Here is a 574,601-nt window from a genome sequence, read left to right as displayed (position 1 = left end):
TTTCTATATGGTTAGCAATTTGCTTTGTCTAAATAATCCCTAAAAATTTTCTCACCCTCAGGCATACCAACATTCTCCAATATCTAATTTTCTTGTGTCTAGCCTCTATTTTTAAGTCATGTCAATCTCTCTTAAGCCATCTTTTTTTCTGGGTAAAACTTTCACTCACTGAATTTAGTTGATTTTCTTTTCTAATGTCTTTATACATCTTCCCTACATTGCCACCTTTCAAAATCAGACTTTCAGAATCTTCACATTTGATTAGTATAATAGTCTTCCCAGTAACCCTGAATCCAGTAATTTCTACCCTTAAATCCATCCTGCAGATGCCAGCTTAACCTTTGTAAAACATTGATTTATTGTACCACTTTCTTGCTCAAAATTTTCCAAGATTCTCTTTAGTTTCCTTTATTATATATGGGAACCTTTGGGGCCAGACTTGGAGATCTGGATGTTTTGAGCTTTGCCCACTTGATTTTCTCATGCAATCAACTCCCAAGAGAAAGATACCGTCTTAGTCCATTTTCTATTGCTATAACTGAATACCTAAGACTGAGAAATTTATAAAGAAAATAAATGTATTTAGCTCAAGGTTCTGGAGGTTGGCAAGTCCAAGAGCATGGTGCCAGCATCTGGTGAGGGCCTTTTTGCTGCATTATAACATGGTGGAGGGCATCACATGGTGAAAGGGCAAGAGTGTGCCAACTCCAGTTTCTCTTCCTCTTTGTCTAAACCCACCAGTTCCATTATGGTGGCCCCACCCTGGTGACCTTATTTAATCCTAATTATTTCCCAAAGGCCCCACCTCCAAATACAATCAACATATGAATTTGAGGATTAAATTTCCAATGCATAAAATTTGGAGGACACATTCAAATTATAACAGATACTGAAATACGACAGAGGTCCATTTCTGTGTGATTAGTCCAAATGTGCTGAGCCAGGAAGAAGATAAATTGTGATCTAGGAGGTTGAAGTGGTAGTAGACGTTAAAGCTTGGTTAAGGTGGTTCTGAAGTAATTATGTTATTTACAGGTAAAATCAAACTTGAAGAAGGAAAAGAGTGTGATCCATAACAATAGAATTGTATGTAACGGATGCCAGGCCCTGTTTACAGTATGCTTTTATGTTTGGCCTTTGCTTCTAGAGGCTTCACTCCTGTTCTGAACCTAATCTGCATTGTGAATTGGGAGTGGACTCTGGGTTTCTCTAAGTTCTTTCAAGGGAATTAGTGTTAGGAAGGTGATTTGGAATACATGTTAGGCAGGCTGCAGATCTCTCAGGTATTAACCTCAGAGATTGACCCATTCTTGTGTATGTTTTGCCTGGGTACACATGTATAGGACCCTGCAATGGTTGGACTGCTATGGAGTATGTAGGGTTACTGGAAGACCTAGTAGACCAAGTATACTCTCATAACCCCCAATCCGGTCTGAAGTCTAGACTTTAATGGCTGGGACATAAAAAACAATGTTGCTTCTACAGGAGGCCTTAATGACCCACAGAACCATATCAGTAAAGTCACTGGAGAAGGATATAGGATGAAAGCTGTAGGGGAGTAAAAGTTTTCCTTAACTCTCCTAGGGTTCTTTGCTGGGTCTGAAAACTATATTGACAGGACAGATTAACATGAGAAGAGCAAACACATTTATTTCATATAAGTTTTACATGACGTAGGAGCCTTCATAAGGAAAGGAAGACCCAAAGAATGGTTAGCTTGAGGTTAAGCCAGTCAGGTTAAGCCTGAGCACTTTTATATTTGGTTTAATGAAGAGTGGAGTGTTGTGGGAAAATGTGACAGGACAAAGGATATGAACTAAGGATAGTAAACTGGGGGAAACATAGCAAGGCCCATTCCCTCAAATTCCTCTCAGAATCCTTCCATCTTCTGACATAAGGATGCTCCCTTCCTCCAGTTACAGGAAGGGCACCTCTTCCGTGAGGGTCTTACGACGTGCTCTGGGGAGAAAGGGGAGATTAGAGAGTCCTTCCTGCATAGGCTGCTTCTCAAATTCCTTCAGCTTAAAATATTCAATATACCAAGGTGCCATATTTTGGGGTAGCATGTTTTGAACCCTACCAAACCCAACAGGACCAGGTGGGGCCATATTCTTGTGAAATCTCCAACTGCGGTGATACAGGTTTAGTTCTATAATCCATTTCTGGATGAGGATCCATTTGCCTTTCTTACCCTTGCCTTCTTTAGAAAAGGATTTGAGACTGTATCAGACATGGGTTGTTGGAAGAACAGGGCCACCTTTGACTGTTTTTGACTCAACTTGAAAGAAGATCCCAGTTGGTAGAGATGTCTCAGATGTTATGGGTGCCAGGCCTCTCCCAGGCAGTGTTGAAGTCAGCCATCACTGTAGGGGCTCTTTCACCCAGAAGAGCTGTGGTTTGGGGTTAAACAAAGAGATGCATTTACGAAAGAAGTATGTTTAAGCTATGAGAGTATTTGTCTAGAGCAGATTACCAGATTTTGTCCCTGGAAATTATAATCATAGATCTAGGTTTGGGTTCAGGAATCTGTGGTGTTTCTTCAGAGAGGCTTGGGAAACACTGGCCGAGGATTTGTGAAAAAATAGTCCTGGCTGAGGTTGGAAGTGTTGATCTTTTCCATGAAAAGGCATTGTGAGTTGAAGGAAATTAACATTGTAGAATGAATGAAAAGTCTCCTTAATTTGCTGAAGAGCTTGACTTTATCCATCCAAGGAACTGGATGGATAACAGACCTTGAACAGATTCATCAGCAGGGTGGTCACATGGATGAAATGTGGGATGAATCCAAGGACCTTCTATACATCCTTGAAGATTTGGGAAGGGGGATGCTACTTTAGTACTGTGGCAATCTTTGTTGGCATCAATCATCTAAACTTGGGTTAGCAGACAATATGTCCTAAGAACCTGTCTCAACCAGCTCCTATAACCATTTCTTCTAGTGTGTATTCACAGAAGGAGCACCCTAGATGATGTCAACTGAGGGTCTGTTATAATGTTAGATCTGGGGAGTAAATGTGTCATCCTTTGGGGACAGTACAGGCATGTGTTCATACAAAAACATATCCTGGTTAAGAATACTTGCTTTCGAGAAATCTGTGGCCTCAACTTGAGATTTATAGTAACCTGGCTACAGACTCAGCCTTGCCTAACTGCCCGTAATTCTCTTGCTTTATCTCTCCTGTTTCTCTAATGCTTTAGCAGACTGGCATCTGGGTTGAATAGATTCCTTGACCATGTCCTTCATCCACTATGACTTGTATGGGGCATTTTGATATTCCTTTAGTTTGGGTTGGCCTAACAATTCTGGTAGTACTTGCTCTCAGAAGCAGTTTTGACTGGATCAGCTTATTGTCCTAGGCTTTTCCCCCTTTTTCTATTCCAGTCTCAAGAAGCCAGGTCCTAGAAGGTTAAATTGGCATTCAACGTTGTATTAGTCAGGGTTCTCTAGAGGGACAGGACTAATAGGATAGATGTATATATGAAAGGGAGTTTATTGAAGAGTATTGACTCACACGATCATAAGATGAAGTCCCACAATAGGCCGTCTACAAGCTGAGGAGCAAGGAAGCCAGTCTGAGTCCCAAAACCTCAAAAGTAGGGAAGCCAACAGTACAGCCTTCAGTCTGTGGCTGATGGCTGGAGAGCCCCTGGCAAACCACTGGTGTAAGTCCAAGAGCCCAAAAGCTGAAGAACTTGAAATTCAGTGTTCGAAGGCAGGAAGCATCTGGCACAGGAGACAGATGAAGGCTGGAAGAGTCAGCCAGTCTAGTCCTTCCACGTTTCTCTGCCTGCTTTTATCCTAGCTGTGCTGGCAGCTGATTAGATGGTGCCCACCCAGATTGAGGGAGGGTCTGCCTCTCCCAGTCCACTGTCTCAAATGTTAATTTCAGGGCTGGGTGCGGTGGCTCATGCCTGTAATCCCAGCACTTTGGGAGGCTGAAGCGGGTGGATAACCTGAGGTCAGGAGTTCGAGACCAGCCTGGCCAACGTGGTGAAACCTCCTCTCTACTAAAAATACAAAAATTAGCCAGACATGGTGGCAGGCACCTGTAATCCCAGCTACTCGGGAGGCCGAGGCAGGATAATTGCTTAAACCCAGGAGGTGGAGGTTGTGGTGAGCCAAGATTGTGTCACTGCACTCCAGCCTGGGTGACAGAGTGAGACTCTGTCTCAAAAAAAAAAAAAAAAGTTAATTTCCTTTGGCAACACCCTCATAGACACACCCAAGAACAATACTTTGCATCCTTCAATCCAATCCAATTGACACTTAATATTAACCATCACAAAAGTCTTCAACAGATCCTAATTTACCTAAGTTTTTCACCTACCAATCTCTCATGTGAAGTCTTGGCATGCGAAGACTGGCTCAGTCAATTGCACCCAGACAATGTCTAGCCCATTGTCATCCTTTTTTCACCACATATACTTGGAAATCCCCTGCCCCTTCTCTGAATCTATCTGTACTCGTCTGTTTTTTTGTTTTGTTTTTGAGATGGAGTCTCACTCTGTCGCCGAGGCTAGAGTGCAGTGGCATGATTTTGACCCACTGCAACTTCTACCTACTGGTTTCAAGCGATTCTAATGCCTCAGCCTCCCAAGTAACTGGGACTACAGGTACATGCCACCATGCCTCGCTAATTTTTGTATTTTTAGTAGAGACAGGGTTTCATCATGTTGGCCAGGCTGGCCTCGAACTCTTGACCTCGAGTCATCTGCCTGCCTCAGCCTCCCAAAGTGCTGGGATTACAGGTATGAGCCACCATGACTGGCCTCCTCTGGTTATTAGAGTAACTTTTGTTTTTCATTATAAAATTATTACTTGTTTACTGTAGGTAATTTGAAAAACATAGAATAAACAATCTATAGAAAAGATAACCCAGGTTAGAAAAAGGTTGTTTCTTCCAACCTTTTTTTCCTATGTGCACAAATGCAAATGTGGGATTAATAGTTATTGATAATATGAATTTTGTGTGTGTGTGTGTATGTATATATATATTAATGGAGATGGAGTCTTGCTCTGTTGCCCAGGCTGGAGTGCAGTTGTGCGTTCTCGGCTCACTGCAACCTCCGCCTCCCAGGTTCAAGCAATTATCCTACCTCAGCCTACCGAGTAGCTGGGACTACAGACGCACGCCGCCATGCCCAGCTGATTTTTTTTTTTTTGTATTTTAGTAGAGATGGGGTTTCACCATGTTGCCCAGGGTGGTCTCGAACTCCTGAGCTCAGGCAATCCGCCTGCCTTGGCCTCCCAAACTGTTAGGATTACAGGAGTGAGCCACTGCACCTGGCCTATATATTGTCTTTTCTTCCCCTTAATAGTTCTTCAATCCTTCCCCTCCCTCTCCAGAACAATAAATTCCTCAACGAATCTCATGCAAGACATTTTAACCTGTATCTTTAATACCTTAGAGGCTCCATCTTCTTCAGATATCATGTAAAAAAAGTTTGTGATGTAAAAAAAATGGGGGCTCACGCCTGTAATCCCAGCACTTTGGGAGGCTGAGGCAGGAGGATCACTTGAGTCCAAGAGTTCAAGACCAGCCTGGGCCACACAGTGAGACCCTGTCTCTACAAAAAAATTAAAAATTAGCCAAGTGTGGCAGCATGCACTTGTGGTCCCAGCTACTTGGGAGGCTGAGGTGAGAGGATTGCCTGAGCTCAGGAATCTGAGGCTGCAGTGAATTATGTTCATGCCATTGCACTCCAGCCTGGGTGACAGAGTGAGACCCTGTCTCAAAAAAATTTTTTTCAAATGCTAGCTCTCAAGAGAATAATAAACTTTATCTTGTAATTACAGTATAGGTAAGAAGGGGAGTCATGCATAAATATATTTAAATTTTTGATTATAAAAAATTGTATACTTTTTATGGACAATGGTCAATGTTAGGAGAGAGGAAATCGAAGAAAAAAATCTGTACAATGATCAACATTTTGAAATTTAGGAAAGTTTATATTACATATAAGAATCCAGAGGCTGCGCCCAGTGTCACGCCTGTAATCCCAGCACTCTGGGAGACCAAGGCGGGCAGATCACCTGAGGTCAGGCGTTAAGACCAGCCTGGCCATGGTGAAATCCTGTCTCTACTAAAAATACAAAAAATTAGCTAGGCTGGTAGTGGTGCGCACCTGTAATCCCAGCTACTTGGGAGGCTGAGGCAGGAGAATCGCTTGAACTCGGGAGGTGGAGGTTGCAGTGAGCCGAGGTCGTGCCATTGCACTCCAACCTGGGCAACAAGAGCGAAACTCCGTCCTGCCCCCCCCAAAAATATCCGGAAATGTTCTTAATGCTTTATTTCTATTTGACAGTCTGTTTTCTATACATTTAAAAAATAGAATTTTATTACACACTTTATATCCTTTATTAGTAGTATCTAAGGAACATTGAAATATTTTTTAAAAATGTAACTTTTTTTTTTTTTTTAAGACGGAGTCTTGCTCTGTTGCCCAGGCTGGAGTGCCGGGGTGCAATCTCAGCTCACTGCAGCCTCTGCCTTCTGGGTTCAAGCTATTCTCCTGCCTCATCTTCCTGAGTAGCTGGGATTACAGGTGCCTGCTACCATGTCCAGCTAATTTTTGTATTTTTAGTAGAGATGGGGTTTCACCATGTTGGCCAGGCTGGTCTTGAACTCCTGACCTCAAGTGATCTGCCCACCTCGGCCTCCCCAAGTGCTGGGATTACAGGTGTGAGCCACGGCGCCTGGCCAAAAATATAATTTTCAGAGTTATATATTTCATCATTTAAATTAAGTACTAAATATAATTAAATCATATTAATTGAAGGTAGATATCTAATTTTTTTTAAACTCAGCACAAGGTGTTTATTGTCTGTATTTAAAATTGACTCAGCCGGGCACGGTGGCTCATGCCTGTAAGTAATCACAGCACTTTGGGAGGGCAAGGTGGGCGGATCACCTGAGGTCAGGAGTGTGAGACCAGCCTGGCTAACGTGGTGAAACCCCGCCTCTACTAAAAATACAAAAATTAGCTGGATGTGGTGTTTGGCACCAGTAATCCCAGCTACTCAGGAGGCTGAGGCAGGAGAATCACTTGAACCCTGGAGGTGGAGTTTGCAGTGAGCTGAGATTGCAAAACTGCACTCAAAAATAAATAAATAAATAAATAAAAATAAAAAATTGACTCAACATTTTCAGTGGCAATATTCTCTTTGCTTGATCCTCAGAGTAACATTCAATGTCAGATTTTTCGTCACTCTTCCCAGATGCAAGAATGTCAAAGCCAGCGAACCCTTAGAGATCAAGCAGACCAACCTCTTCACTTAACAGATAAGGAAACTGGGATTCAGAAGAGTGAAATGGCTTCCTGAAGGCCTCATAGCTAGTAGTGACCCAGAGGCAAACTCTCTAAGACCTTGATGGGGCCTGGAGCCGAACACTCCTTGTCTGGATCTAGAGAAGATACTATAGTTGTGGATAAAATCTACAAAACATGTCCTGAAAATCTTTATCTATATCTCCTAGGCCTGTGTCTTTGTATTCAAGATAGCTACGTGAGATAGAAAACTACATTATCCCAATAACTTAATTTACTTTTTTATTAAAAAAAATTTGGGGGGTACATAGTAGCTATATGTATTTATGGGCTACATGAGATGTTTTGATACAGGCATGCGATGTGAAATAAGCACATCATGGAGAATGGGGTAGCCATCCCCTCAAGCATTTATCCTTTGAGTTACAAACAATCCAATTACACTTTTTTTTTTTGGAGACGGAGTTTTACTTTTTTTTTTTTTTTTTGGTTGAGATGGAGTCTCGCTCTGTCCCCCAGGCTGGAGTGCAGTGGCCAGATCTCAGTTCACTGCAAGCTCCGCCTCCCGGGTTTACGCCATTCTCCTGCCTCAGCCTCCCAAGTAGCTGGGACTACAGGCACCCGCCACCTCGCCCGGCTAGTTTTTTGTATTTTTTTAGTAGAGCCGGGGTTTCACTGTGTTAGCCAGGATGGTCTCGAACTCCCGACCTCAGGTGATCCGCCCGCCTCGGCCTCCCAAAGTGCTGGGATGGCAGGCGTGAGCCACCACGCCCGGCCAGGAGTTTTACTCTTGTTGCCTAGGTAGGAGTGCAATGGTGTGATCTCGGCTCACTGCAACCTCCACCTCCCGGGTGCAAGTGATTCTCCTGCCTCAGCCTTTCGAGTAGCTGGGATTACAGATACCTGCTACCACCTGGCTAATTTATGTATTTTTAGTAGAGACGGGGTTTCACCACATTGGTCAGGCTGGTTTTGAACTCCTGACCTCAGGTGATCCACCACTTCGGCCTCCCAAAGTGCTGGGATTACAGGCATGAGCCACCACTCCCGGCCTCCAATTATACTCTTTAAATTATTTAAAAATGTACAATTAAGGCTGGGTGCAGTGGCTCATGCCTGTAATCCCAGCAGTTCGGGAGGCCAAGGCAGGTGGATCATTTGAGGTCAGGAGTTTGAGACCAGCCTGGCCAACATGGTGAAACCCCATATCTACTAAAAATACAAAAAATTATCCAGGTGTGGTGGCAGGTGTGGGCAATCCCAGCTACTCGGGAGGCTGAGTTATGAGAATTGCTTGAACCTGGGGGGTGGAGGTTGCAGTGAGCCGACATTGCGCCTCTACACTCCATCCTGGGCAACAGAGTGAGATTACGTCTCAAAAAAAAAAAGTACAGTTGTTATTTTGACTATAGTCACCCTATTGTGCTATCAAATAATAAGATTTTATTCATTCTGTCTATTTTTTTTTTGTATCTATTAACCATCTCCATTTCCCCAATACCCCATGACCCTTCCCAGCCTCTGGTAACCATCCTTCTACTCTATATGTCCACGAGTTCAATAATTTTGATTTTTAGATCCCATAAATAAATGAGAACATGCAATGTTTGTCTTTCTGTGCATGGTTAGTGTCACTTAACATAGTGTCCTCCATTTCCATCCAGTTATTGTAAATGACTGGATCTCATTCTTTTTTATGGCTGAACAGTGCTCCATTGTGTATAAGTACCACCTTTAAAAAATCTATTCATCTGTTGATGGACGCTTAGGTTGCTTCCAAATCTTGGCAATTGTGAACAGAGTTGCAACAAACATGGGAATGCAGATATCTCTTGGACATACAGGTTTAATTTCCTTTGGATATATAACCAGTCTAAATCATATGGCCGTCCTATTTTGAATTTTTTGAGGAACCTCCAAGCTGTTCTCCATAGTGGTTGTACTAATTTACATTCCCAACAACAGTGTACAAGGGTTCCCTTTTCTCCATATCATTGCCAGCATTTGTTATTGCCCGTTTTTTGGATAGAAGCCACTTTAACTGGGGTGAGATGCTATCTCATTGTAGTTTTGATTTGTATTACTCTGATAAGTGATGTTAAGCACCTTTTCATAAGCCTGTTTGCCATTTGTTTTTTGTTTGTTTGTTTTTTATTTCAATAGTATTTTTTGGGGAACAGGTAGTGTTTGGTTATATAAACAAGTTATTTAGTGGTGATTTCTGAGACTTTGGTGAGCCCATCATTCGAGCAATGTACACTGTACCCAGTCTTTTACCCCTTTCCTCTCCCCTGATTTCCCTCAATTCCCCAAAGTCCATTGTATCATTCTATGCCTTTGTGTCCTCATATCTTAGCTTCCAGGATTTTTAACTTTTTAACAATATCTGAATAAGTCATTTATTTTCCATTCACCTCAGCTTCTCACCAGTTGATCTCTCCAAGATTATTTCTATCTCATTCTGCTTTTGATTAGTATAGCAGGACCTCCAATAATGTTATTTGGTTATAACATCGATGAGAAAAATAAATGGATTTCCAGCTGGGGCCACTGTCTGTGTGGAGTTTGCACGTTTTCCCCTTGTCTGCATGAATTTTCTCCAGATACTCCAATTTCCTCCCACATTCCAAAGACACGCATTTTAGGTGAACTGGCATGTCTGAATGGTTCCAGTCTGAGTGAGTGTGGGTGTGTGAGTGTGCCCTGTGATGGAATGGTGTCCCGTCCAGGGTGGGTTTCTGCTTTGTGCCCTGAGCTGCTTGGATAAGCTCTGGCCAGCCATGACCCTGAACTAGAATAAGCAGGTTGGAAAATGAATGAATGAGTAAATAATAATAATAATTATTATTACATATAATTATATATAATTATTATTATTATTATTATGAGGCAGGGTCTTGCTCTGTTGCTGAGGCTGGAATGCAGTGGTGATTCCTCCCAGCTCACTGCAGCCTCCACTTCCTTCCGGAGATCAAGAGATCCTCTCACCTCAGCCTCCTGAGTAGCTAGGACTATAGGCACATGCCACCATGCCCAGCTAATTAAGAATTTTTTTTTGTAGAGATAGTGTCTCACTGTGTGGCCCAGGCTGGTCTTGAACTCCTGGACTCAAGTGATCCTCCTGCCTCAGCCTCCCAAAGTGCTGGGATTATAGGCGTGAGCCATACTGCACATGGCCCAAACTCTTTTGGTTACTATAGCTTTGCAATATAATTTAAAATCATATTGTGATGCCTCCAACTTTTTCCTTCTCAGAATTGTTTTAGCTATTCAAGTTCTTTTATATTTCCATACAATTTTTAGGCTTGGTTCTTCTATTTCTGTGAATGCTGTTGGGATTTTGATAGAGATGGTGTTGAATCTGTATATTGCCTTGGGCAGTATGGACATTTTAACAATAATTTAATTTAATTTGATTTAATTATTCTGCTGAATGGGCATGGGATACTTTTCCATATATTTTTGTCATCTTCAATTTCTTTCATCAATGTTCTGTGGTTTTTGGTGTACAGATCTTTCACCTCTTTTTAAAAGTTTATACCTGAATGTGTTGTTTTATTTTTTGATGCTATCATAAGTGGGATTGTTGTCTCAATTTCTTTTTCAGTTAGGTCATTACTTGTGTATTAAGATGCTACTGATTTTTGTAAGTTGATTTTGTATTCAACAAATTTACTGAATTCAGGTATTCTAAAAGGTTTTTTTGGAATCTTTGGAGTTTTTTACATATAGGATATTGTCATCTGCAAATAGAGATAATTCTACTTTTTCACTTCTGATTTGTATGCCTTTTATTTCTTTTTCTTATCTGATTGTTCTTGCTACTACTTCCAGTACAATGTTGAGTGGAAGTGGTGAGAGTGGGCATTCTTGCCTTGTACTGAATCTTAGGGGAAAGCATTCAGTTTTTCCTCACTGACTATGGTGTTAGCTGTGGGTTTTTCATAAATGGCCTTTATTATGTTGAGTACCTTTTCCTCTATACCTAAATGATCAAGAGTTTTTATCAAGAAAGGATATTAGACTTTGCAAAATGCTTTTCTGCGTCAGTTGAGATGATCACATGGTTTTAATCTTTTATTTTGTTAATGTGGTATATCATATTGATTTGCATATGTTTAAATCAGCCTTGCTTGCCAGGGATAAATCCTACTTGGTCACGATGTATAATCTTTTTGATATGTTGTTCGATTCAATTCAGTTTGCTAATATTTTGTTAAGGGTTTTTGCATCAATGTCCATCAGAGAGACTGGCCTATAATTTTCTTTATTTATAATGTCTTTGTCTGGCTTAGATATGAAGGTAATGTTGGCCTCATAAAACGTGTTTGGAAGTATTTCTTCTAACTCTACTTTTGGAAGACTTTAAGACTTTTTTTTTTTTTTTGAGATGGAGTCTCGCTCAGCCGCCCAGGCTGGAGGAGTGGTGCAATCTCAGCTCACTGCAACCACCGTCTCCTGGGTTCAAGCGATTCTCCCGTCTCAGCCTCCCGAGTAGCTGGGATTACAGGCACCAGCCATCATGCCCGGCTGATTTTTGTATTTTAGTAGAGACGGGGTTTCACCATGTTGGCCAGGCTGGTCTTGAACTCCTAACCTCAGGTGATCCACCCGCCTTGGCCTCCCAAAGTGCTAGGATTATAGGTGTGAGCCACCGTGCCCAGCCTTGGAAGACTTTAGTAGGTATTGCTATTAATTATTCTCTGAATGTTTTGGTAGACTTCAGCTGTGAAACATCTGGTCGTGGGCTTTTCTTTGTTGGGAGATTTTTTTTTGAGTTTTTATTTTTATTTTTTTTTAGACAGGGTCTCACTCTGCTACCCAGGCTGGAGTGTGGAGTGCAGTGGTGCCATGATGGCTCATTGCAGCCTCAACTTCCCAGGCTCAAGCAATCCTCTAGCCTCAGCCTCCCCAGTAGCTAGGTCTACTATTAGGAACATGCCACCATGCCTGGCTAATTTTTTGTTTTGTAGAGATAGGGTTCCACTGTGTTGCCCAGGCTGGTCTTGAACTCCTTGGCTCAAAGAATCCTTCCACTTCAGCCTCCCAAAGTGTTGGGATTACAGACGTGAGCCACTGTGCCTGGCCTGTTGGGAGGTTTCTGATTACCTCTTTATTGTCTTTATTTGTTATTGGTCAGTTCAGGCTTTCTATTTCCTCCTGACTCAATCTTGGTAGGTATTTCTTTTTTCCTAAGAATTTAACCAGTCCTCTAGGTTACACAATTTGTTGGCATATCATTGTTCATATATATATTTTTTGAGACAGGGTCTCATTCTGTTACCCAGGCTGGAGTGCAGTGGCATGATCACAGCCCCCTGCAGCCTCTACTTCCTGGGCTCAGATGATCCTTCCACCTCAGCATCCCAAGTAGCTGAGACTACAGGTGCACACATGCCCGGCTATTTTTTTTTTTTTTTAATAATAGTAGAGATGGGGTTTTGCCATGTTGCCCAGGCTAGTCTCAAACTCCTGGGCTCAAGCAATCTGCCTGTCTCAGCCTCCCAAAGTGCTGGGATTACTGGAGTGAGCCACTGTGCCCAGCCCATATAGTCCTTTATGATCCTTTTTATTTCTGAAGCATCTGTTGTAATTTATTCACTTCCATTTTTGATTTTATTTGTTCTCTTTGTTACACTAGCCAAGAGTTTGATTTTATTTTTGCAAAACCTAACTCTTAGTTTTATTGATTCTTTACATGGTTTTTCTGTTCTCTATTTATTTGTCTGAGTTTTGCTATTTCCTTCCTCCTGCTAATTTTGAGTTTAGTTTGTTCTTCTTTTTATCATGCATTGAGGTGTCTTACTTATTTGTGATTCTTCTTTATAAACTTATCTCTTAGAACTGTGTTTGCTATATCATATAGGATTTGGTTTGTTGTGTTTCCCTTGTTTGTCTCAAGACATTTTCAAATTTCCCTTTTGATTTCTTCTTTGACCCATTGGTTGTTTATGAGCATGTTGTTTAATTTCCACATATTTATGAATTTTCCAAATTCCTCCTCTTACTGATTTCTAGTTTTATACCACTGTGGTCTGAAACAGTACTAGATATGATTTCAATTTTCTTTTTTTTTTTTTTTTTTTTTTTTTGAGACGGAGTCTCGCTGTGTCTCCCAGGCTGGAGTGCAGTGGCGTGATCTCGGCTCACTGCAAGCTCCGCCTCCCAGGTTCACGCCATTCTCCCGCCTCAGCCTCCCAAGTAGCTGAGACTACAGGCGCCCGCCACCGCGCCCGGCTAGTTTTTTGTATTTTTAGTAGAGACGGGGTTTCACCATGTTAGCCAGGATAGTCTCGATCTCCTGACCTCGTGATCCACCCGCCTCGGCCTCCCAAAGTGCTGGGATTACAGGCTTGAGCCACCGCGCCCGGCCGATTTCAATTTTCTTAAATCTGTTACCACTTGTTTTGTGGCCTAACATGTGGTCTATCCTGAAGAACATTCCATGTGCACTAGAGAAAAATGTGTATTCTGCTGCTGTTGGATGTAATGTTCCATATATATCTGTTAGGTCCATTTGGTCAAAAGTGCAATTCAAGTCCAGTATTTCCTTATTAATTTTCTGTCTGGTTGATCTATCCATTGTTGAAAGTGGATTATTAAAGTCTCTCCTGTTGTGGTATTGCTATCTATTTTTCCCTTCAAGTTAATTAGTATTCACTTTATGTATTTGGGTGCTCTAAGGTTGGGTGCATATATATTTATAATGGTTATGTCCTCTCAATGAATTACCCCTTTATCATTAAATTATGACTTCCTCTGTCTCTGATGACAGTTTTTTGTTTTGTTTTCTTTTCTTTTCTTTTATTTTTTTTTCCTTTTTGTGGAGAACAGGGTCTCGCTATATTACCCAGGCAGGTCTCGAACTCCTGGGCTCAAGCTATCCTCCCGCCTCTGCCTCCCTGAGAGCTGGGATTACAGGCGTGAGCCACTGCGCCTGGCTTTTTTTTTTTTTTTTTTTGAGACAGGGTCTTGCACTGTTACCCAGGAGTGCAGTGGTATGATTGTAGTTCACGGAAGATTCAAACTCCTGGGCTCAAGCAATCTTCCCGCTTCAGTCTCTCAAGTAACTATGACTGCAGGTGTGCACCACCATGCCTGGGTACTTTTTAAATTTTTTTGCAGAGACAAGGTCTTGCTATGTTGCCCAAACTGGTCTTGAACCTTTGGCCTCAAGTGATCTTCCCCGCCTTGACTTCCTAAAATCCTAGGATTACAGGTGTAAGCCAGTGACCCTGGCCCTTATGAAAGTTTTTGACTTTTAGTGTATTTTATTAGATATAAGTATAGCCACCTCTGATATCTTTTGGTTACTATTTGCATGGAATATCTTCTTCCATTCCTTCACTTTCAGCTTGTGTGTCCTTAAAGCTTAAGTGAGCCTCTTGCAGATAGCATATGAGTAGATTTTCTTTTTAAAATTTATTCAGCCACTCTGTCTTTTGATTGGAGAATTTAACCCATTTACATCCAAGGTTATTATTGATAGGCAAGGACTTACTATTGCCATTTTGTTATCTGTTTTCTGGTTGTTTTGTAGTACCTTCATTCCTTTCTTCCTCTCTCATCTACCTTTGTGGTTTGATAATTTTCTGTAATGCTAAGCTTTGATTCCTTTCTCTTTATCATTGGTATGTTTGTTGTAGTTTTTGTTTTGTGGTTACCATGATGCTTACATCAAACATCTTATAGTTATAATAAATTATTTTCAGGTGATAATAACTTAACTGCTATCACATAGACTCTAGACAGTTTATATTTTTGATATCACAATTTACATCTTTTTATAATTTTTTTTGAGAAAAAGTCTCACTCTGTCACCCAGGTTGGAGTGCAGTGCCACGATCTTGGCTCACTGCAACCTCTGCCTCCTGGGTTCAAATGATTCTCCTGCCTCAGCCTCCCAAGTAGCTGGGATTACAGCTGTGTGCCACCATGCCTGGCTAATTTAAAAAATTTTTTTAGTAGAGACGGGGTTTCACCATATTGACCAGGGTGGTCTAGAACTCCCGACCTCAAGTAATCTGCCCACCTTGGCCTCCCAAAGTGCTGGGATTAGAGGTGTGAGTCACCACATCCAGCCTACATCTTTTTATATTGTGTATTTCTTAACAATGTATTGTAGTATTAGTAATTTTTGACTGTTTTGACTTTTAACCTTCATACTAGAGAAATGTATGATTTACACACAACCATTACAGTATTAAAGTATTCTGGATTTGACTATGTATTTACCTCTACCAGTGAGTGTTATACTTTCATATGTATTTATGATAGTAATTATCTTCCTTTCATTTCCACTTGAAGAACTTCCTTAGGCATTTCTTATGGGGGCAGGTCTAGTGGTGATAAATTCCTTCAGTTTTTGCTTATCTGGTAAAGACTTTATTTCTCTTTCATTTCATTTCTGAGGGACAACTTTACTGGGTATAGTATTCTTGGTTGACAGGTTTTTTTTTTTTTTTTTGTTTTTGTTTTTGTTTTTTCTCCTTTCAGCACTTTGACAATATCATCCCATTCTCTTCTGGCCTGCCATTCCTGGATCCTTGTTGTTGCTGCACCCAGCCCCACAGAGCCTGGGCTACTACCAGGTTCTACCACCCCAGGGTTCAGAGTCACCACTGCATGGTAACTCACCTCCAGAGTCTGAACTGCTGCCATGCCCTGTTTGTTCTCAGTCCCAAATTGCAGCTGTGCCCTTCTCCCTGGGCCTGAACCTCTGGAACACCCCTTCTTTCCCAGAGTCATGCTGATGCTGTACCCTGACCCCCAGAGTCAGAACCATAGCAACATTCTAGCCCCCTGGGCCTGAGTGGCTGGAGTATGCCTCAGAACAACACATCCTGGTTGAGTGGGAGAACTGCATCCATTTGGGCCTTGGAAAGTGAACCTGTGCCTCAAGTCTCAGGTGCTACAGTAGTTTCACAACACCCTGGCTTGGGGGTTGTGCATTACTGGGTAGGTATGTTAAAGTGGCAGCAAAGCCTCAGGGGTGGAGGAGGTGCAATGGCTACCTACCCCCAGAACAGGATACACTGTATCAGTGGTTCCCATTCCAAGATGGTGCAGATTAATAGCAGCATGGGCCACATGGGGCCAGGGCACAGCATTGGCTCTTTCTCTGGGAGTAGCTCAGTGTGTGAACTCCAGGGAGCTCCCTTGATCCTGTGAGGACTGCTGGAGACTACAGTAGTGAAGACTGCAGGTGTTTGCAGTGGTGATGGGGGCTACTAGAGTCCTCTTGCTTACCTTTACCCCTGTAGAAAGAAGTCTCTTCTGGTTCCAAGATGATTCTGACTGGGCGTGTGGGGTGGAAGACCCAAGGTATTCTCTTGCCTATGGTGCTATCTTGGATTTCTGTGCTCTACAGGTTTTCTGCTGCTTTTTGCTGTTGCTATTGTTCTCTGGAACTCTCCTTGAGTTATTTTGGTCAATATGTATGTAGTTGTTTATTCATTGTTTTGTATTTGTTGTGGTAGGGAGACCAATAGGAACTTCTAGTTGGTCATCTTGCTGATGCCACTTTCCTCATAAATTTTTTTTTTTAAAGTGATGCACTGCCACATCTCTTCTCATACATTGCTTCCCTGTGAGTCCTCATCATCATGAACCCAGCTCTTCATATGAGGTGGGGTTGGGGACAGTGAGAAGGGAGAATGATGAAGGAAGTTGGATAAACTTCCTGAACCAGGCAACCTTTGTGCTATGGTCTGCTGTCACTCTGCATTTGCTCACTTGCATTTTCTGATGATAACTCTGACTGGCTTAGAAATATCAGAGGCAGCTGTGGTTGAATCAAACTAAATAGTGAGGCCTCTCTCAATGGCTTGTTTTTCTTGCTTTCCTCTAGGGAGACACACTTTAGATGTGCCTGAATTGCGTTTTTTTTTTGGCAGATTGTTACAGTAGAATATTGACTCTCTGATCTGAAGCCAGGCTTGTCCCAAAGATTGTCTGTTTTTCTAAGAGCTAATAATGAGAATTGATCAATGGTTGTGGCAGGGAGTGGAGGTGAAGGGAGGAAGAAGAAAAAACCCTGATCACTGTTCTCTAGGCTGTTTGGCAATTTATTTATATTATTTTGCCTTTTTTTTTCTAATCAGAAATAAGGCAAGTTTTTAGTGGACATGGTACAACTGAATTAAGACAAAGCAAAGCAAGCAAAGTAAATCTAAATGCTGTCCTTTCCTTTCTGTGAATTTCCCTATTCTTTAGTTCTTATTATCACCATATCCACATAGGTCAAGTGATTACGACTAATCCTAAAGGGAATTACATCATTTTCAATATAATGGAATTTCATTATTGAAATCGGAAGCCTGGGAAGAAGGAAGATTGGGTTCCAATTCACCTCCTGAGGAAAAGCAAGATACATACCTATGCTTCTGATTAATCATTCTTCCCCACCCCAAAACAAACAGCCAAAGGAAATCCATATGCAGAGAAGAGGACAGGTGAAGATGCAAAGCCATAATGATTTTTTAAAATTGAAACTTCCTTTCTTTGATAAGTGTTCTCCTTCCTGTGAGAGTCTGGTCAGTTTTGCTTTATTCTGAAGCAGTGCTTCCCTACTGCCTGTTCAATGCAAGCCCCTTTGTTAAAGGTAACTCATCCCATCTGTCCTGCTGCTCATTCCCGAATTCTGATAGGGGCTCTTTAAAGTGGCATGCCCCTTGTTGGGAATCACTGCATCTTTTATGTGTCACCACAATCTAAAATAATTTTCTTGAGCTTTACTTTCTTTACATTATGTGAACAATATGTTGCTTTCTCCCAGATATAAAATTATAATATTGTTGATCAAGTGCTTTTTCAAATTACACATGCTTCTCTTCTTTGCTAGCCCTCCACATCCTAAGATGATGATAAGCCCTCTAGTATACTTCTCAGAGGAAAATACTGTCTTGAAACTTTTTTTTTTTGAGTGTGTATGTGTGTGTATGGCTTGTTACAGACAAAGTTTCTGTTTTTATATTCTTCCTTGGAGTCTATGCCACACATACATACATGTACAATACTTAAAACTTATTGGGCACTTTATATCTGTGGACATGGAATGATTTAATTTAATTTAAATTAAATAACTGAATATTTAATTAAGTATATTTAATCTAATACACATAACCATCCTAGGAGGTAGGTATTATTATTGCCCCCATTTTAAGATGAAGAAACAGGCACTCAGAAATAAACTCACTTACCCAATGTTACATAATTAGTAAGTGGTAGAGTCAGGACATAAACCCAGAGAGGCTGACCCTACAGCCCATGCTTTTGACCTCTCTACTCTCTTGTGTGGTCTACAACTAGGGAAAAACCCATTGTGCAGACACTAATAATTTAGATCAAATACAATAGCATAAATAACATTAAAACAAAATTTTCTTTCTGACCAAAGATTTCAAGCTTAAGTTGTTGGCTAACACATTTCGAGCAGTATTAATTAAACACATTCCTGGTGCAGAAAACATAATAAAATGATTGGAATCTTTCAGAACTTCTTGAAGTGGAATTTGGTTATATGAATTATACTGTAACTTTTTTTTTTTTTTTTTTGAGACAGAATTTGGCTCTGCCACCCAGGCTGGAGTGCAGTGGTATGATCTCGGCTCGCTGCAACCTCCACCTCCCAGGTTCAAACAATTATCCTGCCTCAGCCTCCCGAGTAGCTGGGACTACAGGCTCATGCCGCGACGCCCAGCTAATTTTTTATATTTTAGTAAAGACGGGGTTTCACTGTGTTGCCCAGACTGGTCTCAACTTCTGACCTCATGATCCACCCACCTTGGCCTCCCAAAGTGCTAGGATTACAGGCATGAGCTACCATGCCCAGCCTGTAACAATATTTTTGTCTTGCTCTGTCACCCAGATTGGAGTGCAGTGGCACCATCAGCACTCACTGCAGCCTCAAACTCCTGGGCACAAGGGATCCTTCTGCCTTAGCCTCCCAAGTAGCTAGAACTATAAGCATGTGTCTGGCTAATTAAAAAAAAACTTTTTTTTGTAGAGATATGTTCTTGCTATGTTGCCCAGGCTGATCTCAAACTCCTGGCCTCAAGTGATCCTCCCATCTCAGGCTCCCAAAGGATTACAGGCTGGATTACAAGTATGAGCCACCATGCCATGGCTCATATAAAATTTTATTGAAGATGTGATTGTAGTAAAATTACCTGTACTTTTTTTTTTTAATTTAAGAGACTAAACTGTTCAGCATTATGGTATTCACTCTAATGTGATCTTCTCCCCTCCCCTCCCCTCCCCTCCCCTCCCCTCCCCTCCCCTCCCCTCCCCTCCCCTCTCCTTCCCTTCCCTTCCCTTTCCTTTCTTTTTTGAGACTGAGTCTCACTCTGTTGCCCAGGCTGCAGTGCAGTGGTGTATCTCCACTCACTGCAACCTCCACCTCCTGGGTTCAAGCAATTCTCCTGTCTCAGCCTCCCAAGTAGCTAGAACTACTGGTGCATGCCACCATGCCCAGCTAATTTTTGTATTTTTCATAGAGACAGGGTTTCACCATATTGGTCAGGTTGGTCTTGAACTCCTACCTCAGGTGATCCACCCACCTCGGACTCCCAAAGTGCTGGGATTACAAGCATAAGCCACCACACCTGGCTCTAATGGGATTTTTAAATACCCAATTACTTAAGCCCAGAAACCTTAAAATGTTGAAATGAACAATTATTTTGGATTTAAACATTGAGTCAGTAAAATTTTATAAATAAATGATTAAAATAATGATTCAGATTTCATTACAGTTAAGTGTTAGAAAGGATCACAGAGAACATGTGTGCACGTGGGTGAAGATTAGAGGGTTCACAATAAGAATTACCCTCTCATATCTGGCCCCATCTGCCTGGTTCCCACCCTGCACCTTAATCACTGTTACCAGTTTTCTCTGAATCTTTCCAGAGTTTTCACATATACAGATAGGTATGAATGTATATTCCCCTCCTCTCTTTTTACATAAAAGATAGCATTATTTTACACTGAAAAAAACAGGCCAGGCGCGGTGGCTCATGCCTGTAATCCCAGCACTTGGGGAGGCCAAGGTGGGCAGATCACGAGGTCAGGAGATCAAGACCATCCTGGCTAACACGGTGAAAACCTGTCTCTACTAAAAATACAAAAAAAATTAGCTGGGCGTGGTGGCGTGTATCTGTAGTCTCAGCTACTCAGGAAAATCGCTTGAACACGGGAGGCCGTGGTTGCAGTGAGCTGAGATCGTGCCACTGCACTCCAGCCTGGGAGACAGAGTGAAACTTCGTCTCAAAAAAACAAAACAAACCAAAACAACAACAACAAAAAAACTTTATATATTCTGAATATTTTTTCATATCAGTATATAGAGCTTTCTTATTGTTTTTGTATTTTATTGAAGATCTGCAAAATATCCCATTTAATAAATGTAGCATAATGTGTTTAGTTAATTTACTATTAATGGACATTTAAATTGTTTTCCAGTCTTTTACTAACACATTGTTTCAGCAGATAATAACCTACGCGAGTATATCTATAGGATAAATTCCCAGGAGTGGATTTACTTAGTCAAAGGACTTATACATTTATAATTTGGATAGATATTGCAAATTTCCCTCCATAAAGTGTTTTATTAATTTATTCTTCCACCAGCAATGTAGGAGAGTGCCTGTTTCCCCACAGCATTGCCGACAGTGTGCATTTTCAAACCGAAGAGCTGAGAAATAATTATGTCAGTGTAGTTCTGATTTGCAATTCTCTTATTAGGAGTGAGGATAGGTATCCTTTTCTGTGTCCAGAAAAATGTCTTTATTTTATGTGAGCTGTTCCCACTTTTAGCTCATTTTACTGTTGAATTGGGTTGATAGTCTTTTTCCTATTTCTACTTATAGGTGCTCCTTCTAGATAGGGGAGATTTGCCTTTTGTCTGTGTAAAGAATTATAAACATTTCCCTCCAATTTATAATTGTCTTGCAATATCACATAGAGTATTTTTTGCCATATTGAATTAAAAAATATTTTGGCCGGGCGCGGTGGCTCAAGCCTGTAATCCCAGCACTTTGGGAGGCCGAGACGGGCGGATCACGAGGCCAGGAGATCGAGAGACGATCCCGGCTAACACGGTGAAACCCCGTCTCTACTAAAAAATACAAAAAAACTAGCCGGGCGAGGTGGCGGGCGCCTGTAGTCCCAGCTACTCGGGAGGCTAAGGCAGGAGAACGGCGTAAACCCGGGAGGCGGAGCTTGCAGTGAGCTGAGATCCGGCCACTGCACTCCAGCCTGGGTGACAGAGCAAGACTCCGTCTCAAAAAAATAAATAAATAAAAAATAAAAAATATTTTTATGTAGTTAAATTTATCAATATTTTCTTTAGTGACTTCTGGATTTCAATTCATAGTAAAAACGGGGCCTTCCCTACTCCAAGGTTATAAAGGAATTCTCCTTTCTTTTAGTAGTTTTGTCTTTTCTTAAGTTTTATTTATAACTGATACATAATAATTGCACATATTTATGGGGTACAGTGTGATGTGTCAATGCATGTATACATTGCATAATAATCAAATCAGGGTAATTTGCATATGTATTACTTTAAACATTTGTCATTTCTTTGTGATGATAACATTCAAAAACCTCTTCTTCTTTTAGTAGTTTTGTAGTTCTTTTTTTCCTTTCCTTCCTTCTTTCCTTCTTTTTCTTTTCTCTCTCTCTCTTTCCCCTATTTGGGATATTCCTAGTGTATGGTATGAGGTAGGGATAATATTTTAGGAAATCAGCTTGTTTCTATCCATGTGTTTTCTTTCTATACTTCCCCCATTTGAAGTAAATAGCTGGTTCAAGGTCTCTATAGAACAGAAGGCAGAGATATTATGCAAGATTTTCTGGTTTCTGTTTCCAAAAACTTAAGCCCCTGGGAAGATTTAGAGAGTTTGTAGAAAAGAAAAAAGGGAGAAGGAGATTTTCAGGTATAGGTAGAGTGCCCTAGGGAAGTAGGGCAAGGAAGTGGGGTTGGTAGAAAGTGAGGCTTTCCCCCACTACCTCTCTCCAACACCCACACACAGACACACACAGACACACAGACACACAGACACACAGACACACACACACACACACAGAGATACATACCCGCACCCAAACACCACATGAAAAATATCCCCCTCAATAGGAGGAAAACAAGAGACAAGTCTGTAAGTTCTTGATATGGTTTGGATTTGTGTCCCTGCCCAAATCTCATGTCAAATTGTAATTCCCAGTGTTGGAGGAGGGGCCTTCTGGGAGGTGATTGGATCATGGGGGCAGATTTCCCCTTGCTGTTCTCATGATAGTGAGTGAATTTTCATGAGATCTGGTTGTTTAAAAATGTATGGCACCTCCCCCACCCCCCTTCCTCCTTCTTTGGCCATATAAGACATGCCTGCTTCCCCTTCGTCCTCTGCTGTGATTGTAAGTTTCCTGAGGCCTCCTAGCCATGCTTCCTGTACAGCCTGTGGAACTGTGAGTCAATTAAACCTCTTCTTTTTTTTTTTGAGACGGAGTCTCACTCTGTCACCCAGGCTGGAGTGCAGTGGCGTGATCTCAGCTCACTGCAACCTCTGCCTCCTAGGTTCAAGCGATTCTCCTGCCTCAGCCTCCAGAATAGCTAGGATTATAGGCATGTGCTACCATGCCAGGCTATTTTATGTATTTTTAGTAGAGACGGGGTTTCACCATGTTGGCCAGGCTGATCTCAAATTCCTGGCCTCAGGTGATCTGCCTGCCTCAGCTTCCCAAAGTGCTGAGATTACAGGTATGAGCCACCATGCCCAGCCAATTCTTTTCTTTATAAATTACCCAGTCTCAGGTAGTTCTTCAGAGCAATGTGAGAACAGACAAATACAATTCTAGAGCATCAACGTCCCAGTTTTGGCTTCTTGGCAGCACCTAGAGAGGAGCAGGATCTGTTGCCTCTAGGCATATGGAATTTAGTCAGTTTCAAAAAAAGATTCCCAAGTCCAAAATATGCTGATGAAGTAGAAGGAACTACTGATCCTGAAGGTGCTGTTTAGACAAGACAATGGAAGACTCAGGGATAAACTGTGTACAGAAGTGATTGACTGCTAGAACCAGCACACCCCAATTTGCCCCAAGCCAAAATGCAAAAGATCAGAATCTTAACCTAACTCAGAAGAGGTAGGTGAAGGACTTTAAAAACTAACCTTATTTTTTTCCCACTAGCCCAGGAGAATAGGGGAAATTCATTTTTACATAAAGTGATATTCTTATATACCTGACCATACCCACTACATATTGTCTTAGTCTGTTCTGGCTGTTATAACAAAAATACCATAAACTAGGTGGCTTATAAACAACTCATTTATTTCCCACAGTTCTGGAGGCTGAGAAGTCCAAGATCAAGGCACCAGCAGATTTGGTGTCTGGTGTAACTGCCAAGTGAGTTCATTGTGCCTTGCTGCTCATATAGAGCTGATTTATCAAGGCAGGGGAATTGCAATAGAGAAAGAGTTTAATACATGTAGAGCCAGCTAAACAGGAGACCAGAGTTTTATTATTACTCAAATCAGCCTCCTTGAAAATTCAGAGGCTATGGTTTTTCAAGGACAGTTTGGGAGGCAGGGGACTAGGGAATGGGTGCTGCTGATTGGATCAAGATCACTCATAGGGGTATGGAAAACAGTCCTCATGTGCTGAGTCCACCCCTGGGTAGGGGCCACAGCAAAGTTGCTGGTCCAGGTGGAGTCATCTGGTAGTCAGAAATGCAAAAATCTGAGAAGACATTGAAAAGGCCAATTTTAGTTTCTACAATTGTGATGTTATTTACAGCAGCAATTGGGGAAGTTGCAAATTTTCCTGAAAATGCTATGTCTCCAGACAAATGGCTGGTAATCATTGAACTATGATTACATCTTAGCAGAATTTAGGCCCCTCTCATCCTCTGTACTTGGTGGCTTAGCATTAGTTTTACAAAGGTGGTTTAGTTTGGAGAGGGGCTGTTATCACTTAAACTATAAACTAAATTTCTACCAGCGTTAGGTTGGCCCATGCCTAGGAATGACTAAGGGCAGTTTAGAGGTTAAAGGCAAGATGGAGTTCGTTAGGGCACATCTCTTTCACTGTCATCATTTTCTCACTGCTATAATTTTTGCAAAGCCAGTTTCACTGGTGGGGGTCTGCTTTCTGGTTTATAGGTGGTACCTTCTAGCTATGCCCTCACATAGTGGAAGGGAAGAACTCTTGTTTTTGTAGCCCCTCATAAGAGCACTAATCCCATTCATGAGGACAGAGTGGCTTACCATCACCTTGGGGGTAGGATTTCAACATATGAATTTTGGCAGGCCACAAACATTCAAACCATAGCATATATAGTATGGTCTATAATTTAGGTATGTACTGTTTGTGATTAAACTACTACCTTACTACTCACTAAAGCTGCCAACACTTAAAGTAAAAGATTAGAGAATTCCACTTTTGAGATGTCATGAACTTAGTTCCAGCCTTGTGGGACCTCATATGCCAATGTGTCCTTGAATGCTACTAGACCACAGGTTTGTATTTGTTTTTTATTTTTGGCAGGGGCAGGTGGGTGGTGAAGGAAAGATCAGGTGTACAGAACTGAATTAATCAGAATCACTTCTTAGCACAGAATTATGATTCTGTGTAATGTTGCTCTCCTGTTTGATTTTGTTATTTTTCCCTTCATTCTCCGTCTCATTCCCATTCTCTTCAAAGGTATTCAATCTAGAGGCTTTTCCCATGCTCACCCATAAAGCCTTGGAACAGCCCAACTGTCACTTAAAAAACCATCCGCTGTTGACTAATATAGATGTTTGTGGAACAAGAAACAGGAGTATAACAAGAAAGTTACAAAAGAGTATAATGGGAGTTAGATAATTTTCTGGTGGACTTTCTTCACCTATAAAAATGAAGTTAATAATAACATGCTTTATATCTAACATAGGAATATACAGTAAAGAAAAAAATTATTTTGCTCCAGGCATAGTGGCCCATGCCTGTAATCCCAACACTTTGGGAAGATGAGGTGGGAGGATCGCTTAAGGCCAGGAGTTTGTGACCAGCCTGGTCAACACAGTGAGACCCTATTTCTAAAAAAAAAAAAAAAATTTAAAAATTAGCCAGGCAGAGTGGCTTATGCCTGTAGTCCCAGCTACTTGGGAGGCTGAGGCAGTCGGGGGAGGGAGGGCGGTGGGTGGGGCACAGGGGGATCACTTGAGTCTAGGAGTTCGAGAGTGTAGTGAGCTACGATGGCACCAAGAAGAAAGTGGTTGATCCATTTTCTAAGGAAGATTGGTATGATGTGAAAGCACTGCCTTTGTTGAATATATGAAACATTGGAAAGATGCTGGTCACCAGGACTCAAGGAACAAAAATTGCATCTGATGGCCTCAACGGTCATGTATTTGAAGTGAGTCTTGCTGATCTGCAGAATGATGAAGGTGCATTGAGAAAATGTAAGCTGATTACTGATGATGTTCAGGCAAAACCTGCCTGACTGACTTCTGTGGCATGGATTTCACCTGTGACAAAATGTGTTCCATGGTCAAAAAATGACAGACCATGACTGAAGCTCATGCTGATGTCAAGGCTACTGATGGTTATTTGCTTCAGCTATTCTGTATTGGTTATACTAAAAAATGCAACCAATACAGATACAGATATTCACCACCAACAGGTTTGCCAGATCTAGGAGAAGATGATGGAAATCATGACCTAAGAAGTGCAGACAAAGGACTTAAAAGAAGTGGTCAACAAATTGATTCCAGACAGCATTGGAAAAGACATACAAAATGGTTGCCAATCTATTTATCCTTTCCATGATGTCTTCATTAGAAAAGTAAAAATGCTGGCCAGGTGCAGTGGCTCACACCTATAATCCCAGCACTTTGGGAGGCTGAGGCGGGTGGATCACGAGGTCAGATCGAGACAATCCTGGCCAACATGGTGAAACCCCGTCTCTACTAAAAATACAAAAATTACCTTGGCATGATGGCATGCACCTGTAAGAATCACTTGAACCCGGGAGGCAGAGGTTGCAATGAGCTGAGATCACACCACTGCTCCAGCCTGGCAACAGAGTGAGACTCTGTCTCAAAAAAAAAAAAAAAATGCTAAAGAAGCCCACGTTTGATTTGGGAAAACTCACAGAGCTTCATGGTGAAGGCAGTAGTTCTGAGAAAGCTACTGGACATGAGACAGGTGCCAAAGTTGAATGAGCTGATGGACGTGAACTCACTGGTCCTAGAATCTGTTTAAAGTTCAGATTTTAATAGTGGCAAATAAAAAGTTCTATTTGTGGAGAAAAGAAAAATGATTTTATAATGTTTATTATTTTAAAGGGAAAAGTTCTATAAGTATTATATCATGTTTAAATATAGAATAAGCTGAAAAAAGCAGCAGAAATCTTTGCATATTAATAGAAAAATCTCAGCAGTCTTTATTTATTGGCAAGACAGCTACTCTAAAGTTGTGAGGGTAACTTACTGACCTGAAAAAACACATTTTAAACCAATGTGAGATGTGGCTAATTGACTAATCAAAGTAGGAAAGACCCAGATGACTTTTAGAATAATTCAGATCAGAGTGGATATTGACAGGGCAGATGGTGAATGGCATTGAAAGGCAATGCCTTAATTTATTTACACTTTGTTTTCTAGTTTCTGTAATTTTAATTAAAGTGAGTAGAAATAAAATTTTGTCTAAGCATTTTTTCTTCCCAATATGAAAGGTGTTGACACATCACATCATTGAGTTGGAAAGATAAAGACAAGGGAAAGGATTAGAATTTGGTGTGAATTAACATATCACAGGGCTCTTGTGTCTGTAAAAGGTGAGGAAACAAACACATGTGTTAATGTAACTCCAACTGCAAAGGAAGGCTGTCAAGGCATGTGGGTTTGCTTGGCCAAAAGCTGTTGATTCCAAAAATGTAATTTCATTTGTTGGATTTTATTGTAATTAACACAGGGAGTTGCACTAGCTCAGAACTCTTATCTTTATTATCTTGGGAGAAGAATTATGAAATGTGTGCACTTACAAAATAGAATTCATATTTTGCAGAGGGCTATAATGCTAATGGGTCTTGGGAACCTTCTGGGATTATGAATTCAAGTTTACAATTAGGGTTTCTGCTTTGCAATCTCAAGTGTGGTTTACCTGGAACAGTTGGCATTTTATCTTAAATGGTATTTGATAGAACTTGGGAGCTCTTCAGAGCAGGAACTTCGATTTTTGTTGTTGTTGTTACCTATTGCAAAGCACTAAATTCACTGCTGGAGAAAACTAGCAGTCACTTTTTATGTGTACATCTAATTGTTCTTTACAATCATGTAGAGATCATCACTAACATTTAACAATTCAAAAAGGCATAAAGTTTACCTCATTAATGTGTGTAGAGGATTCACTATTTTAATAATTAAGCAAAATCTTTGATATTTGTATGAAGATAAGGTAGACAGGATAAACAACAGGAAAACTATGGATTTCTTTAAATAGTGGATAGGGACAATTCATTCCCTCAGATATTTGTAATAAAATCTTAGAACCAGAAAATATCTACCTGGGAATACTAACGCTCAAACTTTAGCATGAGATTTATCTGCAGGTCTGAGCTCAGCTAACAACTTTTATACTGTCAAAGCAGAGACTGCCCTTTCAAACCTCTCGTTGGGAAACTAATTAGCAGAATAATAAAAAGGCAAGATCAACTCTTGTCTTCCTTGTTGGGGATATAAAAAAAAAACAGTAGTTCTAATTAGCAATAATTAAAATTTAATTAAGAAGCTCTTTGCAATCCTCCTCCCTGCTTCCTGAACTAGTGCTTGCCAGCTCTTGGTTGTGGAGCTGTTTTTATTCCCGTGGTGCTGAATCATGGCTTAATCACAAAGCTTTAGATCTCAGCTTATCCAGCCCTGAGCACTCATCACCACAGCCTTCCAAGAGTAACAAATATATATTCTAGATTTTTTAACCCAAGCCATTACTTTTTTCAGTTTTATAATCATGAATTGTGACTTTTACTTTTTAAGCAGCTGATTATAGATGCCATTGCTTTTTATTTTTAAACTTATCTTTATATTTGTTCCCCTAGTTCTACCCCTTGTTGCAACAAGAGGATAGGAGACCTCCAAGAATATTAAATATCTGAACCCAAATTTCTACTTCTATGCTTTAAAGTAAAGCAGGTAATTAGCTTAAGTATAAAAAACTAAAACATTGGTAAAATCCCAGATTTTAAAAATAAAAGTATTTCATTATTTAAAAATAAAAGTACATTGTAGATGAGGGTTAAGGAAAATAAATACAGTATTTGATGATCCTTACAAAGTGTATATGATATTCTAAGTATTAATTTCAGTTTAGGATGTTTCAAATTGTAAAAGGAATCCCACTTAATTGTGCATTTTAATGTGGTTACAATGGTGAATTTTATATCGTACGAATTTTATCTCAATAGAAAAAGGAACTCAAACTCTGACTTTGTCCTAGTTTTGGGCATAAGGATTAATCATAGTTTACAGAGAGAAAAAAGCTCCAAGATTTGATAGTTCATTATGAGCAAAAGAAAAAGGAAATAATCAAGAACAGAGGGAAATTAGTTTTTTTAAAAGCCACTGAACTAAGAAATACAACCCTGGTTCTTTAATTATTAAGGGAAGGGCTCTGAATTTGCTCCATTATCCTAATTATGTTTCTGGAGCAAACATTATTTCAATGTGATAAAAGATGACATGACACTAAAGGTAAAGCCTGAGCAGATGTTACATGAGTAACAAGCCAATAGGCCCACATTCTGGTAATTTCTTCCCCACTAGACATGTTCTCATTAATCTGTGATTAATAGGATTCGAGTATAGTAAATGATAATGATCTATTGTCTGTCTTTGTCGAGCACCATGGAGGGAGTAATTTGTCAGCTCAGCTTTTGTGTGACTATTTAATAGCAAAGAGGGAGAGAGAAAAGACGCTAATCTTCTAATTGGCATCTATAGAGAAGGTCTAGGAGAATACTGCCTCTATGGAAATAGCCAGTATAATTCCTATGCCTAAGGAAAGCAAATGTGGGCTCTATGTATCTTTTATGTAATTAGTCATGCCTTCTATTGAACAAAAGGTGGCGATGGGGATAAAGAAAAAACGGCAATAAAATAGTCTTAAGAGATCATAAGGTAACATTTATTAACTTATAACATTTATTAACTTAGATATGAGGCTTTTTCAACTATAGTGACCTGCCAAAAAAGTGGGCAAAAGAAAAAAAATAACTTTTTGGTTAAAAAACAGTTGCTCAGATGAACCAAAATAACAATGTATAAAATAAAAAGCCAGCATCATCATCAGTACCACCACTAGCAATACAGAATCCCTGATGTTATGATGGTAAAAAGTTTAATACATCAATAAATCAATAAGTAAATTCAAAACAGATGTTTTGAATGAAAATAATTTGACGATTAGTCCTGTCAAGTCTACTGTAAAAACTTCTTTAAATGGCTATACCTTGGTGAGAATGATGTATGAAATTGCTCTTTCTCTTTTTCTCCCTCTCTCTTTGTATCTTTAACAATTTTTGGCTGTGCATGGTGGCTCACACCTGCAATCCCAACATTTTGGGAAGCCGAGGCAGGCAGACTGCTTGAACTCAGGAATTCAAGAGCAGCCTGGGCAACATGGTGAAACCCCATCTCTACAAAAATTACAAAAAAATTAGCCAGGTGTTGTGGTGTGCACCTGTAGCCCCAGCTACCCAAGAGGCTGAGGTGGGAGGATCACCTGAGCCTGGGGGATTGAGGCTGCAGTGAGCTGTGATCATGCCACAGGGCTCCTGCCTGGGTGACAAAAAACAAACAAACAAAAAGCTCATCTCAAAAATTTTTTTTTCTTCTGCACACTTTTCTATATTTTAGGTTTTAGGTACTTTACTGGTTGGTGGAAATGAAAAGTACAAAGTCTCACTGGGAGAAGATACTTGCAATGCATACAACCAACAAATAATTAGTATATGCACAGTATATAGAAAAAGACTACTGATTAACCTTAGACAGAAATTGGTGAAGAATAAAAATAGGCAGTTGACAGAAGAGGAAATCCAATAGGGGCAATGAACATATGAATAGATGTTCAATATAACTAATAATCATGACAATTTAAGTCAAAAGAATAAGATGTCATCCTCACCTGTCAGATTAGCCAAAATTTTAAAAATGGACTAGATCACACGGGGACTTAAATATGAGTGGGAGTAAAAATCAGACAACCATTTTAGAATGCAATTTGTCAATATCAGGTAATTCATTTTCGATTTGTCAATATGTATAGCAATTCTACTTCTTGAACAATACCCCGAAGAAACCCTTGCACATGTACACAGAGATATCTAGAAGAATATTCATTACAGCATTGTTTATAATAGTGAAAAATGAAAACTACCTACACCAGTGATGTGTTCATACTATAGAATGCTATATAGCAGTTTGAATGAATACATGAATGATTATTATCAACATGGAGAAGCCTTAAAACTCAGAATAAGTGAAGAAAATTTAGCAAATTTAAGAATACTTAGGGTATGCCACTACTAAAATACTTTTAAAGCAATGCAAAACAATAAAATGCATATATATAAATATATGGATACATACATATGTGATAAGACTGTAAAAACATGCATGGGAATGACATAACACCAAATCCTGGATAGTAGTGATTATCTCCGAGAAGGGAAGGAAGAAAATGAATTTGGAAGGTTTCAACATTATTTCTAGTGTCTCATTTTTAAAAAATGCAATAAATGTAACAAAATGTTAAGATTTGGTAATGCTGGATGATAAGTCTTCGTTATATTATTCTCTATGTTTTTATTTTTTATTCTCCATTTTGGAGAATATTTTGAAATAGTTCACAGTTTCAAAAGTGGAAAAATGCACAAGGTAAGGAAAAAACACATGGTTTCTAATTTCCAGGTGCTACTATTGTGTCAGGTGAATAGATAATTCACAAATAGCTGTAATGTAGTTTGATAAGTGTTTCAGTGTGGCCACAAAGTGGTATATGTAGATATAGATTGACACACAAACACACACACACACACTCTTTAAGATATATATATGCTATTAAGACATATGACAAGATTCTTTTGGTATCAAGTAGTTGAACCAAAAAAATATAATTGACTTTTAAATGTCTCCTCAAATTTAGACAGAAAAATGTGTTGGTGGTAGTGGCAGTAGTAGCAGTAGTGTAGTAGTTTCTTCTTCTTCTTTCTTCTTCCTTCTTCTTCCTTCCTCCTCCTCCTCCTCCTCCTCCTCATCCTCCTCCTCCCTCCTCCTCTTCTTCCTCCTCCTCCTCTTCTCCTCCTCTTCTTCTCCTCCTCCTCCTTTTTTTTGGCAAAAGGGCAAAGATTAGGCTCTAGCTTCTAAGAACAGGGTTAAAATCATTAGACAGATTTCTTGTCCCTCTAACTTTATGCCTTCATGAACTTGAGAAGCTAATTTATCTGACCTCAAATAGTGAAAAAAAAAAAAAAGTTGTTGGGGGGGCGGGGGTAGAATGGGGTTTTGATAGAGAATCTTCTAAGGTCTTTTCCAGTTTGAAAAATTTAAGATTCTATTTTTTTTTCATGAAACATTAACCCAAATTTATACGAACAAGATTTTCCAAGATTTTCCCCAAGTTAGTAACAAAATACATTTATTCATGAAATATTATAGTTGTTATCAAAAGGCAAAGAAAAACTTTTTTTTTTTTTTTTTTTTTTTTTTTTTTTTTTTTTTTTTTTGAGACGGAGTCTCGCTCTGTAGCCCAGGCTGGAGTGCAGTGGCTGGATCTCAGCTCACTGCAAGCTCCGCCTCCCGGGTTTACGCCATTCTCCGGCCTCAGCCACCCGAGTAGCTGGGACTACAGGCACCCGCCACCTCGCCCGGCTAGTTTTTTTTTGTATTTCTTAGTAGAGACGGGGTTTCAGCGTGTTAGCCAGGATGGTCTCGATCTCCTGACCTCGTGATCCGCCCGTCTCGGCCTCCCAAAGTGCTGGGATTACAGGCTTGAGCCACCGCGCCCGGCCAAGAAAAACTTTTATGAAATTAGAAGCAAACCATTCCTTTTTTTTTCTTTTTTGAGATGGAGTCTTGCTCTGTTGCCCAGGCTGGAGTGCAGTGGCAAGATCTTGGCTCACTGAAACCTCCATCTCCCGAGTTCAAGCAATTCTCCTGCCTCAGCCTCCTGAGTAGCTGGGTTTACAGGTGTGCACCACCATACCTGGCTAATTTTTGTATTTTTACTAGAGACAGGGTTTCACCATGTTGGTCAGGTTGGTCTCAAACTCCTGACCTCAAGTGATCCGCAAACCTCACCCTCCCAAATTGCTGGGATTACAGATGTGAGCCACTGCACCCGGACTCTTTTTTTCTTTCTTTCTTTTGAGATGAAGTTTTGCTCTTGTTGCCCAGGCTGGAGCGCAATAGTGCGATCTTGGCTCACTGCAACCTCTGCCTCTGGGGTTCAAGTGATTCTCCTGCCTCAGCCTTCCAAGTAGCTGGGATTACAGGTGCCCGCCACCATGCCTGGCTAATTTTTGCATATTTAGTAGAGATGGGGTTTCACCATGTTGACCAGGCTAGTCCTGAACTTCTGACCTCAGGTGATCTGCCTGCCTCGGCCTCCCAAAGTGCTGGGATTACAGGCGTGGCCAACGTGCCCAGCATTTTTTATTTAATTTTTTTTTTTTCGAGACAGAGTTTCACCCTGTCACCTGGGCTGGAGTAAAGTGGGGAGATCATAGCTCACTGTAACTTTGAACTCCTAGGCCCAAGTGATCCTCCTGCCTCAGCCTCCCAAGTAGGACCATTACTCCTGGCTAATTTTTTTTTTTTTTTTAATTTGTAGAGATAGAGTCTTGCTCTGTTGTCCAGGCTGGTCTTGAACTCCTGACTTCAATTGATCCTCCTGTCTCAGCCTCTCAAAGTGCTGGGCTTATGGGCGTAAGCCACTGTGCCCAGCAAAGCCATTCTTGATGGGAAGCTAAAAGAAACAGCTAATTTGTTGTGATTAGATTTCGAGAAGGAGATCTAGAGATTTGGAGAATGTATATGTTCTTTATTCAAGGAGTACATGGAGAGAGCTGGAGAGAGATGCATCAGATTTTAGACTATAAAATCTGCAGATATAAATTTGTATAACTGGGACTTCTGAGATAGGTAGAAACATTTTATCTTATATATTACATTTCTGAACCTAACAGGATTCTACATCAAGGATGATTATTTTTAGATCAGGCAATGAGCTGAACTTCTTTGGTCCCACATGCTGAGCTGCAAATATACTCCCTAGTGACTTTTTATCACTTAAGGTATTCTGCAAAGTATTCTCTAATCTTCCTAAAAATACTAATCCTGAGTACAACATGAAGGGACCAGAAAGCAAAAATGTATCTGTTTGTCAACAATATAATAATTATTGTCTCCGCTCCTTGATAATAATCTGGCTGGTCATAAACCTTTGATGGCCTCTGATTCTGGCCCTTCAGGATGCTGATTTCTGGTTGGAAAAATTAATTCTCCTGGAGGATAATGAGATAGACAGTCTTCTATTTCTACTCCTCTTGCATCCAGGTTCAAACATTAAGGTACAACACCTCCCAAATCTCCTCAAACTGTGTTTATTTTTGTTTGCTACAGCCTAAAAATGAATCCTTCCTTTTTTATTTTATTTCAGAAGCCTTTTCCATTTTGGTTGGTATGGATTATAATGTTAAGAAAGTACTGTGGATTATTTGGGTTTAGTTGGAAGAAGAGACTATTTTCCATCTATTTCCTTCTTTAATCTCTTGTTTTTTTGGCTCTTATCCTCACCACTCTACAGAAAATATTCTAAAATTAACTGCTCCTGGCTAAACCTAATAGTCTTTTTTCCCCCTTGGCACAGTTTTTTTTCCTTTTTATTTTGAAATAATTATAGATTCATAGGAAGTCATGAAAAATAGTAGAGACAGATCCTGTACACCCCTCCCCCAGTTTCTCCCAATAGTAACATCTTACATAATGAAATCTTGTATCATCTTATATAAAGAAATTGATATTTTACCAGTTTTACATGCATTCATTTGTGCATGTGAGTGTATGTGGTAGTTCTATGCTATTTTATCATATGTGTAGGTTTGTGTTAACACTACCACAATCAAGAAACAGAACTGTTCCATTGCCACAAAGATCCCTTATGCTACCTCTTTTTACAGTTATACCCACTCACTTTCCTTTCTACAACCCCAGGAAACCACAAATATGTTCTCTATCTCCATAATTTTATCATTTTGAGAGTGCTGTATAAATCAAATAATACAAATATGTAACCTTTTGAGGTTGGCTTTAGTCTCTCAGCATAATTCTCTTGAGAGCCATCCAAACTCTTGCATGTAATACTAGTTCATTCATTTTGATTGCTGACTAGTATTTTGTAGTTTGTTTAACCAACCAACATTTGAAAAACATTTGGGCTGTTTCCAGTTTTTGGCTATTATGAATAAAGCTACTATGAACTTTCATGTACAGGTTTTTGTGTGATGAATAGTTTTTTGAAATCTTGAACTCCTCTCTGCTTTCCTCATTATTGCTATTCTGTTCTTAAAAAAAACGCAAACCCTCATTGTTTGTCAAATATTGTTTCTCTTTACCTCTTATGCTACCTGACCTGCATCAGAGGTTCTACAAGGCTCAGACCTTGGTCCTCAAAGGGAAGCTACTTTTGAGGAAAGGTTACGTACTCTCATAGCTTCATATGCCATTTTTTGTGCCTTATAGAGCTACATCTATAGACAACTAGCTATATGGTACGTCTACTTGTACATTATGCCAGTACCCCACCCTGAGAGCCATTCTACTCTCATCATTCTCCTAGTTTTCTATGATCATAGTCTTGTAATTTCTTTTGATTCTTCCTTTTCCTTAGCTTTTCATGTTCAATTATTTACCAAACTGTGAGGTCACCTTTTGATGAGCAGTCACATAGGACACAAACATGTAACATTCTTTGCCCACTTAGAGATATCTATCCACATCTCTTCTCCAGACCTCCTTATCACCAATTTTTCCAGTCATGTTCCTTCCAAATCACTGATCATCCAGCCAACTGTTGGCTGTAGCCCATAAATCCATATGGACTCATACTGTTGGCCATTTCTCCTTCTAAGAAAAATGAATAACTAGGTACACTGCTCAATGTTGTACCTTCTGGGAGGATTTACCTTCACCGCGGTCCTTCAGAGGTGTCCCAGAAGGGACTGTCTTGTGTAGTTGTCCACTTGTGGGTTGTATTGTGTATTGGGCATGATCATCTATAAATCAGGCCTGAGTTTTATCTTCTTCAGTAAACTGTAAGGAACTCTCCATGAGGCCATAGAGAAGGGGTCTTTTACTGCAAAGGACACTCAGCAGAATTCGGGGGTTCAATGCTCCCAGTTTCATCGAGGTCTTCTCACATGTTCCCATTTCAATTATTCATTTTGGAAAAGATGAAAATTACTTGACATAACCTGATATCATTGAAAATGTGAGAAAATTTGTCCTCAGTCACTGTCAACATGAATACAAATTACAACATTTCTGGAGGGATGTATGGCAATATTTATCATAATCTTAAATTGGAGTAATCTCTGATTCAGTAATACTTTCAGGAATGTGTCCTAAATTTTCCCACTAATTTGTAATAGCAAAATAAAAATGGAAATGTCTCAAATGTCTACCAATAGAAGGTTAGATGGGGAAAAAAAGGTCCATCTATACATTGTATACTATCAACAATTAAAAATGGGTAAGTAGATCTCATCTATTGATATGGGAAAGTATTTAAAATGTTGTTTCATGAAAAATGACAGATAGTTTTAAAAAGGATATAGCCTTGTGTGTGTGTGTGCATGTGTGTGCATGTGTATGTGCTTTGAGAGATTCCGAAAGGAACACTGGTTTTCCCTAGGTGCTGGGAGTTCTAGTATATTATACTTCATTCTTTATATTTTATATATTATATTCATATTTTTCTGTGCTACCAGAATGTATCATTCTTAGAATTAGAAAAAACTGTTTTCACTAAAAATTTAATTGCAGCCATCACTAAAGAAAATCTCAGGCTAGGTATGATGACTCATGCCTGTAATCACAGCACTTTGGGAGGCTGAGGCAGGTGGATCACTTGAGCCCGGGAGTTCAGGCCCAGCCTGGACAACATAGTGAGACTCTGCCTCTACAAAAAATAAAAAAAAATTAGCTTGGCATGGTGGCATATGCCTGTGATCCCAGCTACTCAGGAGGCTGAGGTGGGAGGATCACTTGAGCCTGGGAGGTCAGTGCTACAGTGAGCCGTGAGTGCACCACTACACTCCAGATTGAGCAATACAGTGAGAGCCTGTCACACACAAAAATAAAATCTCAAAGATTATTCACAGTATATTCATTAATATACAATGCAGATGCAAGATAACAGTTAATGCCATCTTTTGGTCACCTAAATAGTGCCTAAACAAATTTTGTACGTGTTCGAACATTTCTTCCTGTGTTACTATAATTACATGCCCAGATAATATAGAATGTCTTACCCTGCAGTATCCCACTGCAGAGTTTTATTACCATGAAGTGACATGATGTAATATAGTAGAGTCAGTTCTAGGTCTCTCTGGCTGGGAAATCTTAGGCAAGTTACTTGGCCTCTCTGAATCTCAGCTTCCAAATTTGTAAAAACAATATCTGTACTACCCATTTCACAGAGTTGTAAGGATCAAATGAGATGTATGTGACAACATTGTCTAAACTCTAACATGCAGGTGCAGTTCTATTATTCACATCATGTTTATTAAAATAAGTAAAACTACCATTAACAACGCTACAGGGGGATGAAATGTGCTGTAAGATAGAGCCAACATATATAAATAAGCTATGTGACTGAGATCATCTTTCCTTCGCTATGACTAAACAAATAGCTTTATATAGCATGTCAGGCTGAAATGTTCTAAAGTGCCAGCTCTTGTTTCTTTTTTAAGAAACCATAACTAGTATACTAGTAAACCAGCAGCTCCTCTAAAAAAACAGTGTTACCTTTCTGCAGGAACACCCGATTTCTCTCTTGCTGAAATTTCCAGGCTGGGCATGGTGGCTCATTTCTGTAATCCCAGCACTTTGAGCCCAGGAGTTTGAGACCAGCCTGGGCAACACAGTGAGACCTTGTCTCTACAAAAATAAACAAAAACAACAACAACAAAAATTCCAGAAGCTCTTTTCCTTTTTTCCATCAATTTCTGCCACTGCTCAAGTGCTCAGGTCCAAAGTGCAGCATATCAATATATAGTCGTGTGTTGCACTGCATAATGCTGTTTCAGTTAACAATGGGCCACATATACAATGGTGGCCCCATAAGATTATAATGGAGCTGAAAAATTCCTATCTTGTGACATCATCACTATTGTAATGTCTAGCACAATGCATTACTCATGTGTTTGTGGTGATGCTGGTATAAACCAACCTACTGCACTGCCAGTAGTATAAAAGTACAGCACATACAATTATGTATAGTACATAATATCTGATAATGATAATAAATGACTATGTCACTGGTTTATGTATACCACGTAAGTTTGTGTAAGTACACTCTATGATGTTTGAACAATGACGAAATCACCTAAGGACACATTTCTCAGAATGTATCCCTGTTGTTAAGTGATGCATTACTGTACCGGTGTCACTTTCAAGACAGAATGAGAACTGAAACCTTTGTCTTTTTACCCCAGTTGACTTATCTCTAGTTGGTAAAGTTATTACCAGAACCATGAGTTGCAGTTGTTTTTTTTTTTTTTTTTAGACAGAGTCTTACTCTGTCACCCAGGCTGGAGTGCAGTGGTGCAATCTCGGCTCACTGCAACCTCCACTTCCCAGGTTCCAGTGATTCTCCTGCCTCAGCCTCCCGAGTAGCTGGGATTACAGGCATACACCACCATGCCTGGCTAATTTTTGTATTTTTAGTAGAGATGAGGTTTCACCATGTTGGCCAGGCTGGTCTCGAACTCCTGACCTCAAGTAATCCACCACCTCAGCCTCCCAAAGTGTTGGGATTACAGGCATGAGCCACCGTGCCCAGCCATGATTTGCTTTTTAATGTTACAATTTTGTATTTTCATTTGTAAGGACTATAGATCCAAATGTGAACAAACTGATTTTAAAGTAATTATGGCCATAGCTATTCTTCCTATTATATATCTTTCACTGAAGTAACCAGGAGGTAGGGCTGATATGGACAATGGTTTAGCCCATGTGGATGAAACATTAAATGCCTTTATAGGAGCTGGTTTAAGATTCTGAGTTTTACATAAGAATAAGTGAGGCTGTGCAGAATGTAATCTTGTTCCAGAAATAGCATCTGGTGAAATTATTGTTATTAAATATTGTTATTAGATATTCAACAGTGTCAGTCTCATTTGAATTGGGATAAGGCAAGAGCATAGGGATAAAGTAAGGTCAGATGATTGCTTTTCTGATACAAATATCATATTCTAAATCAAAAATTATAGTTTGCCTTTCAGTGAACTAAGTCTTCGGATTACAAGTTGATTTTTCTTTTGTGGAGATGAGGAAGATAGGTACTATCACATTTAAAAATGATATCAAGCCTAGAACTTTGGGGAAAGTGAAATGGGAAGAATAATCTTTAAATCTAGAATTAGAATCAAATTGTAAACTCTGACATTCTTTCTACTGAAAATTATAGAATCACATTTTGATAGTTTGAACCAAATAAAACACAGAAGCAATTGCTAAGTGTTGATAAGTAAAGGAAAAGAATGTGATTCAATCCACTAGGAAGATTTTGATCCAAAATGAAACAGTTTTTCTCCCCTGCTAGTCAGGCAGAAATCCAATTACTCTTGTTTGATCTACTATGGAGAGGTAAATGTGAGAGGTATAGATTATGGACAGTTTTATGGATTTTAATCTTAGAAATCAACAAGTGAAGGTTTTACACTTGCACATAGTTACTTAACTGGTGTTAAGAATAAAACCTAATCAATAATAATAATTTTTGTTTTACTGTGATTTGCTCTAGTTCCAATTATGATGTTGGCTATTTCATAGTCCCTTTCTTTAAATGAATGCTTTAAAGATAATCTCTCTCTAGTTGAGGGTTTAATGTGGGACTAGTTTTCATTTCATACAGTGTCTCAGAAACAAAACCAGAATAAAGGAAACTTAATAAAGACAAGTTCTAGGAAGGTTGGGAACATAAAGAGAGATGAACTGAAATGAGTCTCTTTTCCTTTGAGTTGTATCAATCCTCATTACTGTTTGAATAGTTCAATCCAATGAAGCATGAGAATGAGATGGAGCATATGTACATGACAGGTGTAAAGTGGAATACTCTTGCTTTCGTTTGCAAAATGGTGCAGTGAGAAGACCTATGTTCTGGACCTGGATCTGGTCGTTAGGAACTGAAAGACCTGGTATTGAAAGCCTGATATAACAAAGGGCTGAGAGAGCATTCACTGATCCCTCATTCTAGGCGTGGTGCTAAATACTTTATACATATGCTTTCTTTTTTTTTTTTTTTTTTTTTGAGACGGAGTCTCGCTCTGTCGCCCAGGCTGGAGTGCAATGGCCGGATCTCAGCTCACTGCAAGCTCCGCCTCCCAGGTTCACGCCATTCTCCTGCCTCAGCCTCCCAAGTAGCTGGGACTACAGGCACCCGCCACCACGCCCGGCTAGTTTTTTTTTTTTTTGTATTTTTTAGTAGAGACGGGGTTTCACCGTGTTAGCCGGGATGGTCTCGATCTCCTGACCTCGTGATCCGCCCGTCTCGGCCTCCCAAAGTGCTGGGATTACAGGCTTGAGCCACCGCGCCCGGCCTACATATGCTTTCTTTTCATCATCAAAACAATTCTCTTAAGTAAATGGTATTTTTTTTTTTTTTTGTTACAGATAGTGGGACTGAACTTCTAAGAGGTTGAGTGACATGGCACAGATTACACAGAAGAGAAAGATTTTGAAAACCAGATGAAGTAATGTTCCCTTGGAATACTGCAGAGCAAGGTATCCAAAGGTTTAGGGATATTGGAATGTTAGAGTTATCATGTTAACCTGCTCACTCACCCAAGAAGGGTCCAGAGGGTACACCTTTCACCATGACTGTAAGAAAGAAATTTGCAAGGGAAGCCTCAGCATCCCCTAAGTACTCTAACTCGAAACATCAAAACAGAGAGTCACAGTTCCTTTGTGAAAGTATTTTAAAAAAGCACTTTGGGCTGTGCATGGTGGCTCATGCCTGTAATCCCAGCACTTTGGGAGGCCAAGGTGGGAGGATCACGTGGTCAGGAGATTGAGACCATCCTGGCTAACACGGTGAAACTCCATCTCTACTAAAAATACAAAAAATTGGCCAGGTGTGGTGGCGGGCACCTGTAGTCCCAGTTACTTGGGAGGCTGAGGCAGGAGAATGGTGTGAACCCGGGAGGCAGAGCATGCAGTGAGCCCAGATCACACCACTGCACTCTAGCCTGGGCAACAGAGCAAGACTCTCTCTCAAAAAAAAAAAAAAAAGCACTTTGAAAATTGACAAATGCTATATAAATTTCAACTACTGTTACTATTATTATTTTAGTCCTCAGCAAGGAAAATAAAAATCTGTTCTTTCTGAGTCCTCTTTCCAGACAGGCTTCCACTTATTCTGCATCAGTATAACAACTGTCTCCATTTCCAAAAAAGGGCATTATTAGTGCTTGCAGGTGTTCCATTGGCCCTATTGCCACAATTGGTAGAAACAGTTATTTTTGCCAAGTTAATGACAGGTCCAAGAGGAAAACAAAAGGAAAACAACTTTTCTTACTATTCTGTTAGGATCTAATAAAAATCCCAGTGTGTTAAGAAAAATCATACACTTTATCATATGTGTGGAAATCACTGGGCTGCTGATGACTTGCATTATAACAGGTCTCTTGGGAAGGGTCACTCTTTACTGACGACTTCACTGCCTTGTCTCTTTTTATGCACACAAGCAGGGCACACACAACCTATCTGTCAACTTCACAAGCACTCAGCTGTAAACAACGACTCTTAGATTATCTTGGTAGTTGGTGTGTCCTGAGAGATAAGACTGTTTTTTCCCCAGCTGCCTCACTCCTGAATGACTGGGAATTTCTTTAGAAGAAGCTGCTGCCCTTTCCCTTATATAAAGGTTATCAAAATACCCACCGTACAATTCTCTGTTTTCCCTGTGGCCATAACTACTATTAAAACAACCTTCTTATGGGAATATAATACTAAACAGTAGGGAAAAAGAGGCAAAACTTCATTCCTACATTCTGACTAGGACTATGTGGTTTGTTACATCTTTTCTCAAACAAATGTTACTAATGATATTTTCTAGCCTATTTTGCCTCCCAGGAGTCAAATCATCAAATACAGCATTTTGTTAGTTTTCAGGGCCCTGATGCATTCTGATCTCCATTTATTTAGTGGCAAAGACTGAGGGAATTCTCAGCAGGCCAATAATAGAAAGCATTAGGAAAAGTTCTGGACTGAGAAATCTGATTACATGCCATTCTACTGTATTTTGCATGTCACAAGTGACCTCTTTTAGTGTCTCAAGTTTCTTTCTCCATAAAAAAAAAAATGTACCTTTTAGGGCTCTAAACAAAATGAGTGAAATATATCTAAAGTTGTATATGTGATCCACATCATCTCACAATTGTTTACTACAATGACATGCCAACAGATTTCCTCCTCCTAAGTTTCTTTTTAAAACTCTGGTTGCTTGGAAGCAGTATGGACATTGACAACGACAGGCCTTAAGAGCTATCTGGTCCCATTTTGAGACCTGCTGGGTCTTGCTTATTCTTATCCAAAAGACTTGAGAGCAGGGCCTAATGAAGTCTCAAAGTATGCAGCAATCTCATCCATTGAAGCCAGAAGCAGAGGGTCAATTCAAAATTTGGAGGAAGGCAACACAGGCATACCATTACTTTCACAGGATCTTTAAATATGTTGTTAGTTATTATATAATATTATATATAAATACAAGATTAAATTATCATTAAAGATATATTTTTCTGAGACCCCATAACAACTAGCCATGATTTTTTTTCTCTAAAATTAAAAATTATTTTATTTTTTTTATTTTTTATTTTTTTAAATTTTTTATTATTATACTTTAAGTTCTAGGGTACATGTGCATAACGTGAAGGTTTGTTACATATGTATACTTGTGCCATGTTGCTGTGCTGCACCCATCAACTCGTCAGCACCCATCAACTCATCATTTACATCAGGTATAACTCCCAATGCAGTCCCTCCCCCATCCCCCTTCCCCATGATAGGCCCCGGTGTGTGATGTCCCCCTTCCCGAGTCCAAGTGATCTCATTTAAAAATTATTTTCTTATTTGTATTCTATGTCTCAAAGTAACTATGACTTTCTAAGAAAATAATTTTTTATTTCTTGCATGAATAACATTGCAGTAGTGACAGATTAAAACACTTAAAAATCTCACCTCACACCAAATCAACAGTTTTGGTTCACTTTTCTATGTTCATTTCTGTACTGGACTATATGTATGCATAATTTTATGCAATTGAGGCTACTGCATAGATATAATTTTATATGTTTTGTTTTTCCTTCAGGGAGGAAAAAAAGTTTGACATTTATGTAGGATCTACTATGGTAGGGTACTATTTTAGACTCATTAATATACTTTATATCTTTTATTTCTCAGTAAGGTATATATATTATTATTCTCTTGTTTATGTAGAGAGACTAAGTAACTTTCTGAGATCACACGGAAAGGCAATAGAGCCAATAATCAAAGGGATTCCAACTTGTACTTTTTTTCATTATAAAATGCTGCCTCATTTAGTTTTTTCCCTTTACTTTACTACAAAGCTTTTTTGTTTGTATATTTTAGACAGAGTTGCTCTGTCACCCAGGCTGGAGTACAGTGGTGCAATCTAAGCTCACTGCAGCCTCCGCCTCCAAGGTTCAAGCGATTCTTGTGGCTCAGCCTCCCAAGCAGCTGGGACTACAGGCGCATGCTACCACGCCCGGCTAATTTTTTGTATTTTCAGTGTAGAAGGGGTTGCACCATGTTGGCCAGGCTGGTTTTGAATTCCTGGCCTCAAGTGATCTGCATGCCTCGGCCTCCCAAAGTGCTGGGATTACAGGCATGAGCCACCATGCCCGGTCTACTACAAAGTTTTAACTTCAATAGCCTCTTAAAATTAAGATTGTAAGCTCCCTGATTAGGTCTTATTTCTATCCTCAGCACTGAATAGATGTTCAATAAATATTTATTCAATAATGCAAACCTCTATTCACTCAATTCATTCTCCTTTCCCTATTCCTTGGGATGAAAAGCTCAGAGACACTGAGACCCATGCCATAGATTTTATTCCTTATATTTATTTGTCTTCTTTTCATTTAGTCCTCATAACAACTCTGTAGGATATGTACTATTATCACCCCTATTTTACATATAAGCGAACCACAGCACTGAAAATAAACTTGAGGGCTGGGGACTCCAAAGTCCAAACCTTTATTACACTATTTTATTCTACATAGATTATTCAAAGTTGTAAGTAAATCATGTGTTTATATGCCATATATAACTTCAGTTCACCCAAACAGCTTGTTTTATACAGGAATTATGTCATTTTTTTTTTTTTTTTTTTTTTTTTTTTGAGACAAGGTCTTACTCTGTTACCCAGGCTGAGTGGAGTGGCATGATCACGGCTCACTGCAGCCTCAACCTCCTAGGTTTTATCGATCCTCCCACCTCAGCCTCCTCCCAGAGTAGCTGGGACTACAGGCATGTACCATCACACCCGGATAACTAAAAAAATTTTTTTTTAGAGATGAGGTCTCACTATGCTGCTCAGGCTCGTCTTGAACTCCTGGATTCAAACAATCTTCCCACCTCAGCCTCCCAAGTGCTGGGATTGTAAGCGTGATCCATTGTGCCTGGCCTGAAATATTTTATAAAGCAAAATAATACCTCCCAAATTTACCCAGCTGACTCCAGATTTTCTCAGACATTAAATTTTCTTACAGTAATAGCCATGAGTTTTTAAAATTCAGCAAATATTGAGTACCTACTGTGTGCCAGATATTTGGGATACAATGGTGGGTAAATTGTACCTAGTTTTTAACCTCTTGGAACTTACAGTCTAGTGTTGTGTGTTATGTCTAGGCTTCTTTGAGAATCCTTATCATCTGTTTGGGCATTTTCTTTGTGCTGCTATAACATCCTGCCTTCATTATATACTTTAACATTTATTTTATTATTTTTAAATGTGTCCCTTGAGTCATACTTTATTATATTAAGATATAACAAAAGTATAAAAATATACTAAAATATCCATCTGTCCATCATACAGTTATAAATAGGATATTACCCATAGAATATTTCCAATGAAACTCTCTCCCCAATTGTATTCAATTCTCTTTCCTATAGAAAGGAAAGCATTATCCTGATGATAGCCATTAGCTATTATGGTAATGTGTGTGTGTGTGTGTGTGTGTGTGTGTATATATATGTCATGGGGCCTCAGATAAAGATTTTTTTTTTTTTGAGACGAAGTCTTGATCTGTCGCTAGGCTGCAGTGCAGTGGCGTGATCTCGGTTCACTGCAACCTCCAACTCCCTGGTTCAAGCAATTCTCCTGTCTCAGTCTCCCAAGTAGCTGGGATTCAGGCATATGCCACCACGCCCAGCTAATTTTTGTATTTTTAGGAAAGATGGGGTTTCACCATGTTGGCCAATAAGCAATAAGTTCCCGTTTTCTCTTCCATCCAGCTCTTGGTAATTTCTAATATATTTCCTGTCTCTATGAATTTGCCTATTCTACATATTTCATATAAGTGGAATCATAGAGTATTTTGTCTCTGTCTCTGTCTTATTTCACTTAGCATAATTTTTTTTTCTTTTTTTTCTTTTTTTTGAGACAGAGTCTCACTCTGTCGCCTGGGCTGGAGTGCAGTGTCGTGATCTTGGCTTACTGCAACCTCCACCTCCCAGGTTCAAGCAATTCTCCTGCCTCAGCCTCCCAAGTAGCTGAGATTACAGGTGTATACCACCACATCGGCTAAGTTTTGTATTTTCGGCAGAGGTGGGTTTCACCATGTTGGCCAGGCTGGTCATGAACTCCTGACCTCAAGTAATCTGCCTGCCTTGGCCTCCCAAAGTGCTGGGATTACAGGCGTGAGCCACTGTGCCCAGCCTAGCGTAATGTTTCAAAGTTTCATCCATATTGTAGCATGCATCAGAACTTCACTCCTTTTTAAATCTGAATAATATTCTGTTGCATATATATACTCATTTTGTTTATCCCTTCATCTGTTGATGAAAACCGTATTGTTTCCATCTTTTGGTTCTTGTGAACAATGCTGCAATGAACATTGGCATACAAATAACTGAATCTCTGTTTTTAATTCTGTTGGCTATGTAGCTAGGAGTGAAATTGCTGGGTTGTAGTAATTGTATGTCTAGCTTTCTGAGGAACTCTCAAACTGTTTTCCACAGCAGCTGCATAATTTTATATTTCCAACAAAATACATAAATGTTTGCCAACACTTGCTATTTTCTGTTTTACAAAAAGAATTATAGTGATACTGATAGGTTTAAAGTGATATTTCATCGTAGTTTTGATTTGCATTTCCCAACTGACTAATGATATTGAGTATCTTTTCATGTGCTTATTGGCCATTTGTATATCTTCTTTGGAAAAATATTGATTCAGTTCTTTTTTTTTCTTCTTTTTTTGAGACAGAGTTATGCTCTTTCGCCCAGGCTGGAGTGCAGTGGCGCAATCTCGGCTCACTGCAACCTCTGCCTTCCGGTTTCAAGTGATTCTCCTGCCTCAGCCTCCTGAGTAGCTGGGATTACAGGTGCCTGCCACCATGCCTGGCTAATTTTTTTTTTTTTTAAATTTTAGTAGAGACAGGGTTTCACCATGTTAGCCAGGCTGATCTCGAACTCCTGACCTCATGATCTGCCTGCCTCAGTCTCCCAGGGTGCTGGGATTACAGGCGTGAACCACCGCACCCAGCCTGGATTCAGTTCTTTTGTACATTTTTGAATTGGGTTGTTTTTTTGTTGTTGAGTTACAGGTTTTTGTTTTGTTTTGCTTTTTTTGAGATGGAGTCTTACTCTGTTGCCCAGGCTGGAGTGCAGTGGTGCGATCTCGGCTCACTGCAACCTTCGCCTCCTGGGTTCAAGCAATTCTCCTGCCTCAGCCTCCTGAGTAGCTGGGACTACAGGCGCGTGCGATCACGCCCGGCTAATTTTTTGTATTTTTAGTACAGACAGGATTTCACTGTGTTAGCCAGGATGGCCTCGATTTCCTTACTTCATGATCTGCCTGCCTCGGCCTCCCAAAGTGCTGGGATTACAGGCGTGAGCCACCATGCCCGGCTAGGAGTTTTTAAAATATTCTGGATATTACATGCTTATTAGATGCATGACTTGCAAACGTTTTCTACCATTCTGTAGATTGTCTTTTCATTTCCTTGATAATGTCCTTTGATACACAAAAATTTTTAATTTTGATGAAGTCCAACTTTGTTTTTTCTTTTGTTGCTCAGGCTTTTGGTATCATATCTAAGAATCCATTGCCAAATTTAAGATCATGAAGATTTACCCTTACGTTTTCTTGTAAGAGTTGTATGGTTTTATCTCTTATATTTATTTTAAATCATTGCTTCATTTTGAGTTAATTTTTGTATATAGTATGAGGTTGGAAGCCCATTTCATCCTTTTGCACATGTATATCCAGTTGTCCCATTCCCATTTGTTGAAAAGAGCTTTGTTTTCTCCATTGAGTTGTCTTGGTAACCTTGTCAAAAATCAATTGACCATAAATGTAAGAGTTTATTTCTGAGATCTCTATTCTATTCCATTGGTATACACACACACACCCCAATATAAATATATATATATATATTTATATATATAAATAAAAAAAGAAAAAAGAAAAAATAAATATAATTACAAATAAATATATATTTGGCCAGGCGTGGTGGCTCACACCTGTAATTCCAGCACTTTGGGAGGCCAAAGCAGGCGGATCACCTGAGCTCAGGAGTACAAGACCAGCCTGGCCAACATGGTGAAACCCCGTCTCTCGTAAAAATACAAAAATTAGCTGGGCATGGTGGCACATGCCTGTAATCCCAGCTACTCAAGAGGCTGAGGCAGGAGAATCGCTTGAACTCAGGAGGCGGAGGTTGCAGTTAGCCGAGTTTGCACCACTGCACTCCAGCCTCGACAACAGAGTGAGGCTCTGTGTCAAAAAACAAAAGAAAACAAATATATATTTATATATAAGTAAGTATATATTCATCCTTATGCCAGTATCACACTGTTTTGATTACTATAGCTTTGTAATAAATTTTGGAATTGGGATATGTGAGGTCTCAAACACTGTTCTTAATGTTCAAGACTCTTATGGGCTATTCAGGGTCTCTTGCAATTCTATATAAATTTGAAAATCACCTTTTCCATTTTTGCAAAAAAAAGGCTGTTGGATTTTTTTTTTTTTTTTTTTTAAGACAAGGACTCACTTTATTGCCCAGACTAGAGCATAGTGGCATGATTACAGCTCACTGCAGCCATGACCTCCCCAGCTCAGGTGATCATTTCACCTCAGCCTCCAAGGTAGCAGGAACTATAGGCGTGCACCACCACACCCCGCTAATTTTTTGTATTATTTTGTAGAGACGGGGTTTCACCATGTTTCCCAGGCTAGTCTCGAACTCCTGGGCTCAAGTGATCTTTCTGCTTTGGCCTCCCAAAGTGCTGGGATTACAGGTGAGAGCCACTGCAAAGCTGTTGAAATTATGATAGTGACTGTATTGAAACTCTAGATCACCTTGGGTAATGCTGACTTTTTTTTTTTTTTTTCCCACACAGGGTCTGGCTATGTTGCCTAGGCTGGAGTGCAGTGGCATGTTCTCAGGTCACAACAACCTCCACCTCCTGGGCTCAAGTCCTCCCACCTCAGGCTCCTGAGTAGCTGGGACTATAGGCATGTGCCATCACACTCAGCTAAGTTTTGTGTTTTTTGTAGAGATGGAGTTTTGCCATGTTGCCCAGGCTGGGCTCAAACTCCTGGGATCAAGTGATCTGCCTATTTCAGCCTTCCAAAGTGTTGGGATTACAGCCGTGAGTCACCATGCCTGGTCACATTGATTTTCTTATGTTGAGCCACTCTTGCGTTTCCTAGGATAAATCCCACTTGGTTATGGTACATAATCATTTTAATATACTGCTGGATTAGGTTTGCTGGTGTTTTGTTGCTGATTTTCACATTACATTCAGAAAGTTGTTTGGTCTATGATTTTCTTTTCTTGTTATGTCTTTAACTAGCTTTGATAGCAGAGTAATGCTGGACTCAAAGAATGGACTTCCTCTTCAATTTTTTGGAAGAGTTTGAGAAGAAATGGTGTCAATTCTTTTCTAACTGTTTGGAAAAATTAATCACTAAAACCATTTGGTAGTAGACTTTTCTTTGCCTTTCATCATATTTGGGAAGTTTTTAGCCATTATTTCTTCAAATAATCTCTTTGTATTTTTCTCTATCTTCTCCTTCTGGAACTCCCATAATGCATATAATGGTCAGCTTGGTGCTTTCCCACAAGTCCCTTTAAGCTCTGTTCAGTTTTCTTCATTTTTTTTTCTTTCTGTGCCTCAGACTTGATAATTTGAATTATCCTATATTCAAATACCCTGATTCTTTCTTTTGCCTGCTTAAATCTGGTATAGTGAATTTTTCATCTCAGTTATTGTACTTTATAGTTCCAGAATTTCTGTTTGGTTTCTTTATGTAATTTCTATCTTTGTGATATTCTAATTTCATTCATACACCATTTTCCTGATTTTCTTTAGTTCTTTGTCCATGTTTTCCTTTAGCAATTTTAGCATATTTAAGACAGTTTTTTTTAAAGTCTTTGTCTAGTAAGTCCAATGTCTGGGCTTCCCCAGGGATAATTTTATTGGTTATTTTGTTCATTTTGTTCCTTTGAATGGGTTATACTTTCCTGGTTTTTTTTTTTTTTTTTTTTTGAGATGGAGTCTTGCTCTGTCACCCAGGCTGGAGTGCAGTGGTGTGATCTCAGCTGACTGCAACATCTGCCTCCTGGGTTCAAGCAATTCTCCTGCCTCAGCCTCTCGAGTAGCTAGGGTTTTAGGCGTGTCACCATGCCTGCCTAATTTTTGTATTTTAAGTAGATATGAGGTTTCATCATGTTGGCCAGGTTGGTCTTGAACTGACTTCAAGTGATCCGCCCACCATGGCCTCCAAAAGTGCTGGGATTATAGGTGTGAGTCACTGGGCCTGTCCACTTTCCTCTTTTTTCTTTTGTATGCCTTGTGATTTTTATTGAAAATTGGACATTTGACTGTTACAATGTGGTAACTCTGAAAATCATATTTTCCCCGTCTCCAGGGTATGAACTTTGGTTTTTCTTTTCTTTTTTTTTAGTTTTTTTCTTTTTGAGATGGAGTCTCGCTTTGTTGCCCAAGCTGGAGTGTAGTGGTATAATCTTGGCTTACTGCAACCTCCGCCTCCTGGGTTCAAGTGATTCTCCTGCCTCAGCCTCCCAAATAGCTGGGATTACAGGTGCCCACCGCCATGCCCAGCTAATTTTTGTATTTTTAGTAGAGACAAGGTTTTGCCATGTTGGTCTGGCTGGTCTTGAACTCTTGACCTCAGGTGATCCAACTGCTTCAGCCTCCCAAAGTGCTGGGATAACAGGCGTGAGCCACCATGCCCAGCCTTGGTTTTTCTTTTTATTGAAGGCTGTAGTAGTCTAGTTGTTTAGTGACTTTCCAGATTATTTTTGAAAAGATAACTATATTCCTTGTTGTGTATGATCACTGAAGTCTCTATTCTTTCAAAGATTTCCTTGAAGGTCATGAGCTAAAAAATAAAATGAACTAAACTAAAATAAATATCATCCTTCCCCCCAAAAAATAGTAAAGAAAAACAAAAATATATACACAAAAAACCACTAAAAACTCTCCCACTCTTTGCAGATTAGCTCTGTGGTGGGGTGTTCCAACACATATATAGGTTTGCACTGAAGCTAGGGATCAGTCTGAGGTGAAAGCTTCAGGTCTTCTTAGGTCTTTTCTGAGCATTTGTCTTGTTCTGGGCATGTGTGTCACTTTCTAAATTTGCCTGTATATTTCTCATGTACATAAGTACTTCTGAAAGTCCTTATTTCTCACAGAATCTCCCTCAGACTTTCCTCCTAGGACTTAAGTGGTCTACTGTATCTGTAATACTTTACTCCAGGCATCTGTGGTTTGTTAGTTTGCCTTGTAGTTTTGAACACTGTGTGGCATTTATGGCCTGAGTTCTGAGTTAGGTGAAACACAGACACACCTTAAGGCAGTCCTTCAGGTAGCCCCCAGAGAGGCTGGAATAGACATACACAACACTTTGCAAATAAAGTCTGCTCTGTTCCTCTGGAACCAGGATTCAGGATCCGCACTAGGACAAAGGCTGCTGCTGTTACAACTCTGCCACCACCTAGGCTGGAGGCAGAGCAAGAGCAAATAAATTCCACAAATGTTTTCTATTGCTCTCAAGTTGCCTTTTTTCTTGATTCAATATTCATTTGGTTGATGTAAACCTTTGACTATTTTCCAGTATTCTGACAAAGTTGGTTTTTAGCGTTTCTGCTTGTTGTTCAGTATTTCTATGGGTAGACAAGAGAGCTTAGAGCTGCCTACTCCACCATTTTGCTGACATCACTGCCATTAACTTTTAATTCACAAAACTTTTGGTTTACAAAGCACCTCAAATTTCTGTAGTGACTCAGTGTTTCTGGAGTATTTTGAGATCTACTTATTTGTTCAATTTAATTCTACTCTTGATGACAGATGTTGTTCTCAATGATGACCATAATTTCTGTATGTAGGTTCCTCTAAGTCAGTAGTTCTCAACCTTGGCTGCATATTAGACACACCTATCGTAGTTATACAAAATAGAGATGCTGAGGAGGAGGCAGAGCAAAATGGCCAAAGAGCAGCCTCCACCAACTATCCTCTCCGCAAGAACATCAAATCGAAGAACTATCCACACAAAAAAGCACCTTCATAAGAACAAAAACTCAGGTGAGTGATCACAGTGAAGATAATAGAAAAGACAGTCTTGAATTGCCAATGCCCATCCCTTGGAAGCAGCCATGTGGCATGAAGAAAGAATTTGTGTACTTTGGGGAGGAGAGCACAGTGATTGTGGGACTTTGCATTGGAACTCAGTGCTGCCCTGTCACAGCAGAAAGCAACAGCAGGCAGAACTCAACCGGCACTCATGGAGGGAGCATTTAGACAATCCATAGCTAGAGAGGAATTATGCATCCCAGCAGTCAGAACCCGAGTTCCAGAAAGCCTCGCCATTGTGGGCTAAAGTGCTCTGGGGCTCTAAATAAATATGAAAGGCAGTCTAGGCCAGAGGGACTGCAATTCCTAGCAAGTCCTAGTGCTGTGCTCAGCTAGAAGCCAGTGGACTTGGGGTGCATATGATCTAATGAGATGCCAGCAAGGGTGGCCAAGGGAGTGTTTGTGCCACCCCTCCCCCAACCCAAGGCAGCACATCTTGCAGCTCTGGGAGAGACTTCTTCCCTTTGTCGGAGGAGAGGAGAGTAAAGAGGATTTCGTCTTGCAACTTAGATACCAGCTCAGCCCCAGTAGGCTAGAGAACCAATCAGAGTCCTGAGGCCCCCATTACAGGCCCTTGCTCCTGGATGACATTTCTACACACACCTTGGGCCAGAAGGGAACCTGCTGCCTTGAAGGGACAAATCCAGTCCTGGCAGGATTCATCACTTACTGAATAAAGAGCTATTGGGCCCCTAATAATCAGAAGTGGTATCCAGGCGGTACTCCCCATGGGCCTTGGGAGAGACTCAGAGACATACTGATTTCAGGTGTGACCCATCACCTTCTCAGCCGTTGGCCATGGGGAGAGACTCCTTTCACTTGAGAAAAAGAGAGGGAAGAGTAATGGGGACTGTGTCTTTCAGTTTGGGTACCAGCTCAGCCACTGTGGGGTAGAGCACCAAGTGGACTCTTGGGGTCCCCAGTTCCAGGTCTTGGCTCTTGGATGGCATTTCTGGACCTGCCCTGGGCCATAGAGGAGCCCACTTCCCTGAAGGGACAGTCCTGGGCCTGGCAGCATTCACCACAAGCTAACTGAAGAGCCCTTGGGCCTTGAATGAATGTCAGTGGCAGCCAGGATGTACTCACCATAGGCCCCAGGTGGTGGTGGCCATACAGAGAGATTCCTCTGTTTGGGGAAAAGGGGAGGGAAGAGGGGAAAGAATTTGTCTCTGCCAGCACAGCCACAGTAGAATAGAGCACCAGGTAGTTTCCTAACGTTGTCAACTCTAGGCCCTGGCTTTCAGACAGCATCTCTGGAACCACTTGGGACCAGGGGAGCTCATTGCCCTGAAGGGAAAGACTGAAACCTGGCTGGTTTTGCTCCTTGCTGACTGGAGAGCTCTAGGGTCTTGAGTGAACATAGGTGGTAGCCAAGTAGTTGTACCTGAAGACCTTGGGTGTGACCCAGTGCTGTGCTGTCTTCAGATCTGACCCAGCAGAGTTTCAGTGATAGTGGCCACAGGAGTGCTTGTGTCACTGCTCCCCCAGCTCCAGGAAGCTCAGCATGCGCGCGCGCGCACGCACGCACGCGCGCACACACACACACAGTTTGTGTGGGAGAAAGTAAGGGAAGAGAACAAGAGTCTCGCTTGGTAATCCAGAGAATTCTTCTGGATCTTATCCAAGAACACCAAGGCAATACCTCTATGAGTCTGCAAGAGCCACAGTGTTACTGGTGCCCCCATTTCATGAAATTACGGCTGCAATGACCAAAAGCTTAGATCCAATACCCAAGTCCTTTCAGATATCTGGAAAGCCTTCCCAAGAAGGACAGGCACAAACATGCCCAGACAGTGAAGGCCATAATAAATACCTAACTTTTCAATGCCCATGCACTGATGAACATCCACAAACGTCAAGACCATCCAGGAAAACATGACCTCACCAAATAAACTAAATAAGGCACTAGTGACAAATCCCAGAGAGACAGAGATATGTGACCTTTCTGACAGAGAATTCAAAATAGCTGTGTTGAAGAAACTTGACCAAATTCAAGGTCACACAGAGAAGAAATTCAGAATCCTATTAGATAAATTTAACAAAGCGATTGAAATAATTAAAAAGAATCAAGCAGAAATTGTGGAGATGAAAAATGCAATTGCCATACTGAAGAATGCATCAGAGTCTTCTCTCTCTCTTTTTTTTTTTTTTCTTTTTTACTTTTTTTTGGAGATAGAGTCTCACTCTGTTGCCCAAGCTGGAGTGCAGTGGTGTGATCTTGGCTCACTGCAACCTCTGTCTCCCAGTTCAAGCAGTTCTCCTGCTTCGGCCTCCCGAATAGCTGGAATTACAGGTATGTGCCACCATGCCCAGCTAATTTCTTTGTATTTTTAGTAGAGACAGGGTTTCACCACGTTGGCCAGGTTGGTCTCGAACTCCTGAACTCAAGTGATCCACCTGCCTCAGCCTACCAAAGTGTTGGGATTCTAGGTGTGAGCCACTGTGCCCGGCCTATATCAGAGTCTCTTAACAGCAGAATTAGTCAAGCAGAAAAAAGAATTAGTGAGCTTGAAGACAGGCTATTTGAAGTCATACAGTCAGAGGAGACAAAAGAGAAGAGAATGAGGCACGCATACAAGATCTAGAAAATAGCCTCTAAAGGGCAAATTTCAGTTATTGGCCTTAAAGAAGAGGTGGAAAGAAGGTCAGGGTAGAAAGTTTATTCAAAGGGATAATAACTGGTAACTTCCCAAACCTAGAGATAGATACCAATATTCGAATACCAAAAGGTTATAGAACACCACACAGATAAAACCCAAAGAAGACTATATCAAGGCATTGAGTCATCAGACACCCAAAGTCAAGAATTAAGCAAGGATACTAAAAGCAGCAAGAGAAAACAACAAAAAATAACATACAATGCAGCTGCAATACATCTGGAAGCTGACTTCTCAGTAGAAATCTTACAGGCCAAGAGAGAGTGAGAGTGGTATGACATATTAAAAATGCTAAAGGGAAAAAAAATCTTTATCCTAGAATACTATATCCATCCAGTGAAAATATCCTTCAAACATGCAGGAGAAATAGGGACTTTCCCAGACAGACAAAAGCTGAGAGATTTTATCAATACCAGGCCTGTCCCACAAGAAATGCTAAAGGGAATTTTTCAAATTTTTTTTTTTTAGACGGAATTCTGCTCTGTTGCCCAGGCTGGAGTGCAGTGGTGCGATCTTGGCTCACCGCAACTTCCGCCTCCTAGGTTCAAGCAATTCGCCTGCCTCAGGCTCCTGAGTAGCAGGGATTACAGGCCTCCCCCTCCCCACCACGCCTGGCTTATTTTTATTTTTATTTTTTTGAGACACAGTCTCACTCTATCGCCCATGCTGGAGTGCAGTGGCATGATCCCGGCTCACTGAAACTTCCACCTCCTGGGTTCAAGTGATTCTCCTGCCTCAGCCTCCTGAGTAGCTGGGATTACAGGTGTGCACCACCATGCCCAGCTAATTTTTTGTATTTTTAGTAGAGATTGACTTTTACCATGCTGGCCAGACTGGTCTTGAACTCCTGGCCTTGTGATCTGCCCACCTCGGCCTCCCAAAGTGCTGGGATTACAGGCACGAGCCATGGTGCCTGACCTCGGTTTATTTTTGTATTTTTAGTAGAGATGACGTTTCACCATGTTGGCCAGGCTGGTCTTGAACTCCTGACCTCAGGTGATCCACCCGCCTTGGCCTCCCAAAGTGCTAAGATTACAGGCGTGAGCCACTGTGCCTGGCCTGGGGACTCTTCAATCTTAAAGAAAAGGATATTAATGAGTAATAAGAAATCATCTGAAGGTACAAAACTCACTGGTAATAGTAAGTAGAAAAACACAGAATATTATAACACTGTAATTGTGGTATGTAAACTACTCCTATCTTGAGTAGAAAGACTAAAAGATGAGCTTACCAAAAATAATAATTACAATAATTTTTCAAGATATAGACAGTATAATAAGATATAAATAGAAACAACAAAAAGTTAAAGAGCAGGGAAACAAATTTTAAGTGTAGAGTTTTTATTAGTTTTCTCTTTGCTTGTCAGTTTGTTTATACAATCAGTGTTAAGTTGTCATCAGTTTAAAATAATGAGTTATAAGGTAGTATTTGCAAGCCTCATGGTAACCTGAAATAAAAAAAAAACATACAACAGATACACAAAAAATAAAAGCAAGTAATTAAAACATACTACCAGAGAAAATCACCATAACTAAAAGGAATACAGGAAGGAAAGAAAGAAGGAAGAGAAGACCACAAGACAACCACAAGACAAATAACAAGGTGGAAGGAGTAAGTCCTTACATATCATAATAACATTGAATGTAAATGTACTCCAGTCAAAAGATAGAGTGGCTAAATGGATAAAAAACAAGACCCAATGATCTGCTGCCCACATGAAACACACTTCACCTGTAAAGACACACAGAGACTGAAAATAAAGGAATGAAAAAATATATTCCATGAAAATACAGGAAGGTTACAGAATGGAAACTAAACCCCCCCACCCAAAACCCCAAACAAACCAACAAACAAAAAAACCTAGCAGGAGTAGCTATACTTATATCAGACAAAATATATTTCAAGACAAAAACCTATAATAAAGAAGGTCATTATATAATGATAAAGGGGTCAATTCAGCAAGAAGATAATAATTGTAAATATATATGCATTTAACACTGGAGCACTCAGACATATAAAGCAAATATTATTTAACCTAAAGAGAGAGATATACCCAACACAATAATAGCTGGAGACTTTAATCCCCCCCGCTTTCAGCATTGGAGAGATCACCCAGACAAAAAAATCAACACGGAAACATCCGTCTTAATCTGCACTATAAACCAAATGGACCTAATAGATATTTACAGAACATTTCTTCCAATGGGTACAGAATACTTTCTTCTCTTCGGCAGATGGATCATTCTCACAGACTATATGTTAGACCACAAAACAAGTCCTAAAAATTTTTTTAAAAATTAAAATTACATCAAGTATCTTCTCTGACCAAAATGGAATAAAACTAGAAATCAATAACAAGAGGAATTTTGGAAACGATACAAACATGAAATTAAACAACATGCTCCTAAATGACCAGTGGGTCAATGAGAAATTAAGAAGAAAATTTTAAAATGTATTAAAACAAATGATAATGGAAACACAACATACCAAAACCTATGGGATATTGGCCAGGCACAGTGGCTCACACCTGCAATCCCGCCACTTTGGGAGGCTAAGGTGGGCAGATCACTTGAGGCCAGGAGTTCAAGAGCAGCCTGGCCAACATGATGAAACCTTGTCTCTATTAAAAATACAAAAATTAGCTGGCATGGTGGCACATGCCTATAATCCCAGCTACTTGGGAAGTGGAGGCAGGAAAATTGCTTGAACCTGGAAAGAGGAGGTTGAAGTGAACTGAGATCACACCACTGCACTCCAGCCCCAGCAACAGAGTGAGTGAGACTCCATCTCAAAAAACAAACAAACAAAAACAACAACAACAACAAAAAAAACAAGACCTGTGGGATACAGCGAAGGCAGTACTAAGAGGGAAATTTGTAGCTATAAGTGCCTAAATTTTAAAAAGTAGAAACGCTTCAAATAAAAAACCTAACAATGTATCTTAAATAATTAGAAAAGCAGAAGCAAACCATACCCAAAATTAGAAGAGAAGAAGACCAGAATGTCAAAAAGTGAAATTGAAATGAAGAAAATAATAGAAAAGTCAACAAAACAAAAAGCTGATTTTTTGAAAAGATAAAACAAAATTGACAAACCTTTAGCCAGACTCAGAAAAAAGGAGTAGACTCAAATGAATACTGGAGATGAAAAAGGAGACATTACAGCTGATGCTGCAGAAATTCAGAGGATCATTAATGGCTATTATGAGCAATTAAACAGGAAAATGTAGAAGAAATGGATAAATTTCTAGACACATAAAACCTACCAAGATTTAACCATGAAGAAATCCAGATCCTTAAAAGGACAATGACAAATAATGAGCTTGAAACCATAATACAAAGTCTCCCAGGGTGGGTGTGGTGGCTCATGCCTGTACTCCTAGCACTTTGGGAGGCCAATGTGGGCAGATCACCTGAGGTCAGGAGTTTAAGACCAGCCTGGCCAACATGGCAAAACCCCATCTCTACTAAAAATACAAAAATTAGCTGGGCATGGTGGCAGGCACCTATAATCCCAGCTACTCAGGAGACTCAGGCAGGAGAATTGCTTGAACCTGGGAAGTGGATGTTACAATGAGCCAAGATCATACCACCGTACCTCAGCCTGGATAACAGAGTGAGACTCTGTCTCAAAAAAAAAAAAAAAACAAAAGTCTCTCAGTTCCTCCCCTCTTCCTTTCTCCCCTTCCTCGCTTAAAAAAAAAAAATAAATAAAAATAAAAAATAAAAATAATAATAATAATAATAAAGAAAATAAAAAAAAAAAAGGAAAAAGAAAAAGTCTCCCTGCAAAGAGAACCCAGGACCCAATGGCTTCACTGCTAAATTTTACCAAACATTTAAAGAAGAACTAATACCAATCCTACTCAAACTATTCTGAAAATAGAGGAGGCGGAAATCCTTCCAAATTAATTCTACAAGGTAAGTATTACCTTGATACCAATACCAGACAAGGGCACATCAAAAAGGAAAACTATAGGCCAATATCCCTGATGAATTCTGGTGCAAAAATCCTTAACAAAATACTAGCAAACTGAATTCAACAATACGTTAAAAAGATCATTCATCATGACCATGAGGGATTTATCCCAGGGATGCAAGGATGGTTCAACATAACACAAATCAATCAGTGGGATCCATCATATCAACAGAGTGAAGGACAAAAACCATATGATCATTTTAATTGATGCTGAAAAAGCATTTGATAAAATTCAGTATCCCTTCATGATAAAAACCCTCAAAAAACTGGATATAAAAAGAACATACCTCAACATAATGAAAGTCATATGTGAACAGACCCACAGCTGCCATCGTATTGAATGGGGAAAAACTGAAATACTTTCCTCTAAGATCTATAACACAAGGATGCCTACTTTCATCAACATAGTACTGGAAGTCCTAGTTTGAGCAATCAGACAAAAAAAAAAAAAAAAAGAAATAAAGGGCCAGGCACAGCCATTACTGGCTCACACCTGTAATACCAGCACTTTGGGAGGCCAGGGTGGGTGGATCACTTGTACCCAGAGGTTTGAGACCAGCCTGGACAACATAGTGAGATCCCCATTTCTACAAAAAAATTAGCCAGCTGTGATGGCACATTCCTGTAGTCCCACCTACTTGGGAGGCTGAGGTGGGAGGATGAATTGAACCTGGGAGGTCAAGGCTGCAGTGAATTGTGATCATGCCAAAGCACTCCAGCCTGGGTGGCAGAGTGAGACCCTGCCTCAAATAAAATAAAATAAAATAAAATAAAATAAAATAAAATAAAATAAGTAAAGGGCATCCGAATTGGAAAGGAAGAAGTCAAATTATCCTTGTTTGCAGATAATATAATCTTATATCTGGGAAGACTTAAAGACACCACCAAAGAAGTATTAGAACTGATAAACAAATTCAGTAAAGTTACAGGATACAAAATCAACATACAAAAATCAGTAACATTTATATATGTCAACAGTGAACAATCTGAAATAGAAATCAAGAAAACAATCCAATGTACAATAGCTACAAATAAAACATCTAGAAATTAACCAAAGATGTGAAAGATCCTACAATGAAAACTGAAACATTAATGCAAGAAATTAAAGAGGATATAAAAAATGGAAAGATATTTCATGTTCCTGAATTGCAAGAATCAATATTGTTAAAATGTCTATAATTACCCAAAGCAATCTACAGATTCAATGCAATCCCTATCAAAATACTAGTGACATTCTTCACAGAGATAGAAAAAACAATCCTAAAATTTATATGGAACCACAAAAGATCCAGAATAGCCAAAGTTATCTCAAGAAAGTAGAACAAAACTGGAGAAATCACGTTACCTGACTTTAAACTATACTACAGAGCTATAGTAGTATAGTTTTTAAACTATTATAGTATATGGCATGGTACTGGCATAAAAACATAGATCACCAGAACAAATAGAAAACCCAGAAACAAATCCACACACCTACAGTGAACTCATTTTTGACAAAGTTGCCAAGAACATATACTGAAGAAAGGACAGTCTCTTCAATAAATGGTGCTGGGAAAACTGGATATCCACATGAAGAAAAATGAAACTAGACTTCTATCTCTTGCCATATATAAAAATCAAATCAAAATGGATTAAAGACTTAAATCTAAGACCTCAAACTATGAAACTACTGAAAGAAAACATTGGGGAAACTCTCCAGGACATTGGACTGGGCAAAGATTCTTAAGTAATACCCCACAAGTACAGGCAACCAAAGCAAAAATGGACAAATGGGATCCCATCAAGTTAAAAAGCTTCTTCTGTGCAGCAAAGGAAACAGTCAACAAAGTGAAGAGAAAACCTACAGAATGGGAGAAAATATTTGCAAACTCTCTCTCTGACAAGAGAGAAATAACCAGAATATAAAGGAGCTCAAACGACTTTATAGGAAAAAAAACAAAACAAAAAACACCCTAATAATCCAATTTAAAAATAGCCAAAAGATCGGAATAGACATTTCTCAAAAGAAGACATACAAATGGCAAACAGGTATATGAAAAGGTGCTCAACATCACAGATCATCAGAGAAATTTAAATGAAAACTACAATGAGATATCATCTCACTCCAGTTAAAATGGCTTTTATCCAAAAGACAGGCAATAACAAATGGTTGTGAGAATGTGGAGAAAAGGGAATCCTCGTACACTGTTGTTGGGAATGTAAGTTAGTATAACAACGTGGAGAAGAGTTTGGAGGTTACTCAAAAAACTGAAAACAGAACTACCATATGATCCAGCAATCCCATTGCTAGATATATACCCCAAAGGAAGGAAATCAGTATACTGAAGAGATACCTACACTCCCATGTTTATTGCAACACTATTCACAATAGCCAACATTTGGAAGCAACTTAAGTGTCCTTCAGCAGATGAGTGGATACAGAAATGTGGTTCATATACACAAGAGAGTAGTATTCAGCCATAAAAAAATGAGATCCTGTCATTTGCAACAACATGGATGGAACTGGTAGACATTATGCTAAGTGAAATAAACGAAGCACAGAAAGACAAACTTTGCATGTTCTCACTCATTTGTGGGAGATAGAGAGTAGAATGATGGTTACCAGAGGCTGGGACAGGTAGTAGGGAGTGGGAAGGAAGTTGAGATGGTTAATGGGTACAAAAATATATTTGGAAAGAATGAATAAGAGCTAGTATTTGATAACACAACAGGGTGACTACAGTCAACAATAATTTATTGTACATTTAAAAATAACTAAAATAGTATAATTGGATTGTTTGTAACACAAAGAAAGCATAAATGCTTCAGGGGATGGATACCCCATTTATCCTGATGTGTATGCCTCTATCAAAATATCTCATGGGCCCCCTAAATATATATACCTACTATATACCCACACAAAAATAGAGATGCTCAGAACTCTTCTCAGACTTCGAGAATCAGAAATGTTGAGGATGAGTAGCAAAAGGAAGAAACTAGCAACTAGAACTCTAGAGTTCAATTATCAAGGATAATATATATTACTGACATTGAGAAAACCATTATGGATGGCATTATAGTAAAGTGTAAGCATAGATCCATCTTGAATAATGAAATTAAAATTTACTCATAGGAATTCTAATATTTTTATTCTTATGTATTTTTCCTCAATAAAGGCAGACCATGCTATTTAAAGAAATGATAGACTTTGACAACAGTAAGGTACACACCTGATTAGTTTTTCTAATTACGTACTTATTACATATATATATATACGTATCTCTATTTCTATCCATGTATATACATAATTAGGAACATGTTTTTTCTAAAAATAGAATATTTAATGTAATGTTTAATTTTTCATTATTATACCTTAATAGGAAAAAATGGAATAATAAAATATATCTTTAAATATATAGTTCCATGACCAGTAGTATTAAGACAATATTGTTTATTTATTTAGGGCTCATAAGCTTAGGATTTTTAACTTTCAGGAAATTCCAGCCTAAAGTAAATTATTAATTCAAGGATGCTAGATAAAGATTCTTCATGAAAAAGAATTGCTAGACCCTGCTGTGTTGTAGGCTCTCAAACTGTCCCTCAAAACATTCCTCATACTGCTCACTGCACTAATTTTTTTTTTTTTCCTTTGTCGTCTCCCTTTCTCTAGTCAAAAGCTATCTAGTCCTTCCCTCTTTAGTCTCCAGGGAAAAGGTGTTAGCTCATTTACTTGTCATTATTGAGCTTCTTTCTTTCCCACAAAAGCCAGTCTATTTACCATTCTTTTTTTTAGGCTTGGACAAAAAAGACTTTATACTTTTTTTTTTTTTTTTTTTTTTTTTTTAAGCAGAGGCACATTAATATTAAATCCCTTAACAGAAATTTCCAGGAGAATGTCTCAGAACAACATTTAAACCAATGTCATAAATGCTTCCTCCTTTTAATAAAGGAAACTCTCTGAAATAATGCTGTCCTCAAGAGGGTCATCTGATAGTTTTGGTACTATCTTCTCATTTCTACTATCTTTGTATATTGTTGTGAAAAGTATTAGAGAAATAGATAGATGCTCTACACAAAATCTTCACAATATGGCCAACTTCTCTTTCCCCTCAAGCCCACCTTTCATGCATGCACACATCTCTGCTTTGTTTTTAACTTCTTATATTTGATTTTTATTCTTGTTATTGAATGAAGCTCTGATTGGTTTACTATATGACAAATATTCTTTGTATTTTAAGAATCTCAAGTAGCTCTCTATCTTTTTTCACATTGGTTAGAGAGGCAGGGATCAAAGTACAAAACTGGGACAGTCACTGCTTATGTTTGTGCTTTATCTCATTAAGTGCTGATCACCAGGAAGGCAAACAGCCTGTCATGAAATTTGCCTTGCAAAGAATATAATAAAGAAATCTTATGAAAAGAGGCTGAACAGAAGGTGTGTTTAATCTGTTGTAATGTTGGTTAGCCCCAGTTTCAGACCAAGAGTGATGATACTTGGAAAAAAAATTCGGAGTCTGCCTGCGGGCAACATTTACCCCTGATGTAGAGATTGCTACAGAAACCTAACTGTGGGAAGTTTTCAACACGTAAGTAAGGATTTATTAAAGGAATTAATATCTTTGAAGGCTCAAAAAGCAATCCTATTTTCCTACAAGATGGATGAAAGGTAGAGATTTCAAAACATTTGCTAGAAAACATCAATAGCCAATCCTGCTGATTTAATTTTTTCAGTCCCTCAGGCATCAAAAGAAGTTGTGACTTGTCTACATTGCCTCGAAAGCAAAGCAATATTGTAAATTAAAAATGACTGGAGCTTAGCTGGCTGCATTTCATTTTTAATTAGTTGAATTTTCAAATATTTATCAACATTTCTTAAGCTCCGAAGCTAAAGAACTTCCCCTCACATTTGTTTTTGTGAAGAGGTTTGGTGATATTCACTTACATATCAAGGAAAAACTTCTTAGATTTAGCTGGCTATCATAAATACTAAAAGAAATGGTATTTAGTCATCTCTGTTTCTCTTCTTTTTTATTCTTGAGCAAGCAGAGACTTCCTATTCTTTTTAACCAGTTGGGAACTCACAAAACATAAACTCAGAGATTGATGCTAAAAATCAAAACAGATTCTAACAACATATAACATCCCAATCACAAAAGTGTAACAAAGGCAAATAATTTAATCCTCATTAGTGTAGTAGTGAGAAACAAAAAACCAGTTTTTTTTTTTTTTTTTTAAAGCAGCTGATTTTGCTTTAGGCATTTCGTTAAGGTGTGTGGTTAATTCATAAGCGGCAGGGGCAAGGTAGCCCCAGATTTTAGAATTGGTTTCCCTCTGAGAATAAAAATTAAAATGAAAAGAATAAAAATGTAATAGATGAGGTTAATCATCTATTCAAAAATACATATTTTATTGACTACTCTTTTATGTCAGGCACTATTTTAAGCACTTGGGATAAAGTGGTGAACCAAAAGTCAAGGTCCCTGACATTATGAAGCTTATATTCATTTACAGAAATATTTAGTCCTAACCAATACTTTGTAAATGGTAGAGTTCTAGGAGCATCTAAACTCTGTTCAAGGTAACAAGTATATTTTCAAGAAAATGTGTCTGTATTAGTATATCTAAATCTTTAACCTTGTCAATTATATTTAATCTTACCTGAAAAATGTGTTAAAAAAGAAGACTAGAAAAAGGAAAGGCCAAGAGCAGGAATATTTCAGTGTGTCTTCACCATGGCCCTGGGCAGAGGAAGCAGCTTCCACTCCCCTTAGCAGCTTCCAATCCCCTTTGCAAGTCTATTCTCAACAGTGAAGATGGATACATCAGACAAGCTTGATGCCATTAGTAACGGTGATCCAGCTAACTCTCACTGCCATGAATCCAAAGTGATCAAGCAATCTTTGGTTACAGTGTGGCTTCCCGTACGGATTTTCCCAGAAAGAGAGAGAATGTGCTCTTTACAGCCCCAAGGACCCCAGTGCTTTTAAAGCTATAGTTCTTGGTGTAAATCAATCAGCATTCTAGTTTATATTTAAGTATCTTAGGGGCTTGATTATGAATCTGGACATTTTTTACTATTCTGACAAAACTGAATTTCTAGAATGATAAAGTTTTAGCTCAGACCCTTGAACAGTATTTCTCCAAGGAACAGTATTTCTCCAGTATTTCTCCTTGGAGAAATCATCTAGGGAGCTTGTTAAAAATACAGATTCCTGAGACTCATACTGTACTTATACTAAATCAGAATCTTTAATTAAAGAGGAGGCTCAAGATCTGCATTTTACCAAGGTTTCCAAATGATTCTAATGTACTTTAATAAAGCTGGAAAGTCACTGTCGGAGAAGCAAGGGATCACATCTAATGAAGTTCTCTTTGGGCATTTGGCCAGTTTCTGAGATAACATCTCCATCTTTATACATTGTAACAAAGTGTTTCAGCGAATTCTTGTCAAGCCTTGGTGTCTTTCACAATCTGGCCTCACTTTTCCAGTCTCATTTCTCACCTTTCCTTTCAATCACTTTATGCTTCAACACTTAGAATACACGATTTTCATGGCTCTAGGCCTCTGCATTACGTGGAGGTTTTTATTTTGGGGGGAGAAGAAGGGGTGGACAATAAATAGCATCCCAATTCCTTGCCTGAGTTCTAAACCAACTGAAGGAGGCAGTTGAGAACAAAATATCACTATTATTACCAACAATGGCTAGATTGGAGAATGTGGCTTAGATATGGAAACTAAAAGCCTTCTTAATTCTGAAGCCCAGAATTAGACATACTTACTCATCCTGTCTCAGGAAGAACAGGATAACTACTGGCCTCAACTCTCATAAGCAACCAATTTTTTCTAAGCTCATGTAAGACCAAGAGCAGACCAGGTCTATCAGACAGAGAAGGGAGGAAGGAAGTGGCTGAGCCAAGCATAGTAAGTTCCTGCTCCCTAACTCATTAGTTAAAATAAGCAATTCCTCTACAACTGGGAAGAAATGATGAGTGAAGGGATGGAAAAAGTCCAGGACCACTGCTCTAATGGATGTCCCTTGACAAGAAAGGAACCAGCTGGAGTGAAGAGTAATGCTCCCCCCATGAAAGCATGCCCTACTCTTGGTGCTTGAGGTACCCTATTACTCTCCAATCCTTTCTCTTAATTTAACTACCTTATTCCTACTCATCTTTCAAGATGTAGCACAAATGTTCACTCCTCTGTGAAGCTTGAGGAACTGAGGGGAGTACTCCCACCTTAATGCTGTTGTAGGACTTTAAATGACTTTTATTATGGTACTTCTCATGTAATGCACTTAGCTATTTTCTTTCTCTTAGGAGTGCAGGGAATGTGACTTATATGTCTTTGTATTTCCATAGTAGGGGTCTGATGAATTTTTGCTGAATGACTGTGAAAAAAATGGTAAATTCAAATATTTTTAAAGCTTAGTATTTTTAAGACTGATTATAGCACCAAGACCAAAAAGAAGACTAGTAAGTATTTTCCTTCAGAGGATTTTCTTTTCTGAAAAAATTGACTAACAAGCCTGGTCAAGGCTGATATTGCCTATTTAAGCCCCATCATAGGAACCCGATTGGCATCATCTTATTAACATGGCATATATGACTGATGATCTGATTCTAAAAGAGGCCTTCTTTCAGTTAGTGTAGCTTTACCTACTCAGGATAAACTAGTAGGTAATAATCACTTTAAAAAATGCTCCAACTAAGTAGAAACTACTAATAGAGAAGTTATTTCAGGTAAAATTTGAAATTTCAAAGTTCAATTATAAATTTATATTATGATTAATGGTTTGCATGTATGTTTTATAATGGGAATGTTTCTCTTTCTTTCTTTTTTTTTTTTTTAATTTGTTTGAGATGGAGTCTCATTCTGTTGCCCAGGCTGGACTGTAGTAGCAGGATCTCAGCTCACTGCAACCTCCGCCTCCTGGGTTCAAGCGACTCTCAGGCCTCAGCTTCCTGAGTGGCTGGGATTACTGGTGCCTGCTACTAAGCCCGGCTAATTTTTGTATTTTTAGTAGAGATGGGGTTTTGCCATGTTGGCCAGGCTGGTCTCGAACTCCTGACCTCAGGTGATCCGCCTGCCTTGGCCTCCCAAATACTTTTTCTTTTTCTCTCCAAGTATATATGGTGTCTCTAATTGTGTAAAGAAATGATAAAAGGCATTTTACTTTTAAATTTCAACACTACAGGCCAGGCATGGTGGCACATTCCTGTAATCCCAGCACTTTGGGAGGCTGGGGTGGAAGGCTCATTTCAGGTCAGGAGTTCCAGGCCAGCCTGGGTAACATAGGGAGATTCCATCTCTACAAAACAGAAAAAATTAGCCTGGCATGGTGGTGTATGCTTATAGTCCTAGCTACTTGGAAGGCTGATGCAGGAAGATCATTTGAGCCTAGGAGTTCGAGGCTATAGTGATCTATGATCATGCCACTGTACTCTAGCATGGGTGACAGAGTGAGACCTTGTCTCCAAAAAAAAAAAAAAAAAGTTCAATACTATATGTCTTTATAGCAGGGATTATTTATAATTATGAAATGGAGTTATAATTATGAAATGAAACATAAGATTTTCACCTTTAATTGATAGTACCAATTTATAGATCATTGTAAATAACACAAAAAGTTATTTGTGTGGTACTCTTAATTTTAAGATGAACATTTGACGTTAGAGAATATATAATTGTTCCTGTGTAAAACTGGCTTCTTTTCAAACTTACCTTTTGTTTCAATTATTAGTTGTGGTAAATCTCCCAAATGATTTGTAAATAGCATGTATTAAGAGGTAAAATGCACTGAGCTAGGATCTGCTCAAGGCTAAATCTCTCCCTGTTCATTAAGAATAACACAAAACAAAAAACAAAACAAAACATGCCAAGTAGAAAGACCAGGAGCAGTGGCTCATGTCTGTGATCCCATCACTTTGGGAAGCCTAGGTAGGCGGATCCCTTGAGCTCAGGAGTTGGAGACTAGCCTGGTCAACAAGGTGAAACCCTGTCTCTACCAAAATAAAAACAAAAAACTCCACAAAAATTAGCCGGACTTGGTGGTGCACGCCTGCAGTCCCAGCTACTCGGGGGCTGAGATGGGAGGATCACCTAACCCTGAGAGGTTGAGGCTGCAGTGAACCGTGATTTTACCACTATACTCCAGCCTGGGTGACAGAGTGAGAATGTGTCTCAAAAGAAAAAAAAAAAAAAAGAGAGAGAGAGAAAGATACAACTACTTACAGAATATCCTAGCAAGAGATATATTTGACCTGTTCTGTTAAAGAGATCCAACGGGTTTGGGAGTGGATAGGACAATCAAATCATTTTCAAAATAAGTCTTTAATGTAATTTTAATACATTTATTTCTATTGCTATAATCCCAGACGTTCTTTAATTCTGTTTCAAACAGGTGTCTGTTAGTGTATTTTCTTCTGTTTAGGAGCTACCGTAAACTTAAAAATTGAGCTGTTTTGTCAATCGGCATCTGTTAAACTCTGGGTCTATATTTCAGTAAATGTGCTTCTGTTTAACTATCTTTTTACAGTCATAAGAGAAATAAACATAAAATAAATGCATCTCAATGCATAGCTGTGCAGGAGTACAGATGTTTTATTAATGAAAATGAATCCAGCTTTTTGTAAGTCATGGCAGCAATATAACATTTCATTGTTTGGTTCTGTGCTAGACAGTCCCTGCTGTTTCCACATAGAAATTCCTGTAATGCTTAATGGACATCTGGAAGAATTCAGCCAATTAATCGAATTCATGTAGGAGCTAGGCTAATGGCTGTCTGAAAGGCAGATTACATTAAATCAAACTTGCAATATGAATGAAAGCACTTAATCATACATGCAACATTCATTAGATGCGACACAGCAAGTGTTTTGATTACTTTAATGAAAGATCAGGTAAAGTGCATCAGCTGAACAGATTGAAAAGACAGCATGCTTACAAATGTTTGATTATGCTGAATATCAACAGAAACAGTGCCAGTAATTTATAGCAAAACATATTTGTAAGTGTCTAGAGCTGGTGAACTCAGTGAAATTCAGAGCCCATGCTCAAAACAATAATTAATAGCCATATATGATAAAACTTTAATCAGATGTCAGGAAAAGAGATAGATTGCCAGAAGTTTAGTAATTTACAGTTACTGGGTGCCTTCATATTTTGAATGGCTTGAAATATCTTTGAACCTCAATTTCATTTACTTTGAGGTACACAGTTCTTGAGTCATAAGGTGTTACTATACTAAAAACGCTGTACTAAAGGAGGAATTAAATTTGTATGTTGGGCTTTAAAACCTCATGCCAGGAATTAAAATGCTATTCTTAATAGTTGTTTCTGCCTATTCCATGAATATTTCCACTTTTTCCTTATTAATTATCTCATTGATTTTCCCATAATATTCTATAGAAAGAAAGGCTATAAAGTACATTTTCTAGATAATATTAATAGTATTATAAGTCTTCTAACATATTACAACAAATGCTATTTGCAGCTTTTTGGATAAAATAAAAAAGATAAAGCAGTGGTCTCCAACTTTTTTGGCACAAGGGACTGGTTTCATAGAAGACAATTTTTCCATGGACAAGGGTGGGGGTGGGAATGGTTTTGAGATGAAACTGTTCCACCTGAGATCATCAGGCATTAGATTCTCATAAGGAGCACCAACCTAGATCTCTCACAGGTGCAGTTCACAACAGGGTTCGTGCTCCTATGTGAATTTAATGCCGCTGCTGATCTGATAGGAGACAGAGCTCAGGTGGTAATGCTCGCTTGCCTGACAATTCCTGCTGTGCGGCCTGGGTCCATGGCCCTGGGGTTGGGGACCCCTGAGATAAAGGATATATGTATCCTTTCTATTTCATATATTAAATAATTATTTTATAATTGATAAAATTATAAAATTTATATTTTACTTAATTTTCCATATATATATATATATATTCTCTTTTTTCCTTTCCATTCTCTTATTTTTTTCCCAGAGTTGGGTGGGTCTCATGTTCCTCAGGCTGGTCTTGAATTCCTGACCTTAAGTGAGCCTCCTGCCTCAGCCTCCCGATTAGCTGGGATTACAGGTGTCAGCCATCACACCCAGCATTTTTTTTTTTTTTTTTTTTTGAGATGCAGTCTTACTCTGTTGCCCAGGGACCGGTAATTGGTAGAGAAGGTGGTGGAGCAAGTGGAGAGCGCAGTGGCACAGTCTCTGCTCACTGCAGCCTCCACCTCCCAGGTTCAAGTGATCTTTCTGCCTCAGCCTCCTGAGTAGCTGGGACTACAGGCGTGCGCCATCACACTTGGCTAATTTTTATATTTTTAGCACAGCTTTTTGCACTTTCAGTAGAGATGGGGTTTCACCACGTTGCCCAGGCTGGTCTCAAACTCCTGGCCTCAATAAAATCTCATAAAATCTCCCAGGTTCATGCCATTCTCCTGCCTCAGCCTCCTGAGTAGTTGGGACTACAGGCGCCCATCACGCTCGGCTAAGTTTTTTTTTTTTTTTTTTTTTTTTTTGAGACGGAGTCTCGGTTTGTCACCCAGGCTGGAGTGCAGTGGTGCGATCTCGGCTCACTGCAAGCTCTGCCTCCCGGGTTCACGCCATCCTCCTGCCTCAGCCTCCCAAGTAGCTGGGACTACAGGCGCCCGCCACCACGCCCGGCTAATTTTTTTTTTTGTATTTTAGTAGAGACGGGGTTTCACTCTGTTATCCAGGATGGTCTCGATCTCCTGACCTCGTGATCCACCCGTCTCGGCCTCCCAAAGTGCTGGGATTACAGGCATGAGCCACCGCGCCCGGCCATTTTTTGTATTTTTAGTAGGGACGGGAGTTCATCATGTTAGCCAGGATGGTCTCGATCTCCTGACCTCATGATCTGCTCGTCTCGACCTCCCAAAGTGCTGGGATTACAGGCGTGAGCCACCACACCTGGCCCAATTATTTTTTAAAGAGAATCTCAGGGTGAAGAGGCAGAGTTACTATGCATCCTTTTATCTGTGTCTAAGGACTGCCCATTTTTCCAGATTTCTGAAAGGAAACATTACTCCAGTGTAGAGTGTATCATTTAGTACTAATTCCCACATAGAACCTACAGGAATAAGGTGGGAATTTTGTAATCAGATCAAATGTTTGCCTCAACTGCACTCTTATTTAAACTGGCTAGATAATCCAAGGACTTGTGATATCTAGAGATCCTCTTTCCCAAAGAGCATCTCTATGACAAAAGTGGAAGGCATTTTATTTCAAACTCAGTGGTTTTATTATTCTTGATTTATAATTCTTCTACCAAAGGTTTCACCCTCAAGAGTGAGATAGGATAGAGAAAGTTGTCATTTCCTGCCTAGGCAATGAAAAGTCCTTGTTGCTCAATCTATTAGGCTTTCCCTAGGGCTATTTTCAGTAGTGTTTCATCTTTATTTTGGTTAACATAACTCTTCAGTTGTTCATTTTCAAAAATTTCCATGACGTGTTTTCTAATAATAATACCTTTTATTGAGGTATTATATACATTGGGCCAGGCATGTGTAGTATTATTTACAGTAAATGATCTTCACAACTTTCCAAGGGAGTTTTTCTTTAAGGATGAGGATATAGAGGTTCAGAAAGGTTAGTTAAATCACTCCATGTAACACAGCTAGCAAGCTGCCCAGCCAGCTGGATCTGTCTAGCTTTAAGGCCTCTCTAGCTAACTAATTTGCTCAACATCATCCTTTTATTGTGTACTTTGTGTATTCTTTTGTTTAATTTGAATTGTGTGCTTTCATTATGTACTTTGATGCATTCTAAGAGTAACTTTCTGAAGAAATAGTTGTATAATAGCAAAGGAGCTCATATCTTTAAATCTTACAATGGAATCCTCTATTAGCAGCTCCAGAGAGAAGGGTTCAGTCAAGATTTGGCTTGCAGATAATAAAAATGATCCAGATTAACTTCTAGGGCCTTGTCAGGCAATTCTCAATATTGAAATTACTTTAAATTTGGAAATAATGGGCAGCAGCATCTTTAGGCTCAGTTCAATTTGGCTCCAATGATTTCTGCAGTACAGCTATCTTAGGAAGCATATTTAGTTTTATTTAATTACTTTGAATCATGTATTGAATACTTACTATAAGTAAAACATTGTGTTGGCCAGGTGCGGTGGCTCACACCTGTAATTCCAGCACTTTGGGAGGTCAAGGCAGGTGGATCACAAGATCAGGAGTTCCAGACCAGCCTGGCCAAGATAGCGAAACCCCGTCTCTACTAAAAATACAAAAATTAGCCAAGTGTGGTGGTGGGCCCTGTAATTCCAGCTACTAGGGAGGCTGAGGCAGGGAATTGCTTGAACCTGGGAGGCGGAGGTAGCAGTGAGCTGAGGTCGCACCACTACACTCCAGCCTGGGTGACAGAGAGATTCCATCTCAAAAAAAAAAAAAAAAAAAAAAAAATCCAAAAAACCAACAACACTGTGCTAGGTACTTTGTGGATAGACCCAGTCACTTCTCTCAAGGGTGTTCACAATTTAATGAGAGATAATATAAGGTCACAGAGTGGCAGATAGTGGCAATAGTGTCCAATAATGCCTTCATGAAGTCTTACATTATGAATTAGTATTTGGGAGGCTCCTTGGTTGTAAGATTAGACTATATCCAGGTGTGTTAGCTATAAGACAGGTCATACTTGACTCAGTTCATGGAAGCAATGATTTTATGGTAGTGAAACCAAAAGGGGCTCACAAAGAAATAAAAATAGAAGAAGTTGAAGGAAATAAAACTAAATTTCAACATTCAATAGCATAATATTTCTTCTTAACATTCAAACGATAGCAACAAAACAAAAAAGAAAATGGCCAATTTGAAAGGAACTGGAAGAATAGATGACAATACAGTTTTTACTTCCATTAACCCTCACATCTAAGGTTTCTAAAGTACTTTACAAAAGATTATGCCTCACAATATCTTTATGAGTGAGGCAAGTGTTATTATCTCCATATAAAGGTGGGAAAAAGAAGGCACAGAGGTTTGCTTCTTTTATGCCAAGTAAGGCCAGATATTTTGTGGAGTATTTGAAATGAAACTTGAAAATAGAGAAGCAAAGAGAGAGAAGGCTGGAAGAATTTGTAATTGAGGGGCATAATTTCACACCACATAAGTGTCTAGAGAACGTTAATATAGTGAATCTTCATTTCCAGTGAAGTGGAATGAAAGCCTTGAATTGCTTCAATGCACCATGTCGTGCAAATAGCAATTTCAGTTTCAGAAAATCCTCCACTTATGGTGAAGTTGTTCAGTGAAAATGGTCATGATGAGGCTTTCTCATATAATTGTCCAATATATGTTCGTAGTTGTACCCTACACACACACACACACACACACACACACACACACACCCTTATTTGAAATATTAAACATTTACGGGGCATTGTGTAGACTCTTGAAATACACTAATGGATATCTAATATGTTTTAGGTCCACTATGTTATTCATTCACAGATTTCTTTTTCTTCCCCCAACTTGCCTTTTTATCTACTGCTTTTCTGTGTTCTCTTTTGTTGTCACTTTCTTTAAGGGGTTCTGCCCAGGGAAGATAGATATAATAGCTCAATAAGAATAAATATTGTAGTCCTAGTTTCTTATTTACTTATTTAGACAGGGTCTTGCTCCCATCACCCAGGCCGGAGTGCAGTGGCCTGATCAAAACTCACTGCAGCTTGGACTTCTGGGGCTCAGGTGATTTTCCCACCTCAGCCCCCTGAGTAGCTTGAACCACAGGCATGTGCCAGTATGCCCAGATAATTTTTTGCACTTTCACTAGAGATGGGGTTTCACCACGTTGCCCAGGCTGGTCCCAAACTCCTGGCCTCAAGCAATCTGCCTGCCTTGCTTGGCCTCCCAAAGTGTTGGGATTACAGGTGTGAACCACCATACCCGGCCCTAGTTTTTTATTTATTTAAAATCCTATTAATGCATATTGATTTCCTTTAAGTAAAGACTTTAATTCCCACTGAAAAACGTGGTGCTTATAGTTATTTGTTCTTTCCCATATTTCTATTTTTTTTCAAGATGGGGTCTCACTCTGTCACCCAGGCTAAATGACCGTAGCTCACTACAGCCTCAATTTCCTGGGCTCAAGCTATCCTTCTGCCTCAGTCTCAGGAATAGCAGGGACTACAGGAGCATACCACCTTCCCAGGTTTTTTTTTTTTTTTTTTTTTGAGACAGGGTCTCACTTTGTCACCCAGGCTGTAGTGCAGTGACATGATCACAACTTACTCCAGTCTCAACCTTGCAGGCTCAAGAGATCCTCGTGCCTCAGCCTCCTGAGTAGCTGGGATCACAGACGTGCACCACCATGCCCAGCTTATTTTTTATTATAATTATTTGTAGAGACGAGGTCTCCCTATTTTACCCAGGCTGTTTTTGCTGTTGTTGTTTAGTGGAGACGAGGTCTCACTATGTTGGCTGGGCTTGTTCTTATATTTTTTCAATCAAGTGGTTGAAGTTGAAACCTTTAAAAAGTTAAGTTGTCTATCAATCAGCTGCTGACCAAACTAGGAAAAAACTATTGATTTTGACAGCAAGTTAGGACTTTTTAAGCAGTGGGAATGAATTGAATGTTAATGAATATACCATGTGGCTCTTGTCTTAATTAACTAGCACTCTAATTCTTGATCCATAAAAGATTTGAGATAACAATGCTGCTTTAATTGTTAAACAAGTTTCAAAGGTTAATCACAATTAACCTTTTCAGGGAGCAAATCAATTTCTTTATTCATAATAGATTTTATGAGAATAATAAAAATTATCAAAGCTGCTTACATAAGTTTCAACTATATCTTGAAGTTACAATGTACTATTTAAGGAATTATGTTTAAATATAGTGGTAAGTCTTTCTTGACTGGTTTCGGGGAAAATTAAGTCCTGGCACTTTAAGGAATCCATTGTGTATAACAAATGAACTTCTTCCTGTGTGTCTAGAATGGCACTAGTTATGTGCCACCCTTGGGAGAAGTGAGAAAATAGTCAAGTAATTTTCTGTGTACTGTAGTTCAGATGAGAAATCTTGGTTTAGAATGTTAAAGTTTTAAAGTTCTCTTGGTTTAGCCTTCTTTGCTCTTCTACTGTCTCTTAACAACCTCCTCTACCTGGCAAAACATGAACAACAAATAAGCTTTTGGGGAAATCTGCTTATTGTAAAGCATAACACTCTTTACATATAAGTACCATAGATACAATGTAGCAAGGCAGGAAAAGGTTTTATTAGTGACAGGCAACTCTGTTAGGCAATAGCAACCAGGCTACTATTCTAATTACCCCATGTAATGTCCCCAGAGAAATATAAAGGAAGTAAAGGAAATGTAGCCGAGATTTTCAAACCTGCTCTCTCACAATAATACTGTTCTCTTTAATAATCATTTCCAACACACCCCCGCCAAAACACTATACTTAATGTCTTCCACTAAATTAGCATGGTTGATATTTAAGCAGAAAAAATAAAAGAACAAGAAATATTTTATAATTTATTCTATGAGCTATCATGTCCCTAATTAAAAAAAAAATAATTTACCAACAAAAACAGTTAAGATTAGAGGATACAATGATTTAATATTGTAGATAATTTCCTCTAGTCTGCTCATGTTTCTCCTGGGTTTTGATTCATTCATTGTTGGATAGAGAAACTGTAACTATATTAGTAAAGGAGATACTTGTAGTGAGTAAATAATGTCAGTCTTTTAAAACTTACTCTATTTATGCTGCCTTATAGTATCCTCTATCAAGTTACTGTTTCGTGAACTATGTGCATTTGGTGCTACAAATGCTGATCAAAATGGCTCCCAAGCAAAAAATTTACACATACATTCTCCCAGTGGGCAAATTATTCCCTGGGTATTATAACTGAGTGTTAAAATCTGGGTTGGTTTGGTTGTTTTAAACATTTATAACAAAAGTTGAACATCGGGGAATCTGTATATGTCAGTTTAGGCTGAGCCTGGTTGAAATTAAAACATAGGAATATCATCAAGGTTATAGTGAGCTGTGATCATGCCACTGCACTCCATCCTGGGCAACAAAGCAGACCCTATTTCTTAAAAAAAAAATACAGGAACACCAAAGGGAAGTAGGTTGTTCGACTCTCCTGGAAATAATGCTTTGTAAATCCATCAAATTTGTTAGCTAGTTAGTTAGCCTAGCACCTTTTTGATTTTCCCAAAGTTAACATACAGTTTAAGGTAAATGTTACTTATGGAAATAAGCCACAGACTTCAAAAGCCCTCATATAAATGTAAGAGAAATAGCATCAACAAATTTACCCATTTTGTGTAATGATACAGTAAGCAATGAATAGTTTTTGTTCATTTACCTTGAAATACAGGATAACTATCATTTTTCTTGGATGAAGCACAATGATCATTCTGGCGTAGTATAACAATTTTTCTAATGAAATAATTTCATATCCAGTGCATCTCATTATTAACTTCTGATATAAAACTCAATTTTAAGTAAATCTAACTATGTAGCATGGAATCCAGTGTTAGTGTGTCCTATAAGTACATATGAAAGAAATATTCTTTGTTTTGGCCTACATTTCCTATTGATGTAACAAAACACTACTTATGACATCCAGTATAATGATTTAGGTAATAATGTCACCAGTTAAAACTATGACATTGATATAATACATAGTTTCAGTTAGTTATCACATACAAATCTTCAGGAAACTAGGCTTTATTGGTTCAGATACTTGCCTGCTTGCTTCACAGAACACTTTGTTAAGTGAAAGGAAAAATAATGTCTCCAATTGAAAAACAGAGGGAGTTTGGGGCTGGCAGAATGCAATTGCCCAAGTTAGAGGGAACCAAATTGATATGAAATCATTTAGATAACAATGTGATGGGCAGAGGACAGCATTTGTTTATGAAGACAAATCATGCCAGGCAAATCTGATTTATTTGGTCTTATAAAATTACTCAACAAGTTTGTGGATAAAGAAAACTCCATGGACAAACAATATATCTAAATGTTTGTAAAAGACTTTGATGTGGGTCTGCATGAGATTAAGATAATTGAAATGCTGGGAAGATATTGCCTGGATAAAAATGCAATGGTGTGGTTATCAGATTTAAAACAGAATAATCATAAAAAATAGACCACAATATTTAACTGATATTTTGGCAGAAGACCATAAAAGAGCTAGGTCAATATGGTAAGCAAGTATGAAAATGACTTAGTCCAAAAAATTAGCTTACTCTTTCTTCAGGAGGTACACATATCATAAGCAAAAATTATTTCAAAATGTTTTACTACTTGTCCAAAATGAACTATTACTTTATTTTGGCCTTTACTGATATTAATAAAATTTGGAATCTATGATGTCTGCCAAAAGCATTAAAATAGATAAGTTTGATAAATGTGTAAAGCATAGTAAAATTCAATGAAAAGCTTATATAGGTTTGTGAATAAATTCCTTTGTAGATTTTTAAGAGCTGAGAGATAATTTAAAAGAAAATAGCTAGAGTAGTAGTAATAATTTTGGGAGAGATAGCAACTAATTATAAATAAAAACTAAGAAAAGAGAATTTGGAAGGAAAAAGGAATACAGTTTGATGCATTTTAAAGTCTTACTGGCTAGGCACAGTGGCTCACATCTGTGATCCCAGCGCTTTGGGAAGTGGGAGGATCGCTTGAGCCCAGGAGTCTGACACCAGCCTGGGCAAGATAGGGAGACCCCATTTTACAAAAAAAATTTAAAAATTAGCCAGGTGTGGTGGCTCACCCCTGCAGTCCCAGCTACTGGGGAGGCTAAGGTGGAAGGATCACTTGAGCCAGGGGAGTCAAAGCTTCAGTGAGCAATGATTGTGCCACTACACTCCAGCCTGGGTGACAGGGTGAGACTCTTTCTCAGTCAGTCAGTCGGTCAGTCAGTCAATTGTCAAATGGGAAAAATATGTATCCACAGGGGTTATGTTAAAATATTTAACAATATTATGAAATGGTTACTATCCAATCAGAACTGATAATGGCCGTAGAGCTGGAGCAGGGCCTTAGAGACCTATTGGTATGTTGGGCGTTAACTCTTTAGCTGATGGATAGTGGGGAGGTGGGTAGTGAAGAGGCTACAATAACTGACCAGAGTCAAGGGGAAGATCATTTAGAAAGGCAGTGGTTATTTGCTAATGTTATGGAAGTATTTTAATATTTTAGTAACGGAAATGGTTTTTTCTGGTGGTACCAGCTATATAATAGACAAAGGACTCTAAGAAAAATAAATATAACGTTTGAATAGGTTAAATTACAAACAGTAGAATTACAATTTCAATAAATAGATTATAAGATTTTAAGCTTCATTAATAATAAAATACAAGTTTATTTTCACAAAACAACATTTTTATTTATTTTTTTCAGACGGAGTCTTACTCTGTCGCCCAGGCTGGCGTGCGGTAGCGCGACCTCAGCTCACCACAACCTCCACCTCCCGGGTTCAAGCAATTCTCCTGCTTCAGCCTCCCAGGTAGCCGGGACTAGAGGCAAGCACCACCATGCCCAGCTAATTTTTGTAGTCTTAGTAGAGATGGGGGTGTCACCATGTTGGCCAGGCTGGTCTTGAACTCCTGACCTCAAGTGATCTGCCTGCCTTGGCCTCCCAAAGTGCTGGGATTACAGGTGTGAGCCACTGTGCCCAGCTACACTTTTTACTTATCTTACTGGCAATATTTTTTCTCATGTTTAACAGAACATAGTTGAGAGAATAGGAAAAGTGGCACTCCTATGACAGCTGACAGAAGTATAAATAGGCACAATCATTGTGAAGGATAGCTTTGTAACACTTATCAAAAACTTTAAAAATGTTGTTTTGATTTAATGGTTCTGGTAATGTTAGGCTAAATTAAGTAGATAAATCCTCCTAGTGAAAATAACTAAAAGACTGGATTTAAAAAATATTCTTAAAGCATAAAAGGGTATGCAAGATAGTAAGAAATTACTAAAGGTGAAGGAAAAATGGGAACCCATATGTGCAGGCTGTTCTGCCCTGAGGAAATTTTCTGACTCATGACAATTAGAGTCTTCATTCTGGTAGACTTGCAGGGCAAGGGAGACAGAAAGCAAAACCCAGGATGTGTATAAGATAGGAAATCTAATAGAAGATCCTCCCCGACAAGATATTGGGACTCCAAAGCCCTTGAGTATTTACTGCTTGTATTCAAATTGCCTGGGTCAGTGAATTTCAAGCCTTGAGTTGGGTTAAAGTAATTCTAGATTGGTAGGGCCAGAAGCAAATATAAATCTTCTTTGAAGTAAGACACCTTTATTATAGGTCTAAAATCATTTCTAGAAATAATTCTTCAAATGTAATGTTCAGCACATAATCAAAAAACACCAGATACACAAGGAAACTAGATTAAATGGGCAAGTATCAGCAGAGACAACAGACAATAAAAACACTCACAAATACCTCAAATATTGAATTTATCAGACTCAGACTATAAAATAAGACTACAAAATAATTATGAAGAGTATGTTTAAAGACAAAAGACCAACTTGATGCTATCTACAGAGAACAGAAAACCACAGAGTAATGTAGCAGGTTTGACTTTCAAAAAAGAACCATATAGAATTTTATTGTGCTTTTAAATATATTTTTATTTTATAAATAAAAATACATTTTATAGCTAAATTTTTTAAATCAAAATTTAAAATCCAGGGCCAGGTGCGATGGCTCAAGCCTGTAACCCCAGCACTTTGGAAGGCTGAGGCAGGCGGATCACGAGGTCAGGAGATTGAGACCATCCTGGTCAACACGGTGAAACTCTGTCTCTACTAAAAATACACATATTAGCTGGGTATGGTGGCACACACCTGTAATCCTAGTTACTCGGGAGGCTGAGGCAGGAGAATCGCTTGAACCTGGGAGGTGGAGATTGCGGTGAGCCGAGATTGCGCCACTGCACTCCAGCCTGGCGACAAAGCGAGACCCTGTCTCAAGTAAATAAATAAATTAATAATAAAATCCAACAGATTTTAAGTGTATATGACATTAGACATACTTCAAGATTTAGTAAACCTGAAGAACATCAGAAGAAATATTCCAGAGGCAAGAAAAAAAGAAAAGAAAAGAAAAAAATACATAAAAGAAGGAAAAAGACACAGAAGGTATAGTGAGAATGTCTAACATAGGTTTGGCCAGGGTTCTAGAAGGAGGAAAAAATACAAGATAAAACAGAAGCAATTATCTGGAAAGTTAACTGCTTAGGATTTTTCAAACTGACATTACTTCAAAGCACTGATTTTAAGAAGTCTTACAAACTGAAAGCATAATAAATGAAAAGAAATTCATACCTAAGTGTACTAAAGTGAAACTTCTTAAGATTGAAGACTAAAAACAAAAATTAAAATAATCCAGGCCAGGTGTGGTGGCTCACGCCTGTAATCCTAGCACTTTGGGAGGCCGAGGCAGGCGGATCACCTGAGGTCAGGAGTTCAAGACCAGCTGGGCCAACATAGCGAAACCCTGTCTCTACTAAAAATACAAAAATTAGCTGGGCGTGGTGGTGTGCGCCTGTAATCCCAGCTACTCAGGAGGCTGAGGCATGAGAATCACTTGAACCCAGGAGGCGGAGGCTGCAGTGAGCTGAGATGCCCCTACACTCCAGCCTGGGTGACAACAGCAAAACTCCATCTCAAAAACAAAAAACAAAAAACAAAACAAAACAAAAGAATCCAGAGAAAAGAAAATTACTTTCAAAAGAGCCCTAATATACTAACAGCTGACATTCCACTAGTAAAAATGGGAAAGAGGAGACAGTGGAATGTTATTTTCATTGTGCTGAAACAAAACAGTTACCAACCTAAAATCAGTACATAAAATAACGACATTTGAGATATACTAGAGGAGACATATTTTGCCACTATCAAACCTACAATGAAGGAAATTTTAAAGCGTGTATTTCAGGTAGGAGGAGAATGATCTCACATGAAAAGTCTTAGATACAAGGAATTAAGAGCAAAGAAAATGGAATTGTGTAAGTAAATCCAGTGTTTAAGTGTATAAAACAATAATATTAGTCTTGTGGACTTTCAAAAATACAAAATTAAAATACACAACAATAGCATATAAATCAGGAAAGAATATATGGAGTTTAACTGTTCTGACTTCCTTACATTATTAAATTTTGATAAATTAAAAATGTATAATTTAATTTTAAAAGTAATCAATAAAATAATACAAAGAATATAATTTTAAACTGGTAAAGAGGAGGATTTGATACATAAAAATCAGATATCAATCTAAAAGAGAACAAAAAGGAGAGAAGAAGAAATGTAATAGATCAGACAAATGAAAGCACTTTGGAAAATGGCATATTTAATTCTAAATATAGTAGCAAGAAATGTAAAAGGACTAAATGGTTCAGTTAAAAGTTAAAGATTGACTGTTAAAAAAAATCCAACTGCTATTAATAGGAGACACATGTAAAACATAATAATAAAGAAAGGTTGAAATTAAAAGGAAAATACATACCTTGTAAACACCAACGAAAAGAAAGCTGATATGTCTAGAGGAAAACATCAGACAAAACACTTTAAGGCAGAAAGCATTACTACAGAGAAAGAGGGATACTTTATACTTACGAGAGGTTTCAATTAACCAAACGGATATTGTTTTTCATTCATATGAATCTTAAGATTATGAGAAAGTCTCAAGATTTTATATGGCAAAAGTTGAGAGACTACAAAGAGAAATAACATAAATTACCATATATATGTGGAGGGGCAGGCATATTATAAAACTTGGTATGTACAACTGCGAAATATACATTCTTTTCAAGCATGTGAATGGAATATTAAATATAAATATAAATATATAAATAAAAATTGACATGGCTCTTCCCCTTCCCAATCAGGTAGCAATTTTCATAATTCCCAAGTGTTTATTTGGAACACATATAACATATTATTTGTGTACATAAAAGCAGGTTAGATAGTCAGGTTCCACCCTTAGGAGTTTACAAGCAATGCAAACATACCAATATTGAGCACTAGTAAGAGCCAGCTCTGTAGGGGATACTAATTTATCTTCTTTAATTTAACTCTCATTCTATTTTGTCAGTATTATTATGCCTAATTTGGGAAAAATAACTAAGACACAGAGAGATTGAGCAAAAAGTTTAAGATCACCCCCCCTCCTTTTTTTTTTCTTTTTTTGAGATGAAGTCCCACTCTGTCGCCTAAGCTGGAGTGCAGTGTTGTGATCTCGGCTCACTGCAACCTGTGCAGTGTCGCGATCTTGGCTCACTGCAACCTCTGCCTCCTAAGTTCAAGTGATTTTCCTGCCTCAGCCTCCTGGGTAGCTGGGATTACAGGCAAGTGCCACCAGGCCTGGCTAATTTTTGTATTTTTTGTAGAGATGGGGTTTCACCATGTTGGCCAGGCTGGTCTCGAACTCCTGACCTCAGGTGACCCACCTGCCTTGGCCTCCCAAAGCACTGGGATTATAGGCATAAGCCACCGTGCCCAGACGAAGATCACCTCTTTAGTAAATGACAGTGCTAGGATTCAAATCTACTCTTTATTAGCAATGAGCCAGCTCCAGAAAATACTTATTCGTTTAAGGCTGGAAGTACGGAGGTAAGCATTCTTATAGACAGATCTCTAATAATATTAGGAAGCTATCTTTATACAACATTGACAAACGTTTAAGTGTCTGCAATATAGTAGAATTTCATATTGAGCCAAAGAAGTGGCTAAAATAGTTTGATGAGAGAGCTGTCTTAGAAGACAGAGTTAGTGCTAGTGATTTGGAATGTGAGAATGGCTGAGAGTAAAGAACTATCATGTACCCAGCATAAAGAAATTAAAAAGCCTCTTCTATTTGACATCTTATACTATTGAAAATCCTTTTCTTCTAGTTCAGGTTCACTATTTTCCCATTGCTTATATGTCTTGAAGTGAATTTCAATCTCAACAGTTTTTCATGACCAAATGAAAGCCGTTATAAATTCTCTCTGCTTTCAAGTTTTTAGAATGTGTATTTTCTATTTTACTGCTTAATACAGGGAGGAAAACATAGATAAGTATAATTATAGAGTATATCAGTCAATTATTTAAATCTATTCAACATTTGAATAATTAGGCCCACTTCATCTTCTATCAACTGTTTTAATATTTGTTTAGCTGAGCTCCATGCCTCAAGTCTCATCCCACTCTCTTACCTTCTCCACGTCTTTCCCTCAGCCTCACAGCTGCATTGCTCCAACATAGCTGTTATAGATATCTTTTCAAAGCAAATACTTGATTATATCATTTAAATGCTTTAAAAAAATCAGTAGCTTTCACTTAAAAATACCCGCACTTAATTTAGTGTGGTTATAATGGGCTTTTCAATCTTGCCCCAGTTTATCTTTCCAGTCTCAGCTTCTCCACTCCTTACACCCTCTTAGGACAAAAATAACAGACTGATGGCCCATTTATGGAGAATACTGTACTGTGTTGTCATGCCTATGAGATAAGAAACTGAAGCCAGCGAGGTTAAACAGCCTGTTTAAGTCACACAATAAGAAATGGCAGAGCCAGGATTCAAACTCAGATCTGACTGACTCCAAATCATGGGCATAACCCAGTACACTACATTGCCTTCTTTTGTGTTTTACATCTGTGAATTTTGTTTTAACCACATGAAACAAAGTTAGTTTTGAGCATATTAAATGGTATGCATAATCACTACTGTCTTGCATCATAATTAGGTATAAAATATAAGCCAGTCACACAAGAAATTACTGTTTTTTCTGTAGAATTGAGTTGCCATTAGTGTCAATAGTGTTCCTTCACCTTAGACACTTAATAATACCCTCTTTTCATTTAAGACTCACTATGTGCCATGCATTGTGATAAGTATTTTATGTACACAATAACATGTAATGCCCAAAGTACCCTGTGAGATAATTATTTCTATTTCCATTTGTGATGAGGAAACTGAGGGTTAAAAAGACTAAATAAATTGCTTAATATTAAACAGCTAGTAGTGGAGTTGGAACTCTACTGAACTCAAACTGTCTCATTTTAAAGCCTGTGCCCTCAACTAACTACCCTATACAACCTCCCTTTAAATGTCCTAGATTGAACTTCTCAATAAACTGGATCCTATCCTGTGTATCTTATTTTTGCCTAAAATTCCTTGTTTCCTAAACATGTAGTTTTCTCTTGCCAGTCTTGTCTTTCCTAAGTAGCTGACCAGCTTCTTTCTGCTCCCATTCTTCTAGTATCCTGGGTACTAAACAGCTTAAAATAAGAGACTCCTGTCATGAATTGAGGTTTATTTTCCCTATAGGTAATGGCTTCAGAGGAAGAAAATGGCAGTGATCTAAGCCATGGGTCAAGTGGCTGAGGTGGGAAGAAAAGACTTCCAAGGGCATATGGCACAAGAAAGACTTTCCTATTCCTTTCATTTGCCTGGACTAAGATTCCCATATGCCTAGGATCTAGAACTCCTTAAGACTTTGTATGCTTTCTTTTGTACTCAGGCAGGGTGGGCTTCAGGCCTGTGGGTTGCAGTAACAAGAAGCTGTGATGCTTTTTTTTGAACCTGGTAGCTCATGATTTTAGACATCAATTCATTTACATATGTCAGGCATTGATCTAGATACCAGATGAAAACGAAGCTGAGAACAAAACAAAGAACCTGCCATCCTGGATTTTATAGAGACAACAGACAATTAACAAATACATAATATAGTGGCAAATAGTGATAAATGCTATGAAGAAAAACTAAAGGGACAGAAAATGATGAAGGTATCCTTCGGGCAGAAGAGAAAATAAAGAAAATGATGAAGGGTATGGTGGGTTAGGGCTGCTATTTTAGTTTGGGTGGTCAGGGAAGATCTTTCTCAGGTGGTATTATTTGAGTAAAGATCCACAAATGAAGTTAAGAAACAAGATGTGAGCATATCTGAAGAAAAAACATTCTGGCAGAATAAACAGCCTTGAGGTGGAAGTGTGCTTGTCATGTTTGAGGAAAATAAGAAGTCCACTTAGATGGAGCAGACTGAATGAGGAAAAGAGTAGTGGGAGATGTGGTTTAAGAATATCCAGGGACCAAGCAAAGCTTTGGATTTTATTCTAAATGTGTTGGGAAGCCACTTGAAGATTCTGAACAGATAAGTGAAAGAATCAGACTTATATTCTAATAGGATGCATCTTGCTGCTGAATAAAGTATACACTATAAGGAGGCAAGGATGGAAGCAAGAGACCAAATAGAGTAACGGTGGTAGAGAATTTGAGAAGATTCAGATTCAGGAAATGCTTTGAAGATAGAGCTGATAAGAACTGCTAATGGATTGAATATGGGGTGTTTAGCTTTAACCCAAAGTCTTTGGGTTTTGGCTGAGGCAGCTAATTGAATAAAGGTGCCATTTACTGGGATGAGGAAAACTGAGATGGGGATTAAGTTTAAGAGAGGAAATCAAGAGTTTGGTTTTAGATTTGTGAGAGACTGTTTGACTTTCAAGTTCCTGGGGACAATGGGCCTCTAGTAGCTGCAGCTGGTGTTAACCTTTTACAGGGACATGTCTAAGTGGAGGTGAGGGGCAGAGAAACAGAAGAAATAAAGTTCCTTCTGACTAATCTCCCAGATATTCAAGTGATAAAAAGAGGTTAGTCCTCTGAGCCTGTCTTATACACACTGATTTCAGGGCAAGAAGAAGTCTCCTCTCTCTTCAAAAAATGTTCTGATTTTTATTATCTCAAAATTTCTGAATTTAAATTAAAGGTATCCCACAATTAGAGACAGAAAGCATAAAATGTAAACAGCTTGAGAGATAATCCAGTGTGTATGAGTTTTTACCAAAGTATAACTGAGAGCAGAGAAAGGTCTTGAATGTTTAATGTTTTTGTGAAGAGAAAGGATGTAGATATTAAATAAAACAAAGATTTTATAATCTTGCTTTGGCACCACCCTATTTATCATAATTTTTAAGTGAGAAACTACAGAAAGAGTGTTTGTATCTTGAGGGATCATGTAAGTTTATACCCAAGGGGGGATTATGCATTTAAATTATTCCTCTTCCCCACATTTTAATCCTTTCTATCTTTTAACCCTTAGTCTTCTCCCAAAAGTGTTCTTCAACTAGAAGGCCTGTGGCATGATTGAGGCTTGTCACCTCTCTTCTAGGGCCAGATTTCAAACAGATGGCCCTGGAGAATGCTACTTATCTGTACAGTTCTCCATTTGATGTTGCAGTGTGCTAGTATCCTAGGGGAAGGGTACCACATTTAACTCCAGAAAGGATTTAAGGCAGTTTTGCAATTTTTTCCTGATTATCAGAGTAATATATGATTATTGCAAAATATTTTAACAAAGAAGTTAAAAAAAGACTATTTCAATTCCTATTTACTAGAGGCAATCCCAACAACATTTTGGCATATTTCCTTCCACTGTCTTATGCATTTTGTTTTTTTCGTAACCGAGCTCTTTATTGTATAAGCAATTTTGTTGCCTGCTGTTTTTGCTTAGTTATGGTATATATGTTTGTCTCTATCATTACATTTTTATAGCTACATAATCATCTATAACATGACTACACCATAGTTTACTCAAGATGGTTTCTGATTATTTACAATTACAAATAACACTGTGATAAACAGCTTTGTGCATAAATCTTCACTCTTCTTTTGGATGACTTATTAAAGGAGGAATTGGTAGATTAAATGTATACATACTTTTTAAAGCTTCTGATGTAAATTGTTACAATGATTTCCAGAAAGGTTGTTATCAGATCATACTTTGGAAGGGAAGGAGAGAGCTATTGGAACTATTGGATCTGGTAGAAAATATCTGACAGCAATTCTTACAAAGTACTATGCCTCTGGGGAAGAGTCCCTTCTCTCTCTAGAAAAGGGGTTATCTTAAAGTATTAAAATTATTACATCAGATTTTTCCACACCACATAATATGTATGGATTGTGAGGAGGAAAGGAGAACTGAGAATTTGAGTTAGAAGTCATACATAAGCTGACATGTCAGAAATTACCAGTTTGGGAAACTAAGTTTACCAACACTGCTAAAGGACTCAAATATTTTAAACAGTGGTTCAGATATTAATTGTGATTATACAGTATCAGGTTTATTTAATTTTGTATGATTTCATGCTATTTAATGAGAGACAATATAATGAGTGTTTTTCAAATTGCGGGTCCTAATCCATTTGTAAATTACAAAATCAATGTAGTTTCTATGACTGGTATTTTTAAAAAACAAAACACAATAGAATGAAAAATATGAGAATGCACTGCAATCATTTCAATGTATGATTTCATAATTAACAAACAGATTAGGACCCACAGTATTATTTTGTGAGACTTTTGTTTCAGTTACATGTGTGTATATACTATAAAACACATTTATTATTGTGGGATGTGATTAAGAAAAAATATAGTTTGAAGCCATTGGTGTAGAGGAAAGAGTCTGGACTTTGGAATTAGCCAGAACAAGTTTGAATCTGAGCTCTGCTTCGCTTTTACCCATTATCTAACCAAATGGCTCAATCATCACATTGAAAAAAGAGAGTAATAATATCTCCTTTCTGGTTTGTGTACATGTTGTGTGTGTGTGTGTGTGTGTGTGTGTGTGTGTATGAAGATTAGAGATTACTTAAGCAGAATGCCTACAACATAGTCAATGATTAATATGTAATTACTTCCAAATCTTTCCGAAAATAATGTTCTCCTTGTAAAAATACTTCATTCACTGAAGAAAGACAATGTGTTTTATTGATGACTACATCTGTTATGCTATCGTGTACTTTTAAAACACCTCTGTCAGTCTTTTTCTCCAATTTGGTTTAGTAAGGAGACTTGAGCACATAGTTCGTTCCCCTTCCTGTTCTGACACTTTATTTATCTATATTATGGATCTCGGCACTTTACATCTGTCATAGATGGTCTAATTGTTGCCTAGTTCAATTACTACTAAACACTTTCAAACCTCTTCTAGTTCTCAAAATAGTGGCGGGAGCACTGCAGGATGCCAGATCAAAATCTGTAGAGTTTGCTCTACAGCACACCTTTTGCAAAGTATCACTTGTGGTGTACGGGGAAGCAGCTGTAATGCTGATTCCCCTGGCATTTCTCAATCTACTCCATGCTAAACAGGCCGGTTAGGCATTAAGTCATACTCTGGGTAGTACAAGTGGAAAGTGTGAACAGAGAAACCACTTTATGTGAGGACAGTGGAAAATGAGATCCTCCTTTCCTCTCCCTACTCCTGCTCCCATCGAGGAGAAGCACTTAAGAGCGCGGAGGCCCAGGACCCAGCCGCGCTCGGGCGTCCCGACTCGGAGGCTGGCGGCGGGCAGGCACGCTCTCCCGCGCTGAGAGCCCTTCTGCGGAGATGAACTCTCGAGTGTCGCCGCCGCGCGCGGGCCCGATCGATACAGGCGGGCGGACATGCTCCCGCCGCCAAGAGCAGCCACAGGGCGGTGGAGTCAGCTGCTCGGCCGCTCGGTCGCACTTCTCATTAGCTCAATACCCGCAAAGGCCGTGCACTGGTTCCCTCGCGGACACCCACCCAGTGGTCTGCGCCACACCCTCTGCCCACCGCCCCTTCCGCTCGGCCGTCCGGCGCAGGGCCGGAGCTTTTCAGCCAGACGCCCTCGCGTATGGGGTAGCCGGGTCCCGGCCCAAGCGGAGGGCGTCGTGAGGTGGCCTTTTCGCCTGGCTCCCCAGTGGGACGCTCCGCGGAGGCGGTCGAGTACGGGAGTGTTGAGCTCCCTCACACTCTGGACCTTACCGTCTGGCGTCTTCGCCCGGGAGGCTGCAGCGGGAGGCGGACCCAGCCGGCCGCAGGGGCAGGTCCACGGCGCTGTGAGGCGGGGCTGGGCGTCCGGCGCAGCCGCCAGATTCGTCTGCTCCGTGAGTCGGGACGAGAGAAAGCCCCGCCCCCGGCGCCCGCTCCCACTCCTGATTGGCCGGACCAGCCCGGGGCGGCCCGGCGGGACCCCGGCCCGCGTCTCAGCTATAAAGAGAGCCCCGGCATGACAGCCGCGGCGAAGCTCTTCTAGTTCATCTGCTGTCCGGCTCTCAGTCCCCGTGGCGCCCCCTTTCCTCTTGTCCCCGAGCGCTCTCGACTCCACCATGCCAAGGGGCTTCCTGGTGAAGCGAACTAAACGGACAGGCTGCTCGTACCGAGTTCGCCTTGCGGAGCATGTCTTCCCTCTGCTGGGGCCCCAGGGGGCGCCGCCCTTCTTGGAGGAGGCTCCCAGGGCCTCCTTGCCCGGTACGGAGCGGGCGGCCCCCCCCACCCGGGAGGAACCCGGAAAGGGGCTGACGGAGGAGGCGGCCCGGGAACTGTCGGGGTCGCCATGTCGGGCGGCTGGGGTGAGCCCGGGGGCGGGCGGGCGGGAAGGCGCGGAGTGGCGGGCGGGTGGCAGGGAAGGTCCCGGGCCCAGCCGCAGCCCCGGCCCCAGCCCCAGTCCAGCGAAGCCGGCCGGCGCAGAGCTGCGTCGGGCGTTCCTGGAGCGCTGCCTCAGCTCGCCCGTCTCCGCCGAGTCCTTCCCCGGGGGCGCCGCCGCCGTGGCCGCTTTCTCCTGCTCCGTGGCGCCAGCAGCCGCACCGACCTCGGGGGAGCAGTTCCTGCTGCCGCTCCGGGCGCCGTTCCCAGAGCCCGCGCTTCAGCCGGACCCTGTGCCCCTCTCGACCGCCCTGCAGAGTCTGAAACGGGCGGCCGGCGGCGAGCGCCGTGGCAAGGCACCCACGGGATGCGCGTCTGGACCCGCAGCCGCGAGAATCAAGAAGCCAAAGGCCATGAGGAAGTTGAGCTTTGCCGATGAGGTGACCACATCCCCTGTCCTGGGCCTGAAGATCAAGGAGGAGGAGCCCGGAGCGCCGTCTCGGGGCTTGGGCGGCAGCCGCACGCCGCTGGGCGAGTTCATCTGCCAGCTGTGCAAGGAGCAGTACGCAGACCCCTTCGCGCTGGCCCAGCACCGCTGCTCCCGCATCGTGCGCGTAGAGTACCGTTGCCCTGAGTGCGACAAGGTGTTCAGCTGTCCTGCGAACCTGGCCTCCCATCGCCGCTGGCATAAGCCGCGTCCCGCGGCTGCAAACGCCGCCACAGTCTCCTCCGCCGACGGGAAGCCGCCTTCTTCGTCGTCTTCGGCCTCCCGGGACTCCGGGGCCATTGCATCTTTTCTGGAGGAGGGAAAGGAGAACAGCCGGATAGAGCGGACTGCGGATCAGCACCCGCAGGCCAGGGACAGCTCCGGGACGGATCAGCACCCGGACAGCGCCCCGAGGCAGGGCCTCCAGGTGCTGACGCATCCAGAGCCACCGCTGCCACAGGGCCCCTACACGGAGGGGGTGTTCGGGCGCCGGGTGCCTGTGCCGGGCAGTACCAGTGGTGGCGGGGGATCCGAAATTTTCGTGTGCCCATATTGCCACAAAAAGTTTCGTCGCCAAGCCTATCTGCGCAAGCACCTGAGCACTCACGAGGCGGGCTCGGTCCGTGCGCTAGCGCCGGGCTTTGGCTCCGAACGCGGTGCCCCACTTGCCTTCGCTTGCCCGTTGTGCGGAGCGCACTTCCCTACCGCAGATATCAGGGAGAAGCACCGGCTGTGGCATGCTGTCCGCGAGGAGCTGCTCCTGCCCGCTCTGGCGGGGGCTCCTTCCGAAACGCCGGGCCCTAGCGGGCCATCTGACGGGAGTGCCCAGCAAATTTTCTCGTGCAAGCACTGCCCGTCCACTTTTTTTAGTTCTCCGGGGCTGACCCGGCACATCAATAAGTGCCACCCCTCAGAAAGCCGGCAAGTGCTGCTGCTGCAGATGCCACTGCGGCCTGGCTGCTGAGGGACGAAAGAAAGGATGATTTCGAGGTTGGCCTTAGAGGAAACAGATCATGGGAATTTCTGTGGGGCTTTCTTCAACTTGCAAGTTTACTTTCATTCCTTCCTATGTTTCTCCCTCCTAAAATTCTCCCTGTAGTCAATGTTCTACCAGAGGAGCAGACAGTGAAATGTAATATCCCTTTCTAGAGCAGGTATGTATATGGTACAAACCTTGAGATCAAAGACTGTCAGCTTTAAATCCTTCTCACTTTCCCCACTAAAATAGGATTTTTCCCCCTTAAAACTCTGGAGACCCTAACGAATCTTATATGATTTGTAATTCCTATGGAAAGTCGCGGTGAATGCGTGCATGTCTCAGTGTCCACAAAGGGTTCTGGCTACCCTTTGGGAGTCACCAGTGTTTTTTTCCTCTTGTCATCACAGGCGCCTATGCAGCTTCTGTCTCAATAGGATCAGATATTTTGCACTGTATCTGTGAATTAAAAGTTATGTGACTGGTGCCAAACTTAAGGAGATTCAAGACCTGGCAGAAAATGTAAGAGGATGTTTGCTGCTTTTGGGGTGCATGGGGATCTCCCCCGTAAACTTTCCTTTGCCCAATTATATGTACATGTCCATTCTTAAGTTGGTGTTTGGAGGTGGGGAGGATGCTACTTTACTGGAGTTGAGACACCCCCTAAAATTCTCAGCTATTTTGTGTGCAGTATTCAGGAAGAGCTACTTCAAACCTTTCTTTAAATGGCTTTTTGGAAATACAGAAGTCGTTTCCTCAAGTTTGACTGTTTTACTGGGGTTTCACCCAAATTGTTTAATGCTTCTGCTGTAAATCTCATACTGTGTATTCATTATGAAAATATGTACAGCTTAAGGAAGATGTTAACACCTATAATCCACTAGGGAACTGAATGGCAATTTGCTCAATATTCAGTATTTTCTTTTCAGCAGCAACTTTTGATTTTTTTAAAAAAACCATTTCAGTGTACATTCTGTACTAATTCCTTAATAGCCAGAGTTGGGACACTGGCTGAGCACTGCTTGACAGAAAGCCCATATTTGTAAGACACTTACCACCAAATAAATGTACATAGTCTGTGCTTTTGTTGTGTTCTGTGTTTGTCTTAAGAATCCTGTTGAACACAGCCTATTTTCAAAGTCACATTTCTTATCTACCCAATGTTGCTATCCTGTTTTAGAATGTTAGTGACCCATTTGGACAGAATACAAAGACGGAAACATTTTGCAAATGAATGTAATGGTGCAGGAATGCAATGAAAAATCTTCCTTTGAAGTATGGCTGCAAAGACTGAGCTCCAAAAGGCAAGGAATATGCACTAGTCTTTAAATCTAAAAAAGACATCCCCCCAAGAAATGTCGACAGAAAATATATTTTAAGTATGTATATATATTTCAAACTAGTGAACAGTGTTACCTGAAGATGAAAAAAAGTATTTTAATGGTGCTAATTAATTTCACCATTTCAGGTTTGTATTTTTACTCCATATTGTTATGTATCATCAATCCATTAATTTTTTTATAGCACTTTAGAAACATGTATGCAGTTACTCTGATTTTCCTTTTTGTAATTCTTCACCTTGGCTGCAGGAAATTGTTTATATTGTTCAATCTTCTTCCCAAGGACTCTATCCATTTGTTTATCTTCTACATCAGCTTACATAGGACTTTTAGTTTTTTTTTTTTTGAGACGGAGTCTCGCTCTGTCGCCCAGGCTGGAGTGCAGTGGCCGGATCTCAGCTCACTGCAAGCTCCGCCTCCCGGGTTCACGCCATTCTCCTGCCTCAGCCTCCCGAGTAGCTGGGACTACAGGCGCCCACCACCTCGCCCGGCTAGTTTTTTGTATTTTTTTAGTAGAGACGGGGTTTCACCGTGTTAGCCAGGATGGTCTCGATCTCCCGACCTCGTGATCCGCCCGTCTCGGCCTCCCAAAGTGCTGGGATTACAGGCTTGAGCCACCGCGCCCGGCCAGGACTTTTAGTTTTCATTTGTAAGAAAACAAAAAATTGAGTGCACAGAAGTTCTGAAAGGTTGTCTTAGAAAACTTGTCAGTACAAAGTTTTATTGCTGAAAGTATATTATAAAACAAAGTAAAATTTAAGAATAAAAAAAACATGAAGCTGTAATCCCAGCACTTTGGGAGGCCGAGGCGGTCGGATCACGAGGTCAGGAGATCGAGACCGTCCTGGCTAACACAGTGAAACCCCATTTCTACTAAAAAAAACAAAAAACAAAAAACAAAAAATTAGCTAGGCATTGTGGCACACACCTATAGTTCCAGCTGTTCAGGAGGCTGAGGTAGAAGAACTGCTTGAACTTGGGAGGTGGAGGTTGCAGTGAACCGAGATCACTCCACTGCACTCCAGCCTGGGTGACAGAGCACGACACCATCTCAAAAAACAAAAACATGAAGCTGAGATAAACTAACAATCTAAGCAACCGCATTGGGTGAAGTTTCTGGCCAGCCTTTATGAAGATGTAAAATTTCCTGTGTTTTTAATGACTGTGGTAGGATCACTGAGAAATAAGTTGGAATGTATCTTGAAAAGGGAATTCAAGTTCATTTTTCATGATTAGCTAAGATAATCTAGGTTCATGCTTTAAATCTCCTCACTTCATATAGCCCTACTTATTGAAAATATATGAAACATAGAAGACACATCAATACTCATGGATAGGAAGTGATAAGAATATTTTTATTGTATTATTAAATACCATGTCACCTTTTTCCCCCACTGTTACAAATTATAGATACTACATGAATGATGATACATAATTTATATTTTATGGTTTGCCAGTATGATGTATTTACACATGCAGTTAGTACCAATGTCATGCTACATTTCCTCAGGAGATGCCCATTCAAAATAAAATGTGAGCAGCTTATCTACTGTAAGAAAATACTTCTAGAGGGTGGAATGTATACCAACCTGCACCTGCAAGTTCAGTATTAACAATATTAGATTTAACTTAGACTCCTGGGTCACGTTCCTTTTTCCTTTTTTAAAAATAATACTCATAATTTGAACAACATACTTACATCAGAAAATTTTCCTTCTTTTCTTCCCTATCTTCTTTTTGGTGCTTAAAAAAGAACATAGATACACCAGGATCTAGCAGCCAATAATAAAAGGCCACAATCTGAAAACAAATGGCATTTAACAGTGATACCACTTGAAATGCAAAACATTAGAAAAATACTTGGAAGCTAAACATAAATCAAAGTTCAGCACAGTGATTTTTCTAGTTATTGGATATAACATGGCATCACCTGCACAGCCAAGAAATGAGACATTGCTTTGGGAAGAAAAGTTAACACTAAAATGATTTCAGTTGGAATTTGAGATGCTAAAGACCATTTATTTTGAGTGTTTTATTGTCATAACATAAATAATCTGTACACATTCTGTGTATTAACAGGTACATCTTTTGCTGTAACTTTACAAATGCTTAAATTTAAAATTTTATATTTGTAAAAAATTATATATTTATTGAACCATAAAGTTGCAATGGGGCACAATAAATAATGAGACTAGTTGTCCAATTGTATTTTGGCTCAAAGTTAACCATGAAATTAAAGATAAAACTACTTAGACATAATTATCTAGGAAGGTAAAGGGTGTAGAATAAAACTCCCCCCTGCCCTCAAAATATGGCAGCTTGGACTGTGGGAAAAAAATGAAACAATAAATAACCCAAATCTTTAATATTAAGCTACAAATTATTTAAAATTATTTAAATCCAGTGTTTTCTCAAATAAATGTACAGGAAGAAACATGCATGTTATGGCAGACACAAAGGACTGAAAGGGTTAACCCTATGTTCGTGCTAAGGTGGCTACTGCTGATCACTGTTGGGCTGTCTCCTTAGGATTTATTGGCTGAGCCAGAGGAACGACGCAACTTCATGGACATGCGGCTTTTGCTAGTTCGAGGAGACATTGGAGAGGCCAGGTCAGCCCCATCTACCTGCGTTGCTGTGGGAGTTTCACTGGGTAGAATCTCTGGGTAGGAGCCTGTAGGAAACAGTAAGAGCATTACTACAGTTATCCAGCCTCTCATCCCCTGAGAAGTAATCTTTCTGCTACTAATCTGCAGCAAGGATCCCATCCCTTAATAAGGTCTTTTGAGGGAAAAAGCAAGCCCCAAACTTGCTTGTTACAATAGTCTACTAATGTATTTAAAACCCAGCAATCTGCTGGCTCATGTCATTATATTAGCAAGAAAGCGCCAATCATCATTCCCAGGGCTAGAACCCTGGAAAAAGCAGTGGGAAGCAAAATCTTTGAGCCAGAAAGAACAAGGATCCAAAGCACCATTAGCATGCAGGGAAGGGGTCAAGAAGCAGGTGAGAAGGACCAATTCCTATCTCTAGGATTCAGGGTACAACCAAGAAAAGGACCTTCACTACTCAAACTTGAAAAACAGCACCAAACAGTTCCAAACACTTTTGGAACCACGGGTTTCAAAACAGATGTCAGTTTCACTAGATGCCCTTATAAACAAAACAAAACAAAACAAAAAGGAACTCAGCAATATAAGATCATATACATGCTAGGTATTTAAATACGGCTTTAAGAAGGAGCAAGATAAATTTGTGTATGAGGGGAGGACAAGAATTCTCATCTGAATGTCAGTTAAAAAAAGGCAAACTGACTCCCCCAAGATGTCTTAATGTAAAAGAGATAAACAATGCTTTTGTTTTCATTAACTTAAAAACTTTTGCAGGTATCTTATTCAATCATAAGCAAGCAGGTAACCAGTAGAATTAGTAGATACACAATTTTAGAAGTAAAATCAAATAGGAAAGTTCTTTGTGTCATTTATAAAGTAGTTTTTCATCTCTGTACTTTATTTCTATAAATTATTATTCTCTAATATGCAGCAATACTACAGAACCTTGCACATTGTAGGCTCTCAAATATTTCCTAAACAAAATGAGTAATTGATTAAAATCACATTAAAAATAAAAGTCCTTCAGAAAAAAACAATCTGAAAACAGAGTAAGAACAAGAAATTCTGGATATTTTAAGGCATTTTAATCCAGATTTTATGGGTCTTAAGTACATGAAAATTTTCTTTATGTGTTTTACAAACAAAAACACCACACAGGTTGCAAGTTTAACTGTATACATACATGTCCTTACTTTACAGGGAGACTTTTGGCATATTTGTTAGCAAATGTAGCACCTCATTGATACTTCAAACTAGGAAATAGGCTAGCACTTTCATATATATGAAATGTTTGTGCTTAAACTGAAGTTACTAATGTTTATAAAGAAAAACAAAAAGTTCAATAAGGGGTGAAGATCCTATTGAGATGTCTTAAGCAATTGAGAATATGTCTTTGTAGAATACTTCAATTTTTTTTTTTTTTTTTAAGACGGGAATCTCGGCCGGGCGCGGTGGCTCAAGCCTGTAATCCCAGCACTTTGGGAGGCCGAGGTGGGCGGATCACAAGGTCAGGAGATCGAGACCACAGTGAAACCCCGTCTCTACTAAAAATACAAAAAATTAGCCGGGCGCGGTGGCGGGCGCCTGTAGTCCCAGCTACTCAGGAGGCTGAGGCAGGAGAATGGCGTGAACCCAGGAGGCGGAGCTTGCAGTGAGCCGAGATCGCGCCACTGCACTCCAGCCTGGGCAACAGCATGAGACTCCGTCTCAAAAAAAAAAAAAAAAAAAAAAAAAAAAAAAAAAAAAAAAAAAAAGACGGGAATCTCACTCTGTTGCCAGACTGCAGTGCAGTGGTGCAATCTTGGCTCACTGCAATCTCTGCCTCCCAGGGTCAAGTGATTCCCCTGCCTCAGCCTCCTGAGTAGCTGGGACTATAGGTGTGGACCACCATGCCCGGCTAATTTTTTTGTATTTTAGTAGAGATGGGGTTTCACCATGTTGGCCAGGATGGTCTCAATCTCCTGACCTCGTGATCTGCCTGCCTGGGCCTCCCAAAGTGCTGGGATTACAAGCATGAGCCACCACACCCGGCCTTCAAAATGTTCTTAAGACCAAATGTTAGAGTTATACTTAAGAAAAAATATGTTTCCAAGGAAAAATATTCTGTCACTCATAATCTAGGTCAATTGCCCTTCTTCTCAAAGTAACTTTTCCAGCATTATTTTCTAATTGAAATAAGACTGGCCTTCAAAATACAAGGAGAAGGAAACATATTTCTGTTCACCTTTACTCTTCCTGAAGATCTGAATTGGTTCATAGCAGACCCATACTGGAAAATTTATGGGAGAATATGAATCCATGGCCCCCTTTAGGGAAGCACGGCAGATGGATGGCAGAAGGAAAGTGAAGAGCAGTAGTAGCTCATGCTTTTCTGGTAATGCATATCATTCCCGGCCATCATGAGAGGCCCTCCCACTGCTGTTTACCTTGAGATGGCCAATGTTTTCTAGCGGAGGTTTTGGGAGGAAGAGAACTATCACTGCATTTCTTTCTTTGTTGTGAATGAAGAAATGGAGTAGCAAGCAGAAGTGAGAGAGCAAAAGAGAAGATAGATAACAGATATGAGAGACACAAGTGCAGAATTTTATAGGTGTTAACTGAGGAGCAGAGAGAGAGGAATAAAGGTGTTTATTATGAAATATAATTGGGCATGCAATGAGTTAGGATGATGGTTCACAATGACAATGCTTTGTAAATTCAAATGTTATACTTACCAACTAACAAAACAAGTTCAAATAGGAAAAAAGAAAAGAAGAAAAAAGGTCTATGAGAGATTCTGTAAATATCTACCTCTTAAAGTGTTCACTGTACTGGTGGCATGTTATCCTAATCACTCAGACATAAAATCTCTAGAGCTGCATTGTCCAATATGGTAGCCACAGCCACATTAAGTTTAAATTTATTGAATTATAATGAATTAAATAAAAATTCAGTTCCTCAGTACACTAGCCACATTTCAAGTGTTCAAAAGCCACATGGAGTTAGCAGCTTCCACATTAGACAGTGCAGATATAGAACATTTCCATCACCATAGAAGGTTTTATCAGAGAGAGCACTGCTCTACATTATGACAAACTCAAAGAATGTTTTCCTCAAAAACAATTCTTCCATGTCTTCCTCACTGCCTTCAAAGTGAAATCTTCCTTCACTCAATTGAATCAAATTAGGATTTTAGTGTGTGTGGTGTATAGTTATCAGTACTTCCTAACAATTTAGCAAATTATATTTGTGGTATATATTCAACATTCCCAAACTCCATAAATAATTTACGATGGAAAGACTTCAATTTTAGATGTAAAAAATGTAGTAACAACCTACATTTCATTTCACATCATAGTCTACCTGTTGATTTATACTACCTGAGTCATAAAGAATTCTGACTTATTTCTATTATTAATATATCCTCAAGGATACGGTTTTAAGAGTACACATGAGCTCCTATGTTTGTGCATACTGTATCTGTTACTAACATTCTTACAGTGCTCACACAGACTGTGTAATCTGATGAGATAAATTGATTAATATATTGCACATTGATTACAATAAACTATTATTACAATTAACATAATAAATATGACTTTTGGGATCTATAGGGATTATAAGAGGGAGCTTGAAAGATCGTTTTTAATTGTGGTTTCGTTTGTACTGTTTGATGACAGGTACGACTGCTTTAAAGCTGCTAATTATTGGGCAAATATAGCCCTATAAAATATTGTATCTTTAAAAGCAATTTCAATTAATACTGAACTCCAGCGACAATGTGATGTATTAGAAAGAACATGGGCATAGGTTAGACAGTCCTAGATTAAACGCTGACTCTGTCACTTTACCATCTGTTTGATCTTGGGCAAACTGACTTGAGACATTTTTGTATTCGTAAAATGGAGATAATACTTGCTATTTTGTCAAGTCGTCACAGGGATTAAGATTACATATGCAAAGATACTGGCACATAGTAGGTGCACAGTAAGTATAGCTACATAATAAGGCTATTAAACAGAAAAATAAAAGCTGATACATTTTGAATCAGAACAGATGAGGATTAGAAAGAAAGGGATAGAAATGAGGAATATTTTTGAAGAAAATCACCACCTATACAAAATATTATTGTTCAAATGTGAAAAGCACAACACACCATTAAATTTAGTTTGAGGGAAATTTATTCTCTCTTATGTTGATAGTTCTATAAAATACAACCTTATAGTAAAGGTTAAAGGCTACCCAAATAACCTTGCTTTTAATATTTTTAAAGGAGTTGATAAGTTATTAAGACTCGCATGGATGGCACTGAATATCGTAAAGGAAATAACACAATTTCTTTTTTATTTTTATTTATTTATTTTGAGAGGGAGTTTCACTCTGTTACCCGGGCTGGAGTGCAGTGGCGTGATTTCAGCTCACTGTAGTCTCTGCCTCCTGGGTTCAAGTGATTCTCCTGCCTTAGCCTCCTGAGTAGCTGGGATTACAGGCGTGTGCCACCATGCCCAGTTAATTTTTATGTTTTTAGTAGAGAAGGGTTTTGCCATGTTGGCCAGGCTGGTCTTGAACTCTTGGCCTCAAGTGATCTGCCTGCCTCAGCCTCCCAAAATGTTGGGATTACAAGCGTGAGCCACCATGCCTGGCCGGGAAATAACAATTTAAAATAGTAGAGAAATAAAGGGAAACATGTGGTTTCATTTTAAGATAACATTCAAGAACTACTAGTATTTTAGATTTAGAATAAATCACGTCAAGCTTGTCATATTTTACAAATGACAAAATTTGTAAATGAAAATTTTGGAAATGAAAAAATTGGAAGAGTTGATTAATTTGCATTTATATGGATAACAACTGGCAGAACTAGGAATTAAATCCAGATTAGTTTGATTCCAAAGCTCATACTTCCCCCCTGGCAACCTTGAAGATACATGGAAAAAAAAAAGATTTTTCAATGGGTGGGAAAATAAAACCCTTAAAATAAAAATCTTTTAACAATTTATAATTTGTAAATACGACAGGTTATTGGGCAATATCTCTCTTTCTCTCAATCAACAGCAGGAAGGGGATGAAAATATTTAGACTAAATGGGTAACTGTAATAGTTGAGATCATGCCCTCTGAAGTCACATCAGTCTAAGTTGAAATACTAGCTTGACAAAGTACCAGGTGACTCTGGGTAAGCATTTTTTTCTTTTAAATTTCATAGAACTGCAATGAAGATTAAATGAGAGAATGTATGTACAGTACCGAGCACAGTGTCTGGCACTCAGTAATAGCACAATTATTATGTTAATTATTTTCATTACAAAAATTTCACATCTGAATGAATGTTCTATGTGGAAACTGAACCAGCAGTCATCACAAAAGGTTAGTGGGTCCTATTTAAGATTATTACTTGCCTCTTGGTCAACAACATATAAGCCAAATTTCCAAGTTCAAAGTATCAAACAGAACATATCTGGCTGCCTATAATTTCAGGCTAATCTAATGATAAATTAATGAGTAGGAATCTGTTTTTAAAAACATTAACTAGCCAGGCATGGTGGCTCACACCTGTAATCCCAGCAATTTGGGAGGCTGAGGTGGGTGGATCACCTGAGGTCAGGAGTTTGAGACCAGCCTGGCCAACATGGTGAAATCTCGTCTTTACCAAAAATAAAAAAATCAGCCAGGAGTGGTGGCGTGTGCCTGTAATCCCAGCTACTTGGGATGCTGAGGCAGGAGAATTGCTTGAACCCGGGAAGCGGAGGTTGCAGTGAGCCAAGACTGTGCCACTGCACTCCAGCCTCTGTCTCAAAAAAACAAAAACGAAAACAAAAACCAAATTATTAAATAAACAAATTTATAGCTTATGTTATATATTGCAGGAAACTAATTCTTCTGTTGGCACTTACTAATATTTAAGATACTTATAAAATAACTATCTTCTAAGGAGCTAAAATATTTTATTTCAGAACATTTCAAAGCCTGAGTAGTTTAAATAACTTTTAAAGAAGGACATTGAGCTAAAAGAGGTTATCTAAAGCAATGGCTAAATTTTGATGATCCATCCCACTCAAAGATTCAAAGAAATAGATCTGACCATCATAAATCCCATCCTATCTACATATGGGAAGACAGATTTTGCAAATTAACAGCACAACTGAGGTTAGAAGGCAGACTACATACTACTCTTAGGTTTTCATAGTCGCTGTGGATTATCTCTGAATTTGGTGTCATAAAAATTATATTTGAATTTTATTAATTTTATAATATTCCTTTAGGAACGCCTATATTCTCCAAAAGTAATTATAAAAAGTGTTATGTATGTATAGATATATGTTTGTGAATGTATATCTATGTATATATGAAGACAGAGAAACACCTATCAACCCTTTAGTTGTTAAACAGCTAAAATCTGTAACGTAAAGACATAATACTCCAAAAAATTATGAGTATATTTTTAATGTTGAAATTGAGAAAGTTAAACCAATTAATATTTACTATACACTTCCAGCAAAACAGGATCCTGTTTCTTATTGACATTCTAGAATTTCTCTTATTACAAAATAAAAAAAGATGACGTTGAAAAGACAATGTAACATTGGGAGACACAAGTACATATTGAACAAACAGTGTAATCTGGCCAAGTAGAGCAGTAATTTCATTTTAAAGTTTATAATTAAAGGAGAGGTGTTTGTAAATATGAAAAAACTTTAAGAAGTCACTAAAAACTTTTGATATTTTCCACACACATGCCTGACAAAGATAAAGGGATTTTTTCCTGTAATTTTTTAAAAATAAAAGACAAGAAAAATCTAATAATATTTTAACGTAGTTATGAAAGATCAACAAAGTGTGACATCACGATATTTCCCTCAATGACCTTAGGGATAAAAATAATTTCCCTTAAGTATCAGTCTACTGCCACAGACAGTACATTTTGAGAAAATACAGTTATGAAATTTATGGATCAACTATGATGCACCAAAATCTTTCATATCTATTTTAATAATACTGAAAGTAACACGGAAAAATGTTTTCTCGGATTTAAATGTCACCACAGTTGATATGCACGTTACCGCTAACCAGAAAGTGGGTTTTAGATAATCTTGAACCAAATTAAGAAATCTTAGAAAAATATTATTTTTCTATACTATTCCACTGAATATAATTATGTTACAGGGTTGGTTAGACAGAATATAATCACCATTCTGGCATTTCTTTAAAACTTAATTTCAAATGACTACATTAGTATTGATTACTACTATTTTATATACACAGGGTGTGCACAGGATATCTAAAGTTGATTTTCAATTGCAATTATGAATCCATTTCCTCAATGTGGTGAACACATTTTATACTTATGCTAGAAAAAAGATTAAAAACTTTACACTATTATGTCATTTTTGCAAACCAGCAGTCAGGTCCAAACTGCTATTATGCAGCTCATTTTATGTCTTCTCTGTCCACTTTGACATATAACTTTAAAGGGAGCTCTCTATGTATGGGATTTATGACAGAAAAATTTAGATTTGAGATAACTGGAAAAAGATTATTTTTCAGATTCTATGTTTTTGCTACTGTAAGAATAAATATTTCATTTTTATTTTGTGTTGAACTGAGAACCACTCTGATAAAAATTTCTGTCATAACTATTAAAAGTCTGCAAAAACTTATATAGAAATGTATTCAGTAATACTGGCACAAGTTATTTACAAGCAAAAACACCCTTTTGAAAATTAGAGTGCATATTAAAATTAGAGAATGGTTCTTAAATGCAGTGACAACTCTTAAAAATTAACTGAAAAAAATTTGTAGCATAATATTAGGTTCATGTTCAAATTCACATTTTTACTACTATTTAGACAATCATAAGTGTTATTTTAAACAACTTACACAATAATTTTGTAAGACACATTAAAAATGAAGCCAACAGAACCTTGACTTGGCTGCTGTAGCATCCTTTAATGTCTCAGAAGTGAGAACACTACTCACTTCCATAATACCTGGCCAAATGTGCAGGATAACATGCAAAATATGGGGAGAACATTAAGATGACAAATACGAAACAGTACAGCTGGTAAACGACGACACATGAGAACTGAACAGTCTTTATCAATTTAAGGGGGAAAGTTAGCCCAAGTGTGGTTCTATTATCAATATTTTTCACTTGTGAAATTTATAGCTTGACTATATGATACACAAGTGTTGTTTATATCTCTTTTAATATAGTCTGACATTTTATCAGACATTCTCCATTATTAAACAATAAAACTGCCAGATATACTTAGTTATTTTGCTGTTCATTAATTTTTAATATTTCTCTTTTACCATCTTTTTTAATGCCAAACTGAGTAATTTTGAATAGTGTCAATCCATTAAAGTGAATCTTAGACTTTTTATCTCTTTCAAAGGATTCAACCTGGTCTAATACGATTTTCTCTTTGCTATAGGTCTTTTATACTATCTGAAAGGGATCTAAATTTTTTTGTAAAATTATTTTTCTAATGGCAATTTAATGATGACAGGAATGGAAGCTTTAATTTCACTAACTAAATCTCAATTGAGAATTACAGTAACTTTTTTCCAAATAAATTAGGCTAGAAAAGAAGTGTTGTGCCTTTTGAATTTATTTAATATAAAAGAAAACTTATTTAATATAAAGAGAATTTGAAGGTTTATTATGATAAACTTCAAGCATATTATGTTCTCTTTTCCTGCTTTCCTTGAATACCATTACAACAGTCATCTTTGTATTTCAGGTGCCTAGTGAAGTGCAAGGCACACAGAGAGTTATCATTTGATGAGTTAGGATATCCCATAACAATGCAACACATCACAAAATACAAAGACACACTACTTCAGTTCAATAGTACTACTTCTCATGCTGAGAAACAGAAAAAAAAAAGGTCAATATAACAAGGTGTAACTAATTTCAACCAAGGGATTCTATTATTAGTTATTTTTATCCCCAAACCATGTTAGTGTTTCATGCAGACCTGGGTTAGTCAGTATAATACTGGAAAAAATTTAGTGACAATTTCTGAAATGTTTAGTATGAACTGGACAGTGTTAAGTTTATTCATTGTTTAAGTTACAAGCTTAGAGCTTGCTAATTTTGAAAAAAGGAAATGGGAGAAGAACAGAGGGTGTTTTGGTTGACACTTTGTCTTACCTTCAGATAAACAGAACTGATATTTAATGATCTAAAGAGGGAAAATAAATGAAACAATCATAAGGAGTGCAAGATATTACAGAATAGGAAGGCCACGAGTCATTTATTTTCTTACAGATTTCTTCAAAATTATCGTAAAATGCAGTACCCTCTTACAATCTTTAATTATTATAACATGAATTACAATATCAAATACTTCTAAATCTAGACCAGTTATTTTAGCTTTATCTGTAAAATCAGAGATGATAGGGTGATATTTTTGGCCATAAAATTTGATCTTCTAAAGTTCAGAGTGCTTGCTTAACTTGTATTTCTTTTGCAGATACTTCAGAAATGATTCCAGAAGATGCAAGAGTCATTGAATATTAGCTCATATAAAATGTGGTACATGTACTTTTATGAAGTTTGTTGACCTTTTAAGGAACTGCATTTAGGTAAAAGCAACCATAAATCAAATTTATAGGCCAAATTCAAATATTAAACAGTGATACAAAATTCATATTTCAATGATTAGAATTTTTTTCAAGCAAGTTTTTAGAACAAAAGGGTACTGCATTTCAAGTTCCAATAACAAGTAACTAATACTTGCTTTTAATCTTACCGGCATCAGATGGTAAATGGTGGTAGGGAGCTGGAGAAAAAACCTGTGCTGCAAAATCTTCAAATGTTGTTGGTTCTAAGTGGTGCTGGACAATTGTTTGCAGGTACCGTGCTCTCTCCTCATAGCTGATTTCCCTTGGTTAAGGATAAACTTAAGTGCAGCTTATACTGGAAAAAAAAATCTTATCAAAAAGGACTGCTATGATTGCTAAGCCATTACTTCTTAATAAATAGAATTATTCACTAATTATTCTTATGTATCATTAACAGTATGGCTTTTTGAAGTGCAAAAATACAGTTTTTAATGTACGTTTACTCTTCATGATCCCACTATAAATGACAGCTTAACAAGGAGACATTTATTAGATAATAATTACAATAATACTAAACTGCTGAAATGAAGGAAATTAACAGTTTACTTGAGAAAGGATTCAATTTCTATCAGGAGTCTAGGCTGAAATTTCTATCAGCCTAGGCTCATCTTATCTTATTAATCACATCTGCAGATTTACTCTCAAAAGCCACGCAATAAACATTATAATGTTGCTTAAGATACTATGTCCAAAATTCTGTTTTTCATTTGTAAAGATTTATTGTGAAAAATTCCTACATATCTTCTTCTTTTTCTAAAACCCCTGCATTTTCTCAACAATTGTTCTCATTTTGAATGGAAGACTACTGTTGCTGTAATCCTCGAATAACTCCATGTGGTTAAGATAAATACATAGCTGAATCTGTATGCTGGGAAAAAATACCTAGTCAATTATAACACTGAAACAAGCAGGAATATTTGCAAAGAGTCCACAGGACTCCTAAATACTGTCTAACAAAGCATCTCCAGGGCACTGACACTGACGGAAAAATACTGTAGTTCCCTTTCACCACATTTTCTTCTCTGATATTATTGACAAGCAACCAGTACCTTGAAGTGTTGTTGCTTTTGAACAACCCACTCCAGGCTTCCTGTTTCAGCAGGCCTGATTGTGCTGTTAGCACAGAGAGGGCGAGAAAGAGAGAGAATATTTCTGTTGTTCACGAAAGCAACTATGGAAATGGCTGTCAAAATGTAGAGCAGCAGGCAGCAACATACAATTATCAGGAAAAACTCACATGCTGACTTCATGTCATATAGTTCCTGAACTGAGAAATCAGTTAACCTTTCTTTAAACTTTTAAAAGTTTCCCTGTGGTACTCAGTGTGCTATGTTGACAGGCTTTACATAAGACATTTAAATAAGGATAATAAAGATTTGTCTACCAGTTCTTCTTTTTTTTCCACTGAATTTTTCCCCAAAGTCCACTTTAATATTTCCCCTCAAAATTCCTTATTTTTAAAAATTGCTATTTAATTATTATATAGTTTTAAAATTCTAGAAATTGTAGACTAAGCCTACGAGACCCAAAAAATAATTTGAGAGGAAGATAATTTTAAATAATTCAATGGGAGATACCACGGCCAGTTAATTATATTTACAAGTTTACTAAGAAGAGAAAAAAAAAAGTATAAGAGTTAAAGGCAAGACTATATTCATTATGCACTTGGACTTTGATTGTGGTATCTTTTGCTAAGTGGCTTTTATATTACAATTTATCTGCTTCTATTACAATTTATCTTATGTATCAAATATGAAAATAACCTTGAATCCCAATTCCTAGCAATCTATTACTTTCCATTCTGTATACTGGGGATGAACTTCAAAAGAATTTTACTTCTGAGGTGGGAAGCAACAGGAGAAGATGCATATTAAAATGATCAGCATCAAGGATTTTACATGAGGATAATACAGACATTTTTGAGTCTTAACATAAACAAGTAATATAGCACACTTTTAAAGGGGGTATATGGTTATAAATGGAAGAGGATGAAACTGATGGTACAATCTAAATAATACCACATATCTCACAACTTGTTGGAAAGTACTTTTTTCATTGGGGGAGATTCACAGCTGCCGAATTTTCTGCAGTTAATAGAGTCCTTTGATTCACAGCAGTGCCCCTTGTACAAAAAATACTGGCCTTTGTGTATTACCAGAAACTAATTTTCTATTTGGCTGAAAAGGGAAAAATGGGGTTATTGCTTCTCCCTCCTACAGAGCTTTTCATTATGCCTGATGCACTCAACTTCTAAGCTCTTCTGAGAAAAAAAATAACTGAAGAGGCAAGAGGTAGAAAAATGAGCTTGTTAGCACATTAGAAGTGAAGTATCTTGGTGGGCCCTAGAAATTCCCAGTGGTGTGTTAACTTATCACTCTATGCATGCTGGCACTGATAGTCTTCCAATTGATCACTCTCTTTTCGCACCAAAGGTGCTGCCAGGAAGCAAAGGCTGAAGGCCCACAGGAGAACAGTCTGCTATCAAAACAAGCTGTTTTTAAAAGTCTGCTTGAATGGGTAAAACGCTTCATGAAAAGTAGGGTGGAGACACCTACCTGCTTTTAAAAATGTTCTACTTTCAGAGGGCCTATAAATGAAATATTTTACCTTATTATATTTAGAGTTTATATAAAAATTAGGCAGAAAGAAAGCAAATGTTAATATTTCTAAAGCAGGGAGGATATTTCTAATGTAGTAAATTCATCAAAGCAAGAAAATGATTGTCTAGCTAAAATACATTTTGCAGACTAATTCTACTTCCTTATACAAAAAGAAGCTTATAAAATGGAAAAAACTCTAATACACAGCTGTACAAAACTAAAATTATCCAGATATAACATATTCATTGTGTATAAAAAATATATTTAAGAAATTTACAATAAATCACATAAATCTCATTAATGAAAACAATGCTTTCTAAAATGATTTTTAAAAGTTCAAGTCTAGGTGGCACAGTGAAGGGAAGCACTCATTAACGGTTGAATTTAAATGAAAAAACTACAGTGCTCATTACTTACTAGGTAAGTTACCTTTTTGGGGGGTCATCTATAGGAAACACTGTTAGCTTGGTAAAATAATTATATCTAAGGTAAATCACATTCTAAAAGCTAAATGATCTTTATAAGTTTCCCAGTTTGATGTAGCAAAATTAATAAATAACAACATGAAAACAAGCCAACCCAATCTACAGGACATACATCTTCCCCCACTCCCCCCCCTTTTTTTTTTTTTTTTTTTACTTCCAAAAACATGTATTAAGGAAATATAATAAACTGTAAGCACTTAAACCACAGTCCTGGGTCCACAACGAGGTGCTTTTTGTGATTGAGATGATTAAAGTTCCAAACAGTGCTGTTAGAATCTGCAATTGTAATCATCCAAAGTAGTTAATTCCTATATCTCATTATAATAGGTTAGACACTTATTCCATAAAAGGCCTCTCTCTAGGGAAGAGTCATTAGTACATATACATTGAGTGGCACACAAACTCCACAGCTGGCAACAACAGGACAACTTAAGCTATAGTTTTATATGGTGAGTGCACGTTGCCACTGGCATTGAAATTAAAAAACTGAAATGGGTAGGATGATAAAAAGGTGAAGGTAAACAAAGAAATTCAGAACAAAAATTTAAAGTACAAATCTAAGTTGAAGTAAGCAGATTTTGGTTGTAAATTTAAAACAACTCAAGCCAAAATTAGCTAATAAAAACCATGTGATGAGGGACACTTTTAGCTCTTTAATACAGAACTAGCCAATCAAAAAATAAAAATAAAAAAGTAACACACAGGTGCTGCAATCACAGCAATAATTATCCACTAATCCTCCTTTCGCTTTCTACAAAAGGAAAAAAGGGGGGAAGGAATATTACTATTCTAAAAATAAGGGAACAAAAAATCTATAGTGTAAAGAAGTAAGTTTAAATCTAATCTGTAATTCATTAATATTAAGTTAACATCATTACATATTTTAGGTTATTACTCTTGATTTTAAGCTTCAAGACCAGCTATTAAGAAACTGGGTTCAATTTCAGACTGATCCTGGAAAGATAAGCATAAATTTTCTGTGCCATAATTTATCTGTATGTTAAATGGGGATACATCTGTAAGTTAAACAAGGATACCATCACCTGCTCACTTCATAGGGTGTTGAAGATAAAGGATACAAATACAGGGTAACACAAAGTGCCTGGACACCTGTCCTGAAATAGTTTATTTTGACCTTTGGCTCACATCTTTGTAAATAGCAGGTGCTGTCTCTAGGAGGACAATTTTTGATGTCAATTTAAGAAATATACCTGTATTCATGTGCAAGAACTCTTTGATAATACTACTAATATTTCTTGTTTGTGGCATGTACAGAGAGAGGGACTTTTGACTTATTCTGATGCAAAGAAACTGATTTCTCATGGGGGAAAAGGACAAAAGATACTGCAGAAGGTTATGCAGTATCAAGTATTTCAACTTTATTAACACATAGAGGAATAGATAAAGGTAGATTTGGCTTTAAAGAAGCAACACTTTTCATTCTCCACAATAATTTTACTAATCTGTAATTCTGAACTGCTCGTAGTGTTAGAAAAGGGAAAGCTTTCAGTTTTGTAATTCCATGACACAACCAGTAGGCTGTATAAACATTCAGTTCAAATCTAATTTGTGACTAGTCTGAAAGAAATGGAAATGTGTGTATATATATGTGTGTGTATACATACGTTATACACAATAATGAATATAAGGTGTAATTTTCACAAAAAGGAATTATAAAAATTACAACTTGTAAGCAGATGTCAAAGATCTGTATAATTGCTTATTTTCCTTTCAAGTTCAGGTTTCATGTTTTATTTCCTAAACAAGAAAAAAACGATTGGCTCATTTTAAAATAAAGACAAGTATAAAGTGTTTATATCTGTGCTCAATGGCATAGTCTCAGGAATTTAAGGCCCATTCTGAAATTCTTAATTTAGTAAGCACTTCCCCACACTCATATATTTCTATAGCTTCTTTGTGGTTTCAGCACTTAGGAATTTTACCTCCCTTCTCTAGACAGAAGATTCCAAGAATAGTAAGCATAGGAAGAGGGAGCGTTCCAATAATTACTTAGAAATGGTGCCTACTGATTTAAAAATTTTTTTTGGAGAGTGCAACTTAAGTCATATTTGAGTTGTAACTTAAAGTAGCTGAAATCTGAGTACTACTTAAGTAGAGCAGATTAGAGTAAATTATTCAATACTCATGAAGTTTTTAGGTTGATAGCCTGAAATTGGCTATGGTGAGTTTCTACATCATACATCTTGAAGATTGCTGCAAATCACCCACCTGCCAGGCCCCCCTAAGAGAGCTCTTAGGCTTGTTCGTCTACTAAATACACTTTCTTAAGAAATAGTTTTTGTCCCCAGTTCTCGGGGGGCAGATTTGGTGGTTCTTCAATGTTACTTCTTCACTCTAGAGACTAGTAATCCAGACATTCTACTTATGTTATTGATATTTTAATTGTCCATTTTGTGGTTACAGGCTAGTGGTGAGACCAATGCCACAGGGACAGAGACCTTGTCTTCTTACCTTTATGTCTTCAACACCCAACACAGGGCCTGGTAGTATTCAATGACTGTTCATATCTTCTAGAAGGAATGAATAAAGTTGGTTCGATAGTGGATTAGGAGATGTCTGTTATGCTGACAGCCCCTTTCCTCTAATCCCCATATGGCTCCGTAAAGGCAAACCTTTTTGGGGCAAATATAGTTGGAACTTTCCTAGAAATGGATTTAGAGTTTGAATCTTTCTTGTGAGAAAGATTTTGGTTCCTACCATGCCCCTTGATCTTGCTGGCCCTCTCTGGAACCAAAAAAAAAGGTAAATAAAGCACAATGTATAAATATGTAAAGTATTACATTAAGAGAAAAGAAAATTGATAATTACTTCTTTAAATCCTCATAAGATTTTTTTCTTTAGGCAATGTAATTATAACTCATAATTTAGCATTGAAACAAACATTTCCCCCATTGTTGTGATAATTTTTTTAAAGTTTAAAATTTTTTCATAAATTCTGCAATGGTATGAGACAATAAATTTAGTCAAACTAATTCTATTTGCTTAAGTGGCCATTTATAGAGAAGGGAAAAAAGGGAAGAATAAGAAAATCTTTACAGGGAAAATTAAATGAAGTGTAATTTCAAATCATTTTAGGCAGATTTCCAAAACTGCTCTGTATACCGTAAGAATAGAAGTAATAATACCCTTGAAGAATAACACTTGAAAAATGTTAAATATTTAGGTTTTTTAAAAGGCCACCTTGAAAGAGGTTATCCCAAGACAAGGCATCATTTATTGAGAATATTTAGGACAGTTTGAACTAGAGGAAAGATACATCCATCAACATTATTTTCAGGAAGCTTGGTAAAATTAGTTTATTTTACTAATGTTTATGGGCAGCAATAAGGCTTGCCTGAATGGAGAGTACAGAGATTTGCTTGGATAAACAAAGCTGCTGATGGATAGAGCTGGGACTAGAATCTTGGTCTTTTAATTAATAGTCCAATGCGCTCTCTACATCCAGTCTCAATGACCTGGGTGTTGTGTGGTGAAAAAGTAAAGGTATATTAGGCCTTTTAGTTATCTCAAAATAATGAATATTAGCTTAAATTCTAAGACTGGCAATTTTTGAAAGATGTTTGTTTACATATTAGTAGAGTAAAATACTATTTGCTATACTATAGTTTACTATACATTAGTGACTATTTACACAGTAAAACCCCTTGCATATTCTAAAATAAAAATTTGAAAACAAACCACATTTGGCACTTCAGTTTTAAAAGGCCTTGAAATATCTTTAAACATTCTGAGGCAATATCATTACACAGGGTCTTGAAAAAAGAATGAAAAATAAGAATTTTTTTGAGACATAGCATATGGGTAGATATATTTTGCAAGTACATCTCAAGGATCTCATTGTTATTATCGGTAGTAAAGTAGAAAATTTTCCGAAATACACAGGGTAATTAGTATCTCATGGACTAATATACACTGTTCATTTATAAGATGAAAGCAAACTATACTGCTTACCTTATAAAGCAAGACCTGATAAATTAAGATCTGGCAGAGGGAAAGATACTCCATTTCTTTCCTACTCTAATTTCTTCCAGAAACATGCAGTCTAGTTCACATGTAGTAAAAAATAAAATTCCCCTAAACAAACTGCATGAATCTTGTTATTAAAATTGCTTATACTATGTTAATAAAAATTCTTCTGAAAGTCTGCAACAGGTTATGACAAATTATTGTCTATTTTTAAGATGCCTTATATTCATGAAATTCTTTAGTAGTTGATACTATCTACACCATGAAGGAAAAGCTGTGATTTGTCAGAGCAGACAAAGCTGGGCTTTAATCCATCCTTTTAACCATATTGCCAAGTCTATATTGTTTTCACTGCGTCTCAATTAGGAGACAGGCAGGACACCTGGTACTTCTTTATCTAAGTCCCATGGGCTGCCAGATGACTCAAAATCCATAACAGGTGCTAAGGCAGTGTGAGGATAGCCCTATTATTGAAAGCTGGAGTTGAATAAAATTTGGACCACATATAATTGCTCATAAATCAGTCAATTACTAAATGAAAACATTAAGTAAAAAGTTGATAAGCCCAATTCCACCAAAGTTTGTGTAAATACATTTAAAAAGATTAACCTTAAATAAATAGGCTTAAAAATTTAAACCCACCTAAAGGCTCTGAAAATCCTTCCTGATTTAATAATCCAATAATCATTGGTGGGTTTCAAAAAGCACTAATATGATTATCCAATATGTGTGTGTGCGTGTGTGTGTGTGTATATATATATATTTATTCTACTTTCATGAAAGTTGTATGAAGCAAAACAAAAACTAGGTTATCTGGATTTCAAATTTAGTGAAATTATAATATTCTCTCATTTAATGAAATTATAATGTCCTCTCATTCTTGGAAAGATCTACTTGGACCCTGTCAGAAGACTGCAAAAAGGAAAAAAAAACAAAAAACAAAAAACCAAATAAGTGAAATTTTACAGTGTACAATTACTTAAGTGTTATCTCTACCTAAATGTGCACTAATTTAATTAAGATTTTATTTAAGTGCTATAATTATTGGGAATACAAAAAAAAGTGATTTTATTATCATAGTAAGTAGAAACAAAGTACAGTAAACTGTCATTTAAGACAGTGTCATAGAATCTATGATAAGCAGTACATTGGCTTAAACTAATGCACTATATGCCCCCAGGGAATGATAGGCTTAGAACTGGACTTTAACATCAAAATCTATCCATTAATCTTGACTTAAATACAATCTATTCTGCAGTAAAAGGAAGAATGGGCATTCAATGAATTACTGTTTTTGAAATACTGCACTGGTGCCCATTTACTAAAATTACTTAAGAGAACACAGGATATGAAATACTAGTAAATTTTACAGATTTACTGATTTTACAAAACATGCACTTGAATTTCCCCAAATCTAGCAAGAGCATCCCATTAAAAAAATTTACAGATTTAAAAGGTTTCTTAAAATACCTCTTCCTTATCCTATTTAAGAACATGCTGCATAAATTATAATGCTGCAATATAATTTAGTCAACTTCATTTCAGCTGAAAAGAAAGAATCATCTATGGGGGTCAGAATCCCTGGAGTCTGAAAATAAGCATTAATTTTTTTTTCAGGTTGTAGATCATTGTTTCTTTGCAACAGAACTACCCAACTGTTTGCTGATAAAGCTGACTAGAAGAAAACAGAAAGTCCAAGAGAAGTATTTATATAAATATCAGGGCATACAATATTTCATAGAAAAGGAAACAACCTGCACATTTAAAAAAATCCAACCAGAGGGAATTCAGTGAGTGAGATAATCATACACGACTGAAATAGTTATGAGCTACTCATTTAAATGATAAATCCGGCATTTAACCTTAAGATATGCTCACTAATTTATCTTTAGTGGATTATTTTAGCACTTGTGTTATGCAGAAATTTAGTTTACATTTCTATACTAATATCGTTTATATGTATTCAGATGGTATTTGGGAATCCTAAAAAGCAAAAAGTAAATTAAACCAAATTTATAACCTTATCTGACATGTGAATTGTGATGATTTTATCCACTTCACCTCAATTAAATTCTTATGAAGATAAAAAGTTCCTTATTTTCATCTAATAAAAAAAATAAGGCAAAACTGACTTTTGCACTGTAATAATCTAATGGGCTAAAAACAGATAATGGCATGTTAATAAGGAATTACTACAGGTGGTTGCTTATATTCATTTGCCTTCTTTTTTGATAGTAGCTACGTGCTAAATAAAAGTCAACATTTTTATCAAGAGACTAAGTAAATGTAGAAACATCAGTTCTGCAACAGCTATTTTTGCTTCTTTTCTGAACAGCAATTAGTAAAGCAACTCCTTCCCCTCCTCCCTAGTGCTGTCAAGCTGTTCAGAGCAGTTTGCAACTCGACAATGGTACCATTGTGAATGCTCTCTGGGCTTCCTTCCCACAGAGAGTTAAATGGGCAGTTCCTGCTGCCCATGATTGGTGTCCAGTGAAATAATACTCAAGAGCCAGGTTTTATCAGCTTCACGCCAAAGAAGTGAAGCCAGGGAACCCAAGCCTTCATATCATACTGGACCATATGCCAACCCTGATGGCCCCAAAGGTTTATCACTAAGAATCAGGATCCATCATGTCCCTTGTGAAATTTCACTTCACATACCTTATGTGAAATGCAAAGCTTCACTAAAAACTGAACCTTCTTTACAATTGGCATGAACAGATGGACGGTAACAGTGGTTTGGCAAGCAAAAGTTAAGATTTAAATAGGCTGTATTCTAGTGTTTGAGAGGAATAGCAGTTAGAAGAAAATGGATAGATTTGTGACCTATAGTTTAATTTAAATTCCATTATTGTTATTAAAAATTTAATATCGAAAGGCCTATGTTTAGTCAATGAAAAGAATGAATGAAAAGCACTTCAGTTCCTATGTCAAACATGTTTAAAGACTAATTTCAGCTTTACATCCTTTTTTCTTTGCTCTTTGAAATTCCCAAATAGCATCCAAATCTACAGTTATTTTCATATTTAAACAAAGAGTAGAATAAAACTTGTACATTATGTAGTAGGTGTGGTGAACAATAATGTGAGTGAAGCAGTGCACAGTCATCACTAACTGCAACATCATAGGGTTTTAATACAGAAAAAAAAAAAAAAACCAAACCCTCTTTCAGCACAGGTGAGAAGCTGATAAAGATAGAAGTAAACTTCAAGTTTGGTTGTTTTTAGGGAATACTGTAGTTTGTCTATGCCCTGATGGAGTTCTTTCTTCTCTTGCACTGTGATATGACCCAACTGTCCGGATTGGCATATGTGGACCACACTGCTACACTAAATTTGGCAAAACAGATAAGATGGTGGTAATGCTTTCTTTTGGTATTTTTGTTGTTGTTGCCATGAAGCCAATGTATTATAAGACTAGGACAAAAGCACTTTATTCATCAATAACGTGTGAAAGTGTAATAATGTGTAAAAACTCAATAATTGTATAAAAGTATCTCATAGGAAAAGTGTAAAGGACTGTTGTGCAAGAATGAAGAGTCTATTATGAATCTATCATAAGAAATATGAAAATCTCAGACGCACTTTTAAAAATGATACATATGTACAAATATTATCAAACATTTAGAGACCTTTTTAGTCTCATTGAGAAAATGCAATACTGGCTATTAGCCTGGCAATTACTGCTTAACTAATTATCATAAAAAAGACTTTATGAAAATAATGATCAATAAACATTTTGGAAAGGCTCTGCTAGAAAATGAAAAATAAGAAATTCAAGCTGTAACTTTCGCTAGTCAACAGGTAAAAAACACACAAAAGCAGAAGGAACTGTTACCTTAGACACTGGCTGCCATAAAATAATCAGTAGCATTAGAAAACCATATTTATGTTGATTTTCTTTCTGCTTGACTATATTATCTGGTTTTGACCTACTTCTTGATCTTTATCTGCTACTGCTCTTCCCTTTATATCATCCAGCAGTACTGAATACCTTTTATCTCTTGACCATATCACACTTTTATGCCTCCATGCCCACTTCTTACCCCTAAAAACTCTTCCCTGACCATATCTGCCTAGAAAAGTCCCATGTGTCTTTGAAATATTAGCAGAATTCTTCCATAGTAAAGCCATTCCTCTAATTTCTATCCCATTCTCTCACCCTACTATCCTCTCCCACTTAAAATTAATCACCTTTACCATCCTACTTGGTCTATATCACTATTGCTGAATAACCCCAAATTGCTTAAGTTTATCATTAATGCATTAAGTTCTTGGTAGAAGATAAAAACTGAAAATATCTCTAGAATTAAAACAACGTTAACCGAAATAGAAGTTGGCCATGTAATGAAGCCATTTTGGTGAGCTCCCACAGTTTAACTGTTATTGGTCAATAGTAGTAAAACCTTAAAGACTGTCTCTAGAGACCATTAAGAGACAATGCTATTTTCAGACAGAATAAACCTTCTTTACTATTATCACAAAGTTATTACATATCAGAGATTCACATTTATTGCTTTTTGAAAGGACATGGATTTGCTACACCAAAACTACCATCTTTACAGGTATGCAGTACCTTTGAAATACAGTAACATTGGCAGGGCGCGGTGGCTCACACCTGTAATCCCAGCACTTTGGGAGGCCAAGGCAGGTGGATCATGAGGTCAGGAGTTTGAGACCAGCCTGGCCAACATGGTGAAACCCTGTCACTACTAAAAATACAAAATTAATTAGCTGGGTGTGGTGGCAGGCACCTGTAATCCCAGCTACTTGGGAGGCTGAGGCAGGAGGATCACTTGAAACTGGAAGCTGGAGGTTGCAGTGAGCCGAGATGGCACTCCAGCCTGGGTGAAAGAGCAAAACTCTGTCTCAAAAAAAAAAACCAAAAAAACAAAAAAACAAAAAAAAACCACACACACACAGAGTAACATAATCAACAGGCATATACTGCCATTTTGAAAAGAATAGCTAAATAAATTAAAACTGACATAATCAAAAATATACTAGAGTCACTGGAGAAGTGTGGCACACATATGAGGCCCCTGTTTAAATAATTACTCTGTATACACAGACTACAAAGACTACAAGACTTGGCAGCAAAACCCATGACAAGGGGATGTGTAAGCACAGCAAAAAGTTCTTTAATTGTAATGCCAGTCTTTAATACAGGAGTTTTTTGTTGTTGTTGTTTTGGAGACAGAGTCTTACTCTGCTGCCCAGGCTGGAGTACAGTGGCGTAATCTGGGCTCACTGCAACCTCTGGGTTCAAGCAATTCTCATGTCTCAAGCCTCCAGAGTAGCTGAGATTACAGGCGTGTGCCATCATGCCTGGCCAATTTTTCGTATTTTTAGTAGAGACGGGGCTTCACTATATAGCCCAGGCTTGTCTTGAACTCCCGGCCTCAAGTGATCTGCTCGCCTTGACCTCCCAAAGTGCTGGTACTACAGGTGTGAGCCATCGCGGCTGGCTGAATACAGGAGATTTAAATCCTCCAATTATGGAGCAGATTGTTAGGTAAAGAAGAATGTTTGTCTGCTCTTGGAGCGATCCTACTACAATGGTTACTACCAGTAGCACAATGGCTGTGAGCATTTCAAAGACCACAAAACTTGGATCACTTAGCTGGTGAGACATTTTATTTGAAGAATTATCTTTTCTTCTTTTGAAGAGAATGACCATAACTATACATCTTAGTTGATTTAACAATCAATTTGACTTTACAACTAATCAATTTGTCCATGATATGTAAGACGTTCATGGAAAGCATGAAGAACAAATGGCACAAAATTTTAAGAGATCCTAATGGACTCACTAACATAGGTGGTACAAATGTTAAAGCAGCAAAATCGGAAACCTTATCAGTATCCAGACTCCCATGGCTTCCCGCTACTGCTCTCCTGTTGCTACCACTTTCCTTGCCTTACAGCAGGAAGTGTGAGCCTTCAGGGCTCAGCCTCATGCTGCCTCCTTCTTGGAGGGGACACCAAGATGTATCCTCCCCAAGCCATCTGCCACTGCCATCAAGTCAGAGGTGTCTTAGCTCATTTTTCTCCCTAAGAGATCTCCCAACCCCAAATGAAGTGAAAACCCTCATTAATGATGTCTGAAAATTATCTTCAGTAAACGATAATGGTCTCTAATAAAAATATACTACTGATTAAGTAGTCAAAATAAAAAACCCTTGTATGTGTGCTAGTCTGGCTTATTCATGTATAAGAGGCAATTTTCACTGATCCTAGGTTTCCTCTTCTTACCTACCCAGCAAACTCTTAAGAGTTGTAGTCTAGTCTAATACAAATCACAAACTATAAGTTACTACAAAAAATATTTGGGGGTTTTTCATTCTTAAAAGAATCCATGGCTGGGCGTGGTGGCTCACGCCTATAATTCCACCACTTTGGGAGGCCAAGGCAGGCGGATCATGAGGTCAGGAGATCGGGATCATCCTGGCTAACACGGTGAAATCCCATCTCTACTAAAAATACAAAAATTAGCTGGGCGTGGTGGCATGTGCCTGTAGTCCCAGCTACTTGGGAGGCTGAGGCAGGAGAATTGCTTGAATCCAGGAGGTGGAGCTTGCAGTGAGCTGAGATCGTGCCACTGCACTCCAGCCTGGGCAATAGAGAGAGACTCCGTCTCAAAAAAAAAAAAAAAAAAAAAAGAATCCCTGCTAAATATAAACTTCAAAAATATAGATAATAAATACATCCACCTTGTTCTATTACAATAAATTACTAGCCATCTACCATAGGCTAGGCACTGTGCTTGAAGTTAGTGAAACAAGGATAAGTAAGACTTGATAATATGTACACATACAGCAAGTACTATAACAAAATGTTTTGAGGCAGTGTAAACAATAGTTTTGCATAGTAAAGGAGTTTTTTTTTTTTTTTTTAAAAAAAAACAAAGGATATTTGGGTCATGAATAATGAGTATGTTAGGTAGAAAAAGTAGAGATGGGCATTATTGGGTAACAACATGGGCCTGAAAAAGAAGCGCATTCGGGAATAATGAATATAACTTAGCTGGACACATAGTGTGCCCTGGGCATCAGTGTGGTAGGAGATGAGGATAAAGATGGGGGATGGAGCTGGGGAGGAGTACAGGTATATTTGACAAAACTACAGTGAGAAATGTAAGGGTAGGGAGGGTAAGGTAAAAATAATTGCTTCCAGGTCATCAAAAAATTTAGACTTGTTTCAACAAGCAGTTAAGAGCCATCATAAGTCTTTTAGTATACAGATGTTTCTTGACTTACGATGGGGTTACATCCCAAAATACTCATCATAAATTGAAAATGCATTTAATACACCTAACTTACTGAACATTATAACTTACCCGAGTTATAAGATATAACCTTACAGCCTACTTTAAATGTGCCTGGAACACTTACAATAGCCTACAGTTGGGCAAAATCATCTAATGCAAAGCCTATATTTTTTTGAGACGGAGTTTCACTCTTGTCACCCAGGCTGGAGTGCAATGGTATGATCTTGGCTCAGTGCAACCTCTGCTTCCCAGATTCAAGCAATTCTCCTGAATTTTGAATCAAAATTCAAAATTCTAAGTACGATTTCCACTGAAATTGTACCATCATAAAGCTGAACCATCCTAAACTGGGGACTGTCTGTACTAAGGTTTGCATTTTAGAAGAATATCCCAAGTGTCAATGTAGACAATAATAATGATAGCATCATTAACTCCCATGTAGCTACCATTTTCTGAACTCTTGCTACATGACAGATAGGTTACCTAGTGCTTCATGTGGATAATTTTACTTAATCCTTACATCATCCTGAATTTGGTACTATTATCCTCTTTTTACACATTAAATTAAGGATAACCCGTACTTATTGATGTTATCTTCTGAGGAAATAATCTACAAAAGACAGTAGATACATAAAATTATATAGTTTCTCAATAAACTCATTTTCTTCTAATGTGAAATGGCAACAATACTGACAGCCCCCCCCCCCAAGAGGTTTTATAGTGTTTTATCATAACGAAAGGCAACTGCATTAGCAGAACCAATCAATTCCATTCCACTTAGTTTTGGCTCTCCTACTTTGCAACAGGTACTGTACATTTGAGTAGTAGAGCTTGAGGGATAATAAACTGTGAGTAATTGAAGAATAATCACTGACTTCTGGTAATCTGCCTGATCAAGTTAAATAGAAACCCAATTCTGGTATTTAAGGAAAAGTCAAATCTAAACAGATTAGAAGAAATCAAATAATACTAGTTGTGGGAGGAAAGAATATTCTAAATCGAGGAATAAAGTATTCTTTTAAAATGCCATTTAATTATATAATATCCCCCATACTGTATATTTCAGAATATTATACTTATATAATATACGTATATGCATACATACAAAGCCTTAAGACTATAAATAACAAGAATTATAACAGACATGTTGCATTTCATCTACTCAAACCCCACCTTTTGAGGCCCAGATTTTCTAAACATTCTTTCCTGATCTTACTCCAAAGTAATTTCTTCTTCCTTGGAACTTTTATAGCATTTTATCTATAACCTTACCAGGAAACTTTCATTTAATCTTCTATTATAATTAGTAATGTATATATTATTCTCTCCTTGTTAAATTAAAAGCTTGTGAGGATAGGATTACTATCTGATTTGTCTTTTATCCCTCTCAAAATCTTTACTAACTGTGTAAGTGATCAATAAATATTTTTGAAGGAAGAAAAATTACAATTTTATTTCTTGACTTGTTGATAGTTAAACTGTAATAATTCATTACCTAGTACGTTTATGATTTATGTACTTTTCTCAAATTATAATTTGTAATAAGGATAAAAAGAAAAGAAAAACAGGATATGTTGGTTAATTTTATGTAAACTTGGCTGGGTCATGGGACCTAGTTTTTGGTCAAACATCAGTCTAGATGTTACTGTTATATTTTATAATATTAATATAACAAATATTATACTCATAATTACTGTATAATACTGTTATATTTATACTGTTATAGTTATATTTTAGATTTGATTACCATTTAAATCAGTAGACTTTGGGTAAAGCAGATTACCCTCTATAATGCAGGTGGGCGGTCCCCTGAGGAAGGACAGAATTCTGCCTTCAGACTCAGACTGCAACATCAACTCTTCCCTGAGTCTCCTACAGATTTTGAACTTGACAGCCCCCACAACTACCTGAACAAATTCCTTAAAACAAATCTCTTTTCTCGCCCTTTATATATATATCCTATTGGTTCTGTTTCTCTGAGAACCCTCACTACTACAACATGATTATATATTGCAAATTCTGCAAATTTCTATGTATAATAAATCTCACTTAAAAAAAGAAACAGTATTTACCTAAAAGTATCATATTTAACATTTGTATATTCAGAAGTCATAGTCAAAATGTCTTTAGGATCAAAAGAAATAATTGCTTTAAAATTTTTATTTAAGAATAGACTCTATGATGGCTGAGGTCATGAAATTAATAATTTGGGATTATGATTCCCACTGCAAAAAACAGAAACAAAAAACCATGAACACTCTTTCAATAGGTAGCTAATAAATGATGGCTAGAATTAAAGCTGAAATACTTCTCTGGTCCAATGGTTACACAGAATCTGCTTGGTTTTCCTCCCCAGTGTTGCATTTCAATTCTAATTGCATGATCAAACTAACAAATTAAGCTCCAGACCCCTCCCCCGCCTGAAAAAAAAAGTACCTAGCCGACAAAATCAAGGTTGTAAGAAAATGCTTTTCCAGTACAAGTAATGTAAGAAACAAATGAAGTGAAGGAGAGGTTTCAGCTTGAAAGACAGTCATCAATATGGACAGATTACTGTAATTCTGGCTGCCGGCATGATCGATTTGGGTAGCATATGACAATCAATATTGCCCCATTTAGTGAACAACATTAGATTCATGGTTACAGAAGATATTCCTAGGATAACATTTAAACTGTATTTAATGATCATAAATAGCACAATTTATGCTGTGGAATCTTAGTGGGTACTTTTATTGGGCATAAAATAACTGACACAGCAGTACAATTACCCAAATATAATCAAGTTGATTTTTTTTTTTAATCCCTTCATTTCTTTTATGAGGAGTAAAGGATTAACTGCTGGTTTCAAAAGCCTACTTGTATCGCAATTTCTGTTGTAATTTATGTTAACTAAATTCTTGACCAATTTTAGAATGCTTCATTTTTTCCTTAATAACTTAATCTGATATTTCAAAAATGTACATCTTAAAATTTAATACATTATGTTTCTGAAACAAGTATTTATTTAAAATTAAGACAGATGTACCTGCATTTCAATATCTTAAAATACAAATGTCTAGTTGTTTATTTATAAATGTTCATTTGAAAATCAAATCATCCACCTGTATGAAGTAATTTCCCCCCAACATTTAGAATATAGAACTTTGTACATAATATACATATATATTTATAATATATATATGTAAGTATGTATTAAGTAGAGATACTACTAGCCTTTGCTGCATGTATATACATACTACACTAGGTATATATACTACACCCAGGTAGTATGGGAAAACAACTTCCTGTAGTTTCTAAACTCAAGATTCCAAGTCAAGAAAAATTTTTTGATCTACCTGATTTAATGTATTTACTCTGTGTCCCAGAAGTAATTTTGCTGGTAGAAAACTTCAGATTTTGTGTTTAAATAAAGTATTCATGTTTACTATTTTCATCAATTTTCTCCAATGTGGTATCTATTACATCTCAGCAAGATTGGCTATTAAAAACATGATGAAGTAGGCCTGAAAAATCCAACCCAATCAATCAACCTACCAATCAACCAAACATAAAAACCCAATTAGGCAATTCCTTGGTGTTGGGTAGACTTGTTTTATATTGACTGTAATCTTTACACATAACAGGATTAATCATTGCACAAAATAATGTAACTTATGATTACATTTACTAAGTACATCCGAGTTCATTAACTCATTTAATCTTCACAACAATTCTGAGATGGTTATTAGCATCTTTTTTACAGTTGAAGAAAGTGAGGTTCAGAGATTCCGTGACTTGGCCAAGATCACAAGGCAGAGCTTGAGTTAAAAATTAATGCTTTCTAACTGCAAAGCCAGATTTTATATACCTCTAGTGTAATATGAAGTCTGAAATAGAAGACTATGAACTGGGATGTAGAAAAAAAATTAAGCCATATTCCCAAAACTCTTCAGTTTGCATTTTAAAACTACTTGGTAAGGAGTGCATCTTAAATGTTGTTGTACCTCAGGTCAGAAAGTCTGTGCTTGTTCAATAAGTTGAGTTCCTATTTTATGACATAAGAGGCAAATAGTTTTGCATTACAATCTAATCGATCTCACCACTTTCCAAAAAGACCTAAGACATTTATTTACACAAGAAAGTGCAAACTCTTCCATATCTACCTCTGCACTCCACTTTCAATTGCACCTTTAATGAAATGACAGAGGACACTAACTCTCAGAATGGACATTAGGATACAGTGAATTGTGAAAGAGGCAAAAGTCAGAGAGTAAACATCCTTGATGAAGCTAACAAAGTGGATAAAGTTTATGGGTAATAACCTGTATATTCCACATAAGATTAGCTACTGTTCTAGAGATATTCAAGAGACAACAAACTGAAAAGTATACTCCAGTAAACAGATTAAAACTACAAAGCTTTTATGGAAGTATAGGTTGAGTATCCCTAAGCTGAAAATCTGAAATCTAAAATGCTCCAAAATCTGAAACTTTTGAGCTCTGACATGACACTCAAAGGAAGCATTCATTGGAGGATTTCAGATTTCAGGTATTCAGATCAGAGAGGTTCAATTAATTTGTAAGTATAATGAAATTTTCCAAAATCCAAAAAAATCTGAAATCTGAAACACTTCTGGTCTCAAGAATTTCAGAGAAGGGATATCCAACCTGTATTACAATGACATAAAAATCAGAATAATAAAAATTTAGAAAAAGTAGATTAGGAAAGTAAGAATTTGTCAGTAAGCACCTTGTTTTGTTTAAAGGAAAAAGATACTGTATCTAGGGAATGATCCTGTAATTCCTAAAAAAGGCACATGGTATGTGTGGACCTTATAAATGGTAAGCTGTGAGTATGGGTTTCATGAATCATAGTTTGTTCACATCTGGTGAAAAGACTCAAGATTCCAGGCCCCAAAGGTAAAGGAAATGAAACTGATTGCTGGCTGAGCTCAGCAGGGTTCACAAAAACTCAAGGGTCTTCTTGAATAGTTCCTCCTGATGCTTCAAACAATCAACAGACAATATAGTCTTCAAAATAATCTTCAGAAACAATCAATAGACTGTGTAGTCAAAGACAAGTGACTTAGAAATAAACTCGCTATGTCCATACTACTCACTGAACTTGCCTACTGAAATTTCTTTTCAATTGATAAATCTCTATTTAGTGGATGTCTCCAAATTATACTTTTGTTAACAATTCAAGGTCCATTTTAGTCCTTATCGTTTCACTAAAATGACTACTTCAAATACGAGTTTTCAATTTAAAGTAAGTGAAGATATAAATGCTATGAAAAAGAAGTACCACAGAAATGTCATTAAGCTTCATCAGTGTAACATACCATGATCCACCTGCAATTCCATTTCATTGTGTCAGAATACATGAGAAATTACAGAGTAATCAGATTGCTTAAGTCAATTTTCATCAAAAGAAGAAAATGTACATGGTAGACTATTAAGATAATAAATCTATTTCATGTGGACTGGAACATAAGATATTTTTAAAAACCTTCCTTTAAAGCTTATCATTTACAGTTTATTATAAAAAATAAAATGTCTTAAATCATATAAAAAAAGCATATGAAAAACATAAATAATTCATTTTAGAAAGGAATATCAGAAAACAATTTAAAATTTAAAACTTTGTGTATGTTGTGTGCCAGGCACTGTTTTAAGAGCTTTACACATATTGACTCATTAGTTGTCATAACACCATGAGCTAGATATTCTTATCATTCTCATTTTATAGACAAGAAAACTCAGGCTCAAAAAGGTTAAATAATTTTCCCAAGGCTACACAGCTAAGAAAGCATGGCCAGCATTTGAGTTTAGGCAATCTGGCTCTGGAAGTTATGCTCTTAAATATTCCACATCTTCTCATACCTCCATGTCTCTGATTATGTTGTTCCCTCTGCTTGGAAGGAAGGCTCTTAGGCTCATCCACCTGATTAACTCTTATTTGTCCTTCAAAATTGCTACAATCCTCACTTTTTCAGAAGTGTTTCCTGACAATACCACCCCATCCAGGTGAGAGACCCCTTGTTACTATACTTCTGGAATACCTGCCCATATCTCTATTAAAACATGTATGCTGAACAGAGTATGTTTCCCCAACTAGATTGAATTATTTGCAAAGACTGTTTTGATTATTTCTGCAACTCCAGAGTAGTAGAGTACCTGACACATAATGAGACTCTAATTAACCAAAAGATTAGTACTGATTAAAAGTATGTAAGAGGGCTGGGCACAGTGGCTCAGGTCTGTAATCCCAGCATTTTGGGAGGCCGAGGCGGGCGGATCACCTGAGGTCAGGAGTTCGAGACCAGCATGGCCAACATGGTGAAAACCCGTCTCTACTAAAAATACAAAACTAGCTGGGCATGGTGGTGGACACCTGTAATCCCAGCTACTTGGGAAGCTGACGCAGAAGAATTGCTTGAACCTCGGAGTCGGAGGTTGCAGTGAGCCAAGATCTCACCATCGCACTCCAGCCTGGGTGACAAAAGTGACACTCCATCTCAAAAAAAAAAAAGGCATGTGAAAGAAAATATATCATTCAAATATCATAAATGCTCCAACATTGGGGAGGAACTCCACCATCTATACATCAATAAATAGAGAATCAGGCTGGGTGCAGTGGTTTACACCTGTAATCCCAGCACTTTAGGAGGCCGACTGAGGTGGGACAATCACTTGAGCCCAGGAGTTTGAGACAAGCCAGGGCAACATAATGATACTCCATTTCTACAAAAATTAATAATTAAAAAAACCTAGAAAATAAAAGGCTTTAACAATACATAAGAAATATTTTCCTTTGTGAGTAGACATACATTAGAGTAGAAACCATTACGTTAAAAAAAGGATACAAGTTTTGATACAATGGAATCAGCGATTTCAGAGCACGGCTTGCATTTATAGCTGTTGCTCTAACCATAATGGGTAGAACCTTTCCATTCACAATAGCACCATCAAAAAGGGGACCAAAGAAGGGAACCTGATTGAGAAATCAGAACATAATTTTATATTCAAATTAGACAGATTGTAAATAAGAGCAATTAAGACACTTTGTATCCAAAAGTATTTTTGCTGCTGCTTTAGTTCTTCCTTCAGTAAAAATACTATTTGAATTCAATTCTTTTCTGTGATGCGTCACTCATACTAGGACAATAAACAAAAAGTGCCAAAGGTTTATAGGGTGTCTATTCAAAAGAACTATATTCTTCATGTAACTGAGTAAATAATTTACACACTTAGCCAATTTTCAAATTTTGCTAGTTTCAGTTGTATACAAAAAGTCAACACTATAGCCTAGAAGTTAGTTCTTCATTATTTTTGTGTGACACTAGCTTTACTACAGAACCTAAAATTCTTATTACATAGTTTACTAGAAAAAAATCTATGTTTTGATAATTAAATGTTATTTTTGTGAGGTGACTCACTCACGGTTTCAAAACTTAGAAATTCTGTTTGAATAAGGTTGGCATAAATGGCAGCTGAAGGCAAGGACATAAGCTCTGGATAAGATGGTAAATATTTTAGATTTTGTGGTCACATGTTCTCTCTGTTGTATATTCTTCAATTTTTTTTTTTTTTTTTTTAACTCTTTAAGGCTGGGTGCGGTGGCTCACGCCTGTAATCCCAACACTTTGGGAGGCCTGATCACCTGAGGTAGAGAGTTCGAGACCAGCCTGACCAAGATGGTGAAAACCTGTCTCTACTAAAAATAGAAAAATTAGCTGGGTATGGGGGCAGGCACCCGTAGTAGCAGCTACTCTGGAGGCTGAGACAGGGAACTGCTTGAACCCAGGAGGCGGAGGTTGCAGTGAGCCGAGATTGCGCTACTGCACTCCAGCCTGGGCAACAGAGCGAGAGCAAGACTCTATCTCAAAAAAACCAAAAGCCAAAACAAAACCAACAACAACAATAAAAAACGTCTCTTTAAAAATGTAGAAAACCCCAAAACCAAAACCGAAACATTCTTAGCTTGTGGGTTGTATGAAACCAGGCTATGGGCCACAGTCTGCTGACCTCTGGTTTAGGTGAACCCTGAAGAAACCTAAATTCATACATAAGAAATTCATACATGAGAAACAATACAATTCAAGGAATTCTGAAGATTCATAATCAATTGTCAAATGCAGGTTTTCTAGAAACTGAAGAATTCAGTTTAAAAAAGGGAAGGAACACACCAAAAATACTACCAAATTTTTATTATCCTTGAAGAAAATATTTCTGCAATAGTGTGTTTGAATTTTATGGTGTATATATAAGACATCCAACTATAGGATAGGTGACTGAACCATTTGGCTTATTTTTTTCAATTTGTAGAATCCTCATTTATTGACATGACTAATAATGATGTAATCTTAATAAGATGTAACAACTAAAAATATAGGAATCAAATATTCCTATTCTAAAGGAAATGTTACTTCTTGCTGTGTTTTTCAGGAAACTGTAATTGTTCTCTTAATAAAAGGTAAGTCCTTTTTGAGCTTGGTACAAAGGAACTTTCACTCTGGCACTACCTAGCCAAATCCCCCATTTGAACACAGTTTCTTGCTATTTATTCTGTTTTAGCTCCTTCTGAACCAGGCTTAGGCAATCCATGTAGCTACCAGGGTCTATGTTACATTTACCCTCACTTTCGCAACTTGATGCCTACTCCAAATTTTATTCTGTAATATGGAAAAAAACCAATGAACCCCTATAGAACCAAAATCTATTATTAAAATGGAAGATAAGGAGTTCTTACCTCTGGTTTTTTCATTATCTGAATACTGAACATGTGATTTTTCATTGGATATATTACAATAAGGACATCACCAAATTCTGTGGGAATAATTCCTCTCCTGTAGTCTCTAGTATGCTCTGACCAAACAATGTGCACTTCATCATTTCCCAAATGTCTCAACTGGAAAAACAAGAAAATAATTTATACTGCTTTAAAAGCTCTTTGAGTATAGTCCTACAGTCACATACAACATAAAAAGGGGAAAAACGAAATTAAAAAATTGTTAAATTGCGCTTGATCAGTTTTACATATGAAACACAAACATTCAAAAACATTAGGAGACACTGCAGAAGACCAGACAATTTCAATTGTCAATAATCAATGGGAAACAGATAACTTAGATTTAAAAAGATTCACATATAGCCCAAATACTCTCCTTAACCAGCAACTGCACCAATTCTCCACTAACAGATCTTTTAAAAGATTGTTTTAAAAAAACAAGTAAATAACTCATAAATTGGATAATCCCCAATTGAGTACGAGAAAGTTGATTATATTTGGTTTAACAAATTTATTTCCAGGTTTTCTTTGCCTATGAAACTCAAATATTCTTCCAAATAGATGTCTTGAGAATTGTTAGACCCTCAAGATGTTATTTAAATGTTTGTGGTGCTTGCTTACAAAGGTGTTTCTGGCAATCAGAGAGAGTTAACATTATGATAATTAACATGATAATTAATTATGATAATTAACATTATGATAATTATAGTTTTATGATAATTAAAACTGTAAAAACATAAAACATTCAGAAGTTGGATTTCTGATAAGGTATTAAAAAAATGAACTTAATGCCCTTTAGTCTTGAGTTTTCTTCAGAGAGAATGCTATAGAATAATGCATTTTATTATAAAATTTCATTATACTAGTGCATTTATTGATTCTGCCACTGTGAGCATTTGAGTTGACTTTTAGTGCAGATCTTACATGGGATTTCCATTAGTTTCAGATAACTAGACACACGGCAGGTGGAAAGGTTTAGAAGAGTAAACCTGGGATAACTGTCATCAATATTTACGCTATCATCTAACATATGGGCAATTTCTATTTCAGAAATATGTCATTTATTTTGGCTTAAGGATGAACATAGGGTAGGAAAAAGAACTTAAAATATGACTTAAACAAAGAGAGGAGTTAAGTCCAATTAGTGAAAGCCTCTCTTCTGTCACTCCTTAATCCTTATACACATACACAAGTTGAATAATATAAACGTGTGAGACTTGGGCTTTGTGACATTTTTAAAAAGCAAAAAAGATTACACAACTCAGAAAAGCCATGGCTTCATAATTTCATTTTTTAATCAAAATACTTTAAAAATATCCTTCCTATACAGCCATCCCCATGTGTCAGCTTCCCTAATAGGTTTATGTTAACTGAATACAAAAGAAATGTGAAATAAATTTAACCAGGAGGGATGATCCAATCTAATTTTGATACATTAATGTCATATGCTGTACATGTTACAATAGCAGCCAGATCTAATACTAAGCTCCAGGCTATACTGAGATTTCCAAATGGCAGATTGTTCTAAGTGATATCAAGTATAATTGAAGTAATAAACGATAGTAAAAGCTGAGCACACTGTCAGGAAGAATTTAGGTATTTACTTTTTAAAATTAAATGAGTTAGGTAAGGAAAGACAAGACAACTGAAATAAGGCAGGTCTCAATTTACAGAAAATTCCTTTTATTTATCTGCTACATTAACCCTTGAACTCTTGCCAAAACTATCTATAATTTCTAGTGCCCACTTATCTAAAGAAACGAGAAAAAAAGGGCAAGCGTACTTTTATAACTGAAGCTTGTTCAAATATCTTCTGTATGATATTAAAAGTCTGTTAAATAAGTTTAATGGAAAAGAGCAACATATTTTTGCCAAGCTCTTGTAATGAAGATTTCTGGCATAGAACTATGTACATAACAAAGTCATTCTAAATATGTTCAAACATTTTGAGGGAAAAGCTTCATGAAATCCCTTATCATTTACATTCAAATGCTAAAAAAGTAATTATTTTAGGCTGTTATAATGAGGCATGTTTTTATATCTTTAAAATCTATTATATAGTAATTAGATACAAATTGAGAAATTGCTAATCATTGCTATGTGACTTGGGAATTTTTGAAAGACTACTGAAAGAATCAATTTTTAATGGTTAAGCATTAATAGAAATTTCAGGCATATGTATGTTTGACATACTTAATATATTATTTAATATTGATTTTATGTATTCCTATCTCTATGGACTTACAAGATTGTGTCCTATGGGGCAGGGTGTGGTGGCTCACACTTGCAATCTGAGCCCTCTGGGAGGCCGAGGCAGGCGAATTACCTGAGGTCAAGAGTTTTGAGACCAGCCTGGCCAACAAGTGAAACCCCGTCTCTACTAAAAATACAAAAATTAGACAGGTGTGGTGGCACACACCTGTAATCCCAGCTACTCAGGAGGCTGAGGAGGGAGGATTCCTTGAAACTGGGAGGTAGAAGTTGCAGAGAGCTGAGATCATGCCACTGCACTCCAGCCTGTGCGACACAGTTAGACTCCATCTCAAAGAAAGAAAAAAAACATTGTGTCCTATGGATAACCAGTAGGTTTTGCTATACTCCAAAACCACCAAAGAAGTTGCTACTTATATGTTTATTGACCCAGATGCTAATCCATTTCTGAAATAGAGTAGAAGACTTCTGTACATGGGATAGGTCTGTTAAAATGATTGGCAACCAAACTACTCTTCTAACTTTCTTTCAACTGCTACTGAAGTCATTTTGGAACTCAAGGTATATAACATAGGCTACAGATGACTATTATTAATTGAAGAAGACAAAGCAGCTAAATGAAATTCAACGTGTGTACAAGTGAAGTCCTCAAATACACTAGAATGTTAATACTGGAAGAGACCTTAAAGTTCTAATTTCCCACCTAATACAGAAGTTGTGCCACCATATGCCTGATAAGTAGACACCATGCCTCTGCTTGAATACTTCTAAGGTTGGGGATTTTATGAATTCACAAATCAACCCATTTCTTATTTATTTATTTTGAGATGGAGTTCACTCTTGTTGCCCAGGCTGGAGTGCAATGGTGCGATCTCGGCACACTGCAACCTCTGCCTCCTGGGTTCAAGCGATTCTCTTGCCTCAGCTTCCCAAGTAGCTGGGATTACAGGCACCTACCACCATGCCCAGCTAATTTTTTATTTTTAGTAGAGACGGGGTTTTGCCATGTTGGCCAGGCTGGTCTTGAACTCCTGACCTCAGGTGATCCGCTGGCCTCAGCCTCCCAAAGTGCTGGGATTACAGGTGTGAGCCACCGTGTCTGGCCCCCATTTCATTTTTAAAGAGCTACAATCATTAGAACATGTTAATACTAAGCTAAAAACTGTCAAACTGTCTTCCAGATGCTAGCTCTTCCAAAATGAGTCTTACCAAATAAATCCAATCTGTATTCTATATATTATCTTTTCCGTTATCTGAAGATCAGTCTAATATACATCTCACCTTTCCTTTTCCAGGTTAAAAGCGTTCTTCTTAGCTCCTCTTAACAAACATATTCATTATCTTGGGTTACAGTTTCAGTTTACTAATGTTTCTATTAAACTTGTGTATGGAATAGAATACAGTATCAACACACGCTCTGGATAACACAGCAAACCCACAATGGGGCTGTTTCTTCCTTTGGTCTGTTCAATAAATTACTTTCTGCATTTTAAAAGTGATGGCTTAAATGGAACTTGTAGTCAATTCAAGCTTCTAAGTCTTTTTCTTACGAAGTTCTTTTAAGCAGGTACAACTGACAGCTAGAACTAAAGAAGGGATTTCATAATTTTCCCTTGCCAGATTCAGATTATCTTTAAGCCTATGAAGGTCTATTGTTAACCTGACTCTGCTATTCATGTGCTGGCACTCTGCCAGACTTGGGCTCTCCTTAAGTTCAAATTCCAGTGTCTTCATTTACATTTTGGACAAAAATGTCAAAAGGGACAGGCTTGGTTAAGAGCCTTATAGCAAGTCATTATAGGCTTTCCTCCTGGTTAAAAAAATCCACATCCTATATTTATTAAAGGTATTTATTAAGTCCTTACTGTTTGTGACAATTCATTAAATTTCCACAACAATACTATTATCCCTATTTTTACAGGTGAGGAATTGAAGCTTAAAAGGATGAAGTAACTCACCTAAGGTCACAAATAGTAAGTGGCAGAGCCAGGATTCAAACCCAGGCAGGCTGGTTCCAGAACCTATACTGTAACCACCTCCCTATATTACTTCTTGTTAAATAATTAATGTGCTATGAATATGATTATACAATCATTCATGAATATACTTACCAAACTGTTATGAAGACCACATTTCTTCAACTTGTCCACAACAAGCAACTTAGTTAAATGCTTTATTGCAGTCTATGGTTTTCCCTAATCTAGTAATCCTATTAAAACAAATTAAGTTATTTTGATGTGATTTGTTATGGTGAACTCATGGTGGCTCCTAGTGATCACTACACTTCATTATCTAAGTGCTCACAAACCATCTGTTTAATAATCCTATTTTGCCAGGCACTGACATGAAGCTCATGAATGTTGGTTAATTTCTATAGTCTATGGCCTGTTCCGTGTTCTTTTGTGAAAATCAGATGTTTACCCATTGCTACAGACTGAATGTTTGCATCCTGCCCACCCCCCAAATTCATATCCTGAAATCCTTACCCCTCAATGCGATGGTATTGGAAGGTAGGGGACTCTGGGAGGTGATTAGGTTATGAGGGCTCCTTTATAATGGATTAGTGTCCTTACAAAAGAGACCCCAGAGAGCTTACTTGACTCTTCTGCTATTATATATAAGGTTACAATGAGAAGATGGTCATCTGTGAACGAGGGAGTGGTCCCTCAGCAGACAATGAATCTGTGAGCATCTTGATCTTAGATTTCTCAGCCCCCAGAACTGTGAGAAATAAATTTCTGTGGTTTTGGCCATTCAGTCTACGGTATTTTTGTTATATCAGCCTGAATGGACTAAGACATTCACCTTATGGCAATGTACTCATTCTCCATGATTACCAACAGGAATTCCAGAGTCAATTCTAGATTTCCTCAGTGCCATATAATATCATTTATCTCGGGCTGGAGACTAGAATTCTTATAAAGGAACTGTATTATGTTTCTCACTAAATCAGCTTATCCTCCTGACTTCTCCATTTGTGTTAAAAGTACCTAACAACTAATTATAATCACTCAGGATTAAAACGTGATAGTCTTTTAGTCTTTTTTGATTCCTTCTATTTTCCTTACTACATCTCTAATGAGCTCTTCATTTTTTAAAAAAAGTACTATATTCCTTTTTCGTACTTTCCTTCCTATTCCTCTACTGCTTTGTCTCTTTTGCTTACTGCTATATCTCCAGCACCTAGTACCAGGCCTATTGGCATTTAACAAATGTTTGTTCAGTGAATTACCACAGCTACCACAGCCACAAATCAAAAGATCTATAGACACCTTTGTCTCAGTGACACACTTATCAAAGTGACATATTTAAATAAATGGCATAACTGCAGATAGTTCTGTTTTTATGCTATGTACTAGGTAATGATAGGAAAAAAAATGCAACTTAAGTATCTTTTCAATAGTCACCAGTATTTATTGGATGCCTACTCTGCTTAGGCATAGTCCTAGATCACATGCTACTCATCCCATATACCATACATACTAATTCATGAGGTCTTAAAAGTCTTTTCTCTCTTCCCTGCCTCCCTCCTTCATATCCACCTTCTTTCATTCAAATAATGAGAGCTGACCAAATGCTAGCTTTTGCAGATGCAACAATGAGTAAAAACAGACATGGTCTCTGCTCTCGAACCTTTGTGTACAGTGGAGGAGCCAGAGTAAAATAACAATACAATAAATAAATAAATAAATAATTTAAAAATACAAATGATGCTCTAAAAATTAACACACTTTTCTGAATACAAATAACAAAGGGCATGAATCTATAATAGCTCTTGAACTAAAAGCTGAAGAACATACAGAAGTTAATTAGGTTAGGCAGTTACTTCAGGAGATAGGGGTATATATGTAGAAACTAACTTAGTATTCTTACTGCCCCAAGTCCCCATTCTTTCCCCCATCTTTCAGGCACTCAGACTTAGTAAAATACACTCTGTGATATACTCCTCAATCATGTGAGAAAACATGTTTTAATATACTTTCTAGCAGTCATACATATTTTCCTACATTCACTTGCTGTTTAGATTATTCATTTTTAGCAATCGGGAGAAGTTTCTTGAAAACAACAGGCACAGCATCCAATACTATGCCTAAGCAGAGTGGGCATCCAATAAATACTGGTGACTATTGAAAAGATACTTAAGTTGCATTTTTTTCCTATCATTACCTAGTACATAGCATAAAAACAGAACTATCTGCAGTTATGCCATTTATTTAAATATGTCACTTTGATAAGTGTGTCACTGAGACAAAGGTGTCTATAGATCTTTTGATTTGTGGCTGTGGTAGCTGTGGTAATTCACTGAACAAACATTTGTTAAATGCCAATAGGCCTGGTACTAGGTGCTGGAGATACAGCAGTAAGCAAAAGAGACAAAGTCCTGGTTCTCATGACCTTGATATTCTAGTGGGAGAAGTCAGATAAACATATACAAAAATAAACTAGATAAACTTACACGGTGATAAATCTATAAAGAAAATAATATAGGGTAATGTGATAAAGTTCCTGAGTAGGAGGGGGCTTATTTAGCTAGGATGGTCTAAAAAGGTCTTTCTAAGAAACTGTCACATGAGTTTAAGGACAGAACAATTAGAATGAGGAAGTCTGATAATGTGGATAAAAAACATTTCAAACCGAGACAGTAGTAAGTGTACAGAGCCCTTAAGATGTGAATGAGTTTGACATGTTGGAAGGTTAGAATGACAGTCAGTGAGACCAGATTATGGTAAATGAAAAGAAAAAAGACAGGAGATGAGATCTAGAGGTAGGCGGCTGGCGGGGTCAAATTACGTAGGGCCATAGTGAGGAATTAGAGTTTTATTCCCGGCTGGGTGCGGTGGCTGATGCCTGTAATCCCAGCACTTTGGGAGGCTGAGGTGGGTGGATCATGACGTCAAGAGATCGAGACCATCCTAGCCAACATGGTGAAACCTTGTCTCTACTAACAATACCAGAACTGGCTGGGTGTGGTGGTGCATGCCTGTAGTCCCAGCTACTCGGGAGGCTGAGTCAGGAGAATCACTTGAACCCAGGAGGTAGAGGTTGCAGTGAGCAGAGATTGCACCATTGCACTCCAGCATGGTGACAGAGCGAGACTCTGTCTCAAAAAAAAAAAAAAAGAGTTTTATTTCCTATACAATGAGAGGCCTCTGCTATCTCACCTACATAACATTTACTATGGTGAGATAAACTTGTACTGAACCATTGATATTTTCTGTTTTCTCAATCCTCTATTCTTGTCATCAGGAGTATATATGCAAAAATTGGAGTTCAGGGCAGTTTCTTCTATAAGGTTATTATATTTGGGACTCAAACAATGAGTATAATTTCACAGCATTTATTAAATATAATCCTAACTTCACTTTTACTAAAATAATGAAAAAATTTAAAAATTATTCCTTAAATTTGTTTTTTGAACAAATTCATTTTCCAGACTATATTTAGTATATAGTTCTTTGGAAAGTATCTTATATTTCTGTCCAAAATAAAGAAAAACAGACGTAAAATAAAAAATCAGACCAAGCAGCACTACAAGGTTCATTTATTTGCACAACTATTGTGACTAAACTTCAAGACAGAAAAGGAAACACTTTCCATTACACTAATAGTAATTCAGAGGAAATGGACTTAAATAAAGTGCTTCTTTCCCCCTATTTTGGGGGGTCCAGGAAATGAAAGATAGACTAGAGAGTTCAACTAAGTATGTTACAATTATCTCAACTTGATCTTCATCAAACTTCTAAAAGGATGATTCAGCTACCTATGAAGCAGAGTATCAGCAAGTGGCTAGAACAAGGAGACAGAGGAAATGAGAGAGGCTCCTGTGAACACTTTACACCAATGCTGGCAGCACTTTTGATTTTTAGGGGTGAATACACTCAGCTAAGTGGAAATTATTTTTAACCATTTTCCATCAATCTTCCTCAGGTAGAGATAATTTATAGAACAGATTGCTTGGATTGGGGTTATATCAGGATTTTTATATGGTGGTACAACATTTCTAAGAGAAACTTAGCTAAACTGAATGGCTAATCTGCTCAAGAAGTATAGTCTATGTTATAAATATTCTGCTGCTACTGTCTTGAGCCTTGAAAAAGCTTCTCTTCACAAGAAATATAAATGCTACATTTAATAGGTCCAAGGATATTTACTTCTCATTCTGAGAAAATAAAATGTTTGAAAATAATTTACAAATCACATATTTTAAATAAAAAGTCAGAACTAAAATTAGTTTCTATAAAATAGATATAAATGATTTTATCCTACCAAGTTTAAAGCAAAGGACCAGAGTCATAAATAATTCTAGCTTGCCAGAGGCATGGCTATTTCTTTATACTGACTGTCGACTATCTAATTTAATTAGAGGTATTAAACTCCTTGCTGAGGTCAACAAGCCTTACTTCCTCCAATATTATACTTCAACCAGTGCTCATTAATGTGTCTACTGAATGGATTAACACACCTAAAGATATATGTACAAAGGACAGGGGGGACAACCTAATGATATCCAATTGTTCATTTATAATAGGACACATGTTCTAGGCCTCAACTTATTACCACTAATGTGGAATTTATTAAATTCAGGAGAAAAAATACCAATACAGAAAGTGATTTTTTATCAAGGACAACCGGTATAAGACAACTGGCTTCTATTATTAAGTTTAAACATTTAACCTATCAAAAATAAAGTGATACCAAAATAAAACTAAAATATAAGCCTGCTACTTAGAAAAACCTCATATACTAGAACTCTGAGGAACAGATTAAGGCAAGAGTCATTAAGTATAGGGAAATGGGAAACATCAGTATACAGATAAATCAATGTTTATAAGGTTTTAAACAATTTCTATGAAAAGAAGGTTTAGGCTAATTACACTGAATTATGAGATCAAATAAAAATTCCCTTTCTGTAGGACTTAAAAGTTGCTATTGTTTCTTGGAGAATGGGAGTGTCAGGAGGTATATGACCACATTTTTCATACATACAGAGCTTAAGCATTGCTTTAATTTAGTTTGACACTGACAAAGTAAATTTTACTTAAATCGATTTAAATTACTACTAGAGAAAATAAGACATTTCTCCAAAGAGTATATACAAATGGGCAATAAGCACATGAAAAGATGTTCAATATTATTAGAAGGGAAATACAAGTCAAAACCACAACAAAATATCATTTCACACCTACTACTATGGCTATAATTTTTTTTTTTAAAACAGAAAATAAGAAGTGGTAGCAAAGATGTGGAAAAACTGCAACACTTAGGCATTGCTGGTGGAAATATAAAATGATGTGGTTGCTATAGAAAACATCCTGACTTCTCAGAAAGCTAAACATACAATTACTATATGACCACAGCGATTCCACTCCTAGCTATATAGCCAAATTGAAAACAGGGATTCAAATAGATATTTGTATGCCAATGTTCACTGCAACATTGTTTACAAGAACCAAAAGGTGGAAACAACCCAATTTCCAGCCACAGATGAATGGGTAAACAAATTGAGGCATATACTTGCAACAGATTATTAATCAGCTTTAAAAAGGAACGAAGTTCTGATGTATGCTACAACATGAATGAATCTTGAAAACATGCTAAGTTTAAAACAACTATGGTTAATATGCTATGGGGCTCTCATGGAAAAAGTAGACAACATGTAAGAACAAATGGACAAGGTATGTAGAGAGATGGAAATTCCAGGGAAAAATATTAAAGAAAAAAGGCTAGAGTAAAAAAAAAAAAACACTGGAACAGAAATTTTAAAATGTCTTTGATAGGCTCATTCACAGACAAGACACAGCTGAGGAAAGAATCTCTGAGTTTCAAGATATCTCAATAGCAACCTCTAAAACAGAAAAGCAAAGAGAAAAAAAGACTTATATTCAAAAGAATATACAAAAACTGTGGGACGACCATGAAAGATGTAAATACATGTACTGGGAATACCAAAAGAAGAAGAAAGAGAAAAAGGAACAGAAGCAATATCTGAAGCAATAATAACTGAGAATTTCCCCAACTTAACGTCAGTCATAAACCCAGATCCAGGAAGCTCAGTGAGCACCAAGCAGGGTAAATGTCAAAAAACTGTGCCTAGGTGCATCATATTCAAACTCGGAAAATCAAGGAGAAAAAACAAATTATTCAAAGAAGCCCAAGGAAAAAAAGTCGTACCTACAGAGTAGCAAAGATAAAAATTACTTCTGATGTCTTAGAAATTACATAAGCAAGAAGAGAGTATAGTGAAATATTTAAAGTATTGAGAGAAAAAAAATACCAGACACCTAGAATTCTGTACCCTGTGAAACTATCCTTCAAAAGTGAAAAAGAAATAGACTTTCTCAGGCAAACAAAAATTGAGGGAATTTGCAGCCTGCAGACCTACCTTTCAAGAAATGTTAAAACAAGTTCTTCGGAGAGAAGAAAAACATATATGTCAGAAACTTGGATCTACGTCATGAAAGGAAGAGCATGACAGAATGAATAATTGAGGGTAAATTAAAACTTTTTTCTTAGTCGTAATTGGTTTAACAGAATATAGTTTAATAATAACAGCAATGTATTTGAATATATATGCTCATATTTATATATATAGGCTTACATATACCTAAAATAAGTGAAATGAATGACAGCAATGATACAAGGGATGGGAAGGAGGGATTAGGGATATTGTGCTATTGCAAGCAGTACAGTATCATATAAGCAGTACAGTATAATTTTTTTTTGAGACAGGGTCTCCCTTTGTCACCCAAGCTGGAGTGCAGTGGCACAATCATGGCCCACTGCAGCCTCAACCTCCCCAAGCTCAGGTGATCCTCTCACCTCAGCCTCCCAAGTCGTTGGGACCACGGGGATGCACCAGCATGCCTGGCTAACTTCTGTGTTTCTTGTAGAAACAAGGTTTCACCATGTTGCCCGGGCTGGTCTTGAACTCCTGGGTTCAACAGATCTGCCAGCCTCTGCTTCCCAAAGTGCTGGGATTACAGATGTTAGCCACTGCACCCAGCCGGTATAGTGTAATTTGAAAGCAGACTTGTAACTTAGATGAACTACAAATGTATAGTTTAAACTCTATAGCAATCACTAAAAAGTTAAAAAAGAATCATAATTGATATGTTAAGAAAGGAGAGAGAATGGAATCATATAAATGCTCAATTAAAACAAGAAAAGGCAGAAAAAGTATAAAAGACAAAAATAGGAACAAAGAACAAGGGCAACAATAGAAAACAGAATACAGTAGACAGAAATAGAAAACAGTAAAGAATATAGTAGATATTAATTCAACTATATTAATAATCACTTCAAAAATCAATGTTATAAATATACCAATTAAAAAATACTGTCAGAGTGGAGCTAAAAACATATTGTTTACAAGAAAGCCACTCTAAAGACAAATATAGACTAAAAGTAAAAAGATATACCATGCTAATACTATCAAAAGAAAGCAGGAATAGCTATATTAATTTCAGACAGAACAGACTTCAGAGCAAGAAAGTTATCAGGGATAAAGAGGAGCCTCATATAATAAAGGAGTCAATACTACAAGATGACATAGCGATCCGTACATGTAGGTGCCTAACAAAGCATCAAAATGCATCAAGCAAAAACTGACACAACTTCAAACTCACATGGAACAGTCACCAAGATAGACTGCATTTTGGACCATCAAACACATCTTCGGAAATTCAAAAGAATAGAAATCATAAAATGTCTGCTCTCAAACAATGGAATTAAATTAGAAATCAGCAACAGAAAGATAGTTGGAAAACCCCAAAATATCTGGAGATTAAACAACATACTTCTTAAAAACACATGGGTCAAAGAAGATATCTCAAGAGAAATTAAGAAACATTTTGAACCAAATGAAAATGCAAAAGTTCTGGAAAGAGACAGTGGTGATGGTTGCAAAACACTGTGAGAGTACTTAAAGCCAATCAATTAGTTAAAAATGATTTTTAAAATAGTTAAAATGAAGTTATTCTCTAATAAATCTAGTGCATAAAAGTTTCACCATTTCAGAGTGCAACCTTAATTAAAACTCAATCACTGTTTTTGTATAAGGTATAAGGAAGGGATCCAGTTTCAGCTTTCTACATATGGCTAGCCAGTTTTCCCAGCACCATTTATTAAATAGGGAATCCTTTCTCCATTTCTTGTTTCTGTCAGGTTTGTCAAAGATCAGATGGTTGTAGATGTGTGGTATTATTTCTGAGGGCTCTGTTCTATTCCATTGGTCTATAACTCTGTTTTGGTACCAGTACCATGCTGTTTTGATTACTGTAGCCTTGTAGCATAGTTTGAAGTCAGGTAGCGTGATGCCTCCAGTTTTGTTCTTTTGGCTTAGGATTGTCTTGGCAATACGGGCTCTTTTTGGGTTCCATATGAACTTTAAAATAGTTTTTTCCAATTCTGTGAAGAGAGTCATTGGTAGCTTGATGGGGACGGCATTGAATCTATAAATTACCTCGGGTAGTATGGTCATTTTCATGATATTGATTCTTCCGATCCATGAGCTTGGAATGTTCTTACATTTGTTCGTGTCCTCTTTTATTTCGTTGGGCAGTATTTTGTAGTTCTCCTTGAAGAGGTCCTTTACATCCCTTGTAAGTTGGATTCCTAGGTATTTTATTCTCTTTGAAGCAATTGTGAATGGGAGTTCACTTATTATTTGGCTCTCCGTTTGTCTATTATTGGCGTACAGGAATGCTTGTGATTTTTGCACATTGATTTTGTATTCTGAGACTTTGCTGAAGTTGCTTATCAGCTTCTTTTGTGCTGAGACAATGGGGTTTTCTAAATATACAATCATTGTCATCTGCAAACAGGGACAATTTGACTTCCTCTTTTCCTAATTGAAAACCCTTTATATTTCTTTCTCTTGCCTGACTGCCCTGGCCAGAACTTCCAACACTATATTGAATAGGAGTGGTGAGAGAGGACATCCTTGTCTTGTGCCAGTATTCAAAGGGAATGATTCCAGTTTTTGCCCATTCAGTATGATATTGGCTGTGGGTTTGTCATAAATAGCTCTTATTATTTTGAGATAAGTCCCATCAATACCTAGTTTACTGAGAGTTTTTAGCATGAATGGCTGTTGAATTTTGTCAAAGGCCTTTTCTGCATCTATTGAGATAATCATGGACAATCATGTGGTTTTTGTCTTTGGTTCTGTTTATATGATGGATGACATTTATTGATTTGCATATGTTGAACCAGCCTTGCATCCCAGGGATGAAGCCAACTTGATCGTGGTGGATAAGCTTTTTGATGTGCTGTTGGATTTGGTTTGCCAATATTTTATTGAGGATTTTCGCATCAATGTTCATCAGGGATATTGGTCTAAAATTCTCTTTTTTTGTGTGTGTCTCTGTCAGGCTTTGGTATCATGATGATGCTGGCCTCATAAAACGAGTTAGGGAGGAGTCCCTCTTTTTCTATTGATAGGAATAGTTTCAGAAGGAATGGTACCAACTCCTCTTTGTACCTCTGGTAGAATTTGGCTGTGAATCCGTCTGGTCCTGGACTTTTTTTGCTTGGTAGGCTATTAATTATTGCCTCAATTTCAGAGCCTGTTACTGGTCTATTCAGGGATTCAACTTCTTCCTGGTTTAGTCTTGGGAGGGTGTAAGTGTCCAGGAATTTATTCATTTCTTCTAGATTTTCTAGTTTATTTGCGTAGAGGTGTTTATAGTATTCTCTGATGGTAGTAAACTAGTTCAACCATTGTGGAAGACAGTGTGGCGATTCCTCAAGAATCTAGAACTAGAAATACCATTTGACCAAGCCATCCCATTAGTGGGTATATACCCAAAGGAGTATAAATCATGCTGCTATAAAGACACATGCACACTTAATGTTTATTGCGGCACTATTCACAATAGCAAAGACTTGGAACCAACCCAAATGTCCATCAATGATAGACTTGATTAAGAAAATGTGGCACACATACACCATGGAATACTATGCAGCCATAAAAAAGGATGAGTTCATGTCCTTTGTAGGGACATGGATGAAGCTGGAAACCATCATTCTGAGCAAACTATTGCAAGGACAGAAAACCAAACACTGCATGTTCTCACTCGTAGGTGAGAATTGAACAAAGAGAACACTTGGACACACGGTGGGGAACATTACACATCAGGGCCTGTTGTGGGGTAGGGGGAGTGGGGAGGGATAGCATTAGGAGATATACCCAATGTAAATGATGAGTTAATGGGTGCAGCACACCAACATGGCACATGTATACATACGTAATAAAGCTGCACATTGTGCACATGTGCCCTAGAACTTAAAGTATAATTAAAAATAAATAAATAAATAAAATAAAACTCAATCATTTAACAACTCTTTTATTTTATTTTTTTGAGATGGAGTCTCGCTCTGTCACCAGGCTGGAGTGCAGTGGCGTGATCTCGGCTTACTGCAACCTCCGCCTTCTGGGTTCAAGCGATTCTCCTGCCTCAGCCTCCCGAGTAGCTGGGACTACAGGCGTGCACCATCATGCCCAGCTGGTTTTTTGTATTTTTAGTAAAGACAGGGTTTCACCATGTTGGCCAGGATACTCTCAATCTCTTGAGCTTATGATCCATCAACCTCTTGACCTCATGTTCCATCTGCCTCGGCCTCTCAAAGTGCTGGGATTACAGGCATGAGCCATCACGCCCGGCCAACAACTCTTAAATGGTGCTATCATGCCTAAAATTTGTCTTATTTGCTATGATAAAGGATTATTAAACATCCATTTCAGATGCTTCTTTTAAAATAATTAAGGACCCTTGTGACTATTTTGAGGGAAAGAGGCATCTTATTTGACATTTCTACAAAGGTCACAGGAGTAAAGTATCAAGTGCCATATAATTGCCAAGTTTAATACAGTGAAGTAAAAATATCGTGACATAGTTTTCTTTAATAAAAAAGGCATTTTAATAGAAAATAATCTAGTTTGTTCCACTCTTAGGTTTTCAATCTAAGATACTATTAATTTTTACAAATTAAAACCATGATGAGATAGCCTATTAGAATGACTATTATCAAAAAGACAAAATGTAATGGCAAGGATGTGGAAAAAAGGGGACTTTGGTACATAGTTGGTGGGAATTTAAATTAGTACAGGCATTATGGAAAACAGTATGGGGGTTCTTCAAAAAATTAAAAATTAGAACTATCATTATGATCCAGCAATCCCACTACTGGGTATATATCCAGAGAAAATGAAATCAGTGTGTCAAAGAGATTATCTGCATGCTCACGTTCAGTGCAGCCTTATTCACAATAACCAGGATATGGAATCAATCTAAGAGTCCATCATTTGATGAATGGATAAAGAAAATGTGGTACAGATGCAAAATAGAACACTATTCAACCTTACAAATGAAGGAAATTCTGTCATTTATAAAAACACGGATTAACCTGGAGGACATTATGTTAGGTACATTAAGCCAGGCACAAAAAGACAACGCATGATTTCACTTTTAAGTGGAATCTAAAAAAGTTGAACTCATAGAAAGATGGAGTACAGTAAGTCCTCACAATGTCATCAATAGGTTCTTGGAAACTGCGACTTTAAGCAAAACAACATATGGCAGGCCTTCAAATAATGTCATATCCTTCATAGTTTCATTATAAGGTTGATGATAAAATACAATTGGTTTCATTATATGTCATTTTCCTTAAAAGGAGAGAGTCAGTGCTTATAGGGAAGAGTTTGAAATTGGAGAGAAGCTGGTCAGGGGACACAAAATTTCAGTTAGGAGGAATGGGTTAAAGAGAGCTATTGCACAACATAATGACTATAGTTAAGAACAACATGCTGTACACTTGAAAATTGCTAAGAGAATAGATGTTAAGTGTTCTCAGCATGAAAAACTGGTATGTGAAGTAATGCATATTTTAATTAGCTTGATTTAGCTATTCCACAATGTTTACATATATAAAAATGCATTGTATACCATAAATATATACAATTTCAATTGATCAATTAAAAAAATAAATGTTTAAAAAAGAAATATATGAGAAATATACTTAAGACAGTCACTATTGTAGGACAGTACAATAGTAATATATTATTAATTTTACACTCTGCATTGGGGTTTAAAAGTTATGTCCATGAAGCCATGATTAAATTTATTTATGTATTTAGTTAGTTATTTTTGAGACAGTGTTTTACTCTGTCACTGAGGCTGGAGTGCAGTGGTGCAATCTTGGTACATTGCAGCCTCAAGTTCCTGGACTCAAGCAATCTTTCTACCTCAGCCTCCAAATAGCTGGGACTACAAGCATGCACCACCATGCCTGGCTAATTTTTTTTGTAAGGACAGGGTGTCATTATGTTAACCAGGCTGGCCTCGAACTTTGGGCTTGAGCAATCCTCCCACCTTAGCCTCCCAAAGTACTGGGATTACAAGTGTCAGCCACTGTGCGTGGCTTATTTATCTTTTCACACTATACTTACAATTGTGTCTACTTTGGGTATGATTTATTTTCAAAGAGATTTAAGATGAATTCCTGGAAAAAATGGTTTATGTGAAGTTTTAACAAACCTTCACTTTATTCCAATCCTATTTAACATCATGTACCATTATCAGTATTGATGTCTTATCTTGTACTTCTAAAAAGCATATGCCAAGAAATTCTGTAGCAAACTTTTTGCTGAATATGCTTTCCTAGACTTATTAATTACCTCTACCCCACCACTCATTGCAATCTAATTAGTGCTCATATATTAGTTTTCTTAGCTATTATCCATTTATTAGGCAATTTCTAACAATACTCTAAAATCTAAACAAAAGCCCTAAAAGGTAGTTGATACAGTTTGCCTTTGTGTCCCCAACCAAATCTCATCTTGAATTGTAATCACTGGGTATTGAGAGAGGAACATGGTGGGAGGTGATTGGATGCTGTTCTAGTGGTAGTGAGTTCTCATGAGAGCTGATGGTTTTATAAATGTTTGACAGTTACTCCTGCACATGCTCACACTCTCTGTTGCCTGCTGCCACATAACATGTGCCTGTTTCCCCTTCTACCATGATTGTAAGTCTCCTGAGCCCTCCCCAGTCATATGGAACTGTGAGTCAATTAAACCTCTTTTCTTTATAAATTACCCAGTATCAGTATTCTTTATAGCAATGTGAAAACAGACCAATACAGTAGTCAATCAAATCTTATAAAAGATTTGTAAAGAGTCCTAAACTTCCTTTCAAAAACAGTATGTTAATAACCCTGTTTCAAAGCTTATTAGTGAAGTGCGAAGAGCTTTGGTATCAGGCAACAGAGTATCAAATGAAATGGCTGATCATATTCAGTTGGTTACATTTAGTAATAGTTTTAGATAAACTGAGGACAGGATTTTCAGTAAAATCCTGGGGCAAAAACAAACAAACTGAGAAGAAAGAGGAGGAGAAGGAAGAGGTAAAGGAGAAATGTTGGATAAAGTTTTACTTTTAAAAACATTTCTCACAAAACCAAATATGAGTTGAATACATACAACTGTACTCTGAGGTTATCTCTGTAGCTACAATGACTTTTCAATGGCTGTGTGAGCTACAGCAAAATGGTGGTGTAAATTTTAACAGTTGTGGACCATGAATATCATTCTACGATATCCCTTACAGATTCTAAGGTAGCAAGATTTATTTCAATTAAATACCACTTATTTGCTACATTAGTTTTAGCCCGAACGTATGGGATACAGCATGTTATATTTTAAGTGCTATGTATGTATGTATGTGTTTTTCTGAGACAGGGTCTCACTTTGTCACCCAGGTTGGAGTGTAGTGGTGTGATCACAGCTCACTGTAGCCGGGACATCCCAGGCTCAAGCAATCCTCCCACAGTAGCCTCCTGAGTAATTGGGACTATAGGCACATGCCACCATGCCTGGCTAATTTTTAAATTTTTGGTAGGGGGTCTTGCTATGTTACTCACGCTGGTCTCAAACTCTTGGGCTAAAGCAATCCTTCCACCTTGGCCTCCCGAATTGCTGGGATTACAGGCATAAGCCACCACACCTGGCCTGGAATAATTTCTATTTTATTTTTTCTTCTCCCTCAATCAATATAAACATTCTATCTGAGTCCATGTACTAAGGGCCTTGAAATATAATTTTACCAATGTAAACAAACACAGAAATCTTTCAGTTTGTTATATCCCTTGATACGGTGTGGCTCTGTGTCCCCAACTAAATCTCATCTCAAATTGTAATCCACATGTGTCAAGGTAGGAACCTGATGGGAGGTGACTGGATTATGTGGAAGGTTTCACCTGTGTTGTTCTTGTGATAGAGAATGAGTTCTCATGAGAGCTGATGGTTTTAAAGTGTGGCACTTCCCCTTTGTTCACTCTCTTGCCTGTAGCCATGTAAGATGTTCCTTGCTTCCCCTTTGCCTTTGCCACTATTTTAAGTTTCCTGAGTCCTCTCTAACCTTGTGGAACTGTGAGTTAATTACACCTCTTTTGTTTAAAAATCACCCAGTCTCAGGTAGTATCTTTATAGCAGTGTGAAAACAGACTAATACATCCCTATTTTCTTGAAGATAAATCCTTTGTTAAGACTGTAACCAATCAGAAATGAAAGTGAAGACATTACAACAGACACTTCAGAAATAAGAAGGATCATAAAGGACTATTATGAACAACTGTATGCCAACAAATTGGATAAACTAGAGGAAATGGGTAAGTTTCTAGAATAAAACAGCCTACCAAAATTGAATCAGGAAGAAACGGAAAGTCTGAACAGACCAATAACAAAGAGATTGAAGAATTAATTAGAAACCTTCAACAAAAAGCCCAGAACTAGACAGTTGCACAGCTAAATTCAACCAAACAGTCAAAGAATTATTACCAATATTTAAACTCTTCCAAAAACTAGAGTGAGGGGGAATACTTCCAAACACATTTTATAAAGCCAGCATCCCCTCGATCCCTAAGCTAGACAAAGATATCAGAAGGAAACAAAACTACAGGTCAATTTCTCTGATGAACACTGATGCAAAAATCCTCAATAAAATATTAGCAAACTGAACCAATCCAACAACATATCAAAAAGGTTATACATCAAGACGAAGTGGGATTTATCCTTAGCACGCAAAGCTGATTTAATGAACACAAATCAATTGATGTGATACATCACATTAATGGAATAAAAGGTAAAAACTATGCGATCATGTGATCATCTCAATTGATGTAGAAAAAGCATTCAACTAAGTCCAACATCATTTATTGAGTAAAACTCTTGACAGTTTAGGTATAGAAGGAAAGTTCTTCAACACAGTAAAGGTAACTTATGAAAAACGCTTCACTAACATTATAAGCAATGAGGAAAAACTGAAGGCTTTTCTATTAACATCTGATACAGGGCAAGGATGCCCACTTTTGCTGCATCTATTCAAGATAGTACTGGAAGTACTAGCAAGAACAATCAGACAAAAAAAGAAATATAAGGCATCCAAATCACAACAGAAAAAGTGAAATTATCTTTATTTGCAGATGACATGATCCGCTATGTAGAAAGCCTCAGAGATTCCACAAAAACAGTGTTACAACTAACATATGAATTCAGTAACGGTGCAGGATACAAAATCAACATACAAAAATTGCTAGCAATTCTATATACAAATTATGACTTAGCTGAAAAATCAAGAAAACAATTTATGATACCATAAAAATACGTAGAAATAAATTAACCAAGGAGGTGAAAGATTTGTACTCTGAAAACTATAAAACATTGATGATAGAAATGTAAAACACAATGAAATGGAAAGATATCTTGGATTAAAATAACTAATATTGTTAAAATGTTCACACTACCCAAAGAAATATACACATTTAATGGAATCCCCATAAAAACTCCAATGGCATTTTTCACAGAAATAGAAAAATCAATTCTGAAATTCGTATGGAACCACAAAAAAAACTCAAATAGCCAAAGCTAAACTGAGAAAAAAACACAAAGGGGCATCATATTCCCTGATTTAAAATTATATTACAGGCTGGGCACAGTGGCTTACGCCTATAATCCCAGCACTTTTGGAGGCTGAAGAGGGATTGCTTGAGCCCAAAAGTTTGAGACCAGCCTGGGAAACATGGCAAAACCCCATCTCTTCCAAAAATACATACATTAGCCAGCACGGTGGCGAGTGCCTATAGTTACAGCTACTCAGGAAGCTGAGGGAGAATCACTTGAGCCCAGAAGTTGAAGCTACAGTGAACTGTGATTGGGCACCACTGCATTCCAGCCTGGGTGAAAGAGTGAGACCTTGTCTAAAAAGAAATAAATATTATATTATATTGTATTACAAAGCTACAGTCATCAGAATGGTATGGTATTGGCGTAAAAACAGAAGCATATGCCAGTGGAACAAAACAGAGATCCCAGAAACAAATTCAAACACATACAGTAAACTAATTTTTCACAAGGGCACCAAGAAGATCAACACGGAAAGGATAGTCTCTTCAACATGGTCTTGGGAAAATGGCATTTCCACATGGAAAAGAATAAAACTGGATCCTTATCTTACACCATATACAAAAATCAACTTAAAATGGAGAAAAGACCAAAATATAAGACACGAAACTTAGAAGAGGATGTAGAAGAAAAGGTCCTTGATACTGGCCTTGGCAATGATTTTTTTGGACATCACATCAAAAGCTCAGGCTACAAATGCAAAAATAAATAAATGGTACTACATAAAACTAAAAAGCTTCTGCAGAACAAAGGTAACAGTCAGCAAAATGAAAAGGCATCCTACAGAGGGAAAACATTTGCAAACTGCTTATCTATTAAGGGATTAATATCTAAAATTTATAAGGGTCTTTTAAGTCAATAGCAGAAAAACAACCTGATTAAAAACTGGGCTAAGGACCTAAACAGACAGTTATTCAAAGACGACATAAAAATGGTGAACTGGTATATGAAAAGGCTCAGCAATCACATTAATCATCACAGAAATGCAAATTAAAACCACTATGAGATATCACTTTATACTCATTAGAATGCTACTGCCAAAAAGGTAAGAGATAACAAACATTGGTAAAGATGTGGAGAAAGGGGAACACTAGCACACTGTTGGTAGAAATGTAGACTGTACAGCAATTATGAAAAAAAAGGAGGTTCTTAAAGAAATTAAACATAGAACTACCATATGACCTAGCAAACCTTTTTCTGGGCATATACTCAAAGGAGACTAAATCACTACCTCCTTAGGATATCTGCATTCCTATGCTCACTGCAGTATTATTCACAATAACCAAGATATGCAAAACTGTCCATCAATGTACAAACTGATAAAATGTGGTATATATGCATACAATGGAATATTATTCAACCTTAAAAAAGGAGATTCTGCCACTTCCTACACATGAATGGACTTGGAGGACATTATGTGTCCTAAGTGAAATAGGCCAGACACAGAAAGAAAAAATATTGCATGATATCACTTATATGTGGAATCTAAAAAAAATAAGGAGAAAATATACAGAGATAGAGAATAAGACTGGTTACCAGGGGTGGAGGGGGGTATGAAATGGGGACACGGAGCTCAAAGGATACAAAGTAGTAGATATGTAAGTTGAACAAGTCTAGAGATTTAATGCACAATAAAAATTGTATGGTATTTGGGATTTTGCTAAATAAGTAGATTTTAGCTGTTCTTGTCATACACACACACAAAAAAACTAGGTGAGCTGATAGATATGCTAATTTGCTTCAATATAGTAACTGTTTTATTATCTATATGTATTCCACAACATGATGTTGTAAACCCTAAATACACACAATAAAGTTTTAAAAAAGACTGCAACCTTTAACCATATCATTGTTCCATCAAGAAAACATAGTTTGCTGTACAACCAATCTATTTTCAAGACAGCACTGGGTGGAGTGGTGTAGTATAACCAGAAACAGTGCTTGACCAATTCCATTTCTTACTTATGTACTTTATGTATTAACTGCCTCAATTATGAGCATTTTAATTTGAAAGCACTTCTCAGCACTTACTTTTTTGGTCAAAGAATCATCAGAATCAGAAGGCATCCTTGTTGACACGTGAAATATTACTTCTACTGTAGAGGTAGCAAAATATGGAGTGGTCAATCCAGTGCTTTTGTTTTTTTGTAGTCCTCCCATAAAACCACAATGGTTTGTAAGATTTACCTAGAAGTAATGAAGAGTCACATAAATTAAACAAAACCCAAACATAGTACTGAGAAAGACTCAAACTTCTTGCTTAAGAAAAAAATTGGGAACAAAGTCTTTTGTGTGTTATCAACCAATACTTAATCTAGAATTGTTAGAATTGATTTGTTTGTACTGGTACTTCTTAAGTATTTGAGGATCTCTAATTAGTAGGAGTTAACTAGGAAAGGTATCAACTGCTGTGTACTATGCATCTTTTGTTAGCCTACTAGGTGTTAATGGTAAATTATAAAGGCTGTCAGAGCACACCAAGGCCAGGGAGAAAAAAATCAAGTATGGAAATAGTTTGGGGAAAAGTTAAAACAGTAAGATCGTTTGACAAAATGATTAATTCGGTGTGTTGTATTTACTTATAAAATTGGCTTCCTGATTTGTTAGTACTTATCACAGTCCACAACAAGTAGAAATGCAGAACTACAGTTTAATTACATTTAAAAAACAACAAAGTGATCTGTAAAAGGATTTTAAAATAATTTTTATTTTCTGATTATAAATATAATACATGTTAACATCAGGGTTGTTGTATTGGATGATATTCCCTGGCCCTGTGTGATGCACAGAAGCCAAGAATTTGTGTTCATTGCAAAAAATTAGGGAAATAAAGGAGAAGAAAAAAAAATTAAAAATCACCAGTATTTCCCTACTTAGAGAAAACCATTTATATATATGCTTTACAATAAAAATATGAGAATAACAGATAAAATGGAGAATTACCAAAAAAAATCCCTGCACCATGTGAACTGAACAGATCTCAAATATCATTATCAGTTACTAATGGCTGAATACATATATGATTGTTAGATTTTTATGTCATTACTGTAAGATTACCTCAATCTCTTCCAGTTTAAAATTTATTTTTAACTCAATAATACACTTACATAATTAAAAATTTTAAAGTATTAAAAAAGCATACCAAAATTCTTCCTTCCATGTCTCTCACCTGCAACTACTAAGTTACCTTCTCAGAAAGCAAGTTAAGTATCTTTAGAAAAATATTATCTGCATATATAATTAAATTCTTATATGTTTATGTGCACATATCCATGCACGTTTGTGTGCACATACACACAGTACATGCATATAAAACATTCTGCATCTTGCTTTTGGAATTAATATATCTTGAAAAATACTCCCTATTAATAAGTAAAGAGAGTCCTCATTTTTGGTTCCTGGCTTCACAGAAGTTCATTTTACTGATGTACAGTAATTTAGTCCCCTACTTGAAGGATACTTAGGTTATTTTCTGTCTTTTGCTATCACAGTCAATGCTGCAGCAAATAACACTGAACTCATATCATGTTCCATTTGTGAAAGTAGAGCTACGGACAAATAGTTATACGTGAAACTTTAAGTCAAAGGGCATGTGGACTTCTAATACTAAAACACACTACCAAGTTACCCTCCACAGATGCCACCAACAATGTATGAGGATGCCTTTTTCCCTCATATCCTTTCAGATATAGTATATTATCAACTTTATGATCTTTGCTAATCTGATAGGTGACAAATGGTATCTCCAGGTAGATTTTTTGTTTTATTTTACTTTAGTTCAGAAAGTTACTTATTTTCAAGTAAATTCTCTGATAACATAAAGGAGAAAGTCTCAGTTTAGTGTTCCTTTGCTGTAAACACTTAACACTTGCTGATCTCTATTGTTTAAAATAAACATCTGGAGAGTCACATGAAGAAATGAAAAAATTAAAAAGAAATCCCATGTACACTTTACCCAGAGCCCCCCAGTGCAAAACTCTATCACCACCAGGATACTGATGACACTGATACAGCTATGAGACAGAGCATGTTCAAAAATTCAAGGATCCCCCCTATTGCCCTGTTATGTGAGCCATACCCACTTCCCTTCTACTGTATCCCCTCCTTTACCCCTGGCAATCACTCACTCATCTGTTCTTTACTTCTATAACTATCATTTCAAGAATGTTATATGAATTGAAGGACATAGGATATAACCTTTTCAAGTGTTTGGAGATTTTTCCTGTTATCTTTTGTTAATGATTTCAAGTTTGATTCCACTGTTGTTCAAGGACATATTCTATTATTTCAATGCTTTTAAATTTGTTGAGGCTTGTTTTATGGCCCAGGGTATGATCTATCTTGGTATATGCTCTGTGGGAACCTGAAAATAACGTATATTCTGCCATTGTTGGGTGGAATATTTTACACATGTAGATTAGATCTTGTTGGTAGGTGCTGTTGTTGAATTCCTCCATGTACTTGCTGATTTTGTTTAGTTTTTCTCTTAACTGTTGAGGAGTGAAGTCTTCAACTGTAATTGTGAATTTCTCTATTTCTTCTTTCAGTTCTATCAGCTTTTGTGCCACATATTTTGTAGCTCTGTTGTTTGGCGCACACGCATTTAGCATTGCTATGTCTTCTTGGTGAACTGATCCTTTTATAATTATATAATGTCCCTCTGATCTCCAGCAATTTTCTTTGCTCTAAAGTTGATCTGATATTAATGCAGCCACTCTGGCTTTTCTTTGATTGATGTTTGCACACTATAACTTTTTCTATCTTTTAACTTTCTACCAGTCTATATTGTTTTATTTATATATATATATATATAAATATATACACATATATATACACACACACACATATATATACACACACATATATATATATAAATATATACACACACATATATATATATATATATATACACACACACACATATTTTTTTTTTCTTTTCTTTTTTCTTTTTCTTTTTGAGATGGAGTCTTGCTCTTGTCACCCAGGCTGGAATGCAGTGGCGTGATCTTGGCTCACTGCAACCTCTGTCTCCCGGGTTCAAGCAATTCTCCTGCCTCAGCCTCCTGAGTAGCTGGGATTACAGGTGCCCGCCACCATGCCTGGCTACTTTTTGCACTTTTAGTACAGGGGGGGTTTCACCATGTTGGCCAGGCTGGTTTCGAACTCCTGACCTCAGGTGACCAGCCCACCTTGGCCTCCCAAAGTGCTGGGATTACAGGTGTGAGCCACTGCACCCAGCCTATATTCTTGTATTTCAAGTGAGTTTCTTTTAGGTAACACATAGGTGGGTCATATTTTTTAATCCACTCTGCCAATCTCTTTTAATTGGTACATTTAGATTATTTATATTTCATGTAATTATTGACAGGTTAATAAGGCTTAAGCTTGCCATCTTATTTTGTGTTTTCTGTTTATTTTCTATGTTTTTCATTTCTCTGTTTTACTTTTCCTGCTTCCTGTGGGTTACTTGAACATTTTCTAGAACTCTGTTTTTATCTATCATTTTTTTGAGTGTACATTTTTATATACTTTTGTAGTGGTTGCTCTATGTATTACATTATATATACATAGCTTATCACAGCCTACTAGTGTTGTCATTTTACCTGCTTAAGTAACTCTACCTTACTGTATGTTCCTTTACTATCCCATTTGAAATATAATTGTGATAAATATTTCCTCTCATATATTTGAACATCAGAAAGTGTTATAATTTTTGCTTCAACAGTTAAAAATAATTAAGACAACTCAAGATGAGAAAGCACATTGATTATATTTACCCATTTTTTCTTGTCATGGTCTGCCTTCCTGATGTTTCAAAGTTCCTCCTTTTATCATTTGCTTTCTATTATTAATAGAACTTCTTTCAGTGATTGCTTTAGGGTAGGTCTGCTAGTAACAAGTTCTCTAAGTTTCTCTTCATTTGAGAATGTTGTGACCTTCTCTTCATTCTTGAAGGATATGTTTGTGAGCTGTCAGATTCTGGGTCTTCTGGGCACAGTGGCTCATGCCTGTAATCCCAGCACTTTGGGAGGGGGAGGTGGGAGGATTGCCTGAGGCCAGGAGTTTGAGACCAGCCTGGCCAACATGGTGAAACCCTGTCTCTACCAAAATTACACAAAAATTTAGCTGGGTGTGGTGGTTCATGACTGTAATCCCAGTTACGTTGGGAGGCTAAGGCACAAGAATCACTTGAACCCAGGAGGTGGAGGTTGCAATGAGCCAAGATCGCGCCACTGCACACTAGCCTGAACGACAGAGCAAGATTCCACCTCAAAACAAATAAACAGACAAATAAACAAACAAAAAACAGATTCTGGGTTGACAGTTCTTTTCTTTCAGCACTTAAAAAAATGCTATGCCACTTCCCCTGGCTCCCACAGTTTCTGATAAGAAGTTTGCTATCTTTCTAATAGTTTCCCCCCGACAAATAAGGTACACTTATTCTCTGGATGCTTTCAAGAATTTTTGTCTTTAGTTTTCAGAAATTAAATTATGATGTGTTACTATAGATTTCTTTTGATTTATCCTGTTTGGGTTTCACCGAGCTTTTTGAATCTACAGCTTTAAGTCTCTCACCAAATTTAGGAAGTTTTCAGCACTTTCTTCAAGTATTTCAAGTACTTTTTCAGACCAGGCTCTTTCTCCTCTCCTTGACTCAGATAACAGAATGCTAGATTTTTTTGTTGTTGTTGTTAATGTCCCTCAGGTCCCTGATGCTCTGTTCATTATTTTTAGGTTTCTTTTCTTTTCCTTTTTTTTTTTTTCTTTTTCTTTTCTTTTCTTGATACAGGGTCTGCTCTATCACCCAGGCTGGAGAGCAGTGACATGATCTTTACTCACTGTAACCTCTACCTCCTGGACTCAAGCAATCCTCCCATCATCCTCCCAAGTAGCTGGGATCACAGGTGCCCACCACCACACCTGGCTAATTTTTGTATTTTTTTGTAGAGAGGGGATCTCACTACGTCACCCAGGCTGGTCTCAAAACTCCTGGCTCAAGCAGTCTCCAGCTTCAACCTCGCAAACTGCTAGGGTTACAGGTGTAAGCCACCATGCCCAGCCTAAGTTTATTTTCTCTGCTGTCCAGGCTGTTTCTACTGTTTTATCTTCCAGTTTACTGATTCTTCTGTACCCCCATTCCCACTCCACTTGGTTGTTGGGTGCAACTACAGAGTCTTTTATTTCAGTTATTATATTTTTCACTCTAAAACTTTCATTTGATTGTTCTTTACATTTTCTATTTCTTAGGTGAGACTATTTTTCATTTGTTTCAATTGTGTTACCAATTACTTACTGAAGCATTTCTATCAAGGTTGCTTTAAATATTTGTAATCTTGGTGTGGGCATCTGTTGTTTTTTTAAAATTCAGTTTGAGATTTTCCTGGTTCTGGATATGATGCGTAATTTTTTATTGAAATGTACACATTTTCATGAGACTCTGGATCTTATTTAAAATTCCTGTTTTAGCTGGTTGTTTGAAGACTCTGCTGTATCAGGGAAAAGAGCAGAGAATCAGGTGAAAGTGCTGACTTGTTTCTGCCAGGTGGAGGTGGAATTATATGTTCTCTACTCAATCTCTGTTGACACCTGGGAAGCAGGGACGATCCTCATTACTGATATGTGGAGGCAGGAGTTCTAGCTTCCTATGTGATGTTCACTGACACAGCGGTAAGGGTGACCTCACTACTGCTGGGTGATGGTAAAAGTCCCAATTCTCCATAAGGCCTCCTCTGCAATGACTCCAGTGGAGAGCAGGTGCCTCAATAATATTGGTGGCGATGGAATTCTACGTTTCCCATGTAGTCTCCACTGACACTTAGGTGTGAACGGGAGACTCATTACCAACTGGTAGACATGAAAGTCTTGGATTTCTACTTGGCCTTCTCCGGCACTATTTGATAGTATTCCAGTGTGGTGTCGGGGGCATCTCATAACAGCCTCATGAAGATGCAAGTCTAGGCTCCTTACCTGACCTTTGCTGTCAGGGTGGGGATGGGGTCAAGGAATTTTCTGTGGTGTTTGGCTGGAGTAGTGCAGTTATTATCTAAATGTTTTTCTGCCTTTTTAGGTTGCTCCTTTCCTGGTCCTTTAGCTAGAAAGAGCAGGCTTTGGTTGGTGCTTTTTGTCTGCACCCATTGGTGTTTCTAGGTTGCTGGCTTCTTCAACTCCAAGTCTGGGATATATGAGGCAAAAAAGAAAATCCAGAAAATGCACCACTATGTCATTCTTTAGTCCTAAAGTCCCTAGTTATTCTGTCTTCTCTCCATCTTTCAGAGTCTTCTTATGCTTGTTTTACATGTAATGTCTTATGCTTATTGTACTCAGTAGGAAGAATATAGAAAGCATATCTATTTGACTTTCCCAGAAGTGGAAATCTCCTCTGTACAATTTAATGGATTTCAGGATATTCACAGTTAAGTGCAATCATCACTACAGTCAATTATAGAACATTTTCATCACTTCCCAAAGAAACTCCGTATCTTTTGTCACCCCCTCCTCTCTCATGCCCCTAACCAGCCCTAAGCAACCATTAACCTACCTTCTGTCTCTACAGATATACCTATTGTGGACATTACATATAAAGGAACCATTAATATGTGATCTTGATGATTGGTTTCTTTCATTTACCACAATGTTTTCAAGGTACATTCATGCTGTAGCACATAATCACTTTGTTTCGTTTTATGACTGAATAATATTCCCTTTTATTGGATACACCACAGTTTAGCCATTCATCCACTGATGGACATCTGGATTGTTTCTACCATTTTGCTAGAGTAAATAATGCTGCCATGAACATTCATGGCCAGGCTTTTGCATGGACATATGCTTTCATTTCCCTTGGGTATATACTTTGGGGGTAGAACTGTTTGGTCATATGGCAACTCTACATTTAACTGTTTGATGAACTGCCAGAATGTTTTCCACAGTGGTTACACATTTTACATACCTACTAGCAGTGTATGAGGGTTCAGATTGCTCCTAATCCTAGCCAACAGTTGTTATTACCTGACTTTCTGATTGTAGTTATCTTTTTTAAAAAAATTTATTTATTACTATTATTATACTTTAAGTTCTAGGGTACATGTGCATAACGTGCAGGTTTATTACATATGTATACTTGTGCCATGTTGCTGTGCTGCACCCATCAACTCGTCAGCACCCATCAACTCGTCATTTACATCAGGTATAACTCCCAATGCAATCCCTCCCCTCTCCCCCCTCCCCATGATAGGCCCCAGTGTGTGATGTTCCCCTTCCCGAGTCCAAGTGATCTCATTGTTCAGTTCCCACCTATGAGTGAGAACATGCGGTGTTTGGTTTTCTGTTCTTGTGATAGTTTGCTGAGAATGATGGTTTCCAGCTGCATCCATGTCCCTACAAAGGACATGAACTCATCCTTTTTTATGGCTGCATAGTATTCCATGGTGTATATGTGCCACATTTTCTTAATCCAGTCTGTCACTGATGGACATTTGGGTTGATTCCAAGTCTTTGCTATTGTGAATAGTGCCTCAATAAACATATGTGTGCATGTGTCTTTATAGTAGCATGATTTATAATCCTTTGGGTATATACCCAGTAATGGGATGGCTGGGTCATATGGTACATCTAGTTCTAGATCCTTGAGGAATTGCCATACTGTTTTCCATAATGGTTGAACTAGTTTACAATCCCACCAACAGTGTAAAAGTGTTCCTATTTCTTCACATCCTCTCCAGCACCTGTTGTTTCCTGACTTTTTAATGATCGCCATTCTAACTGGTGTGAGATGGTATCTCATTGTGGTTTTGATTTGCATTTCTCTGATGGCCAGTGATGATGAGCATTTTTTCATGTGTCTGTTGGCTGTATGAATGTCTTCTTTTGAGAAATGTCTGTTCATATCCTTTGCCCACTTTTTGATGGGGTTGTTTTTTTCTTGTAAATTTGTTTGAGTTCTTTGTAGGTTCTGGATATTAGCCCTTTGTCAGATGAGTAGATTGCAAAAATTTTCTCCCATTCTGTAGGTTGCCTGTTCACTCTGATGGTAGTTTCTTTTGCTGTGCAGAAGCTCTTTAGTTTAATGAGATCCCATTTGTCAATTTTGGCTTTTGCTGCCGTTGCTTTTGGTGTTTTAGACATGAAGTCTTTGCCCATGCCTATGTCCTGAATGGTACTACCTAGGTTTTCCTCTAGGGTTTTTATGGTATTAGGTCTAACATTTAAGTCTCTAATCCATCTTGAATTAATTTTCGTATAAGGAGTAAGGAAAGGATCCAGTTTCAGCTTTCTACTTATGGCTAGCCAATTTTCCCAGCACCATTTATTAAATAGGGAATCCTTTCCCCATTTCTTGTTTCTCTCAGGTTTGTCAAAGATCAGATGGCTATAGATGTGTGATATTATTTCTGAGGACTCTGTTCTGTTCCATTGGTCTATATCTCTGTTTTGGTACCAGTACCATGCTGTTTTGGTTACGGTAGCCTTGTAGTATAGTTTGAAGTCAGGTAGCGTGATGCCTCCAGCTTTGTTCTTTTGACTTAGGATTGTCTTAGAGATGCGGGCTCTTTTTTGGTTCCATATGAACTTTAAAGCAGTTTTTTCCAATTCTGTGAAGAAACTTATTGGTAGCTTGATGGGGATGGCATTGAATCTATAAATAACCTTGGGCAGTATGGCCATTTTCACGATATTGATTCTTCCTATCCATGAGCATGGTATGTTCTTCCATTTGTTTGTGTCCTCTTTTATTTCACTGAGCAGTGGTTTGTAGTTCTCCTTGAAGAGGTCCTTTACATCCCTTGTAAGTAGGATTCCTAGGTATTTTATTCTCTTTGAAGCTATTGTGAATGGAAGTTCATTCATGATTTGGCTCTCTGTTTGTCTGTTACTGGTGTATACGAATGCTTGTGATTTTTGCACATTGATTTTGTATCCTGAGACTTTGCTGAAGTTGCTTATCAGCTTAAGGAGATTTTGGGCTGGGACAATGGGGTTTTCTAAATATACAATCATGTCATCTGCAAACAGGGACAATTTGACTTCTTCTTTTCCTAACTGAATACCCTTTCTTCTTTCTCTTGCCTGATTGCCCTAGCCAGAACTTCCAACACTATGTAGATAGGAGTGGTGAGAGAGGGCATCCCTGTCTTGTGCCAGTTTTCAAACGGACTTTTTCCAGTTTTTGCCCATTCAGTATGATATTGGCTGTGGGTTTGTCATAAATAGCTCTTATTATTTTGAGATACGTTCCATCAATACCGAATTTATTGAGCATTTTTAGCATGAAGGGCTGTTGAATTTTGTCAAAAGCCTTTTCTGCATCTATTGAGATAATCATGTGGTTCTTGTCTTTGGTTCTGTTTATATGCTGGATTATGTTTATTGATTTGCGAATGTTGAACCAGCCTTGCATCCCAGGGATGAAGCCCACTTGATCATGGTGGATAAGCTTTTTGATGTGCTGCTGAATCCGGTTTGCCAGTATTTTATTGAGGATTTTTGCATCGATGTTCATCAGGGATATTGGTCTAAAATTCTCTTTTTTTGTTGTGTCTCTGCCAGGCTTTGGTATCAGGATGATGTTGGCCTCATAAAATGAGTTACGGAGGATTCCCTCTTTTTCTATTGATTGGAATAGTTTCAGAAGGAATGGTACCAGCTCCTCCTTGTACCTCTGGTAGAATTCAGCTGTGAATCCATCTGGTCCTGGACTTTTTTTCGTTGGTAGGCTATTAATTATTGCCTCAATTTCAGAGCCTGCTATTGGTCTATTCAGGGATTCAACTTCTTCCTGGTTTAGTCTTGGAAGAGTGTAAGTGTCCAGGAAATTATCCATTTCTTCTAGATTTTCTAGTTTATTTGCGTAGAGGTGTTTATAGTATTCTCTGATGGTAGTTTGTATTTCTGTGGGGTTGGTGGTGATATCCCCTTTATCATTTTTTATTGCGTCTATTTGATTCTTCTCTCTTTTCTTCTTTATTAGTCTTGCTAGCGGTCTGTCAATTTTGTTGATCTTTTCAAAAAACCAACTCCTGGATTCACTGATTTTTTGGAGGGTTTTTTGTGTCTCTATCTCCTTCAGTTCTGCTCTGATCTTAGTTATTTCTTGCCTTCTGCTAGCGTTTGAATGTGTTTGCTCTTGCTTCTCTAGTTCTTTTAATTGTGATGTTAGAGTGTCAATTTTAGATCTTTCCTGCTTTCTCTTGTGGGCATTTAGTGCTATAAATTTCCCTCTACACACTGCTTTAAATGTGTCCCAGAGATTCTGGTATGTTGTATCTTTGTTCTCATTGGTTTCAAAGAATGTCTTTATTTCTGACTTCATTTCGTTATGTACCCAGTAGTCATTCAGGAGCAGGTTGTTCAGTTTCCATGTAGTTGAGCGGTTTTGATTGAGTTTCTTAGTCCTGAGTTCTAGTTTGCTTGCACTGTGGTCTGAGAGACAGTTTGTTATAATTTCTGTTCTTGTACATTTGCTGAGGAGTGCTTGCTTTACTTCCAATTATGCGTTCAATTTTGGAATAAGTGCAATGTGGTGCTGAGAAGAATGTATATTCTGTTGATTTGGGGTGGAGAGTTCTATAGATGTCTATTAGGTCTGCTTGCTGCAGAGATGAGTTCAATTCCTGGATATCCTTGTTAACTTTCTGTCTCGTTGATCTGTCTAATGTTGACAGTGGAGTGTTGAAGTCTCCCATTATTATTGTATGGGAGTCTAAGTCTCTTTGTAAGTCTCTAAGGACTTGCTTTATGAATCTGGGTGCTCCTGTATTGGGTGCCTATATATTTAGGATAGTTAGCTCTTCCTGTTGAATTGATCCTTTTACCATTATGTAATGGTCTTCTTTGTCTCTTTTGATCTTTGATGGTTTAAAGTCTGTTTTATCAGAGACTAGTATTGCAACCCCTGCTTTTTTTTGTTCTCCATTTGCTTGGTAAATCTTCCTCCATCCCTTTATTTTGAGCCTATGTATGTCTCTGTGTGTGAGATGGGTCTCCTGAATACAGCAAACTGATGGGTCTTGACTCTTTATCCAGTTTGCCAGTCTGTGTCTTTTAATTGGAGCATTTAGTCCATTTACATTTAAGGTTAATATTGTTATGTGTCAACTTGATCCTGCCATTATGATATTAACTGGTTATTTTGCTCATTAGTTGATGCAGTTTCTTCCTAGCCTCGATGGTCTTTACATTTTGGCATGTTTTTGCAATGGCTGGTACCGGTTGTTCCTTTCCATGTTTAGTGCTTCCTTCAGGGTCTCTTGTAAGGCAGGCCTAGTGGTAACAAAATCTCTAAGCATTTGCTTATCTGTAAAGGATTTTATTTCTCCTTCACTTATGAAACTTAGTTTGGCTGGATATGAAATTCTGGGTTTAAAATTCTTTTCTTTAAGAATGTTGAATATTGGCCCCCACTCTCTTCTGGCTTGTAGAGTTTCTGCCGAGAGATCTGCTGTTAGTCTGATGGGCTTCCCTTTGTGGGTAACCCGACCTTTCTCTCTGGCTGCCCTTAAGATTTTTTTCTTCATTTCAACTTTGGTGAATCTGGCAATTATGTGTCTTGGAGTTGCTCTTCTCGAGGAGTATCTTTGTGGCGTTCTCTGTATTTCCTGGATTTGAATGTTGGCCTGCCCTACTAGGTTGGGGAAGTTCTCCTGGATGATATCCTGAAGAGTGTTTTCCAACTTGGTTCCATTTTCCCCCTCACTTTCAGGCACCCCAATCAGACGTAGATTTGGTCTTTTTACATAATCCCATACTTCTTGCAGGCTTTGTTCATTTCTTTTTCTTATTTTTTCTTTTGGCTTCTCCTCTTGCTTCATTTCGTTCATTTGATCCTCAATTGCTGATACTCTTTCTTCCAGTTGATCGAGTTGGTTACTGAAGCTTGTGCATTTGTCACGTATTTCTCGTGTCATGGTTTTCATCTCTTTCATTTCATTTATGACCTTCTCTGCATTATTTACTGTAGCCATCAATTCTTCCACTTTTTTTTCAAGATTTTTAGTTTCTTTGCGCTGGGTATGTAATTCCTCCTTTAGCTCTGAGAAGTTTGATGGACTGAAGCCTTCTTCTCTCATCTCGTCAAAGTCATTCTCCATCCAGCTTTGATCTGTTGCTGGCGATGAGCTGTGCTCCTTTGCCGGGGGAGATGCGCTCTTATTTTTTGAATTTCCAGCTTTTCTGCCCTGCTTTTTCCCCATCTTTGTGGTTTTATCTGCCTCTGGTCTTTGATGATGATGGTGACGTACTGATGGGGTTTTGGTGTAGGTGTCCTTCCTGTTTGATAGTTTTCCTTCTAACGGTCAGGACCCTCAGCTGTAGGTCTGTTGGAGATTGCTTGAGGTCCACTCCAGACCCTGTTTGCCTGGGTGTCAGCAGCAGAGGCTGCAGAAGATAGACTATTGCTGAACAGCGAGTGTACCTGTCTGATTCTTGCTTTGGAGGCTTCCTCTCAGGGGTGTACTCCACCCTGTGAGGTGTGGGGTGTCAGACTGCCCCTAGTGGGGGATGTCTCCCAGTTAGGCTACTCAGGGGTCAGGGACCCACTTGAGCAGGCAGTCTGTCCCTTCTCAGATCTCAACCTCCGTGTTGGGAGATCCACTGCTCTCTTCAAAGCTGTCAGACAGTCGTTTGCGTCTGCAGAGGTTTCTGCTGCTTTTGTTGTTGTTTAGCTGTGCCCTGTCCCCAGAGGTGGAGTCTACAGAGACAGGCAGGTTTCCTTGAGCTGCTGTGACCTCCACCCAGTTCGAGCTTCCCAGCGGCTTTGTTTACCTACTTAAGCCTCAGCAATGGTGGGCACTCCTCCCCCAGCCTCGCTGCTGCCTTGCGGTTAGATCGCAGACTGCTGTGCTAGCAATGAGGGTGGCTCTGTGGGCGTGGGACCCTCCCGGCCAGGTGTGGGATATAATCTCCTGGTGTACCTGTTTGCTTAAGGCGCAGTATTGGGGTGGGAGTTACCCGATTTTCCAGGTATTGTGTGTCTCAGTTCCCCTGGCTAGGAAAAGGGATTCCCTTTCCCCTTGCGCTTCCCAGGTGAGGCGATGCCTCACCCTGCTTCAGCTCTCGCTGGTCGGGCTGCAGCAGCTGACCAGTACCGATTGTCCGGCACTCCCTAGTGAGATGAACCCAGTACCTCAGTTGAAAATGCAGAAATCACCGGTCTTCTGTGTAGCTCGCGCCAGAGTTGGAGACTGGAGCTGTTCCTATTCGGCCATCTTGCTCCGCCACAATACCGATTGTAGTTATCTTAATGGGTGTGAAGTGATACCTACTATGGTTTTGATTTGCATTTCCCCGATAGCAAAGGATGTTGAGCATCTTTTCATGTGTTTATTGGTCATTTATATATCTTTTGTGGAGAAATGTCTATTTAGGTCCTTTGACCATTTTTTAGTTCAGTATCTTCTAATCATTGATTTGTATAACTTGTTTGTATACTCTAGATACTAGTCTCTTATCAGACTTCACCTTGAAGCACAAAAATTTTAATTTTAATAAAGTACAATTATCTGGTTCTGTCTTTGTTGCTCATGCTTTGTGTCTTATCTAAAAATCCTTTGCAAAATCCAAGATCACGAGGATTTACTCCTATATTTTCTTCTAAAGTTTTAAAATTCTAGGTCTTACATTTAGGTCCGTGATCCATTTGGAGTTAATTTTTGTACATGGTATGGGGTAAGAGTCTGGCTTCATTCTTTGCATATGGCTCATAGTCTCAGCGCCATTTGTTGAAAAGACTATTCTTTCTCCATTGGATGGTTGTGGCACCCTTGTCAAAAACGGCTGACCACAAATATGGGGTTTATTTCTGGACTCTCAATTCTATTCCATTGATCTATATGTCTATCCTTGTACCAGCAGTACTACACTATCTTCTTTTTTTTTTTTCCTAAGTTCTGCCCCAGGATCTATCCACACTACCTTGATTAGCATTGCTCTGTATTAAGTTTTGAAATCAAAAAGTGTAAATATTCCTAACTTGTTCTTTTTCATGTCTCCCTTACTTTTACTAATACTTTTATGGTATTTTACATTTTAACAGAAAATCTACTTAGGGTTTTTTTTGTACTTTTCAAATCATTTTCACATATATAAGCTCAATTGAACTTCACATCACCTCTGTTGGGTAAAAAAGTATATTACCTTTGACAAATAAGTAAAGAGGCATACAGAGCTTAAATAATTCACTTAAGGTAAAACAGCAGGTTAATATGATCCATAAATCCCATTACTGGGTATTTATTCAAAGAAAAGGAAATCAGTATATCAAAGCGATATCTGCACTGCCATATTTATTGCAGCTTTACTCACAACAGCCAAGATATGGAAACAACCTAAATATCCATCAACAGATGACTGAATAAAGAAAATGTGGTATGTATCACAATGCAATACTATTCAGTCATAAAAAGGAATGGAATCCTATCATTTGCAGAAGCATGGATGGAATTGGAGGTCATTATGTTAAGACAAATAAACCAGACACAGAAAGACAAACATTACATGTTCTCACTCAGATGTGGGAGCTAAAAAAGTTGATCTCATGGAGGTAACAAATAGAATGACCGTTACCAGAGGCTGGTGAAGGTGGTGGTTGTGGTGTGGAGATGAAGATAGGCTGGCTAACGAAGACAAAACATATAGTGAGATAGAAGGAATAAGCCCTACAGTTCAATAGCACATTAGCATGACTATAGTTAACAACAAAATGTTGTTTATTTCAAAATAGTTAGAAGAGGAGATTTGAAATGTTTCCAACACAAATGATAAATGTTTGAAGTGATGGGTATCCTAAATATCCTGAACTGATCACTATACATTGTATGCACTTATCAAAATTATATGTTCCACATAAATATGTACAATTATTATGTAGCAATAAAAATTTTTAAAAGAAATGAAGTCAGTAAAAACATACTGATTTAAATACTACCAACAACCACCTTGACCTAACTGACATACCTAGTTCATTACACTCAATAACTACAGAATATACACTTTTTTTTCAAGGGAATAGGGTACCTATACTGAGATACATTATATTTCAAAATACTGAAATCTTACAGAGTATATTCTGTAATCACAATGGGATAGAATTAGGTATCAATAACGACATCTAGAAAAAACTCACATATTTTGAAATAAAACTACACATTTATAAATAAGTTATGTATCCCAAGGAAAAAATCATAAAAAAATAGGTTAGATTAGCCATAAAAATATATACAAAACACTAAAGGCTTACATATCAGACACTGTGAACGGCACTGGGAATTTAAAAAAAAAGAAAAATCACTGAGATAAAAGTGCCTGCCCTCTACAAGCTTATAGTCTAATGCAGTGCTCTTTAACAATTTTGCTCATATACTCTCTACAGCAATTTTGGGAAACTATTAAATTGAAAACTATAATAAAAATTTTCATAAAAAATTTAAATGGTTGCCAAGGATACAATTTCCAGTATACTATATAATAAATATATGTGCTTTAAATATATTTTCATCAAAATCTTGGAGCTACAGATTTGGCTGATTCAATACATGCAAAGTGTCTGGTATTAAATTGATCACAAGCCAATCAGCCACATCAGATTTACTTTCTGTTCTAGAACATGTCTGATACTTCATTTTTCAATTCAAATAAACATATTCATCCAAATCCTTATGACAAATACCTACCTTCTGAGTTATAATTCTAAGATAGACAGATTTGGTACAGGAATCTTGACATGGGTTGGTTTCTTGAATGACATAAAGTATAACACCTTTCAAAATTTCTTGTTTTGCTGGCAGGGACTTTCTCCTAAAAGTATATCCACTAGAACTGTCTATTTTGGTGCTAAAACCCTCTGGGACACTGTACGATTTGGGGTGGGTGAGTAGTATGCCTTTCTTTTACAAAGTAAATGAGAGATAAGAGACTGCAGAAGGGTTTTCTGGCATTAGTTTTGGTAAACTTGAGGATCTGGAAGCTAATTTCCTAAAAACTATGTATACCCACATATTCCTGGAAAGCCTTTGTGTAGCCATAAGGTCCTAGTTTGAAGACCACCAGTCCAGTGGTCACAGCTGTAAGGAAAATCCAGATCTTATAAACCTATGAGTTTAGTACTCTTTCACAATATACTGTCTCATAAAATAGTCAACACCTTTCCTTTCAAAGTCCCAACTGCTGCTGTATGTGCAGACAAAATGGAAGGCAGAAACAATAACAAATTAGTTGTTAAGCTGTTGTATCTCCTAAAATAATACTTCTATAATAAGCTAGGAAAAAAAAAAGAAAAAAACTTATGCTTCCAAATATAAATATTTCGTATAATTTAAAAATAATACCTCCCAACCAAGACCAGCTACAAAATCTTCATATGCTTGACTTCCTCCTGTATTGGTGAGAATGGAGTGTTTGTCTTCTTGTCCTTCAGCAACATAAAATACTGCAATCTTGTGTGTCTCTCGGCTATAAAACAAAAGATTACACCACTCGTTTAATCACCATTTTATCTACTCATTCATCCAACAATTAAGTTCTATGTACAAAGTATGTAGCAATAAAAAGATTAAAAAGGATTAGATCTTATAGTCTACAGAAGGAGATATAAATGCAACGTAAGTAAAAAATTACTATAAAATTGCCATTGGAATCAAAGACAGGCATGATCATTTTTGACTGCAGAAACAGAAACTTAAAGAAGATAAAATTGAGTTAGATGAAGGTAAGAAAGATTCGACAAATGAAGAGAAAGAGCATCAGGAAGGACACATAGGTGTGAATACATAAAGCATCTCAAGAATTGTCTGTTTTGCAATGTAGCCGAATCCCATGGTTGAAGGGACTACATTTTAGAACTAGGTAGGAGTACAGAGATGAGTGAGAAAGGATCCAATCCTTCAAAGTACTTACAATGTAGAAGAAACACCCACAGTTAAGTGTTGTTTAACAACAGGGATACATTCTGAGAAATGTGTCTTTAGGCAATTCTGTTATTGTATGAACATTATAGATGTACTCACATAAACCTAGATGGTACAGACTACTACACAATCTTGGCTATCAGGTATAGCCTATTGTTGCTAAGCTACAAATCTGTACAACATGTTACTGTAGGAATACTGTAGGCAATTGTAACATATTGTTAAGTATTTGTGTATATAAATATACATAAACAAAAAGGGTGCAGCAAAAACAAGGTATTCTAATCTTATGAGACTACTGTCGTATATGTGGTCCAACGTTGATGAAAGCATAGTTATGCAGTTTGTTTACAAATATAAAACTGTATGGAGTAACAGCCAAGTTCTTAGACATTTTATTTTTAGTTCTCTCTAAAATTAAAAGTGTTCATAAAAGCACATTTCTTGTTTGAAATTTAGCTTTACAATTTGGCTTTCCAAACTAACTAAGTCATGCTACATTTACTTTAGGTTGATTTAACAAAGCTTGGGTTAAAAACCTTTAAGACCATTAGTAAAGTTTTCACTACTATATCATGTAGGAATTAAAAAAAAAAAAAAAAAAAAAACCCTGCAACAACAACAACAACAACAACAAGTAAATAAGAATTAAAGTTCTTTAAAAAATGGAGTCTGACAACCGAATTTTCCCACACATCTGGAGCAAGTTACCAAATCATGATAGTAGGTTCAATATCAGCAAGAAAGATGTTTCAGCTGCTTTCAATAATGGAATATTTTACTTTAGATGATGAGCACATAGGCAAACTTTCAGTGTATCAGATGTGTCATCAGGATATGCTAGTGTAAGCAGTAAAATATGATGTGGGGATGGGGAGACTTCCAAATCTGCAGAATAAGGATCTACACAGCCTCTCTCCCAAGCAAAACACAGCTTATCTGTTGAAAAAATTTAAAACATTATTTAAAGTCCCTGTATACTGTCCTAAAGTCATAGAGCAAACAGGGAAACATTCATTCAAGAAAACTCAGTAAATCTCAGTAACAACACAGAGCTTTTGATATATGAATTACAACTTGTTTCCTTGCCCCACTCCCTCAGCTCAATGTTGCAGAAGTTTTGCCCTGGGCATCCTACTCAGGCCTAGAAGACAGAGGTTCCCTCTCTCTCCAGCTTCCAATCTGGAGCTATGGCTTCCCCATGGAAGAGACAGGTTACTAGAGGCATTTCTCATCCTTCTCCAGCCCCATGTTACAGAAGATCTATTTTAGATAGGTGTGGCTGAAAGAACCAGGTCTCCTCTCCTTCCCTCCCTCTCTTAGGGCAGAAGCTCCAGGAGCAAAACGTTGAGGGTCTCAATCTTCTCCATTCTAGCTTGCTCACAGGGTAGAGATTCTGCCAGGAGAGCGAGCTAAGACCAGGGACTGCCAACTCCTTCCAGGTGCTGACTTGTAGAGTGACCCTGTCACTCCAGGAAAAGCTGATCCGTGACCCCAGGTCAGGTGTAGTGAGAGATAGGTTTTGCCCAGGGTGAAAAGTAGGTTATAAGGACAAAGAACTCTGTAGCAGTTCTGCCGGAAAGGGCTGACATTATTTGCAACAGAGCTTGGAGGAAAGCAATTAAGAGAAGCTGGCAGCCCTATGACAAGCAAAACAGCCAGAACTTTAACAGAATCAGGAAATGAGACAGCCAAGAAGGACCCTTTGGGGAATCACAGTCAATTTTGGAGGTCAAAAACCCTGTGCACATGCACTAGGCTTCACCCAATAAGGAACAATTAGAGTAAGATGTAGGATGGACAGACATGAAAGCATTCCCCAAGTCACACAAAGACTTATTAAAACAAGGTAAATCCTCACTGGCACTGAATAACCTGAACTCAGGGTCGACCCCTGGGAAGCTAAGACTTAAAAATAACATCCAGTCATTCCTTGCAGTCTGGAAGACTGTGTGCATACCCAAAGCTGTACCCTCTTTGGAGTAATCAGGAGTGAACCTTCAAGCTATTAGTCTCCTGGTGAATGTGGGACAAAAAAACAAACACACTCTCAACTGTGATAGCAGTCTCCAAGCCACACACATCCCACAGTAAATGATAAAAATCAAATGGTAAGGGGGAAAAAAAAAAATCAAACTGGTAAGGAGGACTAAGCACAAATTTTGACCAATACGTATGTGATAATCCAGGGAAGACTCCTCATTAGCCAGGCTAAAAGAAAAACAATTTTTAAAAAATCTGAGCAGGGAGATCAGAGGCTAATTACTGTGGGGAGACCAAGTTGCTAGAAAATAAACAAATGAACAAGCAAACAACAACCAACAATATATTTTTGGATTCAAAGACACAGATAAAGTTGAAGTCAAAGGAATGGAAACAAGTACCATAAAATAGAAACCAAAAGAGCTACAGTGGCTATACTAAAATAAGACTTTAAAACAAAAAATGTTAGAGATACAGATATTTCAGATGATACAAGGTCAATCTAACAGGAAAAGATGAAAATTACAAACATATATGCACCCAAAAACAGAGCCCCAAAATACATGATGCAAAACAAAGACAGAACTGAAGGCAGAAACAGACATTTCCTCAATAATAGTTGAAGATTTTAATATCCCACTTTCAATAATGGACAGAACAACTAGAAAATATCAACAAGGAAACAGAAGACTTGAAAAATAATATGACAACCAAACCTACCTGACATCTACAGAATACTCTATCTTACAGTAGCAAAAACACATTCTTCTCAAGCATATGTGAAACAACTTCCAGGATAGACCATAAAACAAGCCTTGATAAATTTAAACGATTTGAAATCACACAAGGTATATTTTTTATCCACAATGGAATGAAAGTAGAAATCAATGAAAGAAAATTTGGGTAATTCACAAATGTGTGAAAATGTAACAATATACTCCTAAATTACCAGTGGGTCAAAGAATACATCTCAAGGGAAATGAGAAAATACTTAGAGATGAATGAAAATAAAAAATGAAAATAAAAAGAGAGAATGAATGAAAATGTGGCCTATAAGTAAAGCAGTGCTCATTGGGAAATTTACAGATCTAAATGCCTCTATTAAAAAAGATTTCATTCACTTCCTTTGAGAATGAAAGAAAAAAAAGTTTTAAAAAAGATTTCATACCAATAACCAAACCCTCCACCTTACAAAACTGGCACAGTGATTCATACCTGTAATCCTAGTACTTGCGGAGGCCAAGGTAGAAAAACTGCTTGAGCCCAGGAGTTCGAGACCACCCTAGGCAATACAGTGAGACCCCATCTCTACAAAAAGAAAAAAACCAACTGGGTGTGATGGTGCACACCAGTGGTCCCAGCTACTTGGGGAGGCTAAGATGGGAGGATCACTTGAGCCTGGGAGTTCCAGGCTGCAGTAAGCCATGACTGTGCCATTGCACTCCAGCCTGGGTGACACAGTGAAACCCTGTCTCCAAAAAAAAAAAAAAAAAAAAAAAAAAAAAAACAACTAAATTCAAAGGAAGCAGAAGAAAGAAAAGAAAATAATAAAGACTACAGTGGAAATAAATAAAACAGAAGAGAAAAACAATAGAGAAAAAAAATCAGTGAACCCAAAAGTTGGCTCTTTAAGATGATCAACAAAATTAGCCATCTTCAGCTAGACTGAGCAATAAAAAAAGACTCAAAATGACTATCAGGAAAGAAAGGACACCACTAAATATTTTACAGGAATAAAAAATATTATAAGGAAATGCTATAAGCCTTTGTATGTCAACAAATTAAATTAGATAAAATGAACAAATTCCAAGAAAGACACAATTTCTTTTTTTTTTTTTTGAGATGGAGTCTCGCTCTGTCGCCCAGGCTGGAGTGCAGTGGTGCGATCTCTGCTCACTGCAAGCTCCGCTTCCCGGGTTCATGCCATTCTCCTGCCTCAGCCTCCCGAGTAGCTGGGACTACAGGCGCCTGCCACCACACAAGGCTAATTTGTTGTATTTTTAGTAGAGATGGGGTTTCACCATGTTAGCCAGGATGGTTATGATCTCCTGACCTCGTGATCCACTGCCTCGGCCTCCCAAAGTGCTGGGATTACAGATTCGGCATCCGGCCGAAAGACACAATTTCTAAAACCAACCTTAAAAAGAAACAGAATACCCGAATAGACCTATAACAAATGAAGACTTTGAATTAATAATTTGATTAGAAAGGAAGAAGTAAAAATATCTGACTTGCACATGAGGTGATTTTTTATATAGAAAATCCTAAGGAATCTGCTAAAAAGGCTATTAGAGCTAATAAACAAGTTCAGCAAGGCTGCAAGATATAAGATCAAATATACAAAAACTGAAGTTCTATACACTAGCAATAAACAATCCAAAAACAAAAAACAAAATTTAAAAAATCCTTTTATAATAGCACCAAAAAGAGTAATACTTGAGTATAAATTTACTGTGAAGAGCAAAACTTATATTTTGAAAATTATAAAACACTGTTGAAAGAAATTAAAGATCTACATTTAAAAACACTCATGTTCATGGGCCTAAAGACTTAATATTGTTAAGATGATAGCATCCCCCAAACTGATCTACAGATTTAATGTAATCCCTATCAAAATCTCAGCTGCCTTTGACAATAGAAATTGGCAAGTTTGGCTGAGTGTGGTCGCTCATGCCTGTAATCCCAACACTTTGTGAGGCTGAGGCAGGAGGACTGCTTGAGGCCAGGAGTTTAAGACCAGCCTGGGGACAGGCATGGTGGCTCACACCTGTAATCCCAGCACTTAGGGAGGCCAAGGCAGGTGGATCATGAGGTCAAGAGATCGAGAGGGCGAGACCATCCTGGCCAACATGGTAAAACCTCATCTCTACTAAAAATACAAAAATTAGCTGGGTGTGGTTGTGTGTGCCTGTAGTCCCAGCTACTCGGGAGGCTGAGGCAGGAGAATCTCTTGAACCCGGGAGGTGGACGATGCAGTGAGCCCCGAGATCGTGCCACTGCACTCCAGCCTGGCAACAGAGTGAGACTCCAACTCAAAAAAGAAAAAAAAAAAAAAGAAAAAGAAAAAAGAAAAACACCCAGCCCAGGCAACACAGTGAGACCCCATCTCTACAAAAAAAAAAAAAAAAAAAAAATTGGCCGGGCATGGTGGCACATGCCTATAGTCCTAGCTACTGGGGAGAATGAGGTGAGGTGGGAGGATCACTTGAGCCCAGGAATTCCAGGCTGCAGTGAGCTCTGATCATGCCACTGCACTCCAGGCTGGGCAAAAGAGTGAGACTCTATCCCCACTAAAAATAAAAAGAGAAAAAAGGAAAAAAAAAACCCTCTGAAATTGACAAGCTCATCCTAAAATTCACAGGAAAATGTAATAGCCCCAAAATGGCCAAAACAATCTTGAAAAAGAATGGAATTGGAGAACTCATACTTCTTGATTTCAAAACTTGCTATAAAAGTCATCAAAGCACTCATAGTACTGACACAAGATGAGACAAAAATCAGTGGAACAGAATCATGTGATCAGAAATAAACTCATATTTATAGTTAATAGCTTTTTGATAATGGTATCAAGACATTTCAATAAATAGTGTTTTCAACAAATGATACCGGGACAACTAGATAACTACATGAAAAAGAATGAAGTTGGGGCCAGGCACAATGGCTCACACCTGTAATCCCAGCACTTTGGGAGGCTGTTAGGAAGATTGCTGGAGAACAGGAGCTCAAGATCAGCCTAGGCAACAAAATGAGACCTCATCTCTACAAAAATTTAAAAATTGGCCAGGCATGGTGGCATGCACCTGCAGTCCCAGCTACCTGGGAGGCTGACGCAGGAAGATCACTTGAGCCCAGGAGGTTGAGGCTGCAGTGAGCTGTGACTGCGCCACTGTACTCCAGCCTGGGTGACAGAATGAGACTCTCTTAAAAAAAAAAAAAAAAAAAAAAAATGAAGTCAGATTCTTACACCATATAAAAAATTGAATCAAATGACTCATAAATAAAAAATGTAAGGGCTAAAACTATAAAACTCATTTAAAAAAAAAAAAAAACCCAAAGGATCTTATATTAGGCAAGGTCTTCTTTTTTTTTTTTTGAGACGGAGTCTTGCTCTGTCGCCCAGGCTGGAGTGTAGTGGTGCAATCTTGGCTCACTGCAAGCTCTGCCTCCCAGGTTCACGCCATTCTCCTGCCTCAGCCTCCTAAGTGGCTGGGACTACAGGCACCCACCACCACGCCTAGCTATTTTTTTGTATTTTTAGTAGAGACGGGGTTTCACCATGTTAGCCAGGATGGTCTCGATCTCCTGACCTCGTGATCCGCCCGCCTTGGCCTCCTAAAGTGCTGGGATTATAGGCATGAGCCACCACGCCCGGCCTAGGCAAAGTCTTAAATACAACACAAAAAGCACAAGTGACAAAAGAAAAATAGGCAAACTGAACTTTATCAAAATTAAATTTTTGTGCTATGAATGATACCATCATGAAAGTGAAATGACAATTTACAGAATGAGAAAAAAACTGCAAATCATATATCTGATAAAGAACTTGTATCTAGAACACACATACAAAGGACTTTAAAGTCAGTAGTAAAAGCCCAATTCTATTTTATTTTTTATTTTATTCACTTTTTTTTTTTTTTTTGAGATGGAGTCTCCCTCTGTCATCTAGGCTGGAGTGCAATGGCACAATGTCAGCTCACTGCAGCCTCTGCCTCTTGGGTTCAAGTGATTCTTGTGTCTCAGCCTCCTGCGTAACAGGGATTACAGGTGTGCACCACCATACTTGGCTAATTTTTGCATTTTTAGTAGAGTCGGGGTTTCACTATGTTGGCCAGGCTGGTCTTGAACTCCTGACCTCATGTTATCCGCCCGCCTTGGCCTTCCAAAGTGCTGGGATTACGGGTGTGAGCCTCCATGCCCGGTCACATAACCCAATTTTAAAAATAGGCAAAGACGTTTGTATTATTTTCCTAGGGTTTCTGTAACAAATTATGCAAACTAGGTTGCTCTCAACAAAAAATATTTATTCTCTCACAGTGCTGCATGCTAAAAGTCAGAAATCAAGGCACAGGGCCATGCTCCTTCTAAAGGTTGTAGGGGAGCATCCTTCCTTGCCTCTTCTAATATTCGTGCTGACAATTCTTCAGTATTACTTGGCTTGTGGCTCTATGACTACAATTTCTGCCTCCATCTTTACAAAGGCATCTTTCCTCTGCATGCAGAAGTGTTTCTTCACATGGCTTTCTTATAAGGACACAAGTAATCAGATTTAGGGCCAAATCTAGTACAGTGTGACCTCATCATAACTGAAAACTCTACTTCCAAATTGAACTCTTGAGTTTCAGGGTGGACATGAGATTCTGAGAGAATACTATTCAACCCAGTATACATTTAAATAGACATTTTTCCAAACAACATATACATAGCCAATTATCATAGCAATGAAAAATACTCATGATAAGTCATTAGGGAAATGCAAATCAAAATCATGAGATATTTTAGGCTGATCAAAGCTGTACAGGAAAAAACAATACTAAAAAAGTCCCACAAACTCACAAGATACCACTTCATATCCACTAAGATGAGTATAATAAAAAAGAATGACAATAACAAGTATAGGCTAGGGCATGGAGAGTATGTAACACTCATATATCACTGGTGGGAATGTAAAATGGTACAGCTGGTGTGTAAAACAGTTTGCAGTTCCTCCAATGGTGAAACAGAGAGTTATCATCCAGCAATTCTACTCCTAGGTATATATTCAAAACATGTCCACACAAAAAACTGAACATGAATGTTCACAGCAGCATTATTCATATTAGCCCAAAAGTGAAACCAACTGAAACGTCCATCAACTGATGAATGGATAAACAGATATTTATCAATATAATGAAATGGTTTCTGGTAATAAAAAGAAATAAAGTAGAAACATGCTGCATCATGAATGAACTTTGAAATCATCATGCTAAGCAAGAAAAGCTGCCACAAAAACCCATATATTATTTGATTCCATTTATATGAAGTGTCCAGAATAGGCAAATTTATAGAGACAGAAAGTAGATATGTGTTATCTAGGGATAGGAGGAAAGAAAGGCTGGTGGGTAATGGATACCAGGTTTCTTTTCAGAGGAAGTAAAATAACCTAAAAATTAGATTGGGGTGATAGTTGTACAACCCTGTGAATAAACTAAAAATATGTACATTTTAAATGAATTAATTGTATTGTAAATTATGTCTCAGTCAAACTATTAAAATTTTAATTTGAAAGCATCATCTATTATGTGTAAATTCTAATTGTGAAAGAAAAAAACTTCTCAGTGTTTTTGCTTTTTCAGGAAAAGGGCTATCAATTAGAGCTTATAAACAATAATTTATAAAATTGGGAAGAGCTGGATAGAAATCTTCATCTAATACTATACAAATTTAAAAGTTGAGAGAAGTATATGTGCCATATAGGAAAAAAACAGAAAATGAATCTTTAAAATGCAATAAAAGAGAAGCAGAGTTCAGCTGCCCTTTATGTCAATTAATCTTTCACTATTCCTTCTTATTTTTCTACTTATTAACTATGGCTGCTAAAATGTTTGTTGTATTGTCATTAGATTAATATGCGCCACAATAGTGAATAATGAGGCAAATGTATTAGAAAAAATAATTAAAATTAGTGAACTTGCAACTACAAATGTTCTATAAGAATATGTATAGTACTGGCAAAATATTATTAGCTCACTACTGGAAACTCAAAGTGACATCTGTCAAGTTTTAAGCATTTCTAAATCCCTGTATATACTTTGCAATAAAATAATAATACGTATCATTTTGTGATTTGAAATTTAAAACTCTGGTGGTTCAACCACAAGGAATAGGAAACAATTAGTCTAGGCAAAGAAAATAATCTATAAATGGTTTAGTGAGGTAAGTCTGCTAACAAAGTAATCTTTCATTTTCTTCCTCCCTAGTCCTCCCTAGACAAGTAATCAGGTTTGTTTGCGGGTTTCCTGGTTTAAGAAAGCTCAAAAGCTATCTTACTGTCATATAATTAGAATGAATTTTTACTTGAGCTCATTGTATTAAAAAATATGTAGTTTTCTTTAAAATTATTTTTAAAAAGCAAACAAATAAATGCCACGCATTCATTTAATTTAGTGTATAAAAAAATTCATGCTGCCTCAAGGCAATGTCTCCCCTTCAAGGTATGTATGAGAATGGAGGTTTGTATAAGAATTGAGGTATGTATTCATACCACAATTCATCCAAGGTATGTATGAGAACGGAGGCAGTTTAGCAGGAGCCAAGAAATAAAAAAGGTAATTTAAAGAAACTGAATAGCCAAGATGGCTGGTATGGATTGAGCTCTAGACTGAAGGGTCTGGTCAGGCATTATTAGGGAGTCACTAAAGAGTGTTCTTGGCCGGGCGCGGTGGCTCACGCCTGTAATCCCAGCACTTTTGGAGGCCGAGGCGGGCGGATCACAAGGTCAGGAGATCGAGACCATGGTGAAACCCCGTCTCTACTAAAAATACAAAAAATGAGCCGGGCGCGGTGGCGGGCGCCTGTAGTTCCAGCTACTCGGGAGGCTGAGGCAGGAGAATGGCGTGAACCCGGGAGGCGGAGCTTGCAGTGAGCCAGGATAGCGCCACTGCACTCCAGCTTGGGCGACAGAGCGAGACTGTGTCTCAAAAAAAAAAAAAAAAAAAAAAAAAAGAGTGTTCTTATGAACATCAAATTTTTATGTTAGAAAGATTATGTCAGTGGTCCAGATTGTCTAGATGGGGAAGAGTCAGGAGATGAGATCCCACAGAGTACTTAGACAGTTGTTAAAACTGTTTTGGAAAGAAGGGATAAGGACATGAATCAATGAGTTGGGAGCCGTAAAGGTAAGAAGAGACATAATTGAGAGATAAGAAGAAGAATGGACATCATGATTATGAAAACCTAAAGGCAAGGGAAAGGAAATGGTCAAATTTGGGTAACTCTCAAAGGGTACTTCTAAACATAAATATGACAATCAGGAGGAAGATCTCATTTTGAAAAGAAATGTGACCTAGAATGATAGTAGAGAGGCAGGTAAAAGAAAAATGAAGGAGATACCTATGTTTTGAAGGTAAGAAACAGAAAATGAACCAGTGAAGACCTGAAATAATCAGAGAATTAGGAGTTGAACTGAGTAATTTTAGTGTCATAGAAGTTGGGGGAGAGGACTTTAAAATGATCGAGAGAATTTTAAAGACAGAATAGATAACAGTATTAGATATTTAGGGGATTTAATATACAATAGATTTTCAGAGCAGTGAAACTATCCTGTGTGATACTCTAATGGTAGATACATGTCAGTACACATTTATCAAAACCAATACAAAGAATGAACCCTAATGTAAACTTTGGACTTCAGATGCTAATGTAAGATGTAAATAATAGGGGAAACTGTACAGGGGGAATGGAGAATATATGAAAACTCTGTACTTTCCTATCAGTTCTTTTGTAAATCTAAACACCACACACACCTATGAAGTTAAATTTAAGTTTAATTAGGTAAATGAATGAGGCTGGTGAGGACTAAAAGAACTTTAGACTTGATGGTCAGGATACTAACCTTCAGAAAGACAGTTTCAATATAGCAGTAGAGGTAGGAGCTATATTGTTCTGAGGTAAGCAAGACAGAAAAAGCGATATGATTCCTGTTCCCAAGGACTTGACCATCTAGTACCAAGATAAACTGTTATGGAGAACAATCAGAATTGAGAACCCACAGACTACTTAGAGAGTTCTTATAATCGTCTTGGAAAGAATAAGAATAGCTAAACAATAATGATAATAATAACTATGCAATATGATAAATGCTATGACAGGGACATGTTGCAGGGTTCTGTGAAAGCATATGGAAGGAGATTCAAACATAGTCTGGGAAGGAAGGTGAAGCATAGGAGTAGATTAATGTAAAGCTTTCCATGTAAAGTGATGTTTAAGCTGAGACTTCAAGAATGGACAAGAGGGGGACTGGGAGTGGTGGCTCACACCTATAATCCCAGCACTTTGGGAGGCTGAGGTGGGCGGATCACCTAAGGCCAGGAGTTACAGACCAGTCTGGCCAACATGGTGAAACCCCGTCTCTACTAAAAATACAAAACTTAGGTCGGGCACAGTGGCTCATGCCTGTAATCCCAGCACTTTGGGAGGCCAAGGCAGACAGATCACTTGAGGTCAGGAGTTCGAGACCAGCCTGGCCAATATGGTGAAACCCCATCTCTACTAAAAATACAAAAATTAGCCAGGCATGGCGGCGCATGCCTGTAATCCCAGCTACTCGGGAGGCTGAGGCAAGAGAATTACCTGAACCCTGAAGGCAGAGGCTGCAGTGACCTGATATGTCATTGCGCTCCAGCCTCAGTGACAATAGCAAAACTCTGTCCTGTGGGGCGGGGGGCGGAGAGGGGTGTGGAATTTACAGCCTAAGATTATTTCATTGTTAAAGAATAAAACAAAGATACATAGAAGTCAATTCCAGATATAAGAAAAGGAAATAAACTTTATAAAAAAGAAAAAAACAAAACAGAAAATAATGAGTTAGAAACAGAACATAACAGAATGTAACAAATTAGGATCTGTTTCTTTGAAAAGACTAAGCAGATTGTCTGCATCAACAAAATTTTAAAAAAACACAAAAAACAAAAATGAAAAAGGAAATCTAATAAAAATTATAACACCATGTATGAATCTCTACTAGTATCTATTTAGAAGTCTCAATGAAATGGATTTTTAGAAAATAGAAAACAAACAAAAAAAGTAAAATTTCCCCAAGAACTAAAAGAAAACCTGAGAAGAGTAATAAGATGAAACAAACTGAAAGAAAAATTAGAAATTTTATGATTTCTTCCAAAATTTTAAGCAACAGGTAATATTCATGTTATGAAGCTGGGTATAACCTCAATTCTAAAACCATAACAGGAATAGGACAAAAAATAACTACATAATCTGCTAATAGTAGACTATACCTGAACTCAAAATGAAATTCTGGCAAATCTACCACAATGGGAAGCCAAAAGATCAGGCAGGGTTTACCTCAAAAATGCAAATATCATTTGATATTAGCAGTCTAGTGATATTAAAATGCAATATACACCAATTAGTTAAAAAACCAAAACTATATGAAAATTTGAATAGATGCTGAAAATAATTTTGATATAATTTAACATCGTTTCCATATAAGAACTCCTAGAAAACAGGGTACTTTCTCAGCATAATAAAAATTATCTTTTTAAAACTAATAACTAGTATCTTCCTTAAGGATGAAATAGAAGAGTTGTTTTCATTAAAATCAGCAAAGACAAGGATGTCCACTGTTACTATACTATTAAACACTATCCTGCAAGTTCTGGTCAGTGCAATAAGACATGATATAAGCAAAAACAAGCATAACTACTAGAAAAGATATTATCTGTAGATAATGATTACATATTTAGACAAATCCTGAGACAGACAATAGAATGTTTAAAATCAATAAGAGAATTCACTTCAGTGTTTGTAAACTAAATATTAAAAACAGAAAAACCTAGAAAATGTAATGGGGGAAAAATCCTATTCAGAATATCAACAAAACAATAAAACACCTAGAAATATACAAACAAGCAATGTCTGGGTCTCAGAATAAATGAAAATATACTATAATTATGAATGGGAAGACTGATGATTATAATGGTGCTCTGCTTTTTCTACATGAGAGTTTAATTGTAAATCCAATAAAATACCAATGGGATTTTTTTTCCTGAAAAACAGCAGCATAATTTTAAATGTATCTGGAAGTATAAGTAGGTGAGAATATCAAAGAAAAGAGGAATAATGTGTGTGATGGGGTGAAGAAGAAGACTTGGTCTATCAGATATTAAAATATATTATAAAGCTATATTAAACAGTGTAATAGTTACACAAAAATGATAGACAAATCTAACCAGAAGACTAAGTGTTAGAAGGAGCAAGATTACATGAAAAAAAGATAAATAAATAAAAGAGTACAACTAGAACGTAACAAAAAGAATGAATACCCCATTTTCCATGATGTGATTATTAGACATTGCATGTCTGTATGAAAACATCTTATGTACTCCATTAAATATATACACCTACAGGGAAATTTATAGCAATAAGTGCCCACAAGAGAAAGCAGGAAAGATCTAAAATTGATACCCTAACATCACAATTAAAAAACTAGAGAAGCAAGAGCAAACAAATTCAAAAGCAAGCAGAAGGCAAGAAATAACTAAGATCAGAGCAGAACTTAAAGAGATAGAGACAGAAAAAATCCTTCAAAACAATCAATGAATCCAGGAGCTGGTTTTTTGAAAAGATCAACAAAATTGATAAACTGCTAACAAAACTAATAAAGAAGAAAAGAGATAAGAATCAATAGACACAATAAAAAATGATAAAGCGGATATCACCACCAATCCCACAGAAGTACAAACTACCATCAGAGAATACTATAAACACCTCTATGCAAATAAACTAGAAAATCTACAAGAAATGGTAAATCCCTGGATACATACACCCTCCCAGGACTAAGCCAAGAAGAAGCTGAATCTCTGAATAGACCAAGTACAGGCTCTGAAATTGAGGCAATAATTAATAGCCTACCAAGCAAAAAAAGTCCAGGACCAGATGGATTCACAGCCAAATTCTACCAGAGGTACAAAGAGGAGCTGGTACCATTCCTTCTGAAACTATTCCAATCAACAGAAAAAGAGGGAATCCTCCGTAACTCATTTTATGAGGCCAGCATCATCCTGATACCAAAGCCTGGCAGAGACACAACAAAAAAAAAAATTTTAGACCAATAGTCCTGATGAACATCAATGCGAAAATCCTCAATAAAATACTAGCAAACCGAATCCAGCAGCAAATCAAAAAACTTATCCACCACGATCAAGACGGCTTCATCTCTGGGATGCAAGGCTGGTTCAATATACGCAAAACAATAAACGTAATCCAGCATATAAACAGAACCAATGACAAAAACCACCTGACTATCTCAATAGATGCAGAAAAGGCCTTCGACAAAATTCAATAGCCCTTCATGCTAAAAACTCTCAGTCAACTAGGTACTGATGGAACGTATCTCAAAATAACAAGAGCTATTTATGACAAACCCACAGCCAATACCATACTGAATGGGCAAAAACTGGAAGCATTTCCATTGAAAACTGGTACAAGACAGGGATGCCCTCTCTCACCACTCCTATTCAACATAGTGTTGGAAGTTCTGGCCAGGGCAGTCAGGCAAGAGAAAGAAATAAAAGGTATTCAATTAGGAAAAGAGGAAGTCATATTGTTCCTGTTTGCAAATGACATGATTGTATATTCAGAAAACCCCATCGTCTCAGCCTAAAATCTCCTTAAGCTGACAAGCAACTCCAGCAAAGTCTCAGGATACAACATCAATGTGCAAAAATCATGAGCATTCCTATACATCATTAACAGACAAACAAGATAGTTAAATCATGAGTGAACTCCCATTCACAATTGCTACAAAGAGAATACAATACCTAGGAATTCAACTTACAATGGATGTGAAGGACCTCTTCAAGGAGAACTACAAACTACTGCTCGATGAAATAAAAGAGGACACAAACAAATGGAAGAATATTCCATGCTCATGGATAGGAAGAATCACTACCATGAAAATGGCCATACTGCCCAGAGTAATTTATAGATTCAATGCCATCCCCATCAAGCTACTAATGACTTTCTTCAGAGAATTGGAAAAAACTACTTTAAAGTTCATATGGAACCAAAAAAGAGCCTGCATTGCCAAGACAATCCTTAGCAAAAAGAACAAAGCTGGAGGCATCATGCTACCTGACTTCAAACTATACTACAAGGCTACAGTAACCCAAACAGCATGGTACTGGTACCAAAACAGATATATAGACCAATAGAACAGAACAGAGGCCTCAGAAATAATACCACACATCTACAACCATCTAATCTTTGACAAACCTGACAGAAACAAGAAATGGAGAAAGGATTCCCTATTTAATAAATGGTGCTGGGAAAACTGGCTAGCCATATGTAGAAAGCTGAAACTGGATCTCTTCCTTACACCTTATACAAAAATTAATTCAAGATGGATTAAAGACTTAAATGTTAGACCTAATACCATAAAAGCCCTAGAAGAAAACCTAGGAAATACCATTCAGGATACAGGCATGGGCAAGGACTTCATGACTAAAATACCAAAAGCCATGGCAACAAAAGCCAAAATAGACAAATGGGATCTAATTAAACTAAAGAGCTCCTGCACAGCAAAAGAAACTATCATCAGAGTTAAAAGGCAACCTACAGAATGGAAGAAAATTTTTACAACCTACCCTCTGACAAAGGGCTGATATCCAGAATCTACAAAGAACTCAAACAAATTTATAAGAAAAAAAACAAACAACCCCATCAAAAAGTGGGCAAAGGATTTGAACAGACACTTCTCAAAAGAAGACATCTATGCAGTCAACAGACACATGAAAAAATGCTCATCATCACTGGTCATCAGAGAAATGCAAATCAAAACCACAATGAGATACTATCTCACGCCAGTTAGAATGGCAATCATTAAAGAGTCAGTAAACAACAGATGCTGGAGAGGATGTGGAGAAATAGGAACACTTTTACACTGTTGGTGGGACTGTAAATTAATTCAACCATTGTGGAAGACAGTGTGGCGATTCCTCAAGGACCTAGAACTAGAATTACCATTTGACCCAGCAATACCATTACTGGGGATATACCCAAAGGATTATAAATCATGCTACTATAAAGACACATGCACACCTATGTTCACTGAGACACTATTCACAATAGCAAAGACTTGGAACCAACTCAAATGTCCATCAATGATAGACTGGATTAAGAAACTGTGACACATATACACCATGGAATACTATGCAGCCATAAAAAAGGATGAGTTAATGTCCTTTGTAGGGACATGGACAAAGCTGGAAACCATCACTCTCAGCAAACTATCACAAGTATAGAAAACCAAACACCGCATGTTCTCACCCACAGGTGGGAACTGAACAATGAGATCAGTTGGACACAGAGTGGGAAACATCACACAATGGGGCCTGTTGGGGGTTTGGGGGCTGGGGTAGGGATAGCACTACGAGAAATACCTAATGTAAATGATGAGTTAATGGGTGCAGCAAACCAACATGGCACATGTATACATACGTATCAAACCTGCACGTTGTGCACCTGTACCCTAGAACTTTAAAGTATAATACAAAAAAAAAATTAAATAAATAAATATATACACCTACAATGTGCCCACAAAAATAAAAAATAAAATAAAAATGATAGACAAAGCAACACAAATAAACAGCTGTGAAGCAGAGAGCTTAATATTTAATAAAGGAAGCATCAAATCAATGGCCAAGGTATAGTTTATTCAACAAATATTAAAATAGACTGTTTTTCAACATCCAAACTAGTTCCAGTTATCATTCCACAAATCAGAATATATTTCAAAATGAATACAGAATTAAATGTAAAATAATTACCACCTCAATCAAATAAAGATCTAGAAGGAAAGGCTGGGTGCGATGGCGCATGCCTGTAATCCCAGCACTTTGGGAGGCTGAGGCAGGCAAATCACCTGAGGCTAGGAGTACAAGACTAACCTAGCCAACATGGCAAAACGCTGTCTCTTACACTAAAAGTACAAAATTAGCCAGGTGTGATGTGTGGTCAGAAGGCTGAGGCACATGAATCACTTGAACCTGGGAGGTGGAGACTGCAGTCAGCTGAGGTTGTGCCATTGCACTCCCACCTAGGCAACAGAAGACCCCATCTCAAACAAAACAAAACAAAACAAAACAAAACAAAACAAACAAACAAACAAAAACAACTAGAAAGAAATAAGGAAATGTACTAGAATATTTAACTGATTTCAAGATAAAACGTTTAAGCACAACAAATAATTCAAGAAATCCAAAGAAAGAAATTGAGAGAAATGATACATAAAATGAAAAAATATGTGTGTTAAATGATCTGAAGTTGAAAACTGAAAACTAAACAACTAACCAGGAAAGCTCCCACAAATAGCACAAAAGTTAATCTCTCTCTCTCTCTCTCTCTCTCACACACACACACACACACACACACACACACACACACGGAGAGTTCTTACAATTAAGAAAAATTCTTAAATTGAAAACTAGAAAAAGAACACCAACAGATAATTTGAAAACAGATGAAAATTTCATACAAATATATGGAAAATATTAACATCACTAGCAAAAAAGAAAAAAAAATTAAAGCGTTACCATGATCTGCTTCTCAAGCTATAAAGGTTAAAAAAGGGTGATTAGTATCCAGTGCTGGCCAGGTTGAAGTTATACAGGTGCTGTTATAAAATGTTGGTGAAATTACAAATTATTACTTAATAGAAGCAATTTCACAATAAACATGGCATGAACTATCCTGATACGATTGACCTCAATAATTCTATTGCTAGGACTCTATCATGTGGCAAGAAATTAAAAACAACTTAAATGTCCAACAATCATAAAACTTGGCATCATAAAAGATTATTTTTAGGCCGGGCGCAGTGGCTCACACCTGTAATCCCAGCACTTTGGGAGGCCAAGGCGGGTGGATCACGAGGTCAGGCAATCAAGACCATCCTGGCTAACATGGTGAAACCCCATTTCTACTAAAAATACAAAAACAAAATTAGCTGGGCGTGGTGGTAGGCGTGCGCCTATAGTCCCAGCTACTCAGGAGGCTGAGACGGGAGACTGGTGTGAACCTGGGAGGCGGAGGTTGCAGAGAGCCGAGATCGCTTCACTGCACTCCAGCCTGAGCGACAGAGCAAGACTCTGTCTCAAAAAAAAAAAAAAAAAAAAAAAAAGATTATTTTTGAAGAATATCTAAATGACTGAGGAAATGTTCACAATATAATACAACACAAACAAACAAACAAACAAAAAACTTGGTAATATCCCTATGATTCCAGTTCTGTAAAAAAAAAAAAGTAGTACAGTGTTATATAGATTATATTTTTGTTTTATATTTTCCGTAATAACCAAATAATTATTCTAAGATCATTTTGAGAAAAGCTAAAAACAACAACCAAAACCAGTTAGAAATTACAGGAAGTGAGTAAAGATTATATTTCTCTATACATTTGGCAGTAAAAGGAATGAGAGATCTGGATAGGACTATAGCTGGAAAGTAGAGTAACTGAGGAAAGTTTTGTTTTATGCTTTGTTTTGTTTAAAGGCAGATAACAAACATGTTTATTAAGAGGAACAAGAAGAAATATAACATAAAGAGGAGATAACTTTTTGAAGACGATCCTAAAGCAGGCAGAGATGGCAGAAAGCAGAAATACAAATAGATTTAAAAAAAGGCTTTTCTCAAACTGAAGGTGAGCAAGAAAAGATGGCTTAATACAGAAATTTTAAAGAAGAGAGGAGGAAGATAAAGAATTGTTTGATGTGGGAATGGTCTGAATCATCTTATTCACTATGCATTCCTATGGGTAGCTTTTTTCAAACCTGCTTCCCAATCTGTCAGAATCACTGGATTTAATTAATGAGAGATGTGACTAAGGTTTGTCTAAATATGGGAAAAACCAAAGGACATTTTACAGGTCCAATTAGTTTTCTGTGATTCAAAAGATGATTCTGAAATGCATAAAAAAGGCATAAACAAGCCGGGCGCGAAGGCTCAAGCCTGTAATCCCAGCACTTTGGGAGGCTGAGGCGGGCAGATCACGAGGTCAGGAGATCGAGACCATTCTAGCTAACATGGTGAAACCCCGTCTCCACTAAAAAATACAAAAAAAAAAAAAATTAGCCAGACACGGTAGCGGGTGCCTGTAGTCCCAGCTACTCCGGAGGCTGAGCTGAGATCGCGCCACTGCACTCTGGCCTGGGCGGCAGTGCGAGACTGTCTCAAAAAAAAAAAAAAAAAAAAAGAGGCATAAACAATTCAAAGATACCTAACATTCTATGCAGTCCTAAATTTTTCTTAAAAAATTATTGCTCAGAAAGTTATAAATCAATAACATAGTATTATACATTATTTAAAGTATTATTCACAGTATTATTCTAAACAGAGAAATACCTGAGAGTTGCTAGTTATGTGAAGATTTTCCAACAACTTACCACTGCCTTGAATCCAAGTTCCTAAGTTCTCTAAGTAGCTTTTCATTTTTCTTCAGGAGATGAAAGCTCCTCCTAAATAGAGAGATTTATAAACATTTTCATCACCTTTGCAGTGAATGACATGACAGTCCCGGAAATACTTTCCACTCTACTCATGCAACTTTTATACTTTTCTTGCCTTTTCATACTTCTAACACAAAGGAGAACAGACCCTAAAAAAAACGTAAAGAATATATGTCATTATTTCCACCAGGCCTTCATACATTTCTGCTAGTGGATCATATCAATTGGCCACTTCAGTCTTTCCTTGCAGATGCTGTGAGCCTCCTAAACTCATATCTAGGAAAATGGATAAAAGTACTTTATAGGTTCTTTTCAAGAGTCTCATAAAAATGTGAGAAAGTTGTACCTCATGAGAAATAAAATATTCACAGAATCTAAATCATTACCAAGTAAGCAAGTGTAATCCAGATGGAATTTTCTTTCTTCCTTGTTTTATAATTTTTAGACTACAAAGCAGTGAATAATTTTACCAAATCCCTTCCGGGGTGCTAAATATGTACAAATTATTTTCATAAAATCAATGCTTGCTGAAGTAAAATACAGCTTCTCATCTTTAATTTTTCCCAAGGGACAACATATGGACCATTCTACAGCAAAACAGAGTAGAATGCATTTATATGATAACTGAGTGGCAATTACCTATATTTGGTCATACCATATGGCAAACTGTTCCTGAGATATAACGTTTGCCATAAGGCAGAGGATATTCTTCTCTTCTAATAAATGGCTTCCCTATATTCCTTACTCCCTTCTAAGAAGAGGCTTTCCTATAAGGCAGAGGATATTCCCTTCTAATAAGTGGAAGAGTTTAAATCAAGTAAGAGTATAAATACTAAGTAAACAAGCAGAACTCTATTTCAATGCTTGATATGCATTTGAATTACTTTAAGATTTATTCGTTCATTGATATCTGAGCTTCCCCTCCTACCATAAATTGACAGAGACAATACATTACCACTCCTTCCACTACCTACAGGGTTGTGTGACACAGGAATTAAAATCTAAATGTACGTTAATAATGCTCTACATTAGTGTACAATGCCAGTGTTTTATGTACGTTATCTAATTTAATTATTCCCAGTATGTGAGGTGGGAACTACTCTCAATTTGTAGACTGCAGCCTGAGGCTCAAAAGTTAAGTAACTTTAAGCTAGGTCTTCTGATTAAAGCCTATTGTTCTTTTCATTTAGCTCCTACCTAACTTACTTGAATACCTCATGAGTTTATTGTAAGTTTTTAATAAGGTTTTGTAACATGCAGCAGAAAAAAAATTTTTTTTTAACTTCAGATTCTTTTTTTGATTTGATCTTGAATCTTGAGTTAATTTCCCTGATTCAAAGTGGAAATAATCATACTGCGGTTTCTAAAAAAAAATTATTAGCCTTACAGGAAGGTTGAAAAATGAGCCATAATTTCTAAGTCAAATAGTTCTAGTAGTCATTTTGAAAATATTGATAATTTGCTGGATTATTTTATTCCTCTGAATCCCAATATAACTCAGTGGCCTCAAAAAAAAAAAAAAAACAAAAAACAAAACTGCAAAAAAAAATGAGTCAGAGAACTAATTGGTAGATACAATTTAGTGAGGAAAAGAACAGAAAATAAAATGCTTCATCAGAAGATGAATAAGACCGAAAAAAAAAAAAAAAAAAAGAAAACATTTCTCCCTTATGCTTACCGTTTGTCCCAGGAATTCATTCCCAATATACTAAGAAGCAATCTGCAATAATAAAATGCTGACTGAGGTTTCTGAGGTATTGGTTCATCTTGTTCCACAGCTTTCATGTTTAAGTCATTAAAGTGCTTCTCAACAAATTCTTTTTCTTCTGTATGTTGCTTAAGGATAGCATTAATAACATCATTTTCTTGTTTTTCAGAAATGCACACAGGTTGTGGAGCAGGAATATTAAGTGAGATTCCAGTTCTCTGTAAGCATTCAGGACTAGTAACACCCAAATACTGCAAGAGCTCATCAAGAACATCTTCTTCATCTCTTATTGTATCCCAAGTTGGTACAGTTTCTCTAAATCTTTTAAACTGGAGAGAAAGTCCATCTTTTACTGTTATATCTTCTAAGCATTCATTAGATGTTGGAGGCTCTTCTGGATTCTCTTGGTGAGACAACGAAAGCATCAAAGATGTAGGTTCTGACAAGCCACTTACAGGAGGTGGGCCATACAGTATAGCAGAATCCCATGAATATTTTCCAGAGAGATCACGTACTATGATTCTGACATTTGAATTGGCTGATGCAAGGCCAGCAGATAAACCTCCTCCAGGCATATTCTCTTCTGATCTGATCTGGATACAGGACACTAAGGTTGTATTATTTAACACAAAGAACTGGATATTTGGACTCTCAAAGAGTTCAGGAGAAAGTTCAGTACTTTCACTGTAATGGTTGTCGTGATTTTCACACACCTGACTTGTTAGCATAGCAGGACCACCACTCATTGGATAATGGCCCAGGTGATTTACCAGATGTGTAATAACAGTGCGGGCTGCTATAGAGATTAATCCATGCTGCATTTGAGTTTTCACTGGAAATAAAAAATATAAATGAATGGGAATATTGCTGCTTCCTAGGGAATCATATGACAATGAAACATTAGACAACAAACAGGAATTTTATCACATTGTTAATATCTCCAATTTAGATTCCGTATCACAGTAATGATGGCAAAAAAAGGAGGAAAACCATTCTTTGATGAAGTTTTGTTTATAAGGAAGCCCTTTCTGAAATTTTTGCTAATGGGTCCATAATTTAAACCAAGGCCCTTATATATGGATCACTTTTGAAGAATCAGAAGTATTATAAACCAATCATGAAATCCCTAATGCACGTTAAAAAGCCAAAGACGGCCAGGCGCTGTAACACATGTCTGTAATCTCAGCACTTTGGGAGGCTGAGGTGGGAGGATTGCTTGAGCCTAGGAGCTTGAGACCAGCCTGGGCAACATAGGGAGACTATGTCTCTATAAATAAAAATAATAATAGTAATACTAAAATTAGCCCAGCGTGGTGGCCGCTGCACTCCAGCCCAGGTGTCAAAGCAAGACCATGTCTCCAACAACAACAAAACAAAACAAAAACAAAAACAAAAACACAATGAAATCTGTTCAACTGATAAGTTTCTTATCTCCATTAATAGATTCCAGATTCAGAGACAGTTTGTAGATGCCTTAAATGTCATTTAAATCTGACTTTCACAGATAATGTAAAAATGTTTCAGAAAAGGTGACATTCCAAGTAAACTCTGGGAATCAGAATAAATTTAAACAGCAAGTCAGTATAGCCAGTACCTGTATGCACAAGAGATTTTATTTTAAAAACAAAAATATTTGCTGGACCTACTTATATTTTTCTAGGGTATTCTTCAGGGTCAATGTGGTACAGTCTAGCAGTCAGTTATATGCAAGAAATATTTTTTTTCCTCAAGTACAATAGGGAGGAAAACAGGTAAGAAGCATATTCATACAAATAACTAAAAAATCATAGGAAACAGTCAAAAGAGAAAACTCAAAGAATATTAGTAGTTTAAGAGGCTTGGAAAGGCAAGATGCCCAATGTCAGAATCTGAAGAAGGAGGAAAAGGGAGGGAAGGGGGAGAAGGAGGACAGGGAACACAGAGAGAGTAATGGGGGAAAGGAGAAAGGAGATAGACAATAATTTGTCAAAGCCAACTAGTTAAAGACTGCCAATCTAAGGAGGGCTAAAAGACTGTGATTCTGAGGGGTGTTGATGTGTAAGCCAGTTTGGGATTGAGTGGTGTCAGGAAGTGGGGACAACTAGTTGACTGTTGCCTTAATGCGTTTCATCTAACAGGTAGGAGGAGAGTTGTCTTTGGTAAAGAAGCATTAGTCATTCATGTTAGGATGTTTAGGTAGGGGTGTGCGTGCGTGTGTGTGTGTGTGTGTGTGTGTGTTTACAACATTCTTGTCTCTACTTAATTTTAGACGTAATTACAGAGTGATTGTGTTTCTGTATTATTCTACCACAGTAACAGAGTGATCTTGTCTGAGTATCTATATTCTCTGACAGTTAATCAGTTGGGAACACTAGGGCCTGTCAGAACAAATAAGGATTTGTCACAATAAACACAGATTTTTAAAATTTTTTATTTTTTTATTTTTCAGATGGAATCTCACTCTGCCTCCCAGGCTGGAGTGCAGTGGCGGGATCTTGGCTCACTACAATCTCCGCCTCCCGGGTTCAAGTGATTCTCCTGCTCAGCCTGCCGAGCAGCCTGGGACTACAGGCGCACGCTGCCACACCCAGCTAATTTTTGTATTTTTAGTAGAGGCAGGGTTTCACCATATTGGCCAGCCTGGTCTTGAACTCTTGACCTCGTGATCCCTCACCTCGGCATCCCAAAATGCTGGGATTACAGGTGTGAGCCACCGAGCCGGGCCAGATACAGATTTAAGAATGTTCTGATTTACATACATGCCCAATTTTATGTGTTTAGTTTGATGACTTTTGGTAATTGTATATAATTGTGTTACCACCAACATAATCAATATGAAAAATTCCCTCACCAAAAAAGGATTTTTATTTTATGTAAACTATACCTCAATAAAGAAAAAAATTCCCTCATCAAAAAAGAATATTTTATTTTATGTAAAGTATACCTCAATAAACCTAACTCAAAAAAAAAAAAGGGAGACCAGTTTGTGCATTGATGGTATAATCACTTTAAAAGAGGCAAGAGAAAAGAATAGTCTTACATTTTCAAGGCTTTAGCCATCAAGATTCAGAACCAATACCACTGGGTATAGGCAAACCAACCAACCAGCTCCTATGCCATTAATGTTAATACCATCTTCTCCAATTCCAAAAAAGAATAGTTTCCTTTGGGCTTTGGTTGCTTTTAAAATGTCAGAGTATCAAAATTTTAATTTCCCATTATCAACCAAGTTATATCTACATACATGTAAATATAAACATTTCTTAGTTTATTTATTGGTTTTTGTTTGAGACAGAGTCTTGCTGTGTCACCCAGGCTGGAGTGCAGTGGCACGATCTTGGTTCACTGCAGCCTCTGCCTCCTGAGTTCAAGCAATTCTCGTGCCTCAGCTTCCCAAATAGCTGGTATTACAAGCATGTGCCACCACGCCTGGATAATTTTTGTATTAGAGAAGAGGCTTCACCATGTTGGCCAGGCTGGTCTTGAACTCTTGACCCCAAGTGATCCACTAGCCAGGGCCTCCCAAAGTGCTGGGATTACAGATGTGAGCGACGCACCCGGCCAAACATTTCTTAGTTTAAAAGTTCCAATTAATGGCTGGGTATGTCGGCTCACACCTGTAATCCTAGCACTTTGGGAGGCCGAGGCGGGCCAATCACCTGAGGTCAGTAGTTTTGAGACCAGCCTGGCCAACATGGTGATACCGTGTCTCTACCAAAAAATACAAAAATTAGCTGGGTGTGGTGGTGCCCACCTGTAGTCCCCGCTACTCAGGAGGCTGAGGGAGGAGAATCACTTGAACCTGGCCGGCGGAGGTTGCAGTGAACTGAGATCACGCCATTGCACTCCAGCCTGGGTAATAAGAGTGAGGCTCTGTCTTAAAAAACTAAAAAATAAAATAAATAAAAGTTCCAATTATATTGAAATTTTTAAAAATTATTTTTATGATTGTTACTAATAACCAGCCATTCAACACTAGATTAATAACACTAAATGATTAACACTAATTCAATCCTTTGTTTTTAAGAATGTAAGCAAAGTAAAAAGTATTTTGAGCTATATGACAAGAAACAGCTTGAATCTAGTGTTTGCTTTCCCTTCCCTAATTGTAACCTAGAATATAAAAAAAGTTCACACTATAAGGGGATAATTTAGCTGGTAGTCCTCATTTTGCACATGAGGACAAATGAGTTTGCAAAGTTAAGTGATTTGCCTACCATAGGAGATGTCTTTTGCTTCCCAGCTCAGTGTTATTTCCCTCTTTACCACAGGTCTAATTTCCATACTTTTTGCTCTTTTGTTAAACTGTCTTTTTCTTTGTGAGATATGGAAACAATGAATTCAAAATTTATTTTTCTCTGTGTATAAGAACTTCAAAAAAGTATTACTTAGCATAAATTACTAAATAAAAAGCAAAGAGCAATGGAAAAAAATCAAGACTAAATTGAATTTTAAATGGTAACAAAAATTAAAACTAGTCATTTTTAAATTTTTAATATAGAAAAAGATTTTTCTATTCTTCACTCTCCCTTCTGAGTGATATACTTAAATAGATGACTCATTTTAAGCATTAAATCCTCTTTGCATAACATAGAAGTTTACATTCTGAAGAAGGGAAAGAATATAATTTAAAAGAAACAACCATAGAAAAGAGAAGAATCCCTGGCTTTGGCTTGCTCTGTGATTCATGATCACAAATACATAAGATTTCTTAAACTCCATTTTTCTGTAAGAATTGCATACTTATTTGTAAAGATGAGTTAAAAACTCTTACATACAAAACTGGAAATAACAGAAACAATAAAAAATCATTCAATTTAAAGAGCATTATAAGTAACATAGGTCTTATGAGTTTCTTTTTCAAACCTACTTATAAATAAACTCCAAGAATGAGCCAGGTCTTTCCCTAAAACATAAACCTCCAAGCCCAAGTACCAGTCCATCCCATATATCTTCTTCCCAAAGGTAGAGACAGTGAGTATGCAGTTTAAATGAGCTTTTTCACAAGTCTGTCATAATTACCCACATTGAAAACATGAAAAGAATAAATTTAAATCTCAGATATAGGTAAAGCATTTTCTGCCCTAAGTTGCTTCTCTAAATTCAGGATATATGTCTATATATAAAGGTATAAAAAACTCTCAAATTGTTAACTGGGCACTAAATTTATTTATACTTATTTTTGAGCTATAAACTATACAACATACATATCTCTTTTCTACTTATCTACTAAGATATAAAGAAGACATGAATTTATCTAGTTTAGATATTTAAAATAAAATTCTAAAATAACCAGTCTTGTGAGAAAATGTAAAATGGAGATATCGATGCTTCTAAGGCTTTGTGTAAGTCTATTCAGGGTTGTCTTTTCAGATTGTCAGATTAAACAAACCCTACAGCATTTGCAGCAAACCCATAATTACAGGTTATTATGGCATACAAAAGCAGCAAGACATAAAAAGCTGCTGCAATTCACTGCACTGTAATAGAACACGCAGAGGAAGTTAATTTTGGCAAATGCTTTAAATATTAGCTTTGCATAATAAGTATAGGTGAAACTATAATTAGGACAGAATGAATCCTTTGGAGCCTCCTTTCACTCTGACCCGGCAAATGATGACTTTTTGCTAATAAGACTACTGCCATTTGACAAAAAGCCAACTTCACTACCTTGCTTTATTCTTTAGTAAATTTAATAATTACAGATACTCCTGCCAATAGTTCTCAAATCAGACTTATTCAATCCAATACTGAGCTTATTAGCGACACTCAATGTTTAGAATTCTTTGGCCAAAAAAGTACTTGAAGATGATGAAACATGCCTTAGACAAGGGCACAATGATCACTCATTTTTGCCACATTAAAAAACACCCAGAGCATGTAGTCACTACAGACCAGAGAATTATGTGCTGTTAGCTCACAGTTGTTCCTAAAAGGTTCTGCACTTATCTGGTACGTAAAACCTTTGAGGAAGTCCAAAGGGAACAACTTGATACATTTAGAGAAGGGCACTGCACAGAGTATTTGATATCAACATTAAGCTAATCTATTCACATATTTTCCTTTGTTTCTTTTACAGTGACTGTTTGATATTGGTACGGTAAGTTTTGTACAAAATCTAAAATTAAAACTTCCTTTGAACTAAGCAAACTCTATTGCTTTGTTCAAGAAACATACTCTGCTGTCTTGAATAAAAACTGCCATTTTATACCTTAAATGTGCAGAGGTCAACTAGTATTTTCACATAACCATATTTTTAAGTAAAATAAACATGGTATCTTATTATGTTAAATCTAAAAATATAATTTTAAATTGCTTATATAAACTTTATTTTTTTTTTTTTTTGCTTTATACTGCTTGTTATACCTCTTTTATATTTGAGAAACAATTTAAATCTTAAAATTCCTATTTCATAGGGTATTTATGTTCCAGACAAACTATCTGTACCTTATGGTCAAACCAAAACCCTAGCTCAACTTCCTTGGCCTCTAAGTTCATACTTTCACTTTCATTGTATGCCATCAATCCATTATCATGGATACATCTTAGATGTTTTATTCATTTGTATCTATTGTACCTTTAAAAATCAAACTTTTCCTTACTAGCCCACTCTTTGACCACAACCTCCTAGTGTAGTGACTTCCCAATTGTGTTTTGTAAAGTTCTTGGGGAAGGCCCTTAGAGATGGACAGGAAAGAAACTGGTAGTACCCCACGCCTCCACTCTGCTGCGGTTCTATTTTTTAAAGTTTTCCAAACTGAGCTTCCTTATAAAATTTATTTGAAGAGGTTCTGCTACCTAAAAAAAGTTTTAAAAATAACTGTCCTAATATACCAATGATGCTCTCAGTGGTTCTCAACTGTGGCTGCATATTAGTCACATGCAGAGCTTTAAACAATCTCAGCAAATCCCAGATTAATATATAAAAATCTCTATGGATGGGACTGGACATCAGTATTCTAATATGCAGCCAAGGCTGACAACCACTGCTCTAACTTCTTATTACCAATCATATCTACTTTATGACTCTCTAGACCACTCTATTTTCTCCCAACTTAAAGCTAACCACTTCCTGGCAGCAGTTTGATCCTTATCAAGCCTAGGTTCCATGGCTAAGCTGTATACCAATATTCTCAAATCCACAGCTCCTCTGTATTTCTCTGCCACACCCATCTTACTAATTGTTGATAGGCGCAACCAAAACTTTGTGAGTTTTGTTTTCTCTTAGGCCCTCAGTAACTTCTGTCAATTATCTTAATTACTTAAATCTTCTTTCTGGTCTGGGAAGAAGGGCTAATCCTAGCACCTATACTTTCTAGCTCATCCCCTCACGGACTTCACTCTATTAATGATACCCTTCCCACTTACTTTCTTCTCAGCTTATAAATAAGTTCAACTCTCTTCATCCCTAAAACTTTTAACCCTAAATCATCCTTTAGCTTACCAACCGTTTTATTGCATTTTTGTTTCCTTTATTTACTTATTTTTAAAGTCAAGCTTCTTTAAAGAATACTTTCCATGGATGACTCCACTGTCTTTATTTATTTATTTATTTTTAAAGCCGGAGTTTCACTCTTGTTGCCCAGGCTGGAGTGCAATGGTGCGACCTCGGCTCACGGCAACCTCCGCCTCCCAGTTCAAGTGATTCTCCCGCCTCAGCCTCCTGAGTAGCTGGGATTACAGGCATGCGCCACCACGACCTGCTAATTTTGTGTTTTTAGTAGAGATGGGGTTTCACCATGCTGGTCAGGTTGGTCTGGAACTCCCGAACTCGGGTGATTCACCTGCCTCAGCCTCCCAAAGTGCTGGGATTACAGGCGTGAGCCACTGCAGCCAGCCAACTCCACTGTCTTATTTCCTGCTTGCTCCTCAAACCACAGCCATCTGACTCTGCCTACTTCTCTGGTGAACTAAAGCTGATACATTTGTCATTACCTTTGTACTTGGTCTATCATTTAACACTGTTGGCTAACCTTTTAAAAGCTTTGTCGGCCGGACGTGGTGGCTAACGCCTGTAATCCCAACATTTTGGGAGGCTGAGGCAGGCGAATCACGAGGTCAGGAGTTCGAGACCAGCCTGGCCAATATGGTGAAACCTGGTCTCTATTAAAAATAAAAAAAAATTAGTTGGGCGCAGGGGCGCATGCCTGTAGTCCCAGCTACTCGGGAGGCTGAGGCAGGAGAATCACTTGAACTCAGGAAGTGGAAGTTGCAGGGAGATGAGATGGCGCCACTGCATTCCAGCCTGGGTGACAGAGTGAGATTCCATCTCAAAAACAAAACAAAACAAAACAAAACACAAACAAACAAAAAAACTTCTCTTGGTTTCTGAGAAATTACTCTCTCCTGATTTTCCTTCCTTTCCAATGTTTTCTTCTCAGAACCCACACATGTAAATATATATTCCTAACAAAGATCTCTCTAAGATCTAGATTTGTATATACAACTAACTGTCCATTAGATGTTTTCACATGAATATCTAGTAGGTCCCCCACACTAAACCATTTCCAACTGCCCTACTAATTTTCCCTCCCAAATCTGTACTTTCTCTAATATTCTTACTCTAGTAAGATTATTCTAGTTTGGGGAAAATCTAACCAATCTCCAAGTCAGAAACCTATTTTAGATTCCTCTTCTCTTTACAAAAGCCTTCTGACTTTACGTCCTACATACGTCTCAAGTTCACCTTGTCCTTCCATTCCTACTATCATTCTTCAGTAACTCAACAAAAAATTTAGTTTAAGCCTTCAGCAACTGTTGCTTAACCTATTGCAACAGCCTCAGAATTGGTCTCTCTGCTTCTGAGTTAACTGGCCAAATCAATCTAATATACTAGGAGTCAGTAAACTTTTTCTATAAAGGGCCAGATAATAAATATTTTTGGTTTTGTGAGCCACACAATCTCTGTTACTCAATACTGCTGTTGTTATACAAAAGTAGCCATAATGACAATATGGATGTATAACAATAAAACGATAAAAACAGGCGGTAGGCCTGGGCCATAATTTACCAACTCCTATAAAATACTATGATCAAAAGTGCTCTTAATATAAATTATATCATGTATCTCCCCTTCTTAAAACCTTCAGCAATTGCTGGGTTCCTCTAGTTTACCTCTGTATCTTATATATACTTCTATTGTTATACTCATATTATAATGTTATTTGCTTCTATTATATCTTTCTCTTCTATCAGAGAGAGAATGCTCTAAATGTAGAAACAACGTGGCTTAAAAATGTTACTGAGTTAACTATGTACTAAGTAAGGATTGTGCAAAGGGCTTTACATATATTATCTTACTTAGTACTTAAAAAATACCTTAGAGGAAACTAGTGTTATCTGCATTTACAAATAAGAAAACAGATACTCAGCAATTGAGAGTCAAAATTCAGGTCAGACTCCAAAGCTAAATTTTTTATTCTATATAAATTCCATTATATACAAAATATCAAAAAGAACTTCTGAGAATAATTTAGCCAGAAGTACATGTTGAGTATCCCTAATCTGAAAATCTGAAATCCAAAAATTTTGAGTGTTGACATGATGCTCAAAGGAAATGCTCATTGGAGCATTACAGATTTTGGATTTTCAGATTAGGGATGCTCAATTGATAAGTATAATGCAAATATTCCAAAAGGTTAAAAAATCCCAAATCTTTAACGCTTCTGGTCCCATGCATTTCAGATAAGGAATACTGAATTTGCATAAAAGGAATGTCAACATATAATATTAGTAATTGTGCATGTGAAGTTATTTCTTTAATTAATAATGAACTTGTGCTATACATACATGGTTAAACAACTACAAAGTAAGACTACTCTCCTTCTCCAACATTTCCACCCATGGCCTCAAGTTATATACCTTGAGAGAGAGAACCCAAGCAACAATATTGTCCTGAAGAGAATTCATGTTACCTTCTGTTACTGGCTGGAGTTTAGAAGATCGTTCTGAGTCAGGAGAGTGCAGAGGTTCAGGCTCTTTCAGACTTTCCAAATGCATAAAAGGATCAAAATCTACAGATGCCAAATCAGAGAGGCTCATGGGAAAATACCTTGGATTGCTAAAACACTGAGCTCCATAAACACACCCATGTAAAACCTGAAAATACAGGGGAAAAGAAAACACCCAGTTTAACTTAAAAAAAAAAAAAAAAGATAAATAAATAAATAAATAAATAAAAATCAACCGGTAACACAAGAGCTTCGCAAATATTTTAAATATTTTAAAACATTAGGCCGGCGTGGTGGCTCGTGCCTGTAATCCCAGTGTTTTGGGAGGTCGAGTCGGGTGGGTCACCTGAGATCAGGAGTTCCAGACCAGCCTGGCCAACGTGGCAAAACCCTGCGTCTACTAAAAATACAAAAATTAGCCAGGTGTGGTGGTGGGTGCCTGTAATCCCAGCTACTCAGGAGACTGAGGCAAGAGAATTGCTTGAACCCAAGAGACGGAGGTTGCAGTGAGCCGAGATTGAGCCATTGCACTCCAGCCTGGGTGACAAGAGCGAAACTCCGTTTCAAAAAAAGAAAAAAAAAAAAATCAAGGTAAAATTCAATACCTCTTACAAAGAATGACTAAAATTTAATTATACTCATATGTAACAATGATCTAATTCCTCTCAAAATTTTGCAGTGAAACAACAGTGTCTTGTAGGAAGTACTTTTAAATTACCCTTAGGCATTGTAAGCTAAATCTGTGTCCTTAAAAATTTTCTAGCTCTAAAAGAATAAAAATGTTATACTGAGAAATGTTATTTCTCTAGGTTTTAAAAACTCTTGGTTACCAAATAAATAATAAAGCAAGGAAGTTTACCTTATAAATGCAATTGAGAACAGATTTTTCTGTTTTATCACTTTCTGCTCCCGTAGCATGAAATGGTTGGAGCAGTGTCTTTAGAGGTAAGGCCATGATCCAGTCCAGAAGGCAGAGAAGTAAAGATACTACCAACTGTAACAATAGGATAATTATAATTGCACATTCATAAAATATACGCTTCTTAAAAATTCGTTTTCTTATTCTTGAGTTTCCAAAATTTGTTTCTGGAATCATCAACCCTAAGTTCCACTATAAATATTTACCTAGATCTAACTGATTTTAAGATATTGTATATGAACATTATTGTGGGTTTCTCTTTCATATGTTAGGGCAAGCATAATGAAACAGTAAGTATAATAAAAAGAGAAATGTTAAAATTAATATAAAAACAGCAAGCTTAAAAGACAACACATATCAATTAACTATACTTACTTCATTGCTCAAGGAATGGAACACAAATGGAAGTCCATATATATTATAATCACTTCCACTTTCCTTTTCTAACTTAACAACATCTCACTGAATATCCTGCCAGTAAGACTACCTTAAGTACTTTTTGAAATTGTTACTCATTTTACTAAATGAATCTACTGAACACGTTTTTTTTTGTTTTGTTTTTGTTTTTGTTTTTAAAGAGATGGAGTCTTGCTATATTGCCCAGGCTGGCCTTGAACTCTTGGGCTCAGGCAATGTTCCAGCCTCTGACTTCCAAACAGCTGGGACTACAGGTGCACACCATCATGCCTGGATGGACACTTTTAAACTAATGAATGCTATAAACAGGACACTTTTTATACAAAATGAGGAATAAAATAGCAGAATTCATTGTACTAAAGCATCACAAATAGTATCATGAAACTGACAATGAAATAGCAACAAGAGACCTGCTAATCTTTAAAGACAAACTCTCCAACTCAAGTAATTCTGGTCTACATTTCCTAACGTATCTTCCAAAAAAAAATAAATAAAATAAGGAACAATAAGAAGGTCCAATAAAACCTCACAAAACCAACAGCTTCTGTATTATCAGAAGACAAAGAACATCCAAACTCCAAATTATCTATTTTTTTAATTTTTATTTTTGAGACAGTATTGCTCTGTTACCGAGGCTGGAGTGCAGTGGCGTGATCTCAGCTCACCGCAACCTTCACTTCCTGGGTTCAAGTGATTCTTGTGCCTCAGCCACCTAAGTAACTGGGATTATAGGCATGTGCCACTGTGCCCGGCTAAGTTTTGTATTTTTAGGAGAGATGAGGTTTTGCCATGTTGGCCAGGCTGGTCTCAAACTCCCAGCCTAAATTGATCTGTCTGCCTTGGCCTCTCAAAGTGCTCAGATTACAGGCATGAGCCACTGCACTGAGCCTCAAATTATATGAGAAAAATATGAAGCAAATCCCAGCACCTTTCTCCTATTCTCCCATTGAAGGTTTTCATGAAAAGCAAGGGTAGTTTGGGAAAAACTGAAAGAGAGAAGATGGGAACTTGCTGTGAAACTAAGACTGATCTAAAAGCCTGCCAGAAAGAAAAAGTCCACCTTAAGTGTGAGAATATTTAAAAAGTTTACTGGTAGATCAGAGTAGTGAGTAAAAAGAAAGGATGCAGAAATACACATAGGAAAGGTAATGCTTAGGGGGAGAGACAAACAAACCCAGACACGAAGACTATGATAAATACCTAACTCTTCAATGCCCACACACCGATAAACATCGACAAACATCAAGACCATCCAGCAAAACATGACCTCACCAAATGAATTAAATAAGGCACCAATGACCAATCCCAGAGACAGAGATGTGACCTTTCTGACAGGGAATTCAAAACAGCTGTTTTGAAGAAGCTCAATGAAAGTCAAGATAACACAGAGAACAAATTCAGCATCCTATCAGATAAATTTAACAAAGAGATTGAAATAATTAAAAAGAACCAAGTAGAAATTCTGGAGCTGAAAAATGCAACTAGTATACTGAAGAATGCATCAGAGTTCTTTAATGGCAAAATGGATCATGCAGAAGAAACAATTAGTGAGGCTGAAGACAAGCTATTTGAAAATACACAGAGGAGACAAAAGAAAAAAGAAGAAAAACAGAATAAAACACACCTATAAGAACTAGAAAAAAAGCATCAAAAGGGTAAATCTAGAGTTATTGGCCTTAAAGAGGAGATAGACTGGGACATAAAGTTTATTAAGAGGGATAAAATCATAGAACTTCCCAAACCCAGAGAAAGATATAAACACTCAAGTACGAGTAGGTTATAGAACACTAAGCAGATTTAATCCAAATATGATTACCTTAAGACATTTAATAATCAAACTCTCAAAGGTCAAGGATAAAAGAAGGATTATAAAAGTAGCAAGACAAAAGAAACAAGTAACATACAATGGAGCTCCAATACATTTGGAAGCAGACTTCTCAGTAGAAATCTTACAGGCCAGGAGAGAATGGCATGACATATTTAAAGTGCTAAAGGAAAAAAAAAAAACCTTATTCTAAAATGATACATCTGGTGAAAATATCCTTTGAACATGGAGAAGAAATACAGACTTTCCCAGACAAACAAAAGCTGAGGGATTTCAAACACCAGATCTGTCCCACAAGAAATGCTAAAGGGATTTCTTCAGTCTGAAAGAAAAGAATGTTAATGAGCAGTAAGAAATTATCTGAAGGTCCAAAACCCACTGGTGATAGTAAGTAAACAGAAAACCACAGAATATTATAACGCTGTAATTGTAGTGTGTAAACTACTCATATTGAAGTAGAAAGATGAAAAGATGAACCAAACAAAAATAATAACAACAACAACTTTTCAAGACATGGACAGCACAATAAGATATAAATAGAAAGAATAAAAAGTTACAAAGCAGGGGGATGAAGTTAACATGTAGAGTTGTTATTTTCTTTTTGCTTGTTTGTTTATGCAGTCAGTGTCAAGTTGTCATTAGTTTAAAATAATGGGTTATAAGATATTACTTGCAAGCCTTATGGTAACCTCCAATATAAACACATACAATGGATACACAAAAAATAAAAAGCAAGAAACAAAACCATACTACCAGAGAAAATCACTTTCACTAAAAGGAAAACAGGAAGGAAGGAAAGAAGGATGACAAGCCTGAAAAACAGCAAGAAAATAAATAACAAAGTGGGAGGAGTAAGTACCTACTTATCAATAATATCACTGAGGCTGGGCATGGCGGTTCACACCTGTAATCCCAACACTCTGGGAGGCTGAGGTAAGCAGATCACTTGAGGTCAGGAGTTTGAGACCAGCCTGGCCTGCATGGTGAAATCCTAAGACTATTAAAAAACTAAAAATCAGCCAGGTGTGGTGGTGTGTGCTTGCAGTCCCAGCTAGTTGGAAGGCTGAGACAAGAGAATCGTTTGAACCCAGGAGGTAGAGGCTGCAGTGAGCTGAGATTGCGCCACTGCACTCCAGCCGGAGTGACAGAGTGAGACTCCATCTCAAAAAAAAAAAAAAAAAAAGAAAGAAAGAAAGAAAGAAAAAAGAATAAAAAATAAAAACCACTGAATGTAAATAGACTAAACTCAATCAAAAGAGAGGGTGGCTGAACGGATTAAAAAAATAAAACCCAATGATCTGTTGCCTACAAGAAACACACTTTGCCCTGTAAAGACACACACATACTGAAAATAAAGGGATGAAGATGTTTTATGCAAATGGAAACCAAAAAAGCAGAAGTAGTTACACTTACATCAGACAAAATAGATTTCAAGACAAAAAAGGTCATTATGTAATAATAAAGGGGTTAATTCAGCAAGAGGATAAAACAATTATAAATATGTATGCACTCAACACTGGAGCACCCTGCTATATAAAGCAAATATTATTAGAGCTAAAGAGAGAGATATATGCCAATACAATAATAGCTGAAGACTTAAACACTCCACTTTCAGCATTGGACATTTCATCCAGACAGAAAATCAACAGAGACATTGGACTTAATGTGCAGTATAGACCAAATGGACCTAATAGATATTTACAGAACATTTCATCCAATGGCTGTGGAATGCACATTTTTCTCCTCAGCATATATAACATTCTAAAGGATAGACCACATGTTAGGCCAAAAAATAAGTCTGAATATATTTTTAAAAACTGAAATAATATTAAGTATCTTCTCTGACCCCAATGGAATAAAACTAGAAATCAAAAATAGGAATTTTGGAAACTATACAAACACTTAGAAATTAAACAATATTGGCAGGGTTCGGTGGCTCACACCTGTAATCCCAGCACTTTCGGAGGCTGAGGTGGGTGGATCATGAGGTCAGGAGATTGAGACCATCCTGGCTAACACAGTGAAACCCTGTCTCTACTAAAAATACAAAAAATTAGCTGGGTGTGGTGGCAGATGCCTATAGTCCCAGCTACTTGGGAGGCTGAGGCAGGAGAATGGTGTGAGCTTGGGAGGCGGAGCTTGCAGTGAGTCGAGATTGTGCCACTGTACTCCAGCCTGAGACTCCGTCTTCAAAGAAAAAAAAAAAAAAAAAAAGAAATTAAACAATATCTTCCTGAATGATCTGTGGGTCAATGAAGAGATTAAGAAAAAAACTGAAAAATATCTGGAAACAAATGATAATGAAAACACAACATATCAAAACCTATAGGATACAGTGAAAGCAGCACTAAGAGGGAAGTTTATAGCTATAAGCACCTACATCAAAAAAGCAGATAAACTTCAAATAAACAACCTAACAATGCATCTTAAAGAACCAGAAAAGCAAGAGCAAGCCAAACCCAAAGTAAGCAGAAGAAAAATAATAAAGATCAGAGCAGAAATAAATAAAACTGAAATGGCAAAAATACAAAAGATCAATGAAATGAAAAATTGGGAAATGAAACAAAAATTGATTTTTTAAAAGGATAAACAAAATTGATAAACCTTTAGCCACTAAGAAAAAAAAGAAACAAGACCAAAATAAAATCAGAAATGAAAGAGGAGACATTAAAAACTGATATAGCAGAAATCAGAAGATCAACAGACAGGCTACTATGATCAACTATATGCCAATAAACTGGAAAACCTAGAAGAAATGGATAAACTCCTAGACACATACAACCTATTAAGATTGAACCATGAAGAAATGTAAAACCTGAACAGACCAGTAACATATAACGAGATTAAAGCTATAATAATAAGTCTGTCACCAAAGAAAGGCCCAGGACCCAGTGGTTTCATTGCTAAATTCTACCAAACATTTAAAGAACTAATACCAATCCTTCTGAAATATTCTGAAAAACAGGGGAGGAAGTATTTCCAAACTCATTCTCTGAGGCCAATATTACCCTGATATCAAAACAAAAGACATCAACAAAAAGAAAACTACAGGTCAATATTCCTGATGAACATTGACACAGAAATCCTGAACAAAATACTAGCAAACCAAATTCAACAATACATTAGAAAGATCACTCATCATGACCAAGGGAGATTTATCCCAGGGATTCAAGGATGATTCAACATATACAAATCAATCAATGTGATACATTTTATCAACAAAATGAAGGACAAAAACCTTTGTGATAATTGCAGTTGCTGCTGAAAAAAGCATCTGATAAATTCAACATCCCTTCATGATGAACACCTCCTCCCTACACCCCCAAAAAACTGGGAAGGAACATATCTCAACATAATAAAAGCCATATATGACAGACTCACAGCTGTATTATTCTGAATGGAGAGAAACTGAAATCCTTTCCTCTAAGATCTAGAACAAGACAAAGGTGTCCACTTCCACCACTATTATTCAACATAGTACTGGTAGTCCTAGCTAGAGCAAGCAGACGAGAGAGAAATAAAGGGTATGCAAATTGGAAAGGAAGACATCAAATTATCCTTGTTTGCAGATGATACGATCTTTTATTTGGAAAGACCTAAAGACTCTATCAAAAAACTATTAGAACTGATAAACAAAGTCAAATTCAGTAAAGTTGCAGGATACAAAATCAACATACAAAAATCAGTAGCATTTCTATATGCCAACAGTGAACAGTCTGAAAAAGAAATTAAGAAAGTAATGCCATTTACAATAGCTACAAGTGAAATTAAATAGTTGGGAATAAACTTAATCTAAGAAGTTAAAGATTTCTACCATAAAAACTGTAAAACACTGATGAAAGAAATTGAAAAAGACACTAAACAATGGAAAGCTATTCCATGTCCATGTATTGAAACAATCATTATTTTCAATAATCATGTCCATACTACCCAAATCAATCTATAGGTTCAATGCAATCCCTATCAAAATGCCAATGACATTCTTTACAGAAACAGAACAAACAATCCTAAAATTTACATGGAACAATAAAAGACCCAAAAACAGTCAAAGCTGTCCTAGGTAAAATGAACAAAACTGGAAGACTCACATTATCTGATTTCATATAATACTACAGAGCTATAATTACCAAAACAGTATGGAACTGGCATAAAAATGGACACACAGACCAATGGAACAGTATAGAGAACCCAGAAACAAATCGTACATCTACAGTGAAGTCATTTTAAACAAAGGCAAATAACATACATTATGGAAAGGACAGTCTCTTCAATATATGATGCTGAGATAACTGGGGTTATCCATATGCAGAGGAACAAAACTAGACCCCTAACTCTTGCCATATATAAAAATCAAATCCAAAAGCATTAGAGACTTAAATCTAAGACCTCAAATTATGAAACTACTACAAGAAAACATTGGGGAAACTTGAGGGCATTGGACTGGGCAGATTTCTGGAGTAATACCCTACAAGCACAGGCAACCAAAATAAAAATGAACAAATAGGATCACATTAAGTTAAAAAGCTTTTGCACGGCAAAGTAAATGGTCAACAAAGTGAAGAGACAACCCACAGAAGGGGAGAAAATATTTGCAAAGTATCCATCTGACAAGGGGGATTAATAACTAGAATATACAAGGAACTCAAACAACACTACAGAAAAAATTCTAATAATTTGATTTAAAATGGGCAGAAGATCTGAATAGACATTTCTCAAAAGAAGACATAAATAAGGAAAACAAGTTAATATGTTCATATGAACATATGAAAACAAGTTCATATGAACACATATGAAAAGATGCTCAACATCATCAGAGAAATGTAAATCAAAACTACCAAATACAATGAGATATCATTTCACCTCAGTTAAAATGGTTTTTTTCCCAAAATGAGATACCATCTCACACCAGTTAGAATGGTGATCATTAAAAAGTCAGGAAACAACAGATGCTGGAGAGGATGTGGAGAACTAGGAACACTTTTACACTGTTGGTGGGACTGTAAACTAGTTCAACCATTGTGGAAGACAGTGTGGCGATTCCTCAGGGATCTAGAACTAGAAATATCATTTGACCCAGCCATCCCATTACTTGGTACATACCCAAAGGATTGTAAGTCATGCTGCTATAAAAATACATGCATATGTATGTTTATTGCGGCACTCACTATTCACGAGAGCAAAGACTTGGAACCAACCCAAATGTCGATCAATGATAGACTGGATTAAGAAACTGTGGCACATATACACCATGGAATACTATGCAGCCATAAAAAAGGATGAGTTCATGTCCTTTGTAGGGAGATGGATGAAGCTGGAAACCATCATTCTGAGCAAACTACTTCAAGGACAGAAAACCAAACACCGCATGTTCTCACTCATAGGTGGGAACTGAACAATGAGATCACTTGGACACAGGATGGGGAACATCACACACTGAGGCCTGTTGTGGGGTAGGGAGACGGGCGAAGGATAGCATTAGGAGATATACCTAACATAAATGACGAGTTAATGGGTGCAGCACACCAACATGGCACACGTATACATATGTAACAAAGCTGCAAGTTGTGCACATGTACCCTAGAACTTAAAGTATAATAATAATAATAAAAATAAATAAAATGGGTTTTATCCAAAAGACAGGCAACAAATGCTGGCGAGGAAGTGGAGAAAAGGGAACCCTCATACACTGTTGGTGGGAATGTTATGTTAGTACAACCACTATGCAGAACAGTTTGGAGGTTCCTCAAAAAACTAAAAAAGAGAACTGCTATATGATCCAGTAATCCTACTGCTAGGTATATACCCAAATGAAAGGAAATCAGCATATCTAAGAGATATCTACACTCCCACGTTTATTGCAGTATTATTTACAATAGCCAAAATTTGGGACCAACCTAAATGTCCATCAACAGATGAATGAAGAAAATGTGGTACATATATGCAATGGAGTACTATTTAGCCATAAAAAAGAATGAGATCCTGTCATTTGCAACAAGATAGATGGAACTGGAAGTCATTATGTTAAGTGAAATAAGCCAGGCACAGAAAGACAAACATTGCATGCTCTCACTGATCTGTGGGAGAAAAAAATGAAATCATTTGAACTCATGGAGATAGAGAGTAGAATGATGGTTACCAGAGACTAGGAAGGGCAGTGGGGAGTACGGGGTAAGTGGGGATGGTTAATAGGTTCTAAAAAAATAGAAAGAATGAATAAAATATTTGCTAGCAAAACAGAGTAACTACAGCAAAAAATAACTGAATTGTGCACTTAAAAATAACTAAAAACATATAATTGGATTATTTTGTAACACACAGAAAAGATAAGTGCTTGAGGTGAAGAATACCCCATTTACCCTGATGTATTATGTACTGTATGTCTGTGTCAAAATATTACATGCACTCTATAAATATATACACCTACTATGTACCCAGAAAAATTTTAAATAAATAAAAAGATGGGGAAGATCTCTATGAACTTACGTATTATGAATTTCCAAGATACACTGTCAAGTGAAAAATCCAAAGCAAAGACTATCTAGGCTTATGTGTAACAAACAAGGAATAAAAGACAATATACGTGCATCTGTTCATTTGCGAAAAAATAATCATAGGATGGATGAACCATAGACTAAAAAAATAAAAACAACAGAGATGGAGGAAAGACCCTACACTGCATACAAACAGAAAAAAGTGACCTGAACTGAATTTCAAATTAATTATATAAACATACTGAAGTGGGAAAGGGGGAATAGGAAGTAACCCAAGTAACTTATGAACACATTTTTCGAACAATAATCTCTCTTGGTAAAGACAATAAGAACTCTTAACTATAAAGAGGCATAAGTTAATAATTTTTAAAAATAGAACAGCACAAAGAACTAAACATATCCAGATAAATAATCAATATGGAAACCAGATTTTTCATTGCTGGAGCAGGGAGTTACAAATAAGGAAAACGGGGAAGGATGGACTGAATCTCGTGGTGTTGGATTAGAAGTGGAGGTGTCAGACCAGGGCCTGTCGGCGGGGGAAGGGGAGGGAGAACATCAGGACAAATAGCTAACGCATGTGGTGACGGGCTGACAGGAGAAGCAAAACACCATGGTACATGTCTACTGATGTAACAAACCTGCACATTCTGCACATGTATCCTGGAACTTAAAGTAAAGTAAAATAAAATAAAATAAAATAAGAATTGGAGGTGTTGGTGTGAACTCAAGGTTTTTAATACTTTTAATTAGATACCGTCTTATTCTACCTGTGCTGGCATTACAAATACTATACACTGGGTGGCTTAAACAAGAGAAATTTATTCCTCACAGTTCTGAAAGCCAGAAAGATGAAGATAAAGGTGGCAGTCAATTCAGTATCTGTGAGGGTCCTCTTCTGGCTTGTAGATGACCACCTTCCAGTGTATCTTCACACGGTGGATATAGTTCTCTTCTTATAAGGGCACTAATCCCATTGATGAGGGCTTCATCCTCATGACCTAATTACCTCTCAAAGGCCCCACCTCCAAATTCCATGACACTGGGCATTAGGATTTCCATATATGAACTTCAGGAGAGACACAAACATTCAGTCTATAGCAGACATAGAGATGGGTGTGTGTGTGTGTGTGTACGTATGTTATGTATTTCCTAGCTGTATCTGCCAAAGGGGCCTTAAGAAACGATACCCCAATAGCAATGTGCATGCCTAGTTCTTAGATATTGATTTCTAAATACCATTTGCCACTTAATGGAAGCAGAGTTTCTTGGGGAAATGGGTAATTTCAGGGCTGGGACGGGGAAAGCACAAAGTGAGTCTGGAAAATTGTGTGCTGACAGAAATTAAAAGCATGCCCCCAAAATAATGGGAATTTATGAAAAAGAAGCCACTTTGAAGGGGCTCCCACTGGTTAAGCATGAGACATTTTGAGCACCAAAATAAATAATAGTTAAGGATTACAAATCATTGCATAAAATCAGAATCATGAGCCCACACTGAAATAAGATGAATAAGAAAGAAAGGAGAGCTCTTCCTTATAAGTAGAAAGCTAACTAATGAATGTAGAAAGAATGATGAATTAGGAAATCATCATTTGGCAGCTACTGAAACAATAATTGTTTCTGGTAAGAGTCATTAATGATTAGCAAAACCAGTTAGTGGAAATGTAAGGAGCCAAATATTTATATAGTATAGTCTCAAAGTACTGTCTAACAAATACTAATTCATTGAAAAGGGTTAAATAGTAGCTTTACAGCGGAAACACCTGGCAGACACAACCTTAATCATTTGACTAAAGTTAGCACCAATCAGTAATGAAACAAACTGACATCTGTGACACCTGATAAAATGTATTAAGAGGTACACAAAATCTTCTGATGTATTCCTGCCAAATATGCCTAATTTAAATCCAATAATGACAAACCTAATCATGCTGAAACACAAAGCCAAAATGCAGGACATTTTATACAGTAATTAGACTATATTCTTTAAAATGTCAAGGTCAAGAAATAGAGAAAGATTAAGAACCTGTTCCATATTATAGAAGGCTAAAGAGACATTATGACTGCATGTAAGGCATAATTTGGGAATTTCTTTTGCCCTAGAGGACGTTAGTGAGACAACTAGTGAAATATCTATATAATACAAATGTATCACTAATACTAATGCTAATTTCCTCATGTTGATAACCATTTTGTGGTTATATAAGAGAATTGCTTGATTTTAGGAAAAATGCAATAAAGTAGTCAGCAGTAATACATTTCTCTCTGTATTTCATACTACATACAAAGGGATACAGCAAATGTGGTGAACCAATATAAAGAATTCTTTGTACTATCCTTTCAACGTTTCTATAAACTTGAAATTATGTTAAAAGGAAACAATTCCACCATAAAACTCAAATGGAAGCTCTCAATTGATGTTTCTAACTAAAAACAATATGAACGTTGGCATCTATCTGTCAAGCACAGATTCCAGTCTTGGTTCTGATTATCTAGTAACAATTGAGTGACCTTGGGCAACTTAACCTTTCTAAGGCTCAATTCTCTATGAAGAGTAGGGATTAAAAAATATTTATCAAGATTATAAAGTTGTTTTGACGTTGAAATAATGCATATAAAGTACACACTGCTGGCACGTGATTTTTTTTTAAAAATCACTATATAAATGTTCTTTTTGCTTTATTTTTATTGAATTTATCTTTTAAAACTTGTTAGCCCAAGCCCATATTCACCAATAACAATGAGCCATTTGAGAAGTCTAAAAACTCCTGGCCCATATACAGTTTATTCAAATTCTTAAACATTTGAGGTTAAGGAGGAGCAATCTGAATACCATGCTGATAAATGCCTCCCTATACTGGTGGCTTACATGAGATTAAGAGTTCCTAGAGAAATAATAACACAATTAAAATGCTTCAATATATCTATTTGTCCATACGTAGTGTGCAAGCTTCTAATAAAAGATAATAAAAACCCAGTTCAAAAAAATTAGAAGATACTGGAATGCAACACAGTGGAGAAGAACCAGTGGATTTAGGTAATATTCTGATGTTTATCACACAGAGAGGAATGTAATTCTAAAGACGTTTAAGGGCAGGTGTGGTGGCTCATGCCTCTAATCCTAGCACTTTGGGAGGTCCAGGCAGGTGGATCACCTGAGGTCAGGAATTCGAGACCAGCCTGGCCAATATGGTGAAACCCCGTCTCCAACAAAAATACAAAAATTAGCCGGGCATGGTGGTATATGCTTGTAGCCCCAGCTACTAGGGAAGCTGAGGCAGGAGAACTGCTTGAACCTGGGAGGTGGAGGTTGCAGTGAGCTGAGATCACGCCACTGCACTCCAGCCTGGGTGACAGAGCAAGACTCCGTCTCTAAATAAATAAATAAATAAGATGTTTAAGATAAAGCATATTTGAGGCTGGGTAGGGTGGCTCATGCCTGTAAACCCAACACTTTGGGAGGCCGAGGCGAGTGGATCACGAGGTCAGGAGTTCAAGACCAGCCTGGCCCATATGGTGAAACCCTGTCTCTACAAAAAACACAAAAAAGACCCAAAAAACAAAAAACAAAAAACTAGCAGGTGTGGTGGCATGTGTCTGTAGTCCCAGCTACTCTAGTCCCAGTTACTTGGGAGGCTGAGGCAGGAGAACTGCTTGAACCCAGGAGGCGGAGGTTGCAGTGAGCCGAGATTGTGCCACAGTACTCCAGCCTGGGCAACAAAGCGAGACTCTATCTCAAAAAAAAAAAAAAAAGAAGAGTGAATGATAGGCTGGGCACAGTGACTCACACTACTAAAAATACAATAATTAGCTCAGCATGGTGGCATACACCTGTGGTCCCATTTTGGGGACTGAGGTGGGAGGATCACTTGAGTGTGGGAGGCGAAGGTTGCAGTGAACCCAGATTGCACCTCTGTACTCCAGCCTGGGTGACAGAGTGAGATCCTGTCTCAAAAAAAAAAAAAAAAAAGAATGAATAAAATCTGAGATCAAAAAAGTATTTTCAGGATGATTTGATTTTGTCTTCTACATGATTACTCTCTCCTAGACCTGGTGTTCTTCCTAGGTTTCCTACTAGGCCTTTCAGTCACTTTTACTGAATCATCTTTCTCTGCCTTCTCCTTAACTGTTATTCTTCAATGTGCTATACTTTGCTGACTCATCTTACTCTACTATATGGCCTTAAGTGATTTCATGTATTCTCACAATGTTAATACTACTCATGTACTGACAATGCCAATAATTTTATTTTCAGCATCAAATTTTCTAATCAGGTATATAATTGCTTTGCTGGTGGTCTCCAACTGGATATTACTTTTTATATGCAACAAACTTAAAACTGAAACTCACTGTTCCAACAAAGCTGCTCCTTCCTGTATTCCTTACCTTGGTTGTGGACTCGACTTTCTGTGTACCTGTTCTCTATTCCTTTAGCCTTAGTTCAGAGCATCATCCTTTCTTATAAAGATGATTTTAATAATAATCACCATATTTGACTTTTAAGTCAACTTTCACATTTTCTCAAGTGATTTTTCACAAATCTGTTCATATTTTAAAATAAAAACCCTTCGAAAAAGTCACTTTCATAAAAATCCCATGTTCACAGTGTAACATCCAAGGCCCTTCATAATCTGGCCCCTTCCTATCTTAGAAGTTTCATTTTCCCAGCTCTTAACCATTCACTTCAAATTCTAAAATATGGAACTGCCTAGCTGTTTCTCCAAAACAAACCATACTATTTTATAGTCCCCAGATTTACACATGCTATTCATACCACTTGGAATAAGTTTCTGATTCTACTGTTTGTCTCTATTTATGTCTCTATTTAACTTTAAAAGAATTTTTCCTAAATAAGCCCTTCCACAATAGTTAATTACTTCTTTCTCTATTCTACCTGGTATCTTACACATTTTTCTACTTTTTATACTAAGTATTTATTACATTGTGTTGCCTCATTTGTGTCTCTAATTTTTAAATTCCATGAGAACAGGGAGTATCATGTTTATCTCTGTTTAGTGCCTAGCAGAATGCCACACTCATATTTTATGATAAGAAAAAGTTTAATAAATTTAGTGGGCAAGAAAGCAAAAACTTAGAAGTATAGCTTTTTCATATTAATAGCTAGATTTCTGGAAGACAAAGATGATATAGAAAAAGATGAACAATTAGTTATCCAGATATTATTCATAAACTGGATTTGGAATTCTAGACCATAGCCTGCGACACTAAAGTGAAGGACACTTTGCTAAAAATGGAGTCCAGATGAGGTAGCTCATGCCTGTAATCCCAGCACTTTGGGAGGCTGAGGCAGGTGGATCACTTGAGGCCAGGAGTTTGAGACCAGCCTGGCCAAGATGATGCGACCCTGCCCCCTACACACACACATCTCTACTGAAAATACAAATTGGCCAGGCATGGTGGTGTACACCTGTAATCCCAGTTACTTGAGTGGCTGAGACACGAGACCCGCTTGAACCTGGGAGGCAGAGGTTGCAGTGAGCTGAGACTGCGCCACAGTACTCCAGCTTGGGTGACAGAGCAAGATGACTCTGCCTCAAAAAAATTTTAAAAATTTTAAATCAAAAAAATAAAAATGGAGTATATATCTCTTTTAAAGGTGAAGAAGATGATGATGAAGTATTTATCAAGAGCTAAACAATCTGTTCAAACGGTGTTTAAACTGAGTATGAAGGGAAAGAATAAAAAGTTTTGTGGTAAACACATGAAATCAGTAAGAAATGATAATGGCTGACAGTAGGAAAGGAAAAAAGTATAAAAGCCTCATGTATGCCACACAAGAAAACAACTAGGAATAGGTCCAGAAACATAACTACAGCTTCAGATTTCTGTAAATTAATAAGAACATAAGCAGTAAATAAAACATACTTGAGATTTCAAAACAATATGGTTAAGGGGAGACCTGGAGAATAGAACTCAAGATTGAGATGTGACATGGGAAGAGATGAGAATAATTCTCAGAGGAAACTAATAGAATCTAGAGCAGCCTTGTCTGATAGAACTTTGTGCAATGATGAAAATGGTCTATATTTGCCCATGTGGCTATTGAGCACTTGGTATTTGCAAACAAGGAATTACATTTTTCATGTGAACTTTAAATTTAATGTAAACTGAAAGCAATAAGCAGTTAGCAGCTACCATAGTGAGCAGCACAGACCTACAGTCTCTACAACATTTATGTATAATGTCAGGCATATAATTAAAAAATAGACATAACAACAGGAAAATGAAACTCATAGTCAACAGGAAAAAAACTCAATAGAAACGGAGTTAGTGATGACACAGATACTGGATTTAGTAGTCAAGGACTCTATTTTAATTATTATAAATATGTTAAAGTATCTAAAAGAGAAGATGTATATAATTGAAGAAATGCAGAATTTCAGGTAAGATATGAAAACTTAAAAACAAAACAAAACAAAAAGAAACTCTAGAACTGGTAAATATAATATCTGAAAAAATTAAAGAACCCTTATAATAAATTTACTGAGGTAAATGACACCTAATGGAATGTTTTGGCAGACAGAGGAGAAGTCTTCTTTTAAGTGACATATCTCTATATATTATATCTTTACTTTCTATCTATACAAAAACAAGTGGCTGCCTTTAGAGGTGATGAATTCCTCAGAATTAATAATCTTCAGGCATAGGTAAGAACACAATTTGGCAGAATGTAGTGAAATAGAGGTAGACAGAATGTCCTCTAAGGTTCCTTACAATCTTGAGACTCAAAGATTTTATCAAATGGCAATGAAATGTGAACCAAAATATAATTTAGTTATACTTACATAACAGAAAGACATTTCACACTATAGTTGATTCTGAACAAAGATAAATTTTTACCATGTAAATATACATACCATTAAAGTTTTAAAATACAAATACTTTACTAAATAACCACATATTAATCATCAAACAAAATTTAAATTACCCTCTTGTCCATTTCATAAGATGAAGCTTCTGTACTTGGTAAAAGATGGGTGATAGTAGCTATTAGGATCTGTAAGCAAAAAAAAATTTTTTTTAAAGGAGCTCTATATATGTCAAATTAATGGTACATTCTGAAACTTAATTGTTAAATGCTGAAGTGATACAAAACCTACTGCTGCAAATTTATTCTAAACACATTAACACTGTTATTTCAAAGTAATGCTTAATAGGCAAGCTTTTCAAGTACACTTAACTATCAATTATTTATAATCCTCATGTATGGAACCAAAATTATATATATTGTGTCAACCATAAATGGGTTTCTTCCCAATTCAACGGGGTAAATCAATATGTATAAACACACAGAAAATATATGTTCATTATAGAAAAATTAAAAGATACAGATAAGAAAAAGACTAATAAAAACCATCATAGGCTGGGCACAGTGGCTGGCCCATACCCACTTTGGGAGCCTGGGTGACAGAGACCCTGTCTCAAAACAACAAAAAACCACTGTAATCCTGTCACCTGAAGAAATCTACTCTATTGCCTTTCCAGGACTTTTATTTAAATACACACACACACACACACACACACACACACACACACACACACGGCTTTTTAAAAAAATGTGACTTTTTATTTATTTTTTTGAGACGGAGTCTCACTCAGCCACCCAGGCTGGAGTGTAGTGGAGTGATCTCAGCTCTCAGTTCAAGTGATTCTCTTGCCTCAGCCTCCTGAGTAGCTGGGATTACAGGTGTGGGCCACCACGCCCAGCTAATTTTTGTATTTTTAGTAGAGACAGGGTTTTGTCACGTTGGCCAGGCTGGTCTCGAACTCACAACCTCTGGTGATCCGCCCACCTCGGCCTCCCAAAGTGCTGGGATTATAGGCATGAGCTACCGTGCCCAGCCAAATGTGGCTTTTTAAATTAACATATATCATACACCAAATATTATTTGAATAAATATAAAGTACAGAATACAAAGTAAATAAAAAAGACATTACTTAAAAAAAGGCAAAATCTTCATATACAGTGTTATCATTTACCCCGGAAATCATTTAGTCTCATTTAATTTTTTATGTGCATGTTAAAAATGTATAGGTATATATTTATTGTATTTTTATTTTCGTTGTACTGTATGCTATTACATTTTTAGAAATTATTGCCTCAATGCAGTAAGTAGAAAATTCCTCTAAATACACTTTATACAGACAAAGATTTTACTCACTAGTGCGATACTTACTACATTCAGTGCTGTAACAGAGGCTGGTAAGATGACTGAGTGGGAAAAGCATGAACTTTGGAATCTTACAGACTTGGGTCTGAGTCCTGTTCTCTTAGCTTATGACTCTTATATAGTTATTAAATCTTCAGTTCTCTCATCTTAAATAAGGGGGGAGATTAGCGACAGGGAAGGGAATAACCTATCTCAAGAAACTTCTAAGAATTAAATGAGATATCATATGAAAAGGTGACTGGTACATGGTAGGTGTTTAATAAATATGAGTTCTCATCTTTCCTAAAAATGTTATAAAGACAGGAAGGTAAGAATGATAAATTCTGGTTAGGGAGAGCAGATGGGGATTTTTATTTTTTGAGGAGATGGTATTTAAGCCAATCACTGAAAGATGAGGGCACTAGAGAAGAGAAGCAAAGCATTTCAGATAGGAGGAAGAAAGCCAGGGGTATGTTTAAGTGATGATAAGCAGATTCAGTTGCCTGAACAACATGGCGTTTCAAAGGAATCTGTATATGATTCTTAAAAAACCAGTTGAGTTCTCCTGTGGAGGCCCTGAATTCACAGCTAAAGAATTTGGGCTTTATTTTACAGTCAAAGGAAAATCAGTCCTTTTTTTTTTTTTTCGGGTATGTGATATGGTAAGAGCCATGTAAATGTGAATGATGACTTTAAGAGCAAGACCACACAAACCAGAAGGAGGCAACACCAATATCTCAAGAAAGAAATAATGAAGGACTGAAGTATGTCAGGTGTTGCAGGAAGCACAGGAGATAACGAATTAGAATGAACAAAAATTCACAAATGACTGGCTAAAGAAAAAAGAAAAAAAATAATGTCCTGATTTTGGTAACTGGAATGATGGTATGTTTTCCCTACTTAAGAGGGAATGAAGCGGGAATGAAGCAACATGTATGTTTATGAAGACAATGACATAGGTTTACACATAATTTTCACTACAACTAATAAATTGTTTTTTGTTTAACTGTTTGTTAAGACAGGGTCTTGCTATGTTACCTAGGCTGGCCTCAAGCGATCCTTCCAACTTAGTCTCCCAAAGTGCCTGGATTACAGGCATAAGCCACTGGGCTTGGCCTAATAAATTGTTTCTAGTGCTTTTACTTTGTCCAAAACCAGGAATACAGTCTTCTAACATAAAAGACAAGGGAACTATCAAGAACTTTGATACCACAAAAAAGCACGATGGGTAGCCATTATTTAGCTATGTAAAAGAAATTTTAAACTATTAAATAATTTTACAATTCAAAGTATCCAAATCTAAAAAAAATTTAACAAGGTCATAATAAATAAATGAGAAATTACTTACTTGAATAATTTTCAAGGGAGAATCAGGCTGGTAAATCTGAAGTCTAGGTACATAATGAACCAGCATGTGAAGCATGTTACAAGCCACGTGGGCTACTGTTTTATTAGTAAACTGCAATAATAAAAAAAAAATTGTTTTAAAAATTTTCTTGATGAACTTTTCATCAAAGCATTATCTGCTGAAATTTTTTACATTTCATATATTTGTAGGATTATAAATCCTACATTTATAAGTGATTAAGATAAATCTCCAGCTGCAAAATAAAAAAAATCACAACACATTCTAAAGACACGTACAACTTTAATTTTCCTTTGTAATGTTTGACTGTCCTCATTAAAGTTTTGTTGCATTTTCTCTTATGTGGATTTATGCAATGGCCTCTAAATCACTATTCTTTTTATCAATCTTTGCCCCGTTCCAATCAACTATTCACCACACTTTCAAATTAATCTTCTATAGCACTGTTATGATACTGACATTATGCTTAAAACTCAGATGACTCCCCAATGGCATAAAGACAAACTTCTTATGCTTCTCTATGTCCACATTTCACCCACACTTCAAACCCCAATGTGTCTCCTCTTTTCCAGTCTTCTTTGATAACTAAGTCAAAATGATTTCTGTTTCTTCCGAACTCAATCAGCAGTTTATATTACACACTCAGTTTATATTATATACCCATTTAGTACTCTCAGGTTTTTATGATTATTCTCATTTTAATCTTTTTCAGCTACTATTAACATCTTGAAGCTAGTATTTATAAATTTTTCCTATTGTTATCCCTCACTCTGTCTAGCAACGTGCCTCATAGTAAATGTTTAGAAATATCTGTCATGTAACTATTATTTAAAAATATTTATTAACTACTTTGTATGTTTACAGTCTTACACAGGTGCTGTGGGTTTTTTACAAGTCTTAAAACAACAATAATATCATGCATCCTTTCATAAACAAAAAGTACTCATTTATTCATTCAGACTCTCCAAATAATTACATTATTACTACTGAAAAAATCTTGTTCTGTCTACAAAGAAGGCGCTTAACTTGAAAAGATAAAGCAAAAAAACTGAACAGCTCAAGAATTCAGGGAGTGGTAATAAAGATCAAAGAGCAGTAAGTTACAGAAATACTAGTTAAAAAAGAAAAACAGAAAAATCCTATATATGTTTTAAATGGTGGGTTTCCTTTTTTAGACATCTACCACATATAGTTTAGGGGCAAAGCTAAATACATAAAAAGTTGAGATAAAAATGAGTCACCATAAAGATACCCTAAATTCAAGAAATAGAACAATTTTTAAGGAATGAGTCAGGATCAAGAAAATAATAGAATAATAAAGTAATGAAAACATTTACTAAATGTTACACAAGATATAATTAATATTTGGAGGAAAAAAACATGCATTCTCTACTATCTTAATATATTTCACTAAACAGTTTTCTTTACCTTTAAGGAAACACAAATCACATTCAGAGCTTCCTTAATTTGAGGATGATGAGACTCATGGACTAGTTCTTCACAAATCCAAATACCTAAACTACAAAGTGCTACACATCTGCAAAAAAGGCAAACAACAACGGTTACATAAAATGAAACCACCACCACAAACATGACCCACAATGAACTGACACAGAATGAACATGCACGATTTAAAACGAATTAATGAACTTGTTACTCTAAACATTAACTGGTAACCAAAGAAGAGAAAGTATGAAGAAAGCAGAATCCTAAAACTTCTGAGCCTAATTTTCTATTATAATTTACTAAGAAGACTATAGGCTGGGATACCACACACGTTTTTTAAAAATCCATGTTAACAGACTGACATTGCTACGAGCCTTCCCAAACAAAATGTAACCTGCTTTCAAAATGGAAAGTGTAATTTTATTGACTGCCAACAGCAAAATGAACTTAAGTAAAAACATGAAGTTGATGGAGTATGTTAAATATTTTTGTATATTTTAAATTTAACACTTCTAGCTACAAATTATTTTTAAAACAAATTGAGAACATAAAATTTATGTAACTTATTTTAAAATCCAACAGAAACAGAACTTGTAGAATTTTTATCCTGTTCCCTAATGTATTGCAAAGCTTCATTTCTATAGCAATATAATTTCAGCTGGGTGTCAGCTTGAAGAGAGTTATTTAATTATTAGAATCAGTAAGGACTCTATTAGTGTGTTCAACTTTAAGCTTCTGATAAAATGCATAATGGTTCTAAGTATCAAAACAGTCACCTTCTTCTAGTATCCTGTTATATATGCCATGTCCAGATACTGATATTCTTAATTTCAGTGGAATGCTAAACTTCAGAAAAATTCAATGCAGATTTTTCTTCCTTAACACAGCAGATTTAGTATATGTTTTTTTAGAAACTTATATAAGTCTCTTCTTTTAGTCTAGAGTGTTAAGGCTACCAAACTGTTTACTATGAAAATTACCTGAGAGTCTTCTAGATGAAGTCTACTACTTTATTTTTTCCCTACTGTTGTTCATCCATAAATCCTAGGTAATATTTGTAGCACTAACTAACCAAGCTTCGGGTTTAGCTATGGAAACATCTATAATCCTAAAGCAACAATAAAATCTGAAGTGAAGCAAAGCTCTCCATGGATGCAGCTAACTAAAGGCAGAGACTGAGAATACAAATGTTTAACAATCTTTATTGTAACACGAGGAGGTAAGAAAGGATATATATATTTTTTTCTTGCATGTAGAGTTTCCTACACCCCCCTCCACAAGATGTCAGAATAATCTAGATTATTCCCAGCATATAGTTTAATTCTCTGCTCCTGCTCAGACTGGGGGTATTAAGTTTCTTTTTTCTTTTTTTGAGACAGAGTCTCACTCTGTCTTGCCCAGGCTGCAGTGCAGTGGCACGATCTCCGCTCACTGCAACCTCCACCTCCCCAGTTCAAGCAATTCTCCTGCCTCAGCCTCCTGAGTAGCTGGAACTACAGGGGTACACTACCACACCCGGCTAATTTTTTGTATTTTTAGTAGAGACGAGGTTTCACCATGTTGGCCAGGCTGGTTTCGAACTCCTGACCTCAGGTGATCCGCTATTTTCGGCCTCCAAAAGTGCTGGGCTTCCAGGCATGAGCCACCATGCCTGGCCTGGGAATATAAGTTTCTAAAAAAACATATACTAAAAAGGTATAGAAAAACAAGTTGAGACAATGCTTAAATTCAGCTTCTGGGGTTTTTCCATATTCTCCATAACACAAGCTGTTGTGTTAATGATTCCCAGGTCTACTGCTAGGCGGCTATGTTTTAGGTTTCCACATTCTTCCACTTGAGGAGCAACATAGTTTTGTTTTGTTTTGTTTTCAAAAAGCAAAAGCTCTACAATTTTAAGCACTAAGGTCAAACTTGGTATTGCCACTTCTTAATTGTGCATCTAATGAGCCTCTGAAGACAAACTGCCAGGGTTCTGTCATATCTAGATGATAGGGCAGATTATTGAAATTCCCTGGGTTCTAGTTTTCTGTTAAAAGGTGGATGAAAATTATACCTGTCTCATAGAGGTATCACAAAATTCAAAGAGATAATAAATATAAGGCACTTAGAACAGTGCCTAGCACGCACATACAAAGGGCTTTAAAAATGTTAGCTAGCTTGCCTACACCCCCGTCCCACCAGTTATGCATTATCAGAGACTTACTGTTAACTTTCTAAGCATCAGTATCTGGCTAGCAAAACTGGAAGAAGAGGGTGATTCTATTAAACTCTCAAAATTGTGATGAGAGTTAAATGAAACAATATTATACGAAAATCCGTGTAAACTTAACTGGGATTAGCGTAAAAGAACAATTTTCTCAAAGATATTTGTTTTTAGTTAGCTTGGCTATTAAGAGAGAAAAATATGCAATTAAAATTTTAAAAACTGGAGCTATGTCTTAATTTAAACAAATGGTTCACTGTACATTATTTTTATTTGCTGGAAAAAGATTTAAATTAGAATAAGAATCCAAATCATCAAAGCCATGATCTGTACCTTTTGAACTTTGGGTCAAAAAATGTGTAGATAACTGGAAAACAGGAGCTTTACAGAGATGTAGATCTGAGGAGTAGTAGCACAGACTAATGTTGCGGCAAATGATGTACTATTAGAATTAGCATCAAGAAATATAAAACATGACTTAATGTCATTTTGGGGAAGAGAAGAAACATGGTATGCTACTAGTAACCTGCTAATTTAAATCTCAATCTTTTTTTGAAAAGGTTTTGTAAAACAGAGAAAATGTCAGCTTTTATTTCTTAAGACATTTAGAAAAAAATCGAAAACTATGACTTATATTCTATTTTTAAAAATCTTGATCAAATATTTATAAATATTAAAATATACTATTTCCTTAGGTATATTACTTTCTATAATAAAATATTTTATTTTAGTTCAATTTAACAAAAATTCATTGGGTACCTGCTACTGCATTTCAAGGTACTGCATAAAAGACACTGACAAATATAACTGAATAATAAACAAAATGTACTTAAATAAAATAAAATTAAAACAAATCATTTCAGAGATAAAGAGTGAAGTTACTGAAAAAGGTGACTAGGATTCTGTTTATGAAGAATGGTTAGTATTTAAATCATGAAAATAAGTAAGAACACTTAATCATTCAAGTAACTTAAAATTGTAATTCAGAATGGCTTTTATGTATCTAAAACAATCTGGGCTGCTATAAAAATTCAGTCAACTTCTAAAATTCCAAACACAGAATAGTTACATTCAGTCTAAGACCTACCGTGCAGGACCAGAGGGCTCATCTCTTGCCGAACTTAATACAGTTTTGATTATAAGTTCCTAAAATAAGGGGGAAATAGTTAACAGCAATGACTGAGCTTTCACTCATTAATTCTACAAATATTTACTAAGTGGTTATTAAAGCAGTGTTTGTTCTCATGTACATATTACCATTAAAGAGACCAATATTATTTATAAAAGTAGCTAAAGTTTCTGAAATTTATAGCCAAAAGCATATATTCAAAAAATAACATTTCTTCCTGATTAGAAGAGTGATAAAGGCAGATAATCAAAGTAGAATTAATAGCTCATAGGTATGAAGATTTTAAAAATTGTGAGAAATATCATTACAAGTCAGAACCAGATGGCTTCACCAGTGAATTCTACAAAGTATTTCAAATAAAGAATCTGAGAAGAATCCTTCTCAAACATTTCCAAAATACTGAAGATGAGCGAATACTTCAAAACTCATTTTAAGAGGCCAGCATTACCCTGACATCAAAGTCAAACAAAAGCATTACCAGAAAAAAAAAATTAATTACAGGCCAATATCCCTGATGAATATAGATGCAAAAATCCTCAATAAAATACTAGCAAACCAAATTCATCAGAACATTAAAAGGGTCATATGTCATAATTAAGCAGGATTTATCACTATGATGCAAGGATGGTTCAACATATACAAAGCAATAAAACTAATACATCATATTAACAGAACAAAGGACAAAAATCTTATTATGTCAATAGGTGAAGAAAAAGCACTTAAGTAGAATACATAGCTCAAAGGTATGAATATCCTTTCATGATAAAATATAAAATTTTTTTGCATGAAAAATATGACATCCTTTCGTGATAAAAACTCAACGAATGAGGTTGTAACTCAACAAATGAGGGTGTACCTCAACATAACAAGCCCACAGATAACATCATAATCAACAGCGAAAAGCTGAAAGGTTTTACTTTAAGATTAGGAACAAGATTAAGATGCCCACTCTCGCCACTTCTATTCAATATAGTATTGGAAGTCCTCGCCAGAGCAATTAGGCAGAAAAAAGAAAAGGCATCCATACTGGAAAGAAAGAATTAAAGCTGTCTCTGTCTACAGATGACATAATCTAATATATAAAAAACCCTACAGACTCCATCAAAAAACTGTTAGAACTAATAAACTCAGTAGAGTAGCAGGAAACAAAACATACAAAAATCAGTTGTGTTTCTATACACTAACAGTCAACTATCTGAAAAAGAAATTAAGAAAATAATCCAATTTAACAATAGCATCGAAAACAACAAAATACTTAGGAATACGCATAACAAAAGAGGTAAAAGATCTGTACGCGGAAAACTATAAAACACTGATGAAAGAAACAGAAAAAGACAGAAATAAATAGAAACATATCCATGTCCATAGATTACAGAATGATTAAAATGTCCATACAATCCAAAGCAATTCTACTTCTGGGTATATATATCCAAAGGAAATGAAATTAGCATGTCAAAGAGATAAGTGCACTGCTATGTTCATTGCAGAATTATTTACAATAGCCAAGATATGGAAAAAACCTAAGTGTCCCTTGAAGGACTAATGGATAAAGAAAATGTGACACACCCACACAAATACATGAATACACATACAATAGAATACCACTCAGCCTTTAAAAAGAAGGAAATCTTGTCATTTGTGACAATATGAATCAACCTGGAGGATATGATGCTATGTGAAATATGAGAGGCAGACAAAGACAAATACTGCATGTTCTCACCTACATGTGGAATATAAAAAGTTGAAGTCTTGGAAGCAGAGAGTAGAATGGTAGTTAGCAGGGGCTAGGGAGTGGGTGAAACAGGAAAATGTTGGTTAAAGGTTACAAAGTTTCAAATACGCAGGCTGACTAAACTCTGGAGACTTAATGTACAGCATGGTGACTACAATTAACAGTGACTACAGGTACCGGTATGGTACACTTGAAACCTGCTAAGACAGTAGATCTTGGTTTCTCTTACTCCTTCTCATCAAAAAAAGGTAACTATGTGAGGTGATGGATATGTTATTTGGCTTGATCTTTATCACACTGTATATGTGTATCAAGACACCATATTGCACACCTTAAATATACGAAATTTTTGTCAATTTTACCTCAATAAAGTTAAGGGAGAAATATTCATCCTTAATAATTTGTAAAATATGACAATGAATTTTGAGACAAGTTAAAATATTAGTTAAAATTATGTAAATGAATAAAATATTTAAAGGGGAGAAAACAAAGAAGAAATACAAGGGTAAAATATTGAACTGGATATATGTTTAGCAAATAGAGAAAAGAAAATTAGTCGATTAAGGAGTCAGAATACTTAGGTGAGAAGTAAGTCAAGATCTGTGCAATAAAAGATAAAGAGACATTCAGAAAAGGACACGAACACCAACAGGGTCAAATATTATAGTGGCTCAGGAGAACAAAAATGCCATTAGATTTAAGTTTTAAACACAAAAAAGGATATGCTCCTAATGAGCATTCAAGCCTTTGTGTCTGGAGGATACTGCAATCAATAGAAAAAGAGGGAATCCTCCCTAACTCATTTTATGAGGCCAGCATCATCCTGATACCAAAGCCTGGCAGAGACACAACAAAAAAAAAGAGAATTTTAGACCAATATCCCTGATGAACATCGATGCAAAAATCCTCAAGAAAATACTGGCAAACCGAATCCAGCAGCATATCAAAAAGCTTATCCACCATGATCAAGTGGGCTTCATCCCTGGGATGCAAGGCTGGTTCAACATATGCAAATCAATAAACGTAATCCAGCATATAAACAGAACCAAAGACAAAAACCACATGATTATCTCAATACATGCAGAAAAGGCCTTTGACAAAATTCAACAGCCCTTCATGCTAGAAACTCTCAATAAATTAGGTATTGATGGGACATATCTCAAAATAATAAGAGCTATTTATGACAAACCCACAGCCAATATCATACTGAATGAGCAAAAACTGGAAGCATTCCCTTTGAAAACTGGCACAAGACAGGGATGCCCTCTCTCACCACTCCTATTCAACATAGTGTTGGAAGTTCTGGCCAGGGCAATCAGGCAGGAGAAAGAAATAAAGGGTATTTAATTAAGAAAAGAGGAAGTCAAATTGTCCCTGTTTGCAGATGACATGATTGTATATTTAGAAAACCCCATCATCTCAGCCCCAAATCTCCTTAAGCTGATAAGCAACTTCAGCAAAGTCTCAGAATACAAAAATCAATGTGCAAAAATCTTTAACAATTGTGTAGATTTCAAAAAGAAAAGAAAGAATACAAATTTTATTGCATATACTTTATGATTATAAAATAATTTGAGTGCTAAAAATTAGCATCTCATTTCTTACCTTAACATCTGTAAACTGAGACACAGCAACATCAGGAATGTTGGGATGAAGAGAAGGCAGTTCACAACATAAGTTGGGAAAGCAAACCAAAGATCCCAGAAGAACTTGTGCTTCTACTCTTGGTGCCTATGTATCACATTTTTAAAAAGTTTAAAAATATACTGGTGTTATGAAATTATCAGAAAAGATGCTTTATTATCCAACTACATTAGACAGGGAAGTGATATATAAAACAAAATTTAAAAAGGAAAGGGAAAACACAAAAAGATTTAAGTTTCCATTTATACTTTCCACATGAACTACTGTTATTGTTAATAAATGCAATAAACAAGTAGCACAGCTTTCCTCAAATCGGCCACAGTTAATAAGACTGTAAAAACAAATATACCTTATCTACAAGCATCAATTCACCCTAATAAGTAAAAATATAAATAATTTTAAAGGTAACTCACACATTGTGACATATTGTTCTAATAAGCTGATGACTTAATTTCACTAGATTATATTTATTACCAAGCATGAATAAAGAAGAAAAAACATTAACTATATGAAAGAGGAACCAATCTAGATGGTTTTTATGATATTATGCACATAAGAAAAGCACTGCCTATACCCCTTACTAGAAGCAACATTAGAATTTGTCTGGACTTGGACTGCCGATGAAGGTAAATTTTCATCTTTTTTCCTTAGCTGTATTTAGCCATTTCTGAAGTACCAACACTGAACAATTCTTTTTTCTCTTCTGCTTCTTACATGCCCACCAAACATCAACATCCTCCTACTAATATATTGTTTTATTTACTAAAACATCTGCAAATTGATTTATATGTTTAATAATACCTAACAAAAATGCTAAGCACAAATCTATTAGAAATATAATACTTCTATTCACATAAATTGAGAACCAATCTCCAAGAGGATTTCCACATCTGAATAAATATTGTAATAGAGGCAATGGTGTAATACTCTATTATATGATTTTCAACAAAACAACTCGTTTCCAGATTAAAAAACAATCTGGATTTAAAGATACAAGGCAGCAGTATCAAAGGGCAGAGTGAACTCACATCTACCATTCCAATTTAATATAAAAGTTATCTTATACAAATGAAATTGATCTTAAAAATCAGTATTTAATGAAAGAGATTAGCTGAGAGTTTTTCTATATAGGTAGATGAGGTAACTGTGAATATTCAGGTATGTGGATATGAGGGCAGACATGGAATGTGATCATAATTAAGAAAGGCAAAACCAAATCAATTATTCCATTATCGAGCTTTCTATGTAATATAGTCTGTCTTAAGGGCTGGAGACAAGAAGTTAGCTAAGACACTGTACTTATCCTTAAGAAGTTTACAGTCCAGGGAGAGAGATTTGTAAACAAAAAATTAAAATACAGGCTCATGTAATATAAAATATGCAGGCAAATCCATAAAGACAGAACATAAATTTGAGTTACCAAGAGTTTGGGGCAGGGAGATGTATATGAGCATTTCTTTGGTGATGATGAAGATGTTCTAATAGTGACTGTGATGATGAGGGGGTGGGGGGCAGACAGCATTAACAAAAGGGAGATGATATGAATGAAATCTAAAATAAGAATACAAAGAGCAAGAATTGGACTAGGTGGGCCGGGCGCGGTGGCTCAAGCCTGTAATCCCAGCACTTTGGGAGGCCGAGACGGGCGGATCACGAGGTCAGGAGATTGAGACCATCCTGGCTAACACAATGAAACCCCGTCTCTACTAAAAAATACAAAAAAACTAGCCGGGCGAGGTGGCGGGCGCCTGTAGTCCCAGCTACTCGGGAGGCTGAGGCAGGAGAATGGCGGGAACCCGGGAGGCGGAGCTTGCAGTGAGCCGAGATCGCGCCACTGCACTCCAGCCTGGGCGACAGAGCGAGACTCCGCCTCAAAAAAAAAAAAAAAAAGAATTGGACTAGGTGTTTCCTCCTTTTTTTTTTTTTTTTTTAAGAAGGAGTTTCACTCTGTCATGCAGGCTGGAGTATAGTGGCACGATCTCGGCTCACTGCAACTTCCGCCTCCCAGGTTCAAACGATCCTCCCATCTCTCCCATCTCAGACTCCTGAGTAGCTGGGATTACAGGCGTGCACCACCACGCCCGGCTAATTTTTCTATTTGTAGTAGATATGGAGTTTCACCACGTTGGCCAGGCTAGTCTCAAACTCCTGACCTCAAGTGATCTGCCTGTGTCAGCCTCCCCAAAGTGCTGGGATTACAGGTGTGAGCCACCACGCCCAGCCTGGACTGGGTATTTCCAACACCACCCTAGGAAATGACTTGTTTTAACCTTATTATGGAGATATGTTATGCTTGATTCTTGCAATGATTTGGTTTCCTATGCAGTCTTTCTCAACAGGTATCCCTCATATGAACCAGAGAATGCAAAAAATGACTATATTCTACATTTTCTCAAGGATGTTACATAATGCACAGTATTAGATACATAAGAGAGAAATTAGTCATTTCAAATGGATTAGTTACACAAAATAGATGCCTTATGACATTAGGGCTTAATTCTCCTGCAGAATCTTGAAAAAAGCTGCAGGAAATGTGCTGACTAGTCATCTGGAATAACCCATTGAACACTACTAGTTTTCACAGTAAATTAATAAAAAATGACATTGGTTTATATATTGGCATCTTCTGAATTCTATCAACTTTTGCTAGTATCCAAGAGATTTATAGTCTATGTACTTTGATTATACTATAACCCTGTGACTTGTTTACCATCTCTAGTTTGTCTTCCATTAATTTACTCCCAGATTAATACTTATTTAATAATCCCAAAGGATGGATTCAGTCATCTCTCTCACCACTTTAAAAAAACTTAACTGCGGCTAGGCGCGGTGGCTCACGCCTGTAATTCCAGCACTTTGGGAAGCTGAGGCAGGCGGATCACAAGAGCAACAGATCAAGACCATCTTGGCCAACATGGTGAAACCCCATCTCTAGTAAAATTACAAAAATTAACTAGGTGTGGTGGCGTGCCTGTAGTCCCAGCTACTCAGGAGGCTGAGGCAGGAGAATCGCTTGAACCCAGGAGGCGGAAGTTGCAGTCAGCCGAGATCGTGCCACTGCACTCCAGTCTGGTGACAGAGCGAGACTCCGTCTCAAACAACAACAACAACAACAACACTTAACTGTTTATCTAATATAGCATTATAATCTGATTCCTGGCATTCAAGACCTTTCCAAAACGTAGTCTAAAGCAGTGCTTCTCAATCTTTAATGATTTTGCCACTTACTTGTGATCTAGTTAAAATGCAGATTCTGATTCAGTAAATAGGTCTGGGATGGGGTCTGAGATTCTGCATTACTAATAAGCACCCAGATCATGCTAAATGTTTCTGATGTGCAGATCACACTTTGTGTAGCAAAGATCTAAAATACCTTTCTAAGGGGACCTTCATACACTGTTGGTGGGAATGTAAATTAGTATAGCTGCTATGGAGAACAGCAAGAAGGTTCCTCAAAAAATAAAAAATAGAACTTCCATATGATCCAGAAATTCCACAATTGGGTGTATATCCAAAAGAAAGGAAATCAAGATATCAAAAAGATACCTGCACTCCTGTGTTTACCACACAGTATTCACAACAGCCAAGACATGGACTCAATCTATGTGCCCATCAACAAATGAATGGATAAAGAAAATGTGGTACTTATACACAATGAAACATTATCTAGCCGTGAAAAAGAACAAAATCCTGTCATTTGCAGCAACATGCGTAGAACTGGAGAACATTATGTTAACTGCAATAAGCCAAACACAGAAAGACAAATGCCACATGTTCTCTTTCATATGTGGGAGCTAAAGTGGATTTCATGAAGATAAGAGAATAAATTGGTGGTTACCAGAGGCCCGGAAGCAGGGAAAGGAGGAAAGAAGGGGGAAAAAAATAATATAAATGTATTTAAAATATAAGGCTGGGTGTGGTGGCTCACGCCTGTAATCCTAGGACTTTGGGAGGCCAAGGTGGGCAGATCACCTAAGGTCAGGAGTTTGAGACCAGCCTGGCCAAAATGGTGAAACCTCATCTCTACTAAAAATACAAAAATTAGCCCGGCGTGGTGGCAAGTGCCTGTAGTCCCACTACTCGGGAGGCTGAGGTGAAAGAATCACTTGAACATGGGAGGCAGAGATTGCAGTGAGCCAAAATCGCATTACTGCACTCCAGTCTGACTGACAGAGAGAGACTCTGTCTCAAAAAAAAAAAAAAAAAAAAAAGTGTATATTAAAAAATGATAGCTCAGGTGCTCATGCCTATAATCCCAGCACCTTACAAGGCCAAGGCAGGGAGGATTACTTGAGCCCAGGAATTCAAGACCAGCCTGGGAAACATGGTGAGACCCTGTTTCCACAAAAAGTTAAAAACATTACCAGGCATGGTGCCTGGGACTATAGGTGTGTGCCTACAGCCTCAGCTACTTGGGAGGCTGATGTGGGAGGACTGCTTAAGCCCAGGAGGTAAAGGCTGCAGTGAGCCTCGATTGTGCCACTGCACCCCAACCTGTGCTACAGAGCAAGACCCTATCTCAAAAACAAAACAAAACAAACAAAAAAATTAATTGAAATGATAAAAATGGTAAATTAGATATGTATATTTTATCTTGATAATTAAAAAAAAAAAATAAAGTAACTTTCGATTCTTTTTGCCTATTACACTCTTACAGATTAACTAGCTCCTAAACAAAATGGATTATTTGTCATTCCTTGAATACATCTCACTCATGCCTGTTTACCTCTGTCTGGAATACTGTTCCTCATCTCCATTTTTACTTAAACAAATACTACTAATCTTTCAGGGACATATTCATATATATTTTCCATGAAACCTCCATGATAGCCCTAAACAAATAACATCTCTCCATTCTCTGAATTACCATATAATTTTAACAAACTTATATTGCACATATAAAGTATCAAATAACGTTCCAATCATGTTACAAATCCTTATAAAATAATCCTATGAGGCAAGTTATCTTTATTTGTTTGTTTTTTATTTTTTTTGAGACAGAGTTTTGCTCTTGTTGCCCAGGCTGGCGTGCAATGGTGCGATCTCGGCTAACTGCAAACTCCGCCTCCCAGGTTCAAGCGATTCTCCTGTGTCAGCCTCCCGAGTAGCTGGAATTACAGGCATGTGCCACCATGCCCAGCTAATTTTGTATTTTCAGTAGAGACGGGGTTTCACCATGTTGGTCAGACTAGTCTTGAACTCCCGACCTCAGGTGATCCACCCGCCTTAGCCTCCCAAAGTGCTGGAATTACAGGCATGAACCACCATGCCTGGCCATCTTTATTTTACAGATGAAGAAACTGACACACAGAGACATTCAGTAACTTGCCCAAAGTCACACAGCTCATAAGTCGCAGAGCCAGGATTTGAACCCAAGCGGGTCAGCTCTAGACAATGCTTTTAACTACTATGCTGTGGTCCTCTTATTGGTACCTATTTGATGCCCTACATTCTGGAGTTGTTAATATACTTCTCCATATCCCCGGCAGCAGGCATTATGTTGCTTGAGCACAAAGTATTATCCAATTTATTCTATATCCCTCTGTATTTCACCTACAAAAACATTCTATACACAAGGGGAGGGGGAAGTTTAATAACCACAAAAGAGCTCAGTACAAGGTTGAGTATATACTAGGTGCTAAATGAACACATATTCAGTAACTAACCAAGCATGGTGCTATGCTAGGCTCTGGAGATACCAAGATGAGTAAGACATGATTACTGTTTTCAAGGAACTGGAAAAACAGGGTTATACAGCTATAAATACTGCTGCTGCTTTGTCTGTTTCCACTAGGTGACTGTATCCAGTTTCATGGCTTTAAATATCGTCTATAAGCTAATGTTGCCCAGCTTTTATTTTCAGTCCTGACATGTCCCTTGAGTATATGCAATTATTCTTTTGACATCTTCCTCATGGATGTCTAACATGCATCTTACTAGGCCCCAAATAGAACTCCTTCTATTCACTATTGATCTTTCACTGTTGCAGCTTAACAATGAAATAAGGTATGTTAAACTGCTCTTCAAGTTACACAGTACTAGATAAGTATATTTTTCTCACAAAAACCCTTAGTTTTTTCTAGTAGACTTCTAGTTATTATTTTTCATTTACATTTTGCTCCAGAGTGATCCTTCCAAAATATAAATTTGATCATCTAGTCCTTGCTTAAAATCCTTCAATGGTTATTCATTCCTTCCTTAGGCTTGCATCTAACATTTTCAGCATTATTGCCTTCCTCTCTAGCTCACCTCTGCCACTTATAGATGAACATATTCCATTTATACCAATTTACTTAGCATTGTCTCACAATTCCACGACCGTATGAAAATCTTCACATGCAGTTTGAGAGTTTACTCCTGGCTGGGCGCGGTGGCTCACGCCTGCAATCCCAGCACTTTGGGAGGCTGAGGTGGGCGGATCACAAGGTCAGGGGTTCGAGACCAGCCTGACCAACATGGTGAAACCCCGTCACTACTAAAAATAGAAAAATCAGCTGGGTGTGGTGGTGTCTGCCTGTAATCCCAGCTACTGAGGAGGCTGAGGCAGGAGAATCACTTGAACCCGCGAGGCGGAGGTGGCAGTGAGCCAGGATCACACCACTGCACTTCAGCCTGGGCGACAGAGTGAGACTTCCATCTCAAGAAAAAAGAGAGAGAGAGAGTTTATTCCCAGGACGTATGTCCTCCTATGGTGGTTGTCTTACCACATTTTTTTTTTTAAATATATAATTGTTAAAGACAATATATATTCAGGGTGTACAACACGATGATTTCATACACATATACACTGTGTGATGATGACTCACCATTGTTTCTTACCTCTTGCTATAGTCCATTGCTCGCTCTTTGCTTTCTTCCCTCCGTTTCTTTAGATTTCCTCAACTTTAAATCCTGTTTTGCTTATCAGATTTTACTGATTTTAGTGCTTTCTTATATTTCAGAATTTCTTACTTTTTTTAATGTAGGAGAAGCAATCAATTCCAACTAAATTACAAAATTTCCTGAATATCATCTTGTTATGTTTTATCAACTCTGTTAGTTGAATCCTGGCTAACTAAAGTTCGTTATATGATAAGGAACAGGAAATGACTTACATTGAGAAAAGCTGAAGAAGCCACTCTACCAGCTGCTACAATAAAATCCATAATAAGCATTGTGGCACCAGGCAAACCAAGTGAAAAAAACTGAGGTGAGCAGTGTTTGATGATTGTATTGACAATATCCTTAGAATAAAGAAGGAAAAAAGAATATCACATACGTAATCTTGAGTATCAGCTAATCAGTATCATTAAAAATAGATAATATATGAAATAATAAAAAAGGCAATTACTGTACATTGGCTAATTGGAAAGACTAATTTCAATTCTTCCAAATAATCCATGCTTAATATTATATTCTATCAATGGAAAGTAAACTGAAAATACATTCATTTAACTGGCATAAATAACAGCATTTTTTTCACACTAGAGATTAAGGAAGGCTCTTTGCTTCAGAAGGTTAAAAGTACAAGGCCCACACAATGTAAAACTAAACTGCATAGCAGTTTTCTCCTGTCACCTAGTTGCTTCTGTGCAATAACTCTGGTTTCTGAATCCACATGACCTGTTATGTAACAATGGAAAGATTCTCTTTTTAAAATAAACTGAAGACCTTTAATGACAGGTATCTAGCCTCAGAAATCTAGACCTAGGCACTTTTAAGGGAATGTTCCTAACCTGATTATTAATTTACTTTGTCTTTGGAATTTACTATGAGGATACAGTGTATTCAGTTGTATTATTCAGTACAACTTATCTTAAACAAAAGCTCTCTTTTTCTAGTAATCAAGAGAGTTATTTTTTGAGACATGTTTACAAGGTAGCACACTAATTTTAAATTAATGCAAAAAGTTTTTTCATTTTTCAGAAAGAGATATTATCACCTTTAATATTAATACACTCTCTAAATGACCTACGAGTTGATCATATTAGGATAAACATATTTACATTATTTTGACTTGCAACCTCCTACACTTTTTAGTTTATGGCCGAGATCAAGACTCCCAAAGTAATTCTAAGGTTACATTTATGACTATTTAATGATTATAACTCATATAATTATCAAATCAATGTATGCTATGCCAATATAATTAACAGTAATAAGAAAATGTGATGTGCTGATTCTTAGACTGCAAAATACCTGACTGTTGCATGACTAGATAAACAAATCCATATGCCTCAAGTATCAGTCACAAAATGTCTAAGAGTAGGTACATTAGAACATTAAAGGAAGGTGTCAGCCTAAGCAAAGGATGGTTTAATTGCTTCAAAAAGTGAACTGGTTGGTACAACATTAAAGATGGAGAACTACCTCAATCCTCTACCTACAATAATAGCTTGATTTTTCAACCATGTTTCAAGAACAAATAAGGTCATAAAATTGAAGTAAATTGTATATAAATCACTAAATAAGAGGGAGAGTTTAACTTCTAGACCTTAAAAGGCAAGAGTTAAACAGAATCAAGAATCAAAGATAATATGATATAAACTACTTCTTAGATAATATATATATAGTTACCTGGTCAATATGAAGTAATCCACAATGCATTATATTGTAGAAATGTGTTAAAAAATCTCTATTTGGAGAAACATCTTGTCTTCTTTTCATTGTATTACAAATAAGTTTATATGCATGTAATTTACCTTGTTTATATTTGTCAGTCAACATGGTTGCCTAAAATTAAAAGATCAGTTTTAATGTTCAAAAAGAAATACTATTTGCTAAATAACTTAAGCAACTGAATATGGCAAACAATGTATATAATCTCATTTATTTCCATGTTGGCCTAATTTCTTTAATGAACTAAAACTCAGGATTACTGAAATTATCACCATCCAAAATGATACAATGTAGGTATAACCATAAACTGTCCCACTTAGGAAACTGTACCAAACATATCAATACTTAAAATAATTAAATATTTTGGCTGGGCACAGTGGCTTAAGCCTGTAATCCCAGCACTTTGGCAGGCCAAGGCAGAAGGTTCTCTTGAGGCCACGAGTTTGAGACCAGCCTGGGTAACATAAAGAGACTGTCTTTACAAAAAAATAAAATTAGCCAGGCATGGTGGCACACTCCTGTAGTAGTCCCAGCTACTTGGAAGGCTGAGGTGGGAGGATTGCTTGAGCCCAGGAGTTCAAGGCTGCAGTGAGCTGTGATCATGCCACTGCACTCCAGACTGGGTGACAGAGTGAGGCCCTGTCTTTTAAAAAACAAACAAAAAAGAATTAAAACTTTTTTTTTAAGACGGAGTTTCGCTCTCGTCGCACAGGCTGGAGTGCAATGGCGCCATCTCAGCTCACTGCAACCTCCGCCTCCTGGGTTCAAGCGATTCTCCTGCCTCAGCCTCCTGAGTGGCTGGGATTACAGGCGCCCACCACCATGCCCAGCTGATTTTTTGTATTTTTAGTAGAGACGGGTTTCACCATGTTGGCCAGGCTGGTCTCAAACTCCTGACCTCAGGTGATCCACCCGGCTCAGCCTCCCAAAGTGCTGGGCTTACAGGCGTGAGTCACCTCACCAGGTCACAACTTTTAATACACAGCATACTCTGTGATACAACTCGAAGTTTATAATTCAGTTAAATACAACACAGACATACCTCTCTATATTCACTTTTGTTTTATGAAATAATCAACAGCAATATATCCCGACTAATTTTAGCATGCTCACCCTCTTCTCTATGTAATGCCTAATGACTTCCTAAGGATATTGCTTAAAAAGTTAAGTGCTCTAGGAGTCTATATAATAGCCAAAATCTCTACAAAATGTTTAAGAGTTACTAAATGAAAAATTTTAAACTCATATTTTATATATTAAGCTTACCTTAAAAAGCCAAGGTGTAAGAATTCTCAGTGGAGGAATTAAAACTGGTGGAGAAGGGGAGGTCAGATTATCAGTTGAAATGCCGAGGTTATCTCTAATCTGTAATTTTCAAATAAAAAGAAACAAACTTATGAAAACTGTTATCTCTTCCAGTTTACCTTAAACTGAAGTTCAAATCCAGTTTCTACACTTATTATTTAATTACAATTAAGTGACTTCACCATGCCAGGTACCAGTTTATCTACAGTCAAAAAGGGTGTCACAAATGGTTTCTAAGGCTTCTTCTATTTTTAAATATTTTTATTTTCTTCTCCACTTATATCCTCTATTTCTTTTTACCTTAGCTAGATTCTGCCAAAGTTCACAGAGGTAATCAAAAACTTGAGCATGTATTTCAGGATCCATGATTGAATTTACATCTCCCAAAATGCCTAGCATTCTTCGCCACATTACAGTAGCAACATCAGCATGCCATCCAGTCAGAGTACCTCCTGCCATCACACTACAACATTCTGATGGAAATTCACTAATTTCTATAGAAAAAAAAATATAGTGTCAGCCATTTTTCAGTGAACTGAACATAAAACCCCCCAAGAAACCAAGCCAAATTAACAATCTTAAATATCTACAGAAGTGAATAAAAGAAATGTCAACATACATTTTTTTTCCTGATAAGGTCAAAACCTCACTTATTATTATGAGATAATAAGGAATTATTATAAGATAATTATTATGTCAACAGCTAGTTATTCAATAGTGCTTCTATGTAACTACTACTCACTTTGCAGACAGAGAGATTTCTATCTATGCCAGATAGAGAAATCTATGTTGGATAAAAACATCAAATTTATAAGCACATATTCTCACTTTTATCTAACAGCTACTTCAGGTTATATCATCAAATTAATGGAAAACCTCAGGCTAAAGGCAGATCATGTAGGAAGGCTTCATAAGCCTTTTCTTTGTAGCTACATCCCAGACCAGCACTAAGAGTTAGCATAATGGCATGAAAAATAAATTTTTTTTTTTTTTTTTTTTTTGAGATGGAGTCTTGCACTCTCTCCTGGGCTGGAGTGCAATGGCACAATCTCGGCTCACTGCAACCTCTGCCTGCTGGGTTCACGCAATTCTCCTGCCTCAGCCTCCCAAGTAGCTGGGATTACAGGTGCACACCACCATACCCGGCTAATTTTTTTGTACTTTTAGTTGAAACCGGGTTTCACTATGTTGGCCAGACTGGTCTCGCACTCCTGACCTAGTGATCCGCCCACCTTGGCCTCCCAAAGTGCTGGGATTACAGGTGTGAGCCACCGCAACCGACTGAAAAATAAACATTTTAACTAAAATTTAAACATAATCAAAATTACCATAATTGTATTTTGCCTACTAATACGGGCAAGATTATAAGAAAGATAGGTAACCTTAGTTCTAGTCTCTTTCTGCTACTAATTATGTGTTATAAAAGTTATTTAATAACCTCTCTAAGGATACATGTCCTCATCTGTAAAATAGATGGTTTTGCTAGATATCATTATAGGTTGCCTCCAGCTTTAAAAAAAATCCATTATTCTACTCAATATATATAATGGAAAAGGCTATAGAAAATAATTAAAAAGTCAACAGAGATATCTATGCATCTAAAGAACTTTGGGAACTAAAACTTTTGTAGACTGAAAGAACCATAAAGTTATGATTTCTCACGCTTGAAAACATTCCAACATATTGAGAATTTATAATAATTTAATTCTTAGTACATGTGTATTCTTTACTCCTAATGGTTAACTTTTTTTCTCTTTGCATATAAAGTATACAACTGACTGTATTATTAAAAAGGTACTAGTCTTTCTCCATTACGAAAAAAAAAAAGGCTTCTTGTGTAAAGCCACTAAAACAAACGAAACACACTGAAGTGTTAACCATCGATGCTAATGCCTCCCTACTCCAGAGCACCTTCATAATACAATGATAAATCAACTGATTTGCCTCTACCTTATCCTTCTCAAAGCTAACAAAATTTTAAATGATTAAAAAGCAAGCAACAATGTGTGGTCTTTGATTAAATCCTTTTTTTTTTTTTTTTTTTTTGAGACAGAGTCTCACTGTCACCCAGGTTGGAGTGTAGTGGCACGACCTCAGTTCACTGCAACCTCCACCTCTCAGGTTCAGGCAATTTTCCTGCCTCAGCCTTCTGAGTAGCTGGGATGACAGGCGCGTGCCACCATGATCAGCTAATTTTTGTATTTTTAGTAGAGATAGGGTTTCACCATGTTGACCAGAGTGGTCTCAAACTCCTGACCTCAGGTGATCCACCTGCCTTGGCCTCCCAAAGTGCTGGGATGACAGGCATCAACCATGGTATCCGGCCTGATTAAATTCTTCATTGGATTACTGATGGTGTGGTGTAGCTATAAAGGGCGTTATTGGGACAATTGAGGACTTATGACTATAGACTAAAATAACACCTATGTATCTATGTTAAATATCATGAATGTGGCCATTATATTGTGATTATGCAGAAAACATACACTTATTATTAGGACATATCCACTAATGTGTTTAGGTCTGAAGGATCTGATATTTGCAATTTCCTCTTATATGCCTCAGCAAAAAAAAAAAAAAAAAAGGTTCAGGGGACATGTGGGAAGGGCAGGGTATTTTGTGCATATATGTGCTGTGTGTATATATAGACAAAGTGGCAAAATATTAATTGATGAATTTATATAAAGGGTTTATGTGTGTTCATTTTACTAGCCTTGAAACTCTTCTATAACTTTGAAGTTTTTTTCCAAATGTTGGGGAAATAACTGTAAACAAATAACTGCAGATCAAAGGAGAAAAAGAAAAGATCAGAAATAATCCAAAAACCAGAAAATTAGGGCTATATAATTACAAGGCAATTGCATGTTAACAAATGGGTCCCTTGGGCCGGGTGTGGTGGCTCACAGCTGTAATCTTGGGAGGCCAAGGCAGGCGGGTCACTTGAGCTCAGGAGCTTGAGACCAGCCTGGGCAACATGGCGAAACCTCGCCTCTACAGACAATTTTAAAAGAAATGGGCCTTTTAAAAAAAAGTTCAGAAGTTATATAGTTTTAAATTTCTTCCTTTGGTCAGAGAATAAATGTGCTACCTTACCAATGAAAACTAGCTTTTTATTCGTTGTAAATATCTCATTAACTGTGTCTTTGACCAGTTTATGGTATATTTGCAAAATGTCTAACTGATGTTTGTTACATCATACAAAATCTAGCAAAAATAACCTTTAAAAAAAACTTGGCAGTTACTTAGGTTTCCCAAGTCACTTTTTAACATTTACTTGAAAATATTCATCTAGACCTCTACTTTTAAATTAAATTTAGTTGATAAATTTGCTGAATCAAAATAAAAAAATGGTTTAAAAAATTGTTTCACTGAAAGCTTGACTAACAAGTGATAATGTTACTATGTTCTCCTATGGGTTACTAGGTTCTTTAGGTATAAAACTAAGAATAAGGATGCCAAATTATATATTTCCTGTTTTAGGAAACACTACCAATATCAATAAATGATAATACAGTACTTGAAAATAATGCAATAACTAAGTTGAGGACTCTAATCAACTATAATAAAACGAGTAAAACTCAGACAACAAATATCTTTAAGAACAAGAAAAAGTTATATTAACAAATTTCCAAAGGACTTAGAAAAGTCCAAAATATTTACAATAATCATATATAATCAAATATAAGATGCCTTATTTATGATCTCCTGACACTGATGCCCTAAAAGAAAAAAGGTAAATATCTAATTTTGAAATATTGCCTAGATCATCTGGTGTCTGAAGAACAGAGTGGTGGAGCTTCTCATCGAGCTGCAGATCCTTCTGTTCCATGTGATCTATATTCAACGTAGAAGGGGAAGGCGTCTGTGACCTGGAGCCCAGAGGTGAATGGACTGGGGAAGCACTTTCTGAACCTGTAAATATAATTTCATAAAATTACCGTAAAGAGTATTCAATATCCTACCTAAGATGTAATGTTTAACACCCTAAATAAAACAAATTTTAAACACTGAAAGATAAAATCAGTTATAAACTGGCTTTACAACTGGAGGTCACGAAAATCATAATATTGTACAAGCTTTTATATCTAGGAGTCTTGCCTCATGTCTACCATGGGACTATTGATAGTATAGAATCAAGACTGGATGTACCAAATGACAGGAGCCATTAGTGAAAGGAAGAATATCTACTCCCATTTCTGGCCCAGCTATAGAAACTCTAGTACCCACTGTCATTCTATTTCACTTAATTCAGAGTTGGAGCAATTTAAGAACTGAGGCACTTGCTCACTGCTGCTCTATATGTGACTATCAATCCTTGGTTTACAGTGGTCCTTCAGTCTCTCCCACATCCCGACTTCCCCCTCCCAATCCATTCTCCATGAGGCAGCAAAAAGATCTAAAAATCTAGTTTGATCCTGTCACTTCCTCATTTAAAATCCTTTAGTGGCCCCTCACTGGCCTCAGCATAAGCCCCAACTTCCTAGTATGGTTCTCAAGTCTCTCTGTAACTTTCTTTCTTCTCCACAACCCACCTAGAACTTTTATGTCCAATTATGGAAAGTAAACTACTTGTATTTATTAGAGTATTATTACATCATACCTCTGGCTTTTTCCTTTGCATGGAGCCCTAATCTTCTTTTCGAAGCCTACTCCTGATCCTGCCAAGTATGATTACAGAGTCTCTGCTAGATGCTCTCACTGAACCTTGCACCTCTCTATTACACTACTCATTACACTGACTTGAAACTGCCCGTTCAATTTTAAATATTCCCCAGTAGAGTATAAACTTTGTAAGAACAGGAATTCTGTTATATACTGTAGTAGTGCTAGTGCCTGGTATAGTACCTGGTACACAGCAGGTACTTTTGTTAACTTAAATAAAGTACAGCACAAATTACTGCTGTATAGAACAACTTGTGGTGGTTATAATATAGTGCTGCTAGTACCAAGCAAGTTGTTAAAACAGTAGGTCTTTTTATTTTAAGCTTCTTGTAGCAGAAAAATATCAATATTTTGAACTCAGTAACTGTAAACCTCTGCCCATATTACCTCTTTCTACATAGTAAAGCAAAAAATCAATATAAATTAAATACATATAGATGCTCCCTGATTTATGATGGGGTTACACCCCAATAAACTCATTGTAAATTGAAAATATCGTAAATCAAAATTGCACCTAATACACCTAATCAACTGAACATCATAGCTTAGCCTAGCCTACCCTAAACATGCTCAGAACACTTAAATTAGCTTACAGTTGGGCAAAATCATCTAGCGCAAAGCCTGTTTTGTAATAAGGTATTGATTATCTCATGTAATTTACTGACTACTGTACTGAAAGCGAAAAACAATGGTTGTATGACTACTTGAAGTATGGCTTCTACTGAATAAGAGTTGCTTTCACACCACTGTAAAGTTGAAAAATTGTAAGTTGTTAATCATGGTAAGTCAAGGATGATCTGTATTTATATTAATTCTATAAAAGTGCAATTCCACATATCATATAGGTGTTTTTTTAAGTAGCACAGTAAGTGCCTAAAAAAGTACATATAGAACTGGATTATGTTATCAGGTGTTATCACAATAATCATATAATCATATGATAATCATATATCAAATGAGTAATCATATGATTCTATCTAGGCTTAATTATGATACATAGCAGGTAGAAAGTTTCCTTTCCTTTATTTGAGATTTGGAGTAAATTCATATGGCAGAAAAAATCATTTGTTAAAGGACAGTTACAGAAACTTAAGTATTCTATATCTTAGGACAAACACATACACATAATGAAAATTATAACCTTAATGTTTACTAAAAACTTTTAAGTACATGCCAAAGAGACATCAGCCTTTGGTCAAATGCTTTGAAATATAAACCTCTTTATCTCCATGTATTGTTTTGATCCATAAAAATAGAATTCATTTTTAAGAACTAAGATTTTATTTTATTATTATTATTTTTTTGGAGACGGAGTCTCACTCTGTTGCCCAGGCTGGAGTGCAGTGGCATGATCTCGCCTCACTGCATCCTCCACCTCCTGGGTTCAAGCAATTCTCCTGCCTCAGCCTCCCAAGTAGCTGGGATTACAGGCGTCCACCACCATGCCTGGCTAATTTTTTGTATTTTTAGTAGAGACGGGATTTCACTGTGTTGGCCAGGCTGGTCTCGAACTCTTGACCTGAGGTGATTCACCCACCCTGGCCTCCCAAAGTACTGGGATTACAGGTGTGAGCCACCACACCAGGCCAAGAACTAAGATTTTAAATAATTTTATATTAGCTATCAGAGAATCACCAGAGAATCACTATTGCCTTTAATTTTATTAATTTACTTTTCTATTTTTTTTTGCTTTTGTTTTTGTTTGAGACGGAGTCTTGCTCTGTCCCCCAGGATGGAGTGCAGTGGGGCAATCTCGGCTCACTGCAAGCTCCGCCTCCTGGTTCATGCCATTCTTCTGCCTCAGCCTTCCGAGTAGCTGGGACTACAGGCACCCGCCACCATGCCCGGCTAATTTTTTGTATTTTTAGTAGAGACAGGGTTTCATCATGTTAGCCAGGATGGTCTCGAGCTCCCGACCTCGTGATCTGCCTGCCTCAGCCTTCCAAAGTGCTGGGATTACAGGCGTGAGCCACCACGCCCAGCCTATTTTATTTTTAAAACTCTATAATGGCTCACTTACTTAAGAGGCTTTTTCCTCTTAAATGGTTTTTTTTTTAAAGCAATAAAACTATTCCTATAAAGATATTCATGACCTAAAAAGAGGTTATTTAATTTTCATTCTTGTGTCCTATACTAGATTTCTTTCGTAATTTCTGAAAACTTTTATATTATAGGAAAATAGATGATTTCAGGAGTACTAACATCCCTTTCATAAAGTACTACTGTGTTAGTAAAATGTATGCAAACTTCACCCTTGGAAAATACTGCACTGAATCATTTATATATTGTGTATATGGAGTTTTATCTTTGCTGAATTTTGTGTCTTTTAAACAGAAATGAATACAACTGCTTTAGTTTCTTAAACAACACCTCTGCACTATTACTAATAGTACTGATTAAGATTAGAATGCCTCATAAAACTTCCCAGTAGAGACCTGAAAATAGTCACTACATAGAGTAAATATAGGTTACATAAATATTAAAAATTCTTAGAAGTTAAATTATCCAAAAAACATAAAGGCAAAAGACTTAAAATGAGTTCTCCATATATATCATTTTATTTTTTGGAACTTTTGTTTGGAACTTTATTTTTGATAACTACAGACAATTAAGAAATAAAAAATGTCTTTTTCTTTTATATATGGAAATCTTTTGAAAACACAACAGTCTGATTAATAAAGTTTTGATAGTATTAAAATTTGTGTTATAGAACATAAAGCCTACATTTATTTTTTTAAACACATCCACTTTTAAGTATACAGTTATATGAAAATGGCAACTGTACATGGTCTTGTAACCAACATCACAATCAAAATATAAAACAGTTCCATCACCAGAAAAAGTTTTCTTATGCCCATCTGTAGTCAGTCCCCTCAACTGACACCTATCCTTTCCAAGTAAGCGGTGATTTACGTTTTCACTACAGTTCTTTCTATTTTAGAATGTTATACACATAGAATAATAAAGTATAATTATGGAGTCTTTTGTATTTGACTTCTTTCATTTAGCACATTTCTAAGATTCACCTATGTTTTTGCATATATTAATATTTAATTCTTTTTTTATTACTGCATATTATTTCAGTGAATATTCAATGAATGAATATACTGCAATGTATCCACTCACCAACTGATGGACATTTGGTTTGTTTTCAATTCTTAAATACTGTGAATAAATCTGCCATGAACTTTTGTGTACAACTGTCCAAGGAAAATACATATCTAAAAATGGTCACATAATAAATGTATGTTTAACTTTAAAAGTTACTGCCATATTTTCCCAGAGTGACTTGATCATTTTACATTCTCACTAGCAATGTATGTGATTCTAGTTGCTCCACACTCATTTCAACACTTTGGATTGTCAGTGTTTTTAACTTGAACAATTTCAGTATATGTAGTAGGATCTCGTTGTTTTTATTTGCATTCCCTGGTTACTATCAATGTTAAGTATCTTTTCATTTACATTTAAGAACAACTAAAGTAAGAGGTATTCATTATAAAATAAGAATTTTCTCTAGTATTCCACTTTGAGTAATTTAAATCCTGTAATGATGGAACTATAGCTCTAACCCAGTTGGTTCCCATCCTCCACGAGGGCCCCATTCTGCAATGGCGCTGCTAAAGTTCTTATCATCTGGGAAAAAAGGAGGCAGGATATGAAAACAGAGAATGGGTTTCTAACTTTTAGAATTCCCCTGGCTCAAATTTCCTCTGTCTGGGTTGCGTGAGGAAATATGCTTGACTAGTTTAGAGATGCAGAAATCACTGCTCCAGTCTTGCAAGTTCCAGCCAACCACAAGATGCAAAACCATCCCATGGATAATTAAGCTGGAGTGGATAACCACTCATCAAGGGGAAGACTGTAGCTGGAACCAGAGTGAGGCTGGATTATAGAGTGGAACCCGCAAGAACTACGGGCTATTAGCTGCTGAGGCTTACTCTAATCACTTCACTAACATTGCAATAATGTGACTCTGCATTTTACATGATCGGATTTAAGACCCCACTTATCACATTATGGTTGGGCTTGATCACATGTAAAAAGTTTCCAAAAAGCACAAATTACTATCTAAACACAGAATATCAGTACACTGACAAACAGGCCTTCTATTAAGCAGTGTGTTTTATATTTTCTATAATAAATACTTTGCTAAAGAAATCATAAAAATCTAGGTTAACTCTGAATGACAAAGGTAGAGTCCAGTACTTTAAACTTTATTTATTTTAAAAATCACTCCAACTATCTCATGTACTCCATATACATATACATCTATTATGTTCCCATCAAAATTTTTTTTTAATCCTGCAGAAAATGTTGTGCATATATATACAAAATATTGCATAAGATACTACGAGTTCACAGAGTCCTCTGAAGTTTAACCCAGTGGACCTCAGGTCAAGAAACTAATGTCTTTTCTCCCCTTCATTGTTACATAAAGATGAATTAAAAAAAACTAATACTTAAATAGTAATAAGTAATACTTAAAATCTCTCAAAATTTTAATCAAATTCTTCAGAGGTTTAAAAAATACATTAAGAAACACATTCCCATGAATAACTTTACCAGTAATAGTTGCAACTTCAGCAGAGAAAGCTTGCTGATTAAGACTGCTTGTTTCAGAATCTATATGAAGAGTAGTTAGACTAGCCACTTCCTGCTCTTCCGCACTCTGGTGATGGCCAGAACCTGAATCCACATCAGCAGAGGACGTAACCCCAGTGTCAGCTCCAAAGCCAAAATCTACAGGAAGAAGAAATGTTATTATATGAGTCCCAATTACAAAGTAAAAATATTTACAAGAGAGCTAAATCAGCAAAATGATCAAACATAAACATTCCCTGTACATCTATTCTGTTTACATATCACTCAGACAAGTGTAAATAATCTTAATACTCTGAAGATTATAATTAGATCAGAATAGTGTACAAGCCATGAAGGGAGGAAACGTAATTCTCCAACGCATCTCCCAGTTCTTCACAAACTTAGTTCCCAAGGTTTTGACTTCTTTTTTAAGAATTTGGTGCCCTTCACTGACTGCCAAGTGCAATATAGAATTATAGCTGAATAACTAAGTGGTAACAATACAGCACCAAATAATATCACTGATGTTACTGTAACACGGAGCAATTATTCAAGGGAAGTTCTGGGTACTGTAGCATTGAACATATTTCAAATATTTGGTTCTCAAATATGAGTGTGTGAAACAGTGGTAACTCATAATCATGACTGTGTTTTTAGTAACAGGTCCAACCTAAATTATTTTCCTTTCTACAGTTTTGGTCTTAAAAATGTCATTTCTTTTAAGAACGGATCATATATATATTTTTTTAATGCTCTTAATTTGGCAAAATAAAGTAGTAGCTTCGACTTAAGGTGATTCCCTAAAACTTCCTTTGAAATTTCACTGAAAATTGAAATAAAAATAAGTGGGGCCAGGAATGACACCTTGCACCTGTAATCCCAGCTACTCGGAAGGCTGAGGCAGGAGTACTGCTTCAGGCCAGGAGTTCAAGACTAGCCCACACAACATAGCGAGACCCTATCTCTAATTTTTTTTTTTTTTTCTAATGTGGGAGCCACTGCCTAGGTAACATTGGAGAGGAAGGTGATGGCTACATAATCCGTAAGTCAGTCTTGAATAGAAGACAATCAACATAAAACATAGTATCCAAATAGAAAAGATACTTGCTGTCAAATTTTCGGCCATCATATTGGAAAGCGCTGAAAGAATCCGAATGACTATCTGAGCTGATAAGATCACTGCTCCCTGCACTGGCAGGAGAAGTCCATTCTGAGGGCACACCTGGGTCATCAATAGGGCGCATCTGGTTCTGCTTGTTTAGAATATCAGGGAGGTCTTTGGGAATTTCAAGGCTGCCTGGACTACTTCCTCTTCTTGTCATAGTCTAAAAATTCAAGAAATATCTTACTATTAAAAAAAAGTTTTTATTCTCTTCAAGCATCTGAAACTTTTAATTTCCAAACCATCATAATACATGCTGAGATTTAGAGGCTGAAGTAGGAGTGGAGAACACACTCACCAAATAATCTATGCAACTGAATGGAGCTAGAGCCTGACTTATTGTTGGCCTGCCTAAAGACCGAAATATCATATGATGCTGGGTCTGTGACTCTTAAGCCTCACTAGGATCCATGCAGTGAATATAAATTAAAACAGCAGAAAGAGAATTTAAGTGGGAAAAAAGCAGCAAACAAAAAAGACAGTGGGAGAGTGGAAAGAATGACAGCAAATATGTCATTCAATGATTTTTATCCACTCAAGGGAAAAAGAGTAAGCCTAAAAAGAAAAAAAAGGAGGGGCTATATAATGGAGTTACAGAGAGGTCAAACCCAAAGAAATATGACAATTTAAAAAAACGAATTCCAGGTCCGGTACAGTGGTTCACTCCAGTAATCCCAGCACTTTGGGAGGCTGAGGTGGGCAGATCACCTGCGGTAAGGAGTTCGAGACCAGCCTGGCCAACATGGTGAAACCCTGTCTTTACTAAAAATAGAAAAATTAGCCAGGCATGGTGGCATGCGCCTGTAATCCTAGCTACTCGGGGGGCTGAGGCAGGAGAATTGCTGGAACCCAGGAGACGGAGGCTGCAGTGAGCACTGCACTCCACCCTGGGAGACAAAGCGAGATTCCGTCTCAAAAGGAAAGCAATTCCACATGTATTTACCCTTCTCTAACAATTAAGCATTATTAGAGATAAAAGAGCCTCTGCTTTCATGTTGCCATAATCCTAACATTCCAGATAAAGGTAACTTTTAAGTCTCTTCCAAAGTTATCTAAAATGGTTAAGCAATATTTATGCTAGCAAAACTAATGGGAGCTTGTTCACAAACAAATCTTCAGACAAAAATAAAAATTATATATGTATTTTTATTTTAAATTATATATTAAATTATATTTATTTATTTATGTAACTATGGGAGCTGGGACAGAAGGCCTCCATTGCTATCTTTCCCATTGAGGGCTGGCAGCTGGCACCAGGGTAACCTATGAGCAAAGACGAAAAAAGGGGAGACTACGAAGGCAGCTGCTTATACCTGTGTACTTGTGCACAGGTACTTGTCTGATCTTTCACCCTGGTGAAAATTATGAGGCTGTTTGTTTTATGTCTTTAGATAAAAAATATTATAAAAATGTAATTCAAAAATCTTAATTCATAAAAAGGGTTATATTTTGAGGAAAGGTTATTTTGAATAAGAATTCCCATATATAAATTGGTATATATGTAAAAAGGTACATATCTGTTAGTTTTTCTACCCTCCTCTATAAAACCAAATATATAAAATAAAACTTACCGAGGTATTACCACTTCGAAGTCTTTCTGCTATAAACTCATCCATCAGATCAGGAACATTAGCACTGCTGCTGCCAATATCACTATTAAGAGGAGGCAGTTTTTGGCTCATGTCCTCTTTATTGACTAAAAATAAATAAATAACTATATATAGTGAGGAAAAACTTAACTGCATTTTCTAACTTTGAAACAAACAACAACCCAAAACAAAGTATCTTTGCCAATTATTTGCCAAACATGCATTTATGAATAATTTCCCTTCTTTTAGATTTAATTTTAAGAATTAGTAAATTGATATTTACTTTATTTAACTAAGCAGATGTTAGTCAATCTTCAGTATAACTTTAAACAGCAAGAAAGCTTATAGATAAGCACTAGCTGAAGTTAGGTTAATATTGCCTATAAAGAAACTGGTATATTTATCTTTTTTCCTGACTCAATGTTTCTATTTAGAGCCTTAACAATTTATAATTTCCTATTTCCCCCAAAGAATGTTTTCAGGGAATATATCCTTTGAATCTATGCAAAACTCAGTGGGATACAAATGCATTTGAGTATTTATAAATAGAAATTCTATGGTTTTGATATACTGCTGTTTCTATCCACTATAAAATCTAATTTTAGTGCTTTAAGAATACAAAGTTGACTTTCACAAAGGTTTTTCTTACCAAAAAAATCCAAAATAGTTATTTTGATTTTTTTTATCTCTACATTATTAGTATTTTTACCACTTAATATTAACAAGAAAGTTTTAGACTTGGGAAACTAACTTATAGAAAATAATATGGTATCTATGTCACTACTATGCTATTGTAAAGTTGATTTCTCTGCAATGAAAGGAAAATGAGCACTGTTTATATTCCTAATAAACTACAAAGTATTTCAGATTAAGAAAATACACTGGTCAGAAGCTCACTGTGAAATACCATTATCTTTATATGACTGGCCAGGCTTTGCTAAGCTGTCAAATACTGCCCTCAGGTGGCATTAATGGCTCAATGCAAGATGCATTATACAGCGTTGTTAATCATGCTAACAAAACCATGTTAAAACAAATAAAATCAAAACCAACCTTACTGCTGAAAGTTAATAGTCTATATACGTAAAGTTATTTTAACTTTGACTCAAGATAGAGAAAACGTTACCATAATCTTGCTTTCTGTTATCTGTCCATAGAGGTTCCATATTTAAATCACGATTGGCTATTGTGAAACCTTTATGTACATTTAAAATCCCAGAAAAAAAGAAAGTAATGAAAGTGTTTCAAGGACACAACTTGCATTCTATATAAATGAATGCAAAACTAAAAGCCTACAGCATGTTTGGAAATGGCTTAAATGAAAAGTGATTAAATTCACTTTGAGATTTAAGAAATAATTTCCTCATCACTGATAGTTAACTATAATGTTGGTGCTGGCTGTAGGACCTTGATTTCTATTATGTTAGTTGTCAAAATAATTTCTATCAAGAAAAAATACAAAACCAAATAGATCAGCAGTAAAAATAAATGAATTCAATTAGAAGTATCTGGTGCCCTTTTAAACTATAGTGGGGTGGGGAAGAACGCATAACTCCTCCTTGGTAAACTTAATTTCCACACTTGTGGTACACACTCAGAAAAATACTTGATTTAGGTAGTCTTTGATAGGTCATTGAAATTTTCCTATATATCCACTTTCCTATGTTGTTCAGCAGCAAAGAGGTTTAACTAAATGCCTTATAAGGGAAATTAGTAATTTAAATAAACATTCTATGCTGGGAAAAATACAGCTGGGAAAAGGCGCATGCATAACCAAACAGAGAGAAAGCAGTGACCATCCCAAAGCTTTTTGATTGCTTATAGCTTGCTTCAGTTGCATTAAGCCAAACTGGTGCTGTCTTTCTCCTTTTGCGCTCTGCACACTGTTAGTGCTCACCTGCAGCTTTCCTTCCAAAATAGCCCATTACATGACTGTACAGATCCCTCAGTGGAGCCTCTGGTGGCATTCTGTTCTGCCTCTGTGGGGAAACATTTGCCTTCGGCTTCGAAAGAGCATGTACAACAGTTTTATAAACGCCACCCAGGGAGCCCTGCTGTAGTCCTGCCTCATGACTTGATGACCTAAGAGTACTACGACTACCTAACTGACTACTTGCAATTCCTTCTTTTTGTAATATGGTGGTGGGAATCTCTGTGGATTCCTTCACTGTTTTACTACTTACTGATGCAGTACCAAGTGTATCTAGAGGTCTGTACACACCAGGTTTTACTAGCTCCGTAGCACTATTTGAGCTGGTATGGGTGTTGCTGGTGCTGCTATTGCTGCTACCACTACTAAAGCCACCGAGCTTCCGCAGTCTCATCTTCCATGGAGCCTCTTTGTTTTCCAGAGGATTATAAAACTGAACGGACTCAGTGGATGGCCTAAAAGTAACATGAACACTATTTCGTTTTTTAGTAGCAATTTTCATGATTTTGGCTCTATGAGTTACTGTTTCAGACAAGCTCCTTTTAGTTGGAGAAAGTTTGCTAGTACTTGTAACATGAGGCATTCTGCGGTTAACAGGTGCTTTTAGTGTTGCTTTCTTGGCACGCATAACATGTGGGACAGTGATTTTTTCATTAATTTGCACATTCTTAAGCTTTTCAACTAGTGTTACATCAACACAAGCATCTAATTCTGTAGCTGCTTGTCTGTACAGATGTTTCCTTTTTTCTTTATCACAAGGGCTATCTGAACTAGGCTCTGATGGCTGTTTATCACTGTTTGGTTGCTTAGATTTTTCAGAAATTTGTGTTCTAATAAAACTGCCTGACTGGTTAGGTGCGATATTACTCATGAAGACAGCTGAGTTTGGTTCTTTCTGAAACTGTAGGTTTTCAGGAGTCCCAACAAAAGAGGTGATATTTTCTGATTCAATTTCCTGATCTGTGCATTCTAATTTATCTAAGGATAACCTTTCACCCCTATTTACTGCAATAGTCACTTCCTGAGAGGCTGGGTCTTTACCTATCTCATTTTTACTATGATTTTCCTGGTTTTCCTTAAAATATTCTTTCAGGGTGGAAAGAAGATCATCATCTCCTTCAAGGTCAATGTACTGGATTTGTTCAAAAGCTGAATCTGCAAGTTCTACTGGACCTATTAAATGACAAAGATGGTCATATATGCTATCACCAACTTCCAGAGAAGACTCTCTACTATGAGTATCAGTGATGTGGCTTTCAGTGGATCTAGTTATTGAAGAAGCCTCTGTGGAACTCTGCAAGCTTGGTGCATGACGGGATGAACTGTCAATGACAGGAACTGCACCTTTGGCTCGTTCAACAGTGAATGGTTCCAAGATGTCAGAAGTGCTGCTACTTCGAGGCAATGGCTGCTCCTCATTCAAAGCACCAAAAACTTCATTTCCAGTTTCTTCACTTTGTGAAAAATGTCTGACTCTAGTTGAGCGGGGAAGTATTTGAGCATCATCAATATCTGTAAAAGAAAAAAAAATTATGTAGAGAAGAACTAGATGAATATAAAAAATAATTATTAATTTCAATAATACCCTAAAGCATATGCTTTAAAATAAAAAAAAAAAAATCTGAGTTTTTGTAAGCTCAATGAAAAAAAATCAAAATACAAATCTGTTTTTTTAAAAAAATGATGGGCACAAGCCAATATAGCATGTAGTGTCAATGAATTAGAAAACTACCAAAACACATTTTAAAATGTTAACATGCATAGAAACAGTGAGATGATGAAACATTTGGAAGTGCAGATAAAGATAGAGCTGTGCCAATAAATCAAGCAACTCAAATGCCATTAAATTTTTCCCACTTATTTAAGTTCCACGCAGAAAAAATATACCTTAAGACAGAAAGCCGATCCAAGTATCCCACTGTAGACTCTTATAGGGTCTAATAAATCCTCCAGCTTCCTTCCCAAAAAGGTAAGAGGCATCTTTTCTTCAAATTTTGCTTCTCTGTTTGATTACATATTAGAAATGAAACTCCCTACCCTCTTCTTAAAGTTCTCTTTGTCAGGAAACTGTTCTCCCAAGGTGTTTTACTTTATTACAGTATTAAAATCTTATTCACTGACATCAAATAAAGTCAATATATTTTTTAAAAAATCAATTGTATTCTTTTGTTTTTTGGCAAAACCACCACTTAAATCTGCTAGGAAGAAACTTTACCTGCCTGTTATTGGCCCTTTCCATTAAACAACCATCAAGCTCTAAAAACTGTTATCTCTGGCTTCGTACATCTCCTTTTAAGAATTATAGGCTGGGCATGGTGGCTCACACCAAAATCCCAGCACTTTAGGAGGCTGAGGTGGGCAGATCACCTGAGGTCGGGAGTTCAAGACCAACCTGACCAACATGGAGAAACCCCATCTCTACTAAAAATACAAAACTAGCTGGGCGCGGTGGTGCCTGCCTGTAATCCCAGCTACTCAGGAGGCTGAGGCAGGAGAATTGCTTGAACCTGGGAGGCGAAGGTTGTGGTGAGCTGGATCACACCATTGCACTCCAGCCTAGGCAACAAGAGCAAAACTCCATCTCAAAAAAAAAAAAAAAAGAATTATAGATGATTCTTTATCTAATTTAACTATCTCACAGAGAGATTATCTAATTTATCTCACAGATGAGAAAATTGAAGCCCAGAGAGGTTAAATTACTTTATCAAATTTACAATAAAAAAAGTTTGAGACACAGGCTTAGTGTTGCATATCACCGCATTATTTTCACTGCCTTTCGTGTTAAGTTTATGGTAAACCCTCAAAAATATTTATGAAATTGAAAATCACAGGAAGAAATAATCATTTAACTGTTCAGGTATATACAAATTCTCAACAGGAATTTTGAAAGCAAAATACAATGTCTATGAATCCATCATGGTCTGTAAGTTACCCAGAAATAACAACAACAAAAACATTGTTTTCAGAAGTCAGCAAAATATAATGAAGAAAGGACAGGGTCAAAAAGTCAGCTGTTGCTACTTATTAGGCTTCTTGCAGAAAAGTTAAATGAAACAGAACTATAACTGAACAATCAAATGAGAAAATTTAGATCCAGAGGCAAAGCAGTGACTTGTCCAAGATTACAAAGTAATTTGTTGATTCTTACTCTAGACTTTGAGACTAGTTTCCTCATTTATAAAATGGAGATAGTCTTTTGAAGTATTTTTGGGATCCATGCTACTATGGCTGAAAAAGGCTAGTCCTCCTGCAATTTCATTTATATCACCCTCTTTGTATGAGGTCCAAACGGACCTACTTTATACTAAATTGAGATCAACAGAGGTTTGTATTATGCCAAGATTCTAGTATACTCCTGGTGATACACTAGTAGGCTCTCAACATAGGTTAAATATATAGTATCTTCTGAAGCTGAAACAATTAACTTTTTGTCCTTAAACTGAGGGGAATGTGCAACTTTAAAAAATGACATTGTTTTTCTTCCTCATGCACTCCATTCAGAAATTTTTCTAAATGAAAAGTGAAACATTTGCTTACAAACTTCACTTTGATGCACTTATACTTATTAAGTGTTTAATACAGCAGATAACTAACTCATATCTGTGCATCTTGACAAACATAAATATTTCAGGTTTTTACATTTGCCATAAGGGATCATAAGAACTTCTGCCTCAATGACAGAGATTATATTCAGCATGCACTCTAAATTTCTTTCCACACAATATTCTAAAGAACTCAGCAAAGGATAAAGACTGTATAGCTGTTCTATAAGAATTCTTACAAATTTTATAGCTTGGAATTAATTTTACCAAAGGTCAAAATCAAGATTTCAAAAGATTAAAATCATAAAAACATTATGATGCTAACAAATATATGAATGTCAGAAAAAGTAAAATATTAGTTTTAATTTTTAATTTCTTTTATTGATATTTCACAATTTTTCCATTCTAAAGAAGCCAGGAAAGATTATTATGATGTTCTGTGTTTAGGAATTCCTTCCCAAACTCAGCCCTCACATCTTGTATATTAGAAAACTTAACCAGTATTTCAGCCTATTTTTTTTTCCTAAAACTTTGTTACCATATATGAGTATCTAAAACTTCTATGCAAGCTTAAGAGGGAAACAGCTTAAAAAAAAATGTAACTGGATTTTTTCTACCAATATTGTAGTATTGGAGAATTTAAATTTAAACAATGTTTTAAAGTCTTAAGCTTTAAATATAGTTCTTTCATGGCACATAACAATACTAATTACATAAAATCAAAGAAGAAAATAACACTGACACGAAATCAACTTCATGCTAAATTCAGATCAAGAGGGATGTATTATGTCAATACAAATGGCACCTGAATTAAGCTTAATTGACTCTAACAAGCCTTACATTAGTTGAACAAATACATTACAGCTGAACTTTACTGAGAAAAAGACTAAATAATAACTAAACTATACACAGTATTTTCCATATGCCAGGTGTTTTTGTAAGCATCTGACGTATCATTCATTTAATCCTCACAACAACCCCATGAAGTAGGTGCTACGCCTATTTTATAAACGAAGAAACTGTTTAAGTGACTTACCCAAAGTTACACAGCTACAAAGTGAGGAGCTGTGGTGTAAAGTAAGGCAGAAATTAATCTTTACTCTTAATCTCTTGAATAATACATCATATATGTTTTGTACTCATGAAATAATTTATTAATTCTTAAATAAAACTTGGTAAAAATTAATTGCATTATTAAGAAACCATAAAGCCAGGCTTTGGTTATATCTCAATATAAACAAAATGAATTTTTAAAAACCCATAGAGCAGCATAGTGATTTACCTCTATAAAGCTAAGAATGTTAGAAATAAAAATCTACTAAAACAAATGTTAGTAAATTATACAGAAGGAAACAACAAAAAAAACTTTGTATTGAATTGCTAAAAATAATGGTGGCATCAGGTTTAAATAAAAATGCCCTCAAAACAATTTAATGATGTTGCTTATATTTTAACTTAAAAATGAAAGCTTTTAAATAAAATCTTATATGTTTTTTCTCTTTCTTTTCTTTTTCTTAAGGGAAACCAACTGTGTTCTCTTACTCTCCTGGAGGAAGAGAAGAATGGTCACTCAAGGCAAATGGCAGCTGCAGCAAAGCAACACCAAAGGTCCGTTTCACACTAAGAGAACACTGCATGCTCTCTTCCCGTATTTCAGTGCTCACATGTTCAGAGAAACTCCTCTAGTAACACACCTTAGAAATTATGCTTGAAAGAATAGTCTTTTCAATTAAATGTTAATCTAAAGCATTAGAAACCATTTAATGAGTGAAACAATAAAAATGTTTTCAAGTGATTTACAAAACCTGCTTTTGCACATTGAGAAAATGCTTCCTGTATAGCCTATAAAGTTACAGAAATGTCAAGTTTTATCTCTGGGTTTCCTTAATACTGTTTAGCATTAAAGTGTGTCAATTATTTCTAGATTTAAAAACCGGGTTTTCCCCAGAAATATTTTGTTCAAAAAGTTTTCTTTGTTAGTTTGAAAGGAAAGCTGTACATTAAAGTATACTACCAGCTTATAAAAGGTTAAGAAAAAAGTACTCCTTTCCTCTAGATTTAAGTTTCTTGAGGATTTTGGTTTTGTTCATTGCAATATCTCTATTGCTTGAAAGAGGACCTGTCATATAGTATGGGCTTAATAAATACTGGTAGAAGAAAAGCTTGCCTTAAAAAAAAAAAACATAGCTGCTTATTGGTAAAAAGCAAGTTAGTTACTCACAAAAAAACCTCTTCAGTTAAAATACTACCATATCACTAGAAAATTTTAATAATTTCTGAAATGATGCATAGAATCAAGTGCCAAAATCCCCTTTATTAAAGTTAAATTATTTTACTGATTAAGCACGAATGTTAGCTATCAGTAATATTTTTATGGCTCCTGAATTCGTAATATCATTTAAACTAGTTTACATAGAAATTGATGCCATTTTGAAACTCAGTTTTTTTCTGCTAATTACCTATGTTTTTGTCTATTTGGGCAACAACGGCAATGTACTTTAAGGTAAGTAAAAACTATATACAGCAAAAAAAAAAAAAAAAAAAAAACTATAGAGCATCTATTTTCAAATATTATTAACAGAGGCTATTAAAATTCTATCTTTTTAAGATTAGATGTTCAATTTGTAGGTAATTCAAAGCAGTTTTTACATTATTGTAATCATATGAAAAGACTTATAAGCAACAAATCGAGCTCAATAGTTTTCATTTAAACTACTAAAATTTAGCCCAATCAACTATCTTCTTTTTTATTCTAATATTGTTTTCCTGATTTTAAAATTCTTAACATAAACTACCAATACATTTTTTATGTTAAGAAAAGTATAGTGTTTTGCTAATGAGTATGCTATATAATGTCATGTTTAAGTTAGCTTCACATTTTCCTGAGATGTTCTTTTTTAAAAATTAATGTAGGCCGGGCGCAGTGGCTCACACTTGTAATTCCAGCACTTTGGGAGGCCGAGGTGGGCGGATCACCTAAGGTCAAGAGTTCAAGATCAGCCTGGCCAACATGGTGAAACCCCATCTCTACCAAAAATTTTAAAAAATTAGCTGGGCGTGGTGGCAGGCTTCTGTGGTCCCAGTTACTCAGGAGGCTGAGGCACAAGAATTGCTTGAGCCCAGGAAGCAGAGGTTGCAGTAAGCCAAGACCACACCACTGCATTCCAGCCTAGGCAACAGAGCAAGACTCTGTCTCAAAAAAATTAATGTAAATTATTCCAGGAAAAAAAAAATTAATTTGCCAGGAGGCTGAGGTGGGAGGACTGCTGGAGCCCAGCAGTTCCAGACTGCAGTAAGCTAGGATGGCACCACAGCAATCAAGCGTGGGCAACACAGTGAGAACCTATCTCTTAAAAAAAAAAATCTAATTGGAATTACGTTACAATCAGCAGATTACAAGTGAAAAATTTGTAAAATATTAATATCCTGTTGTACATTGATGACAGGAAAATATTCTTGATTGTATAAAGAAGGGCCTACTTTTTTGATGAGATGAAAAATTCTCCATAATAGGCAGAATTTAGGAAAAGGATAGGCCTATGAGACATACCATTTTATTTTTGGTTGATAATAGCCACAAAACAGAAGTATAAGGAGCTCAATTCAAATAATAAAGCTTTGTTAATAAAAAGAGATAGGTCCCCAACATTAGCAGTCTACATACTACAGCCTAGATAGACCAGAGTCCAATAGCAACAAAAATGACAAATAAGTTTTGGGAACTGGTTGAAAGAAATTGGGTCTGTAAGCTTAATTTCAGGATGAGAAACTCATAGTACTGGATTAGAAAATAATAAGAAACATGTGTGGAAGTATACATAATGCTGCCTACCATGTTTATATTCTTTTATATCCCTTTTTTCACTAAAGTGTTACTTTTGGCAGTAAAAGCAATTTGCTTAAGAATAATGATTCAGATTTCTGGCTTCTCTCTTAACCATTTATCAAGAAAATGACTGTCAGGCTGGGTTACCAAATGTATACAATCTAGTACAGTAATTATCAAATAAGTGATTATCAAAGGCCAATGAGAGGCAGGCCAAGGAGTGAACTTGCCCAGACACCAGAATAAATTATATTAGATGTTTGTGCAAGCCAACATATTGTATCAAATTTGATACATATTTTTCAAGCTGTTATAGATCAGTCTGATGTTAAGAAACAGTGCATTGACACAGTGCCCTCAAACTGGTCCCCAGAACTTAAGAAAAACTCTTTAAGTGCTGGGTGTGGTGGTTTATGCCTGTAATCTCAGCCTTTTGGGAGGTCAATGTGGGGAGGATCGCTTGAGCCCAGGAGTTTGAGACCAGCCTGGGCAACTTCATGTTCAGAAATTCCCTGGGTTACGACCCTGTCTCTAAAAAAATAAAAAAATTAGCCGGATGTGGTGGCATGTGCCTATGATCCCAGCTACATGGGAGGCTGAGGCAGGGAAGTCAAGGCTGCAGTGAGTCATGTTCGCACCACTGCACTACAGCCTAAGTAACAGAGCAAATTAAAAAAAAAAAACAATTTAACTCTTCAAGAATACTCAACTGTTCAACTACACTAGTCTATAGCTGTATATAAAGCTCTATCATATAGCATCATACTTACAACAATGCAGGTAGTACAGACAGTTACAACAAGAACACTGGAGGAGGAAAAAAGGGCTGGGAACCAAGCAGGATACTTAACACTTAAAAAACTCATGGTCCTTTCTCATAGATTTAGTACGTTAAAAAAAAAAAAAAAAAAAGGATTTAAAAGGACTTTCCTTTTACCTCTCCTGTTATCTGAAAGTATCCGAAAAATATTTTTCTGACAAATTCTACTTCTTCTAACTGTAAGCTAGAAGTAGATTGTCTATGAGTTGTTTCACTGAGGTTTTTTTTTGGTGAAGTACTTGAAGAAACCTCGATTCCTGATTTCAGAGATACACTCAGGAAATATTTTATGAGTTCGTTTAAGCTAATTCATATGAGGGAGAGCTACAAAAGCATGAAAAACCGTTTACTTTTTCCCCTTCATACAATTCACTTTCTTATTAATTCTCTGTACATTAAACTATTCTAAAGTAAAATTTACTCAAACCTTGGAAGAAACATCAGCAATTAAAAAGTATGACTGGTTGATGATCTAAGATTTTGGTGATTTTTGTTTTTTACTTTAGCACTATTTTCACAAATCTCTATTCTTATAACCCCTACATTTTCTCTTATCTCTTCCTCTCTTCTTCGCTCTACACCTAACACCTGAAGAAGCAAACTCCAAGCCTTTAATTTGCCTCTAAGAATTGCAGAGGCAAAAACCAATCCAATAATTTAGATTTCTACAATGTAAACTGGTGTAAGATTAATCCTGTTTAATTTTCATATTGGTTCTCTCTGGAACCTTAATGGCACAGGATATCAATATCACAGGATATCAATAACACATGGTTTCACTGCATTAGCCAGGATGGTCTTGATCTCTTGACCTCGTGATTCGCCTGCCTCGGCCTCCCAAAATGCTGGTTACAGGTGTGAGCCACCACGCCAGGCCAACAGTTTTGTTTTTTTAACAGGTTTTCTAAGGGTCTTTAATATGTTGATTTGCACTATGAATCTTTAATCTTTTCCTCTATACACCGATTTGCATCTCCTGGAAAGTATTCTAAATTTACATCAGCTTGAAAAGTCCTGACTTCATTCACAAGTCAGTTATCAGGAAAGGAGGGATTTTGCTGCTATTTTAAAGTGGCAGGTTCCTTGCCTCTTTCAAATTCTAAGAGAAAACATGATTTTTAATTCAAAACTAACTGTAATTATGTTTTTATATTTTAAATGTACACAAGCATAAAAAACTGGCAGTAAAAGCATCTGAAGTCATCAATAAATTAACACTGGTTTTGGAGGATTATGTATATTTTTCATATGCTTTTCCATGTAATCCATGTTTTCTAAAATGAACATTATTTTGATAATCAGATATAAAGTTTGTTTTGTTTTAGTGACTGATGTCTCAACATCATCTAAATCTTTAAATTTATCATAGAAAGCATATTACCCCAGATGGGGAAAAGGAATACAACAAATAAAACTGCCATTTAGAAAATTCCTTTCAAACAGTGTTCATAAATGTTTAAATCATAAAAGCATAAAAAAGGTAAACTTTCTGAATTATGTATTTACAGCAAAACAAGAATTCTGAAATAAGAACTTCTCATCCTGGGTATAGCACCAATCTAAAATATTTTGAAAGGAACAACTTTATCTTTGTTTTAGCTATTCAAAAATGTTTTAGCACTTAACATGAATATTTGCCAAAACATTAAGTTACAGATGAGAAATTCTGTAAATCCTTTAAGATACGGAGAAAAAAATAAATCTTTCGACAGTTTTTTAAGACAGTAGCGGAATGTCTAATCCAATCAAACTTTTAAGAATTAGTGGCCAAGAGAATTCAAATACTGTACTTAATATAAATAAATGAATAGAATAAAATAATAATGGAAGTGGCCAAAGCTCATTTTAATTTTTCTAAACATGTCAAGAATGGTTTGCATTAAATGTTCTAAGTATGTCTTTTATAAAAGCTAGGAGCAAAAAATGTATCCAAGAGAAGTTTACAAAAAAACCCAGAGTTTCTTTTAGCTGTATCTAATTCAGTTTTAAGAACAGAAACATTGTTTGCCATCTTAAGTAACTAGATTATACTTTGATGTAAGCAGCCAAAATCTGTGCTACTCACATAAGGAGGTACAGTGCTTAAATGGAGAACTAAAAAGACAAAAATATTCTAATTCTTTATTTGTAGCTAAGCATCATATGTAACAAAATTGTGTGCCATTTCCTACCATCTATTAAAATTTATATTATCACATCTACATATTTTTAAATCTTACTAATTTTCTGCACTGGTAGCTTAAAATATTCAGGTTGCTTAATTTTACTGGTGTGAAATACATCCATTCATCATCCATCAATACTTACTGGATATTAAGGTTCGGGTTGAGGCCAATTTTTCTATTATTGTCATCGATTAAACTGAAAAATCAACTCCAATTTCATTATAATTAATTATATTATGGTTCCAAAGTTAACAAGTAGGTTTCTTTGAGTTAGCACAATTTACACATTGTATGATTTTATTTATGCCCAAAATTTTTTTTTAAAACAAAACTGATCTATGGTGATGAACAGCAAAAAGTTGTTATAATTGTGTGGAGGGGAGGAGTGCATGGTGACTGACTCAAAAAGGTCACTGGGAAACTTTCTGAGGTAGTGGAAATGTTCTATAATTTGTTTGTGGTGATGGTTAATAGGGGTGTGTACAATTTTCAAAACTCATTCAACTGAGTCTATGGATCTACGTATTTTATTACATGTTAATTAAAATTTAATGAAAGAGCAGACCATCCCAGTACTGGAGACCAAGGACCTGAGGCAGAACCGGAAAGCTAAGCAGGTTTTGAAGCTCCTTGGAAGTCAGGGCTTCACAGAATGGTTTAAAAATGAGTGAGTCCTTAGAATTCTATATATGATTACATGTAATATAAATACAAAGATTTATTCCAAAGCAACTTTTAGATGATATACTTTTCCCAAATACTGATTGCCCTTACTTAGTTCCATTCCTATAGACAATACAGAATAAATTATTCAAGATTTACCATATTGTCAGTCAAAACAATGGGAAATTAAAAGTCAGTGCTGATTATCTTTCTAAGTCATCTTTTACAAGACATCTATGATATAAATATATACTACTACTTCTTTTAACCACCTGAGAGGAAGAAAAAAACATGAGCAAAAAAAAAAAAAATTGGCCATTTACAACCAAAAATACTAGACATTGGCACAGCACTAAACTTAGCACTTCCAGAATGAACTGCAAGGACAGCATTAGAGTTCAAATAACTCAAAATGTTGATTTCTCAATCATTTTCCCAGTTTCCCACACCTCCCCCAAAGAAATTAACTTTAAAGAGTTTATTTGATTAAGCAAAATTTGAAAGCAGAGGATTAAAAAGTGAAAAAGGTGGTGCAGAAATTAGCAGAGGTGGCACTACCTGAAAGCTCATCAGAAAGGGGAGTGAGAACAATATCAGGCAAGAAGGGTTTGGAAGTATGGATCAGAACAGGAGCACTTTTAGCACTGCGTATATAGGCCGATGGCAGAGCACATTCACCAATGGATCGGCTTCTCATGGCTTTAAAAAAGGAAAAGAAAGAAGTGGGGAAGGAAAAAAGAAGAGTGACTATAATGAAAGGCTCGTGTCACAGAAAAAGCAGCAACAGAGAAAACTAAAAGGTACAAAGGAAGGAAATTATAAATTAAAACATTTCAGCACGGCAAATACTGGCAAGCTGTAAGAAAAGAAATCAGAGAACACACACAACATTTTGAATATAATTTTTTTATATAAAGCAGGAAAATGCTATTATTAGCAGTTACAATGGAATAGCATTAAACAACAGCAGACACCTTAATTAGCATTATGTTCTCAAAACCAAGGGTTGAGAAATTCACTGAATGGAAACATTGAAAATAACTCAATATTAATAATTCAAAGAAACTTTTGGAACAATATTTGGGCATATCTCTAGGCAATCCTGAGCCATTCTTCTTAAAAAGGCTGAATTATAAGAACAAATCATTCCTACTTTCATACTCTTTAACAAAGTTTTCTAAATCACTCAATGGTCTTTCTTAGAAATTTTTAGGTAATTCATAGTCAAAAGGATTTAATCTCATGGCTAGTATGTGTTTCTGGTAAGAGAATGCTAATCAAATCAGTATCTTTTATAATAAAGTATAAGAGTATAATTAAAATTTTTACATAGAAACATTTATAGAAAACACAATTTGCACAGCATGAAAAATTAGGTTCTTGATACAAATAGATAATTTTATGCTTATTCAAATCATAAACACAAAAACAAAATTGTTTTCAAAGATAGCTTTAAACTGGATTACTTTTTAAAAATTGCATTTGTAGTTGTATTTGATAATTTCTTAGGAGAGTCCCTAGTTCACAAAAATTAAAGATAAATTATAGTTCACTTAGAAATAATCAAGTTTATACTTCCCAGAGATTTTTTAAAAAAACATTTATTTCAAGGATTCTTGATTAAGTTATAGTTATTGTTACACATGAATCAAGGACTTGAAAGAAACAATATTGAATAATATCCAGTGTAATAGCAATGGTGGTAAAATAAATAGTTTGAATATTAACATCATTTCAAATTCCTGAGTTTCCCTGATTACTGGACAGACTTGGTTCCCTGAAGTTTAAATTCCTTAGATTATTACACAACGCACACAAGGCCTTTACGACTTGCCTACAAGCTACCACTCAGTAAGACTTTATTTTCTTTTACTGTCCTCCCATGCTGCCATCACTCAGAATTTTACAATGTTCCTTAAAATTTTCATTCTCTTTCACCATCACATCATGTCTTTGTATGTTGCTAATGTCCTTGGTGTCTCTTTCTTCCTGACATACTCCTTCATACTTGAAGTACTACCTCATCTGAGAAGCTTTTTTCTCTTTTTCTTTTTTTGAGACAGTCTTACTCTGCTGTCTAGGCAGGAGTGGCATCATCATAGCTTGCTGCAACCTTGAACTCCTCGGCTCAAGCCAATTCTCCCACCTTAGCCTCCAGAGTAGCTGGGACCACAGGCATGTGTCACCATGCTTGGCTTTTTTTTTTTTTTTTTTCCCCTCTATTTTGAGTGGAAACAAGGTCTCGCTATGTTATCCACGCTGGTGTCGAACCCCTGAGCTCAAGCGACCCTCTCATACTGGTCTCCCAAAGTACTGGGATTACATGAATAAGCCACCATGCCCAGTCCCTGAGAGGCTTTTCTAACTCTCCCAAACAACTATTTACATTACTGGCAACACAGCAATAAACAAAAACAAACAAGAATTCCCACTTTTGCAAAGCTTACAATCTATTTCTCGTGGACTGTATGTTTTTAGGTCAGCCTACCCAACTTTTCGAATGCAAGAACCATATCTTCTGATCTTTGAATCCCTACTCCCTACCACATATAAGTGCAATAATTTTTTACTTTTACTTAATATCTATATTTGAGTAGGAGTCCAGCTTAACCATTTGAAAAACAATTTCAGGCTGTGAAGATACGGAGGAGAAAGTAAAAACAAACATTAACCAAAAACTAAATGCATTTCATAGTTTATAACTGGAAAAAGATAATCACAGATTAAAAAAATGTATGAATGCCAATAAAATTAAGGATTCTTTAAGAACAATCTGTATGTAAAAAATATAGAAGCGTGGAATATGCTAAGATAACGGCAACAATTTGTCTTTAGTGTATGGCTTACCATGTTATGTATTAAAGATCAAGTGTATTTTAAAAACAACCCATATACAAAATGTCAGAATCTCACCCTATTCCAGTTTTCCTGCTAGCTTCTTTCTTTCTTGAGAAAGTCACCAACAATTTTATAATCTAATTTGAAACAAAAGTTACGTTGACTCCAACATAATCACTCATTAAAACTGGTCAAAGACACAAATACATATGGAAATCTTAAAGTGTTACACAGAGGGTAAAATATCATCTATAGTTGTAATCACATTTCATATATATATGTATGTTTTTTTTTTTTTTTTTCTTTTTTAGACGGCGTCTCACTCTGACACCCAGGCTGGAGTGCAGTGGCGCCATCTCGGCTCACTGCAAGCTCCATCTCCCAGGTTCATGCCATTCTCCTGCCTCAGCCTCCCGAGTAGCTAGGACTACAGGTGCCCACCACCACGAATGGCTAATTTTTGTATTTTTAGTAGAGATGGGGTTTCACCATATTAGCCAGAATTTTAAAATACATTTTTTAAAAACTTGAATTGAATTTTTGATTCCACAGATAAATTACAAGTTTTTCTTTTTTCCCCTAGGGATAATTTCTGGGAAATAAAAACACCTTTTTTCCTTTCTTTCACAACACAAACTTGAAGGAAGAGCTTGGGCATTTGCCTTGGAACTTTTTTCATATTAATAATGAAATACAGCTGTGTTGTGATTCTGAATGAATTCTTTAAAAATGTTACCCTTCGGCTGGTGTGGTAGCTCACACCTGTAATTCCAGCACTTTGGGAGACCAAGGCAGGAGGATGGCTTGAGTCCAAGAGTCCGAGACCTGCTTGGGCAACTGAGGGAGACCCCATCTCTACAAAAAACAAAAACTAAAACATTAGCTGGGTGTGGTGGTGTGTCCCTGTGGTCTCAGCTACTCTGAGGGCTTGAGGCGGGAGGATCACTTGAGTTTAGGAGGTCAAGGCTACAATGAGCCGTGTTTGTGCCACTGTACTCCAGCCTGGGCAACAGAGTAAGACTCTGACTCAAAAACAAATTTAAAAACCCTAAAAAATGGAGCAAAAATGGTCACCACCTTTTGTTGTTGTTTTAACTAAACTCTGAGTCTTTAGGCATACTTAGAAGTCTATCAATGGCTTCACAGCTATGTGACCCTCACTACAGAAAATTATTTACAATGAATTAGTTATTGAGATCTTTTGGGATTTACTAACCTAAACAGTTACTGACATTCCTATTAGCACATACATTCCTAAGACACATACATCAGTGATCATAAATCTATAATATGCTTAATGGGCAGTATGAAAAACATAACATCAAAAAGTAAAAACAGATTTTCAAATTATGAGCATGACAATTTTTGAAGGCTTCCTATCTTTTCCCCTCTCAAAAAAAAAAAAAAATGCATTCCCATAAATTCACCTCGGACCATACAGAATATATAAAAAACTGTAACTTGTACTCTGGAGTTTCCGTATAGCATAAGAAATTCATGGACAGCAAATGTGATGGATCACTAACAGCATACAAATACAAAAAATAAACATGAGGAAGGCAACTCCGGAATTTTCTCATTTCCAAAGTATTATACATTTTCTTCCCTATTTATTAAAATTCACATTATGTATACATTCCTATCCATTGGCAGAAAAACCTGTTGAAGTTCCCAAATGTAGGCCTATTATCATAATACACATAATTGAAAAGCAAAATCTGCAAACAAAACAGTGATATATACGCTCCAGAAGTTGAACACCAGGTCCTATATCATAAATGCAAGCAAGTTACATTGCTTATGAGTATGTTCAAAAATGATTCTTAAATTCATTGCAATCTCTCTTAATATTTGTTAGCATAAGCAAAACCACAGACATACTCTCCACATTTTTTACATTTTAAACTTAACTATTAATAACAAAATTTATCTTAATAAAGCCATCTTGAGTATTCTGAGATAAAAGGATTACATTATGCTTAATATTTTTTAAATGCAGGTAAGTTGCCTTTATGTTTATTAAGTGAAAAATAATGAATAAATTATCTTAGAATTTCAAAGAAAAAACAAAAAAATTATCTTACAATTTCTATCTGAAAATCCTAGAAAGCAACCAGTAAAATAAGTCTTTGAAACATTACGTGACAAAACTGCTAATTTGCAAATTTCAACATAGACTACACTAGTACCTTCATGAATTGTAAGGACATAAGGTGCTTACATCAGTTTAGATCACCAGTATAAAGAAAGCTGTTTAAGTTAGTCAGAAAAAGTTAAATATTCTATCACTCTATCAGGTAATTCAAAGTCATAGGAAAAAATACAGTTTTAATGAGAGAGCAATCAGGTTTGTTATTAAACGAAACACTTCATAAAAGAGAAATATAAATCAATGTCAGAAATACAATTTGTTTCTCCCAATGCAAGTCAGAAAATAAATAAATGGAGAATGACACAAACTAAAAAATGAATTAAAAATTTTACAGATAAATCTGTGGTTATTTCAAATGTCTAAATTATTTTCTATTCCGAAAAATACATTTTTTTTAAAAAGAATATACATTTTTCAAAACAGTTTTAGATTTACAGATAAAAAATGAGTGGCAACTACAATGAGTTTCCATACATCCCTTTCCCCCTCCCTACCAGTTTCCCCAATTATTAACATATTGTATTAGCATGGTACATTCACTACAATTAACAAGCTCATATTGATACAGTATTGCTAAAGTCCACAGTTTACATTAGGGATCACTGTTTATGTAGTACCTTCTATGGGTTTTGAGAAAGTATAATGACACATATATAACATTACAGTACCATACAAAATAGTTTCACATCTTTATTCTCTGTGCTTGCTTCCACCTCTTCATCTCTTCTAGCCCCACCCCCCTATTCCTAGTGCCTGGAAACCAGTCATCTTTTTACTGTTGACAAAAGTTTGCCTTTTCCACAATGTCATATAGTTGAAATCATACAGTATGTAGTCTTTTCAGATTAGCTTCTTTTACTCAGCAATACTCATTCAGTTTCTTCACTTTTTTTTTTTTCATGGCCTGAATGCTCATTTCTTTTTATCATGGAATAATATTCCATTTTATGGATGTACAACAGTTTGTCCATTCACCTATTGAAGAATATCTTGGACAATTACAACTAAAGCTGCTGTAAATATTTATGTGCAGATGTTTGTGTGGACATGTTTTCAACTTATATAGGTAAATACAAAGGGTGCTATGGTTGGATCCTACAGTAAGACTACGTTTAGGTTTGAAAGAAACTACCTGTCTCCCAGTGTGATGATATAATTTTGTATTTCCACCACCAATGAGAGTTCCCATTGCTACACTTCCCTGCCAGCATTTGGTGTTGTCAGTATTTTGGATTTTAGCCATTCTTTTAGGTGTGTAGTGGTTTCTTGTCTTAATTTGCAATACTCTAATGACATACAATGTTGAGCATCTTTTCCTATGTTCACTTGCCATCTCTACATCTTCTTTGGTGAGGTGTTTGTTCACATTTTTTGCCCATTTTTCAGGTTGTTCTCTTCCTGTTGAATATTAAGAGTTCTTTGTATATTTTAGAATCAGTCCTTCATCAGCTATGTGTTTTGCAGATTTTCTCCCAATCTGTGACTTATCATTTCATTCCCTTAACAATGTCTCTCACAAAGCAGAGTTTTAAATTTAATAAAGTCCAACTTAGCACATTTTTCTTTCATGAATTTTATTGTTGGTGTTGTATCATAAAACTCATTGCCAAACCCAAGGTGTCCTAGACTTTCTCCTATGTTGTCTTCTAGGTGTTTTATACTTTTGTACATTACATTTAGGTCTATGATCTGTTTTAAGTTAATTTTTGTGAAAGATGTAAGGTCTGTGTATAGATCCATCTTTTTTTGGCACGCGGATGGATGTCCAATTGTTACAGCACCATGTTGAAAAGACCATCCTTTCTTTATTGAATTGCCTTTGCTCCTTTGTCAAAGATCAGGGGACTCTAGTTGTGTGGGTCTGTTTCTCTATTTTATTTTATTGGCATCTCTATTTTATTCCATCTATTTGTCTATTCTCTCACGCATACCATACTTTCTTGATTACTATAGTAAATTTTGAAGTCAGGTTCTGGCCCTTCTCTCAATTCATTCTTTTTCTTCAATACTGTGTTGACTCTTCTGGCTCTTTTGCCTTTCCTTTTTTTTTTTTTTCCCCTGATACAAGATCTTGCTGTGTTACCCAGGCTAGAGAGTGCAGGGGCACAATCATGGCTCACTGCAGCCTTGACCTCCTGAACTCAAGCACTCCTCCCATCTCAGGCTCCCAAGTAGCTGGGACTACAGGCACATGACACCACGTCCAGCTAGTTTTTGTATTTTTTGTAGAGACAGGTTTTGTCATGTTGCTCATGCTCTGCCTTTCTATATAAATTTTAGATTCTTTCTGTCAATATCCACAAAATAACTTGTTAAGAACACAATCAACTAAGATTGTGTTGAATCTACAGATTAAGTAGGGAAGAAATGACATCTTGCCAATAGTGAGTTTTTCTATCCATGTACATGAACTAGACCTCTCAACTTATTTAGATATTCTTTGATTTCTTTCACCAAAGTTTCATAGTTTTCCTTATATAGATCTTGTAAATATTTTGCTAGATTTATACCTAATTGTTTTGGAGATTTTTGGTGCTAGTGTAAATGGTACTGTGCTTTTAGTTTCAAATTCCAGTTGTTCATTGCTGGTATGGCGGGAGCAACTTGACTTTTATATATTAATCTGGCATCCTATAACCTTGCTATAATGGCTTATTAGTTTCAGGAGGTTGTCACCTTGAAATTTTCCACATAATCATGTCATCTACAAAGATAGCTTTATTTATTTCTTCCCAATCTGTAGACCTTTTGTTTCCTTTTCCTGTCTTACAGGAATAGTGAGATATCCTTGTCTTGTGGATCTGAGCAGGAAAAAAACTAGTTTCTCACCATTAAGTATGATGCTAGAGGTAGGTTGTCCTGTGTTTTTATTTTTTAACAGATTTATCAAGTTGAGGTAGTTCCCCCTTTTCCTACTTTGCTGAGAATTTTGTTTTGTTTTGTTTTGTTTTTGAGATGGAGTCTGGCTCTGTCGCCCAGCCTGGAGTGCAGTGGCACGATCTTGGCTCACTGCAAGCTCCGCCTCCCGGGTTCATGCCATTCTCCTGCCTCAGCTTCCCGAGTAGCTGGGACTACAGGCACCTGCCACTATGCCCAGTTAATTTTTTTGTATTTTTAGTAGAGACAGGGTTTCACCATGTTAACCAGGATGGTCTTGATCTCCTGACCTCATGATCTGCCCACCTCTGCCTCCCAAAGTGCTGGGATTACAGGCGTGAGCCACTGCGCCTGGCTGAGAGTTTTTATCCTAAATGGGTGTTGGATTTTGCCAAATGCTTTTCTGCATCTATGAATGTGATCATATGGCTTTTCTTCTTTAGCCTGCTGATGAGATGAATTGCATTAGGGTAATGCAGTACTCCTCAAAAGAATTAGGAAGTATTCCTTCTGCTTCTATTTTTTGAGAGAAATTGTGGAGAATTATTTCTTTCTTAAATGTTCAGTAGAATTCACCATCTGGGCCTGGTGCTTTCTAATTTGGAAGGTTGTTAGTTATTGATTCAATTTCATTAATACATATCAGGCTGTTCAGATTATCTAGTTCTTCTTGTATGAGTTTTGGGAGATTGTACCTTTCAAGTAATTGGTCTATTTCTTTTAGGTTATCAAATTTAATTATTTTATCAGTAAATAAAAGGATCATAAAAACAGATACATAGACCAATGGAGCAGAACAGAGAACCCAGAAACAAATCTACACTTCTGCAGTGAACTCATTTTCAATAAAAATGCCAAGAACATACACTGGAGAAAGGACAGTATCTTCAATAAATGGTGCTGGGATAACTGGATATCCATATGCAGAAGAATGAAACTTGATCCCTATCTTTCTCCATATGCAGAAATCAAATCAAAATGGATTAAAGACTTAAATCTAAGATCTCAAACTATGACACTGAAAGAAAACTTTGGGGAAACTCTCCAGGACAACGAAGTGGGCAAAGACTTCTTAAATAATATCCACAGGCCACCAAAGTAAAAATGGACAAATGAGATGAGATCATGTTAAAAACCTTCTGCACAGCAAAGTAAATGGTCAACAAAGTGAAGACATGACCCACAGAATGGGAAAAAACACTTGCAAAGTATGCATGTGACAAGGGATTAATAACTAGAATACACAAGGGGCTCAAACAACTCTACAGGAAAAAATTTAATAATCCAATTAAAAATGGACAAAAGATCTGATACACATTTCTCAAGAGAAGACATACAAATGACAAACAGGTATATGAAAAGGTGCTCTACATAACTGATAATCAGAGAAATGCAAATCAAAACTACAATGAGATATCTCACCCCAGTCAAAATGGCTTTTATCCAAAAGACAGGCAATAACAAATGCTGGCCAGGATGTGAAGAAAAGGGAACCCTCACATACTGTTGGTAAGAATGTAAGTTAGTACAACCACTATGGAGAACAGTTTGGAGATTTCTCAAAAAACTAGAAATAGAGCTACCAATTCAGCAATCCCACTCCTGGGTATATAGCCAAAAGAAAGGAAATCAGTTTATCAAAGAGATATCTGCACTCCCACGTTTACTGCAACACTATTTACAATAGCCAAGATATGGAAGCAACCTAAGTATCCATCAACAGATGAATGGATAAAGGATATGTGGTATATATACACAATAAAGTATTATTCAACCATAAAAAAGAATGAGATCCTGACATGAGGTCATTATGTTAAGTGAAATAAGCCAGGCACAGAAAGACAAACATCACATGCTCTCACTTATCTGTGGGAGCTAAAAATTAAAACAACTGAATTCATGGAGATAGAGAGTAGAAGGATAGTTACTAGAGGCTTGGAAGTATAGTGGGGGAAAGGGTAAGTGCAGATGGTTAATGGGTACAAAAAAAAAAAAATGAATAAGACCTAGTATTTGCTAGTACAACAAGGTGACTATAGCAAAAAATAATTTAATTGTAAATTTAAAAATAACTAAAAGAATATACTTGGATGGTTTGAAACACAAAGAATAAATGTCTGAGGTAATGAATACCCCATTTACACTGATGTGATTAGTACACATTGCATGCCTGTATCAAAATATCTCATGTATCCCATAAATATATATACGTACTGTATACTCACAAAAATTAAAAATAAAACAAATAATAATAATAAAAGGATCACTGGTAATGGTTCTTCTTTCATTTCTGGTATTAATAATTGGTATCTTTTTTTTTCTTATTTAACTTAGCTAGAGATTTATTGGTTTTGTTGATATTTTCTAAGACCCAACTTTCAGTTTTGTTGATTTTTCTCTAGTGATTTCCTGTTTTCAACTTCCCAGTTTTCTGCTCTAATTTTTATTATTTCTTTTCTTCTACTTACTTTGGATTTGTTTTTTTCAAGTTTCCTATGGTGGAAGCTTAGATTACTGGTTTTAGATCTTTCTTCTCTAGTAATACATACTTTCAATACTGTACACTTTCCTCTAAGCACAGCTTTCACTGCCCACAAATTTTGATGTTATATTTTCATTTAGTTCAAAATATTCTACAATTTCTCTTGAAACATCTTCGAGCTGTGCATTATTTAGAAGTGTGTCGTTTAATCTCCAAGTACTTTAGAGTTTTCCAACTTTTTCCGTCATTGATTTATAGTTAAATCCATTGCAGTCAGAGGGTATATTTTGGATGATTTCTATTCCTTTTAGTTTATTAAGACATGTTTTATGACCCAGAATGTGGTCTTGGTGAATGTTTTGCATGAGTTTGAGAAGAATGAGTATAATCTCTGCTGGATTAAGCAATTTATAGATGTCATAATTGGATCAAGTTGACTGATAGTGCTATTCACTTCACTTATGTCCTCACTGATTTTCTGCCTGCTGGATCTCTCCATTACTGATAGAAAGATGTTAAATATCCAACCACAGTACCATTACTTTTTGTATTTCTCTGGGCAGATTTATCAGTTTTTGCCTCATGTATTTTGATACTCTGTTGTCAGTGAATACACATTAAGGATTAGTATGTCTCCTTGGAGAATTAATCATCTTTTATTTTATTTTTTTTGAAATGGAGTCTTGCTCTGTTGCCCAGGCTGGAGTGCAGTAGCACGATCTCAGCTCACTGCAACCTCTGCCTCCTGTGCTCAAGCAATTCTCCTGCCTCGGTCTCCCGAGTAGCTGGGACTACAGGCATGTGCCGATAAGCCCGGCTAAGTTTTTGTATTTTTAGTAGACACAGGGTTCCACCACGTTGGCCAGGCTGGTCTCAAACTCCTGACCTCAGGTGATCCACCCTCCTTGGCCTCCCAAAGTGCTGGGATTACAGGCGTGAGCCACGACGCCTGGCCAGAATTAATCATCTTTATGTAACACCCCTCTTTATTCTTGATAATTCTCCTTGTTCTAAAGTCTGCTTCGTCTGAAATTAACATAGTCATGTCATGCACTGCATAATGATGTTTCGGTCACCAACAGACTGCATGTATGATGGTGGTCCTTATGGATAATACTCTATTTTTACTGTAGATTTGATATTTATAATACTCTATTTTAGCTGTAGAGATTATAATACTTTATTTTTACTGTACCATTTCTGTTTAGATATGCTTAGATACACAAATATTTACCACTGTATTATAATTGCCTACAATATTCGGTACAGTTACATGGTGTACAGGTTTGCAGCCTAGAAGCAACAGGCTACACCATACAGCCTAGGTATGTAGTAGACTATGTCACCTAGGTTTCTGTAATACATTCTATGATGTTTGCACAATGAAGAAATCACCTACTGATGCATGTCTCAGAATATATCCCTTATTTGTCCTTCAAAAGTGAAGGAGAGGCTGGATCTAAAACTCCAGGTTGGTGAATTTTCTTCTCTCACTGTTTTAATAAATGAAGTCTAGTAATGTGGAAAGTAGAGAGCAAAGGAGAAAGGAATAAAATGAGATTGGAAAAGTGGGCAGAGGCCTAATCATGCAGGGCCTTATAAAAATCATGGTAACATTTTCAATTTTATCCCAAGAGCAATAAAAGACCACTGAAAAATATAAGCAAAAAAGTGACATCAATTTGAAATTATTCTTAATACCACTATGACAATAAGGTAGAAAACGGATCTGGAGGTTGTGAAAAACTGATGCAGGGAAGTTAGGAAACTCGTGCAGCAATGTAGACGTAATGGTGTACTGGACCAAGATAGCCGCAGTGGAAATGTAAAGAAGTGAAGAAAGGTGACAGATACTTAGCTCAAGATATAATCATCAGGATATGATGATTCAATCAGAGTTTGGGGATATAGGAGAGAGTCAGAAGAGTTGAAGCTAATTCCCAGACTTCTAGCTTGAGCAACTCGGTTATTCTCTATCCCCACGATTCGTCCTTTACCCCTGGTCCTGACTTTACATTAATAAAGCTACCCACTTCAGGTTCCACTAGTTTCTTCTTAAATTCACAGTACTCAACATTTCCAAATTAATCTCTAAAAACAGTTTTATCAGGTTACTCCCTTCTCAATGACGAGGAGGAATCTAAAGTTTTTTGTGTTTACAGGATTATTCGGAAGTTATTTTTCAGCTTTTACATGCAATAGGCAAAAGGAAATAGTGAGAAATTATACCAGAAAAATCCATTAAGATAAATCAGATTAGTCCCAATACTATAGTAACACTAGAGCATATGGATATTAATTTGTCAGTCTCAGAAGGTCATGAACTTTTATTTTATTTTTTTAAGAGTCTCGCTCTGTAGCCCAGGCTGGAGTGCAGGGGCGTGATCTTGGCTTACTGCAAGCTCCACCTCCCGGGTTCACGCCATCCTCCTGCCTCAGCCTCCCGAGTAGTTGGGAATACAGGCACACACGCCACGCCTGGCTAATTTTTGGTCAGGAACTTTTTGAGAATAGGAAATAAACTGCACTTAAAATTGATTTTGGCAACAAGTATATAAAATTGAAGTGAGCGGGCCAGGCGTGGTGGCCCACTCCTATAATCCCAGCACTTTGGGAGGCCCAGGCGGGTGGACTGCTTGAGGCCAGGAGTTCAAGACCAGCCTGGCCAACATGGTGAAATCCCCTCTCTACTAGAATACAAAAATTAGCCAGTCATAGTGGCAGGCCTGTAATCCCAGCTACTCAGGAAGCTGAGGCAGGAGAATTGCTTGAACTCAGGAGTCAGAGGTTGCAGTGAGCTGAGATGGTGCCACTGCACTCCAGTGTGGGTGACAGAGCAAGACTCCATCTCAAAATAAAAAAAAAAAAAATTGATGAGAGCAGCCACTCTTCAAGTCTCTTGGATATATACCTGTGAATGGGATTGCTGGGTCATATAATTTTAACTTTAAAGGAACTGATTTCCAGAGTGTTTTTCAAAGTAGTTGTACCATTTTACATGCCCACTAGCAATATATAAGGATTCCAATTTCTCCACCTCCTCACCAACACTTAATATTCGTATTTTGATAAACAATAGCCATCCTAGTGGGTGGGTGTAAAGTGGCATCTTATTGTGATTTTCATTTGCATTTCTCTGATAGCTAGTGTTTTCGAGCATGTGCTTATTGGCCATTTGTGTATCTTCTTTAGAGAAATGTCCATTCAAATCCGTTGTCCATTTTTAATTGGGTTGTCTTTTTACCCTATATTTTTAAAGTCTAAAGTTAATGCAATAACACCAGCTCTCTACTTCACCCTGAACAAGTATTTGAGAATATTTATACTCTCACTAAACTCTTTCTGAACTGTATATTATGAATGACCAGTATTTAAATTCTACCCTTCAATTCCAAAATTACTATATTCAGATAATATTTATTCAGATTTACCTACACATTTACCACATTCTTTGATCATTTATCCTTCTTACATCTCAGACTTTAATTCTGGGGTAATTTTCTTTCCTGACATATTCTTTTAGAAGTTATATCATTAAGGTCAATCCACAGTTGTCTTTGTTTTACCCTCCATTTTGAAAGTTTGGTCAGTACACAATTCTAAAATGATAGTTATTTTTCCTTAGCACTTTGAAGGTATTATCCTGCTGTTCTGTCTTCATTGTCAGTGCTGAGAACACTGTTTTCAGCATAACTGTTTTTTTCTGAAAGATTATGTATTTTTTCTCTTTGCAGCCTTTATGGTCTTTTCTGTCTTTCCATTCTGCTATGTCACTGCAGTGTGGTTAAGTGTGGGTTTCTACTTACTTATTTGGTATACTATATGCTTCCGTTCCTATAGACTCATAGCTTTAATACATTCTCTGTCATTCTTGAAATACTGTCTCTCCTTCAATCTCTCCTTCTGGTATTCCAACTAGACACATCAGACCCTCATCCTGTTCTACAAATTTCTTACCCTCTCCTTCACATTTCCCATCTCAATGTCCTGGGTAATTTCCTCAAATTTCTAATCCAAGTTACCGATTCTCTCTTTATTTATATCTTATGTGTTGTTTAATACTGTTTTTTTTTTCTTTCAGGAATTATATTTTTATTTCTCAAAGTTCTATTTGGTTCCTTTTAATCATTTTAATGAGCTTATCATTTTCCTCTTTAAACATTTCAAACATGGTTATTTTATTGGTTACAAAATTGGTTATTTTATTCCAATATTAGGGATTAAAATCTTAAGGAATCTCAATCTCTCTCTCTTTTTTGCTAACTCATTTATATAATTTGTTTCCATGTTTATTGAATAATCTTTGTGAACTCATATTTGGTTGATTCTAATCTGTGGAATTTCTGGAGGCCTAATTTGTGTTTGCTTGCACAATTTCCAGGAAGCATTACTGACCTGAAATTAACTTGTATCCTTGTCAAGATAACCAATTTAACATGGAAGTCTTCAATTCAGTCCTCCAACCTTGAAGCTTGCTCAAGTCTTAGTCTGGAACCCAGAAGTGACTATCAGCAATTTGCTTCAAGATCATCCCACTTTTCCAGTGTGCTTACTGCTCATCACTCCATTTTCTGCTCATAGTTTTGTTTATTTTGGTCACGGAAGTGAGTAAGGAGAGTCTTACAGGTTTCTCTGTTTGCAAACCAGTGGTGTGACAAAATGCTAGCAAGAATATCTAATAGTTCCAGAATATCAAGTTCACTATGTTGCTGGCAATACGAGTCATCTAATGACTTTTAAAAAAGCCTCTTTCTTCTCAATTTTTTATTAAGAAAATTTTCAAATGTAGAAAAAAATTAAAAGGTGGTGAGGTGTGGTGGCTTGCACCTATAATCCCAGCACTTTGGGAGGCTGAGGAGGGCGGATTACTCGAGGTCAAGAGTTCAAGACCAGCCTGGCCAACATGGTGAAACCCCATCTCTACTAAAAATACAAAAATTAGCCAGGCATGCTGGTGTGCACCTATAGTCCCAGCTACTCTACTTGGGAGGCTAAGGCAGGATAATCTCTTGAAGCCGGGAGGTTGCAGTGAGCCAAGATCACGCCACTGCACTCCAGCCTGGGTGACACAGTGAGACTCTGTCTCAAAAAAAAAAAAAGACTATTTCAATGTAAACAGGTATACTTCCACCTAGATTCAACTGCTTAGCATTTTGCCATATTTGCTTTATATTTGTGTGTACATTTTTGCTGAAGTATTTGAAAGTAAGCTGCAGATACCATGAGTCTTCACCCCTAAATATTTCAGGATTCATCTACAGGTAAGATCATCCTCCTATATACCAACACCATTATCACACCTAAAAAAATTCACTCAAATTCCATAATATCATCTGATATTCAATCCATATTCAAAGTTACCAAGATATCCCAAAATAATTTTTATAACATTTTTCAAACAAGGATTCCGTCAGAGTTCATATATTGCATCTGGTTATTGTCTCTTGAGCCTAAAACAGATCCCACCTCAACTTTTTAAAAATGATACTGTGCTTTTGAAGAGGCTAGACCAGTTGTCTCATAAAATGTACTACATTCTAATTTTGTTCAATTATTTTCTCTTGGAGTCATTTAATTTGTTCTTCTATCTCCTATATATACTATAAACTAGAAGTTAGGTATAATGGCTTGATTTCAGATCCCTCCATTGTAAAGGTATATTTATCCTTTGCAAATATAAATAATCTGTAAGATAGTCCTTGGCAACAAGTGAATATCCTCTTCCCAAGCAATCCTTTACTTATTAATGTTTTTGATATCTACCAATGATCCTTGCTTAAATCTATTAAGGCTACAAAGTTTCCTCTCTTTAGAGGGCAAATTAATTTCAAACCCTACAGACTTAACCTATAGATATACTTTCATATATGCACAAAATATAGAAGAATACATAAGTATATTCTATACATTTTTTTTTTTTTTTTTGATATGGAGTTTCGCTCTTGTTGCCCAAGCTGGAGTGCAATGGTGCGATCTTGGCCCACTGCAACCTCTGCCTCCCGGGTTCAAGCAATTCTCCTGCCTCAGCCTCCCGAGTAGCTGGGATTACAGGCGCACGCTACCACGCTGGCTAATTTTTTGTATTTTTAGTAGAAATGGGATTTCACCGTATTAGCCATGATAGTCTTGAACACCTGACCTCAGGTGATCCTCCTGCCTCGGCCTCCCAAAGTGCTGGGATTACAGGAATAAGCCACTGTGCCCAGCCTATTCTGCACCATTTTTAATAGCACAAAATTACAAAATGTATATTCATCTTCAGGAGATAGGTTAAATTATAGTACTTCCATGTAATTATGATATAGGAAGTTCAACTTTTTTTTTTTTTTTTTGAGACAAGAGTCTCGCTCTGCGGAGTGCAGTGGTACAATATTGGCTTACTGCAACCTCCACCTCCTGGTTCAAGCAATTCTCTTGCCTCAGCCTCCTGAGTAGCAGGGTCTAGAGACTACAGGCGTGTACTAGCACGATCAGCTAATTTTTGTATTTTTAGTAGAGATGGGGTTTTACCATGTTGTCCAGGCTGGTCTCAAACCCCTGGCCTCAACTGATCCTCCTGCCTCGGCCTCCCAAAATGCTGGGATTACAGGTGTGAGCCACCATGCCTGGCCAACATTTTTCTGATATATAATAATCTTTAAGATATATCATTATAGCTTGACTTCATCTCCTAACACTCTCTTCTTTCCTTACTCCTCCTCAAACACTCAAAAGCCCTAGAGCACATTCCTAGCTCTGGGACTTTCACTTTTCCTTCTGCCTGGAATGCACTTTCCCAATTCAGGTCTTTGTTCTTATAGGATAGAATAAGCTTTCCCTGACCTCCCTACTTAAAACAGTCCTATGTCCTTAGCTCCAACACTTTCTATTCCTTTATCCTGATTGACTTTTCTTCATAACTTTACTACCTCATGACATGTTTACTGGTTTATTTGCTTATTATATTTCTTCCCCAACACTAGAATTGTTAGCCCCGGTGGAATTTACTTGCTTTGTTCAGAACTATATCCTTAATGCATAGAACAGCAATTTTATAGTAAGTACTTAAAGGAATTGTTTTTCATTCACATGTGTAAAGCCATGATTCACAAGATTGTATATGTTATGCTATAAGCCTGTATAGACATAAAGTATCTTTAGGATGCTCAAGAAACTGGTAATAGTGGTTGCCTCTAGTGAGGTGAAATGGGAGGGTGGGGAATACTGATGAGGGAGACTTACTACAATGTATACACTTAATCACAGTCTAAATTTTTAACCATGTACATTCATGAAGAACATAAAGGCTGGGCACAGAGGCTCACATCTGTAATCCCAGCACTTTGGGAGGCCGAGGTGGGTGGATCACCTAAAGTCAGGAGTTTGAGACCAGCCTGGCCAACATGGTGAAACTCTGTCTCCACTGAAAATACAAAAATTAGCCAGGCATGGTGGCACATGCCTGTAGTCCCAGCTACTTGGGAGGTTGTGGCAGGAGAATCGCTTCAACCCAGAAGCAGAGGTTGCAGTGAGCTGAGATCACCCCAGCCTGGGCAACAGAGCAAGACTCCATCCTAATAAATAAATAAATAAATAAATAAATAAAATGGATTTTTTTTTTTTTTTTTTTTTTTGGAAACAGGGTCTCACTTTGTCATCCAGGCTGGAGTGCAGTGGTGTGATCTCAGCTCACTGCCACCTCAACCTCCTGGGCTCGAGAGATCTTCCTACCTCAGTCCACCAAGTATCTGGCACTACAGGCATGTGCTAGCACACCCGGCTAACTTTTTTGTATTTTTTTTGGTAGAGACAGAGTTTTGCCATGTTGCCCAGGCTGGAAAAATTAATGTTAAACCCAGCACTTTGGGAGGCTGAGGCGGGTGGATCACTTGAGGTCAGGAGTTCAAGACCAGCCTGGCCAACATAGTTAAATCTCATCCCTACTAAAAATATAAAATCAGCTGGGTGTGGTGGTGTGTGCCTGTAATACCAGCTACTGAAGGCTGAGTCAGGAGAATCACTTGAACCCGGGAGGCAGACTGCAGTGAGCTGAGATTGCACCTCTGCACTCTAGCTTAGGTGACTCTGTCTCAGAAAGAAAAAAAAACACTAATGTTAAAAATTTTAAAAAATATGTCCAAAGAACATCCTAATTTAATCTGCTGCCCCTTTTTTGAACTTTATGCAGGTACCTTTCTCAACAAATTTTTAAGGCTTTAACTTTGTTTCATAGGCTTGTTCAGTTCAGACAAGGCTGTTTTGACATCAGTACAACTAGAAAGTAATCACCATGAGCTATGAAGTCAGCATGAATATTTTACTCATTAAATGCTATGTAAAAGACTACAAAGATATATGCCAACATGTTAACAATGATTACTTCTCATTAGACAGCTAATGGGTCTTTATGCTTCCCTAAATGTTACTTTCCACACTAAGCATAAATTACTTCTATAATCAGAAAAAAAAATGTACTTTTTAAAAAAGATGAGATTTAAATAAAATAAAAATTTACACTTAAAAGAACAATTTCTTCTTTTTTTTTTGAGATAGAGTCTCCCTCTGTTGCCCGAGGCTGGAGTGCAGTGGCTTGATGTCTGCTCACTGCAACCTTTGCCTCCCGGGTTCAAGCGATTCTCCTACCTCAGCCTCCCGAGTAGCTGGGCTTACAGGCACATGCCACCACACTCGGCTAATTTTTTTTGTATTTTTAGTAGAGACGGGGTTTCAGCATGTTGGTCAGGCTGGTCTTGAACTCCTGACCTCATGATCCGCACGCTTCAGCCTCCCAAAGTGCTGGGATTACAGGCGTGAGCCACCGCACCCAGCCAACAATTTCTTCTTAATACACAAATATTTTCTATAATTGTGACATTAATATAAAATGAAGGAAGGCATTTCAAATATAATCATTTTCCTTAGGATTCCAAAAAGTAATTTTATAGTAAAATTCCCATTATATTCATTTTCATACTACAATAACTTTTTCCTTATATATTGTCTTATTATTCTAGCTTGGAACATACAATCAATGTAATTCTATGCTTATTTTAAAAGCATAAGACAATTCTGAATATGTTATCCTTTTAAAGGATTTTACATTAACCATGTATTTTAATTTTTAAAATCTTTACTCTCTTATTTTCTTTCTAGTTGTTTCTTCCTTTCAAACCATAATTCTTAACACTTTAGAACCTAATTTTTTATACAAGATGTATCCTTACAATAATGACTTTAAATTTCTCTAAAATTAAGTGTTTTTCACTGATTACCATTAAATGCAGATACATTCCCATGGAAAATTCTCTTTCCATAGAAGCACTGATTGTAAACCCTGGAATAACTTCAGGCAATTTTGTTTCAGGAATGGGCAGTATTATCATTCCCACTACACAGCTGAAGTACTTAAAAAGCCTAGAAAAGGCTGGGTGCCATGGCTCGCACCTGTAATCTCAGCACTCTGGGAGGCCAAAGTGAGGGGACTACTTAAGGCCAGGAACTGAAGACCAGCCTGGGCAACATAGCAAGACCCTGTCTCTATGAAAATAAAGTTAGCCTGGCATGGTGGCATGCGCCTATAGTCCCAGCTACTCAAGAGGCTCAGGGGAGGGATGAGGTAGGATCACTTTGAGCCCAGGAGTCCAGGGCTGCAGTGAGCTACGATCTAACAAAGGCAACAGAGTGAGATCTCTCTTTTTAAAAAAGCCTACAAACATTTGGTAGACTGTCCAGGGTTACCTAGCTATGTAGTGATCAAAGAGAAGTAAGAAAAGAGATTAGGAAAAAGCCCTCCTTGTTTCTCATTACAGTTCTCTTTCTACTATAATTCAGCCAAGTTTATAAACCTCTGAGAAAAAGAAATGAGATGGTAGCTAATTCCACAGTATGCTGTGCGATTTTATGCCCAGAAATTGTTCCCAACATTGTTCCTTTGTTGCTGTTTCCCAGGTTATAGAACGTTCTTCCATTTTTGTTAAAGGCAGCAAGAAACTCAGGAATAGACTCCATGTTGGCCTCAGCTGTCTGCCAGCAGAGAAAATGAGATTCTTGTTGGAAGTTCGTGAAACTAATCTACTATATAAATGTAGCACTGGAAATTAGCTACCCTAATTTTCCATATTTGTGAGCAAATTCCTTTAATGAAACTATACCAGTTAATGCTTGAGTTCTGTAAAGTGAATCACAGTTCTAATCCTTCAATTCTGTAAAATAACATTTTAAAATTACGGCTCTCTACAGTAAAACAAACCACATAATGTCTGATAAATCTTAATAGCATAAAGGGATAACATAGGATATAACAAGACTCTGAGTACTTCTGGAAAAACGGCTTTGCTATGGCAGTTTTTCATTTCACAACAATCAACTGGTAAGAAAAATGATATATTGATATAAATTGTTACCAGGGACTATAAATGTAGCGCCCTGTACCATTCTCATGATTTTCAAGAGTACATACCAACAGTTTTTTGCCGTACTATACTCCTCGCCTTTTCGGTTCCTGGAGAACCAGTGGTTGTTGCACTCCTCTGTCTCATTGGGGCTTGGCCAGGCTGATCACGACTCCATCCTCTAGAAAATGACTTGTCAACTGAAACTTTCTGAAATTCATGTCCAACTCCTAGAAATGTAGATTTTCAATCTCAATATACTGTTACTTGATCAATAATCAAGTTATGTGTGCTACCTTGCCTCAGAGTCTTAGGTTTGCTTACATAAATTATAAAGTAGTAAGATAAAACGCTATGTACTGTAAGGCTTTTATGAGCTTCACTTTAGGTATAAATCATATCCCAAAACTGATGCAGAATTTTAAAATTACACCATTAGCAATAAGCTATTAGAAATTCTCTGCCACCCACTTGCTTTGGAATGAAACATTTAGACAAGAAAAAAAGACAGGAAATGTGCTAAACAAAACCCATCCTGCGGTGATGGTTAATAAATCTCTAATCTGCCAATAATAGCCATTTGGGAAATATAGTCCAGGAAAAAGTAGTTTGAGCACATAATACCCTGGACAAAAGTATGAAATGTGACTTAGATGTAAACTCTAGCTAACAACTAATATTTAACCATGTAAAATACTGGCTGGGTGTAGTAGCTCACACCTGTAATCCCAGCACTTTGGGAGGTGGAGGTGGGCAAATTGTTTGAGCCCAGGAGTTCAAGACTAGCCTGGATAATATGGTGAAACCATGTCGCTACAAGAAATACAAACAAAAAAATTTAGCTGAGCACGGTGGCATATGCCTGTAGTCCCAGCTACTTGGGAAGCTGAGGCAGGGGGATCCCTTGAGCCTGGGAGGTCGAGGCTGCAGTATGCCATCATTGTGCTACTATACTCTAGCCTAGGCAACAGAGTGAGGCCCTGTCTTGGGGGGGAAAAAAAAAAAAAAGGGCAAAATCCTAACAAACTGAGTTTTTAAAAAACGTATATTAATGATATTATCATTACACTACTGCCCCACTCCCTTTTAACATTAGACAGACACATATTTCATGTCTAGGGAATGTTTGCTTTTAGTTAAAACTAAGTAAGTGCTTTCAAAAACCATTTTTAAAATAATCATTATGTACATTTTAAATAGAGTAACATGAAACCTTCTCAGTTCTAAGAAAAAACTGCTTATGATAAAAAGGAATCGTATTTTATACATTTTCATTTTGTTTAATTCTTAAAAATAAAATATTTAAGATTCTACTTATTTCACCCTCACCCTCTCCCTGGAATGGTTTTCCCTGACTCAATTATTTAAACAAATTTATATAAAGCATCTCTATGAACAATTCTTACCTTTCCCTTTGTGCTTTTTTTGTTTCTGTTCACTCAGCTTATCCAATGGTAAATCACTGAGATCCAAACTATATAAATTCCTAGCTAAAACTTTAGTTAATGTCTCCATAGTCAGTGACCACTCAGTGGCCAACTCTTCCCAATAGGTCAACGATGACAATACTGACAGTAAGTCATCCCAAAGTTCTCGGGAGATATACACATTTAGGTTTGCTTTGATCCAGGCAACTATAAGGGTCTACAAAGACAAATATCAGAAATAACAGTAAGATGTGTTTAGTGTGTGACTTCAAAATCAGATACTCAATTCTTTAAAAAATACTTAAAAACAAGCAAAATTTAAAATCTCATGCTTTTTTTAGTAGATAATACTTGTAAAAGCAATTCATGTAATTGTCAGAATCTACTATAAATTTCATTTCAACAACTGCCAACTCCCAACATCCAGCAATCTAAACTAAAAAGGAATCTCCCTAAATCTATAATTGTCTCTTATGCTGCATTACATTAATGTTAAATAAATACTATTTAAAAAATAGTCTCCATACTTTCAAGTGTTGAAAATGTTGAGTTACTGAACTAAAAAACCAAAACTTACATTCCCAAATTAAGGATGGAAATCACTAACCACAACTCGAAAATGTTTTTTAATAATATAAAGAAACAACATAATAGAGATATATTTAACTTAATCAAATGTATTTTTGAAAATGTATATGTAAAGATTGAAATTAAATTTTAAATTAAAAGCATTCTGTAATAAATCTGATCACAGGATAAAAAAATTCATAAAAGGACAGAAACTGATTAGCCAGTACCCCCTGAGATTTTGCGGATTTCTACTAAAGACATGTCCTCTGATTGAAGAAACAAGTCATAAAATAAAGATTCTCAAAAGCTTAATTCTACAACATTTAGAAAGGAATTCACATAAATTCATACCTGAAATGTAAAGAGGAAAATGAACAGAGTTTAAGTACAGACCTGTAGTAACTAGTGACCTCCCAATCTATCTTTAATTTAATGCTCAGACTACAAAAAAAAAAGACTACCAAAAAAAATAAAAGACTACTTTAATACTCAGACTACAAAAAAAAGTTGTTTCACATAGCAAGATAAAATTTTATCTTCCTGTAGCTCCCACCATCAGGTTAGCTCTAACAATGGGTAAACTTGAATGAAAAAACAAAAAATGGTTAATGAAGTTAAGAGGAGTTTAGATGATACATGTAGCTGGTTTTAAAGGACTGTTCAACACCAGCATATAATTTTAGGTAAATGGCTAATATATGAAAAAAAAAACTCCAACCAATTTAAATGGCTACACTCATGGCCAAGAATTAGATCTGAGACAGCTTTTACCTTTGACATTAAGAATCATGTATTTGTATTTCATGTATCATCTTAAAAAACAATATTTTGTTTTCTATTTTTCAAAGAATCCATAATACATTTCAAGTCAACACTCTATCCTCAGATTTAAAAAACAATATAGAATTTCTGTGTAATCAAACTACCACCAATTGAGAAGGGAGGATAATAAAGTCTTATTGAAAGAAAGCATGATAAGAATCAATCTTAATTATTTATTGTTTTTTATTACAGAATAACATAAAAAGACAGTTTTTCCTAGTAGTCCCAGAGATATGGAAACTCATAAAGCAGTCAGGTCATTATCCCTAAAACACTGCCAGGTTTTTGCAACCACACATTATGTATACCACACAAGAGATAAAATAAATATCATTAGCCTGCTTGTTCACAGATCTGATATTACCTCCACTCATACTAGGTTGTATGTAGGGCAAATAGCTTATTTAGATAAGCAACTTTTAAGTTAGCTCTACAAAAGATCCCTTAATAAATAAGAAATAATCTCTAATTTAAAACATTTTTTTCCTGGTAACAAGTTCAGGGTTCAATGAATCTCAAAAGACACACAAACAACAACAACAACAACAAAACAAAACAAAACAAAAAACCCTATCTATCCAGTTATTCATCTATTTATTTATTTTTATTGCCTGGAAAAGTGGTCCTGCAAGTCGACCTGCCAAGGTCATATTTTTTTTCCCTTGGAACTGTAGAAAAGCTTGTGATGGCATCTTCAGTACAGACTCCGTGACTCTGAGCAACACAAGCAGCATCTGTTCCCTTAAAATAAAGATTGATTAATGTTTCCTTCTTGCATATGTTTGCATTTGTTTAACTTACAGTTAACTTTCAGATATATACTTCTTATAAAAACTCAAATATCAAACATCTTTGAAAGACAATTTCAAATTTTTGGAGTTCCTTAAATATTAAAAATTAAAATTCCATTTTATATATCAACATCAATCATTTAAAATCATTTATCAGCCACAATATCCTCTCATCAAATAAAAACCTATTCAAAAGCTGAGGAATCGGAAGTGATAATGTGGAGAATGCTCCCGTCTCCCCAACCACAAATCAAGTAGCAATCTTAAGGAGCTATCTGAAGAACACTCATCTACACAATATAGTTCTACCCAGATGGAATCCAATCAAATCCATCTTTATAATATGGAGAATAACTACATATTCAGAATCATACCAATCTCAATTTCAGAAATTAGATGACATCTTAATTAATAGATCACAAAGAAGACTGGGCAACATAGCAAGAGCTGTTTCTTAAAAAAAAAAAAAAAAATTAGCTGGGTGTGGTGGCATATGCCTATAGTCTCAGCTACTCAGGAGGCTGAGGTGGGGGGATCACTTGAGCCTAGGAGTTTGAGTCTGCAGTGAGCTTGATAATTAATCAAGGGCCATTACTCTATTGTTTCTTTCCACTCTTTTCATTATGCCATTTTTTAATCTTTAATTTTTTGTCTGTACTGCAAGTTGAACCAATTCTATTATTATCCTTACCTTGTCTCTTTCACTTAGATGCTTATTATTAAAACCATAAAACTACCTTATTTACACTGATATTTCAAAACTTGATTCAACCACATATAAAAAAGAGGCTAACAAGGGACTTTCAGTTGGGTATATCAGCCCAATTCTCTATCACATCCTCCCCCCTTCTGGTTATTTTGCAAGTCTATTCCAGGCATCGTGATACATGGAACAGTTACTGTGAGAAATGTGGAAGGGGTAGCAACAGATCCTAGATCTAGATGTCATGGTTCTTCTGAGAAGTCAGAGTAGAATCAAACAGAAAACTATCACTACATTAAAAATATCTTGGACATATTAGCAAATAAATGTATGTATTTATTCACAGAATAAAAATCAAAGGTGCCACATTTGTAACCTTATGCTTCCAGCTTAGCTACATGAAATAAAAAGCTATTTGAAATCAACTACAAATGCAATAAAGCATAGATTTTCCAAATAAATCTTATTTGTTGTCAAACCATAACTCACTCATAAATCATACAATCTTTTCACTTTGTAATATGATAAAAATGATTTTAATTAATAAAGTTTTACAAATTCTGGCCAGGTGTGGTAGCTCACACCTGTAATCCCAGCACTTTAGGACCTCAAGGCAGGTAGATCACTTCAGCTCAGGAGCTCAAGAACAGCCTGGGCAACATAGCGAAACCGTCTCTCTCAATATAAAAATTCAATGTAAAATATATGAAAAACCTCCCAAAATGCTATTACTTCAAGGGAAGTTAAAAAATTAACAAAAATTCTAAAATTGTTTTCTATATAGCAAGGTAGTCACTATAATCTGGCTCATCAATGATTCAAAGTATACAGAAAGAAAAAAAAGGACTAACAAAAGAATTGTCCAATGTAGTATAGTTACTGGCTAATAATAACTTGGGCTCTGAAGTCAGAAAAACTATAGTTCAAATCTCTGTTCACTGCTCAATAGCTGTGTGAACAAGGACAAGTTACTTAACTTCCCAGTATTATCTGTATCATAGGGTGCTGTAAGAATTAAGTAAGAGGGAGGCCGAGACGGGCGGATCACGAGGCCAGGAGATCGAGAGACGATCCCGGCTAACACGGTGAAACCCCGTCTCTACTAAAAAATACAAAAAAAAACTAGCCGGGCGAGGTGGCGGGCGCCTGTAGTCCCAGCTACTCGGGAGGCTGAGGCAGGAGAACGGCGTAAACCCGGGAGGCGGAGCTTGCAGTGAGCTGAGATCCGGCCACTGCACTCCAGCCTGGGTGACAGAGCAAGACTCCGTCTCAAAAAAAAAAAAAAAAAAAAGAATTAAGTAAGAAAATATGTGTAAAGTGCTTAGAAAGCTACGTGGCACAAATAATTGTCCCAAATGTGTTAACAATAATAACTACTTCTACATGCAATTCTATTAATACTGTTAGTAAAGAATCTTTTCAAAATATAAAGCCATTTTATACATGAATTAGGCATATGCTTTGACTAATCAGTCTTATTTCTTAAAAAAATTAGGAATACTTACTCAAAGCATATGCCTAATTTATGTTTTGTCACTGTAGAGGAAAATGAAATATATGTAAGAATGTTCATTGTCCTCTCTTTGCCCCAAAACAAAGAGAAATAACTACATGCCCATCAGTAGAGGACTGGTTAAGAAAATTATGGCATATATATATGGTATAATACTATATAACTGTGTGTGGTTTGATGAGCTAGATATTCACCAAAGCACAAACATCACTAACATCTCTAGAGAGTGAACCTCTGAGCTTTTTTCTTATTTTAAACTTTTCTTTGTTTGAATTTTATGATAAACATTTCATTTTTACAAAAACTGCAGAACTGCATATCCCCAAAAGGTCTATTTTTCCAATCAATTAGAAAAGTATTTATAGAGCACCAATGATATATAATGTACTATACTCAGAAATGTAGGAAATATAAAAATAAGACAACCTGTAAATACCTTCTAGGGGTTCTCGGTTCTATGGTGATAAACAGACATTTACACAAGTATTTTAGGGATCAAGAAAGTTTTCATAAGAACTATACAGAAGTACAAATATAAAATGGAAACAAGAGAAGAAAAAAATTTAAGTAAGGATATATAGAAACAGGAAGGTGAATCTAAGGGACAGTTATGGTGACAATAGGAAAAATAGCAGAATTAGGCATTCTAAAGGAAAGTTCAGAAGGTGCCCAGGGAAGAGAAACTTGATAAAGCTAGAAAGCAGGATCTTATCCTGAAAGTTGGAGGTTAGACTTCAGACAGGAAAAGTAGGCAGGGCCTGACGGTATACAGCTCTGAATGCCAGATGAAGGATTCAGGCATTCAGTCAATCATCAACTTATTCATTAACTCATTCACATACAAGTAAACTTCATTTACTCATATACGTTTGTATGCATGTATTAATTCCTTAGGGGTTGAGGAGGATGAGGCCATTATATGCTCACTTCAGGAAGATAGTCCAAGGGGTCTTGTGGAAGTCTGAACAAAGATGTTTCAGATAAGGTGAAAGGAACTATTGTCACTATGATTAATTTTATATTTATTCAATAATAGGAGCCCTTATAATATTCTAAACAAGCCCTCTTCACAGACACTATTTCTCTAAAAATTACTATACCTGTGTACACAATAAAAAACACATAGACACAAAGGATAAAAAATTTTTTTACCAAGTCTTTTTGTCCATTGATACTTGTACAACCATGTACCGATAAATGTTAAGAATGCGTTTACACATATCTGTGTGCTCATCCAGAAGATTTTTAATTTCATTTGCAGGTTCAAGAAGAAATATATTTGATGAGTTTATAATAAACACCTAAGACAAAAGAAATCATTAGCTATTCACAAAGGAATTTCAATGGCAAATTTCTTATTCAAAGAGAAACAGACACTGATCACACTGTGGGTTAATTCTACCACAAGCTTAATAACTGAAACATAAACTCATTAAACCTATCTATTTTTATGTTTATCTAGAAAAATATAAAGTTAACAGTAGGTACCCAAAGAAAATAAACCAGTGCAAACAACAGGTTTTTTTTTTTTTTTTTTTTTTGAGACAGTCTTGTTTAGTCACCCAGGCTGGAATGCAGGGGTATGATTTGGGCTCTCTGTAACCTCTGCCTCCTGGGTTCAACAGATTCTCTTGCCTCAGCCTCCCAAGTAGCTGGGATTACAGGCATGTGTGCCACCACGCCAGGCTAATTTTTGTATTTTTACTAGAGGTAGGGTTTTGCTATATTGGCCAGGCTGGTCTCAAACTCATGGCCTCAAGTGATCCGCCCACATTGGCTTCCCAAGTTGCTGAGATTACAGGCATGAGCCACTGCACCTGGCCTAAAAAACAGTACTTCTAAACTGAGAAGCTTTAATATAATAGCTCTATTGCTGTAATTAATTGAAAAAAAAAATGAATAAATACACATAGTTTAGGATAAAAGATGACATCTAAATCAGGAAGAATCTTCTGAATGAGTTGTTCAAAACACTGTATCTTCTTTTTCTTATTTATTTTTATGTTTGTATATCTGTTTTGGTGATAAAAGATTCCATTAGAAAAATCTATTACTATATCCCATCAAAATATTAAAATGGAAAAAAGTATGATTATCACTATGTATGCAGAAAAAGCATTCAACACTTATGACTGAAAACAATTTTTAGTAAACTAAGAAAAAAGCAAACATTCATTAACATAAAAAAGAGCATTTATAAAAAAAGTATAAAAAATGTATATACATAGTACCAGAACCTGAGAAATATCACAAAAAGCCAAGAATAAGACAAGGGTGCTCACTCTCATCCCATTGATCTGAGGGGCCCAGTAAGCATAAAAGGAAGAGTGGGTGGTAGATAATAAATATCAGCAAACTGAAAAGGAAAAGACAAATGGAGCTATGTTCCTGTCTGAGAGAATAGTATTTCGGAAAAAGAGGAAAATCAAGTTCAAAGGACCTGATGTGAGAGCCTGCCTAACATTCTTGAGGAAAAGCAAGGAGTATAGAGTGAAGTAAACCAGAGGAAAAGCAGTGGAAAAGGATGCTGAAAAACAGCCACAGTATGTGGAGCAGAGCTTCTCACACTACCTGTAGCAAAAGAACAGGTCTCCCCCAGCCCCAATCTTTTGCAGATCAAATCCTAACTTAAAATACAATTAAGAATGAACAAAGATTGGGAGAGACATCATCATGGCTGACGGGAGGCAGAACTAAATTGCAGCTCCGACTTTGACAGACAGAGCAGCATGAGTAGGCTCACATCATGAATTTTACCTCCAGAACAACTTCAAGAACAAATCAGCAATCCCAAAAGGATCCACAGACCCTCTGAAGGAAGCGGACTGCTCCTGCTGGACCCGGGAGACACTCCAAATGCTGTGAGTTCCCAAATTGCAGAAGTGGGAAAGGGAGATCCTCCTCTCCCAAAAACATACACCCACTGGGGAAACTGAAGGTCGAGTTTGTGGGAGAAATTTCTGACCTTATCTGGAGTGGAGTAAATTTAGAGAGCTGAGGGAAATACAGGGGTAGAGAAAGCAGTGGGAAAGGCCCTGGGACCTCGCTGGGTCCCCAGGCAGGCCATTCTTGCCTGGCACCACAGGGATCCTTTGGGATGGCAGCCAGAGGTGCGTGGAAAATGCCACAAGGAGAAGGAAGTCTCCAGCTGAACTCTGTAACAATTTGAACCAGGCAAGAAGCCTCCTGGCCAGAACTCAAAGGAGGGTGTGAATCTGGTGTGCAGACTCCACAGGCAAGGGAAGAACCAAAGCCCTTTTCTTTCACAGCTGGGAGGAGGGTAGCCCAGGGCAAGTTCTCAAGCCCTGCTCGCCCACTGTCTGGAAACAGACTTAGTGTTGTTAAGGCGGATGCATGGTGGGAGAAAGACAGGCCCTTCAGATTGCTTGGGAGCTGGGTAAGGCCTGTGACTGCCGGCTTTCCCTGACTTCCCTGACAACCTGCATAACTCAGCAGAGGCGGCCATAATCCTCGTAGGTACACAACTCCGTTGACCTGGGAACTTCACTCCCATCCCTCACAGCAGCTGTAGCAAGACCCACCCAAGGAGAGTCTGAGCTCAGACACACCTAGCCCTGCCCCCACCTGCTGGGCCTTCCCTAGCCACCCTGGTAAACGAAGACAAAGGGCATATGCTCTTGGAAGATCTAGGGCCCCACCCACCATCAGTTTCTTTCCATACTACTACAGCTCATGCTTTCTGGAATGTGCCACCTCCCAGCAAGAGGCCAACCAGCACAAAAACAGACAATTAAACCACCAAAGCTAAGAACTCTCACAGAGTCCATTTCACCTGCTGCCACCTCCACTAGAACAGCTGCTGGTATCCACAGCTGAGAGAACCACAGACAGTTCACATCACACGACTCTGCGCAGACAAACTCTGGAGCTGGGTAGACTTGCTGGGTGGCTAGACACAGAAGAGAGGCAACAACCACTGCGGTTCAGCTCACAGGAAGCCACATCCATAGGAAAAGGGGGAGAGTACTACATCAAAAGAACACCCTATGGGACAAAAGAATCTGAACAACAGCCTTCAGCCTTAGACCTTCCCTCTGACAGAGCCTACCCAAATGAGAAGGAACCAGAAAGCTAACTTTGGTAATATGACAAAACAAGGCTCTTTAACACCACCAAAAAATTACACTAGTTCCTCAGCAATGGATCCAAACCAATAAATCCCTGATTTACCTGAAAAAGAATTCAGGAGGTTAGTTATTAAGCTAATCAGGGACGCACCAGAGAAAGGCAAAGCCCAATGCAAGGAAATCCAAAAAACGATACAAGAAGTGAAGGGAGAAATATTCAAGGAAATAAATAACTTAAAGAAAAAGCAATAACAAATTCAGGAAACACTGGATACACTTATAGAAATGCAAAATGCTCTGGAAAGTCTCAGCAATAAAACTGAACAAGTAGAAAAAAGAAATTCAGAGCTTGAAGACAAGGTCTTCAAATTAACCCAACACAACAAAGACAAAGAAAAAAGATAAGAAAATATGAACAAAGCCTCCAAGAAGTCTGGGATTATGTTAAACAACCAAATCTAAGAATAATTGGTGTTCCTGAGGAAGAAGAGAAATCTAGAAGTTTGGAAAACATATTGGGGGGAATAATCAAGGAAAGCTTCCCTGGCCTTGCTAGAGACCCACACATCCAAATACAAGAAGTACAAAGAACACCTGGGAAATTTATTGCAAAAAGATCATCGCCTAGGCACACTGTCATCACATTATCTAAAGTTAAGATGAAGGAAGGAATCTTAAGAGCTGTGAGACAAAAGTATCAGGTAACCTACAAAGGAAAACCTGTCAGATTAACAGAGATTGAATCAGCAGAAACCTTACAGGGTAGAAGGGATTGGAGCCTTATCTTCAGCCTCCTCAAACATAACAATTATCAGCCAAGAATTTTGTATCCAGCAAAACTAAGCATCATATATGAAGGAAAGATACAGTCTTTTTCAGATAAACAAATGCTGAGAGAATTTGCCAATACCAAGCCACCACTAAAATAATGGCTAAAAGGTGCTTTAAATCTTGAAACAATCCTAGAAACATATCAAAACAGAACATTTTTAAAGCATAAATCACACAGGACCTATAAAACAAAAATACAATTTAAAAAGCAAAGCAAAAACCAAAAAAACCAAAGTACACAGGCAACAAATAGTACAATGAATGGAATGGTACCTCACATCTCGATACTAACATTGAATGTAAATGGTCTAAATGCTCCACTTAAAAGATAGAGAACTGTAGAATGGATAAGAACTCACCAACCAACTATCTGCTGCTTTCAGTAGACTCACCAAACACAGAAGGACTGACATAAGTAAAGAGGTGGAAAAACGCATTTCATGCAAATGAACTCCAAAAGCAAGCAGGGGTAGCTATTCTTATACCAGACAAAACAAACTTCAAAGCAACAGCAGTTAAAAGAGACAAAGACGGACATTATATAATGGTAAAAGGCCTTGTCCAACAGGAAAATATCACAATCCCAAACATATATGCACCTAACACTGGAGCTCCCAAATTTATAAAACAACTATTAAGAGACCTAAGAAATGAGATAGACAGCATCACAATAATAGCGGGGGACTTCAATACTCCACTGACAACACTAGACAGGTCATCAAGACAGAAAGACAACAAAGAAATAATAGATTTAAACCATACCTTGGAACAAATGGACTTAACAGATATATACAGAACATTTCATCCAACAACCGCAGAATACACATTCTATTCAACAGTGCATGGAACTTCCTGCAATATAGGCCATATGATAAATCACAAAATGAGCCTCAATAAATTTTAAAAATTTAAAATTCTATCAAAGCACTCTCTCAGACCACAATGGAATAAAACGAAATCAACTCCAAAAGGAACCTTCAAAACCATGCAAATATATGGAAATTAAATAACCTGCTCCTGAATGAGCAGTGTGTCAAAAACAAAATCAAGATGGAAATCTAAAAGTTCTCCTGGCCGGGTGCAGTGGCTCATGCCTGTAATCCCAGCACTCTGGTAGGCCGAGGCGGGTGGATCACCTGAGGGTGGGAGTTCAAGACCAGCTTGACCAACATGGAGAAACCCCGTCTCTACTAAAAATACAAAATTAGCCAGGCATGGTGGTGCACGCCTGTAATCCCAGCTACCCAGGAGGCTGAGGCAGGAGAATTGCTTGAACCCGGAAGGTGGAGGTTGCGGTGAGCTGAGATAGCACCATTGCACTCCAGCCTGGACAACAAGAGTGAAACTCTGTCTCAAAAACAAACAAGCAATCAAACAGAAAAATTATCTGAACTGAACAACAATAATGACACAATCTATCAAAACCTCGGTGATACAGCAAAGGTGGTGCTAAGAGGAAAGTTCATAGCCCTAAAAACCTACATCAAAAAAGACTGAAAGAGCACAAACTAACAGTCTAAGGTCACATCTCAAGGAACTAGAGAAACAAGAACAAACCAAACCCAAACCCAGCAGAAGAAAGGAAATAACCAAGATCAGAGCAGTACTAAATGAAAACAAACGAAATACAAAAAGATAAATGAGACAAAAAACTGGTTCTTTGAAAAGATAAATAAAATTGATAGACCATTAGAAAGAATAACCAAGAAAAGAAGAGAAAATCCAAATAAGCTCATTAAGAAACAAAACAGGAGATACACCAACAGCAACCAAGCAGAAAATCAAATCAAGAACTTAACCCCTTTTATTATAGCTGCAAAATAATAATAATAATAATAATACTTAGGAATATATCTAACCAAGGAGGCAAAAGACCTCTACAAGGAAAACTACAAACACCACTGAAAGAAATCACAAATAACACAAACAAATGGAAACACATCCTATGCTCATGGATGGGTAAAATCAGTATTGTGAAAATGACCATACTGCCAAAAGTGATCTACAAATTCAACGCAATCTCTACCAAAATGCCACCGTAATTCTTCACAGAATTAGAAAAAACAATTCTAAAATTCATATGGAACCAAAAAAGGGCCCACATAGCCAAAGCAAGACTAAGCAAAAAGAACAAATCTGGAGGTATCACACTACCTGATTTCAAACTATACTGTTAAGGCCATGGTCACCAAAACAGCGTGGTACTGGTATAAAAATAGGCACAGAGACCAGTGGAACAGAATAGAGAACCCAGAAATAAACCCAAATACTTACAGCCAACTGATCTTTGACAAAGCAAACAAAAACATAACGTGGGGAAAGGACACCCTTTTCAATAAATGGTGCTGGAATAATAGGTTAGCCACGTGTAGCAGAACGAAACTGGATCCTCATCTCTCATCTTACACAAAAATCAACTCAAGATGGATTAAGGACTTAAATCTAAGACCTGAAACTATAAAAATTCTAGAAGATAACATTGGAAAAACCCCTCTAGACATTGGCTTAGGCAAGGATTTCATGACCAAGAACCCCAAAGCAGTATAAAAACAAAGATAAACAGCTGGGACTTAATTAAACTAAAGAGCTTTTATACAGCAAAAGGAACAGTCAGCAGAGTAAAGAGAAAACCCACAGAGTAGGGGAAAATCTTCACAATCTAGACATCTGACAAAGGACTAATATCCAAAATCTACAATGAATTCAAACAAATCAGTAAGGAAAAAAAAAAAGATCCCATCAACAAGTAGGCTAAGGACACGAATAGACAATTCTCAAAAGAAGATAGACAAATGGCCAACAAACATATGAAAAAATGCTCAAAATCAAAACCACAATGCAATACCACCTTACTCCTGCAAGAATGGCCATAATAATAAAAAAAAAAAATCAAAAAACAGTAGATGTTGGCATGGATGTGGTGATCAGGGAACACTTTTACATTGTTGGTGGGAATGTAAACTAGTACAGCCACTATGGAAAACAGTGTGGAGATTCCTTAAAGAACTAAAAGTAGAACTACCATTTTGATCCAGCAATCCCACTACTGAGTATCTACCCAGAGGAAAACAAGTCATTATATGAAAACAAGTTTATAGCAGCACACAAGTTTATAGCACACAAACTTAAACTTGTGATGCACACAACAAGTTTATAGCACGCAAGTTTATAGCAGCACAACTCACAATTGCAATTGTGGAACCAACCCAAATGCCCATCAATCAATGAGTGGATAAAGAAACTGTGGTACACATAGACAATGGAATACTGCCTCAGCCATGAAAAGGAATGAATTAATGGCATTTGCAGCAACCTGGATGAGATTAGAGACTATTATTCTAAGTGAAGCAACTCAGGAATAGAAAACCAAACATCGTATGTTCTCACTGATATGTGGGAACTAAGCTATGAGGACACAAAGGCATAAGAATGATACAATGGACTTTGGGGATTTGTAGGAAGGGTGGGAGGGGGTAAGGGATAAAAGACTGCAAATAGGGTGCAGTGTATACTGCTCGGGTGATAGGTGCACCAAAATCTCATATCACCACTAAAGAACTTTCTCATGTAACCAAATACCACTAGTACCCCAATAACCTATGGAAGAATAAAAAATAAAAATAAAGATTATCAACTGGGGGAAAAATGAATAGACAAAAGGAAATGAAAAAAGAGTAAGACAAAATTCAAATGCAAACTTTTTAACAGAATCAAGAGATATTAAATTATTTCATTTCTAAACTTTTACTCTCAGTTTTGCAGTTATGCTGTGGGCCAGCCCTTGTCTATGGACCACACTCTAAGGAGCAATGATATAAAGCCTTATAGACCATTATAAAGACTTTTGCATTGCTGCCTAGCGATAATGGAAAGCCACTAGAGGGTTCTGAGCAGAAAAATGACATAATTTGACTTACATTTTACAGGATCCCTCTGGTCAGACCAGAGTGACAGGTGCGCAGGGCAGAAGCAGGGAGACTAATTAGAAACTTACCACAATATTACAGATGAAAGATTGTAGAGACTTAGACAAAAGACGTAGTGTGTGTGCTGAGCAGTAGTCAGATTCCATACACATTATGAAGGGAGAGCAGACAGGATTTGTCGTTAAATTAGACAAACATTAAGGTAAATGGAAAACAGAGTTGCCAATAAATGAAACAAGGAAGACTGCAGGAAAAGCACTCAAATTTGAGATACTTATTAGATAGCCAAGTGAAAATGACAACTTGATATCTGAATATTTTAGTTAAGGATTCACAGAGTTCAGATGAGAGATCCTAGACTACTTATAAAAATCTGAAGCTGTAGCATATAGATGATATTTAAAGCCATCTATATGGATGAGACAAGAGAATAAGAGATCCAAGAACTGATTCCTGGGCACTTCAACATGAAAAGGTCAGGGCTTTACAGAAAAATCAGTGAAAGAATCTGCTTTAAGAAGTGGACAATGAAGTGAGAAGAAACAGGAAGATATGCTATTCTGGAGGCCAGGCAAAGAAGCATTTCAATGGGGAGGGAATGATCTACCCTGTAAATGCTTCTAATCAAGCAGGATTAGGACTGAAAAAATGTACATCTGATTTAACAATGTAGAGGTCACATGTGGCCTTGACAAGGACAGTTTGATTTAAAAAGTGAATGACTGGCCAGGCACAGTGGCTCACGCCTGTAATCCCAACACTTTGGGAGGCTGAGGCAGGCAGATCACTTGAGGTCAGGAGTTTAAGACCAGCCTGGCCAACACGGCAAAAACCCATCTCTACTAAAAATACAAAAATTAGCCAGGCATGGTGGCGCATGCCTGTAATCCCAGCTACTCAAGAGGTTGAGGCAGGAGATTTGCTTGAACCTGGGAGGCAAAGGTTGCAGTGAGCCGAGATTGTGCCACTGCACTCTAGCCTGGGTGACAAGAGTGAGGCTCCATCTCAAAAAAAAAAGTGAATGAATATAATGAACTCCTACAAACCATTAAGACCAACACCCAAAATAATGGAAAAGCATATGAATTCATAGATAAGAAGAGATGCTCAAATTCAGTACTGATGAAGGAAAAGCAAATTAAAATGGAAAAACACAAACCTTTTTTTAAAATGAGTCAATATTTCACATGTAAAGGACTAGCAAAAAATTAAAATCTGACAGTGCAAGTAATAGGGAGAACATAAGGAAATGAGAACTCCCAAACACTACTAGAGGGAATGTAAATTATTCTGACAAAGTGGAGAACAATTGGCCGATAATATTAAAGTTATTAATGTACACATCCTACAACTCGGTAATTCCACTTTTGGTATATACCCTAGGGAAATTTTCCCAGATGCATATAAAAATACATGTATAAGAATGTTCACAGTGGAGCGCAGTGGCTCACGCCTATAATCGCAGCACTTTGGGAGGCCAAGGTGGGTGGATTACCTGAGGTCAGGAGTTTGAGACCAGACTGGCCAATATGATGAAACCCCATCTCTACCGAAAATACAAAAAAATTAGCCGGGCATGGTGGTGGGCACCTGTAATCCCAGCTTCTTGGGAGGCTGAGGCAGGAGAATCGCTTGAACCCAGGAGGCAGAGGTTGCAGTGAGCCGAGATCGTGCCATTGCACTCCAATCTGGACAACAACAGTGAAACTCCATCTCAAAAAAAAAGAATATTCACAGCCAGGTGCAGTGGCTCACACCTATAATCCCAGCACTTTGAGAGGCTGAGGTGGGTGGATCACCTGAGGTCAGGAGGTTCAACACCAGGCTGGCCAACATGGTAAAACCTCATCTCTACTAAAAATACAAAAATTAGCCAAGCACAGTGGCACGCGCCTTTAATCCCAGCTGCTTGGGAGGCTGAGGCAGGAGAATCATTTGAGCCCAGGAGGCAGAGGTTGCAGTGGGCCGAGATCACATCATTGCACTCTAGCCTGGGCAACAAGAGTGAAAACAACATCTCAAAAAAAAAAAAAAAAAAAAAAAAAGTTCACTGTAGTACTATTTGGAATAGTGAAAAACTGGAAACAAAAGACCATTAACAGAAAAATGAATAAGTAAAATGTGAAATAAACTACAATATCACAAAATAGTTAAAATGAATTACGGCTGCATAGTAACAACGAATCTCATAAACAGAATGGCTAATAAAAAAATCAGTTGCAGATGACAGTATGTCATGACATAATTTATATAACATTTAAAATTCTCTAGAATAATATGTAATGTTTATTAATACATATATATTAAGTGATGAAAGGAAAAAATAAAAATAATATGGCATAATGATAAATGTAGGTGGTGAATTTATTATATTGTGAAAAGTATACTGTATACTGAAATACTGAACTGAAATATTTAATGATTATTTTATTTTTAAAAATAGCCATAAAGTGATCCACCTGCAAAACTGCCTGGGTACCAGCTCGTATGTTTTGTTCTGTGGCTTCTTCAGAGGCGTTATGAAGAGCACCTTGGTAGGAGCCATTTTTTGCCCAACTGGAATTTCGAACAAGATCAGCAGTATTGGTCCCATTTTCCTGAATCAAAATAACAAGTTTTTAATATTTCATTAATAAGAATGTTGTAACTAGTCAGTTAAGTTGAAAAGGTAAATGAAATTATTAGGTCCCACTGCTCAACAGGTTTCTTTCTCTCAAAATAGATGATGTCTTATCCAATTCCAAAAACAATATATATTCACTGTAAAAAAGGATTCTCAATGACAAAAATATAAAGTAAAACAACAACAACAACAACAACAAAACCATAATGAGCAGTCAGAGATTATATCATTCCAGAGAGTATTCTCCTATAGGTCTAATAATGTATAAACCTCCCTTTCATACTCTCACACATTCAAGAATGGGATTATACTACTTACAGCTTTGTAAAAAGATGAATTCTGTTCTAAATTAAATGTCAGAATCCAAATAAATGACAAAGAAAATGGCTTATGTTTATCCTACTTAGGAATACTAAAATTCTTATTATTCAAAGAATACTGAAACTTCAAATCACTGAGACGACAGCTTTCTGCTTGCATTTTAGCTGTAACAAGTCTTAGAGACAAGGGAGTTCCCTCAGTTAAAAAGCACAAACAGAAATGCTACTCTGTAGTTCTCTTTTTAAAGTGTCCCTCCAGTTTTTCCCTTCTTGTCACTTACCAGTATCTTTAACTAGTTAAGGTTTACAAAAATATTTTGTATAGGGTTTGTAATATGCAAGAGGTTTAATCCAATACAAACAGCTCTGCCATTACCAGAAACAGTACTGGAACCCTGCCCTGAGTAGCCAATACAACATGCCATGGTCTAGTCTAGCTTTTCTCTTAAGCTCCACGTCCCTGTAATCAAATGTCTTCTGAAGAGCTCTTCCTGAATGACCCACAAGCATCTCAAACTTAAGATATTTAAAAATAAGTTTATTAATCAGATTCTCCCCATTCCTGCCAACCCAATCCCTCTAGCTGCCTTAGCCATCACCAAACTTGAGCTGTTTAAAATTCCCATCCATGTGTGAATAGCAACAACTCCGGTTGCAAAAGAAAGAAACTTGCGACACCTCCCCATTCCTCAAAGACACTAATGTATCTGTCCTCTCCCTTATATTTCCACTGCAACTACTACTGTCCTAGATCAGGTACTTATCATCTCACTTTCGAACTTTGCTAATCCTTCCTAACTGGTCTCCTGGCCTACAGACTGACCTACAATCTATCCTCCATTCTGTGCCTGGTATGACCTTCTGAAGTATGTAACTATTCATGCTACTCTTTTACTCAAAACCCTTCAAAGGCTTTCCAGTTTCTAGAATGTAATTAAAATCTACTAACATGGCATACAAGTTACTGAACAGAATCTAATCCTGTCTATCTCATATTTCCTGCTGTTCTGTCTCATCTACTCTACGCTGCAGCCAAATAGAAATATTTGCAAGGTTTTTCATACATTTTGTAGATGCTATTCACACTGTGTGTCATCTTTCCCATTTGCCTACCTGCTCTTTTATCTTATACTACCTCTTCCATAAAGCATTCCCTGATTTCCCCAAGCAGAGTTAGGTATTCTCTTTTTCATGCTCTAGGATCATAGCAGTAACACTGTCTTATAATACTTACTTTGTATGTTTGTCTTCCGGCTAAACCAGAAGTTATGTGAAGGTAGAAATAATGTCTGCTCATGTTTCTACCTCCAACACTTGTTCTCAATATGGGCAACCAAAAGCTTTGTATGGTAGTTTGAAATTTGTGAGTGTTTTCTTGTCACAAGAATTAAAAGATACCACTGGAATTTAACGAAATAGGACAGAGAATGCAAAGCATCCTACACAGCACATGACAGTCCTACACACACACAAAAAGAAACTGTCTTATATTCTGTATGCCTTTCAAATGTCTCACAGGTACTATGAGAATTTTAAAAGTCTATTTAGGTCAGTGCTGTGGCTCCCACCTGTCATCCCCAGCACTTTGGGAGGCTGAGGTGGGCAGGTCACTTAAGCTCAGGAGTTTAAGCCCAGCTCAGAAACATGGTGAAACCCTGTCTCTACTAAAAATACAAAAAAATTAGCCAGGCGTGGTGGCGAATGCCTGTAGTCCCAGCTACTCGGGTGGCTGAGGTTGATGATGGCTTAAGCCCGGAAGGTGGAGGTTACAGTGAGCTGAGATCACACCACTGCATTCCAGCCAGGGTGACAGAGGAAAACCTTGTTTCAAAATAATAACAACAATAAAAAATGAAATTAAAAATTCATTTACAATTATCTGAATTTATAACATAATTCCACTTTATAACTGTAACACCAAAAATTTAAATGACTCCCTTATATATTCAGTGTATCAGAAATGTAAACCAATACATTATACCTTTTGGGTTTGGTCCACATCATTTGCAAGAGTTGCTGTCACTTTGAAAAACTACATCTCTAATGGCAGTCAGTGCTGGTCACAGTACTTGAGTAACAAATAGAACAAACCTACACAGCACACCTAACACCACCAATCTACCCTTTCCTCTCTTTCATTCCTTCCATTGTTTGTTTTTCAATTATACATGTAGATAGCTTATATTATCCATCATTCTTATTTAAGAATAGTAAATGATGTGGGGTAGGCTCATTATATATGGCACATCATGACTAAAAAGGTCAGGGAAGGCAAATTATTTTTAAACTCATAGGTTTATTTTCCAGCATAAAAATATCAATAAATTTGATATTTTTCATTGCTGTGTAAGAATTAGGACTGTAGATATTTCATAATTTATATGGTTAATTTTATTTACTTCAATTATATTTCTCAGTTACATTTTTCCCTTTCTTAGAAGGGGGGGAGGGTGCTCTACGTATGTGTGTATATATACATATACACATATATACATACACAAATGCTCAGGCTCATCAAATCCCTACAGAATTGGCCTATTCATTCATACATTAGTATCCTGACTAAATTCCACTGATGAGGTTAGATTAACCACTAAAGTGAATAAACATTACTCAATCGTTCCTATCTAGATTTAGCAAGATAGGTATCAATTGCAGACAACTTTATGGTGAAAGGCAAATCAGGCAAAACAGATAAATCACTTTCAATAAACTTTCTGCACTCCTAACTCCATCTTAGCATCTGCTGTTGGAGAGCCTAACCTGTGACAAAGGTTGAACAACCAAAGGAAAAAATGGAACCAGGGACCCAAATGCCACCTCTACTACTCTCTCTTTCCTCACCGTTTCCCCGCTGTGAGTAAACTCTAGTCTTTCTTATTACAAAAGAACTTATTTTACCAAGTCAAGAAGTTTCACATTCTGAAATCAGCTCTAGTGCAAAAGATTCCAAGGAGGGAGCACAAACATTATGGCTTGTGCTGGGTAGCCACTCCTAAACAGTTACTCCTTCCAGGGAAGGAGGAATTGTGGTTTGGTAATAACCCCCCCAAAAGTATGTATTTTAAAATCCATTTTGATGTAGTATCACAGTTTGAAATATTATACCTTTATAATAGTATATAATTTTTATCTAGACAATGGCTTAAAGAATCAGTATACAACTTCAGTATTAATTTTTAAAAGTTGTGGTATCACAGGGCTTTCCTCCACAGTACTGAGATGACTACTGTTATATTACCTAAATTGTTACAAAATATACGGAAAGATATATTTATCTTCCCATTTAGTAAGTATATTTGTGTTAACCCATTATTATGTTTCTGCAAAAGTCTTAATCTATTAGACTAACACTAAAATATATAAATCTTATAACTTTACCTCTTCTCTTTTTTCTCCTTCTTCCATTGAAGTATCATGGTCTGTGACATTTTCAATGCAAGGGAGGTCTGAAGAAGTAATCCCAATTTCTTCAGGCTCTTGCATGAACAAGGGTTTTTCCTCTTGTTGGATCCATTCTTGATATACTTTTACCACTTTTCTCATAGCTGCTGCTTCACAAATTGGTAATAAAAATGCCTAGGGAAAAAAAGGAGAATCAAGATAATGATACTTTTTCCTTTGCCACAAACCACTAAAGGAGCAATGTTTTTGACATCACATCACGGATTCTTGGAAACTGCAACTTTAAGCAAAACGATGACATAGAACAAAACTCATTTTGCCATTAAGAGTTAAGTTCCTATGGGATATTTCTAGTAAAAAAAAAAAAAAAAATCACCAAACTTCTAAATAGAGACCAAAACACTTACAATATTAAACACTGAAATAAATGTGAGCTATATGTACATTTAAGAAAGATTAATAAAAGTAAGACAATTAATTACCCAAATATTCTAATTCGGGGTCACTGGTGGCCAGTGTATCCCAGCAGCTCAGGGACAAGACAGGAACCCAGCCCTGGACAGGATGCCATTCCATTGTGGGGTGCAATCACATACACCCCAACACTCACCCAGACTGAGACCATTTAGACACACCAATTCACCTAATGCACACAGCTTTGGGATATGGGAGGAAACTGTAGTACCTAGAGAAGACCCACACAGACATGGAGAGAACATGCAAACTCCACACAGACAGTGGCCCCTGGTGGGAATCTTTTTTTTTTTGCCATCAATATTATAGTTAAACAATGTTTCTTTTTTTTTTTTAATTATTAATATACTTTTAAGTTCTAGGGTACATGTGCATAACGTGCAGGTTACATATGTATACTTGTGCCATGTTGCTGTGCTGCGCCCATCAACTCGTCAGCACCCATCAACTCGTCATTTATATCAGGTATAACTCCCAATGCAATCCCTACCCCCTCCCCCCTCCCCATGATAGGCCCCGGTGTGTGATGTTCCCCTTCCCGAGTCCAAGTGATCTCATTGCTCAGTTCCCACCTATGAGTGAGAACATGCGGTGTTTGGTTTTCTGTTCTTGTGATAGTTTGCTAAGAATGATGATTTCTAGCTGCATCCATGTCCCTACAAAGGACACAAACTCATCCTTTTTGATGGCTGCATAGTATTCCATGGTGTATATGTGCCACATTTTCTTAATCCAGTCTGTCACTGATGGACATTTGGGTTGATTCCAAGTCTTTGCTATTGTGAATAGTGCTGCAATAAACATACGTGTGCATGTGTCTTTATAGCAGCATGATTTATAATCCTTTGGGTATATACCCAGTAATGGGATGGCTGGGTCATATGGTACATCTAGTTCTAGATCCTTGAGGAATCGCCATACTGTTTTCCATAATGGTTGAACTAGGTTACAATCCCACCAACAGTGTAAAAGTGTTCCTATTTCTCCACATCCTCTCCAGCACCTGTTGTTTCCTGACTTTTTAATGATCGCCATTCCAACTGGTGTGAGATGGTATCTCATTGTGGTTTTGATTTGCATTTCTCTGATGGCCAGTGATGATGAGCATTTTTTCATGTGTCTGTTGGCTGTATGAATGTCTTCTTTTGGGAAATGTCTGTTCATATCCTTTGCCCACCTTTTGATGGGGTTGTTTGTTTTTTTCTTGTAAATTTGTTTGAGTTCTTTGTAGGTTCTGGATATTAGCCCTTTGTCAGATGAGTAGATTGCAAAAATTTTCTCCCATTCTGTAGGTTGCCTGTTCACTCTGATGGTAGTTTCTTTTGCTGTGCAGAAGCTCTTTAGTTTAATGAGATCCCATTTGTCAATTTTGGCTTTTGCTGCCGTTGCTTTTGGTGTTTTAGACATGAAGTCTTTGCCCATGCCTATGTCCTGAATGGTACTACCTAGGTTTTCCTCTAGGGTTTTTATGGTATTAGGTCTAACATTTAAGTCTCTAATCCATCTTGAATTAATTTTCGTATAAGGAGTAAGGAAAGGATCCAGTTTCAGCTTTCTACTTATGGCTAGCCAATTTTCCCAGCACCATTTATTAAATAGGGAATCCTTTCCCCATTTCTTGTTTCTCTCAGGTTTGTCAAAGATCAGATGGCTGTAGATGTGTGGTATTATTTTTGAGGACTCTGTTCTGTTCCATTGGTCTATATCTCTGTTTTGGTACCAGTACCATGCTGTTTTGGTTACTGTAGCATTGTAGTATAGTTTGAAGTCAGGTAGCGTGATGCCTCCAGCTTTGTTCTTTTGACTTAGGATTGTCTTGGAGATGCGGGCTCTTTTTTGGTTCCATATGAACTTTAAAGCAGTTTTTTCCAATTCTGTGAAGAAACTCATTGGTAGCTTGATGGGGATGGCATTGAATCTATAAATAACCTTGGGCAGTATGGCCATTTTCATGATATTGATTCTTCCTATCCATGAGCATGGTATGTTCTTCCATTTGTTTGTGTCCTCTTTTATTTCACTGAGCAGTGGTTTGTAGTTCTCCTTGAAGAGGTCCTTTACATCCCTTGTAAGTAGGATTCCTAGGTATTTTATTCTCTTTGAAGCTATTGTGAATGGAAGTTCATTCATGATTTGGCTCTCTGTTTGTCTGTTACTGGTGTATAAGAATGCTTGTGATTTTTGTACATTAATTTTCTATCCTGAGACTTTGCTAAAGTTTCTTATCAGCTTAAGGAGATTTTGGGCTGAGACAATGGGGTTTTCTAAATATACAATCATGTCATCTGCAAAGAGGGACAATTTGACTTCTTCTTTTCCTAACTGAATACCCTTTCTTTCTTTCTCTTCCCTGATTGCCCTAGCCAGAACTTCCAACACTATGTTGAATAGGAGTGGTGAGAGAGGGCATCCCCGTATTGTGCCAGTTTTCAAAGGGAATTTTTCCAGCTTTTGCCCATTCAGTATGATATTGGCTGTGGGTTTGTCATAAATACCTCTTATTATTTTGAGGTACGTTCCATCAATACCGAATTTATTGAGCGTTTTTAGCATGAAGGGCTGTTGAATTTTGTCAAAAGCCTTTTCTGCATCTATTGAGATAATCATGTGGTTCTTGTCTTTGGTTCTGTTTATATGCTGGATTATGTTTATTGATTTGCGAATGTTGAACCAGCCTTGCATCCCAGGGATGAAGCCCACTTGATCATAGTGGATAAGCTTTTTGATGTGTTGCTGAATCCGGTTTGCCAGTATTTTATTGAGGATTTTTGCATCGATGTTCATCAGGGATATTAAGACCTGCTGTACATGTATTTCTATCTTATTATAAAATGTGAGATAAAAAACAACTTTTAAAAGTTAACCAATTCATTGTCATAAAAAGCCTGTTGTCTCCAAATTATTTGCACACTGATATAGGAATGTTTGTGGTAGACAGGAACTGACTTCAAGTAGAAGTAGTAAAGATTAGTTGAAATTGTATTACTCAGAATGGTGATATTCCTTGCTTCCTGAAATAACTGAGCTCTTACAAAGGTCAATGTAAATACAACTTTTCATAAGTTGCACTTTTTTGCAACTTACATTATTGTGGTTTTTAAATTTTTTTATTATTTTAGGGACAGGATCTCGCTACATTGCCCAGGCTAGACTGAACTCCTGGCCTCAAGCGATTCTCCTGTCTCTGTCTCCTGAGTAGCTTGAACTATAGGCACACACCACCACACCCAGTCATCATTGTCTTTTTGAGAACTATTACTTTTAAAATAGATTTTGATTTTAAAATAAAAATTAAATTTGCCTCCAAAATCTAATAAAAAATCATATGTAATAAGGTACCTCACCTTTTCCAAGCATACAAAGAAAAAAGTTAAGGCTTATATATTTCATTTTACATATAATCAAGTTCTATAGTCTAACAATAAGGCAAAATTTAAAAGAAAAATCTCATAGTTATTCTTTTCTTCTGGTATTTTCTGGGATCTTAAAAAAATATAAATATTTTCCTCATCACAAATACACATTTTCATAGAAAAAGATTTACACAATCCAGACATGGAAAAGTAAAACAGCAAAAATACTCTTAATCTCATCACCCAAAGTCTTTTCCTTGTGTTTGTGTGTGTTTATGGGTTAATATTTTTACTTTACTTTTTAGGTGGAAATAGAATTAAATTGCTGCTGGGTGCGGTGGCTCACGCCTGTAATCCCAGCACTTTGGGAGGCCAAGGCAGGCGGATCACCTGAGGGCGGGAGTTCAAGACCAGCCTGACCAACATGGAGAAACCCTGTCCCTACTAAAAATACAAAATTAGCCAGGCACGGTGGCACATGCCTGTAATACCAAATACTCGGGAGGCTGAGGCAGGAGAATCGCTTGAACCTGAGAGGCAAAGGTTGCAGTGAACTGAGGTCACACCACTGCACTCCAGCCTGGGCAACAAGAACGAGACTCCATCTCAAAAAAAAAAAAAAAAAAAAAAAAGAATTAAATTGCTTTTACTTTTTATTATTTTTTTATGACACTACTTGCTAATATCAACCTTAAAAATCACAAAACCCTTACCTAAAACCTGCCACTTTCTATTCTAGAGATATCAGTAGGTGTATTAAATAATAACCATGTGGTCAAATGAACTTATTTTATCTGAATGAAACCAGCAAAAAAGCTCCCAAGATGATGAAAAGTTGACGTGCAATATCAACAGAATATTTATTGTTATTTGTTAATCCTTTTATTTGCTATTATTAATTCCTTAGTAAACTACTTTATTTGTTACTTTCTTTAATCAACTCATTCCTAAATCATCACTCTCATATTCTAGCAGCTTAATGGTCAAATGGTAAGATTTTGATCATCACTGCCTGCTTTAAGAATATTTATTTTACAGTTGTAGCAACAGCTCAGCCTTCCTTAAAAACATTCAAAATAAAATTTAAAACGTTAAAATGATCCCAAAGAAATTCTAAGATACAGAAAAATTAACCTGTTTTAAAAAATTAGTATGTACTTTCCACTCAATTTTGCTGTCAATCTAAAACACTGAAAAACAAAATTTAATAATCTTAAAAAGTTAATATCCTCCAGAGCTAAAATATTACACAAATTGTCAGACTACATCCTAGTGGCTTGAATTTACTACACACCAGAGAACTACGTCCTGGCAGATTTCAAAATATTATTTTGCCAACATGCTAAATATGAATTGTGAGGAAAAACTGATATTAGCCATAGCTAAAAACTGATGTATAAAATCAGAGTGATAATTTATAAATTTATAATGAGAAATAACTGTCAAAGAAACCAGAATATTCAAGTTCATAAATCAGCAGTTAATTCCTCTATGAAGAAGCAACAAAAGACCTGGAATAATCTTGAGCAAGGAGAACAAAGCAGGAGGTACCCACATGTCTTGATTTCAAAATACATTACAAAACAGTAATCAAAACACTATGGTACCAGCATTAAAAACAGATATATAGAGCAATGGAACAGAGCAGAGAGCCAGAAATATATACACACATACACACACACACACACACACACACACACACACACAGAGTATTATCCAGCCTTCAAAAAGCAGAAAATCTGGCTGGGCACAGTGGCTCACACCTGTAATCCCAGCACTTTGAGAGGCCAAGGTGGGCAGATCACGAGGTGAGGAGTTTAAGACCAGCCTGACCAACATGGTGAAACCCCGTCTCTACTAAAAATACAAAAATTAGCCGGACGTGGTGGCGCATGCCCGTAATCCCAGCTACCCAGGAGGCTGAGGCATGAGAACTACTTGAACCCGGGAGGTGGAGCTTGCAGTAAGCCAAGATAGGGCCACCATATCCAGCCTGGGAAACAGCACGAGATTTCATCTCAAAAAAAAAAAAGAAAAAAAAGAAGAAAATCCTAGGGCCAGGCATAGTGGCTCACGCCTTCAATCCCAGCACGTTGGGAGGCCGACGTGAGAGGATCACTTGAGGCAGGGACTTAGAGATCAGCCTGGGCAATACAGTGAGAACCCCTCTCTATAAAATAATTTTTTAAAATTAGGTAGGGATTGTGGTGTGCACCTGTAGTCCCAGCTACTCAGGAGGCTGAGGCATAAGTATCACTTGAGCAGTGAGCTGTGATCACACCACTGTACTACAGCCTGGGAAATGGAGTAAGGCCCTGTTTCAAAAAAACAAAAAGAGGGAAATTCCACCATTTGCAACAACATGGACTAACCCAGCAGACATTATGCTAAGTGAAATAAATAAGCTAGATACAGAAAGACAATTTATTGTATAATCTCACTTAAATGTGCAATCTAAAAAATCAAACTTATAAAAACAGAGTAGAAAGGTAGTGACTAAGGGCTGAGCAGTAGGCAAAATGGGAGATGCTGATCAAAATGTACAACAGTTCAGTTATGTGGGATGAACAGGTTCTGGATATCTAGCATGGTGACTATAGTTAATAATCCTGTATTTTACACTTGAAATTTGCTAGAAGATTTTATCCTAAGTGTTCTTACCATATATAAGCAAATGAAATTTTATCTACGTAAGGCCATGATTATGTTAGCCAGATTGATTGTAGTAATCATCCGCAATGTATAGGTGTATCAAAACATCACAATGTATACCTTAAATATATGCTATTTTTATTTGTTGGGTATACCGCAATAAAGTTGGGAAAATCATAAAATTAAAAGTGTTTGATACCAACATACATCCACTAAAGTATTTCTAAATGATGAACTTCAAGCAGAGGAAAGTGATTCTAAATAGAAGATCTGAAAGGGAAGAAATCATGATAAAATAAAGTGGCAAATATGTAACAAATATACACCAACACAAAAAACAGAACAAAATTACTTAATATATATGTTGGGGGGAAAAATCAGACTAGTAGGGTTCTAAAGTCCTTGTATTGATTAGGAAGAGGGTAAAAAAATAACTTTAGAACTTGAAAAGTGAAGTATACATGTTAAAACTTATATGACAACCACTAAAGGAAAAGGAATGGGGTCTCGGGGGAAAAGATAGAAAAAGACAGAAAGAAAATAATAAAACTGACAAATCTCTGGCAAGAATCACCATCAAAAAAAAAAAGAGAGAGAAACAAACAAGGGATAGGGCCAGGCACAGTGGCTCATGTCTGTAATCCCAGCGCTTTGGGAGGCCAAGGCGGGAGGATAGCTTGAGGCCAGGAGTTCAAGACCAGCCTGGACAACATAGCCAGACCCCACTCTGCAAAAAAATTAAAAAATTACCAGGCAATTAAATACTGCACTGATGGGAATGAAAAGGAGGAATATGAATATAAATGCTTTAGAGGTTAAAAGGATAAGAGGATGTGATGAGCTTTGTCAACAAATTTGAAAACAAACACAATAAGTAAATGCCTAGAAAAATAAACTTATTTAAACTGACTCAACAACTGGAAGGCTGAATAGTTCTATAAGCTTTAAAATTCCCCACAAGTATTCCAACATAATTCGTCAAATATCTTTCCTTTCCCAATTGTTATATATTCTGTTAACACAAACCTTAAATCTGGCTAGAACCACTGCTAATGCTGGACAAAAAATGAAAACAAGTTTGTTTCTTTAATTTAGGCTGACAAGACTAATGCTCTCTCATGCTTTGTTTTACACATCAATAAATATGTGTGGGAGATCAAGAGTATTTGCTTTGCCTAGAGAGCTCCCTGGCATGTGAACGCAGTGTGGCACTGAATAAAGAGCACTGACATGGGAACCAGGATGTGGGCATTTCATAGTCAAAGATATACCACTTACTTGCTGAGACACCTGAATGATCCCCCTCAGCTGCAAAACTCAATGTTGTTTACCTGTAAAAGTTAAGTGCCTTTGCCATCAAGAGCAAATGGTAGTTTTCATAAGGTTTCTTTTCCACAAAATTTCTACATATTTGAGAACATGCACTTAGGGATTTCTAGCTACCTTCATGTGAAATAGCTTTTTGTTCTTTTATTTTCCCTTTCTTTCTATATTTTCCCTAAGAAATATCTGTCTTAATCAACTTTGACTTCAGAATGCCTTAGAGGACAAAACTAAGCCTTGAGGGTAAAAGCAATAAAAACCTCCCTTCCTATAATCATAAACCATTTACTGACGAGAGAGTGGAAGATAAAATAATTTTACTATAGTTTATTAATCAAATGATAGAAGAGTTTCAATCTATAATGAGTAATTTTAAAAATTATTCTGGTAACAGGAGGAGTATAAGGGGAAAAGTAATTATTAAGTTAAAAGTATCACAAACTAAAATATATAAAGAATAGAAAATACTAAAGGATTAGAGATACATTTTATAAACTAAGTATAAACTTTAAAAATCTACATGAAGAATATATTTTAAATAGCTAATAATCAGTAATCTCCTTCCTCCCTTCCCTTCCCTCCCTCCCTTCCTTCCTTCCTTCCTCCTTTCTGTCTCCCTTCCCTTCTGTTCCCTTCCCTTCCCTTCCGCTTCCCCTTCCTCTTCCCCTTCCCCTTCCCCTTCCCTTTCCCTTTCCTTTCCTTTCTTAAGAGATGCAGTCTCTGCATGTTGTTCAAAGTGCCCTCAAACTCCTGGGCTCAAGCGATTCTCCCACCTCTGCCTCCTGAACAACTACAGCTAAAGGTACACACCACTGTTCCCAGCTAAAAATCAGTATATTTAATATTAAAGATAAAAGCCTCCCTTATAAATTAAAAATACTGATAGGTATGTTACCTGACGAAATATCTCTGTCACAAAGTTTACATTACTTCTTTTAGAAGAAAAAACTCTGCGAACTATTTCAATGTCTGTGAGATGTTCTTCATCAATACTACAGAGACTAGATGAGCTAGGTTCTCGCTCCGTGAGAGTGCTTGTATTGGAATGAGACTGTTCGGGTTCTGTAGTTCTGTCTGCTTTATCAGCATTATCATTTTTGCTTTCTTCTCTGGATACTAAACTAGCAGCTGCTCTCTAAAATACAAAAAAAAAAAAAAGAGAGAGACACAATATCATAATCATTTCACTGTGCATTTTGTCTTTTAATAGGTAATACTGACAAAATCCAAAACATTTCCCAAGTAATCTATACCACTGCTTAAACTCTGAGCATAGAGTTTCATTTAAAAGCCGTTCTAAATAATTAATTGGCAATGCAAATAACTCAACATCTAAGTGACAGAGATACTCCAAAATGTGTGGTAATTAATCATCTATCCACCTATAGTTATACAAGTTTCTCAGTAAGTCTACAGTTCAAACAAGTTATTAATTAAAGCTGGGTGGATGAATAATGGAATTAGAGACAGTTCAGACCTTCAAGAATAAGTAAATAACTTAACATCAGAATGTTTACCTAATAAAACCTTAATATTTAAAATTATCTCTATTTTACTGTGGACAAAAATTTACATAAGTAAAAGCTTCTTAAACAAAACAAAAAACAAAGGAACAAAATTTATGACAGAAGTAGAAACGAAACTAAAAGAAAATATTAGAAAACTTGAGAGAAAATTCTATAATTCTGACAATCGAATTTTCACCAAGGCTGAAGATCAAGCCTAACCAGAAAGACAGGGGAAAACTAAGTCTTAAGGTGGTGATAAGCAAATTCCTATATGGTAGAAGTAGCACTATTCTGTGGTATAAATTACTTTCTGTTAAGTTACTCAATTTTTGGCCTCAGTTTTGTCATCCATAAAATAACAGAGCTTAAATAAATGATCTCAAATATACCTTTCCAACTAAAAACATTTATGATTTTCATCCATTACGTTCTAGGATCAGAAAGCAGATAGTTCTGCTTGAGAATTTTCACACTTATAGAACTTACAGCAAAGTTTTGGAGGACACACACCATACAGTTTGCTATAGATAAATAAACTAAGAGGAATAAAACTAAAATTTTCTGAATTTTGATTAATTAAACACACTTTATACCTTTATTCTACTTATAAAAGATTTAAGATGTTATAGAAAAAACACACATAGTTTAAGATTTTAAAAACTAAGAAAGAAAATCTGAGGAAAGGAAAATAAAAATAGTAAAAATACTGTAATGTAGACACGTTTAGGAAAATGTACAATGAGGGAAAAGAGAAAATAAAAAAGAAGTATGAAAAAAAGGTAAACTGTTAAATCCAAAACAACAGTTTGAAATATTACTCTACTGTATTGCTTTATAATTTTATATCACATTTCTAGACTGGGAGTCTTTGTTGAAAAAGGGGGAAGGGGGTGTGAACAGGTCTTTTAATCTGCATTTTGTGAATGCCCCCAAATAAAAAGGGCCATCAAGGTCCTACCATTTGATCACAGTTATTTTCACTTATAAGATTTATCTGTACAATAAAGAATATTTTTAGTATTGTATAATTAAAATATAGAAATAAGAAGCTGAGACTGATATACTAATGAAATTATCTTCTATACTTCCCAAGTTTCATTTCTTTATCAGGAAACTTATTAACTCTATAAGTAAAATTTGCATTTATAAAATATATTTATACAAATAAAATAGCACTATTATTTAAGTGTACTCTCCACCTAAGGCAATTGAAATCAATGGACTAAATCTCAAAAGCCATTTCTAACTTTAACAAGCCTGCCTCATTTGTGCATTACCTGAATATTCTTTGGCAAGACTTCACCTTCCATCCCAGGAATATGAGGTCCTGTATGTGGTTTTGGCTCCAGCCAGAAAGAAACCAGCCAACGAATGACAATAACACGAGCCTTAATGAAAGGCTCCTTTGTACAATAGATTGCTTCATTGGTTTCAGCATCTTTCTTTATCATGACATAATGTGGCTTTGGTCTCATCTGTGGGATGTCTGTGCAAAATAAAAGGAAAATGAAAACCAAAATAAGAAAGAAATTATGTTTAGAAAAGACCTAGATTTTTAAATATTTAAGAAAATATTGTTACTCTATTCTGGTTTTAGAACTAGCTTTAGCACAAAAATGACATTTCAAAATTTGCCAGATGTTGCATGGAACTCAGAAGAGTGAACCATATATATCAGGATGATATATAGAAACATCTATTTTTACAAAATATCAAAAAGTTCAATAAACCTACCTAAGTACAAAGAAGCTTCCAGAACTATTTAAAATAAATAAGAGCTCACTTCAATTAACCTAACACTGAAACACATATTTTGAAGTCATACCAAATATGAGGTTTTACCTAAGCCTGTTAATTCCCTAAACTTGGTATTAGGAACACCTTTCTGGGAAAGAGACAATTTACCTACGGATGACCAATACCTTCTATATATGGCAGAGATAAGCTTCTAACCCAGGATTTGTACACAAGGCTCTAGGCTCAAGGCTCCAAGAGATATGTTGGGGCAATAATTATTAAAAGTAATTGCAAAATCTGCCATTACTTTTGCACCAACTATATAAATACTGGATGAAACATGGCTATGTAATTATTCATATAGAATTTGAATAAGACTAATATTTGATTGAACCCCCATATGGGGGGACCTTAAAAATAAAATTTATAGTATAGTCTAAGGATCACACCAAACAAGAATTCAGTTTAATTTACAACCACAAATATTTCTGGTGGGCTAACTTTTCTAATTGATAAGATCCAGAGAATAAGTTTTTAAAAAATCTGTTCATTGTTGGCTGTATGTGGTGGCTCATGCTTACAATTCCCGCACTTTGGGAGGCCAAGGGGGAGGATCACTCGAAGCTAGGAGTTCAAGACCAGCCTGGGCAACATAGGGAGACCCTATCTCTAAAAAAAAAAATAATTAGCCAGATGTGGTGGTGCATGACTGTTGTCCTACTAGGGAGGCTGAGATGGGAGGATTGCCTGAGCTCAGCAGTTCAAGGCTACAGTGAGCTATAATCATGCCACTGCACTCTAGCCTCCTTGGTGACAGAGTGAGTCCCTGTCTCTTAAAAAAAAAAAAAAAAAAAACTCATTCTCATTGAAAATTTCCTATTAACATAAATTTGCTTTCAGTATGAATCTAGGTATCATATCTGTACCAACCAATACAAGTATTAAATATGATCAGTTTCCTGCAGTAACAAATGCCAACTTTACAGTGAGAGATTATTTTACTCTTATGCGTGTTCTTTCAGAAAATTCCAAACATTACCTACCAAGTATAGGATGATATAAACTGTTTTCCTTACAGATGTTTGGAAAAATATAAGGCAAGTAGTATTTCTTAAAATGTGAAAACAAAAATGAAAATCCCCTTTCTTGGTTTTCTTTGTTCTTCCATTCTAAACTTTTTACCTAAAAATAAAGTATATAATTAGAATCATTCCAGAAGAAAGAATCTCTTAAAAGGAAGTATTAGCAATTATAAACAAGCTTATAAAAGGTTGCAATACACTGAATTGTTAACACTAAAGATCATGATACATAGCGTAAGGACAAATCTTTTAAATTGGTCTAATGTCAAACAAGTACATTACGTATATTTTTTAAAAATCCTAGAAGTGTGCTTCAAAAAACCATGAAAATTATACAAAAGTTGGCCCTACTAATGACAAAAATATTAAAGTTCTCTCCCTTTTGTCCCTTCCTGAATAATTCAGCCTAAAAAATCATACAAAATACATAAGCATATGTGGTAGGAGTGTGTGTATGTAAGCAGTAGCAGCAGTCAAGTGCAGATAATCAGAGCCTGAGCACAGGACACAGGGCATCCATAAAGAGGGTACAGCAGAGGCAGGAACCCAGTGGGGACTCACAATCTGAGAGGGGTGAGGAGGGTGTCCACGAAGTGGGAGAAGCGAGGACAGAAAGAGATACAGTAGTATAATATAGGGTACGAGAAAGACATCCAAGCAGGTGGTTGGCAAAGGCCCAGAATGGGGTAATGGAACCCAATCAAGTTAAGGAGAATGTCTGCAGAGGAGGGCAATGGTGGTAAGAGGAGATTGATCATACACAAGGGGGAACTGATTAAATAAGTAAATACACTGAGAATAATATGAGCCACATTTCTCATTGACAGGTAAGAGTTATAAATATGGAAAGGAAGAAATGGGAATGAACCCTGTGGTACTAGATTGAAATTTGGAAAATGGGTATGAATTAACATTATGATAGACAGACAGACAGACAGATAGATAGACAGACAGATAGGAATATGGATTTGTGTGTGTCTGTGTCTGTGAATACAATTCTTCATTAAAATGAATGACAGCTTAGAGAAGCAGCAGATTCCAGACAGAGCAAGGAAGGTATGAGATGAGCTTGGAACATCTTGTGGTGCCAGGAAGTATGGAAGTGCTCAAAGATGGAAACAATTCAAAGGCATAGGAGTCAGCTTGAAGGAACTTCCACTAGACAAATTTAGGACAATCTGAGCATCAAAATTAGTAACGGTAGTAAATACTAACACATGAATTCACAGGAATGCATAAATCCATGTTGAGATAAATAAGTAAGTAAACAAATGGGGAGGGGAGAAAGCTTTTTCCTACAGTATGTAGCCAACTCTTGAATGTAGAATTAATGATGGAATTGATATCACCAGTTGGCCAAAAAGTGGAAATAACTCAAATATTCATTGGCTGATGAAGAGATAAACAAAATATTGTATATGTATACAATATAATACATGCTACAAGGGGATGAATTACAATATAATATTATTCAGCGCAATAAACATGAAGTATCGATACAAAGGGATCCAAGGGGCATGGTGGCTCACACCTATAATCACAGCATTTTGCGAGGCTGTGATTCAAGTGGGAAGATCACTTGAGCTTAGGAGTTTGAAACCAGCCTGGGCAACAGAGTGAGACCTTATCGCTCTAAAAAAAAAAAGTTTTAATTAGCCCGGCTCAGTGGTCTGTAGTCCCAGCTACTTGGGAGGCTGAGGTGGCAGGATCACTTGAGCCCAGGAGGTTGAGGCTGCAGTAAGCCATAATTGGGCCACTGTACTCCAGCCTGGGTGACAGAGCAAGACCTTGTCTCAAACAAACAAATAAAAAAGCAAACAAAGATCCAAGAAAATGCCTAGAGGTGATAAATATATACATTATCTTAATTGTGGTAAAGGTTTCATGGATATATACATGTAATAAAATTCATTAAACTATAAATTTCAAATGTTGCAGTTTATTGTGTATCAATTATAGCTCAATAAATCAGTAAAGCAATATTTAAAATCTATTTTACCCCAAAGAAGAATCTAAAATTTGAGTTTACATGACAAGTTTAGGAAATATCCCCTACCACCATCACTTGGTTGACTACACTTGCAAAAGCTTAAAAGCTAAAGCTAATTAAAAGCAAGCCATTGACCCTTCCCCTCCAACCTCCCTGACGAAAAGAAAACAAGCAAATATCTACTATGATAGAATAATGGTAAGAGAGAGAAAAGGGAATCACCCATATAGGATAGTAAGGAGTGTGATATCAAAGATAACAAGTACCTGAATTACTATGTATTTTAGAAGTGCTTCAAGAAAATAGCTTGTGAGATCTTCTTGCCCTTTATCTCCTGATTGTGGGGGGACAAGAGGAGTGATTTCTTCTATAGTGACTTGAGCTATCCAAAGACAAAAGAATAGTATAGTTACAAAACAAATTTAGTAAAACAATAATATAACCAAATAAACTTTAACTGCAAAATGTGTATGCAATGAAAATTGCTAGAAAACTTTCTAATGACTGATCCTTAAAATAAATCTTGAGATCATCCCTGATAGTTGATCACAACAATAAATTTTATTTATTTGTAATTATTATTATTATTATTATTATTATTTTTGAGATGGAGTCTCACTCTGTTACCCAGGCTGGAGTGCAATGGCACGATCTTGGCTCACTGCAACCTCCGCCTCCCAGGTTCAAGCGATTCTCCTGCCTCAGCCTCCCAAGTAGCTGGGATTCCAGGCTTCTGCCACCACACCCAGCTAATTTTTGTATTTTTAGTAGATGGGGTTTCACCATTTTGGCCAGGCTGGTCTCAAATTCCTGATCTCAGGTGATTTGCCCACCTCAGCCTCCCAAAGTGCTAGGATTACAGGTGTGAACCAACGTGCCTGGCCACAAATTTTAATAATCAGCTGTTTTGTGAACCCTTGATTGAGAGAATGTGACAAAGGGATGGACAGACAAATAACACAGCGATTACAAGTATGTAACATCTCAGTTGAGAAAGAACTTCTGGCAATTTGAAATTCACATGAAGACTGCCATTACAAAAATTCCATAAGATCACAAACATTTGTAATAATGCAGTTATTTATCAAAGTACCAATCTGTTAACACTTACAAAATAAGAAAGTTTTATATTTTTTACTTTTCAGATGTTCAAAAAAATTCATTATAACAAATGCAAATGCAAGAAAGTCAACCCGCAACTAGCTGAATTCTCTTAAATATTTCCTAAGCTGAACAATTAGTACCTGGTAAACACATGTAGGTCCCTAAACCTGACTCTCAGTAAATATCAACCAGCAAGCTCACAACAGAGGTAGATTTCAGTTCTTAAATAATACATGGTATGTTATTCTGCCACTCATTTTTAAAAATTATTCTTTAAAAATACAAACTTTAGGCCGGGCGCAGTGGCTCACGCCTATAATCCCAGCACTTTGGGAGGCCGAGGCAGGTGGATCATCTGAGGTCAGGAGTTCGAGACCAGCCTGGCCAACATGGTGAAACCCCATCTCTACTAAAAATACAAAAAAATTAGCCTGGCGTGGTGGCACGTGCCTGTAATCTCAGCTACTGTGGAGCACGAGAATTGCTTGAACTGGGAGGCGGAGGTTGCAGTGAGTCGAGATTGCGCCACTGCACTCCAGCCTGGGCAACAGAGTGAGACTCTTGTCTCAAAAAAAAAAAAAAAAAAAAGAAAGAAAAGAAAAAAGAAAGTACAAACTTTATCATCTGTACTCTGGACTTCCTGGACCACTGTTATCATACAGAAGAACACACTTTATGAAAGCTTTATTTTGTGAAGCTATAAAAATCCCCTTAATACTCACTCTTCCCATAAATATGTCTTAGTCTCCGCTGGGGAGTATACAGAGATTCCATATTTTCCACATCTTATAGACTAAAAAGCAAAACTTCTATTCTCAAAAAGAGAAGGGGCAGAAGTCAGTCACAAATGTATTTAAAATGAATAATAATTATTTTTAAAGTCATCCACAAAAACACTGATGAAAGAGTGGGTGTAGTGGTATGCATCTATAGTCCCAGCTACTCAGGAAGGCTGAGGCTGGAGGACTGCCTGAGCCCAAGAGTTCAAGGCTACAGTGCATTATGATCGCACCTGTGAAAAGCCACGGCACTCTAATCTGGGCAACACAGCTTTGAGACCTTACCTCTTAAAAAAAAAGTGATGAAAGAAAACCTCTCTATAAAGAGAGGCAGAAGAAAAAATGCTTATAGAACATCTGTTAAGTAGACCAGACATAGTGGCTGACACCTGTGATCCCAACATTTTGGGAGGTAAAGGTGGGAGGACTGCTTGACTTTAGGAGTTTAAGGCCAGCCAGGCAACATAGCAAGACCCCATATCTCTACAAAAAATTTTAAAATGAGCCAGGTGTGGTGGGTGGCATGCACTTGTAGTCCCAGTTATTGACTTGAGCCCAAGAGTCTGAGGTCACAGTGAGCCGATCATGGGAGTGCACTACAGCATAGGCAACAATAGCCCAAGCTACTAGGGAGTCTGAGGCCAAAGAATTGTTTGAACCCAGGAGGTGGAGGTTGCAGTGAGCCAAGGCCACGCCACTGCACTCCAGCCTGGGTGACAGAGTGAGATTCTGTCTCAAAAAAAAAAAGGAACATTAGAAAAAAGGTAAAAAGCACAAAGACTCACAAATGAAAGCAAAAATTAAACATCACTGAAATTATAAATTTTTAAATAGCAATACTATTTATGAAAATTTATAAAAATTCAATTTACATATAACATTTTCACAGTCATATCTAATGGACAAAATAAAACACACTTGTACTTCAATGTACATCCAATTAACTCCAGGATACAAGGTGATATGTAATAGTAATTAATGAAAAATGTTAAATGATCTGTATTAACCGCAGGTTTTTGATGCTTACACCTCTGAAGCCTTACTGATTCTAGAGAGAATATGTCCTTCCCAGGGCTAGCCAGTTCCTAGAGACAGTAAGTGACTAGCCTGTGAGCATGCCTTTCATATTCAAACCAACCAATCCAGAGCCCACACCCCTACCACCTCCTCTACACTCACATTCAGGGTGACTACTCCTTTGCCCTAATTACAAAAGGATTGGGTACTAGACAACTAGGGACAATTCTTATGCCCTACAGCCCACTGGAATTATTCAAACTAGCTAATCCTAAACTTGCTTAACTTGGGTTGCCTGTTTCTTGCCACAGAAATCATAATAAAGACTCTTGCCCATGTTTTTCCCGGTTCCCTCTGCCTCCTGACCAACTCTGGTGCTTCTCCACGTAGCCCTTGTGGCATGGCATGCCCCTTCCGCTTGGGAACTGTGAGTAACAAACTATTATTTCAACAGCTTACTTGATCTGCTGACTTCACGATACCTGAATAATAATAAAAGCTATGTTTTAAAACATTGCCTTGGATTACCCAGTTAATTAATGCACAGACATTTGAAAAAATACACTAAGAGACCACATAGAAAGCTTAAACATACTGACAGGTAACATCCCATGAATCTTACTTTCTTGAAGGTTGAGTGGAGGATTAATGAGATTATCTAAAGTTCGAGGTCCATGTTCAGACTGTGGTGCTGAAAATCCAGGGATTAAGCATGAAAACATCCAGAGCTGTTCTTTGCTACAGTTATTCTGAAGAGCTTGCAACCACAGTAAGAAAAGACGAACACCTTCTCGCCTAATCTAAAATAAAATAAAATGAAAATAGACAGTATTTTTGTTTATAATGGAAATCCTTCCTTCCTTTGAAAAACAAAGTTCTCTAGATGATGATTACAGAATGATACTTTCAAAAGGCCGGGCAGGGAAGCAAAGGGAAGTTGAGGAAGAGGAGAGAGACAAGACATATCAATAGCATCTATTGAAATCATTATTTGGAAATACAAATGCACGGATTTTTAACAAGTATAGAATGAACTTGTTCTCTAAAGGCATCAGGTAATTTTTATTCTATAATTTCCATTTATAAAAATTAGAAAATCATTTCCTTCTTGTCTACTTCCCTCCTTGCCTGCCTCCCATCACCACCAGTCTAATCCAAGAAGCAAGAAGAGAGAGAACAATGACTGTTAGTAGTGAGAATGAGTTTGGTAAAAGGAGGAATGGTTATGGGGATCCTGGCACATTGAGAATTCAATGCTCTTGCCCCTGAAAAGTTCTGAAATTATTAAAATTATTAAGTTAAAATAAAATGATTTAAATTATTTAAATAAAATTATTTAAAACCTCTCTGAAATTATCTCATTTCCTTATTATTTGATTCTAAGCTCCAAGGTAGCAACTTTGTTCTACTCTATTAAAGCACCTAAAACAATACCCTGTAAACAGAAGACAATAAATATTTTAATTGATTAATGAACATTCTCTCAGCATAAAAACAGTAAAAGAGAAATAGAGGAAAATTCAATCTCTGACAAGCAAAACACTCATTCTTCCACTACGTAATCTCACTGATAGCTTCGGAAATTACCTTATCAGAGCTTGTTCATGGCCACTGTCAAAGGTATTCAACTGCTGTCACTTTCATGGTTCAGCCAGATAACAGGAGAAAAGCTACAGGAAGGCTTATTCCTTTGTACTTTTATACCCAAGCCATGAAGTCAAAAGCCTCTGTAATAATGTTACTTTATCTAACCTACAGTAAGATATTTTCGGAATGGGCAGCTTTTCTTATTATAGTACAATGACATAATGAAAAAGAAACAAAAACGTTTATACATATATATATATATATATATATATATATATATATATATATATATATGTATGTATCTCCCCTACTTCCCTCTACATCTAATAGTGGCTATGGTGAAATGAAGAATAATCTGTCGAATGACTAAATAATGTTTTTCTTCTGGGGACCATAAAGAGGAAAGATTGCTGGTGAATGAGTCCACTGAGTGGCAAAGTACAACAATTTTTCAATGTCCCCAGTCAACCTAGAATGGTTTGTCAAACAAACTCTTGCTACTTTTTTTTTTTTTTTTTTTTTTTAGATACAGTCTCACTCTGCTGCCCGGCTGGAGTGCAGTGGCGTGATCTCAGCTCACTGCAACCTCCGCCTCCAGGGTTCAAGCAATTCTCCTGCCTCAGCTGCCCAAGTAGCTGTGAGTACAGGTGCCTGCCACCATGCCTAGCTAATTTTTGTATTTTTAGTAGAGACAGGGTTTTACCATGTTGGTCAGGCTGGTCTCCAACTCCTGGCTTCAAGTGATCCACCCACCTCAGCCTCCCAAAGTGCAGGGATTACAGGAGTGAGCCACTGCACCTGGCCTCTTGCTACATTTTAAGTGAATTCACTTCAGTTAAATAAACTGAAGACAATTCAGAGATCTTTAGGAAAAAGTTTAGGTATGAAAAGTGTTAACAGGTGGCATGTATGTTCTACTCAGTATTTTTAAAGTCATAGAAAATAAACACAGTTGTACCTTTAAGGAGTTTCCTGTGTGAAGTAGTTTCTTTAAAATCAAACCTGAAAAGAAAACATGATTTTAAATATTCACATCTTATCTATTTGTAAATGTCAGAGTTCTCGGTCGGACTTGAAAACACTTTTAAGTAAGTCCTTGGCAACCTCCAAATTATTCTTGGTGACCTTTATATCCTTCTGGCCATACTTGGGATCGGAAGGGCATATAAAAAGAATCACCTTTTCAACACATGCTTTATTGCAATTAAACATGATTTTTTTAATTAACAAAACCTAGGCCCCAAATTGCATTTAACACAACAATCTATTATAAATCTCTTATTTAGACTAAGAATAAAACACTTTATCACTATCCAAATGAAATCCACTATAGAAAATTTTCATTTAGTTAACCATATGAACATCCTTAACTGTAATATTTCCTAACAAATATTTCCATTATACTAATTTTCTAAGTTGCACAAAGTCATTAATTTTTTTTTTTCTTTTCAATCATGAAGTATTTCAAACCTACAATAAAATACTGAAAATAACATGAACAAACCTGCAGAGGACCACCATTCAGTATGAATAAATCTACACGTAGTTCCATGTTTGTTTCACTTACCTGCATTATCTCCAATGTTTTACTTTACCGTATAGGTATCACTGAGGCCCAAATCATATTGTTCCTTTCTTCCCCAGAGGAAACCATTATCCAGGCTTTGGTATTAATCATTTCCAAAAATATTTTTATATTAAATGTAAAATAAATATTTTACATTTATAAATCCATAAAAAATAATATAAACTGTTTCATACAAGTCATTTATTTTTTAAAAGTCATTTATAAGTTACTTTTCACATACAACATTAGCTTAAGAAATTTATCTATACTTATCAATGTAGCTCTAGTTAATACATTTTAAGAAGTGCAAACTATTCCACTGTATGAACATACCAAAATTTATTTATCATCTTTATATTAAGACATTTGGTTTGTTTTCAGATTTTTGCTATTCTAAGAGTACCATAATAAATAGTTCTTGTTCATGATTCCCTGTACACACCTGAGATTCCCTGAGGTATATAAATAGGAATAAAATTACTTTCAGCTTTACCAAATATTAGATAATTCTCTCCAAAGGAGTTGTGACAATTAATAATAGTACTACCAGCAGTATACGGGAGGGCTCTAGTACCATATTGTTGGCAGCACAAAACATTGACAGATGCTCTAATATTTGATAATCTGATGTATGTTAACTATCTTAATATTGCTTTCATTTGATATTTCCTAGCGACACTGAACATCTTTTAATTTGGCCATTCAAGGTTTCCCTGTTTTATCCTTTGTACAATTTTCAATTTAGTTGTCCTTTTTTCCCCCCCAAAGAGATGGGGTCTTGTTCTGTTGTTCATTCTGGAGTTCAGGCTGGAGAATAGCGGTGCAATCATAGATCACTGCAGCCTCAAATTCCTGGGTTCAAGTGATCCTCCCACCTCAGCCTCCTGAGTAGCTGGGACTACAGATGTGCACCACCAGGTCTGGCTAATTTATGTACTTTTTGTAGAGGGCCTCATTATGTTGCCGAGGCTGATCTGGAACTCCTGGCCTCAAGTGATCCTCCCACCTTGGCCTCCCAAAGTACTGGGATTACAGGTGTGGGCCACTACACCTGGCTTTCTTTATATTTATATATATATATATATATGGAGTTCCTTCTGTATTACTAATTCTGTGTCTATTTCTATGAATTGAAAATATATTATCCCAAACAATTCAAGTTTTTGTTGGGTGGGGAGGCGGTATCTTCTGATGCAGATAAGTTTTAATTGTTTTTTTTTTTTTTTTTGAGACAGGTTCTCACTCTGTCACCCAGGCTAGAGTGCAGTGGCATGATCATGGCTCATTGCAGCCTTGACCTCCTGAGCTCAAGTAATCCTCTTGCCTCAGCCCCCAGATAGCTGGGACTAAAGGCACATGCCACCATGCTTGGATGATAATTTTTCTATTTTTTGTAGAGATGGGGTTTTGTCATGTTGCCCAGGCTGGTCTCAAATTCCTGAGCTCAAGTGATCTGTCCACCTTGGCCTCCCAAAGTGCTGAGATTACAGGCATAAGACACCCTGCCTGGCCTTAAATTTTAATATAATCAATTTGCCAATGTTTTTCTTTCTTACGTGTTCTTTCTATGTCTAAAGAAATCCTTCCTTACATTAAAATTATAAACCAAATATTCGCTTCAAAAAGTTTTTATGTGTTGCTTTTCACATCTAGGTCCTGAATCTATCAGAAATGTATTTCCTTGTGGGTGGAAGAGAATTTGTTTTTTCGCAAATGGAAAACCAAGTATAGTACTATTTTGGGGTTTATGGTGTTCAAATGAACTAAAATGCCATCTCAATCATATTTCAAGCTTCCATACATAAGCTTAGGTCTTGGCTCATCTCCATGTTCCTTTTCATTCACCCACTTATCCATCCCTACATCAGTAACAGTGCCTTTGTTAGTATAATTTTATAATTTATCTTGTTATCAGGCATGAAAATAGCCAACAACACCACCCTCTTGGTCCGACTTGTTATTCTTCCAAATTGCTTTGGCTTTTATTTTACATATAAACTTTAAGATAAATTTGTTAGGCTACATTTAAAAATCCCTATAGGAATGTTAATAATTGTTATATGTGTGTGTGTATATATATTTGATATACATGATATATATTTGATATACACGGTATATATATTTAATATCTGATAAATATTAATGTGTGACATTAATATTTATATATATACTTAACAAATTCATTTGTTGGAGACAGGTTCTTGCTCTGTCACCCAGGCTGGACTGCAGTGGCACAATCATGGCTTACTGCAGCCTCGGCCTCTTTGTCTCAAGCTATCCTCTCACCTCCCCAGTAGCTGGGAACACAGACACACACTACCACACCCAGCTAATTTTTCTATTTTTTTTTGTAGAGTTGGGGTACTGCCATGTTACCCAGGCTGGTCTCAAACTCCTTGGCTCAGGTGATCCACCCACCTTGGCCTCTCAAAGTGCTGGGATTACAGGCGTGAGCCACTGCACCCAGCCAAAAATTGTCTTACATGTGCATCAAATATGCTGAAAGGTAATGCTATAGTAGTTCCGAAGTTGTTGGATTAGGGAACTCTACTAATGGAACGACAAATTTAGATGAGTTTGCTACGAGAACTGGAAACACAGATGGCGTATTTGGACCAGTTAAAAAAAACCCTGGAGTTATTCAAAACAATATAGAGAAAAGAGGAAGTAGAATCTCCACTTTGAGAATGAAGATTCAGACTGGCTGATAACTGGAAGAAGCTCAGGTGGGAGTGCAGTTGCCGTATCGGCATTCACATGCTATGCGGCTTTAGGATCATATACAGGAGGACTGATCAGAAATCCTGCTGCCTACTGTGGGCTTGTTGGTTTCAAACCAAGCTGTGGCTTAGTTTTCCATCATGGTCTCATTTCCCCGGAGAATTTGATGGATGTGCAAGGACTCTTAACCAGATATGTGGATGATGCAGCAATTGTCTTGGGTGTACTGGCTGGACACGACCCTAAGGATTCTACCACAGTACAGGATCCTGTTAAACCATTCATGCTTCCCAGTTTGACAAATGTGAGCAAACTATGTATAGGAATTCCAAAGGAATATCTTGTACTGGAATTATCAAGTGAAGAACAGTCTCTTTGGTCCAAAGCTGCTGACCTCTTTGAGTCTGAGGGGATCAAAGTAACTGAAGTATCCTTTTCTCACATCACTTATTCAATTGTCTGCTACCATCTATTGTGCATATCAGAAGCAGCATCGAGTATAGCAAGATTTGATGGGCTACAATATGGTCACAGATGTGACATTGATGTGTCTACTGAAGCCATGGATGTTGCAACCAGATGAGAAGGGTTCAATGATTTTGTAAGAGGAAGAATTCTCTCAGGAAATGTTTTCTTGTTAACATAAAAATATGAAAATTATTTCATCAAAGCACAGAAAGTGAGATGTCTCATTGCTAATGATTTTGTGAATGCTTTTAACTCTGGAGTATGCTAACTCCCACACCACCTTGAGTGTGGCAGTACCATACTTGGAGTTCATCAAAGAAGACCACAGAACAGGAAGTGCCCAGGATGATATTTTTACACAACCTGTAAACATGGCAGGACTGCCAGCAGTGAGTATCCCTGTTGTACTCTCAAACCAAGGGTTGCCAATAGGACTGCAGTTTACTGGACGTGCATTTTGTGACCAGCAACTTCTTACAGTAGCCAAATGGTTTGAAAAACAAGTTTCCTATTACTCAACTTCAAGAACTTATGGATGATTGTTCATCAATCCTTGAAAATGAAAACTTAGCCTCTGTCTCTCTAATACAATAGGGATAAATATATCATGCAAATTTTTAAAAAATTGTTGCCTTTACACTATCAAGTTTATCTCCCATGAATATTGCACAAAATTCCATTTATTCATTCAAGTCCTTTCTTGTTCTTCAATGATCACATAATTGCCATACATTAATTTACTAATTTTTATTGAATACCATATTGAAAACTAAATTTAATATTTTAAATGACTCTAGAATAAACATTAATTCCAAGCACACTGGAACATTCTTCAAGAGAGCCTATACTCTGGGTCACAAAACATCTCAATAACTTTAAGATTAAAATCATGCAAAAATATTTTTTTCTGATGACAAAGGAATTAAGTTATAAATCAAAAAGGAAAATAATTGTGGAAACATCAAATATTTGAAGAGCTTAAAAATAGTAACACTCTTAAATAAGTTATGGGTTGAAGAAATAAAAAAGACATGAAAAAATATTTTCAATTGAACGAAATTGAAAACACAACATACTAAAACTTATGGGACGGATTTAAGGCAAAGCTTAGAGGGAAATTTATAGTTTTAAATATCTATATCAGAAAAGAAGAAATCTATCAGATTAATATTCTATGGTTACATCTTAAAAAACTAGAAACAGGGCCAGGCACGGTGACTCACACCTGTAATCCCAGCACTTTGGGAGGCTGACGCGGGTGGATCATGAGGTCAGGAGACCGAGACCATCCTGGCCAACATGGTGAAATCCTAATTTTTGTAAAAATACAAAAATTAGCTGGATGTGGTGGCATGTGCCTGTAGTCCCAGTTACTCAGGAGGCTGAGGCAGGAGAATCGCCCGAATCCAGGAGGCAGAGGTTGCAGTGAGCCAAGATAGCATCACTACAGAATAGTAAATTAAACCCAAAGCAAGCAGAATTTCTCTCTTTTTTAATTATTTTTTGTTTGTTTGTTTTTTGTTGCTGTTGTTGTTGAGATAGGGTATCATTTTTTTACTCAGGCTAAAGTGCAGTGGCATGATCTTGGCTCACTGCAGCCTTGACCTCATCAAGTTCAGATGATCTTCCCAAATCAGCCTCCCAAGGAGGTGGGACTATAGGAAGGAGTCACCATGTCTGGAAAATTTTTGTATTTTTTTCTGAGATGGGGTTTCACCATGTTGCCCAGTCTGGTCTCAAACTGCTATGCTCAAGCGATTCACCTGCCTCAGGCTCTCAAAGTGCTGGGATTACAGGCATGAGTCACTGCATCTGTCCTTATTTTCATGTTTTAGAGATTGTGTCTCGTTCTGTCACCCAAATTGGAGTATAGCAGTGTGATCATAGCTTACTGCAGCCTTGAATTTCTGGACTTAAGTGATCCTCCTGCCTCAGCCTCCTCAGTAGCAGGGATTACAGGCACATGCCAACAAGTGAGGCTAACTTAAAAAATTTTTTTTTTTGTCTTTAAAGACAGAGTCTCACTATGTTGCTCAAGCTGGTCTCAAACTCCTGGCCTCAAGTGATCATTCTGTTTCAGCCTCTGCCAAGGGCTGAGATGATAGGCATTGGGCATCAGGCCTGCCACAGAATGTTTTATAAAAAATAAGAGGTCAAGTATGATGGCTTACACCTGTAATCCTAGCACTTTGGGAGGTTGGGGTAGGAGGATTGCTTGAAGCTGAAGGTTTGAGACCAGCCTGGGCAACAAAACAAGACCCTGTCTCTAAAAAAATAATTTTAAAAAGTGAGCCGGGCCTGGTGGTGTGCACCTGTGGTCCCAGCTACTTAAAAGGCTAGGTGGGGGGATGGCTTAAGCCCATTTCAAGGCTTCGGTGAACCATGATCAATCATGGCACTGCACTTCAGCCTGGGTGACAGAATAAGATCCTGTCTCTTAAAAAAAATAATAATAATAAATACAGTACTACAAAAAATAAGTAGGTTGGGTGCAGTTGCTCACGTCTTTAATCTCAGCACTTTGGGAGGCAGAGGTGGGCGGATCACCTGAGGTCAGGAGTTCATGACCAGCCTGACCAACATGCAGAAACGCTGTCTCTACTAAAAATACAAAATTAGCCGGGTGTGGGGGTACATGCCTATAATCCCAGCTACTTGGGAGGTTGAAGCAGGAGGATCACTTGAACTTGGGAGGCAGAGGTTGTGGTGAGCCGAGATCGTGCCATTGTACTCCAGCCTGGGAAACAAGAGCGAAACTCCGTCTCAAAAAAAAAAAAAAAAAAAAAAAAAAAAAATATATATATATATATATATATACACACACACACACACACACACACACACACATAAAATATCAAAGACCAGAATGGAAAAAAAGAAAATAGAAAGCAGAAAAAGTATAAAGAAAATCAATGATATCAAAAGTTTGTTCTTTGAAAAGATCAACAAATATGACAAATAGCTAGACTGGCCAATAAAATAGGAGAGAAGACAGAAATGACCAAAATCAAGCAGGAAGCGGATATAGCCATTAAAAAGAATGAAATCATGTCCTCTGTAGCAACATTTAGCAACATAGATACAGCTGGAGGCCATTATCCTAAAGCAAATTGACATGGGAACAGAAAACCAAGTATCACATATTCTCACTTGTAAGTGGGAGCTAAACACTGGGTACTCACAGGACATAAAAATGGCAACAATAGATATTGGGAAGTACTAGAGGGACAAGGGTTGAAAAACAAACTATTAGGTACTATGTTCACCACCTGGGTGACAGGATCAATCATAACCTAAACCTCAGCATCATGAGATAAACACAAGTAACAAATCCGCATATGTATCCCCTGAATCTAAAAATAAAGTTAAACCACTAAAGAATGAATGAATGAATAAATAAATAAATAAATAAATAGTTTCTGTAATGTTAAAAAAAAAAAAGAATGAAAGGGGACATCACTATTGACCCTATGAGAATTAAAAGGATTACTATAAGGAGTAACTTAAACAACTTTCTACTAACAAATTGGTTCCTAGAAAGAAACAAATTATCAAACTGACTCAAAGAGATATATAAAATCTGAATAAACCTATAACAAGTAAAGAAATTGAAGTAATAATTACAAATATCACAAAGAAAAGTCCAAGTACAAATGGCCTCACTTTTGAATTTTATCAACTATTTAAAGAAGAAAATGCTACCTACCACTCATTCACAAACTCTTTCAGAAAACAGAAGAGGGACCACTTCTAAACTTCTATAGCTATCTTAATAGTAAAGCCAAATAAAGACTGACAAAATAAAATACAGTACAATATTCATCATAAACAGAGAGGCAAACTGAAGTAAGCAACAAATAAAAAGGACTATAAATAGTAAATAGGATTTACCTCAGGGATGGAAAGTTGGTTTGACACTTGAAAATCAATTAGTAAAATATATAATATTAATAGAATAAATGACAAAAGCACCAATGACACTGATAATGATCGCATCAACAGACGCAGAAAAAGTATTTGGCAAATTACAATGTATACTTATGATTAAAAACTCTCAAACTAGGAACAGAACTTCTTCAACTGGATAAAAGACATCTACAAAAAAACTACAGCTAAAATCATATATAATGGTGAAAGACTGACCATTATCTTTCTCCCTGAAATCAGGAATAATGCAAGAATGTCTGCTCTTTCTTGCCACTTTAATTCAATATTGTACTGGAGGCACAATAAACAAAAAAGAAAGAAAGAAGAAATTAAAGGCATCCAATTAGAAAAAAAAAAAAGTAACTGTACTCATTCACAGAAGATATAACCCTATCATAGTAGTAAATCCAAAGGAATATACAATAAAACAAATACAACTAGCAAACAATAAGTAAAGAAACTAGAAACAACACAAATGTCCATTCTGTTTGGCACTTTGCATTTTTCTTCCATTTCTGATTCACAGAGATGCTAATCTTGCTTTTTTGTTTTATAGTTTTATCATCATTGTTAATGTATCAGAATAAAGGAAGCAGTGGATCCAAAAACTTCCTATGGCATTTTGACTACAAACCCTTCATCTATAATTTTTCTTATATTCCTAGTCAATCTGTTCTTGTATTCTTTATTTTCTTTTTACTAAAGCATCACCTATTAATTCATTTCAACTAACAACCCATTAAAGAGCATTTTTCATATATTATTCTTTGTTTCAAATATGAAATACATACTTGAATTACTTACCAATACTATGAAACTGCCATCGCTGATGAATTCTTTCTGGAAGAAGTTGTAAAATTTTCTAAAAATCAATATAAAGAGAAAAAAGAAAAGAATGAAACCAAGTAATGAGTTCACATCCTGCAAAATGTGAAAAATTAAAGGGCTCACTAAGTATAACAAATACAAAATAGGCCAGGTACGATGGCTCACACCTGTAATCCCCGTGCTTTGGGAGGCCGAGGTGGGTGGATCACCTGAGGTCAGGAGTTCGAGACCAGCCTGGCCAATATGGCGAAACCCCGTTTCTACTAAAAATACAAAAATTAGCCAGGTGTGGCAGCAGGCACTTGTAATCCCAGCTACTCAGGAGGCTGAGGCAGGAGAATCGCTCGAACCCGAGAGGCAGAGGTTACAGTGAGCTGAGATCATGCCATTGCACTCCAGCCTGGGCAATAAGAGCAAAACTCCGTCTCTAAACAAAATAAAACAAACAAAAAACGACAAAATAGTACCTAAGCTAATCTGATAGTATTGACATTATTTTAGCACTGGCATGTTGATCACTATTTGAAAACCTCAAAAAACAATAAGCAATACTAACCAGTACTTGGAATAAGAAATTAACAAAATACATCTTTTACAATAATATAGAAGGTATATGTTTTCCTAATGATTAAATGCTAATTCTAATATATTTAAAATACTTATTTACTATTTCTAGATTTTCTTTTTTTCCCCCTTTAGAGACAGAGTCTTGCTATGTTGCACAGGCTGGAGTGCACTGGCTATTCAGAAGCATGACCGTAGTGCACCATAGCCTTGAACTCCCAGACTCAAGCGATCCTCCTGCCTCAGCCTCCCAACAAGGTGGGAATACAGGCACGTGTCCCTATGTCTAGCAATTCTTAGAATTTCTATATTGTGGATATCATGATGAGTTTCAATTCTTCCAGATGTTAATATTTGTGACATTTTCTCTTTCTTCTAATGGTTCTTTCTCCTGTTTTGATAATCCTAGAGCAAATATTTTGATTTCACAAGAACCCCATCAAATATTTATACTGAGTTAATCATGTGAAACTAAAGGTACTTAGATGCTATGATGGATATAGGTATGAGAGCAAATTTTTTTTTTTTTTTTTTTTTTTTTTTGAGACAGAGTCTCGCTCTGTCGCCTAGGCTGGAGTGCAGTGGCCGGATCTCAGCTCACTGCAAGCTCCGCCTCCCGGGTTCACGCCATTCTCCTGCCTCAGCCTCCTGAGTAGCTGGGACTACAGGCGCCCACCACCTCGCCCGGCTAGTTTTTGGTATTTTTTTAGTAGAGATGGGGTTTCACCGTGTTAGCCAGGATGGTCTTGATCTCCTAACCTCGTGATCCGCCCGTCTCGGCCTCCCAAAGTGCTGGGATTACAGGCTTGAGCCACCGCGCCCGGCGGAGAGCAAATTTTTTTTTAAGAGGTGGGGGTTTCACCCTGTCACCCTGGCTGCAGCGCAGTGGTGTGATCATAATTCACCGTAGCCTCAAATTCATGGGTTCAAGCGATTCACTCATCTCAGCCTCCCAAACAGGACTACAGGTGTGTGCCACCATGCCCAGCTCAATTTTTTTTTTTAATTATTTTTGTGGAGATGGAGTATCACTATGTTGTCCAGGCTGTGCCCAAGCTTCTGGCCTCAAGCAATCCTCCTGCCTTGGCCTCCAAAAGTGCTGGGATTACAAGTGTGAGCCACTGCACCCGGACAGAGAGCAGGATTTACAATTTTAGGAGCCCTATAGTTAAGCTAACATATATAGGTTTCCATTAATTAGTAATAAAATCTTTACACAAATATGTTCAAAACTCTGCCTTTTATTTCCCTTAATATTATACCTGTGTGGATTATTCTCGATCAAGAGCTACCTTACTAATAAACAGTGCTCTCAATACTCATCCACTTGCTGAGTGACATTTTTGTGTGTTTGTTGTTATTGCTGTTCTTACTATTATTTAGAACACCATTAAATGAATGCTCATAAGGGTCAAACACTAGGCACTTTATTATATAATGATATATTAATTAATATACCTTGCATTAATCCTTGCAATCATTCAAAAGGAGGGTTTTTTTTATCTCATTCAACAAATGAAGAAATGGGTTAAGTAGTGCACTTAGGTTACAAAGTTAGAAAGTGAAAGAACAGAGGTTCCAAATTCAATTCACCTATTTCCAAAATCTCTACCTTGATAATATACTGATCAAAGGATGACATGCATATTTTATACTTCCTTGTCTTCTCTTTGATATCATCTTCTTTAGTAAACTCCACATGAAAGGATGATACAGAAATTTTAAAGTTCTACACAGATAAATGCTGGTCCCACACGAGACACATAAACTCTTTTACCTTTGTCCTCCCTATGTCTCCCACAGCTGGCCAACAACTGTGTAATTATATTTATTTTTGTATAGAAAGATATAAAATTATAGAAAAGTTGAAAAGACAAATTTGTAAACTATTCAAAAGCATTTCTAAATTATGACTAATAATTATACTTTAGATTTAGCCCCTTATATCTTTTTATATGGTAAATAAAGAGTTAAAGAGATTACATGTGCCCTAAACTGCACAGACTATAAATCCTCTACCATAATATTATTAACATTACATAATCATGCTTTTTGTTCCAGAAAAAGGAAATCACTTTATTTATGATTTCTTTTTCATCCTTAGTTTCTAAAGGTAGAGGTCCCTTACTATAAATAGAAGAATGTCAGCACAAAAATTAAATGATTTTTTCAAAAGATGAAAACCTGGTATCTCAGATCTTTTTTCTAGCAAAATTTAGTGATCCATTAAAGACAAACATTTCTATGTAAAGAATAAAAAATAATCAGTATATATTACATACAGAAAAATAAGTTATTTTTACATATAAGAAATACTCCAAAAGGACTTATATTAACTAAGCAATCATCTCAGTTTCCTGAATTTAAGGCAAGCATGAACATTTGAAGGAATACTTTCCAGGAATCATTAGCTCGCTTTCTCTGTGGATATTTTTACTCTTTCTCAAAGCATGTATGTTTCAATATTCCCCTTGTGAACAGTTCATGCAAACACTTCAGGAAGTAATACAATCAAATTCCTCAGGGGTCAAGACTAATGAAAATTAACTGCAGAACAGATACTAACATCAGTGTTACTGCTGTTGGGAACTCTTGAAAAAATTCTTTTTTTTTCCCCCTCTAACTAAATCAACGGCTAAGAGACATGTAAATGATGTTATTCAAATTCTTCTAAATTATATCAAAATACTAAAGAGTGAATTCTTATTATTTTTGAGACAGGGTCTCACTCTCTTGCCCAAGAGTGCAGTGGCACAATCACGGCTCACTACAGTTTCAACCTCCTGGGTTCAAGGGATCCTCCCACCTCAGCCTCCTGAGTCACTACCACTACAAGCACCTGCCACCAACATGCCTGGCTAACTTTTTTGATTTTTAGTAGAGACTGTCTTGCTGTGCTGCCCAGGCTGGTCTCTAACTCCTGAGCTCAAATGATCCTCCTGCCTCAGCCTCCCAAAGTGCAGGGATTACTCTGAACCACCACACACAGCCAAGAGTGAATTATCTTTAATTAGCACCAGACAGAATAGCTCCATCTTCAGAAACTAATTTCCGAATTATTTTCTAAGCATCTCGAGTCACTACTCCTGGCTTTCTACAGGTCTCGAAATTCTCAGTGAAGATCAGAATACTTCTATGACTGTTTATCTGTTTACTTTGAAAGAGAATAAAGAGCAAGGAGTTATTTTAAAAGGGGGGTGAAAGGGTCTTAATTTTTAAGAGTGTGATAAATATTTTTTTAAAAAATTAGCAGAGCATCAAAATTTTGTTCATTTACCTATGAGCTATGTTTCCTGACTTTTATTTATAGACTTGCCCCATCTCCAATCTAATGTAAAATGACAATTTTTAAAATATTTAAGACTATTTTAAACAAGTTTGCAATGAAAAGCAGTGAACCAAAACAATAAGCCCCTTAGGTACACAAAAGCTACAGTAATATACCTTCTTAGGTAAGAATGTTTTGGAGTTAAAACAAAAACAAGTTTTCCATTTCACTAAACCTCTGACAAATTAAAAGTTTCATTGTTTGCAAACACATTGAATATCATACCAATTTTGTGGTGTCAAATGTATAAAAACATAATTATATCTGCACCAAAAAGTAATACATTGTACCTCAAAAAGTATAGGATTCAGTCAGGCATATTTTAAAAACTTAGATTTAGTTCTTAGAAAGTCTGGCGAATTCACAGTGTTTCATTACATGTTTTATAATTTAAATATATCCCTTTGTATGTTCCAAAAATTATTTCTGAAAAAGGGAAAAGTTAGATTCAGAAGCACTTACCTCAAAAATAAAAAGTATAGCATCCAATTCCTCTCTTTGAGACTTGTGACCTAAAACATTTTTATAAGAAAACATTTAAAACATATCATTTTGCCCTCATTGTTAACAATCACTTAATGAACTTAAAACATTTCAAGAATGAAGGTTTTTTTTTTCCCCAGCAATTATCTAGCAAAATGTTTAAAGCATACTCCATTCATTGTGAAGACAATATCATAGTCACTCTCTTTACTCTATTGAGTACTGTAATTAAATTTAGGTTCTACATATTTATGTCTAGAAACAAATCATGACATATTACAAAGCACTTCAAATAAGCTCTGAAAATGAAAATATGAAAACGACCGCTCAAACGTGTCACATGCTCCTAGGGCAGAACCAAAGAAGGCAGAATGAGGGAACAAATCAACCTGACCAGTGAAAAAGTAAATCTTCAAAGCCATTGTAAAGTAAAAAGGATAGTAATGCTAACACATTAGTTGTCTTTCAAATACAGGTCACTAGCCCTATGACAATAGTGTGAGAGGGAAAGCAAAAAGCTGTCTGACAAAAATAAATGAAACAATATGTCCAAGAGTCTTTAAGTTATGTTTATGACAATTATTAGAAATATTAACATAAGCCAAGATATATGTTAGTATCTTACCTTTCTGTTTAAGACTAGCTTCAATAGTCACAAAATTTTCAAAGAACACATAGTATATATGTGAAAAATGTTGGTCGAAAAACTGTTTAAGATCAATAGATTCTGCATTCTCTGAAAAATAAAAACAATTTACTGATTATTTACATGTATGTTAAATCAAGTTTAGCAAATATTCAGCGACAAGTTTCCTTCAAAGTCAAAGAACTGCTCCTAAAATTCTATTCTATTATTTACAATATGTATTTCTATGTCTATATCCTCATTCTTAAAACTTTAGTCCTTGCAGATTTTAGTTTTAATTTTAAAAACTGATCAAGAAAACAATGGCTCAGAAAAACTTATCCAAAATAATTAATCATACAAAAAAAAAAAGTTAAGTTCTATTTGCAATTCATAGCTACAGCTTTCCTAACGTTCTCTCCAAGACAGTTTAAAATCAGAATAATAATTTATGATATCTGAAGGTCAGGCATGGTGGCTCACGCCTGTAATCCCAACACTTTGGGAGGCCGAGGCAGGCAGATACCTAAGGTCAGGAGTTCGAGACAAGCCTGGCCAACACGGTGAAACCTCATCTCTACTAAAAATACAAAAATCAGCTGGGTGTGTTGGCGTGCGCCTGTAATCTCAGCTACTTGGGAGGCTGAGGCATGAGAATCACTTGAACCCAGGAGGCAGAGGCTACAGTGAGCCAAGATCACACCATTGCATTCTATCCTGGGAGACAGAGTGAGAATCCACCTCAGGGAAAAAAAAAAAAAAGAATAATTTATAATGTCTGAAACTATTTATTCAGTAAATAGGTACCCAACAATAGGCTTTGTTAATAAGTATTTAGGGATTAAAAAGCTTAAACATAGACAGTACTGCTCTAAAGAAACTGTCAGTAAGAGCAGAGCATGCAAAATTAAACGAATAATTGTATGAACAGTAGAAAGTGTTAGTACTAAAAGTGAGATGTCAAAGTATATGGCAGTTTAGAAACACAAAAGTACTTTCAAAGCTCAATAAAACACAAAGGTGGGGAAAGAAAAAAGGCCTGACAGAGTACATAATATCTGAAAAGACTTTTAAGGACAGGAAGAACACTAGACATAAAGTGGTGGAGTTGAATGGGAAGGACATTCAAGGCATAAAAAATACATGGAGTAAGAAGAAAAACGTGAGGTATGCATGTATACATACGTAACAAACCTGTGTGTTATACATACATACGCTAGAACTTAAAGTATAATTTAAAAAAATAAAAAATAATTTACTATGAAGCTTTAAAAAAAAAAAAAAAGTCAAAGTGGCCTGGTTCTCTCATAATCTCTGAGATCCAGACCGGAGAACTGTAGTTTCTGGGTCCTTCTTGGAAGAGATTAGCAAATGCAGAACCAGCAATCTGTCTAAATCAGTACTGTCTCCTAGAAATATAATGCAAGCCACAAATATTAGCTACATATGTGATTTTAAATTTCCTTGCAATCACATTTTAAGAAATAAAATGACATGGGGAAATTAATTGTAATAACATATTTTGTTAACAAAAAGAAATCATTTTTAAGTGCTACCAATAAAAACTTACTAATGAAAAAAAGAAAGAAAAACGTGAGCTATGATAGTATCCAGAAAAAAAATTCATTTTGGCTAAAGCTTAGAACATTTTAATAAAAATAAACAAGTAGACTTGAGATATGCTTACATGTACTTATGTATATGTATATGTATTTATGCATAGAAGATACCAAACAACTAGGCAGCATTACCTCTAGGGAGCGTGACTAGTTTTATTGTTGCTTAGTTCATTTTCAGGGTAAGTGAGAACATTAGTGAAAAAGAGTGGAGAAATTCTACTTTATATACTTCCTACTATTCTAAACTGTTTATAAAAGGCACATTACTTCTCTTACAATACAAAATAGAATTTTTTGTTTCTGTTTTATTTTTTTAAGATGGTGTCTTGCTCTGCGGCCCAGGCTGTGGCTAACTGCAACCTCCATCTCCAGGGTTCAAGCGATTCTCCTGTCTCAGACTCCCGAGTAGCTGGGATTACAGGTGCCCACTACCACACCCAGCTAATTTGTATATTTTCAGCAGAGACGGGGTTTCACCATGTTGGCCAGCCTGATTTCAAGTGATCTGCCCACCTCAGTCTCCCAAAGTGCTGCGATTACAGGCGTGAGCCACCGCGTCCAGCCTCAAAATATAATTTTAAAAGGCAACTGAAAAAATAAAAGATTTTTGAAAGGAAATAAAGAAATATTCATTGTAAATAAACTCAAGTTAAAGGTAAACATCAATTAATTTCTTAGAATGCACTAAGGCTCAACAGAAGATTTCAAAATAATGTGAAATAGTAACAACATACAGAGAGTACTTTAAACTCTTTCATTATCATATCCTATGAATATTCATTATAATTTTTTGGAGGGGACAGGGTCTCACTCTGTCACCCAGGCTAGAGTGCAATGGCATGATTACAACAACTCACTGCAGCCTCATCCTGAGTTCAAGCAATCCTCCCACCTCAGCCTCCAAAAGTACCTGGGACCCAGGTACCTCCCCACCACACCTAGCTAACTTTTGTAGAGATGGGGTCTTGTTATGTTGCCCAGGCTGGTCTCCTGTCTTGGTCTCAAAGTGTTGGGGATTACAGGTGTGAGTCACAACACCTGGCATAGTAACTCTTTAGTGATGTTTTATCTATGTGATTTTCCAAGACTGTTTTTTTGTTCTGCCATTCCACAGGGAAAGGGATAGATGCCTTTCCTCTCTATTCCCTTGGATTCTGTACATTTATCTTTTATGGAAAGAACAATGTTTCAACTGTCTTATCATCTTTCTTCCAGGACTAGTCTAGCATCTTTAGAATAGAAACTGTGTCTACCTCAGGATTTCTAAAAATTGGCACAATGCCGAGCAAACAATACGTACTCAAATGTGTTTTATTACTAACAAAATTAATTATTTTTACTTTATTATAGTCAGTTCATACAATATGGAAATTTTTACCTTGGAAAAGACTGCATAACCTACTGACAGGAAAATAGCACAGACTCATCTTGACTGGAATTTCAATACCCAGATTTCACTCCTGTTTGTAACACTTACTACCTATGTGACTTTTCACAGAACTAGACAAAATAATAACGCTTAACACAAAGTGAATGTTTTCTAAACAATGCGCACTATTCTCAGCACTTTACAGAAACTAATTCCTATAATCTACATAGCAATACTACAAAATTAGTACCATTATTATCTCCATCTTACAGATGAGAAAATTTAGGTACAGAGAGTCTAAGAAACTTAGTTCATAAGCAGAGTCAGGATTTAAACAACAGGAACCCTAGGTCTATTCAGCCTCCAATGTAACACATCTGTAAAAAAAAGAATACTAAATATTTACCTGTTATCTGTCTATAAGAATAATAGTCATCAAACACTAGTTAAATATATTTTATCAAATATCAAAATAAAAACACATACAACTGAAATAAAGAGGAAAGATGTTCTAGTTTTCCCACAGAATAGTTTAAAGAATTATGAAATTAGAATAAAACAGCCTTGGGCTGAGCAAGGTGGTTGACATCTGTAATCCCAGTACTTTAGGAGGCTGAAGTGGGAGAGTTGTTTGAGGCCAGGAGTTTGAGACCAGCCTGGGCAACACATTGAGACCCCATTTCTACAAAACTAAAAAATCAGCCAAGTATGGTGGCATGTACCTATAGTCCCAGCAACTCTGGAGACTAAGGTGGGGGAATTCCTTGAGCCTAGGAATTTAAGTTAAGTTGCAGTGTGCTATGATTGAGCCAATGCACTACAGTCTAGGCAACAGAGGGGGAGACCTTGTCATTAAAAATAATAATAATGATAATAAAGAAAGAAATAGGCTGCTATAATTACCTCTAAATTTCCTAAAATTCATGTTTCAAAAACACAATGTTCTAGGAGAAAAAAGAAAATGGGAACAATAACAAAGCAAACCAGAAAAAAACACAACAAAAGCAAACATGAATCAACTCAAGATTTTGCAACATATTAGGAGCCAAAATATTGTCTCTTGATTTCCTTCCCATAAGGCATGCTAACAAAGTCTGGAAATTATGTACTTTCTTTTTTTTTTTTCCTTGAGACGGAGTCTCGCTCTGTCGCCTAGGCTGGAGTGCAGTGGCACAATCTCGGCTCACTGCAAGCTCCGCCTCCTGGGTTCACGCCATTCTCCTTCCTCAGCCCCCAGAGTAGCTGGGACTACAGGCGCCCGCCATCACGCCCAGCTAATGTTTTCTATTTTCAGTAGAGACGGGGTTTCACCGTGTTAGCCAGGATGGTCTGGATCTCCTGACCTCGTGATCCGCCCGCCTCGGCCTCCCACAGTGCTGGGATTACAGGCTTGAGCCACAGCGCCCGGCCAAATTATGTACTTTCTAATGCTAATGAAAATGATCAAAATTAGGCTGGGCGCAGTGGCTCATGCCTATAATTCCAGCACTGTAGGAGGTCGAGGTGGGCGGATCCCGAGGTGGGTGGATCACGAGGTTAAGAGATCCAGACCATCCTGGCCAACACGGTAAAACCCCATCTCTACTAAAAATACAAAAATTAGCTGGGCGTGGTGGTGGGCGCCTGTAGTCCCAGCTACCAGGGAGGCTGAATCAGAAGAATCGCTTGAACCCGGGAGGCAGAGGTTGCAGTGAGTCAAGATGCCACCACTGCACTCCAGCCTGGGTAACAGAGCTAGACTCTGTCTCAAAAAAAAAAAAAAAAAAAAAAATTACTAGAGAAGAAGGACATTTTATAATGGTTAAAGGGTTAATATTTTAAGAAGATATAACAATTGTGAACATACATGCACTTAACAACAGAACTCCCAACCCCAAAGCAGAAACTGACAGAATTGAAGGAATATACAGACAATTCAATGATGGTTTTAAGAGTCAACACTCTACTTTCAATAATGAATAGAAAAGACAGAAGTGAAAATAGAAGACCTAAACAATACTATAATGCAACCAGATCTAACAGACATCTATTGAATGCCCATCCAACAACAAATGAATACACAGTCTTTTCAAATGCACATGGATACTATCCAAAATAGATCATATGTAAGGCTATAAAATAAACTTCAGTAACGTAAAAGGACCGAAGACAAAGTATGTTATCTGGCCACAGTGGAATGAAATTAGAAATCAATAACACAAGGAAATTAAGAAAACTCACAAATATGTAGAAATTTAGCAATACCCAACTAAATAACCAATTGGTCAAAGAAAAATCACAGGAGAAGTTAGAAAATCTTTGAGATGAATGTAAATGAAAATACAACATACCAAAACTTATGGCATCCAGCTAATGCAGTGCTTACAGAAAAATCTATAGCTTTAAATTGCTATATGAAAAAGAAATCTGAAAATCAACCTAATGTTCCACCTTAGGAAGTAAGAACATTGGCTGGGCGCGTTGGTTCATGCCTATAATCCCAACCCTTTGGGAGGCCGAGGCAGGAGTCTCAATTGAGCCCAGCAGTTCAAGACCAGCCAGGGCAACATAGTGAGACTCCATCTCTACAAAGAAATTAAAAATAGCCAGGTGTGGTCATACATACATACAAAAATAAGGAGCAAACTAATCCTAAAGCACAAAGAAGGAAATAAAGATTAGAAAGGACATAAATGGAGACCAAAAAAAACCAAAAAACAAAAAACAACAAAAAAAATCATTGAAACAAAAATTGGTTCTTTGAAAAACTCAACAAACTTGACAAACTGTTAGCTAGACTGTCCAAAATGAGAAAGACATAAGATTCAAATCACTAATCTGGACTGGAATATAACACATTACTACCAACCCTACAGAAATAAAAATCAAGAGAATACTATAAGCAACTATAAGTATGCTAGCAAATCAGACAGCCTATATGAAATGAACAAATTACTAGAAAGCCACAAACCACCAAAACTGATTCAAGAAGACATAGAAATGCTAAAACAACCTTCAATGAATGAGAAGATTGAATTAGTGAGGGGGAAAAAAACTACTTCAAAGAAAAGCTTGGACTCAAATGGCTTATGGGTGAATCCTACCAACTCTTCCAAAAAATAGAGTATACTTCCTGCTCATTCTATGAGGCCAATACTCTCATACCAAGATCAGACAAAAACATTACAAGAAAAATACAGACCAATATCCTCTATGAATATGAATGTAAAAATCCTCGACAAAATACTAGAAAACTGAATCTAGCACTATATATATATATATATATATATGCATACACACACACACATACACATTCACACTATGACTAAGTGACATTCATCCTAGAAGGCAAGGTTGGTTCAATATACAAAAATCAATCACTGTAACACCTTATGTTAACATAAAGGTCAAAACTCACATGATAGTTTCAATAGACACAGAAAAAACATCTGACAAAACCCAACATAATTTCATCCTAAAGATACTCAAAAAGCTAGGAAAAGAACAGTATTTCTTAACCTGATAAAGGGTATCTATGAAAAGGTCACAACTAACATCACACTTAGTGATAAAAGATTGAAAGCTTTACCCCTAAAAGCATGAACAAGACAAGGATGTCTTTTTGTTACTTTTAATATTATACTATAAATTCTAGCCAAGACAGTTACACGTGAAACAGAAATAGAAGCCATACACATTGTAAAGTCCAAAGCATTACTATCTCTACTCATAAATGACATGATCTTGGATATCGAAAATCCTAAGGAATGCACCAAAAAATCCTATCATACTGACAAACAAGCTCAACTAGGTTGCAGAATACAAGATCAATAAGAAAAATCAACTGTATTTCTATACACTGGCAATGAACAACACAAAAGTGAAATTAAGCAAACAATTCCATTTACAATAGTATGAAAAAGAATAAAATACTTAAATTTAACAAAAGAAGTACAAGACTTGTATACTGGAAACTTACAAAACATTACTAAAAAAAAAGACTAAAACAAATGGAGACATTCTCTGTGTTTAAGACTGAACCCTGGCCGGGCGCGGTGGCTCAAGCCTGTAATCCCAGCACTTTGGGAGGCCGAGACGGGCGGATCACGAGGTCAGGAGATCGAGACCATCCTGGCTAACACAGTGAAACCCCGTCTCTACTAAAAAATACAAAAAACTAGCCGGGCGAGGTGGCGGGTGCCTGTAGTCCCAGCTACTCGGGAGGCTGAGGCAGGAGAATGGCGTAAACCCGGGAGGCGGAGCTTGCAGTGAGCCGAGATCCAGCCACTGCACTCCAGCCTGGGCGACAGAGCGAGACTCCGTCTCAAAAAAAAAAAAAAAAAAAAAAAAAAAAAAAAAGACTGAATGCTGTTAAGATAGCAACAGCCCCCAAATATACCTAAAGATTCAATGTACTCTTTTTTTTTTTTTCTATTTTTTCTTTTTTTGAGACAGAGTATCATTCTGTTGCCCAGGCTGGAGTGCAGTGGCAGGATCTCAGCTCACTGCAACCTCCGCCTTCCAGGTTCAAGAGATTCTCCTGCCTCAGCCTCCTGAGTAGCTGCGATTACATGCATTTGCCACCACACCCAGCTAATTTCTGTATTTTTAGTAGAGACGAGGTTGGCCAGGCTGGTCTTGAACTCCTAACCTCAGGTGATCCGCCCACCATGGCCTCCCAAAGTGCTGGGATTACAGGTGTGAGCTACCGCACCCAGCCTTAATGCACTCTTTACCAAAATCCTAATATAGTTTTTTGCAAAAACTGACAAGTTAATCCTAAAATTCAAAAGAAAATGCAAGTGACCCAGAATAGTCAAAATAGTCTTTTTTTTTTTTTTTAAATGGAGTCTCACTCTGTTACCTAGGCTGGAACCCAGTGGCGCAGTCACAGCTCACTGCAGCCTCAACCTCCCGGACTCAAGCAATCTTCCCACCTCAGCCTCCTGAATCACTGGGACTACAAGTGTATGACATCATACCTGGCTCATTTTTTAAATTTTTTGTAGAGACAGGCGTTGCCACATGTTGCCCAGGCTGGTCTCAAACTCCTGGACTCAAGTGACCCTCTCACCTCTACTTCCAAAGTCCTGAGATTACAGGCATGAGCTACCACGAACAATGCTGGAGAACTGACATTTTCTCATTTCAAAACTTACTACAAAGCTACACTAATCAACAGAGTATGGTACTGGGATAAGGATAGACATATAGACGAATAGAACAATGAGAGTTCAGAAATAAATCCTTACACTGATGATCAATTGATCATCGACAAGGGTACCAAACAACTCAATGAGGGGAAAAAAAAGTATTTTTAACAAATGGTTGATTTTTTTTTCCTCATTGAGTTGTTCGGTACCCTCCAAAAGTCTTTTCAACAGATGGTCGAAAAGAATGAAGACTATACTTGAAAAATTAACTCAAAATGGATCAAAAACCAAAAACCTAAATGTAAAAACTAAAATTATAAAACTCAGAATAAAACATGACCTTGAATCAGTCAGTTCTTTCTTAGATATGACACTAAATGCACAAGCAACAAAAGAAAAAATAAATTTGACTTCATCAAAATTCAAAACCTTTTTGCTTCAGAGGACATTATTAAGAAAATGAGAAAATAACCTACAGAATGCAAGAAAATATTTGCCAATTATATACCTGATTTTAAAACATTAGTATCCAGAACATAGAAATAATTCTTATAATACAATAGTAAAAAAATTTTTTTAATGATCAAAGGATTTGAATATATATTTCTCCTAAGAAGATATATGAATAGCCAGTAAGCTCATGAAAAAATCATTAGCCATCGGGGAAATGCAAAGCAAAACCACAATGAGATACTACTTCCAACCCACTATGATAGCTATAATCAGAAAGACAAACAATACCAAGTGTTGGCAATATGGGGAAATTTGAATCTTTGTACGTTGCTGGTAGGAATATAAATGATAATGCCACTCTGGAAAACAGTGTGACAGGTCCCTAAAAAGTTAAATATAGAGTTATCATATGACCCAGCAATTCCATTCCTGGAACATTATATACCCAAGAATTGAAAACATAAGCTCAGGCTGGGCAACATGGCAAAAGTGTCTCATCTCTATCAAAAAAAGAAAAAGAAAGAAAATGTATGCCCACAAAAATGTTCAGAACATTATTATTCATAATGGTCAAACAGTGGAAATAACCCAAATGTCCATCAATTGATGAATGGACAGACAAAATATGGTATAATCCATACAATGAATATTATCTAGCCGTACAAAGCACGAAGTAGTAGTATATGCTACAATGTGATGGACTTTGAAAACATTATGCTAAGTGAAAGAAGCCAGACACAAAAGGCCATATATTTCTTATTTTATTTATATGAAACATGCAGAAGAGTCAACCATAGAGATGGAAAGTATCTAATGGCTGGTGCGGGCAGGAAGTAAAGAGAAATGGGGAGTGACTGCTAAAAGGTATGACTTTGTTTCTTTTCCTTTTTTGTCGATCTATTCCTTTTAGCTCATCTAATATTCAACCCCTTGACATCCTAATTTGTGAGATCTGCCAGACCCTACCTCGCTAAGTGAATCTGAGAGCTTTACCTTCTTGGGCAGTTTGAAAAGAATTAACATAAAAAGGAGCAGAAGAGCTCATAGAGATTAGACTGAGAAAAGCAATTTTTTCCCCCTATGTCTAGATATTACACATTGTTATATCATCAAGTTACTGATATTTGTTGCAAGCAAATGCATTACCTTCACGTTTACGCAGTTGAAGACTAGCTAGCTATTAATATACCATTATTATAGAATACAAAATAATGTCATTTTTTAAATTGAGTAGTCTGATAATAGGAGAGTAATCAAAATACAGTACTACTGGTCATGCATGGTGGTTCACACCCATAATCTCAACACTTTGGGAGGTTGAAGTGGGAGGATAGCTTGAGGCCAGGGATTTGAGACCAGCCTGGCAATATAGCCAGACCCTATCTCTACAAGTAAATAAATAAATAAATAAAAAATAAAACAGTACTGCCAATATTCTGTATCTAGTTCTACATGTCCAAAACAGATAATTTCCTGATTCATTGAATCATTTCCCTAACACTCAAAGACATTCTTTTGGATACTGAAAATAATTAAACATATGGTATCTGGAAATTTAAAATCTAAAGTGGCTAAAACAAATATAGGCAGACATTTTGTAAACATTAAGTTTTTGCACAATGCAAATACTTTAAATTATAGAGAAGTAAAAAGAGGTTTTATATACTGGGAAATGCATTACACTGAATAAGAAAAATCCTGTTACACTGGGAAGAGAAAATATACTTTGAAACAACAGAGGATAAAAGCAGAGGAAGTTAATTCTAAATGCACTGTATAGCTCATGTTCTCAAACTGCGAGTGAAGGATGAGTGTTTTTGTTTTTGTTTTTAAATTCCAATTTGTCACAGACCAACGCTTTACGATAAATGTATTACTAGAAAATAAGGTGAAAAGCACCAGGATTGATCTACACCCCATTTCATAATACAAGTCCACTAATCACGTGCTTGGATATCACAGTACTGTCAAACTGAGATGACCCACTGAGATGACCTTCTCAACATACTCAATTTCCATAATTAAGCTGTTGCAGACCTGTAATAACAGTCAGTAAACTAGTACCAGTTTGTGGACTACATTTTGAGTAATAGTATTGACTATGGGAAGAAGGAATGGGCCAGGCACAGTGGCTCATGCCTGCAATCCCAGCACTTTGGGAGGCTGAGGTGGGTGGATCACTTGTGCTCGCTCAAGAGTTTGAGACCATCTCAACAAAAAAATACAAAAAATTAGCTGGGCGTGGTAGTGCACAACTGTGGTTCCAGCTACTCGGGAGGCTGAGGTGGGAGAATTGCTTGAGCCTGGGAGGCAGAGGTTGTAGTGAGCTGAGATTGTGCCACTGCACTCCAACCTGGGTGACAGAGTGAGATCTTGTCTCACAAAGAAAAAAAACATAAGAGAAGGAATGATACAGAGTTTCTTTTTCTTTTTTTTTTTTTTTTGAGACGGAGTCTGGCTCTGTCGCCCAGGCTGGAGTGCAGTGGTGCGATCTCGGCTCACTGCAAGCTCCGCCTACCGGGTTCACGCCATTCTCCTGCCTCAGCCTCCTGAGTAGCTGGGACTACAGGCACCCGCCATCGCACCCGGCTAATTTTTTGTATTTTTAGTAGAGACGGGGTTTCATCGTGGTCTCGATCTCCTGACCTTGTGATCCGCCCGCCTCGGCCTCCCAAAGTGCTGGGATTACAGGCGTGAGCCACCGGGCCCGGCGCTACAGAGTTTCAGTGTGTAGGCTGAACAGCCTTGATAGTGGTGCTGGAGGTAAGAAATAAAGAAATATGTTCCTGTTATGAATTTGCCAGTAAAACAGGGTTTTAAAAAGTAGAGTGATACAGTCAGAGAAGTGGCATCATCTCCATTTCTGAAATCTTGATTAAAATCTGTTTACCAGCCGGGCACAGTGGCTCTGGCCTGTAATCACACCACTTTGGGAGGCTGAGGTGGGCGGATCACGAGGTCAGGAGGTCACGAGGTCAGGAGATTGAGACCATCCTGGCTAACCCCGTCTCTACTAAAAAATATAAAAAGTTGGGGGACGTTGTCTGCAGGCACTCAGAATGGTCCAACGTTTGACATACCGACGTAGGCTTTCCTACAATACAGCCTCTAACAAAACTAGGCTGTCCCGAACCCCTGGTAATAGAATTGTTTACCTTTATACCAAGAAGGTTGGGAAAGCACCAAAATCTGCATGTGGTGTGTGCCCAGGCAGACTTCGAGGGGTTCGTGCTGTAAGACCTAAAGTTCTTATGAGATTGTCCAAAACAAAGAAACATGTCAGCAGGGCCTATGGTGGTTCCATGTGTGCTAAATGTGTTCGTGACAGGATCAAGCGTGCTTTCCTTATCGAGGAGCAGAAAATCGTTGTGAAAGTGTTGAAGGCACAAGCACAGAGTCAAAAAGCTAAATAAAAAAATGAAACTTTTTTGAGTAATAAAAATGAAAAGACTTGCAAAAAAAAAAAAAAAAAACAAAAAGTTAGCCAGGCGTGCTGGCGGGCGCCTTAGTCCCAGCTACTTGGGAGGTTGAGGCAGGAGAACGGCATGAACCCCGGGAGGTGGAGGTTGCAGTGAGCCGAGATCACACCACTGCATTCCAGCACTCTGTTTAAAAAAAAAAAAAATCTGGTTACCTAATCCATAAAGTATCTCTCCACAGTATCTCTCACAAACACTAGTTCTTTTCTATTTACCTTGCTATTAAATCAAAATTTTAAGGTTGAGGTCTAATATCTTCATTTTTAAAAGCTAGAAGGACCACTGCCTTCCACTTGCCTGCATTCATGTCTGTGCTCTTATCCTAACTGCTTTTCCTTCATGTCTTTTTTTAAAAAAAATCATATCAGATGGATAATGTGCCAACATCATAAAAAGGTTTGTGGGAGGTACATCTCATATATGAATGTGAAAACCCAATCATCACGCTTATGAACTACAAAAGGCTTTCTTCCTTCACTTCTATCTATTGAAATTCTAATCATCATCTTCCAAGGCACAGATCAAATGTCACTGCCCCATGAAGCTTTCTCTGAGCCACTCATTTAGATATGCTTCTTCTCTTTATACTCATAACATGTTTCATATTTGACATGATTCTCTTTTACGATACCATTAACTCTTTTACTCCTTTGCAGTTACCCAAAATTTAGCAAAGTACTGTATCTATTCATTCAAATGGTTCTCAAACTATCTGTGAAGATCAGATCAGATAGAGATCAGATCAGATCCATCATTTTCACATTTCAAGGAACAAGATACAAGCAAGAACGGGTAATTATTTTTATTAAACACATTTCATAAGAAATGGCGTATTTACAGTAAGTAGCTTATCCCTAAGAACAATTGATGGAAAAGGGAAGACGACTAGGAACCTTGAAGCTACCAACTTAAAAGAATTCACATATAAAAATAACAAATTTTTGGTAACACAAACACACCTCTTATCCTAGTTATTCTATTTTAGATTTGGGTGGAAAAGGAAAGAGTAATCGTTGCTAGGTGACTTCCTTGCATTTTTTGAAATAAATATCAACAAGAAATTTTATTTCCTTTCATTCATTTAATTCTCCTTTGTTTTCTAACACATAGCTTAAATAATTTTCTAATTTGCCCATTTCTTTTTTTCTTTTCTTTTTTTGAGACAGGGTCTTGCTGCAGCCTCGACCTCCTGGGCTCGTGATTCTCCTGCCTCAGTCTCCCAAGTAGCTGGGACAACAGGTACATGTCACCACGCCCAGCCAATTAAAAAAAAAAAGTTGTAGAGATGGGGGTCTAATTATGTCTCCCAGGCTGGTCTCAAACTCCTGGGCTCAAGCAATCCTCCTGTCTTGGTCTCCCAGAGTGCTGGGATTACAAGTGTGAGTCACTGCACCCAGACCCTAATTTACCCATTTCTAATAAAGACTGAGACAGAAGTATAGAATTTAAACCACATCAAGATCATTCAGGGATTTCTACTCAGTATTTTATTTTATTTTATTTTATTTTATTTTATTTATTTTTGAGATGGAGTCTCACACTGTTGCCCGGGCTGGAGTGCAGTGGTGCGATATCAGCTCAATGCAACTTCAGCCTTCTGGATTCAAGCAATTCTCCTGTCTCAGCCTCCTCGGTAGCTGAGATTACAGGCATCCACCACCACGCCCAGCTAATTTTTTGTATTTTTAGTAGAAATGGGATTTCATCATGTTGGCCAGCCTGGTCTCAAACTCCTGACCTCGTGATTTGCTTGCCTCAGCCTCCCAAAGTGCTGGGATTACAGGTTTGAGCCACTGCATCTGGTACTCAATTTGGTTTTTTTTCTTTTTTTTTTTTTTTTAAGACGGAGTCTTGCTCTGTCCCCCTGGCTGGAGTGCAGTGGCGCGATCTCGGCTCACTACAAGCTCCGCCTCCCGGGATCACGCCATTCTCCCGCCTCAGCCTCCTGAGTAGCTGGGACTACAGGCGCCCGCCACCGCGCCCGGCTAATTTTTTGTATTTTTAGTAGAGACGGGGTTTCACCGTGGTCTCGATCTCCTGACCTTGTGATCCGCCCGCCTCGGCCTCCCAAAGTGCTGGGATTACAGACGTGAGCCACCGCGCCCGGCCCTCAATTTGTTTTTTTAAGAACAAATTCTACTTCTTAACGTTAAGCAAGTCACAACATCGCTGATTCAATTTTATTTCCTTAAGGTTCCTATGAAAAGTCAAATATGTATGAACTTTTTCTGTAAACTGTGGTTCAAATTCATTTTTTCATTCATATTTGAGGTATTATTATTTTTATTTTATATACAGTTAAACCGAAGATCAAAAGTTTTATTTAAAAACAGTGGTTCATGCCTGTAATCCTAGTGCTTTAGGAGGCTAAGGCAGGAGGATTACTTGAGGCCAGGAGTTCAAGACCAGCCTGGGCAACATAGTGAGGGGTGGAGAAGCTGCCCAATTCACAAATTCTTTGTTCAATTAAACTCTGTTTTAATTTGTCTAAAGTTTTTAACAAGGAAGATTATCTTATAACCTCTGCCATAATGTCATAAATATTTTTCAGCTAAAGTCCTGTTTTATATATTTGTTTGTTTTTCTATATTACATTATGGACATTAGTTTATGAACCACATTTCTTCGCACCGATACTTAAGACAACCCAAGGAATGCTGACTTTACATGTCTTTTCTACCACTGTCAGTTGCTTGCTCACGAGTTGCTCACAAAACAGCAATTTTGCTCCCCTCCAACCTAATATATTCATCATGAACTAAATAATATTTACTGAACACTGATTATATGCCAGGCACTATGCTAAGTCTAGGAATATGAACATGAAGACACACATCTGCCCTCAGAAAGACATGTAAATAAATAAATATGTTGTAATAAAAAAAATCAAATTACTAGAGGGAAAGATGCATAGTGTACAAAAAGCTCCTATACCCACATGATAGGGAAGACTTCATAGAGGCTATCTATAGATTCTGCCCTGAGATTTTAAAGAAGAGTAGAAGCTTTCAGATATAAGGGTGATGGGAAGGCAGTGGCAGTCTGGTATCATAAATATCATTAGCTATGGCACAGGCATCACAGACTGTACATGTAAAGGATCTAGAACGCACCCTCCTTATAAGAATCTAATGCCTGATTGGTAGTGGCTCAGGACTATAATCCCAGCACTTTGGGAGGCCAAGGTGGGCGGATCACTTGAGGTCAGGAGTTCAAGACCACACCACCCTGGGCAACATGGTGAAATTCCATTTCTACTAAAAATACAAAAAGAGTCAGGGGTGGTGGCACATGCCTGTTGCCCCAGCTACTAGGGAGGCTGAGGCAGGAGAATCACTTGAACCCAGAGGGTGTAGGTTGCAGTGAGCCAAGATCGTCCCACTGCACTACAGCCTGCGTGACAGAGCAAGACCCTGTCTCAAAAAAAAAACAAAAAACAAAAACCAAAAAACTAATGCCTGATGATCTTCTGAGGTGGAACAGTTTTATCCCGAAACTATTCCTCACCCCCACTGTCTGTAGAAGGACGGTCTTCTATGAAACTGGTCCCTGGTGTCAAAAAGTTTGGGGACCACTGATATAAAGAGTTAGAACAAAAGAGAGCTGGAGGACAGAACACCAGAAAATATCAACATTAAAGGTAGGATTTGGTGATTTGGTTACATAAGAAAAGTCTGGTCAAACACAAAACACCAGGGCCATCACAGGAGCATGAGTGAAGCCACAAATTACATTTCACAGCAGCTCTGGGCCCATGAAGTAGTCAACACGAGCAAAGCTCACCCTCCCGAGTTGAAAAAAATGTATAGACAAGCTAGAATTGGCCGGGTGCAATGGCTCATGCCTGTAATCCGAGCACTTTGGGAGGCCAAGGAGGTGGATCACTTGAAGCCGGAGTTTGAGATCAGCCTGGCCAACATGATAAACCCCGTCTCTACTAAAAATACACAAATTAGCTGGCATGGTGGCATGCGCCTATGGTCCCAGCTACTCCAGAGGCTGAGGCACAAGAATAGCTTGAACCCAGGAGGCAGAGGTTGCAGTGAGCTGAGATCTCACCACTGCACTCCAGCCTGGGTGATGGAGTGAGATTCGTCTCAAAAAATAAACAAAAGACAAAAACAAAAAAAAGAAGTTAGAATTGAAGTTAAACTGTGGCAGACATGTCCAAAGAATATTGTGGGGATCTGACCCCTTTATTAATCTCAAGAGAGATGTGGAGATGGCAACTAGTGGGCAATAATGATACTGGAATGGTGGTAATATGAGGAAATAGTACCAGAGTGTTAGAAACCTTGGAACAGGCCAAGCGCGGTGGTTCACGCCTTTAATCCCAGCACTTTGGGAGGCCGAGGAGGGCGGATTACTTGAGGTCGGGAGTTCGAGACCAGCCTGGCCAACATGGTGAAACCCCATCTTTATTAAAACTACAACAATTAGCCAGGCATGGTAGTGGGTGCCTGTAATCCCAGCTACTCAGGAGGCTGCAGTGGGGGAACTGCTTGAACTGGGGAGGCAGAGGTTGCAGTGAGCCCAGATCATGCCACTGCACTCCAGCCTAGGCAACAAGATGACACTGTCAAGAAAAAAGAAAAAGAAAAAAAAGAAACCTTGGAACAAGTATAAATAATGGTTGTTCAGCAGAGAAATTCAAGTCCCCTCTCCAAAGGGCCAATTTTATTATGATGTAAAAATCAGCTCATGTACAACTTTTGTAACAGAAGTGTGCAAAAGGGTAATTGCTTAAATGGAATAGTAGCGTGGTTATTTAAGTGTATCAAATACAGTGAACATGAGAAGTTAAAAGAGCAGTTTCATTATCTATTAAAAGACCTTAAAATGGTAGCAAGAGGTGAAGCAGTCTTAAGATGATAAGCCAGGTATCAAAGTCCTTGATAAACTTAATGAAGTGACCCAGGAGGTTGAGAAATAAGAGCAGTGACAAAGTTTGAAAGATGGTGTGCTCAAGACGCATGCACCCCAAAGCAAGATGAATTTTCAGATGGGTGCTGAAGTATAATAGCAGCAACAGAGGCATAACAGTAGCAATATTACAATAGTAGGAAGTCTGACTTCTTCAGGCATAGGAGAATCCATCACTTATTAGAGTAGGGATACAAGGGGATCTGCATCTTCAGAGGAGAATTAGAATTCAGATAAGGGCATATGCAACATATGTCTTTCAACTTAACGTGCAAAGTATTTACATTAAAAAAGTATAATCCCAGCACTTTGGGAGGCCGAGGCGGGTGGATCACCTTAAGTCAAAAGTTCAAGACCAGACTGGCCAACATGGCAAAACCCTGTCTCTACTAAAAATACAAAAAAATTAGCCGGGCATTGGTGGCAGGGGCCTGTAATCCCAGCTACTCGGGAGGCAGAGGCAGGAGAATCACTTGAACCTGGGAGGCGGAGGTTGCAGTGAGCTGAGGTCGTGCTACTGCACTCTAGCCTGGGAGACAAGAGCGAAACTCCGTCTCAAAAAAAAAAAAAAAAAAAGTATGGGCCGGGCGCGGTGGCTCACACCTGTAATCCCAACACTTTGGGAGGCCGAGATGGGCAGATCACAAGGTGAGGAGATTGAGACCATCCTGGCTAACACGGTGAAACCCTGTCTCTACTAAAAATACAAAATATTAGCCGGGCGTGGTGGAGGGTACCTGTAGTCCCAGCTACTCGGGAGGCTGAGGCAGGAGAATGGCGTGAACCCAGGAGGTGGAGCTTGCAGTGAGCCTATATCATGCCATTGCACTCCAGCCTGGGCAACAGAGCGAGGCTCCATTTCAAAAAAAAAAGAAGTATGCATTTGCAACAGTGTCACCTAAAAATCATTTCTATAAGAAACATCTTGAAGAATGTTATTATGCTGCTTTGTTTTTTATATAATTCAAGTACTTCAACACTTAGCTGAAAAGGTAGGCTAGGATCAGATAATAGATTGTCTTAAATACTGGCCAAGGATTTTGTACTGTATTACGTAGGCAACGTGAAGCCATGGAGAGTTTTAGAGCAGTTAGTGACGTGCTCTTTTGGTTTTTTTTAAAGAGTCTTGCTCTGTTGCTCAGACTGGAGTACAGTGTCATGATTTCGGCTCACTGCAACCTCTGCTTCCTGGGTTCAAGAGATTCTCCTGCCTCAGTCTCCCAGGTAGCTGGGATTACAGGTGCCTGCCACCATACCCAGCTATTTTTTGTATTTTAAGTAGAGACGTGCTTTCACCATGTTGGCCAGGCTGGTCTCAAACTCCTGACGTCAAGTGATCCACCCACCTTGGCCTCTCAAAGTACTGGGATCATAGGTGTGAACCACCATGCCCGGCTAGTGACATGCTCTTAATGTGCTTTAGAAAGATTGCTACAGGACCTGGTTGGGTATGGTGGCTCACACCTGCAATTCTAGCACTTGGGGAGGCCAGGGCGGGTGGATTGCTTGAGGCGCAGAGTTCAAAACCAGCCTGGCCAACATGGTGAAACCCCATCTCTATTAAAAATACAAAAGCTAGCAGGGCATGGCGGTGCATGCCTGTAATCCCAGCTACTCAGGAGGCTGAGACATGAGAATCGCTTGAACCTGGGAAGTAGAGGTTGCAGTGAGTCCATGCCCCTGCACTCCAGCCTGGGCAACAGAGTGAGACCCTGTCTCAAAAAAAAAAAAAAAAAAAAAAAAGAAAGAAAACAAAAGAAAAGAAAGGAAAAGAAAAGAAAAGAAAAGACAGATTGTGACAGGACCATGTAAGAGATTCAAGAAGAAAAAAAAAAAAAGACCTGCATAGGGAGATCAACTAGTAAGTTGCTGCAAAAGTTCAAGCAAGAAACAATAAAAATTTAAACTAAAGAAATGATGGAAGAACAGAGAAAAAAGGAACAGATTCAAATATTATTATAAAGCCAGAAAAGAACAGGAGTGGGCTGGGAGATGTGAAGTTGCCCCACAGACATTTCAAACTCCAGCTGGAGTCTCAACATAAATTATTTATCTTTTTCTACCACATTGTTAAAGATGAAAGTTTCTTGTCTTAGTAACCTATGACGAGAGGATGGTGATGCCATTTATTAAAGTAGACGTATTAATCACCTATTCTGCTATTTTCTCCAAGGTCTAGTTCTATGATGTGTACCCTTCAGTGAGAAGAGACATTAGATCACACACACACACACACACACACACACACAGAGTGAATAAATTTAGAATTAAAAAAAGTTTTAACCAAAAACAATAACAACAAATGGATGCTTTCTTTTCTAAGATACTGAAAGCTTGTAACCCAACACATTTCTCTTTCCACCCTAGGTACCAGGAAATCTAAGAACCAAATTCAATGCCTTATTGCTGTAATCAGCTCATCTCCGAAAACTGATGTTTCCTTTAAGTGATAGCTATTCAGTTGTTGCTTGTTTTATCATTAATTGTTCTATTCCACATTTTATTCAATCCTATAAGCCACGTAAAATCCTTCAGATGCAATAAAATCCTTAATAAACAAAATGTTAATACAATGACAATTTACAATATTTGAAAAAGCTTGTTCTATTAAGGTCAATCAGTAACACTGTTTATGTCAATAATCTGCAAAGTAAATGAATTCTTCATAAATACATAAAGCAGTTCAATGAGGTCAAATTCATTTTTCAAATCAGACAGATTCAAATTAAAGAACATATATTACATTATATACAAATTAAAGAATGTTAAAGCATCTAATGTCATGCATACAGGATTACTTACTAACACTGTACATCAAACTCTTTAAAAATAATCAAGTTTGGCTGGGCACAGTGGCTCACGCCTATAATCCCAGCACTTTGGGAGGTCGAGGCGGTCAGATAACTTGAGCTCAGGAGTTCAAGACCAGCCAGAGCAACACAGGGAAAATCCCCATCTCTATATAAATTTATTTTATATATATCTGAATATATGTGCGCGCACACACACACATATAGTTGGTTGGTTTATTTTTATAGGCAGGTTACAGTTCACACATTCTTAGATTTTCAGCCAAATCTGATAATCCATACTATTTTTTTTGTTTTTTTGTTTTGTTTTGTTTTGAGACAGAGTCTCACTCTATTACTCAGGCTGGAGTGCAGTGGCGCCATGTGGGCTCACTGCAAGCTCCGCCTCCCGGATTCTCCTGCCTCAGCCTCCCGAGTAGCTGGAACTACAGGCGCCCGCCACCATGCCCGGCTAATTTTTTTGTATTTTTAGTAGAGAAGGGGTTTCACCGTATTAGCCAGGATGGTCTCGATCTCCTGACCTCGTGATCTGCCCACCTCAGCCTCCCAAAGTGCTGGGATTACAGGCATGAGCCACCACACCCAGCCAATCCATACTATTTTTAAGTCATTTATTTAATAAACATACAATTTATATTTATGTATTACCATTTATACCTACTGAATACTTTCTAAGTAAAGATATTTTACTCAAAAAGATATTTCTTTGTGAACCCATAAATACATTCAAGCTTAGAGAAAGACAAACATTTTTCACTAATCAATTTATGACAACAAATTCCTTCTCTAAATATAAAAAAGTAAAAAATGGGGACAAAGTTGTTTGGTATAAAGCCAATGTTCAGTCTCCTTTATTTAAGAGAACCTCTTATTATCAGCAACTGATGTCCAGTGTCTTGAAAACTGTTGCTTTTTCCGTGTGTGTTATTTTAATTGTTTCAGCATGTATAGACATCAGGTGAGGAAAGTGATTCCTGAAAGACAGCAAACAAACAAGGTATGCCCTATGGCCACTCCAGCTTACTGCCTTAGGACAGCTTCTAAGTCAAGGCGAGAGGAAAGCAAATCCAGGTGGACACAGCAAATTCCATGAATTAAGAAAGTGAAGCCGAGCACCCAGGAAGACCAAGGCAATCAGAGTTCACAGAACACAGCACCAAGGAGGAGACAGCTACACACAGAGAGAATCCAGGAGACTACAGAGAGTCCCCTGTAAGTATGATGATAGTATACTTATGAGGAAACTACTCAAGACAGAAGAACCATGCTGAAGTATTGGAGGGAGCAGTACCAGGTGCTCACACAGGACTGGGAACAGTGCTTGTTCCCAAAAGCTGGACTATAAAAATAAAATCTCATAATTCGTAGGGCATTGGGTCAAATACTGAGGAAGGTATTGCCTTATGCTAGACAATAATTAACCCAAAATGGACCCACCCAACAAATCATAAAAGCAAGACCCAAAATAATAAAACTGTTTTCAAATAACTTAACTGTATCCCGGAAAAAAGCTCAAGAATTTATAGCCACCACACACGGTGGCTCACACCTGTAATCCCAGCGCTTTGGGAGGCCGAGGTGGGCAGATCACTTGAGCCCAGGAGCTTGAGGCCAGCCTGGGCAACATGGCAAAACAAAAAAAAAAAATTAGCTGGGTGTGGTGGCACGCACCTGTAGTCCCCAGCTACTTGGGAGACTGAGGTAGGAGGATCGTTTGAGCCCAGGAGGTCGTGACAGACTGAGATCCTATCTCCAAAAACAAAACGAAACAAAAAAAGAATTTATAGAAATAGAAAAATACCCAAAATATATTGCTTTTATGATTTGCTGGGTGGGTCCAAAATATAAGAAAGTAAAATTCAGAATATCAGATAGCCAAAAGTTACCAGGTACACAAAGAATCAGGAAAACAAACCAGGATAAGGAAGGAGGATAATAAACTGAAATTCTAGAATTGAAAGAGATGTCACAATTAGTAGAGAAGTATATTATTTTAACTGTATTCAATATGTTCAAAAAGTTAAGAAGACACATAGATGATTTAAAACAAGGCCCAAGATGAACTAGATAAAAACTACAATTTCTGAGATAAAAAATCAACTAGACAGAATGGCAGAAGAAAAGATTAGTGAACTTGAAGACATAGCAATAGAAACTATCCAAGATGAAACACACAGAGGAAAAAAATCCAAAACATGAAAAAAAATCAGTAAACTATGAGACTTTCCAATATACCAATAATACTTCTTAATAATCTAATATTAATATTCCCTAATACGGTAGTAAATAGAGTTCTAAACGTAAAGGGGGAGAAAGAAGTGAAAAATAATGACCAAAATTTTTCCAAGTTTGATGAAAACTATAAACCCACAAATCCAAGAAGCTCAATGAACCTTAAGCCAAGAAATATGAAAAAAACTAACCAAGGTACATGATAATCAAACTCCTCAATATCAGTGATGAAGAGGTCTTAAAAGCACCCAGAAAAGAAAATGACATCTTCCATAAAAAGTAAGATACAGATAATAGCAGACTTCTTATCAGAAACAATACAAACGAGAAGACAGTGGAGTAAAATCTTTAAAGAACAAAGGGAAAAAAGCCATCAACCTAGAATTCTAAAGAGAACAAAAGTATCTTTTTTTTTTGAGATGGAGTCTCGCTCTGTCGCCTAGGCTGGAGTGCAGTGGTGCGATCTCAGATCTTGGCTCTCTGCAACCTCTGCCTCCCGGGTTCAAGCAATACTCCTGCCTGAGCCCCCCGAGTAGCTAGGACTACAGGCACCTGCCACCACACTCGGCTAATTTTGTGTATCTTTAGTAGAGATGGGGTTTCACCGTGTTAGCCAGGATGGTCTCGATCTCCTGACCTCGTGATCCACCCACCTCGGCCTCCCAAAAGTATCTTTAAAAAAGAAGCCAAGGGCGGGCGCAGTGGCTCATGCCTGTAAACCCAGCACTTTGGGAGGCTGAGGCGGGAGGATCACAAGGCCAAGAGATCAAAATCATCCTGGCCAAAATGGTGAAACCCCATCTCCACTAAAAATACAAAAAATAGCTGGGCGTGGTGGTGTGCGCCTGTAGTCCCAGCTACTCAGGAGGCTGAAGCAGGAGAATCTCGAACCCAGGAAGCAGAGGTTGCAGTGGGCTGAGATCATGCTACTCACTCCAGCCTGGCGAAAGAGCGAGACTCCGACTCAAAAAAAGAAAAAAAAAGATGCCAAAGTAAAGACTTTTTCAGACAAACAAAAGCATAAAGAATCCATCACATACAGAGGAGGGGGAATAAAGAAAGGTTGGCTAATGCATATAAACATACAGTTAGTTAGAAGGAATAAATTCTGTCATTTGATAACATGGTAGGGTGACTATATAGTTAACAATATATTGTATATCTCAAAATAGCTAGAAGAGGCCGGGCGCGGTGGCTCACGCCTGTAATCCCAGCACTTTGGGAGGCCAAGGAGGGAGGGATCACCTGAGGTTGGGAGTTCGAGACCAGCTTACCAACATGGAGAAACCCTGTGTCTACTAAAAATACAAAAGTAGGTGGGTGTGATGGCACATGCCTGTAATCCCAGCTACTTGGGAGGCTGAGGCAGGAGAATTGCTTGAACCCAGGATGCGGAGGTTGCAGTGAGCCGAGATCGCGCCATTGCACTCTAGCCTGGGCAACAAGAGCAAAACTACGTCTCAAAAAAAATTTTTAAAAAGCTAGAAGAGACTTTTTTTTTTTGGAGACAGGGTCTTGCTCTGTCATCCAGGCTAGAGTGCACTGACATGATCACGGCTCACTGCAGCCTCGACCTCCTGGGCTCAAGCAATCCTCCTACCTCAGCCTCTCAAGTAGCTGGGATCACAGGTGGCTGCCACCACATCTGTGTAATTTTTGTACTTTTTGTAGAGGTAGGGTTTTGCCTTGTTGCCCAGGATGGTCTTGAACTCCTGGGCTCAGGCAATCCACCAGCCTCAGCCTCCCAAAGTGCTGGGATTACAGGTGTGAGCCAACACGCGTGGCTTTTTTTTCCCCCCTGAAACAGGGTCTTGGACTGTCGCCCAGGCTAGTGTGAAGGGGCATGAACAAAGCTGACTGTAGGCAGCCTCAATCTCCTGGACTCAAGCAATCCCATCATCTCAGCTTCCTGAAACACTGGGACCACAAGTGCATGCCACAATACCTGGCTAATTTTTTAAATTTCCTGTAGAGACAGGATCTTGCATTGTTGTCCAGGCTGGTCTCAAACTCCTGGGCTCAAGCAATTCTCCTGCCTTGATCTCCCAAAGTGCTGGAATTCCAGGCATTATCTACCATGCCCAGCCTGTAAGAGAAGACTTGAAATGTTTCCAGCACAAATAAATAATAAATGTTCAAGGTGGTGAATATCCTAAATACCTGGATTCGAGCACGATATATTGTATGCATGTATCAAAATGTCACATGTATCCCATAAATACGTACAAATTATGTATCCAAAAAAAATTTTTTTAAGAATCTATTACCAGCAGATCATCATCACAGAAAAAAATGTTAAAGGCAGTCCTTCCCACAGAAACAAAATTATACTGAATAGAAATATCGGCTGGGCATGGTGGCTTATGCCTGTAATCCCAGCACTTTGGGAGGCCCAGGCAGGCGATCACTTGGGGCCACGAGTTCGAAACCAGTCTCGCCAACACAGCAAACTTCATCTCTACTAAAAATACAAAAAAAAAAAAAGAAATTAGCCAGGTGTAGTGGCACATGCCTGTAATCCCAGCTATTTTGCAGGCTGAGGCACAAGAATCGCTTGAACTCAGGAGGTGGAGGCAGTAGTGAGCCAAGATTGCACCATTGCACTCCAGACTGGGCGACAGAGCAAGGCTCTGTCTCAAAAAAAAAAAAAAAAAAAAAAAAGTATGCAAAGAAATGAGGAGCACTGGAAATGGTACTACATGGGTAAATATGAGACTTTTTATTATTTAAAAATCTTTAAAAGATCACTGCTTGTTTAAACAAAATAATGTAGTGTATGGCTGATAACAGGATAAGTAAAATATATGACAACAAAAGCATAAAAGTTGGGTGGAGAAATGGAATTAGATTCTTATAAGGTTCTTATACTACATGGGAAGTGGTATAATATCACTTAAAGGTGTATACTCTGGCAAGTTAAAGATGTATACCACAAGCTGAGCACGGTGGCTCACATGTAATTCTAGCACTTCAGGAGGCTGAGGAGGGCAGATCACCTGAGGTCAGAAGTTCAAGACCTGCCTGGCCAACATGGGGAAACCCCATTTCTACTAAAAATACAAAAATAAGCCGGGCATGGTGATGCGTGCCTGTAATCCCAGTTACTTGGGAAGCTGAGGCAGGAGAATCACTCGAACCTGGGAGGCGGAGGTTGCAGTGAGCCAAGATTGCACACTGCACTCCAGCCTGGGTGACAGAGCGAGACTCAGTCTCGGAAAACAAAACAAAACAAAAATAGATGTACACTATAAATCATAAAGCAATCACTGAAATAATAAATCAAGGGAAAAGAATCATAAAATTTGCTCAACTAATTCAAAAGAAGGGAGAAAAAAGGGAACTAAGGAACAGACAGGTCAAACAGAAAACCAACAGAAAGATGACAAACTCAAACCTAACCATATCAACAATCATGTTAAATGTACCTATCCAAACATCTCGATTAAAAGGCATAATTAGGTTAGATAAAAAAAGACCCAACCATATGCTGCCAACAATATAAACCCACTTCAAATATAAAAACACAAGTAGATTTAAAAGATGGGAATATATATATCCTGCTAACACTAATCAAATGAAAGTGGCAATGGCTATATTAATATCAAAGTAGATTCCAAAGCAAAGATTATTACCAGGGAGAAAGGTATCATTTCAAAATGATAAAGGAGTCAATTCATCAAAAAGAAATAATCCTAAAGGTTTACACAACCAATGACAGAGCTTCAAAATATATGAAGCAAATACTGATAGAAGTTCAAAAGAAAATCGACAAAACCCACAATTACAGTGAGAAACTTCAACACTCTTCTCTGAATACTTGATGAAAACAACCAGACAGAAATTCATTAAGGACAGAGAAGACTTGAACAACACTAACAAGCAACTCGTCCTAATTGACATTTTTCAAACACTTAACCCACCAAGAGCAGAATATATATTCCTTTCAAGTGCATAAAGGAAATTTATCAAGTTAAAACATCTCTGGACCATCAAACAAATTTCATTAACTTTTAAATAATTCGGGTCACAAAAAACAATGTTTTCTAACTACAATGGAATTGAATTTGAAATCAATAACCAAAAGGTATCTGAATAATCTACAAATACTTGAAGTTAAAGAACAGACTTGTATATAACCGATGGATTAAAAAACTCAAAAGGAAAGTTAGAAAGTATTTTGGAAATAAATGAAAATGAAAATACAAAATATCCTAAGTTGTGAGATGCTAGTTAGGGGAAAATTTTTATCACTAAATGCCTATAGTAGAAAGAAGAACAGTTTCAAATCAATAACCACAGTTTACCATTTATGAAACTACAAAAAGAGCAAATTAAACTAAACTAAGCAGAAGAAAGAAAATAACAAAGACTGCTGGGCATGGTAACTCATGCCTGTAATCCCGGCATTTTGGGAGGCCGAGGCATGTGGATCACTTGAGGTCAGGAGTTTGAGACCAGCCTGGCCAGCATGGTAAAACCTCGACTCTACTAAAAATACAAAAATGAGCCAGGCGGGGTGGCGCACGCCTGTAGTCCCAGCTACTCGGAAGGCTGAGGCGGAGAATCGCTTGAACCCGGGAGGCAGAGGTTGCAGTGAGGCAAGATTGTGCCACTGCACTCCAGCGTGGGTGACAAGAGCAAAACTCTGTCTCCTACCTCCCGCCTACAAAAATAAAAAAGAAAATAGCAAAAACCAAAGCAGATATCAAGGAACCTAAACACACACACACACACACACACACACACACAGAAAAATCAATAAAACCAAAAGATGGTTCTTTAGAAGATCAATAAAAGTGGTAAGACTCTAGTCAGGCTGATCAAGAAAAGAAAGACAAATTATCAGACAAGAAATGAGAAAGATAACATCACCATGGGTCCTACTACATATATACATACACACACACATTTGAGAGTCCCGCTCTGTTGCCCAGGCTGGAGTACAGTGGCATAATCTCAGCTCACTGCAACCTCTGCCTCCTGGGTTCAAGTGATTCTCCTGCCTCAGCCTCCCTAGTAGCTGGGACTACAAGCATGAGCCACAAGGTCCGGCTACTTTAGTATTTTTAGTTCAGACAGGATTTCAGCATGTTGGTCAGGCTGGTCTCCAACTCCTGACCTCAAGTGATCCACCAGCCTTGCCCTCCCAAGTGCTGGGATTACAGGCATGAGCCACTACGCTCGGACATGAATCCTATCATATTAAAAGGATAATAAGAGAGTATAATGAATAATTTATACCTATAAATTTGACAACTTAGATGAAATCTTGTTTATATCAACAGAAACAGAAAAGCATTCAATAAATCCAACATCCATTCCTGATGTTGGATTCCTGGGAATTCTATTCCTGGGAAACCCTCAGCCAACCAGGAATAGAATGAAACTCTCTAAACCTGATAAAGGGCATCTACAAAAAACCTACAGTTAGTATCATACTATACAGTGAAAAAAAATCAATCGATTGCTTTACCCCTAAGATCAAGAACGAGATGAGACTGCCCACTCTCATTACTTCTAGTCTACGTCATACTGGAGGTTCTAGTCACTTCAGTAAGGCAAGAAAAAGAAACAAAAGGCATCCAGATTGGAAAGGAAGAAGTAAAACTATATTTTTAGACTGATTCTCTATGAAAAATATCCAAAAGAATCTACAAAAAACTAACAGAACTTGCTGGGCACTGTAGCTCACACCTGTAATCCCAGGACTTTGGGAGGCCGAGGCGGGTGGATCACGAGGTCAGGAGTTCAAGACCAGCCTTACCAACATGGTGAAACCCCGTCTCTAGTACAAATACAAAAATCAGCCAGCCTTCGTGGTGCGTGCCTGTAATCCCAACCACTCAGTAGGCTGAGGCAGGAGAATTGCTGAACCTGGGAGGCGGAGGTTGCAGTGAGCCAAGATCATCCCACTGCACTCCAGCCTGGGCGACAGAGTGAGACTCTGTCTCAAAAAAATAAATAAATAACAGAACTAAGTCAGTTCAGCAGGTTTGTAGGACATAAGCTCAATATACACAAATCAATGGTATTTCCCGATATGAGATCCAATCAGAAATAGATATAAAGGTAACATTTATAAAAGATCAAAGTAGAAAATATTTAGGGATAAGTCTGACAAAAGATGTGTAAGACCTGCACACTGAACTACAAAACACTGCTGAGAGAAATTAAAGAAGTCTTAAGTAGGTGGAGAAACGCCTTGTTCATGAATCAGTGTATTCAATATTGTCAATTTTCCCAAACTGATCTATAGATTCAACATAATCCCAATCAAAATCCCAATAGGTTTTTTGGTGGTGGTGGTGGCGGGTTTTTAAGAAATTGACCACCTTTAAAAAAAAAAAAAAAAAGACAGAGTGTCAGTCACTGTGTCACCCAAGCTGGAGTGCAGTGGTGCCATCACAGCTCATTGCAGTCTCGACCTTCCAGGCACACGTGATCCTCTCACCTCAGCCTCCCAGGTGGCTGGGATCCCAGGCACACACTACCAAGCTCAGCTTTTTTTCTTTTTCTTTTTCCTTTTTGGAGAGATGGGGTTTCAGCATGTTGTCCAAGCTCAAGCTGGTCTCAAACTCCTAGGCTCAAGCAATCTGCCCACCTCAGCCTCCCAAAGTGCTGGGATTACATGTGTGAGCCACCACACCAAGCTCAACAAATTTTAAAGTTCATATGGAAATGTAAAGGACCTGGCATTTGGGAAAAAAAAGAAACTTTGAAAACGAAGAACAAAGTGGGAGGGACAACACTACTTGATTTCAAGATTTATTATAAAGTTACAGTAATCAAACACTGTGGTACTGGCACCAATGAAGATAAACAGATCACTGGAACAAAACAGAGTCCAGAAATAGGCCCATACATATTTCTGGAAAACTAAGTTTTGGCAAAAGTACAAAGGCAATTCAGTAAAGATAGTCTTTTTCAACAAACAGAGCTGGAACAACTGGATATCCAAATGCAAAAACATAAACTTCAAGCCACCTCATACCATAGCTTAAAACTCAAGATGAATCACAGAGCAAAATAGATCCTAAAACTGTAAAACTTCTAGAAAAAAGCAAGAAGAAAATCTTTGTGAGCATGGGTTAGGCAAAGATTTTAGATACAAAATCAAAAAGCAAAAACCATAAAGAAAAAATTGACATATAGACAATAAAAATTAAGCATTTCTGCTTCTTCAAAGAAACTTCTTCAAAGAAAACTTTAAGAGAATGAAGAGACAGTCCAAAGACTGGGAAAAAAAACTTTGCAAATCATGTGTCTGATAAATCTGTATCCAGAATATAAAGAACTTTCTTTTTCCTTTTTTGAGAGTCTCACTCTGTCACCCAGGCTGGGGTGCAGCTGCACAATCTCGGCTCACTGCAAACTTCCACCTCCCAGGTTCAAGCAATTCTGCCGTCTCAGCCTCCTGAATAGCTGGATTACAGGCGTGTGACCACACCTGGTTATTTTTAGTAGAGACGGGGTTTCACCATGTTGGCTGGGCTGGTCTCGAACTCCTGACCTCAAGTGAGCCACCTGCCTCGGCCTTCCAAAGTGCAGAGATTACAGGCATGAGTCACTGCACCTGGCCTAAAAAACTTTCAAAACTGAATTAAGAAAGCAAAAAACTTAATTAAAAAACATGTAAAAGATGTAAACACAAACTCATCAAAGAAGTTATACAATGGCAAACAAGTACAATAAAAAGATATCTGAGGCCTGGCACAGTGGCTCACGCCCGCCTGTAATCCCAACATTTTGGGAGGCCAAGGTGGGCCGATCACCTGAGTTCAGGATTTCAAGACCAGCCTGGCCAACACAGCAAAACCCCATCTCTACTAAAAGTACAAAAATTAGCCAGGCATGGTGGTACCCACCTGTAATCCCAGCTACTTGGAGGCTGAGGCAGGAGAATTGCTTGAACCCAGGAGGTGGAGGGTGAGGTGAGCTGAGATCTCGCCACTGCACACTGCACTCCAGCTTGGGAGACAGGGCAAGACTCCATCTCAAAAAAAAAAAAAAAGAGATTTGGTATCAAGGAACTACTAATTATAACTAGTACACACTTAAGAGTGGCTGAGTGGCTGAAATTAAGACTGGCCATACTGATTGGTGCTGGTGGTGCATATGTGTAGGAACTGGAACTCTCATCACTGCTGGTGAGTATGTAAAATGGTGAAAAACAATTTGACCATCTCTTACAAAGCTAAATGTACAACTGCCATATGATCCGGACATTTCAATCCTAGGTATTTTCCAAGAGAAATAAAGCATAGGTCTTTCACAGCAGCTTTATTTGTAACAGCCAAGAACAACCCATATTTCCATCAACAGGTGAATGGATTTAAAAACTGTGAATAATGGCGGGTGCGATGGCTCACACCTATAATCCCAGCACTTTGGGAGGCTGAGGCAGGCGGATCATGAGGTCAGGAGTTCAAGACCAGCCTGACCAACATGGTGAAACCCTATCTCTACTAGAAATAAAAAAAAAAAGGCCGGGCGCGGTGGCTCATGCCTGTAATCCCAGCACTTTGGGAGGCTGAGGCAGGTGGATTGCCTGAGCTCAGGAGTTCAAAACCAGCCTGGGCAACACAGTGAAACCCCGTCTCTACTAAAATACAAAAAAAAAAAAAAAAAAAAAATTAGCCTGGCATGGTGGCGTGGCGCCTGTAATCCCAGCTACTCAAGAGGCTGAGGCAGTGGTTGCAGTGAGCCAAGATCACGCCTGGGTGACAGAGTGAGACTCCATCTCAAAAAAAAAACAGAAGAAATCAAACATAAAATGACCGTACAGGATAATTCCATTTATATACTGTATAATCCCATTTATATAAAACCCTAGATAATGCAAACTAATCTAGGGTGACAGCAGATTACTGGTTGCTCAGGAAAGGTGGGAGAGTGCAACTAGGATGGGAGAAAGATATTACAAAGGGGCATGAGAAAACTTTGGGAGGTTATACATACTTACATATATATACACACACACACACACACACACGCACATATTTTTTTTCTTTTTTTTTTTTTCTGAGAGGGAGTCTCGCTCTGTTGCCCACGCTGGAGTGCAGTAGCGTGATCTTGACTCACCACAACCTCCGCCTCTGGTGGTCACGCAATTCTCCTGCCTCAGCCTCCCAAGTAGCTGGGACTACAGGTGCGTGCCACTATGCCTGATTTTTAATAGAGACGGAGTTTCACTGTGTTGGCCAGGCTGGTCTTGAATTCCTGACGTCGTGATCCGCCCACCTCAGCCTCCCAAAGTACTGGGATTACAGGCGTAAGCTACGGCACCCAGCTGATTATACATATATTATCCTGATTGTCACTATCTATATATTGGATATTTTAAATCTTTGTTATTCATGAGATATGCATATGTAAAAATTATTCAATTATGTACTTTAAATATGTGCAATTGACTATGTGCCAATTATACCTCAATAAAGCTGTCAGAATTATTTAACAATAAATAATATATTTTTAGCTAAATAAGCACTTATCTTTTTATTTTTACATCAAGAGGACAGAACTGTTAGCTTTAAAGTAAAACAAAACTAACATTTAGTCAATACCCACTACATGCCAAATATTATGTTAGCCAATTTACATGTGCTAATTTATAGTATCATTACCATTACTTGTAAAATGGGTGAGAGGGGGTAGGTAGAAAGGACAACAGCTTTAGAAACCAGACAAGGCTTTTTTTTCTGTTTTAAGAAAACCCTGACTTTAGTTTCTACAAATCAAGTATGTAATAATATCAATAAACATACCAGATTTAAATCTAAATCCTCAGAGTCAAGTTCTATAAATTTAACTTGGATTGTCCTACAGTGGGAACACATGCCAGGAAAAAAGTTTACAGCGGATATTTAAATTATGATTATGTTCTCATACATATGGATGCACTGAATCCTCCTATAAGTACTCTGAGTGAATGGCAGTTCTGTTTGGTCCCATATGAACTATGGGACCAAACAAAAATCAAAAGCCTGTGTAACTGGCAATACTCAGTTACTCTGCAAACTAGTTTCCTCATTGTGTTTACCTTATTTAAAACCTGTACCTTCTTCCAAAAAAGACTGAAATTGGCTTTTCCATCTGCAAAATCAAATACCTGACTGGCAGACCTCTAAAAGACACTAGTTTTTGTCATTCTACTTTGTCTCATTCGTTTTCTTAGAAATTACATTAAGTGTATTTCAAACAAAATAACGACAACAATAAAAGACTTGTTTTGTTTTCAAACCAAGCAAGCTAAGTCCTACAAAATACCTTGTATGTGTGACCTCTCTCTTAATTTATCTTTTAATTTTCCATGTCTCCCAGACGGAAAAAAACTCTATGCCAAAAAAGTATATATAAATAATTCCTTAACCATTCTATAAATAAAGTATAGCCCTTAATTTAGGAAATCTCAATACTTTATTGGAACTCAACTTTATAGCTGTGCCGTTACCTAACCTACAGCTTATCCCAAGTAGGTGTCAAGCTCCATTAAGTGTTCAATTTCAAATTGCCATTACCTGTGGTCCCTCTCCTGCATTCACATATTAACTTTCTGTGTCCTATTCCCAGCTAAATCTTTATTTCAATGGCTTAATTCTCAAGTAGAATGAAAACAAAAAGATCACAATCTCCACTATATTTAGAAGCTTTATATTTTCTTGAAAACTGAGCTTTTTATAGCTCTAAACTGGATTAACTGCTTTCTTACTACTCCACTGGAATAAATACAATTTACTTGTGACAAAGATTAGCTGTCATAAATGTAGAAAGAGTAAAAAAAAACAAACTAGAGACACAAATCTGGGTTCCAGTTCTGACTCAGCCTCCTAGTAGCTGGCTGACTACTTGATGTTTCCAAACTTCAGCTTTTTTGTTTGTAAAAAATGGAGAATAATAATACCTACCTATAGAGTTACTGCAAGGATTATCATAATTTACGTGAAATCACTGTAAACAGTAAAGCATCATAGAAATGGGTAATATTGGTGGTATCCTGGTGGTATGAGTAAACAGTAGACTAGAGAAACATGTACCTCAAATAAGGGACTTACTTTTTTCACTAAATAAACATCACTTTCCAAAACAAATACGCATCAGGAAGACAGCTCGAGATAAACTCTGAACTAGGATTCAGGCATCTGGATGAATGCATCTTCTTCAGCCAGTTCTACCATTAACTCTACGTATCAACACAGGCAAAATAACTTTCCTTTTCATCTCAAATGTCTTCATCTAAAAAATCCATTTATTGGACCATAAGTTCCATAAGTATTATAACAACCCTTACCAGCCTACCAAATGACTAAGTATTCAAAAGAGTCGATTAACATTATATTCAAAACTTAGAGCACTGTTTGGTCTACCAGCAAAACAGAACTTAAGGGCAGACGACGGTACAAAAAAATTTTTTTTAATTAAATAAAAATAGAATTATATACAATTCTCGAGAAGCAAAGGATGAGATAAACTACCTATAATAGTTCTCCCTCTAAATGACTAGTGATGAACAAGGTGCATTAACAAAAGGGCGGGGTTCCTTCCCACAGCTTTTTGGGAACCACCCACTTCCCAAAGAGGTGTGACTGCTTCCTCCTTGTCTTCATCTGCCAAGAAACTTGAAAGATTAAGGTTTATATTGTCTGAGAAAGGATTTTATTTTTCTTTTTACTTGGGTGGGGTTGGCAGTAGTCATCTGGCAAACATATCCTATAAACACCATTATCCACAATGCCAGGTCTCCCCGCAAAGCCTTAAAGATCTAAGTTTTTACAGTAATACCAATTTTAAAAAATGAATTCAGACTATTAACTCAAAATTAGATATTCCTGCGTTAACCGTAATTAGTGCTGCCAACTGCCAAGTTTTCGCTTCTCCGAATTATTCACCCTCCCGCGTCTCCGCAGAGGCTACGATTTGCCCTCTCCTGCACCGCGCCAGGTCCCGAGGGAGAGTCCGCAGGGGCTCCCAGGAAAGGGAAGGCCGGGCAACCCAGGCCTCGGCGCTGCCACCCCTTGCTCCTCACCGATGACGATGCGCAGGTGCTTGAGGCGAGTCAGTGCGTCCTTCTTGGTGTCCAGCACCTTCTGGGTGGACTTCTTCACGTCCCCGTGCGGCTTCTTGGAGAACATCCTGCCGCTGCCACTGCCACTGCCACTGCCACAGCCGGCTCCCAGCCGGGTCCCGGCGGCAGAAAGTGGAGGGAGTGGGCGGGGAGGAGACTAGCCGAAGCGCCTCATTAGCTCCCCAGCCTTGCGGGCCAGGGCAGAGCCGACTCCTCCCGGATCCAGACCAGGGCCGCCACCTCCACCAGCCTCGCGCCGCGGCTCCAAGGCACCTCCGGCCCCGGCTCCAATATGGCGGATCCCTCTCCCGGCCCTGCACGGAGCGAGATAGACCCGGGCGGGCCGCCTGCAGCCGCCGCTCGTCTCCAGCGGCCGCCGCTCGCCGCCACAGGCCGGGGCCCCGGACCCAGAGCCACGGAGGTGGAGCTCTCGGCGGCAGCAGCACAACTCTCTCCCTGAGGCCCCCTTAAGGTTGAAGCTTCTTTAGCAGCTTACACCCTGCAGAGGCCGAAACGGAGACGAGTGTAGTAGTGATGGGGTTTCACGACTCTGCCGTCGGTGGCGAACGGTGTCCGTGGCAACCGCCTTCTGACGTCAAGGGTTCTTGACGTCATGCCAGCATGAGATCACCCGTGGCACTCCCCGCCTTGGTTTCCTGTGTAGGCAGCCAAAGGAGAATCTCAAGAAAGGCAAGGAAGGTAGTTACTGCGTGCTCCATTGTAAGCAAAATGATAGTAATAAGAAAAGAGAAGTAATCTTTATTAAATATGTCCATGATTTATCTTTGAAAATGTGCATAAGTTGTTGTGGCCACCAGATCCTCTAGCAGAAAGATAAACGAAGCTAAAGTTGGGCAATTTATTCTGTCCTAAATCTATTACTAATAATATTTCCTGCACTATGTATGTGATTTTTTTCATATTTTTTCTGTTTGCTATATCATATCCCTGTTTTTTGCCGCAAACGACTTGACAACAGAAAGGCTTAAGCAGAGCTATCTAGGTTTTTAAAATAAAAGTAATCTTGCTTTCCTTTTTTTATTGTGCTTTTAAAAATCTTTTCCCTATCTGCACCCCACATAAAGATGAATATGTTGTCAGTTTTTCCTCTGCAAAGAAAAATTCAAGATTCTTACTGCATTGATGGAGTCATCTGAAGAATCTGCAATAGCTGAAAAAAATCCGTGAAATTCTGAATGACATAAATTGAAATTTTTACTGGTACCTTTTTTTTTTTTTTCTTTTTCTTTCCAGACAGGGTCTCTGTCGCCCAGGCTGAAGTGCAGTGGTGCGATCTTGGCACACTGAAGCCTCAGCCTCCCAGGCTCAGGTGATGCTCCCACCTCAGCCTACCGAGTAGCTGGGATCACAGGCGCGCGCCACCACATCCAGCTAATTTTTGTGTTTTTTGTAGAGACAGGGTTTCGCCATGTTGCCCAAACTGGTCTAAAACTCCTAGACTCTAGTGATCCGCCCGCCTCAGCATCCCAAACTGCTGGGATTACAGGCGTGAGGCCACTGCCCCGATCAGGAAACTTTCCTCCACAAAATAATTTGATGAAGAGTGAGTTTGCTTGTTTGAAGAACTGTTTCCTTCTTTATTCTCACCCATAGCAATAGACTTGTCCAATGAAATATGCGATTAACAGAAAAGTAACAAAATCAGCAAAGAAGAGAGATGTAAGGCATTTGCCAGAATTATGTTAAAATATAGTACTTTGCTTAATGGTAGCTTGTTTCAACAACAATCCTATATTTTTTAAAGTACAAAAAATTTATTCAGTTTCTCCATGTATGGTTTGTTTGTATCATCAAACTTACAAACCATACCAGTTTTGAGGAAGCTTATAACATAATAGAAAAATAAGGGGATTGTTCAAGAGATTTTAGTTCTAGTTCCTCTCAGCACCAGTTTTCTTATTAATAAAATCAAAATAAGGTCTGTCCCTCACAGTTTCATGAAATTTAGGCTATAATACAGTGTTTTCAAGCATGATCTTTAGAATGACATAGACTTAAATTAGACTTTCTGTTTTTTACTTGCAAGGATTTACTTGCTCTCGGGCCCTTGGCATGTAGTTCAGTCTCAGCCTCATTTTCCTCATTTGTAAACTACATCAGTGATTGTGATAATTAGGTGAGAAAAATATTGAAAGTTACTTCTATAATGACACATCTCATAACATTCCTTTCCTTCATAGAATTTAAGTAGAGTAATTTGTGTAACTGTTTAAAGATTCACTCTTTCATGAGATTGTAAACTCCCTGAGGACAGAGACCATATAGATTTTGTCTAAAGTTGTATCCCAGTCTTCTTGCAAAGTGCTCTTTGCAAGATAGGCTCAATAAATATGTGTCAAATAGAAAAATGAATGTCACTTTCCCTTCCTTTCTCTTGCACAAGCACTCAGTAAATGTTTGGCAAATGAGTGACATAATTTTAGAGAATAAAAATGTAACATATCATTAATAATAATTATATGGCTGGCATACCTGAGAAAAAATGAAAACATCATTGCAAAACAAACTAGCATAATGTGATTTAGATATGGCACACCCATCCCACTGCCTGGTTTTCTCTTCCCATTGATTTAAATATTAAAATTCTTTGAAAGTATAAGTCTTCCCCACAGCAGACATAATTATCATGGAAATAAAACTCAGAAAATTACCTTTGAAATATTACTTGTGAGGGCTCGGCGTGGTGGCTCATGCCTGTAATCCCAGCACTTTGGGAGGCCGAGGCAGGCGGATCACAAGGTCAGGAGTTCAAGACCAGCCTGACCAACATGGTGAAACCCCATCTCTACCAAAAATACAAAAAAATTAGCCTGGCATGGTGGGGTGCACCTGAATTCCAGCCACTCAGGAGGCTGAGGAAGGAGATTTGCTTGAACCCAGGAGGTAGAGGTTGCAGTGAGCCAAGATTGTACCACCGAACTCCAGCCTGGGTGACAGAGCAAGACTCTGTCTAAAAAATATATATATATATATACACACACACACACACACACACACACACACATATATATACACACAAACATATATATACACACATGTATATATACACACATATATATATAACATTCTGGACTCAAGCAATCCTCTCACCTCAGCCTCCCATGTAGTTGAGAACACAGGCACATGCCAAAAAGTCCAGCTAATTTTAAAAAAATTTTAGTAGAGGGCTGGGTGTGGTGGCTCATGCCTGTAATCCCAGTACTTTGGGAGGCCGAGGCAGGCGGATTACCTGAGGTCAGGATTTCAAGACCAGCCTGACCAACATGGAGAAACCCCTTCTCTATTAAAATTACAAAATTAGCTGGGAGTGGTGGTGCATGCCTGTAATCCCAGCTACTTGGGAGTCTGAGGCAGGAGAATCGCTTGAACCTGCGAGGCGGAGGTTGCAGTGAACTGAGATCGCGCCATTGCACTCCAGCCTGGGCAACAAGAGTGAAACTCACACACACACACACACACACACACACACACACACACACACACACAAATTTAGTAGAGACAAGGTCTCACTATTTTTCCCAAGCTGGTCTTTAACTCCTGGCCTCAATGGATCCCCCTGCCTCAGCTTCCCAAAGTGTTGGGATTACAGATTACAGGCATGAACCACCACGCCTGACCTACACCCAAATATTTATAACAATTTTATTCCTAACTCCAAAAACGAGAAGCAACCAAGATATCTTTCAATAGTTAAATGAATAAACAAACTGTGGTACATCCATACAATGGAATATTATTCAGCAATAAAAGGAAATGAGTTCTTGAGCCACAAAAAGACATGTATGACATTTAAATGCATATTGCTAAGTGAAATAAGCCAGTCTGAAAAGGCTACATACTGTGTGATTCTAGTTATATGACATTCTGGAAAAGGCAATATTATAGCAATAGTAAAAAGATCAGTGGTTGCAAGCGGATTGAGGGGAGGTAGAAGAAGATTGAATAGGTGAAGGATGGGATATTTTTTAGGGTGGTGAAACTATTCTATTTTTTTTTTTTTTTTTCTGAGACAGAGTCTCACTCTGTCACCCAGGCTAGAGTGCAGTGGTGCAATCTCGGCTCACTGCAACCTCCGCCTCCCAGGGGCTCACCACCACACTCAGCTAATTTGTTTGACTTTTAGTAAAGATTGGGTTTCGCCATGTTGCCCAGGCTGGTCTTGAACTCCTGGGCTCAAGCAATCCGCCTGCCTTGGCCTTCTAAAGTGCTGGGATTACAGGTGTGAGCCACCGTGCTCCACCCCCACCCATATACTTCAGATCATTTCTAGATTATTTTGAATACGTAATGCAATGTAAATGCTATGTAAATAGTTGGTATTCTGTTTTGTTTAGGGAATAATGACAAGAAAAAACATTTGTAGGTGTTCATTAGAGATGTAACCTTCCATTTTTTTTCTGATTCCTAGTTGGTGGAATTCACAGATGTAGCACTCATGGATATGGAGGGCCAACTGTACACATATGTTTACTAGCACATCTATATACACATACCTATAAATATTTCTGTATGTAACCATCTGTATCTGTATTAAGCTAAATGTGAATTAATACCTATGTGGTGCCTCAACTCTAATCCATTACTAGATGAATCATTCTACCCTCCTCCCTTTACTTATAAACTCCCACTCCAACAATAAGATACTTGGTTCCCACCATATACCAAACATTTACTTAATTATTTAATTGCAGTGTACATGTATAACAGTATCAGAATTGTTAACCTACTTTCGCATGAGAAACAACTTTATTAACTAGAGTACAGTGCATATGTATATTTTCTTTTGCCTTTAATCTTACAGATTCCACTCATTCCCAAATAAGTACCTTTTTCTACACCTTCTTTAGTGAGGTTGTTTCATACATTATAATACAGTTTGATTATTTTGTCACATTTTGTGTTCCAGCCAGGATCCTCTGACTCTTAAATGATTTCTTTTAATATGCATACATTAAGGTTCATTCTATATGCTATGAAATAGTTCTATGATTATTGGCAAATGCATCGGGTCATGTATCCACAATTACAGTATCATATAGAATAGTTTCTGCCTGGGCGTGGTGGCTCATGCCTGTAATCCTAGCACTTCAGGAGGCCAAGGCAGGCAAATCACTTGAGGTCAGGAGCTCGAGACCAGTCTGCCCAACATGGTGAAAACCCAGCTATTCAGGAGGCTGAGGCAGGAGAATTGCTTGAACTTGGGAGGTGGTGGAGGTTGCAGTGAGACGAGATCATGCCACTGCACCCCAGCCTGGGCGAGAGTGAGACTCCATCTCAAAAAAATATATATTTTGTATTTAAATTTTTAAAATTTCCCCTAGACTACTCAGCAGAAAAAAAAAAAATCTATTTTTTTTCTATCACAAAAAATATTTGGTGAGAAAAGTGTTATTGCTTTTTTTTTTTTTTTTTTGCAAATTTGCTTATAGTTTGGCTTAATTAAAGACAGCTGGATTCTTACATACGCTATTCTTTTTTGGTTGAAATATATGAAGATAATCTGGCTTCCTATGTATACGTAATTGGTAAAAAGAGTGTTTTAATATCTTTTTCAGATAACTGTTGACACTACAATAAAAGGCAACAAGTGGTAGTTTTTAAAATTCCAACTTTTATCTTAGATTCAGGGGGCACATGTGCAGGTTTGTTACATGGGTATACTGCGTGATGCTGAGGTTTGGGGTACAATTGTATCCATCACGCAGGGAAAGAGTATAGTACGTGATAGTTTTTCAACCCTTTCTCCGCTCCCTGCTGCCACCTTCTGGTAGTCTCCAGTGTCTGGCATAAAGATTATGCCCACGTGTACCCAACGTCAAGCTCCCAGCAAGAGGTAGTTTCTTAAAGATGAGTTGCAGTACGGAATATGAAAGCCTATCAGTAAACATTTTGTACTCCTTACATTAAAGTCTTGCGCTTTGAATAGATCTTTCACCTATACATGATTTTGTAACATTATGCATTCATCAAAATAATTGTTTGCTGACTTACACAGATCTTTAAAATGCTAACACATTACATTAAATAACATTAAAAAAAAAACCTCACATACATCAGAAAGCCTTTAAGTATTGGAAAGTTTTCATACTCACAATGGTTGGTAAAAGTTTTTCAAATTTCTGATTTTTTAGTTAGAAGCTTAAATTTTATCCTTGGTAACAAATAATGTCAATTGTTCTCCTAAAATGACAGGCGCATTCTATTTATTTTTGCCAATATGCCAAATACCCATGTCTGAATTACTGTAGTTTGTTTATCACTACTTTCATGTAAAAATGTCATTTTCTGAATAAAGTCGCTAGGTCAGTTCACAACTCAATTGCACAATTTTCTTTTATTAAGACCACCATTGTATTTTAGTATGCAGCATTAGTCCTTGCTCCTTATAAAATTCTAAACATTACGTACACATAGTTTCTGTATTTTCTGTGACAAAATGAGCATATAAAGAGCAACTGCTTCATCAAGGACAGTTTTAAGTGAAACTGGCTTTTCATTTTTACTGTGTGTGACAATGAAGAATACAATGAATATCAGTACAGTTTGGTACCACTGCCTTCATGCTAAGGGACCAGCTATTTCACCCATCATTGCTTTTGCACATCAGTTCCAATGTCAATATGTTTTGTAATATCTTTCTATGCACAATTCTCGGCTCACTGCAGCCTCAACCTCCCAGGCTCAATTGAATCTCCCACCTCAGCCTGCTGAGTAGCTGTTACTATGGGCATGCACTACCACACCTGGCTAATTTTTGTATTTTTTGTAGAGATGGGGTCTCACCATGCTGTCTAGGCTGGTCTTAAGCTCCTGGGTACTCTAGCCATCCACCTGCCTTGGCCTCCCAAAGTGCTGGGTACAGGCGTGAGCCACTGTGCCTGACCATATCTTTCTGTTGTAATTGCATTGATCATGATTTATTGTGTTCAGTTATCTTTTGATATTTAATTTTTAAAGAAAGCAAGTAACATTCACAGACAAGTCAAGAAGCATTAAATGAAATATGATTTATTATGAACAGAGAGCTGAAAATCATACACAGTGAGTATAAAACTCAAGCAAAATATGTCAAGGAGATTTCTTGAAGCAATGACTGCTGATATTATTTAGTAGCATAAGGAAATGACTCAAATATGGAGACAAGTAAACTATATTTTAATCTTCTCTCTCATGCCCCAAATTTAATTTACTATCAAGTTTTGTCAATCTTACCTCCCAAATATCTCAAATTTGTCTATTTTGTTTTCCCCACACAGCCTCTACCTGTCTAAGCTGTCAGAATATTTTATCACAGTATCTGATTGATATTGAGATAAAGTATCATTTTCTACTAAGCAACCAGTCATCTTTTTATAAGATCTAATCTCAAATCAATGTAATTTTATCACTAATCTAATCTTATCTTCTCTTCTTAGGAACTCCCCAATAATATCCACTGTATTTAGGATTTTAAAAAAATTCTAATTTCCTTACCATAACTTATCAAGCCTTTGCTTATCTCATCAATCTTACCTTGTATCTCTTTCATTCTTGAACATTAATAACCATCCACAGTAGTCTCTTTATTCCTCAAACATGAATATGCCAAGTGTTTTTCTAATTCAGGACCTTCAATATACTATTCTCTCAGCTTATAATGTCCCTCCTCTCATTCCAATCTGGGCTAACTCCTACTCATCTCTCAGGTCTTAGCTGAAATATTACTACTTTAGAGAAGCCTTACCTGCCATCCACTCCCAGTCTCAATTGGGTCTCTGTATTATGCTCTCATAACACCATCAGACAGCATACCTCAGTTTGTAAAGCTGCTTAATATTTATCTCTCTACTTTTCCCTAAGTTCTATGAAGTAATAAGCTGTGTCTCATTTGTTCACCAATGAATCTATTGAATCCAGAACAGTACTTCAGGTTAAATACAAATTATAGGAGGCTATTGTTTTGGACTAAGTTCCTGTACTAGGCCCCCACAGATCAGACTAAGAATCAAAATGGAGTCACCCACAATAAAGTTTCACATCACCAAACCTAAACTAGGTTGTTAATCTTGCCTTCCAAGAATTGAGAGAGAGATATGAGGGGGTATTCAAAAAGTTCATTAAAAATGTGTATTATAAACAAACAAACAAACAAACAAAACTGGCTGAGCGCAGTGGCTCACACCTGTAGTCCCAGCACTTTGGGAGGCCGAGGCAGGTGAATGGCTTGAGCCCAGGAGTCAAGACCAGCCTGGGCAACATGGTGAGACATGTTGTTCATGGCTAATACAAAAATTAGCCGGGCATGGTGGCACATGCCTGTAGTCCCAGCTACTTGGGGGGCTGAGGTGGGAAGATTGCTTGAGCTCGGATGGCAGAGCTTGCAGTGAGCTGTGATCACGCCACTGCACTCCAAGCTAGGCAACAGAGGGAGACCCTATCTCATCAAACAAACAAACAAACAAACCAAAGAAAAATCCCAAAACTATAGATGTCAATTTTTTTTCAACAAAATAAGCTTATATTAACTTGTTATAACATGTCTGAACAGAATCTAGTTTGAGGCACTGAGAATAAAACATCAGTTTGTAAAGAGCCCCTATCAGAGCAATGTGAATTCTGCTAAAGTTGAAGCAAGAACAAACACCAAATTTATGATGAAGCTTGGATGGAAGGATAGTGAACTCACTGATGCTTTACAAGAAGTGTATGGGGATGATGCTCCAAATAAATCAGCAGTTTACAAACAGAATACTTATTTTAAAAAGGGACAAGATGATGTTAAAGATGAAGCCCACAGCATTAGACCATCCACATCAATTTGGGAGGAAAAAGTTAATCTTGGTCATGCCCTGATTGAAGAGGTCTGATGATTAACAGCACAAATGATAGCCAACACCATAAACATCTCAATTGATTCAGCTTGCAATTTTTTTTTTTTTTTTTTTGAGACAGAGCCTTGCTCTGTCACCCAAGTTGGAGTGTGGTGGTGTAATCTTGACTCACTGCAACCTCTGCCTCCTGGGTTCAAGCAATTCTCGTGCCTCCACCTTCCAAGTAGCTGGGACCACAGGCGTGCGCCACCATGCTCAGCTACTTCTTGTATTTTTGGAAGAAACAGGGTTTCACCATGTTGACCAGGCTGGTCTTAAACTCCTTGGCTCAAGTGATCTGCCCCCTTCAGCCTCCCAAAGTACTGGGTTTACCAGCATGAACCACTGAGCCTGGGGGATTGTTTCATTCTTAAAAAATTGGAATCACAGTTTCATGTAGTTGGAATAATTATAAGTTGGTCTCATCTAGTTGTCAGTGTAGGTCCTAAAGCCCCTTTAGTTTGAATGATGAGAATATTTATCCTGATTCGATATTAGCTATTAGTAGCAGCCTCTGGTGTCCTTTGTTTTTCCAACTCCTAGCATTTGGCCTGAGTCCCTCAGTAGACAAAGTTTATGGATTGTGTAGCTGATGTCTCTGCCCCACCATGTGGTGGAGCTGGAATTACATTTGCTTTATTTCAGAAGCTGGGTCTGCTGATTAAAAACAAGCACAAGGAATGTAATGAAGGTAAATCAGAGTAAAACCTGGAATTCTAACTGCTTCCTTATACCTACTTTATTCCAAACAAAGATGAAATTAAAAATTTTATAAACACATATTTTAATATTTCCTTCCTGCCCCCCAGGATACAGTTCTTGAATATACCCCTCCCACTTTGGAGACACTGACCTAGAGAAATTCTCACAATTATGCCTGAAGAAAAGGTGCACACAACAATGTTCAAGGCTGGGCACGGTGGCTCACCCCTGTAATCCCAGCACTTTGGGAGGCTGAAGTGGGCGGATCACCTGAGGTCAGGAGTTCTAGACCAGCCTGACCAACATGGTGAAACCCCATTTCTACCAAAAATACAAAAGTAGCTGGGCATGGTGGTGGGCGCCTGTAATCCCAGCCGCCTGGGAGGCTGACACAGGAGAATTGCTTGAACCTGGGAGGTGGAGGTTGCAGTGAGCCGATATGGTGCCATTGCACTCTAGCCTGGGCAAGAAGAGTGAAACTCTTGTCTAAAAACAAAAACAAACAAACAAACAAAATGCAATGTTCACCAAGGCAACTATTTTATTTATTTATTTATTTTTTAAAGACAGGGGCTTACTCTGTCCGTCACTCAGGCTGGAGTGAAGTGGCACAATCACAGCTCACTGGAGCCTGGACCTCCCAGGCTCAAGCCATCTTCCTACCTCACCTCCCAAGTAGGTGGGACTACAGGCATGCACCACCACACCCGGCTAATTTTTGTATTTTTTGTTGAGACAGGGTTTCACCATGTTGCCCAGGCCGGTCTCCAACTTCCAATCTCAAGCGATCCGCCTGCCTCAGCCCGCCAAAGTGCTGGCACTACAGGCGTGAGCCACTGTGCTGGGTCTGAGACAACTGTTTTTAATAGTGAAATAATTGGGAGCAGCCTCCCTGTCCATTAATAGGTAAATGGGTAATCTGTAATATTCATTCAGTAGAATATATTTACTAAATTTAACACGTTATGGCAGGTAAAAATAACTGGATGACAGCTACCTGAATCACAATGGGTAAATCTCAAAAACATCACTGAGGAGAAAGTCAAGTTGTAGCATATGTAATGCATGAGACCACTTAAAAATATGAGCACTTTGAGACCATGCTGGGTTGCTGCCGCCGCTGCAGCCATCATGCCAGTCCCTCGGGTCTCTCTGCGAGGTCGGGTGATGCTCCAGAATGGGAGACAAGCCAATATGGAAGCAGATTGGATCCAATCTAATGTGGAATAAAATTCCACATTACTACCAGTTATTTGATAACGATAGAACCCAACTAGGTACAACTTACATTGACATATCATGCCTTAAGTGGGCAGGACAACAGTTCCAGGGGAAAGCTCCCATTGTGGAGAAGCTGTCTAGCCTTCCGTTCCAGAAAATCCAGCACAGCATGACTGCGCAGGACCATCAGCCCACGCCACATAGCTGCATCAGCACGGTTGTGGGCCAGCTTAAGGCAGATGAAGACCCCCATCATGGGGTTCCACCAGATGTTCCTATTAAAGAACATCAACAATGCTTGGGTTTGCACCAATGACGTGTTTAGGCTCGCCCTGCACAACTTCGGCTGACCTCCTCTCAGCAGGCACTCACGTTGTTTCTTCCTCCCTCCTCTGCCCAGTGCTATTCCCACTCCTCCAGATGCTCCAAATACCACGCACAAATGAGCAGGGCCGCGGTGGGAGTGGGCGCAGTGCGCTGCCGCCGCCGAGGTGTTGTGCATGATGTCTGGACGCTAGACTAGTTCCATCTGAGGAGAGAAGTTTGTGTTGTACCAGCACATGCCTTGGAAAGACTTAAGTAATGCAAAAGGTTGTCCTTTTTTTTTTTTTTTTTTTTTTTAATCTACTGACAAGTTGCTCTAGTAACCCAAAGAAGTGAAGAGAAAGAAGCTGCCTCACCGCCCAGACATTGATTTGTTCAGATGTTTCAATGCCTCGTGGTACAATAAAACCACAAAGTTTTTCTAAAATAAAAAATAGTAACAATAAATAAATAAAGAAATAAAATAAAAATATGAGCACTTTAAACAGGCCAAACAATACTATACATTATTTTTGGATACATATGCAAAAATAGTATGCATAGATGCATGGGTAACCAAAAGCACATGGTAACCAAAAACCAGATAATGATTACTCTGGAAAGGGAAGGAGAGAATTAGGATTGAGAAGCATCGGAAGCAAATGTAAAATGCTAAGATTTGACAGAGCTGAGAGGTAGGTACTGTGTTACATATGCAATGTTCTGAATACCGTTCTCTGTGTTTAAATATTTATGACTTAAAATATTACACAAAACAGACTAGAAAAAAAGTATACCCCAAAGAAGATAGGGGAGGAAAACTACAAGGAAAATGCCAACATTACTATGTGTCTACTTTGTACCAGAGCAAACCCAGTAGGAGATGGAGTGCTATGAGATTACCTACCAAGAATTATGATAGGCGTGTTACTGGAGAGAATGACACTGAGCCAGGAGCTAAATTCTTCAGAACGTGAGAGGGAGTGACCCTGGGGTATATAGATGACACCCACATATATACTGTGTGGTATATCCTGATGACAAACTGGCAGATTTTAGGCAAGAGGGAAGCAGGAGCCTCTGGATGAAAAAAGAACGAGGAGCATATCTACTCCATGACAAGGCTCAGGAGGAGGAGGAGGGTACAAAGGAAGCAAGGTCCTAAGGGAGAGCCATATTTCCTTTAGAACAAGAATATTGAGGGAATAGTTCAGGGAAGAGAATGAAGATATAGGAGATTTTGATGATGACTGGCTATGAGTTTCAGAGCTCTACAAATATGTAAATATGGATGGATTAATAACAAGTGAGACTTAAAATATATCTAATGTTTGTATAGGCTGTATGTAAAATGTGAAGTGCTACATAAATGTAAGGCATCCTGGACCTCCCAACTGCATAATAATAATAATAATATAATAATTATCATTATTACCCTTTTAACTACCTTGATTAAGGAAACTTCATTCTGCTTCCATGACATTATTTTATTTTGTATTTTCTAAATCAACAAAATTATTTTTTAGCCTTATTAACTTTTCCCTGTTACGGTTCTTCTCACATTCCCTAAGCATCTTTTCTAAAATCTGTTTGAGAAGATGAGAGAAACTCTTACCTTAGGCAAAATACTCTCATGCAACTCTAACTGCATACTCTCCTATTATTCTGTCTGCCTTAAAAATAAACTTAATGATGACAGGAATTTTAGAGCTGGAAGAGAACTTAAAGTTAACACACTGCAAACTTCTTATTTTACAACAGATCAGAGATTATGTGGTTTGCCAAACTTTATCAGTTGGTTACTAGGAGAAGGAGGGCAAGAACCCATGCCTCCTCCTTTCCACCTTCCCTCTGTTTTTCCTGGAACAGCAGAAACAGCAACCACGAGAGGCGCACTGTATGCCAGTGGTTGCACACAGATTCTTATGTCAGACTACTCAAGTTTAAATCCTAGATCTGTTACATAGTAGCAGTGTGACTTTGGCCAAGTACTATAACTGCTCTGTGCCTCGGTTTTTTCATCTATAAAATGTAGGGCATAATAGTATCGACTTTACAGGATTGTTATGAGGATTCAGTGAATTAATGTACTTAAAGCACATAACACACTTGGCACATTGAGTCACCATAAATCTAATTGTTATGATTTAGCACACACTCTGATAGCTGCTGATATAACAAATATTTAGAGGCCGGGGATTTTACCCACAGCTGTTTTTGTTTGATCTGAAGTTTAAAGAACACAAAACAAAACAAAAAACATCACTTGAGATAATGTTTATAGTTCTAGATATTTCACATAGAGATCCAAATTTCTGGTTTCTCTTTGAAATCAGGTCTGACATCAGTAGGCCAAAATTCTCAGGTAGTAACAATTGGCTGGGGCCAAAAGCAGCTGCCCCCTTTAATCGGTACCACTCATGTAAGGCTTACATCTTGTAACTTGACCTGCCTGACTACCGCATGCCTTTGTATTTGCATTTCAGATTAAGACAGCCTCTGCTCTCAAGGAACTCACAATCCAACAGGTGAGATGCATTTGCTAAACAATTTACAATATATTGTGATAGGAACAAGTATAAACTTGCAAATTTCAAAATACAGCAGTCACCTGAAGGAACAGGAGTGCCTTGAATGGTAGAGGTGCTGATGGTGACGTGTGTTGTCTAAAAAGTGGCTTTGAAAAAGAAAAGGAGAGGAATAGGGTTGTAAAGGAAATAGAATGTGCAAAGACATTGAAATGAGAAACAGCTTGTGTGTTTAGAAACTATAAGGAGTTCAATTTTGGAGAATACTGTACAACGAGAAAGGGAGAAGTAGGCTGACACTAAATATAATACACACCCCTTATTTTGTATTTTACTCTGTAAGAGATGTGTAGAACTTAAAAGTTTTCTGTCATTAAATTACAAATCTAGGTCGGGCACAGTGGCTCATACCTGGGAATCTCAGTGCTTTGGGAGGCTGAGGCGGACAGATTGCTTGAGACTAGAGTTCGAGACCAGCCTGGGCTAGACCCTGTCACTAAAAAAAAAAGAAAATATTAGCTGGGCATGGTGGCATGTGCCTGTGGTCTCAGGTATTTGGGAGGCTGAGGCGAGATGATCGCTTGTGCCCAGAAATTTGAGGTTGCTACTGCACTCCAGCTTGGGCCACAGACCCAGATCCTATCTCTAAATAAATAGATAGATAACTAAAGAAAATTGCAAATTTAACTTCATATCTTTGGCCCTTGTCTTTGAGAATGCAGTGCTATACAATCCACAATATTCTATGAACTTTTTTTTTTTCTCTTTGAGACAGGAGACAGGGTCTCACTCTGTCACCTAGGCTGGAGTGCAGTGGTGTGATGTCAGCTCACTGCAACCTTGACCTCCTGTGTTCAAGCGATTCTCTCACCTCAGCCTCTGGAGATTGGGTTTCACCATGTTGGCCAGGCTGGTCTCGAACTCCTGACCTCAAGTGATCTGCTTGCCTCGGCCTCCTAAAGTGTGGGGACTACAGGCGTTAGCCACCCTGCCGGCCTGTACTATTTTTCAATAGCAAATTGCCACTTCAAGAAGAAACCCTGTCGTTATAAGGGGTAAAATATAGTTTTAAGATTGGTCTGCAAGTGAAGTTTCCTTACCTGTAAAATGGGAATAACAATGACACCTAACTCAGGGCTATTAAAGTGAGACTTAAACTCACTAAACTCATGTAAAGAGCTTACCAAGATACCTGATACAGAGGATAAGTGGTCAGTTAATGAGTCACTGATTCTTCCTTGTCTATGTACCCTTTTTTTGCGAAAGTACATCTCACTAAGTATGTATTTTTCATTGAAAAATAAAGTTAAATCAGGACTGATGACATTTTGCTACTGTATCTGGTAAAAAATAAATGCAAAAAATACTAGATTGAAAATGCCAATATAAAACTTACTTTCCGTATTGTAAAAGTTTCAAGAATAAAGATTTTTGCGCAACATAGAAACTGCAAGTTATCGTCTATAGTTAATAATTAAATAAAACAGTTTATTAGTGGTAGGTAATAAAGGTACTTAGTAAAAGAGACGGTTCTCCAGGTCCCCCGGCTCAATGAGCAGGCAAAGATTCTTTCAGGCAAAAGACACTTTCACATCTGACAGTAACATCTCGGATAGTCAGGCAGGTCAAACAATCACTTGGCGGGAAATAGATAAATACACACTAAATTCGCACAATCTGTTTCTGTTTAGTTTATAAACTGCGATCCAGAGGGTCAGCTTTCGTGCCTTGTGGGACTTGAAGTCCAGAAAGAAGAAGTGATCAGGGCTGCCGAGGCATGGAAGGGTGCAGCCCCTGCAGGTCTGAGCCCTACGAACCACAACTCCCGGCAAGCATCGGAAGGCCTCGTCGTAATTACGGACAACCAATCGTACCAGAGCAGGGCAAGCCCCGCCCTCTGGCTCGGTGGACCGCCTCCGCCAATGGCAGAGCTCCCATCGCAGAGCCTGCGGGTTAGGTTGTGAGGCCCGGGCCGGGGGCGGGGAGGAGCCAAGGGGGCGAGCAGGCTCGGCCGCTGGGTGGGTCGGGGCGTTCCGCGCGCCCTTCATTGAAGCGGCGGTGGCCGGGCTGGGCGCCGGGAGTGGGAAGCGACGGCGCGGCTTGAAAATGCCGGTCCATTCCCGAGGGGATAAGAAGGAGACCAACCATCACGATGAGATGGAGGTGGACTACGCCGAAAATGAGGGGAGCAGCTCCGAGGACGAGGACACTGAGAGTTCGTCGGTCTCCGAGGATGGAGATAGCTCAGGTGCGCGACCCAGCAGGGATGGGACCCTGAGTCCCCGCGCCCAGCGCGCGACAGGCCGCTCTCTGCACGCCAGGCGGCTGCGTCCTGCTGGGAAAGCGGGGCGGGGACAGAGGGAAGGGGCGGAGACTGGCTCTGGGCCCTGGGCTGCGCCCGGTCCGGTCGCTGGGCGCTGTCTGGCTCATGATGGGTCTCGGCGGCGGGGCGGGGCGGGGCGGGCCTGGGCTTGCCCAGCTCCCGAACGCGGCGCAGTCCTGCCCCCGGTGGTGCTCTGGAGCGACCGGCCGAGGCGGAGAACTTCCCACAGCAGACAAACTGGAAATGCCTCCTCTCCCCAGCCCACCGACCTCTTTCCCTATTTTCTGCTTTGCAACCCTCACTTCTCAGCGCTAGTGGGTTGCCGGGGCCGAGTGTCGGCTTAGTAATTAACCTCAGTTTCCAAGTCAACTTGCCGGTCAGCACTTTTACGTCAGTCCCTTTTCGGGGGCTAACTTGAGAGCTGTCCCGTTCAGTAGCTCCCTGAAGTTTGCAAGACCTAGAGGAAGGGACCAACATTCGGGCTCATTTTGCGTCTTCATATGCTTATAAATTGGCTGAGTTTTGGCAGCGTTGAAAATTCTCCAAGTCTTTTCTTCCCTTCAATTTTTTTCTAACTTTGGGCTGTTTTAAATTATGTTGGGGTGGGGGAGAAGGAGGGCAGATTAACACCACAAATAAATTTTGCAAACTTTTAGGAATGTTTATTCCAAAGTGAAATGGAATTTGTGATTACCGGGATTATTTTCCTTCGATTGAAATGATGGAGATGAGACTGACTTCTTTGTTTTGGCCTGATTTTGGTCAAGCATTGATGATAGGTTTATGACAGCCTAGTATCATCCACCTGCCCTCTTTTCATGTTTCCCTTGCAAAGCAAATCTCCATGGAAGGATATAATTTCAATCAATAAATCAGCCATCCAAAAATATTTATGAGTGACTTCTTTGTGCAGCACTGGATAGTACTCAATATGAGGGATAAATAGTTATTATCTGGGCTCTCTTAAAGAGCTGTCATACGTCACCACTTGATTAAATTGCCAAATGAATGCTTAACTAAATATTGCTGTGGGAATTCAGAGGCAGAAGAAATCGTTTCAGTATTGGGTGGTGGTCACAAAGGCTAACTGAAGAAGGTGGGATTACCTTAATTATCTTGAAGAATGAGTAGAATTTGGGTTGGGGTTGTGGGTATCCCTATAGGGAGAGGAATGTAAGGAAAAGTACAAGGGCCAGAGTTTAGGGCTTATTCAAAAGCGTGAAAACCTTGGGAGAAGAACTTGAGGTCGGAAAGGAACAGGAAATATAGATGTGAGGGATTTCAAAGAAAGCACAAAACAGGATTGATGAATGCAAGTTTAGGATTGAAGGTAAGAGAAAAACCAAGATACAAGGAGAGTGGCGGTAGCATCAACAGAAATAGAAAAGTGAAAGATTTAAGATGAAGGTGAAAGATAAGAGTATTTCAGACATGTTGCTTTTTTTTTTTTTTTTCTCTTTGAAACGGAGTCTCGCTCTGTTGCCCAGCCTGGAGTGCAATGGCATGATCTTGGCTCACTGCAACCTCCACCTCCCAGGTTCAAGCAATTCTCCTGCCTCAGCCTCCCGAATAGCTGTGATTACAGGCACACACTACCACACCAAGCTAACTTTTTGTATTTTTAGTAGAGACAGAGTTTCTCCATATTGGCCAGGCTGGTCTCAAACTCTTGACCTCGTGATCCACCCGCCTCGATCTCCTAATGTGCTGGGATTACAGGCGTGAGCTACTGCAACCGGCCTTTTTTTTTTTTTTTTTTTTTTTTTGGAGAAGGAGTTTTGCTCTTGGCACCCAGGCTGGAGTGCAATGGCGCCATCTCGGCTCACTGCAACCTTTGCCTCCGGGGTTCAAGCAATTCTCCTGCCTCAGCCTCCTGAGTAGCTGGGATTACAGGTGCCCACCGCCAATGCCCGGCTAATTTTTTGTGTTTTTAGTAGAGATGGGGTTTCACTGTATTGGTCAGGCTGGTCTTGAACTCCTGCTCAGGCAATCCACCTGCCTCGGCATCCCAAAGTGCTGGGATTACAGATGTGAGCCACCGTGCCTGGCCAGACATGTTATGTTGCTTTTTTTTTTTTTTTTTTTTTGAGACAGAGTCTCACTCTGTCGCCCAGGCTGAAGTGCAGTGGCGTGATCTCAGCTCACTGCAACCTCCACCTCCGGGGTTCAAGCGATTCTCCTGCCTCAGCCTCCAGAGTAGCTGGGATTACAGGTATGCGCCACCATGCTCAGATAATTTTTGTGTTTCACCATCTTGGCCAGGATGGTCTCGAACTCCTGACCTCAGGTGATCCGCCCGCCTTGGCCTCCCAAAGTGTTAGGATTACAGGTGTGAACCACCCTGCCTGGCCGACATGTTGCTTTTGGAGTGATGGCAGTATGTTTAAGAATGCCCAACTGACAAATGTAAGTGTGACATTGGAACCTGCCTGATATGGAAGGGGAGAATAATTTGTAAGTCATCTGCCTTGCCTGGAAAGTAGGTGAGATTTCAAAAGTGGGGAATATAGAGAAAGGAGAACATCTAGACTATATGGGAATATATTTCTTTTTTTTTTTTTTAAATTTTTTTTTGAGACCGAGTCTCACTCTGTCACCCAGGGTGGAGTGCAGTGGCATGATCTCGGCTCGCTGCAACCTCTGCCTCCTGGGTTAAAGTGATTCTCCAGCCTCAGCCTCCTGAATAGCTGGGATTACAGGCATCCGCCATCACACCCGGCTAATTTTTGTATTTTTAGTAGAGATGGGGTTTTGCCACATTGGCCAGGCAGGTCTTGAACTCCTGACTTCAAGTGATCCACACGCCTATGCCTCCCAAAGTGCTGGGATTACAGGCGTAAGCCACTGCACCTGGACTGTTTGTGAATATATTTCTTAGATCTATAAAGTATTTTATCTTCAAATGTTCTTGCATTTATGATAGGAGCTAGGATCTCAAAATTCCATTTGTTAAAATTCTCCCCCTATAATTTTTATGTTGACTGTTGTGATTTTTAACTTTTAAAAATTCCATCCCAGAAAATAATGGACAACTTAATTTTTGAAGAATGTGGTAATAATTTGAACTGCAAGCCAAAAGTTTAAGTGCAGAGAAATTGTTTAAATACATTTTGCAGTTTGCTTGTTAAAGCATCTCTGTTCTACCATATGTCTTTCATGTTAAACTTTCACAGTGTTTTCTTCTCAAATGTTGGTACTGAGCAAATTCTAAGGCTACAGAAAAGTCTCTACTGTCCAAAGAACTTGGATAGTGAGTCATCTTGAGGGACCAAGTTTTAAGTAGCCAAGAAGTAAGCAATCAAGAGCCAGAAATATTTTTAATCTGTTTTAGAAAATTAGAAAAAAAGTCATAGCCTTCCTTGTTATATAAAAATAATTGAACGTGATTTAACTCTTTCTCATAGTTTGACTTTTATTTGATGAAGATCAAGATGCAGATCATTTTGTGCTTCAGTTATTTTGATGAATGAATATATGTGATGTGAACATAGAAAATGTGGACTATAGGACAGACCTGGTAATTAACAGTTGCTTTCCTTAAAAAGTTTGTATTTTCCTCCTCATTTGCCTCTTTCTCACTGACTGATAGTAACATGGGGAGACAGAACAATGGGAACGTAGGAATGGCAGACCAGGAGAGCCTGTGGTAAACAAAATAAGATTAGTTTCCTTTTTTCTTTTTCTTTTTTTGAGATGGAGTTTTGCTCTTGTTGCCCAGGCTGGAGTGCAGTGGCACGATCTCGGCTCACTGCAACCTCCACCTCCTGGGTTCAAGCGATTTTCCTGCCTCAGCCTCCCAAGTAGCAGGGATTACAGGCATGTACCACCACGCCCAGCTAATTTTGTATTTTTAGTAGAGACGGGGTTTCTCCATTTTGGTCAGGCTGGTCTTGAACTCCTGGCCTCAAGTGATCCACCTGCCTTGGCCTCCCAAAGTGCTGGGATTACAAGCATGGGCCACCGTGCCTGGCCTTTCTTTCACTTTTCTTTTTTTTGAGACAGGGTCTCTGTTGCCCAGGCTTGCGCAGTCTTGGCTCACTGCAACCTCTGCTTCTCAAGTGCAAACAATCCTCCCACCTCAGTCTCTCTAGTAGTTGGGACTACAGGCATCCACCACTATGTCTGGCTAATTTTTGTATTTTTAGTAGACATGGGGTTTTACCACCTTGCCCAGGCTGGTCTTGAACTCTTGAGCTCAAGCAATCCTCCGGCCTCAGCCTCCCAAAGTGCTGGGATTACAGGGATGAGCCACCACGCCTGGCCACTTTTCTTTTTTTATGTGACTGGCAAATCAGCCATGTGAGCAGTTTGAAAGAAGAATCCCAAAAGTGTTTTTGAGCAATGTTAGCCTTTAAAGGACACAATCATTTTGGTGCTACATTCTGGTGAGTTGGTGGAAAACAAACCAAAAGTGGGCTAATTACTTTATAGTCATAGCTTAGAGTCAGTCCTTTAAAGTGATTTAAAAATGAATAAAAATAAGAGGGTCTATAGACCAGTATAGTTTTATATACTTATCTGTATTTTAGATTAAATCTACAGTGGATTTTGTTTTTTTTCTTCAGACTAGGTCAGTCTGTCACCCAGGGTGGAGTGCAGTGTCACAATCATGGCTTACTGCAGCCTCCAACTCCTGGGTTCAGTCGATCCTCTTGCCTCAGCCTCCCAGTAGGTGAGACTACAGGCTCATGGTACTGTGCCCAGCTAATATCTTTTTTTTTTTTTTTTTTTTTTGTAGAGATGGGATCTTCCTATATTGCCCAGGCTGATCTCGAACTTCTGGGCTCAGTCTGTCCTCCTGCCTTGGCTTTCCAAACTGCTGGAATTAGAGGCATGAGCCACCATGCCCAGCAGAAGTTATTATTTTTGATAAATGTTTATTTTCTTTTAAGGCTTAATATAGGTCTTGCCTTCGTATTACAGTTTTTCTTCCTATTTGAATTACGTTTAGATATATTTGAGATGTTCAGATAAATTTGAAAATTAAGTTTATCTTTTATATTTGCGTTTTTATTAACAGAAATGGATGATGAAGACTGTGAAAGAAGAAGAATGGAATGTTTGGATGAAATGTCCAATCTTGAAAAACAGTTTACCGATCTCAAAGATCAGTAAGTAGTGACTTTAGAAAGCTGTTGTCACTGAATCTCAACCTTGTCACTTGTATACTAGCACAAGAGCAACTAGATTCAGTCTCAGCTGTTTTTCCTTTTGTATTTTGTGTTTTTGGGACTGACCAATTTGAAAGAGGCTCAACTATTGTTTGTCTACTAAAGACCTCATTAACTAAACTGAAGGTTTGGAGGCAGGGGTTTTTTGTGGGTTTGAACCCAGGAGTTGGAGACCAGCCTGGGCAACATAGAAAGACCTGGTCTCCACAAAAAACTTAAAAATTAGCTGGATGTAGTGATATGTGCCTGTGGTCCCAGCTACTTGGGACGTTAAGGCAGGTGGATCGATTGAACCCAGGTCAAGGCTGCAGTGAACTGTGCTCGTGCCATTGCACTGCAGCCTGGGCAACAGAGTAAGACCCTGTCTTTAAAAAAAAAAAAAAAATTCTGTCCTGCAGGATTATTGCCAAAATAAACACTGAGTTGTATCATACTCTAAAGGTATTGGTGTGACAGCTGGCAAATTAGAGTATTTGTAAGTAACAGGGACCTCCTGCCCCATTTTTGAGTTCCTTGTTCATTGAGCAACTAATTTTGTTATGGCTTCTTCATTTGTAGTTGAAACAAACTTAATACGTCAGGTCATAAAGACATTGGTTTTACCTTCATTAGTCTACTTCCTCTTTGTTCTTTTAAAAAATTAAGTAGGCTGGGCCTGGCGCGGTGGCTCACGCCTGTAATCCCAGCACTTTGGGAGGCTGAGGTGGGTGGATCACGAGGTCGGGAGATCAAGACCATCCTGGCTAACACGGTGATACCTCGTATCTACTAAAAAATACAAAAAAAAAAAAAAATTAGCCGGGCGTGGTGGCGGGTGCCTGTAGTCCCAGCTACTCGGGAGGCTGAGGCAGGAGAATGGCGTAAACTCTGGAGGCGGAGCTTGCAATGAGTGAGATTGCGCCACTGCACTCCAGCCTGGGGGATGGAGCGAGACTCCGTCTCAAAAAAAAAAAAAAAAAAAGAATAAATAAAATTAAGTAGGCTGAATACAGTAATACTGACTCCTTTTCAGGAAAGGTAGAGAGAAGCCAAGTAATTATTTATTTTGACAACTGGTAATGTCTATTCAAAATGATTTGTTTGTTTCTTTTAAACTCAGTGTTTAAATGACCTTTTGTCTTAGAATTGGTTTTATTGTTCTGTGGTTAAAACAAAAACAAAATTAATAGTGCCAAAAAGTAGTTATTTCAATTTTATTTTTTGTATTGGTAATTGACCATTAAAGAGTGATACTTTAAACATGATAGATATCTATTTTGTGATTATGTGCATAAAGTCAAACAATGTAACAGTTCTCTTCTTGAGATCAAGGCAAAAATACATTTGATAGATTGTTAGAATATAAATGATATTAGGAACAAATAATGTATAGAAATGGCACATTGTTAGCCTTTGTTGAGATTTTTAAATTAACGTATTAATTTTTTGCTTTGTTAAGACTTTATAAAGAACGATTAAGTCAGGTGGATGCAAAACTACAAGAAGTCATAGCTGGAAAAGCACCAGAATACTTGGAACCGCTGGCAACTTTACAGGAAAATATGCAAATTCGTACAAAGGTAGCAGGTAGGAAAGTGAAGAATCTTTTCCATATATAGAATGTAAACTCTTCAATAGCTTTAAAAGGTGTTTATCAAGTAAGTGTTTTATGTTGATGGGATTACAAGCATATTTACATCGACCAGAATATTTTACTTTCAGTTAGCCCACAGTCATTTTATTTATTAAATACCTCTTGCTTTGCTCTGATGCTGTGGGGGATTAAAGAAAAAAAAAAACCCTCAAGTTGCTTATAGTGTTGTTGAGAAGATAGTTCCACATGTGGTGAAACAACTGGAAACCATGATACTTTGATTAAGAGAGACTGTTACTGTCACGCTTTAATTCCCTATTAGAGAAATTAAAGTTTAAGTGCTCTTGGCGTTTTTTTTATATGTAAGAATGATAGGATTTTTTTTTAATTTATAAAAAAATTTTAAAATGTTTGATCAAGATATTATAGAACAGGAAACTTGCCTTGAACTAGATAATTTATTTTTTCTTTTTTACTTTGATGAGTTTGGTTACTCATTTGTGGCTACGAATAAACAAAGATGCACTATACTTGTATGGTTACATTTCAGTCTTATGTTTGTAAGTGGGATCCAGCCTCAGTATCATGTCCTAGCACTCGTAATCAAGGGATATATGTGGTTTTTCATAGTCAAAAACTAAACTTTAATTAGTGGAGATGCTGGTTGTTTTTCTCTTATGTGGCACTAATTGATCCTTATGTACCTGTTAGATAATACCTAAGGCATTGTTGATAATAAGTTCTTTTTACTAAACCCTCCTTTAACCAAATTTTATTTTTGAGTGCTTAGTATTATGTGGATGATATGATACTCTTCACTGCTATCTTTACATATTGACTTAACGTATCCTTAGAAGCAAAAATATCCCTAATTTTCTTTGTTCTTTTAGGTTACATGGATGATCAGGAAATAATACTTGAGTTGATTATTTACTTTTCTACTCTGGCCTCTTTTATATTTTGATTTTGCAGAGTAGTGTGTGTGAATGTGTTGCTGATGACGTAGTTCCAGATACCTGTCTCTTGCCTTTACTATACAAAGAGAGATAATTACATTTCTAGGGCCAACTATGGCATAAAGCTTAGAATACATATCCAGAGCTCTTTGCGTGCCGTTTTTGTAGTGACATATTTGCATGGCCATGTTACCTATTTTATACTATTGTCCTGTTAGGTCTAAGTTAAACTATCTTGGGTATCTTTCCTCTAGATAAAGTCCTGTCAGGAGCACTCCAGACATAATTGATTTTGTTATATCAGTTTATATACATTTACTCCTCATGGAAGCTTTGGATTGAAAATAATAGTTTAAAAAAAAAGTGGTTTTGGTGGGGTATAGTATCTAACTGTTACTCTGAGTATATGTGATTGATGACACCAGAGTTTATTGTCTCCATTTCTATTTTGAGAAACTCGAGAGATTGTTTTTCATAGGAAAAGAGTTTTATTTTCATTTTGATCATTCTGTATCAAACATTTAGGAGTAATCTTTAGAAGAATAGGTTAAGAACAAAAACTAGCAGTACAGTTTCTTTCTAGCTCTGAAACTCTTAATTTCTAATCTTTTTGGATATGTGTTTTAAGTGAGCCTTTTTATTTTTAGTCTTTAAAGATAAAGTTAGACTCACTTTTCAATTTTTTCTTGATCCATCTTATTAAATACCGTGAGGACAGAATTCCTGTAGGGAAGTGATAATGGAACTCCTCATTGCTAACATAATCAGAGTAATTGTGTTTGGTTGCAGGAATCTATAGAGAGCTCTGCTTAGAATCTGTAAAGAACAAATATGAATGTGAAATTCAAGCTTCTCGCCAGCATTGTGAGGTACTGTCATTTTGCATAACTTTTAAGCTAATTTCATCTCTTCAAGCCTTTTCTGAGTGTAGTAGTTAAAAAAGTAAACTAAGTAAAACAAAGTTAAATAGTACTTTAGCTCATCATTTGTGTGTGATTTAAAAAAAAAGAATAGAGTTACATTGGAAGCTGTATTGGAGATAGGACCCAAAGAAAGGACCATAGAAAAAAACTGAGATAATTTTAGAAGTTTTGCAGCTGTTACTTTAAAAAGACTTTACAATGATTATGTCACCTGGCATTATTGACAATATTAGTATAATTAGTATAATGTGGATTAGACTGACTTACAAAATATACACCCAATGGTGCAATTAGGATTTTGAGCTATAGAATTAGTTTCTGTCTGTTTAGACCTGTTTCCACATCTTTGGGCAGAATTCTCTATTTATGGGAAAAAAAAAGGTGTATTTTTCTATATGTTCTGTTTATTTTGCATTTAACCCATTTAGGCTGAAGGTTGCAATTTTGTGTGTGTGTGAAAAATCAGATCTTGGTGATGACCTTGAGCAGTAGGATATAAATAATTCCCACAAGCTTAACATTTCAGTAATGGAACACTAGGCATAAATGGGTTAAAAATATTTATAGCATATAAAAAACATAGTGCCCACCAGGCATGGTGGCTCACACCTATGATCCCAAGAGTTTAGGAGGCTGAGGCAAGAGGATTGCTTGAGCTCAGGAGGTCGAGACCAGTCTGGGCAACATAGTGAGACCCCCCGCCTCTACAAAAAATAGAAAAATTAGCTGGGCATGGTGGCAGGTGGCTGTAGTGCTAGCTACTCAGGAGGCTGAGGTGGGGGGATTGCTTGCCCTTGGGAGGTTGAGGCTACAGTGAGCTGTGATTGTGCCACTGCTCTGCAGCCTGGGTAACAGAGTGACACCCTGTCTCAGAAATAACAGCTACCACAACAACAAACAAAAAAACCCCATAGTGCCCATTTTGCAGATAACTTTTTATCAAATCAAGACAAGATTATAGATATACAGGTAGAAATAGGAGGACAAGTTCTATAACGATTCTTCTGTCACTTTAATATGCCGTAAACTAAGAGTAGTTAGGTATAAAACGATAGAGCTCATTGTTTCATTTTCATAATTACAACTGAGATTGATTATCTTTTTGGCGTTTACTAGCTGCTTGGATATTTTTTCCTAAGAAGTGCCTGTTTGTATTTCTTGCCTTTGTGTTGGCCTTTAGTCTTTTCCTCATTGACTATATAAGTTCTTTATATATTCTGGCTATAAATGCTTTGCTGGTTATATACTTTGCAAATATTTTTGCCCAGGTGGTATGATGTTTTCACTCTTTCTGATCACTTGCTGCAAAGAAGTTTTACATTTTAATGTAGTTGAATTTATTATCTTTTTATTTATGGGATGTGTTTTGTTTCTTTTGTTTTGAGACAGGGTGTCACTCTGTTACCCAGGCTGGAGTGCAGTGGCATGATCATGGCTCGCTGCAGCCTCTACTCCCGTGGCCTCAAGCCATCCTCCTGCCTCAGCCTCCTGAATAGCTGGGACTACAGATGCATGCCATCACACCCAGCTAATTTTAAAAATTTTTTGTAGAGAAGGGATTCCACTATGTTGCCCAGGCTGGTCTCAAACTCCTGGGCTCAAACAGTCTTCCTGCTTTGGACTCCCAAAGTGTTGAGATTACAGGTGTGAGCCAAGGATGTGCTTTTTGTGTCTTCCTATTTTGAGGTAAAAAGATGTGTTTTCCTTTAAAAGTTGACATTTTGCTTTCTACATTTAGATGGCAAAACTACTTTTAATTAGTTTTTGTGTATGGTATAAAGTATGGTTCTAGGCCGGATGTGGTGGCTTATGCCTGTAATCCCAGCATTTTGGGAGGCCGAGCGGGCGGATCACCTGATGGCCATTTTCACGGTATCGATTCTTCCTATCCATGAGCATGGAATGTTTTTCCATTTATTTATGTCCTCTCTTATTTCCTTGAGCAGTGGTCTGTAGTTCTTGAAGAGGTCCTTGACATCCCTTGTAAGTTATATTCCTAGGTATTTTAATCTCTTCGTAGCAATTGTAAATGGGAGTTCACTCATGATTTGGCTCTCTGTCAGGAGGTTGAGACCAGCCTGACCAATATGATGAAACCCTGTTTCTACTAAAAATACAAAAATTAGCTGGGCGTGGTGGCATGTGCCTGTAATCCCAGCTACTCGGGAGTCTGAGACAGGAGAATCACTTGAACCCGGGAGGTGGGGGTTGCAGTGAGCTAAGATCGTGCCATTGCACTCCAGTCTGGGCGACAAGAGCAAAACTCTGGGTCAAAAAAAAAAAGTATGGTTCTGATTTTATTTTTTTGTGTATATAGATAGGTAATGTCAACACTATTTATTACATACACCCTTATTTCCCCACAAATCAGCAATTTTCTCTTTTTTGTGTATCAAATGCCCATATATGAGCTGGCCTGTTAACTTTTTTCATTTGTTCCGTTTGTTTCATTTGTTCTGTTTGGCTATTTCTGCACCAGCATCACAGTATCTTTTTCTATTGCTTTTAGTCTCATAAGTCTTGATAACTCTGTGACTTGATACTCTTACTTTTCTCTTTTTCTTCTCCTCTTCTTCTTCCTTTTTTTTTTTTTTTGAGACAAGGTCTTATTCAGTTGCCCAGGCTGGAGTGCAGTGGTGTGATGATCCTGGCTGACTGCATCCTCTGCCTCATGGGTTTAAGTGATTCTCCTGCCTCAGCCTCCCAAGTTGCTGGGACTACAGGCATGTGCCACTATACCTGGCTAATTTTTTTTTTTTTTTTTGTATTTTTAGTAGAGACAAGGTTTCACCATGTTGGCCAAGCTGCTCTCGAACTCCTGACTTCAGGTGATCTGCCCGCCTTGACCTAAAATGCTGGGATTACAGGCTTGAGCCACCATGCCTGGCCCCAATTTTATTATTTTTTTTAAGTAACAACTTAAAAAAATTACTTTTAAAAAAAATTATACTTCAAGTTCTGGGATACATGTGCAGAACGTGCAGGTTTGTTACATAGGTATACATGTAACATGGTGGTTTGCTGCACCCATCAACCCATCATCTACATTAGGTATTTCTGCTAATGCTATTCTTCCCCTAGCTCTCCACCCTCCGACAGGCCTCGGTGTGTGATGTCTCCCTCCCTGTGTCCATGGGTTCTCATTGTTCAGTTCCCACTTATGAGTGAGAACATGCGGTGTTTGGTTTTCTGTTCCTGTGTTGGTTTGCTGATAATGATGGTTTTCAATTTCATCCATGTCCCTGCAAAGGACATCAACTCATGCTTTTTTATGGCTGCATAGTATTCCACAGTGTATATGTGCCACGTTTTCTTTATCAGGTCTTTCACTGATGGGCCTTTGGGTTGGTTCCAAGTCTTTGCTATTGTGAACAGTGCTGCAATAAACATACATGTGCATGTTTCTTTATAGTAGAATAATTTGTAATCCTCTGGGTGTATACCCAGTAATGGGATTCCTGGGTCAAGTGGTATTTCTGGTTGTAGATGCTTGAGGAATTGCCACACTGTCTTCTACAATGTTTCAACTAATTTACACTCCCACCAACAGTGTAAAAGCATTCCTATTTCTCCACATCCTCTCCAGCATCTGTTGTTTCCTGACTTTTTAATGATCGCCATTCTAACTGGCGTGAGATGGTATCTCATTGTGGTTTTCGTTTGCATTTCTCTGATGACCAGTGATGATGAGCTTTTTTTCATGTTTGTTGGCTGCATAAATGTCTTCTTTTGAGAAGTGTTCATATCCTTTGCCCACTTTTTGATGGGGTTGTTTTTGTCTTATAAATTTGTTTAGTTGCTTGTAGATTCTGGATATTAGCCCTGTGTCAGATGGGTAGATTGCAAAAATTTTCTCCCATTCTGTAGGTCGCCTGTTCACTCTGATGATAGTTTCTTTTGCTGTGCAGAAGCTCTTTAGTTTCATTAGATCCCATTTATCAATTTTGGCTTTTGTTGCCGTTGCTTTTGGTGTTTTCATCATGAAGTCTTTGCCCATGCCTATGTCCTGAATGGTATTTCCTAGGTTTTCTTCTAGGGTTTTTATGGTTTTAGGTCTTGTGTTTAAATCTTTAATCCATCTTGAGTTAATTTTTGTATAAGGTGTAAGGAAGGGGTCCAGTTTCAGTTTTCTGCATATGGCTAGTCAGTTTTTCCAGCACCATTTATTAAATAGGGAATCCTTTCCCCAATGCTTGTTTTTGTCAGGTTTGTCAAAGATCAGATGGTTGTAGATGTGTAGTGTTATTTCTGAGGCCTCTGTTCTGTTCCATTGGCCTATATATCTGTTTTGGTACCAGCACCATGCTGTTCTGGTTATTGTACCTTTGTAATATAGTTTGAAGTCAGGTAGCATGATGCTTCCAGCTTTGTTCTTTTTGCTTAGGATTGTCTTGGCTATATGGGCTCTTTTTTGGTTCCATATGAACTTTAAAGGAGTTTTTTCTAATTCTTTGAAGAAAGTCAATGGTAGCTTGATCAGAATAGCATTGAATCTATAAATTACTTTGGACAGAATGGCCATTTTCATGATACTGATTATTCCTATCCATGAACATGGCATGTTTTTCCATTTGTTTGTGTCCTCTCTTATTTCTTTGAGCAGTGGTTTGTAGTTCTCCTTGAGAAGGTCCTTCACATCCCTTGTTAGTTAGATTCCTAGGTATTTTATTCTCTTTGTAGCAATTGTAAATGCGAGTTCACTCATGATTTGGGTCTCTGTCTATTATTTGTGTATAGGAATGCTTGTGATTTTTGCACATTGATTTTGTATCCTGAGACTTTCCTGAAGTTGCTTATCAGCTTAAGGAGATTTTGGGCTGAGATGATGGGGTTTTCTAAATATACAATCATGTCATCTGCAAACAGAGATAATTTGACCTCCTCTCTTCCTATTTGAATACGCTTTATTTCTTTCTCTCACCTGACTGCCCTGGCCAGAACTTCCAATACTATGTTGAATACAATTGGTGAGAGAGGGCATCCTTGTCTTGTGCTGGTTTTCAAAGGGAATGCTTCCAGCTTTTGCTCATTCAGTATGATATTGGCTGTGGGTTTGTCATAAATAGCTCTTATTATTTTGAGATACATTCGTCAATACCTAGTTCATTGAGAGTTTTTAGCATGAAGGGGTGTTGAATTTTATCGAAGGTCTTTTCTGCATCTATTGAGATAACCATGTGGTTTTTGTCATTGGTCCTGTTTATGTGATGGATTACGTTTATTGATTTGTGTATGTTGAACCAGCCTTGCTTCCCAGGTATGAAGCCGACTTGATTATGGTGGATAAGCTTTTTATGGGCTGCTGGATTCGGTTTGCCAGTACGTTATTGAGGATTTTCATATTGATATGAATCAGGGATATTGCCCTAAAATTTTCTTTTTTTGTTGTGTCTCTGTCAAGTTTTGGTATCAGGATGATACTGGCCTCATAAAATGAGTTAGAGGATTCCCTCTTTTTCTGTTGTTTGGAATAGTTTCAGAAGGAATGGTACCAGCTCCTCTTTGTACCTCTGGTAGAATTTGACTGTGAATCCATCTGGTCCTGGGCTTTTTTTTGGTTGGTAGGGTATTAATTAGTGCCTAAATTTCAGAACTTGTTATTGGTCTATTCAGGGATTCGACTTCTTCCTGCTTTAGTGTTGGGAAGGTGTATGTGTCCAGGAATGTATCCATTTCTTCTATGTTTTCTAGTTTATTTGCATAGAGGTGTTTATAGTATTCTCTGATGGTAGTTTGTATTTCTGTGGGATCAGTGGTGATGTCCCCTTTATTATTTTTTATTGGTTCTATTTGATCCTTCTCTCTTTTCTTCTTTATTAGTCTGGCTAGCAGTCTATCTAAAACCAGCTCCTGGATTCATTGATTTTTTTGAAGGGTTTTTTGAGTCTCTATCTCCTTCAGTTCTGCTCCGATCTTTGTTATATCTTGTCTTCTGCTAGCTTTTGAATTTGTTTGCTCTTGCTTCTCTAGTTCTTTCAATTGTGATGTTAGGGTGTCAATTTTAGCTCTTAACCATTGTCTCCTGTGGGCATTTAGTGCTATAATTTTCCCTCTAAACACTGCGTTAGGTGTGTCCCAGATATTCTGGTATGTTGTATCTTCGTTCTCATTGGTTTCAAATAACTTATTTATTTCTGCCTTAATTTTGTTACTTACCCAGTAGTGATTCAGGAGCAGGTTGTTCAGTTTCCATGTAGTTGTGCAGTTTTGGGTGAATATCTTAATCCTGAGTTCTAATTTGATTGCACTGTGGTCTGAGAGACTGTTTGTTATGATTTCCATTCTTTGGCATTTTCTGAGGAGTGTTTTACTTCCAATTCTGTGGTCGATTTTATTTTTTATTTTTATTTTAACTTTTTATTTTATTTTATTTTTATTTATTTATTTTTTTGAGGTGGAGTCTCGCTCGTCACCCAGGCTGGAGTGCAGTGGCGCGATCTCGGCTCACTGCAAGCTCCGCCTTCCGGGTTCACACCATTCTCCTGCCTCCACCTCCTGAGTAGCTGAGTAGCTGGGACTACAGGCGCCGGCCACCATGCCCGGCTAATTTTTTGTATTTTTAGTAGAGATGGGGTTTCACCATGTTAGCCAGGATGGTTTCGATCTCCTGACCTCGTGATCCACCCGCCTTGGCCTCCGAAAGCGCTGGGATTACAGGCGTGAGCCACCGCGCCTGGCCTTGTTTTTTTTTTTTTTTTTTTTTTTTGAGACAGAGTCTATCTCTGTACCCCAGGCTGGAGTGCAGTGGCGCGATCTCAGCTCACTGCAAGCTCTGCCTCCTGGTTCACGCCATTCTCCTGCCTCAGTCTCCTGAGTAGCTGGGACTACCTGCGCCCGCCACCACGCTGGCTAATGTTTTGTATTTTTAGTAGAGATGGAGTTTCACTTGTTAGCCAGGATGGTCTCAATCTCCTGACCTTGTGATCTTCCCGCCTGGGTCTCCCAAAGTGCTGGGATTACAGGCGTAAGCCACCATGCCTGGCCTATGTGGTCGATTTTAGAATTAGTATGATGTGGTGCTGAGAAGAACATATATCCTGTTGATTTGGGGTGGAGAGTTCTGTAGATGTCTATTAGGTCCACTTGGTCCAGAGCTGAGTTCAAGTCCTGAATATCCTTGTTAATTTTCTGTCTCATTGATCTGTCTAATATTGACAGTGGGGTGTTAAAGTCTCTCACTATTATTGTGTGGGAGTCTCTTTGTAGGTCTCTAAGAGCTTTCTTTATGAATCTGAGTGCTCCTGTATTGGGTGCATATATATTTAGGATAGTTAGTTCCTATCTAGTTGCATTGATCCCTTTACCATTATGTAATGCCCTTCTTTGTCTTTTTTGATCTTTGTTGGTTTAAAGTCTGTTTTATCAGAGACTAGGATTGCAATCCCTTCCTTTTTTTTTTTTTCTTTCCATTTGTTTGGTAAATATTCCTCCATCCCTTTATTTTGAGCTTATGTCTTTCTTTGTACATGAGATGGGTCTTGACTCTATCCAATTTGCCAGTCTGTGTCTTATAATTGGGGCATTTAGACCATTTATATTTAAGGTAAATATTGTTATGTGTGAATTTGATCCTGTCATTATGATGCTATCTGGTTATTTTGCTTGTTAGTTGATGCAGTTTCTTCATAGCGTTGATGGTCTTTACAATTTGGTTTGTTTTTGTAGTGGCTGGTACCAGTTTTTCCTTTTCATATTTAGTGCTTCCTTCAGGAGCTCTTGTAAGGCAGACCTGGTGGTGACAAAATCTCTCAGCATTTGCTTGTCTGTAAAGGATTTTATTTCTCCTTTGCTTATGAAGCTTAGTTTGGCTGGATATGAAAATCTGGGTTGAAAATTCTTTAAGAATGTTGAATATTGGCCTCCACTCTCTTCTGGCTTGTAGGGTTTCTGCAGAGAGATCCGCTCTTAGTCTGATGGGCTTCCCTTTGTGGGTAACCCGACCTTTCTCTCTGGCTGCCCTTAACATTTTTTCCTTCATTTCAACATTGGTGAATGTGACAATTATGTGTCTTGGGGTTGCTATTCTCGAGGAATATCTTTGTGGTGGTCTCTGTATTTCCTGAATTTGAATGTCGGCCTGGAAGTGCTCTTGGATAAAATCCTGAAGAGTTTTTTCCAACTTGGTTCCATTCTCCCTGTCACTTTCAGGTACGCCAATCAGACGTAGGTTTGGTCATTTCATGTAGTCCCATATTTCTTGGAGAGTTTGTTCATTGCTCTTATTTCTTTTTTCTCTAATCTTGTCTTCATGCTTTATTTCATTAAGTTGATCTTCAATCTCCGATATCCTTTCTCCTCTTGATCGATTCAGCCATTGATACTTGTGGATGCTTTATGAAGTTCTCATGCTGTGTTTTTCAGCTCCATCAGGTCATTTATGTTGTTCTCTTAACTAGTTATTCCAGTTAGCATTTCCTGTAACCTTTTATCAAGGTTCTTAGCTTCCTTGCATTGGGTTAGAACATGCTCTTTTAGCTTGGAGGAGTTTGTTATTACCCACCTACTGAAGCCTACTTCTGCCAATTCATCAAGCTCATTCTCCATCCAGTTTTGTTCCCTTGCTGGTAAGTTCCCTTACTGGTAAGTTGTGATCTTTTGGAGGAGAAGAGGCGTTCTGGTTTTTGGAATTTTCAGCCTTTTTGCACTGGTTTTTCCTCATCTTCGTGGGTTTATCTACCTTTGGTCTTTGATGTTGGTGACCTTTGGATGAGGTTTCTCTGTGGACATCCTTTTTGTTGACGTTGATGCTATTCCTTTCTGTTCGTTAGTTTTCCTTGTAACAGTCAGACCCCTCTGCTGCAAGTCTGCTGGAGTTTGCTGGAGGTCTACTCCAGACCCTGTTTACCCGAGTATCACCAGTGGAGGCTGCAAAACAGCAAAGATTGCTGCCTGTTCCTTCCTCTGGAAGCTTTGTGCCAGAGGGGCACCTACCAGATGCCAGCCAGAGCTCACCTGTATGAGGTGTCTGTCCACCCCTGCTAGGAGGTGTCTCCCAGTCTGGAGGCATGGGGTCAGGGACCCACTTGAGGAGGCAGTCTTTCTCTTAGCAGAGCTTGAGTGCTGTGCTGGGAGAAGATCCACTGCTCCCTTCAGAGCTGGCAGGCAGGAATGTTTATGTTTGCTGAAGCTGCGCCCACAGCCACACCTTCCCCCAGGTGCTCTGTCCTAGGGAGATGGGAGTTTTATCTATAAGCCTCTGATTGGGGCTGCTGCCTTTCTTTCAGGGATGCCCTGCCCAGAGAGGAGGAATCTAGAGAGGCACTCTGGCTCCAGTGGCTTTGTGGCACTGCCGTGGGCTCTGCCCAGTTGCAACTTCCTGGTGGCTTTGTTTACACTGTGAGGGGAAAACTGCTTACTCAAGTCTCAGTAATGGCGGACGCCCCTCCCTTCACCAAGCTCAAGTGTCCCAGGTCAACTTCCGACTGCTGTGCTAGCAGGGAGAATTTCAAGCCATTGCATCTTAGCTTGCTGGGCTCCTTGGGAGTGGCATCTGCTGAGCAAGACCACTTGGCTCCATGGCTTCAGCCCCTCTTCCAGGGGAGTAAATGGTTGTTTCTCACTGGCGTTCCAGGTGCCACTGGGGTATGAAAAAAAGCTCCTGCAGCTAACTCGGTGTCTGCCCAAAAGGCTGCCCAGTTTTGTGCTTGAAACCCAGGGCCCTGGTGGCATAGGAAACTGAGGGAATCTCCTGGTCTGTGGGTTGTGAAGACCATGGAAAAAGCCTAGTATCTGCGTCAGAATGCACCATTCCTCACTGCATAATCCCTCCTGGCTTCCTTTGGCTAGGGGAGGGAGTTCCCGAACACCTTGTGCTTCCCCGGTGAGGTGATGCCCCACCCTGCTTTGGCTTGCCCTCTGTGGGCTGTACCCACTGTTTAACCAATCTCAATGAGATGAACAAGGTACCCTAGTTGGAAATGCAGAAATCACCTGCCTTCTGCGTTGATCTTGCTGGGAGCTGCAGACCCAAGCTGTTCCTATTTGGCTATCTTGCCAGCCACCGCCAAAAAATTACTTTTGTGTGGTGGTGCGTGCCTGTAGTTCCAGCTACTTGAGTTGCTGAGGTGGGAAGATTGCTGAGTCCAAGAGTTCAAGACCAGCCTGGGCAACATAGCAAGACTACATCACTAAAAAAATTACTTTTTATTTTTTGCTGCTATATCGAAAATAATTTTGTATGTTGATATCACATCCAGCAACCTTACATACCTCTCTTTTTTAATTAATTTTTTTTTTTTAGAGACATGGTCTCACTGTATCGCCCAGGCTGTGCGGTGGCCCGATTATAGCTCACTGCAGCCTTGAACTCCCCTGCTTAAATGATCCTCCCACCTCAGGCTCCTAAGTAGTTAGGACTATAGGCATATGCCACCACACCCAGCTAATTAAAAAATTTTTTTTGTAGAGATGGGATCTCACATATTGCCCAGGGTGGACCTCTGTTCTTAATTCTAATAATTTGCATGCAGATTTTCATATTTTCCATGTAATAATGTCATTTGTGAATAATAGCAGTTTGTTTCTTTTATTCTCATCTCCTCTACTTGTTCTGTTTGTTTTAATGGTACTGATAGGACCTCCAATACAACATGGAATAGAAGCAGTGAAAGCAAACATCGTTGTTATGTTCTTGATCTTAAGGGAATGCTTCTAACAGTTTTCCAATAAGTATGATATTTTCTTTTGAGTTTTGGTAAATACTCTTTGTCATGTTAGGGAAATTTCCTCTTCTTTTTTTCTCAGAAATTTTACGAATAGTTAAATTTTATTAATTGCTTTGTCTGCATCTATTGAATTAGTCATGGTTTTATTCTCATGATCTATTGCTGTGGTGACTTAGGTTGTTAATGGATTTCCTAATATAAACCATTCTTGGATTCCAGGAATGATTCTTTTTCTTCTGTGTTTGCAAGTGAGATTTAATTGATTTAATTGTCAATTCTTGTACTGTCTTTTATTTGATTACAAGATTCATAAACTCAGTTAAGAATATTCTGTATTTTTCTCTCCCACAGAAGTATATAGTTAAGAGTGCAGTAGTTCCATGAGTGTTTCGTACATCTGGTCTTTGTGATATATATATACACATACACACATTTTTTAGAGATGGGGGTCTTACTGGGTTGCCCAGACTGGAGTGCAGTGGCTATTCCCTAGCGTGATCATAGTGCACTGTAGCCTTGAATTCCTGGCCTCAAGCAGTCCTCCCATCTTAACCTCCCGAGTAACTGGGACTGTGCCACTGCACCTGGCTATGATATGGATTTTTAATAGTGTCACACTCAATAAGTTGTAAGAAAGTACATAGAACTCATTTTGGTGAACTATTTGAGAGTGAGTTTACAGCATGATGCACTATTACCCCTGAGCCCTTTAATGTATGTTAGAAACAAATGAGGAACATTCTTTTATATAACCAAAGTATAGTCATCAAAATCAGGAAATGAGTTGGGTGCAGTGGCTCATGCCTGTAGTCCTAGCGCTTTGGGAGCCTGAGGTGGGAGGACTGTTTGAGCTCAGGAGTTTGAGATTAGCCTGGGTAGCAAAGCAAAGACCCTGTCCCTACAAAACAAAACAAAAAAACTGGGCATGGTGGCACACACCTGTAGTCCCAGCTACTCGGGAGACTGAGGCAGAGGGTTGCTTGAGCCCACAATGTTGAGGCTGCAGTGAGCCATGATCATGCCACCGCACCCCAGCCTAGGTGACAGAGTGAGAGCCTGTCTAAAAAAAAAAAAAAAGAAAAAAATCAGACCACATATTGTCATTGTCATTGCATTTAGTTTTCATGTCTTTTTAGTCTCTTTCAATGTGAAACAATTCCTTAGTCTTATCTAAACTTTCATGATCTTTATATTTTTGAAAATTTCAGGCCAGTTATTTTGTGGAATGTTCCTCAGTTCTGAGTTGGTCTGCTATTTCTTCATGATTCGAATCAGGTTTTGCATCTGGCAGAAAAATCCCAGCAGTGATGCTGTGTTCTTCTCATTGAATTCTGTCAAGCAGTACACAGTTTTGATATGTACCATTATTGGTGATATCCACTTTGATCACTTGATTTAAGTGATGTCTTCCAGGTTTCCCCAGGTAAACTTACTTTTTTCCCATTGTGATAAATATTTTGAGAAGGACTTTGAAACTATGCAAATACCTTGTTCCTCATAACACATTCAATTAATTAATTTATATAAATATGGACTCCTTTTTTAAACTCATTTTTTGGTCTACTTTATCTTTCCCTTACTGAGAGAAACATGTCAGAATTTCTCTCTGTGATGGTGGATTTGTTTATATTGCTGTTTTGTTTTTGTTTTTGTTTTTGTTTTTAAACAAAACAAAACAAAATGCAGCATCTCCCTTTGTTGCCTGGGCTGGAGTGCCGTGGTGTGATCACAGCTCACTGCAACATCTGCCTCCTGAGTTCAAGCGATCCTCCCACCTCAGCATCTCCAGTAGCTGGGACTACAGCCATGTGTTACCAGCCTGGCTACTTTATATATTTTTTTTTTGGTAAAGATGGAGTTTTACCATGTTGCCCTGGTTGGTCTCGAACTCCTGGGCTCAAGCGATCTGCCACCTTTGCCTCCCAAAGTGCTCAAATTACAGGCCTAACGCACTGCACCTGGCCATCTCTTTGTATTTTTTTTTTTTTTCAGTTAGTTTTCTTTTTCTTCTTCTTTTTTTTTTTTTTAGAAACAGGGTCTGTGTCACCCAGGCTTGAGTGCAGTGGCACGACCATAGCTCACTGAAGCCACAAACTCTGAAGCTCAAATGATCCTGCACCTCAGTCTCTCAAGTACCTGGTACTATAGGTGTGTGCCACTGTGCCCAGCTAATTTTTAAAAATATTTTGTAGAGATAGGGTCTCAGTTTGTTGCCCAGGCTAAGTTTTCTTCTTTATTTCCTAAAAAGTTCAACATACAATTCTCTTCAAAACAGTAGTCGTTCACCGTTTGAGATTTGGAGGCTAAAGGTACCAATGATGAGGTGCAATACGGTTAGCTATAGGCATAATGTTGTACAGCAGATCTCTAGAACTTAATCATCTGGCATACTGAGACTTTATACCTGTTGAATAGCAACTCCCCATTTCCCCCTCCGCCACGCCTGGAAACCACCATTCTGTTCTCTGCTTCTGTGTGTCTGACTAGTTTATATACCTCATACAAGTGGTATCATCCACTATTTTCCTCTGTGACTGGCTTATTTCACTTAGCATGATGTCCATATGCTGCTGATAATGATAGGATTTCCTTCTGTTCTAAGGCTGAATAGTATTTTATGTATTGACTACATTTTCTTTACCCCATTCATCTGTCTGTGGGTATTTAGGTGGTTTCCACGTCTTTGCTGTTATAAACAGTGCTGCAATGAATGTGGAAGTACAAATATTTCTTTGAGATCCTGATTTCAATTCTTTAGGTTTAATACCCAGAAGTGGGATTGCTGGATTATGTGATTTTTTTTCAGGATGCTCCAGACTGTTTTCTTTTTAAAAAAGTAATTAATTTTAAATTGACAAATGTTTAAATTGTATATACTTATGGTGTACAGCATGATGTTTTGATATATGTATATGTTGTGGAATGATTAAGTCAAGGTAATTAACATAGCCATCACTTCACATTCCATTTGTTTTATGATGGGAACATTTAGAACCTACTGTCTTAGCAAGCTTCCAGTATACAATACATTATTATTATTATTATTTTTTTTATTTTTAGAGATAGGGTCTTTCTATGTTGCTCAGGCTGGCCTTGAACTCTTGGCCTTAAGTGAGCCCACTGCCTCAGCCTTCCAAGTAGCTGGGACTACAGTTGTGCGCCACTGCATCTGACTATGATACGTTATTATTACCTGTTATAATATTATCCTGTACAATAGATCTCCAGAACTTATTCCCCATGTCTAACTGAAATTTTGTACCCTTTGGTGAACATTTCCCATACCCTGCCCCACTTCCCACTCCCACATTTCTTGGTTACCACCATTCTACTCTTCTATGAGTTTGATTTTTTTTAGATCCTACATGTAAATGAGATCATATTTATCTTTCTATGCCTGACTTATTTAACTTTAGTAATGTCCTCTAGGTTCATTCATGTTGTCACAAGTGACAGGATTTCCTTCTGTTTTAAGGCTGAATAGCATTCTGTTGTGTGTATATATATCAATTTTCTTTATCAATTCATCCATTGATGGACACTTATGTTTCATTAGTGGATGAACTTAAGCCATATCTTGGAGGTGAATAATGCTGTAGTGAACATGGGAGTGCAGATATCTTTGACATACTGATTTCATTTCCTTTGGATGTATACCTAGAAGTGGAATTGCTGGAAATTGTATTTTTTTTTCTTTTTCTTTTTAAATTTTTTATAGAGACAGAGTCTCACTGTGTTGCCCAGGCTGGTCTCAACTCCTGGGCTCAAGTGATCCTCCTACCTTGGCCTCCCAAAGTGCTGTGATTACAGGCATGAGACACTGTACCCTGGCCTGTAGTTGTATTTTTAAATTTTTGAAACTTCTGTGCTGTTTTCCATAATGGCTGTACTAGTTTAAGTTCCCAACAGTGAACAAGGGCTCCTTTTTCTCCACACTCCTGCTACCAACACTTGTTATCTTTTGTCTTTTTGTTTGTTTTTGAGCAGTGTTGTTCTGTTGCCCAGGCTGGAGTGCAGTGACACGATCATAGCTTACTGCAGCCTCAAACTCCCAGGCTTAAGCAGCTCTCTCACCTCAGCCTCCCAAGTAGGTAGGACTGTAGGCATGTGCCACCACACCTGGCTAATTTTATTTTATTTTATTTTTGTGCAGATGGGGTTGTGCTATGTTGCCCAGGCTGGTCTCAAACTCCTGGCCTCAAGTGATCCTCCCAGCTTGGTCTCTCAAAATGTGGAAATTATAGTTATGAACCACTGCACCCAGCCTGTCACCTGTCTTTTTGATAATGGCCATTCTAACAGGTGTGGGGTGATAAATCATTGTTTTAATTTGCATTTCCCTGATGATTAATGATATTGAGCATCTTTTCACATACCTGTTGTCCATTGTATGTTTTTGGAGGAATATCTATTCAAGTCTTTTGCCTATTTTAAAATCTGATCATTTGGGCTTTTGCTACTGAGTTGAATATTTTCTTTCTTTTTCTTTTTTTTTTTTTTTTTTTATGTTGACACAGTCTCGTTCTGTCACCCAGACTGGAGTGGTGTGATCTCGGCTCACTGCAACTTCTGTCTCCCGGAATCAAACAATTCTCGTGCCTCCCCAGTAGCTGGGGCTACAGGCATGTGCCACCAGGCCTGGCTAATTTTTTTTGTAATTCTAGTAGAGATGGAGTTTCAACATGTTGGTCAGGCTGGTCTCAAACTCCTGATCTCAAGTTATCCACCCGCCTCGGCCTCCCAAAATGCTGAGATTACAGGCATGAGCCACTGTGCTTGGCCGAAGAATTTCTTATGTATTTTGGATATTACTGCCTTATCAGATACATGGTTTGCAAATATATTCTCCCATTTAGTAGGTTGCCTTTCCTTTTTTTTTTTTTTGAGACGGAGTTTCGCTCTTGTTGCCCAGGCTGGAGTGCAATGGTGTGATCTTGGCTCACCCCAACCTTTACCTCCTGGGTTCAAGTGATTTCCCTGCCTCAGCCTCCTGAGTAGCTGGGATTACAGGCATGCACCACCACGCCTGGTTAATTTTGTATTTTTAGTAGACGTGGTGTTTCTCCATGTTGGTCAGACTGGTCTCAAACTTCTGACCTCAGGTGATCCTCCTGCCTCAGCCTCCCAAACTGCTGGGATTACAGGCATGAGCCACCGTGCCCGGCCTTCAGTAGGTTGCCTTTTCACTCTGTTGTTTTCTTTGCTGTGCAGAAGCTTTTTAGTTTTGGTAGTCTCGCTTGTCTATTTTTGCTTTTGTTGACTGTGCTTTTTGTGTCATATCAAAGAAAGCAGTGCCAAGACCAGTGTCATGAAGCTTATCGTCTATGTTTTATTCTAGGAGCTTTATAGTTTCAGTTTTACGTTTCAGCTTTTACATTCAGCTCTTATGTTGAATAAGTCTTTAATCTGCTTTGAATTTATTTTTGTGTGTGTTGTGCAATAAGGGTCCAGTTTCATTCTTTTGCATGTGGATATCCAGTTTTCCCAACACCATTTTATTTTTGGATTTTAACATCGATTTAATAATCTCATTTAATATACAGTTCTCACAAAAGTTGTCTCCCAAAACATTATTTAGTTTTGTTTTGTCCAGTTTTAGTTTTCAGCTGATCCTGGACCCACCCAAGGATCAAGCACAGAATTTGGTTTCTTGTATCTTTTGTTTCCTTCACTTCTTAGCTCCCTCTTATTTATTGCTTTGCCTTTCCTGGTCTTGACATTGTTGAAAAGTCCAGGAAGATTATCTTGGATGTTTCGCAATCTGATTTGTCTTTTGCTTCCTCATGATTAGACTCAGATTTAATATATTTGGCAAGAATAGCTTATAGATAATGCCCTGTACTTCCCATTACCATCTGGTGGATTTGTTTCATTACAAGTTATTATTTGATCCCTTGGTTAATGTGAAACCACACAGGTGTTGGTCTACAGGAGAAAGGTTGAATAAACTCTGCTACTTTCCTGCAATGGAGTACCATGAGGATGTAAAAAGGAATGAGGAAGACCTCTATGAGTTGACATGAAGTGATTTCCAGATGTCTAATCAAAAAAGTATTCCAAAAAAAAAAAAAAGGTGTAGATAGTGTACTACTCTTTAAAACAGAGGGATAGAAATATAAATGCTTGTCTGTGTTGCTTGCTTATTTTTGTGAAAAGAAGTACAAAAAGCTAGTAAAAAACACCTATAGGCGACCTATAGGAGACCTACAGGAGAGAGAGAGGAAGGGCAAGAAGACAGGAGGAAGAGGTTAAGATTTCTTTTAAGAATTCCTTGGCATGTGGTTTTAGCTTTTAAGCATACAGGTGTTTTTCATAGAAAATGTAATAAATTAAATTGAGAGAAATAAGTGTTGCAAAGGATGTGGAAGAAAGGAAACCCCTGTGTACTGTTGGTGGGAATGTCAATTGGTGCAGCCATTTTGGAAAACAGTATGGCGGTGCCTCAGAAAATTAAAAGTAGAGCCACCATGTGAGCCAGCAACCCCACTTCCAGGCATACACCTGAAGAAAACGAAGCCAGTAGCTCAGAGATATGTACACTCCCTTGTTCATTGTAGCATTCAAACACCATCTTTTGAAAAGACTGTTTTTTTCCCATTGTGTATTCTTGACACCGTTGTTGAAGATCACTTGACTATACATGGATGGGTTTATTTCAAGGCTCCCTATTCTGTTCCATTGGTCTGTATGACAGTACTATACTGTTTTGATTATCGTAGCTTTGTAATATATTTTGAAATGAAGTAATGTGATGGTTCCAGCTTTGTCTTGATCAGCATCATTTTGGCTATATGGAGTCCTTTGTGGTTCCTTTATGAATTTTAGGATTGTTTTCTCTATTTCTGTAAAAAATGCCACTGTCATGGCAGAACGTGAACCAGATAAAAGAAAAATCCACTGAAATTATTTTTTGATGAGACAATGTCTTGCTCTGTCACTTAGGTTGGAACGCAGTGGCATGATCATACCCACTGTAGCCTTAAACTCGTGGACTCAGGTGATCCTCCCAAGTCAGTCTCCTAAGTATAATAGTTGGGACTACAGGCATGTGCCACCATGCATAACTCCACTGGTGTTTTGATAGGGGTTGTAATGAATCTGTAAATCGCTTTGAGTAGTATTGACATTGTAACAATATAAGTCTTCCAATCCACGAACTGTGATGTCTTTCCATTTGTGTCTTCTTTAATTTCTTTTATTGATGTTTGTTGTTTTCAATATACAAGTCTTTCAGCTCTTAGGTTAAATTTATTCCTAATTGTTTTATTCCTAATTGTTTATTCCTAATTGTTTTATTGTTGTGGTTGTAAATGGGATTGTTTTCTTAATATCTCCTTATATTTCTATCAGTCTTTGCTTTATATCTGTATCTATCTATCTATATATATAGAGAGAGACTTTATTATCATACTCAGACATTTAAAAATTTTTATATCCTTCTAAAAACTGTAACATTTATCCTATTTTAATGCTCTTCTGTCCATGTTTCAGAGACAGAAAAACATTAAAAAGGGGTTTAAAAAGTCTATTTTTTCTGATAATTAAAACGGCCACCTTAGTTTTATTTGGCATGGCATTTGTGTGATGAAATTTTTTTTCATTTTTTTAAAAACTTTTTTTCTGGCCTTATATTTTATTTTATCACTTTTTAAATAGCATATTTCTTGATGATTTTTAAAAATCCATTCTAACTACTTCTACTTTTTAACTGGTAAATTTAGTCCAATTATATTTATAGTGATTACTTTGATGATGATGATGATTTTTTGAGACTGTCTCATTGTCGCTCAGCTGGAGTGCAATGGTGTGATTGTGGCTCACTGCAGCCTGAAACTCCTGAGCTCAAGCAATCCTTTTGCCCCAGCCTCCCAAGTAGCTGTGATTACAGGTGCAAGCCACCATGCCTGGCTAATTAAGAAAAAAAAAATTTTTTTGTACAGGCACAGTCTGGCTATGTTGCCCAGACTGGATCTTGAGCTCCTGGGCTCAAGTGATCCTCCTGCCTCAGCCTCCCAAAGTGCTGGGATTTAGGCATGAGCCACTGTGCCCAACCCATATTTTGATATTTAATGCTAACATATTTTGACTTTTCCATTTGTTCTGATTTGTCCTTTTTAATTCCTTCATAACTTTTTTGGAGGGGCTAATTTATCAAGTTTTAAAAATTTTGTCATAAAGTTATATCCTCTATTTCTGTTAGTGATTACCCTCATACCTTCCATTTCTATTATTTTAATAATTGCCTTAAATTTTCAGCATGCATATCTATATTAATAGAATCTAAAAATTATTAACTCTGCCCACCTTCTTACTATAAAGGACCTTAGAACCCTCTAACTACAGTTATTCCCTCCCAAATTGTAATACAAGTTATAGTTGTTCAGTATTTTAGTTCCATCTTGCTTTTTCCCCTTCAAATGAGACATTATTTTGGTCTCATATAGTTAGTTCTTTTTAGGTTTATCCATATTTTATTGGTTTCTTGCTCACTGTTTTTGAGTTACAACCCTTCCATGTAGGCTCCTTTTTACTTCTTAAAGAACATCCTAGGCATCTCTTCACTGAGTCTCTTAGTGGTAAACTCACTTTTTATTCGTCTGAAAATAGCTTTATTTGGAATAATTCTTGAAGGACAGTGTAGGGGAATATAAGATTCTAGAATGACAGTTATTTTCTCTTAAAGTTTTTAGGATCTTACTTTCCACAGTCTGTGCTTAAGAGCAAGTCTGCAGTCATTTGTCGATAAGCTGGGTTTCCTTCTTACTGGCTGCATTTAAGCTCTTTGTTGATCTTCGGTTTTTCTACTGTGTGTCCCCATATAGATTATTTTTCTCTCCTGACTTGGGTTTGTTGTGCTTTCTGAATTCATATTTTCCTTCAGTTCTGGAAATTTCTCAGCCATTATCTTTTCTGATATTTTTTCTGTTCCATTTTCTCTACTTCTTCTGGAACTCCGTATCTCTTTATTCTGTAAATTATCTGAAGTTCTTTGCTGTCTAAGTCTACTGTTTTTTATTTCTTCCATATCTCACAGCTTATTTCCTATGTTATGATTCTGACCTAAGGCAGACTATTGATAGGAATTCTGTGAGCACTGGTCCGAGGATGTAGCTCCTCAGTCTCTAGTTTTATTTCTGCTGGATTGTTCAGCTAGACATCATGGTGTGCCACTAGCCAATGACTAATTATGTGCTTGGGATTTCTTGGAAGGTGCAGGTAGTCTGTGTTTGAATTTCAAGTACATAGAAGTTATGCTTGAGAGGACATAGTTTCAGGGAAAACTCCCCCCCTCACCCTGCCCCTTACTGCCTAGGCAGAGACAGACATACTATATTTCCCTCAGGTGGATCTTTTTAGTTTACTTTCACATTGTAGTCTTCCAGGGCTTTGTGCAGAGATCCCAGTTCCAGTTCCCTACTCTCATTAGGCCCAGGACCTTTATCTTTTTCCCAGATAGCCCTGAAAAACATGCCTCTAGGTTATTGATACCAGCAAATTCCTTTAAGGAAGCCACAGCTTCATTAGGTTAACATGCTGGTTTCTAGCTCCTTGTTGATTTTGGGTGCTTGGGGATATCCCTTATTTTCTTCTTCTTATTTTTTTTTTATGGGGGTCTTGCTGTGTTTCCCAGGCTGGTCTTGAACTCCTGTTCTTCAGCAGTTCTCCCACCTCAGCCTCCCAAAGCATTAGGATTACAAGTGTGAGCCATGTGTCAAGCCACAACTTTATTTTCTTAAGAGTTTAGGAATATCTTTAAAAGGATGTTTGTGATATTTTATCCAGGAAATCTGTCTAGGTGTGTTGGGTATCTAGTCCACTGTATTCGAAGAAGCAGAAGTCAACAAGTAGTATTTTTTACTTAAGCAAACACATTGGTCTTCTTTCTCTTCTATCATTTTTCAGCTTTGAAAGTCATGGAGATGCTAAATATTAACCTAAATGTCTTCTATTAATAGTTCAGTTGTGGCCTGACATTTTTATGTTTAACATGTAATCTGTTTTAAATCATCTATTATATAATTAATCTGAAGTTACTGGTAGTTCATAGACATTCTAGATAGAGGAAATGAAGCAGGGTGAAAGGTAACCTATCCAAAATGCTGTATATTTTATATTTACTCTGTCATTTTAATCCTTTCAACAACATTATGGAATAGGAATTATCTCGATTTTATGAATGGGTTAACTGAGGCTAGTAGAAGTTGAGTAATTTGCTTAGGGTCACAAAATTAGTGAGCAGCAGAACCAGGATTGAAATCATTTGCTCTTTCTACTCATTCATGCAGTTTACCATTTAATCTGAATGTCATTATTCAGGGCTTTTGATCTGCTTATTCTTTTGTTCTTACATTTGACTCATACGGAAATAATTCTGCGAGGCAAGGGAAGTGGAAAGAAGGAAGACACCCTGCCGATTGTCAGAATAAAAGTTTGTTTAGCAGCAGATAGAGAGGAGGGGCAGGACCAGGGACTGGACATGTTCACACAGGCATGCATACAGAAAGTATCCCCGAAACCACAGGGGCGAGCGGCAGCAGATGGTTTGTATCAAATTAAGGAAGGAAATCACATGTATAAAATATGACAGTGTGCCAGACACTAAGACAGATGGAGATGCTTTATTTAGGTTATCTCAGTTAAGCCTCACCGCAGGGCTTGAGATGTGACTATTAAGATCTGACAGCAGATGGTAGCAAGGTCTCAGTCAGAAGCCTTCAGTGGTGATGTTAGGATTCAGGTTCTTGAGAAAATTGGTGAAAAGTATTCAGGGGTCTGATCTTTTGGTTGTTTATTCACTTAATTTTTTTCTGATTATGACATTAGTAAACGACTATTGAGAAATAAGTCTAAAGAAAGATAAAATCAACTATAATCTTCCAACCAGAGGTAATCACTGTTAATAAGTATGTACTTTTTTTTGGGGTTTTGTTTTTGAGACAGAGTCTTGTTCTGTCGCCCAGGCTGGAGTGTAGTGGCGTGATCTCAGCTCATTGTAAACTCTGCCTCCCAGGCTTAAGCTATTCTTGTGCCTCAACCTCCCGAGTAGCTGGGATTACAGCAGGCGTCTGCCACCACACTGGCTAATTTTTTGTATAGTTAGTAGACACAGCGTTTGCCATGTTGCCCAGGGGCTGGTCTCAAACTCCTGGCCTCAAGTAATCTCCCACCTCAGCCTCCTAAAGTGCTGGGATTACAGGTGTGAGCCACCATGCCTGGCCTATTTTTCAAAAAACCAGCTGGTATGATTTTGAATGTACTATTTTGTATCCTAACTTATTTTCAAGCAGCATTTTATGAGCATGCTATGTCTGTAGACACTCTTCTGAAAAATTTGCTATGGCCGTGCGCGGTGGCTCATGCCTGTAATCCCAGCACGTTGGGAGGCCGAGGCAGGCGGATCACTTGAGGTCAGGAGTACATGACCAACCTGGCCAATATGATAAAACCCGTCTCTACTAAAAATAGAAAAATTAGCTGGGCGTGGTCACACCCGCCTGTAATCCCAGCTACTTGGGAGGCTGAGGCAGTAGAATCACTTGAACCTGGGAGGTGGAAGTTGCAGTGAGATGAGATCGTGCCACTGCACTCCAGTCTGGGCGGCAGAGCAAGACTCCGTCTCAAGGAAAAAAAAAAAAAAAAAAAATATATATATATATATATACACACACACACACACACACACATATATATGTTGTTAGCAAGTAATGTGTGTATATATTTTTGAAGGCATAGCCTTATAATTTATGATGAAAAACAGCAGTCTCTTGTCCTATTTTTAAATTCTATATCCCAGTGGCAATTATATTTCTAACTCATTTATCAGTTGCTTTGGATTTTTACCCTTATATTCCTTTCTTTAAAAAAATTTTTTTTTATAGAGATGGGGGTCTTGCTATATTGCCTAGGCTGATTTTGAACCCCTGCCCTCAAGCGATCCTCCTGCTTTGGCCTCCCAAAGTACTGGGATTATAAGTATGAGCCACTGCGCCTGGCCCTCATATTTCTAAATAAAGCAGTTTTAAACATCATCTATTGGTTTCCTATTATGTAAGCTGAAGATTTTTCTGTTCCATTCTTCTAATACTGTTGTTACAATTTTTGTTTTAAATTTTAAATATTGTTTACTGAGTCAAGAGTTACATTATGTTTAAAATTTTTCTTGTGTAAATTTTTTTTTTTGAGACGGAGTTTTGCTGTCTCCCAGCTGGAGTGCAGTGGCGCAATCTCGGCTCACTGCAAGCTCCGCCTCCCAGGTTCACGCCATCCTCCTGCCTCAGCCTCCCAAGTAGCTGGGACTACAGGTGCCCGCTACCACGCCTGGTTAATTTTTTGTATTTTTAGTAGAGATGGAGTTTCACCATGTTAGCCAGGATGGTCTTGATCTCCTGACCTTGCGATCCACCTGCCGCAGCCTCCCAAAGTGCTGGAATTACAGGTGTGAGCCATCTTGGGTATTTTTTTAAACTTTGGAATTAATACTTGCTTCATTTATTATTTGTTAGTTTTCTCTGTGTTTATCAATTCTTCCCACAGACCCTAGCAGATCTATGAAGGCCTCCTAATGCTGTTTTTTTTTTTTTTTTTTAATTAAGCTAAACATATACAGTTTTATTGATTTTTCACGAAGCCTGAGTATTCCACAAAATAAAAAGCATGTTACTTAATGGACTCAAGAAAAGTAAAAAACAAAACAAAACAAAAAACACTGGACCTTTCATAAGTTTTCAATATATGAATATTTAAACTACTGTCCAGTAAAGGTCAAAACTGCTTCTTGTTTTAAAGTTAGTTGTAAACAGTGTCTTCTGATGACTTCTAGAATGACTTAGAAAAGCCCCTCATATTTGCTTCTTTCAGATACTGAAGTTCTAATCCTATTTTCTCTGCGATCAAATGCACCAGATAATCCATCAGCCTCATTTTGGAGTAATTAATTATAAAGCAATAGACAAGCAATACAAGAAGTCTCCAAAAACTAACTTCTAGAAATCCTCTCTCAGGATGCTACTGAAAGATACACTCTATCAAACTTAAGGAGAAAATAAGATGCTAGCAGAGGAGAGGTGAAGGGGACATCTAGGTTGGTGGTAAAGAGATGCCCCAAAAAGACAGATGCAGCTGGCCTCCATCTGAAAGGGAGTGAAGGACTCCCTCCTGGAAGCAACCCCTCTATCCCTCCTGTCCCCTGTCCTCCTGCTCCATCTTTCAGATGGAAGCCAGCTGCATCTGTCTTTTGGGGGCATCTCTTTACCACCAACCTTGATGTCCCCTTCACCTCTCCTCTGCTAGCATCTTATTTTCTCCTTAAGTTTGATAGAGTGTATCTTTCAGTAGCATCCTGAGAGAGGATTTCTAGAAGTTAGTTTTTGGAGACTTCTTGTATTGCTTGTCTATTGCTTTGTAATTAATTACTCCAAAACTTAGTGGCTTAATGCAACAATAAACATTTATTATTTTGCAGTCTTAGTGGCCAGGAATTTGGGAGCAACTTAGCTTGATGATTCTGGGTCAGGCAATCCCATGAAGTTGCAGTGAAGATATCAGCCAGGGATGCAATCATCTCAAGGCTTGGTTAGGCTGGTGCATCCGCTTCCAAGGTGACTCATTCACAGGCTGGCAAGTTGTTGCTGGTTCTTGGTGAGAAGTCTTAGTTCTCACATGGGTCTCTCCACAGGCTGATTGAGTGTCCTTATAACCTGGTGCCCAGGTTCTTCCAGACTTAGTGATCCAAGATAGCAAGACAGAGGTGACTGTTTTTATGACCTAGATTTCTGCCACATTCTGTTCATTATAAGTCAGTTGCTACGCCCTACTCATTTTTTTGGCGGGGGACGGAGCCTTGCTTAGTCACCCAGGCTGGAGTACAGTGGTGCGATCTCGGATCACTGCAACCTCCACCTCTTGGGTTCAGGTGATTCTCCTGCCTCAGCCTCCTGAGTAGCTGAGATTATAGGTGCCTGCACTACGCCTGGCTTATTTTTTCCTTTTTTATAGTAGAGACTGGGTTTCACCATGTTGGCCAGGCTGGTCTTGAACTCCTGACCTCAAATGATCTGCCAGCCTCAGCCTCCCAAAGTGCTGGGAGTACGGGCGTGAGCCACTGTACCTGGCCCGTCCTACCCATATTCAAGAAAGAGTATTAGTCTCTACCATTTGAAGTTAGGAGTATCAAAGGATTACTTGACATGTTTTAAAACCACCACATCTTTCCTGTCTGAAAACATCTTCACTCTCACACTTAAGAGTATGATATTCTAGATAGAAATCATGTTTCCTCAGAATTTTGAAGGCATTGTTCCATTATCTTCTAGCTTCCAGCATTGCTTTTGTAAAGTCTCTTACCATTTTGATTCCTGATCCTTTGTACATGACCTGTTTTCTTCCTGAATACGTTTAGGATCTTCTCTTTATTCTCATCTGGGTATTGTGGGATTGTGAGATGATGTGCTTTGATGTGGTCTTTTTTTTGTTCATTGTGCTGGATACCCAAAGGAGCTTTTGATTTTATGTATTTATTTGAATTTTTTTTTAAGAGACAGAGTCTTGTTCTATTGCCCAGGCTTGAGTACAGTGGTGCAGTCATAGCTCATTGCAGCCTCCAACTCCTGGGCTCAAGCAATCCTCCTGCCTCAGTTTCCTGAGTAGCTGGCCCATGCTGCCATGCTTAGCTAATTTTAAAAAATATTTTGTAGAGATGGGGTCTCACTATGTTGCCTAAGCAGGTCTCAAACTCCTGGGCTCAAGTGATCCTCCTGCCTCAGCATCCCAAAGTGCTGGAATATAGGGGTGTGCCATCATGCCTGGCAAGATGAACTTTTTAATAAAAAAACTCATATCTTTAGTTCTGGGAAATTTCTTATATATTATTTAATATTTTCTTTTAGCTTTCATTTTATAAATTTAATTCTTTTTTTTTTTTTTTTGAGACGGAGTCTCGCTCTACCGCCCAGGCTGGAGTGCAATGGCCGGATCTCAGCTCACTGCAAGCTCCGCCTCCCGGGTTCACGCCATTCTCCTGCCTCAGCCTCCCGAGTAGTTGGGACTACAGGCGCCCGCCACCGCGCCCGGCTAGTTTTTTGTATTTTTTAGTAGAGACGGGGTTTCACCATGTTAGCCAGGATGGTCTCGATCTCCTGACCTCGTGATCTGCCCGTCTCGGCCTCCCAAAGTGCTGGGATTACAGGCTTGAGCCACCGCGCCCGGCTATAAATTTAATTCTTTAGTCCATTTACTTTTATGTGTAAATTATGTATAATGTAAAGCAAAACCTATTCAGGATATAGGTAAACTCATTTTTCTTATTTTTTGAGACAGAGTCTCGCTGTGTCACCCAGGCTGGAGTGCAGTGGCGTGATCTCAGCTTCCTGCAACCTCCGCCTTCTGGGCTCAAGCGATTCTAGTGCCTCAGCCTCCTGAACAGCTGGGATTACAGGTGTCTACCACCATGTCCGGATAATGTTTTTATATTTCTGGTAGAGACAACGAGGTTTCACCATGTTGGCCAGGCTGGTTTTGAACTCCTGACCTCAAGTAATCTGCCTGCCGCAGCCTCCCAAAGTGCTAGGATTACAGGCGTGAGCCACCGTGGCTGGCCTAAACTCTTTTTTCTGTTGTCATTTATTGATATCAGATTTCCAGATGATTTGAAAAGTCACCTTTGTCATTTCTCCATAGCCAGGGTCTGTTTCTGAGTTTTAAAATTCTGTTCTGCATTTTTTTATTCCAATGCAGTATGCTTTAAAAAAAAAAAAAAAAAAAAAAACTATTGTAGCTTTTTAATGTGTCAGTCTCTGATAATATTAGCCCATGAAAATCTTCCAGGGCTGCAGTCCTGATAGAAGTTGAGAATTGTGACGCGTGTAAGTCAGGGAACTGCCAAAGAGGAGTTAGTTCTAAATACAGGTCCGTGTGAGGTGGGTACAATAATGGAAGCCTGGGGCCAGTTTCCTGGAGCTCTTTGAAGGTCTCCTGATGAGAAACAGCATCAGTGTCAGCCTGGGAAAGGGGTTATTAGTAAGTAGGATCAGTAAGTCTAGATGTGGAGACTAGAGGGATGTGGGATCTTGAAACTAAACCTATACTTATGAGTAGTAGTTTTTTTTGTTTTTTTGCTTTTTTTTTTTTTTGAGATGGAGTCTTGCTCTGTCTCCCAGGCTGGAGTGCAGTGGTGCGATCTCAGCTCACTGCAAGCTCTGCCTCCCAGGTTCATGCCATTCTCCTGCCTCAGCCTCCCAAGTAGCTGGGACTACAGGCGCCTGCCACCACGCCTGGTTAATTTTTTGTATTTTTAGTAGAGATGGAGTTTCACCGTGTTAGCCAGGATGGCCTCAGTCTCCTGACCTTGTGATCCACCCACCTTGGCCTCCCAAAGTGCTGGGATTACTGGTGCGAGCCACCGCGCCCGGCCGAGTAGAATTTTTTTAAAAACCAAAATAACTGCAGGGCATTGTGGCTCACGCCTATAATCCCAGCACTTTGGGAGGCTGAGGTGGGCGGATCACGAGGTCAGGAGATTGAGACCATCCTGGCTAACATGGTGAAACCCCGTCTCTACTAAAAATACAAAAAATTAGCCGGGTGTGGTGGCCGGCGCCTGTAGTCCAGCTACTCGGCAGGCTGAGGCAGGAAGATGACCTGAACCCGGGAGGCGGAGCTTGCAGTAAGCCAAGATCGTGCCACTGCACTCCAGCCTGGGAGACAGAGGGAGACTTCCTATCAGAAAACAACAACAACAACAACAACAAACCCAAAATAACTATTGAACATAGAAACCTTCACCGTTGAACAAAATAAAAGAAGACACAAACAAATGGAAGAACATTCCATGCTTATGGATAGGAAGAATCAGTATTGTGAAAATGGCCATACTGCCCAAGGTAATTTATAGATTCAGTGTCATCCCCATCAAGCTACCAATGACTTTCTTCGCAGAATTGGAAAAACTACTTTAAAGTTCATATGGATCCAAAAAAGAGCCTGCATTGCCAAGACAATCCTAAGCAAAAAGAACAAAGCTGGAGGCATCATGCTACCTGACTTCAAACTATACTACAAGCCTACAGTAACCCAAACAGCATGGTACTGGTACCAAAACAGAGATACAGACTAATGGAACAGAATAGAGCCCTTGGAAATAATACCACACATCTACAATCATCTGATCTTTGACAAACCTGACAAAAACAAGCATTGGGGAAAGGATTCCCTATTTAATAAATGGTGTTGGGAAAACTGGCTAGCCATATGTAGAAAACTGAAACTGGATCCCTTCCTTACACCTTATACAAAAATTAACTCAAGATGGATTAAAGACTTAAACGTAAGACCTAAAACCATAAAAACCCTAGAAGAAAACCTAGGAAATACCATTCAGGACATAGGCATGGGCAAGGACTTCATTACTAAAATACCAAAAGCAATGGGAACAAAAGCCAAAACTGACAAATGGGATCTAATTAAACTAAAGAGCTTCTGCACAGCAAAAGAAACTACTGTCAGAGTGAACAGGCAACCTACAGAATGGGAGAAAATTTTTGCAATCTACCCATCTGACATAAGGGCTAATATCCGGAATCTACAAAGAACTTAAACAAATTTACAAGAAAAAATTTACAACCCCATCAAAAAGTGGGTAAAGGATATGAACAGACACTTCTAAAAAGAAGACATTTTTGCAGTCAACAGGCACATGAAAGAATGCTCATCATCACTGGCCATCAGAGAAATGCAAATCAAAACCACAGTGAGATACCGTCTCACACCAGTTGGAATGGCAATCATTAAAAAGTCAGGAAACAACAGGTGCTGGAGAGGATGTGGAGAAATAGGAACACTTCTACACTGTTGGTGGGAATGTAAACTAGTTCAACCATTGTGGAACACAGTGTGGCGATTCCTTAAGGATCTAGAACTAGAATTACCATTTGACCCAGCCATCCCATTATTGGGTATATACCCAAAGGATCATAAATCATGCTGCTATAAAGACACATGCACACGTATGTTTATTGCGGCACTGTTCACAATAGCAAAGACTTGGAACTAACCCAAATGTCCATCAATGATAGACTGGATTAAGAAAACGAAATGTGGCACATATACACCATGGAATACTATACAGCCATAAAAAAGAATGAGTTCATGTCCTTTGTAGGGACATGGATGAAGCTCGAAACCATCATTCTGAGCAAACTATCACAAGGACAGAAGACCAAACACTGCATGTTCTCACTCACAGGTGGGAATTGAACAATGAGAACACTTGGACACAGGGTGGGGAACATCACACACTGGGCCTGTAGTGGAGTGGGGGGATGGGGGAAGGATAGCATTAGGAGAAATACCTAATGTAAATGACGAGTTAATGGGTACAGCACACCAACAAGGCACATGTATACATACGTAACAAAGCTGTACGTTGTGCACATGTACCCTAGAACTTAAAGTGTATATATATAAAAAAACCTCCACAGTCACCAAAGCAAGAGAGTTTTCCCCCTTCTTTTCTTGGTATCTTCTAGCTGTTCCATTAGGGCTTCATTTTCCCTTCAGGGGAGCTTTTTGAGGGTCTTGAGAAACTAGAGAAAAGGGAGAAAACTTTCCAAGAAAAAGAAAGAGAAATAAGAATGAGAATGGATTCATGGCAGTTCTGCTTTAAAGTATACTTCTGGTATGTTTAGAGATGCTTTCAATGCTTCAAACATTTCAGTTTCATTGTGGCTTTTTAAAAAATAATAAAGAATGATTAGTGGATTTTTAAAAGAATTTCTACTTGGCCTAATTTGTCAATAGGAAGAAAAGAGAATACTCCAATTAAATGTTCATATTCTTAAAAGCAAAAGGCTTATCACTCCAGCTCTGCATGTAGAGTCATCTTTGGTTGGGGAGATTGGATCTATTTATAGCTGCTACCATGGTCTTGTGGAGGGGGACTGCACTCCCTTTTTCTCTTGATATTTTCCAAGTCTTGTAGCACAATATAGATAAGGCTGGAATATTTCATAAGGCTTTACCAAAGGCAAGGGAACAAGCAGAAGGAAGTAAGTACAGAGAACAGCATGCAATGAAACCATGTTTGATGTGAAATCTAGTTTTAGTTTTCAACGTTGCTTTCTCCTTAGCTCCTGGCTTGCCTCAAATTCATACAAGCCATCTTTTCCCTGACACTCAGGAAACCCTTCAAGCATGTCTAGTTTCTAAATTTCAAACTCAAGAGAGAGGGCTTCCTGATTGACACCAGGAATACAGCCTACATGGGTGTGGCCTGTGTTTTCTACATATAGTCATATCCAACTATATCCCAATAGCTTCCACAAGACAGTCACATCTAGCTATATCCAATCATCTGATATCCTTCACTAGAGATAAACATGTGGCTATAGGTTTTTTATGTAATCTTTATATATTACGTACATTTTATGGCTTTCTAAATTAGGGCTACAGCATTATATAATTAAAAACATGGACTAGAGCTAGTAGAGCTGGGTTCTAGTCTATTTGCCAGTCTTGTCTGTTTTAGCGATTCAGTCTGTCTATAATTTTGTGGAGAGATTTGGATATGATTAGTCTGTAATTTTATAATTTAGACTATAATTGAATTATTTTAAATAATTATAAAATTTGTACTTAAATCTTTCTCTTTGCCTATTTTAATATGATGCTGAGATATTAGTGAGGCATAATGACCCAATTATTATTCCTTTGAGAAAATATCCATTTTATAATTATGTACTTTATAGGATAAGTTTTCCATTATGGTGACAGATGGGACCTACTTATGTTTAAAAGGGGCCATAGGGGCTTGCTATGAGTTTTTTTTTAAGTAAATATTTACCTCTAAATGTACCTTACCATAATTTAGATGTTCTTATACAGAATGTAATTGCATGTAGTTAAATCTATGCATAGATTCTATGTTTTCTAGTTTTATTTCTTTCATGTATTTGACATTTCTTCTTTAAATTTTTTAATTGAATTGAAAAAGCAAACAAAAGCATCATATATTAAAGTGCTTTAAGTTATTTGGTACTCTTAATTAAAATACACCAAGTTTTTTCCTTCTACTTAAGTATAATCTGTTTTTCTCCCCAGAGCGAAAAGCTGTTGCTATATGATACAGTCCAGAGTGAACTAGAGGAGAAGATAAGAAGGCTTGAAGAGGATAGGCACAGCATTGATATTACCTCAGGTAAGGAGAATGATATGATTGTGATGTTTGAGTGGCACCAAACCTTTGGTTTACTGTAGTGTCTCATCATATCTTAGTCTTCTAATACTAATATTATGTAAATGAAATGTCCCAGGAAAGAAGAAAAGGGGAAGAGCTCTAAAGAATTTCATGTGATGGTGATTATATTGTTATTGTAATTTGAATTCACACTTTAGAAAGATGTATAAAATGGAGCACATGACAAGGGACGAAACAGAAGTATGACAGGAACCTACTGGCAGAATAGTGTCAGGGCTGGATGTGGTGCTGCACATCTACATCTATAGTCCCAGCTATGCAGGAGACTGAGGTGGAAGCATCGTTTGATCCCAGGAGTTCGAGATTGCAGTGAGCCACGATGGCACCACTGCACTCCAGACTCTCCCAAAAAACAAAAAAAAGAATAGTATTGGAAGTTAGCTGCAGTATATATTTTCCCCTGAAAGTCTTAAAAGACTGTCATGTGGAAGAAGGAATGAAAACCTTTTTGACTTCATACAAGGTAGGACAAACTGATAGAAGTTATAGGGAGATAGACTTTTGTTTCAGAAAAAGGAATAACTTATTAATGATTAGATCAGTCAAGTGTGAATTTGGCTTTTTCAGGGTATTACAGAAAGGTTTTCTGCATTGAGTGGAAGGTCTACTAGGTTATCCTACAGTTCTTGAGTATATATTACTTTATCTGTTACAAAGTTTACTTCTCTTTGGGGTAGGCATGGGATGTCAGATAAGCTGAGCCTAGTGCCAGTGCTCCCTCACCTACTAGTCTGGTGACCATGGACAGTTACTTCACTTTTCTAAATCAATCTCCTTGTCTGTAAAAGGAAAATAGTAATAATACCTACCTCAGTGGTAGCTTTGAGGATTAGGTGAGACAATGCATGTAATATAAATTTTACAAAGTGCATGACAGTATGGTAATCGGTTCTTAGTCATTAAGTGCCAAATTGATTTTTGCTTTAATAAAGGCAGAGGAAAACTTAAACATGTAGCACTCATGAAATTATGTACAGCTTAATGTATATATACCCAACTGCCAATGAAGTTTTGTACATTTTTACATGTGACTAAATAGCCACCGTAAAATTATAGTCTTTTTTTCTCCTTCGTTCACCAGAAACCCACTAATACTTAATCTTTATTTACCTGCCAGAGCTGTGGAATGATGAGCTTCAGTCAAGAAAAAAGAGGAAGGATCCTTTCAGTCCTGACAAAAAGAAGCCAGTTGTTGTTTCAGATATCCTTTTCCAAATTTTCTGTTTCTTTTTTTCTTGATATATGTTTTTCCATTGTGCATGCCTTTATAACTTTTATTTGTAAACATTGACTTTATTTGCATGATCCTGTAATAAGCAAAAGATGATTTATTTATAAAATGACTGAAGACAGAAGATATAGTATATACTTTAAGTCAAGGGAGGTGGGAGAGGACAAGAAATTCAATCATGATCTCAACTTTGAAAATTAATGTGACTTGTTGTTCACCAAGGGCTTTGATGTGAAATAGCCATTTAGTATACAGTATGATTGTTTAATTCTCATGTACTTTTTTGTCTTTTTGAGACAGGGTCTCACTGTGCCACCCAGGCTGGAGTGCAGTGGCACAATCATGGCTCACCTTAGCTTCAACCTCTCGGGCTCAGGTGCTCCTCCCACCTTAGCCTCCTGAGTAGCTGGGACTACAGGCGCGTGCCACTCCGCCTGGCTAATTTTTGTATTTTTTGTAGAGATGGGGTTTTGCCATGTTGCCCAAACTGGTCTCAAACTCCTGGGCCCAAGCCCGCATTGGCCTTCCAAAGTGCTAGGATTACAGGCATGAGCCACTGCGCCTAGCTTCGTGTACTTTTTAAAAACATTTTTAAATGTTTCCGAAATTGGAGTATAAATTAATATGTATATTCAGTTTTGGCATTCCCTATGGTACCATCCCTCTACCCCCATCTTTTCCCCTCCACCTTAAAAACCAGTGATTAGGTTAGTGATATATATTACAATCAATGATATCATGGAATTAAGGGCATGTAGTTATGACATCAGAAGTACTAGACTGTATTTATGCTGGTACTAAGTGGTTTGAAGAATAATTTGAAGTTAGAATTTAGGATGCCAAAGCATTATGCCCATAAATCATTGTTCCATTTGCTGAAACATAGTACTTTGGAAATATAATTCAAAGTGTGTTATTCTTACAGCTAAATTGACCTTGACTATTCAACGTCCCTATATAGTTTATATGCTACAAGATCTTGATATTCTTGAAGACTGGACAACAATTAGGAAGGTATGATTAAAGAGCAGTGGAACATGAGTGTATTTTCATAGTCTTTTTAAGATGCTATGTTTTTTTATTAGTACATCAAAATATGATTATTGTAAATATGCTTTGCTTTTGCAACATTTTTCTAAGGCAATTTAATACTATTACAGATAACAGTGAACTACAAGGATATTTTAAGGGTTAGAGTCAGCAGTTTGTATTTTTTCTGTTATAATATAACTAATAATTTATGAAAAAGCCCAAAAAACATTTATTTAGTTTGCCCAAAAAGAATAACATCACCATCCGTGCCTAGTCCTTTAGCTGGTTCTGGCTTATAGAAAACACTTGATAAATATTTGTTGAACAAAAGAACATTTGAACCCTTATGTGTCTTGCATCCTATCATTAAACATTCAAGAATTATAGTCTTTTCTGTTCTTGCCTAAAAGTGGAGGCTTGTTTTCCATATTATAGTTTTTCATTTTTGTAAATTTCTTAATTGAGAGTTAGAGATTATTTCAGGTATTAAAAACATCTCTAGGAGAAATTGTTATCCCTCATATTCTTTATGGTCTTAGACATTAAAAATTTATTAGAGCAGCTAATGGTTATACTTTACTGTCTTTGTTCTGGAGTTAATCAGTAGTATTGTATATATTAAATGGACACCAAAATATATTTTCAGTCTGAACTCAGACTTCTTTCTTCCTTTTTTTTTTTTTTTTTTTTTTTCATTAAGGCAATGGCTACATTGGGGCCACACAGAGTGAAAACGGAACGTAAGTCATTTAGTCTGAGTTGAGAAATACTCTCTTTGGAGACTTGTTGAATCAAGGTTGTTAAATCATCTACATACTAAAGAACTCTCCCATCAGTGGTTTTATTTCATCAGTGAACACCGTACCTGAAATTATGAGGAATTCTTCTGGAGTCATTGTTTCATGTAAAAGTTTCAAAATTTCTGAATGTGGTATAATTCTTTCAGCGTTTAGCTACATTCTTATTGCTAATACTGGATCAGTAACTCAAAAAGTATTTATGCGGTGTTTTTTATGGGCTCTGTCATTCTGTAGCGGAAGTATTTGGAATTTGTGGGTTGGCTTCAGAGATTCTGTGAATCCTCTGAAATTATGTGCAAAACTCTGCATGTGCATTTTCTGAGGAGAGAGATCAGAATGCTGACATTTACACATTCTGATATGCCTTAGTAAAATTCATATCAAGTTACACTTCCTTGATTTTTTTTTTTTTAAGTCTAAAATCACTGCCAAAATGTGATTGACATTAGTGTTTAGGATAAGTTTCTCCATTTCTGCCTTCTTTCACTATAGGTGAGATTTCCTAATCCTTCTAAGGACAATGAAGCTAGATTTTTAATATGTTTTTAAGAAAAACATATTTGAAATACTTAGGAAAGGAATTTCTGGTCACATTTAAACAGCTTAAGTCATCTGTAAGAGACCAATTTCTGTTTTAGGCTGGGCATGGTGGCTCTTGCCTAGTGTGATCCCAGCACTTTGGGAGGCCAAGGCAGAAGGATCACTTGAGCCCAGGAGTTTGAGACCTGTCTGGGCAAGATGATGAGACCCTATCTCTACAAAAAATACAAAAATTAGCCAGGCTTGGCGGTGTGTACTTGTAGTCTCAGCTACTTGGGAGGCTGAAGTGGGAGGATCACTTGAGCCCTGGAGGTCGAGGCTCCAGTGAGCCATGATCATACCACTACACTGGGCAACAGAGCAAGATTCCATCTCTAAGAAAAAAAAAATTCCATTTTATTTTTAACCCAGTGATTCCTTTAAACTTTGTATTATGTAAGGACATTGCAGCAGTATTTGCCCTGGGGAATTAACTGCCAGAGCAGCTGCCTAGACCTGTAGAGCAGTGGTTCTTAACATTTTTGGGTAATAGATTCCTTTTGAGAATCTCATTATCATAGTTGAGTGTGTCTCCCTCCCACTCTTGTTATCTTCAGCATTGTATCCTATTAGTTTTACTTACAGCACTTCACTCAATTTGTCTTTTTTTTTTTTTTTTTTTTTTTTTTTTGAGACAGAGTCTCGCTCTGTCGCCCAGGCTGGAGTGCAGTGGCGCGGTCTCGGCTCACTGCAAGCTCCGCCTCCCGGATTCCCGCCATTCTCCTGCCTCAGCCTCCCGAGTAGCTGGGACTACAGGCGCCCGCCACCTCTCTTGGCTAATTTTTTGTATTTTTAGTAGAGACGGGGTTTCACCGTGTTAGCCAGGAGGGTCTCGATCTCCTGACCTCGTGATCCACTCACCTCGGCCTCCCAAAGTGCTGGGATTACAGGCGTGAGCCACCGTGCCCGGCCTCAATTTGTACTTTTTAATTTTGTCTATCTCCTAACTGGATTGTAAGCTCCACAAAGGCTAGAACCATCTCTCTTTTGGTCACAGCTTTTTCCCCAGCATACTTCCTTGTGTATAGGAAGTGTTCAGACAACATTTGTTAAATGAAAGAATATACCAGATGGTATTTTAAGCCCTGAGGATACAATGGTAAAAAAAAAAAAAAAAAAAAAGATGGACCTCCTGAAGCCTCTTTAGGGGAGGTGGAATCATATATATGTAGATAAACAGTTAAGAAAATAGTTACAGATTATAGTAATTACTCTAAAAGAACTGCGCAGTTGAGATAACAATTAGCTGAGAAGTGGGTAGAGTAGTTAGGGAAGCCCTCTCAGGAGCTAACATTTGAATGACTTCATGGTATGCTTTTGACACTGTGTTTCCATAAAAAAGATGATTTTTCCTGTATGAGTTATCTGACTAATGCCAGATGATTTCTGGAATTTAAAAATAGAAGTTGTACTTAGGACATTTCCTTTTTAGAATTAAAAGCCTGGGGAACACTTGGAACATGTATTAAACTCTGCTTCTTTTGATATATCAGATGCCTGCAGGGTAAAGAATAAGTATAATTTTCAATTGAAATATGGCAATTTATATTTTATATACTACTTAAAATTAGCACTAATAATTGATAACATACCTGCCTCCCCTTCTGGTACTTGATTAATCAATTGATGATTTATTGTTCATTGTTTAGCTTTGTTTAGTAGTTATATTAAAAACTTAATGATTATGTAAAAGAATGTAAGGAATAAATCTTTTTATTACATTTTAGGTTTGTTATTTAAGAAATATTTTTAGTCCTTTTTTACATATGCATGGATTGATATTAATTCTTAATATTCAGACCCTTTGTTCTTCTGACAGTGTTTTATTAATATTACGGTTTTTGAACTGATCCCTTTAGCACCTGTGAAACTGGAAAAACATCTGCACAGTGCTAGATCTGAAGAGGGAAGACTGTATTATGATGGTGAATGGTATATACGTGGACAAACAATATGTATAGATAAAAAAGATGAATGTCCTACAAGGTAAAAAAGCCTTTATTATTTCAGTGTTGCTCAGTATTGTCATTTACAACATTGTTGTCAATGAAAGATTTCCTGCCTCCATAGTGTACCTATATCATTAGTTGCCTGTGGATCCTTTTTTTTCACTTGACATATGGCTTACATCATGTGTGGACTGCAGTGTTAATATGTATGAACCAGACTTCATATTAAGTTTATGAACACAAACTTTAATGCAAGGGGAAATGTTGAAATTCTTTAGCCAGGTAGCTGATCCTGTTTCTTAATTCTTCTAGTAGATGAATTGTTAGGATTGTGCTATAATGACCCTTAAACCAGACTATTATGAATTTTTGGTGGAACTAGTAATCTTTAACTTTTTTGGATGTGTTAGAGTATTTTAGATAAAAAGAATTTGTATCAATTAGAGTAGGAAATAAATGGAAAATTAATAAAACCCTTAAGATTAATAGTAATTAAAGTATAACCTAGGGCTGGGTGCTGTGGCTCACACCTGTAATCCTAGCAATTTGGGAAGACGAGGCAGGAGGATTGCATGAGGCCAGGAGTTCAAGACTAGCTTGGACAACTTGGCAAGACCCTGTTTCTACAAAAAATAAAAAAAATTAGCCAGATATGGCAGTGTGTGCTTATAGTCCTAGCTGCTTGGGCAGGAGGATCGCTTGAGCCCAAGGGTTTGAGGCTCTTGGCCTCATTTCACCACACCACTGTATTCCACGCTGGGCAACAGAGTGAGACCTTGTCTCTCTAACAATAACAACAACAATGAAGTGTAACTTGAAAACTGCCTTTTAAAAGTCCTAATAATATGTCTAGGCTTAAATAAAGTTTATAAAACTATTTATATAGCCTTCTAAGTTTTATGTGGTTGTGACCTTTTGAAAATATTAATGTTCATCATCTTTCATTCTCCAGTGATGTAGGATATAATTCTCAGAGTAGTACCTTCTGTGGTAACAAAATATGGTTTTGTAGGTATCAGTGGTAAATAAAACAACTTGAGTTTAGTCTACAGTACACATTTTCCAAATACAGTGGTTTTAATTGTAAGATTATAATTTTGTCTTTAAATTTTTAGGACATTGTGTATAATAGCTTTTCTCATAGAAGCTCATTGAACTAACTACTAGTTTATATATGATACTCCTGGATTCTTCTATTTATTTTATTGTTTTTGAGATATTTTACCACTACTTAGCATAAGAGTTGTTTAAAAAGAGATGAGGCCAGGTAGAATAGCTCTTTCCTGTAGTAATTCCATTACTTGGGAAGGCCAAGGCAGGAGAATCACTTGAGCCACGGTGTTTGAGACCAGCCCTAGCTGGTCTTTTTGTAGAGAACCCCGTCTCTATAAAGTAAAAAAATTATTCGGGTGTGGTGGCAGGTACCCTTAGTCCCAACTACTCAGGCTGAGGTGAGAAGATCACTTGAGCCTGGGAGGTTGAACCCTGATTGTGGCATTTCAACTTGGGTGACAGAGAGACCCAGTCTCAAAAAAAAAAAAAATTCCTATTCACTCTTTAAAAAATAAATAATTAGGCCGGGTGCAGTGGCTCACACCTGTAATCCCAACACTTTGGGAAGCCGAGGAAGGTGGATCACGAGGTTGGGAGTTCAAGACCAGCCTGGCCAGTATTGTGAAACCCCATCTCTATTGAAAATACAAAAATTAGCTGGGCATGATGGCATGTGCCTGTAGTCCCAGCTACTTGGGAGGTTGAGGCAGGAGAATCACTTGAACCTGGGAGGTGGAGGTTGCAGTGAGCTGAGATTGCGCCACTGCACTCCAGTCTGGGTGACAGAATGAGACTCTGTCTCAAAATAAATAAATAAAAAATAAATAATTTAAAAAAAGAATAAAATATACATCTATTTCAAGAAGTAGATCTTTTTATGTAAAGATTAGTAGTGTAAAAAAAAAACTGGTATAAAAGTACTGTAGATGGTTTGATATTGGGAATTAGAGATTAGTATTTGAAAGATTTTCTGAAGCCAGGGCTGACATGAGTTACAAGTATGATACCAGATAAGTAGTGCTTTTAACTCCAGTTTTGTTTTGTTTTTTTAAGAGGTGGGGTGGGGATGGAGTAGGAAGAACGTGCTTTTAATAGTGCTAATAGTAAATTTTACCAACTCTATTAAGAAAAGAAGGATGATCTGCTAAGTATTGCTGAATGTGATATTTTTGGCAGCATGCACTGCTGATATGCAGCATTCTGGTAAACGACAATTATATACCAGAGTCTACTGTTGTAGGCCAGTTTATTTTGGTTTTATATAGGTAATAATCTAAAATGAATTGAGGAGACATATTGTAATTCATTCATTCGTTCGTTCTTTTTTTTCTTTTTAGTGCTGTAATTACAACAATTAACCATGATGAAGTTTGGTTTAAGAGGCCTGATGGAAGCAAATCTAAGCTTTACATTTCACAGCTACAGAAAGGAAAATATTCAATTAAACATTCATAATCATGATTTAAGTGTTATCTAAATTTACCTTATTAGTGTTACCAAATGTAATGTGCCATGAGAGTAAAAAAAATGTATTCAATAACTTAATATTCTCACTGAATCATGAGAGAATGTGTATTTGTAGGTAGTACTCTAAGTAGATCTCATTGATATGTTATTAAAAGAAACAGTAATAAAAATTTTATCATGATCCTTACGTTGATTTGCCTCTTAGGTCTGATGACCAACAGATATACTGTATATGTTAGGGGTTTCTTTCTAAAGATTTTTCTTTGGTTTTTAAAAAAGTTATGCAAATTTGTTTTATCTTTAGTAAACTATGACTACATTTATCTGCAATTTTAAAAATTTTCCATATCTTTGTCATTCATTGTGTGTTTGTAAATAAGGTCTATAAAATGTTTCCTATAAATGGTTTGTACTAGTACATTAGTGTTAAATCAGAACTGAAATTTAAACATATATATATGAGTATATATATATGTATATATATGAGGATGTATATATGGCATCATCAGCTTATTTAGAACTGATGGCCGTACCTTACAATCTTGTTTTACCCAAAATTAAGCTATTGGGTTTGAAAGCTAAAAGGAGCACTTTTGTAGAATAGCAACTTTTCTTTTCCTCTTCCTTAATTGTATGGTGGGGCGATGACCTATTTTTACAAATTATACATAATGAGTAAAATTAGCGTAAAGTGATCACATGCTTCTACCTGTATTTCTAGTGGCCCTTTAGAGGCAGGTATTTATACCTGGTATTTATGATGCAGTATATAAGTGGTGAACAATAACTGACAGTATTGTGCTTGCTGTACATGTCTGGTCTTTTGAAACAGATTTTAGTAAGCATTTTCCAGAGGTAAAACTGTGTCCTATTCTAATTTTATTCCTAGGGCAAAGTAGACAGGGATTATTTCCTTGAATCTGTTTCCAAATTAATATTTTTATCTTTGGTATTGCTACACTTTAAGGCCATTTGGTGCAATTTAGAAAGTGTTGGCCTCCCTTCCCTTAGCCACATTCAAAATTAACTTCCAAAACCTCAGGAACAGTACAAAGAATTAAAACCCTCAATATGGCAGCACAGCCGGCTGTAGTATATATTTAGGGTACACCAAATCGAGTATTCTTGGTGGTCTTGTGCACTTTAATTTCTGTTACAATAAGAGTTAAGAGGATGAGGAAGAAATCTACTCATTAACACTTACTGCAGAAATATCTGTGTTATTCCGTTTGTTTTCTTCTTATTTTACCTCTCCAAACATCTTCCTGTGCAGATCACTACTTCATAGTTACCAAATTTTAAAACACTTAACTTCTGAAATTCAGTGTCAGCAAAGTGATATTACATTGTTCTGTTTCTAACTAACATTAGCAAATGTACATAATGTCATAACCCAATAGTATTTGACAGTACTTATGTATACAATGTTTGATAAGCATTTTTAATAAGATTTGTATTTTTAAATTTAGTATATAATAAAAAGATGTGTTTGAGTGTGATTTGTAGTGTCTTGGATTACTTATGTGTATTTAGTTCTTTTTATAACCTATCCACTTCTAAGAAAGATTTGAATTGGTTTACGTTAATAGATATGGGGTGGCCTGGGTGCAGTGGCTCATACCTGTAATCCCAGCACTTTCTGTGGTATATTTAGATCTTCAAGACAGCTAAGTTATACTTAATTTTAAAATATATGCATATATATTGTATTTTGATTAAAAGGTACAGTGTAAGTTATGAAATTCTAAATAGAAAATCTTTGTTTTTTTATTTTTATTTTTATTTTTGGAGATGGAGTCTCACTCTGTCACCCAGGCTGGAGTGCAGTGGCACAATCTTGGCTCACTGCAACCTCCACCTCCCGGGCTCAAGCGATTCTCCTGCTTCAGCCTCCTGAGTAGCTGGGATTCCAGGTGCGTGCCACTGTGCCTAGCTAATTTGTGTATTTTTTAGTAGAGACGGGGTTTCGCCATGTTGGCCAGGCTGGTCTCAAACTCCTGACCTCAGGTGATCCACATGCCTTGGCCTCCCAAAGTGCTGGGATTACAGGGGTGAGACACTGCACCTGGCCTAGAAAATCTTTATTTTAAAACTATGATTTAGTACATTTACTTTTAAAACTTTAGTATTTATATCATATGTAGTATTCTACCATAATATTAAAATTCAGAAAAGCATATGCTTATCTATGACTAAAATGCTATAAAATATATTTTGTTGTTGGCAGTTTGCTGTTAGATGTCTGGTCATAAAGTTTAATTTAGGAAAATTGTTAGAAACTCCAAAATGTGATGTAGTGGCTGCTGCTGCTCCTGTGTTTGTGATCAGCTTCTGTCTCAGGATCAATTTCTGGACCTTTATTGTCACAGCTCCTAGTTTTTCATGTTTGTTCCATCCCCTCCTGCTGTTTCCCAGTTTGTAAAAAGAGATACTGTCAAAGTATCACTAATGCAATTCTTCAACTAGTAATTATTGGCAAATAGTAATGGCACACTCCTGATTTGTCCCCTTTATCACTGTTCGTATTGGTGGGCTGGACACTGAGTACTTTTTGCAGCCTTCTTCATGTAAAAGTTGTTCTGATGTATGCATTACTTGGAACACCAGTTGCAGAACCATGTATGCCTCATTAATAATTATTTAAAATGAAGAAAAACTTCCAAAGCTTCAGGAACAGTAGAAAGAATTGAAACCTTCAATATGGCAGCACAACTGGCTGGAATATATATATATATATATATGTATGTATGTTATTTTTTTTCCCCCATGACACAGCCTCAGGAGGTCCTGAGGACATGTGCCCCATATTTAGGGTACAACCAAATCACGTATTTTTGATGGTCTTGTGCACTTTAATTTCTGTTACAATAAGAGTTAAGAGAATGAGAAAAAATCTACTTAACACCTACAGGAGAAGTTAACTTTTTTCTTTTTGTTTTTGGACCCAGTAAATCTGGTACAATAAAACTGAACTAAAATGAATTTCTCTTATAAGAAAATGAATGTAGGATAGGCTGGGCGCGGTGGCTCACACCTGTAATCCCAGCACTTTGGGAGGCCGAGGCTGGCGGATCACAAAGTTAAGAGATTGAGATCAGCTTGGCCAACATGGTGAAACCCCATCTCTACTAAAAATATAAAAATTAGCTGGGCATGGTGGCACACGCCTATAGTCCCAGCTACTTGGGAAGCTGAGGCAGGAGAATTGCTTGAACCTGGGAGGTGGGAGGTAATGAGTGGAGATCAGAGATCGTGCCACTGCATTCCAGTCTGGTGACAGAGTGAGACTGTCTCCAAAAAAAAAAAAATGGATGTAGGATGAATTAATACATTACTTAGGATTTATGTGGTTTCTTGCTAAATTGGAATGCAAACTATTTTAGTTGATAAAGATGAAGAAATATAAAATATTTTAAAAAGAACATGAATGCTCAGAATGGAGTTAGAGAAAATGAACGTTCCTTATGTTGTCTATAGATGAAGTACAGGAGTTGTGGCTGGTGTGTCAGTTAGGGCTTAACAGGGGTAGTTCCTCACTGGTCATCGTGGGCCAAAGTCGTCTTTCTATTTCATAGGTAGAGAAACTTTATATGATCTGTTATGGGATAAAATATATATATATACACACACACACACACAATTTATTTATTTTTTGACACGGAGTCTCACTCTGTTGCCCAGGCTGGAGTGCAGTGGTGCGATCTTGGCTCACTGCAACCTCCGTCTCCTGGGTTCAAGCGATTCTCCTGCCTCAGCCTCCTGAGTAGCTGGGATTACAGGTACATGCCACCATGCCCAGCTAATTTTTGTATTTTTCATAGAGATGGGGCTTCACCATGTTGGTCAGGCTGGTCTTGAACTCCTGACCTCATGATCTGCCTGCCGTAATCCCAAGTGCTGGGATTACAGGCCTAAGCCACCACACCCAGCCCAAAATTCATATATTGAAACTTTGCCCCCCAGTACCTCAGAATGTGACTATATTTGATGATAGGGACTTGAGAGAGGTGATGAAGTTATGTCTTTGATCTTGGATTTCTAGCCTGCAGAACTGTGAAAAAATAAATTTCTGTTATTTAAGCCACCTGGTCTACGGTATTTTGTTATGGCAGCCCTAGCAAACTAATACTTGCCCCAAAGTGACAATTCTGGAGATGTTAGACTGGTCAATTTACAGCAGATTAAAGTGTACACCAAGTGTTAGTTTAATAATTTACATTGGGATTACATTGGGATTATTTACTGGGATTCCAGGTGTGAGCCACTGCACTCGGTCCAAAATTTATAGTCTGGATGTTCTAAAACTGTTGATTATCTTATGTTGCTAATCTTTCTGAAAAATATGTCTGTTTAGTGGTAGAAGGCTAAAATTTCTTTGCTGTTAAACTTGAAGCTAATTTGTTCCCTTTCAAGACACATTAAAGGAAGGTCAAGAGAAGAAGTTATGTAGTAACAGTCTTTAGAGTCTATTTTTTTTCTTCCTTTTCTGTTTTCCCATTTTTAATACAGGTTTGAGGTGGTGACCTTGCCAGAAGACTGTTGCATTCTTTTGAGAGAATTATCATAATTCTAGTTCAGAAGCCATGTGGTAGCATTTTATCTCTGCTAGTAAAGGTTACGGAATGATGTTCAACTGCTGAGAGAAAACCAGACCCTTAAGCAGAGGCTAAATGACATTGGCTGTTAGAAGGATGTTGAAGGAAATATCATATTTCATTTATTATTGAAGTATTTTAAAAATGGCATTGTTAATAGCAGAGATAGTAAAGTGTTTGAACTTGTTTGAAGACAAATGCGTGATTTCAGTATATTATGTTTATGTACATCTATGGTTAATTGCACTTATTAAGGAAGTTTTTTTTTTAAAGACTTCAGGTACTTTTTAGATGATTCATTGACTAGTAGTTTTTTATTTGAACCTTACACTCCATGGTGTTAACTTTTATTTTACAGATGTATTTATATAGGTACATATAATAACAGATTATTCACTACACAAGGGCCAACTTGCTTTGGGTCTTTCCTGCACACATTTGAGCTACACCGTCTCTCAGGCCTAAATGTTCTATTGGGCATCTCGGGTTTCTCATAAAGAGGGGAGCTCAAGGGTGTGCACTCACCCTTCCCTTCTTTTAGAGCTTTTCTTTCCCTCCTCCCCTGTGCACCTGCCCAGGAAAATTCTCAGTACAGGTCATGGCTCACGCCCACTCTGTGCAAGGCTGCCAAGGCAGGAGACTCAAGAAGGTGAGGCTGCTGCCTGCCTGGTGCCTTCTGTGACCTCTCCTGGGTCCCTGGATTTGCTTTTCTTGTACCTCCATTCTGAAGATTTTAAAAGATTCTGTAAGATTCTTTTTATATTGGTTGTTTTTCTGCCAGGTAAGTAGAAAAGGGTATAGCAGGCCTATTATTTACACTAAAGGAACATTACATGTATTCTCCTATACCTCTGATATGGTTTTGCTGTATGCCCACCCAAATCTCATCTTGAATTAATTTTCTTGTGTCATGGGTGGAACCTGGTGGGAAGTGATTGAATTATGGGGGAGGGTGTTTCCTACACTATTCTCGTGATAGTGAATAGTCTCACAAGATCTGATGGTTTTAAAAACGGGAGTTCCCCTGCACAAACTCTCTATTTTTGCCTGCTGCCATCCATGTAAGATGTGACTTGCTCCTCTTTGCCTTCCGCCATGATTGTGAGGCCTCCCAAGCCATGTGGAACTGTAAGTCCTTAAATCCCTTTTTCCTATATAAATTACCCTGCCTTGGTTATGTCTTTATCAGCAGCATGAAAATGAACTAATATAACTTCTCTTTTTCTTTCTTTTTAAATATACATTGTTGGTTGTTTTTTTTTCTTTTTTTTTGTCTTTTTCCCCCATCACTGAATATTTCTAGTGCATGTTGATGATCTTTCCATAGAAGTTTCCAGAGATCTACTTTGTTCTTGTTAATGACCACATGGTATTTATTTTTATGGAATAACCACATAGAATTCTATGGTATGGAATGCCAACACAATACTAATGAACACTGAGGTTGCTGTTTTCCTTCCTTCCTTCGTCCCTCCTTCTCTTTCTTCTTATTAAACAAGGCTGCAGTGAACATTGTTGTACATATATCTTTGACGCTAGGAAGGAGTGTATTTGTAGCATAAATTTCCAGTAGAATTGCTGGGTCAAAAAATGGTAGGGAAAATTTGTATTTTATTAGATATTGCCAAACTTTCCTGCAAACAAATTGTACCATTTACACTCCTACTAACAGTATATGATGATGCCTATTTCTCCTAATCATCAGAAACACTGGGTTAGTTAATTTCTAGGTCATTATTGAAGATCATTCTTCTACTTTCTCTTTGTTTTTCTCTGGGCTGCATGTTAGGCCGTCGTTCTACTCCTTTTAGATTTCATTCACTCATTGGCTTCAGCTACGATTTAGATTCTAACAAATTCTAAATTTAAGCCTCTACCCTTACCCGAGTTATATATTCAAATTGCCCATTGGGCATTTCCATCTATTACTCTCTTAACACATTTACAACTGAATGTACAGAAAACCAAATATTATCTCCTCTGCACATTCCTCTCCCAGTCTGGAATGTAGTCTATTTGTGCTTCCACCCTTGATGCACACAACCACCCACCCAAATTCAGACCTTGGAGAGGTTGTGGCAGGTGGCTAAACTCATGAATTTTGGAGCCAGATTAGCTGGATGTGAACACTACCATTTATCAGCTGTATGACCTTGGGTAACTTCTTTTTTTTTTTTTTTTTGAGACGGAGTCTTGCTCTTGTTGCCCAGGCTGGAGTGCAATGGCGCGATCTCGGCTCACTGCAACCTCCACCTCCCGGGTTCAAGTGATTCTCCTGCCTCAGCCTCCCAAGTAGCTGGGATTACAGGCTCGTGCCACCATGCCTGGCTAATTTTTGTATTTTTTGTAGAAACGGGGTTTCACCATGTTGTCCAGGTTGGTCTCAAACTCCTGACTTCAGGTGATCCACCTGCCTCAGCCTCCCAAAGTGCTGGAATTACAGGCACGAGCCACTGTACCCGGTCAACCTTCGTTAACTTCTTAACTTTTTTGTGCCTCAATTTCCCCAGCTGAAAATGGAAATAATACTTCATAAGGTTGTGGTGAGGACTTAATGAATATATATCAAATGTGTAGAACAGGGCATATTACATGATAAATCCTATGTAAGGGCTATTTGTGAATTTTGACTCCTCATATCCATGGAATTAGCTAGTCCTGTAGATTCTAACTCTGAAACATTTCTAACTGAAAGCATTCTCTTTTCTCTATCCCCACTGGTGCTGCCCTAGTTCAAGCCTCTGGTATATTTTACTGAAATAATTGTGATGGCCTAACTCGGTCTCTCTCTTTTTATTTTATTTTCATTTTTCTCTTTATAGCAAATGTTACATTTCTAGAACCCAGAACTGATTTTTTTTTTCCTCCCAGCTTTAAATCTTTTTTTTCAAATCTTTTGCTTACCCAGAACTTCAATTCAACTTTTTCCAGGAAATGCTTCTTCCCTGATCTGACCGTGTGGTTCCAATGAGAACAACCCTTTCTCTAATACTCCACAATTCTTGGTCCTAGTTGAGTGCACTAGGTGAACGTGTAACTCAGCCTGCCCCAATTAAAACCTTTCTCTTGGATCTCTTAAACTATAACTGCAGGGAAAAGTATCAGTCTCCATCTTATGTTGGAATTTTGACAATAAAGTTTGGAAATTATAGGCAATTACATTTCCTGCCCTGTGGAGACAGCTGAAGAGATGAGAGGTGGATGGGGAGTTTCCTGGCATTTAACCTCGTGCTATGAGCTGACTCATAGTCCATCTACACTCCAGTCTTCCTCGTGTTACATGGGTCTTCTAATAAGTTCCCCTTTTTCCAAATGATATTGAGCTGGATTTCACACCCTTGCAACATATGATGCATATGTAGAGCTTCATATTCTGTTGACATCCACTTTAAAAATCATAACAAACTTTTATTTTTTACAAATAAAAAAACTTTTATTTTTATTTTTATTTCACCACAAATTCAAGGAATTAAAAAAAGGTATTCATGGAATTACAAATATACGATGAGAAAGAGAAAAGCAGTCTCTGACAAGTAGGAACTGCCTGACTCCCTGATAGGCCTTGGTGTTCTGTTGAACATAAACAATCTCATGGAACACCAACATCAAGGTCACTGTATGACCGTGAGGAAGTGGGGTCAACGCCCACCCCAACAACATCTTGTCTAAATATAGACAAAAATAAAGTCAGTCTGCAAACCACAAAAAACGTGATACATTCCCCTATTCTGGCTAATGTGAATGACTTCTGCTTCTTTACCAATTATAGCATTAGCCTCACTTCATTCTGCCTGCTTTATAAATAAAACTTATTAAGATACTAAATTATGGGATTGCCCCCATTTCCTGATAGCATTTTATGACAGAGCAAAGCCCACTTCCTCGAACCCTACCAAAAATCTCCCAATGAAAACCCAAATCCTGTAAGTCCCTTTTAACACCTTCTTACTCAGACATCCACAGTTCCCTCTGGTGTGGTTTCTCCCTCCCTGAAGTGAGCAAGAAACCCAACTTGTGCAACTACAGGTGTGTTCCTGGCAGCCTTTGGCTGGAAGGCATTGACACTTGACACATGGAACATTTAAAACAGTTTGCTGTAAGAGGCTTTCCCTCCAGCCCCCCCCCGCCCGCCCCACCCCTCGTAGGTTTAGACTATGATACAAAGTACATTCTGGACACAGATCTGGGAACTTCCAGTATATAATTATAATGGCTGATAAAGAACAGGCTTTAATTTTCAATTACACATTATTGAAAGAATCACAAAAGACAAAAAGACAAGGTGAAAGGCATTTCCTGAAATGCATTTGTACTGCAATCTAAATTAGGTAGTACTTTACTTCTAAATCCAGAAAATAATATTAATATTTCTACTATATTAACCAGGGACTATCACCTGGAAATCTAAAAGCTACAGTCCCAGTGCATTTTCATTAAAACCTGAAGGTGGCAGTAAATTCCTACAAGACTTAGGTGCCTAGGTTAGAATTTGTATTTTTCCTCCTAATTATTCAAAATGGTATAGTGAGACTTAGTTGTATTTAATCCTATTGCATACTAATTAAGAGATGTTTAGGAAGAAGATAAAGTTCTACACAAGGATTACATTGTTATTACTCTTTATTAGCTGAAAAGAATTCACCATGTAAAAGCCTTAGGGACATTGCAACTGATTATATGCTTTTGAGTTACTGTAGAAACAAAGTATGTAATTAAGCAAAAGGAAACATGAGAACTTGTAATACAGATCAAAGTGCTCTGAAGGGATGTGGCAGTAAATATAATCATCCATCAGTATCCTCAGGGGATTGGTTCCAGGATCCCTGCAAATACCAAAATCCACAGATGCTCAAGTTCCTTATATAACATGGTTATTTGCATATAACCTATGCACATCATCCTTTAATTCATCTCTAGATTACTTGTAATTCTCAATATGATGTTGTGTAAATACTTGTTATACTGTATTGTTTAGGAAATAATGACAAGAAAAAAAGGACCGTACATGTTCAGTACAGATGAAACTATTCATTTTTTTCTGAATATTTTCCATCAGTGGTTGGTTGACGTGAAACCCACAGATATGGAGGACTAACTACATAGTTTATATTTATCTATGAAATCAATAACCATGTTGTAGATTTTTGTCCCACATTTCTCCCAATTTTATCCTCAAAATTCTTAAAACAGAATTTTGTGTGGTTGTGTTTTTACCTAATTATCTACTATAATCAATTTAATCTCTATAATATTATTAATCAGGGATGCCTTAACTAATAATTTAATATAGATAATTTACAAATAGCAAATTAACAAATACTAATTCATACTGGAAAATGAGTTACTTTGTTGATCTTTTGTATAAAGATCTAGAACTAGAGTGTTTCATAGTTTCTTTTCTTAGAGAGTAAACATTATCATTGGTCCACTGAATTATGTCCAAAGTTATAGTAATGTTTTAGTGACCTCAATATATAGGCATGAGATTATTAGAGCTTTGAAAATTGGGAAGCATAGGATTTCTATAATCTTTTAGATAAAAGTTAAATGGGAGCAAGAAGGAAACGGACGTTGAGAGAACGAGGAGGAAGGAGAGAAAATGGCATCAAAGGATTACAGTACCTATAGCCAAGCTGCAGTGCAGCAGGGCTACAGTGCTTACACTGCACAGACCACCCAGGCATATGGGCAACAAAGCTAGGAACCTATGGACAGCCCACTGATGTCAGCTATACCCAGGCTTGGACCACTGCAACCTATGGGCTATGCAACTTCTTATGGGCAGCCTCCCACTGGTTATACTACTACAACTGCCCCCCGGGCACACAGCCAGTCTGCCCAGGGGTGTGGCACTGGTGCTTATGATACCACCACTGCTACAGTCACCACCACCCAAGCCTCCACACCGCTCAGTCTGCATATGGCACTCAGCCTGCTTACCCAGCCTATGGGCAGCAGCCAGCAGGCACTGTACCTACAAGACTGTAGGATGGTAACAAGCCCATTGAGACTAGTCAACCTCAATCTAGCACAGGGGTTTACAACCAGCCCGGCCTAGGATATGGACAGAGTAACTACAGTTATTCCCATGTACCTGGGAGCTACCCCATGCAGCCAGTCACTGCACCTCCATCCTACCCTCCTACCAGCTATTCCTCTACACAGCCGACTAGTTATGATCAGAGCAGTTACTCTCAGCAGAATACCTCTGGGCAACCGAGCAGCTATGGACAGCAGAGTAACTATGGTCAACAAAGCAGTTATGGGCAGCAGCCTCCCACTAGTTACCTACCCCAAACTGGATCCTACAGCCAGGCTTCTACACTGGAGGAGACTTCTGCGTCAGGTTTTGAACGACTGATGAGTAAGTGCTCACCAGGTGGGGAGGAGCTCAGTATAAAGCTGGTATAAAGGCTTAGAGGTATGTGGGAGTTGGGATGAGTTTGGGGAGCAGCAAATTGCCTGGAGTGCAGGAAGGAAATGGTGAGAGATGAGAGTGAAATAAAAGTTGCTAGAATTGTGAAGGGGCTGTCTTCGTTGTACGGAGTGAACTAGGTGAATCTGGATTATTGTATATGTGTTGCTGAATAGTCTTGGTGATAGTTTTCTCCCTTTGTTGATGTTGAAGCTGATAGTGATTGAAAAGATTTAGTTTGTTAAACTTAGTTAATAACTTAAACTTTTTTTTATTTTTTCAGAACAATTCGAACTGGTTTTTTTTTTTTTTTTTAAAGGAACAGGATCTCACTCTGTCACCTAGGCTGGAGTGCAGTGGCATGATCATAGCTCGGTTGCAGCCTCTAAATCCTGGGCTTAAGCAAGTCTCCTGCCTTTGCCTCCTGAGTAGCTGGGACTACAGATGGGTGCCACCACATGGCTAATTTAAAAAAAAATTAGTAGAGATGGAGTCTGGCCATGTTGCGTAGGCTAGTCTCAAACTCCTGGGCTCAGGCGATGCTCCTGCCTCCATCTCTCCTTCCCAACATGCTTGCTGGGATTACAGGGGTGAGCCACTGGCCAGGTAGAACTTTTTTTTTTTTTTTTTAATAATAGAAATGGGGTCGCACTAAGTTGGCCAGGCTGGTTTTGAACTCTTGGGCTCAAGTGATGCTCCAGCTTCAGCCTCTCAAAGTGCTGAAATTATGGGTGTGACTCACTGCAGCTGGCCAGCAGAACATTTTTGATAAGTGTTTTATATCAAGTGTTTTGCACTTATACAGTGGTGAATGAATTGAACTCATATATATTCATATTCATTCATACAAATATATCCCCATATATTCCTGGGAATTCCTGCAAAAAATTCTTTTAGTGTTATACTTGCTCACAAAATGTTAACTTTATAAATGTAGTACACTCTACTACTACTAATTTTTATTTTATTATTCTATTAGTTTTTATTTTTTTTTTAAGTAAAACAGCTCAATGACCAATGGCACTGGTGTGTCTATAGTGTTTGAACAACAATATAGAAGGTGGCACTTTGATGTACTTTTCTTATCAGAAAATTTCAATCTGAAGTACATTGCACTGTAGTTGTAAGTTTGTGTTTGTGTGTATGAGTATGAGTATGTGTATCTATGGATGTGTTGTAATCTTTTAGACATTTTAAAACATACAAAAAAGTAGAGGGAATAGAATAGTGAACGCTGTGTGGCCATCATGCTCATTCAACAATTACCAACACTTCACTATGCATGTTTCATCCATCAGCTCTCCACTTACTTATATTAGGAATATTTCAACATAACAACAGTATCAGAAAGCTGACAATATCACAAAATTAACAACAATTTTTAAATATATTCAATCCATATCAAAAATATCCTAATTTACTTAGCTATATAAAATACTGTTTGGTAAAGTAAGAACTCCAAAGAGATCTATACCTTGAATTAAAGTTTCCTTAATTAAAGTTTCTTCAAAGTGGCTGCACTGCAGCCTAGGTAGCTGGAGTGTAGTGGCGTGACCTCAGCTCACTGCAACCTCCGCCTCACAGGTTTAAGTGGTTCTCCTACCTCAGCCTCCCGAGTAGCCAGGATTATAGGTGCGAGCCACCATGCCCGGCTAATATTTTGTATTTTTAGTGAGTGGGTTTTGCCATGTTGGCCAGGCTGGTCTCAAATCCCTGGCCTCAAGTGATCCACCCACTGCAGCCTCCCAAAGTGCTGGGATTACAGGCGTGAGCCATTGCACCCAGCCAAAACAGTTAGTTTTAATATAACAATTATTCTCAATGATTATAAATGACTAGTCCATTTCATTTTCAATTAGTGTATAGACTTGTTTTGTTTGTAATACTTAAAATCATGTAGCAAAAGCTGTCGTTTAACAATAGATTCTGTGTAACTTAGAGCTATTCTAACTTACGGGGTGCCATTTCTATTTTGTTAGTTGGAGAACATGATAGTAAATATAGCATAACTCCCTGTGTATCAGTTTAAAACTTAGTATGTACCAATGAAGTCTGCATGATTTTGTAATTACAGACTAGTGGCGGTGAACACTGGCTGCCAGCAGAGGGCACTTTGAGGTTTTGTATGTTAGAATTTCATGCCAATTGGTGGCCCAAGATTCTAGATTATTTGTCTCCAAACTGTTTCCCTAAGAGTAAAGACATTTCTAACATTTATCAATTCCCCCATGATTTCCTGTCTCAATTTACAAATTCCTGTGCTCTCTGGGAAGGAATAAGGCCATCTAAAGACAAACAAACATAAACAAAAAACCCAGCCGCAGTTCCCAGCTGTCACCATGAACAGGTGTGAGAGATGGTCCTGTGTGTTGAAATTAGAGAGGCTGCAAACTCCCTGGATTTCTTCTCCCAGCCCCATTCAACTCCAAGGCCACTGTTAGCAGTTCTGCCTGAGAGATCTGAAAGGAACCCAGGAATAAACACCTGGGTTTTAAATGGTCTAATTTAGTCAATAAGAAGGTCAACACCAAAGGAAAAAAATGAAGCTGAAGAGAGCCAATTGGCACCAAGGTAGTCTTCTGGATTACATAGGGCAATATTTTTCAAAAACTTTTTGACTGGGACATGTGTTTGAATACATACACGTGTATGTACACACACATACACCATATATTCACATCTAAAACAAGAGTCTCTTAAAAATATGAGTAAATTTGAATTGGATAAAAGTTTCCTTTAAATCTATTACATTATGAGTAAAGTTAAAGATCTTGATGTACAACAGAGGCGGGATTGCAAAACAATGACAGAGTAGACTTTTGGAAAAATAGTTATTATAGGGTTTTGGGAAAGTAGTTATCCAGGTGGGAAAACATGGAAATTGGGCCTCTACCTTTATACAAAATTAACTTTAGATGGAGAATTCTGGGGAGATGATGATGGCAGCAGCATAGTTTCAATCTCTGTATTTCTCCACGTAAGGTAGTTTTTTAGTCTCTTATTGTCTACATAAAAACTGTCAGATAAACTGAGAGACAGAACTAAAAACTCATGGACTCCATTTACAACACAACTAAATAGAAAATTTCCCCCACAAACTCCAAACTACAAATGGGTGGGGCCCAAACACCAGTAGCCACTGTGCAGGAGAAAAAAGAAGGAAGAACAGAAAAAGAGCAGAACCAGGGCAGAGCAAGATGGCCGAATAGGAACAGCTCCAGTCTCCAGCTCCCAGCGCGAGTGACACAGAAGACAGGTGATTTCTGCATTATCAACTGAGGTACTGGGTTCATCTCACTGGGGAGTGCCGGATAATCGGTGCTGGTCAGCTGTTGCAGCCCGACCAGCGAGAGCTGAAGCAGGGTGAGGCATCGCCTCACCTGGGAAGCGCAAGGGGGAAGGGAATCCCTTTTCCTAGCCAGGGGAACTGAGACACACAACACCTGGAAAATCGGGTAACTCCCACCCCAATACTGTGCTTTAAGCAAATGGGCACACCAGGAGATTATATCCCACACCTGGCCGGGAGGGTGGCCCATGGAGCCTTCCTCATTGCTAGCACAGCAGTCTGCGATCTAACCGCAAGGCAGCAGCGAGGCTGGGGGAGGGGCGTCCACCATTGCTGAGGCTTAAGTAGGTAAACAAAGCCCTGGGAAGATCAAACTGGGTGGAGCTCACAGCAGCTCAAGGAGGCCTGCCAGTCTCTGTAGACTCCACCTCTGGGGACAGGGCACAGCTAAACAACAACAACAACAAAAAAAAAAGCAGCAGAAACCTCTGCAGACAAGCAACTCTGTCTGACAGCTTTGAAGAGAGTGCTGGATCTCCCAACACGGAGGTTAAGATCTGAGAAGGGACAGACTGCCTGCTCAAGTGGGTCCCTGACCCCTGAGTAGCCTAACTGGGAGACATCCTCCACTAGGGGCAGACCAACACCCCACACCTCACACGGTGGTGTACACCCCTGAGAGGAAGCTTCCAAAGCAAGAATCAGACAGGTACACTTGCTGTTCAGCAGTATTCTATCTTCTGCAGCCTCTGCTGCTGACACCCAGGCAAACAGGGTCTGGAGTGGACCTCAAGCAATCTCCAACAGACCTACAGCTGAGGGTCCTGACTGTTAGAAGGAAAAGTAACAAACAGGAAGGACACCCACACCAAAACCCCATCAGTACGTCACCATCATCAAAGACCAGAGGCAGATAAAACCACAAAGATGGGGAAAAAGCAGGGCAGAAAAGCTGGAAATTCAAAAAATAAGAGCGCATCTCCCCCTCTAAAGGAACGCAGCTCATCGCCAGCAACGGATCAAAGCTGGACGGAGAATGACTTTGATGAGATGAGAGTAGGCTTCACTCCATCAAACTTCTCCGAGCTAAAGGAGGAATTACGTACCCAGCGCAAAGAAACTAAAAATCTTGAAAAAAGAGTGGAAGAATTGATAACCAGAATAATTAATGCAGAGAAGGCCATAAACGAACAGACAGAGATGAAAACCATGACATGAGAAATACGTGACAAATGCACAAGCTTCAGTAACCGACTCGATCAACTGGAAGAAAGAGTATCAGCAATTGAGGATCAAATGAATGAAATGAAGCGAGAAGAGAAATCTAAAGAAAAAAGAAGAAAAAGAAATGAACAAAGCCTGCAAGAAGTGTGGGATTATGTAAAAAGACCAAATCTACGTCTGATTGGGGTGCCTGAAAGTGAGGGGGAAAATGGAACCAAGTTGGAAAACACTCTTCAGGATAACATCCAGGAGAACTTCCCCAACCTAGTAGGGCAGGCCAACATTCAAATTCAGGAAATACAGAGAACGCCACAAAGATACTCCTCAAGAAGAGCAACTCCAAGACACATAATTGCAGGATTCACCAAAGTTGAAATGAAGGAAAAAATCTTAAGGGCAGCCAGAGAGAAAGGTCGGGTTACCCACAAAGGGAAGCCCATCAGACTAACAGCAGATCTCTCGGCAGAAACTCTACAAGCCAGAAGAGAGTGGGGGCCAATATTCAACATTCTTAAAGAAAAGAATTTTAAACCCAGAATTTAATATCCAGCCAAACTAAGTTTCATAAATGAAGGAGAAATAAAATCCTTTACAGACAAGCAAATGCTTAGAGATTTTTGTCACCACCAGGCCCGCCTTACAAGAGACCCTGAAGGAAGCACTAAACATGGAAAGGAACAACCAGCCATTGCAAAAACAACAAATCATTGCAAAAGCATGCCAAAATGTAAAGACCATTGAGGCTAGGAAGAAACTGCATCAACTAATGAGCAAAATAACCACTTAATATCATAATGGCAGGATCAAGTTCACACATAACAATATTAACCTTAAATGTAAATGGACTAAATGCTCCAATTAAAAGACACAGACTGGCAAACTGGATAAAGAGTCAAGACCCATCAGTCTGCTGTATTCAGGAGACCCATCTCACATGCAGAGACATACATAGGCTCAAAATAAAGGGATGGAGGAAGATCTACCAAGCAAATGGAGAACAGAAAAAAAAAAAGCAGGGGTTGCAATACTAGTCTCTGATAAAACAGACTTTAAACCATCAAAGATCAAAAGAGACAAAGAAGGCCATTACATAATGGTAAAAGGATCAATTCAACAGGAAGAGCTAACTATCCTAAATATATATGCACCCAATACAGGAGCACCCAGATTCATAAAGCAAGTCCTTAGAGACTTACAAAGAGACTTAGACTCCCATATAATAATAATGGGAGACTTCAACACCCAACAGTCAACATTAGACAGATCAACGAGACAGAAAGTTAACAAGGATATCCAGGAATTGAACTCATCTCTGCAGCAAGCAGACCTAATAGACATCTACAGACCTCTCCACCCCAAATCAACAGAATATACATTCTTCTCAGCACCACTTCACACTTATTCCAAAATTGACCGCATAATTGGAAGTAAAGCACTCCTCAGCAAATGTACAAGAACAGAAATTGTAACAAACTGTCTCTCAGACCACAGTGCAATCAAACTAGAACTCAGGACTAAGAAACTCAATCAAAACCTCTCAACTACATGGAAACTGAACAACCTGCTCCTGAATGACTACTGGGTACACAATGAAATGAAGGCAGAAGTAAATATGTTCTTTGAAACCAATGAGAACAAAGATAAAACACACCAGAATCTCTGGGACACATTTAAAGCAGTGTGTAGAGGGAAATTTATAGCACTAAATGCCCACAAGAGAAAGCTGGAAAGATCTAAAATTGACACTCTAACATCACAATTAAAAGAACTAGAGAAGCAAGAGCAAACACATTCAAAAGCTAGCAGAAGGCATGAAATAACTAAGATCAGAGCAGAACTGAAGGAGATAGAGACACAAAAAACTATCCAAAAAATCAATGAATCCAGGAGTTGGTTTTTTGAAAAGATCAACAAAATTTATAGACTGCTAGCAAGACTAATAAAGAAGAAAAGAGAGAAGAATCAAATAGACGCAATAAAAAATGATAAAGGGGATATCACCACCAACCCCACAGAAATACAAACTACCATCAGAGAATACTATAAACACCTCTACGCAAATAAACTAGAAAATCTAGAAGAAATGGATAATTTCCTGGACACTTACACTCTCCCAAGACTAAACCAGGAAGAAGCTGAATCCCTGAATAGACCAATAGCGGGCTCTGAAATTGAGGCAATAATTAATAGCCTACCAACGAAAAAAAGTCCAGTACCAGATGGATTCACAGCTGAATTCTACCAGAGGTACAAGGAGGAGCTGGTAACATTCCTTCTGAAACTATTCCAATCAATAGAAAAAGAGGGAATCCTCCCTAACTCATTTCATGAGGCCAGCATCATCCTGATACCAAAGCCTGGCAGAGACACAACAAAAAAAGAGAATTTTAGACCAATATCCCTGATGAACATCGATGCAAAAATCCTCAATAAAATACTGGCAAACCAGATCCAGCAGCACATCAAAAAGCTTATCCACCATGATCAAGTGGGCTTCATCCCTGGGATGCAAGGCTGCTTCAACATATGCAAATCAATAAACGTAATCCAGCATATAAACAGAACCAAAGACAAAAACCACATGATTATCTCAATAGATGCAGAAAAGGCCTTTGACAAAATTCAACAGCTCTTCAAGCTAAAAACTCTCAATAAATTTGGTATTGTAGGAACGTATCTCAAAATAATAAGAGCTATTTATGACAAACTCACAGCCAGTATCATACTGAATGGGCAAAAACTGTAAAAATTCCGTTTGAAAACTGGCACAAGACAGGGATGCCCTCTCTCACCATTCCTATTCAACATAGTGTTGGAAGTTCTGGCTAGGGCAATCAGGCAAGAGAAAGAAATCAAGGGTATTCAGTTAGGAAAAGAAGAAGTCAAATTGTCCCTGTTTGCAGATGACATGATTGTATATTTAGAAAACCCCACTGTCTCAGCCCAAAATCTCCTTAAGCTGATAAGCAACTTCAGCAAAGTCTCAGGGTACAAAATTAATGTGCAAAAATCACAAGCATTCTTATACACCAGTAACAGACAAACAGAGAGCCAAATCATGAATGAACTTCCATTCACAATTGCTTCAAAGAGAATAAAATACCTAGGAATCCTACTTACATGGGATGTAAAGCACCTCTTCAAGGAGAACTACAAACCACTGCTCAGTGAAATAAAAGAGGACATAAACAAATGGAAGAACATACCATGCTCATGGATAGGAAGAATCAATATCATGAAAATGGCCATACTGCCCAAGGTAATCTATAGATTCAATGCCATCCCCATCAAGCTACCAATGAGTTTCTTCACAGAATTGGAAAAACCTGCTTTAAAGTTCATATGGAACCAAAAAAGAGCCCGCATCTCCAAGACAATCCTAAGTCAAAAGAACAAAGCTGGAGGCATCATGCTACCTGATTTCAAACTGTACTACAAGGCTACAGTAACCAAAACAGCATGGTACTGGTACCAAAACAGAGATATAGACCAATGGAACAGAACAGAGTCCTCAGAAATAATACCACACATCTACAGCCATCTGATCTTTGATAAACCTGAGAAAAACAAGAAATGGGGAAAGGATTCCCTATTTAATAAATGGTGCTGGGAAAATTCACTAGCCATAGGTAGAAAGCTGAAACTGGATCCTTTCCTTACTCCTTATACGAAAATTAATTCAAGATGGATTAGAGACTTAAATGTTAGACCTAATACCATAAAAACCCTAGAAGAAAACCTAGGTAATACCATTCAGGACATAGGCATGGGCAAGGACTTCATGTCTAAAACACCAAAAGCAATGGCAACAAAAGCCATAATTGACTAATGGGATCTAATTAAACTAAAGAGCTTCTGCACAGCAAAAGGAACTACCATCAGAGTAATAGGCAACCTACAGAATGGGAGAAAATTTTTGCAATCTACTCATCTGACAAAGGGCTAATATCCAGAACCTACAAAGAACTCAAACAAATTTACAAGAAAAAAACAAACAACCCCATCAAAAAGTGGGCAAAAGATATGAACAGACATTTCTCAAAAGAGGACATGCATACAGCCAACAGGCACATGAAAAAATTCTCATCATCACTGGTCATCAGAGAAATGCAAATCAAAACCACAATGAGATACCATCTCACACCAGTTAGAATGGCAATCATTAAAAAGTCAGGAAACAACAGGTGCTGGAGAGGATGTGGAGAAATAGGAACACTTTTACACTGTTGGTGGGATTGTAAACTGGTTCAACCATTTTGGAAAACAGTATGGCGATTCCTCAAGGATCTAGAACTAGAAATACCATATGACCCAGCCATCCCATTACCATCCTTTTGGTATATACCCAAAGGATTATAAACCATGCCGCTATAAAGACACATGCACACGTATGTTTACTGCGGCACTATTCACAATGGCAAAGACTTGGAATCAACCCAAATGTCCATCAGTGACAGGCTGGATTAAGAAAATGTGGCACATATACACCATGGAATACTATGCAGCCATAAAAAAGGAGGCGTTTGTGTCCTTTGTAGGGACATGGATGCAGCTGGAAACAATCATTCTCAGCAAACTATCGCAAGAACAGAAAACCAAACACCGCATGTTCTCACTCATAGGTGGGAACTGAACAATGAGATCACTTGGACTCGGGAAGGGGAACATCACACACCGGGGCCTATCACGGGGAGGGGGAGGGGGCAGGGATTGCATTGAGAGTTATACCTGATGTAAATGACGAGTTGATGGGTGCTGATGAGTTGATGGGTGCAGCACACCAACATGGCACAAGTATACATATGTAACAAACCTGCACGTTATGCACATGTACCCTAGAACTTAAAGTATAATTAAAAAGAAAAAGAAAAAGAAAAAGAGCAGAACCCTAAAGTAGCCACCAAGCATTCACCGGAAAGCAAGGTTGGAGAAGAGCAGCTGAAACGTGGAGGGAGGGATTTTGCTTTCTTCAGCACCAAGCGAGTGCAAGGGTTCTGTGGTAAGAACTGAGAAAACTAGAGAAGTCTATCCCTGAGGAGTTCTCAAAACTGACCTGACAGTGGACCCTTCTGGGTAAGAGGTCCACACTGAGAAACTCATGGGAGTGGCATCAAAATTGAGCAGGACAGAAACAATAGAATTGAAAGGAAAGACATGGTTCAGGTTGAAGTGGAGTATGGAAACAGAGCCAAGAAAGCTTAGAAAGCAAGTTACCATCTTATTGGGCACCAACCACGCAAACAGGGAACTCTATGATGATAGAGGTTTCCTGTACCTTGCTTATTCTAGGTGTCCAGAAAAACTATTTTCACATGAACTAAGCAGTTAAAAAATGTTAAGGTCAAATCTCATACAAAGTTATTATGAGAAAAAGAGGCCGGGAGCGGTGGCTCACGCCTGTAATCCCAGTACTGTGGGAGCCCAAGGCAGGCGGATCATGAGGTCAAGAGATCGAGACCATCCTGGCCAAAGGGGTGAAACCCTGTCTCTATTAAAAATACAAAAATTAGCTGGGCGTGGTGGTGCACGCCTGTAGTCATAGCTACTCAGGAGGCTGAGGCAGGAGAATCACTTGAACCCGGGAGGTGGAGGTTTCAGTGAGCTGAGATGGTGCTACTCCAGCCTGGTGAAAGAGCGAGATTCCATCTCAAAATAAATAAATAATAAATCAATAAATAATAAAATAAGAAAGAGTTACAGAGAATAATATTTCCATGCCAGAAAGATAAAAACTATGACCTACTATTTCAAAACAACTAAGATGTGAAGAAAATGTTAGACATGACAGAACAAATATATCACAATTAGAAAAACTCAGAAATGAGGTGGCAGAATTCAACAAAGAATAAGAAACAAAAGTAAAAATAATTTCAAAAGTGAAGACTAAACTAGAAGGAACATAAAAGTGAACAAACTCAATAAATACTGCCATAAAAGAAATAGAAAGTGCAGAACGGGAAAATTAAACATAGAAAAAAATGTGAAAGGACACTAAAGGGATTCAAGAGGAAGTGGCAAATATTAAAGACAGGCAAATAATATATTGACTACATGGATTATAGGGTCCCTGAAGAAGAAAACCAAAGTAAAGGAACAGAACAAATAATAACAACTGGAATATAGAAAACTTTGCTGAAATAAAAAAAGATTCCAAATTATGTATTGAAAGTGTAACTAAGAATATCCAATCAGAAGAATTAATAGCAAGACATATTCTAGTAAAATTACTAAACTTTAAGGAAAAAGTAAAAACTGGGCAAACATCTAGAAAAAAAGAGCATGTGACTTATAAGGAAAAGAAACAGATTACTGAATGTTTCAACAGAATGCTTTATACTAGATAAGAATGGAGTAACCTAAGATATGCAAGAAATAAAATGTGAGCTAAAGATTTTATATTCAGTAAAACTGACTTTCAGAGATAAGGCCACACATCGTTGTCAGCAAACAAAAACTGAGGGACCGTTATTCCAATGAATACTACCTAAAGAATCTACAAGAGAATGAGCTTCAGACAAGCAGAATGACTAGAGACATCAGAATAAGGACTGGTAAGCATTAAATACATTAACTGTATAACTAAGGCTAACTGAAAGGTAATAGCAGCACTGTGATTTTTTTTGTTTTGTTTTTTTGTTTTTTTTTTTTAGAAATGACATACATTTTAAGTTGAAATACCTTGCTTTTCGGCTCTGAAATTGAGGCAACAATTAATAGCCTACCAACCAAAAAAAGTCCAGGACCAGATGGATTCACAGCTGAATTCTACCGGAGGTACAAGGAGGAGCTGGTACCATTCCTTCTGAAACTATTCCAATCAATAGAAAAAGAGGGACTCCTCCCTAACTCATTTTATGAGGCCAACATCATCCTGATACCAAAGCCTGGCAGAGACACAACAAAAAAAAGAGAATTTTAGACCAATATCCCTGATGAACATCGATGCAAAAATCCTCAATAAAATACTAGCAAACCGAATCCAGCAGCACATCAAAAAGCTTATCCACCATGATCAAGTGGGCTTCATCCCTGGGATGCAAGGCTGCTTCAACATATGCAAATCAATAAACGTAATCCAGCATATAAACAGAACCAAAGACAAAAACCACATGATTATCTCAATAGTTGCAGAAAAGGCCTTTGACAAAATTCAACAGCCCTTCATGCTAAAAACTCTCAATAAATTCGGTATTGATGGAACGTATCTCAAAATCATAATAGCTATTTATGACAAACCCACAGCCAATATCATACTGAATGGGCAAAAACTGGAAGCATTCCACTTGAAAACTGGCACAAGACAGGGATGCCCTCTCTCACCACTCCTATTCAACATAGTGTTGGAAGTTCTGGCTAGGGCAATCAGGCAAGAGAAAGAAATCAAGGGTATTCAGTTAGGAAAAGAAGAAGTCAAATTGTCCCTGTTTGCAGATGACATGATTGTATATTTAGAAAACCCCATTGTCTCAGCCCAAAATCTCCTTAAGCTGATAAGCAACTTCAGCAAAGTCTCAGGATACAAAATCAGTGTGCAAAAACCACAAGCATTCTTATACACCAGTAACAAACAAACAGAGAGCCAAATCATAAGTGAACTTCCATTCACAATTGCTTCAAAGAGAATAAAATACCTAGGAATCCAACTTACATGGGATGTAAAGGACCTCTTCAAGGAGAACTACAAACCACTGCTCAGTGAAATAAAAGAGGACACAAACAAATGGAAGAACATACCATGCTCATGGATAGGAAGAATCAATATCATGAAAATGGCCATACTGCCCAAGGTAATCTATAGATTCAATGCCATCCCCATTAAGCTACCAATGAGTTTCTTCACAGAATTGGAAAAAACTGCTTTAAAGTTCATATGGAAGCAAAAAAGACCCCACATTGCCAAGACAATCCTAAGTCAAAAGAACAAAGCTGGAGGCATCACACTACCTGACTTCAAACTGTACTACAAGGCTACAGTAACCAAAACAGCATGGTACTGGTACCAAAACAGAGATATAGACCAATGGAACAGAACAGAGTCCTCAGAAATAATACCACACATCTACAGCCATCTGATCTTTGACAAACCTGAGAGAAACAAGAAATGGGGAAAGGATTCTCTATTTAATAAATGGTGCTGGGAAAATTGGCTAGCCATAGGTAGAAAGCTGAAACTGGATCCTTTCCTTACTCCTTATACGAAAATTAATTCAAGATGGATTAGAGACTTAGATGTTACACCTAAAACCATAAAATCCCTAGAAGAAAACCTAGGTAATACCATTCAGGACATAGGCATGGGCAAGGACTTCATGTCTAAAACACCAAAAGCAATGGCAACAAAAGCCATAATTGACTAATGGGATCTAATTAAACTAAAGAGCTTCTGCACAGCAAAAGGAACTACCATCAGAGTGAATAGGCAACCTACAGAATGGGAGAAAATTTTTGCAATCTACTCATCTGACAAAGGGCTAATATCCAGAACCTACAAAGAACTCAAACAAATTTACAAGAAAAAAACAAACAACCCCATCAAAAAGTGAGCAAAGGATATGAATAGACATTTCTCAAAAGAAGACATGCATACAGCCAACAGGCACATGAAAAAATTCTCATCATCACTGGTCATCAGAGAAATGCAAATCAAAACCACAATGAGATACCATCTCACACCAGTTAGAATGGCAATCATTAAAAAGTCAGGAAACAACAGGTGCTGGAGAGGATGTGGAGAAATAGGAACACTTTTACACTGTTGGTGGGATTGTAAACTGGTTCAACCATTTTGGAAAACAGTATGGCGATTCCTCAAGGATCTAGAACTAGAAATACCATATGACCCAGCCATCCCATTACCATCCTTTTGGTATATACCCAAAGGATTATAAATCATGCCGCTATAAAGACACATGCACACGTATGTTTACTGCGGCACTATTCACAATGGCAAAGACTTGGAATCAACCCAAATGTCCATCAGTGACAGGCTGGATTAAGAAAATGTGGCACATATACACCATGGAATACTATGCAGCCACAAAAAAGGATGAGTTCGTGTCCTTTGTAGGGACATGGATGCAGCTGGAAACCATCATTCTCAGCAAACTATCCCCAGAACAGAAAACCAAACACCGCATGTTCTCACTCACAGTTGGGAACTGAACAATGAGATCACTTGGACTCTGGAAGGGGAACATCACACAGCGGGGCCTATTATGGGTAGGGGGTAGGGTGGAGGGATGGCATTGGGAGTTATACTTGACGTAAATGACGAGTTGATGGGTGCTGACAAGTTGATGGGTGCAGCACACCAACATGGCACAAGTATACATATGTAACAAACCTGCAGGTTGTGCACATGTACCCTAGAACTTAAAGTATAAATAAAAAAGAAAGAACGAAAGAAAAAAGACCAAATGATTTAGTAACTAGACTTAGGATTTCCCGTTTTTGCTTTACAAGGGAGCTTTAAAAAATTATTTTCTCTTTCATTTTACAGTTTTGCTTAATAAATTGTATTAATACAAAAAAAAAAAAAAGAAATACCTTGCTTTTCAGCCTGTACCTATAACTTTAGTGTGAGATGCTATTTTTTTGCAAAATCCACTAACAGTTTTAAAAATTATCTCTGCAATAATAGTATCACAAATATCAGACTATGAATAAATGCATGACTATCATCTGATTCAACAAAGAAGTTGCTCATGTCATTGATGAATGATTCCCTCTAACATGAATGTTGGTTGATATTTTTGTTTGTGTTAGTAAGACAAATGTGAAACAATGAAGATGTATATCAGAAGTTCACAAATTTGTCAAAGATATAAGGGACTTCTTTGATGTATTGGATAATACTTTTTAAATATTTACTCCTTTTTTTGGATGCTATCTAAAATGTAATGCCTATATACACAATAGACTTTTAAGTTTAATTTGTATTATTAATATATTCTTTATCGCTTTCTTAAGTCAAGATAATCATGAAAAACAATAAATCAAGTCCTGATTTGTAGCATTGGCTGATTTCTATGGTATAAATATTTCCACCATAGCTGATTTCAGGATAGCAATTTGATGTCACTGAATGTTGAGTTGAGAAGAGATGTGCTCATCACACCATTATATAGTAATATTTTTACACCGTATATAGTTATATAGTACATAATTTAATTTACATAACAGATGTGCTTAACAACTAGCTTGCAAAGTTCCTGAAAATTTAGCAATGGCTTTCCTGAGCTGGTATGAACTGGCTCCAGCACATCACTGGTTAAGAGGGAGTGAGTAAGCCAGGTACAGCAGCTCACACCTATACTCCCAGCATTTTGGGAGACTGAGGGAGGAGGATCGCTTAAGCCCAGGAGGAGTTTGAGACCAGTCTGGGTAACACAAGGAGACCCTGTTTCTACGAAAAATTTTAAAAAGTAGCTGGGTGTAGTGGTGCACACCTTCCCAGCTACTCGGGAGGCTGAGATGGGAGGATTCCTTGCTTAAACCAGGGACATCAAGGTTACAGTGAGCCGTGATCATGCCACAGCACTCCAGCCTGGGTGGCAGAGCAAGACCCTGTCTCAAAAAAAAAAAAAAAAAAAAAAAGAGGGAGAGAGTGTAGTGTATAATGGTCCTGATAAAGTAAATATAGTACAACTATTTTCTCTTTTATTGATATATAATATTTTATATATTTATTGGTTAGACATGAGTGTTTGTTAGGTATATAGAATGTATCATGATCAAGTCAGGGTAATTGGGGTATCTATCACCTTGAATGTTTATTATTCTTATGTGTTGGTATCACTTCAAGTCCTCTCTTCTAGTTGCTAAGTGTAATCACCCTAGCTTGCTATCAAACAATATAACTTATTTCTTCTATCTAACTGTGTGTTTATACCCATAACCAACCTCTCTTCATCTCTTCATCCCCTCCTCCCTCCTCCACCTACCCTTCCCAGTTATTGACCATCTATCTGTGATTTAATTCTCTATGTCCATGAGATCAAGGTTTTTAGTTCCCACATACGGGTGAGAACATGCAGTATGTGTCTTTCTGTGCTTGGCCTATTTTCTGCAACATACTGACCAGTTCCATACATGTTGCTGCAAATGACATGATTTCATTCTTTTTTTTTTTCCTTTTTGATGGAGTCTCACTCTGTCAACAGGTTGGAGTGCAGTGGTACAGTCTCACCTCACTGCAGTCTTTGCCTCCTGGATTCAAGCAATTCTTGTATTTTAACCTCCCAAGTAACTGGGATTACAGGTGGGTGCTACCACACCCAGACAATTTTATATTTTTAGTAGAGACAGGATTTCACCATATTGTCCAGGCTGGTCTCGAACTCCTGCTCCCAAGTAATCCACCTGCCTTGGCCTCCCATGGGAGGCCAAGTGCTGGGATTACAGGCATGAGCCACCAAGCCTGGCCATGAGTTCACTCTTTTTATGGCTGAATAGTATTCCATTTTGTATATATAGTACATTTTCTCTATCCATTCATCCATCGATTTATACTTAGTTTGATTTCATATATTTGCTATCGTTTTATTTTGTTGTTGTTTTTTGAGACAGAGTTTCACACTTGTTGCCCAGACTGGAGGCAATGGCGTGGTCGTGGCTCACCACAACCTCTGCCTTCTGGTTCAAGCGATTCTCCTTCCTCAGCCTCCTGAGTAGCTGGGATTACAGGCATGTACCATCACACCCGGCCAATTTTGTAGCTTTAGTAGAGAGAGGTTTCAGAATGTTGGTCACGCTGGTCTCAAACTCCCGACCTCAGGTGATCCACCCACATCGGCCTCCCAAAGTGTTGGGATTACAGGCGTGAGCCACTGCGCCTGGTCATCTTTGCTATCGTTAATAGTGCTGTGATAAACCTGCGAGCACAGGTATCACTTTGATATACTAATTTCTTTTCCTTTGGATAGATACCTAATATTGTGATTACTGAAACTAAATCTAATACTTGTAGTTTCCTGAGAAATCTCCATACTGCTTTTTATAGTAGTTGTACTAATTTACATTCCCATCAACAGCATATAAGGACCCTTTTCTCTACATCCTTACCAGCATCTGTTATTTTTTGTCTTTTTAATAATAAATAGCCATAGCACTGGGGTGAGACAGTATCTCATTGTAGTTTTTATTTGCATTTCCCTTATCATTTAGTAATGTTGAGCATTTTTCCATATACCTATAGGGCATTTATGTCTTCTTTCGAGAAATGTCTATTCGTGGCCTTTGCCCGTTTTTTTTTTTCATGATCTGTGGTTTTCTTATTATCTTAAGTCTTATGATCACACATAATTTTAAAATTTTTGTCTATCTCCTCTACTTTATTCCTTTTAAGTTGGCAAAAGCACAATTCCCAATCACAAATACACAATAGTTTCTATGGTTTTATGTTTCTGAATGGCTGTTTAAAGACAATCCTAAATTATAACTTAGTTTGACTTAGACTGTAAAGAATTCAAGAGTGAAGTTTAACTTGCTACTATTTTAAAAGCATGTGACCTTATAGATCTATAAAATGTGAGAAGTGTTAAATAATCTTTGATATTACACATAAACCCCACACTAAAATGCCTTTCAATAAGTAAAAGGAACCATTTTAAATACAGGGAATTCTAATTATATTGGCATAGTTAAGGCCAAAAATATAAAGTAGACATTGCTACCTCATTTATCTTCAACCCTTGCGTTTAAGAGGCAAATGAACACAAAACACAGGTAAATCTTACTTGGTTCTGAGACAGTGAAGGAATTTCCCCTGTATTTAAACCAGTTATATAAATCTAAATAAAACCAGTAAGTTTTAAGATGGCACTCACCATCTTTGTGAAAAGTTGAACATTACTAATGAAGTCTAATCATATCTTTGGAAGGGGTAAACAGTGATAGCATCTACTGAATTGGAATTACTATTAAATTCAAAAACTGAACATATTCATTTAACCACAAGCCAGTCTTAGTTTTAAATCAGGACTGCCCAACAAAATATTCTGTCAGTCATTCATGATCTGAATTCTGGTGTATGAGATCTATTAAAATATGGTACACATAGATAAGTCATGAGACATTTCTATTTTGTAATAAATAAGGCCTTTGCCCATTTTTAAATAAAATTATTTTTTCCACTGTTGATTTGTTTGAGTTCCTTGTATATTTTGTATATTAGTCCCCTGTTCGAGGAGTAATTTGCAAATATTTTCTCCCATTCAAGAGGTTGTCTCTTTACTCCATTGGTTGTTTCTGTTGCTGTACAGAAGCTGTTTAGTTTAGTATACTTCTATTTGTGTGTGGTTTTTTGTTTTTGTTTTTTGTTTTTGTTTTTTTTCTTTTTTGTGACAGGGTCTCACTCTGTTGCTCAGGCTGGAGTGCAGTGGTGTGATCTTGGCTCACTGCAACCTCTGCCTCCTTGGTTCAAGTGATCCTCCCACCTCAGCCTCCTGAGTAGCTGGGACTAAAGGTATGTGCCACAACACCTGGTTAATTTTTGTACTTTTTTTGGTAGAGATGGGTTTTTACCATGTTGCCCAGGCTGGTCTTGAACTCCTGGGATCAAGCAATATGCCCAGGTCGGCCTCCCAAAGTGCTGAGATTACAAGTGTGAGCCACTGTGCCCAGCCAATTTTTTTTTTTTTAATTGTCTGTGCTTTTGAGGTCTTAGCCATAAAATCTTTGCCTAGACCAGTATCTTGAGGAGTTTTCCCTGTTTTCTTCTAGTGTTTTTGCAGTTTCAGGTCTTACATTTAAGTCTTTAATCCATTTTGAGTTGACTTTTGTATATGGTGAAAGATGGGGGTACAGTTTCATTCTTTTTCTTTCTTTCTTTCTTTTTTTTTCTTCAGGTTATGTATCTGATAGCCAGTCTCATTCTTCTCAGTATGGTTATCCACTTGTCTCAGCACCATTTATTGAAGAGGGTGTCATTTCTCCAATGTATGTTCTTGGTGGCTTTGTTGAAGATCAGTTGGCTATAAATATGTGGATTTACTTCTGGGCTCTCTATTCTATTAGATTGGTCTATTTTTCTGTTTTCATACCAACATCATGCTGTTTTGGTTACTTGCAGTCTGTTTTGAAGTCAGGTAGTGTGATACCTCCAGCTTGGTTCTTTTTGCTCAGTATTGCTTTGGCTATTTGTGTTCTTTCTTGGTTCCATACAAATTTTAGAAATTTTTTCTGCTTCTGTGAAAAATGATATTGGTATTTTTGATAAGGATTGTATTAAATCTGTAGATTACTTTGGCAGTATGGTCATTTTAATGATATGAATTCTTCCAATCCACGGGCACAAAATGTTTTTCCATTTATTCATATCCTCTTCAATTTCTTTCATCAGTGTTTTGCAGTTTTCCTTGTAGAGATCTTTCACCTCCTTGGTTAAATTTATTTCTAGGTATATTTTTTGGTAACTATTGTAAATGGGATTGCCTTCTGGATTTCTTTTTTGCCTATTTCATCAGTGGTTATTATTGCCTATTTCATTATTTCATTAGCAAAAATGCTACCAATTTTTGTGTTTTTGTATCCTGTAATTTTACTGAATTTGTTGATCAGTTCTAGGAGTTTTTCTGTGGTATCTTTTGTTTTTTCCAGATACAAAATTATATTCTCTGCAAAGAGGGATCATTTGATTTCCTCTTTTCCAAGTTAGATGCCTTTTATTTCTTTTTCTTGCCTGATTGCTCTGGCTAGGACTTCCAGTACTATGTTAAATAGAAGTGGTGAAAGTGGGCATTCTTGACTTGTTCCAGTTAGTAGAGGAAAGACTTTCAAGTTTCCCCATTCAGTATGATGATAGCTGTGGGTTTGTTCTATATTGCCTTTATTATTTTGAGGTATGATCCTTCTATGCCTAGTTTGTTGAGAGTTTTTAATCCTGAAAGGGGTGTTGAATTTTGTCAAATGCTTTTTCTGCATCTATTGAGATGAACATATGGTTTTGCCCTTCATTTTGTTGATGCAGTGTATCGTGTTTATTGATTTGCATGTGCTCAACCATCCTTGCATTCCTAGTATAAATTTAGATTGATCATGGTGTATCATCTTTTTGATGTGCCATTGCACTTGGTTTGCTAGTATTTCATTGAGGGTTTTTGCATCTATGTTAATAAGGGATATTGGGCTGTACTTTTCCTTTTTTGTTGTGTCCTTGTCTAGTTTTGGCATCAGAGTATTACTGGCCTTGTAGAATAAGTAAGAGATAATTCCCTCCTTTTCAAGTTTTTGGAATAGTTTGAGGAGGATTGTTATTAATTCTTCTTTTTACATTTGGTAAAATTCAGCTGTTATTCCATCTGGTCCTGGACTTTTCTTTGTTGAGAGGCTTTTTATTACTGATTCAATCTTGCTACCTGTTATTTGTCTGTTCAGGTTTTTTATTTTATCCTGATTCAATCTTGGTGGGTTTTGTTTCCAGGAACTTATTCATTTCCTCTACATATTCCAGTTTGTTATCATATAGTTACTTGTTCATAATCATCTCTGATGATCTTTTGCGTTTCTGTGGTATCAATTGTAATGTATCCTTTTTCATTTCTGACTTTGTTTATTTGGGTCTTCTCTCTTCTTGGTTAGTCTAGTGGTTTATAACTTTTATCTTTTCAAAGAGCCTATATATATGTAGATATATATAGGCTTGCTCTTTGAAATATTTGCTCTATTTCATTACTTCTCCTCTGATCTTTGTTTTTCTTTTCTTCTGCAAATTTTGGGTTCTTGCTCTTCTAGTTTCTTAGGGTGTATCATTAGATTGTTTATTTAAAATCTTTATTTTTGTTGATGTAGGCATTTATTGCTATACCCTTCTCTCTTAGCATTGCTTTTGCTGTGTCCTACAGGTTTTGTATGTTATGTTTCTATTTTCAGTTGTTTCAAGAAATTTTTGATTTCCATCTTAATGGTCATTCAAGAGCATGTTGTTTAATTTCCATGTACTTGCATAGTTTCCAAGTTCCTCCTGGTATTGATTTATATAGTTTTATTCCATTGTGGTCTGAGAAGATATTGGATATAATTTTGATTTTTGAAAATTTGTTGAGACATGTTTTCTGGCCTAACGTATAGTCAATCCTGGTGAATGTACCATGTCTGATGAGAAGAATGTTTATTCTGCAGTTGTTGGATAAAATGTTCTGTAAATGTCTATTAGGTCCATTTGGTCTAAAGTCCAGTTTAAGCCTAATGTTTCTCTGGGAGTGGGGAGTTGAAGTCTCCTACTATTATTGTATCAGAGTCTAGCTCTAGCTCTTTCTTTAGATCTAGTAATATTTGCCTTATGAATCTGGGTGCTCCAGTGTTGGATGCATATGTATTTAAAATTATTATATTCTCTGGATGAATTTATCCCTTTCTCATTATATAATGACTGTCTTTGTCTTTTTAAAAAAACTGTTTTTGACTTAAAGTCTGTTTGATATAACTATTCCTTCTCACTTTTGATTTCTGTTTGTGTAGAATATCTTTTTCCATCCTTTTACTTTCAGTCTGTATCTGTCTTTACAGGTAAAGTGTGTTTCTTGTAGGCAGCATATAGTTGGTTCACTTTTTTAAAATTTCTTAAGCCAGTCTACATCTTTTAAGTGTAGAATTTAATCCATTTGCGTTCGAAGTAATTATTGATATGTGAGGTTTTATTTGCTTTATTGTTAATTATTTTCTGATTGCTTCCTTTCTTTCTTTTTTTTCTTATTGTTTGTCCTTGTGGTTTGCTGTTTTCCTATGGTGGTACCATTTGAGTCTTTTCCTCATTTGTGTGTTTGCTTTATAGTGAGTTTTATAAGTTTGTATAATTTCATGATGCTGTCATCTTTTTGCTTTCAGGTTTAGGACTTTCTTGAGCATTTATTGTAAAGTCAGTTCAGTAGTGATGAAATCTCTCAGCATTTGCTTGGGAACGACTGTATTTCTCCTTCATTTTTGAAGAATAATTTTGCTGGATGTACTATCCTTGGGTAGGAGTAGTTCAGCACTTTGAATATATCATCCTATTCTCTCCTGGCCTGTAAAGTATCTGCTGAGAAGTCCAATAGGGGCTCCTTTACAAGTGACCAGATGCTTTTCTCTTGCTACTTTTAGGATGTTCTCTGTCATTGACAGATAAAGCAGATCTAGCCTATCATTGAAGCTTTCAAGTGTATTTGATATTTCATTCAAGGAGTTTTCCAGTCCTAGAATTTCTATTTGGTCATTTTTAATGATATTTATCTCTTTGTTACCTGTCTCATTCATATTCTGAATTGTTGTTCTTTTTTCTTTGTATTGTTTTTCAGAATTCTTTTGTATCTCACTGAGCTTATTTAGTATCACACTTTTGAATTCTGTTTTCAGAATTTCATGAATTTCTTTTTGATTGGGATCTGTTGCTGGGCAATTATTGTGTTCTTGAGGTGTCATATTTCCTTGCTTTTTCATGTTTCCTGCATCCTTAAATTGATATCTGTGCATCTGGTGTAGTAGTAATTTCTTTCCATTTTTCAAATTTGCTTTCATATGGGAGGACTTTTTCCTGAAGATGTATCAATAGCGTTGCTTGGATAGGGCCCTTTGGGCTTTGATTCTGGGCGTGTGCAGTAGTGTAGTCTCTGCATGATTTCTTTGACTGTAGGTGGCGTGAATGATACCTGTGATTTCTTTGGTTGTTTAGGGTGCATTTATTAGTAGAGGCTGTGATGAAGTTTTGCTGGGGACAGAGCTGCCAGGTGGGCCAGTCTTCAGGCCCCATTGGTGGCAGCAGTGGGCTGAGTGTACTTGTTCTTAGCCCCAAGAACACTAGTTCTTGCTGGCACAGATGTTAGTGGGACCAGGCAGGTCAAATCTTGAGCCTCCAGGTGGCTTGCTCAAATACTGGCAGTGGCAGTGGTGGGCCAGGAGGGTGAATGAGTTCTCAGATACCTAGGCAACTGGTGTGGTATGGGTGCTGGCAGTGGCAGTGGCAGGATGATTCTCTGGGTCTGAGTAATGTGCACTGGTGTTGGCAGTGGCTGTGATACGAGGTCACCATTCACAGCCCCAGACATGTAGCTCACAGGCTTGCCTGCTCTTGGTGGCAGCTGCACCACAGCACCACATAGAAGTGGGAAGGGACCCTGCCCTTTGCACATTAGTCTGGACATGGAAGCCACATTGCCAGTTGGGGCATGTTGCCACTCACAGCCCCAGACAGGCAGCCTTTTGTCTTGCCTGTCCTAGCTCCTGGTGGCAGCAGCAGTGGCTACAGCTGCAGCAGTGTGACAAAGGGGAGAGAAGGTCCTACTGTCTATGGGCAAGCCTGAGCACAGAGGCTGCTCTGCTGGTAGGGGTGGGGTCACTTATCTCAGACCCAGACTGTCAGCTCTCAGGATTATCCACCTCAGCTTCTGGTTGGAGAAACTGCTGTGGCAGTATGTGGAGGTGGGGAGGGGTTCTCACTCTCTGCTTGTAAGCCTGAGCACAGAGTTTGTGCTGCTTCTGGGGGCAGGGTTGCTTCTCACAGCCCCAGACAGGGAAGCTCTCAGTCTCTAGAAATCATACACTTTATTTTCCTTTTTCCAGGCCTGCCTTTTTGGTGCACTGCAATTTTCCAGGATTTCATGAATTTCTTTTTGATTGAGATCTGTCGCTGGGGAGTAGTGCTCCCTGTGGGCTAGAGTACTGGGGACCCTGCAGCACCTTTGGGGCCAGCCAGTGATGTGCCACTGTAGTCCTCTGGGTGGACACTGGGGGATGTCAGTGAAGGCTCCTGGGATGTGGACAGACGGGAGCTGTAGCTCCTGGGGCAGAATGCGTCTCATGATGGCTGTGCTCTCCCAGTAGTGCCCTGTTGCAGCTGCTTAGGTCTCAGGGGGTGTGAGTGACCCAGCATGAATTCCCTGTCAGTGTAATGTCCTTACAGGGTCTGCAGGTCACTCTCCATGCTAGCATCAGGGTTTGTGTGGTTAGAGGGGCTTCCCATGGCTGGGGTTACAGTATTTTGTGGTGGGGAGAATTGGACCACTGACGTTCTCTCACTTACCCTTCCCTACAATAGCGAGCACCTCTGGCTCCCAACTGGCCACTCGCTTCCTTCTCCTCTGTGCCTCAGGTGCTTGCTGAGACTTCTCTGTTGGACTCTAGCGGTCTCTCCTGGATGTTCTATTGGAGGTGTGCTATCTTTTCATAATTTTGGGTCTTCTTTCTGGAGAAGGTGAGTGTCCAATGTCTCTAGTCAGCCATCTTGAACCTGAATCCTCATTAGAATATTTCTATTTTAAGACTGTAGAGAGTATATGGATTTTAAGAACTTTTTCAGTAATCATATTGGTGGTAATATTAATATGATTATTCTGAGACTTGTGTGTGTGTAGTGTGAGGTAATCAAGTGAGTAATTATGGAATATACTAATTCCATGATCCTCTGCATCTTTGAGAACCAGAATTCTCATGTAGCAAAAGGAGATACAGATATAATAGAAAAGAGATTGCATACAATTGAGTTGAAATTGGAATGATCAATGTGGATGCATCAGGTATTTTATTTATATTTTCTAGTTCTGCCTACTGTATAGGCCTAAAAGCAATGATCAGCCCAGAAGGAATGAGTATCCTTTGTGCGTGCGTAGATTGTGGAACAATCTACAATTCTCACCACAATTTCTCATTTACAAAAAAGGGCTTCTTAGAGAAATGGCTGATTCCAGGACTTGGGCAAGAAATGAACATGACAAGCCTGGAATGTCTTATATTATCAGAAAGAAAACTACTAGGGTCTCATCGTATATTACTAGCATCATGTCAAAAGGATTCAGAGGACAGGTTTAAAGGGCTTCTAATAGCCAAAGATGGGACAATTTGAGCTCCAATAATGATAATAATTAAAACAGATTGAAGCCTATAAAAATGTTTAAATTGAAAAGTTTATAATGATTATATGTGAGAGTGTGAGAGTGTGTGTGTGTGTGTGTGTATGTGAGACCTTTGGGGAATAACAAGGAAACTGGTGAATAAAGGGAGGAAATCCAACACTTATCCTGCCTTTCCTATGTGAACTTGGTAACAAACAAGTAAATGAGAGTAAGGGTCTCATTAGAAAGGTAATCCAACAAATAAATGAAAATAAAATGATAGAACTTCAACATCACCATTTGGCACTCTCTAGTTAATGGCGATAAGCATTAAACATCAATGGCTACTAAGATCATGAAAAACAGATAATTAGAAATTATATGCCTCATAGTCTTGAACCTAAGTCTGAGTCAGTCTCTGGATCCAGCTGCCAATTTTCAGAAATTCAGAGGACAGATGAACTTCTTGGGTTGCACCAAGAATATGCAATCAGCAAAATCCAGAATGTGGGACACTCTATGGGTCAAATGGCCCAGGTTCTTTAACTGAAAAGTATGAGGAAATGAGGGGATGGAGGAAGAACTTACAGAATAAGAGACATTTATAAGACATGTATTTTTTTTAACCAGGTAAGACTAACAGATCATATATAGGGATGCACATCTGAGTGACAAACTTTCCTTTTCTTTTTTTTTTTCTTTTTTGAGATGGAGTCTCTCTCTGTAGCCCAGGCTGGAGTGCAGTGGCGTGATCTCAGCTCACTGCAACCTCCACTTCCCTGGTTCAAGTGATTCTCCTGCCTCAGCCTCGTGAGTAGCTGGGACTACAGGCACGTGCCACCACGCCCGGCTAATTTTTGTGTTTTCAGTAGAGATTGGTTTTCACCGTGATAGCCAGGATGGTCTCAATCTCCTGACCTCATAATCCGTCCACCTTGGCCTCCCAAAGTGCTGGGATTACAGGTGTGAGCCACCGTGCCGGCTGTTTTTTTTTTTTTCTTTACCATTGAATTTTGAGATCTCTTTATATATTCTAGGTATTAACTTGTCCCTTGTTTTATATGTGGTTTGCAAATACTTTCTACTACTCTGTAGGTTGTCTTTCATTTTCCTAATAGAGTCACAGAAGGAGAAAAGAAAAGAGGCTGGGCTGAACAAGTACTCAAACAAACAATGGCCAAAAACACACAGCAAATTGTCAAGAGACCTAAACCTACAAATGCAGGAAGCTGGTATCCAAACAGGTTAGATCCAAAGAAATCCACACCAAGATACGTTATAATTAAACTTCTGAAAGCTTAAGACAAATAAAAAACATCTTGAAAGCTTTCAGAGAAAAATGATAACTTACTTATTGGGGTAAGGGGAAAACAATTAGAATAACAGCAAACATCTCATCAGAAACCATGGAGGCCAGAAGAAAGTGTCACAATATTTTTCAAGGGCTGAAATAAAATTACTGTCAACCTGGGATACTGTCACCTAGTGAAAATATTTGTCAAGAGTGAAGGGGAAATGAAGTTATTCTGAGATGAAGGAAGGCTATTTGTTGCCAACAGATTTACCCTAAACAGATTTACCCTAAAAGAAGGGCTAAAGAAAGTTCTCTAAATAGAAGGAAAATGATAAAAGAAGGACCTTGGAACATCAGGAAGGAAGAAAGAGCATAAAAGAAAAAATATGGTGAAATAAAAGCCTTTCCTTCTCCTCTTGGTTTTTAAAATTACTCCTGATAGTTGAAGTAATAATTATAATACTGTCAAATGTGGTTCTAAATGTCTATAGAGGAAATATTTAAGACAATTATGTTATCAATGGGGGAGGATAAAGGGACATAAGGGAGGTAAGATTTTTCTTCAACACCAGTAGATTGAATATGTTATGTATATATAATGTAGTACTCAAGCAACCAGTAAAAAAAAATCGATACAAAGAGGTACATTCCAAATATTATAGATAAATTAAAATGGAATTCTAAAAAAAGGTGTGCGTAACACATAGGAAATCAGGAAAAATAAAACAGAGAAATAAAGAACAAAGAGAACAATCAGAAAACAAAAATAAAATGGCAGACTTAAGCCCTAACATAAAAATAATCATGTAAAATATAAATAGTCAAAATACCCCAATTAAAATACAGAGATTGGCAGAATGAATTACAAAACAGGACCCAATCTACTAAGCTTTTTGTTTTGGTTATTTTTCGGTTCTAAAATTTCCATTTGAGGCTGGGCACGGTGGCTCACGCCTGTAATCCCAGCACTTTGGGAGGTTGAGGCAGGTGGATCACTTGAGGTCAAGAGTTAGAGACCAACCTGGTCAACATGGTGAAATCCTGTCTCTACTAAAAATACAAAAATTATCCAGGTATGGTGGCTCACACCTGTAATCCCAGCTACTCAGGAGGCTGAGGCAGGAGAATTGCTTGAACCTGGGAGGCGGAGGTTGCAGTGAGCCGAGACTGTGCCACTGCACTCTAGCCTGGGCAACAGAGCAAGACTCTGTCTCAAATAAAATAAAATAAAATAAAATTTCCATTTGATTCTTTATAGCATCAGTTTCTTTGCTGAGGCTTTTTTTTTTTTTTTTTTTTTGAGACAGAGTTTCACTCTTGTTGCCCAGGCTGGAGTACAATGGCGTGATCTCGGCTCACTGCAACCTCCACCTCCTGGGTTCAAGTGATTCTCCTGACTCAGCCTTGTGAGTAGCTGGGATTACAGGCATGTGCCACCATGCCTGGCTAATTTTGTATTTTTAGGAGAGACGGGGTTTCTCCATGTTGGTCAGGCTGGACTTGAACTCCTGACCTTGGGTGATCCTCCCACCTCGGCCTCCAAAGTGCTGGGATTACAGGTGTGAGCCACCACGCCCAGCCTGAGGCTATTTTTAAATTTGTTTCAAGTGTGTTTTTAATTGGTCAGTGAGGCATTTTTATCATGGCTGCTTTAATCTTTGTCAGACAATTCTAACATCGCTCTGTATCTCAATGTGGGCATCTGTTGGTTATCTTTTCTCATTCAGTCTGAGCTTTTCATGATTATTGATAGGATGAATGATTTTCTGTTGAAGCCTGGACATTTTCATATTGTGTTACAACACTCTGGATCTTATTTAAACCTTTTATTTTAGCTAATTTGTTATTATTATTTTTTTACTAACACTGCTCTGGCAGGGCAACTGGGGGACACTGTGTTATTGCTGCCAGGTAGGAGTGGAAGTCCAAGTTTCTCACTTGGCATTTGTTGACACTTGTGTGGGGGGAACTCCTCATTACTGCTGGGCAAGTGTGGAAGTTATGGCTTCTTACATGGCCTGCACTACACCATGATAGGAGTGGCCTCATTAGTGTTGGGCGATGGTGGAAGACCTGACTCTCCACTAGGCCTCCTGTCACTCCATTCCTGTGGGAGTACTGAGGTGCTTTGTTACATCATTTATTACATTTTCTTTTATTTCCTTTTTTTTTTTTTTGAGACAGTCTCGCCCTGTCACCCAGGCTGGAGTGCAGTGGTGTGCCCATGGCTCACTGCAGCCTCAAGTTCCCGAGTTCAGGTGATCCTCTCACTCAGCCTCCCTAGTAGCTGGGACTATAAGCATGTGCCACCACACCCAACTAATTTTTTGTATTTTTTTGGTAGAGATGATGTTTCACCATGTTGACCACGCTGGTCTCAAACTTCTGGGCTCAAGCGATCTGCCCACCTTGGCCTCTCAAAGTGCTGGGGTTACGGGTGTGAACCACCGTGCCTGGCCTGTTACATTTTCTTGAGAATGGAAATCTAGGCTTTTACTAGCATGGGTTGGGGTGGGGTTACAGCTTTTTCTGTGGTGTTTGGTTCAAGTAGAGTGGTTATGGTTTAAAGTTGTCTGTCTTGCTAGGCTGCCTTTTCGCTGGTCCTTTGGCAAGAGAGAGCTTTTTGTTGGGGCTTTTCTTATCTGTACCCATTGGCAATTGTGAGTTGCCAGTTTCTTCAGCTGCAAGTCTGGGATATGAGGCACAAAGGAAAACCCAAGAAATTCACCATCATGTCGCTCCTCAGATCCCAAGAACCTAGTCTGTCTTTTTTTTTTTTCCCACCTTTCAGAGTCATCTTATGTTTGTTTTAGATAAAATGTTTGAAGTTTTCAGTTGTAGTTAGTGGGAGAAATAAGAAAAATTACATCTACTCTAGTTTCCTGGAAGTAGAAATCTCCAGGGATGTTTCTGAACTCCATGAAAGGAAAATGAACTTTTATGATGTACCTTTATACATTTTTGTCTTTTTGGTTTGAATACTTTGGTTGTAATACAGAACATGTTAATCTTTACTTATTTTCTCAATTCTTACTATTTGTTAAAACAAATAAGAATAGCTATAACTCAGTTAAAACAAGTAGGAATACACTAGTTCTTTGGATGGTCCATGTTATTTCTGATTGTTTTAATATTTATTTGTATTGGGTTCAGAGAAGAGGATGAGAGTGTCTGAGGGGTATAAGCAGTCTCATTCTGGCTCCCAACGTATTTTTAGGAACCTTATACCTAGCAAAAAGTGTTTTCCACCACTAAATTATATTCCCAAAGTCTTATCAAATGTATTTTCTAATTGAAAAGTTTAACATAGGCTTCACCTTATGAATGACTAGCAGGTATTGGGAAACTCAGAGGTATAGATAGTACAGGCAGCTTTTCTTTTTGTTCTTTTTTCTTTTCCTTTTCTTTTCTTTTTTTTTTTTTGGTTGAGATAGCATTTCTCTCTGTCACCCAGGCTGTTGTACAGGGACGTGATCATGGCTCACTGCAGCCTCCACCTCCTGACTTCAAGTGATCTTCCTGCCTAAGCATCCTGAGTAGCTGGGACCAGAGGTGTACACCACCATGCCTGGCTACTTTAAAATATTTTTGTGATGACGGTATCTGACTATGTTGCCTAGGCTGGTCTTGAACACCTGGTCTCAAGCAATCTTCCCACTGTGATCTCCCAAAGTGTTGGGATTACAGGCGTGTGCCACCACATCCAGGCAACTTTTCTTAATTTTAGATAAAGTCTTCCAGTTCCATCCTGAATGGTGTATGGATAGGAGAGGATGCCTGAATTAACACAGAACCCAAAATGGAACCAGTTATTCATGCTTCACACAGGGTGTAGAGAAGCATTGCGCAAACTGTGCAATGAATTATTGTACAATCAGAAGTGCTTACTTTTAACTTAAAAACACATTCATGTTAAGCATAATTTCTTAGATCCTCAAGGTCAGTGTTTTAATTTGATTCTCTCTTTGTCACATCTAAAAGAAAATAACATCAATGTTAACTGGATTGTGGGCTTTTGCCCATAATCATTTGAACATCAATGTCTCCTTCTTGCTTTTATCTTTATTGTCCAAAATATGAACGATCTTTTTGGTTGTAATTTTCTTGGATCTTTCTATGCTTTCTATTATTTTAATATCTTAAATTAAGAACACCTCAAAATATCTAATTTTCTGACCCCTACCTTTATCTTAATGAGATTGCTTTCACAGTCACTAGCACCAGTGACTGTGACTTTCTGTGCAGTCATTTGTCCCCAGAGCTACCTTCCTTCAGTAGTAACTGCAAAATAAGCCAAAGAACAAACTGTCCTTGTTCTTCTCAGGTTCTTTTAGGGCTTTGGTTGCTAGTATTATTTTCTTCCACCATTTTCTTTCCCTTTTTTTCTATTTCACATGCTTGTTTACCAGCCTTGGTTATTGAGATATGTTACTCCTAGACCTACCCAGTGTAACTTTGATCTCTTTGTTTCTAGATCTTTGACTTTTACATGGCAACTGTTATTTCAGATTCCCTTAGCTAAACTGATCTTTTTCCCATTTTAAGGCTTACTCAAGATCCATATTCTGTAGACTCCCTAGTGTCTCCTTGGCTTAGTCTGGACCATCTACCTAAATTATCAGCTTTTGAACTCTTAGTTTCTGATCTTCACCCTAACACATATAATTGCATATGGCAACTTTGTGAAATGTAAACTTCTTTTGCCGGGCTTGGATCTAGGATGCTATCCAACCCTATCCCAGCCTAAATCTCCACCTGGAAAATTTGACTTTCACATCCAGCTGATCATGAAGCCCTGCCAGTTTTGTGTCTTAGAAACTTCTAAACTCTATCTCCTCAGCATTAGGCAGGACCATTTCAACTGCAAATTACAAAAACCCAATTCAAGCCAGTTTTGCAAAATAAAGGAATGTATTCTTCTTCATTACTAGAAATTGAATAGGCTTCAGAGTCAATTAGTTCAATATGTTAAACAATGTCATCAGGAACCTACCTCTCTCCATCTCTCAGCTCTGTTTCTTCTGTGCAGCCTTTGCTCTTCAGCAAGCAGAGTCTTTTTATGGTGGGAAAGATGGCACTGTGCAGCTCAGGACTTACAGAGTGCTTGTGGCACATGACCTCTGGGTAAGGAAATTGGGGGACTGGGGCACAAGAGTGGGAAGGAGACTTACTTTGGCAGGATGTGTTCTTTTTGCCTTGTGGTAATGACTAAATAAGTGCACCAATATATCATTACAAATTGTATTACAAAGTGAAAATTCAATTCGTGGAGATATGGGCTAAGTAGAAAATAAAAACCCTGTTACTAAGGTGGAAGGTGAGGACAGTATTGTCAACAGTACCAAATACTGTCTAAGGGACAAGCAGGAGAAGAGCTGAAATGTGCAAGTTTGATTTAACAGCATGGAGGTCAGGGGTGAATTTGACAAGAGAAGTCTTGTTGAGACCAGTAATCAGAATATGGTGGGTTGTGAAGTGAAAGAGAGATGAAGAAAACAAGAGGAGCAGAAAAAGGAGGAGACTGTAGGAGGGGAGATATTGGAAGGCAATGGGAAGGAACCAGCAGAGAGAGGCAGTACGAAGATACAGGAAAGAGAAGAAACATGAACAGAGTAAGGTACTTGAGAAGGCATAAGAGGTAGGCCACTTGTTCCTCTGAAACAAGAAAGAAAGACAAGAAGATTCATATATAGGTAGGTTTGTGTTATTGTTCTGGTGGCAGGAATTTGAGGGAGTCGTTCTGATGGCTTTTGTTTCCCTTCTGAAAACAGAAGTCGATTGCCTCAGATTGCCTGCTGAATGATTTGGCAGGATAAGAGGTGGCCGAATCCAAAAGTTTGAGAATAGAGATGCAGAGAATAAGAAAGTACCATAACTAGAAAAACATAGTTCTGTAGTTGTCATTCAGGACTGAGAGCCCATTTGAGGTTGATGACGGTAAAACTGTATTAGATTCCATCTACTTGACTGTTTGATTTTTCTCCAGCAAAGCTCAGAGGATGAGTGGATGAGGCAGAGGGTGATGTCACCCTGGGTTGGAAGGGCAACAGGACAAGGGCATTTAAGGCTCTGCTTTTAATATGTAGTCAATTCTGCTTTAATAACTTTTCCATTTTTTTCCCATAGTTTTTGATCTAATGGGTATGTTTAATTCATGTTTTTTTCCAGAAAGTTCTGTATTTGAGATATGTATATAAAGTTTTAGCATTGTTGTTGATAGTATTTTGTAGAGAAAAAACCCTGCCATATCTATGACTATAGCTTCCATTTCATTCATTACTTTCTATGTATATGTGTTCTTTTTTCTTGATTAGCTGGAGGTTTGTTTAGGATATACTTTCATTTTCAGAGAAACAGGTTTTAGATTTATTTGTCAATTTTACTGTTTTTAAGATACCTTTTAGCATTGCTCCTCTGTGTGTCTGCTTCCTACATTAGACAGTATGCCCTAGTGGAGAGGAGCACATTTCACCCATCCCTGCATTTTCCAAGGCAGTTTACTCGAATGTTTTCTACAACATGGGATTCAATTCATTTTTATAGGATTGACTTAAATGTTATTTTGTGATAATTTTATTTTAAATGTTATAAAAGAAACTAGAGATTTAATTAGATTCACCCTACTTTCTTTTAGTTTGGGACTTATGTGTATGTGTTTTTCCACCCCTAAAAAATCAACATTTTTATGCGTTGTATTTTATGAGTTACAAGGCTGTACTTATTGGGGGACACTTGCGATAAGGAGGAAATGTCAGGAAGCTCTATCTTGTAATATCTGAAATTGGCATTAAGAGCTTATTTTTGAATTGGTTTTCAACTAGCAACTTGGTGACCTGAGGCAGAGCTTTAGCACACAGTACTAAGTGGTGTGAATACAATAGAACTGACAAGATTAATTTTTCTTTCTGCAAAAATATTTTGGTGGAGGGTGATATGGTTTGACTGTGTCCCCACCAAAATCTTATCTTGTATTATAGTTCCCATAATCCCCACATGTCATGGGAGGGACCTGGTGTAAGTAGTTGAATCATGGGAGTGGTTACACCCATGCTGCTGTTCTTGTGATAGTGAGTTCTCATGAGACCTGATGGTTTTTTTATTTTTTGTTTTTTTGAGATGGAGTCTTACTCTGTTGCCCAGGCTGGAGTGCAGTGGCATAATCTTGGTTCACTGTAACCTCTACCTCCTGGGTTCAAGCGATTCTCCTGTCTCAGCCTCCTGAGTAGTTGGGACTACAGGCATACACCGCCATGCCTGGCTAATTTTTGTATTATTATTATTTTTTTTAGTAGAGACAGGGTTTCACCATGTTAGCCAGGCTGGTTTTGAACTCCTGACCTCAGGTGATCCGCTCGCCTTGGCCTCCCAAAGTGCTGGGATTATAGGTGTTAGCCACTGTGCCCAGCCAAGACCTGATGATTTTATAAGGGGTTTCTCCCACTTTGCCTAACACTTCTTCTTCCTGCTGCTACATGAAGAAGGACATGTTTGCTTCCTCTTCCACCATGATTGTAAGTTTCCTGAGGCCTCCCCTACCCTGTGGAACTGAGTCAATTAAACCGCTTTCCTTTATAAATTACCCAGTCTTGAGTATGTCTTTATTAGCAGCGTGAGAATGGACTAATACAGAAGGTTAGTGAGTGGATGGGCATTTGGGCATTCTTGTATACTATATGGGGAAGTGAATATCATTATGGCCTGTATGGAAGACTGTTGGCAATATCTAAAGCCTTAAATATGCACATGTCCTTTGTCTCAGAAATACTCCTGCTAAGAATATATTTTACAGCACTAATATAGACAAGAGGGCAAAGGTATATATATGTACATAGATATTCATTGCATTATTTAGAATAGAAAAATGAAACAATTTAAATTTTTAATATATTGTTTAGATTTTGATACAGCTATACAATAACTGGCATATTTTGCAGGCACTTTGTTAAAAAAAATGAATGTGAGGGGTGTGTGTGTGTGTGTGTTTGTGTATACACTAACAAATCTGGATAGACATAGTAGCCAAGGTAGCAGCAGGATACAGGAGGCATACTCAAATTGAATAACTTGACTAGGGTTCAATATAGGGACTATTTATAAGGCATAGGCAGAATATAGAGAAGCAACAAGGAATAGTATAGAACCTGGAGTTTGTAAGAGTATGGGGGATAAGATGTTCTTACCATATCTAGGCCTGTCTGAAGGAGCCAGAGGAATTAGGTAGGAAGATTTATGGGGAGGAGGGCCTTTTGACAGGACTTGTGACTTTTTGTAAAAGGATGTAGCCCTCTCACAGCAACTCTACAGCGTGGTTGCTGGGAAATGAATGTCTTGGCCTCTCTTTCCTTCTTCCCCCTTCTCTCTCCCTGGTGTTCTTCATTGAGTAAGCCCTACCAGAAGTCAGATCTCAAAGGGAGTCTTTGATGAAGACCATATAATTAGTCTCCCATGGCACAAAGCAAGGTGGAGAGGATTGGGAGTAGCACTAAAGGGACAAACAGAAAATACTGAGCTCAACGTATGTACACAACATGTTAGTGGAGGTAATTCTTGACAGTGGGGTTTTGGGTTAATATTTTCTTCCTTAATTTCATTTTCTAATTTTTGAAAATGAATACATATGACATGTAATTTTTAAAAGTTAAAATTTTTTTTCCATAGAAATAATTTGCCTCAAATTATGTGATAATTATGAATTTGCTTTGCCAAAATTCAGCCGTTTTGTGTCTACACAGCTGAATGCCCTCTTCTAACCTTTAATCCTTATTTACTTAAAAATATCCTCAGGGTTTCTTTAGTTAGAAAACAAATTTTCCTAATTCCAGCCAATGTTAGCACTTGGGAGTGGGGTAGGGAATTGGCTTTATTTAGGAATATTATTACCTTGATAAAATTTTGGGGACCACTGTGACCATTTAAAACCATATTATAAACACAGGTACTCTGAGTTCCTCAGAAGGAGCTTTAAAAGCCTAATATCATTCCATAATCCTGATAGAATATAGAATATAGAATTTAGTTGGATTAACAGATAGCAGTATTAAAGCATTTTATTTACATAAATTATGAAACCAGATTAAGGTAAATAGCCTATCATATGTCCTTCAATGTACACATAGAAACATTTCTATTACTGATTTGTGAACATTTCTCCTCCATGGAGCAGCTTTAATATATACCTTTTTTCTTCCTTTATTATGAAATCTTAGGTTATCAATAATAATGTATAATCATTCTAAAGATGATGTTGGTATTGACTACACTTAACTAAGAGATAAGAAGGGTCTTTTTGAGGTCTATCTACAACCTTTAATAGAAAGCGTTTGCTTTGAGAAATAATCTACATATGCATTGTTAAACTTTCTTCTTCTTTTTCCGAGCTATTGCTTTTTCCTTTAGTGGCACAAAACATTTTAAAATTGCATTTTCTATTAGTATTTTTTTCTGGGGAAAAGATGGGATGTGTATATGGCATGTAAAAATGCTATGTATCAAAATCAATGATAAAAAGAAAATCTTAAAGTTAGCCAGAGAAGAAAAATCATTTATTAATTTCCTATCACTGCCATAGAAGTTATCTCAAACATAGAGGCTTAAAACACAAATTTATGATCTTACAATTCTCTAAGTCAGAAGAAGGACATGGGCCTCACTGTGCTAAAATCAAGGTGTGAGCAGTGATTCAAAGGAATCAAGGCTTCATTCTTTCCTGGACACTCTAGGAAAGAAAGTGTTTCCCTGCTTTTTCCAATTTCTAGAAGCCATCCAGATTCCTTGGCTCATAGCCCCTTCCTCCATCTTCAAAAACCAACAATAAGGCATCTCTCTGATTCTGCTTCCATAGTCACATCTTTTTTCCTGACTCTCTTTTGTCTGTCTCTTCCATTAAGGACTCTTGTAATTACACTGGACCAGCCATACAATCCAGGATAATCTCCCTATTTTAAGGTAATCTGATTAGCAACCTTAATTCTATCATCTGATTAGCAACCTTAATTCTTTCTGCAGACTTAGTTACTTTTTGCCGTATAAACTAACATAGTCACAAGTTCCAGGAATTAGGATGTGCACATCTTGGCCATTATTCCACCTAGCATAGCCTGTCTTCTGGTCCCTAAATATACCTATCTGTCTTGAATGCAAAATACATTCACCTTATCCCCAGCTCTCCAAAGGTCTCATCCCATTATAGCATCAATGCAAAGTCAAAAATCTGAACTATTCACTAACTCAAAAGTCTCAAATCTTACCATCTAAACCAGGCATGGATAATTGTTTTGCCTACCACATACATGTTATATATGAAGGAACAAAGATAACAATGACAGTAGATTTCCCATCTGAAACAATATAAGTGATAAAGCAGTAGAGGAAACATCTTTCAAGCAGTGAAAAAAAATTTTAATTTCGAATTCTGTACTTAGCAAGAATATATTTATTTTATTCAGTGAACCCCAAAGAAGAGAGAAGAAGTGGAAAAGGGAAAATAACAGATGAAGATATAAAATATAGCCATATGATAGATTTAAACTAACCATATCAGTGATGAGATTAAATGCAAATGGTCTGAATACCCTAATTGTAAGGCACAGCTGATCAGATTGGATTGAAAAAAAAAAGCAGAATCCAATTATATGCTGCTTACAAGACACACACTTTAAATGTAAAGACACAAACAGGTAAAAAGTAACAGAAAAGAAGAAGATATTCCATGCTAATATTAATTAAACAAAAACTAGAATAGTTATTAATAGCAAACAAAGCAGATTTCAAAACAACATTAGCATGGATGAAGAATGTGATATCATAATGATAAAGGAGTCAATTCATCATGAGCAAAAAACAATACAAAACATTTGGGCACCTAATAACAGAGATTCAAAATACACAAACCACAAATGTACAGAATAGACAAATCCACAATTACAGAGATTTAAAAACTTTTTTATCAATGACTGATAGGACAACTAGACAGAAAATCAGCAATGGTATAAAATACTTGAACAACACTGGTAACCAACGTGATCTAACTGACCTTTTTAGAAAACTCCAACAGCAGCAGAATGCACATTTTTTTTTTCACATGCACACAATACAAGATAGACCATATTTTGAGGACATGAATCATGTCTCTGTAAGTTTAAAGGTATTTACACATAAAAATGTGCATTCTCCACTCACAATGGAATTAAATTAGAAATCAATAAGCAAAAGATCTTTGGAAAATTCTCAAATATTTGGAAACTGAAAAGTGCATTTCTAAGTTCTAAAGAACCCATGAGTTAAAGAAGAAATCAAAAGAAAAATTAGAAAGCATTTTGAACTGAATTGAAATGAAAACACAACACATAAAAACTTGTAAATACTGCTGTTATACCAAGCAGATGTCTGCAAACCAAAAACCAAACCAAACCAAAAGAAAACCAACAAAAACTCTCAGCAAACTAGAAATAGAAAAGAACTTCCAAAAAAGATAATACATCATGACCAAGTGATGTTCATCCCCCAAATGCAAAACTGCTTTCACATACACAAATCAGCCATCAGAATTCACCATATGAACACACTGAAAACCTGAGAGAAAAAAAATCATAGTCATCTCAATGAACCATTCAACAAAATTAAACATCTATTCATGATAATCTCAAGGAATTAAGAACAGAAGGAAACTTCCATGACTTATTAAAAGACATCTTTTTAAAAACCTGCAATAATGCCTCATTTAATGAAAGACACTGAATGCGTTCTCCCTAAGAGTGGGAACAAGGAAGGAATGCCTTATTTCACAATTCCTAGTCACCATCACATTGGAAGGCATGCAATAAGACAATAAAAATAAACAAAAGAAATAGAAGAAATATAGGTTGGAAAGAAATAAATAGAACTGCCTCTATTCACAGACGAAACGATTCTCTGTGTAGAAAAAACTAAACAATTACATTAAAATCTACTAGTAAGTAGTAAGTTAGTAAACGAGTAAGTAAGTTTAACAAGGTCACCAGATACAAACTCAAATTGGACCACAGACTTAAATGTAAAACTTTAAAACTTCTAGAATAAAATATAAGAGAAAAAAAAAAGAACTTCCTTAACCTGATAAAGTGCATCTGTGAAAAATCTAGAGTTAGCATCATGCTTGATGGGCAAAGATACAATGCGCTTTCCCTAAGGTTGAGAAAAAGGCAAGGATATTTCTTTTCACTATTTCTATTCAACACTGTATTGGAGGCACTAGCCAGTACAATCAGGCAAGATGTAGAAAATCTGAAGGATTTTTAAAAAAATGATAAGAAATATGAATTTACCAATGTTGCAGAGTGTAAGATAGTCAACCATCTTATAATTATATATTTTATATATTATGAAGCCCACTCTTGCACAACATGGCTTTGAACTGCACAGGTCCACTTCTATGTGGATTTTCTTCCTCCTCTGCCACTCCTGAGACAGGAAGACCAACCTCTCTTCCATTTCCTTCTCAGCCCACTCAGTGTGAAGGCAATGAGGCTGAACACTTTTATGACAATATGGTTCCACTTAATGAATAGTAAATACATTTTTTCTTATGATTTTCTTAATAACATTTTTTTTCTAGCTTACTTTATTATAATATAGTATATAATACATATAACATAAATTATGTATTAATTGACTGCTCATATTATAGGTAAGGCTTCCAGTCAACAGTAGGTTATTAGTACTTAAGTTTTGAGGGAGTTAAAAGTTATATACAGTCCAGGCATGTTGGCTTATGCCTGTAATATCAGCACTTTAGGTGGCCAAGGTAGGATGATCCCTTGAGGTTAAGAGTTTGAGACCAGCCAGGGTAAATAGCAAGATCCCAATCTCTATAAAATTTTTTAAAAAATTACCTGGGCATGGTGGCACATGCCTGTAGTCCCAGCTACTTAGGAGGCTGAGGTGGGAGGATTGCTTGAGCCGGGAGGTGGAAGTTGCAGTGAGCTATGATCTTACCACTGCATTCCAGCCTGGGTGACAGAGCAAGACTCTGACTCTAAAAAAAATTAGGAAAAGTTGTACATAAATTTTCAACCCTAAATCCCTGCACTCAGGGTCATATATATGTATATATATATAAAATATATATATATATATAAATCATATTATAATAAATTATGTTTCTGAATGCTAGAAATGGACAATTAGAAATTGAAATAAATAATTCTATCTATATAGCATTAAAAATATGAAATACTTAGAATAAATTTGACAACAGATGTGCAAAACTTATATACTGGGAATTGCAAAACATTGTTAAGAGAAATTAGAGACCTAAATTAATGGAGAGGTGTAGGATAGGAAGACTCTGTATTGTTAAGATATCTGTTATGAGAAAAACTTGGGACTGTAACATATCCCCAAAAAAGGGAAGAAGCCAAGAGACCAAAGAATGACTTGGACAAGTCCAGCTTGTTAAGTAGATGAGTTTATTAGGACTTACATACAGTGGACTCCTGGACAGCGGCAGGATAGCTCTAGAGATCTGGGCCACTTCCTGTCTCTAAACTGCCTTTAAGTTAATTTTCTGGCTTTTTGGCTACTGTGTTTGAGTGATGAGACTGTCTTTCTTGGTAGATTCTTGGATACTCTCTGGGATATTTGGGTTCTTAGAGACACCTGCTCCTCAGCTGGGCACCATGGACTTGGCTCACCAACCAGCCTTCAGGGTTCAGGCAGTGGACATACACCCTTAAGTAACCTGGTGGGGGACCTGTCACACTACCATCCACCTTGTTCCCCAGCTCTTACACTCTTCCCACCAATCTTGCACAAGTCCCTGCATGGAGTATTGGGGTAGAAGTTTACGGGTCTGTTATGTATAACCATGGCTATGCATACAGACCACATCTACAGTATACAAAACAGCATATAAAGCAGAAACTACAATTATGATGCCTATTAGAAAAACCTAACTCCAGTAAGTAGGTAAGGTGTGTAACCAATTTGAGAATGACTGATTGGGTTATATCGTGGATCTGACACCTGATTGGTTATATCATGGATCTGAGTTGGAAAATCATTTAAAGCATCTGTGACTGTATTAATCCATTATCACACTGCTATAAAGAACTGCTCAAGACTGGATGATTTAGAAAGGAAAGAGGCTTAATTGACTCACAGGTCCACATGGCTGGGGAGGTCTCAGAAAATTTACAATCATGGCAGAGGGTGAAGAGGAAGCAAGGCATCTTCTTCACAAGGCAGCAGTAGGGAGAATGAACACAGGAGGAACAACCAAACACTTACAAAACCATCAGATTTCATGAGAATTCACTCACTATCATGAGACTAGCATTATTCAATTACCTCCACCTGGTCTTTCCCTTGACATGTGGGGATTATGTGGATTACAATTCAAGATGAGATTTTGGGTGGGGACACAGCCAAACTATATCAGTGACATTGTTCTCTTCATCAGGGTTATAGGTGCAACAGGTAGTGCCTATAAGGGCACATGTTGTTGGGTCTCCGTTGAGTTGGTAATCAGGCGTCCAGGTGTATGCAATCCCCAGTGAACCTGGGTTGCATTATCGCTGCTGTTGAACCAGTCACTCCAGTTATGTGGGGAGAAAGGCAGAATATTCCAAGGCATATCATTCTTTTTTTTTTTTTTTTTTTTTTTTGAGATGGAGTCTCGCTCTGTCGCCCAGGCTGGAGTGCAGTGGCCAGATCTCAGCTCACTGCAAGCTCCGCCTCCCGGGTTCCCACCATTCTCCTGCCTCAGCCTCCCGAGTAGCTGGGACCACAGGCGCCGCCACCTCGCCCGGCTAATTTTTTGTGTTTTTAGTAGAGACGGGGTTTCGCCATGTTAGCCAGGATGGTCTCGATCTCCTGACCTTGTGATCCGCCCGTCTCGGCCTCCCAAAGTGCTGGGATTACAGGCTTGAGCCACCACGCCCGGCCGGCATATCATTCTTATTGGATAGGGGAGGTATACTTATACCCAATAACCAGACTGGTTGCTGACTGCTGCAGTAGTCAGAGCTCAGTTTAGAAAGACATTACCAGCTGCGTGTAAACTAGTCAACCATTGTGGAAGACAGTGTGGTGATTCCTCGAGGATCTAGAACTAGAAATACCATTTGACCCAGTGATCTCATTATCGCATATATACCCGAAGGATTATAAGTCATGCTACTATAAAGACACATGCACATGTATATATATTGCGGCACTATTCACAATAGCAAAGACTGGGAGCCAACCCAAATGTCCATCAGTGACAGACTGGATTAAGAAAATGTGGCACATGTACACCATGGAATACTATGCAGCCATGAAAAAGAATGAGTTCATGTCCTTTGTAGCGACATGGATGAAGCTGGAAATCATCATTCTCAGCAAACTATTCCAAGGACAGAAAACCAAACACCGCGTGTTCTCACTCATAGGTGGGAATCAAACAATGAGAACACTCGGACACAGGATGGAGAACATCACACACTGGACCTGTCGTGGAGTGGGGGGATGGGGGAAGCATAACATTAGGAGAAATACCTAATGTAAATGACGAGTTAATGGGTACAACACACCAACATGGCACATGTATACATATGTAACAAACCTGCATGTTGTGCACATGTACCCTAGAGTTTAAAGTATAATAAAAAAATTAATAAAAAAAAAAAGAAAGAAAGACATTACCAGCTGCCATGGGTAGCAGGAAAAACAGCCTATGGGCATAAATACATGTTTAGTAAGGACATTCATGAGTGCATTCACTGTTTGTAATGTTATTACCATTGTATTTTCTGCCATTGGCCCTATTAGGGAGGCAACAACAGGCTTCAGGCCTGGCTGACAGTATCACATATGGCTTCCTTTCCCAGGAGCAGGCATAATAGCCAATTGATAAGCTTCTGGCCTTGCCCATCCTACCCATACTGTGATTGCCGCAGCAGGTATCTGTGCTGCTGTGTGTTGATGTCTAAGGCTCTTGGACCTCCATCAAGGAGCACAGCTGGGACCATCTCCCCTCCCGTAGTCTTCATGGCACTCTCTGGTGCCATAAAACTGACCCAATATGGGGACATTTTCCAGCTCAACTTCGTGTCCATGTAGCCATCACTGCTTGGCAGATCCACGCATGTTCTCAGGAGCACAGCCCAGCTGTCTGCTTCAGGAGCATGTCTCAGTGTCTCAGAGGTAACCCTGAGATTTTGTGGGGCCTGTTTTACAGGTCCTGCCAACCATTCATAGGAGTGACGCCATGTGTGATAGTGGGTGATTCATTTAAAGTTTGTATGGTGGCTCACACCTGTAATCTCAGCACTTTGGGAGGCCGAGGTGGGTGTATTACTTGAGGTCATGAGTTCCAGACCAGCCTGGCCAACATGGTGAAACCCTGTCTCTACTAAAAATACAAAAAAATTAGCTGGGCGTGGTGGCCTGCGCCTGTGGATCCCAGCTACTTGGGAGGCTGAGGCAGGAGTATTGCTTGAACTTGGGGGGGCGGGGGGGGGCAGAGGTTGCAGTGAGCTAAGACTGCACCACTGTACTCCAGGACCTTAACCAGCTGTCCTGGGATAGTGCACATAATTGGGTTTTTTACAGACCATTCTTTTTTTTCTATGAGGCCTGCCCCTGTTGGGTTATAGGTAAATGAAACTACCATTTTATGTTTTGTTCTAATGCCCAGATACCTTTGCTAGACCCCTCAGTGTACCAGGCCCCAACAGGTGTTGGTGGGGTCCCCTCATATATGGTGGTTTGGCCTGGGAGGTGGCTCTATGGTCATGTCAGCTCCTTCCACTTCTTACACAGTGGGTGGGTCTGAGCACCTCCTGCAGTGCCTGACTTTGAGGACTAGTGGACAGGACACCCCTCCATGGTGGACAGGCATGCCTTTTCTGGAGGATGTGTGATTGTGCCATCCCAGAAGTGGGCTTGGCTAGGAGGCCTTTCATTCACCCTTTTATGGGGCAGATAGTTTTTATTGTGATGGTCTGTTTTGTGATGATGGCCTCTGCTTGTCACAATGCCCTATATATGGCCAATAGCTGTTGCTCTGGGACTCTATAGTGGGATTCCACCCCTTTCCATAATTAGGATGAAAACCCTACAGATACTATTCTTGTTGGTTGCTTTTACCACAAACCCCATTCATCCCCAAGGCATCTCTAGCAACTTCTAATATAGAAAGCTGCTGCGGCAGGGGAGCTCTAGTGCTTGGACTTGTTTCACTAATATTTTTGTTTTGTCAAATGTCTCTTGCTCTACGTGTCCAATCCCTTTTTTTTTGAGACGGAGTTTCACTCTTGTTGCCCAGGCTGGAGTGCAGTGGTGCGACCTCCGCCTCCCGGGTTCAAGTGATTCTCCTGCCTCAGCCTCCTGAGTGCCCACCACCATGCCCGGCTAGTTTTTTGTATTTTTTGTAGAGATGGAGTTTCACCATGTTGGCCAGCCTGATCTTGAACTCCTGATCTCAGGTGATCCACCCGCCTTGGCCTCCCAAAGTGCTGGGATTTCAGGTGTGAGCCACTGTGCCTGGCCTTTTTTTTTTTTTTTTTTTTTAAACCATTTTTTTTTATTAGGGTGTTTAATAGCTAGAAGGTTTGTGCCAAATGAGGAACGAATATCCTCCAGCAACCCAGTAAACCTAGGAAAACCTGAAGTTGCTTTGCTGTCTGGGGAACAGGCTGCTGTGCTATCTTATCAATCGCAGTTCTAGGTGTGTTTTGTGTCTTACCCAACCAGGTAACTTTCAGGAATTTGATGGCTATGCCAGGACCTTATTTCTTCTAGGGGTTGCTTTCCCATCTTCTGTCCTTTAGGACATCTGTGATGGTTTGTAGAGCAGTGATATGGTTTGGCTCTGTGTTCCCCCAAATTTCATGTTGAATTGTAATTCCCAGCGTTGAGGGAAGGACCTGATAGGAGGTGAGTGGATCCTGGGGGTGGATTTCACCATGCTGTTCTCGTGATAGTGAGTGAGTTCTCATGAGATCTGATGGCTTAAAAGTATGTGGCACTTCCCCCTCATTCTCTCTCTCTCCTGCCACCCTATGAAGAAGGTACTTGCTTCCCCTTTGCCTTCTGCCATGATTGTAAGTTTCCTGAGGCCTCCCAGTCATGATTCCTGTTAAGCCTGCGGAACTGTGAGTCAAACCTCTTTTCTTCATAAATTACCCAGTCTCAGGTAGTTCTTTGTATTTTTAGTAGGGACAGGATTTCACCATGTTGGCCAGGCTAGTCTTGAACTCCTGACCTCAGGTGATCTGCCCGCCTCAGCCTCCCAAAGTGCTGGGATTACAGGCATGAGCCACTGCGCCCGGCCCAGGTAGTTCTTTATAGCAGCGTGGAAACAGACTAATATAAGCAGTCTCCAGATCTGCAAGAGACTCTGAGGTTAGCATGTTATCATTAGTATAGTGAAACAGGGAGTTTGGGATTGGCAAAGAGAGTCTAGACTGGCAAAGAGAGTCTGTGCAACCATACTGTGGCAGGGGCTAGGCAGGTATCCTATGGTAGCACCTGGCCAGTCCATTGTTGGCCATCCTAAATGAAGGCAAACTGGTCTTGTGAATCTTCTGCTAAAGGAACACTGGAAAAGGCATTAGTCAAGTCAATCACAGCATGAATGTTCCTCAGCTTAAGGATCACTTAGTCTAGCAGGTGAGCAATATTGGCTACAGCTCCATGTGTAGGGGACACCACTTTGTAATCCACCATCATTTTCCAGGTGCCATCTGGCTTCTTCACAAGCCACACAGGGCTATTATAGGGACTCTGGGCTGGCCTATCTGTACCTTATTTAATTGCTGAGTTGTTTGGGTGATTTCAGAGTGTCCTCCTGGCAGGTGGTATTGCTTCACATTCACTGCCTGCCTGGGCTGGGGCAGGTGTGCGGGCACCCATTCTGGCCCATCCTCTTTTTGCTCCTTGATTACTTTCTGGACTTTGTTCTTGTTTTTGTCCAGCTCACTAAGGTCTGCCAATGCTTCCCTCATATCATAGATTTTATTTCCCATTAATGGACTCAGAAGTGTAACCAACGCTCCACATCTAGCCCTTTTTAAGTTGAAAATGGCCCAGATATTTAATGAGTATCTAAAATAATTTTAAGATTTAAAACTACACAAAAAGTTTCCTACAAGCATTTACCTCATTTATACTTACATAATTTATTCATTTTTAGTAGTTTATCTAAATTATTCATGAGAACCAAGACATTGGACAAAGCTAATTATCATTCTAAGTTACTTCCTTCTTAACCATTTTAATAGCCTCTGAATATCAGGTGCTCACCTAAGCAAGAAACTTAAACACTTGGGAAGTTTTGCTGATAACTCAGAAAATTTAGCTGTTTTCATTGAACCCACAATATTAAATTAGCCTTATTTGTCAACAAAATTACACAAACAGGCCAGGCACAGTGACTCATGCCTGTAATTCCAGCACTTTGGGAGACTGAGGCAGGTGGATTGCTTGAGGTCAGGAGTTCGAGACCAGCCTGGCCAACATGGAGAAACCTCATCTCTAATAAAAATATAAAAATTAGTTGGGTGTGGTGGTGTACGCCCGTAATCCCAACTAGCTACTCGGGAGGCTGAGGCAGGAGAAAAGCTTGAACCCAGGAGGCTGAGGTTGCAGTGAGCCGAGATTACGCCACTGCACTCCAGCCTGGGTGACAAGAGCGAAAGTCCTTCTCAAAAATAAATAAATAAATAAATAAAATAATAAAAAATACACAAAGATCATTCTATATTTGGCTGGGTTGATCATCTTATAACTTTCACATCAAGCCGTGACATCTTAAAATATTTCAGCAGAAGCAAAATATGTTGTTGAAGAATATATTTGCAGAAGAAAATATAAAACTCATCTAATCAGTAAATGCAGACAAAAATGCATGCTGACAATTCTGAAGACATTTCTATTTTTATTTTGCCAATACTTTTAAAGCCAACTTACTTATGTTTTACATTTTAGCTGGAACTGACTGAACTGTATAGAAAAACAAAATATCCAAGTGGCCTTGAATTGGCAAGACCATAAACAGTGAGTTTTATCTCAATACCAGTAGCTTAATAACAGGAGATTCAAAGCAGGCAGAAAAGAAAATAGCATTAGAAGACTCGACTTAACTCTGTAGTTGCAGGTTAACCATTTGAACTCTGATTTTATTTTATTTTTTTTTTGTAATTTGTCTACCAGTTTTAAAATGTGCACAAGAAAAGGCCATAATACACAACCAGCCAGAGTAGTAGAAAACCTGGCATGGGTTTAAGCTTCTCCAGGAGTTTCTACCCTTTCTCCCATTTCTACTCTTAATGATTTCTGAGTACCCAGCCTTACTGCAACCATAGCATGTTTGCTATCCTTATAGTACTTTAATGTCTTAGCTTCTTGGAGTACATGCTCAGTCCCACCAGTGTTTTCTGAGTGTCCCCGTACTCATGTAGTAGCCCACAGGGTTAAGTAGTTGGGCAACTCCACCCGACATGCATGTTGCTAACTACCCTGGGGATTCTCCCTGCAGACACCCCTTCCTAACTCATCATTTGGTCTCGTCGATCCTGTTGGTGATGCCAATAGTTATGAGAAAAATTTGGAACTGTAACATCTCCCCCAAACAGGGAAGGAGTGAAGAAACCAAAGAATGACTTAGACCTAAGTTCAGCTTGATGAGCAGATGAGTTTATTATGACTTTTATACAGGACACTCCTGGACAGCAGCAGGACAGCTCTAGAGATCTATGCCACCTCCTGTCTCTAAAATGCCTTTAAGCTAATTTTCTGGCTTTTTGCTTATTGTATTTGAGTGATGAGACTGTTTTTCTTAGTAGGTTCTCAGATACTCTCTAGGATGTTTGGGTTCTCAGGGACACCTGCTCCTTGGCTGGGCACCATGGCCTTGGCTCACCGCCCAGCCGTCAGGGTTCAAGCAGCAGACATACGACCTTAAGTAACCTGGTGGGGGACCTATTACACTACAATATCAAATCTCTCCAAATTGATTTTTGAGTCAATGCAGTTGCTGTAAAAATCTCAGCATATCTTTTTATAAAAATTAACAAGTTAATCTTTAGATTCTTATGTAAATCAAAGGATATAGAATAGCTAAAACAATTTTGGAGAAAAACCAAAGTCATGGGCTAATATGAACTTTGTTCAAGGCTTATTATAAAGCTGTAGTAATCAAGACGATATGGCCTTGGATAAAGATAGATAAATAGATCAAAGGAACAGAATAGAGTTCAGAAACATACATACTTTCATAGATAACTGATTTTTGAGAAAAATCAGTGGAGAAAACTTTTTAACAAATGCTTCTAGAAAAATTAGATATCTATATGCAAAAAATGAAATTTGATCAATACCTTGTATTGTATATAAAAATTACATAAAGATGGATTAGAATTCTAATGTAAAGCCCAAAATTAATAAAACTACTAGGAAAATATATGAGAAAATTTTTGCGACCATGGCTTAGGCAACGATTTCTTAGATACAACAACGAAAGCACAATCCTCAAAAGAAAAACCTGATAAATTGGACTTCATCAAAATTTAAAACTTCTGCTCAAAATTCACCAATTTTATCCCTATATATAATCAGTTTATTGTATATTAATTATATCTCAATAAAGGTTTTATTTTTCTCAAGATGTATATTCATTCTTCCTTGTTCAAATGGTAATGGGTTGTGATAGGAATGAAGAATCCCCAGAATATGTTTGTAAGCTAATTTTTATAGGTAAAATATTAGTTGGGGAGGCACAAAAGGTCATGATCATAAAACCATGTGTCCCCCAGTGCTTTCCTTTCAGTGATATGCTGCAGTGTTACTATGCGATCATCTTTTGGTCATTACGCAAGGAGTACTAATGAAGTGTTTGAGACCAAAAACAAATTGCAAAATCTCCTTTTTCTTTCAGTGTTGCGTAAATAATAGTGATAAGCGCTTTCCAATGTTCATTTTTTTTTGTTTGTTTTGAGACAGAGTCTCACTCTGTTGCCCAGGCTGGAGTGCAGTGGCGCCATCTCGGCTCATTGCAACCTCCACCTCCTGGGTTCAAGTGATCCTCCCGCCTTAGCCTCCCAAGTAGTTGAAATTACAAGCATGTACCACCACACCTGGCTAATTTTTTGTATTTTTATTAGAGACGGGGTTTCACCATATTGGCCAGGCTGGTCTTGAACTCCTGACCTCAAGTGATCCACCTGCCTTGGCCTCCCAAAGTGCTGGTGTTACAGGCGTGAGCCACTGCACCTGGCTCAATGTTCACTTTGACAGAATGTGAAAACATCTGAAATTGTCTCATTATCCTCTGACTTCTCTCCTTGCAGATCCTTAGCAGGCAGTGTGCATGTCACACAATTCTAAAAAGCAGCACCTTGAGGTGGTATCTAGGCTGGTTGGGTTCTTGGCAGTATCATGAAGTTTTCATACATACAAAAAGGAAGCTTTTAGAAAGAAACTGCAGGTTTGTTTCCTGTGATATCATTAAATATGTTTTTCCTTTTGAGGCAAATAACATGGCATTTTTTTCAAAGCTTAGGATGCAAAACATGTCTCTGGAAGAATAAATGTTTGGGAGCCTTGGACATTCTGGATAGCAGAGATTCTTCATGAAATTTGTCTTTGAAGGATATTGAAAGTTTGGGAGGGTTTTTTTTTTTTCCCTCTCTGGTTTTTACCCTTGAGTTAAAAAAGATTAGCCAAGAGACTGAGTCCTCAAAGATTGCTCCACAACTTTTCTACCAGTGCATTTCAATCCTGAAGAGTGAAATCAGCCTCTTTTACAGTGTGTTTTATATCAATTTTTATCTGGTCTCTCTCAATCGCTAATTGCCTCTAATTTCAGCTCAATTTATATGGTGGCTGACGTAGAATCTAAAATAATTGTGTTGGTCACTTTTTATGTATTTTTTTTTTTTTTTTTTTTAGAGACAGGGGCTTGCTATGTTGCCCAGGTGGGATTCAAACTCCTGGGCTCAAATAATCCCCCTCTCAGCCTCTGGAGTAGCTGGGATTACATGTGCACTTGTCTTGTATTACATTTTAAGAATGCAGGCATTAAGGAAGTCTCTAAAGGTGAAGCAGGGTAATAGATACATGACTTTCTTTTTTTTCCATCTTTGATCGATTATGGACATTTATGGCTCATAATGAGCACATGTGGCTGATATTTCTAGTTAGAGCCAATTGAGGCAGGTGATTTGTCACTCTCCAAGACAGCTATTAAGTATCTCTGCTTTTCAGCCCTAACTGCAGTGCCCTTGGCTCAGCTGACATCTCTACATTTGTTTGGTTTTCATTTCTCCAGAATTGGAGTTCAGATTATATGAGTGAAGGTTTTGCACAATACTTATTAATTATTTTATCCTTTAAAAACAAGACAAATATGTTTAACAAGCTAGTTTGTGTATGTGTGTGTATGAATAGATATAAAAACAATTGTTTTGATGGTAAGCTATACAAATGCAGCATACATTTTATTAGCAAATTTATACCTTATTTTTCAGGTCATACAATGCTGCATATATATACCCTATTGGCATCATGACGAAGTAATTCCTAGTTTTCATGTGTAAGTTGTGGCATAGGACTCAATGCTTGGTAAGCTGATATTCATATATTTTGTTTTATTTTAGCTCTTAGAATGAGCCAGATATTTGAAATATTTGTGGCACTTTTCTTTTTAAAGGTCAAGACATTTAAAACTATGTGCTTTGGTTATTACGAAGTTAGTTCTACAAATAAAGAACAAAACTGATAATTTCCTAAAGTTTTATTAAAGTCAATTTATATTTAAGCTATACGTATAGCTCCTAAACATTTGTGAATCTATCTTAGTCCAGGACCTTACAACTTTTCACCAGGACAATTGAAGTATCCTTTCAATTGGTTCCTGCTGTGGACAGACTAAATGGCTGTAGGATGGCTCCAGTGATTCTACCCCTGGTGGTCTGCTCTGTATAACTCCCTCCCCACAAATGTATGCCAAGCCTGGGACTTGCTTCTCACCTACAGAATATGACAAAGATGAGGAGATTTTTCAGATATAACTAAAGTTCCAAATCAGTTTTTGAGTTAATTGAAAGATTATCCTGGGTGGGCCTTACTTGATCGGGTGACAGCCCTTCAAAGAAAGACTGGGCTTTCCCTGGGGTGACAGTCTCTCTTTCTTGATAGTTTTGAATAAATAAACTGTCATGAAGTCAGTGGCCTTATTGAAGAAGTCCATCTGGCAAAGAACTGTGAGTGACTTTTTAGGAGCTGAGAGTAGCCTCTAGCAAGGATCTAAAATCCTCAGTCCTATAGCTGCAAGGAAGTGAATTCTGCCAATGACCTGAGGAAGCTTGGAAGAGTTCTCACCAGTCCAGTTAGCCCGAACTTTCTTAACAAAAATTTTGATTGTATTTCTCCTTTGCTTAAAATGCTGCAATAAGTTCCTGTGGTCAAAAAGATGAAGTCTAAACTTTGCGAGTGTGTTGAGTCTTCATGATTCGACACTCGCCTGCCTTTTCCTCTCCTCCTCATGCTTTTCTCCCCCGTGCATCCTGTGCTTTCATCATCGAAATCACCATGAACCACCATGCACCAAGCACGTTTTCACTTCTGTGCCTTTGCACGTGTCCTTTTTCCTGGAGTTACTTATCTACTCCAATCCTTGGGAGGTGTTAGGGTGATTCCTCAGTATTCCTGCTCTTTGCCTTCTGGGTATATTGTAGGAAGGCACTGCCCTTCCTCATTAAAACTAGGTATGATCGTGTGACTTGCTTTGGCAAATGAAAATGGTGCAGAAGTGACACCTGTCTTATAGGTAGAGATGCAAAGAGCCAGTACATGATCCATCATTTCCCCTTTCCTTGCTGTAGCCACCAGCCATGCACCAGATGCTGGAGGCTCTGACATGGGAACCAGAGTTCCCACGCCAACCTTACAGGTTTTGCAAGCAATCTTGGACATTTATTGTCATAAGCCATCAAGATTTGGGGATTTTTGGTTACTGTGGCAAAATTTATGTTATACAAGCTGATACATCACTCCCCTCTTGTTGATATAGTTATCCTATAGGACTCAGCTCAAATGTCTGACCTTTCTAGGCAAAATGAAGTGTTTTCTTCCTTGTGTTCCAATAGACCTTTAAATGTATCTTTTTAGTTTCTATCTCATAGATTGCTGAGAGGATTATCTGAGTAAATATATAAAGTGCTTATTAACAATGACTGGCTTACCATAAGTGCTACCTATTATTACGATTTTATAGTACTTCTCTTGTTTTATTGCAATGATCTCTTAAATATTTGTCTTCTTTTAGACTATGATTATTTAGATGGCAAGATCTATGTTCTCTTTCATCATTGTATCATAGACACCTGACCCAGTGCCTAGAATATAGAAGTCACTTACTAAATATTTGCTAATAAATGTATATTTAACATATACCAGAAATCTCTATTCCTAAGTTTCTTCATGTAGAACTATAATCCCAATGTATATTTTGTTACCATAATTTATAGACAGTGTATAGGATAAAGTTATGCTTTTCTTTAGTTTCATAGCTGTTAAACAATGAGGAACAGTTACTAGACTATGATATTAAAGATTTTAGTGACTTGAATTCTGTATCTGTGACCTTGGACACAACAAGCTTCTTCTACTCAAACAGATTTACAAGAAAAAAACAACCCCATCAAAAAGTGGGCAAAGGATATGAACAGACAATTCTCAAAAGAAGACATTTATGCAGCCAACAGACACATGAAAAAATGCTCATCATCACTGGCCATCAGAGAAATGCAAATCAAAACCACAATGAGATACCATCTCACACCAGTTAGAATGGTGATCATTAAAAAGTCAGGAAACAACAGGTGCTGAAGAGGATGTGGAGAAATAGGAAAACTTTTACATTGTTGATGGGACTGTAAACTAGTTCAATCGTTGTGGAAGACAGTGTGGTGATTCCTCAAGGATCTAAACTAGAAATACCGTTTGACCCAGCCATCCCATTACTGGGTATATACCCAAAGGATTATAAATCATGCTGCTATAAAGACACATGCACACATATGTTTAATGCAGCACTATTCACAATAGCAAAGACTGGGAGCCAACCCAAATGTCCATCAATGACAGACTGGATTAAGAAAATGTGGCACATATACACCATGGAATACTATGCAGCCATGAAAAAGGATGAGTTCATGTCCTTTGTAGGGACATGGATGCAGCTGGAAACCATCATTCTCAGCCAACTATCCCAAGAACAGAAAACCAAACACTGCATGTTCTCACTCATAGGTGGGAATTGAGCAATGAGAACACTTGGACACAGGAAGGGGAACATCACACATTGGGGCCTGTTGTGGGGTGGGGGGAGGGGGAAGGGATAGCACTAGGAGATATACCTAATGTAAATGATGAGTTAATGGGTGCAGCACACCAACATGGCACATGTATACATATGTAACAAACCTGCACGTTGTGCACATGTACCCTAGAACATAAAGTATAATTAAAAAAAAAAGAAGAAAAAAACAAGCTTCTTTTTCCTCATTTGCACAATGGATACTTACCTTGTGGTTTTTATAAGGAATTAATTAAAATCATTTTTGTGAAATAGCACAGTGCTTGACACATGGAAAACATTTAGTCATTTATTATTTTTATATATTGGCTATTATATAAAAATAATTATTGATTCTTATTATACTTTGGGCTTTCCCTGGCTTGCTTGATCTACATGTTTTAGTGTCTGTTTACAAAACAAGGAGCCTAATACTTAATCCTTTCTTTTTCATAAAAATGATATAATTTATAATTTTTGCCACATGCCTTGAGTTTCATACTCTAATTGTAAGTAACATGAAATAGTATTGTATACCTATAACCATTTGAGTTAAAAACAAAACCAGATGTTGTCATTGTATGAGGAATTCACTAATGTATTTAGCATTCTCAATATAATAAAATCCTACAAATTATGCTTACCCAAAGAGAAAAGTGAAAAGCACATTTTACATATTTTTCCTGCCAATGTCACAATTACACTGTTTCTGTCTAAAAAAACAATGACAAACAAACATTACCTGCATTAAATCTAGATGTACCACTTTATATAGATCCTTGCATCTTTAAAAAAAAATTCAATTTAACTTAATTTTAAGTTCCAGGATACATGTGCAAGTTTGTTACATGGGTAAAGATCCTTGCATCTTTAAAGGTAACTGGCAAAAATACTCTCCATGTGTAATCTTTAACTCACTCTAGAAAACCTGTCCAATTCTTTTCAAATGAAATTGCAATCTAGTCAAAACTAAGTATCCCTTTAGAAACAGAATAGAGGAGTAAAGAAGATTAAAAAAGAAAACGGTCCAAAATGTGACTCATTCCTCTGGTTTGAGGTTTTTAAAAAGACATGCAAGGAAGAGCAGAATATAGATTTTCATTTTGTGGTGAGTAAAAAATTACCTTAGTGGTAAAGTGGGTACCATTTTGCATGAAATACTGCAATTTCTTAAAAGAGTAATCTAAAAACTTATTTGGGTCATTGTTAGCAGAGTTCACACCAAGTTTCTTCAAAACATAGCTCCTAATCTTTTTCTAAACTTTTCAGAGTAACTACAATTTTAGAATGAAGAAAATATTTTGATATCAGAAAATGTTTCTTCAGCATTGTAATAAAATGCCCAGTTCATTATCTTAGCAAGACTTACATTACTATAGTTAATTTTTTAGTCCTTTTTTCATTCATATACCATGTTCTAAAATTGATTACAATACTCTAAAATGTAAATTGTGGAAATGAGTATTTAGAATTCTTTTTTTTTTCTTGTAAAAATGTTTTTAAAGTTAGAAGTACCCTTCAGTGGTTGGGCCAGATATATTTTTTAAATTTACTTAACTTGTGAAAGAAATTAAAATATTTTGTTTCACCGTCTATGAAGACCTTTCTTTGTCTCCTTGTGAAATGGGAATAGAGTTCATCATTGTTAAGATGAATGTTTGAAACTTAGGATTCTTAGGGTCTTGCTTTGTTACTCAGGGTGGAGTGCAGTGGCGTGATCATAGCTCACTGCAGCCTCAACCTCCTGGGCTCAAATGATCATTCCACCTTAGCCTCCTGTGCAGTTGGGACTGCAGGCATGCACCACCATGACCAGCTATTTTTTTGATTTTTTGTTATAGAGATGAAGGTCAAACTTTGTTGCCCAGGCTGGTCTTGAACAACTGGGCTCAAGTAATCCTCCCACCTCCACTTCCCGAAGTGCTGAGATTACAGGTGTGAACCATTGTATCCTGCCTGAAAATGTGATTCTTATAAATTCTTAACTAAAATAAAACTATTTAAGAAAATACTGTTTTATTTACACATCTGTTATTTCCATGCCAGGAAAATTTCTAGATTAGAAAATTCATATGTAGAATTGGCAATTATGCATTTATTTGAATACAAAAATAATGTCACTCTCACCAGTATTTTCTGGTGTCATAAACGTTAATACTAAATATTTAGAAATCTGTTAACAAGTCATGATGTTATTGGTTCGTGTATACAACACTTATTAAGCCCATACGAACAACAAAATAAGAATAGAAGCAATTTTTGCTAGGGTGTAATACTTTCTTTTTTACAAAAGCAAGTACTGAATAAGAAAAGCAATTTAGAAAAATCCTTTTATGAACAAAATATGACGCATTTCAGCTTTCTAATTCAGGACAACACGTGCATTTTTGAAGACATAAATTGTCAGTCATGATAAAACCACCAAAGTCTAATCTGGGGAAAAAGACAGCATTATCGCCATAACAATCTCTTTTATAATATAGTGTGCGTCATGTGGATGAGTTTGGAAGACAGACAGACCTTGGCTTCTTCCCTGGTTTCTCCCTTTCCTGCTGCGTAGCACAGTTAAGTGACTCAGTGTCTCTCATTGTCAGGTTTATCATTTATAAAATAGGGATATCTCCCAAGGTTATGTGAGGTTTAAATAAATCCTTGTAGAAACCCTTGTTTCACACAGCCTGGTACAGGTAAGCACTTAATACCTATTACTATTATTGTTGCAAGTATAGTACTTTATTCCTTACAATGTATTTTCACATAGAATCTCTCATTTGAGATAATAAACTCCTGGATGACAGCACAACTTTTATTACAGAAGTATATACAAGTATTTAACAAGTGTGATTGTTACTGAACGTGTTCAGATGAAAAGACAGCAGATTACATTCCCTGTGCTTTCATGTAAGATCACAATGTGTTGAAGATACTATTTTTGTACTTAAATAGTATCTGACTTTAAAACCATTTAAAGACATTATTTCATTTATTCACCCATGTCAAGCTTTATCCCACAAACCCATCTTTTATTCCCACTTTACAGATGGGGAAGAAAAATGTGAAATAACTTCCCTAAGGCCATTGGGCAATCAGCTCTATACTAAACCCTCTCTTTATGATGGAATGCTCAGAATGTGCTACCTTCTTTTCTGGATGTTGATAAATCCTGAAAATTCCAATCTTGTTTGTAAGTGTTTGAATGCAGAGAAGTGAAAAGAAGGCATTAATCAGTTGTGGTGTGAAGCCTTTGGTAGCAGTCTTGCCATCCAGTCATGGCTAGTTATGCCTTTAATCTCTCAGTGACCAGCAAGTGTTAAATCCATTTTTAAAAGTACCTTGTAACCTTCAACCTTAAGAAGATGAAAAATGGTTTGGGGAGCAATTAAAAGCCCCATGATATGTGGAGCAATTTTTTAATGAGATTTCCTGAAAGTACTTACATTTCACCCAAAAGTTGAGAATTCTTTTCTCTCTTTGTCTGGATGGAGTTAGCTTCTTGCCAGGAGGAAGCAAAGTAATGTTGGTAATAATAGTCTCAAAATGACCTATGAGAACATTCTGCTTTAGGGGCTACTTCTAGGAGGCAAATGACAATTGCTGCCATTCTGTCACACCAAAACATGCTAGTGGTAGTGGGGACCAATTTGTATACTCAGCAAAGAGGTCTGGTTGCAATTGAGCTAATTGACAAATTTCAGTTTTTTTTTCTTGGGCACAAAACATGTTCTAAGAGCCTTGTGGGAAAAGGCGATATATGTGGAGCTCCTATTATTCCATTCTGATTTATGTGCATTGCTACTTATGAATGGCTTCCTTTTAATTAGGTGTTTAATTTAAAACAGAACCTGTGACTGTAATAACCCCCAAAGCACAAACTTGGAACATTAACCATTTGGGGTTGGGGGTAGGTGGGAATTCAGAAAGCCATTCCGCCACAGGGCTAAAACTAATGTATAGCACATGAAAGAATTCTTTATTATTTTATAGGACCATTAAGAAAACATTATGGAAAACAGCTTACACTGCTAAATAAAATATAATTTGTTTTCCAGAATTATGATTTTTTAAAAAATTATATCTCAATGAACGTATTTCTTTTTAACTTTTGAGTAAAGTAGGTTGGAAAGGGTCTTTAATTTGGGTGTTTAACCAGAAAACCTATTTTGAAGAAAAACCTCTTTCTTAATTCCTTGTTGCTTTGCAGACAGTGTGTGAATCTGAGGGCAGGATTTAGGATGAAAGCAAATGAAAAGGGACATTGAATAATTAATGGTCATAGGAAAGAAAGAACACTCAATGGAGTCATCAGTAAATTTCTATAACTCCAAGACTCTAACACCCTTGAGAAAACACACACACACACACACACACACACACACACACACACACACACGGTAAACGATGCTTTAAGCGTTTATTTAACAATTCTCTACCCAGCTGAAAATTAAACAAAAAGAGTTTCATGGAGTCATTCTGAGATGCTCATAGAAGTATTAGCAAAAAGGAACTAGTCTGTTTTATACTTCATGTTCACATTTTAGAATAGCATTCTGTGATCATTTTTTAATGGGAAAATAAAATATAGGTGACTTCTCCAGGAATCAATATCCTTTTTCTCCATTCTTGGTATTTTCCAGGCTGATTAATTTGCAGAGGTTGGCTTTGATTGCTGCTGAAGTAGAAAGCATTATAGATTCTCTGTTATTCTACAGTCCACTTGGATGAGCTCTGTGGTTCTATCTGTATATATTTATCTACCTTTCCGCATGGTGCTTAGTACCGTAGTTCTGTGCCTCTCCTAAACACATTATGAAAATCTATTGTGCTGAACTCTCAAGTCTCTTGCTGTGAATAGGTAACTACTCTTTTTTCCCTCCCCCAGGAGAGCTGTTTTGTTAGGTAAAGGTAAATGAACCAGACAAAAACAGGCATTTAGAAAACAGCTTTGTGTGTGTATATGAAGGATGTTGCTGGCTAACTTTGAAAGCAAAAAGGGAAGGCACTGAAGGTCAGAAGATTTATATAATTCGTATAGCAATTAAAGAAATAATGACTGAGAGAAAACATGCTCAACGTGGAATGTGGAGTATTCTCCAATGCTTGAACGGAAGAGTTCGATATTTGCAGTCTTTAACACCCATAGGTGTGGTGTCTTGGTTACGGTTGTTGGCCATCAGTCAATCCTGCATAAACCTTTTTTCAGTTTCTAATGAACAGTTAAATGAATGATATCATAAATAGTCTGTAAGTTACCTCTTTTCAAAAGTTTGAGATAGAAACAAAGCATAAAGATATGTTTTTTTTAGTTCTAGTCTAGCTAGGAATGTTTCTGATTACTTCTTTGATCAAATATTTCTCTACATTTGAAATACTTCATCATTAAGTGGTGGAATTATTGTAAGCCCTTTGACTTTTAAAGTATAGGTATATTTGAAGTTGCTTAAATGTGTACATTGGGAAAAGCTGGGTAAAGTTTGCATAGATCCAAAGGTTAAATTAGTTTAAATACATACTGAGTCAAGTATTATAGTATAAAAATCTTTAAATATATTTGATCAATTTTTTAGTATTTGATGATAACTTTATTATACAGCTTGTTCAAGTGACTGTCAAAACCATCTTAAAAATGCATTTAGAAGGATTATATAACCCAGTTATATGTTAAATATATTCCTTATGCAGAAAGAGATTTATGCTTTAATAATTATGGTGATCTCTAAATAATTAGTAGTTGTTGAAAATATCATTTAATTCATTATATTTTCTGAAAAATAAATATAGCATTAAATACTTTTATGTGAAGCCTATGTATAAAATAATCTGAATTCCTTCTCAGGAGCAAATCCAGAATCATATTGCTGAATAAATACCATTACTGCTACTGCAAACTGCTACTTAAGAAATTTGCTCCCAATTAACCTTATAGAAAAATGAAAAACCATCTTCTAGAAATGAACGCATTTATTGCTGTGAATATGTAAATTCCTCAACATTTCTACAATGTCAAAATAAACTGTTTTTAATCTATATTTATAGATCAGAGTTGGGAGCAATTTCTCTGTCTTTTACAAACAGCCTTGACTGCCTACTCTGAGTTCAAAACTGCCTTAAAATGTGTCATTTTTTTGTATACAAAAGGCATTCTAAAATTGTATTATGCAGTTATTGTGCTGAAAGAATGACCCTTGCCATGCTTTGTTTACTGAACGTCAAATTTTCATTTGTATTACAGCTGTGTACCATAGCAGTTTCGGTTTTGTATGAAGGGCAACTAATGCACAAAACAGTCAAACCACAGAGCAGTAATTAGTCTGGAAAAGATCAAAGTGTGCTCTTCTAAATCCAGCCAATTTGCTCTGGGTGTGCAAAACCAATAGTCTTTCTTTTGCTAAGGTCTCTTATTAATTTTTGCTTTCGTTTGTTGCAGAGCAGCTGCTTTACTGTCAATCCAACATCCTGCTTTAAAAAAATCCATTTTGATGCCACAAATGCAATTTCAATGGGTTTAGGAATAATAACCAGCTTTCCCCCCACCCCACTTCTAGGAGATAGAAACTTGAAAGTTTTCAGCATCTGTAAAGTGAAAGAAAGCAACATAAAGCATAGCACTGTTTAGATTTGTTGCTCCAGAAAAGGCCGAAGAAGACTCTTTAGTAAATGTTTCTGCTGTTAGTGCTTTTAATTAACTCTACTATATTTTGTCACTGACATACAGAGCAACAAATCTAAACAGTGCTATGCTTTATGTTGCTTTCTCTTCTTCTTAATGTGAGTTCTTTTTATCCTTATGGCCACATTGTGAATTTCCATGGAAAAATTATTTAGTACTCCAAATTATTAATTAAATTCAATCCAGCTGAAAAAAACTTAAACTAATACTTCACACATCTCAGATAAATACAGTAAAATAAGTAGTATCACTTGCTATTTTCTTGCTGTAATTATTATTTTTTGAGTGAGTATAAAAGTTGCATTTGAGGATGATGAAAAAAACTTATTACAGGAGGTAAGTGAATAAGACTGGAGAAGGAGAAAAAGAGCATAATATCATGACTTTAAATGTCTTTATCCAAGCAATAAATATTAACACGTACTAGCTGAATAAATACGTTTTTTTGTGTCTAGTTTTACAACAATTTCCCGGTTTCACAATAAACTATTTAAATTTGATTATGAACTAGTCTATTCCAAATGTGTGGCAAATCTTTGTTTTGGTGTCAGTGTCACTAGCTAACCAGACACTAAAACACAGTCAAGCAAGCCAAAAAGTGTAATGATACACAGAGTTATTATAGCATGGTGGAGCTAGTGCAGTGGCTCATATCTGTAATCCTAGCCCTTTGGGAGGCTGAGGCAGGAGGATTTATTGAGTTCAGGGGTTCAAGACCAGCCTGGGCAACACAGGGAGACCCTATCTTCACAAAAAATAAAAAATTAGCCTGGCATGTTGACTCATCCCTGTAGTCCCAGCTCCTTGGGAGGCTGAGGTGGGAGGATTACTTAAGTCCAGGAGGTTGAGGCTGTAGTGAGCCATGATTTTGCCACTGTACTCTAGCCTGGGCAACAGAGACCCTGTCTCAAAAAAAAAAAAAAAATCAGCGTAATGAAGAGAAGTACATATAAGTAATTTGCAAAAATTTATTCATATACTAATGTGCAATGTCAATTAAATGACCAAATAGGTTTGTTCTTGAAACATTTTCAATTGAACAGGAATTCAGTGCTTTTGAAAAGTGACAAAATGATCATGTAGTGAAGTTAAGACATCTTTACATAACAGGTATAAATCAGGTACTAACTCTTGATTTTACTCTGAATTAACCATGACATACTAAATGAACTTCGGCTTCAGGCTTCTTCATCCTCATATAGTATTACATGGTGTCTTACCAAAATCTGTTAACTCCTGTAACCCCTATGATGCATCGCATGCTTTTCCATTTATTATTATTTTAGGGGTCAACTCTGAAGATGATAGTAAGTGTGATGGGAGTAAATCTATACTAAAAATGAAATTAAGATATGTAACCTACATTTCAGCTACTATTACATAAAGTCTTGAGATTCAAATAAAATCTCATTGCTTACCTTTCTCTAGCATCATCTGGGCCTTAACCTGAATCTCCCTATAAGACAACTCAAAACATGGCATTTAGCATTTAAAATTGCCTCAGGAAATGCATACAAAAATTCTGAAAATGTTTGAACTGAGGATTTTTTATAAAAGATATTGAAAATGAGAGCTCTTAGGAAATTCAATAGTCTTTTTTTTTTTTTTTCCCAAAAAGAGAAGAGAAGCTAATTTGTAAACTGTAGGTTGGTGGTCTCATTATCAATTATTGGGAGAGTGGATTGTAAATCCTTGCAAAAGTAATTGTCTCTGCTAATGCAGCAAGGCAAGAAAATATAGAAAAAGTGCAAGGACTGGAAGGGAAGAGATAGTATTGCCATTATTCTTAGATGATTTGACATTTCATTTTCACAGAAAACTTAAGACAACTGACAGGCTATTAAAATTAATGAAGGAGTTCAGTGAGGTTGCTAGATAGACTCCAACAATAACAACAACAAAAATATTAAGAAGAGTTCTACACTTTCACCAAGCAATTAAAATATGCAGTGGAAAATATGATGGTGTTTATTAGAGCAACAAAGCTTGAAGAATCTAGAAAGTGACTTGAAATGCAGAAAATACTGATGGAAAAATATTAAAACTTGATAAAAAATATAAAGAAACTCTTAGAGTCTGGAACATCGTAGGGACTGAAGAAATATTTGTTGAATGAATGAATCTGAATAAATGGAGAGATACGGCTCTCTCTCTCTCTTTCTTGCCTCTTTTCTGAATAAATGGAAAGATATGGCTCTCTCTCTCTCTCTCTTTCTCCCCTCTTTGTTTTTTTAGAGACTGCATCTCACTCTGTCATCCAGGCTGGAGTGCAGTGGAACGATCATAGCTCACTATAACCTCAAACTCCTGGGCTCAAGCACTCCTCCCACCTTGATCTCCTAAAGAGCTGGGATTACAGGTGTGAGCCACTGGGCCTGGCTGGCATTCTCACAGATGGGAAAGTTAACATTGTACAGTCCTTATTATTTATTTGTTTTTTAATGTTAGTTCCAATATGGTGGGAGAAAATGTAAGGGGAAGGAACAATATTGGGAATGTGGTATAAGGGGGGAGCAACAACTATAACAAAATAAAAAATAAAATAAAATAGGGCCAGGCGTGGTGGTTCCCACCTGTAATCCCAGCACTTTGGGAGGCCGAGGCGGGTGGATCACCTGAGGTCAGGGGTTCGAGACCAGCCTGGCCAACATGGCGAAACCTCATCTCTACCGAAAATACACAAATTAGCTGGATGTGGTGACACGTGCCTGTAATTCCAGCTACTCGGAAGGCTAAGGAGGAGAATTGCTTGAACCCAGGAGGCAGAGGTTGCAGTGAGCCAAGATCATGCTACTGCACTCCAGCCTAGGCAACAGAGTGAGACTCCGTCTCAATAAAATAAAATAATAGACATGCAGGTACTGATGACGATAGGGTGCCAGGAGCTAATCAATTTCATAGCATGTGCCTGAGAATCAAGAGAGGCAAAAAGAAAGAACACAAAACTTTTCAATTTACAGAAACTAGAAAGTTACAAAATAAAGCCAGAAGCTACGGCAGATGTGCTTGATGGTGATCATCATCCCGGGAGAGCTTGAAAAGTGAATCGATGGGTTGACTTTAGCAAGATGAAATCAGATAGGTGCAAGGGTAAAGTCTTGTCCTTAGGTCCAAAAACTCAATGGCAATAACAGAATATAGAGAGAAATGCCTTAGCAATATCACATGTGAAAACAGTTTAAGAGTTTAAGCTGTGTAAATTAATTGGATGTAAAACTGACTTACCCCCCACCACACAAAAAAGGAAAATAATCTGTTTTTAGGCTGCATTGATAAAGTAATAAAGTGTCATATAAACCAATAATTCTCAACTTTATATTTGTAAGCCCAGCCTTCTGACATCAATACTTATTTCCCACAAGCATCTCAGATGCAGCAGATACATTAGCGTTTTCTCCTAAATGTTATTCTCTTGGTATTTTCTATCTGGGAGGTCCTGTCTTGGTGAATGTACTACCATCAGTGAAGTTACTTATGCCCAAAACTAAGAACCAAGTCATCTTCATTTCAAATCTTCTGTGATCCTCACATACAGTTGGTTTTCCAGGTTCTATTCACTTTAGCCACTGTTCATATCTCCTCTCCATCATTACTATGTTGATTTAGGCATAATTATCTCTACTGGACTGTCAAGGTAGTTTCCCAACTCATCTGTTTCCAAACTTGCATGGCTATCTACTCTTCCTCTAGATTATACTTTCTTTTTTTGAGACAGAGTCTCACCCTGTTGTCCAGGCTGGAGTGCAATGGTGCGATCTTGGCACACTGCAACCTCCACCTCCCGGGTTCAAACGATTCTCCTGCCTCAGCCTCTCCAGTAGCTGGGATTACAGGCGCCGGCCACCATGCCCAGCTAATTTTTGTATTTTCAGTAGAGACAGGGTTTCACCACGTTGGCCAGGCTGGTCTCAAACTCCTGACCTCATGATCTGCCCACCTTGGCCTCTCAAAGTGCTGGGATTACAGGTGTGAGCCATCACACCTGGCCCTAGAATATACTTTCTAAAATACAAATCTCATTATGTTATTTTTCACCTCCAAACCCTTTAATAAATTTTCATTCAGGCTTTTCATTCTCTCTATATATGTGCCCTATCCATAAGGATATTTGGAGCAGACATACCCAATATGTATATATTTACTGATTTTGTATATGATAAACCATACACAAAATATAAATTTTAAAAGGATGAGATACAATAAAAATTAAATTTGTTCTGAATATCATTTACTAATAGTACAAATTAAAACAGCCAGCCTATTTTTGCAATATGCTTAAGTAAATAATGTTTTAAAATAATATTTTTTAAAAAACATTATTGTTTTTTAAAAACTTGGCTTATTAACAATATTTTGATGTAGTGATTCAAAGTTGAGGCTTTTGAATTTTGTGTTTATTTTCAGACAGAGTATCACTCTCTTGCCCATGCTGGAGTGCAGTGGCACAGCTACAGATCAGTGCAGCCTCCACCTCCTGAGCTCAAGTAATCCTCCCACCTCAGTCTCCCAAGGAGCTGAGACTGCAGGCGCACACCACCACACCCGGCTAATTTTTCCTTATTATTTTGTAGAGATGGGGTCTCCCTACGTTGCCTGGGCTGGTCTCGAACTCCTAGGCTCAAGCGATTCTCCCCGTTTAGCCTCCCAAAGTGCTAGGATTACAGGCGTGAGCCAGCAAGCCTGGCTACGTTTATTTTGATACTTGTTTTTGATTGCTGTAATGGTTAAACACAGGATAACTCAAAAATAAATGAAAGAAGGGCATCACTGGCTATAAGTAAAACACAATTTTTATTATTTAATACCATTCAATTTTTCAAACTTTTTTTTTTGAAGTTCATCTTCCTTTCTTTTAATCAGTTGTTCTTGTGCACGAAGAGGTATTACATTTCAACATTTTTAATGACAACAAAACCTCTGTTGAAACCTTTTATTTACAAAGTTTTTGAGTAAGTTAGAAAATTTCCTTTTCATGCTTTTAAGTATGCAGATATGAGAACTATACTCATACACTGTTTTTGGCAATGAAAGCACATAATTATCAAATTGCTGCCATTTTGAAAATGCTCTGTCCACCATTTCTTCTGGAAAACAGTTGCTTTCTCACTTACTGTTAAACTCTTACCTCTATTCTGAAAGTACGAATTAAGCCTATTTATTTAGAAATATGTTAATGGCAATATATTCCCATTATAAAATCGGTAAGCACATTTTGAACATTTATTTGTATGAGAAAAATACGTACCTCATCTTTAAGTATGAAAGTTCTTTTTAACTTCTTTGCTGTGAGACAATCAACAGATCTCTGAGTAATATGTAAGATTTTCGTGGTAATTTTTTTACCTCAATAAAATATTACTTTAAAATATTATAGATTTGACTATAAAGATTTTGTTTTAATAAAATGAATTCCATCAATAGAGTGTTCATCTGGCATCACTCTTCTCCTTCCTTCCTTCCTTCCTTCCTTCCTTCCTTCCTTCCTTCCTTCCTTCCTTCCTTCCTTTCCTTCCTTCCTTCCTTCCCTTCTTTCCCTCCTTCCTTCCTTGTTTCTCTCTCTCTCTCTCTCTTTCTTTCTTTCATTGTTGTATAATGCTTTTTTTAAAAAATTTATTTTTATTTTAAGTTCCGGGGTACATGTGCAGGTTTGTTACATAGGTAAACACATGCCATGGTGTTTTGCTGCACCTATCAACCCACCACCTAGGTATTAAGCCCCTCACACATTAGCTCTTTTTGCTAATGCTCTCCCTACCCCCACCCAACCCCTGACAGGCCCCAGTGTGTGTTGTTTCTCTCCTGTGTCCATGTGTTCTCACTGTTCAGCTCCCACTTATAAGTGAGAACATGGTGTCACTGTCTTTTCATGCATGTCTTGCCTGTAATGATGTGGGGAATGAATTTCACTATGGTGCTAACTTTGTCACTGTACCCTGGGATCTCTTTTTTCTCCTTTTTAGTTAGTTTTTATACTATTTACTTAACACAGTGTTTTAATAGTGATGAAAATATATGCTTACATTTTATTTTATTGGCTCACAAAAAAGTTGCTCTTCAAGTATTTTATTATTGACACAGAGTCTAACAAACATAAAGAACAGATACTTGTTAGAAACATTTATAATTTGATCCAGCTATTTAGCAAATTTTGTAATATGTATTTCTTCAAATATCGAGCTCTGTTTCTCCTCCTCTTTCTTTCTAATACCTTTTAGTCACTGTTTTAGGTTGGGTTCCCAAGGAAGCAGATCCTGAGGCACGGATTCGAGTGTAAGAATTAATCATAGATTTGGGAGGAAGAGATCCCAGGAAGGGATGGCAGCAGTGAGAAAAGGCAGGAAATGAAGCTATTGCAGGGAATGTTCTCAAGCAGCTTTCTGCTGTGGGCAGCTCCCCCGGGGCGCTCTGGAGCCACTGCAGAATTTTTCTGAGTTGTTTCACATGGAAGGCAATACATTCTCCAGCTCTCATCTGCCTGTCATTGGCTAGACACCAATAATGAAGCACTTCCGGCCTACCTATCTGCGGCCCTGGAGAGAGCCCTCAGGTGGAGAACACAGGTGTCGCGACAAGATGCAGTTGTCTGGCATAGGCACAATCTAGACAAAAGGAATGTGGGCAGGGCCACTGCATCCTGTGAGAAGGTCACCACACCGCCCTCAGAATGTCAGAATGTTTTTTTTTTTTTTTTTTTTTGGGACGGAGTCTCGGTCTGTTGCCCAGGCTGGAGTGCAGTGGCGCGATCTCAGCTCACTGCAAGCTCTGCCTCCTGGGTTTACGCCATTCTCCTGCCTCAGCCTCCCGAATAGCTGGGACTACAGGCGCCCTCCACCTCGCCTGGCTAGTGTTTTTTTTTTTTTTTTTTTGTATTTTTAAGTAGAGACGGGGTTTCACTGTGTTAGCCAGGATGGTCTCCATCTTCTGACCTCGTGATCCGCCCCTCTCGGCCTCCCAAAGTGCTGGGATTACAGGCTTGAGCCACTGCGCCCGGACTTTTTTTTTTTTTTTTCCTTTTTTGAGACGGAGTCTCGCTCTGTCGCCCAGGCTGGAGTGCAGTGGCACGATCTCAGCTCACTGCAAGCTCTGCCTCCCGGGTTTACGCCATTCTCCTGCCTCAGCCTCCCGAGTAGCTGGGACTACAGGCGCCCGCCACCTCGCCCGGCTAGTTTTTTTGTATTTTTTTAGTAGAGACGGGGTTTCACTGTGTTAGCCAGGATGGTCTCGATCTCCTGACCTCGTGATCCACCCGTCTTGGCCTCCCAAAGTCCTGGGACCACAGGCTTGAGCCACCGCGCCCGGCCTCTCAGAGTGTTGTTGACCATGCTTCCTAAGGCAGAAAGAACAGGTATTTTTAACTTGTACTGTTGAATAAAAACCCTGCAAAAGAGACTTTTTAATCTTTATCAAATTTAGTAAATTTTTGTAAAGTCTTCATAGCCTAGATATAAATCCATATTTTAAATAGCCTTCTTCATATATATGTATATATCTATATACACATACATACAAAACACACACACACAGACACACATACACACACACACTCACATATTTGTGGTTAATGAATTGTTAGTATTTTTACCCGGCAAAGATGTTATACAAGGAATAGAAGGATCCATTTTGCCTTTTTCTCAGTTTCTCTTGTGCTAACTCTATTAGAATCATCTTCAGTGTGGTATTTCTTGGAAGAGTTCTTTTAATTTATCTATTTTATGAGAGTTATTTGCTTAAAACTAGGTAATATTCATAAGTTTATTTAACTGGACACCATAAAATGCAACATGTTACAATAATTTAAAAAAGAATGACGAGGTGATGGTCCAACCCTTCATATTGTGGGATTCTATTTTCCTGCAGGATGCTCTGCTCACGGTATATGACATGTGACAGTTTGACATTCAGACCTATTGATTGCCAATTGAAATGAAATATTAGTGAAGTTTAACTTTTTCCTAAATCTTGAAGTAAAAATAAAATAGAAGTTCCGATAACTTATCCCAGTGGATCATCTTGTGCATCCCCTGTGGTGTGTGCACCCCAGTTTGGAGACCCCTGGACTGTAGGACACAGTTCAGATGCCTTCGTGTGGCACACACTGTCCTCCATTGCTTACGCCTCCAACCTCAGTTCTTGCCTGGTTATGCCTCATACCTTGCATTTTGGTCAAAATGAACTTTTTGAAGTTGAATTTATCATGTTGAATTGTATGACAGAGCCTTCATTTATAATTACTTCTGCCTGGAATGCTCCTTCTTCGGACTGTCTGGTAACACCTCCTCCATGAAACTTTTACTGGTCCTTTCCCATGCCCGAGGGAGAACTGAAAACATCTTCTTTGGAACATTACAGTACTTTCCTCCTTAGCCCTTAACCCTTCTTTTGGACATATTTGCTAACCTTCTTGGCTCCCTTTTTTTTTTTTTTTTTTTTTTTTGAGATGGAGTCTTGCTCTGTCACCAGGCTGGAGTGCAGTAGTGGTGTGATCTCGGCTCACTGCAACCTCCGCCTCCTGGGTTCAAGCGATTCTTCTGCTTCAGCCTCCCAAGTAGCTGGGACTACAGGCACACACCACCATGCCCAGCTAATTTTTGTATTTTTAGTAGAGACGGAGTTTTACCATATTGGTCAGGCTGGTCTCGAACTTCTGATCAGCCCGTCTTGGCCTCCCAATGTGCTGGGATTACAGGCATGAGCCATCACCCCTGGCTTGGCTCCTCTTATAGACCTTTATCTCCTTGAAACCAAAAATATTGTCTAACTTATCTTCCTATCTTGGGCATATAGCCCTCAACAGAAACACAGTCATGATGTTGAATTCACTATGGAGGTGGCACTACATTGGTCAGCTAGAGTAGAGGACTGTGTTTAGCTCTGTGAGCCTCTTGAAGAAGGATTTGGAAAACTGATGTGTACCCAGAAGGAAAGAATTGCAAACAATCCCGGATAAATTCTAGCCTGGGACCAAAGTATAGAATAGCAGAGAAGAGGGATTTGATTCTAATATAAGGAAGAATTATTTAACAATTAGAGCTGCATGAACATGGGATGAATAGCTTTGAAGTATGGTGAGTTTCTCACCACTGAAGATGTTGAAATAGCCTGCATGGGTAACCTCCTTGAGCAGGCTGAACAAGGGCTTAAAGCATCTGGAGTGATCACAGTGAGTGAAGGAGAATTTAGATAATCTTTGGACTGCACAACAATCTAGCTGAGATTTGAACCCCTTTGATATGTCTAGTGATAGGTTTAAACTTTAATAGATATTGTTTGAAAGAAAAGGAGTGAGGATATTTTAAGTAAACAATCCCTCTGTCATTCTGAGTCTCTGGATCTAGGTGAGACACAATAGTAATGCTGTTTTGCTTTCTCATGAGTCAGGTGATACTAAAAGCTAAGAAAGTCTTTGAGCTTGTACTGATGCTCTTATTTTTCTTTGTAACTACAGATAACTAAGTTGCTTCCTTTTTTCATCTTAGAAGTAGTCTATCCTCACCCTACCCAAACATGGATTTAAAATTTGTGGTCTGAGAATCCATAACAAAGTGATAAAGTCTCTTGGGTTTGGGAGCAGAGGCAGTTGTCTTCATCTTCCATATATTTAGGGCTGCCCCAGACAGAATTTTAAACTACAATATTGAATCAATTAAACTTAATTCAGTTTAATTGATATAAATAGTAAACATGGCCAGGTCCAGTGATTCATGCCTGTAATCTCAGCACTTTGAGAGGCTGAGGTGGGAGGATTGCTTGAGGCCAGGAGTTCAAGACCAACCTGGGCAACATAGCGAGACCCCATCACAAAATAAAAAAAAAGAAGTAAATATATACCACAGGTTTAATACTGTAGTCAGTATAAAATAATCCAATTATTACACCTTTATGGGCATGAATCTTATATGGAAACAGAGGCTCAATGAGGTTAAAGAGACTTATCTAAATACTGAACAACTAATTGGTTTCAGAACCTAGACCACAATTGTTTGCATCTAATTCCACTTCCATGGGTTTCCTCATTGTATCACGCTGCCTCAAAAGTAGAAGATGTGGTTGCTGCCCTGAAGGACTTTTGCAGTCTCCTAAAGCGATAAGACATATCCATAAAACAATGATTGAATAACGAAAGTAAAATGAAGTGCACTACATGTGTTACGGCTAAGGAGTAGTTGGAAAGGTCAAGAAGGTGAGAAATCACAGGCTGGAGGATATGGAGAGCAATCACAGGCTGGAGGATATGGAGAGTAATCACAGGCTGGAGGATATGGAGAGTAATCACAGGCTGGGAGAGATGGACTTTTTTATTATGAGCAACTGTGAAAACAGTTCTGAAAGATAAGTAGGCTTACACAATTTTTCTTTGGTTCCCAAAGTGCATGTTGGCTTTGTCCACATTCACCAGCGTCTTTTCTTCTCTTTTATTTCTTTTTAGTTTAAGAAAAGAAACTATCTGTGTCATACTGGCCAATAGGACACAAGCATCTAATTGCAGCAAATTCTTATACATTCCAAGTTACCCCCACAAAAACAGGTCACCATGGTAACCAAACAAAAAGAGACTAGAAAACAGAAGCGGAGTATTTACTTAATGTCTGATGGGCTCTCTGCATGATTTTCATTAGACCTGCTGCTGGCTTTCTTTCAGGTTTGGGTGCCAGTCACTGTTTACTTTGTAAGTTGTTAAAAGATTAAAAACTTTATCAGGCCTTACAATACAGAAAATTGTACTGAGCAGTGAAGTCAGAGCTGTTGATTTTTAAATACACAAATCTTACTCAGATTTGTTAATTTATTACATAGAGTTAACCCGGGAGCTATGTAACTCTTGCCAATGGAATTCAAGAGAACAGAAGGGTCATTTGATGATGGTAGAGTCTTTTAAGAATGCTACCAGAAAAGGTGATAGATCTGAAATAATTTTGTTAAGGGCCCTACTGTTTATTTTTGCTACCTCCATTAAAAAGGTGTACACTAACCAGTTGGTGTAGAGAATTCATTGCTAAATATTTTATGTCAAAGTCTTTAATAGGCCATACTAATTAATAAAATCCACTGTGTTCTATAGTTTTAATCCTTTGGTGAGGAAGATTTTGACGATGAAATAGAAAGCCACATAGGTTCATAAAATATGTCTGACATTTTCTGAATGTCTGGCCCACTCTCTTCTTTCCTACTATTGTCTTGGTACCTCTTTGAAATGCAAAAACATTACAACTTCAAAAGCGGTCCAGGAAGATGGCGTCTGCAGCTTATGACAAGCTCTGAAAGTGTGGCCAAATATGCAGCATGTCACTAGGTGGTAGGTTTGCTAGGGATCTTGACATAATTGACTTTCCTTCCTTAAAGACAATTAAAATTTGTGTACAATAAATTGTTTCAATTGGCACTTGCTTTTAAAACTCAAACTCCACGTATGTCTTGCTAAAAAGTGATTCTACAATGCAAATGTTGTTTGTTGGAGAAGAAAAGAAAGCTGGATGCTTGTTTGGAAGCTTAGTGGGCATGAGGGAGAAAAGTTATTCCATAAGGGAATAGATGTTCTATGGAATGTTTCTGCTCTGTGATATAGATCTACCCATGTGCATATATGGAATTTGCTGTGTTGACCTAAAATACCTTCTATACATCTTTCTCAGCTAGTTCTCTTTATCTAGTAACTGAGTGTGGAATACTTGCAGCAAGATTTTCTTTCAATGAAGGGATTCGCCTCCTAGGAGTAGAGTCCACACAATGCCAGACTAATTCTGCACTACGGTCAAAAGGAAGACAGGTAAAAAATAAACATGATTTTTTTTTCATAAAAATAATATTTGTGGCTGGGCGCGGTGGCTCATGCCTGTAATCCCAGCATTTTGGGAGGCTGAGGTGGGTGGATCATGAGGTCAAGAGAGCGAGACCAGCCTGGCCAACATGGTGAAACTCCGTCTCTACTAAAAATACAAAAATTAGCTGGGTGTGTGGCACACGCCTGTAATCCCAGCTACTCGGGAGGCTGAGGCAGAAGAATCGCTTGAACCTGGGAGGCGGAGGTTGCAGTGAGCCAAGATCATGCCACTACACTCCAGCCTGGGCGACAGAGCAAGACTCTGTCTCAAACAAACAAACAAAAACCAAAACAATATTTGTTTGTAATAACAATAATAACAAAGTACACAGGAGAATGTTTACTATGTATATTTGTATTAATGTCTCAAATATGATCTATGCTATTTTTGTACTTTGGGATGTATACTAATCCTTCTGCCTTCTAAATTGAGCTGTTTATGTGAAGGGCGGTCATGCAGCCCTCACCAGTATCATCAACACCTTCCTCACCTTAGAATTGGAACCAATGTAATGATTGATTCTTATTTGGAATGTTTCTGTCCCAGCCTCCCAATTTAGTCATTCTTTGGAAAGGAGGGGGTAGGTGTGAGTGAATTTTTGGAGTTAGGATCGAGGAAGAACAGGAGTTACTGAGTTTCAGCTTTAAAGTTAATGGAGGCAGATTTTGCTCCGAGGAGACGCGTTGGTGGATGTATTCCCATCCTTGAGTTCCTGCACATAATATCTAGTCCATACACAGAAAAGGCCAAGCTTTAAGGACTTGAAAACAACACCGGAAGAATCTTGCAAAGAGTTCTTTACTGAAATTATGGAAATTGGGAAAGTAACTTTGTCCTTTGTCTATCTTCAGGGAAAAACGTAGGCCGGTGGGAGGAAAAAGGGATTTTTGCTAAATTCTTTCTGATTCTTCCTACAATAGCATTTAAGTGCTTGCTTTCTAACCCTTATCAAATGATTGATATTGACTTTTCCTCGCTTAAGTAAAATTCATTCTTTGTTTCATTTCTGTCCAGTGAACAAAATGCTAGTAACTTTTTCTGGGTGTAGTCTCAACTAATAGTTTCAATTAGCCAAAAACTTTATTTAGAATCTTCAGCATGTGGCATAGGCAAGATTTAAGAAATTAAATTACTTCCCTCTCCAATCCCCCTTTTGAACTCCCCCACCCAAAAGTCAGCAGACTTTATTTCACTTGATTGCATAAAAGACCTAGCAGAACTACCTCAGCTGCTTTTTATTTTTTTAATTTGTGAGTTTGAGTCGGCTGAGCCTTGTCAATAATTCCCTTAAGTGTCCAAAGGAACTCTTCTCTTTCTTTGGCTTCTTCTCTCCCACAGGGCCCATTATCTCTGTTAGCCTGCCTTAGAGAAAGAGGAGACATTTGCGACATGGTCTAACTTCTCTGAAGTCAAGGAAGTCTTCAAAAGCAAAGTTTGGGCCACTGGGGGAGGGAGTGCAGGAGAGGAGACCACAGAGAAGAGGGAAGGAATTGTAAACAAAGGGACAGCTGGGGATTGACCCATTCTTTCTGGGCAATTGTGGAACTTCTTTAGAGCCAGTGAAGAAAGTAAAATCCAGAGGCAACTTTTAAAAAGTGCCATTTAAGGTCTGGCTTCTTAAGCTTATTTGCATAAAAAATGAAGATAAAAGAAATAATGCAAGCCAGGTGGCAAGGTTCTAACCCAATCCAGTTTTCACTTATGTTTATTTTGTAAAAAGGGACCATTACATTTTCTATTTGGCAATGATGGGGTTCAGGACATGGTATTCCAAAATACTGCACCTTGGCATGTGAGAAAACGCAGAAGCAAGGAAGTCATTCTCACCCTGTCCGCGTTCTTCCCCTGAAGCAGGTAAGAAAACCTGGAAGGCTTTTCTGATTTTCCTGTGAAGCGGGTCATAAGACACTCATTTGAGAGGTGCCCTTCCTCTACCAGGAGGAAAGGAACATCCTTACCTCTGAGGACACAGGGACACAGAGAAGAATCTGAACAAACAGGCCTTGCTAAATACTCCACACCCCCATTTATTACATTAGATCATACTTTTTATCCAATCATATGTCTTCGTGACTCTCCGCTTGTCAAACTTAAAGATTATAGAGGTTTACCACTTTCCTCCGGTCTTCATTTCCTTATGAAGGCTCCCGTGTTATGCAAAGTGTTATGCAAAAGTTATATTAAGTAAATTTGTACGCTTTTCTCTTGTTAATTCTTCTTTTGTTATGGGGGCTCAGCCACAATCATAGAATGGGTGAGGAAAAGATATTTCTCTTTCTCTACAGAAATATGCCAGAGTAACCCAAATGGGTAAGCCAGGGCATCCCTTGGTTGTAGTTTCCTGGACTAAGACCTAAATACCCTGAGATGCTACCCCACTTAAATGATCTATGCTATTTTTGTACTTTAGAATACATACTAATCCTTCTGGCTTCTAAATTGAGCTGTTTATGTGAAGGATGGTCATGCAGCCTTCAGGTCCCCATAAGAAGCCATAGATTTAAAAAATTTAAGTTTAGGCTGGCGCTGTGGCTCAGGCCTGTTATCCCAGCACTTTGGGAGGTTGTGGCAGGTAGATCCCTTGAGCTCAGGAGTTCCAGACCAGCCTGGGCAACATGGTGAAATCCTGTCTTTACAAAAAACTACAAAAATGAGCCAGGCAGGGAGGCGCCTGTAGTCCCAGCTACTCAGGAGGCTGAGGCAGGAGCAATCGCTTGAGCCTGGGAGGCGGATGTTGCAGTGAGCTGAGATCGTACCACTGTACTCCAGCCTGGGCAACAAGCCAAACCCTGACTCAAAATAAATAAAATAAAATAAAATTTAAGTTTATAAATCTTAAATAGCTTTGGGTGAAGTATGATTAATAAGGAAATTATGGAGAGAGAAAAAATACTTTTTTTTTTCCCCTTGATTTGGATTTTCTTTCCAAATAAATAGCTGCTTCCACTAGCCAGGTGGAAGCATCTAGGTCTGTGACCACATTGAGGCACTAGGAAGGTGGTGCATGCAGAGTGTGCCTTGCCCTCAGCATCTCTTCATTTAGCTGCTCCTGAGTTGTATCCTTCATAATAAACTGGTAGGAGTAAGTACAAAATAAAAATTAGCCAGTTGTTTCTTTTACTAACATGAAATGCAAATATTTAATTTTCTTAACTAATTGAGGGCAAAATTCCATTTCTGAGGAATGAAAGATCAAAGATTAACTTTATTATTTAAAAAATAACTTTTTCTAATTACAAAATTAATTCACTTTCATTATGAAAAATTAGGGGAAAATGAATGTGACATTACATAAAAAATCACAAATAATTTGCAAGACCTTCTTTACTTGCTTCATAATTAATCTAGCCTGAGGAAAATAGTAGGAAAAACTTACTAGAGTTAGAAGGCGAGGAATAGTGAGGGAGAAACCTTCTTTTATATGCCAGCAAAAGAGAAAGAAAATAAAGATTCTTAGAGCTAGTTAGTGGCTTCGGGGCACCTGTCTCTTTCCCTCTTGAGCCTAGAACTGCTGACCTGGAATGTGATTCCCCATAAGACATTAACATATGTGAGTTAGAGGATTGTGTGGGTCACCTTGGAGCTTAAGTCTTAAAAGTAAGCTCCTGTAGGAGAGCTGCCCAGCACCATGCCGGCTTGGTGACCAGATACAGTGAGGCACCACGAGGGCCCCTATGCAGGGTCACATAGACGATGTGGGCCCCTGAGAATTCTCTCCACGAAAATCATTCATCTTTAAACGAGATCATAACAAGTTGTTGGGGCCTACTCTTTAGTTGGGATTTCCCCAATGTTACCATTCTGGAATATTTAAAAAATCATGGACCGGCGTGGTGGCTCACATCTGTAATCCGAATTTTGGGAGGCCAAGGCGGGCAGAGCACAAGGTCAAGAGACCAAAACCATCCTGGCCAACATGGTAAAACCCCGTCTCTACTGAAAATATAAAAATTAGCCCGGCGTGGTGGCATGCGCCTGTAGTCCCAACTACTCGGGAGGTTGAGGCGGGAGGATTGCTTGAACCCGGGAGGCAGAGGTTGCAGGGAGCCAAGATCACACCACTGCACTCCAGCCTGGGCGACAGAGTGATGACTTGTCTAAATAATAATAATAATAATAATAATAATAATAATTATAACCCATGTGGGTTGAATTCGTGTGTGTGTGTGTGTGTGTGTGTGTGTGTACACTGTATGCTTTGGACTTTATCTTACAATAAAATTATAACTTTGAAAAGTTAGCTGAGATAAGATATGCTATACATTTTTTGTATGCTATTTTTCATTTGGGAGTAGAGAAATGGTTTTGAAGGATCTGAAGAACTAAAGTAGTATATTTTGTATACTACTTCTGTATATTTTGACTTGTAGTGAGTAGCCAAGCAAAATCTTGGGCCCTCTGAGAAGGCTGAGGTTGTCATGCAATGACCTCGTTCTGTAGACTATCACCAGCATTTAAGGATTAGGAATCTGGGAGACCACGGGACTGGTTCATCTTGATGTGAAGTTTGGATGATAGTGGGATTATAATTTTGGGCTATTCTTCCATGTGAATGTGTGGGAATCCTGTATATTTGTGAATAATTCAGAAACTCAGGGATCTTAAAGAGAATTTTAAAATAGCTATAACAATCCTCACTTTTTAGTTCCTTTTATGTTTCTTCCCAGAAATACCTATTTAGAAGGAAAACTTGGGGGCTGCTCCATCATCTTTTTTCTTTCATTTGCTGTGATTAGGGGAAGAGGAGCTACAGAATTGGTTTGGTCATCACCTCTTCATAATTTAGTTGTGATTCAAGATGTTCTGTTACGAGAAGTAGCAATATGGGGCCATAATGTGACATCTGTTTTGCACAATCAAAACATTACTTTGCTGAGCTCAAATGCCCTTTTAGTGCTTCTGGGATAAGCCCCAAGAAAATGCTTTATCTGCTTCTGTACACCTGTGAGGAAATAAACGGCTTTAAGAAAGCTTCTCAACTGGAGGTGTAACTCTAAGAAAAATTAGAACAAACACTCACTTCATCTCTCACCCAAAGTGTCTTCTGCAAACCAATTCAAAGAGCTTCAGAACCAGAAAGAGAAGGAGGCATATCTACACAATGTATCTGGAGATTGGAAGCTGGAGAGAGGATTGAATTGCCGGCGAACTTTGCACTGTGATTTCATATTGAAGTGGCTGCATCTGTGCCACCTGTTGATGGCATGATTGGAGCATTAGTCCTTGCTCAGCCTCCGCACCATTGATAACTCTGCTTAACATCGCCACAGCGGAAGCTTTGTTGGAAGCCGCAGTCACTTTGCCTCGGCAATGGTGTACATTGGTGCCCCATTCAGCCTTTTTTTCTGACATTAGCACATTTGAATGGGCCACCAGTGAAGCCATTCAGTGAGAACATGCAACCGGGGTTTCTGGGTGGCCTAGGGCTGAGCTGAGAATTCTCATTAATGGACTGCAAGACTTAGCCTATTGAGGTACATGAACTCAGTGACCAAAGAAAAGTGAGACAAAGATGTCCCTCACAGGAACATGTAGGTCAGAAGTGGACAAAAGCAGACACGGACCAGTCAAAGCTATTTGATTACTGAGCTGAAAAGGGAACACCGACCCATCCCTGCGGTGGGGCAGCCCAACTGATTTGACAGAAATCTCCAAATGCCCGCACACTCTGAGAGTGAGGCCTTTACTAGAATTGCAGGTGCTGTGTGAAGTTATTTTTTAAATGTTTTTTTCTTCCACTTGTCTTTGTGGTAATTTCCCATTTGACAGTACTTAGAAAAGGCCCCAAATAACTAGAATGAAAAGGAAGGGCAAAATTGAACTGGAAAAAGCATGCTTAAAAGTGAAAGGTGATCACGGGCAACATTCCTCCTACTGCTGGTCCTCTGAGCTACTTTCAAGCTCTTAGGGACTAGAAAATGTTCTTTGAGAGCCAGAACATTTGCATGTTTAGGATTATAACTTTAATACATTAGCATAATTTCAAAACTTTTTTACTCTAAGATATAGGATTAAAAAATGTAAGTATGAAATTTTGCAAAAAGATAAAGGAAAAGCATAACTGGAAAAGTTTAAGAAATCACTTTGGGGTCTATGAACATGGTCAGTAAAAACATGCTTAACTTGAATTAATCCCATGCTCTTGCTTGTTGAGGTATACATTTCTGTGGGAGATATATTAGTCCCTTATACTTAATGTGATCTGTGCAAATATCCTGAGAGCTAATACTCAGATGCATATGAAATTTGAAAAGCATTCTGCGATTTTTCCAAATGGTATTTAAATAACTATACTAATATTAGGTTGGTGCAAAAGTAATGGCAAAAATTGCAATTCCTTTTGCACCAACCTAGTAATTCATTCCAAACCAAGTTTAATTATTAGGACTTGGTTAAAAACTTTACTGCTTCTTGAGATAGTAATATATTTTAAAATGTTCAAAATGTTGGTGTTATGAGATTTTGGGAACCTAAAAATACCTGTAATCCTGTTCTTTTTATAAAAGGAAAAGGGAAGAAAATGTGTTTTTTATCCCATCATACATAATGCAGCTATTTTTTTGAGTAAGAGATACAATTTAAAAAGTGTGGCTGAGGGTAAAGGAAGAGACACATTTTAACAAGAGTCATATCCATTTATATTGAAACAACTTCATGAGGGAGAGGACTTCCGGGTCCGTTGAACCTAGCTCTTCTGTTACATCCATAGTGTTACTGAAGCCTACAGAGGTTTAGCAGGCTGCCAATGGCCCACCTAGCGCCTGGATTTAAAAGTAGCACTTCATCTTCTTATGGGAATTGTTTCATTAGAATAGTTATAAGTCTTTTCCTATTAAGGGCCTAGAATCCTTAAATTTATTATTTGTTCTACTGCATGTTAAATTTAATAAATGTAAAATAGATGTATATGCTGTATACATATCTGTGTTATGATACTTCTAGTAAATATTTCCCTAACTGTTTAAAGCTCTGGTAAAAGCTAACAGGAACAACATCAAAAGTGGCTGTTCCCCAAAAACAAACCTTTGAGACAATCTAGCTTTACCTTTTCGAGAATTTCTAAAGTCAGTTCTCTTTCTCTTACCTTCATACTGTTAGAGGTGTTTGAACCAAAGTGACTCCATATTTAATAGGGGCTGGGTAAAATGAGGCTGAGACCTGCTGGGTTGCATTCCCAGGTGGTCAGGCGTTCTTAGTCTCAGGATGAGATAGGAGCTTGGCTCAAGATACAGGTCACAAAGACCCTGCTTATAAAACAAGATGTGATAAAGAAACCAGCCAAAAACACATGGTGACAAAACTGACCTCTGTTCATCCTTGCTGCTCATTATATGCTAATTATAATGCATTAGTATGCTAATCTACACTCCCACTAGTGCCATGCCAGTTTACAAATGCCATGGCAACACCCAGAAGTTACCCTATATGGTCTAAAATGGGGAGGGACCCTCAATTCCAGGAAATTCCTGCTCCTTTCCAGGAAAATTCCTGAATAATCCACCCCTTGTTTAGCATATAATCAAGAAATAACCATAAAAATGACCAACCAGCAGCTCTTAGCGCCGCTCTGCCTATGGAGCAGCCATTCTTTTCTTCCTTTACTTTCTTGATAAATTTGTTTTCACTTTACTCTGCCTGAATTTCTTTCTTGTATGAGATCCAAGAACTCTCTCTTGGGGTCTGGATTGGGACCTCTTTCTGGTAACAATAAAAACTCTTTAACTTTCTTTTGGCATATCTTATCTAGTTCCCTTCTAATATTTCTTCTTTAGGCTACTTCAAAATGTGTAGGCAAAATAATTTTTTCCACCTACATTGTATTACTTAGAAGAATCTTCTGGAAACTCTTCAACTTGAGGCTTCAGTTGTTTTTTAGTGAAGGGGTCCAGAATATGCCACCCCCAAAATACCACTTTGGCATAAGGATTACTGTAAGCTGAGGGCAACTGAAGAAACAGCAGACCCAGGAAAAGTTCTTTGCCCTCTCTGCTTCTGCCTAAAAGCAAGGCATAAATTTCTCTTTGTAAAGGTGACAGAAATTGCTATTTGTAAAAGCATTTCCCTCTCCCATTCCAGGAAGACCAGAGAGGGCACAGAGAAGAGTGTGCATAACAAACCTTTCTAAACAACCTTTATCCATCATATATTTCCTAGTCACCTTCCCACAATTTATTATACCACCTCTAGGAGCCCAAACCCACTTTCCTGTGTCTAGTCACTTCTCTATAATTTATTGCCCTTTGTTAAAATTGTATATAAGCCCCCTGTCTAACTGCTTCTTTGGGTTTTTACTTATTTTCTGTGAAGCCCCTCACACATAACATATGAACTCAATAACTATTTATGCCTTTTCTCCTGTTAATCTGTCTTTTGCCAGTTTAATTCATAGGCCCCCAAACTCAATAACTATTTATGCTTTTCTCCTGTTAATCTGTCTTTTGCCAGTTTAATTCATAGGCCCCCAGATAGTGAACCTGAGAGGGACAAGGTTTTTCCTCCCTTACATTAGCTAATCACTAAATTCTCACTCCTGCTGCTCCAATCAAGTCCATGTATGTTTTTTCACCTCCAGTTTCCAGCTCTTAGTGCATGGTGCTTCCATGTTGTCTTGCCCCATATGGTTTTATCTCATTTGAATTGTTCTTTTTAGTTAAAAATTTACTCTCAAATGCTTTACTGTTAGTCACACATGTGTTGGCAATGAGTGAAAATGGGCCCACTAGGAGACACTATAACATCATCTTTGTTATTGTTTTTGGAGGGCATGGCTTAGGATTAGAAGAAATGGGAATTTGTTTATAAAATTTGAAACTGTCTATTCAATAAGTAATTGAATCTTTAGGACCCCTTTTAAGGACGATGATTTTAAATATCTCAATTTTGTTTGAAGATACTGCCAAAGCAAAGTTGGGATAAATCATCATATTATTATCTGCTGAAATTTTATCTAAATCTAAGCTTTGTATTATACAGAGTAATGGAAATAGGAGTTAATTTGGGTTTTCATATCTTTGTTTTATTTTTCCACCCAAGAAACTGCTGGGTTTGGATTTATTACTATATTAGAGATATAATAATAGTTTCCATTTAGCTAATAATACTATGTGTGAGAAACCATGCTAAAACATTGACATGCATTCTCTAATCCTCATAACGACCCTATGAAGTAGGCACTTTACTATCTAAGTTTGATAGATGGGGAAACTTCAGCTTTGAAAAGCTAAGTAACTTGGCCATGGTTACTTGGTTATTAAGTAAGGAATTGGATAGAGAGTTCTTAGAAATGGTTTAGCTCGGGTTCCTTTAAAGAAACAAAGTCTTATTTATATCTTTTTTTTTTTTTTTTGAGACGGAGTCTCGGTCTGTCACCCAGGCTGGAGTGCAGTGGCGTGATCTCAGCTCACTGCAACCTCTGCCTCCCTGGTTCAAGCGATTCTCCTACCTCAACCTCCCGAGTAGCTGAGATTACAGGCACATGCCACCACTCTCGGCTAATTTTTTGTATTTTTAGTAGAGACGAGGTTTCACCGTGTTAGCCAGGATGGGCTTGATCTCCTGACCTCAGGTGATCCACCCACCTCAGCCTCCCAAAGTGCGGGGATTACAGGCATGAGCCACCACGTTGGGTCTATAATTATATCTTATTATGCCCTCTGAGTGCCGTTTCTCTTTACTATGTTAATGACACATGATGTTTTCCCAGTAGTTCAAGGTTGGTAAGTGTACGGCCAAGGGCAGGGAAAATGTACATGGATATGTCAGACCACCATGTTGTAGCTAAGACTCATGGTCACAGTGGCTTTCATGTGGAAGATGCAGGGAGGGGCATGCTCAACTTTCAGACAAGTGCCTGGGTACATTCATATTAGGAACTTGTTTGCCAACATTGGCAACTGGCTAAATGGAGGTGATAAAATGCTCTTGTTCTCATTTCTTATTATGCTCACTGATTCTGACCTCTGCTCCCACAGATCTCCATTTGTTTTATCCTTCAGGTGTTCTGCCCTCTGTTTTCGTTTCTCTGGAACACAAATGAAATTATTTTCTGAATTGTGAAAGTCCACATTATCAACTAATTCAATGTTACAGTCATGTTTCTGCTGTTTGGATGCTTGTTCTATTGTGAAAACTTACTCAGACTTGGGGTTTAGGAAAGGGCCTTTTATAGTTTTCATCAACTGAAGAAAGAGCAGCATTAAGTATAATTATACATTTTGATAAAGTGAAGCACAAATCTGTTATGTTTTATGTTAACAGCCTAAATGATGGTGGTCTTACAAATGGTGTGAAGTTAGCAGCTCATGGGAGAAGGCTGACATGTTAAAACACAAATTTACCTAATCTGACACTTCAGGTTACTCCAAGGTGGGTGGAAAGTTGGCAGCAGCGACTTGTGCCATTGCCCTAAGGAGAAACAAAATATAAACCTTTTACAATCTCCCTGGGAATTTTTTTTTAAAAAACCTTGAGGCCCAAGTCCTACTTCAGACCAACAAAATAAAAATGATCTGGGGACGGGGTCCAGGGATCAGACTTTTTAAAAGCCTCCCCAGGCGATTCTAATGTGCAGCCATAGTTGAGAAGCACTAATCAAGCATAACATACAGATGACATATTATCATGTGTAACGTTGTACAAGGTTCTTTGGGAGATACAGAAATCAGGAAAGACATGGTTCTTGCCTTCAAGGAACTTTTGATTTGGATGAAAAGACTCTTGCCACAAAAATGGTCACTGATAATATAATGCAGTCACTCATTGTTAGTAAGTGATGTCATAGTTTTAGTGGAGACTGCTTACCAGAGCGTGTAGCCTCCAATCCCTATCCTCCTACCACCAGTAATAATAATTGCCTCTTGAGATTTTATATGCCCCATTTAATCTTCTCAACTGCTTATCACTTACGTATTATTCCCATTTCACTGCAGAAAGATTAAACCTATGAAGTCTGAGAGACAAGTTTTGAACCCAGGTCTGTTGGGAACCAACATCTATGCTTGCTAACCATTAGGTTATACCATTTGGTCTCAGTAGATGCATGGTCAATAATAGCTAGAGTGAGTGATAGGCCATAAAATGTTTCTGAGCACTTTAGTATAGTTATATTTCTTAATTATTTTTTAAACTGCAAATTAAAAATCTTAAATCACAGAAAAGTTGAAAGAATAATACATTGAACATTATATACCCTTTACAACTACATCCATCAATTATTAACATTTCACTACCTCTGCTTTATTTTGCTCCCTATTTATTTATTTATTTATTTAGAGACAGGGTCTCACTCTGTCACCCAGGCTGGAGTGCAGTAGCACGATCTTGGCTCGCTGCAACCTGCACCCCCTGGGCTCAAGGAATCCTACCACCTCAGCCTCCTGAGTAGCTGGGACCACAGGTGTGCACAACCATGCCCAGCTAATTTTTGTATTTTTAGTAGAGATGGGCTTTTACCATGTTGTTCAGGCTGATCTTGAACTCTTGAGCTCAAATGATCCACCTGCCTTGGCCTCCCAAAGTGCTGGGACTATAGGTGCGAGCCACTGTGCCTGGTCCCCATTTATATATATATGTATCCTTTTCTGTTATTATTGAACCACTTGAAGTTGCAGACACTGTGATAGTTGACCCAGTAATACTTTGGTTTGCACTTATATCTAAGTGTAAAGACAATTTTCCATATACCCATTACACTGTTCCTACCGAAGACAATTAATGTGAATTCAGTTTTGTCATCTAACATACGGCCCATTAAACATTTCCCCAGTTATACCCAATATATCTATTTAGGTGCTTTTGTTGACCCAAGATCCTATGAAAGTTGATTAATTCTGTGGTTGTAATGTTTAGAGACTTTTAGTCTAGAAGGGGTCTACGACTTCTTTTATTTATGATATTGACTCTGTTTTAATGATCTAAGTCAGTTGCCTTGCAAAAATGTCTCCTTTTGGGGGATTTGTCTGATTGTTTTCTCACAATTAGGCTCAGGTTAAACATGCTTTGCAAGAATATTGGATAGGTGATGTATATTTCTTTTTTTCTTTTTTTTTTTTTTTTTGAGACGGAGTCTCGCTCTGTCGCCCACGCTGGAGGGCAGTGGCAGGATCTCCACTCACTGCAAGCTCCGCCTCCCGGGTTCATGCCATTCTCCTGCCTCAGCCTCCCGTGTAGCTGGGACTACAGGCGCCCGCCACCGCACCCGGCTAATTTTTCGTATTTTTAGTAGAGACGGGGTTTCACCGTGTTAGCCAGGATAGTCTCGATCTCCTGACCTCGTGATCTGCCCGTCTCGGCCTCCAAAGTGCTGGGATTACAGGTGTGAGCCACCGTGCCCGGCAGGTGGTGTATATTTCTTATTGGATCCACCAGGAGGCACACACCAGGCTGTCCTACTATTGGTGATGCTAAGTTTGATTACTTGGTTAGGATAGTGATGTCATGCCTGATTTCCCTATTGTAAAGTTAACCCATGTGGTGATATTTTAAAACCATAATCTTTGACCCAGTGATTTTGGTATCCACTAATCATTTTTACATTGGTGGTTGAAAAAAGGTGATTTTCTAATTCTATCATTTCCTCAATATTTTTTAGTTAGTGTATTAGTCTGCTTGGGCTGCCGAACAAAACACCACAATCTGGGTGGCGTAAATTGAAATTTATTTTCTCATAGTTCTGGAGGCTACAAAGTCAAGATCAATGTGCTGCCAGAGTTGGTTTCTGGCGTGGCCTCTCTTCCTACCTTGGAGATGCCACCTTCTCACTTTGTCCTCACAGGATCTCTTCTCTGTGTATATGCATGGGGCGAAAGAGGGAGAGAGAGAGAAAGCTTGAGAGAGGCCTTTGGTGTGTTCTTCTTCTTCTTCTTCTTTTTTTTTTTTTTTTTTGAGACGGAGTCTCACTCTGTGGCCCGGGCTGGAGTGCAGTGGCGCGATCTCGGCTCACTGCAAGCTCCGCCTCCCGGGTTCCCGCCATTCTCCTGCTTCAACCTCCTGAGTAGCTGGGACTACAGGCACCCGTCACCTCGCCCGGCTAGTTTTTTGTATTTTTTGTATTTTTAGTAGAGACGGGGTTTCTCCGTGTTAGCCAGGATGGTCTCGATCTCCTGACCTCGTGATCTGCCTGTCTCGGCCTCCCGAAGTGCTGGGATTACAGGCTTGAGCCACCGCGCCCCGCCAGGTGTGTTCTTCTTCTTATAAGGATACCAGTTCTGTTGAATTAGGGCCCAACCTTAGAGCCTTGTTTAACCTTAATTACCTCCCTAAAGATCCTCTTTGCAAATACAGTTACATTGGGGGTTAAGGCTTTAACCTACAAATTTTGTTGGGGATGTAATTCAGTCCATAACAGTTGGTATTCTTCTGTAAAGTAGAGCTTTCTTCTTTTATTTTTCCCTTACCTCCTCCTCCTCCTTTTCTTTTCTCCCCTTCTCGGCCTCCTTGTCTTCTTCTAAGTATCACTATGGACTCATGCATTTATTTTTTATTTAATGTCATAACCTATCTCTGTCATTATTAATTTTAATGATCAAATTGTCCAAGTTATGGAGAGTGGGAACTCCTTCAAATTAGTTCTTGTGTCCTTTTGACATGCCTCTATTAGTGTGTAAGCACTGTCTTGCTTTCTTGAACAAGATATTCCAGGTTGCCTTGTATTTTCCCTATTCCAACCATTTCTGGAATCAGCCATTTCTCCAAGTAACCCTGGTTCCTTTCAGTGAGAAATGGTATTTAGAAACACCATTTGTGTGCTTGTTTTTACTAGTTATGATTACCTTCTAAACCAGTTATTTTTAATAAAGTTTTCTATATTATACCTATAGAACCTGTGCCAGCGAAGGCTTTATTGAATTAGAGACTAACTCTTCAAGAGTACAATCAGGCATTTAATAAGCATTTGGAAAGCCTTTGAGTGGCTTGGGACATAACATGCACTTAGTGTATGGACAAAAGAAAGAATGAATGAATGAATGGCCTTGGGTCATGGGTTTTTCTTGATCTGCTGGGAGGGTCTTCTAACCCCAGTATATTTGCTCAGGCTGTGGTGAGTGGAGGAGATTGAGATCAATTCTAATGTTTTATCTACATTTTCGCATGTACCACTCTCTCCCATTATGGAGAAAAATCCAGATTCCCATCTCCTGAGCCTCTATAAGCTCTTACGGCTGTTTTCCCAGGAAACGAATCTGTGGCGCCTTCAACTCATTTGTGTTTTTCCGTGCATCCCCTCAGGTTTCTAGGGCGATGAGATGACTTATCTTGAAAGAAATACTTGAAATTTTCCCCCCAGTTTTACAAAGCAGATAGCTAAGGAATTTTTTTCATAGATGAAGAGAATCCAGTTAAAATGAAGCAAGGAATACAGATTTCAGAGCACTTGAGAATCTCGTACATTTAATATCTATTCTGAGGAGCAAGGATTCACTAACAACCACTCTTTGAGGATCTATTTACTGTCAAAGTGTAATTGGATTTTGATATAGCAGTTCATTTTGGTGGGGGCGGGGATGGGAAGGTGATTACAAAGTAACAAACCAAATGTAAGCGATGGGACCTTTGATTTATTTTTCTTTTCTTGCTCCTGGATCTTTACAGATACTGGGAATAAACCCCTTATCCCCCACAGTGGTCTTAGAAAACAAGGCATACACTTCAACTACTTCTGCTGTGAATAATCCATTGAATCCAAACAGTATTATACTAGATTCATCAGTGTTCACACAGAGGTCATATCCTTACATATCTCTTTGAATTTGTGGGACGCATATGGTGTACCACTTCTATAGAAGAAATATTTTCATTTTAGAATTCAACTTTTATAACCTTTGGCAACATGTAGTATCAATGGCTCTTTGTTGTTCAAAAAAAAAGTAAAACTGTAAGCTATCCCCAAGGATATTCAGGGCGTTGCTATAGCAACAGAATCTGCCTCCCAGCACCACAAGAGAAGCTATGAATAAAAGATGGTGTTCTGAGGACAACAGAATAGAAGAGGTTGTTTCGATCCTTCTAATACCTGATATTTGCTGTTATTTTGTTAAATGCAAAATAAAAATCTTGGGGAAAGGCCCAGTTTCAATATAGAAAAGGATGAATTTCTATATTGTACTTCAGATGTTGTGAGGAAAAAGACATGCTTTCTGAATAGTATCAGCCCATGGTAGGAAGACCAGGGAAGGGCCAAAATATTTGATTTATATATTTTTCTGTTTAGCTTTGTACTTCAGATGAAGAACCTCAAAGACAAATGTGTTAATCAGACATACAAAAGAATGGGATTATTTTAAATTCTGATCCAAAATAGTTTCCTGATTCCATATTTAAACACAAGCGTAGTTTACATAAAGGTATCATAAAACAAAATATTCTAATTTCAACTTGCATTGTTTATTCTGAATCCAGTTCTTTCATGTATACCTACTTTGGTCATCAATTTTTAATGGTTTCAACATAGCTACCTATCTACCTACCAGCCTAGCTATATTTCATGATACCAGTTATTTTAGGACCGAAATCTGAAGGTGAAACAAAAGGTTTCAGTTGATTCAGAAGTGAATGAACTTTGAACCTCTCTATTCCCTCCCTCCCCGCCCACATGTACATATGTGTATCTTGCCATGTGTGTCTTCATATCATGCTTAGTTTTTATGGAGCTTATTTTGTTGTGTGACGCTATTGGTGAAATGTTATTCAGAGAGGAGGTGAAGAACTTACCCCTCTGTAAATGCTTATTTTCAAAATATTCAGAGCTACATAAAATTACTGCCAGAAAATATGACTATTGGAGCAAATGGAATGCTATAGACTAAATTGTATCCCTCAAAAATCATGTGACTAACCCCCAATGTGACTTTATGGACATATGGCCTTTATGGAAGTAATTATGACTAAATGAGGTCATAAAGGTAGGGCCCTGATCTGATAGGATTAGTGTCCTATAAGAGTAGGACACCAGAGCTTGCTTTCTCTTCACTTGCAGGCATGAAGAAAAGGCAATGTGAGGTTACATGAGGAAGATGGCTGTCTACAAGTTGGGAAGAGAGCCCTCACTAGAAGTTGACCACGCTGGCGTCTTAATCTTGGACTTTCAGCCTCCAGAACTGTGAGAAAATAAATTTCTGTTGTTTAGACCACACAGTTTATGGTATTTTATAATGGCAGCCCAAGTTGACTAATACCCCTGTATTAAAATTATAATATTTTGTGTAATTATTTTCTTAATTTTCCATCAAAGTCAAAGTATAGCTCTGTTTGTAGGGGAAACAGGCAGGCACGGAAATAATCTTAAAGTTTCTGTAGAACTTTTCTTTTGCTTGTATCACCTTGGCAACTTTACACAATTAGTAATCTAAAGGTTACTTAGTTATCAAATGTGTGTCTCAAAAACATAATTTTGGCTATGATATCTAGAAAATATGACCTTTTGCTTTGGTTGGAATAATTTTCCCATTGAATTTATGGATTAATACAAGTTTAGGGGCTTAAGGAAAACGTAGCATTTGGTTTTTGAGCTTTATTTTAGTTTAGGTGTGGGTAGACAATGTTTGGGAAGGATGGACTAGTAGACTGTGTGTTACTGCTAATCTTATAAGAATAAATTCTGGGTAAGCATTGTCAAAATTTCAGAGACTTCCCTTATTGTTGTTAATCCTCCTTGGATCCTTCCATAATTTAAAGTCTCCAGGGATATTTTGATTAGTAAGGAACCTATTCAGCCGAGCTAATTATATGACTTGGCTGTTTCTGACTCTTAAAACTAGGCACTACACCAAAATGTTAATAACGTGTGGTGAGAACAGTGGTGGGAACATGGGCAATTTTTTCTCCTTACTTTTCTACTTACTGTCTAAATTTTGTATAATAAGCAGTCATTACTTTCATAATGGAAAAAACAATAAAGTGAAAAAATACTAGATACTAGAAGAACTTAATAAAAATTTCATCTTCTTTCAAAAAGAATTTGAGGTGGTTTACAATAAAAGACATTTGAGGTACCATAAAGCTAGACATGCTAGAAATTAGAAATCTAAAATTATGAAAAGAGGAGGAAAGTAAATACTTATGAGATTTAACATAGTTATGGTAACTGAACATTGTAGTAACTGAATGTTGTAGTCAGCGCTGAGCTTCCTGACAGTCAAGAAAAAGAGATACTGGATTAGAGATTTCTCACTATCAAATCAAAAGAAAGTATGTAGTATTTTGTAGAGAACATTTTTTCTTTGATAAACTCCTAAAAGGAATTTGCCATAGTATATTCTTATTTGTGTAAAACATAGAAAGACTATATTTATATGCTTGTAAATTCAGAGAAAATGTCTGGAACCTAGAAAACTACTGATGATAATATGATGTCTTTAGTCACTTTTGCTGTTTAGCACAACTTCCTGCTTCTTTTGATGACAGTGTCCACCTTCCTTAAGGGAACTGCTTTTCTTCTATTCAGTCATGAGTTTCTGAGCACTGCCAATCACAACGCTTCATTGACCTAAGCCAAGCCAATTAGAGCATGCCCCTGGAATTTTTCTAAAGGGGAAAAAAATCTCTTTTCCTGTTGGATGTGGTGATGGAAAGCTATGGTCCCTCATCACTGGAAGCCTTATTCTCCTCCACCAGAGAAAAGTGAGAGAATGACTAACAGCTCATAGAGGCAGAGATAAAAAGTTTACACCCCATGTTCCATTCCCTATGCCCTTAGGACTGCCCTTCCCATTCCTCTCTTGTATTCTAATTCAAGCCACAGGTCTTGCATTTGCAATGGAAAGAATCCTGACTACTTGATGGCCTCTGGGGCTTAGAATTGTGTGGGTAGGAAAGAAGATAGATGTGGAAGCTTTTCTATTGCTTAAAAACTTTTTTTTGTAACAATATGCAAAAATTACTTTTATAATAAAAATGCCAGTGGAAATAACAAGGAATTTATCATGAGAAAATATGTGTAAAGGACATTGAACAAATATAGAGGTCAGTACCTCAGAAAAGGCCTTAAAGCAAACGCTCCAGGGTTTTATTCATGTCTCTTTCTTATATTGGGCTTTGTTAAAATCTGAGAATAACACTGAGGAGGTACTCAGTGAAGGAACTAAATTAATGTGGTACTTTATACTAGACTGCATGGTAGAATATTTAGAGAAGTGGACAGAGAATAAATCTTAGGCTATCAACCTTTCAACTCAGTGGCCTTCCATCAGAACTGGAGAGCAGTCAATGCCAGGTGAACTTTTCTGGTGAGAAGTAAGTGTGCATATACTGTTGAAGGCACACTGATATGATTTGGATTAAAGATGAGCAGATGGCAGGGGTGACGTATTTGGTTCTGCTCTTACCTGAATGAAGGGTCATGTCACTTGCAAATGGAGGTGAGTCACTCAGGTTTCTATGGTGGGGTCACATTTTTCTTCAAGAGGCAACTTCAGATCTGCTCAAGTCCTTGTAAACATTTCCCTGAGACCACAGGGTAGCTTAAGATGGATATAGCACATCATAGAGAAAAGAGACTTGAACTCTACCCTTCTTCAGCATGACTCCCTGATACCGATAACCTCAGCAACCTCCCAATGCATCTACAGATCCACGGATACAACTGTTCTTTGGACAAATCTGTTGGAAGTACTTCAAAGTTAACATTCTGAAGCTGAATTTATTAAATATCCCTGTAAACATGTCTATATTTTTGGTTCCCTCTCTGGTTGTAGGATATCTCTATCTATGCAGTTATCCTAGTCAGGAATCTGGGAACCAGTCTAAATTTCTTCTTTCCCCTCACTCTCAATATATAATTGCCTCTTTGCTGAAAATATTTATAGATTTTTGTCTTCTCCTTTCCATCTCAACTCTATTTTTGGTTCCACCTGATTATTTTTCCTAAGATTAATTAATTGGTGAATCAATTAATTCAACAAGTATATATTGAGCATCCGTTCTGTGTCAAGCATGGTGCTAGGCTCTGAGGATTCAGTGGTGAGCAAAACCGACTGACCCTGTCTTCATGAAGCTTGTAATCTAGGGAGTTACTGCAATGCATCTCGACTGGGCTCCCTGCCTCAAAAACACATGCTTAGTCTATCCCTCTTAGTACTGCTTGAGCTCTTTCTAAAATAAAACTCCAAAATGCAAATCTGAGCTAAGTGTATTACTTTCAGGATAAAATACAGACTTCAAAGCCTGGCACACAGGTCAGTCATGACCTGACTCTGTCTTTAGTCTCATTTTTTTTTTTTTTTTTAACTATAGTAGCATAAAGAGTGATTAAAGAGTGAACCTTCCTCCAAAGCCATTGCTGAACATTACTCTCATTATTTATGCCAGGCCTCACAGTAGGGTAAAATCACTAGATAGTCTGTATAAGGATATGAAAAGAAATAATATTTCCTTTCCTCTCTGTTTTTAAAACTTTATATTTTGTTTCCTGGCTCAGAGAGTAATGGATTCAGGTACTTGATTTGGAAGTTCCTTTGCCCTTCATGAAGTACTCTCTTAAAAGAGGGTTTATAGTCTAGGCGCTATAGCTCACACCTGTAATCTCAGCACTTTGGGAGGCCGAAGCGGGCAGATCACTTGAGGTCAGGAGTTTGAGACCAGCCTGGCTAGCATGGTGAAACCCTGTTTCTACCAAAAATACAAAAATTAGCCAGGTGTGGTTTTGTGTGCCTGTAGTCCCAGCTACTTGGGAGCTGAGGCAGGAGAATGGCGTGAACCAAGGAGGCAGAGGTTGCAATGAGCTGAAATTGTGCCACTGCACTCCCATCTGGGTGACAGAGTGAGACTCCGACTCAAAAAAAAAAAAAAAAAAAAACCAAAACCAAAACAAAACAAAACAAAGAATAAAAGGGTTTACAGATAAATTATTAGCCTTATGAGAAATTTCAGCAATATTATTGGAAAAAGTTCAATATACAAAAAAATAGAAAATATTAAAACAATGACATGCGCAATAGCAACAAAAAATGTAAGGTACTGAGAATATATTTACCAAAAGATATGCAGGACTTTAAAGGAATTAATTGTAAAACTTTGCTAAAGGATATAAAATATAATTAAGTAAATGGAGATATGTAATAAGTTTACAGTGAGAAGACTCAATATTGATGTAATTTTTTTCCAATGTAACCCATAACATTGATTTTTCTATTAAGAGTTCCAGTTTTTTTTTCTTGAAACTTGACAAGTTGAAACTAAAATTCATATAGAATAATAAAATGCTAAGAAGAGCCAAAATAATTAAAAAAATAAGTGAGGGGAGAGATATCTTACTGTATAACAAGATTTAATAAGAAGTGAGAGCAATTGGCCAGGTGCAGTGGCTCACACCTGTAATCCCACTTTGGGAGGCCAAGGTGGGCGGATCACAAGGTCAGGAGATCAAGACCATCCTGGCTAACACAGTGAAACCCTGTCTCTACTAAAAATACAAAAAAGTTAGCCAGGCATGGTGGCGGGTGCCTGTAGTCTCAGCTGCTCGGGAGGCTGAGGCAGGAGAATGGCGTGAACCTGGGAGGCGGAACTTGCAGTGAGCTGAGATCTCACCACTACACTCCAGCCTGGGCGACAGAGCGAGATGGCATCTCAAAAAAAAAAAAAAAAAAAAAAAAGAAGTGATAGCAATTAAAACAGTGTGATATTGGCATAAACATAGGCAATTAGACTATAGATAGATGTGAGATGTTGGAATATAACAGAGGTGCCAATATAAACCAATAAGAAAATTACAGACCATTTAATAAATGATACTGGGACAACTGGCTATCTATGTGGAAAAGAATTGAATATTTATTTCATACCACAAGCAAAATTAAATTCTAGAAAGATTCAAGACCTAAAAGAGAAAACTAAAACTTTTTAAACTTGAGGTCATCTTTAATTTCCAGGTTGGGAAGGAATTTTTTACATGAAAAGCACAAGTCAGATAGGGAAAATAAATATGTTAACCATATTAAAATTTGAATGCAAAAAGTACCATAAAGTTAAATTTAGTCATTTTGAGAAGATATTTGCAATATATTATCTGAAACTGAATTCATGAACTATTACTAAAAAATATGCCTGAATTTCTTTCTCTCTTTTCTCTTCTTTTCTTTTCCCTCCCTCCCTCCCTCCCTCCCTTTCTTCCTTCCCGCCTCCCTCCCCCTTCATCCTCCTCCCTCCTTTTCTTCCTTTCTCTCTCTTTTCTTCCTTTCTCTCTCTCTCTTTTCTTTCTTTCTTTTCTACTTCTGCAGCTCCAACTTGTATCTTTATTTTCTCTCTATATGAAGAATACTATTATCTACTCAGTAATCCAAGCCAGTGACTAACATATGAAATAAATTAAGAGGCAAATCAAACAACACAACAATAAAAGGGCAAATGGTATAATAAATCAAATCATAGAAGAAGAAATCCTCCTGGTTAATATATAAAAGATATTCAACTTCACCTTTGGTAAGGTAAATGCCAATTAAAGCTATAAGGCATTACTTCATGCCCATGAGATTGGCAAATTTTTTAAGTCTGGTGATACCAAGCATTGGCAGGAATGTGGTGAAGGAGGAGCTGTTTTATGATGAGGAAAAGCAGTTTGGCAAGACCTGATAAAGTGGAAGATGTACAGTGTTTAGTGATTCCACTTTCATTTTTGTTAGTGTATTTTTGTAACAGCAAAAACTTGTAACACCTGAAACTTCCTTGAGAGATGGAGTGGATAGATGCATTATTGTGTATTCACATATTTATTGTAATTACTAATATATTTGGGATATATATGCTGTCTTCTCCTTTACATTTGTCCCATGTTCTCTGTTCTCTTTTGTTCCTCCTTATTTTTGTCTTTTTAATGAATTAAACTGTTTTTTTGAGACGGAGTCTCGCTCTGATGCCCAGACTGGAATGTAATGATGCAATCTTGGCTCACTGCAAGCTCCACCTCCCGGGTTCAAGCGATTCTCCTGCCTCAGCCCCCTGAGTAGCTGGTACTACAGGTACATGCCACCATGCTCAGATAATTTTTGTATTTTTAGTAGAGTTGGGGTTTCACCATGTTGGCCAGGCTGGTCTCAAACTCCTGACCTCAGGTGATCTGCTTGCCTCAGTCTCCGAAAGTGCTGGGATTTTAGGTGTGAGCCACTGCGCCCATCCTGAATTAAACATTTTAATGATTGTATTTACTCCCTCTATTAGCTCATTAATTTTGTCCCTTGTGCTATTCTTTTATTGGTTAACCTTGAGATTACATGTGCCCTTGGCCAATTAAATCTACTATAAATTATGTAGTAAGACTTCACAGTTTTTTTTTTATTTCTATTTAATCTCATTCCTTTTTGTGCCATTACTGTCTTTTTTTTTTTTTTTTTTTTTTTTGAGGTAGAGTCTCACTGTGAAGTGCAGTGGCATGGTCTTGGCTCACTGCAACCTCCGCCTCCTGGGTTCAAGCAATTCTCCTGCCTCAACACCCCAGTAGCTGGGACCACAGGTGTGCACCACTACACCTGGTCAATTTTTGTATTTTTAGTAGAGATGGGGTTTCACCATGTTGGCCAGGCTGCTCTCCTGACCTCAAGTGATCCACCTGCCTCTGCCTCCCAAAGTGTTGGGATTACAGGCATGAGCCACCACGTGCAGCCTAATTAAACCATTACTTTAAATATATAAATTACCAGAGTAAAACATATCAAAATGAGTAACACTGTTGGAATTTAACTTGCTCAGAAAACCACACCTGATTCCTGTTGTTAGATAGTTAAATCATGCTAGAATTATTTGTATTACTCTCTGAAAAAAAGAATGAAGCTGTCTGTAGAAAACATATTCACCGATTTTCATAAAGCCATGAAAATCGGCAATGAGGAAGCCTGACTTACAAACCTTTCCTCCATTGATGTCATTAACTTTTTTTTGATTTGAAAATTATTAAAAATTCCTTTCTAGGATTTTCTAACTTTCATAGCTCTACTGGTGAATAAATAGTTTCTTTATGGCCTGAACTCACTGAATCGTGAAAATCTTACCTAGGGTTCAGGTCAGAATTTTCCTATACTAAATTCTCTCTATCCATTAACTCTGTAGTCTCACCACTGTGAATTTTACAAAATTAAGAGTCAAGTTGAGTTAGTGGAAGGAACATGGAATAGGGGTTCAGATTTCTAATTTCTAGTCTTACTCTGCTACTGACTGTGATTTGGATAATACAGACTTCTCTGGGCCTCTGTTTCTTTATGAAAGTAGGTAGATTTTATTTTCCAAAGACGGCTGTACCAATGAATATATCCCATCTCACATTTTCTTCTTACAGTGTGAGTGGTAGTCTTCTCACTAAGAGGTGGGAGCCTGTGTTGTCTCCTCTTAATCTGGGCAGGAACTTGTAACTACTACTGTTGTAGCAGAAGTGATGCTATGTTACTTCTGAGGCTAGATCATAAAAAAAAAAAGCAGTCTCCATTTGGCTCTTTCTCTTTTGGGACACTTGCTCTTGGAACCCAACAATTCTACTCTGAGGAATCCAAATTAGCCGATGCAGAGAGGCCAGACAGAGAGAGATGAGACTCATATGGAAAGGAATTAGTTTTACCATTTCAACTTCACTCTGTATCCTGTCTTCCAAATTCCTGGGTGTTTCTGTAGAATTGATGTACATCTTGTTGGCTTTCCTTAATGCAGGCATTTAGTTTTTAACTTTCTCTGGTTTGTTAGGTTACTGACCATTCATCCTTCTTTCTTCCAGATTCCAAGATTTTGTTTGTCTTTATCTTTCATTTGCTGTTGTCTACTCTCCTGCTCTCTTTATCCTTGAGGCATCATGTCTTTTTATTTCTCTTAATTTGTTTAACAGGATTAGGAATGAAGCAGAGATAACTTTGTATTCTATCCTCCATGGTTAACTGGCAGTGCTGTCTTTCTCTTTCTGAGTTTATATTACAACTATATTTTCTTCTTTGGCCTTGCATGATCTTTGAGAGTTCTGACTATAACAACTACTCAAACTTCCTGCAGGGTCAGAGGTTTGCTATGATGTTTCTAGTGAAAGATACTGTTAGGTGCTTAGTTTTAGTAGCCCATGAAGAAAAGAGTGGGAATTAAAAGGCAACAAGTGATCACATATATGATCACTTGATTTTTTTACAAAGATGCAAAGGTAATTCAGTGGAGAAAGAATATTCTTTTCAACAAATGGTACTGGAACAATCAGATACTTGTATGCAAAATAAATAATAGATAAATAATCAACAAAACCCCAAACCCACCACATAGCAATTCATAACTTGTACCATATACAAATACGAACTTGAAATGGATCATAGACCTACATATAAAACCTAAAGCTGTAAAATATATAGACAAAAACATAGGCAAAAGCCATTGTGACCTTGGATTAGGCAAAGATTTCTTAGATGTAACACCAAAAATAAAAATCAGTAAGTTGGTCTTCATTAAAATTAAGAACGTTTGCTCTTCAAAAAACACTGTGAAGAGAATAAAAATATAAGCCACAGACTGGGAGAAAATATTTGCAATCCACATACCTGAGAAAGGACTTGTATTTAGAATATACAAAAAACTCTCAAAACACAGCAATAAAAAATATCAAAGGAATGAGTTGAATGAAAATAGCCATTTTGAACATCTATCAAAAAACATAAACAAAGAATTGTTTTTTAAAAGTTGTTTTAAAAATATTTGAACAGACGTGTCATCAAAGAAGATACGTAATGGTAAATAAGTACATAAAAATGCCCAACATCGGCCGGGCGCGGTGGCTCAAGCCTGTAATCCCAGCACTTTGGGAGGCCGAGACGGGCGGATCACAAGGTCAGGAGATCGAGACCATCCTGGCTAACACGGCGAAACCCCATCTCTACTAAAAACACAAAAAATTAGCCGGGCGAGATGGCGGCGCCTGTGGTCCCAGCTACTCGGGAGGCTGAGGCAGGAGAAGGGCGGGAACCCGGGAGGCGGAGCTTGCAGTGAGCTGAGATCTGGCCACTGCACTCCAGCCTGGGCGACAGAGCAAGACTCCGTCTCAAAAAGAAAAAAAAAAAAAAAATGCCCAACATCATTAGTTGTTAGGGAAAAGGGAATGAAAACCACAATTGATACTATTCTATTACATACATATTAGAATGTCTACCATTAAAAGGATCAACCATACCAAGTGTTGCTGAGGACATGGAACAACTGAGACTCTGTTACATTGCTGGTGGAAATGTAAAATGACACAAACACTTTGGAAAACAGTTAAGCACATATCTACTCTATGATGCAATCGTTCTACTTGTAGGTATTTACTCAAGAAAAAAATGAAAGCATGTGTCCACACAAAGACTTGTACACAAATGTTAATAGCAGATAACAACCAAAAGCATTTGCAAATAACCCAAATTCACCTTCAACAAGTGAATAAATTGTCATAGATTCAAATAATGGAATACTACTTACTTATATGAACAACATGAATAAATCTTTTTTTTTTTTTGAGACAGAGTCTCATTCTGTCACCCAGGCTATAGTACAGTGGTGCAGTCTCAGCTTACTGTACCCTCCATCTCCCAGGCTCAAGTGATTCTTCTGCCTCAGTCTCCCAAGTTGCTGGGATTACAGGTGCATGCCACAATGCCCACCTAAATTTTTTTTCTGTATTTTTGGTAGAGACAGGGTTTCACTGTGTTGTCCAGGTTGGTCTTGAATTCCTGATCTCAAGAGATTCTCCTGCCTTGGCCTCCCAAAGTGCTGGGATTACAGGTGTGAGCTACCATTCCCAGCTGAGCAACATGGATAAATACGAAAATAATTACTCTGAGTGAAAGAAGCCACACTAAAAAGAGTACATACTATAGGATTTTATTCATGTAAAGTTCTAGAAAATGTAAACTAATCTATAGTGATAGAAAGCAGATTAGTGGTTGTCTGGGTATGGGTGAGGCAGGAGTAAGAAGGCAAGATTACAACGGTGCAGGAAGAATCTTTTGGAAGTGAAGATTATGTTCATTATCTTGATTTGGAAATTTTTTTTCACCTATATACACGTTAGAACTTACCAAATTGTATACTTTCAATATGTATGGTTTATTAAATGACAATTATACCTCAATAAAACTGTCAGAAAAGGGGCGACTTAGAGAGAAATTCTGTCTCTGAAGAGTTAAAAGTTGTCATTAGAAAATGCTCCACTAACTTGAAATGTTTCTTGGTTCTCATTTGGAAATATAAAATGATGACTAAAAACTACTCAATATGCATGCCAAATTGAAGCTGATCAACCTTTGACCTTTCTACATCATTTAATGAGGCAGCATGCGCGCTGGCACGAAGAAGGTTCTGTCAAAATGCTGAGTTTGAGATGATTCCTTTTCTGCAGCTCTTTGTTTTGCACCCAGCCCACCTAATTTGACTCTTGTCATGTTCATACGAGGCTGAGGGCTTTCTGTGAATCCCAATCAGTCACAGTTGTTGGCAGAAGCAGCCTTGGGAGAATGATAGTGTTGTGATTTTTCATGTATAAAAAGATGTGTGTGATCAACAGAAAATAAAATTTCCTTTTGTCTCTGGTCAGTACAATGTAACAATTATTATGGTATTTGAAGGAAACGTCAGCGTAGTCATTTTGTTTAGGTTATTTTGCATCCTGATGAGCCAAGAAAAGAGAGTGAATGCAGAGATAGGTGTTGTGTGATAGAGAGCTGACTGAATTTTCTGTGCTGTACACAAAGACTGAAAACAAATTGCCCACAGATTGAAATAATTTCCATGGGGTCACAAATGTCAACAACATCTTTCAGAATTGGTTTTCTTTTTAAAACTGGGAATTTCTTTCACATGGCGTCCAGCTTTGAAAACGAGCCTCACATGAAACATGTTCCAAGCCTTTAGAGGGCAACTTGGAGCTTTTAATGATATGTCATTCTTTATATTATTTATTTCTATTACTGTTATCATCATGATCACTACCATCATTGGACATTTACTGATGTCATGTGCAGAGATTAAAAAAAAAAGCAGGTAAACTGCACATTTAAAACAATGTGAAAATTAAGGCCCCTTTTTATAGTTTCATTTAATCATGTGATGTCTGTATATGATGAAGTATCTATAATTTTCACATAAGCAGTGGAGACTTTTCTTTCTTTCTTTTTCTTTCTTTCTTTTTTTTTTTTTTTTTTGTTGAAGTGGGGTCTCACTCTGTCACCTAGGCTGGAGTGCAGTGGCACCATCTCAGCTCACTGCAGCCTTGACTTCTTTGGCTCAAGCAATTCTCCCACTTTAGCCTCTCGAGTAGCTGGGACTACAGGCGTGTGCCACCATGCCTGGCTGATTTTTTGTATTTTTTTGCAGAGACAGGGTTTCACCAGGTTGCCGAAGCTGGTCTCAAACTCCTGGGCTCAAGCGATCTGCCCGCCTCAGCCTCCCAAGTGCTGAGATTAACAGATGTGAGCCACTGTGCCTGGCCAGCAATGGAAACATTCTAAAAATTAGTTTTTAAAAGGAATTTTAGTACAACAGGCTGGGTGTGGTGGCTCATGCCTGTAATCCCAGCACTTTGGGAGGCTGAGGCAGAAGGATTACTTGAGCCCAGGAGTTAAGAAACTAGCTTGGGCAACATAGTGAGACCCTGTCTATATTTTTAATTTACAGACAAAATTAGGCCCGCTCAGTGGCTCACACCTGTAATCCCAGCACTTTGGGAGGCTGAGGCGGGTGGATCACTTGAGGTCAGATGTTCAAGACCAGCCTGATCAACATGGTGAAACCCCATCTCTACTAAAAATACAAGATTAGCCAGGCATGGTGGTGCATGCCTGTAATCCCAGCTACTTGGGAGACTGAGGCAGGAGAATCACTCGAACCCGGGTGGCAGAGGTTGCAGTGAGCCAAGATCTTGCCACTGCACTCCAGCCTGGGAGACAGAGCGAGACGCCGTCTCAAAAAAAAGAAAAAAAAAAATTAAAAAAGTAATTTTAGGATAACAATTACTGGATGATGACTATTAGTATGAGGTTAAGGCAAATCCTTCTAGGATCTTCCTATCATTATTACGTAAAGTTGTTTAAAGGACTATAAAGATTGTTATGGGGAGAGGCCATGATGTAAGGTGATTTTCTTACTCATGCACATGACTGAGGTACAAAACATAAACTCTTAGCAAGAAAGGACCACTTTGTCATCTATCTTACCTCTTTTAGCATGCATGCATACATTCAATAATACTCATGGAGTAGCTACTATCTAGGAATACACACAGGTGATAAGCAATCACTTGGTAAGGATATGGTAGCACAGAGGTATGATCTGGGTATTTGAAGGGGCACAGAGAAGACTCCTAACTTCATGTTGCGGAAGAGTGGTGGTGTTCAGAAAAGGCCTTCTGGACGTCTCCGCTAAGATCTGAAAGACAAATTGGTGTTACCAAGGCAGAAGGATTGAGGAGATAGAGGAAGGTCGAGGCAGTGGCCAGCACACATGAACACTCAGGGGAGACAGAGAGTGGCCTGACATGTTTGTAGAGCTAAATATAGTCCGGTCTAGTTGGGGCACAGAATCTATGGAGGAATGGTGGGGCATGCAAGTGGGGAGGTAAACAAGGGTCAGAGTAAGACCTGCCATAAAGGTCAATGCAGAGTCACTCACATAGTTTAAGCAGTGGACTCACTTGTTTAGAATTTCATTCTAGAAAAGAATATTGTTTGTTAAGAAGAAAAACAATTAGATTTGAAAGCAGATGATTTATAAAATATTATAACAATTTGTTAAATATATGAATATCAGCAAGCGTGATTTATCTAGCTCTTTTTAGATACATGTTTTGGGTAGCTTTCATTCTATTTCATTGTAATATGGCTTTTGAAATAGACTCATGTTCATGTGTGACTGTATAATTCAGAAGTTAAAACCACAGGTGAAAGGCTATTTCCTTTGGACTTGAGGAGATAGAAGCCTCTCCCATTTTACTAAACTAAGAAAAAAAAATCTTTATGCATCAAACACATTAATAGTGTTCTCACAAACACAGATTTCATGAAAACCAACTAAAATGAAATAGAAAAGAGGGCAGAATGCTGTTATACTTTCTTATTATGTAGTTGTTTGTATTTTTTGACTTAATAAGGAAAACTCGATATATTTGGGAAGTGGAAATTAAGATATCCAATATCTGTGTGTGTGTGTGTGCGCGCGTGTGTGTGTGTGTGTATACATACACACACATTTAATTAAATACATATACATACACACATGTGTATATATGTACACACACACACGCACACACACACACACGCATATATATATATATATATATATATATATATATATTTTTTTTTTTTTTTTTGTAAAGACAAGTTCGTGCTATGTTGCCCAGGCTAGTCTAGAAACTCCTTGACTTAAGCAATCCTCCCGCTTTGGACTCCCAAAGTGCTAGGATTACAGGCATGAGCCACCATGCCCAGCCAAGTATCTGTATCTTGAGGTCATGGTTTTCTATATAGCGATGCATGAACCCATGCATGAAGTAGTTAATTTATGTATTCAGCAAACATTTATAAGTGCAAATCATATACCAAGCATGTTGCCAGAAGTATGAATGAAACAGGCACATACAGCCCCTGCTCTCATGAGCACATGGTCCGTGTGTGAGGAAGAGACACGTTGACTAACCAGTTGCAGGGATGGTAGCCTGTCCTCACAGTCAGTGCAAAGCTTCCTGATGGCTAGGGGCAATAGTAAGCTTGAGTGCCAGGTACAGGAAGATGATTTGGATATCTATCTCCAGTCTCTGAAGAATCTCTGTAAATTCTCCAGCCTATATTTATGTTCAATGAGCTCCTAGCTCTTATTCAGTCATCAGCACTTTAGTCCTTTCTGATGTGGCTTATTTGATCAACTCCAGTTTTCCAATATATATTTTTTTCCCTTGTGAGGTAGGAGTTTTGCTGAAGAACCTCATCTTTGGAGTGGTAAGACAACTGGCTCAGAAGTCACTTGACCACTGTAGGACCAAGGAAGAAGCTGGAAAGGTGGAGTTTGAAACATACTCTTTTTAGAGAAGCTGTGACGCTTGGGCATGGCCTGGACACTCTAATTTTTGGTGGTTGTCAAGCCCTGCACTATATTAAACAGAATAGTTTTTCCCCAGTTAAAAGTGCTTTTAATGGGTATTATCATTTTTGCTTTGCAAAACTCTTACAGGTTGAAGTTCTTATTCTTTTTAAATTGATGAGCAAGGTGGGATCCACGGAGCTTAAATTGAATGACAGGCTCCGTGGTTCTTATATTTACCTTAAATCACTTTTTATTTGCCCATGCTAAGTCACAGGATTGGTTTGATTGCAGAGTAGGCTCTTTAATTAAATGAATGGGTGTGAAGCTGGCACCATACTGGATTTACTACACTAAGGCATGGTTAGGCGTGTATCTTTTTATTTACTTATTTATTCATTTTAGGCCTGTATCTTAAAAGTATTTTATGCATCTTTGAATGGAGCAGAACAATCATAGCTGGTGAAACATCATAGAGATGACTTGTTTTAATTTATTTAGTTCTTATTTGGTAATGAGATTTGTTTGAAGGTACATCCAGATGTGGGAAAGCAAATCTGTAGCATTGATTTGAATGTTTTTCATTCATGTTTTCACTGTGTTTCTTTCTTTTATTTTTAGAAACAAGTCTCCTCTTCTTACTTCCTGTAGCACATTGCCAAAAAGTTTGCCCCTTTAGCTTCTGGGGCTCCCTGATAAAACCGTCACAGTCAGTCACTGGCATGTGTGCTTAGTTACTTGATGTACTGCAAGAAAAAAAAACCCATATATGTTGCATAAAGTTGGGTTCATGAGCTGCATGTCTGAACAACTAATCTTTTTCATAGAGAGAAAACTATATTTCACATAATTATGGACCCTAACAATTCAAATCCATTTGTTCACTACTGTTGGTGCATGACTCATTGGAATGGATTTTTTTTTTTTCTGTCAGGCTGCACTGTGGGTATGTATACACATTGAAGACAGTCTTTAATGCTTCCAAAGTTTAATTAGTGGAACATTACAGACACACGAGAAACCCCCTTGTGGTGGAGTTCTCTATTACGCTGCTCGCTCATGCCTGATTTGCTTCAAATGTGGTTTCTCCACTTTAGAGAGAAACTGGTATATAAGGTGGCTCTGGGAATTAGTGAAAACCACTTAACATTTACATAGAGATATAGGCACAGTATAACTAATACATAGATCCTGTTTGATTTAAAATATTGTCACTTTTGTTTCCTATTTTGCAAAACCACAAAAAGTGATTTGGTGGACAGAGCCAAAGGGAGTCCACAAACCATAAGAACAAATCACCCCCATCTGATGGTATTGTAGTTACAGAGTATTTAACAATCCCATGTGACTCCTATATGCCAAAGCTCTTGTGATCTCAGAAACAATCCGTTGTTTATTTCATTAAATTACTGAGCAGTGAACTGTGGAAAACAATTCTGGCTTTGTTGCTGGGAAAAGCTGAGTTTAAGGCATGAAACTCTGCTCATTAGCTATGAGATCCTGAGCAAGATTTTTTTTTCTTCTTCACCTCTGTAAACTTTTGTTCATCTGTAACATGGGGCTACAATAGTACCCATCTGTGAGGGGGTTGTGAGGATTAAATGGGACAGTGTGGGTAACGTATTTAGAAGAGGCCCTGGCACATAGGTAGCGCTCAACAAATGTGGTTTTGCTTCTATCAGCCTCTCGGTTGCCTCACTAGGCCCTGAGGAAAGAGGAACTTCTCTGTAAATTTGTTTGTGGTTTTGCTTGTGCAGAAATTTGCCTGCCTGAGAATGGAAAGCTGTGGCAGACATTAACCCATGTTCTCAGAGCACAGCGGACCCTTAGGAGGAGCAGGATGTAGATGGAGAATGCTTTGCCAGGGATCAAAAGACATGGGCTCTGGTCTAGCATTCAAAACTATGTGACTTGAAATTTTCTAGATTAGTTCCTCGTCTCTCAGTGCCCAGCACACAGTAGGAATTTGTAAATATTTGTTGTCTAGATTAAAAAATTAATCTGTAAAATGAAGTGATTGGATGGAACCATTCAATCCATATCCTCTTACGGGGCTCCCCTTCGTAATGGAGAAAGTTCCTTAATGAATGGACATCTGCTCTCACTCCATCACGTAGAGCTTTCTATGGCCACTTCCAGTTGCTTTGATTGTCAGGGGCTCCAGTTTTGGGTGGTAGCATGCTTCTGGGAATGGCAGTGGTTTACGGAAGAAGCATCAGAGGGATAAAGAGATGGCTTTGTCAGAAGATGCTAAAATAAGATGTAGAATGCTTCCATAAGCAATCAGCCCTGTACTCTCCATTGTCCCCAAAGCACAGGCCTGCTCTATCTCCTTGGCATTCTCCATAGCTAGGACTTCTCCATAGTCCAATCAAACTCAACCTTTTATGTTTTTTGGAATCCTTTGGCAATTATTTTTCTCTTCATCATTGCCCTTGGAATTTTAACCCAACAGCACAAAAGGTCTTCAGCGGAAGGGAGCAGTGAGATGATTTAACTTCGGCATGAACTATTAGGAATGCATCTGGATCCTAAGGAGTTTCCAGGGTGATCGTGCTGCTTTCTTTCTACTCTTTTAGGGTTGACCATAAGAGCAATTCATGAGAAGTTGTTCTTGTGTCCTGTGCTCCAGTGTAATTCGAGGTGGGTTTCTTCCACACTTGGCTATGTGAGGTTGCCAGGATCATCACAGAACCTGAGCTGCCTTGTTCTTCAACTTAGGGCGACCGAGGGAAAAAGGAGCTAGAATGGTGAGAAATGAATTTTGGACCGGTCTGAGGAAGTCAGAAGTGAAATCACCTTTGCAAAAATTATAACTGAGAACATTATTACAGTGAAAGAGATCTGACTTAACCAACTCCATCTTGCTTCTGACCTTCAGGCTGTCCTTGTTTATTCCTGGGTGTAGGCCAATTAACTTTTGGAGGAACTTAGTTTATAGTTTAACCTTGAAACAAAGTTACAGCTGACAATAACAGCCCTTTCCCCTAACAAATCCCCTTCCTGCCTAGGGACTAGACTGCCTTTGCGAGATTAACAAATTAGCCACAACATTTGAAATTATTGTTTAGGAGTCATGCAGCTGGAGGCTGCAAGATTCTGAACCTCCCCAAATTGCCCCTGGGAAAACATCACTGTTGTAAAACCTAAGATTAGGGCTTGAGATATTTTGCAGGCCCTGTACTCAATGGATCAGCTGGCACCACTCAGATGGATAAATTGGCTCATGTGGTCTTATGTCCCCCACTCAGGAACTGACTCAGCACAAGAGGACAGCTTTTGCTCCCTATAATTTCATCTCCGACATGACCAGTCAGCACTCCCCACTTTCCAACCCCCCTACCCACCAAATTATCCTTAAAAACCCCAATCCCTGAGTTCTTGGGGAAACTGATTTGTGTAATAATAAAACTCTATTCTCCCTTACAGCTGACTCTGCGTGAATTAAACTCTTTCTTTCTTTTTTTCTTTTTTTGAGACAGAGTCTCACTGTGTCACCCGGGCTGGAGTCTCGCTCCATCTCCCAGGTTCAAGCGATTCTCCTGCCTCAGCCTCCCGAGTAGCTGGGATTACAGGTGCCTGCCAGCCACCACACCCAGTTAATTTTTGTATTTTTAGTAGAGATGGGGTTTCACCATGTTGGCCAGGCTGGTCTCGAACTTTTGACCTCAAGTGATCCACCCGCCTCAGCCTTCCAAAGTACTGGGATTACAGGTGTGAGCCACCGTGCATGGCCTAAACTGTTTTGCTATTGCAGTTCTCCTGTCTTGATAAATCAGTTCTGTCTAGGCAGCAAACAAGGAGAACCCACTGCATGGTTACAGCAGTTTAAGAAAATAAAGTCGAGATAAAACATAGCATGATATTTAAAGAATTACTGTGTATCAGGTATTGTATAAGCTTCTAAAATACATCACTACTCTCAATCTTCAAATTATCTCATGACATGAGTAATATAGCTATCCTCATTTTACAGGTGACAAAACTGAGGCACAGAGAGATGAAGTAAGTTGCCTAAGGTCACACAGGAAGTGGCAGAACTGGGATTTAAACTTAGAAAGTCTTGCTGTAGAACATGCACTTTTGTACAGCTAACATTTAGGGAAATGCCATAGCGATACTCTGGTTGCCTTCAGCTTGGGCAGCATGGGACCAAGTCTTGCAGGGGTCCTGCATCTTGAGCAATATCCAGAATTATACAGGAACATTTGGACCTCCATGAGAGCCAACAATAGACCAGCAAGGGCAAATGACTCCAATATCTACTTCTGAATGTGTGGTATCCCAGGCTGTCATTTCTATTAGAGATGTACTTGCCTTCCTAGGGTCATAGTGCAGTGCTTCAAGCCACACCTTCACTTTTCTACCCTGCTGTCCAACCACTGTCAGCTCCAGCTATCACCATTCTACACCATTTCACTCCGTAGCAGTTGGAATGGCTGACGCTATTCCAATAATTGTCTTGGTTTTGGCGAGTGTTCCACACTCAAATATATCTGCTCTTTGTTCTCAGTGCCTCCCAGAAAATACCACCATAGATAAAAATAATGTCTAAGTCCCCACTCTTGTTTGCCTCTAGGTGTGGCCATATGACTCATGCTTGCCAGCGGCATGTGAGCAGATGGGGCCTCCCAAATCTGGGCCTTAGGACCCTGAGCATGCACTCATCCATATGCCCTCTTTCCCTTCTAGAGAGCTGGAATACAGAGGTGCCTATGACCCAGTTTTGATCAAACAGGAAAGGGCAGCATCCTAGGCTCCTCCTACTCAGAGTACGCTTCATATCCCTGCAGCCAGGCATCACCTGGAAACTTGTTAGAAATGCAGACTCTTGCTGGGCATGGTGGCTCATGCCTGTAAATTGAGCACTTTGGGAGGCCGAGGTGGGTGGATTGCTTAAGGTCAGGAGTTCAAGACAAGCCTGGTCAACATGGCAAAATCCTGTCTCTACCAAAACACACAAAATTTAGCCAGGTGTGGTGGTGCATGCCTGTAGTCCCAGCTACTCAGGAGGCTGAGGCGGGAGAATCACTTGAATCCGGGAGGTGGAAGTTGCAGTGAGCTGAGATAGCACCACTGCACTCCAGCCTGGGTGACAGAGCAAGACTCCATCTCTAAAAATAAATAAATAAATAAATAAATAAATAAATAAATAAATAAATAAATTTTAAAAAGGCAGCCTCTCAAGCCCTATCTCAGACCTTAAATCAGAACCTGCATTTTTTTAACAAGAGCTGGATGATTCACTGCACATTAAAATCTGATGAAACAACAGCATAGAAAAATCCTGGTTCTCTGAGTGATCACATGGAGCATGGCTTCCCCGATGACTGTTCCTCTCATTTTAGGAATGTTACAGCAAGAATAGCATAAACCTCTGTGGTAAGCCACTCTAATGTGGGGTCTCCTTGTTACAATGGCTTAGCCCTCATCCTAAGTAATGCTGTATCGTTATCCTGGTTTTAAGGATGAGAAAAGTGAGATTTAGAATGTGTACCTTTAGGGCTCTGACAGGAAGCAGGATTTAACTTGAGTGGTTTGAATAAAAAGATTAAGGATAGAGGGCTGGTGTTAAGGATGGAGTGCTGATGTAAGGTTTTTTCCCAGGAAGCTTGGCAGTAAAGGGAAGGAAACAAACTGGTGGCTGAAAGTCGCCTGGGGGTCAGGAACCTGAATATATTGGTGGGCAGTGAGAAAGGAGCCAGTAGAATGGAAAAGATTAAGGTTAAGGAAGTGTTTGATGGGATCCTGAAGTAGGGGAAGAACAAAAGCATGGTCTAGGCCAGGTGTGGTGGCTCACACCTGTAATCCCAGCACTTTGGGAGGCTGAGGTGAGTGAATCCCTTGAGGCCAGGAGTTCAAGACCAGCCTGGGCAACCTAGTGAAACCCCATCTCTACTAAAAATACAAAAATTACCAGTGTATGGTGGTGCACACCTGTAGTCTCAGGTACTCTGGAGGCTGAGGCAGGAGAATCGCTTGAAGCCGGAGGCAGAGGGCTGATCGTGCCACTGCACTCCAGCCTGGGTGACAGAGTGAGACTCCATCTCAAAAAAAATAATAATAACAATAATAAGCATGGCATGAGGGGAGAGGACGTTTCCTCTGAGATAGGGGGAAGCGATAAAGATGTGTGTGGAGGTGGTCAGTGTATGATGTGTGTGTGTGCACATGCCTGTGTGAGTGTGTATGCATGAGTGTGACTAGGCTTGAGGGAGCTCATATCTTCTTTGTGAAGTGGGAGATAAGGTCTTGTTCTGAGAGAGAAGGGGCCATTTCCTGCACTAGTTTGAGGAGACGCTGTGTGAATCAGGAAGGGAAAATGGTGAGTAGATGTGGGACAGGGCTGTGTGTAGAGTGAACATCTTGACTGCTTTAAGTCTCTTTGCTTTGTTCCTGGGCACAAGGTGGTCAAATTGGAGAATCACTCTGGTCTGGTAGGAAGTTGTAGTTTTTGATGAGGAACATCCTATATTAGATACAGTTTGGTAAAGAATTTCCTCAGAGTAAAATCTGGACAATGGCATCATATCCTGAACCAGCACATAATATTTGAGGCAGTAAAATGGCATGATCATTTCTTTGTCCTTTGGTAGAAGCTGCACCCTGGACCCGGGACTGAAGCCCATGTGTTCCCCTGGTTGCTTCGAGAGAAGGAGACTGTGTACCATAGAGTGTCCGGCTTTTGCTTCACTAACTCAAGCCCCTGTTCAGAATTCACATGTGGGAAAATTATTTGGAAAGGGCCATAACCAGAGCTGACTGCCAATAGTTCTGTGTGTTGTATGCCAGACAGCCTGGAAAGGTGGGGACTTGGCCTGGGGGACTCAAGGTGCTTGTCACCTATTCAGCAGGCTCTGGCTGGCGATACCCAGGTCCCTGGGACATTGCCATCTGATAATCATCTCCACATTAGCCGGCTTTGTTGGCCAAACCATCAGGCCAGCTGGTGGCTTCTTTTGGCAGCTGTTTCAAGAAAAGGATTTCTTTTACAGAGACAATGGATTTTTTCATCCATGTTGGGATGGATTTGGGGGTTTCTCCAACAGTGCTGAATTGTTTGTCCGACTTAAAAAAAATAAGCGAACAGGGACACATAATTTTTGACCTCCCTGTAACTTCTGACTCTAAGTCTACAGAGTTAAAGTGCTCCACTTTGTACCCGCTGTATGTAACCATTTCTGAAAAATATTTTCATGTTGGAATATCATGTTGTATATAGGCAGGGGATGATTTTAGAAGCATTATTAAATGTCACAAGTTTCATAGAAAGATTTATATTCACATAATATGGCATAATGCATGAATTACTAGATATTTAATTACATAATATTTTTTATATAAATTCATTCAATACCTTTATATAAAAATTTTAACCTTTTTTTCTTAATTTCAGGAATAACATAACCAGGACTTCTTGGGAGAATAACCTTGTTCTGAACACTGTTTCTTTTTAACAGAAAAAACAAACTTGATTATCTAATCATTTATTAAATAGAAAGAAAAAAATTAAAATTTAGTTAATGGAACAATCATCTGCTTTAGGTTTGTCATATATTTCTGGCTAAGGTAGTATATTGATTTTGCTTTGGGGAAAAAACTGTTTATTAAATCTATTTTCTAGTTATAGGCAAACATAAAAAATAAGCATGCATGAAAAAAGTCCTCATAGATGTTGTTAAATGGAAAAAGCAAGTTATAAAATAATACATATAGTATGATTCCCAAACTTATAAAACAAATAAGTAATGTGTCTACATACAGATACACAGAGATGCATTTGCATGTATCTAGGTGTGGAAAAAGTAATTGGAAGTAATGCTGAGATTTTAATTTCATTTGTTATTGACTTTCTTGCATTTACTGTTTTCCCGGATGCAGGTACTTCTCATGTGTGGGCAGATGGGAGTAGGTTCTTCAAAATAAAGAGCATGATGCTTCTCAGATGAGGGTGGTAACTGAGGCCTCTTGATGAACTTAAAGTGCTGGATGTCACGTTATTTTCCAGGGGAAGATAATGATCCAAAATTAGAGGTCTAAAATAATTGAACCCTCTTGTTTTCCTCAAAATAAAAAAATGTGTATGCAATGTATTCATTTATTTCTAGTTGTTACACTGTCGGCACTATATATTTGAGGATTGGATAAAATTTACATAATCAGAAAAGAATTATTAAAAGTAAAGGAAATTTCCAAGTGATGACTACAAACAATTTGTTAACCTGTGGAAAATGTACCTGATTTTAAGTCAAACAAATCACATTCACTGCATTAACAGGTACTCTCATGAGATGATGGTTAAGGAAATAAAAATGGAGAGAGGCCAAGGACGAAATTGAACATGTGGCACACATTGCCACTGTGTGTCTCTGGCTGGTCTTACACCCATGGCAAATGTGCATGTCTTGGGGTGTGGCAAATTGTTACACAGAAGATACTTAGTGCTGAACAGATTCTGCTTTATATGGCAAGGACATTTTATTACAATCCTGGAGCCAATATAGTCTGATTTTTTGAAGACTTAAAAACACACCCACAATTTAAAACAGGCCCGAGGGATGCTCGTGGTGAGACATCAAGCCCAAGGCAATTTGTTGGCAGAATTAAATTCTGGCTAATTTCCTTAGTGCCAGAGTGTCCAGCGCTCTCATTAACTGCACTAGTTACCAATGGAAAATTTGTCTTTCAGTGCAGGGCACTTTGCTGAAGTGGAGCCAGCCTCCTGAGAAGTGCCTGGAAGATTGGCTTGGAGTATTCTGAAGTGGTTTGGGGCTGCCCAGAGACTCATGGGCATGGTACAGTGACTCCTGCCAGGGACTCCTTTGGCCTCAGAGGTAGGTTCTGAAATGAGGACTTGTGCTCATGCCAGGCCCTGTTGCTAAGACAGCTTCTGTGTGTTATTGTGTGGGAAAAGGAGGTTCAGCTCCGTGGCCCACCTCCCAATCACTGGGAGAGGAATGTGAAAGGCAGAACAGGGGACCTGGAGGAGGAATGCGCAGTGATGGAAGTGCAAAGGCAGGAGATGGGTCTGGAAAAGACTCCAGTCATCGTCACTTCCAGGGCAGAAGAAGCCATAGTCAAGGGTAATTGCAAATCAGGGAGCATGCAATTTATTGAGTTCAGGTATCTTGGGAAAGTGTAAAGAAGTGAGAGGATTGGGACATGAGGTAAAGATGCCAAGGTCTGCTGCAGTGAGGTGCAGGAAGGGTAAGCTGGGGTGTAATGGGTGGGAGGTAAAATCAAAATGCCTTTGGATTTACAGGTTGAGTGGTATGCAATGCAGAATTTTAGAATGTTCTCTGTGATGACTTCTGCATTTTTACTCAACAAACTCCCATTATCCTATTGTGTTTTCTGTTTGCTAATGTAATCAACAAAAGGAATGCCTTTATTAAGTGACACTCAAGTAAAGGAATGACCATATTTATCTTCAGCTTCTTTCTTTCTTTCTTTCTTTCTTTCTTTCTTTCTTTCTTTCTTTCTTTCTTTCTTTCTTTCTTTCTTTCTTTCTCTCTCTTTCTTTTTCTTTCTTCTTTTTTTTTTTTTTTTGATGGTGTCTTGCTCAGGCTGAAGTACAGTGGCACAATCTCGGCTCACTGCAACCTCCGCCTCCCAGGTTCAACCAATTCTCATGCCTCAGGCTCCCAAGTAGCTGGGCATGCACTACCATGCCTGAGTAATTTTTGTATTTTTAGTAGAGACGGGGTTTTGTCATGTTGGCCAGGCTGGTCTTGAACTCCTGACCTCTGGTGATTCACCTGCCTCAGCCTCCCAAAGTGCTGGGATTATCGGTGAGAGCCACTGTACCTGGCTTTAACTTCAGTCTCTAAATTGACTAACAGCTTAATGCAATGAGATGGGGTGGAGATTGGGGGCTATGGGCAACTGGACTCTGGCCATATTGGAGAACATGGCTGTCAAAGAGATATGCATATCTCACCCTTCCTGTATGCTATGGTCTGAATTAGCGGGGCGTGGTGGTGTGCACCTGTAATCCCAGCTACACAGGAGTCTGAGGCAGGAGAAGCACTTGAACCCAGGAGGCAGAGGTTTCAGTGAGCTGAGATCATCCCACTGCACTCCAGCCTGGGTGATAAAGTAAGACTCGGTCTCAAAAAAAAAAAAAAAAAAAAAAAAAAAAAAAAAAAAAAGAAAAAAGTAAGTGTTTTTCCTTTTGAGAAAGGAGAGACTAAATTTATGTATTACTTCAGGCATTGGGATGATGCCATCCTGGGATGCGGGAAACTCTCAGATGAAAGAAAAAAATGGGTCAGGTGTGGTTTCTCACTCCAGTAATCCCAGCACTTCGGGAGGCTGAGGTGGCCAGATCACTTGAGGTCAGGAGTTTGAGATCAGCCTGGCCAACATGGTGAAACCCCATCTCTACAAAAAATACAAAAATTAGTTGGGTGTGGTGGCGTTTGCCTGTAGTCCCAGCTACTCAGGAGGGTGAGTCAGGAGAATCGCTCGAACCTGGGAGGCAGAGGTTGCTGTGAGCTGAGATTGCACCAGCCTGGGTGACAGAGTGAGACTCTGTCTCCAAAAAGAAGAAAATAAATAAAATAAAAAATAAAAAAATACAGGATGGTTTGAGACATGGGATATCATTGGAGCTAACAAGAGAGAGGGTATGATTAGAATACCTAGAGTACAACCGGAGAGTCACAAGAAGAATAAAAAGAAAGAAAAAGTTGGAAAAGTTAAAGATTCTGCTAGGAATTGTGGTGTAGCTGTGAGAAACTGAACAAGTTAGAGTAGACTTATCAGTAGATGTCTGGAGGAGCCAAGTAGAATGATTTATTTTATATGCCTAAGAAAATGACTGCAGAAAATAAATACAGGAAATAGGAGTTAGGATAGAATAGGGAGGCGTCCTTCAAAGGATTCCCCAAGTCCACAAGTTACCAGAGAGAGCTATTTCATCTATTCTGATAGACTTGGTGTTTTAGGATGAGAAATTTCCTTGTGAATACAGCATATAGTGAGCTATGAACAGCCAGATGGTAAAATTTTAATGTTTATATACTATTTACTTATTTACTCATGCTCTGTGGTTAAAGAGGCTCACATTCTCACTTTTTGCTGTATGTTGCTTCTGTCTCTGTAATTCTTAGTGTGTTAAAATGCGACCTTTTTTCAAGATATCAGTGTCCTTGCCCCTCTAATAAGCTTCCCTAGCTCATAGGAAAGAAAGGGCAATCTTATGGCTACAGTTTTGTCTGGTGCCATTGGAGAGCATAAATGACAGTTTGGGCAAAGTATTATGAGAAGTCTTTCAGTAACGTCTAGTTTGCAGACTTAAATATAACAGAGAATTTTCTTTTTTAAAAAAGATTCCCCCAGCTCCATTAAGGTATAAATGACATAAAATGATATACATTTATTGTATACAGTGTGATGTTTTCATATATGTATATGTTGTGAAATGATTAAATCAAGTTAATTAACACATACTTAACATTTTTTTGTGGTAAGAGCATTTAAAATCTTAATTTTAAACATTCTTAATTTTAAAATATATATTATTATTAACTGCAGTCACCATACTGTACAAGAGATCTCCAAACCGTATTCATCAGATTTAACTAAAACTTTGTACCCTTTAACCAACATCTCTCCCCCACCCCCACCATCCCAGCCCCTTGCAACCACCATTCTACTCTGTGTTCCTATGACATTGACATTTTTAGATTCCACATGTAAGTGACATCATGCAGTATTTGTCTTGCTATGTCTAGCTCATTTCACTTACCATGTGCTCCAGATTCATTATGATGTTGCAAATGGCAAGTTTTTTTTTTTCCTTATCAGGCTGAATAGTATTCCTATGTATGTAAATGCCACATTTTCTTTATCCATTCATCCTTTGATGGACTAGATTGATTGATTCCATATCCTGGCTATTGTGAATAATGCTGCAGTGAACCTGGGAGTGCAGATATCTCTTTGACATAACTAATTTCATTTCCTTTGGATAAATACCCAGAAGTGGGATTGCTGGATCATATGGTGGTTCTATTTTTAACTTTTTGAGGACCCTCCAAACTGTTTTCTATGATGGCTGTACTGATTTTCATTCCCTCCAACAGTGAACAAGGGCCCCCTTTTCTCCATATCCTTGCCAACAACTGTTATCTTTCATCTTTTGAATAATAGCTGTTCTAACAGGTGTGAGGTGAATATCTCATTGTGGTTTAGATTTGCATTTCCCCGATGATTAGTGATGTTGAGCATTTTTTCATAGACCTGTTGGTCATTTGTATGTCTTCTTTTGAGAAGTGTCTAATCAGATCCTTTGCCCATTTTTTGATCAAGTTGTTTTTTTCCTTGCTACTGAGTTATTTGGATTCATTATGTATAGTTACTTTGGATATTAACCCCTTATCAGATGTATGGTTGGCAAATTTGCAACATGTAACGAGCCATACAGAGCAAGGTGGCATTATTGAGTAGTTCTAGGCAAGAATCTTCTGACTCCTTAGCCTGTGTCAGAGCATGGTTCTAGGACCATCTGCATGAGAATAACCTGTTAGAAGACATATTACATGTGAAGCCTTCTTAAAAATGCAGATCCCTGGGCTCTACCCCAGGCCTGCTGAGCAAAAATTCTTGGAAGTCTCAGTAATCTGAGTTTGCGAACTTTCCAGATGATAATAATCCACAATAAAATGTGCAGATCCCCACCTTAAGGGAAGGAAGAGGATACAGAACACCTTGCCCCCACTTGTTATTGCAGCTGGGTCTGCTCTGAATTCTCTCGGTTTTGGAGACCGCATTTTATTTTTTATTTTATTTTATTTTATTTTTTTGAGAAGGAGTCTCACTTTGTCTCCCAGGCTGGAGTGCGGTGGCGCCATCTCTGCTCACTGCAAGCTCCGCCTCCCGGGTTCACGCCATTCTCCTGCCTCAGCCTCCCAGTAGCTGGGACTACAGGCGCCCGCCACCACGCCCGGCTAATTTTTTGTATTTTTAGTAGAGACGGGGTTTCACCGTGTTAGCCAGGATGGTCTTGATCTCCTGACCTCGTGATCCGCCCGCCTCGGCCTCCCAAAGTGCTGGGATTACAGGCGTGAGCCACCGCGCCTGGCCTGGAGACCACATTTTAAATTCTTGCTGCCAAAGCATGGTCTTGCTACCAAAGCAACATTACCTAGGCACCTGTTAGAAATGTAGCATCTCAGGCCCCATCCCAGACATACTGAATCAGAATCTGCATTTTAACAGATGATGTGCATGCACAATTAAAGTCTGATAAGCACTGCCCCACATTATGCTAATGTCAAACAGCAGGGGAAGGATTGAGCTGGCAGGTGTAAGGGCTGAGCCCAATAGGTAACTCTCTTTTCCCTCATCTCCCAACCAACTGAGAGACAGACCCAGGAATCAGATAGATGGATGATACCAGCTTTTTTTTTTTTTTTTTTTTTAAACTGAGAAAGGCTGTATTGGAGGACATGACTTGAGTCAAGTACAGTTATTAACTCTTCCCGGAATTGAATGTAACCTACCAAATGTCTGGCCTCTTTAGCAGCTCTGCCCCACTAAGCTCTCTACACGGCCGAGACACCACACCAGAATGCGCCCTTTCGACAGGCAGAGAGAGCCAAAGGGGAAAAGAGCTGAGTCAAGGCTGCCAAGTTCCTGCTTCCAACCCTACCAGCTGGTCACTCACGCCTAGCAATGAGGAAGCCAGGAGTCCTAGCTAGGTAAGTCGTTCTGCCTGGAAACTCGAGGCCTGAGGAATGAGTGCTCTTTCCTAACATCAGATGTAAAAACTCTGAGAGCTTTTGTCCCTTTGGAGACCACAAGTTGCATTGGGCAGCCAGCTCAGCTGGCTTCAGAGTCACTGTGACATAGGGTCTCTGATGATGTCTTATGGAGTCTGGGTGAGTAGCCCCTCCGTCCTACCCAGCGACCTCTTTCCATCACATGTGGGTTCCACAGCTAGCAGGGCTGGAGGACCCCATGGAAACCCCGGTGGTGGCTGCATCTGCAGATGAACTTCTGAAGGCAGGAGCCAATTGGCGAGGTGTACGTTTTTGAGGATAGAGGGCTGCATTTCACCCCTTGCTAAGATCTTGTTACTTTAGAATCTTCCTTCAGTCCATGAAGAAGCCGCTTTCCTTCCAGGCGCAGGGTTCTCACCTCCATTACAAGAAAATGACTGAATTCAGACTGATTGCCTTAATGCCCGATGGTGTGTTGTTAGTGATATGTAAAACCAGGCATTGAACCCCAGTGTGTCTAGCATTGTCTAATCATTTAATTGGCCATAATGATTTTATTATCTGGGTTGTAAAATTGGACAATTGGCAGTTTTTTCCAAGTGCTTCCAGGTTGATTATATACGTAAAGGGGAGGAGGTATATAATATCTATACACCCAGTAACTGCTTTTTCAAATTACATTCATTCCTCTTTATTTTATTTGAAAGTGTACGGAGTTCAACATAGTTCAAGGAAAGCATTGTGGTAAACAGGCAGCTTAAATGTGAGCAGTGTAAAGAGCAGCAGCTTGCAGAAATATTGCTATAGATACTAAGACCGCATCCTGCCTCGATACGGACCACACATAATTGAATCATGTTCAATAGAAGGCCATTACAAAACCGAACTTATTTGCAATGCTAATGTGGGGAAGACAGCTGTCACAGGGAATTAAATATGATCATTCAGAGCTTGAATAAATGAGGTGTCCATTATCTTCTGGCTGTGTTGCAGGCTGCCTGAAGAACACAAATAAATGATACTGTTGCAGTAACCAGCCCATGGTTTTGTCTTTTAGTCACAGAAATATGAGAGGGAGGTGGGGGCGGGAGACAGGGGTATAGAAAAAAGGCTTGGCAGATAAATATAGGCAAGAGTTTTGTGCCCCTCCCCCAAAGAAACCATGAATGCACAGACATAATCAAACTCTATTTTTGATGCCTGAAATAGATTTTAATTCTATTAAAGATTTTTGTCAAGATTCATCCTTTCTAAGACTCAAATCACAGCCAACTCACAAAGGAGGCTGAATGTTGAAAGGGTAGAGTGGGGAGTAAACAAAGCTAATCCTTTTGTCCCTTCCCCAAGGCCTTCCTTCCCATCCAAATGGATAATAAATATAACAGAACTTCTTCATGGATAATCAATCTGCCAATGAGCATAAAAGGTACTTGGATCAATGCTGGTTTGAAAAATGCCATTAATTATCCAATTAACAGAAAGGGAGGCTTCCTTTGATTGGATCTAAGCAAACTATCTACAAATCAGTTTTCTCATGTTAATAACAGATACTAAGCTGTCATCTTTTGATGAACATGTAAGAAAGTTCGGGACAATCTTAAAGAAAAAAAAGCACTTAAAGATATAAGACCATCCTTGTTTCCTGAGGAATATCTGATACACGTAATGCTAGAGCATGGTTTATTACTCTGATATTACATGACACTGTGATTGAGAGACAAAACCCAACCTTCTATGAGCAGTGGTCTTTCTTTATGAAAGATAGCTTCTGGTGCAAAATGACCCCTTGGAGATAAACAAGGTCTGTGGAAGGCTTGGGTTCTTGTCTTTTTGATTTTATTCTTCTCTATAAATATCAGGAAACTTAGCAGTCATCTAAAATGCAAAAAGAAAAAAGAAGTGATACTGAAAGAAAGAAAGAGATTATGTGTGTTTGTATCTATTTTTGTATATCCTAAGGAACTTAGCATTGGATATTTTCGGTATTATAGTATATAAATTACATTTATGCAGCATATAAATTCAATTCAAGAAGGTGTTATATTTTTAACTTCTAAGGGCTCTGGATTTCTTAGTGCTGCTTGTCTGTAAATTCTCTCTAAGAAGGTGGTTTCAGGCGTTTGTGTATTATTTTAGAAATGAAATGTGAAAACTGGAATTCCAAGAATCTGTAGTGTGACAGAGCTGTATATAAAGATTATTCCTCCACACTCAAAATATAACATTTCTTCTATCAGGGCTCATATTTTTTTAGGTGGTTAAAAATCTCTTCCTTTGAGGGAAGATTATTGGTAGGATAGTCATTGTGATGGGAAGAGAAAAAATAAATCGGATTTTGAAAAATTCTCCGGAACCGTGGCTTGGAAGGAACTTTAAGGAGTGATGGCACTAATGCCTGGGCTGGAAGAGCTGCTACCTCAAACAGAAGTCATCCTGGATTCAGGATTTCTAATTTACTAGAAGCTTGAATAATTTAGTAGAGGATTAAGTATATGTCTTGGCTGCAGCCTTAATGATTTTTTCTGAAATAGAAATTTCTGTCTGATTGTAAATATATATGTTTATAATAAAAACTTCAAACAGGACAGAAATGTATGAAATAGCAAGTAAAACTTTCACATAATTTCAGCCTTCCAGAGATAATCACTATTAACAGTCTCATTTCTACATTTTTCCCTGTGCATATACAAATCTCTTTTTTCTCAAAAATATATGTATGGTATGAGTCCACAGGTTTTATTTGCTTAGTTACATGTCAATAGACATCTTTTCACATCTGTACAGATAGATCTGCTTTTTTTATATCGCAGGCATAGATGTACTTAATTTTTAAAAATGAAATATTCTGTTGTGTATAATAATACTTATTATAATTTAAACCAAGGGTTGGCAAACTATAGCTTGCAGGTCAAATCCTCACTTGTTCATGTAGGTAAAGTTTTACTGGAACACAACCACACTCATTTGTTTATTGTCTGTGGCTGCCTCAGCACTACAGCGGGCAGCTGAGAAGCTGCAATGATGTATAGCCTTCAAAGCTGAAAGCTGTACAGCTATGTTACTATATTGCGCATTTACAGAAAAAGTTTATCAGCTTCTGATTTAACCAATCATATGTGTTGAGTGTGTAAATTGATTCTAATTTTGTACCATAAAAATAATATGGCCATAAATATATTTGTACATATAAATACTGAAACCCATGTTTGTGTATTTATTCACTATTTCCTTAGGATGGTTTCTGAGAGAACTGCTGAGTCTTGCCTTAACTTCTGTGGCCCATTAGTCTTCTTCCACTTGATAAGTTCCTTTGCTAAATGATGTTTCATAACAACCAATTTTTCGTGACATAGATTTTAGAAACAGGAAGACCTGAACTTTCTGCTTCTATAATTATTAGCTGTGTGATTGCACAGGTTTTTGACTGCAAACAACAGAAATCAATTGTAGTTAATTAAAGCCAGGAGATTTATTGGATGTTGTGCAGTCAAGGGTTAACCCAGCAGGTGCAGATTGCTCAAGCCCTGAACATTCCAAAGAAAGGCCTGTCTTTAGGAGGATTGGCGCTTGACAGGTTCCTGGGAGACAGCCTCTGAGCCCTTGGAACATCCTGCTTGAGACGAGTGTTTTTGTACTCCTGAGGCCTTGTGTCATGTTGTATCAGTGTGATCTCTGGGGGCTGGACACTGAGTAGCAAAGTAGTGGTCACACAGGTGCTGCCTAGCTATCTGACCAGCTGGCAATAGACACATCCTAGACACCAAGAATTGGGTGAGCTTCCATGGTTGGCAATGCTTCCCTTGTGTTGCTGCACATCACTGATGGGAGAATTAAGTGCTGTCCATGCAACTCTGCTCAGAGAGGACAACTAGAGACTTGTTCCTGGTTCCTCTTGGACTCCACCCTAGGAGTCTTTTTCCTTTGCTGATTTTATTTTACTTTTAATTAATTTATTTTTAAAGAAATGGTGTCTCACTCCGTTGCCCAGGGTGGAGTGCAGTGGCACAATCACAGCCCACTGCTGCCTTGAACTCCTGGGCTCAGGCTATCCTCCTGCCACAGCCTCCCAAGTAACTGGGACTACAGGTGCTACCATGCCTGATTAAAAACCTTTTTTTTTTTTTTGGTAGAGACAAAATCTTGTTTTGTTGCCCAGACTGGTCTTGAACTCCTGGCTTCAAGCATTTCTCCCGTCTCAGCCTCCCAAAGTGCTGGAATTACAGGTGTGAGCCACCACAGCTGGCTTCTTTGCTAATTCTGATCTTTATCCTTTTGCTGTAATAAACCATAATCATGAGTATACATAACAGTTCTTCAGAGTTCTGTCAGTTCTTCTAGTAAATCATGGAACCTGAGGGTGGGCTTGGGACACCTGACATCTGCATATGTATGTGTATGCATTGTAGTGAGTAGCTCATACATGTAATAAGAAGGCTAGAGAGTGAGGCTTGGAATCAAGACAGAACCTATACAAAAGCCTGGTCCATTATATTTCTTGTCAGGTCAAGACCATTGAATGATCAGGCACTAACTTTTCTGTATGGGACTCAAGAATCAAAGTTCTGGAGAGTGCTAACTTAGGGCATGTGCTGCCCTCCCTCTCTTGCTGCACAGGTGATGGGAGGGAACCTCTGAGGGAGAGAGCATGTGAGGCTGTAGGCCCCTTGCTGTGGTGGGCAAACAGTACACACACCTCAGTCAGCAAATACTTATAATCTATTATATACCTGTGTTATGAGCACTGAGGATATAGCTGAGAACAGGAAAACATCCTGCCCTTAGGGTGCTTATGTTCTGCTAAAGGTAATTCTTCAAAAGGGAATTGATGTGCTATTAGGGAGGAGTTGTGGATGCTGGATAGTCAAAAGATAGCAACCATCTACTTCAGTAGACAATTACTCAACCTTTGTAAGTCTCAGTTTCCTTGTCTGCAAAATGAGGATCAATGATGATGTAATTAGACTATTGTATGGGTTATCTTGAGATAATCTTTATGTTTGGCTTGATTCAAGAAACGATGTTTATTGTTTGAGGATAAGAGAGTTCTAAATTTTGAAATCAAACTTACAGGGTTCAAACTCCAGTTACTTTTTAACTCTTGATCTTACAGAAGTTATTTAATGTCTGAGTTGGAGTGTCTTCATATGTGTGCAATCTATGCAGTCACACAGGTCTCTGAGCTTAGTTTAATACTCTGTTGCTGTCGCTTTGACACTCTTGGTAATTTTTGAACAAGAGGCCCTGCATTTTCATTTTGTACTGGGCCCTGTAAATTATGTAGCTGTGGTCCCATCTCTGAGCTTTAGTGTCCTCATGTAAATGGAGATGGTAATACATACCGCATTATTTTTCAATGGTCTGATTTTAAACTCTTGGTTAAAAAGTTTTACATGAAAAATTCTATCCTTTTCCATTTGTCTCCCTTTCAGACATAATAGTATCACATGGTGCTCATGTGGGTCCATTTCATTTATTTTATGGAAAGAAAGCAAACCTTTTTTTTTTTTTTTTTTTTTTTTTGAGACGGAGTCTCGCTCTGTCACCCAGGCTGGACTGCAGTGGCCGGATCTCAGCTCACTGCAAGCTCCGCCTCCCGGGTTTATGCCATTCTCCTGCCTCAGCCTCCCGAGTAGCTGGGACTACAGGCGCCCGCCACCTCGCCCGGCTAGTTTTTTGTATTTTTTAGTAGAGATGGGGTTTCACCGTGTTAGCCAGGATGGTCTCGATTTCCTGAACTCGTGATCCGCCCGTCTCGGCCTCCCAAAGTGCTGGGATTACAGGCTTGAGCCACTGCGCCTGGCCGCAAACTTCATTTCTTATAGGAAGATGAAATGTTAATAAGCCCAAGGCATAGACAAGTTTTGTGCTCTGCAATGAAGAATCATACCCTGAGTGTTTCAACATCTTTCACAGACCACTCAGTGTTTTTATATGAGGAAATTGTTGCATTTAAAGCTGAAGATATAACAAAATGTAGAGCAATTCATAAATTTGTATAACAGGAATATAGCTGGCCCTTGAAGGTTGGTGCTTTGATGTAGAGCGTGGTATAAAAGCAAACTTCAGTATTGTTAAATGCCCTCTTATAACTAATTCTTGCAATTTAGGTCCTTGCAGTCTAGGGCAGAAATAAATAAAGAACCATGTCCCCCTATACTGGAGAAAGTAAATTTGAATGAAAGGTTAAAGTAAAAGGAATAAACCATTTCAGAGTGCTTCAAGCATGACGGCATGGTTGTCTTTTTAAATATAGTACTTGTATTTAATTTGCACCCATCAGCAGGTAGAAAGAGAAATGTAAAAAAGAGAAAATAACTTTACAGATCGACAGAGGTCTATTGAGGTAATAAGAGGTCTAAGGTAAGCATATGTTCAAATCCTGGCAATTAAAAAAATTCATATTTGGATTTCTATCTTCAACAATAGTAAATTATGTGTTGGTGTGAAATCTAGTACTATTTGGAGCCCTGACCAAATTTCTTCGAAACCTTTGAGGCCTCCAAACATGCCAGGAAGATGCATACATGTATGTGCATGTGGGTACGCCTGTGTTTGTGTTTAGTGTGAAGGTGGGAAGTGTTTGGGACTGCCTCATGGTGAGGTGGAAGTACACTTTAGGTTTGATTCTCTTGGTGGCTCTGTGAAGGGTTATATGTAAACAAACTAGGATTTTACAATTTGGCAACCAGGGGCTGTTGAAAAATTCAGAGAGAAGCTGTATTGAAAACAGAAAAATCTTTAACTGATTTTTTAAAATACCCATGGAAAAATAGTTTGCAAAAAGGAAATATACCTGAATTGAGTTAAAAAATGAAATTATTGAAATTCATTGAATTAAAAAGTATTCCTACAGAAGGAGCAAAAATTGGATTAAAAACAACAAAAGTATTCCTCCTGTGATGGTTATGCTAATTACCCTGATTCACTCATTATACATTGTATATGTGTATCTATCACAATATCATTCTGTACCCTATAAACATGAACAATTATGTGCCAAAAATAATTTAAACAATAGGATATACTAAAAAAAGAAGGAAAAAAGTATTCCTCTTAACTTCGTGACTCCATGATTAGCAGTGAAGAAAGGCAAGGAAGAACACGTACAGCCCTACAAGCAGGCTCTGCAGTGTGGGGAGCGAGGGCGGTGTCGGCTGTGAAAATGATGGACCCCTTCCAGGAAGAGCTTTTAATTTTGCAATTAATAGAATGTCTGTTTTATTTTGCACCAAATTTAAGCTTACAATGCTACCCCCACTTGAACTTTAACCAATAAGAGGAAAATGGGCATTGGCATGGGGTCCAGGGGATGGGAGAGTGAGAAGAGCACGTGGTTTTAAAATTCATCGTTCATTAGTTCATGTTTGTAAGCTGAAAGCTTCTCTTCCAACCTCAAAGGTCAACAGTGTAATAATGCTCTTTATTACCATAATTATGATAAATAGTTACCTTTTGCCACTTTGACTGTGCCACTTTGAAAAATTACTTTGGAAAATAGTTTTTCTTCAGTCCTCCCCTCTCCCCGACCCTCAGAGAGTGGCAAAAGGGAATTACTGGTGTTGAATCATGCAGGGACTCAGAGGATACAGAAGTGGGTGGGCGCAGGCCGCACAGAGTGCGCATGTCTGGGAGAGGGGTTAGTGAAGAACAAGACAATATCAATGGTTTCACTTTCTGCAGTGGGAAAGTGATTGGATTTCAATTTGGAGACTTTAGGGTTGAGTCTGGAGTTCAGTAAAGCTGCTTGTAGAATGCGAGTGACAAATCCTTTTTGTGTGTTCATGTAAGGTATATATGTGTTGGGTTTTTTCAAGGACCCCAGAGATAACATAACTTGAAGCCATGACATAGAGTTGGTCAAAGTGTTAGGGAGAAGTTCAGCCAGGTTCTACAGCATAAATGGGGACTTAAGTTGGTAAAATAGTCTAGGTTTTAGATTTAGCAACTTGTGTATTTTTTGTTAAGCTTGAGAGAGGAATGAAGGGGCTGACAAGAGTCAAAGAGGTTTTGGGAAAACAACTTCTTTAAGATGTTCCTCAAGAAGGGTGTGCGCAACACCTTGTAATCGGTAGAGTTCGGGGAAAATCAGAAACATGAGGATAATACCTAAAAATAGAATGCCTCCTATGGGACCTGGACAATTTATAAGAGGAATATTATATTTTTAATGTTAATGAAACATTCTTGGATTAGAATGTAACTTCCTGTAATGTAATTAGGCAAATACGCTGCTGCCCTGCTAACAAGAAGGCATATTTCACTTTAGGCGGTTGTTAAGTTCTAGTCTTGCTAGAATGTTTCTTACCTGATTTTGTCATTGAATGAGCAGAGAGATATCTTATACTCAGTGTTTCAACCTTGATCGTGTCATTCAAGTATGAACTACGATATGCTATCATAGTTGGTTAATTTATAAAGTGTTATATACCAGGATAATCTCCCAGACATAGTTGAGATTTAGGTGTTTTGAAAACACTCTGTAATACTTAAAATCAAAATGAAAACCTGTCAACCACCTTTTACTTCTAACTGTTACTCACTGATTGATTCTCACTAATACCCAGTGTTTTCTTCTTACCTTATCTCTATCCTTAATAGGATTGAGTAATATTCTGATTTTGGAAGAAGACAGATGCTGGGCATTCCAACCAGATAAAAAGCACCAGCAAAGGCACAGAGGGCTGGAGATTTAGGGGTGGTGGAGTTGCCCAGAAGTGTCTGGAGATGCAGTGTGATGTTTTAGCAGGGACTCTAGGGTGAGAGGAGAGGTTGAAAGAGAACATTGTAAGATGGAACCAAAAGATAGATTGGGGTTAAATCGTAAGGACCATTACAATCGGTGATCTGTGATTTCAAAAAGTGACTCTGGTGGCAGTGTGGAAGCAGGATTAAAATGGACAAAGTACCGTGAGGTCAGAAAACCAATTATGTTGTCGCCTGATGAGAGACGATGAGGCAGACTCTGTCCATGTCTGCAGGATGGGAAAAAGACAGAAAGTTATTTCCTGAGCAGAGCTGAAAGGATTTAGCGCAAGACAGATGAGATGGTGGAGAGAAAAGGGCAAGTCAAAGGTGACCGAAGCCCAGGTGGCTGGGGAGATGACCCTGTGGTTCACAGTGAAGTGGGGAACTTCACCTTCCAGAGCTGTGTGGTGCAGCTCAGGGTGGGTGTCTTAGGCTGCCATAACAAAGTACCACAGATTGGCATCACAGGGTTCTGGAGGCTAGAAGTTCATGACAAAGGTGTCAACATAGTTGGCTCCTTCCAAGGGCACTAAGGAAGGTTCTGTTCTAGGCCTGACTCCTAGCTTCTGGAATTTCCTTGGCTTGTGGTAGCATAACTCTAACCTTCACATGGTGTTCCCCCTGCATGTGTGTCTGTGTACAAATTTTCCCTTTTTATAAGCTCACCAGTCATACGAGATTAGCGATTCACTCTATCCTGTGTGACCTCATCTTAACTAGTTAGATTTGCAACAACCTCTTTCAAAATAAGGCCACATTCTGAGATGCTGGGGGTTAAAACTTCACTATATGAAGTATTTGGGGGCACACATTTAAACTCCACAGGGGTATGTGAGGTGATGACACTTAATTTTGGATGTGCTAAGTTTTAGGTGCCTGTGGGCCCAGCATGAGCTGGCTGATAGAAATGGGGTATGAACTGTGTACGTAGATTTGGTCATCATCTACATATAGGGAACACCCATCTACTGAAGAATTGTCCATGGATTATTTCATAGCTGTGGGAGAGGAAGCATTTGCCTGAGGAAGAAGAAAAAGAGGAGGAACATAAATACATTGAGTACCTAGATGGGGCTGAGGACCTGCTGTCCCCAAATGTGACACATTAGCATTTAAGAAGGCAGCAGAAGCAGAAAGCCCCCTCTTGCCTTCTTCCCATTCTTCTACCCTGCAGCAGGCCATGAGATCCTCATCTGAGAAGTGCTCTCCCTATACCTGGAGGAAGGGAGTGGAAAATGTGGAGATGCCAAGAAGAATCTAAGCAGGCCTTGCCAAGTCCCCGCTGAGTTTATTACTTTTAGCTCATGCATGCTTTGTCCAATCATACTTCTCCACGGCTGTCCACCTCTTCATCAAACCTAACATAAAAAATACAAAAATATACTTTCTTTGGGGCTTCATTTCTTCTTCTTTCTTTTTCTTCTTCTTCTTCTTCTTTTTTTTTTTTTTTTGAGATGGAGTCTTGCTTCTGTCATGCAGGCTGAGGTGCGATGGTGCAATCTTGGCTCACCACAACCTCTGCCTCCCAAGTTCAAGCAATTCTCCTGCCTCAGCCTCCCAAGTAGCTGGAATTACAAGCATGTACCACCACACCTGGCTAATTTTTGTGTTTTTAGTAGAGACGGGGTTTCACCATATTGACCAGGGTGGTCTTGAACTCCTGACCTCATGATCTGCCTGCCTCAGCCTCCCAAAGTGCTGGGATTAAAGGCATAAACCACTGCACCTGGCCCGGGGCTTCATTTCTGAGGGCTCCTGTGTTATGTAAAACTCACCTTAAATACATTTATTTGCTTTTCTCTTGTTAATCTGTCTTTTGTCATAGGGGCCTCAGCCATGAACCTAAGATGGGAAGAAAGGATATTTCTTCCCCCTACAACCTCCCTGTGATCGGGCTTTCTGCTCAGTGCTCAGATATCTGAACTCTCACTTGATCCTCATGGGGACCTGGTGAGGGAAAGTTTGAGTGGAAACTGAGGCCTGGGATTACATAACAGGTGGATGGTAAAACTGGGATTCCCATCCAGATGTTTTTGATTTTAGCAGAAGATGTCGCCTCTTCCTGTGGAGAGAGTATAGGATAAGAAAGAAAAGGGCTGGGTAGAAAACCCTGGAGGAACTTGTGTGCTCAAGGGGCAGGCACTGGGAGACAGTGAAGCGGAAGAGAGAAATGAGAACTAGAAAACATAGCCACTGGAAATCCAAAATAGAGTTTCAAGAGCAGGGGGAGAGCAACAGTATTAACCATTTTAGACAGGCTAAGGACCTAGAAGTATCTCTTTGGTTTAGTGCCCTCTCTGCTCTTTGAGCATCCATTTGATTAAGAAGTGAAATTATAACAAATTTTCGTCCACAGTGATTACAGGCAACAGATTCACTATAAAATATAAAAGAGAATTACTGTCAATTTTATTCCAAGCTCACCACAGTCAATGTGCTCGTCGGGGAGAAACACCAGTTCTGATAAATTGCTCTATCCATGTATGTACATTGACCTAGTGATGGCTTTGGAGGCAGATTTTCTTAAGTTCTGAGCATTGGGACCTGTTGCCAAGGTTGTGGGCACACTGTGTGTGTGTGTGTGCTGTTGTTTGGCTGTTAAGAAATGCTTTGCTTTGTATAAGCATGGCATACAAGCTAGCAGGGAAATCTGAGCGTATTCTAAATGCTAGGTTAAGGCATTTGAGGACATGCGAGGCTATTCGGTGATAAATAAGCACTTCCTGGCTTGTTGCCCATACCTGCTTTATATTCACTTCAAAGAAGCAAATTTTCATTAAAAACAAAGCAGTTAAAATGTCAAGGTGCCCATTCTCTTTTTTCGGATTCTCCTTTTTTACATTACAAAATAAGTGGATTGAGGGAAGCATAAACTGCAGCTAAATAAAGGCTTTTCTTGGCATTCCTTGGAGAAATCAAATCCAAGACCAGTGGTGAAAGGTGATTGTACTATATCTACTACACAGACTATTTCTTCTAATTATCAGCATGAATGTAATTACTTACAAGCATCTCAGGCTTCTATGATCATGTCCCTTAGAGCATTTCATCTTTAATGATTTTCCTTGATAGAAAGCCAGTTGGAAGCATTTGTTGCATAACATTGCTCAACCAGAAAGAAAAATACGTACTTCTCGAAAGAAAGATCTGTATGCTTTCTTCTCAATGGTACTTATATTCTGCCAGAATTTGATTAGGAGCTATCTTGGCACAAAGATTGCTAATGACCGAGTCAAATAACTTATATAGATTAAACAATTTCTTGGAAAAAAAATACAATGTAGTATAACATCCCTTTTCCAAGAATATTGAATTTCAGAATTGTAACCACTTAAGGTGAACTGTTAAATTCTCTAACTTCTGGGGGCAGACAGTATGGGAAGAACAGCTTCCTGAGGGAATTTGTAGATTCTCAGGTGAGACAGTTTCAAGGGAAGAAATTTCTGGGCCTGGGGTGAGACTATAGACTTATATGATAGATTAAGATTTTTAAAACAATATGGGATATAAGAGGTTACCTAGACTCCCTCCTTCAAGAAATGAACGATCTAGCCAGAGAAATTACAGTCCAAGTGCTTAGTAATTTGCCCCTTGTCGCACAGTTTGTTGGTGTTAGAGTCACACTAGTTGCCAGGCCTCAAATTCCTTCCCAATTATTTTCGTTGTCACTTTTTCCCTAGGATTAAAAAAAAAAAATTACAAAAGACTTCATTTATTTGGTATTGTTGAGAAATATGTTTTAAATGTTTTATATCGGCTTTCTGGATAACTAAAGTTTACCCCTTAAAGTGTCCCTTTAACGTTTTTAATGAAACTGGTCATCTTAAAGAGTATGCTGAACATAGCTGTTCTTTGAGGAAGTAGTGTCATTAGTGTGAGCATCAATTATTTTGCCATGATTGCATGGAATCCACAGTTGCCCTTTGGAGTAATTGAGGTGAAAGGGCAATTGCTATTCAGTGGCCATTCAGTTGCTCAGCTGTGTTTTATTTTGATGTCTCTTATCACCATTTTGATGCCCAGCAGGCGCTTCTCCCCGCACTCTCCAGCATGCTCTCCTAGGTGCTGGTGCTGCCTCTTGCTGAAAGTGATTGGGAGACTCGCTTGCAGGATAAAATGTGAAGTTTTCTGATCACTATGTGGTTAAGGATTTTTTTTTTAAATTTGATTTTTTTAAAGTTTTTATTTCCATGGGTTTTTGGGGAACAGGTGGTATTTGGTTACATAAGTTCTTTGGTGGCAATTTGTGGGATTTTGGTGCACCTATCACCCGAGCAGTATACATTGAACCCAATTTGTAGTCTTTTATCCCTCACCCCCTTCCCAACCTTTCCCCATCCACTGAGTTCCCAAAGTTCATTGTATCATTCTTATGCCTTTGCATCCCATAGCTCAGCTCCCACTTATGAGTGAGAACATACGATATTTGGTTTTCCATTCCCAAGTTATTTCACTTAGAATAATGGTCTCCAGTCCCATCCAGGTTGCTGCGAATGCCATTAATTCATTCCTTTCTATGCCTGAGCAGTATTCCATCATATATATATATATATCACAATTTCTTTATCCACTCATTGATTGATGGGCATTTGGGCTGGTTTCACATTTTCTCAATTGCGAATTGTGCTGCTATAACCATGCAAGTGTAAATATCTTTTTCGTATAATGACTTCTTTTCACCTGGGTAGATGTCCAGTAGTGGGATTGCTGGATCAAACAGTATTTCTACTTTTAGTTCTTTAAGGAATCTCCACACTGTTTTCCATAGTTGTACTAGTTTACATTCCCACCAGCAGTGTAGAAGTGTTCTCTTTTCACCCCATCCCTGATAACATCTATTATTTTTCAATTTTTTTGATAATGGCCATTCTTGGGGGAGTAAGGTGGGCAGTTAATGATTTTAGCTTTCTTTTTGCTTGAAAACTGAGTCTAATAAAATTAAATAACTTTTGTAATCTCTATAATCTTAATTGTTGAAAACAGGACGCTTACATAGGGGTTTCTTGTGTCCCTAAGGAACTCCTGATTGCTGACTCAGTAGCTCTCTTGCCTGCAGACTGTCTCTTGTTCCTGGGAGATGTTTTGGGGGTGATTCTTAAGCTTCAGGAGGCATCAGATTCACCTGGAGGCTTGTTAAGTCACAGATTGCTGGGCCTCACAGAGCTTCAGCTTCCGTAGGTCTAGGATGGGCCTCGGGATTTGCATTCGTAACAAGTTGTCAGATCCCAGGGTCCGGGTCCAGCCCATGCTGAAGTCCGAGGGAGTGGGTGGATGGGCAGAAAGAACACCTGGGGGGGCCGTAGGCAGGTGAAATGCAGTTATTTTCAGCAGCTTTCTCATCAGTGGTTTTCTCACTGTCTGCTGTGTCTCGGCTGCTTGAGCTGGCCACCCCCACACACAGCTGTGCGGCTGACTCTACCTTGCCTTCAGGGTCAGCAGCTTAACCCTTTCTCTCTCTGGGCATGAGCAAGCTGAGATGTATCCTGGCTCTCTCCTGTCTGTCTGCAAAGACGGACAGCTCTGGCACTCTCTCTCTTTCTCTCTGGGTGCCAGCGCGCCTGCCATTTTAAGCCATGTTGAGCCAAGTCGAGCCAAGCCCCCAAGAGTCCCTGTACAGCATCAGCAGGACAGTTATACCTTTTACAGACAATGGCATAGGGTGAAGTATGAACTTATACAAACAGATTATATACCAAGTGGAGGTGTGTGCTTACGTGCCAGACTCAATCATGCAGGCCTGGATATCCACCTCGGCCTATTCCTTGACCAAAGCACATCCATGTACCTTATACTCTACCCCCCAGGCCGAGGGAGACACAGGTTTTGGATACACAGGTATGATACATAGGCTTTGGGCATGCAGGCCCGATATACATAAGCCTTGATAAACTGCCCAGCCATAGGCGCAGATTACCATAGGTGTCACCCTTTGGGTGATTATTATTCACACTGCCCTGAGTTTAGCTCATTAGCTACTCTGTTTACATCTGGTTTCAAACCATATGGCGTCAGTACAAGGCTGGACTGTGACAGCAGTCCCAGCTAGACCTATCTGTATATTATGCCCTATTAGGAATGGGGGATGCCCTTCCTAACAGTGAAGCCTCAGGACCTAGGGGTGCCTCAGGCCCCATGACCTTATCTTGCATTAGGACTGCAGGCCCCAAAATCTCTTGTAAATCTGCTCAGGGACTTGCATTTAGTGTACTTCACTGTTTGAAGTAGGTGCCCCACTTCATTAAAGTGGATGTCTGCACTCTGGGGGTTGTTATCCACGAACACACCCATCCTGCTACTGGGTAAGTTGTCTGCACAATGACTGTAACTGTCCTGACATGCTTTTATGAGCCTGAAGGGCAGCATATGCAGTTACTAACTGCTTTCCCAGTCTGGGGGGTGGTTATCCATGAATGTACCCATCCCGCTATTACTAACTGCTTCTCTATTAAAGGATACTGGAGCTCAGCTCCCTTCCATAGTCAGGACCAAAAGCCTACTAGCATACTCAGGTGCTCCCTGCACTGCTATAGGCCCTAACTGCAATTATCTGTGGTTGTATGCACATCTAGCTTAAACGGGCACCTCTGGTTGACTACTCATAGGACCTGTACCTGTTGAATAGCCTGCTTGGCTACCAGGAAGACTGTCTCAGCCGCATCATCCCAATCCCAGGTAAGAGGGGTACTGCCACTTCTAAACCTGCAAGCGAATCAGAGGTTAATATAACATCATCAACAAAACCATGATATATGATGGGGCTATGCATATAGCCTATGCATAAGCCCACCTACTTAGAACAGTGAAGTACACTAAGTACAAGTCCCTGAGCAGATTTACAAGAGGTTTTGGGGCCTGCAGTCCTAATGCAAGATAAGGCCATGGGGCCTGAGGCACCCCTAGATCCTGAGGCCTATGCATATAACACTGAGAAAGTCCATTGTCATCTTTCCATGAAGGCAAACTGTTCCTGGCTCTCAGTGGACTGTCCCAGTTCCATTGTCCAGTGGTCCATGAAGTCTGTGACAGACGGCACAGCTGCCAAGCCGTGCAAAACATCCATCCCCAGAATCCCATCCTTAGGCATGGGAGAGACATACACACTGCATAAGCAGAGAGCCAAGTGGCCAATGCCAAGATGCCAAGACGCAGGTTTCACTTTCACTGACCAGTCTTCATGGCCCTCGATAAATGCAGCTCTGCCCGGAAACTTATCCGGGTGCAGCGACCAGTGGATTGCCAAGTCCACAGGTGACTCTGGTCGTCCAGTGCTCCCAACAAGCCGGGTATCTTGGCCAGTTTCTTATCAAACAGAAAAGGCTTTGTACTTCCGCCAACTGCAGCAGGTACTCTTTGAACTGGAATGGTCCGGTGGGACCGGGCAGCACAGCAATGTCCTCCTCCTCCTGAATGACTTGCACTAAGTCTGTACATGACTGCAGACATTATTTGCTTAACGGGGGCACAGGCACCATAGGAAATGTGTTCCGCCATGATGGGGGTCTCTGGGCCCACCCTTGGGGCCCAACAGTTGCTCATGCTCTATTTTCTGGCGGATCACTGGGCGAGCCTGCAATGAAGGTTCCTCCTCCTCCCTGCGCTGCATCCTGCAGGGACTGGGCATGCACTTCCCGCAGCACAGTCACAAATGCCCCCCTGACTGCTGGTAAAGGCATGCTGCTTCTCAGTGCTGCGTACTTCCAGGTGCTTCCGTGCTTTCTGTACACTCGCGGGGGATACGTCCACTGCCTCCTATGTTTCCATTAGGGCTCATCCAAGCAGCACTGGGTACCACAGCCCATGCTGCAGCCACATAGCCGAGCCTGGAGCCCTGGAGGCTGAAGACCCATTCACTTCATCCCATCCTTGTCGCCAATTGTCAGATCCCAGGGTCTGGGTCCAGCCCATGCTGAAGTCCAAGGGAGTGGGTGGATGGGCAGAAAGAACACTTGGGGGGCCGTAGGCGTGTGAAATGTAGTTTTATCCAGAAGCTTTCCCATCAACAGTTTTCTCACTGTCTGCCCTGTTTCAGCTGCTTGAGCTGGCCGCCCCCACACACAGCTGTGTGGCCGGCTCTCCCTTGCCTTCGGGGTCAGCAGCTTAACTCTTTCTCTCTCTGGGCACAAGTCAGTCGAGCTGTGTCCTGGCTCCCTCCTGTCTGTCTGCAAAGATGGACAGCTCTGGCTCTCTCTGAGCATCAGCAGGCCTACCATGTTAAGCCATATTGAGCTGAGTTGAGCCAAGCCCCCAAGAGCCCCTGCACAGCGTCAGAAGGACAGTTATGCCTTTTACAGACAATAGTGGCATAGAGCCAAGTATGAACTTACACAAACAGGTTTTATAAGAGTGGAGGTGTGCGCTTATGTGCCAGACTCGCTGAGTCATGCAGGCCTGTATATCTGCCTCGGCCTATTCCTTGACTAAAGCACATCCATGTACCTTACACAAGTTATAGGACATGTTGCTGGGCTTGGGACCATGATTTTGAGAGTCACTGAGAAAGTCATCATTCTCCACTACTCTCCAGAAAGAAACAATCAAGATGGACTGAGACTCTCTGGGCCTCCAGGCATCTACTGCCAGAGGACATTGTCCAGAGCCACCCGTGTGTTCGTGGGGGCTGCTGTGTGGGACTCTGGTCAGTGGCTTCTCATATTGGAGAATAAAGAGTCTGCTCTCATGTTATTGTTAATAGGTTCCTACCCTTTGGCTTGAGAGTCATAAAAAGCTACACTTTTACTGGTGTCTTTGGTAGCAAATGGGCTTTATTCTTGCTCTCCTATTCCAGAACATTTGTTATTTAATTGGATTTCTTACATACACGTCTCTGGGGTTTCTTAATAACTTTCAAAATCAAAGCATGATAAACCCTTTAGCATTCACTTTAATATCCTCAGTCACAGAGAACTTGAGTACCGGGCTCACAGGCCTCTTTTCAACTCCAGCTATGTTGATCTTGGTCTTTGTTCTCCCTCACTTGCATGTACATGTAAATGTGTGCATATGTACACATGACGCACGCATGCGTATTCCACATAGAAACATCATCCTCAGGAACTTTAATAACCATATCATCGACTCTGCCAACCTCTTGAAGCATTGCCCCTAACCCTCTGTCTGCAGTAAGAGGTCATGACTACATGAACAGTGACATTTGTCTCTTGACCTCCCAACCCCTCACCTTCCTGCTTAACCCTGCCCCCTTTTGAACTCACTGAGCCTATGCTAGGAGACTGTGTGGCATAATAGAAAGAACAGGGGCTTTGGAGTTAAATGTGCCCAGGTTTAAATCCTTTCCAGCTGTGTAACCTTGGGTTTTTATGTCTGTTGTGGGAGATAATACCTACATTACAGGGTTGTTGAGAGAGTTAAATTAGGAATGCATGTAAAGCACTTAGCATGTAGCAGATGATGAACTAGTGATATTCAGTACCCTCCCTACACTTCAGCTGCCCACAGGGTTAATCACACCTTGGGCCTCACCTGTCACACAAATTTGCTCTGCCTCCAAGACCTTGAATCTGGAGTTTCTCTCTAGAACCAGAACATACCATGGGGAGGTAG

The 574,601-nt window shown here is 38.0% G+C and overlaps 4 protein-coding genes, 1 non-coding gene and 5 pseudogenes across 13 annotated transcripts; 7 read left to right on the top strand and 3 right to left on the bottom strand.

Annotated features, from left to right (window-relative positions):
- The first annotated feature begins 88,041 nt into the window (after positions 1 to 88,041).
- Positions 88,042 to 90,940, top strand: LOC105477979 (INSM transcriptional repressor 2). The gene has a single exon (XM_011734905.3). The coding sequence runs from the start codon at positions 88,141 to 88,143 to the stop codon at positions 89,845 to 89,847; it is 1,707 nt and encodes a 568-aa protein (XP_011733207.2). The 5' UTR covers positions 88,042 to 88,140; the 3' UTR covers positions 89,848 to 90,940.
- A 1,593-nt stretch (positions 90,941 to 92,533) lies between these two features.
- Positions 92,534 to 368,094, bottom strand: LOC105477982 (Ral GTPase activating protein catalytic subunit alpha 1). 8 transcript variants are annotated; one of them, XM_011734912.3, is made up of 42 exons: positions 367,524 to 368,094; positions 333,482 to 333,592; positions 332,836 to 332,885; positions 328,458 to 328,515; positions 319,929 to 319,972; positions 318,006 to 318,183; positions 314,750 to 314,865; positions 312,455 to 312,593; positions 310,952 to 311,160; positions 309,062 to 309,301; positions 300,341 to 300,538; positions 296,476 to 296,613; positions 286,324 to 286,472; positions 282,776 to 282,905; positions 280,752 to 280,989; positions 279,414 to 279,575; positions 259,185 to 259,325; positions 247,578 to 249,122; positions 245,663 to 245,787; positions 244,038 to 244,254; positions 242,912 to 243,088; positions 237,443 to 237,595; positions 233,984 to 234,177; positions 233,645 to 233,743; positions 232,337 to 232,492; positions 230,875 to 231,003; positions 223,742 to 223,867; positions 220,363 to 220,421; positions 217,055 to 217,163; positions 215,609 to 215,719; positions 213,039 to 213,107; positions 197,294 to 197,428; positions 196,399 to 196,582; positions 186,476 to 187,337; positions 184,735 to 184,806; positions 165,020 to 165,143; positions 148,731 to 148,886; positions 126,491 to 126,649; positions 124,605 to 124,732; positions 103,548 to 103,672; positions 102,947 to 102,977; positions 92,534 to 93,873 (listed from the first exon to the last, which is right to left on the bottom strand). In XM_011734912.3, exons 1-41 carry the CDS (start codon positions 367,627 to 367,629, stop codon positions 102,970 to 102,972), a joined length of 7,629 nt encoding a protein of 2,542 aa, XP_011733214.1. In that variant the 5' UTR covers positions 367,630 to 368,094; the 3' UTR covers positions 92,534 to 93,873; positions 102,947 to 102,969. The 8 variants fall into 8 exon arrangements, with proteins under 8 accessions (XP_011733214.1, XP_024647343.1, XP_011733210.1 ...); XM_024791575.2 differs by having other exon boundaries at positions 248,955 to 249,122; positions 367,524 to 368,091; XM_011734908.3 differs by lacking the exon at positions 102,947 to 102,977.
- Positions 252,676 to 252,876, bottom strand: LOC112425988 (small nucleolar RNA U3; annotated as a pseudogene).
- LOC105477981 (glutamyl-tRNA(Gln) amidotransferase subunit A, mitochondrial pseudogene) lies at positions 322,251 to 324,320 on the top strand (annotated as a pseudogene).
- Positions 345,088 to 345,481, top strand: LOC105477980 (large ribosomal subunit protein eL34). The gene has a single exon (XM_011734906.3). The coding sequence runs from the start codon at positions 345,114 to 345,116 to the stop codon at positions 345,465 to 345,467; it is 354 nt and encodes a 117-aa protein (XP_011733208.1). The 5' UTR covers positions 345,088 to 345,113; the 3' UTR covers positions 345,468 to 345,481.
- LOC112425985 (small nucleolar RNA U13) lies at positions 345,896 to 345,999 on the bottom strand. Its single transcript, XR_003017217.2, has one exon. It is a non-coding gene; the product is annotated as a small nucleolar RNA U13 (small nucleolar RNA).
- LOC112425954 (small nuclear ribonucleoprotein G pseudogene) lies at positions 346,230 to 349,864 on the top strand (annotated as a pseudogene).
- A 10,217-nt stretch (positions 368,095 to 378,311) lies between the features above and the next one.
- LOC105477984 (nuclear transport factor 2 pseudogene) lies at positions 378,312 to 379,066 on the top strand (annotated as a pseudogene).
- A 4,046-nt stretch (positions 379,067 to 383,112) lies between these two features.
- Positions 383,113 to 432,654, top strand: LOC105477986 (BRMS1 like transcriptional repressor). 2 transcript variants are annotated; one of them, XM_011734920.2, is made up of 11 exons: positions 383,349 to 383,434; positions 386,914 to 387,026; positions 388,530 to 388,620; positions 390,119 to 390,246; positions 391,999 to 392,078; positions 422,888 to 422,984; positions 424,162 to 424,245; positions 425,225 to 425,289; positions 426,008 to 426,047; positions 428,546 to 428,672; positions 431,026 to 432,654. In XM_011734920.2, exons 3-11 carry the CDS (start codon positions 388,532 to 388,534, stop codon positions 431,141 to 431,143), a joined length of 828 nt encoding a protein of 275 aa, XP_011733222.1. In that variant the 5' UTR covers positions 383,349 to 383,434; positions 386,914 to 387,026; positions 388,530 to 388,531; the 3' UTR covers positions 431,144 to 432,654. The 2 variants fall into 2 exon arrangements, with proteins under 2 accessions (XP_011733221.1, XP_011733222.1); XM_011734919.2 differs by lacking the exon at positions 386,914 to 387,026 and having other exon boundaries at positions 383,113 to 383,434.
- Positions 432,655 to 441,067: 8,413 nt separating this feature from the next.
- LOC105477985 (RNA-binding protein EWS-like) lies at positions 441,068 to 463,508 on the top strand (annotated as a pseudogene).
- The last annotated feature ends 111,093 nt before the right edge of the window (positions 463,509 to 574,601 follow it).

Source organism: Macaca nemestrina, chromosome 7 (assembly GCF_043159975.1).
Source record: "Macaca nemestrina isolate mMacNem1 chromosome 7, mMacNem.hap1, whole genome shotgun sequence".
Taxonomy (NCBI): domain Eukaryota; kingdom Metazoa; phylum Chordata; class Mammalia; order Primates; family Cercopithecidae; genus Macaca; species Macaca nemestrina.
This window is presented reverse-complemented; position numbering and strand designations above follow the sequence as displayed.

What these genes read in the sequence shown, in the direction of transcription:
- LOC105477979 (XM_011734905.3), top strand. Translation starts at nt 88,141, where the DNA reads ATGCCAAGGGGCTTCCTGGTGAAGCGAACTAAACGGACAGGCTGCTCG.
- LOC105477980 (XM_011734906.3), top strand. Translation starts at nt 345,114, where the DNA reads ATGGTCCAACGTTTGACATACCGACGTAGGCTTTCCTACAATACAGCC.
- LOC105477982 (XM_011734908.3), bottom strand. Translation starts at nt 367,629, where the DNA reads ATGTTCTCCAAGAAGCCGCACGGGGACGTGAAGAAGTCCACCCAGAAG. An exon ending in GATTACTTCATATTGACCAG is followed by an intron (nt 231,004 to 232,336) that starts GTAACTATATAT and finishes CTTTATTCTAAG; the next exon opens with GATATTGTCAATACAATCAT. An exon ending in TGATTTGTGTTTCCTTAAAG is followed by an intron (nt 215,720 to 217,054) that starts GTAAAGAAAACT and finishes TTATTATTGCAG; the next exon opens with TTTACTAATAAAACAGTAGC.
- LOC105477986 (XM_011734919.2), top strand. Translation starts at nt 383,293, where the DNA reads ATGCCGGTCCATTCCCGAGGGGATAAGAAGGAGACCAACCATCACGAT. An exon ending in CTTCTCGCCAGCATTGTGAG is followed by an intron (nt 392,079 to 422,887) that starts GTACTGTCATTT and finishes TTTTCTCCCCAG; the next exon opens with AGCGAAAAGCTGTTGCTATA. An exon ending in ACTGGACAACAATTAGGAAG is followed by an intron (nt 425,290 to 426,007) that starts GTATGATTAAAG and finishes TTTTTCATTAAG; the next exon opens with GCAATGGCTACATTGGGGCC.